A 576,716-nucleotide genomic window follows, 5' to 3' on the forward strand; every position below is an offset into this window, starting at 1 on the left:
TGCTGTAGCCATGATGTCAAAAGGCCTTTTGACATGGCTGTAGCTGTATCTTGCTGTATGTAAAAGCACAACTATTTCTACTTGAGGGCACAATGTGCTATTGTGAGCAAAGAGAAAAATGATGTCTGGTGTTTATACTAAACATACTAAATCACTAGAGTCCTGCTGCAGTAGTACGGTACCTTATGGTATATTTTTGATACATCATTGTGCGTCTTCATCAAATTTGAAGATCCAGTTGGCCTCTAAATAGTGCACAGTATTGACATTCCATTAAAATAATAGACATTTGAAAAAAATATTCTACACCATATTTATTTTTTCTCTTTCACTCCTTTGCTCTCCAATGTTGCCCTTTTGTTTTTCCAGAGGTGAGCATGTTTGCTGTGCCGAAGGGCTCTTAACAAGGCTGTCAGTTGAAAGGTCACATCCAAAAAGGAAGGAGAGATAGAAAAATAAGATTGAGTCCCTGCCACTCATGTCTGTGTCTAGATGAAGACACTGAATCTGACCTATACCAGGAAACCAGATCCAAGAGAGCCATCAGACATGGGGATTGTGGATGGTGGGGAGTGGATCGACATGAAGGGGGTGAGAGAGAGAGGGGGAGAAAAGTATAAAGGCACAGGCTTGACAAATTCAACAACAAAAGGTTTGGTAAGCCTAAAGACTTTATTGTCTGTGCAATAACTGGGGCTTCAATCTCAGCACTCACTTATTGACTGTTTATAAAAACTGCAGATGAGAAAAATGCAGTTGCGGTACATACACAGCATTTTTACTCCCATTGATTGTAACAACTAAGACTATCTCTGGATGTTAGCTGTTGCTTTTTATGGTAGAACAAGTTGAAAGAACTCACGTACACAAGCAGAATCATAGTTTTTCACGAGACAGGAATACCCACAGTTGTCACCACTTTATCTAGCTTACATTCTACTTGGAGTATACATGCTGGACACAGCTTTGAATACTGCTGTTCAAAAACACCTCAGTTCTTACAAAGTACTCCACATTTTTGCACAAGGTATCAAAATATCTACAATTAGAGGACAACAAAATTATTCAGTGCTGCGTAGCTGTGATCTAGTCTGCATGTATATGAAACTGCACAAGCAACCTATTTAAGACAGCTTTAACAGACTGCTGTACAGACTGAAACGTCAGAATGAACTCATTGGTTTTTTTGCAGTGCGCAGGGTGTGAGGGTAACGTCCCTCCAAGTCCCTCCTCCACTCTCCTCAGTACCCCTGCCCACCTGTCTATCTTTCTTACTCTGGACACATTTACAGTGAGAGCAGCTGTGGAGGTGGATGGATGATCTTCTCAGTTAGATTCCTCCACTACGGCCCCATACACCACTTCACTGCTGTTCTGCACCCCGTGATGCAGATCTTCATCTGGGAGACACATGGAAAGAGTTGTCACAATCAGATAGGAAAAGAGTCTCTCTCTCTCTCTCTCTCTCTCTCTCTCTCACATACACACACACACACACTTTACATTGAGGTAATCAGAATATCATGCCAGGTTATCCTACCTGCGGCCTGGTCCTGTGTGGTCTGAAGAGGAGTGTGTTTGTGGGGCTGCATCCCGCCTGGGGCCTCTACAGAGTTGGGATCCATAGGGGGCCAGCGGAGCTCCCCGCTTTCCACATTGCCCCCATCAGAGGGCTCCACCACAATAGAGGGAAGTCTCTTGGACAGCTTGGGATTCCGCTCATGGGTATCTGGGAAAATCTGGACACAAGAAGTAGGGTCGATTGACTCTTTATTAGGGTGTTTTACTCTTTCTTACAGGGATTTGAAGTTCAAATCTGAGATCCTTGCAATGAGAGCTCATACAACATTTTACAAGAAAGAACCAAAATTAAAGGCACATTCATAATTAGTAGGCTGTCAATTAAACTCTTGGTTGAGTGACTGGTGGATGGATGGATGGATTGAGGCAACAGTAGACTCACCTGAAAGGATATGCCCTGATCCCCTGATGCTGCTCCAGCTACACTGAAGTCCTTTATCACAGGTTCCTGTGTGTTCATCACCTCAGTCATCCTATGAACAACAAGGGGACCAAGGCAATACTGCTGTTGTATACCCTTTTATGCAAAGAAACGGATGTGGTTTATTTCTATAATACATTCATACAGATGTAGGATCTTAATTTGATCACCCTGTTGCAGGAGAACATTCTTGCAATACACTTGTGTATTTGAGGTTTAAAAAGGCTTCTGAAGTTTGTAATTTCCACTCAGAAATTTCAGACTTGATTTTCCTTTACAAAAATGTATAAACCCCAACAAAAATGTCCATTCTTATAATCCACATAATAATTCACATTTCCTGTTGCTGCAGGATTATTTTCCTGCTGCAGAAAACTGTCTCAAATGAAGATCCTACATCTGAATCGCAGTTCTACTCAGAGCTACTCAAGTCAATTGTGATGCTTTTTTAATCTCCCTTCTTGGTCATTCTTATACTTCCCTCGCTCACTCAGCTGTTGCTTATTTGATGACAACTGAGATCAGAGAGTACAGTAGTGCCAAGCCAGCCTCTGTGGTCCAACGAGACAGCCCTAATGCTGAAAGTGTTTTGACACAGAATCATAGTCACTCTACAGGGTCCTGTACTTCCAGTCTCACATGCAAATAAGCATACAGAAACCTGGCGCTTCAAGAACAACCTAAACTCAGAAAATATGAAGACAGTGGAGCAGAAACTTGCTGAACTTGTTTTTGTTTTTTTCTTTTTGATTTGAACGTAAGCAGCGTATGAAATGGGAATGACAGTCTGTGGGATTTTCTGAGTATAGCAGTTGGCAAGGTTTGGAAAAAGACAGCTGATTTGGGTGTTTTCAAGTGTGTACTATGTAGTAATTACTGATGATAAGAAAGTCTGAATTCAGTCCTTTAAACCTGGATGTGTTTTGTTTTTTCTTCCTTGTGTCGTATTACTTTGGTATATTTTCAAGCTAATTGCTCCTTTATTCCTACTCAAAAGCACATATTGTCCCTAGATGGAATTCCTGTGGTCATTTTGTGTCTTGACCCCTCGGCCGTCCTCGCTCCAAGGGAAAGGCTTCTCTTGTTCAATATCAGTTGGGAAGTCATGGTGCAATGTAATTGCGAAAGCTTGGGTACACATTGCTGTGGGTTAAGAGTTTGGTATGTAGTGTTACTCCATATAAACACACCTACCTACTGTAATGATGGCATGACACCAACAGACATCAGGTTAAAATAAAATACCACAGCATGATGTGACTAGGAGGAAAGGTGTGTGAGTGATAAGATGGTTGCAGATGGAAAGAATGTCATCAAGGTGCATCCAACTATTCAAACGCAAAGTCTGCATACATTCCAACACAATAAATTCTTTCCCTTGTCAGAGACACAGGTTCAAATACAGTAAGTGTAATCTTTACTATTGTCCTATTTCAGAGCCAAGAAATATTGCTTAGCTGGAGTAACTGCTAAAATGCACTCACCTATATCCAATCCTTTCAGTAAGGACTAAGAAATATGACATAGGAAAGGAGGCAGCTCCTCATATTAAGACGCACCCATGTCATACCCTGACACAATGCAGTTGCAATGTCCAGCTCTGTCCGAAATGCACACCCATAGACTCAGTGCTAAGCTGTAAAACACTACATTTGAACACTCTATTCTCTATCATTATAGGATATTTGTGTTCGTCCTAAGCCATTTGTTGATAAACACAAACTGTTTATAGGCTACTAACTCTAACTCTGCGCACCTTAATCATTAATGTCTACCTGTTTGGAGCGTTTTACGTCCTTCAAAGCAGAGTTGAGGAAGATGTTTTTTTTCAGAATCTTTTTTTTTTTGATAGAGAGAAATCCGAGTGGCAAGTGTCCTTATACACAGTGATATCCGAATGAAGTTTCCCCAGCACGCGAGGACTGGAGTATGCGCACTTGCGCAGTCGGGTGACTCGACTGACACCATTGCCTACTGAGAAACCACAGGTAGGATAGAGACAAGAGAATAATTGATTATTCTGCCAAAAGTATTACCCAAGAGTGTACACTAGGGCAGTTGTGATTTTAACATGTAAATCTTGGTGGGGCAAAAATATCGAACAAATATTAATGCATGCCAGTAAGGCCACTACACAACACTAAAAAATATATTACTTGTACTATAACGGTGACAAAGGTACTCACAAACTGTTTGGGACTACATAAAGCTGTCCCAACAGCAGAGCTTTTTTTCAGCACCATGGAGTGAATCCTTACCACTGCTACACCTGGCTATCAGCGGAGCCTTGTCTGGCAGCGAAACAGTTCATTCAGCCTCATTTACTGCAGTTTAAAAAACATAGCTGATATGGCTGACTTGATTTAACAAATGCTGTTTCTACTGTAAATTGAGATGAACAAACTATGGCGTAAGGTAACATTTACATTTACATTTAAGTCATTTAGCAGACGCTCTTATCCAGAGCGACTTGAGTGTTACATCGAGGGCTGTACTCTGGAGCGGGATCTATTTGGAGGTGGAGGGTCCGCAATCTCAATATTGTGCGTTACAGGGAAGACATCCTCCTCCCTCATGTGATACCCTTCCTGCAGGCTCATCCTGACATGACCCTCCAGCATGACAATGCCACCAGCCATATGCTCGTTCTGTGCGTGATTTCCTGCAAGACAGAAATGTCAGTGTTCTACCATGGCCAGCAAAGAGCCCGGATCTCAATCCCATTGAGCACATCTGGGACCTGTTGGTTTGGAGGGTGAGGGCTAGGGCCATTCCCCCCAGAAATGTCCAGGAACTTGCAGGTGCCTTGGTGGAAGAGTGGGGTAACATCTCACAGCAAGAACTGGCAAATCTGGTGCAGCCCATGAGGAGAAGATGCACTGCAGTACTTAATGCAGCTGGTGGCCACACCAGATACTGACGGTTGCTTTTGATTTTGAACCCCCTCCCCCCCTTTGTTCAGGGACACATTATTCCATTTCTGTTAGTCCCTTGTCTCCGTTGTTGAATCTTGTTATGTTCATAGAAATATTCACACATGTTAAGTTTGCTGAAAATAAATGCAGTTGACAGTGAGAGGACATTTCTTTTTTTGCTGAGTTTATAACTATTTGTTCAGCACTTTTGAAATGTACAGTGACAGAATTCAGAACATGGTCCATTCTTACAGTATTCTCTATGTACACCAAGTCAGAACCGTAGGATAAGTAAATGGGGCATATAAATAGACAACGAAAGCTCTTACAATAGTCAAGGATTACATTTCTCTAAAACAGGCTATAGGCTAAATGTGCACAACCAAGTCACAACAGTAGGCTATGTTATGAGGGGGAAAGGGACCAAATTATTAGGGTGAGGCACATAGGCTACTAACAGCTTACTACACAACATACACTTAGTATTACTTTCTAAGCTACAGTATACATACCTCCCTGGCATATTACATAATGTATGCAGCAGCATACAATACATTTTTGGACTCACATTTTTGTGCTGTGCTCGGAGCTTGTTTCCCAGTTGTCTTGAACTCACTGAAGTCTAACATTTCCCAGTTCTGAGTCTCCAGTTGTTTTGAACGTGGCAGAAGTCATGCTGGATTAACAGCATGGCCAATGTATTCAACCTTTTCTGGCCCATTGTGTTGAATGTTTATCCTTTTAAGCTTGGAAAAGAGACCCTTAAACCCAGACTTGGCCAACACACCCACTCCACTGAATAGCACGATAGTAATTGCTTTGCAACGCTTGTAGTTAGCCATTGATTCCTTCTAAATCACTCATTGTTGAATTTGTGATTTCAAACTTGTTGTGTAATGTTTATGTCCAATGGCCAATGATTCACCGATAAATGTAATCTATATTTTATCTTCATATGACAAGGATTGAAAAGGATTTGCCAGTAGATTGTCGACTTGATTCATGATGATGACTGCTTGCCGAGCTTGCTAAGTAAGAATTTGAAAGTATGATGTTGACATGATCAGTCCAATCAAAGCTATGATAGATATAACGTGATTTGACATCATTTTATGTGTGGCCAATGACCTTGAGTCTTCTTGGATGGGCACTTCTAATGTAACTCTATGGCAGCACCCAAGGAGCTTGAATTATTTTCTATCTCTCCCTGTAAATTTTGCGGTGAAGTAATGTCCCCATGAGTGACAGAACGCTGCGCCAATCACGGCGCAACTAGAGAACATTACCAACCCCTATGGTCTGTATTTTCCGACTGGCTGCCACACCACCACAGAAAGCACTGAGCTAAGCTGAAACATTTGCATTTTGGAGTTGACTTAATCAAGAAAGCAAACAAGAGACCATTTTTGTATGCAGCTTTATTAACTAAAATATATATATTTTTTACATTGTTTGCAAACTGATATGTGACACGTATTAATGCCAAAATAACATGCAAAACAGGCAAAAAAGAAATAATGTACTGTATATATATGTATATATATATACATATATATATATATATATATATATATATATACAGTTGAAGTCGGAAGTTTGCATAATCTAACACGGAACCCAAACCGGCTGCACGCGTGTGCCATCGTGCACTCTCGTGCATAAATTTATTTTGTCCCCCTACACTAAACGTGATCACGAAACACAGGTTAAAATATCAAACAAACTCTGAACTAATTACATTAATTTGGGGACATGTCGAAAAGCATTAAACACATATGTAACTTGATAGCTAATTTGTCCTATTTAGCTAGCTTGCGGTTGCTAGCTAATTTGTTCTGGGATATAAACATTGAGTTGTTATTTCATCTGAAATTCACAAGGTCTTCTACTCCGACAATTAATCCACACATAAATGGCCAACCAAATAGTTTCTAGTCATCTCTCCTCCTTCCAGGGTTTTTCATCTTTGAACTTATATGGTGATTGGCATCTACACTTTTACCACGACAACCGGCAAAACATTTAGTCTTTCAATCATCCACGTGGGTATAACCAATGAGGAAATGGCACGCGGGTACCTGCTTCTATAAACTAATGAGGAAATGGGAGAGGCAGGACTTTCAGCTCAATCTGCGTCAGAAATAGAAAGGAGTTCTATTTTAGCCCTTGGCATCGCAGATGCTCGTTGGGGCGCGTGAGCAGTGTGGGTGCAATAATTGAATAACAAGGATTTCAAAATGTATTTTCTGACACTCGTGCACGCGATGTGTCCGGTCTGGTATGCATGTTAGGTTGGAGTCATTAAAACTTCTTATGGCTGGGGGGCAGTATTGAGTAGCTTGGATGAATAATGTGCCCAGAGTAAATTGTCTGCTACTCAGGCCCAGAAGCTAAGATATGCAAGTTTCTAAAACTGTTTGAATGATGTCTGTGAGTATAACAGAACTCATATGACAGGCAAAAACCTGAGAAGAAATCCAACCAGGAAGTGGGAAACCTGAGGTTTGTAGTTTTTCAACTCTTTGCCTATCCAATATACGGTGTAAATTTGGTCCGATTGCACTTCCTAAGGCTTCCACTAGATGTCAACAGTCTTTAGAACCTTGTTCAGGCTTCTACTGGGAGCAAATGAGAGGTGTTTCAATCAGGTGTCTGGCAGAAGGCCATGAGCTGGTCACGCGCGTGGCCGTGAGAGCGACCTGTGTTCCATTGCATTTCTAAAGACAAAGGAATTGTCCGGTTGGAACATTATTGAAGATTTATGTTAAAAACGACCTAAAGATTGATTCTATACATCGTTTGACATGTTTCTACAAACTGTAACATAACTTTTTTACCTTTCGTCTGGGCTCAGGCATCATAAATTTGGATTTGTGAACTAAACACGTGAACAAAAAGGAGGTATTTGGACATAAATTATGGACTTTATCGAACAAACAAACATTTATTGTGGAACTGGGAATCCTGGTGAGTGCACTCTGATGAAGACCATCAAAGGTAAGTGAATATTTATAATGCTATGTTTGACTTCTGTTGACTCCACAACATGGCGGGTATCTGTATGGCTTGTTTTGGTGCCTGAGCGCTGTACTCAGATTCTTACGGCTGAAATCCAGTTAACAGACTGACATGACAACAGCCAAACAACAGAAATCTCATTAAATACACTGCTGCTACTGTTTACTATATGCCACTTAATTCATAATTATATACACAGTGCCTTGCGAAAGTATTCGGCCCCCTTGAACTTTGCGACCTTTTGCCACATTTCAGGCTTCAAACATAAAGATATAAAACTGTATATTTTTTTGTGAATAATCAACAACAAGTGGGACACAATCATGAAGTGGAACGACATTTATTGGATATTTCAAACTTTTTTAACAAATCAAAAACTGAAAAATTGGGCGTGCAAAATTATTCAGCCCCTTTACTTTCAGTGCAGCAAACTCTCTCCAGAAGTTCAGTGAGGATCTCTGAATGATCCAATGTTGACCTAAATGACTAATGATGATAAATACAATCCACCTGTGTGTAATCAAGTCTCTGTATAAATGCACCTGCACTGTGATAGTCTCAGAGGTCCGTTAAAAGCGCAGAGAACATCATGAAGAACAAGGAACACACCAGGCAGGTCCGAGATACTGTTGTGAAGAAGTTTAAAGCTGGATTTGGATACAAAAAGATTTCCCAAGCTTTAAACATCCCAAGGAGCACTATGCAAGCGATAATATTGAAATGGAAGGAGTATCAGACCACTGCAAATCTACCAAGAACTGGTCATCCTTCTAAACTTTCAGCTCATACAAGGAGAAGACTGATCAGAGATGCAGCCAAGAGGCCCATGATCACTCTGGATGAACTGCAGAGATCTACAGCTGAGTTGGGAGACTCTGTCCATAGGACAACAATCAGTCGTATATTGCACAAATCTGGCCTTTATGGAAGAGTGGCAAGAAGAAAGCCATTTCTTAAAGATATCCATAAAAAGTGTTGTTTAAAGTTTGCCACAAGCCACCTGGGAGACACACCAAACATGTGGAAGAAGGTGCTCTGGTCAGATGAAACCAAAATGGAACTTTTTGGCAACAATGCAAAACGTTATGTTTGGCGTAAAAGCAACACCCTGAACACACCATCCCCACTGTCAAACATGGTGGTGGCAGCATCATGGTTTGGGCCTGCTTTTCTTCAGCAGGGACAGGGAAGATGGTTAAAATTGATGGGAATATGGATGGAGCCAAATACAGGACCATTCTGGAAGAAAACCTGATGGAGTCTGCAAAAGACCTGAGACTGGGACGGAGATTTGTCTTCCAACAAGACAATGATTATAAAACATAAAGCAAAATCTACAATGGAATGGTTAAAAAATAAACATATCCTGGTGTTAGAATGGCCAAGTCAAAGTCCAGACCTGAATCCAATCGAGAATCTGTGGAAAGAACTGAAAACTGCTATTCACAAATGCCCTCCATCCAACGTCACTGAGCTCGAGCTGTTTTGCAAGGAGGAATGGGAAAACATTTCAGTCTCTCGATGTGCAAAACTGATAGAGACATACCCCAAGCGACTTACAGCTGTAATCGCAGCAAAAGGTGGCGCTACAAAGTATTAACTTCAGGGGGCTGAATAATTTTGCACGCCCAATTTTTCAGTTTTTGATTTGTTAAAAAAGTTTGAAATATCCAATAAATGTCGTTCCACTTCATGATTGTGTCCCACTTGTTGTTGATTCTTCACAAAAAAATACAGTTTTATATCTTTATGTTTGAAGCCTGAAATGTGGCAAAAGGTCGCAAAGTTCGAGGGGGCCGAATACTTTCGCAAGGCACTGTACATATCTACCTCAATTACCTCATACCCCTGCACATCGATTTGATACTGGTAACCCTTGTACAGTATATAGCTGAGTTATCATTGTGTTACTCATTGTGTATCTAATATTATTACGTGTTTTACTTTTCTATTATTTCTCTTGTTTCTGCATTGTTGGGACAGGCCCGTGCGTAAGCATTTCACTGTTCGTCTACACCTGTTGTTTATGAAGCATGTGGCTAATATATTTAACATTTAGAAATGTTTATAATCCCTGCTTGCGCTATGGTTTTTGGAAATGTTTGGAACTTAAGTTTCGTAGGAAAATTAATTTTTTAAACACAAAAGATAAACTTACAATGCACCATTTTAATGGAATCCCACGGAGGTGTTTTGCATTGCACATTTACCTGAACTAGTCTAAAACAACAACTGAGCTAATGGAAACTTGGGAGGGAAGAAAAAAAATACATTGCCTCATGTACCTGTGTTACACAAAAAAAAATCTGTAAAATCTGTAAAACAACTAATAATAAGTAATTTTGGGCTGATAATTAAGTTGAGTATTCAGGGTTTCCAAAACCGTATCATAATCAAGGATCAATTTGTTTCTAGATAGAGCATTTCACTCTTAAATAATCCCCTCAGCTAATCAAAAGGGATGTGGAATGACTCCAATGCAATGCAATTGGAGTCATGATAAGGGAAACTGTCTTCCAATTCATAGCCTCCATGACTAAACACTAGTGTTTAATATTTCAAGTTTCACGTCATCTCAATTGCAATTCAAAGGCCAGGCATCTTCAGGTTTAACACCACACATCTGGAGCTTGTGAGATTTCCCTATCTTTTCCTTGCCCTTTTCCTTGTTTTCAATTGAAAATTGAAAATGGGAAATTCCACGATAACAGATTTATGCTGAGATTCCGTTTTTTTACATGAAAGTGTGTACCAAACAAAAACCATTCATTTCAAAGTTTAACAAACCACACAACTCTATGCACAATGACTACTTTAAACAATTTACACAGTCAATCAAATTATATAAAACAATTACTGGAAAAACTGTGCAGATGCAAAGTTTGGCAACAGAATTACAGTAAAATCTCCCTCAGTTTTATTCTGTTAACAAACTTTGTATCTGCACAGTTATTCCTTTAAATTAGTTTTTGTTCAATTTTCAATGAAAATTGTGAAAAGTAGTCCTTGTGCATAACATTGCATGGCTTGTTAAACGTTGAAATCAATGTTTTTTGTTGGGTATACATTTTAAAGTGAAAAGTCTCTTGAGTAATTCTGTTGCCATGGAATTGCCCTTAAGTCACTTCCAATTGAAACCGATCCCACAAATGGAGATGCCACAACATTATTGGACATCACATACATAGCAGCCTACACTGTGTGTTGTACCATTTAAATTTACATTACATTATGAAGCTCACTCATTTTCCCTCAGAGCAGGTGAACAGTTAACTGGCTATCTACCTCCCTCTTTTTGTGCAATATGGAAAGATTAGGACACAGTAGGCTACTGTAGGCCTACAGTTACAACACTTGGATATAGGGCTGTGTTTATGTTGTGTGTAGATAGGGCAATTGGAGAACTGGTTAACAGTCAGTGGTCTGTCTGACTGATTCATTGTGGAGCTGCCGATGTAGCTTCGAGATATCACTGTCATCCCTGCTGCCATCCTCTCAGGCACGGACAACTTTACTGACACTGCTCTTACACAGCTGAGTGCCAAATTCATTCTGAGCTGTAGGATTAGAACACTACTAACCTCTAGTGACAGCATTCAGGTACTACTGCATCAGTTCATTCCGTTGCTGCATGCAACATGATTGAAACACTTCAACACACTTCCTCAAGCAAACATACAACTTTGCAAATGTTCCTACCATCCACATTAAATGGGAGGCATTTAGTCATGTTTATTCACTAATAATTGCAAACCTCTCCTCTCCTAGACATCTAACTAAGCCTGCCTGAGAAAGGGTCTTATGGTAGTTAAAACCACACTGTCAAATGTGCACACATACCACCAAGAGTGGGCCTACCAATGAAATTATGTTGAATAACTCATGGTCTGTAGCTAGCCAGCCTACATAATCCACAACAATGGCCCGTAGCATGCTATAGAAACCAGCTCGATTCTACATTGCTGGATATGGCATGTCTGTAAAGAAGAAAACAGAAATCTGAGTGATATTAAATGTAGATACATGTAGCAGTAAGGACATGCACTTCTTAATATTTTAGAATATTTATTATTTATAGTTTTGCAAATAAATTGACTACATCAGTGCAGAATAAGGCAATAGCAACAATCAAAATAAGGCAATAAATCAACTATTTACATAGGTGTTAAAATGTTTCTACTTTGCACAGAAAACAAAATCTATTAGTTTTACATTATGGCAAATCAAAACTAGGCATCATTATAATCAAAATAAAGTTGCATCAATATATATTTTCTGCATTTTACTGTGATTACGAGCATTCAATTTTAGCATCATGTATTTCATGGTATTGAGTGTACAGATTTGAATAGTTCCTTATATATGTGTTCTGTTTTTGTTCTATTAATGTTGCATGGTTTGTATGTATATCATTGCGTATTAATTTTTCAGACTCATGATCATTTATACCTTATATCTATATATGACTGTTGAATAAAGAGCAGACATCAGAGATCATTCATAAATGCATATGGCAGTGGATTAACAAGTTCCTCTTCATTATATGTACAGCATAACAATTTGCAGAGATGTCTAAAAACAGCAATGGTCTCAGTGGTGTACAATTCCATGGTAACAGAGTGACACTGAGACTCAGATATTTTACTTTAAAATGTATGTCAAACCAAAATCAATGATTGCAAAGTTAAACAAACCATACAACTCTATGCACAATGACTACTTTTAAAGCTGCATTACGTAACTTTTTGGGCAACGGGACCAAATTCATATAGAACTATGAGTTATAGATCTGTCCTTTTCTTTGAAAGCAAGAAGTGTTAGATCTGTTCTATGTGCGCTATTTCTATGCTTCCAGTTCTTACGTTTCATTTTTGCGTCTTATATTTCCAGTTTTGTACACCAGCTTCAAACAGCTGAAAATGCTTCATTTTTAGTTATGGAAATATATTTCACAGTGGTTTAGATGGTACAATGATTCTCTACACTCTACATGCTTGTTTTGTCACATAAACTGAAATTAGGCAAACTATTACAATTTCTGCAAACAAGGAAACAACCACCAAAAATGCTGGTAACAGAATGAGGCACAAACTCTCATTCTGTTACAAAACTTTGCATTTGCACTGTTCTTCAAGTAAATGTATTTTTGTAAAATGTTCTGATTTTATGCGAAGAAAGTAGCCTATGTCAGATAAAAAAAATTCACAACAGACCTGATGGGAACAGCAAATTTGTCAGTAAATGTATTTTTGGGGGAGAAAACTAAATAAGCTAGACAAGGTGGGATCATTTTGTGTCAGTAAAATTCATTATGCGAGAAATGGTGGTGGAAATGCTTTTATGTGCAAATATTTACAGTATATAAAAACCATCATATCGAAGTCAATTGGAGTCACATGATGCTGCAACTCAGGGGTCGACCTAACATCGTAAATGTATATCCGATACATATCATACAATGTGTTACGAATTTGCAAAAGGTATGATATGTTAAGAATTCCAATTTGTTGTGGCTAATGTTAGCTAGGTGGCTAGGTGGTTAATGTTAGCTAGACTAGGGGTTAGGGATTAAGGGTTATGGTTAGGAGTTAGGTTAAAGGGTTAAGGTTAAGGTTAGGGAAGGGTTAGTTATCATGCTAAGTAGTAGCAAAGTTGCTCACAAGTAGTAAGTAGTTACAAAGTTGATAATTAGCTCAAATGCAAACGTTGTCCATGATAAGATTCAAACAGACAACCTTTCGGTTGCTAGACTTTCCTGTTATACACCCACCCCGACCAGCCACCTTACATTTATTTTTGCTTTATGTAACCTTCTGTCTTATGTAACCATACCAAACTGATTTGTATGTCGTAATTGCGTTTACTATGTTATGTCTAGTCTATGAGACCAGGCTGAATGCTATTGTGTGGTCCACCCACTATGACTTTGGAAGAGGCAAGTCACCCCGATAGATGTCAGTATTGGATGACCATTCCTGTCTGAGGAAGTTGGGAGATGATGTGTATTTGCCAAAGGTTTCATGTTCGAATCCAGCGAAAGAAAGTTGTTTTTGATATTTTTGCTTTATGCCTCTCCCAAATCCTTAACCTTTACCTTAAACATTTGGAGTTAATGTCTAACTTTAATAATTCTGAGTTAATGCATAAACTTAAAGAAAAATTCCACCCGGAAATTATCTTTTGGTATTTGTTTCATTAGTTCATTGTTGACATAGTCCCAAAATGTTTTGCTTCTCTGCAATCAAGTTTTCAAAATATGCTGCAAATTGCATCATACGGGGATGATTTATGTATTTTGAAAATGACATATTTTTAAAACTTGATTGCAGATTTTCTTTATGCAGATTTTTGAATATTCCGAATTGGATGGAAACCTAGCTGCTGTCACTCTGTTACTGTGGAATTGACCTGGTCTCAGCGGAAGTAATTACATTGACAAAGTTGGCTTTTACAACGCTACCTGTATCATGGGGCTTGTATGCCAATTTGTGTACTTATATAGTGTACTAGGTAAACACTCAAAACATTGAACTGTATATATTAAAACTTGGTCATAAATGAAAGCACAATTAATAAGAGCACAATAATAATCTGACTGATATTACTCCTCAATGGAGGGATTTATCATACTGTATTCCTTCCTCCCAGTCACTCCAATTCAGCCCCATCAAAAAATGTCATTTTCTCAGACTGCATAGTGTCTTTGATCTGTTTGATAGATGAGGCTGTTTCATCTGAGATGGGCTCAGCCACAAACACATGTGTCATTTTTTGGGTTATGAAAACCGTTTCCTTGTCAGTGCCTGACATTTCCCTAACTACATGCCTCTCAATAACTGTTTGCCCATCACTCTGTGTTTTGTTGGTGTCGTCCACTGACCAAGATGCAGAAGAAACTCCGGCGGTCCCTGTCTGCAATCCAAAATCTGTTAAGAGTGTGGCCTTCTGTGTGTCTGGTATTGCTTGTATATTGGATGTGCTGACATGTGTACCAGACTCCAGTTTTAGGGTGTCCACTGATGAGGAGGAAACTCCGGAGGACATCGGAATGGTGACTTTATCTGCCAAGTAGGGTTCAAAGGCAATCAATTCTGTCCTTGCTGTGGAGGTGATGACATCACCCTGTACCTCAGTGGCAATAGGATCAGAATATTTGACTGTGACTTTGGTTGGAGAGGCCAATGGTGGACCAAATTGTTCGCTTGTGACTGTTGAACTAATATCTGCAAAAGCATCCGATGAGTGTACTGAAAAGGTCAAGCTGGCATCCTGTTCCACAGAGTCAGGGCTTTTCTCACTTCCTCCTTTCTCAGAAGTGTCTTTTTCTAAAATCTTAGCAGATTCTGAAGGAGAAGATAGTCCAAATGTGGGAAACTTAACCCACCCAAATTTAGATTTTTCTTTCGCTTCTTCCTCTTTATGCACAGACTGGGTTTCAACACTGGTTTGAGCATTTAGTTCGGTTTTCCCTGAGGCTGTTATATCTTCCCTTGAGCCTGTGAGCTTCTTATCCACTTCCTCTAATTTGGGAACATCAAATTCAACATCAATGCTTCTTAATACCTCCCCAAATGTTGTCAAAGTCAACTTTGGTGATTTCTCTGGTCCTTGTGGTTTTACTTGAATCTCATAATTCTCCAAAATAACATTTGGATTTATATCATCATGTTCATTCTCAGGTTTGGATTTTGAAATGCTCAATCTGGGCATTTTAAAGGTTGGAAGTTTGAATTTACTAGGTGAGCCTTGACCTTTGCTGGGGGAACCATGGCCTTTATCATCAATTGTCAGTTTTGAAACTTCAACTTCATGAACATACACTTCGGCTATTGCCATTCCACCTTTAACTGAGGGCCTTTCAGATCCAGCATCATGTAGCTGTACTTCTCTAGATCCTTTAATGTCAACTGTGTCCCCGTGTTCGGGTAAATCAATTTGTAATGAAGCTCCAAGTAGTTGATCTATAATTTCTACCCCAGGCACTTTAATATCCTTCTCTGTATCAGAGACATCAGAGACTACAACCTTTGACATTGCACCAAATTTTGGGAATTTGAATGTTGCCATTTTGAATCCCATCTCTGATGTTTCTAGTTTTCCATCAACTGATAAATCTTCATGTTTCATTTCAACTTGACTCTCCAGAGCTTTCATTTCCACCTCAGGCTCTTTGACCTCCACATTTCCCTCTGAAAGCGAAATGTCCACCTTTGGATGACTGACATCAATCTCAGGTGGTTTCACTTCTTTTTTGGAAAACAATCCAAATGACATCTGTGGTATTTTCATTTTCACATCAATTTCTGTAGCAGCTCCATCGGGCATTTCAATTTCACCAGAAGGCACTTCGATATCAACATCAGGTGGTTGGACCTCCACTTGGTCCTCTGGTAAAGTGACATCTATGACTTTCTTTGATACACTGAAATCCATCTCAGGACCTTTTACCTTTGGCAATGATTTTCCAAATTTGGGTAGTTTGAACTTACTTCCTTGTCCCTCAAGCTCAATATCATGTTTCACTTCAACTTGAATCTCTGGAGCTGTCATTTCCACCTCAGGCTCTTTGGCCTCCACTTTTACCTCTGGAAGAGAAATATCCAACTCTGGAACACTGACATCAGCCTCAGGTGATTTCACTTCTGGTTTTGAAAACCATCCAAATGACATCCGTGGCTTTTTCATTTTCACATCAATTTCTGTAGCAGCTCCCTCAGGCATTTCAACTTCACCAGAAGGCACTTTGAGTTCAATTCCAGGTGGTTGGACCTCCACGCTGGCCTCTGGTAAAGTGACAATTTCAAGTGTTTTACTCTTCACATCCACATCTATAGATGGGCCTTTAAGTTCAACACTTGGCTTTTCAATGTTCATTGCTGACATTGTCAGTTTGAGTTCTGGAATTTCAGATCCATGAACCTTTATGTCCTTGTCCACATCAGGTACCTCTACTGTGATGTTTGGAGCTGCTGCTCCAAATTGAGGGAATTTTAAAGTTGGCATTTTGAATCTTGAGGGGGAGCCTACGGTATCTTTCACCTCAATTTTAATCTCTGGAGCTTCAATTTCTATCTTAGGTACTTTGACCTCCACCTTTTCTTCTGGAAGAGAAATATCCACCTCTGGAAGACTGACATCAACCTTGGGTGCTTTAACTTCTGGTTTTGAAAATCCAAATTTGGGGAATGACATTCGGGGCTTTTTCAATTTCACATCAATATCTTTAGAAACTGCTTCTGGTATTTCAACTTTGACAGAGGGCACTCCTACTTCAACATCAGATAGTTGGTCTGCTCTTCTCTCTGGTAAGTTGACATCTACATCTGTCTTTGAGATACTTAAGTCAAATTCAGGACCTTTAACCTTCGGCAATGAGATTCCAAATGTTGGTAGTTTGAACTTACTTCCTTGTCCCTGAAGCTCAATTCCATGTTTCATTTCAACTTGAATTTCTGGAGATTCAATTTCCACCTCTGACTCTTTGACCTCCACCTTTACCTCTGGAAGAGAAATATCCCCCTTTGGAAGACTGACATCAATCTCCGGTGCTTTCACTTCTGGTTTTGAAAACCATCCAAATGACATTCGTGGCTTTCTCATTTTTACATCAATTTCTGTAGTAACCCCCTCAGGAATTTCACCTTTACCAGAAGGCACTTTGAGTTCAGTGCTAGGTGGTTGGACCTCCACGCTGGCCTCTGGTAAAGTGACAATGTCAAGTCTTTTGCTCTTCACATCCACATCTATAGATGGGCCTTTAAGGTCAACACTTGGCTTTTCAATGTTAATTGCTGACATTGTCAAGTTGAGTTCTGGAATTTCAGATCCATGAACCTTGACATCCTTATCCACATCAGGTACCTCTACTGTGATGTTTGGAGCAGCTGCTCCAAATTGAGGGAATTTTAAAGTTGGCATTTTGAATCTTGAGGGGGAGCCTACTGTATCTTTCACCTCAATTTGAATCTCTGGAGCTTCAATTTCCATCTCAGGCTCTTTGGCCTCCACATTTTCTTCTGGAAGAGAAATATCCACCTCTGGAAGACTGACATCAACCTTGGGTGCTTTAACTTCTGGTTTTGAAAATCCAAATTTGGGGAATGACATTCGGGGCTTTTTCAATTTCACATCAATGTCTTTAGAGACTGCTTCTGGTATTTCAACTTCAACAGAGGGCAGTCCTACTTCAACATCAGGTAGATGGTCTGCTCTTCTCTCTGGTAAGTTGACATCTACATCTGTCTTTGAGATACTTAAGTCAAATTCAGGACCTTTAACCTTCGGCAATGAGATTCCAAATTTTGGTAGTTTGAACTTACTTCCTTGTCCCTCAAGCTCAATTCCATGTTTCATTTCAACTTGAATTTCTGGAGCTTTAATTTCCACCTCTGACTCTTTGACCTCCACCTTTACCTCTGGAAGAGAAATATCCCCCTTTGGAAGACTGACATCAACCTCCGGTGCTTTCACTTCTGGTTTTGAAAACCATCCAAATGACATTCGTGGCTTTCTCATTTTTACATCAATTTCTGTAGTAACTCCCTCAGGAATTTCACCTTTACCAGAAGGCACTTTGAGTTCAGTGCTAGGTGGTTGGACCTCCACGCTGGCCTCTGGTAAAGTGACAATGTCAAGTCTTTTGCTCTTCACATCCACATCTATAGATGGGCCTTTAAGGTCAACACTTGGCTTTTCAATGTTCATTGCTGACATTGTCAGTTTGAGTTCTGGAATTTCAGATCCATGAACCTTGACGTCCTCGTCCTCATCAGGTACCTCTACTGTGATGTTTGGAGCAGCTGCTCCAAATTGAGGGAATTTTAAAGTTGGCATTTTGAATCTTGAGGGGGAGCCTACGGTATCTTTCACCTCAATTTGAATCTCTGGAGCTTCAATTTCCACCTCAGGCTTTTTGACCTCCACCCTTTCCTCTGGAAGAGAAATATCCACCTCTGGAAGACTGACATCAACCTCAGGTGCTTTAACTTCTGGTTTTGAAAATCCAAATTTGGGGAAAGACATTCGGGGCTTTTTCAATTTCACATCAATGTCTTTAGAGACTGCTTCTGGTATTTCAACTTCAACAGAGGGCACTCCTACTTCAACATCAGGTAGATGGTCTGCTCTTCTCTCTGGTAAGTTGACATCTACATCTGTCTTTGAGATACTTAAGTCAAATTCAGGACCTTTAACCTTCGGCAATGAGATTCCAAATTTTGGTAGTTTGAACTTACTTCCTTGTCCCTCAAGCTCAATTCCATATTTCATTTCAACTTGAATTTCTGGAGCTTTAATTTCCACCTCTGACTCTTTGACCTCCACCTTTACCTCTGGAAGAGAAATGTCCCCCTTTGGAAGACTGACATCAACCTCCGGTGCTTTCACTTCTGGTTTTGAAAACCATCCAAATGACATTCGTGGCTTTCTCATTTTTACATCAATTTCTGTAGTAACCCCCTCAGGAATTTCACCTTTACCAGAAGGCACTTTGAGTTCAGTGCTAGGTGGTTGGACCTCCACGCTGGCCTCTGGTAAAGTGACAATGTCAAGTCTTTTGCTCTTCACATCCACATCTATAGATGGGCCTTTAAGGTCAACACTTGGCTTTTCAATGTTCATTGCTGACATTGTCAGTTTGAGTTCTGGAATTTCAGATCCATGAACCTTGACGTCCTTGTCCACATCAGGTACCTCTACTGTGATGTTTGGAGCAGCTGCTCCAAATTGAGGGAATTTTAAAGTTGGCATTTTGAATCTTGAGGGGGAGCCTACGGTATCTTTCACCTCAATTTGAATCTCTGGAGCTTCAATTTCCATCTCAGGCTCTTTGACCTCCACATTTTCTTCTGGAAGAGAAACATCCACCTCTGGAAGACTGACATCAACCTTGGGTGCTTTAACTTCTGGTTTTGAAAATCCAAATTTGGGGAAAGACATTCTGGGCATTTTCATTTTCACATCAATATCTTTAGAAACTGCTTCTGGTTTTTCAACTTTAACAGAGGGCACTCCAACTTCAACATCAGGTAGTTGGACTGCTCTTCTCTCTGGTAAGTCGACATCTACATCTGTCTTTGAGATACTTAAGTCAAATTCAGGACCTTTCACCTTCGGCAATGAGAATCCAAATTTTGGTAGTTTGAACTTACTTCCTTGTTCTTCAAGCTCAATTCCATGTTTAATTTCAACTTGATTTTCTGGAGCTTCAATTTCCATCTCAGGCTCTTTTACCTCCACCCTTTCCTCTGGAAGAGAAATATCCACCTCTGGAAAACTGACATCAACCTCGGGTGATTTCACTTCTGGTTTTGAAAATCCAAATTTTGGGAAAGACATTCTGGGCATTTTCATTTTCACATCAATATCTCTAGAAACTGCTTCTGGTTTTTCAACTTTAACAGAGGGCACTCCAACTTCAACTTCGGGTAGTTGAAGAGCTGCTCTTCTCTCTGGTAAGTCGACATCTACATCTGTTTTTGACACACTTAAGTCAATTTCAGAACTTTTAACCTTCGGCAATGAGATTCCAAATTTAGGTAGTTTGAACATACTTCCTTGTCCATGAAGCTCAATATCATGTTCCACTTGACTCTCTGGAGCTTTAAATTCCACCTCTGGCTCTTTGAACTTCACCTTTCCTTCTGGATGCAAAATGCCCACCTTTGGAAGACTGACATCAACCTCCGGTGCTTTCACTTCTGGTTTTGAAAACCATCCAAATGACATTCGGGGCTTCTTCATTTTCACATCAATCTCTGTCGCAGCTCCCTCTGGCATTTGAACTTGACCAGAAGGCACTTGATTTCAACATCAGGTGGTTGGACCTCCACTTTGTCCTCTGGTAAAGTGACGTCTATGACTTTCTTTGATAAACTTAAATCAATCTTAGAACCTTTTACCGTTGGCATTGATATTCCAAATTTGGGTAGTTTGAACTTACTTCCTTGTCCCTCAAGCTCAATATCATGTTTCACTTCAACTTGAATCTCTGGAGCTGTCATTTCCACCTCTGACTTTTTGACCCCCACACTTCCTTCTGGAAGAGAAATATTCACCTTTGGAAGACTGACATCAACCTCACATACTTCAGGTTTTGAAAATCCAAGCCCTGGAAATGAAATCCGTGGCTTTTTCACTTTCACATCAATCTCTGTAGCAGCTCGCTCAGGCATTTCAACTTCACCAGAAGACACTTTGAGTTCAACATCAGGTGGTTGGATCTCCATGTTGGTCTCTGGTAAAGTGACATCTATGTCTTTCTTCGATACACCTAAATCTATCTCAGGACCTTTTACTTTTGTTAATGAAATTCCCTGATTTGGCAGTTTAAACTTGCTTCCTTGCCCCTCCAGTTCAAGTCCTTTAGTCTTCACATCCACATCTATAGATGGGATCTTTACACTAGATTTTTTAAAGTCACTCTGTTTTTCAAAGTCAACTTCATGTACTTTTCCTGATATTGACAGCTTGGGTTCTGGACTTTCAGTTCCATGAAGTTTGATATCCTTGTCCACATCAGGTGACTCTACTGTGACAATTGGAGCAACTGCTCCAAATTTAGTGAATTTTAAAGTTGGGATTTTAAATCCTGTATCTTTCACTTCCACTTGAAGCTTTGGAACTTCAATTTCCACCTCAGGCAATTTGACCTCCATGTTTCCGTCGGGAAGAGAGATGTCTGGTTTTAGCACACTAACATCAATCCCTGGGGCTTTAACTCCAAATTTGGGGAATGACATCTGTCGTTTTTTAATTTTCACATCAATATCTTTATAAACTGTTTCTGGTATTTCAACTTCAACGGAGGGTACTTCGGCTTCAACATCCGGTATTTGGATGTCTCCTCTCCCGACATCAACAGATTGGACATCAATGCCCATAACTGCTTCTTCAATGTCAGATGAAGGTACCTCTGGCATTGTTTCTGAGCTTAAAGTTCGTATTGTAGGTGTTTGAAGGTCTGTCACATGAGTTTTGATAGTGGAATATTCAGAATCTGGTACTTTGCTGAGTTTAATTTCAGCCTCTGACATTTTCATTTCAAGGTGCAATGCATTGCTTTCATCTTTGACCTCATCCTTCTTTTCCACCGAGGTGTCTCTTTTTGGTAGTCCAATCCCAATGTCTGAGAATCTAATATCCGTTTGTGTTATTCCAAACATAGGCATTGAAATATTTGTTTTCTTTGACTTCTTATCTAATCCTTTAGTGTAAGTGGCAGGTATACGATTTCTCTCCTCAGAAGTGATGGTTGGCCCCTCAGGTACTGGTACTGCCAACTTAGGCTCCAGAATTTCACCAGTCTCTTTTTCCTTTTCCACTTTGTTGGGAGTTCCTTTTTGTTGTATAGTTTCCATTCCAGCTTTCTCTATGTTCTCTCGTTTATGGAGTTCAATTTGGATTTCATCCTCATTGGTCTTTCCAGCTTCCTGTTTTGTTTTTGTATGGTCTATTTCTGTCATAGTAATAGGTTCATGAGCACCTAGATCAAAAAGTTGGGTCTTTGGCAATTTGAATGTGGTAACTGAGCTCCTGCTCAACTTTTCTGGTGAAGCATTTATGTCAGTCTTTTTGACATACGTGTCCAACTGTGCCTTTATGTCTGTGATTTTAGACAGTGTGGCATCTACTGTCACATCTACTCTTTCTGCATTCACGTCTGTCATTGTGATTTGTTGATGAGCAGGCAGGCCTGCAATGTCACCCTTCGGCAGCTTGAACCCTGGCAATTTGGAGACAGCCTCTTTAACTCTATCAACGTCTATAACCATCTGTACAGTCTGCGCCTGGATTTCTTCAAAAGGAAGAGTGAATGCTGTTTTAGGCTGTTTTATCACTGGGGCCTTGGTGCTAGTTAATGATGCATCTTCTATGCCTGGAATCTCAATATCCTCACGGCTTGGAAGTATCTTTAACCCCCTATCCTCAACTGTAAGGCCTTTCACGTCCTTTTCTACAATCTTCACATCTGTCATTTTTATGGGTTTGTCAGTAACAAAGTCAGCAGGGTCCACCCTCTGCAGTTTGAATTTGGGAGCAGATCTTGTACCAATTTGTGCTAAAACATCATCAATGCTTCTCTCTGTAGGTAACTTTGAAGCTTGTATTTCCATCTGCGAGTCTGGTTCCATTGTAATACTGATGACGTTAGCATGTATGCTAATTTCCTGTGCATTCACATCAGTTTTAACATATGTTTCCTTCAAGTGTTGATCTTGTCCAATCTGAGGGGATTTCCTGATAAATCCTCTATCTGACATGTCAAGGCAGATGTCTACTTTTGGCATGCTCATTTCCTTATCAGTGGAGGGTAGGGTTTTCCCTGAACTCTCATTGATGATTACTTGAGTGTTGATATCAATTGGGAGTTGACACTCCTCCAGCTCAGTATGTGATACAACAGTTGGGCTCAGCAATGTATTGTCATGTGCAGACAGATCAGATGTTATCATATCTGTTCTTGGTGTCTTCAGGTTTTTTAGTGATACTTTTACTGGTATGTTTTGCTTGTGTTTGTCTTTTTTCTCATTTCCCTTGAATGTAAACTTTAGTTCTGACCTCTCTTTATTCTCTTTCTTCTTTGTCTTTCCCTCTGGAGATTTCTTGGTTGAGGGACTTTCTTGATCAGCAAGAGCAACTGTTATGTCTGTGGTTTTCAAAGTTTTGTCCAGACTAATGAGTTCTACCTTGTGTTTTTTAGTTTCAGAGGCTGCCAGGTCTGGAATAATGCATTCATTTCTTATCTTGGTGGGTTCAATTTTTTCAGATTCTGATTCTAACACATATACTTCAGATATATCTACTGATGCGCTCTCTAGACCATCTGGTGAGTGTATGTCATCTTGACTCTGTTGGTTTTCCATACCCTCTACACGTTCTACAGTTAGTATGTCTATGTCCTGGTCCGGCTGTTCAACAGACATGCTCTTGCGGCCCTTCATCTTCATGCTTGATAACTTTATCTTATGCTTCTTTGTCTTGCCCTTGACAGCCTCCTGAGATTTTATTGGCGACTCTGTGTCACTTGTTGTAGGGCTAAGCTCCAGCTTCCTCTTATCATCGGCCTCTGAAGTACTGTGAGACCTCTTAAAATGGGACTTTTGACTTTTGCTGAAGGAGGGGAACTTGGGCCAAGAGATTCGGTCACCATGCCTTTTTGTCTTTGAATGTCCCCTCATTTCCGGAGAGGAACCTTCTTTCACCTGTAGGATAACAAAAAGTGAATAGCTGATTGATTGCTGAATGAGTAAAAGAGCCAAAGACATAACACTACTCTACATATCCAGAAAAAGAACATAGTGATAGTTACTTGGATGACTTCAAGGGCTGGTTCCCTCTCAAGTGTGGATGTCTTTATTGGTTTGCGTTTCAAAAGTAACTCCATCTTGTAAGGCTGGGCATGTTCCAATATCTGTAGAGCATCTTCATATGTAACATCGTCAAAATACACAGTGGCACTGAGTATCTGATCACCTGAATGAAAAAAAGGAAAACATAGAAATACCAATAAATCAACATTTGAACTGTAGAACTCTAGCATATAGGATCATTCAAAGCCAAAAATGTGGGAGTCTCTTACCCTGGATAGCAAAAGCAATCTTGGCTCCGTTACTTCACATTTAACCTATTTCACTCCACATTTCACTGATATGTCCTTTGCTTTCAGGTTAACTTTTTATAGGCTATAGGCTACTTTTTTGGTTCAGCTTCTGAAAGAACATGGCATGAGCTGGTTGTCTGCTTACCCTCATGTACACTAAGAAGCTTTGAGGCTGGTGACTCTGGCCTCACTTCTTTGATGAAGATTCCCTTCTTCCCTCCACTTACGACGAGGCCCTCGGCACATGTCTCTCTTGCCATTTTCACAATCACTCCTGACTCTGGGCTCTGAGTTTACACAGGAAAGAAAGAATGAAAGAAAAACACGAGGAATGTTGAACTACCAACATGTTATGTACCGCCAATGAAACCCTGAAGCCATGCTTCTCCATGAGTTAAAGATAATGCAGTCTTGTCTGACCTCCAGTTGACTCATCTTGGCAGGGGAGCGCTTTTCAAACAGGGACCCAAAACCTCTCTTTCCTTTTTTGCCACTCCCACCTCCACCCTAAAATGAATGTTAAAGAAATCAGACGGTGTGACAAATTTCACACTGAAAGTCAACATGATGGTTGGATGAAATATACAGCATTGTACCTGTTTATCACTGTCCTTGTATTTGTCAGTCTCAGGGTATTCATCTACAGGGGAGGATCCTTGAGGGCGAGGTCTCTCCCCCTCTATAAACTCAGATGAGTCTTCACATATCTACAACAAAAATATGTTCAAAGTAAGTTCCTTTTGTTACTATATGGAGATTCATTCAAATGAGTTGGGTGTCTTTCCCATAGTCTTTAGTATTCACATGATGTCCACCAATGCAAACAATAAGTTTGCCATATCAGTATATCCACTCACTGAATCATCCACCGTGTCAGGCTCTGGTCCCTTCAGCCTTCGTCCAGACCCTACTCAAAATGAAGAATAAAAAGAGAAAAATAATAAGAGCATATTTAGTAAACCACCACAGTTCTCAAAAGGTTGCAACCCACTGGTTGGTGCTTATTTATAAAACCCTCTTAGGCCTTACTCCCCCCTATCTGCGATATCTACTGCAGCCCTCATCCTCCACATACAACACCCATTCTGCCAGTCACATTCTGTTAAAGGTCCCCAAAGCACGCACATCCCTGGGTCGCTCCTCTTTTCAGTTTGTTGCAGCTAGCGACTGGAACGAGCTGCAACAAACACTCAAACAGGACAGTTTTATCTCCATTACTTCATTCAAAGACTCAATCATGGATACTCTTACTGACAGCTGTGGCTACTTTGCATTATGTATTGTAGTCTCTACCATCTTGCCCTTTGTGCTGTTGTCTGTGTCCAATAATGTTTGTACCATGTTTTGTGCTACTACCATGTTGTGTTGCTGACATGTTGTTGTTATGTTGCTACCATGCTGTGTCATCATGTGTTGCTGCCTTGCTATGTTGTTGTCTTAGGTCTCTCTTTATGTAGTGTTGTGTTGTCTCTCTTGTCGTGATGTGTGTTTTGTCCTATATTTATATTTATTTATTTTAAAAATGTTATCCCAGCCCCCTGTAACGTCGTTTGTCTGTTGTAAGAAGAGAGTCAGACCGAAATGCAGCGTGTAGGTTACTCATGACTTTAATGAAGTAAATCGCGGTACATAAAATAACTGAATACGAAAACAACAAACGGAACGAAACTAATTACAGCCTATCTGGTGAATACAACACTAAGACAGGAACAAACACCCACAAAATACAACGCGAACTCAGGCTACCTAAATACGGTTCCCAATCAGAGACAACGATAAGCAGCTGACTCCAATTGAGAATCGCCTCGGGCAGCCAAGCCTAACTAGACACACCCCTAATCAGCCGCAATCCCAAATAATACAAACCCCAATACGAATACAACATATAAACCCATGTCACACCCTGGCCTACCCAAACATATAACACAAACACAAAATACAATGACCAAGGCGTGACACCCCCGTCCCCGCAGGAGGCCTTTTGCTTTTTGGTAGGCCGTCATTCTAAATAATAATTTGTTTTTAACTGACTTGCCTATTTAAATACATGTTAAGTAAAATAAAATACAAATAAAGCCTCAGAATATCTCTCATTAGGTAACCAGGTATTAGATAATATTTCCATGTTTTGTTCATATCTATTGTGAATATTATCGGGATATAACATTATCAAAATATTTCAGATGTTTGTCCCTCCCTCCCTGTCTGACCAGGGTATCAGAGTTCTTTAGAGATACTAAAGCCCAGGAGCAGATTATTGGAAGTTCTTCCTGGCAAGAATTCCCAAAGGAACCAGCTTCCACAGCTGCCTGTTAAGTGATCCACTCTATTGATCTGGAGATTTAACTCAAAATGTGCCTTGAAGTCTGCAGTAGGTAAGGGAGTGTAGTTTTCAAAATATATTATCCGGATCAATGTGATTGTTATTATTATCATCTTTGATATACAATCATACTGTGATCATGTTTTCCCTTGTCAAGTTACCCCTGCGCTGATGCCACTTGAGTATCCATTTCTGAGAATAAAACAAATATTCAAAAACAAATAATGCTATGAATGTTATCACATTAGCTGCTGAGTACCCTCGTGGTTGGACCGAAGCTTCACAATAGGCCTACTGGAAGAGTCACTGGTCAGATCATTGCAGAGGTGAAAAGCAGCGGTGTCTCATAAAATCAGAAGATGCAGTGGGGTTGAATAAACTCTCTTTATGTTGATGTGAAAATCAAGATTGTCTATCAAAAATGCTGTAACAAGGTTACAGGTGAGACAAGTTCCCCGCTCAGTATTATCTAATGCTGAGTTTACATTCTGAGATGCTGTATGTGATATCGATTGACTTAGGCAAGTAAACATGTTTGATGTGTTCTGGTCGAAACATTGCAAGCAATAAAGTGTAGAGAGCCCAAAAAATGTATGAAAACATTCACAAGATTTTAGAATCGTAAATGAATTGACATTGTATGCCCCACTTGAAAACATGCTGGTTAGTTTGAGCGATAAGTAATGGGGAATTGCTGTGTATACAATTCTTTGTTTGCTTGTGAGTTTGTGTGTATACAGTGATGTTAACAGACACTGAGAGACGAGAAGCAAGTACATGGAGTGAACGTTAAATAAATAAATAACTGACATGAAACAAACAAGGACAGCGTCTGGACAGGAGAAACATAACGACAATAATGCTGACACTGGGATCAAACCAAGGAACAGACAGATATATCAAGGCTCAGGTGGTTAAAAGGGAGTCACACTATGCAGTAGAACAACTTTTTCGACATGACCATGTGTCAGTGCTGTGCCAGTGTGTCAGTATTAAACTGCACATACAGTGCCTTCAGAAAGTATCCATACCCCTTGACTTCTTCCACGTTTTGTTGTGTTACAGACTGAATTCAAAATGGATTAAATAAATACAAATCCTCACCCATCTATACACTATACCACATGGCTGGTGTGTTTACGGACATATTCAATCAATCCTTATCCCAGTCTGCTGTTCCCACATGCTTCAAGAGGGCCACCATTGTTCCTGTTCCCAAGAAAGCTAAGGTAACTGAGCTAAACGACTACCGCCCAGTAGCACTCACTTCCGTCATCATGAAGTGCTTTGAGAGACTAGTCAAGGACCACCTCCACCCTACCTGCTTACTGCCCAAATAGGTCCACAGACGATGCAATCTCAACCACACTGCACACTGCCCTAACCCATCTGGACAAGAGGAATACCTATGTGAGAATGCTGTTCATCGACTACAGCTCAGCATTTAACACCATAGTACTCTCCAAACACGTCATCAAGCTCGAGACCCTGGGTCTCGACCCCGCCCTGTGCAACTGGGTACTGGACTTCCTGACGTGCCGCCCCCAGGTGGTGAGGGTAGGTAACAACATCTCCACCCCGCTGATCCTCAACACTGGGGCCCCACAAGGGTGCATTCTGAGCCCTCTGCTGTACTCCCTGTTCACCCACGACTACGTGGCCATGCACGCCTGCAACTCAATCATCAAGTTTGCGGACGACACTACAGTGTAGGCTTGATTATCAACAACGACGAGACGGCCTAAAGGGAGGAGGAGAGGGCCCTCGGAGTGTGGTGTCAGGAAAATAACCTCACACTCAACGTCAACAAAACTGATGATTGTGGACTTCAGGAAACAGCAGAGGGAGCACCCCCCTATCCACATCGATGGGACAGTAGTGGAGAGGGTAGTAAGTTTTAAGTTCCTCGGCGTACACATCACAGACAAACTGAATTGGTCCACACAGACAGCATCCTGAAGAAGGCGCAGCAGCGCCTCTTCAACCTCAGGAGGCTGAAGAAATTTGGCTTGTCACCAAAAACACTCACAAACTTCTACAGATGCACAATCGAGCGCATCCTGTCGGGCTGTATCACCGCCTGGTACGGCAACTGCTCCGCCCACAACCGTAAGGCTCTCCAGAGGGTAGTGAGGTCTGCACAACGCATCACCGGCAAACTACCTGCCCTCCAGGACACCGACACCACCCGATGTCACAGGAAGGCCATAAAGATCATCAAGGACAACAACCACCAGAGCCACTGCCTGTTCACCCCGCTATCATCCAGAAGGCGAGGTCAGTACAGGTGCATCAAAGCTGGGACCGAAAGACTGAAAAACAGCTTCTATCTCAAGGCCATCAGACTGTTAAACAGCCACCACTAACATTGAGTGGCTGCTGCCAACACACTGACTCAACTCCAGCCACTTTAATAATGGGAATTGATGGAAATTGATGAAAAATATATCACTAGCCACTTTAAACAATGCTACTTAATATAATGTTTACATACCCTACATTATTCATCTCGTATGTATATGTATATACTGTACTCTATCATCTACTGCATCTTTATGTAATACATGTATCACTAGCCACTTTAAACTATGCCACTTTGTTTACATACCCTACATTACTCATCTCATATGTATGTACTGTACTCGATACCATCTACTGCATCTTGCCTATGCCGTTCTGTACCATCACTCATTCATATATCTTTATGTACATATTCTTTATCCCTTTACACTTGTGTGTATAAGGTAGTAGTTTTGGAATTGTTAGGTTAGATTACTCATTGGTTATTACTGCATTGTCGGAACTAGAAGCACAAGCATTTTGCTACACTCGCATTAACATCTGCTAACCATGTGTATGTGACAAATAAATGTGATTTTATTTGATTTTATTTGAATGGCAAAGTGAAAACGTGTTTTTTAATGTTTGCAAATGTATTGAAAATTAAATGCAGAAATATATGTTTTACATAAGTATTCAGACCCCCATTAGCCAATACTTTGTAGAAGCACCTTCAGCAGAGATGACAGCGGTGAGTCTTTCTGGGTAAGTCTGTAAGAGCTTTCCACTCCTGGATTGTGCAAAATTTGCCCATCATTTTTTACAATATTCTTCAAGCACTGTCATATTGATTGTGGATCATTGCTAGATGTAGCGTGGTTCATCTGCATTGTGTACTTTTAGTTAGGACGCTGCCACAACTGAAGGTCTGCTAGTTGAATTCTTTTGATTTGCCCTGCACACGAAGAGACAACACACATTATGTTAACCCTTGGCTCAGTCCTGGCTCTCAGACACCTTGCTGGCTGAAAGTCAGGCAAAAGAGCACCAAAAGGAAATAACAGGAGCTGCGTGCACACATTCAATGCACAACAGCACACCATATAATACAAGTAAAATGATACAGAACATAATTCGGACAAAATAAAAGACATACATGCACATGAAGAGACAACACACATTATGTTAACCCTTGGCGCAGTCACAGCTCTCAAGCACCTGCGCAAGCACATGGACACTCACTCAAACACTGTCCCAAGTACTCACAAGTTACAATAGATACCCTAGATAGTGAGTTTTGTGAAACTTGTTAACATAAATCTTTATATTATCCACATTGTAACAAACTTATGGTAGCATAACAGTACATTGTGTAACATTACCACGGTTTTATATTGAACAATTTCGGAGCCAAGGAAAACATACCTTGCTAGCCAAAGGTCAGGCAAAAGAGAACAATAAGGTGGTACTGAAATACAGATAACCCGCGATGGGCCAAACCAAAATATGTACAATACTGATATGAAAAAGTGTTTTTACACCAAATAAATACATAAGCTATGCAGCTGTAATTAACTAAAAGATTAACTAAAAGACTAAGAGATTTGTCTTGCTGAAAGGTGAGTACATCTCCCAGTGTGTGGAGAAGGAGAGTCCAAAATGCAGCGTGATGATGATTCATGATATTTTAATGAAGGAAAAAACTATACATGAAGAAACTACAAAATAATGAAATGAGAAAACCGAAACAGCCCTATCTGGTGCAAACACAAAGACAGGAACAATCACCCACAAAACACTCAAAGAATATGGCTGCCTAAATATGGTTCCCAATCAGAGACAACGATAAACACCTGCCTCTAATTGAGAACCACTCCAGACAGCAATAGACTTTGCTAGATACCCCCACTAAGCCACACACCCAATACCTAACAAAACCCCAAGACAAAACACACCGCAATAAACCCATGTCACACCCCGGCCTGACCAAATAAATAAAGACAAACACAATATACTTCGACCAAGGCGTGACACAGTGTCTGATGGAAAGCAGACTGAACCAGGTTTTCGTCTAGGAATTTGCCTGTGCTTAGCTCCATTCCGTTTCTGTTTTGTCCTGAAAAACTCCCCAGTCCTTAACAATTACAAACATACCCATAACATGATGCAGCCACTATGCTTGAAAATATGGAGAGTAGTAACTCAGTAATGTGCTGTATTGGATTTGCCCCAAACATAACACTTTGTATTCAGGACAAAAAGTGAATTGCTTTGCCACATTTTTTAAAGTATTACTTTAGTGCCTTGTTGCAAACAGGATGCATGTTTTGGAATATTTGTATTATGTCTATGCTACCCACACAGCCTACCCTCACTGTAGGCTATCTGCTAGCTGTTGGCTAGAGCACACGTGCCAAGACTAGAGTAGGCACTTTTGCTATTTAACGCAACATTTTTTGACAAAACTATTGTGACAGAAATCAGTAGAGTTAAATATAGGATGAAAACACACTGAACTTTCAATTTTTATTTAGTTAAATTAAAAGGTAAGCAAAAATATTTTGTGCACTAATGTGCACTACTGTCACGCCCTGACCATAGAGAGCTGATTATTCTGTTTATTTTGGTTGTTGGTTATGTTGGAGATGTTTATTCTCTATGTTGGTTAGGTCGGGTGTGATTTAGGGTGGGTTATCTAGGGGAATTGTATTGTATTTCTATGGTGGCCTGATATGGTACCCAATCAGAGGCAGCGCGCACCAGCGACTCCTGTGGCGGGCCGGGCGCAGTGCGCACTAACCAAGGTTGCCAGGTGCCCAGTGTTTCCTCCGACACATTGGTGCGGCTGGTTTCCGGGTTGGATGCGCGCTCTGTTGAGAAGCAGTGCGGCTTGGTTGGGTTGTGTATCGGAGGATGCATGACTTTCAACCTTCGTCTCTCCCGAGCCCGTACGGGAGTTGTAGCGATGAGACAAGATAGTAGCTACTAAAACAATTGGATACCACGAAATTGGGGAGAAAAAAGGGGTAAAATGTAAAATAAAATACAAATCAGTTGCCAATTAGACGGAAACCTAGCTAGTGTTGTGAAATGTAAAAATCATCATTAGTCCATAATAATCATGATGTCAAGACAATAAAAGAAGCTCCCGAGTGGTGCAGCGGTCTACTGCATCTCAGTGCTAGAGGCATCAATACAGACACTCTGGTTTGAATCCAGGCTGTATCACAACCGGCCCGGGTTTGGCTGACGTAGGCCGTCATCGTAAATAAGAATTGACTTGCCTAGTTAAACAACTACTACTACTATGTTTGCTTGTCCAACACAGGTTCAGCCAAGGCTAATTCAACCACATAAGAACACTTTCATGGAGAAATTCTTATATCAAGAGGGCTTACCTGAAGGAAATATCTCACCCTTAAAGCTAAAGTAGCAACCTGCTTTATCCATTTAATACCGCCTCAGACAGATTCCACTCAACCAACAGACTGGATGAAACTCCCAACATAGCTGCTATGTTTTTGCTCCCAAGAGAGTAAGAGCAATCAACCTTTGATGAAGGGTGGATACTGCCCATTTTTTGGGTTCCGGTTCAGTTGCAGCTCAGCCTTCTAGATCAATCTTGTAACAGTATGAGTAACACACAGCAGGGGACAGTCTGCCAAATCCTAGGACTGGAGTTGCAAATCCTATTTTAAATACTTCTCATGAAGGTGTGGATGTTCTCCAAAATACATATTTGTATATAACCATTTCCACTCCTACAGGGGATGTACACCGCAGCTATAAATATAGAAATATTATGTCAACTTTACAGTAGTCATTTCCACTCACATCTCACAGAGACTTCTTTACACACTTTTTTCCTTCAGATTGACTGATTTTCAACAAACGCTGTATACATGTTCAGAGAGAAGGGTAATAATGGAGAGGGTCATGACTGTGGAGAGAGACAGTGGACGGTGTTCTCTGAGGAACAAGGGGACTCTCCCTGTGTGGGCTGAAAGGAAGGGCGTACTTCAAATCATCCGGAACAATTCCAAATTGATATCTCAATTAAAAAATAGAATTGCTGATGTTCATGTTATATTATATTTTGTTGGCAGGGGCTGGCATATATTCCTCATACCAAGACTGGCACTTAGCGTGGAGAAACTCCCTACTCAAATATTTGTTAAATGGGTGCAGCAAAAAGGTGACACACTAAAAGTATCTAAGTTAATTCACTGTCTGCCATACTTTATGTAAGTTGTCCCTACAAACTGTGTTGACATAGTAATTGCATACTGTAGGCAGGTGTAGTTAGGTAACCAGTTTTATAGTTGGTGTGTGATTGTACATTGAGTTTTATGTGATTACACATTTAAATGATTCATTTTGCAGGCCTTCTCTCCGTTACTGTACAATTTAAAAGGTCCCCTCAATGTTCAAATGTATTTGCACATCTCTAAAATTGTGCAAGTCACAAACAATTATAACAGTTGGGTAAGTAATCTGTAATAATGTCTAACCACATCGTACATGACAATGTAATTACGGTGTAAAACACATTGTTTTAGTGACACTTATATAAAGTGGGACCAAATAATGAATTCTGCATTCCATCAGGTAATACCATAAATCAATGGCCATTCAAGGACAGGGCCCAACTCACAGACACGTACTGTCTGCACATTTCTGCTCTGTTTGTCCTCTGCTGTTCAGGACCCAAAACACATTAGTCGATATGACTATTACTTTATAATAGCAAAATATTTTACATGGTAAAGATTTGACAAAACAGTACAGGGAATATGTTGGAACATTTCATTGAGTTAATCTAGCATGACTCACGTCGGGTGCAACTGCACCATTGTCTTTGGGTGTGGTCACCCTCAAGGCTGCGTCTAGCTAGCAATAATGTGGTAGAGAATGGGCCTCAGTCTCCTCCCTGAACAACGTGTTAGGCTGTAAAACTAAATGTTACTCTCAGTCTTAAACAGAGCCAACATCAAATAGTAAATAGTCATGCTTCTACACCCGGGCTTCTACTCTGGAATTGCTTGCTGTTTGGGGTTTTAGGCTGGGTTTCTGTACACCACTTTGTGACATCAGCTGATGTATTTTATTTTATTGATTGGAATTTGGTTGATGTGCAATTTCCTGTTAATAAATGGGATTGCACCTTGATATGTGGAAGGCCATTAACAATCTTGTCTACAAATGCATTTGTATCAACAGTGGCTACATAACTATTTTGTAATTGTATATACTCAAATAAATAATGTCATAATAAAAACCTGGAGCACTACAGCATCGTGTTTTCCTCTAACAACTTTATCAAACATCTTCTCTGAACATAACCAGCTGACGCATGACCCTTATTACAGCCATTTGTCACGCCCTGATCTTAGAGAGATGTTTTTCTATTTGGTTAGGTCATGGTGAATTTGGCGTGGGCATTCTATGTTGTCTATTTCTTGGTTTTTGGCCGAGTATGGTTCCCAATTAGAGGCCATATCATCTTGTTGTCTCTGATTGGGGATCATACTTAGGCAGCCCCTTTTCCCACTTTCTGTTGTGGCATCTTTTTTTTGTTAGTTGCTGGTTTAGCGCTGCATTACTTTACGTGTCGTTTATCTTTCTTGTTTTTGTGGGTTGTTCATTTAATAAATTCTACATGTACGCCTACCACGCTGGCATTTACTTCCTCATAGGCCCTGGGAGGACCCTGAGCTCTGCTCATTAGCCAAATACATTAGCCAAATGAATTACATGTCCCTCGTTTACAGGGAAGCAGGGCATGATTCCTATCCAATTTTAGAAGAGACACAAGCTCCTTTCTCTGGGGGGTGGTTTGTTTGCATTTAAAGTATAATCAGATTTCTGACAGGGAGGAAAAAACAGAATTGGATTTCTCCCCACGATTATGTGGACATGGGACTGTGATCCCGCATGCTTTCAATCTAGCAGGCCACAACATTAATTGATACCTAACGCAGGAGTTTCATAATGGTTTAGGAATTCAACTATCAGAATTAGCCCCTATTCTCACATGATGCCCTCCCAATACTAGTACAAAAAATAGCCCCACTGGAAGAGAGTACATGTCCATGCATATATTACATTTATAAGCAAACAATAAGTGAATACCCACCCTCTAATGGGACCTGTACTGCTGAATACTTCTATACAGAGGGGCAAAGTACAATAATATGTCTATAAAAGTCAGCAACATCCCCCAGACTATCTGTAAGAGATTGCCAATGTATATGGTGTATAATTGATGATATCGTTGATGATATCTTAAATGGACTTTCAATGGGCTCTAATGCTGAGTAGACCATCTATTACAGTAATTCTGGGCCAGTATTTGGCACAGGTCTCTGCTCAGGGGAGAGGGCACTTATATCTCATTAGATCATCGCCATCCCTGCCCCATTTTGGCTTCAGTCTCTCCCAGGCCTAGGAATTCACTTTCCTCCATAACCTTGAGCCTGTGCCCAAGTAAAGCACTTTTTGTACAAAAGTATGATACAATAAATACTGCATTGTAAATGGAATGCTTATATTAGTCCTATTACACACAAGTGTGTAATGGAAATGTGTTTCTTGCACACCCCAACTCCCCCTGAGACACCCACAGGGAGTGGGGTCACAGCCAGGGTCACCACTGTACAGCAACACAGGAAAAATGAGGGTTAAGTGTCTTGTTTAACAGCACAGCAACAGAGATTTTTACCTTCTAGGCTCCGGTATTCAAACCAGCAACCTTTCGTTTACTGGCCCAACGCTATAACTTCGAGGCTACCTGCCGCACAATGCATAAAATCAATCAGAAAGCAATGTGAAATTCACAATAGTGTGTTGTATAAAAAGATTCTGATTAACATTTGGTTGAGTTGTCAATGAATTCAAAGTGAAATCAACAGAAAATGTCACCCTGTCATTGGATTTAGGCTAAAAGGTTAAAAAGGACACAATTCCCTTACGTTGATGACTTTTTGCAAATCCAATCAGTGTTCCACATTGACTCAACGTCATCACAAAGATTTTCTTTGTTGAAATGGCATGGAAACCATGTTGATTCAATCAGTTTTTGCCCAGTGGGATGGACCCTTACAGATTATGTTAGAGAATAACATTGAGATGATATGGACTGCATTAGTCAAGAAAATGTAATTATTTAAGTCAAGATAATATGCAAAAATAAACATTATTTGAACATGTCAAGGACAAAATCATTTACATGATCAAAATCTAATAACAATGTCCACAAATCACAAATCTAGCATTTAAAGAAAATATGGGCTATGTTACAAACGTTCAATGAGTTCGGCCTTCAGAATTTGTGTCTATATGAAACTTAAATAAGTTAAGTTTACATTGTGAATGACAGATGGTGAACTGTGCATTCATCATTTGATACATTCTGCCTCGGCCCTTGGATAATAACTATACCCCTGGAAAAAAGTACATCAACTCATGTAAACACATCAAGTACATCCCTATGCAGCAGGCACACCCAGGCAGCACACTGCAGACACACCCATCCACACACTGCAGGCACGCAGACAAGCAGCAGGTCAGCAACACGACTCAGCACTCTGCTCTTAGCAGCAGCAGCCTCCCAACACACTCACTCACACATGCTGAGCTCTAGCGCTGAATCAAGGAATAGTTGAGGACAACCATAGAAACAGAGATAGGAGAGAGAGGGATGCCCACCTGTGCCCAGTGAGCCATGCCAGTTGGGGAAGCCCAGGTTGAAACAGTCACACATGTTGTCGGTCCACCGGGGTCCTGGGAGGGAGAGGGGGTCCTGTCCTGGGACTGGCAGGCGGCAGCACAGCGGCCCTGCCCTGGCTACTGATGAGCTCTGGCAGTTTCCCTGTCCTGGCGGGGCTGGAACTGCAGCCTCTGCCTCAAACTGCCTTCTCTCAGTCAGTCACAGCTGGAAGGGATGAGTCGCAGGACCAGAGAGAGAGTGAGAGAGGAGAGTGAAGGAGTGAGCAAATGAACAAGCGGCCAGTGAGACAGAGGGATTTCTGCAGCATCCACAGTCGGAGCAGTCCACACTGGAGTGACGCAGGGCTCTTCTAATTTCTCCTGTAAACATAGACCTCTGGAGCAGCACACTAACCCAATTATGGGAGGGGCTGCCCCCCCACCCCTCTGTTCAGCCCCCCCCCCTCACCAGCAGTATTGATCAGACTAATCTCTCACAGGACAAGATGCTACATATTACAGTAGTTGAGAAACGGGTATAAGAGGGAAAGGCAAAAGAGGAGCTAAACACAGACTTTAGAGAGTGTGTATATAGGGTTTGATCAGAGAGAGGGACGATGATGAAACATTTGAGGTGCCGCAGTGGTGCCTAGTCACCTTGTCTGTGTCTGGGTGTGTTTTCAAAGGGATGCTTCCTGTTAAATGATTTAAGAGCCTGGGCTAAAATAAAGTATGAGCTCACAGCAAGAGAGAGAGAGAGTAGGACCGCTGCATAGCAACCCAGGCCAGACAAGCATCATGTACAAACCCACACAGGGAAAAGACAGTATCAGGCACTAAAAGCCAGGCACTAATCAGGCACTAATCATAAAGGTAAGCTTTGCGTAATGGATTGTCAACTGGTTAGGATGAGAGACCTTCTTTGTAGCTTGTCTACTTGCAATCCTTGGGTGTGTTGTTAGTCAGAGACTACTACGGTCAGGTTAACTGACTGGGGCTGTTCCATGGCTGTGCTGGTGTACATCTAAGATGTGGACCTGTGTTTAACATTATATAACATGCACTTATTTAGAGAGAACAGAGATGAAACATAGCTGGTCATCCATAAACTATAACACTGATTTATTATCCCATCTTTAAGTGTATTCGACATTAAGTGACGTTTTACCCCAGAGTGAGCAGTACATTAGACATGATGTTTTGGCAGAGGGCGATCAATACAACACAAATGCAAGGCAGTATACTGTCCATGCAGGGCAGTAATGTGCAGTTGTCGAAAGTTTACATACACCTTAGCCAAATACCTTTTAACCCAGTTTTTCACAATTCCTGACATTTAATCCCAGTAACAATTCCCTGTCTTAGGTCAGGTAGGATCACCACTTTATTTTAAGAATGGGAAATGTCAGGATAATAGTTGAGAGAATCATTTATTTCAGCTTTTATTTCTTTCATCACATTCCCAGTGGGTCAGAAGTTTACATCCACCCAATTAGTATTTGGTAGCATTGCCTTTAAATTGTTTAACTTGGGTCAAACATTTTGGGTATCCTTCCACAAGCTTCCCACAATAAGTTGGGTGAATTTTGGCCCATTCCTCCTGACTGAGATGGTGTAACTGAGTCAGGTTGTTATGCACGTGAGTGAGGACCCAAAAGCGGTTTAACAAATACAGAGTCCTTTAATGTCAAAACACAGGGAAGACATAGATCCTCTTCAGATGTATATAATGGCAAAATAGACAATCCGCAGAGAGGGCGACAAATGAATCATAAAGTCCTTCTGATACTTTCAGAAGAGTCCCCTTCTTAGCAGCAGAGGAGAATAGCTGGGTTAGCGGCGACAGACTGCTGGTCTCTCTGGGTAGGCGTGGGTCGTAGAGGACAGAGGTACCTGATCACACGTAGCATCAGATGAACAGGCAGATTCCGACAGGACGGGACAAGGGTGAAGCAAACAAGACGATAGTTTGGTTCTGCCATGAGAAACTCAAACGAGAATCTGACAAAGACAGAAGCAGGAACAGAGAGAGAAATAGAGACCTAATCAGAGGGGAAAAGGGAACAGGTGGGAAAAGGGTGAACGAGGTAGTTAGAGAAGATGAGGAACAGCTGGGGGAAGGAGAGGAAGAGAAGGTAACCTAATACGACCAGCAGAGGGAGACAGAGTGAAGAGAAAGAACAGGAACAAGACATAATATGACAATACATGACACAGGTTTGTAGGCCTCCTTGCTCGCACACTCTTTTTCAGTTCTGCCCACAATATTTCTATAGGATTGAGGTCAGGGCTTTGTGATGGCCACTCCAATACCTTGACTGTGTTATCTTTAAACTATTTTGCCACAACTTTGGAAGTATGCTTGGGGTCAATGTCCATTTGGCAGAACCATTTGCAACAAGCTTTAACTTCCTAACTGATGTCTTGAGATGTTGCTTCAATATATCCACATAATTTTCCTCCCTCATGATGCCATCTATTTTGTGAAGTGCACCAGTCCCTCCTGTAGCAAAGCACCCCCACAACATGATGCTGCCACCCCGTGCTTCACGGTTGGGATGGTGTTCTTCGGCTTGCAAGCCTCCCTCTTTTTCCTCCAAACATAACGATGGTCATTATGGCCAAACAGTTATATTCTTGTTTCATCAGACCAGAGGACATTTCTCCAAAAAGTACGATCTTTGTCCCCATGTGCAGTTGCAAACCATAGTCTGGCCTTTTTATGGCGGTTTCAGAGCAGTGGCTTCTTCCTTGCTGAGTAGCCTTTCAGGTTATGTCGATATTGGACTCGTTTTACTGTGGATATAAATACTTTTGAATCTGTTTCCTCCAGCATCTTCACAAGGTCCTTTGCTGTTGTTCTGGAATTGATTTGCACTTTTCTCACCAAAGTACAATAATCTCTAGGAGACAGAACGCGTCTCCTTCCTGAACGGTATGACAGCTGCGTGGTCACATGGTGTTTATACTTGCGTACTATCGTTTGTACAGATGAACGTGGTACTTTCAGGCGTTTGGAAATTGCTCCCAAGGATGACCCAGACTTGTGGAGGTCTACAATTTTTTTCTGAGGTCTTGGCTGATTTCTTTTCATTTTCCCATGATGTCAAGCAAAGAGGCACTGAGCTTGAAGGTAGGCCTTGAAATACATCCATGGGTACACCTCCAATTGACTCAAATTATGTCAGTTAGCCTATCAGAAGCTTCTAAAGCCATGACATAATTTTCTGGAATTTTCCAAGCTGTTTAAAGGCACAGTCAACTTAGTGTATGTAAACTTCTGACACACTGGAATTGTGATACAGTGAGTGGTTGAAAAAAGTGTTTTAAAGACTCCAACCTAAGTGTATGTAAACTTCCGACTTTAACTGTAATACACACTTGTACATGTTTCAAATAGAACAAATATATACACCCACCTAATTATTATACTGTATTGGTTAGATTCTAATGAATTCCATATTTCCAACTCGATGGCTTGGTCACTTCAGGACAGTTGCATAAACATTACTGCCAGTCTTCTTCAGACCTTTTGTTTTAGAGCTGTTAGATGATACTGCATTAGCTTTTGGCACAGGATCAAACAACAACTCCAAACCAGAATCAATGCTGGGCCAAGAGAAACGAGAACATTCTGTATCCCCATTCATCCTGTACCCATTCAAAATAATCAGGCTATACCTAATCTTCTTTGTGGATCTCATGCTCCTGAAAAGCACCATACAATATTTCATAATGTTAGAAACCCAGCATGAAAGGGCCACTCTGCCACTTTTCAACCTCATATTCATTATCTTCAGCACCATACTAGTGCCTACATATGTAAAAACGGCGCATTTCCATTATTTTGTAGAAAATAATATAACGTTAAAAAGTTCTACCCTCAGAGCTGTGCCACAACCGGCCGTGGCTAGGAGTCCCATAGGACAACTGGCCCAGCGTCGTCCGGGTTAGGGGAGGGTTTGGCGGTGGGGCTTTACTTGGCTCATCGTGCTCTAGTGGCTCCTTGTGTCAGGCCAGGTGCCTGCAGGCTGACCCCGGTCGCCAGTTGAACGGTGTTTCCTCCGACACATTGGTGCGGCTGGCTTATGGTTTAAGCTGGCGGGTGTTGAGGAGCACAGTTAGCCGTGTCATGTTTCGGAGGACACATAACTCCACCTTCGCATCTCCCGAGCTCGTTTGGGAGTTGCAGCGATGAGACAAGATCGAAAAAATTGTGGAGAAAAAGGGGGGGGATAATAATAATAAAATAACAAAAAACAAACAAAAAACAAACAAGCAACAACAAAAAAGCTCTACCCCATAACATCATCAAAAGTTAAAACATTTAGAAAACATTGATTTTCAAACACTATGACATTCGCGGCAAAGTGGGGAGCAAGAAAATGCCCTCCCTCGAAAGACCTAGAAACACCTCGAAACACCTAGAAACACCTAGAAATGCCTCGAAACACCTAGAAACACCTCGAAACGCCTAGAAACACCTAGAAACACCTCGAAACACCTAGAAACACCTCGAAACACCTAGAAACACCTAGAAACACCTAGAAACACCTCGAAACACCTAGAAACGCCTAGAAACACCTAGAAACACCTAGAAACGCCTCGAAACACCTAGAAACACCTAGAAACACCTCGAAACACCTCAAAACACCTAGAAACACCTAGAAACACCTAGAAACACCTAGAAACTCATTGCTGGTTTTGAAAATCACAGTTTTTCTTACTTTTAATTCTACCCTGTGATGTCACAGAGAAGCATTTTTTAGGCCCGTTCTTCTTATCTTCTTAACCACAGATCATAGAAACACGCCAGGCTAACTGGGACGGCAGAGCGTTGGACTAGTAACCGAAAGGTTAAATCCCCGATCAAATCCCCGAGCTGACAATGGAAAAATCTGTTATTCTGCCCCTGAACAAGGCAGTTAACCCACTGTTCAGAGGCAATGATTGAAAATAAGATTTTGTTCTTAACTGATTTGCCTAGTTAAATATAGGTAAAATATGTAGACACTGGTTTGGTGCTGAAGATAATGACTATGGGATTGCCCTCATTGTCACTATGTAGTATGTGGAGAAGAAATACTGTATGCCGCTATGCAAGGTGTATGTGTCTGTAGAGCCATCCAGCAGCATACGATGTTACCTAGATCAGTTCCAGAAAACCTCCTTTAAAAAAGTTGAAGTGTGTAGAATCCTGTGAGAAGATGCTCATGGCTCAGAGAAAGGCCACACAATAGGATGAGGGGTGATATTTAGGCATCGGCTCCAGTAAGCACACTGTAAACAACAAACCTAAGGTTCCCAGACATCTAGGCATCAAATGACATCTGTAGCCTACAAAACACACAAACATAGCCTATATACACAGACACATACCTATACCCTTGTACAAACAACTTCCATCAATAAACATGACAACACCATTGGAAACTAAACATCATGAGATCCTAAATCATGCATATTTGAGCTTTTTCTATCGGTATCATATAGGACAGGACCCCTTTCGTCTGCCATTTAATTATAAAATCAATGTTATGTATACTTTCCGGCATCTCCAGTCTCCAGCTGAAATGCTGATGAATCCGAAAGTCCTTCATGGACCATGTCAACAATAATGCCCTCTGTGCCCACAAAGACAGACAGAGCTGCACAAAATGGTGTTAGTCTAAGAAATGTGCTTTCCAGAAATACTGTATGCATTCCTCAAAGTAAACTAGTCAACTCAGAAATTCAAGAACATGTTTATGTGTACTTTTTTTGTGTCCATGTGATATAACTGCCCATGTCTTTACAGGAGAGATATCTGATGGTGCAGTAGATGCAGTAGATGCATAGTTACATCCCTCCATTTCCATGCTTTATCTCTACATTGAGACATATTTGAGATTTGCCCTTGTCATGTGATTTAGGAAGGAATTGCAAAAGTGAAAAAGTCAAGAAATGAATAAATCCTCTGTAGTATTTGTTAGGCAAACGAAAGAGAAATAAAGCATTGTTAATGGTGATTTAGTTCAATGAAAAACATCTTAATCATATAATGAATACTAAACATTTAACAGATTTTCCATGAACCAGATTAGGATAACTCATGTGGATTTGGGTTGACTCCTTCTGATATGATAAAATATAGGTACAGTAAATACCAAAATTAAGGAAACACTTGAGAAAATGAAAGATACAAAGTATATTAAAAGCAGGTGCTTCCACACAGGTGAGTTAGTTAAGCAATTAAAACATCCCATCATGCTTAGGGTCATGTATAAAAATTCCCAGCTGCCCATTATTTCAGCTACCATGGCTAGAAGAAGAGATTTCAGTGACTTTGAAAGAGGGGTGTCAAAGGAGTATAGGGTGTTAAAGGAGTGTGTGTGTGTGTGTGTGTGTGTGTGTGTGTGTGTGTGTGTGTGTGTGTGTGTGTGTGTGTGTGTGTGTGTGTGTGTGTGTGTGTGTGTGTGTGTGTGTGTGTGTGTGTGTGTGTGTGTGTGTGTGTGTGTGTGTGTGTGTGTGTGTGTGTGTGTGTGTGTGTGTGTGTGTGTGTGTGTGTGTGTGTGTGTGTGTGTGTGTGTGTGTGTGTGTGTGTGTGTCAGTCACCAGATCTCAACCCAATTGAAACTTATGGGAGATTCTGGAGTGGTGCCTGAGACAGTTTTCCACCACCATCAACAAAATACCAAATTATGAAATTTCTTGTGACGAATGGTGTCGCATCCCTCCAATAGAGTTCCAGACACTTGTAGAATCTATGCCAAGGTGCATTGAAGCTGTTCTGGCAGCCCTGGGGATCATGGTGACCCAACGCCCTACTAAGACACTTTATGTTAGTGTTTCCTTTATTTTGGCAGTTACCTGTATTTTTGCCTGAATGAATGAGTGAAGACCTTTAATGGTTAAATGTGCAAATAAATAGGCAACATATAGATAGTTTCAGTTCCTACCATGGTTTTTGGTTGAGTAACATACGGTAGCTCTGATGGACATGTAGACATTAGGCCTAGTAAACATTTGCACATTACATGGCAAATTTAATCAGCTTCAAAATCCCCCTCCCCATTGGCTCTATATGACTGAGGGCCATGTTATAACAAGAGAAAAACATGTTTTATCACCACATGATGGAGACTACTGGACCAATACAAGACCTGTAAAATGTTGATGTTGAACAGTTGAGTTTGAAAAAAATCGCCATGTCGGCTTGGTAATGTGAGAACAGTGCAGAGCGGACTAATAACTTATACTCTGCCTTTAATAACCCGTCTTCATAATTCATTTTGAGTTAATTCAATTGAAGAGTGTAACTTGCATAACCCCGTGGCATACCACGGCTCTTGTTCTGCATAGACAGCAGAAGACGTGCTCTAGTCCAAAGTGACAGACACAGTTTTATTTGTATTTATTATGGATCTGTCTTGGCAGCAGCTAATGGAGTCCAGCCAAATTAAGGCAGCTATAACATTTTTCAAACATTACAATACATTCACAGATTTCACAACACACTGTGTGCCCTCAGGCTCCTACTCCACCACTACCACATATATACAATACAAAATCCATGTGTACTTGTGTGTATAGTGCGTATGTTATCGTGTGTGTATGCATGTGCCTGTGCCAGTGTTTATGTTGCTTCAAAGTCCCTACTGTTCCATAAGGTGTATTTTGATCTGTTTTTTAAATCTAATTTTACTGCTTGCATCAGTTACTTGATGTGGAATAGAGTTCCATGTAGTCATGGCTCTATGTAGTACTTTTCCTATAGTCTGTTCTGGACTTGGGGACTGTGAAGAGACCTCTTGTGGCATGTCTTGTGGGATATGCATGGGTGTCCTAGCAGTGTGCCAGTAGTTCAAACAGACAGCTCGGTACATTCAACATGTCAATACCTCTCACAAATAAAAGTAGTGATGAAGTCAATGTCTCCTCCACTTTGAGCCAAGAGAGATTGACGTGCATATTATTAATGTTATCTCTCTGTGTACATCCAAGGGCCAGTCGTGCTGCCCTGTTCTGAGCCAATAGTAATTTTCCTAAGTCCCTTTTTGTGGCACCTGACCACACGACTGAACAGCATTATTAGGATTGTGACATTATATTGGTTTTTCATTTGAAATTATATCTCATTTGAATGTAATATTGTGGGCCCTCACTATAGCAGGGATCCTCAAGGTAATTTAGTGAAGACTTTAGGATTAAAAAACTCTGAATTTCAGAGAACTTGTCCTCTTGAACGTTGCTGTTTTGCATCACTTCCCACTGGGCACAAACTGGTTAAAACAACTTTGTTTCAACGTAATTTGTCAACGTATTGTGAGATGGAATCTACGTGGAAAATACATTGGATTTGAAAAAAGTCATCAACACAAACTGTTATGAGGGCGACATTTCTGGATTATGTCATCACTGTAACTAATTTTCAACATAGACACACACCTTGTTTAAATTACGTTTAATTTGTACCTTTGAAACAACGCCAGATCTTCAACGTTATATCCACCATTTTAAAAAACAATAGGCTGAGCATCACCTCCTACTGGAGAGGAGGTGATGAGGAGGCATTCATTTGGTCTCTATCCAAGGATTTTTAACCAGCAGTGCTTAGCTTTTATATTTGTCACTGACTACTACTAATGTGCTATCGTGAGAATGATTATTGAGAGACTTCTTAATAACTAAATGTATTCTCTGTTGCTAGTGAAGTCATTCCAAAGTGTAGGTTTAACAGACGGCCATGATTGGGAGTCCCATAGTTAAATAAATAAATAAATGTTTTCAATTAAATATAAACACACTTTATAAGTCATATATTTAATTCCAGTTTGTCTACAAACTAATAACTGATATGTTGGATTCACGTCTCCATCTCAACCAAAAATCTAAGTTAAAGAATAGGACTAAAATAAATCACATCAACCTTTAAATACACTTTAAATAAAGTTTGATTTGATGGAGTCCTGTTCTTTAACTTTGATTATTGGTTGAGATGGAGACGTGACTACAACATATCAATTATTCATTTGGAATCAAACTAGAATTGGTTGACAAGCAAACACAATTCAATAATACTTTTGCAATACAGTAAAATATAGCTTATTAACAAATGATATGATGGATTCACTTCTGCAACTAAACCTAAAATCAAAGCTAAGGAATAGGATTAAGCCAGTTGTTCAGATGAAACTATATCTAAGCATCATGTATCCTTTAAATGTTGAGATTGGTTGTCAAACAAACATAATTCAATAATATTTTTGTAAAACAGTAAATAGCCTTAAGGTAACACATACATGGCCACATTTTGAGATTAGCCTGCTGTAATTATAAATGTCTTCTTACATAATCATAGAAAGTAGGAATGTTCAAGATAGCGTGCAAAGTTCGTAGGTCTGTGGAAATCTTCACAATTGCTGTAATAATCTATTCAGAATCTTGACGAGCATTGATCACTGACACAATGCACTTTTAATGTAATCTCAACTGCATTCCAGGTCATTTGGATGTGCAATTAGATGAAGCACAGTGATAATACATAATGTTGTGTATAAATACAAAATATCTGACATTGTATTCCTATCTGAACTTTGTTGTGCTTTTAAATGGTTGAAAGTGTAGTGATAACACATTTAGACGACAACTAAACAAAAAAATCGGACATTGTTTTTCATTGGAATTTGGTTGAAATTTGGGATTCAACAAAGGTCTAGCTGTCATTTTGAATGGGTCAATAAAGGTTGAGCTCTCATTGATCAACGCCTCAACCAAATATTACCCAAACGTGCACATTGAAATGATTGGTGTGTCCAGTGGGTTTTGGCATGAATGCTTTGGCAATAACTTGCTGTCACGTATTAGCCACCAGGCCCTTCCTTTTACAATGACTATTCTGAGTTCACATGGCATGCCTTGAGTAAAATGGTGTTTAGGAATGCCTATTCTGAGTTCACATGGCATGCCTTGAGTAAAATGGTGTTGAGGAATGACTATTCTGAGTTCCCATGGCATGCTTTGAGTAAAATGGTGTTGAGGAATGCCTATTCTGAGTTCCCATGGCATGCTTTGAGTAAAATGGTGTTGAGGATTGCCTATTCTGAGTTCACATGGCATGCCTTGAGTAAAATGGTGTTGAGGAATGACTATTCTGAGTTCACATGGCATGCTTTGAGTAAAATGGTGTTGAGGAATGACTATTCTGAGTTCACATGGCATGCTTTGAGTAAAATGGTGTTGAGGAATGACTATTCTGAGTTCACATGGCATGCCTTGAGTAAAATGGTGTTGAGGAATGACTATTCTGAGTTCACATGGCATGCTTTGAGTAAAATGGTGTTGAAGAATGCCTATTCTGAGTTCACATGGCATGCTTTGAGTAAAATGGTGTTGAGGAATGCCTATTCTGAGTTCCCATGGCATGCTTTGAGTAAAATGGTGTTGAGGAATGCCCCAAATAATTTTCGTTATACTGTCTGTCAACATGACTTGGAAAAAAAGCCTAATCACATGAGTCTTGTCAGATTCTGTCTGTGAGGAACAGTGTGTACTATTACTACTAATTGAGTCTGTGGTTTTCATTGTAACCATGTGGATGGATATAAATATTTCCTCCAATGTCATTGTTCTCATTGTGTGAAACCATAAGAGTCAGCTGTGAATTTATTTCCCAAGAAAATACATGTTTACGCACAGTAATAGTCCTTGATTGCTTGACTGGACTGGTATGGAAGAGCTCTTCAGAGGATATAACTGAAAGGACAGCCACGTCATTTACAATAAACTATAGCCACAAAAACATGCACTGCCTAGTCATGTCTTGACAATGGACTCTGTCACCTACAGATATTAGTACATGTGTTTTGATTGACCACAACAGTGGCTGATTACACACATATTATAGAACTTAGGGCGCCCTCTGTCGGTTTCAGTTGGGTGTAGCTCTCGGCTGTCAATGCACCTGCGTCAGGTAAGGTTTCGTCATCAGGACGGCTCCAAAACATTAGGAAATAGGCTGCTGTACTTTATCATCTTCCAGATTCTTTCAAACGTAATCTGTTATAGAGACCCGCTACCAGTAAGGAATATTGTCCTATTTAGCTGTCTATCAACAAAATATAGACAGCTAATACAGTGTGTTGTGAGTTTAATGCATACAGTCAATGGTTTAATGTAATAATAACGAATGTAAGAGGGATATTTCAAATGAGTTCAGTCACAGTCTAGCAACGGCTTAGCATTATGTGTAGGTTACGGACCGTGTTTGTTGTTTTATTAATCAGGTGTGTATAATTCTCTTTATATGCATATATCGCTGTTTTTGTGGCTATCGTTAACTGTTAATGACATGGCTGTCCTTTCAGTAATATCCTCTGTTAAACCTAATATAGAGTATACGGGAATCATAACAATAGAGAGAGTAAAGTCACTGAGGCTACTTCCGATCATCACAGCATTGCCTGATCTGTCCAGACGTTGAGAGCATCTGTGGATGTGGACGGACGGATACATTTCAATTTCCTCCATTATCTGATCCTTGTCCAAAAGCAGACTCTTATTCGTTCAATGGAGGAATCATTCATTTTTGCTTACGGGGATTTTGAAGACTGGTCTGTCCAAACGGCTTGGGAAGAGAATGACCCCAAGGTGCATTTAGGGACTGGAGTTCTGCCAGGTCAGATACAGTTGACAGATCTTCATCTTTACCATGTTCTTCACCCGTGAAAAATAAACATCTCTAATCTCTCAACAAAGGTGAGAGTGCACCCATCTTTTTGTTGATTCAAAGTTGACCCAGTTTAAAGGAAATGATTACATGTAGAAGTCTATTGTAATTGTAAAGGTCAACAGTGAAGAGGCGACTCCAGTATGCCTTCCAGGCAGAGTTCTTCTGTCCAGTGTCTGTGTTTTTTTGCCCATCTGGATCTTTTATTGGCCAGTCTGAGATATGTTTTTTTTCTTTCAACTCTGACTAGAAGGCCAGCATTCTGGAGTTGCCTCTTATCTGTTGACTTTGAGACTGGTGTTTTGCGGGTACTATTTAATGTAGCTGCCAGTTAAGGACTTGTGAGGCATCTGTTTCTCAAACTAGACACTCTAATGTACTTGACCTCTTGCAGAGTTGTGCAGCAAGGCCTCCCACTACTCTTTCTATTCTGGTTAGAGCTAGTTTGCACTTCTGTGAAGGGAGTAGTACACAGCGTTGTACGAGATCTTTAGTTTCTTGGCAATTTCTCACATGGAATAGCCATCATTTATCAGAACAAGAATAGACTGAAGAGTTTCAGGGGAAAATTATTTGTTTCTGGCCATTTTGAGCCTGTAATCGAACCCACAAATGCTGATGCTCCAGATACTCAACTAGTCTAAAGAAGGCAAGTTTTATTGCTTCTTTAATCAGGGCAAAAGTTTTCAGCTGTGCTAACATAATTGCAAAAGAGATTTCTAATGATCAATTAGCCTTTTAAAATGATCAACTTGGATTAGCACACACAATTGCCATTGGAACACAGGAGTGATGGTTGCTAATAATGGGCCTATGTACACCTATGTAGATATTCCATTCCAGCTACAATAGTCATTTACAACATTAACAATGTCTACACTGTATTTCAGGTCAATTTGATGTAACTTTAATGGACAAAAAAATAATTTTATCCAAGTGACCCCAAACTTTTGAACCGTAGTGTATATATTTTGATACAGAGTGCAGTTACAGTGTTACTATACCATTTTCTATGAATGTACTGAGTGATTTATTCTGTTTAACAATTGTCTAGAGCATAGGGAACAATGCTCCTCTTGAGATGATGCAACTCCGTGGAAAGACTGAAAGTAAGTCACAGCACTCCACTAGAGGGCAGACTGGCCTCAAGTCCTGAACCCCATTTTGCAGACAATCAAACCTGTCTGCTGGCAATATTCACAAGCAGTCAGCCCTGTGTGAGCTAGACATAAAATTGATTTTAACCAATATTTTTTTGAAGATATTTATCCTTTGTGTGGTGTTGTGGGTCCTTGGGACTCATTTTCAATGTTTACTAAAATAATAATTATACTATTAATAACTTTTTCAACCATTGGCCTTGGCCCATTTTCTGTGAAAAACATGTAAAAGAACACATTTTCATTGAGTGCACACTGTGCACCCACCTACACATTTATATTACATATGTGGTGTTCGGGTCCGCTGAACACGAGGGTAATATAAGTGTGGAGAAGTGTGTGTGTGTAGGTGAAAACAAGTAAAACTTCAACAAAAAGGTTTGCTGTGTGCCTACGCTCTGTCTTCCTCCTCCCTGGGCCTGCTGTTTCAACACAGCACCAAGAACCTGTCTGTCTCCCTGCCTGTCTGTCTTCCTCCTCCCTGGGCCTGCTGTTTCAACACAGCACCAAGAACCTGTCTGTCTCCCTGCCTGTCTGTCTTCCTCTTCCCTGGGCCTGCTGTTTCAACACAGCACCAAGAACCTGTCTGTCTCCCTGTCTGTCTCCTACTTTTCTTGCACCCTTTGTAGTGTGTGAAACTACACAATGTCTTGCGGGAACCTGCACAATGGTATTACAATACATTATTTTGACACATTGTAAAAAATTAAGTATTTTCCCACATTCTACCCCACCCAGGTGCAAATTGGGGGAGGGACACAACAAATAAATAACTTTGCATGTGTGGCTCCTTCACAAAATCAATTAGTATGGCAAAAAATTATCGCTGCTCTATGAGGGCCTTAGAAATCATTTTTGCAGAGAGAGAAGCTAGTGTGGAAGTAATGTCTTCAACTTTGGAAGATGAACAATTTTCAGAAAATGATGATCGTGTCTCTGTCAATTTGGAGTCTGACAGTGAGTTGGAGGAGGATGAGATTGACCCTCATCCAGTCCCAGGAAAAGCCTGTCAGCAAGCAGCTCATCAGCAGCCTGCAAGAGGAGAAATATGGATGTCAAAAAATTGTGAAATTGAAGGGTCTTCTTGCCCAAGGAATGAGGCACCCCGCATGGCTGCCAATGTGATAAGGATGCAACCAGGGCCGATGCGGATGGCGGTAACTCACGTTCATTCCAGACACCATATAGAAAATAATTCTGGACTGCACTAATTTGGAGGGATGTCTCTGGAAAACTTCCACATTATTTCCAGGATTATCCGCTTCGATAACTGAGACACCAGACCAGCTCGGGAGCAGAGAGACAATCTATCTGCAATCAGGACAGTGTGGGACAAGTGAGTGGGCTGCCTTCCCCTGTTTTACAACCCATGGCCCAACGTTACTGTTGATGAGCAGCTTATGCCATTTAGGGGCCGCAGCACCTTCGGACAGTACATACATTCTGGGCTGCCTGTGATACTGTTTCATCATGTGTGGAACTTACAAGTGTATACGGGGAAGCCAGATGGAGGAGCCCCTGAGAAGAACCAAGGGATGTGGGTTGTCCTGGAAGTGACACAGGGACTCCGTGGCTACAACATCACATGTAATAACTTTTTCACTTCGCTCAAGCTGGGACAGGAACTCCTTAAAACGAAGCTGATGAATGTAGGAACAGTACAAAAAAAAGCCAGAGCTCCCAACTCAGGGCCTCTCGAGAGGAGTGGTGGTCTAAGGCACTGCATCACAGTGCTAGCTGTGCCACTAGAGATCCTGGTTCGAGTCCAGGCTCTGTCGCAGCTGGCCGCGACCGGGAGACCCGTGCACAATTGGCCTAGTTAGGGGAGAGTTTGGCCGGCAGGGATGTTCTTGTCCCATCGCGCACTAGTGACTCCTTTGGCGGACTCCTCCGGCTCTCGACCTTCGCCTCTCCCGAGTCCGTATGGGAGTTGCAGCGATGGGATAAGACTGTAACGACCAATTGGATACCATGAAAAAGGGGTAAAAAAATATATATATATAAAAAAGAGCTCCCACCTCAGCTATTGAATAGATGGAACAGGCCTATCAATTCCTCTAAGTTTGTGTTCAAGGCCGACACGTCCTGTGTCCTATGTGCCAAAGGCAAAAATGTGGTACTCGTGAGTATGCTGCATAGGGATGGGAGAATCTGTGGCCAGGAACATCAAAAACCAGAAATCATAATGGATTATAATGCCACAAAATGAGGGGTGGACAATTTAGACAAGCTGGTGACCGGCTACAGCTGCAAAAGTAGAACCCTACGCTGGCCACTTCTGATATTCTTCAACATCTTGGACATCTCGTTTGTCTCGTACAACGCGTTTGTTATCTGGATGGTGTTGAACCCAGATTGAAACAGAGGGCAGCTCCAGAGGAGATGGCTATTTCTCGAGGAGCTGGTCAAAGCATTAGTAAGACCTCAAATCCAGAGGAGGCAACATATCTCAAGGACCCCAGCTTCTGCAGCCATCGTGAGGATTCAGGATGCTGGTGCCCCATCCACCCGACCCACAGAACAAACTCCAATACCGGAAGTAAGTGTGAGTGATGTTGCATGTGTGTGTGTCTGACTCTCCTACCTTGGCCTGCTGTAACTATATATGTGAGTGAGATGTTAGAAAAATACCTGAACGAAGTGTTTTCATCATTCTAGATTACAGCCGGTAGCAACAAGAATAAGTGCTGCGATGTGTGTGGACCCAAGAAGGACAGGAAGACACAGTACACATGCATCAAGTGCAAGAAATACATTTGCAACACACACACAGTACAATTTGTCCTTCCAATTTGTTCAGCTCAAAGAAATAAACATCAATAGTGATGAAAATCCTGTTTCATTTGTATAGCTTCAAGATAAACATGATTTATTCCACCCAAGTCTTGATTGCAATTGATTTGTTTACAAAAAAACAAATGGTGCTTTAATTGATAAATGTGATCTAGCTGAGGTAAATGGCTTATATTAACCATGTATGCTGTCTATATTTCTTGTAATATATAAGTCAACATCTAAGTATTAAGTATTTTTTAAGTAAATTGTTATGGCTGTATAGTTTTAAAAATCCAATAATGTTGTGGGTCCATCAGACTTGCGAACATTGGGTTAATAACAATAACACGAAAACCACACAAGGGTTCATATTCATTAACAAAAATCAAGAGGCAAATCTCTATTACTTTTTCATTATTTGTGGGTCAGATAATATAATATAATATATGCCATTTAGCAGACGCTTTTATCCAAAGCGACTTACAGTCATGTGTGCATACATTCTACGTATGGGTAGATCTATGGCATAGTATGTGATTATGTTAAAACAGAATTAAACACAGAAATTGCAATGGGAAGACATCCACGGACGCAAAGCATTGTATAGTTTAAAATGTTATTAAACATAATTTAATTTCAATGTACGTATAAAACAAATACTGACATCTGACTACATGAGCCAGGATAGTGGCAGAATATTTTCTAAGAGTTGATTCATTCCATATCATAATTATTTACAAATCTAAAAAGTTGATATTGCACTTAAAAACCATTGAGTCATTCTCATGACCAATTGTTCTATTTTTGCTACACCTCAAAACAATGATGATCTGGAGAAACATAAAAGCTTACAAAAATGTATGACGGTCCCATTTGTCCATATATTTTATAAAATACCCATCTCTAAGATTGCGTTTACACAGGTAGCCAATTTTGATCTTTTTTCCACTAATTGGGCTTTTAACCAATCACATCAGATATTTTTCTGAGCTTCGATCTGATTAGTCAAAAGACCAATTGGTGAAATATCAGAATTGGGCTCCCCGTGTAAACACAGCCTTGGTCTCACTGTAGAAACCTGGCATTTCTACAGTGAAGAGTGCATGGTACAAATAGAAATATAAGTAATGATTGGGTGTGTCTTCTTACTGTGGATAGGTGTTGTGGAAAACTGGATTGTTTGTGCTTGAACTATTTATGGAATCACATTATTGGCGTCTTCCACATCTATATTTCCCCCCATTGTGTTCCTCTGCTTTGTTAACCTGCCTAAATACTCTAAACCACATACATGTTTCATGGGATTGGTCAATGGGGTATGATGGAGTTAATCAGCACAAAGCAGCGTAACAGGGAGGTTATTACATGTGTACAACTCCATCTGAGCCAGTTCTCTTCCATACAGAGAAAACGAGTGGTTGGTGGATGAGAACACTCCTCCCACATGTCATTTGATTGGTTGGCGGGTTGAGTCTATGAATAGAAATGTAATACTGAGAGCAAAACAATCACCTTTTCACAAGTAGGCCCACCCTACATGACAAAATATGTAGTCCTACATTTTCCTCCCTCCTCTTATTTCCATCTCTCTCTCTCATCTCCTCCCAGCTAGTGCACTGGTGGGATGTCAGAGTGAATTAAGATTACATCCCAGTGCAGTGGCTGAAGAGAGACAAAGGGACATGGAGGAAGGGAGGATGATCCTGGGTTGTATTGAGCCTTTACATGACACTCACACGTAGAGGAAAACACTCACTGCTCAGCTCTCCACTTGATATATTTCTTAACTTTCCTCATTGAAACTCAAATACTACATTTCTACAGAATTATTTTAAGTCTTTAAGGCACTGTTTTTTAAAGGGAAAAGTGGCTGCTATAATTTGATTAAATTCAAAGATAATGTACAATTTCAAGAAGATGCATTATATAATAGCACAAGCACTAAAGGTAAAAGTATTTTTTCTCGCATTCTGCTGACTCCCTCAAGAACTGAACATTATGTTCTCAGTAGATACACCGTCAAGTCTACGTCACCTTAATAAAACCGCTCTTGTATGACAAAAATACTGATGATGTCCAAATCCTTAACAACAACCCCTTGATGAACTACATGTTTCATGAGTTGACTATGATCTCCATAATGTGGTCCAGATCATTGAGGTCGGTCAGACACTGCTTTAGTCCCTTGTCCCCCCAGGACGACACCCCACACACCCAGGATGGGTAGCCGGCCAAGGCCGAGGGGATATCAGAGTTGTACATGGAGATGTAAATGTCCTCAAAGATGTCATCCAGGGCAAGGTCCGTGAGGTAGCCCAGGGCTTTGTGCTCTGAGGTGCCCAGAGGAGCTGTCCTGTGAGGGAGATGTAGGCAACAAAGGGTGGGACGGCGAGGGCGAGGAGACACCCAGTGCGTTTCCTTCAGCACACCCTGGGCAGGTGAGTGGGCCATCCTCCTCCCAAATACCATCACTGAGAGAGTCATGGTGGACAGCATTTAAAGGCAAGTTTGAGAGGTCAGTTGTGTGGGTAGGTGCATCAGGGTAAGGGGAGAGTGACTGGGCTGACAGGTCAAGACTACCTGGCAAATCCCTGAGCATGTCCTATTGAATCTGCCTCAGGGTATTCACCAGCAGCACTGAGCGGTGCAGGCTTAGTTCTGGTCCTGTTCGACTGCGCTGTAGCTTGTACAGGCATAGGCTGAGCACCAGCTGCTGCAGATGAGGCAGGTAAGAAGACCCACCCTGAGCCTTGACCTCAGCCTTCTCTGGCAAATAGACCTTGAGCCCCTCTGCCCTCATTACAACTGTTTCCGCTTCACGCCACGACCCAACATAGATCTAGACAGGAAAGACATTGATCACTTTCACTGATCAACATTTGAGTATGAAATATACATATCATTTGAGTCTGGTCTTCATATGGTTTTAAATCTAGTTTGTAATGTAAGGCTCTTGTTCAGTGAGTCGATAGGCTACTGTATTGGCCTACATGTGCAACGTGTGTACTTGCTGTTACTGTATTGGCCAGGTCTACATGTGCAACATTAGCCTAGACAGCAGATAGTGGCCGCTAATGGATGATGCTTTATGTACAAGCAGGTCCAATGGGGACACTTGAGTGTATTACCGGCTGGACACATCAATCCTGGACGATAATGCAGCTCTAGCGCCCAATATCGGCTGCCTAGGGTAGTGCAACTTCTGTCTCGCTGTTGACAGTGCTCTAATTAACTACTGTATTTATGCATATTTTTTCCATTATAATATTAACAATTTATGAAGTGTTGTTGAGACACGATTATCTAGAAAACGTAAACACAACATGCTAGTAATACTATCAATACAAATCACATAAACTTATCTGTATTATGGAGCTACTGCATTTGATTCCAACTCCTCGGTTTATAAAATATCCTGCGCATTGTCGATGATTCGTTGCTATCTCAAAAGACCGTCATTTACAGAGTTGAGTTTTCACTGCATCTTATTGAAATGTGAGGAAGGCAAGAAATCATACAAATGTTTTGTTCAAAGTCCGTGTCTCTTTTCGTTATGGCTATCCCCCTGACCGCTGATAAACGTGTCTGTTTTGCTTGGAGGCGTGCGGGACTACAGGGGCACATGGAAAGGCAGAGACAGTTCCCGGATACCCATTATGAAAGCAGTTGGTCGGCGAGACCGCAGACCAAGCCTCCACTAATTGTCATTGGGCGGTCTCTACCACTCACGGGGCTGGGAAATGTGCAACACATTTGAGGTTTGGAACCTTTTACATGCCTTGAAATTCACAGTACCCAGTCTACATCGCAGCGCATTTGACTGCAAATCAGGGTTGTTACTGTTAAAACCATCGAACACGGTTACAGATGCATGGATTACGAAGTTATTTCATACAATGTAACAATTACATTTTCCTTATGAGAAAATAACTATTGTGGTGTATTGGCCCATGTACATCCACGCAAGGTCAAACGTATATTGTAATTGTAAAAAGTGTGTGTGCACATTACAAAAGTAAAGTATTACCTTGGGAGGAACAAATTAATTGGAACAAATTTGGAGATCAATGTGTCTTTCAATATGTTTTCGACATTTCAATGAAGATTTGGAAGAATATTCCATTAATAAGTATAATGGTCTCACTTCATAATATAGTCAAATCTAAAGTACCTAATTACTCCATTGTTAATATTTTTGTTATCATGAAAATAGTCAAAAAATGTACCGTTTCAAATCCTGTGTTAAGAAATGCAATGTTAGTTAGTCTTATGGAATATAATTTCTTGAGCACTACAGAAATCAATTGATATTATGGTGTGCATTTACGTTTATGAAGGTTGTACACTGATTGGTATGCACATTACACAGCTTACACTACAAATCAACCACAGTACTTTAACTTATACTAGCGGTCTAGCGGTTAGGATTCCTGGTTTTCACTCAGGCGGCCGGGGTTCGACTACCGGTATGGGAACAACTGTTTTGGGGCGACAGGTAGTCTAGTGGTTAGAGCATTGGGCCAGTAATCGAAAGGTTGCTGATTCGAATCCCCGAACTGACAAGGTAAATATATGTCATTCTACCCCTGAACAAGGGGGCAGGCTGTCATTGAAAGAAAGAATTTGGTCTTAACTGACTTGCCTAGTTAAAAAAAATATTGACCAAGTGCTTTATATAAAAAGGAGAAATTTCATAAAATAAAATGTATTTACACTAAGACTAATTTGATCAAATTAATTACAATTAAAAAATGACAAGATTTGCACCTTTTATTTTAAAAAATATTTACAAAGGTCCTAAAATGTGTTCGTAATATAAAAATGCATATACTTTACAATTGTTAAGGTCTTTGAAATTCTAGCTGCTGTTTGAAGCAGTGACATCATTCAGAGGAGTTTTGTGGTGGTAATGACCAGAGTAATACTGTCAGATTTTACTGGTACGGTTTGCCTGAGTAATCTTTTCATCATGATAAGGAGACATTCTGAAAAGAAATCTTTAGAGAAAGAGCTGCTTGTAAAAATAAATTTTAAAAATGATAGTTGAATTCTGTACAAAATATATTTTTGCAAAAGAAATGCATAGTGAATAGGGGGGGAATTGAGTTGTAATTAAGCAGTAAGGCAAAAGGGGGTGTGGTATATGACCAATATATACCACCGCTAAAGTGTGCCTGGATAAAGCCCTTAGCCATGGTATATTGGCCATATACCACAACCACCCGAGGTGTCTTATTTCTATTATAAATTGGTTACCAACGTAATTAGAGCAGTAAAAATGTTATACCCGTGGTATATGGTCTGATATACCACAGCTTTGAGCCAATCAGCATTCAGGGCTCGAACCACCCAGTTTATAATATATCACATGGGTATACACGGCTCAGTTAAAAATCTACGTGGCATGTATGTATCTGTATTTAATAAATTAAATAAATTAAAAATAATAACTTAATGGGTCAACCAATAATTCTTAATTTGTATTAATACAAATATCAGAAAATAAGGCTTCTTAATGCTGATATCAAGCAAGAGTTTCTCTAAATACTTTACAAATCTAGTCTAGGTTGTAAGGGATGGATTCAAATCAAGTAGGAAAAAAACTGTGCCCATCTTGAGACTTAAATGCTTAAAACCAAACCATAGGAAGACATTGGTTGACTGGCTAAATTTAAATTTATCATATTCAAAATATGGGGGGAAATTATATTAAATCATACTGGTAAATTTCCCCAAACTGTAAATTGTAAAAATATATATATTTCTATATACATACAGTTGAAGTCAGAAGTTTACATTTACTTTGGAATCATTAAAACTAGTTTTTCGACCACTCCACACATTTCTTGTTAACAAACTATAGCTTTGGCAAGTCGGTTAGCACATCTACTTTGTGCATGACCCAAGTAATTTTTCCAACAATTGTTTACAGACAGATTATTTCACTTGTAACTCACTGTGTCACAATTCCAGTGGGACAGAAGTTTACATACACTAAGTTGACTGTGCATTTAAACAGCTTGGAAAATTCCAGAAAATTATGTTGTGGCTTTAGAAGTTTCTGATTGACTCAAATTATGTCAATTAGCCTATTGGAGGTGTACCTGTGGATATATTTCAAGGCCTACCTTCAAACTCGGTGCCTCTTTGAATGACATCATGGGAAAATGAAAAGAAATCAGCCAAGACCTCAGAAAAAAAATTGTAGACCTCCACAAGTCTGATTTATCCTTGGGAGCAATTTCCAAACACCTGAAGGTACCACATTCATCTGTAAAAACAATAGTACGCAAGAATAAACACCATGGGACCACACAGCCGTCACACCGCTCAGGAAGGACGCATTGTCTCCTAGAGATGAATGTACTTTGGTGCGAAAAGTGCAAATCAATCACAGAACAACAGCAAAGGACCTTGTGAAGATGCTGGAGGTAACCGGTACAAAAGTATCTATATCCACAGTAAAAACGTGTCCTATATCGACATTACCTGAAAGGCCGCTCAGCAAGGAAAAGGCCACTGCTCCAAAACTGCCATAAAAAAGCAAGACTACGGTTTGCAACTGCAAATGGGGTCAAAGATCGTACTTTTTGGAGAAATGTTCTCTGGGCTGATGAAACGAAAATATAACCGTTTGGCCATAATGACCATCGTTATGTTTGGAGGAAAAAGGGGGATGCTTGCAAGCCGAAGAACACCATCCCAACCGTGAAGCATGGGGGTGGCAGCATCATGTTGTGGGGGTGCTTTGCTGCAGGAGGGACTGGTGCACTTCACAAAATAGATGGCGTCATGAGGGACGAAAATTATGTGGATATATTGAAGCAACATCTCAAGACATCAGTCAGGAAGTTAAAGCTTGGTCGCAAATGGATCTTCCAAACGGACAATGACCTCAAGCATACTTCCAAAGTTGTGGAAAATGGCGTAAGGACAACACAGTCAAGGTATTGGTGTGGCCATCACAAAGCCCTGACCTCATTCCCATAGAAAATGTGTGGGCAGAACTGAAAAAGCATGTGCGAACAAGGAGGCCTACAAACCTGACTCAGTTACACCAGCTCTGTCAGGAGGAATGGGCCAAAATTCACCCAACTTATTATGGGAAGCTTGTGGAAGGCTACCCAAAACGTTTGACCCAAGTTAAACAATTTAAAGGCAATGCTACCAAATACTAATTGAGTGTATGTAAACTTCTGACCCACTGGGAATGTGATGAAAGAAATAAAAGCTGAAATAAATTATTCTCTCAGCTATTATTCTGACATTTCACATTATTAAAATAAAGGGGTGATCCTAACTGACCTAAGACAGGGAATTTTTTACTAGAATGAAATGTCAGGAATTGTGAAAAACTGAGTTTAAATGTATTTGGCTAAGGTGTATGTAAACTTCCGACTTCAACTGTACATACATGTTTCACTAATATTTGTTTTACTCTTTAGGAAAATATGCATCGCTTCAGAAGATTGGATGTTCGGGTCTATTTGTGTGTAGTGTAATGACATTGTTCTTCAGTCCATACATATTACAATAAATAAAAACAAAACTGGAAAAATAGATTGTATGACAAAAAGAAATATAGAAAATTATGTCAAATAAGAAAAATCATAATGGTATAGGTTGTAATCTCTGCCCACTTAGAGATGCACAGCTGCATGTCGTAACACTGAATAAGTTCTTGATTTCATAAACCCTCAACATCTGAACGTATAATAACACCATATCCAAATATACGCACCACGTGCACAGTCTGTAAAGAGTCAAAGTAAGTATGCAAGAAAGTGTGTTGTTTCTCAGGAGCCCACTATGATCTCCATGATGTGGTCCAGTTCATTGAGGTCTGATCGGCAGCTGGTGCTGGAACTGAGGGGTGAGGGCCCATGGGAGGACAGGCTCTCCAGGAGGTCATAGGGCCCCATCTTAGGAACGCTCTGCATTCCTGTCAGCACTGTATCAAGGTCGTAGTAAGACGCATCCACGTCTGAAAACAGTTCCTCCAGAGCAGGGTCGGGGCTGGGCGCAGGGTTTTTGATCTCGAACGTGCCAAAGACCTGCTCTGCTGTCCTGGTGTCCTCCACCAGGCTGTCACGCTCCCTCTCCTCCCCCTCTGAGCCAGACCCACACTCCTCACTGTCCTCCTCCTCCTCCTCCTCATCATCATCATCATCTTCACCTGTCTCCTCCTCTTCCCAGCAGGGGTCCATGCCAAAGGTGCCTGGCAGGTAGGAGGTTGGGGCTTGGGGGGAGACAGTGGACATAGTCATCCCAACCTCTGCCGCTGCCGCCTCCTCCTCCAGCACCTCCTCCGCAGGGCAGCCCTCTGAACCCACCACTGGGAAGGGCTTGGGGACCTGCTCCCCCTGGGCTGCCTCTGTCTGCCGGCACAGCACCTCGGTGGCCACCAGGCGGTCTGCAGAGCACTGGGCAGCAGCGTTGGCAGCACTCAGGGCCTGGGTCATGATCTGCCAGGTGCCGTCCTGGGTCATCTCCTCCTGGATCTGCCTCACCGTGTTGGCAATCAGCACCGAACGGCATAGATTAGGCTCCACCAGCATGTGGCACAGCTGCAGTTTGATCAGGGACATGTCCAGCAGGGACTGCCGCTGCAGGCTGTAGGACGACAGCATCCTCACAGCTGCCAAACTTGACTGATTCACATCCTCACCGCCTGCCACAGGTTCCTCCCTGGAGTCGGAAAACTTGCGCTTCGTGCCCTTCGGGAACATTTTGGCTCTCTGGGGTGAAGGGAAACGGAAAGAGTGTTATTGGTGACAAACCGGTCACAAAAACGTCACATTCTAACAAACACACATGATATCATGAAATACTGTGTTTTCTTGATGAATTTTAGTTATCAAAACTACATTCAAAACATTTATGAATTTATCATTTGTGGTGTTATGTTTGAAGTGTGTGGCATAAGGACAAACTTTTCATTGGTAAGAGAATTTCATGAAGAAGAATCTCTACAGGTTAGCTAAATATTAATGTAATGTGCTACAGTATAAATAGCTTGTTGTTTTTCTGAAAGTTTGCTATACCTTTCCTGTTGAGAGGCACAGGCATTAGCATAGCAGCTTGGTCCCGGCTGCAGCGCTTCAGTACTTTTGTACAAGCAACAAGCAGCTTTTGTTCTGCACCCTTTCTGCCCATTTTAGGCCAGTCTGAAGCAAGGCTCCTGCTGGGCGGAACAACCACACTTTTAACAGACCCACTGAACCACCGAAAATACAGCATGTTACCAACCAACTACCATCACTGCGGTCAAAATCAGGACAGGTCAGGCTTTTCTCAACAACAAAAAACACAATCAGCTCATGTACATACACTAACCCACCCCACTGCCACCTGTCGTCAAACATCTAAATATTGGCAAAAGTGAGTTCACTTCTGTACTACCGGAGTGAAGTTAATAGGACACATACTGGGTGAGAAAAGTCAAAAGAATACCACAGGTTTAAATGTGATATGTTTGAGATATACACACACCATGCTCCAAAAAATATAACTGCTATAATGTAATTAAAGGGAAAGGAGGAACAGTGAAAATAACCTTCCTGAAGCAGTATCTCTGTCTGAATGAGAAGATATCAGAAGACTTGCCTCAAAACAACAGGAGACGGCTGTTGACTCCAAGGGACCAACAAGCAGGGAAGAGCAGAGTAGGGAGAGAACACAGGACAGGAGCCTGTGTGACATCACACTACATTTTCCATCAGACTAAAACAAAGGAACTTCTGTCAGGGTGTGCATCTCCTCAGAGAGAGCAGTGGCTGGGGCAGTAATTGGAGTTACTACTCTGCTACATGGATCAACCATCTACGAAGCAAGAAATTATATCAAACAGGAGACAAGTATGAAATAAAGTAAAGCTAATAAAGTAACATTTTGGGTCAAAACAGCAAACATTTGCACTTAATAGATTTTAACACTATACTAGCTTATGGCAAAAAAAGCACAGTTGATAATAGCAACTTAAGCAATGTTCCTAATACGCAAATGTCTTGTATCTATCTATTCTAGGGCTGCAGGGATACACTGTGGATATCACAGGGGCATAATCTATCAGTCTGCCAAGCAAAGGACATTGAGCTTTGGTCCTACCTGAGAAGACATCTCAGCACTGAAGCAACAAATAACATCACAAGTGACACTGTCGCATTTACTGTATGTTTTCACCATTGGAAGCAATCAGGAGAGTGTTTTTGAGTGTGTTAATGAACCTAACTTGAATGCAGACTTTATGGCCGACCACTTAGCCTAACCATTGCTTTCACTAGAGGGTGGTTATGTGCTTCTAATGTCATTAGCCATCAATAAACCATGATGAAAAACAATATGTCACATAATTGGACTGGTGCCCTTACTGAAATCTAAGATCATGTTAGCTGCAAGAACTGAAGACTGCAAATGGACCTGCGTCAGACCACAGATAAAATGCACAAACAGTCTGATACAATCCTCTGGGGTACAAGACAACTGTCAAATTCAGCAAATGTTGTGTTCTAAATAGCTAAACCCCAAATAATAATTCCATATTTTCTAGTCCAATTCATGAGTAGTGTTGCCAGGTATCCTATTCAAAATACAAAATGTGAGGCAGACACATGAATGTACTTTCTCTGTTTCTCTTTTGTTACCTTAGTGGTAACTGTAAAAAAGAATGGAGAATTTCCAGCTAAGAAGCAAAATACTACACAAGTAACAACAACACAGGGTTCATGTTAATGCATCATTTCACCCACAAACAACAAGTGTCTACTATGGGAGTAAAGCTGATTGGATATCTGAAAACAAGGAAAAAAGGAGGCGCAATCATTTTGATGAGAAAAAACTAGTTAGTGGTACCAGGCAGGGGACTTTTTGCTCTTTATGAACACTGCAAACCTAAAATGGCCTGTTCAATACAAATCTGTTAGGTTGTAATCCATTGACAAATAGGATCTAATAGGTTAATGTGGCTATAAGAAAACAAAACATAGGTCAAGCCAACATACACCCCTTCAAATTAGGACGGCAGGTAGCCTAGTGGTTAGGACGTTGGGCCAGTAACCGAAAGGTTGCTGGATGGAATCCCTGAACTGACAAGGTAAAAATCTGTCGTTCTGCCCCTGAACAAGGCAGTTAACCCACTGTTCCCCAGTAGGCCGTCATTGTAAATAAGAATTTGTTCTTTACTGACTTGCCTAGTTAAATAAAGGTTAAATGAAAAAAAAATCTTTAAAGTTTAATCATTGTTTTGATGAATCAAGGTTTTTTTACTCCAAACAATTACTCTGTCAGTACCAAATGTAAGGAGGGAACCTCATTCATGTATGCTGTGCTTGTTGTACTGTATGTGTTATGCCTCAGTTATATTACACCGTTCTAAACGTCAAAGAGCAGCAAGGCTTAATACATAAAATAGCATTAACACCCACAGCTCCACCAGAGATCCTCCTCCTCCTCGTCTCTGGCTCCACCTAGGCATAGTCTCCCCTCCCCCACAGTACTGACGTTGACAGTATTTCCGCTGCCGCTTATGCTTATTTGAATGGAGAAATTAGCTGACTACGCAACAGTGCGAGTGTGTATCCTGCAATTCACAATAGGTTAATAGAAAAATATGTACATAATGAAATTAGTTATTTATACTGCACTCACTGCAATAGCGCATGTCCTTCTCTAGTAGCTGTACCGCATGCTTTGTCTAGCTCGAGCAACAGGGACGCTGGGGCGACAACGGAGATGAGGCCATTTTGAAATAACTAAACTACGTTACCTACTGTAGCTAGCTAATTCCCACTCTGCGATATAATTGTTTAACTATAAAATAACGGATATAAATGGGGTAGATTATTACAACACTGTTTTTGAAATGATGAACTTCCCCTTTCCAACTACATTTCTCCACTCTCCCTAACTGACATGGATACTCCCGCATGAAAATTGTTTAGCTACCTAACTACCGTTAGCTAACGTTACCTAGCTAAATGTGTAGCTAGCTCACCCCCCACCCCCTCACCAGACTAACATTTGACAAGAGTTTCGGAGATAAACATTTCAATAAATGCCCCATATCAATCCTAACAAATAAATACAGTCGGTTAATTCATTTGGCGTACCTTTATTTTTACTTTATTCCGGTGTTGGTCATAGGATCCTCTGTAGAAAGCGGGGATCGGGCTGAGATGAGATCATTTATGCCACGGCTTCAAAACTAGCTACCTCGTCTTCACTGCTCCCTGCTTGCTACGGCCAGGGAGCAGGAGGGGTGAATGGGGCGGGTTCCATGCATCTTGATAGACAGGCTGTCATTGTCACTTGAACAAGAGCACCAGAACAAAAGGTCACTCCACACTCTCAAAACGCAAAGAAATGACACAGCAACAACAGCACATGTAAATCAGAGCTCGCGTGCGTTTCCCCCCACAACTGCAGACTGTAATCAGTGCATAGCGAGGAAATTGTTATTTCAAAGCAAAACATTTTTGTTTTTAAATCAACAATAAATTAAATACAACTACGATGAGTTATACAGAATTACAGAATATAATGACATTTGAGCTTTTGACTTAATTTATATATTTTTTTTCATTGTTCAAATTTGGTTTACCAAGGATTTTTGTTATCCTCTCATTTGACAAATTACTCTTCCAATCTTACTCTAGTTCGTGGGTGTGAAATTGGATGTGTTTGGCCAAAAACGTAGTGACGGTACAACACCGTAACCCGATCGGAAATTGCGGCGAGTAGTGCGGACGAAAATGAGAAGTGTAGAAAAAGTTGGTGGAAGCAACAGCTGTGCTGGAATGCGAACAATAAGGGTGTCAGTTCTGAGGGTATAATATAATGGGAGGATGAGCGTCAAGGACTGGAATTGTCAGTAGTGGAAAGACATAGGAAGAAGAGAGATCATTATACAGAAAGTAGTAGTTATGTGTTGGAGTGGAAAGTTGTGATAAATTGTCACGCTTGAGTAAAAATAAAGATACATTCATAGAAAATGATTAAAATAAAAGTGAAAGTCACCCAATAAAATAGTACTTGAGTAAAAGTCTAAAAATATTTGGTTTTAAATATACTTAAGTATTAAAAGTAAATATAATTACTCAAATGTACTTAAGTATTAAAAGTAAAAGTATATACAATTTCAAATAACTTATTTTAAGCAAACCAGACTGCACATTTATTTTTATTTTTTATTAACATTTACGAATAGCCAGAGTCACACTCCGACACTCAAGATTTGTAAGTCGCTCTGGATAAGAGCGTCTGCTAAATGACTTAAATGTAAATGTAAATGTAAGACATCATTTGCAAATGAAGCATTTGTATTTAGCGAGTCTGCCAGATCAGAGGCAGTAGGGATGACCAGGTGATCTTCTCTTGATAAGTCTGGGAATTGGACCATTTTCCTGTAAAAATGTAACGAGTACTTTTGGGTGTCAGGGAAAATGTATGGAGTAAAAAGTACATTCTTTTCTTTAGGAATATAGTAAAGTAAAAGTTGGCAAAAATATAAATGGAAAAGTAAAGTAGAAATACCCCAAAAAACGACTTTATAACAACAAGTACTTTAAAATATTTTTATATTAGAACTTTACACCACTTTACATCAATTACACCCTATCCGACTAACTAATTCCATTGAGATAGAGGTACAGTTGGAAGTCGGAAGTTTACATACTGCGACTTGTATGCTCTAGTCGGCTGGCCCTCACGACATATTCGTCGCCAGACCCACTGGCTCCAGGTCATCTACAAGTCCATGCTAGGTAAAGCTCCGCCTTATCTCAGTTCACTGGTCACGATGGCAACACCCATCCGTAGCACGCGCTCCAGCAGGTGTATCTCACTGATCATCCCTAAAGCCAACACATCATTTGGCCGCCTTTCGTTCCAGTACTCTGCTGCCTGTGACTGGAACGAATTGCAAAAATCGCTGAAGTTGGAGACTTTTATCTCCCTCACCAACTTCAAACATCAGCTATCCGAGCAGCTAACCGATCGCTGCAGCTGTACATAGTCTATAGGAAAATAGCCCACCCATTTTCACCTACCTCATTCCCATACTGTTTTTATACTGTTTTTATTTATTTATTTTTCTGCTCTTTTGCACACCAATATCTCTACCTGTACATGACCATCTGAACATTTATTACTCCAGTGTTAATCTGCAAAATTGTATTATTCGCCTACCTCCTCATGCCTTTTGCACACATTGTATATAGACTGCCCATTTTTTCTGCTGTGTTATTGACTTGTTAATTGTTTATTCCATGTGTAACTCTGTGTTGTCTGTTCACACTGCTATGCTTTATCTTGGCCAGGTCGCAGTTGCAAATGAGAACTTGTTCTCAACTAGCCTACCTGGTTAAATAAAGGTGAAATAAATCAAATAAATAAAAATAGACCTTAGCCAAATACATTTAAACTCAGTTTTTCACAATTCCTGACATTTAATCCTTGTAAAAATTCCCTGTCTTAGGTCAGTTAGGATCACCACTTTATTTTAATAATGTGAAATGTCAGAATAGTAGTAGAGAGAATGATTTATTTCAGCTTTTATTTCTTTCATCACATTCCCAGTGGGTCAGAAGTTTACATACACTCAATTAGTATTTGGTAGCATTGCCTTTAAATGGTTTAACTTGGGTCAAACGTTTCGGGCAGCCTTCCACAAGCTTCCCACAATAAGTTGGGTGAATTTTGGCCCATTCCTCCTGACAGAGCTGGTGTAACTGAGTCAGGTTTGTAGGCCTCCTTGCTCGCACACGCTTTTTCAGTTTTGCCCACAAATTTTCTATAGGATTGAGGTCAGGGCTTTGTGATGGCCACTCCCAATACATTGACTGTGTTGTCCTTAAGCCATTTTGCCATAACTTTGAAAGTATGCTTGAGCTCATTGTCCATTTGGAAGATCCATTTGTGACCAAGCTTTAACTTGTGACTGATGTCTTGAGATGTTGCTTCAATATATCCACATAATTTTCCTCCCTCATGATGCCATCTAATTTGTGAAGTGCACCAGTCCCTCCTGCAGCAAAGCACCCCCACAGCATGATGCTGCCACCCCGTGCTTCACTGTTGGGATGGTGCTCTTCGGCTTGGAAGCGTCCCCCTTTTTCCTCCAAAACATAACAATGGTCATTATGGCCAAACAGTTCTAGTTTTGTTTCATTAGACCAGAGAACATTTCTCCAAAAAGTACGATCTTTAACCCCATGTGCAGTTGCAAACCGTAGTCTGGCTTTTTTTATGGCGGGTTTGGAACAGTGGCTTCTTCCTTGCTGAGCGGACTTTCAGGTTATGTCAATATACAGGACTCGTTTTTACTGTGGATATAGATACTTTTGTACCTGTTTCCTCCAGCATATTCACAAGGTCCTTTGCTGTTGCACTTTTTGCAACAAAGTACGTTCATCTCGAGGGGACAGAATGTGTCTCTGTCAGGACCCGGTTATGAACCCAGGTCTCCGGAGTGAGAAACAGTCACTTAACCAACTGAGCCATGAATAGTCGGCAGAACCCAGAAGATGAGGCAGACACAGCAGTACTTGAGACGGTGTATTTAATGAAGTTAAAAGTGTTCTTCAGGAAAACATGTAACTCCACAACCTCAAAAGGAATCCTACAAGAACCAAGGTAATCCTCCAAGACAAAAAAGGTAAATCCACAAGGTGGAAGGTAAAGCACAAAAAGCCTCAAAAGATACTCAAAAAACAAACAAACAAGAACAAAAAAACAGAATTCCACAAGAGAGTCCACCGGGATCAACAAGAGTTCTCAGAGTACTAGGGCTGGGTGCTAACATACAAACACAGAGCAAAGAACAGAGGAAAACAAAGGGTTTAAATACAATCAGGGGAAACGAGGCACAGGTGCAAATAATAATGGGGATCAAGGGAAAACAAAAGGTCAAAAGGCACAATGGGGGCATCTAGTGACCAAAAACCGGAACAACCCTGGCCAAATCCTGACAGTCTCCTTCCTGAGTGGTATGACGGCTGCATGCTCCCATGGTGTTTACGCTTGTGCACTATTGTTTGTACAGATGAACGTGGTACCTTCAGGCGTTTGGAAATTGCTCCCAAGGATGAACCAGACTTGTGGAGGTCTACACTTGGCTGAATTCTTTTGATTTTCCCATGATGTCAAGCAAAGAGGCACTGAGTTTAAAGGTAGGCCTTGAAGTACATCCACAGGTACACCTCCAATTGACTCAAATGATGTAAATTAGCCTATCAGAACCTTCTAAAGCCATTTTCCAAGCAGTTTAAAGGCATAGTCAACTTAGTGTATGTACATTTCTGAACCACTGGAATTGTGATACAGTGAATTATAAGTGAAATAATCTGTCTGCAAACAATTGTTGGAAAAATAACTTGTATCATGCACAAAGTAGATGTCCTAAACGACTTGCCAAAACTATAGTTTGTTAACAAGAAATTTGTGGAGTGGTTGAAAAATGAGTTTTAATGACTCCAACCTAAGTGTATGTAAACTTCCGACTTCAACTGTAGGTGAAGTGAAATTAGCTTGGTTCATTGGAAATGGTAGATTGTTAATATTGTGTGGAAGTCAGGCTCAGCAAGAGAAGATTCTGAAACTGGAAAAGCTTAATGGGAAGAAGATTAAAAGCCGTGTCCTTTGTTCTTATGCTAGATTGAGGGGAGTCGTCACTGGGGTCCCAGTATCTAAAGTACCAGTCAAAGGTTTGGACACACCTACTCATTCCATGGTTTTTCTTTATTTTTACTATTTTCTACATTTTAGAATAATAGTGAAGACATGAAAACTATGAAATAACAAATATGGAATCATGTAGTAACCAAACAAGTGTTAATCAAATCAAAATATATTTTATATTTGAGATTCTTCAAAGTAGCCACCCTTTGCCCTGATAACTTTTGACTGGTACTGTATGTCCACAGATGATATAAAGAAAATGTGAAGGGAGGCAGAGTGATTGAGGTCAAAAGGTTGATCAGTAGGAAAGAGGGTCAAAGAAGTCCAAGCTTATCAGTGATGTTGAGGTCTGAGAAAGTCTTGCCGGGGAAAGTACACGTAGGATTTCCAATTTAGAATGTTAGAGAACTTGTCCCATATGCACTGCAGTGTTTTAAAAGCCAAAGAATGGGACATGTAGCTGCTCAGTGTAAAGGAAATAAAAGAAGTGTGGAGGGGCACATGAGTATGGTGAATGTGGAAGCAATGTGAAGGTTAAGTCCTGTAATTATGGGGGAAAACACAGTGCTGCATTTTGTGGATGCCAGGTACAGAGAGAGGCTAGAGAGGCTCAGAGAAATAGAATCAGTCATGATGTATCATATGCAGAGGCCGTAAAAAAAATGTACAACATGTAGAGCTTACATGGATGTACCTGTATTAAGTGGACCAACTGTCGAGGCTGGTGCTTCTGATGGTCTTGGCATGGTTTCGAGGCCTGTTCAGAAATCTTGTGCTCATTAATGTGTGGTGTCAAAGGACACGTTGATAATAAATAAAGTTGACTTTGTAGTTTTTATTGGTAAGGTTATCAATATGACTCGGTTTGTGGAAAGTTTAATGGGCTTTTGGGGGGAGGGTGTGGTAGAAGTTAGGGATTTATCTGGTTTTGAATTTTATTTTCATGGCAGTACAGAATTGGGCAGATCATGATTGATCATACATTCCAGCACAGTAGGTGGAAGCATGTACTTAAACGATTGTTTGCGTACCGCCATGACATCATAGAAGAAGAAGAAGACGAAGAAGAAGAAGAAGAAGCAGCAGCAGACGAAGAAGAAGACCACGACGACAGCGACAGCGACCACGTTTGTCAAGCGTTTGTCCTGCAGGGAGAGCTGTTGCCAATTCAAGTAATGACTGGCAGATGTTATAAGGTTTTGTATGGCTGTTATAATAACCTTTTGTGTTTGGTTTCAGATGAGTGTATGTACTTATGTCATGTTTGCATTTGTGCGTACCAGTTAGTTTGTGTGAATGTACAGTTGAATTCGGAAGTTTACATATGTAACCGATGTGAAATGGCTAGCTAGTTAGTGGCGGTGCGCGCTAATAGCATTTCAATCGGTGATGTCACTCGCTCTGAGACCTTGAAGTAGTGGTTCCCCTTGCCCTGCAAGGGCCGCGTCGGTGTCAGTTGTCTATGTGTGCAGAGGGTCCCCGGTTCGAGCCTGGCGAGGGGACGGATGAAAGCTATACTGTTACACATACACCTTAGCCAAATACATTTAAACTCAGTTTTTCACAATTCTTGACATTTAATCATAGTAAAAATTCCCTATCTTAGGTCAGTTAGGATCACCATTTTACTTTAATAATGTGAAATGTCAATAATAGTAGAGAGAATTATTTATTTCAGCTTTTATTTCTTTCATCACATTCCCAGTGGGTCAGAAGTTTACATACACTCAATTAGTATTTGGTAGCGTTGCCATTATATTGTTTAACTTGGGTCAAATGTTTCGGATAGCCTTCCACAAGCTTCGCACAATAAGTTGGGTGAATTTTGGCCCATTCCTCCTGACAGAGCTGGTGTAACTGAGTCAGGTTTGTAGGCCTCCTTGCTCGCACACGCTTTTTCAGTTCTGCCTACAAATGTTCTATATCCACAGGTACACCTCCAATTGACTCAAATGATGTCAATCAGAGGCTTCTAAAGCCATGACATTATTTTCTGGAATTTTCCAAGCTGTTTAAATGCACAGTCAACTTAGTATATGTAAACCTATGACCCACTGGAATTGTGAAACAGTGAATTATAAGTGAAATAATCTGTATGTAAACAATTGTTGGAAAAATGACTTGTGTCATGCACAATGTATTTGTCCTAACCGACTTGCCAAAACTATAGTTTGTTAACAAGAAATTTGTGGAGTGGTTGAAAAACTAGTTTTAATGACTCCAACCTAAGTGTATGTAAACTTCTGACTTCAACTGTATTCTTTTAATTCATCTAATTTATCTAATTTCATAATAAATATTTGTGTCAAATGTGGTTCAAGTAATCACAAAAACAAGGGGCAAATCATTACTGAAAGCAAAGGCTCCATCCATACAAGTTAGAACAACTTTGTAAATTAAATAAATAATTCTAGTAATATTCTTACTATTAACACCCAACTTATCTTTGACGTTTTTTTATTATTATTCAATATAATACTGAAACCAAACAAATACAACTATATACAAATAAATCCAATACAATTATATACTTCATAAACATTCAAATAACTACCAGAATCCTATTCAATAAGAGAGTTAAACACGGTTTGGAATTTCATAACATGTTTACATATGTTTTCTTCCTATATTATTCATGTATTTTTATTGATACAAATTTGAGATCAAACGTAATACTTTATTTTTTGTAATTACTAGAGTATAGTAATTTTGTTTATCAAAACAGACATTTAGCCTCAGTAAAATAGTCAAACAGATGTGAAGTAAAGTGCAGTAATTACAGAAAAAAAAGTTTAAACAACAGCAACAAGAAAAAGACTTTGCCAGTTGCAACACATTGTTGCAGGTCCCATGTGAATCCACTACTAAATCTTTGTTGGATCTGACATTTTTGGGGGTTATTTTACACTACATCAAGAGTTGGAAATGGTGATAAAGAATTGGGATATAATTGTATTAAATATCCAAAAGGAAACTAATTAAATAACATGAAACTAAGTCATTAATTATGATTGAACCAGTACATCCATGCTATTAAGCATATAATAGTACATTTTAAACATTCAACAAAAATGCTGCATAAAGTCATGCATCCCTGAAAGTGTATGTAACCAAACTATCAACAGCTCATCATTTGTAAATAACAGATCAATGTCGTTTGCAAAACTTATGCATATGAAACTCTAAAAGCATTAATACCAAGTAGAAAACAATGATGAGGTGCTTTCAACATGGCACCTTAGACCAGGGCTAAGAGCCTCCTTGGCCCTGGTCTAAGGGAGATTTTTAGCTCGGGACTAAGCAAGTGTTCACACTTGCACATTAAAAAGTGGGCTAGCACCAACCTTAGCCCAGGGCTTGCACCGACTTTTCGGCTCTATCCCCAGAAACACGGTGTGTGAAACACGGTGTGTGTGAGAAATAGCCAGTGTGATACGCAGAATTTTCACTGTCCAATCACAAAAGCTACACATTCACTTAATTGGCATATGCTTGTGATGCATCCTGCATGGTATTTTAAGTAAATGTATACTACTTCATCCTCCCATCTGAGTTTTAAAAATCCTACAACAAAAAAACGATTGCCTTTCCAATTTAATAAGAATATGAATATACACTGTATATTCATTCACACGGCATCATACCCACACCGCCGTGCACGCCACCTTTTCTCCCTTATTTGGTAGTGAAAAAGTTGGCAACCCTAATTGTTTACCAGGTCCGACAGGCAGACAGCAAGGTTTATACAAACCATCACCGTTGGAAATAAAATGCTAGACTAAAAGCAAGAGGAAATCATTTGTTAATTTAAAAAATGCCTTATTGCTTAACATTGGTCGAGTGACAGAGATAGAATGTTGGTCCATGTGTGTTTGTACAAGTGTGAATTCTCAGCCCAGGGCTAAAGCCCACCCTTATTCTGCAATTACTGTGTCCAAAATACCACAGTCAACCGCAGTTACTGCACTTTTACTGCAGTTTCAAAACGGCAATCTTTCTTTATAAGGGCAGGGTTAACAAATGCTTGTGCAAACAGGATAAACTAGCCCAGGACTAGTCTTTGCCTGGGGCTAAGAACAATGCAGTGTGAAAAGGCCTAAAGAAACCTTTTCAGTAGCAACCTATTTTAAGAGAAAAGCACAGACAGCCAGCAGTGGTGCAAACAGAAGCAATTTATCCACATTTTAGTGCAAAAAGGCGCTCTCTCGCCCACTGACTACCCCAACACTATGACTAGATAAGAACCACGTGGTCAGAACAACAGGACCGTGCCTGAAGTCAATATATAGTCAGTAGAATAAGAACACGTTCTTCACTTGCCCTCATGCAACACACTGTTCAGCCACTAGACCAGCGTTTCCAAAACCCAGCCCCCGGGACCCCATAGTGTTCCGTTTGGGGTTTAGCCCTAAAACTACACAATTTATTCAAATGATCAAAGCTGGATGATTAGCTGATTATTTGAGGGCAGAAAACATAGTGAATGGTCTTAGGGCAGAAAACATAGTGAATGGTCTTAGTGCAGAAAACGTAGTGAATGGTCTTAGGGCAGAAAACGTAGTGAATGGTCTTAGGGCAGAAAACGTAGTGAATGGTCTTAGGGCAATGGTCTTAGGGCAGAAAACATGAATGGTCTTAGAAAACATAGTGAATGGTCTTAGGGCAGAAAACATAGTGAATGGTCTTAGGGTAGAAAACATAGTGAATGGTCTTAGGGCAGATAACATGGTCTTAGGGCAGAAAACATAGTGAATGGTCTTAGGGCAGAAAACATAGTGAATGGTCTTAGGGCAGAAAACGTAGTGAATGGTCTTAGGGTAGAAAACATAGTGAATGGTCTTAGGGCAGAAAACGTAGTGAATGGTCTTAGGGCAGAAAACATAGTGAATGGTCTTAGGGTAGAAAACATAGTGAATGGTCTTAGGGCAGATAACATGGTCTTAGGGCAGAAAACTTAGGGTAGAAAACATAGGGTCTTAGGGCAGAAAACGTAGTGAAGGGTAGAAAACAAATGGTCTTAGGGCAGAAAACGTAGTGAATGGTCTTAGGGTAGAAAACATAGTGAATGGTCTTAGGGCAGAAAACATAGTGAGGGGCAGAAAACATAGTGAAAACATAATGGTCTTTGGGCAGATGGTCTTAGGGCAGAAAACATAGTGAATGGTCTTAGGGCAGAAAACATAGTGAATGGTCTTAGTGCAGAAAACGTAGTGAATGGTCTTAGGGCAGAAAACGTAGTGAATGGTCTTAGGGCAGAAAACGTAGTGAATGGTCTTAGGGCAGAAAACATAGTGAATGGTCTTAGAAAAACATAGTGAATGGTCTTAGGGCAGAAAACTTAGGGCAGAAAACATAGTGAATGGTCTTTGGGCATGGTCTTAGGGCAGAAAACATAGTGAATGGTCTTAGGGCAGAAAACATAGTGAATGGTCTTAGGGCAGAAAACGTAGTGAATGGTCTTAGGGCAGAAAACATAGTGAATGGTCTTAGGGCAGAAAACGTAGTAAATGGTCTTAGGGCAGAAAACATAGTGAATGGTCTTAGGGCAGAAAACGTAGTGAATGGTCTTAGGGCAGAAAACGTAGTGAATGGTCTTAGGGCAGAAAACATAGTGAATGGTCTTAGGGCAGAAAACAGTGAGGTCTTAGGGCAGAAAACGTAGTGAATGTCTTAGGGCAGAAAACATAGTGAATGGTCTTAGGGCAGAAAACGTAGTGAATGGTCTTAGGGCAGAAAACATAGTGGTCTTAGGGCAGAAAACGTAGTGAATGGTCTTAGGGTAGAAAACGTAGTGAATGGTCTTAGGGCAATGGTCTTAGGGCAGAAAACATAGTGAATGGTCTTAGGGTAGAAAACATAGTGAATGGTCTTAGGGCAGATAACATGGTCTTAGGGCAGAAAACATAGTGAATGGTCTTAGGGCAGAAAACATAGTGAATGGTCTTAGGGCAGAAAACGTAGGGAATGGTCTTAGGGCAGAAAACATAGTGAATGGTCTTAGGGCAGAAAACAGTGAATGGTCTTAGGGCAGAAAACGTAGTAAATGGTCTTAGGGCAGAAAACATAGTGAATGGTCTTAGGGCAGAAAACGTAGTGAATGGTCTTAGGGCAGATAACATAGTGAATGGTCTTAGGGCAGATAACATAGTGAATGGTCTTAGGGCAGAAAACATAGTGAATGGTCTTAGGGCAGATAACATGGTCTTAGGGCAGAAAACATAGTGAATGGTCTTAGGGCAGAAACTAAATGAAAGTCATTTGGCAGTAGTAAATTCAATAACAAACATTCCTTCATATATCTTATATGACCACGTTTTCATGAATTTGTTGATTTAATCGCCAATTCAAAATAACAAGGACATAAACACGGAAGTATAACGTAGGAATGCGTTGATTGCACGGGTGACATGCCGTGTTCACATGCTAGTCGGAACTAAGAAACTCTGAAATTTCTGACTTGCTAACTGGTTGTAGTCATACATGTGCCGCGTTCAACGAATCAGCAAGCCTCTCCGACTTCAATGCGTTCAGACAACTGGGACCTCAACATTTTTTGCTCCAACTGGGAAAAATAGTTTTGAACGGTCATCCCACTCAGAATTCCAACTTGAAACTCTGGCATCTTTCTATAGCTCAGACTTTCCGACCGGAAAGTCACTGACATCATGAATTGACCTCGTTTTTTTCTTCAGAGTTCCCAGTTGTCTTGGAAGCCCCATTAAAGGCAGGCAAGAGTACCATGTAGCAGTAGGAGTATATATCAAATCTCATCTCTCAAAAGGTTTACAATATGCTACAGATAACATAACAATACAAATTATCCAGGACTACCTTTAGAGTGCAGTAGTAAACCAGCATTTATTAAGAAGAAAAGCTCTCTTTCCATCTCCTCTCGCTTTCTGTCTTTCTCACTTCCTCTGGTCCTCTAGTTCCTCCTCAGAGAGTATGTCATGGGGGGTGGAGGGCTGGGGCACGACGTAACCTTTGACCCCCCCTTTCCTGTTCTGCAGGAAGTCCTGGATCTCCCCCGGCAATAGACAGAACTTCTCCTGGTACTCCGCCTCCACTGCACCCTGCAGCTGGGGTCAGATGTCAGAGTTAGGAGAAAGGGGTAGAGGTCAGGGGTTATAGTTAGATGCTAGAGGTTTAGGGTTCGGGTTACGGATTTAAAGGTAAGAGGTCATGGGTTATTTGGTATGTCACCTTTGGTTTCTCATCAAGAATCTGCTGCTGGATGTCTTTGTGCTGCTCCACCAGTCTCTCTTGGCGTTTTGCCTGAGCATCCTCCAGCTAGAGCAGGGAAGAGAGAGGTTACCTTCAGTGATTGGACTGCTCCATCCTGGAAGCGCTATCACTTCACAGGAAAATAACAGTACTAGACGTCACGCTGTTGATTCTCCAACGAGAGTACAGTGTGATGTTTGGCCACGAGCAGTGGAGGAAAAGGTACCCAATCATCATACTTGAGTAAAAGTAAAGATACCTTAATAGAAAATTACTCAAGTAAAAGTGAAAGTCACCCAGTAAAATACTAGAGTAAAAGTCTCAAGTAGTATTGGGTTTTAAATATACTTAAGTTAAATATATATATGCTACAATATACATAAGTATCAAAAGTAAAAGCACAAATAATTTGAAATTATTTATATTAAGCAAACCAGACAGCACAGTTTTCTTGTTTTGTTTAATTTACGGACAGCCAGGGGCACACTCCAACACTCAGACTTCATTTACAAATGTTTAGTGAGTCCACCAGATTAGAGGTAGTAGAGGTGACCAGGGATGTTCTCTTGATAAGTATGTGAATTGGACCATTTTCCTGTCACCATCTGCCTCTCAAAATGTAACAAGTACTTTTGGGTGTCAGGGAAAATGTATGGAGTAAAAAAGTACATAATTTTCTTCAGGAATGTAGTGAAGTAAAAGTGAAAGTAGTCAAAAATATAAATAGTGAAGTACAGATATCCCCCAAAAACAACTTAAGTAGTACTTTAAAGTATTTTTACTTAAGTACTTTACACCACTATCCACGAGAGACTATCTGACCCCCAATCCTTCCATCCTTACCCTTTTGATGTTCTGTACCACTTCATTCACATATGATTTGTTGATCTCCAACTTCCCCCTAACAACAGAATAATAAATAGTCATACATACAGAAATCCAGCCTCGCTTTCTGTCACACACACAAACATAGAGTTCTCTTAGCTTGGGCTTCTTCCCTATGCAGTGGAGTCTCCGGTCCTCCTCTTCTCACCGGTGTGCACGCCTGGTCAGGGGCATGGAATGCGGTGTGAACTGCATCCCGTCACTACTGGTAGTCCAGCACAATTGTACCAATCCATGAAAAAGAGCACCGCCTGTTGGTTGTGGTTTCCGAAAGCTGTACCGATTTAGTATAGATTCAACTGTCCCAGAGTCCTGGTAAAAGGACTGATAATGACCAGCAGGGATACAATTCACACTTTATTTCACACCCAAAACAGGCACACATGACATTACAGAGGAGAAAACTAGTTGTAGTGTATAGTGGTTTTATGGTCATGAATGCGCTAACACTAGTGATGGAATGTCCAGAGAATAAGCTGCCAAGGAGTGAGGACCATAGGTGAGTCCTTGAATGTTGGTGCAGCCAGGTTAGTCAACTGGTTGTTAATTCTTGGAGCTGTAGGTAGTGACTGAGGTACTGATAGAAAGGGGGGCTGTTACCCCACCAGATAGGGTATGTGATTGGCTGACCAGGTTTCCTGATTGACTGAGTTCCCTGTAAACCTGGTCGTACCCTGACACAGAGGTGTATGAAGTGGTCACTGGACAACGGGGTCAGGTTGAGGTGGGGTATAGTACCCTACCTCAGCAGTAAAATGCTACAAAGTTTGTCTCTTCAGTCCCAGAGCCAGGGAGAGGGTTTAATGATTGAAGTTATTGGGTTTGGTACACTTACTCTTCTACCAAGTGATTCTCTTTTGTCATAGCTTCTTTGATTTTCTCTGTTCTCCTTTTGTCCATTTTCTTTTTCAGGTCTTTTTTTCTCTGCAAAGGTGAAGCATCACAAATTATATATTTGATAGAATTATGTCCAATTATATCTCTATAGTACACTAACTTCACATCTCTGTTAAACTGATGTCTCACAGTCATATCAAACTCACTTGTCACATATGTCTTTTAATTTCTTCATCTGGTTGTTCTGGCTTTCCTCAGTCACCGTAGTCAGTTTCTCACTCATCTACAATAGTGGCGATATACAGTATTGGAATGTACAATTATGTAATCTATAATCTGTGTGTGTGCTTGCGTGTTACCTGTTTGATGTCTTCTCGTTTGAGGTATTTCTCACTGTAGTATTGTTCCTGTCTCAACTCCAGTAGCTGTTGCTGCTGTTGCTCTCTCAGCTCCCTCAGTTGCCCCTCTTCATCCTCAAACTGCTTCAGTTCAGCCTTCCCTTCAGGTGACAAACTTCTAACACACGCACGCACGCACGCACGCACGCACGCACACACGCACACACACACACACACACACACACACCATGAGTCAGGGGTTAGGGACAACACACATACACACAACCCTACACTCTACCAGATCTGCCTACCCTCCACCCTACCTACCTTGTCTTACCATGTTGTTTAGTCTTCAGGAGAGCGTTGTGTCTGCGTGTGTGTTGGTTCTGAGCCTGGTTGTACTTGGTGGTCTGTTCCTTCACCATCTCCAAAGTCTTCTTCTGGTGTCTCTTCACCACATCCTTCATCTCCCTGTAGTGTCTCTTCTGCTCCCGCACTATCAGCTTATGTTGCCTGAGCTCCTCTAGTGTGACCGCCTTCATATCTGAACAGGCAGAGACCACACAGTGGAACACAGTCTACACACCATCTTATACAGACAACACACCACCACCACACACACTGTTATGCAGGTGAATGAGGACCCAAAAGCGACTTAGCGAAAACAGAGTCTTTATTCCAATAAAAGGCAAAATGTCATGTTTTGTCTTATTTTGTCTTGTCATTTTGCTTTTCCCTCTGTTCGTTTTCATTACATTACATCATTACATTTAAGTCATTTAGCAGACGCTCTTATCCAGAGCGACTCCAGAGCGACTTACAAATTTCCCCCTGCTGGTGTTTTTAGGTTCGTTCCCCTCTTTCTCTCTTCCTCCCTCTCTCTCTTCTCTCTATCGCTCCGTTCCTGCTCCCAGCTGTTCCTATTCCCCTAATCAATCATTTAGTCTTCCCACACCTGTTCCCTATCTTTCCCCCTGATTAGAGTCCCTATTTCTCCCCTTGTTTTCCGTTTCTGCCCTGTCGGATCCTTGTCTATTGTTCACCGTGCTGTGTCTGTGTATCGCCCTGTCGTGTCGTGTTTCCCTCAGATGCTGCGTGGTGAGCAGGTGTCTGAGTCTGCTACGTTCAAGTGCCTTCCCGAGGCAACCTGCAGTTCAAGATCGAGTCTCCAGTCTGTTCTCGTCATTACGAGTGGAAATTGTGCTTTATGATTGTATTTTTACTTTACTGGATTAAAGACTCTGTTTTCGCCAAGTCGCTTTTGGGTCCTCATTCACCTGCATAACAGAAGGATCCGACCAAGAATGGACCCAGCGACTATGGATTCTCTCTACTCTACTCTCGAGTTCCAGGGAGCGATGCTCGGCAGACACGAGCAGGAATTGTCTGCTGCTCGGCATGCCGTTGAGACCCTGGCCGCTCAGGTCTCCGACCTCTCAGGACAGTATCAGAGTCTTCGTCTCGTGCCACCAGCTACTTCCGGGTCTTCCGAGCCTCCGGAACCTAGGGTTAATAACCCACCATGTTATTCTGGGCAGCCCACTGAGTGCCGCTCCTTTCTCACCCAGTGTGATATAGTGTTCTCTCTCCAACCCAACACATACTCTAGAGAGAGCTCGGATTGCCTACGTCATATCACTCCTTACTGGTCGGGCTCGGCAGTGGGGCACAGCTATCTGGGAGGCAAGCGCTGAGTGTACTAACAATTATCTGAACTTTAAAGAGGAGATGATAAGGGTTTTTGATCGCTCAGTTTTTGGGAAAGAAGCTTCCTGGTCCCTGTCTTCCCTATGTCAAGGTAATCGATCCATAACGGATTACTCTATAGAGTTTCGCACTCTTGCTGCCTCCAGTAACTGGAACGAGCAGGCGTTGCTCGCTCGTTTTCTGGAGGGACTCCACGCTAAGGTCAAGGATGAGATTCTCTCTCGGGAGGTTCCATCCAGCGTGGATTCTTTGATTGAACTCGCTATTCGCATTGAACGACGGGTAGATCTTCGTCACCGAGCTCATGGAAGAGAGCTCGCGTTAACTGTGTCTCCCCTCTCTCCGACACTACCATCTTTCCCCACTGACTCATGTGTTGAGCCCATGCAGCTGGGGGGTATTCGCATCTCGACTAAGGAGAGGGAACGGAGAATCACCAACCGCCTCTGTCTCTATTGCGGTTCCGCTGGTCATTTTGTCAATTCATGTCCAGTTAAAGGCCAGAGCTCATCAGTAAGCGGAGGGCGACTGATAAGCGCTACTCGACGGTCCTCTCCGTCAAGTACCTGTACTACCTTACCGGTCCATCTACGCTGGACCGGATCGGCAGCTTCCTGCAGTGCATTAATAGACTCTGGGGCGGAGGGCTGTTTTATGGACGAAGCCTGGGCTCGGGAACATGACATTCCTCTCAGACAGTTAGGGGAGCCCACGGTCATGTTTGCCTTGGATGGTAGTCCTCTCCCCAGTATATTATATGAAACACTACCTTTAACCCTCACTGTATCTGGTAACCATAGTGAGACTATTTCTTTTTTGATTTTTTGTTCACCTTTTACACCTGTTGTTTTGGGTCATCCCTGGCTAGTGTGTCATAATCCTTCTTTTGATTGGTCTAGTAATTCTATCCTTTCCTGGAACGTTTCTTGTCATGTGAAGTGTTTAATGTCTGCTATTTCTCCTGTTTGTTCTGTCCCCTCTTCTCAGGAGGAACCTGGTGATTTGACAGGAGTGCCGGAGGAATATCATGGTCTGCGCACGGTCTTCAGTCGGTCCAGAACCAACTCCCTTCCTCCTCGCCGGTCGTATGATTGTTGTCCTGATCTCTTCAAGAAGCGTTTTGCATCCGCTCCTATCCTTGTTGCACCTGACGTCACTAAACCGTTTATTGTTGAGGTTGACGCGTCGGGGGTGGGCGTGGGAGCCATTCTGTCCCAGCGCTCCGATACTGACGATGGGGTCCATCCTTGTGCGTATTTTTCTCATCGCCTGTCACCGTCGGAACGTAACTATGATGTGGCTAACCGCGAACTGCTCGCCATCCGTTTAGCCCTAGGCAAATGGCGACAGTGGTTGGAGGGGGCGACCGTTCCTTTTGTCGTTTGGACTGACCAAAAGAACCTTGAGTACATCCGTTCTGCCAAACGACTGAATGCGCGTCATGCTCGTTGGGCGTTGTTTTTCGCTCGTTTCGAATTCGTTATTTCTTATTGCCCGGGTACTAAGAACACCAAGCCTCATGCTTTATCCCGTCTCTTTAGTTCTTCTGTGGCTTCTACCGATCCCGAGGGGATCCTTCCTGTTGGGCGTGTTGTCGGGTTGACTGTCTGGGGAATTGAGAGACAGGTTAAGCAAGCACTCACGCACACTGCGTCGCCGCGCGCTTGTCCTAGTAACCTTCTTTTCGTTCCTGTTTCTACTCGTCTGGCTGTTCTTCAGTGGGCTCACTCTGCCAAGTTAGCTGGCCATCCCGGCGTTCGGGGTACGCTTGCTTCTATTCGCCAGCGGTTTTGGTGGCCTACTCAGGAGCGTGACACGCGCCGTTTCGTGGCTGCGTGTTCAGACTGCGCGCAGAAGAAGTCTGGTAATTTTTTTCTGCTTCTGCTCCTGGTCTTGCTGGGTCTCAGTCTGTTCCCTGCCATCGCATCTCTCCTGTTCTTGTTCCTGCCCTTGCTGTGTCTCAGTCTGTCCCTAGTTGTTACTCTCCTGGCCTGTTTGGTCCTGTTTGCTCTAAAGCTTTCAGTTCTCTACCCGTGTCCCTTTTTTTTTTTTTTAGAGTAGTACCCTAGTTTCCCTTTTTATCGTTTTTCGTTACGGTCCTGAGGAGAGGAGTTGGGTTCTTTCTCGGGACGTGCTGGACCGTTTGTGATCTATGATTTCCTCCGTTGCCGCCAGTGTTCCTCCTCGAGAGCGCCAGGAGGTGCTCGGTGAGTGGGGGGGGTACTGTCATGTTTTGTCTTATTTTGTCTTGTCATTTTGCTTTTCTCTCTGTTCGTTTTCCCCCTGCTGGTCTTTTTAGGTTCGTTCCCCTCTTTCTCTCTTCCTCCCTCTCTCTCTTCTCTCTATCGCTCCGTTCCTGCTCCCAGCTGTTCCTATTCCCTAATCAATCATTTAGTCTTCCCACACCTGTTCCCTATCTTTCCCCCTGATTAGAGTCCCTATTTCTCCCCTTGTTTTCCGTTTCTGCCCTGTCGGATCCTTGTCTATTGTTCACCGTGCTGTGTCTGTGTATCGCCCTGTCGTGTCGTGTTTCCCTCAGATGCTGCGTGGTGAGCAGGTGTCTGAGTCTGCTACGTTCAAGTGCCTTCCCGAGGCAACCTGCAGTTCAAGATCGAGTCTCCAGTCTGTTCTCGTCATTACGAGTGGAAATTGTGCTTTATGATTGTATTTTTACTTTACTGGATTAAAGACTCTGTTTTCGCCAAGTCGCTTTTGGGTCCTCATTCACCTGCATAACACAAAAGTAATAATCCTGGAAAACTCAAGACGAAAACAAAACAGGAAAAAACTTAAATCCACTCGTAGTAACGAGGACAGACTGGAGACTTGACCATTGACTGCAGGTTGCTTCGGGAAGGCACCGACCGTAGCAGACTAAGACACCTGCTCACACGCAGCATCTGAAGGAGACAAGACACGACAGGGCGAGACAAGGACACAGCACAGCGAACATCATACAAGGATCCGACAAGGACAGAAGTGGAAAACAAGGGGAGAAATAGGGACTCTAATCAGAGGACAAAATAGGGGACAGGTGTGAAAAGACTAAATGAGTGAGTTAGGAGAATGAGGAACAGCTGGGAGCAGGAACGGAACGATAGAGAGAAGAGAGAGAGGGAGGGGGAGAGAGAGGGATAGAAAAAGGGAACGAACCTAATAAGACCAGCAGGGGGAAACGAACAGAAGGGAAAGCACAAGGACAAGACAATATATGACAAAACATGACACACACACCAACACAACCCCTCCCCCTTTCTCCCTCTGACCTATCAGAACGCTCTGCACCATGTCTTCAGTCTTCGCTGCTGGTTTGGTTGGTTCTGAAACAACTAGAAAACACTATGATTGGTTGGCATGCTCCATTCTAATGAGAAAATCATTCATGTCAATACATCTGCAGTGACATTGTAGCAGTCTTGGGTGTGGCGATAGCAGATCGAGGTTAGTGGGTCAGGGTCAGGGGTTACCTGTAGTTGCAGACTGGGGTGTATTAGTCAGAGTTCTGGGTGTGACGGCAGGGCTGGGGCTGAGACCGTTCTCCAAAGGAGCAGATCGTAGGTTGGCTTTTGGCTCAGCAAGCCCGGGTTGATCAGCATTAGCCTCAATCTTTAATACAATAACACAACAACAGTAGCAATATAATGGTACTTCTAAATACATACATTGTTTTTACTGTCCATAATTTTCAACCACACAACCCTAGTTTGACCACAAACCTCTTTACTGGTCTCCTCCTCCCCTTCCTCCAGAGTGAGAGCAGCCAGCTGTTGGGACCGCTGCTCCAAGAGATTCACATACCGGATGGGGTTAGACAGCGCCTCGATTACATCTGCACACACACACACAAACACATTAGGGATTAGCCTTGATACCATGTGGATAAACTGGTACTAAGCTTACATAGAGACCTCCAGGTCTAATAGGCATTGTCGTATACCAGACCTACCTGCAAAGGTGTCTGGGACATAGTCCTTCACTTCAATGTAGACAAACACAGCAGGCAGAATCAGAGATTGGTTCTTCTCATTCCTCAGTCCGATGTAGCGATAACCTGAGATAGATAAAACACAGTTAATAACCTGAGGACAATAGGGACTACAGAGAAAGAGATGACAAACTCATTGCAAAGGCAGTCTTTACTGATTACAGGTAAATAGAATGTTTACCGGGCCGTATGGCTGGCACAGGGATAATACGGTGACCTATGAACTTTCCTCCTTCCTCAAATGCAGCGATTCTCAGAGAGGCCAACGTGGGGAGAACCACCTGCAACAACACAATTATACACAGTCATACATGAATATACTTTAACATTATACACAATTATACAGTTAAAATAACAGTTTTACGCAGTTATACAGTTACACTTCAATATTATACACTTGCATTCTATGGTTATACAGCTTGTTGAGTCCTGAAGAATTCCCTAGGCTTTAGTTCAGAGGGCTAACACAGTCCCATTTTATGGCGTGCAGGAGACCTGGTTTCAAACCCAGTTGGTTACTGTTTCTCACCTTCTTGAAGATAATTGGCTCTTCATCCCAGACTGGGTTGATAGCGTTGCTCTGGGACGTCTTAGTCTTCAGGGCTTTTCTCCTGGTGTCCACAGGAAGACCAAACATGTCCAGCTCTATGTACACACCTACCTTCTTGTCGCTCAGAAACTGGCCTGAGATTATCTGTAGGAGAGAAGCTCATTTCATAACACCAGTTTAGTCTAATCTAACTGGTTAATTAGTTAACCACAGTGTGTTGTGTTATGGTATTTTGTAACTCTTACCTTGACCTTGACAGTGTTGGCCACTATGCCGTCCACGGTGCTCTCAGCGAACGGGTCAAAGTGTTTGTCTGGTCTTCTCATGAACTCTGGTTTCAGTCTGTAGCCGCTCTTCCCATTGTACTCATACATGCCCAGGTTCAACTGCATAGACAGGTCTGGGAGAGAGAGCGAGAGAGAGGTCAGAGGTTAAGCGAGGTCAATGGTTATAGGTCAAGTAAACAGTGCTGCCCCATCTATAGTTTGTGAACAATTGCTTTTATTAGGTTACATCCAAGGCAACACAATCAAAATGTCTCACCTATAGTTTGGAAGTTGAGTGCCACCAGCTGGCAGCCAGCATTCCAGAAGAGTTGTGGCATGTAGTTGGAGGAGTCCACCCTCGTGCCTTTAGGGTAGATACGACTCAACTGCTGCTTGTTATATCTGAGAGGACAGGTTAAAGACATTTACGGTGAGGAGAGTAGGGCCTTTGTATAGTCACCTGCTTTGATGAGACTAAACTAGATAGAGCAACGTGACCCTTGAGAGGAAAGTAATCAACAACACGACAAACTAATACTGGAGTTGAGTTAGGGTTCAAGGTTATAGTTGGGGTTATTTAGAGGTCAGCTGAATCTTAAGGATACTCCACAAACTCCACGGGCGACTTGGTGAGGTGCTCCAGAGCTTTAGTCTCCACAAATGATGACATTTGATAGCTACGATTAACCTCTGGGGAAAGAACATAATGGTTTATTATGTATTTGTGTGTGTTTGTTTGTGCGTGCGTCTTTGTCTATTTTCAGTGAGCCAGTATACTTTTGGAAGCCTCGAAGGAGTTGAACTTGGTGGGCTGGACGTAGTTGACCAGAGTGGACATCTCCTCTGTAGCTACGGCCTCCCGTTCCTCTGCTGTCCCCTGGAGACAAAGTCATCACATAACAGGTAGCCATGTTACTCCAACCCTGACCCTTCACCTCTAACCTACAGTACATCACCAGTGTTAAAGGGTAACCAAGTAACCATGGTAGCAGAGGGCAAGCTACTGAACTCACTTCATCTGACGTCTTCTTACAGTCATCGTCATCATCATCGTCATCTTCTTCAGCCTCTATTTCACCTGAAAGAAGAGAAGAATCTGTTTACATTTTCATGAACTCAAAAAGTGACAAATGTTCGCCGACTCTTATAAAAGGCTTCTAGAGACCCTCACCAGCTCTAATGATAGTGGTGAAAATGATTAATATGATTTTTATTATTATCATCATTTTTATACATTAGAGCACACTTGCAGTCAGGCTCACCAGCTGTGATGTTGTTAGGAGACGAGGGTTCATCTGTTGCCTGTTCCTCTGCTGCGCTCTGGTTGGCTGGATGCTCTGCCAGTTGCTTGTTGCCATGGGCAGCCGAGGGCTTGTGGGATTTCTTGTTCTTGATGAGGATTTTACCCATCAGCTCCTGAGGACTTGGCAAGGGTACCCCAGACTCCAGCTAACAGACGAACATACACACACACACACACACACCAACCCACCGCACACACACACATCAGAGCGCGTGTGCATGCGTACATGTTTGTGTGTGTGGGTGTCGGTGTGGATGGGTGTGTGAGTGTGTGTGAGTGTGCTAAAACCGTACAGGATATTTCTCCAGTGGGTCTATCAGTAGTGCATCTCCAAAAATTGACCTACAGTATTCTGCCATCTTGGCTTGTTGCTTTGGCCTGTTAGGATTAGAGGTCAGGGGTCAGGATTAAAGAGCAGTTCACCAAAGATGCTCTAGTATATTCACCTATTCATCTCTATGTTTACTCACGAGTCCACATGGTTTTCAAAGGACAGGATGACAGGAAAAGGAGAGGTTTTAAAAGCACACCCAGCAATGGCCTCAATCACCTCCTGTAGAGCAAAAGGAGATGTTATAGTAGTTGGTTATTTTATGTACATGTATAGAAGTTATCAGATATAGACTATATCAGTATAAGTTTTAGAAGCACATGGACAAGGCAAGCAGGAAACATTGTTTCTTTGTTGCAAAGACTATTCTAGCCTTAGATTAGGAATGGAGTTAGCTTTGACGCAGGAGTTTTCAGAGCATGCATATGTTTGTGTGTGTGTGGTTGCGTATGTGTACCTTAAAGCAGATCTCTGAGGTCATGGTGAAGCCGTGCGTGATGACTGGTTCCTCCTCTGCGGTCCGTCCTTTCCAACAGTCCAACTCCACACAGCGACAGCCTGCCAACATCACCTGACGGTACATCTCCACTGATGAACTTCCTGCCAGCTGCCCCGCTACACACACACACAGACACACACACCACATTTATAAATATACATACACACAGATATATACACACACACACACACCACATTTATAAATATACATACACACACACACACCACATTTATAAATATACATACACACAGATATATACACACACACACACACACACACACACACCACATTTATAAATATACATACACACACACACACACCACATTTATAAATATACATACACACACACACACACCACATTTATAAATATACATACACACAGACACCACATTTATAAATATACATACACACAGATATATACACACACACACACACACACCACATTTATAAATATACATACACACACACACACACCACATTTAGAAATATACATACACACACACACACACCACATTTATAAATATACATACACACAGACACCACATTTATAAATATACATATATACATATGGAAAGAAAATGGCGCAGGAAGAAATGGCAGCAGTTTTACGGGCGCCCAACTAATTGTGCTATTATGTAGGGTTTTTCACATTATTTGTAACTTATTTTGTACATAATGTTTCTGCAACCGTATCTTACCGCAGAAAAGAGCTTCTGGATATCAGGACAGCGATCGCTCACCTCGGATTAGACTGAGATTATTTCTACAACAAGCAAGATTCACATGATATTCTCCAAACACTCCACAGGGCCGACATCCCAGTTATTCGCAAGAGGAAGCGACGCAGGTACAGAGGACGAAGAGCCGGATGCCTGGTCAGGACCCGGAGAAGGCGACTGGGAAAGCTACCGTTACCATCAATATTACTCGCCAACGTGCAATCATTGGACAATAAATTAGACGAGGTACGATCACGAATATCCTATCAACGGGGGGGTCTGTGCATATTTGTAAACAACAGCTGGTGCACGAAATAAGGATGTATCTAGATTTTGCTCGCCTGAAGTATTGTGATAAATTTCAGGCCACACTACTTGCCTAGAGAGTTCTCAGCTATACGTATCGTGGCTGTTTATTTACCACTACAAACAGATGCTGCTACTAAGACCGCACTCAGTCAGCTGTATAAGGAAGTCACTTGGCTCTGTCATAACCTCACATGGTCTCTCCTATCATTGCTATGCAGACGACACACAATTAATCTTCTCCTTTCCCCCTTCTGATGACCAGGTGGCGAATCGCATCTCTGCATGTCTGGCAGACATATCAGTGTGGATGACGGATCACCACCTCAAGCTGAACCTCGGCAAGACGGAGCTGCTCTTCCTCCCGGGGAAGGACTGCCCGTTCCATGATCTCGCCATCACGGTTGACAACTCCACTGTGTCCTCCTCCCAGAGCGCTAAGAACCTTGGCGTGATCCTGGACAACACCCTGTCGTTCTCAACCAACATCAAGGCGGTGGCCCGTTCCTGTAGGTTCATGCTCTACAACATCCGCAGAGTACGACCCTGCCTCACACAGGAAGCGGCGCAGGTCCTAATCCAGGCACTTGTCATCTCCCGTCTGGATTACTGCAATTCGCTGTTGGCTGGGCTCCCTACCTGTGCCATTAAACCACTTCAACTCATCCAGAACGCCGCAGCCCGTCTGGTGTTCAACCTTCCCAAGTTCTCTCACGTCACCCCGCTCCTCCGTACTCTCCACTGGCTTCCAGTTGAAGCTCGCATCCGCTACAAGACCATGGTGCTTGCCTACGGAGCTGTGAGGGGAACGGCACCTCAGTACCTCCAGGCTCTGATCAGGCCCTACACCCAAACAAGGGCACTGCGTTCATCCACCTCTGGCCTGCTCGCCTCCCTACCACTGAGGAAGTACAGCTCCCGCTCAGCCCAGTCAAAACTGTTCGCTGCTCTGGCCCCCCCAATGGTGGAACAAACTCCCTCACGACCCCAGGACAGCGGAGTCAATCACCACCTTCCGGAGACACCTGAAACCCCACCTCTTTAAGGAATACCTAGGATAGGATAAGTAATCCCTCTCACCCCCCCCCCTGTAAGATTTAGATGAACTATTGTAAAGTGACTGTTCCACTCGATGTCATAAGGTGAATGCACCAATTTGTAAGTCGCTCTGGATAAGAGCGTCTGCTAAATGACTTAAATGTAATGTAAATGTAAGGAAATAAGCAAACAGGAAACCACTCACCCAGAGGCGACGCTCCTAGTGGCCGGATACTTTAATGCAAGGAAACTTAAATCAGTTCTACCAAAACTATCAACATGTTAAATGTGCAACCAGAGGGGGAAAAAAAATCTAGATCACCTGTACTCCACACACAGAGATGCGTACAAAGCTCTCCCTCGCCCTCCATTTGGTAAATCCGACCACAACTCTATCCTCCTGTTTCCTGCTTACAAGCAAAAATTAAAGCAGGAAGCACAAGTGACTCGGTCTATAAAAAAGTGGTCAGATGAAGCAGATGCTAAACGACAGGACTGTTTTGTTAGCACAGACTGGAACATGTTCCGGGAGTCTTCCGATGACAATGAGGAATACACCACATCAGTCACTAGCTTTATCAATAAGTGCATCGAGGATGTCGTCCCCACAGTGACTGTACGTACATACCCCAACCAGAAGCCATGGATTACAGGCAACATCTGCACTGAGCTAAAGGGTAGAGCAGCCGCTTTCAAGGTGCTTACAAGAAATCCCGCTATGCCATTTGACGAACCATCAAACAGGCAAAGCGACAATACAGGGCTAAGATTGAATCATACTACAACAGCTGCAACGCTCGTCGGATGTGGCAGGGCTTGCAAACTATTACAGACTACAAAGGGAAGAACAGCCGTCAACTGACCAGTGACACGAGCCTACCAGACGAGCTAAATCACTTCTATGCTCGCTTCAAGGCAAGCAACACTGAGGCATGCATGAGAGCATCAGCTGTTCCGGATGACTCTCCGTGCCGACGTGAGTAAGACCTTTAAACAGGTCAACATACACAAGGCTGCGGGGCCAGACGGATTACCAGGATGTGTGCTCCGGGCATGTGCTGACCAACTGGCAGGTGTCTTCACTAACATTTTCAACATGTCCCTGATTGAGTCTGTAATAACAACATGTTTCAAGCCGACCACCATAGTCCCTGTCCCCAAGAACACAAAGGCAACCTGCCTAAATGACTACAGACCCGTAGCACTCACGTCTGTAGCCATGAAGTGCTTTGAAAGGCTGGTAATGGCTCACATCAACACCATCAACACCATTATCCCAGAAACCCTAGACCCACTCCAATTTGCATACCACCCAAACAGATCCACAGATGATGCAATCTCGATTGCACTCCACACTGCCCTTTCCCACCTGGACAAAAGGAACACCTATGTGAGAATGCTATTCATTGACTACAGCTCAGCATTCAACACCTTAGTACCCTCAAAGCTCATCACTAAGCTAAGGAACCTAGGGTTAAACACCTCCCTCTGCAATTGGATCCTGGACTTCCTGATGGGCCGCCCCTAGGTGGTGAGGGTAGGTAGCAACACATCTGCCACACTGATCCTCAACACTGGAACTCCCCAGGGGTGCGTTCTCAGTCCCTTCCTGTACTCCCTGTTCACCCACGACTGCATGGCTAGGCACGACTCCAACACCATCATTAAGTTTGCAGACGACACCAGGCCTGATCACTGACAACGACGAGACAGCCTATAGGGAGGAGGTCAGAGACCTGGCCAGGTGGTGCCAGAATAACAACCTTTCCCTCAACGTAACCAAATTAAGGAGATGATTGTGGACTACAGGAAAAGGAGCACAGAGCACGCAACCATTCTCATCGACAGGGCTGTAGTGGAGCAGGTTGAGAGCTTCAAGTTCCTTGGTGTCCACATCAACAACAAACTAGAATGGTCCAAACACTCCAAGACAGTCGTGAAGAGTTCCCGATCCTTTCCCTGGATTAGAGTCCCTATTTATTCCTTTGGCACGACAAAGCCTATTCCCCCTCAGGAAACTAAAAAGATTTGGCATGGGTCCTGAGATCCTCAAAAGGTTCTACAGCTGCAACATCGAGAGCATCCTGACCGGTTGCATCTGTCATGCAGGTGAAAGAGGACCCAAAAGCGACTTAACAGAAACAGAGTTTATTTAAGTCCAAACAGGGAATAACAGAAATCCTCTAGACTTGTAGAGGGGAAATAACTGGAGAAGCGGCCACAGACTGCAGGTCGCTTTTGGGTAGGCGCAGGCCGTAGTCGACAGAGACACCTGCTCACACGCAGCATCTGATGAAGGCAAAAAACACGACAGGACAGGGCGATACACAATCACAGCAAAAACACGACAGGACAGGGCGAAACGCAATCACAGCATGGTGAATACAATACAAGGAACCGACGGGACAGGAACGGAACACAAAGGAATAAATAGGGACTCTAATCAGGGAAAGGATCGGGAACAGGTGTGGGAAGACTAAATGATGATTAGGGGAATAGGAACAGCTGGGAGCAGGAACGGAACGATAGAGAGAAGAGAGAGCGAGAGAGTGAGAGAGGGAGGGGAGAGAGAGGGGATAGAACCAAATAAGACCAGCAGAGGGAAACGAATAGAATGGGGAGCACAGGGACAAGACATGATAATAAATGACAAACATGACAGTACCCCCTTGCTCACCGGCGCCTCCTGGCGCTCTCGAGGAGGAACACTGACGGCAACGGAGGAAATCATAGATCAAACGGTCCAGCACGTCCCGAGAAAGAACCCAACTCCTCTCTCAGGACCGTAACGAAAAACGATGAAAAGGGAAACTAGGGTACTACTCTAAAAAAAAAAATGAGAACTAGGGACAGACTGAGACACAGCAAGGGCAGGAACAAGAACAGGAGAGATGCGATGGCAGGGAACAGACTGAGACCCCGCAAGACCAGGAGCAGAAGCAGAAAAAAATTACCAGACTTCTTCTGCGCGCAGTCTGAACACGCAGCCACGAAACGGCGCGTGTCACGCTCCTGAGTCGGCCACCAAAAGCGCTGGCGAATAGACGCAAGAGTGCCTCGAACACCGGGATGACCAGCTAACTTGGCAGAGTGAGCCCACTGAAGAACAGCCAGACGAGTGGAAACAGGAACGAAAAGGAGGTTACTAGGACAAGCGCGCGTGCGACGCAGTGTGCGTGAGTGCTTGCTTAACCTGTCTTTCAATTCCCCTGACTGTCAACCCGACAACACGCCCATAAGGAAGAATCCCCTCGAGATCAGTAGAAGCCACAGAAGAACTAAACAGACGGGATAAGGCATCAGGCTTGGTGTTCTTGCTACCCGGACGGTAAGAAATCACAAACTCGAAACGAGCGAAAAACAACGCCCAACGAGCTTGACGGGCATTAAGTCGTTTGGCAGAACGGATGTACTCAAGGTTCTTATGGTCTGTCCAAACGACAAAAGGAACGGTCGCCCCTCCAACCACTGTCGCCATTCGCCTAGGGCTAAGCGGATGGCGAGCAGTTCACGGTTACCCACATCATAGTTGCGCTCAGATGGCGACAGGCGATGAGAAAAATAAGCGCAAGGATGAACCTTATCACAGACTGGAAGCGCTGGGATAGAATGGCTCCCACGCCTACCTCTGAAGCGTCAACCTCGACAATGAATTGTCTAGTGACGTCAGGAGTAACGAGGATAGGAGCGGACGTAAAACGTTCTTTTAGAAGATCAAAAGCTCCCTGGGCGGAACCGGACCACTTAAAACACGTCTTGACAGAAGTAAGAGCTGTGAGAGGGGCAGCAACTTGACCGAAATTACGAATGAAACGCCGATAGAAATTAGCGAAACCTAAAAAGCGCTGCAACTCGACACGTGACCTTGGAACGGGCCAATCACTGACAGCTTGGACCTTAGCGGAATCCATCTGAATGCCTTCAGCGGAAATAACGGAACCGAGAAAAGTAACGGAGGAGACATGAAAAGAGCACTTCTCAGCCTTTACGTAGAGACAATTCTCTAAAAGGCGCTGTAGAACACGTCGAACGTGCTGAACATGAATCTCGAGGACGGAGAAAAAATCAGGATATCGTCAAGATAGACAAAAACAAAAATGTTCAGCATGTCTCTCAGAACATCATTAACTAATGCCTGAAAAACAGCTGGCGCATTGGCGAGACCGAACGGCAGAACCCGGTACTCAAAATGCCCTAACGGAGTGTTAAACGCCGTTTTCCACTCGTCCCCCTCTCTGATGCGCACGAGATGGTAAGCGTTACGAAGGTCCAACTTAGTAAAGCACCTGGCTCCCTGCAGAATCTCGAAGGCTGATGACATAAGGGGAAGCGGATAACGATTCTTAACCGTTATGTCATTCAGCCTCGATAATCTGCACGCAGGGGCGCAGAGTACCGTCCTTCTTCTTAACAAAAAGAACCCCGCCCCGGCCGGAGAGGAAGAAGGCACTACGGTGCCGGCGTCAAGAGACACAGACAAATAATCCTCGAGAGCCTTACGTTCGGGAGCCGACAGAGAGTATAGTCTACCTCGAGGAGGAGTGGTCCCCGGAAGGAGATCAATACTACAATCATACGACCGGTGAGGAGGAAGGGAGTTGGCTCTACCGACTGAAGACCGTGCGCAGATCATGATATTCCTCCGGCACTCCTGTCAAATCGCCAGGTTCCTCCTGGGAAGTAGGGACAGAAGAAACGGGAGGGATGGCAGACATTAAACACTTCACATGACAAGAAACGTTCCAGGATAGGATAGAATTACTAGACCAATTAATAGAAGGATTATGACATACTAGCCAGGGATGACCCAAAACAACAGGTGTAAACGGTGAACGGAAAATCAAAAAAGAAATAGTCTCACTGTGGTTACCAGATACTGTGAGGGTTAAAGGTAGTGTCTCAAATCTGATACTGGGAAGATGACTACCATCTAAGGCAAACATGGGCGTAGGCTTGTCTAACGGTCTGAAAGGAATGTTATGTTTCCGAACCCATGCTTCGTCCATGAAACAACCCTCAGCCCCAGAGTCAATCAAGGCACTGCATGTAGCCATCTGAACCGGTCCAGCGTAGATGGACCGACATAGTAGTACAAGATCTAGATGAAGAGACCAGAGTAGTAGCGCTCACCAGTAGCCCTCCGCTTACTGATGGGCTTGGCCTCTTACTGGACATGAATTAACAAAATGTCCAGCAACTCCGCAATAGAGGCACAGGCGGTTGGTGATCCTCCGTTCCCTCTCCTTAGTCGAGATGCGAATCCCTCCCAGCTGCATGGGCTCAGTCTCAAAGCCAGAGGAGGGAGATGGTTGCGATGCGGAGCAGGGAAACACCGTTGATGCGAGCTCTCTTCCACGAGCCCGGTGACGAAGATCTACCCGTCGTTCTATGCGGATGGCGAGAGCAATCAAAGAGTCCACATCTGAAGGAACCTCCCGGGAGAGAATCTCATCCTTAACCACTGCGTGGAGTCCTCCAGAAAACGAGCGAGCAGCGCCGGCTCGTTCCACTCACTAGAGGCAGCAAGAGTGCGAAACTCAATAGAATAATCCGTTATGGACCGTTCACCTTGGCATAAGGAAGCCAGGGCCCTAGAAGCCTCCCTACCAAAAACTGAACGGTCAAAAACCCGAATCATCTCCTCTTTAAAGTTCTGGAACTTGTTAGAGCAATCAGCCCTTGCCTCCCAGATAGCTGTGCCCCATTCTTGAGCCCGGCCAGTAAGGAGTGAAATGACGTAAGCAACCCGAGCTCTTCTCTAGAGTATGTGTTGGGTTGGAGAGAGAACACAATCTCACACTGCGTGAGAAAGGAGCGGCACTCAGTGGGCTGCCCGGAGTAGCAAGGTGGGTTATTAACCCTAGGTTCTGGAGGCTCGGCAGGCCAGGAAGTAACAGGTGGCACGAGACGTAGACTCTGGAACTGTCCAGAGAGGTCGGAAACCTGAGCGGCCAGGTTCTCCACGGCATGGCGAGCAGCAGACAATTCCTGCTCGTGTCTGCCGAGCATGGCTCCTTGGATCTCGACGGCAGTGTAACGAGCGTCTGAAGTCGCTGGGTCCATTACTTGGTCGGTTCCTTCTGTCATGCAGGTGAAAGAGGACCCAAAAGCGACTTAACAGAAACAGAGTTTATTTAAGTCCAAACAGGGAATAACAGAAATCCTCTAGACTTGTAGAGGGAAATAACTGGAGAAGCGGCCACAGACTGCAGGTCGCCTTGGGTAGGCGCAGGCCGTAGTCGACAGAGACACCTGCTCACACGCAGCATCTGATGAAGGCAAAAAACACGACAGGACAGGGCGATACACAATCACAGCAAAAACACGACAGGACAGGGCGAAACGCAATCACAGCATGGTGAATACAATACAAGGAACCGACGGGACAGGAACGGAACACAAAGGAATAAATAGGGACTCTAATCAGGGGAAAGGATCGGGAACAGGTGTGGGAAGACTAAATGATGATTAGGGGAATAGGAACAGCTGGGAGCAGGAACGGAACGATAGAGAGAAGAGAGAGCGAGAGAGTGAGAGAGGGAGGGGGAGAGAGAGGGATAGAACCAAATAAGACCAGCAGAGGGAAACGAATAGAATGGGGAGCACAGGGACAAGACATGATAATAAATGACAAACATGACAGCATCACTGCCTGGCACGGCAATTGCTCGGCCTCCGACCGCAAGGCACTTCAGAGGGTAGTGCGTACTGCCCAGTACATCACTGGGGCAAAGCTGCCTACCATCCAGGTCCTCTACACTAGGCGGTGTCAGAGGAAGGCCCTAAAAATTTTCAAAGACCCCAGCCACCCCAGTCATAGAATGTTCTCTCTACTACCGCATGGCAAGCGGTACCGGAGTGTGAAGTCTAGGACAAAAAGGCTTCTCAACAGTTTTTACCCCCAAGCCATAAGATTCCTGAACAGGTAACCAAATAGCTACCTGGACTATTTGCATTGTGTGTCCCGCCACCCAACCACTCTTTTTCGCTGCTGCTGCTCTCTGTTTATCTTATATTCATAGTCACTTTAACTATACATTCATGTACATACTACCTAAATTGGCCCGACCAACCAGTGCTCCCACACATTGGCTAACTGGGCTATCTGCATTGTGTCCCACCACCCGCCAACCCCTCTTTTTATGCTACTGCTACTCTGTTTATCATATATGCATAGTTATGTACATGTACCTACATGTACATACTACCTCAATAAGCCTGACTAACCAGTGTCTGTATATAGCCTTGCTACTATTATTTTCAAGTGTCTTTTTACTGTTGTTTTATTTCTTTACTTACCTACACAAACACACACACACATACCTTTTTTTTCGCACTATTGGTTAGAGCCTTCAAGTAAGCATTTCACAGTAAGGTCTACACCTGCTGTATTAGGCTCACGTGACAAATAGACTTTGATTTGATAAATATACATACACACAGATACACCACATTTATAAATATACATACACACAGATACACACACACACATTTATAAATATACAGGTGAAGTCGGAAGATTACATACTCTTAGGTTGGAGTCATTAAAACTCATTTTCAACCACTCCACAAATGTCGTGTTAACAAACTATAGTTTTGGCAAGTCGGTTAGGACATCTACTTTGTGCATGACACAAGTCATTTTTCCAACAATTGTTTACAGACAGATTATTTAACTTATCCACTGTATCACAATTCCAGTGGGTCAGAAGTTTACATCCACTAAGTTGACTGTGCCTTTGGACAGCTTGGAAAATTCCAGAAAATTATGTCATGACTTTAGAAGCTTCTGATAGTCTAATTGACATCATTTGAGTCAATTGGAGGTGTACCTGTGGATGTATTTCAAGGCCTACCTTCAAGCTCAGTGCCTCTTTGCTTGACATCACGAGAAAATCAAAAGAAATCAGCCAAGACCTCAGAAAAAAATTGTATACCTCCACAAGTCTGGTTCATCCTTGGGAGCAATTTCCAAACGCCTGAAGGTACCACGTTCATCTGTACAAACAATAGTACGCAAGTATAAACACCATGTGACCACGTAGCCGTCATACCACTCAGGAAGGAGACGCGTTCTGTCTCCTAGAGATGAGTGTACTTTGGCGCGAAAAGTGCAATTCAATCACAGAACAACAGCAAAGGACCTTGTGAAGATGCTGGAGGAAACAGGTACAAAAGTATTTATATCCACAGTAAAACGAGTCCTATATCGGCATAACCTGAAGGTCCGCTCAGCAAGCAAGAAGCCACTACTCCAAAACTGCCATAAAAAAAGCCAGACTACGGTTTGCAACTGCACAAGGGGACAAAGATGGTACTTTTGGAGAAATGTCCTCTGGTGTGATGAAACAAAAATAGAACTGTTTGGCCATAACGACCATTGTTATGTTTGGAGGAGAAAGGGGGACGCTTGCAAGCCGAAGAACATCATCCCAACGGTGAAGCATTGGGGTGCCAGCATCATGTTGTGGGGGTGCTTTGCTGCATGAGGGACTGGTGCACTTCACAAAATAGATGGCTTCATGAGGAAGGAAAATGATGTGGATATATTGAAGCAACATCTCAATACATCAGTCAGGAAGTTAAAGCTTGGTCGCAAATGGGTCTTCCAAATGGACATTGACCCCGAACATACTTCTAAAGTTGTGGCAAATGGCTTAAGGACAACAAAGTCAAGGTTTTGCAGTGGCCATCACAAAGCCCTGACCTCAATCCTATAGAAAATGTGTGGGCAAAACTGAAAATAGAGTGTGCGAGCAAGGAGGCCTATAAATCTGACTCAGTTACACCAGCTCTGTCAGGAGGAATGGGCCAAAATTCACCCAACTTATTTTGGGAAGCTTGTGAATGGCTACCCAAAGTGTTTGACCCAAGTTAAACCATTTAAAGGCAATGCTACCAAATACTAATTGAGCGTATGTAAACTTCTTACCCACTGGGAATGTGATGAAAGAAATAAAAGCTGAAATAAATCATTCTCTCTACTATTATTCTGACATTTCACATTCTTAAAATAAAGTGGTGATCCTAACTGACCTAAGAAAGGGACTTTTTACTGGGATTAAATGTCAGGAATTGTGAAAACTGAGTTTAAATGTATTTGTCTAAGGTGTATGTAAACTTCCGACTTCAACTGTACATGTACACAGACACACACATTTATAAATATACATACTGTCAGGCCCTGACCTTAGATATCTCTGTTTTCTATATACACTGCTCAAAAAAATTAACGGAACACTAAAATAACACATCCTAGATCTGAATGAATGAAATATTCTTATTAAATACTTTTTCTTTACATAGTTGAATGTGCTGACAACAAAATCACACAAAAATTATCAATGGAAATCAAATTTATCAACCCATGGAGGTCTGGATTTGGAGTCACACTCAAAATTAATGTGGAAAACCACACTACAGGCTGATCCAACTTTGATGTAATGTCCTTAAAACAAGTCAAAATTAGGCTCAGTAGTGTGTGTGGCCTCCACGTGCCTGTATGACCTCCCTACAATGCCTGGGCATGTTCCTGATGAGGTGGCGGATGGTCTCCTGAGGGATCTCCTCCCAGGCCTGGACTAAAGCATCCGCCAACTCCTGGACAGTCTGTTGGTGGATGGAGCGAGACATGATGCCCCAGATGTGCTCAATTGGATTCAGGTCTGGGGGAACGGGCGGGCCAGTCCATAGCATCAATGCCTTCCTCTTGCAGGAACTGCTGACACACTCCAGCCACATGAACCCAGGGCCAACCGCACCAGCATATCTCATCTCGGTACCTAATGACAGTCAGGCTACCTCTGTCGAGCACATGGATGGCTGTGCGGCCCCCCCAGAGAAATGCCACCCCACACCATGATTGACCCACCGCCAAACTGGTCATGCTGGAGAATGTTGCAGGCAGCAGAACGTTCTCCACGGTGCCTCCAGACTCTGTCACATGTGCTCAGTGTGAACCTGTTTTCATCTGTGAAGAGCACAGGGCGCCAGTGGCAAATTTGCCAATCTTGGTGTTCTCTGGCAAATGCCAAACGTCCTGCACGGTGTTGGCCCTCATACCACCCTCATGGAGTCTGTTTCTGACCGTTTGAGCAGACACATGCACATTTGTGGCCTGCTGGAGTTCTTTTTGCACGGCTCTGGCAGTGCTCCTCCTACTCCTCCTTGCACAAAGGCGGAGGTAGTGGTTCTTCTGCTGGGTTGTTGCCCTCCTACGGCCTCCTCTGCGTCTTCTGATGTACTGGCCTGTCTCCTGGTAGTGAATCCATGCTCTGGACACTACACTGACAGACACAGCAAACCTTCTTGCCACAGCTCGCATTGATGTGCCATCCTGGATGAGCTGCACTACCTGAGCCACTTGTGTGGGTTGTAGACTCCGTCTCAGTCTACCACTAGAGTGAAAGCACCGCCAGCATTCAAAAGTGACCAAAACATCAGCCAGGAAGCATAATAACTGAGAAGTGGTCTGTGGTCACCACCTGCAGAATTGGGGGTGTCTTGATAATTGCCTATAATTTCCACCTGTTGTCTATTCCATTTGCACAGCAGCATGTGAAATGTATTGTCAATCAGTGTTGCTTCCTAAGTGGACAGTTTAATTTCACAGAAGTGTGATTGACTTGGAGTTACATTGTGTTGTTTAAGTGTTCCCTTTATTTTTTTGAGCAGTGTATTTTGGTTAGGTCAAGGTGTGACTAGGGTGGGTACTCTAGTTTTTTGTATGTCTCGGGTTTTTGTATGTCTAGGGTTTTTGTAGGTCTAGGGTTTTTTGTATAGCTATGTTGGCCTGATATGGTTCCCAATCAGAGACAGCTGTTTATCGTTGTCTCTGATTGGGGATCATATTTAGGCAGGCCTTTTTCCCACTTTCTGGTGTGGGATCTTGTCTATGTGTAGTTGCCTGTCAGCAATATTTTGTATAGCTTCACGGTTTGTTTGTTCGGTGTTCATTCTTTTAATAAAGAGACATTCTTTTAATAAAGAGAATGTACACATACCACGCTGCGCCTTGGTCTCCTTCATACAACGAACGTGACACATACACACACACATTTCTAAATATACATACACACAGATGAAGTAGATTTGTCATCAGCTTCAAAGTGCGATTGTGTGCGAGTCAACAAATTATAGTCGTGTGCGTGCATGCGTGTGCTCATGTGTACACGTTTGTGTGTACCTGTGAGGTAGGTGTTGTGTGAGGAGTTGATGAAGTAGTGAGACAGAGGGAAGGTCATGTCTTCAGACTGGTCTAACTTCTCAGGTGGAATCACACCATTCTCATCAGACACCAGGTATCTGCTGAACCCCTCCAATGTGATCAGCCCTACAGGACACACACACAAACAACGGAGGGTTATACACACTCACACAATCATACACACACTCAAGTTTACACCCAGGCACAAATGCATGCACACAAAACACACACACCTTGTTTAAGCAGGCTCTGGATGAGTTCATATTTCTCCATCAGGGTCTGTGTCTGAGAGGGTCTGAGAGGAGGATACAGAATCTCATTCAGACGAGGATCTCTCTGCCTCTCGTTAATAAACTCTGTCATCTGATCCACAGACAGGTAAGCACCCTTAGCACCCCTGCAGAAAGAGAGAGCGAGAGAGAGTCAGGAATTAGTGACAGTACATACTGTTGAGAGAAGACAGCTGAGTTCTGGCTGATAGATGTGAGAAAAGGTCAGGGTTTAGAGTTGAGGCCAGGAGGTACTGATAGTACTTACTGCTGAGAGAAGATTGAGCTGAGTTCTGGCTGAGGACAGATGTGAGAAAAGGTCAGGGTTTAGAGTTGAGGCCAGGAGGTACTGATAGTACTTACTGCTGAGAGAAGACTGAGCTGAGTTCTGGCCGAGGACATAGGTGGGAGAGGAAAGATCTGTAAACGTCAGGGGTGAAGTCCTCAAGGGGAATAGAGTTGCTCTGCAAAGGAACACAAATACCGCTGAGATGAGTCAGGTCTCAAGAAGTGATGATTTTTATAGTTGGCTTGAATGTGAGAGGAAAGAAATACCACTTAAAATACCACCAGTACTACCAGTTTCAATATTGTATAGTTTGTCATATTGTATAATATTCCATAGTTATAATGTATACCCGTCCAAAGGGTAAGTTGCAGTGTTCCAAGGCCGTCTCCACTCTCTTTTTGTCTGCTGAGAACATGCGGACGATGCTGGGTAAAAGGGGCGGGACATGCACAATATCAATCAATCACATCCTACAGGATTCACAGGAAGTTAATCAGCAGACACGGGAGTGATGATCAGTGTTCGAAGGGATGGGCCCTGAGCAAAGTGTTGCCATAGAGAATGATAGGAGCCTCTAGTCGCCAGTCAGGGCTTCCACCATGCGTCCACCATTTTAAAGTAGTCAAAGTAGTTAACTGGGTGGGGATTCCTATGGGTTATAGCTCCATTGGCGCTGCCCATGCTGTCACAGACACTAATGGCATAGATATTAAGATGAGTCCTCTATGAGCGCTGCACAGAATCACAAAACTTGATCCCATAATTAGTGGTTATTTAGGATACAAGGTGATTTATATAGATAAGTGATTCTGCACCACGCCTTGCTCAGGACGACCCCCTAAATATTTTGAGGAACCAATGAGATTTACTCACTTCTTCACTGGGATCCGCCCCTCTGAGTTTGGCTGCAAGGTCAGTCTGACGTACCTGTTAGAGAAAGATTGGGAAAAAGGGAGCGAGAAACTGAAGAATAAACACACCTCTGTCATGCCTACATTTCCAGTGATCTCCATCGCTATCACAAATCAGGCTGACACCAAGGTTTCCCTTTAAAGCTGGAATCCGTAGCAGTGAAACTGACACTTCAGTTTACAATATTACAACAACAAAGACGTTGCTTAAAACAACGAACACTGTTGTTTCCCCTTTGGACAAGATTGCACCTCATTGCATGATAGAACAGAAAGGTTAACATGACGTTGGATGCTCCTTTCATGAACAAAACCAAAACAATAACAAATATGCCTTGGAGGACCACTGTTTAACCTACTGCAGATTCAGCTCCAAAATGAATTTTCCTGATAGACTCACGCTTTTTCCAGACTGGTTTCTCTGTTCATGTTGTGACTCAGCAGGTTGGATGCCAGAGAGAACAGCTCCTCAGCCCACTCCTATACAACACAAAGCGAGAGGGAGGAACATTCTGTGTGTGTGTGTGTGTGTGTGTGTGTGTGTGTGTGTGTGTGTGTGTGTGTGTGTGTGTGTGTGTGTGTGTGTGTGTGTGTGTGTGTGTGTGTGTGTGTGTGTGTGTGTGTGTGTGTGTGTGTGTGTGTGTGTGTGTGTGTGTGTGTGTGTGTGTGTGTGTGTGTGTGTGTGTGTGTGTGTGTGTACCGTGGCCTCTTCCTCTTGCAGGGCCATGAAGTTGAGGTATGTGATGTTGACCATGTCCGGTCCTGTGACTACGGTCAACAGACGGTTCTCTATACGACCGACCAGGTTCCCCACATCAAGCAGCTCACGCAGCTTCGCCTCCTAGGGAGGACAGCAGGTCAGAGGTTAGAGGTCAGGTTCAAAGGTTAGACCATGGGTGTCATCTCCAGTCCTCAAGGGCAAAAAAAATGTTTTCATTTCCGCCTGGTGTTTAATTTATTAGTGTTACTGATATGTATTGTTAATTGGCTGAATCAGACTCTGAATCAAAGGTAATGATGTAAACCAACAAGAACTTGATTTTACACACCTGGGTCAAGTGTTTGGATGTCATGGGCGTTAAGTACCTTTGGTGTTTTGGTGCTCTTCCCTGTTCTGGCATCCTTTATATGGGTGATGTCTAAAAACTCTGTCTCCTACAGGAGAGATAGAGGTAAAGAGAGCGAGAGAGGGAGAGAGAGAGTAAAGACATGAGCGAAGGAGTGAGAGGGATGTTATAATATTCATCACTCACTCTAATCAACACATGCACACACAGGGGGGGACACACAGGCGCTAATCAACACACACACACACACACACACACACACACACACACACACACACACACACACACACACACACACACACACACACACACACACACACACACACACACACACACACACACACACACACACACACACACACACACACACACACACACACACAGGGTGACTAAGCCCCAGCAAGAAGAAGCAGGATACACAGTAGGAGTCCCAACGTGAGAGATAGCATGGTGTCATCTGTCCTCTGTGTGTCTATGTCTCTGTGTGCATGTGCATGTGTGTACCTTGTTCTGATCAGTCCAGTGAAGAAAGTATCCGTGTGGATCCACAGTCAGGGTGATGGGAGTCACTGTCGAGAGATCCTGATCACATGGAGACAGATATTAGCACACACACAGGCGCGCTTGACGTTGGTGGTTGTGATAACATATGTAATGTGCATTTTAATATATTGTATTGTGATTTCAGTGTGTGTGTATGTTTGAAGTTGAGTTGGGTTTGAAAAGGGCATTGCATAAGCATGAATGACTCTGGTCCCGAATGAACGTTCTACTAAGAAATATAAAGCGACACGCACACCCACGCACAATGCATATAAGGCCCTCCCCCGCCCTCCATTCAGCAAATCGGACCCCAATTCCATCTTGCTCCTCCCCTCCTATAGGCAGAAGCTCAAACAGGAAGCACCCATGGTGAGGACAATTCAATGCTGGTCTGACCAATCGGAATCCATGCTTCAAGATTGTTTTGATCATGCGGACTGGGATATGTTCAGAGTAGCTTCAGAAAATAATATCGACACATATACCGATACGGTGAATGAGTTTATCAGGATGTGCATAGGAGATGTTGTACCCACTTTGACTATTAAAACCTACCCCAACCAGAAACCTTGGATAGATGGGAGTATATGCGCAAAACTGAAAGCGCAAACCACTGCATTTAACCAGGGCAAGAAGATTGGGAATATGGAAGAATACACACAGTAGTTATTCCCTCCGCCAAGCAATCAAGCAGGCTAAACGTCGGTATAGGGACAAAGTTGAGTCCCAGTTCAACGGCTCAGACACCAGATGTAGGTGGCAGAGTCTACAGACAATCACGGATTATAAAAGGAAAACCAGCCACCAACGTCTTGCTTCCGGACAGGCTGAACACCTCTTCGCTTACTTTGAGGATAATACAGTGCCACTGACACGGCCCGCTATCAAGGACTGTGGGCTCTCCTTCTCTGTGGCTGACGTGGGTCAGACATTTAAGCATGTTAACCCTCGCAAGGCTGCCGGCCCAGATGGTATCCCTAGCCACGTCCTGAGAGCATGCGCAGACCAGCTGGCTGGTGTGTTCACAGATATATTCACTCTCTCCCTATCCCAGTCTATTGTCCCCACATGCTTCAAGGTGACCACCATTGTCCCTGTACCTAAGAAAGCGAAGGTAATGGAACTAAATGACTATCATCCCGTAGCACTCACCTCTGTCATCATGAATTGTTTTGATAGACTAGTCAAGGATCATATCACCTCCACCTTACCTGCCACCCTAGACCCACTTCAATTTGCTTACCGCCCTAATAGATCCACAGACTATGCAATCTCTGCCACACTGCACACTGCCCTGTCCCATCTGGACAAGTGGAATACCTATGTAAAAATGCTGTTCATTGACTATAGAGCTCAGCATTCAACACCATAGTACCCTCCAAGATCATCATCAAGCTCGAGGCCCTGGGTCTGAACCCCGCCTTGTGCAACTGGGTCCTGGACTTCCTGATGGGCCGCGCCCAGGTGTTGAAGGTAGGAAACAACACCTCCTCTTTGCTGATCCTCAACACTGGGGCTCCACAAGAGTGCGTGCTCAGCCCCCTCCTGTACTCCCTGTTCACCCATGATTGCGTGGTCAAGCACACCTCCAACTCGATCATCAAGTTTGCAGATGACACAACAGTAGTAGGCTTGATTACCAACAACGATGAGAGAGCCTACAGGGAGGAAGTGAGGGCTCTGTGAGTGTGGTGCCAGTAAAATAACCTCTCACTCAACATCAACAGAACATGAGGAGATGATCGTGGACTTCAGGAAACAGCAGAGGGAGCACCCCCCTATCCACATTGATGGGGCCTTGGCGTACACATCACTGACAAACTGAAATGGTCCACCCACATAGACAGTGTGGTGAAGAAGGCGCAACAGCGCCTCTTCAACCTCAGGAGGCTAAATAAATGTGGCTTAACACCTAAAACCCTCACATACTTTTACAGATGCACAATTGAGAGCATCCTGTCAGGCTGCATCACCGCCTGGTACAGCAACAGCACCGCCCACAATCGCAAAGCTCTCCAGAGGGTGGTGCAGTCTGACCAACGCATAACCGGCGGAAAACTTCCCGCCCTCCTAGACACCTACAGCACCCAATGCCATAGAAGGCCAAAAAGATCATCAAGGACATCAACCACCCGAGCCACTGCCTGTTCACCCTGCTATCATCCAGAAGGCGAGGTCAGTACAGGTGCATCAAAGCTAGGACCGAGAGACTGAAAAACAGCTTCTATCTTAGGGCCATCACACTGCAAAACAGCCATCACTAGCACATCAGAGGCGGCTGCCTATAGACATAGGTTAGGAATCACTGGCCACTTTTAGAAATGGATCACTAGCCACTTTAATATTGTTCCGTATCTAGCATTACTCATCTCATATGTATAAACTGCTCTCCACACTATGCGACGGTATCTTAGTCACTTTTAAATTGTGTTTACATATTGCATCACCCATTTCATATGTATATACTGTATTGTATTCTATACTACACCCCTAACTGTTAAACAGCCATCTCCAGCACATCAGAGGCTCCTGCCTATAGACATAGATTAGGAATGACTGGCCACTTTAAGGAAATGAAACACTAGCCACTTTAATAATGTATCCGTATCTTGCATTACTCATCTCATATGTGTAAACTGTACTCTGTACTATTCTGCGGTATCTTAGTCATTTTAGTTGTTTGTAAATATTGCATCACCCATCTCATCTGTATATACTGTACTCTATACTATGTATACATATGTATGTACTGTACTCTATACTATGCCACTGTATCTTAGTCCAATGCCACTCTGACATACACTACCGTTCCAAAGTTTGGGGTCACTTAGAAATATCCTTGTTTTTGAAAGAAAAGCACATTTTTTTGTCCATTAAAATAACATCACATTTATCAGAAATACAGTGTAGACATTGTTAATGTTGTAAATGACTATTGTATCTGGAAATGGCAGATTTTTATGGAATATCTACATAGGCATACAGAGGCTCATTATCAGCAACCATCACTCCTGTGTTCCAATGGCACGTTGTGTTAGTTAATCCAAGTTTATAATTTTCAAAAGGCTAATTGATCATTAGAAAACCCTTTTGCAATTATATTAGCACAGCTGAAAACTGTTGCCCTGATTAAATAAGCAATAAAACTGTCCTTCTTTAGACTAGTTGAGTATCGAGAGCATCAGCATTTGTGGGTTTGATTAGAGGCTTAAAATGGCCAGAAACAAAGACATTTCTTCTGAAACTCTTCAGTCTATTCTTGTTCTGAGTAATGAAGGCTATTCCATGCAAGAAATTGCCAAGAAACTGAAGATCTCGTACAACGCTGTGTACTATTCCCTTCACAGAAGCGCAAACGGGCTGTAACCAGAATAGAAATAGGAGTGGGAGGCCCCAGTGCACAACTGAGCAAAAGGACAAGTACATTAGAGTGTCTAGTTTGAGAAACAGACGCCTCACAAGTCTCAACTGGCAGCTTCATTAAATAGTACCCGCAAAACACCAGTCTCAACGTCAACAGTGAAGAGGAGACTCCAGGATGCTGACCTTCTAGGCAGAGTTGCAAAGAAAAAGCCATATCTCAGACTGGCCAATAAAAATAAAAGATTCAGATGGGGAAAAGAACATAGACACTGGACAGAGGAACTTTGCCTGGAAGGCCAGCATCCCGGAGTTGCCTCTTCAGTGTTGACGTTGAGACAAATGCTGATGCTCTAGATACTCAACTAGTCTAAAGAAAGACAGTTTTATTGCTTATTTAATAAGGGCAACAGTTTTCAGCTGTTCTAACCTAACTGGAAAAGGGTTTTCTAATGATCAATTAGCCTTTTAAAATGATCAACTTGGATTAGCTAACACAACATGCCTTTGGAACACAGGAGTGAAGGTTGCTGATAATGGGCCTCTGTACGCCTATGTAGATATTCTATAAAAAATAATCCGTTTCCAGCTAAAATAGTCATTTACAACATTAACAATGTCTACACTGTATTTCTGATAAATGTGATGTTATTTTAATGGACAAAAAATGTGCTTGTCTTTCAAAAACAAGGACATTTCTAAGTGACCCCAAACTTTGGAACGGTAGTGTATATGTATATATATTCTTAATCCGTTCCTTACTTACTGTTTTCACACAGTTGAAGTGTACCTATGATGAAAATTACAGGCCTCTCTCATCTTTTTAAATGGGAGAACTTGCACAATTGGTGGCTGACTAAATACTTTTTTTGCCCCACTGTATGTGTATTTTGGGTATATGTTGTGGAACTGTTAGATATTACTTGTTAGATATTGCTGAACTGTCGGAGCTATAAGAACATGTGTTTCGCTACACCCGCAATAACGTCTGCTAAACACGTGTATGTGACCAATACATTTTTTTTTACACACGCACACACACACACACGCACACACACACACACACACACGCACGCACGCACGCACACACACACACACACACACACACACACACACACACACACACACACACTCTTTTTTAGGTGTTGAAACATCTTAGCTAATTGAGGAGGGATTTAAACCATGGCAGTTACCATAGCAACAGGCCAGCACATTTCTCTGTATCCATGCTCTGTGCTTAAAACCTTCAACACACTTAGACACACTCTTGCAAACACACACACACACAGCAACTACGTTAAAACATATTTGCAACCAACATTACATGCGCAATCACAACCACAAAAGTCAAGTGTGTGCACATTTTTATCTTACATGTCTGACACTTCTCGCTGCTAAAATCAGCACAAACTACACACATACACAGACACACCCACTGATACTCACATCGTCCCATTTCATGAAGCGGCTGCCATTCTTCAGAGTGTCGGGGACGGTCAGCGGTTTGAGCTTCAGAGCATGTGTCCCTGGCTGAGCCCCTGCCATGGTACACACACACCTCCAACCTGCTGCGCCGGAAGTCCTCTTTAACCTGCCTTCTAGTCTTTCTCCTCTCCTGTCTTGCTCTCCTCTTCTCTCCTCTTTAGTCAGTAGACTGAGAGGGTTGGTTGATAGTGAGCTAGTAGTTACATCACTGAAACAGGCTGCATATCTGTCTACAATCAACAGTCTCCTTTGTCCTGTATAGTCAGTTCTTCTATAGAATCAACAGTACACACCTCTCTTTAGTATAATGTGTCCTACTGTACTAGCTGAATAATGTCTTAGGGTTATCCTTCTAGTATCGCTGTCCTCTTGCATAGCTAATGTATATCTGGGTAATATAGTACTAGCTGCATAATGCCTTGTTCTATCTGTCTGCTCTCTCTCTTTGAGACAGAACTGCTACTGCCTCCCCACACTGACTCACTCTGACATGCTTATTGAGCCTGCACGCCCACACACACACAAAGACACACAGAGAGAGAGAATATAAAACCAAATAGACCGTTTTTGGATCCATAATAAGTCTATTTTCATGTATCTAATTTCTGATCAAATAATCATCAAAGACTGTAGAGGGTTTGGGCTCACATGTACAGGACCACACCATAAGACCATACATACCTGTACAGGTTTTCCAGCATGGGTGGTTGAAAGGGTTTGGATCCTAAACAACTTGACCTGTGGCTGGTGTGTGTGTGCAGGACTACTGCAGGAGCTATTTCAGCTCTAACTCTCCCACTCCCTCCTCACGTGGTGAAGAGCCGTGAGTGTGTGGGCGAGCTACAGCATGTATGTAGTTGATATGGTATGTGTGTGTGTGGTTGATATGGTGTGTATGTAGCTGATATGGTGTGTATGTGTGTGGTTGATATGGAATGTGTGTGTGTGGTTGATATGGTGCGTATGCGTTGGGGGATGGGGAGCAAGAAGCAGGTGATACACTTCATGGCTTGTCGAACCTTTCATTGTACACCCTTTTGCTGGTCCCCCCTTTGCTGCTATGGACTTTGCTTTCTGAACAGGGTCATTGTCATGCTGAAACAGAAAAGGACCTTCCCCAAATTGTTGCCACAAAATTAGAAGCAAAATGTCATTGTATAATGTAGCATTAAGATTTCCCTTCACTGGAACTAAGGGGCCAAGCCCAAACCATGAAAAACAGCCCCAGACCATTATTCCTCCTCCACCAAACTTTACAGTTGGCACTATACATTTGGGCAGGTAGCGTTCTCCTGGCATCCACCAAACCCAGGTTCATCTGTCTGATTGATAGATGTGGAAGCATGATTCCTCATTCCAGAAAACACTGTTCCAGAGTCCAATGGTCTTGAGTTTTACACCACTCCAGCCAATGCTTGTCATTGCGCATGGTGATCTTAGGATTGTGCGGCTGCTCGGCCATGGAAATCCATTTCATGAAGCTTCCGACAAACAGTTATTGTGCTGATGTTGCTTCCAGGGGCAGTTTGGAACTCGGTAGTGAGTGTTGCAAGCGAGGACAGACAATTTTTACACGCTAAGTGCTTCAGCACTCGGCGGTCCCATTCTGTGAGCTTGTGTGGCCTACCACTTCGCAGCTGAGCCATTGTTGCTGCTAGACGTTTCCACTTCACTATAGCAACACTAACCAGTTGACCGGGGCAGCTCTAGCAGGGCAGAAATTTGATGAACTGATTTGGATAGGGGGCATCCTATGACGGTGCCACATTGAAAGTCACTGAGCTCTTCAGTACAAGCCATTATACTGCCAATGTTTGTCTATGGAGAGTACATAGCTGTGTGCTTAATTTTATACACCTGTCAGCAACAGGTATGGTTGAACCAGCCGAATCCACTAATTTGAAGTGTCCACATACTTTTGACCAAGTAGTGTATGAGGATACAGTTATGAGTGTCCAAAAGAGCGAAGGAATGTGAGGGAATGTGTGTGTGTGTGTGTGTGTGTGTCTGTGTATATGTATACAGAAACCATAGGTCTATGCGTACCCTCTTCTCTCAGGCAGTGCTAAATAGAGAATAGTGTTGTTACAATGTGGATGCAATGATAGACTGTAGAGGAGATGTGAGGACACACAAACAGGCAGAAAGATTGCCCCTCAGAGCCAAACTGGCAGCCGGCCCAGTGGCTGTGCCTGAGACTCCTGCTGTCCATAAGACACCAAAAAGTGTTGGCTGGCTCAGCTGGGTCTTTGGTGGAAAAAGAAAACGATGCATCTACCTGATGACAAAGAGACATTGGTAAGGAACATGTTATTTATTCATTCTATAGAGAAACTTTAGTGGATTCATCTTTTTCTCTGTAGCTTCATTTACGTTGCTGTTATATTCTTCCTCGGGTTGTCTGCATTCAAAACGGAGGGCAAGGCTAATGTATTCACTTTGATTAATGTCAGTTTAAAGTAGTGGATGTCTAACGGCAGATCTCCTCTTCGTCTGAAGAGGAGTAAGGATCGGACCAAGATGCAGCGTGGTAAGAGTTCATGATGATTACTTTAATAAATAAACTGAACACTATAAAATACAAAACAATAAATGTGAACATGACCGAACCAGTACCGTGTGGCGACAAACACTCACATGGAAACAAACACCCACAAACCTACAGTGAAACCCAGGTTACCTAAGTATGATTCTCAATCAGAGACAACTAAGGACACCTGCTTCTGATTGAGAACCATACTAGGCCGAAACAGAAACCAAACATAGAAAAACAAACATAGACTGCCCACCCCAACTCACGCCCTGACCATACTAAATAAAGACAAAACAAAGGAAATAAAGGTCAGAACTTGACAGGATGACCTTTGTATTTGAACTGTGAGAATCTTACTAATATACTGTATGTATGATATAAATACAATTATGGGAATGCAGTACTTAGGGGCCTACTTGCAAATTCAATTAATAAATTACAGTGCTGCAAGGATTCTGACACAAACACAAACATCTGCCCACATCACCCACTTCCTTGCTGACCTTCATTGGCTACCTGTTCCTCAAAGCCCTAAATGGTATCAGACCTACCAACCTGTCAGATCTAATCTCCCCCTATGAACCTCCACGCATATGGTCAAGGCATGCCAAACTGTTTCATGAACTCAGGACCCGATTCCGAACAATGTAGGACCGTGCCTTTTCCTCCCACGACCCACACCTTTGGAACACCCTTCCTGACAATCTCAGGGCTGGTCAGACTATTGGGGCTTTTAAAGCAGGCCTTAAGACTCATCTTTATCGGCTGAACAACACTACCTCCTAGACTTTGATTGTTATTTTTATGATATGGTTATACACTGAGTGTAGCAAACATTAGGAAGACCTTCCTAATATTGAGTTGGTCCCACCCCCCTTTTGCTCCCAGAACAGCCTCAATTCATCAGGGCATGGACTCTACAAGGTGTCGAAAGTATTCCACAGGGATGCTGGCCCATGTTGACTCCAAAGCTTCCCACAGTTGTGTCAAGTTGGCTGGATGTCCTTTAAGCGGTGGACCATTCTTGATACACACGGGTAACTGTTGAGCATGACAAATCCAGCAGCGTTGTAGTTCTTTACATAAACTGGTGCATCTAGCACCTACTACCATACTTAAATCTTTTGTCTTGCACATTCACCCTCTGAATGGCACACATACACAATCCATGTCTCAATTATCTCAAGGCTTAAAAATCCTTTAACCTGTCCTCTCCCCTTCATCTACACTGATTGAAGTGGATTTAACAAGTGACATCAATAAGGGATCATAGCTTTCACCTGGATAGTCTTCTTTCAATAACAGCAAGTATATTGGGCAGATGCTCTACAAAGTGCACCCTGATTTGACCATCACAATGGCTCCAACTCAGATGCCTAGGCCACTCCCTGGCCAGCTCCCTCCCACACACTCAAACCTCATGGCACCAATGGCTGTGCCATTTGATCGTGTTGGCACTCTACCCTACTGAGGTATGTTTCTGTACAATCCTTCCAAGTATATACATTTTATTAGCTGTTATTTTACTTAGTATAACACATGGCTAAAGTAGCAATGATATAAATCATTTTCTTTTTGTCCCGCAGGCCATTTGTCCAGAGTGGATATTCCCACATCCATAAATGGATTTTTCAGCATTTTAAAAGACAAAAAAAGCAGAATATTTCAGAACATTGACTTAGGCGGATGTCATGCAGGTGTTTGTACACTTTTTTCTCTTTTGTTAATTTTGTTGGTTGTTGGTCCTTGGGGGCGGGTGGGTTTTGGGGTGGGGAATGGAATTATTTAATTTATATATTTTTCTCGGAGGGAACTGTGGGGGGGGGGGGGGGATCTGGTGGCCTGGCGTTTGGGAGGCTGGTGGCCTGGCATTTGGGAGGCTGGTGGCCTGGCATTTAGGAGGCTGGTGGCCAGGCATTTGGGAGGCTGGTGGCCTGGCGTTTGGGAGGCTGGTGGCCTGGCATTTGGGAGGCTGGTGGCCAGGCATTTGGGAGGCTGGTGGCCTGGCGTTTGGGAGGCTGGTGGCCTGGCATTTGGGAGCTTGGGTCGGTGGCTGATGGATTGCTGGTTCGTGTCCCCGTTTTTGACCTTGTGGGAGATCTGTTGACATGAAAATAAAATAAAAGAGAGCCGCACACTCTTGGAGCTCAGATGCAAAAATGTAATACCAACGTTTCGACAGCCAAGCTGTCTTCATCAGGATACCCTCCTAGTGTGCGGCTCTCTTTTATTTTATTTTCAAGTTTCTACTCCGCTAGCCAGCACCTCGTCTTAATAGGTGTGCGTTTCTTTTTCTCCTAGATCGGTTGACATGCCCTTGAGCAGGGCGTTGACCCTGGTTGCTTCTGTGTGTCACTCTGGATGGGAGTCTGGTAGATGACTAATGTGATGTAGTTGTTGAGCGGCTTCACTGCAAGTATATTGTATGTTTTAAATGTTTTAAAAAAAGAACATTTCAGAATTGAACAAATTATTTGGTGACAGCGAATAAAGAACTCAAGCATATCCCTCCCTCTGTCATGTTCACATTGTTTTGATATGTGTTCTATCATAATGTACATGCCCATTGCGTGTGCATTGCTATACATTACATACTGTACAGATCAGTGTATTTTATACATATCTTTCAAAAATATATTTAAAAACAACTAGCACTTCCCAAATGTAAACATTATTTTTTGTTTGGGGACAGGCAAACAGACACTGTAACTGTTTGCTCGTGGAAATTATAAAGTTACAAACCATTAGGGACAAGGTTATAGGGACACTAATTTGTATTAAGGCCTTCTCATTCAGATTCCCATTAACCAACAGAGGGACACCTACGTTTAATTTCACAATTTCCCATGTGTGTGGTCATTGCCTTTTCCCTTTCAGAATAGAGACACCAATAAATACATTTTCACTACTTTTAGATCCATCTGTCTGTGGTATAGCAGACCACCTTAAAAAACACACGCACTCACAAACACACACAAACAATGACACACGCACACACTTCAGGTTGTTCGACGCGCCAGTCGACCTTAAAAAAATCCCTGTTTCTGTTACTTCCGTGTTTAGCTTGCTAGGCAGTTTTCGTTTCGTAACGGCAACATGGCGCAGCTGAAAACAAAACGTTCCTGTAAACTGTTATGTCAAACTAATTCACCTTCATGTAAATTATCACGTAGTCATCTTTTCCAACCACTCCTCTCAATAATATTAGTCAGCTCCATCGCAAGTTCTGCTGTAGCAGAAACAGAGACAGGCGTCCTGACAATAACAGATGCTAACTGGACGGTCACTATGGATGGCGAGTGGATGATAAAGTTGTGAGTACAGTACGAAATCGTACTGATGATCTGATGTATGCATGTTTGGCGGAAGATGAAAACGGAAGAGGGGAAGGAGGATATATATAATTGAAGCTATTAAGTGCCGAATAAGATTTTAGAGTAAAACTTTTGGTCTAGGTCCAGAGTGAGTGTATTCTATTCCAATAATTCAGATGTTTCGTGTTGAAGTTGATGGAACATTGAATGTGAAACTATGCTCTCTTCAACCTATATAGATCATGCCAAAGTATTTTCCTGACGTTGAAAATAAGTATTTTCTGGATGTTGAAACCAGGTTAATTTTCAGTTCTGAACGAAATGCTGGAAGGGGGGCCTGAGTGAAAACATTTGGGAACCCCTGCTCTACTGTACTGAACTATACTTTGCTGTCCAAATAGTGAATCATAGACGTCTATGATTGATTCAGATTTGGTTTTTAGAACACCTGACTTGTGCCCTGAACACCACCCACCTATAGAATCTCCATAATGTCCATAGATAAATGTGTGTGTGTATAGTGTTGCTCCCTGGTGCCCGGCATGTGCCCAGCTGAAGGAGCAGTGGGAGAGATTCTCCAGCCTGGCAGCAGTCATGGGGGTTTCTGTAGGAGAAGTGGACGTCACTGAACAGCCTGGTATGGAAATATTATGAAGTTGATACTGTTGGCTCTTACTGTCCTCAATATTGTCTTCTCCTCGCTGTGTGAGATTCAATGCCATACCGAGGCTCCTTCTAACTATGTATGTGTGTTTCTTTTCTTTCAGGTCTCAGTGGACGATTTTTGGTTACCACACTGCCAACCATTTTCCAGTTAGTATCTCAGTTAACCTTTGACCCTGTCCTTTGATCCATGACCTTTAACCTTTCTAACTTTGTATACAGTATTTATCTGTGTGTGTATTCTACAGTGTAAAGGAGGGTAGCGTGAGGAGGTATGTGTCTGTCCGTGAGGCGGAGGAGTTCCATACATATGTCTCCAACAGGAGGTGGGAGGAGGTGGAACCACTGCCTTCATGGAAGTCTCCTAATTCTCCTCTGTAAATATACACACCATATACAATACGAGTCGGAAGTTTGGACACACCTACTCATTCCAGGGTTTTAACTTTTTTTTTATTTTTATTTTTTACTATTTTCTACATTGTAGAATAATAGTAAAGACATCAAAACTATGAAATAACACATGAAATCATGTAGTAACCAAAAAAGTGTTAAACAAATCAACATATATTTTTTATTTGAGATTATTCAAAGTAGCCACCCTTTGCCTTGATGACAACTTTGCACACTATTGGCATTCTCTCATCCAGCTTCATGAGGAATGCTTTTCCAACAGTCTTGAAGGAGTTCCCACATATGCTGAGCGCTTGTTGACTGCTTTTCCTTCACTCTGCAGTTCCACTCAACAATCTCAATTGGGTTGAAGTCGGGTGATTCAGGTCATCTGTAGCAGTACTCCATCACTCTCCTTCTTAGTCAAATAGCCATTACACAGCCTGGAGTTGTGCTTTGGGTCATTTTCCTGTTGAAAAACATATGATACTCCCACTAAGCACAAACCAGATGGGATGGGTTATCGCTGCAGAATGCTGTGGTAGCCATGCTGGTTAAGTGTGCCTTGAATTCTAAATAAATCACAGTGTCACCAGCAAAGCACTCCCACACCATCACACCTCTATGTTTCACGGTGGGAACCACACATGCAGAGATCTTCCGTTCACCTACTCTGCGTCTCACAAAGACACGGCAGTTGGAACCAAAAATCTCAAATTTGGACTCAGACCAAAGGACAGATTTCCACCGGTCTAATGTCCATTGCTTGTGTTTCTTGGCCCAAGCAAGTATCTTGTTATTATTGGTATCCTTTAGTAGTGGTTTCTTCGCAGCAATTTGACCATGATGGCCTGATTCACTCAGTCTCCTCTGAACAGTTGATGTTGAGATGTGTCTGTTACCAACCAGGGTTGGGTAGGTTACTATCTAAATGTAATTTGTTACAGTTACTAGTTACCTGTCCAAAATTGTAGTCAGTAACATAACATTTGGATTACCCAAACTCAGTAACGTAATCTAATTACATTCCGTTAGTTTTAGATTTATTTCCCCTTAAGAGGCATTAGAAGACAAAAATGTATGTTACCAATTGAATGACATCTATTGCGGGATAAATTAATGTTCAAGTTTCATAGCTGGCCATATATGGATGTCAAAATTTACTTTAAGGGTTGGTTTACATTTACAATGTTTACACTGGGATAAAACAAGTTTCTATTTGGGGTTCTGATAGAGTATGACAGTTGTACTAAGCTCATGAAGGATTTACAGTGGGGCAGAAAAGTATTTAGTCAGCCACCAATTATGCAAGTGTAACGGATGTGAAACGGCTAGCTTAGTTAGCGGTGTGCGCTAAATAGCGTTTCAATCGGTTACGTCACTTGCTCTGAGACCTTGAAGTAGTAGTTCCCCTTGCTCTGCAAGGGCCGCGGCTTTTGTGGAGCGATGGGTAACGATGCTTCGAGGGTGACTGTTGTTGATGTGTGCAGAAGGTCCCTGGTTCGCGCCCGGGTATGGGCGAGGGGACGGTTTAAAATTATACTGTTACACAAGTTCTCCCACTTAAAAAGATGAGAGAGGCCTGTAATTTTCATCATAGGTACACTTCATCTATGACAGACAAAATTAGAAAAAAAATCCAGAAAATCACATTGTAGGATTTTTAATGAATTTATTTGCAAATTAATGTGGAAAATAAGTATTTGGTCACCTACAAGCAAGCAAGATTTCTGGCTCTCACAGACCTGTAACTTCTTCTTTAAGAGGCTCCTCTGTCCTCTACTCGTTACCTGTATTAATGGCACCTGTTTGAACTTGTTATCAGTATAAAATACACCTGTCCACAACCTCAAACAGTCACACTCCAAACTCCACTATGGCCAAGACCAAAGAGCTGTCAAAGGACACCAGAAACAAAATTGTAGACCTGCACCAGGCTGGGAAGACTGAATCTGCAATTGGTAAGCAGCTTGGTTTGAAGAAATCAACTGTGGGAGCAATTATTAGGAAATGGAAGACATACAAGACCACTGATCATCTCCCCCGATCTAGGGCTCCACGCAAGATCTCACACTGTGGGGTCAAAATGATCACAAGAACGGTGAGCAAAAATCCCAGAACCACACGGACCTAGTGAATGACCTGCAGAAAGCTGGGACCATAGTAACAAAGCCTACCACTACGCCGCCAGGGACTCAAATCCTGCAGTGCCAGACGTGTCCCCCTGCTTAAGCCAGTACATGTCCAGGCCTGTCATTTGAAAGATCCAGAAGAAGATTGGGAGAATGTCATATGGTCAGATGAAACCAAAATAAAACTTTTTGGTAAAAACTCAACTCGCAGTGTTTGGAGGACAAAGAATGCCGAGTTGCATCCAAAGAACACCATACCTACTGTGAAGCATGGGGGTGGAAACATCATGCTTTGGGGCTGTTTTTCTGCAAAGGGGCCAGGACGACTGATCCGTGTAAAGGAAAGAATGAATGGGGCCATGTATCGTGAGATTTTGAGTGAAAACCTCCTTCCATGCTTCTACACCTGCATTGCTTGCTGTTTGGGGTTTTAGGCTGGGTTTCTGTACAGCACTTTGAGATATCAGCTGATGTACGAAGGGCTATATAAATACAATTTGATTGATTGATTGATTCCATCAGCAAGGGCATTGAAGATGAAACGTGGCTGGGTCTTTCAGCATGACAATGATCCGAAACACACCGCCCGGGCAACGAAGGAGTGGCTTCGTAAGAAGCATTTCAAGGTCCTGGAGTGGCCTAGCCAGTCTCCAGATCTCAACCCCATAGAAATTCTTTGGAGGGAGTTGAAAGTCTGTGTTGCCCAGCAACAGCCCCAAAACATCACTGCTCTAGAGGAGATCTGCATGGAGGAATGGGCCAAAATACCAACAACAGTGTGTGAAAACATTGTGAAGACTTACAGAAAACGTTTGACCTCTGTCATTGCCAACAAAGGGTATATAACAAAGTATTGAGATAATCTTTTGTTATTGACCAAATACTTATTTTCCACCATAATTTGCAAATAAATTCATTTAAAATCCTACAATGTGATTTTCTGGAAAAATCCTCATTTTGTTTGTCATAGTTTAAGTGTACCTATGATGAAAATTACAGGCCTCTCTCATCTTTTTAAGTGGGAGAACTTGCACAATTGGTGGCTGACTCTAAATATTTTTTTGCCCCACTGTATGAGTTATACAGTTGAAGTTGGAAGTTTACATACACCTTAGCCAAATACTTATAAACTCAGTTTTTCACAATTCCTGACATTTAATCCTAGTAAAATTCCCTGTCATAGGTCACTTTGGATCACCACTTTATTTTAAGAATGTGAAATGTCACAATAAGAGTAGAGAGTGATTTATTTAAGCTTTTATTTCTTTCATCACATTCCCAGTGGGTCAGAAGTTTACATACACTCAATTAGAATTTGATAGCATTGCCATTAAATTGTTTAACTTGGGTCAAACGTTTCAGGTAGCCTTCCACAAGCTTCCCACAATAAGTTGGGTGAATTTTGGCCCATTCCGCCTGATAGAGCTGGTGTAACTGAGTCAGGTTTGTAGGCCTCCTTGCTCACACACACTTTTTCAGTTCTGCCCACACATTTTCTATGGGATTGAGATCAGGGCTTTGTGATGGCCACTCCAATACTTTAACTTTGTTGTCCTTAAGCCATTTTGCCACAACTTTGGGGTCAGTGTCCATTTGGAAGACCCATTTGGGACCAAGCTTTAACTTCCTGATGTCATGAGATGTTGCTTCAATATATCCACATCATTTTTGTCCCTCATGATGCCATCTATTTTGTGAAGTGCACCAGTCCCACCTGCAGCAAAGCACCCCCACAACATGATGCTGCCACCCCCATGCTTCACTGTTGGGATGGTGTTCTTCAGCTTGCAAGCCTCCCCCCTTTTCCTCCAAATGTAAAAATGGGAATTATGGCCAAACGGTTCTATTTTTGTTTCATCAGACCAGAGGACATTTCTCCAAAAAGTACTATCTTTGTCCCCATGTGCATTTGCAAACCATAGTCTGTTTTTTTAATGGCGGTTTCGGAGCAGTGGTTTCTTCCTGGCTGAGCGGCCTTTCAGGTTATGTCGATATAGAACTAATTTTACTGTGGATATACACTGCTCCAAAAAATAAAGGGAACACTTAAACAACACAATGTAACTCCAAATCTATCACACTTCTGTGAAATCAAACTGTCCACTTAGGAAGCAACACTGATTGACAATAAATTTCACATGCTGTTGTGCAAATGGAATAGACAACAGGTGGAAATTATTGGCAATTAGCAAGACACCCCCAATAAAGGAGTGGTTCTGCAGGTGGTAACCACAGACCACTTCTCAGTTCCTATGCTTCCTGGCTGATGTTTTGGTCACTTTTGAATGCTAGGCGGTGCTTTCACTCTAGTGATAGCATGAGACGGAGTCTACAACCTACACAAGTGGCTCAGGTAGTGCAGCTCATCCAGGATGGCACATCAATGCGAGCTGTGGCAAGAAGGTTTGCTGTGTCTGTCAGCGTAGTGTCCAGAGCATGGAGGCGCTACCAGGAGACAGGCCAGTACATCAGGAGACTTGGAGGAGACCGTAGGAGGGCAACAACCCATCAGCAGGTCCGCTACATCTGCCTTTGTGCACAGAGGAGCAGGAGGAGCACTGCCAGAGCCCTGCAAAATGACCTCCAGCAGGCCACAAATGTGCATGTGTCTGCTCAAACGGTCAGAAACAGACTCCATGAGGGTGGTATGAGGGCCCAACGTCCACAGGTGGGGGTTGTGCTTACAGCCCAACACCGTGCAGGACGTTTGGCATTTGTCAGAGAACACCAAGATTGGCAAATTCGCCACTGGCGCCCTGTGCTCTTCACAGATGAAAACAGGTTCACATTGAGCACTTGACAGATGTGACAGTCTGGAGACGCTGTGACGCTGCCTGCAACATCCTCCAGCATGAACGGTTTGTCGGTGGGTCAGTCTTGGTGTGGGGTGGCATTTCTTTGGGGGCCTCATAGCACTCCATGTGCTCGCCAGAGGTAGCCTGACTGCCATTAGGTACTGAGATGAGTTCCTCAGACCCCTTGTGAGACCATATGCTGGTGCGGTTGGCCCTGGGTCCCTCCTAATGCAAGACAATGCTTGACCTCATGTGGCTAGAGTGTGTCAGCAGTTCCTGCAAGAGGAAGGCATTGATGCTATGGACTGGCCCGCCCGTTCCCCAGACCTGAATCCAATTGAGCACATCTGGGACATCATGTCTCGCTCCATCCACCAACGCCACGTTGCACCACAGACTGTCCAGGAGTTGGCGGATGCTTTAGTCCAGGTCTGGGAGGAGATCCCTCAGGAGACCATCCGCCACCTCATCAGAAGCATGCCGAGGCATTGTAAGGAGGTCATACAGGCATGTGGAGGCCACACACACTACTGAGCTTCATTTTGACTTGTTTTAAGGACATTACATCAAAGTTGGATCAGCCTGTAGTGTGGTTTTGGGTTGATAAATTTGATTTCCATTGATAATTTCTGTGTGATTTTGTTGTCAGCACATTCAACTATGTAAAGAAAAAAGTATTTAATAAGAATATTTCATTCATTCAGATCTAGGATGTGTTATTTTAGTGTTCCCTTTATTTTTTTGAGCAGTGTAGATACTTTTGTACCCATTTCCTCCAGCACCTTCACAAGGTCCTTTGCTGTTGTACTGCGATTGATTTGCACTTTTCACACCATATGTTCCGTTCCGTATGTTCATCTCTAGGAGACAGAACATGTCTCCTTCCTGAGCGGTATGACGCCTGCGTGGTCCCATGGTGTTTATACTTGCGTACTATTGTTTGTACAGATGAAAGTGGTACCTTCAGGCGTTTGGAAATTGCTCCCAAGGATAAACCAGACTTGTGGAGATCTACACTTTTTTTCTGAGGTCTTGGCTGATTTCCTTTCTTTTCCCCATGATATCAAGCAAAGAGGCACTGAGTTTGAAGCCATAACATAATTTTCTGGAATTTATCAAGCTGTTTAAAGGCACAGTCAACTTCTGACCCACTGGAATTGTGATACAGTGAATTAAGTGAAATAATCTGTCTGTAAACAATTGTTGCACAAAGTAGATGTCCTAACCGACTTGCCAAAACTATAGTTTGTTAACAAGAAATTTGTGGAGTGGTTGAAAAACAAGTTTTAATGAATCCAACCTAAGTGTATGTATACTTCCGACTTCAACTGTATTCTTCAAGAGTCACAACTGTATTCTTCAAGAGTCAATGGATATAATTTACATTATAAATCCAGAAATGGATGTAGCAACTACAGATTGAGCATGTGTCCATTAGGTTAGATTGAGCAATAAAAGCCCCACTTTTATTCCATAGGCTGGGATCTTCACTATGCAGCTGTTGCAAGAGTGATTTTTTCACTAGCTGTCCAATGGTTTCAAAAACAATGATTAATAGGCAGCTTAAACTTCTTGAATTCAACCACTATTGGGTTCAAATACACATTTAGATGTGTGAACAGCCATCCACAACAACCGCAAATAGCTAAATGAGAGAGCAGCAGTGTGATTCACATCAATGCGCTATGTAGATATCAATAATAAGTGATAGCCGTATTGCCATAGACTACATCATTACTGTCATCTTTACCTCCAAGCGTTTATTCAAGTTGGATAATCTTTGGATGCCAACAGCAGTCGCACCATTGGAAGATATAGCTTGGACTGTAGCCTACAAAAGCCTATTCCTGCTCTTTTCCTGCGATCCAGCAAACATATTTGGTGTGTCATCACAGCGGTCTCTGACTTGTGGTCAGTCTCACTAAACTTGTGCCTTTTTTCCATGCTGATTTGAATGTCATTGAGATAACAGAAGTGCCTTAGGTTTATTTTCACAAACATCTTTTCTGAATTTAAAAGTAATCATCTAGTTTTTCAAAAGTATCTATAATCTGATTAGAATGTTTTAGCTGGTAGTGCAACTGATTACATGTAATCCGTTACTCCCCAACCGTCTGTTACTTGAACTCTGTGAAGCATTTATTTGGGCTGCACTCTGAGGTGCAGATAACTCTAATGAACTTATATCCTCTGCAGCAGAGGTAACTCTGGGTCTTCCTTTCCTGTGGCCGTCCTCACGAGAGCCAGTTTCATCATACCGCTTAATGGCTTTTGCGACTGCACTTGAAGAAACTTTCAAAATTCTCAACATTTTCCAGATTGACTGACCTTCATGTCTTAAAATAATGATGGATTGTCGTTTCTCTTTGCTTATTTGAGCTGTCCTTGCCATAATATGGACTTGGTGTTTTACCAAATAGGGATATCTTCTGTATACCACCCCTACCATGTCAAAACACAACTGATTGGCTCAAACGCATTAAGGAGGAAAGAAATTCCACAAATGTACTTTTAACAAGGCAAACCTGTTAATTGAAATGCATTCCAGGTGACTACCTCATGAAGCTGGTTGAGATAATGCCAAGAGGGTCCAAAGCTTTCATCAAGGCAAAAGGAGGCTACTTTGAAGAATCTCATATAAAATATATTTTGATTTGTTAACACTTTTTTGGTTACTACATGATTCCATATGTGTTATTTCATAGTTTTGATGTCTTCACTATTATTCTACAATATAGAAAATAGTAAATATAAAGAAAAATCCAGGAATGAGTAGATGTGTCTAAACTTTTGACTGGTACTGTATATTATACATAAACGTGGAATTTGTCTTGTCTTCTGTAAATATATTCTGACCTTACCTCTGACTTTGTGGATCTCCTCCCTCCAGGATGAGCTGCATGGCCGGACTCTTCAGGCTTTCACTGTGGATCCGGGTGAGACCAAATCTCTCTCTCATACACACACACACAGAGAAAATGCTGTAAAGGATCCACACTCACTCAGAATCGTGTGTGTGTGTGCGTGTGTAGTGGACTCATGGGTATCTGACGGGGGATTTGGGCATGCCGGTGTGGGGCTCCTACCTCTCCTTTGCCATGGCAACACTTGTCACTGGGCTGCTGATGGGACTGGTGAGTTACACACTAATAATAATTTCACTATATTATTGTATTACTACTAAACCGTTAATAAACACAAAACACAATGTTTATGTCACACAAATGCTTTTGAAGGGTTCTGAACATGTTGAGTATGTCATTGTTCTGAGAAAGATGCCAAATTGTCTCTCTCTTACAGCCTGTTAGAGTATGTAGACACACAAACAAACACACACACACTTCGAGGAGTTTCTCTGCAGTGAAATGTGATCTTATGTAAGAGTGGGAGTGGGAGGATGGCTGCTATTTCAGGACTTGGTAGAGGAGACTGGAGAAGCAGCAGGAGGACAGATGTGTGGGATGCACTCAGCTGCTCTTGTGTAACAAGCTGCATCCTACTTAAAAGTTTGGAACTCAACTCCTGCCTACACTGACATTAACCTCTTAACTAGTTTAAACTACCTTCATTCTAAACTAGACTATTTACTATAGTTGTATTTATTTTAGGTTGACCCTGTCTAACTTCTCTGATCCTGTCTCAACCCTCCCCTCCACTCAACAGAGCTGCTTTAAACTCGTCTCTATCTCATTGTGTGTGTGTGTGTGTGTGTGTGTGTGTGTGTGTGTGTGTGTGTGTGTGTGTGTGTGTGTGTGTGTGTGTGTGTGTGTGTGTGTGTGTGTGTGTGTGTGTGTGTGTGTGTGTGTGTGTGTGTGTGTGTGTGTAGGTGCTGGTCCTGGTTGCAGATTGCCTCTGTCCTTCCCGACAGAAGCGGAAGGAGAGAGCAGGTGAGAGGATGATCCCACAGAACAAAGCACATACACACACACAAAGACAGTGTGTTATTAGTGCTCTACAGCTTGTGTTTGTTTCGAGCAGGAGTGTGTGTGAGTATGGCGGAGAAGAGGCAAGCGTCGGAGGCAGATGAGGGTGAGGGGTCTAACAAGGAGGAGCCAGAGACACTGAGACAGAGGAGAGGACAGGCAAAACGTACCTCCTAACCAGTGGTTGGAACCTAAATTATTTTCCAATCGTTTCGTTCTGAACAGAACCATTATTTTTTTTGTTACATTCCACTGTTTTCCGACCAGCAAAATAATGTTCTGAACCGGTTCGAACCAAATAAAAGTAACAGTTTATATTGTTCCTTTCTGTTCCTTTTTAAACCTCTGAAAAATAAATAATAATTTGCTCAACATTAAATGACTTCACCAATCATGCAGTGCAGATAGAGCAGCTTGATATGGAGCAGACAAGCTATAGCTCAGTGAGTTGTTTTACATACAGCTGAAATTTTGCGGGTGGAGGAAGCTTGGCTTAAAGCGCTGGGCATCTTGTGGTGACATGCATTATCTGAATTAGGCCCACAGAATTACACCTACGGCGGAACGGCTTCTTTGGAGGAACTTTGAATGTCTTTGAACTTCAGAGCTGGCTTAACATTGAACCAGAACTAGCTATAGCTAGCTAATGAGCTTGTGTGTGCAGAGCGGCACCAGAATTAAAAACACATCTTACCTTTTTGTAGTTAATAAATACAATGTGAAATGTGATAGCTATAGTATCCTAACTAGCATTGAAAAAGTTAATCCATTCTTCTCTAATTAAAAATCTATTTCCCTATCTTCTGAATCAAGCTTGTAACGTCAGTAGGTTACAGCTATGCTTCGGGGGGTTCTGATTCTGTTCCTTGGAAAATGTGGTTATTTTCCAGTTTTCTGTTGTTCCCTGAACCAGTTCCAAGGGAAATGTTCCCTTCAGACAGGTCGACAAAGACAAAAATGTATGCTGAACAAAAAGAGTGATTTGACTAATGCTTGTTGTGTGTTTTTAAATTTGTATTTTTTATAACGTGGTCCAATTTTCTATGATTATCACAATATAAACTTTATTTTCTTTGATTTGAAATAGTTTTCTATTGTTAAGACTGCCATATGCATACATACCGTTTGAGCTAGGTATGATTCTATTATTGATGGATGACTATGATAATGACTGAGTGTTGTTGCCATGTGAGAGGCCCCTCCATCCTTGATAATGGATCATTTAATCACCAAAATAAACATTTTTATACAAAGGCCTCGTTTACTGTCTAGTTATGGTTCCCATCTCCTGTCTGTGCTGTGTGGACAGTGCTATCATATATAAGGGTTGTGGGGTGAAGGGTCAGGGTTGCTTAAATTAGAGTGCATGTGTGTGTGAGGGAGGGATTGAGTGGAAAGCAGGGCTGTGTAAACTTGGGGTTAATGATTGCTGGTGGTCAGATGATCAGAGAGGAGAGACTTGGGGGTGTCTGTGTGTGACAGCAGTCAGGGAGGACTATGTGTGTGTGGATCAGGTCGTGTTAGAGTTAGTCAGCCTGTATGTGTTATTGCGTGTGTGGATCAAAGTGTGTTAAAGTGTGCATTTGTCTGTTTGTGTTTGTGTGTGTGTAGTCATGTCTGACAAGTTAGTGTGTGTGGCTGACTATGAGTCTATGGCCAAGAGAGTTCTACCAAAAGCTGTGTTTGACTACTACTGCTCTGGAGCTGACCAGCAAGAGACCTTGGCAGATAACACTGCTGCTTTCTCCAGGTAACTAGCACATACACTTGCCTATGCGGAGTCTCCAGAAAACACTAACATCCCGTTTTCAGGGATACAGTATTTTCAGCCTAACTTCCGTTTCCCCTGAAAAATGGAAGTGGGAACTTCTTACGCCTGCGACGTTAGGTTACACATACACAGACACACACTGCTGTTTTCTCCAGGTAACATGAACATGTACGTCCTGTCCTGTAACAACTATTGTAATGTGGAGAATCAAACCTAGTTGTAACATTAAAACCAGACAACAAGGCTTCATACAACACTAGTGTAGAATACTGCATCACACACACTTTACATAAGATCTGCACAGATTATGTTCTCCATCATCTCATAGAATATGTTAGTGAGGTGAGTCAGAAGTGTTTTTGGGATGTTTCAGTGCTGTTCACTGTTTTGTGTGGCTGTTTTAGGCAGACAATATCCTAGAAATCACCACAGTAGTTTAATAATTGACTCACCACCTAACTTCAACTCAAAGTCCTGTTCAACGTCTGACACAGCACTTGTTTACACCAGATCACTTCTCTGTGTGTATAGGTGGCGTTTGTTCCCTAGGGTACTGAGGGATGTGTCCCGCGTGGATCTGAGTGTTAGTGTTTTAGGTCAGCGAATCAGCATGCCAGTGTGTGTCGGGGCAACCGCAATGCAGAGGATGGCCCACCCTGACGGAGAGACGGCCACCGCCAGAGGTACGTACACACACACACACACACACACACACGTACACACACGTACACACACACACACACACACACACACACACACACACACACACACACACACACACACACACACGGCTGCTTCCAGCCTCTTGTGTATACTGTATGTGTGTAATAAAGCTCCATCTCCTAGCAACCAGAGCAGCAGGGACAGGGATGATGCTGAGTTCCTGGGCCACCTCTACCATAGAGGAAGTGAGGTCATCAGCTGGCGACGGCCTGCTCTGGATGCAGGTGGAGTACTGCTAGATATAGGTTTTTATTATATCACAGTTTACATCACCAGTCTGGTGAACATCTATGACCTATATATAATCCGTACAGCTGTACATCTATAAGGACCGCGACCTCACCCTGTCATTGGTGCGCCGGGCTGAAGAGGCGGGGTATAAGGCCATCTTTGTTACTGTGGATACGCCCTACCTCGGAAAGAGACGAGACGACGTGCGCAACCGCTTTAAACTTCCCCCTCACCTGAAGTAGGAACCAAAAACACACTCATCACCACACCATATACACAGACACATGCTTCATCAAATAATATATTATTTAAGCTTACCTCATATTTTAGTGTGTGTGTGTGTGTGTGTGCGTGTGTAGGATGACTAACTTTGGTTCGGCAGAGCTGGCGTTCTCCAGTGCTGAGGGTTACGGTGAGGACAGTGGGCTGGCTGTGTATGTCGCTCAGGCTATCGACCCTACTCTCTGCTGGGAACACATTGCTTGGCTGAAGAAAAACACACACCTCCCTGTGGTCGTCAAAGGTGTCCTGAGAGGTGACACACAACACACAGTACACGCCACATGATAAGGCAGGTTTAACTTTCATGGCAGAGTAGTAACATGTCTATACATCTATGGATCTATATCTACCCTTCTTCCCTCCAGCTGAAGATGCGCTAGAAGCACTTATCCACGGTGTAGATGGGATCCTGGTGTCTAACCACGGAGCAAGGCAGCTGGACGGGGTCCCAGCTACGGTGAGGGAGCCCAACACAAAAAAACGCTTCAGTAATATTTCACTTCTTGATCTGTGACATATGTTATCTGTGTAGCTGGATGTGCTGTCTGAGGTGGTGTCAGCAGTAGCAGGGAGGTGTGAGGTGTACCTTGACGGAGGGGTGAGGAGGGGGACAGACGTCCTGAAGGCCTTAGCTCTGGGGGCTACCGCTGTCTTCCTCGGACGGCCTGTACTCTGGGGGCTCGCCTGCCAGGTACCACTGTGTGTGTGTGCAGATAAAGGACCATATGCAGGTTTGTTACCTACTGCTAAATAACTAAAATGTCAAAACATGTGTTTGTAGGGGGAGCAGGGTGTCAGTGATGTTCTGGAGCTCATGAGAGATGAGCTACACCTGGCGATGGCCCTGGCAGGTAACCATGGATAATTAACCTACTCTGGCCATTTCCTCCTCACATTGCCTTTCCTCATCTACTAATTCTCAACCTCTCCTTCAGAGGTAAAGGTTGAACCTTGTGTTTTGTCTGCAGGATGTTGTTCACTGGCAGAGGTTAACAGATCCCTCGTCAGAAGACCTGAATTCACCTCCAGAATCTGAAGAAGTTGATACACGCAAATTGGGTTTGAAGGCACCAGCCATGTAAAACCTGGTTAAATTAATTTAATCAATTATCACTGCTTTTCAATAGTTTCCAAAGCACTACGAATTGGAGGTAAAATACTCATGACTGTCCGAAATGACTATCACCACCTGATGTAATTTGAAGCCTCATTAAATCATGTTTCTTTCCAATATTACTGGTGTTGGGGTTTTACTAGCTTTGCGCTTCCAAATCTCATCTCACTGAAGTCTCGGTTTACGAGATTAGGGTTTAACTAACTCTGCTGTATTGACAAAGTCACCAAACTAGGAGACTGAACTAATGGCAAAATATCTATAGTCAATCTGATAAAACAGCTGAAGTGACTTCAGTAGACCAGCAGGTGTCACTAACAGCTTTGACACTGTAAACCTTTTTGGTAGAACTGGTTGTAATGTTGAAAACCTTGGAAAGCTGTTTCCGCATTACACCCACGCGTAACATTTCCCGCCACATACACTCTTGCAGAATCCTGATCCTCTTTACAGAGCATACTAGCAATCTAAACAAGGAGTTAGCCTCTCGCCATGTGTGTAAGTTATCAGAGCAGGTTCATGATTTAATCACATTCATCAGATACAAAACTGTCAATCTACCAGGATGGTTCCCATGGCAATACAGGGTTAATAAATACATACGCTCACAAGAGTTCATTTTGGAGTTTTTACACAAGTATGGGTGTGTTCAACTGGCAGACCGGTGGGTGCAGCAAGTGTGTTACGTTGCAACAGTTACTTGGTGCTGCGGAGTTTAGTTGGCGCTGTTGAGTTGCCATGATTACTTAGTGCTGTTGAGCACCGCAAGAGTCTTCATGCCGTAGTGACAGTAGCTGTAGCCTGACACAGTCGTCGTGACCTGTGTGATATACCTGCACACACAGAAGCAGTATTACCAAAACACACAACAGAAACAATGTACCATTAAGATTTCCAGTGTGTAGTCTGGAGAAACAGACAGGCTATGGTGTGTGTATTACCGTAGGGTCTGCAGGAGCGGACTGTCTGAAGTGAAAGACGGATGAGGCCAACGATGCTGCTACCAGGAAGAGCTGGATCGCTGTGTTCACCTGCATGCACAAACAACACATGACTAACCAACTAGACAAATGAATGCGGACTGTTGTTTTACTTGTGTATGACGCATGTGTGTATTTCCCCTTATTTTTCTTCCTACATTTTCAGTGGCGGCCACGATTTAAATGCATATAGGGGAAACACCGGTGTGTGTGATGTACAGAGACTTACCTTACTGAGGGTGGTGGGTTTGAGCTGCACTGTAGCAGGGGTTTAAAAACGTACAGACAGACAGATGTAGTATAAACAGAGCAACGCCACAGATCTAACCGTACTGGACACACTCCCATCCATCTCCTTGTTCATGTATTCTGACCGATGGACTAGTGTCCGTGACAGGCCTGAACCAGCCCGCTATGTGTGTATGACTTACAGGAGGGGGGACAGTCTTGTATCTGACGTAGGAAACAGCAGCAATCAGATCGACATCTCTGACAATCACCAACGCTGTCAGGGGAGGTGAGAACACACAGTCAGAAGAGCACAAAATGAACAACTAATTATTTGGTTCTCTCCCTCTATGGCGATTGTGTGGACATTGATTGGGATTATTAGCACTAAGATTTATTTGGATACTGCAGCCAGGAAGGACTTACATTTCAACACACACAAACACACAGACCTGGGATGAGCTGAGTGTAGGGGAGACTGATGTAGAAAACACTGATGAGGATCTTATCAGTCAATGGGTCGAGAGTGCTGCCAAACAGACTTCCTACTGGCCCAGTTGCTGGCTATATAACCACCCAGCTACAGAGACAACACCAGAGGGTGTAGTGTGTGTGTGTGTATAGTGGTGGCAGTATATGGTTATTGTTTTTATTTAAAATCAAAGCACTTACAAAGTGTGTGCGCATGCAGGCATGCATACCACATCAGTAAATCCAGCCAAAGTGAAGAGTCCCAAAGAGGTGAAAATGTTGCTCAGTGATCAGGACCCCCAGGACCGGAGCCAGCGTGATTCAACATACACACAGCAGGTTGGGGATGGTCCATGGACTTTCATACTGGAACACACACACAAAATTTAGAGAACATGTTTAGCAACATTCAGTGCAAGACTGTGCATTGTTGATCTGACTGGAGAATGTGTGGTTCTGTCTGTCTTAATTCATGCCATGACAGTAAAGTGACAGCATGGGAAACCAGCCCTAAAAGTATAATCTAATATGGCATAATTTTGCCTTCATCTGGGTAACTTCTTTCACAGACAGACAACAATGAATCTGCCAAGACTACCACTTGTTTTACCACATACCCACAACACCTACCAATTATTTAAACTTGAACAACCCCGAGCCAGGATCGGGTGGTTTCCCTCAGGTCCTCTCCAGGTGTGCTGTTCGCTGGTCTTCCATTACATAGACCTCTCCAGCCTGGAGGCACACCAGACCTCACCGGGCACAACATCAGCCTAGTACGAGAGGGCCTCCGGGTATAAACTAAAGCAGTTTTCGTTACCCTGCATCCAGCGATATTATCGGGTGACGCTTTCGGTGGAACCCTTCAGCGCGTGGCCGGTAACCTCTGGGGTCGACCGGATTGGGATATTCGTGTCCTGTGGGTGTGTAGCTGGGCGACAGAGTATTCTGTTTGAGTCTTTGCAGCCTCTTCAGCTCTGCCCTCACACATACACCGGTACATCTACACATACATCTGCTGCCGCCATGACCCAGTTGACCAACACACACTTCTCATCGCATTACAGTGGTGCCCTCGCGCGCACAAAGTTATCTTTACAGACAACATTGAAAACCGCGAACAAGACGCGACCAAACGAACCTCATCTACTCCTCTTTACACATATCCTGCTGTTTAACACCTTCGACAGTTCATATTTTTATCCGTTTACTTCTTATCCAGCCAGCAACTAGCCGATAAATCCATGTTTTCTGCCGTATTCCGAGAGTTTTACGTCGTGTTGGTGGTTGTCACTTCAAAAGAAAAGTTATCGCGCTGTGATAGTTTGGGTAATTATAAATCCGAGTATGCAGGACGTGTAACCAACTAGCTTTATGGTTCAGAATTTAATCTTGTACCCTGCCTCCTTTTCTGTGCAAACGTTAACTATTTCACACTCCTGCGCACAAAGCGAGATCCTTGACCAAAATAAATTTGCGACACAGCTGAACAAACAGCGCCTCTGCGCAGCTGCAAGGAGTCCATTAGGAGCTACTTTATTTTCCTAAAATGTTGATAATATTTGTAGCTGATTTATTTTACCATACACAGCCTCGAGTATACAGGTAAATTAATGTCATAAGTGTACAATCATGTCAAATATGAGTTGCGCCTGTCTAATCAGTTTTGTACTTGCAAAAAATATTTGCAAACATGTAACTTTTGACAAATGCAACAACACCAGCAAGCAGGTAATGTGTGAATAAATACTTGCAAACATGTAACTTGATGTGAGAAAATCCAATAATATTTTGCAACTGGTGAATCAAAACTACATTTGCTTGTGTCGAATCTGTTTTTAGCGACTAACCTGTGCCAAACATTTTGTAAAAATCTCAAATCAAATCAAATTGTATTTGTCACATACACATGGTTAGCAGATGTTAATGCGAGTGTAGCGAAATGCTTGTGCTTCTAGTTCCGACAATGCAGTGATAACCAACAAGTAATCTAACTAACAATTCCAAAACTACTGTCTTATACACAGTGTAAGGGGATAAAGAATATGTACATAAGGATATATGAATGAGTGATGGTACAGAGCAGCATACAGTAGATGGTATCGAGTACAGTATATACATATGAGATGAGTATGTAGACAAAGTAAACAAGTGGCATAGTTAAAGTGTCTAGTGATACATGTATTACATAAGGATGCAGTCGGTGATGTAGAGTACAGTATATACGTATGCATATGAGATGAATAATGTAGGGTAAGTAACATTATATAAGGTAGCATTGTTTAAAGTGGCTAGTGATATATTTACATCATTTCCCATCAATTCCCATTATTAAAGTGGCTGGAGTTGGGTCAGTGTCAATGACAGTGTGTTGGCAGCAGCCACTCAATGTTAGTGGTGGCTGTTTAACAGTCTCATGGCCTTGAGATAGAAGATAGCTGTTTTTCAGTCTCTCTGTTTTTCAGTCTCTCGGTCCCAGCTTTGATGCACCTGTACTGACCTCGCCTTCTGGATGATAGCGGGGTGAACAGGCAGTGGTTCGGGTGGTTGATGGCCTTGAGATAGAAGCTGTTTTTCAGTCTCTCGGTCCCAGCTTTGATGCACCTGTACTGACCTCGCCTTCTGGATGATAGCGGGGTGAACAGGCAGTGGTTCGGGTGGTTGATGGCCTTGAGATAGAAGCTGTTTTTCAGTCTCTTGGTCCCAGCTTTGATGCACCTGTACTGACCTCGCCTTCTGGATGATAGCGGGGTGAACAGGCAGTGGTTCGGGTGGTTGATGGCCTTGAGATAGAAGCTGTTTTCAGTCTCTCGGTCCCAGCTTTGATGCACCTGTACTGACCTCGCCTTCTGGATGATAGCGGGGTGAACAGGCAGTGGTTCGGGTGGTTGATGTCCCTGATGATCTTTATGGCCTTCCTGTAACAGGGTGGTGTAGGTGTCCTGGAGGGCAGGTAGTTTGCCCCCGGTGATGCGTTGTGCAGACCTCACTACCCTCTGGAGAGCCTTACGGTTGTGGGCGGAGCAGTTGCCGTACCAGGCGGTGATACAGCCCGCCAGGATGCTCTCGATTGTGCATCTGTAGAAGTTTGTGAGTGCTTTTGGTGACAAGCCAAATTTCTTCAGCCTCCTGAGGTTGAAGAGGCGCTGCTGCGCCTTCTTCACGACACTGTCAGTGTGAGTGGACCAATTCAGTTTGTCTGTGATGTGCATGCCGAGGAACTTAACTTGCTACCCTCTCCACTACTGTTCCATCGATGTGGATAGGGGGGTGTTCCCTCTGCTGTTTCCTGAAGTCCACAATCATCTCCTGTACTTGTAAGAGTACTTCTTGCTTGTAGAGAAGATATCTTAATTATATAGCTAGATGTCAATATTGAACCAATGCAAAGATAGACATTTTATTGGCATGCTATGAGCTGCTTTTCCTGAAAATGTCTATCTGATACAGCTATTTGTTGTTCTAGTGCAATGCACATCACATGTGACAGCCACATAATGTAGTCGTGTATCTGCAGACCAGCGAGGAGGAGAAATGTCTACTTTAGGGACATTTTCTAGGAAAAGCATGGACAGATCGAACTATCTGTAGTACCATTATTATTTGAAACCACCAGATGCACATCATCTGTATCAGTGTTACATTTCATATTGTTTTAATCTATTTGTATTGCTATCTGTCTCAAGTTGTACAAATAATGAGCATGAAGAATACTGAATTCTATTTAATTGTCAAGTGGACTGAATTCTCATTCAAATAATGTTGTGCCTCTCTTTCAGATCTGCCAAGCACCACTGCTAGCCACACAACCACTGCCTCAGATTGGTTGGTTAAGCTTCTATATAGATGGCCCTGTCCAGGAGTGACTGTGTCTCCCAACCCCCTTCTCAGTCCCTAGTAATTATTCTGCAATAGTTTATGCAACACCATCTGGAAACAGAAGATACTATACAGCACTGGTCACCAACCTTTTCTGAGTCAAGATCACTGAGTCAAAATGCATGCCGAGATCTACCGCTCTAATTTTATTAACATGACTTAAAAAATGTAAGCCTATACAACATTAACCAATTAAAAACAGTACTGTAGCAATGAGGTTTGTACAGTAAGCTATGGGCCCACTACATTATCACCACATACTGGCTTTGCTTGAATTGGGGCGGCAGGTAGTCTAGTGGTTAGTGTTGGGCAGTAACCGAAAGGTTGCAAGATCAAATCCCTGAGCTGACAAGGTAAAAATCTGTCGTTCTGCCCCTGAACAAGGCAGTTAACCCACTGTTCCTAGGCCGTCATTATAAATAAGAATTTGTTCTTCACTGGACTTGCCTAGTAAAATACATTTAAAAAATAAAAATTGACCTGCCAATGCATTGTTGTTAAGGATATTTTTTTAAATTCTATTTAAAAATTTGAGGTAGGCTATATGATCATAGATCCATTGTTGTATTACTTGTGAGGCACAGCTGAGTGAGCATACATTTAAATCATTTGCTTTTTATTTTACTGGGCTGATGGTGCCTGCATCTGATGGTCAATCTTAGCAGAGGGAGAGCAGCAGACTGAGGGTCAGCCTCTCAATGTCCCTCCTCTCTCCCTTTCCTCCACTGACACTGACCAAAAAGGGACACAGTGTTCCAACTGATTGTGAAACTCAAGTCGCACTGCATTATTTCTACCTCATGCACAAATTCATGTTGTTACTCCCTATGACCAGAGAAAGTGAAATATTCCTCAATATAAAAAGAGCCAAGCCTATCAATACACTTTCCTACTCATTACTGCTGCACTGTTTGTTGTAGTGCTGACTGGAAATAGGAAGAACGTGCATTTTATGGCTTATAAGTGTTGACAGTGCTGAGTAAGAACTAAAACAGCAGCTCTTTGCTGTATTCGTTGACAGTCTCTCTAATCATGGTTTTAAACGTTTTGAAATCTCTATCAATTTTGCCGTGGCTTTCTTTTATGCCTGCTACGTTACTGCAGACTTGATCATCTGAGCAATCTGATTGGCCAGCGGTAGCATTGTGCACTTGATTTCCTCTCCAGGCCCACCAGGAAGGCAGAGTTTGTACCTTCAGACACATGAAATTGCAACAGTTTGCCTACCTGGCACGCAGGGCAGCTGAATTGGCTGCACCTACCACCAACAGAGACTAAAAAATAGGAACACAATGCTTTATCGTTGTTGTTTTTTTACAGAAATGTTTGGCAATCGACCGGTTGACCACTGCTCTACAGGAATGACGGAGTCCAACCAAATCTTCTAGGCTCTGTCCACGCATTTCAAGTCTGCGTTGAAACAATGACATATCAATGGCCCAAGACCAGCTCAGTTAATCACTACCATTGTGACAATGAGTCGTCATATTGCTGCATCAAAAGTACATTATCCTAAGGGGCGTTAGCAGACAAAATGTAAGAAACTTAATTTATGTCCACGAATACCTGTTTGATCCTACAGCTATTGTATGCTGTAATCATGAGCCTATGAACCAGTTACACTGTTAGCACTGAGGCGGTTTGCCCTGGTAGGAAGACCACTTTGTGCAGCTCACCCTGCACTATGAAGTTTACTTCTGATAAGCTTCCCAGTAAAAGCATTAACATACGCAGCCTGAGAAACAAGGTCCATGAAGTCAATAACTTGCTTGTAACCGATGACAATCATATTCTGACTATCTCTGCAACTCACTTAGATAATACACTTAGGTTGGAGTCGTTAAAACTTGTTTTTCAACCACTCTACAAATTTCTTGTTAACAAACTATAGTTTTGGCAAGTCGGTTAGGACATCTACTTTGTGCATGATACAAGTAATTTTTCCAACAATTGTTTACTGACAGATTATTTCACTTATACTTCACTGTATCACAATTCCAGTGGGTCAGAAGTTTACATACACTAAGTTGACTGCCTTTAAACAGCTTGGAAAATTCCAGAAAATGATATCATGGCTTTAGAAGCTTCTGATAGGCTAATTGACATCATTTGAGTCTATTGGAGATGTACCTGTGGATGTATTTCAAGGCCTACCTTCAAACTCAGTGCCTCTTTGCTTGACATCATGGGAAAATCAAAAGGAATCAGCCAATACCTCAGAAAAATAATTGTAGACCTCCACAAGTCTGGTTCATCCTTGATAGCAATTCCTGTACACCTGAAGGTACCACATTCATCTGTACAAACAATAGTACACAAGTATAAACACCATGGGACCACGCAGCTGTCATACTGCTCAGAAGGAGACGCGTTCTGTCTCCTAGAGATTAATGTATTTTGGTGCGAAAATTGCAAATCAATCCCAGATCAAAAGCAAAGGACCTTGTGAAGTTGCTGGAGGAAACGGGTACAAATGTATCTATATCCACAGTAAAACAAGTCTTATATCGACATAACCTGAGAGGCCGCTCAGCCAGGAAGAAACCACTGCTCCGAATCCGCCATTAAAAAAGACTACGGTTTGCAACTGCACATGGGGATAAAGATTGTGCTTTTTGGAGAAATGTCCTCTGGTCTGATGAAACAAAAATAGAAGTGTTTGGCCATAATGACCATCGTTATGTTTGGAGGAAAAGGGGGAGGCTTGCAAGCCAAAGAACACCATCCCATCCGTGAAGTGTTGTGTGGGTGCTTTGCTGCAGGGGGGACTGGTGCAGTTCACAAAATAGATGGCATCAGGAGGGAGGAAAAGTATGTGGATATATTGAAGGAACATCTCAAGACATCAGTCAGGAAGTTCAAGATTGGAAGACCCATTTGCGACCAAATTTGCGACAACAAAGTCAAGGTATTGGAGTGGCCATCACAAAGCCCTGACCTCAATCCTATACAAAACTTGTGGGCAGAACTGAAAAGGCGTGTGTTAGCAAGGAGGCCTACAAACCTGACTCAGTTACACCAGCTCTGTCAGGAGGAATGGTCCAAAATTCACCCAACTTATTGTGGAAAACTACCTGAAACGCTTGACCCAAGTTAAACAATTTAAAGGCAATGCTACCAAATACTAATTGAGTGCATATAAACTGACACACTGGGAATGAGATGAAAGAAATAAAAGCCCAAATAAATAATTCTCTACTATTATCCTGACATTTCACATTCTTAAAATGAAGTGGTCATCCTAACTGACCTAAGGCAGGACCTTTTTACTAAGATTAAATGTCAGGAATTGTGAAACTATGTTTAAATGTATTTGGCTAAGGTGTATGTAAACTTCTGACTTCAACTGTACCTTTGATGATAGTGGTAGCAATACATGGTTATAACATTTACCGAAAAGACAAATGCCAACGAAGGCGGTGTTGTGGTCTATATAAAGAACCACATTCCTATAAAGCTTAGAGACAATCTAATTTTAAATACTGTTGAAGTAATATGGCTACAGGTTTATTTACCTCACCTAAAGCCCATTCTTGTGGAAAGCTGCTATAGACCACCAAGTGCTACATTATCACGTACAATATTCATCAACATATGAATCACTACAAAACTTATTGTATGACCTCTTATACACTATATTAGGTCCAGACTTCATAACTTTGGTTTTCCTAGATATGGCTATTATATTTGATCACTACAGCCTATGGATTTGGATACTGCTTTAAAGCAATTTTGATGATTTCATTCCTGTGCTGTTTGTAACTACCCTGGTAGGTTGACTGACAACCTGAACCAGATTGCAGGCACTGGTTACAGTTTGACGTTTTTTCTTGAGTGGGCAGATTGATGAGAGCCAGTCAATATTTAAATCACCCAGAAAACATACTTATCACATATATTATCAAGCATTTCACACATTATCCAGGGCTTTACAGACCCTGCTATAATGTGGATAAATAGTTACTTGTCTAACAGAACACAGAGTGTGTTCTTTAATGGAAGCCTCTCCAACATAATCCAGGTAGAATCAGGAATTCCCCAGGGTAGGTGTTTAGGCCACTTGTTTTTTAAATATCTACTAACGTCATGCCAGTGTGTCTGTATGTATGTGGATGACTCAGCACTATACACATCAGCAACTGAAATGACTGCAACACTTAGAGCTGCAGTTAGTTTCAGAACGGGTAGCAAGGAGTAAGTTAGTCCTAAATATTTCCAAAACTAAAAGCATTGTATTTGGGACAAATTATTCACTAAACCCTAAACCTCAACTACATCTCTTAATGAATAATGTGGAAATTGAGCAAATTGAGATTACTAATGGTCAACCTTCTTAATGCTGCTCTACCTTCTTAACAACACTATCAACAAGGCAGGTCCTACAGGCCCTGGTTTCGTCACACTTAGACTACTGTTCAGTAGTGTGGTCAGGTGCCACAGAGGAACTTGGGAAAATTGCAGTTGGCTCAGTAATACACAGTAATACATATAGCCATGACTACATGGAACTCTATTCCACATCAGGTAACTGATGCAAGCAGTAGAATAAGATTTAAAACGCAGGTAAAAATACGCGTTATGGGTTCTGTTAGGAGACACACACAAAGGTACAGACACATGCATACGCGCACACTGTGATATTGTTGTATGGTGGTGTAGGGATGTTCTATGATGTACTGTTTTAACTTTAGCTCATTCAGTACAAACATAGTTCCCTGTTTTGTCTGTAATGTGGGTGCTTTCTTGTGTTCGGACCTGGCAAATACTGCTCCCTGGCAAATACAAATGTAATAGTTTAGGTCAAACCGTTCAGACGCTACAGAATTTTTTTGTGAGACGACTGAGATGTCTCATGGTCTGACAAACATCACTATCTCCTTTCACAGCAGGCGATTGAGACGCATCCAATGCAACAAAAAAAACATCTAGCTTAAACTGACCGATTTTGATGGGGATTTCTTTGTTATGTAACTTAGATAATCATCTCTAGGGTGTTAACTGTGTGTCATCCTGGCAGACTTGGACAGTTCCTGTGTTAGTAACAGTGTCTCCAGGGACAGCACTGGTCAGGTGACACTCTACCGTCCGGAGGGATCCGCCCCGCCCCCCTCTGCTCTCCTCCAATAATCTCCTGGACCACCATGGGAAATAAGAGTTTGCATACAGCCTCACCCCCTAAACTCTTTCCCCTAGCCCATACACCAAAGAAACCTCTGGAGCTCTAAATTGAATTGTATAGACATATACAATATAAACATGATAAATAATAGTGTAGCTACTTGATATTATGCCAGTCCAGTGAGGGTGAGACGGAGCTGTTGGGAATGAAGGAACAACTACGACACCTGGCTGCATGCACTGAGGAAACACACAGCCTGGGGTTCAATCCAATGTCGACTGTGGTGAAAGTGAATGTGTGTGTTGTACCTTGGTGGACATGGTGAACTTGCCGTGTGGTAGGGTGAGTGTGATGTTGCTGACACAGACCACGGTCCCCCTCACACACACCAACCGACCAAACACACTCACCCGCAGGGTCCTCAGGGCTGTCAATGACTCATAATTATACAACCTGAAACAGACACAGTTAGGGACAAACACATATTTCTAATAGCTGAGTCAGAGAGAGACCATAACTGTTGTGTGTTTTACCTGGAACTGAGGTATGTTAATGATGGGTGTGGCCCCCCCGGGAAGCCCTTCCCCCTGTAACCCATGTCTCTCCAAGTCCTCCGTCAAAACTGACACACACACACATTAAAATACATAGAAACCACCTACCTTCAGTGACGTGTGTGTACCTGGTGTATGGCGAGTTCCAGACAGTTTAGGGTGGTTTCTGGTTGTTCTCTTAGCTGATTGGTCCGGCAGAGCCAGACAAACCTCCTTATTCTCAACCAGACGCTTAATAGTCCACCAACACACTGCCCTGATGCTCAAACTCATCCCACACACACTAAGTTCACCCTCTCACCAAAGGCTACTATTTTCAGAGCCTAAAATTATGTCTTCAGACTGTTTTTGACATATTTGTCAGTGGTGTATCTGTGAGGTAAAGTACTGTTCAAACACTTTGATCTTCTCCATATATGGAGAACTCTGTATGAAACCTTCACACAGGAAACACACACGCAGTGTGTATGTACACAGACACACCTACATTCAATGAAGTAGAGGGCCCAGCCTTTATAAGGACAGAGTCTGTCCAGAGTGGTCTGAGACAGGCAAACAGAGCAAGAGATGCTGAATTACCAATCACCCCGACCTTCACAGGTATCCACCATGTTGTCAGTGCTGTCCCGAAACTAAGGGCTCACTTGGACATCATTGAGGGATTAGGGGATATTTCGAGGCTGGTTAGACTAGTATTACCGACACTTACCGCAGACTAACTGTGTGTGTCTGACCCATACCTCTTTGAGCACTGGGGGAGGCCGTGCCTTTCCACTCCAGCTATCAAACTCACAATTTATGCTGAAAAGTTAACGTTACCACTTAGCTAGAATTAGCTACCTCACCCGCTACTAGAAGAACAGCTAACGTAAGGTAGTCATTGGAAGAGGAACGTTGCTGCTCACCCGAGTTTCTTGTTGGGGAAGCGAACGTGACTTCTCTGAAGACAAACTTTAAAGATGAATGGATATTCTTTGGTTAAGCTGCTTTAATAATGAGCTATATTGAAAATGTAATAGCTAGCAAACAATAGTAGTTAACACAACGACAGTTTCTGTTGATGACTCTGTTTATGTTTTCAACTTTGGAGCCATTTGGAGCAACTTCTGCATCGCTTCGCTGCAGTATTTTTCAGATGAACCTCTCAAGTCTCAAATGCATAAAACATACTTTGCAGAGTTTTGTTTTCAGTCTTGTATGATGAAACGCTATATAGTGCACTTGTTATGGTAGACAAAATATATATAAATGCAGTATGATTCTTAAGTCGCTCTGGATAAGAGCGTCTGCTAAATGACTTAAATGTCAAATGTAAATGTACAAATAAGTCGTGCTGGAGTCAAACTTGTTGAAATGTTCTCCAGATCGATAGGTGGCGGTAATGCACCAAGAGGGAATCAATAGATAGTCATACGACCGATGAGGACTCTCATCAGCACCATCTCTCGGAATCCATTCCCAGCTGAACGGATTCTGCGGAATATTTGTTTTTTTACCTTGTGGACGACACACACACAGCCCAGACAGCGATGGATACCTCCGGAAAAGAGAAGGAGGCCATGCAGCTGATGGCCGAAGCAGACAAGAAGGTCAAGTCCTCCGGCTCGTTCTTGGGAGGGATGTTCGGGTGAGATGAGATGCCCTGGTTCTCATGTAGCCTACCGAGTCAGTACACACACGAGCGCAGATTCACTATTGCTGCATCACGGCAAGGGGATGTGTCGATTTTTCTTGACATTGGACACAACACATCGCGAGTGTATTGGTTAGCTGTATGATGGTTAGGCCTATATTAATGTAATTATTATACGTATAATTTTGCAAAAGTGAGGGGGAGGATGACGGTCCTGTTTGTCGCAGTCAGGCCTCAGGGAAAGATGTGCTGTGCTCAGATCTTCTGACAACATGTATCATTTAACCACCGGGGTTGTTGCTTTTTTTTTTTGCCCCCAATTGGTAGTTAGGGTCTTGTCCTATCGCTGCAACTCCCTTACGGACTCGGGAGAGGCGAAGGTCGAGAGCCATGCGTCCTCCAAAACACGACCTGCCAAGACGCACTGCTTCTTGACACACTGCTCGCTTAACCCGGAAGCCAGCCGCACCAATGTGTGGGTGGAAACACCTACTCCTGGCGACCATATCAGCGTGCGTGCGCGGGACAGTGACATCCCGGCCGGCTTTATGGGACTCCTGGTTGCTGCGACACAGCCCGGTTTCGAACCCGGATCTGTAGCGAACCGCTGCGCCACCCGGCCCGGGTTGTTGCTCATTAATGACAACAGTAGGGTGCTTATTGGTAGTGGCCCATAATATATTCTGCAGAACAGACATGGCTCTCTGACATGTAGAGTAGGCCAGCTCTATTCATGAGATATTCAATATACTGAACAAAAATATAAACGCAACATGTAAACGTCTTGGTCCCATTTTTCATAAAAGGTCACAGACATTTTCTATACCCACAGAAGGCATATTTCTCTGAAATTTTGTGCACAAATTAGTTTACATCCCTGCTAGTGAGCATTTACTTTCTCATTTCCCAAGATAATCCATCCACCTGACCAGTGTGGCATGTCAAGAATCAGATTAAACAGCATGATCATTACACCGGTGCACCTTGTGCTGGGGACAATAAAAAGCCACTCTAAAATGTGCAGTTTTGTCTCACAACACGATGCCACAGATGACACAAGTTTTAAGGGGGTGTGCAATTGGCATGCTGACTGCAGGGATGTCCATAAGAGCTGTTGCCAGATAATTTAATGTTAATTTCTCTACCATAAACCTTCTCCAACGTCATTTTAGAGAATTTGGCAGTTCATCAACCGGCCTCACAACCGCAGACTTATGTGTGACCACGCCAGCCCAGGACCTCCACATATGGGTTCTTCAACTGCGGGATCATCTGAGGAGGGGAAGGGGGGTGCTGAGGAGTATTTCTGTCTCTAATAAAGCTCTTTTGTGGGGAAAATCTCATTCTGATTGGCTGGGCCTGGCTCCCCAGTGGGTGGACCTGGCGCCCAAGTGGCTGGGCCTATGCCTTATCAGGCCCACCCATGGCTGCGCCCCTGCCCAGTGATGTGAAATCTATGGATTAGGACCTAATTAATTTATTTCAATTGACTGATTTTCTTCTATGAAGTGTAACTCAGTAAAATCTTTGAAATTGTTGCGTGTTGCATTTATATTTTTGTTCAGTATAGATTTTCTTCAGTAGACAACGTTCAGTTTGCATCCTCCTGAATGAAACCCACTAGACAAAAACACATTTTCTGATGGTGTCCAGGTCTAGAACTCATATTCCTTACAGTGTTGTTAAACGTTTGTGTGAATGAATATCTGTGTATTTCAGGGGAAGTCACCACAAAGTAGAAGATGCATGTGAGATGTACGCCAGAGCAGCCAACATGTTCAAGATGGCCAAGAACTGGACCGGTGGGTCACACACACACACACACACACACACACACACACACACACACACACACACACACACACACACACACACACACACACACACACACACACACACACACACACACACACACACACACACACACACACACACACACACGTTCCATAGATATGATCATTATGTGTTTGTGTGTGTGTAGCTGCTGGTAATGCGTTCTGTCAGGGGGCCCGGCTCCACATGCAGCTGCAGAATAAACTGGACTCAGCCACCAGCTTCGTCGACGCAGGGAACGCTTACAAGAAGGCTGATCCTCAGGGTAGGAACACACTCCAACATTACATACTAGACTATTTATTTATTTTACCTTTATTTAAGGTAAGTGAGTTAAGAACAAATTCTTATTTTCAATTACAGCCTAGGAACAGTGGGTTATCTGCCTTATTCAGGGGCAGAACAACAGATCTTTACCTTGTCAGCTCAGGGATTTGATCTTGCAACCTTTCAGTTACTGGCCCAACGCTCTAACCACCTGCCGCCCCAGAGGGCAAAGCCTCCCTAATAGTAGTCCCTACAAGTACATACTGTATGTTTCTGTCTGTGTTCTTTCTTTTTCACTCTCTCTGGTAGGAAAACCTAACCTCTCTTACTCCCTGCTCTCTTTCTCTCTCTCTGCCCCCTTTCTTTTTCTCTTTCCCCTTCTTTCACTCCTCCCTCTCCCCATCTCTCCTTTAGAGGCTATCAACTGTATAAATGCAGCCATCGATATTTACACTGACATGGTAAGCCTGGTCCAACCCTTGAGCCCTGACCTCTAATTCCTAACCTGTGACCGCTAACCATACCACTGTCATCTTAACCTGCTTCACCCATTTCTATGTGCAATAGTGCATGTACTGTGTGTGAGGGGGCTTTGTTTTCCAGCCATCATTGGCTGATACCAACCGATTTGAAGGCTGATACAGTGTATATTCTAATGATTATGTATCAGTGTTGTCCACATGTGTATTACAGGGTAGGTTTACTATCGCAGCCAAACATCACATCACCATCGCAGAGGTGTACGAGTCTGAGCTGGTGGACATAGAGAAGGTACGGAACACGCACACACACACACACTCACTCACATCTAACTCCTTATGAACAATACTTTACGTGTGTGTCTCCTGTTGCCCAGGCAATCGCCCACTATGAGCAGGCAGCCGATTATTATAAAGGGGAGGAGTCCAACAGGTGAGTATCCAGTGTTCTGTAGTATAAATGAATACTATAGTATTCAGTTATGCTACACTCTACTACACCCAAATGCTTTTGTATTATACTACTCTTGTACTATTTATCACAGAGGTTAGGGTTCAGTGGGAGTCATCATGAGGGGTTCCACAGAGCTCTATACTAGGACCTATGCTGTTCCTTATGTTTCTCTCTCTCTCAGTTCTGCTAACAAGTGTCTGCTGAAAGTGGGCCACTACAGCGCTCAGCTGGAGCAGTATCCGAAAGCCATTGAGATCTACGAGCAGGTGTGTATGAGTCTGCTATGCATGCATTTATTTGTTTTTTTTTGTACCCCCTTTTTCTCCCCAAATTCGTTTTATCCAATTGTTAGTCATTACTGTCTTGTCTCATCACTACAATTCCCGAACTGGGGTTGTTGCTTCTTCTTTTTTTACCCCAATTGGTAGTTACGGTCTTGTCTTATCGCTGCAACTCCCTTACGGACTTGGGAGAGACGAAGGTCGAGAGCCATGCATCCCCGAAACACAACCCAACCAAGCTGCACTGCTTCTTAACACAGCACGCATCCAACCCGGAAGCCAGCCGCACCAATGTGTCGGAGGAAACACTGTACGCCTAGCTACCTGGTCAACGTGCATTGCACCCGGCCCGCCACAAGTGTCACTAGTGCGCGATGAGACAAGGATATCCCTACCGGCCAAACCCTCCCTAATCCAGACGACGCTAGGCCAATTGTGCGTCGACCCATTGACCTCCCGGTCGGGGCCGGCTGCGACAGAGCCTGGGCTCGAACCCAGAGTCTCTGCGATACATTGCATTAGACCACTGCACCACCCGGGAGGTGCATGAAATGTGAACAGCGCTCTCTGAGTAATGTAATGGTGTGTGTGTGTGTCAGGTGGCCACCAATACTATGGACAACCCCCTGCTGAAGTATAATGCCAAAGAGTACTTCTTTAAAGCCTCCCTCTGTCACTTCATTGTGGACGAACTCAACGCAAAGGTATTATTATCATTATTAATGGTAGTAGTTGTCTGTTTTAAAACAAGACACACAGAGTAGACATATATCAATCAGATAATACAACTGAACCAAGAGAGTACCTGTCAATTATTAGTGATTACAAGTGTGTGTGTTTTTACAGCTGGCCATAGAGAAGTATGAGGAGATGTTTCCTGCTTTCGCAGACTCCAGAGAGTGCAAGCTGCTGAAGGTAGACATGATGAGCGCCTTTGTGTGTGTGTGTGTGTGTGTTAACGGACTTCACATTGCTTGTTTACCAGCATAGCTTCCTTCTTCACAAGCCCACACCCATCTCCCTCCCCCTCTCTGTCTCTGTAGAAGTTACTGGATGCCCATGAGGAGCAGAACTGTGAGGCGTTTACTGAAGCTGTTAAAGAATTTGACTCCATCTCTCGTCTGGACCAATGGCTCACCACCATGCTGCTCCGTATCAAGAAGACCATCCAGGGAGATGCTGGAGATCTCAAATAAAGAGAAAAGAGGGGTGGGTTGGGGGGAGGGATACAGGAGTGAGGGATAGAGAAAGATATGGTTAGGGAGAGAGGATGGAGAGATGAAAGGGATGGAGGAGAGATATAGGGTTCGGTCAGTGGTGTGAAGGGAGGCAGGTCTTTATGTGTTTCATGTGTTCAGTGTAAAGAACTCCATGACTCTGTAGTTCATCGTGTCTTACCATATCTCCCCTCAGACTCACACACTGTCAAAAACCTTAGCTGTTTCAACTTTACAAGTAGGAGTTACCCAGGAGTTGAAAAACCAGTTGACAAATTATTAGATACATAATAGTATAAATGTTTATACAACTTGATCTTTTAGTTAAGTAGGGTACTCTTACACTCATGTTTTTCATGTGAATCAGTACACTTTTTTTTACAGTGTATGACACACTTAACCTTCCTAACGTCTCCACTGAATATCTTCCCTTGATTGGACCCTGTACAAGTTCATGTTTTAACGTGTAGGGCTATACAGATTGTGTGTGTGTGTGCGTTCAATGTATCACATTGAAGCCAATATATCTGTGCCAGTGCTTGTTGTAGTTGTTTTGTGTGTGTGTGTGTGTATATGTATGTTTGTGTGTGTACGCATGTGTGTGAGCGAGAGAGAGAAACCAAAGGGAATGAACACTTGTTCTGTGGGTCATATAACGGTGTGTTAATAGTTCTTGTCAAATCAGAGTCCTCTGTTATAAAAGTGTTTCTATTGATTATTCTCCTATGAAAATATGTATATATGTTTGAACCCTTCCCTCATATCACAACACTACTCCCTACACACTTCTCCCCTCACCCCTAGACATTCCTCCTAGCCCCTACACACTTCCCTTAACCCCTGGACCCTTATGCACTACCTCGTAGACATGTCCCCTAGCCCGCTAGACACAAGTGATCTGAAAGAAATTGGATAGGTATAAGCACACATTCAATTCTATCAGATCGACACAGGTGTTAGGAGTCAGAGGTTAGGGGAAGTGTCTGTGTTGTAGTGTGTTGCTGTGTTGTGCTTTTGTGCTGTGTGTGTATTCCTCTCAGCATGTTGCCATGGTAATGATGTGTGTGTTCAGTGTTATTGTCAAAAAAGGTTAACTCAATGTATCACTATGTTCATTATCCAGTGCATAATGTACAAAAAAATAAAACTTCAACAAACTTGCATTTGCTGCCTTGTGTGTGTGAGAAAGAGATAGAGAGATGGATCTATGTAAGGGATAATCAACGAGCTATGCATTCTATGGAAAATAATGAACAACGTGGAAGGTGTTCCACGACACGCTAGCAGAGTAGCCTATATAAACGAGCTGGTGTGCAAGGTCGGTGGATTACAATATATAAAGTTATTTATTTTGTAAAACTAGAAGAGGAAGCCAACTATTGAGATGGAAAAGAGATGAAAGAAGGCAAGGGAGCACCATCACGTGTCTTCTCTCCTCGTCTCCAAACTCCAGCCTTTTCCCCCTCATCTCCTCTTCTTACTGCATGTGCCACCAAGTTCAACAGAAACAGGACAGTTGATGCTCATGTACAATAGGCCTGTGTTTGTTTGTAGGCTGTGCTAACACCATAATGCAGATCTTGTCTTACTGGTTTCATATAGGGCCTCAACAGTATCCCTGTATTCTAGGTGTTCCATCTATAATATAGGCTAATATTGTAGAATATGTATGACCTCTCAACAGTGTTTCTGTGTTCTAGGTGCTTCCTGTCTAACGGTAGGTTCTGTGTTCATGCTACAGCCTGCCCCCCCCCCCTTCCCACATTCCTATGGGAACCCAGAGGCGCTGCTCCGAGCCCAGTGTCGGCGGCTACCAGCAAATGGAGCCCGATGCTGGCCGTGGCACATTGGTGCTGGCCGTGGCACATTGCCATGACAACGGACTGGTGCTTTGAGACCTCAAACTGAATAAGTTTGTCTTCAAGAACAAGAAGAGTTGCGTGTGAGTGTGTGTAGGCACGTGTTTGTGCGTGCATGCATCAATCAAAGTGTTTTCCTTGTTTGTGTGTGTGTCAGAACGTTGTTGATGCTGGAGAGCTTGGATGATGCAGTCATAATGCAGGAAGGAAACCCCTCCCACTATTGCAGCCCAGGACCTGGGGATGTCTCTGGCCTCTGTGAGTCTGTGCTCCGGCTACAGATGTCTGGTCTCTAGGAATAATGCTCCATCCGCTGCTATTGGGCTGCTACCCTGTTAGGGAATGGACAAACAGAAGGGGAGGGCATACTAACCTCGCAGGCTCGCTGTCTGATACTCTCAGCCCTGCATTTTAACCCCACCCTCTGCCTCTCTGCATACACAGGCACACACACACAGTCACATACACCAGATTAGACTATACCTACCTGACACGCACATGCACGGTGCACAAACACACACACACATACACACTCCATATAAAGCAACACCAATAAAGGATCACATTTCTATGGAATTTTGTTCTTACTTTTATTTTATGCTATTTTTAATAACACTATTATTATAGTTGTATATATTGTTGATTAACTTCCACCCTAGTTAAATCAAAGAGTTAGTAGATCGGCCATGTTGTGCGCTGAAAATGGGGAGCGGGAGTAGACGTGACAGTACCTCTCCACAACATGCAGCTCCAGCCGCAGGATGACGCCGGCCATTAGTACTGGCCCGTGGGCAAGAAGCGGGCCGTTCCGGATGGCTGAGATAGAAATCCGGGACGATGTTGGGGTCCAGGATGTCAGCCACCGGGACCCAACAAGCTCTCCTTCTTGACCGTACCCCTCCCAGTCCACCAGGTACTGAAGCCGACCCCCATGACATCAGGGGTCCAGTAGGGACTAGACGGCATAGGCGGGGGTCCCATCTATGTCCAGGGGAAGCGGAGGGGTGTCATGGGGGATGGCATCAGCCAGGGGACCAGGAACCACCAGCATGAGGAGGGAAACATGAAAAGATTGTGAGGTCCGGTAGTTGGTGGGGAGTTGTAACCGACATGTTACCTTGTTGGCCCTCTGGAGGACCTTGAAGGGCCCCACAAACCTGGGGGCTCAGCTTCCGGCAGGGCAGGTGGAGCAAGAGGTTCTTGGTAGAGCCAGACGCAATCACCAGGATGGAACACGGGAGCCTCATTGCGGTGGCGATCCACCTGCACCTTCTGGTAGCAAACAGGGCGCTGGAGCCTCACGTGGGCAGCGTTCCAAACTTCCTTTGAATGCCGGAACCACTCGTCCATCGCAGGGGCTTTGGTCTGGCTCGGGGTCCACAAGGCCAGGGCTGGCTGATATCCCAGGACGCACTGGAAGGGAGTCAGCCCGGTGGAGGAGTGATGAAGGGAGTTCTGGGCGTACTCCGCCCAGTGAAGGAAACCTGCCGCTCCTGGCAGTGACTCCTAAGGAACCTCCCCAGCTCCTAGTTGGTCCTCTCCACCTGCCAGTTGGACTAAGGCCAGTACCCGAATGCGAGGCTGGCCGTGGCCCCAGCTTCTCCACGAAGGCTCTCCAGACCCGCGACGTGAATTTGGGTCCACGTTCGGAGACGATGTCCTCCGGAAGGCCATAATGCTGGAAGACCTACTGGAACAGTGCCTCAGCAACCTGGAGGGCGGTAGGGAGACAAGAGAGAGGGATAAAACAGGAGGATTTAGAGAATCTGTCCACAACAACCATAATAGTGGTGAATCCATCAGACGGAGGGAGATCAGTTACGAATTCTATGGACAAATGGGACCAAGCCCGCCTAGGCACGGGAAGGGGAAGGGGAAGGAGTTTCCCTGCTTGAGCATGCCGGGGAGATTTGGTTTGGGCACATAGAGCAGGAGTTGACATAGTGGGCGACGTCCTGTGCCATGGTGGGCCACCAATACTTTGCGGAGATGGATTGAATGGTGTGGGTCATACCTGGGTGTCCAGCGGCGAGAGATGTGTGCGCCCAGGTCAACAGTCGGTCTCGTAACCCCGTGGGGATGTAGATGCACTCAGGATGGCAGGTAGCAGGTGTGGGTTCCCTCTCCAAAGCCTGGCGGATGTCCATATCTACTTCCCAAAACATGGGGCCAACAATTTTGCCTGCCTCAATAACAATGCCTATACTTCAGATTTCCTGTTATCTACCTATTGCCAGATCTCCCGGACTAAGTTACTAGCTTTTAGCCTGCCTGTACTGTTGCCCTTTTGGACCCCTTGTGTATGACCTTCTGCCTGCCCCTGGATCCAGCTACCTGCCTCCTCCTGTGGTACTTTGCAATAAACACCTGCTGCGCCCTGCGCTTGAAACCAGCTCTCTGTCTCCCTTCGTGTTCATTACAGACAGGTGATCACTGGCCCGCCTCTCTGCCCCAGTGCATCCTGGGTTGGGATGCATCGGACACCGCTGAAGCTGGTGCCCCTCCTGGCCGCAATAGGAACACAGTCCCATGTCTCCGGCGACACCGCTCTGCAAAAGAGAGGTGTTTGGCCCCTGCCTCCATGGGTTCATGCTCTGCCGCAGGATGGCCAAAGGAGAAGGGCGAGGAGAAATGGGCGAAATAGAGGGAGCACTGGAGTAGGTAGCCACGGCATTTGGATGGAGTCCTGTCATACTTGCCCGGGAGGGACATTCGGGCATCGCCTCCCTGGGCGGACTGCTGGGTAGGCTAGGGGGCTGGCTTGCTGAGACTACTCGTGGTAGGAGGCCCTCCGCTAGTTGGAGGCGAAAACTCTTGGGTGGTGTTGAGGCAGTGGAGGACCTCATCCATAGCCGCACTCAGCGTCAGCTGATCGTGGTATTGGCAAAGTAGGTATCCCTATTCACCGACAGTCTGGGAGATCTCTTTATCTTCTGCTGGATCCATAATTATTGAGGCAGTATTCTGTAACATATGAGCTTGGAGTCAGGAAGCAGGTGCAGAAGGTGAGTTTAATAAACATGAACAAGCCAAATAATCAAAAAGGGAGAAGAGTACTGAATGTGAACAAAACCAATACTGCCTGATGACTGAGGCTACTGAGGGCTAAGGGAGAGTAATCAAGGTGATGAAGTCCAGATGTGTGTCATGATGGTGCCTGGACCGGTGGTTAGTAGACCAGCGACATTGTGCGCTGGAGAGGGGGAGCGGGAGTAGGTATGACAGACTGCATGAATGTCAACTTACCTCTTGAGTTTCTGTGTTGTACCGTTTATTGTTTCCTATTGTTACAATCAACATTATAAAAATGCATTCTATTCCATGAGCCACATCAGAATAATATAAATATATAACTGAGTATTTTTTTGAGACGTCAGACTACATAAAGATCCTATAAATCACATGTAATTCTGTGACTATGCCAATGGCTGTACAGTATATACTATATACAGTATGAAGCTCTACCATCTCTATAATCATAGATAGAACAATGAGTCAGATATTTAACCAGATGTATAAATGTGAAGCATCGCATTGGCGTTTCTACTCACTACCAAATATTGTGATGAGAGGAAGCCCAGTGTCCGGCAGTGAGAGAAGATGGAGCGAGATAGAATTTGGCCGACATTCTGCAAATTTCGATAAGACATTTGATCACCATACAGTTTTCTGTTTCCACAACAAGAATCTGTAACAAACCGAGTGGACTACGTTTTCTAGAATGCACACTCACACTTCACAGAGTAGGCGTTCCCTAACAGAAATATGCTAATAAATGCTAGAATGCGCCAATAGGATCTCACTAGCTTGTGCTTGGCTCTGCCCAACTCCTTGCTTGTTCTGCCCTCTATGATTAATTTGTAGGTCAAAGAGAGAGACGGAGGAAGAGGGTGAGCTTGAGTATGGGAGAAATTGTGGGAAAAAGAGAGATGGTTTGTCGAAGAAGAATGTTAGAAAGTAGGAGCAGAGTGAGCCGTAAGCCATATCGAGGTCTGGAGGAGAAATGGAAGTTAATGAGGGCGATTTATTGGAGGAGGCAGGGTCGGTGAAGTCCTCAGAGCCCGATACTTGCACCAATGGTCAGGATAAAGATGAGTCTGTGACAGTAGGAGTGACATTTCTGGAGAAAGTGGACCCTGCCTTTTGGCTGATCCATTTGTGGTTTCAGGGTGAGTGAAAAGGTAGTTTGGTGCTGTGGAATCGGTGAAGGTAACCAGAAGTAGTCTTGTGATTGTTTGTATTTCTGCTGGTCAGAGGGAGTAGGCGCTTTGGGCCAAACTAATTGGGACAAGCGATGTGACTTGTGATTACTGGGGTAACGGTAAATGTGAAAGTGGACCAACTGAAGGGAAAGATTCTTGGTGTTTGTGACACTTGTCGTTTGGTGCAGACAGTGTGGCGTGAGTGGTGAAACAGAAGACAAAGTGACATTAGGATATGTCAGTCATCCTGTACGAGCTTATGTGCCAAATACATTAGGTTTTTACAGGTGCCAAGCTTATGGGCATGTGGCAGCAGTGTGTAGGAGGGAGGTTCTTAGGTGTGAGAAGTGTGCAGAAGGGCATGAGACAAAGGAAGGTGTAGCAATGGGGAATGAAGCGGTATGTGCTAATTGTAGGGATGCCCATGGGGCTGAAGATCCGAAATGTTCGGTGTGAGAGAAGCAGGTTGAGGTTACCAGGGTTAGAGTAAAGCAGAGGGTGTCGTAAGCTGAGGCAATGAAGAAAGTTGAGGAAAATTGGTCAAGGGGGAGGGATCCTGAGAGGATTCGTGTGAGTACCCAGTTAGCAATGAGCAATCGGGAGGCTGGCTTCCCTTCAGAGTGGTCGCACACCGTGCAACAGCTTTTTTTTACCCATCATTCACAGGGTGCCTGTCAAGCGGCTGCTGTGCTCCTGCCGTTCATGTGCCATTTTCCTCACACAGCCCACCCACCCATGACCCGCCCTTCTCCCGACTGGCGACACTACTGCTGCTAGCGGAAGGCAAGAAGATTGTTCAACATAATGCCAGCGGCATGCCTTCTCCCTATCGCCACTTATTTTTATAAATATTTATTGCTTTTTATTAATCAAGGTACATTGGATGCGATGTTAATTTGGAAAATTACTGTAAAATAAAATGTGTGCAAAATACTGTATATCTGTCACGCCCTGACCTTAGAGATCCTTTTTATGTCTCTTTTGGTTTGGTCAGGGCGTGAGTTGGAGTGGGCATTCTATGTTTTGTGTTTCTACGATTTTCTATTTCTATGTTTTGGCCGGGTATGGTAATCAATCAGGGACAGCTGTCTATCGTTGTCTCTGATTGGGAACAATACTTAGGTACCCTTTTTCCCCACCTGTGTTTGTGGGAGGTTAACTTTGTTAACCCACGTATTATTTTGTCGGCGTCATTCTGAATAAAAGAGAAAATGTACGCTCACCACGCTGCACATTGGTCCAGTTCTTTTAACGGCTGTGACAAAACCTCCCACCACCAAAGGACCAAGCAGCGTGGTAAAGAGGACTCCTGGACATGGGAGGAGCTCCTGGATGGTAAGGGACCCTGGAGGCAGGCTGGGGAGTATCGCCGTCCACGGGAGGAACTGGAGGCAGCTAAGGCGGAGAGGCAACATTATGAGGGAACACGGCTGGCAAGAAAGCCCGAGAGGCAGCCCCCCCCAAAAAATGGGAGGGGGCACATGGTGAGGGTGGCTGAGTCAGGTTGGAGACCTGAGACAACTCCCCGTGCTTACCATGGCGAGCATGTGGCTGGTCAGGCCCCGTGCTATGGGGTGATGCGCACTGTGTCGAGACTGAGCATTCACAGGCCGGTGTGCTCGGTGCCAGCGTCCCGCATTTGCCGGGTGGAAGCGGGCATCTAGCCAGAACGGGTGGTGCCAGCTCTGCACTCGAGACCGCCAGTGTGCCTCCACAGCCCAGTGTATCCAGTGCCTCGGCCAAGGAATAGGCCTCCTGTATGTCTCCCAGACCCAGGTGTCCTGTGTGTCTCCCCAGCCCGGTGAGTCCTGTGCCTGCGCCCAGCCCGGCGCCTCCAGAGTCACCCTCCAGCCAGGCGCCACCAGTCGGCCACCAGTCCGTGGCCCGCGGCGAAGATCCCCGCACCAGAGGTGCCACCAAAGTGGGGTGAGCCAGCGGTGGAGCGGGGTCTGCATCCCGCACCTGATCCGCCGCTGAAAGTATATACGTAGAGTATAAAACTTTAAGAACACCTTCCTAATATTGAGTTGCAGCTTCAATTTGTCGGGGCATGGCCTCTACAAGGTGTCGAAAGCATTCCACAGGGATACTGGTCCATGTTGACGCCAATACTTCCCACAGTTAAGTCAAGTTGTCTGGATGTCTTTTGGGTGGTGGACCATTCTTGATGTATACAGAATATGAATAAATGGTAAGTGTGTGGTGCAGTAGTCAGTCCAGGGTTCAGTTGTTGGATTAGTCTTATGGCTTGGGGAAAGGGGCTGGCTTTGACACAGGGTGGTCCGAGACTTGATGTTGACCTTCCCTGCAGTGGATCCATCTCCCCTGTGCACTGCCAACACAATCAGAGTCCCCTTTCAGGTAACGGGTGATCTGAATCTGGACCCCTTCATCCGTGGCATCCCGGGTTGCAGGGTTCTTCCGAATGGCTCCTATACACAAAGAAAGAACATGGAGTTACAGTTGAATCCCACATGGTCTTAAACATGTTTAAGAATTTACTTAAGTACACAAAACAAATGTAACACATTTAATATCTAATCTTACTGCGAAGAATGGTCATCAGAAACAAGTTCCTGAAACAGGCCTCATCCCCTGCCCAGGCGGCGGTGATGGCAAGACTGTTTGACAGAATGCAAGGTAGCATCTGCCACACTGTCGACTTCAGGTCCTTGGCACCCATTACAGCCAGAAACCTAAGATACAAAATGCAAGAGAAATATTTGTGGTGACAGTTGAAAGACTGATTGCAGATATTTTCAATAAGTATTTACATTTAAGTTGGTAACAGTTATGTTCTTTCCTTCATGTCTGCCGCCCAAACTTGGCACGTTTGGCCCGTTGTCCAACCTGCACAAGGTCCTATCTGGCCAACCGGTCCTTTCTGGCCAGTTCAACTTCCTGTGTATTCGTCTGCTCATAGTGAACCACAAAGGCCAGCATTTACAGCGAATGCAGAAACGACTCCAGTAGGTAGATGGGACGTGCCCATGAATTTGGTTCATGGTATTGTTTACTTCAAACGACCAACACATAGTAATCTGAGAAATGTTTTCTTGCACTTTTTAAAAAACGTTTGTTTTTCCACTAACGTTTGTCATCATGCCCGTGTGGTGTTCTGTGTTACTTACAAACAAGCGCGAAATTGAGTTATTTTTCACCATTCCATCTACCAGGGTTTTATCCAGATGCTGCCTGTGGTCTGCGGCTATCAAGAATTATGTTTATGGTGACCAAAGAATTGAAGGATTTTCAGGCTGAACGGATTTTCGACGACAACTGAGAAGTGATGTGATACCTTCACAACAAAACAGGAATATTCTTGATTAGAAGTAACATAATATTATCTGGACTAAGTAAATAACCTACGTTAGCTAATTTACAGTTCTGGCAGTCACTGCTAAACTGGTAACGTTAGTTACCTTCAGCAGAGTAAACGTGTTTGTCTTTTCACTCTAGTTTTGAATAACGTTAGCAAATAAGAATAACTCAATATAGTATCCATCTATTCTACCCTTGTATGGAAAACATTCTGTTACTAAAAATATAATTGTCGATATAGCTAACTCACCCTTGGTGTGTTGGTAGTAATGATGAATGTGTATAAATTGTCTATAGTTGGTTACAGAGTATGTGAGCGATCGGAAATCCCGCTCATGGAGCACTGCGCTCCCATGTCCTTTCCAAACGCTCTGTTAAAAATCGCTCCGCACTCACAGGGGAAAAAACTGCCGTTCCAAATTAATTGAAAACCCCCAATTTAACCAACACCCATCTATTTTTGTGACTACCTTGACCTACGTTTTGGTTTTGAATTATGCAAACCAAACCATGGGATTTGAATTAAGTATTTTAATAAACATGAAAAGGTGAATGTATGAAGTGGTCATTTTAAATAAGCTAAATGTCATATTAAACAGCAAATAAACACTAAATAGGTCAGGAGCCAGACAGGGAGCCAAAATACATTAATTTTGGTTATATTATTTCAATTTTAAACTGGGTGGTTCAAGTCCTGAATGCTGACTGACTGACAGCTGTGGTATATGTATACCACGGTATGACAAAAAAATATTTAAATATTTTTACTGCTCTAATTACGTTGGTAACCAGTTTATAATAGCAATAAGGTACCTCAGGGGTTTGTGATATATGGCCAATATACCATGGCTAAGGGCTATGTCCAGGCAATGCCTTGTGCCTAAGAACAGCCCTTAGCCGTGATATATTGGCCATATACCACACCCCCTCCTGCCTTATTGCTTAATTATATCAAGGCTTATAGCCTACAAAGAAATACATTGTAAAGCATTTGCGAGTGTGCCAACTGGATGCTTCACATTTATACATCCGTTGAAACATCTGTCTCCTTGTTCTGTGTATTTATTGTTCTATTTGTGACAATAGAAAGTCGAATTGAGTTAATGCGCACTTCAGAGTAGCCATCCACTATGGAAATATGTCTGCTAGAATGCGCCAATAAAATCTTGCTATCTCGTGCTTGACTCTGCCCACTATGACTATTTATAGATTGGCAGGTAAGGGTGCTCTAGCTAGATGTTCTTTCCTTTTTTTAAAGATTTATTTTGAAATGTAACCTTTTTAACAAGGCAAATCAAGTTTTATTGGTCTCAAATACATGGTTAGCAGATGTTATTGCTAGTGTAGCGAAATGCAACGATGGCCTAACTCGGATGACGCTGGGCCAATTGTGCGCTGCACTATGGGACTCCCAATCCCGTCTGGTTGTGATACAGCCTGGAATCGAATCAGGGTCTGTAGTGACGTCTAGAGCACTGAGATGCAGTGCCTTAGACCGCTGCGCCACTCGGGAGTCCATTTACCATTCGGCCATCAGATTTGTAAACGGATCATCTTTGTATACCCGTTGCAAGACCTTCTAGTTTATGCTTATTTATAAAACCCTCCTAGGCCTCACTCCCCCTATCTGAGATACCTACTGCAATCAAATTGTATTTGTCACATGCACCGAATACAGCAGATGTAGTAGACCGTACAGTGAAATGCTTAATTAAAAATCCCTTAACCAAAAATGCAGTTTTAAGACAATACCAAAAAAGAAAAGTAAGAGATAAGAATAATAAATGGTTACAACACTCATTCTGCCAGTCACATTCTGTTAAAGGTCCCCAAAGCACACACATCCCTGGGTCACTCTTTCCATTTCGCTGCGACTGGAACAAGCTGCAAAAAAACACTAAAACTGAACAGTTTTATCTCCACCTCTTCATTCAAAGACTAAATAATGGACACTCTTACTGACCTTTGTGGCTGCTTCACGTGATGTACAGCTGAGGTCGGAAGTTTACATACACCTCAGCCAAATACATTTAAACTCAGTTTTTCACAATTCCTGGCATTTAATCCTAGTAAAAATGCTCTGTCTTAGGTCAGTTTGGATCACCACTTTATTTTAAGAATGTGAAATGTCACAAGAGTAGAGAGTGAATTATTTCAGCTTTTATTTCTTTCATCACATTCCCAGTGGGTCAGAAGTTTACATACACTTAATTAGTATTTGGTAGCATTGCCTTTAAATTGTTTAACTTGGGTCAAATGTTTCAGGTAGCCTTCCACAAACATCCCACAATAAGTTGGGTGAATTTTGGCCCATTCCTCCTGACAGAGCTGGTGTAACTGAGTCAGGTTTGTAGGCCTCCTTGCTCATACACGCTTTTTCACTTCAGACCAGAGGATATTAATCCAAAAAGCACAATCTTTGTCCCCATGTGCAGTTGCAAACTGTAGTCTGGCTATTTCAATACACGTTTGGAGCAGTGGCTTCTTCCTTGCTGAGCGGCCTTTCAGGTTGTCGATATAGGACTCGTTTTACTGTGGATATAGATACTTTTGCACCTGTTTCCTCCAGCATCTTCACAAGGTCCTTTGCTGTTGTTCTGGGATTGTGATGCACTTTTCGCACCATAGTACTTTCATCTCTAGGAGACAGAACGCACCTCTTTCCTGTGCGGTACTGAGGCACTGAGTTTGGCCTTGAAGTTAAGCCTTGAAACACATCCTCAGGTACACCTCCAATTGACTCAAATGATGTCAATTAGCCTATCAGACGCTTCTATTGCCATGACATAATTTTCGGAAATTTTCCAAGCTGTTCAAAGGCACAGTCAACCGAGTCGATGTAAACTTCTGACCCACTGGAATTGTGATTAAGTGAAATAACTGTAAACAATTGTTGGAAAAATTACTTGTCATGCACAAAGTAGATGTCCTAACCGACTAGCCAAAACTATAGTTTGTTAACAACAAAATTGTGCAGTGGTTGAAAAACGAGTTTTCATGACTCCAACCTAAGTGTGTGTAAACTTCCGTCTTCAACTGTTTTGTGGTCTCTACCTTCTTGCCTTTGTGCTGTTGTCTGTGCCAAATAATGTCTGTACCATGTTTTGTGCTGCCACCATGTTATTGTGCTACCATGTTATTGTCATGTGGTGTTGCTACTATGCTGTGTTGTCATGTGTTGCTGCCATGCTATGTTGTTGTCTTATGTCTCTCTTTATGTTGTGTTGCGGTGTCTCTTGTCATGATGTGTTTTGTCCTGTATTTTAATTTTTAACCCCAGCCCCCGTCCTCCTTTTGGTAGGTCGTCATTGTAAATAAGAATTTGCTCTTAATTGGCTTGCCTGACCTGCTTTTTAAATAATTACTCATTTGTTTGCATGTGAAACGACGGGCTATGGTCTATCTTGGTTATAAAGATCTTATAAAGATACTTTGCGCACTTCCGGTGGCCGCCATATTGATTTTTTTTTGTGGATGTTGATAACACACGTTCTTAAATCGTTGTTCAATTTTATGTCCAACTTTTCGTATTATTGTTTTATATTGTGGTATCTGGTTATTTATTTATAGTTACTACCTGAAGGGTAGCAACACAACATCCAAGATGCCGCGTATCATGATCAAGGGTGGTGTATGGCGAAACACCGAGGTAAATTGTTGTAGCTAACGCTAGTAACTTACGTCTGCTGCTAACTAGCTTCCAACTAATATACAACATTTTTAGTTAACTAAGTCAACTCCAGGTTAATGAACTACCATGTAAATGTATTCACTGAATTAGCTACTCGACACTGCATCACTTTAGCTAACATTAGCTGGCTAGTTAGCTAACCACATTAACGTTAGTCGTAATAGTTCACGAGTTGAACTTCAATGCAACGTTAGCTAGTTGACATTAGTTAACTAGTAATATCTACTAGTTAACGCCGTCTTTAAATTATAGTTGTCTGCAGTTGAAACTGAATTTTCCTCGGGGATGAGTGAAAAATAAAATATTACATCCTCCCTCTTTCTCCCAGGATGAAATACTGAAGGCAGCGGTGATGAAATATGGGAAGAACCAGTGGTCTCGTATTGCCTCCCTGCTGCACCGCAAGTCTGCCAAACAGTGCAAGGCCCGCTGGTGTGTGTGTGTGTGTGTGTGTGTGTGTGTGTGTGTGTGTGTGTGTGTGTGTGTGTGTGTGTGTGTGTGTGTGTGTGTGTGTGTGTGTCACGTTAAACCCGGTGTGTGTTGCATGCATGATAAGCTGAGCCCCAAAGGAGACTGAGTGGTTTTTGTGAGTGTGTGTGGATACAGTTCTGTTTGTATCTAATGTGCTGTTTTTGTGTGTAGGTATGAGTGGCTGGATCCCAGCATTAAGAAAACCGAGTGGTCCAGAGAAGAAGAGGAGAAGCTGCTCCATCTGGCCAAGCTTATGCCCACCCAGTGGAGGACCATTGCTCCTATCATAGGACGCACCGCTGCCCAGTGTCTGGAGCACTACGAGTTTCTACTGTAAGACCCACGCAAAAACACTTTCTCTCTGTGTTCAGAGAAGACCTCTTGGCATCCATGTTCTTATGCATTTTCTTGGTGTGTGTGTGTGTATAGAGACAAAGCAGCCCAGAGGGACAATGAGGAGGATACAGCTGATGATCCCAGGAAACTGAAGCCTGGAGAGATCGACCCCAACCCTGAAACCAAGCCCGCTAGGCCTGACCCTGTGGACATGGACGAAGGTTCATATATTTATTTTTTATTTAACCAGGTAGGCTAGTTGAGAACAAGTTCTCATTTGCAACTGCGACCTGGCCAAGATAAAGCAAAGCAGTTCGACACATACAACAACACAGAGTTACACATGGGACAAACAAACATACCATCAATGATACAGTAGAAAAATGATATACAGCATGTGCAAATGAGGTAGGATAAGAGAGGTAAGGCAATAAATAGGTAATGGTGGCAAAGTAATTACAATCTAGCAATTAAACACTGGAATGGTAGGATGTGCAGAAGATAAATGTGCAAGTTGGGATACTGGGGTGCAAAGGAGCAAGATAAATACAGTATTGGATGGGCTTATTTACAGATGAGCCATGTACAGGTGCAGTGATCTGTGAGCTGCTCTGACAGCTGGAGCTTAAAGCTAGTGAGGGAGGTAGGTAGGAGTCTCCAGCTTCAGAGATTTGTGCAGTTCGTTCCAGTCATTGGCAGCAGAGAACTGGAAGGACAGGCGGCCAAAGGAAGAATTGGTGCAATGCTTCTTCGGCTTGTTGCTGTTCAGTCAACTTTCATGGTTTATTCAAATTAAATAAATAAGACCAAACAAGCTATTCCTGACTTTGTGTGTGTGTGTAGATGAGCTGGAGATGCTGTCTGAGGCCAGAGCTCGTCTGGCCAACACTCAGGGGAAGAAAGCCAAGAGGAAGGCCAGAGAGAAACAGCTGGAGGAGGCCAGGTATATACACACCAGCACGAATTTGTGTTTCAAATAAGAGCTGTGTTATATGTAAATACAACAAATGCAGGATTTGTGAACTGCATAAATTTCAGACCAGACATTTCTGAGTTTGCTGTCATAGTGAGGGTACTCTATTAAGCTGGCTTGGTGCCTAGTGGGTGTAGTTTGCACCGGGTTAAAAGTGATTGCATTCATTTTGGAACTGGGCTGCCTCCAGGCGTGAGCCACGCGCCCCGTTCTGGCTGACGGCAGCATTGTCTCAAAACAAAAGTGATGTAGGTTAAGCATGTGGAGTAATGAGTAGGATTCTGTTTTCACATGCAAAAGTGGTTTATTTTGATAAAACTATTTTGCCTTCCCAATGAAAACGTGTTTGAAAATTCAAACGTTTATTTGATGGAATAGAGAGATGTTTCTGAACGATGCATCATTCTGCCTTGTTGACAACAGGACCGAGTGGCGCAGATTACTGTTCAATTTGAGCAGGGCGTGTGTCCATCACCGGTTTTGCACGTTCATAGCCCGTTGCAACCCGGTCCATCTTAATCGAATCCCCTCAATGCCTACCACCAAATCAAGAAAACCCTGACAAACATACACGCCCTCTCTTTCTCCTCACTCCCAGACGACTGGCTGCTCTACAGAAGCGCAGGGAGTTGAGGGCAGCAGGCATCGACGCTCAGAAGAAGAGGAAGAAGAAGAGAGGAGTGGACTACAATGCTGAGATTCCCTTTGAGAAGAAACCTTCTCAGGTAACACATTACACACACATACATCAACGTGTGTGTGACGTGTGTATTATCAGGGCTAAGTGTTAATATATTATGATTCTAGGGTTTCTATGACACCAGCATGGAGCTCTATGAAGGACTGGAACCAAACTTCAAACGCCTGAGACAACAACACCTGGATGGAGAGCTACGCAAGTCAGTCACACACACACACACACCCAACTTGTCGAATGCCACTAGTATGATCTGATTGGGCCATTTATAGATGGGATAATTTGACAGTTTGAATGTGAGGAGGAGAGCGCTGTGTGTGCCTGACTTTGTGTGTCCTCAGTGAGAAGGAGGAGAGGGAGAGGAAGAGGGATAGACAGAAGATCAAGAAGAAGAAGGAAAGTGATCTTCCGTCAGCCATCCTCCAGACCAGCGGAGTAGCGGAGTTCACCAAGAAACGCAGCAAACTGGTGCTGCCTGCACCACAGGTAACAACGCTGTGACTGTGTGTGTGTGTGTGTGCGCATCTCTGATGCATAGCTACGGGAAGTAGTGAAGTTTTGTCAGGCCAGGGAAGTTTGACTGCGTGTCTGGTGTTGTCTGGCGTGTGTAGATCTCTGATGCGGAGCTGGAGGAGGTGGTTAAGCTGGGTCAGGCCAGTGAAGTGGCTCGTCAGACCGCTGAGGAATCTGGGATCACTAACTCTGCCTCCTCAGCCCTACTGTCAGAATACAGCCTTTCCAACAGCGCCATGACAACTGGGCTACGCACCCCCAAGACCCCTGCCGCGCAGGACAAGATACTACAGGTACACCCAGTCACTCTCCCTTTTTCTCTGTCTCAGGGTATAAGGAAAGCTGTCCACGGTACATATTACCATACAATGTAAATTATAACATAAAATGAATGCCAATACAATACCTCTGACAAAATCTCTCTCCTCCAGGAGGCCCAGAACCTGATGGCTTTAACTAACGTAGACACTCCTCTGAAAGGAGGTCTGAACACTCCTCTCCAACAGAGTGACTTCTCAGGAGTCACACCCCAAAGACAGGCAGTTCAGACACCAAATACTGTACTGACCACACCTTTCAGGTACACACGCACGCCATTCACACACACCACCTTGCATCCCACTGGTGGCTTGCCTCTGAAGCTAAGCAGGGTTGGTCCTGGTCGGTCCCTGGATGTTGGAGGGCCAGTAGGAGGCACTCTTTCCTCTGGTCTAAAATAAATATCTCAATGCTCCAGGGCAGTGATATGGGACATTGCCTTGTGTAGGGTGCCGTCTTTTGGATGAGACGTTAAACGCGTGTCCTGACTCCCTGTGGTCACTAAAATTCCATGGCACTTATCACAAGAGTCGGGTTGTTAACCCTGGTGTCCTGGCTAAATTCCCAATCTAGCCCTCATATCTTCATGGCCACCTAATCATCCCCAGCCTCCAATTGGTTCATTCATCCCCCCTTCTCTCCCCTGTAACTATTCCCCAGGTCGTTGCTGTAAATGAGAATGTGTTCAGTCAATTTACCTAGTACAATAAATAAACATGGAAGCCATTCTCCCACACACCTAATTCTGTACTGACTAGTGACACACACTATTGCTTTTGTAGAACCCCGGGTCCAGGGTCTGAGGGCGGTATGACCCCCCAGGAAGCGTTAACCCCTAAAGGACCGGGTACTGTGACCCCTGGAGTAACCCCTGGGCGCACCCCTCTACGAGACAAACTCAACATCAATAGTGAGGAACAACTAGCAGACCCTGCCTACGCTAGACATCTGGTAACAAACTACTATTGAAATGGCTACTGTTTCGAATTCGTTTGTGTGTGTGTAACTTTTAATTTGTGTGTATGTGCGTAGCAACGAGAGTCGAGGGAGCAGCTGAAGCTGGGTCTGATGTCACTGCCGATCCCCAAGAACGACTTTGAGATCGTTCTGCCAGAAAACGCAGAGACTGAAATGGAGGAAATGGAGACGGAGACCGGATACATGGAGGACGCCTCAGAGATAGAGCTACGCAATCGGGTAACACTCAGTCACACAGACCCACATGCATACAACTCACATAAAGCTCTACTCTTGACTATCCCCTTTTGTAAATGTGTGTGTGTTGCAGGCTGCCCGGGATGCAGAGCAGGAGAAAGAGCTGAAGCTGAGACACACTGCTGTACAGAGGATTCTACCCAGACCATCAGAGGTAAGCACACACAGTGTGACTCTCACACACAAGAGTTGAAGTGCTGCATCACCTCCCCTTCCCAGCTACAGCATTAGTGACAAAACTAATGCAAAATTGTGTAGGTGAATGAGTCTATCCTGCGTCCGTTGGGAACAGATCCTCTGTCAGAACTGCAGCAGGCTGAGGAGATTATCAAGAAGGAGATGATCACTATGCTGCACTTTGACTGTCTGCACCACCCACCAGCCAACCAACAGGTAGGTGTATACACATACATAAACACACAGGGCTGCATTTGGAGCAGAACTAAAGTACTTTGTTTATCCAACCACAGCGCAGCAAACAACGTGGGCCTGCCTCCACCTCCAACAATGCAGAACACATTGCCCACCTGGACAGACACCTCTACAAGCCAATCAGCAATGAGGAGCTGGCACATGTAAAAAAAACACACACACACCCCTACTAGCCATTGTTTCCCAAGATTTAATGTAGATCAGTGTTTCCCAACCTGTTTCCCCTGCAATGTCATGGTCTCCATCTGCTGTGTTTTAGTATGCCTCAATCCTAAAAATGAATAGGAAAACTGTCTAAAAAATAGGAAAGCTGGACACTGTCTAGATGGAGTGTTAGGGATGGGTACGGTTAATCGAATATCCGAACGGACGTTAGTATTGGCTTACTTGAGTTCATTTTCAGATTATTTTTTTTAGGCCTTTTTAAAACAATGAAAAATCTTTGTCTAAATTACATTTTAAATTATCCTTGTGATATTGTTACCTACAAGGATATACCATGACATTTGAAATGCTTAATATAATGAAACCACTAACTTTTGAATGTATACTGAGCAAAAATATAAACGCAACATGCAACAATTTCAAAGATTATACTGGGTTTCACATGACTGGGAATACAGATATGCATCTGTTAGTCACCAATATTTAAGTCATTTAGCAGACGCTCTTATCCAGAGCGACTTACAAATTGGTGCATTCACCTTATGACATCCAGTGGAACAGTCACTTTACAATAGTGCATCTAAATCTTAAAGGGGGGGGTGAGAAGGATTACTTATCCTATCCTAGGTATTCCTTAAAGAGGTGGGGTTTCAGGTGTCTCCGGAAGGTGGTGATTGACTCCGCTGTCCTGGCGTCGTGAGGGAGTTTGTTCCACCATTGGGGGGCCAGAGCAGCGAACAGTTTTGACTGGTCTGAGCGGGAACTGTACTTCCTCAGTGGTAGGGAGGCGAGCAGGCCAGAGGTGGATGAACGCAGTGCCCTTGTTTGGGTGTAGGGCCTGATCAGAGCCTGGAGGTACTGAGGTGCCGTTCCCCTCACAGCTCCGTAGGCAAGCACCATGGTCTTGTAGCGGATGCGAGCTTCAACTGGAAGCCAGTGGAGAGAGCGGAGGAGCGGGGTGACGTGAGAGAACTTGGGAAGGTTGAACACCAGACGGGCTGCAGCGTTCTGGATGAGTTGTAGGGGTTTAATGGCACAGGCAGGGAGCCCAGCCAACAGCTAGTTGCAGTAATCCAGACAGGAGATGACAAGTGCCTGGATTAGGACCTGCGCCGCTTCCTGTGTGCGGCAGGGTCGTACTCTGCGGATGTTGTAGAGCATGAACCTACAGGAACGGGCCACCGCCTTGATGTTAGTTGAGAACGACAGGGTGTTGTCCAGGATCACGCCAAGGTTCTTAGCGCTCTGGGAGGAGGACACAATGGAGTTGTCAACCGTGATGGCGAGATCATGGAACGGGCAGTCCTTCCCCGGGAGGAAGAGCAGCTCCGTTTTGCCGAGGTTCAGCTTGAGGTGGTGATCCGTCATCCACACTGATATGTCTGCCAGACATGCAGAGATGCGATTCGCCACCTGGTCGTCAGAAGGGGGAAAGGAGAAGATTAATTGTGTGTCGTCAGCATAGCAATGATAGGAGAGACCATGTGAGGTTATGACAGAGCCAAGTGACTTGGTGTATAGCGAGAATAGGAGAGGGCCTAGAACAGAGCCCTGGGGGACACCAGTGGTGAGAGCGCGTGGTGAGGAGACAGATTCTCGCCACGCCACCTGGTAGGAGCGACCTGTCAGGTAGGACGCAATCCAAGCGTGGGCCGCGCCGGAGATGCCCAACTCTGAGAGGGTGGAGAGGAGGATCTGATGGTTCACAGTATCGAAGGCAGCCGATAGGTCTAGAAGGATGAGAGCAGAGGAGAGAGAGTTAGCTTTAGCAGTGCGGAGCGCCTCCGTGATACAGAGAAGAGCAGTCTCAGTTGAATGACTAGTCTTGAAACCTGACTGATTTGGATCAAGAAGGTCATTCAGAGAGAGATAGCGGGAGAGCTGGCCAAGGACGGCACGTTCAAGAGTTTTGGAGAGAAAAGAAAGAAGGGATACTGGTCTGTAATTGTTGACATCGGAGGGATCGAGTGTAGGTTTTTTCAGAAGGGGTGCAACTCTCGCTCTCTTGAAGACGGAAGGGACGTAGCCAGCGGTCAGGGATGAGTTGATGAGCGAGGTGAGGTAAGGGAGAAGGTCTCCGGAAATGGTCTGGAGAAGAGGAGGGGATAGGGTCAAGCGGGCAGGTTGTTGGGCGGCCGGCCATCACAAGACGCGAGATTTCATCTGGAGAGAGAGGGGAGAAAGAGTTCAGAGCACAGGGTAGGGCAGTGTGAGCAGAACCAGCGGTGCCGTTTGACTTAGCAAACGAGGATCGGATGTCGTCGACCTTCTTTTCAAAATGGTTGACGAAGTCATCTGCAGAGAGGGAGGAGGGGGGAGGGGGAGGAGGATTCAGGAGGGAGAAGAAGGTGGCAAAGAGCTTCCTAGGGTTAGAGGCAGATGCTTGGAATTTAGAGTGGTAGAAAGTGGCTTTAGCAGCAGAGACAGAGGAGGAAAATGTAGAGAGGAGGGAGTGAAAGGATGCCAGGTCCGCAGGGAGGCGAGTTTTCCTCCATTTCCGCTCGGCTGCCCGGAGCCCTGTTCTGTGAGCTCGCAATGAGTCGTCGAGCCACGGAGCGGGAGGGGAGGACCGAGCCGGCCTGGAGGATAGGGGACATAGAGAGTCAAAGGATGCAGAAAGGGAGGAGAGGAGGGTTGAGGAGGCAGAATCAGGAGATAGGTTGGAGAAGGTTTGAGCAGAGGCAACCTGGAGGGCGATAAATGATAAGGATGTTAAGCTTGAAAGGGCTGGTAACTGTGACAGCATGGAATTCAAAGGAGGCGATAGACAGATGGGTAAGGGGAGAAAGAGAGAATGACCACTTGGGAGAGATGAGGATCCCGGTGCCACCACCCCGCTGACCAGAAGCTCTCGGGGTGTGCGAGAACACGTGGGCGGACGAAGAGAGAGCAGTAGGAGTAGCAGTGTTTTCTGTGGTGTTCCATGTTTCCGTCAGTGCCAAGAAGTCGAGGGAATGGAGGGAGGCATAGGCTGAGATGAACTCTGCCTTGTTGGCCGCAGATCGGCAGTTCCAGAGGCTACCGGAGACCTGGAACTCCACGTGGGTCGTGTGCGCTGGGACCACCAGATTAGGGTGGCCGCGGCCACGCTGTGTGGAGCGTTTGTATGGTCTGTGCAGAGGAGAGAACAGGGATAGACAGACACATAGTTGACAGGCTACAGAAGAGGCTACGCTAATGCAAAGGAGATTGGAATGACAAGTGGACTACACGTCTCGAATGTTCAGAAAGTTAAGCTTACGTAGCAAGAATCTTATTGACTAAAATGATTAAAATGATACAGTACTGCTTAAGTAGGCTAGCTGGCAGTGGCTGCGCTGTTAACTTTGTAGGCTAGCTGGCAGTGGCTGCGTTGTTGACACTACACTAATCAAGTCGTTCCGGAGTGTAATAGTTTCTACAGTGCAGCTATTCGGGGGCTAGCTGGCTAGCTAGCAGTGTTGATTACGTTACATTGCGTTAAAAGAACGACAATAGCTGGCTAGCTAACCTAGAAAATCGCTCTAGACTACACAATTATCTTTGATACAAAGACGGCTATGTAGCTAGCTACGATCAAACAAATCAAACCGTTGTACTGTAATGAAATGAAATGAAAATGTGATACTACCTGTGAATGCGACCGGGTAAATGTATTCGGAAGACGTTGGCTAGCTGTTGGCTAGCTAGCAGAGTCTCCTACGTTAAGGACGACAAATAGCTGGCTAGCTAACCTCGGTGAATTAAGATAATCACTCTAAGACTACACACTCTAAACTACACAATTATCTTGCATACGAAGACAGCAAAGACAGCTATGTAGCTAGCTAACACTACACTAATCAAGTCGTTCAGTTGAGTGTAATAGTGCTGCTAATCGGTGGACGTTAGCTAGCTGGCTAGCTGCTGGGCAGAGCAGTGAAGACTACGTTAGGACGACGAAATACGATAATTACGCAATTATCTTTGATGCAAAGACTGCTATGTAGCTAGCTAAGAAGAAATTGCTAAGATTAGACAAATCAAACCGTTGTACTATAATGAAATGTAATGAAATTTTTCCCCTTAAGGGGAAAAAAGGTAGGGGTGTGACTTAGAAAACCGGTCAGTTTCTGGTGTGTACCAAATTTGAGAGAAATAAAGCTTTTTGTGCATATGGAACATTTCTGGGATGTTTAATTTCAGCTCATGAAACATTGGACCAACACTTTACATGTTGTTTTTATATTTTTGATATCAATGTAGTTTTTATAATGGTGCATTGAGTTACAGCTGCCCATCTGGCCCTCCAGGCTGCCCAGACATCAGTATGCTGTTTCTACAAATCAAATTTGATTAGTCACATGCGCTGAATACAACAGTTGTAGACCTTACAGTGAAATGCTTACTTACAAGTCCCTAACCAACAATGCAGTTTTAAAAAATACAGATAAGAAATAAAAGTAACAAGTAATTAAATAGCAGCAGTAAAATAACAAACTATATACATGGGGTTACCGGTACAGAGTCAATGTGCGGGAGCACCGGTTAGTTGAGGTAATATGTACATGTAGGTAGAGTTACAAGACCTGAGATCAATGCAAAATACTCACCAGAAAACAGTTTTGGATCAGAATCAGTTCTAAAATCATAATTTTCTTTCACTGTTGCTGTTCGCCAAAACTACAGAGAAAAGCAGTCTGCATTTTACCTCTGCCATGTGCATTTTTGGTCATTTTGATTGGTCAAGAGTGTAGAAATGAATAGGATTTCCACTATGGTCCATGCTATCTGGGATCCTAGAGATCGTCCCTACCCCATTGAAGTTTAAATTTAAAATGGTAAGGGTTATTTATGGTTTGGTTTAGGGTAGGGACATCCCAAGGTCCCCGGATTGCATTGACCTTTCGACTATCCAGATACACGTTTAAAAATTTAAAATCCCTACAGAGTAGAGTAACTTTGTTCACGCAATGTGGACATTTGTGTGAGATGCGTAAATAATAGTGTGTGTGACTTGTCCCCTCAGGCCAGTGAGTTGCTGAGCCAGGAGATGGAGGTGGTGAGGGCAGGTATGGGTCACGGGGACCTGTCCATGGAGGCCTACAGCCAGGTGTGGGAGGAGTGTTACGGCCAGGTGCTGTACCTCTCCGCCCAGAGCCGCTACACCAGGGCCAACCTGGCCTCCAAGAAGGACCGCATAGACTCCCTGGAGAAGAAACTAGAGGTGAGACCACATACACACCCTATCATGTCCTTTTTACACTAGAAGCTGCTGGGCCGTAGGGAACTCATGATGTATACCACATGTTTATGATGTGTGTATTCCTAGATCAACCGAGGCCACATGACGTGTGAGGCCCGTCGCGCTGCTCGTCTGGAGCGTCGTCTCAAGGTGACTAAACACTTACCTATACTCTTTCTGTATGTCTCTCAAACTGTTTCTAGACGGTACCATTGCTGTGCTGTAAGGCCTACTGAAGCAGCATGGTGAACTGTGGGAGCAGTGATCTGTCTGTATGTGTGTAGGTGTTACTAGGAGGGTACCAGTCCCGTGCTGTAGGTCTACTGAAGCAGCATGGTGAACTGTGGGAACAGTGATATGTCTGTATGTGTGTAGGTGTTACTAGGAGGGTACCAGTCCCGTGCTGTAGGTCTACTGAAGCAGCATGGTGAACTGTGGGAGCAGGTTGAGCAGGCAGCTACAGAGCTCCACACCTTCACTGAGCTAAAGAAACAAGAAGACACAGCGATACCCCGCAGACAAGAGGTACACATACTTTCACACACCCTGCCATATCTACACACACACCATATATCTACACACACAATCAGCTGACAAAAACTGCAGCCTGTGTTTATTGGACTTCATTTTCTCTTTAGGCTCTAAGGGAGGATGTGGAGAGACAGCAGGAGAGAGAAAAGGAGCTTCAGCAGAGATATGGAGACTTGCTGCTGGAGAAAGAAGCTCTGCTGTCTGCTAAATACTAACACACACCCCTACTAGAAACCCCATATATGCTTTCTATACACACACACACAAATCACAACATGTTAAGCAAATGCACAAATACTGGAGAAAATGTCTGCTCAAACACAGGATCATAGCAACCCTCGTCTTACCCTCTAATTGTGTGTTGATAGGTAAACATATTTACAAGTGAATGATCTATTGGAGCTCTGCCTCTTCATGTCATATTGATGTCATGGTCCAGTGCTTAGAGCATGCCCAGTAGTTGCCTAGTGTTGGTCTTTCCTCTGGTGAATCAGTGTCTTTTCAAATTATCAATACAAATCTGATTTCTCCCTAAGACCTGTATGTGGTGTTTGTCTGCCCCTAGGATTTTCTACCTGCAGCAAACCTAGTGGATAATTCTGGAAATACCAGTAAAAGCAAAGTGCCTCTCAAAGCATGGCCTATGAAATGTATAGAGAAACATGTTCTTAGCAGTGCTGTCAGGGCTATTGGATGGTAATCTGTTTTCCTACAGTTCACATAAGTGTTGGAAGATTCCATATTGACGGAAAGCTAGCTTTCCATCCAATTGCTGAGATTTTCATGCAAATATTCTGGAATCAGCATGAAGAAAATATGCACATTGTTTCCTCCAAATTAACTTGTTGCGGATTTTTTAAAATAGTGCTTGACACAATGTACTTTTTTTTATTTAAGTTTTCATGTACAGAATAAAAATCTAAATTTAAATGTTTCCATTGAATTTAACTCTACTGATAGTTTTTTCAAACTGTTGCATTAAATACCAAATGTACCTACTCTGGTCTTGACACCTGCTCTAGCCAACATGAGATTGTTGTGGATAAGAGCGAGAATAGTTTAATTTGTGAAACAGCAGTCAAGCATTGATCACGTCACCAGAATAAGAACCTCAATATTTATTGGAATGGAGCATCAAGATCACTGCACTTTCACAACTTATTTCAGCTGTAGCTTAATAAACTGCATGGTTTTCCAAGTTGTAGTGGGAGGACCACACACCATGTTCACATGACTTCGATATGGTTTTAATATTATTTGCCACCATATCTCGCATAAGTCATTGTACTGAGAAAAAGATCCCACCATGTCGAACGAACAAATTGTCGGCATTTATGAAAGACCTTAATTCCATCACGGCTGTCATTTTTATTCAGTATGGCATAAAAACTGGATGGAAATGTGGTTAGTGTTGAATAACTGAGTCAGTCTAATCAAATAGCTTTATTAAAGACTACTTTTTATATAAACCAAGGATGCATAATCAATGTGAGAATGTGGACAAAAAAAAATGAACCGGACACTAAAGCTGCATTTACAAAGGCAGCCCAATTGATTTTTTTTTCACTAATTGGTCTAACCAACCAGATCTGGAAAAAAGATCTGAATTGGGCTGCCTGTGTAAACGCAGAGTAAGTGATACATCATGACATGAAGTTGTCTGGACTTCAACAGAAATAACTTCCTGTCTGTCTTTATGGTAAGAATCTCAAATCATAAAAAAACATTTATCTTCTGTCGAACCATTTCTCTTCTGTCTTTAGCAGGCCAGGAACGCCATCCCATTCCCCCTATTAGCACTCTGGAAGAGGAGAGAGGGACCGTGTCTTATATTGATTACTTCCAACCAGTTGTTTTGTGAGAGGACAGTCCTACAGTGCATATAGGAAGTTAGGGAGGGAAGAGGAATAAAAGGGAGATGAGTGTACCGTGTGTCTGTAACTGTAGCGTCTGATGGCCTCTCTGATGTGGCAGGGCTGAATGGCTCCACTGGGAGGCTCCACCTCACTCACTGCTGAGCTCTGAAACACACACACCTTAACACATGGTATACACACACACATAATCTGTGCAACAAAAAAAACTATCTTAACAGACCTTCTTGCGTTTCCTTTGCCTGGTTTTACTGTCCAATCCCAAGCCTCCATTCGAGGGCTTAGAGGAGTGGGATGAGCCAGGAGTGGAGGGGGGCGTGGTCTCTGGAGATTCTGGATCTCTCTTTACCTGAGAGAGAGGTGGGGAAGGTAGAGAGGTAGAAGGGAGAGAACACGTTTTAAATGAGAGGCCAGTAGGAATAGCAAGTTAGCTAGCTGCTACTCCTGTTAGCTGGCTAACAGAGGGGTGTGTGTTTTAACTTACCTCTGTATTGCTGTGGTAGTGTATGAAGCTGGCAGACACAACATGGCTGAAGGGATCTGTCTTCGGAGTCATATCCTGTTTCACTAACAGAGACAGATCTACCAGCTAGAGAGAGAAAGAGAGGGAGTGAATATTGTAATCCAAACAGAGCAACGATACACATAAAAAAATACTACAGTTTACTATAGAACACTATAGTACCTACTATAGAATTCTGCAGTAAACTGTAGTATACTGTAGAATCCCATACTCCACACTGTAGTATCTCTCGATCATTTAGTACTTACTATAGAATGTTCTAGTATACTGTACTATACTACACATTAATATCCCTCGCTTGTTTAGTGGTGACTTTCATATTTTGTATACTATAGAATACTTTACTACCCACTGTAGTATCAAATACAATTGTATTTGTCACATCCACCGAATACAACAATTCTAGACCTTACCGTGAAATGCTTACTAACTCTGCATTATTGGTTAAGAGTTTGTAAGAAAATATTTGCTAAATAAACTAAAGTAACACAATAACAAGGCTAAATACAAAAAATAAATAAACTAAACTAAAGTTTAAAAAATAACAATAACGAGGCAATATACAAGGGGTACCGGTACAGAATCAATGTGCAGGGGTACAGGTTAGTCGAGGTAATTGAGGTAATATGTACATGTAGGTAGAGATAAAGTGACTATGCATAGATAATAAACAGAGACTAGCAGCAGCGTACAAATGAGGGTCAATGCAAATAGTCCAAATAGCATTTTGATGAACTGTTCAGGAGTCTTATAGCTTGGGGGTAGAAGCTGTTAAGTAGCCTTTTGGACCTAGACTTAGTGCTCCAGTACTGCTTGCCATGCGGTAGCAGTGAGAACAGTCTATGACTTGGATGGCTGGAGTCTTGACAATTTTTAGGGGCTTTCTCTGACACCTTTTAGGGGCTTTCTCGATCGTTGTCGTGCTTACTATAGAATTTTGTAGTATACTGTGAAGAATAATATACATCACACTGTAGTATCCCTCGATCAAGTAGTGTTGACTAGAATCTTTTAATCAATTGGACTTCTAGCTAGGTTTATGGGTAGCTGTTAGCTTTGTCTACTTTGTTTTTATTTTAACGTGCTGTCCTTGGGGACCTCATGGCAGGGATTTCCTCTGAGGTTTCCCCTCGATCGTGTAGTGCTTACTAAACTCAGGAAGAAAAAAAAGAAACGTCCCTTTTTCAGGACCCTGTCTTTCAAAGATAATTCGTAAAAATCCAAATAACTTCACAGATCTTCATTGTAAAGGGTTTAAACACTGTTTCCCATGCTTGTTTAATGAACCACAAACAATTAATGAACATGCACCTGTGGAACGGTCATTAAGACACTAACAGATTACAGAAGGTAGGCAAATAAGGCCACAGTTATGAAAACTTAGGACACTAAAGAGGCCTTTCTACTGACTCTGAAAAACACCAAAAGAAAGATGCACAGGGTCCCTGCTCATCTGCGTGAATGTGCCTTAGGCATGCTGCAAAGGGGCATGAGGTACTGCAGATGTGGCCAGGGCAATAAATTGCAATATCTGTACTGTGAGACGCCTAAGACAGCGCTACAGGGAGGCAGGACGGACAGTTGATCGTCCTTGCAGTGGCAGACCACGTGTAACAACACATGCACATCACACCTGCGGGACAGGTACACGATGGCAACAACAATTGCCAGAGCTACACCAGAAACGCACAATCCCTCCATCAGTGCTCAGACTGTCCACAATAGGCCTAGAGAGGCTGGACTGTTGTAAGGCAGGTCCTCACCAAACATCACCGGCAACAAGGTCGCCTATGGGCACAAACCCACCGTCGCTGGACCAGACAGGACTGGCAAAAAGTGCTCTTCACTGACGAGTCGCGGTTTTGTCTCACCAGGGGGGATGGTCAGATTTGCATGTATCGTCGAAGGAATGAGTGTTACACCGAGGCCTGTACTCTGGAGCGGGATCGATTTGGAGGTGGATGGTCCGTCATGGTCTGGGGCGGTATGTCACAGCATCATCGGACTGAGCTTGTTGTCATTGCAGGCAATCTCAATGCTGTGCGTTACAGAGGAGACATTCTCCTCCCTCATGTGGTATCCTCCTACAGGCTCATCCGGAAATGACCCTCCAGCATGACAATGCCACCAGCCATACTGCTCGTTCTGTGCGTGATTTCCTGCAAGACAGGAATGTCAGTGTTCTGCCATGGTCAGTGAAGAGCCCAGATCTCAATCCCATTGAGCACTTCTGGGACCTGTTGGATCGGAGGGTGAGGGCTAAGGGCCATTCCCTCCAGAAATGTCCAGGAACTTGCAGGTGCCTTGGTGGAAGAGTAGGGTAACATCTCAGCAAGAACTTGCAAATCTGGCACAGTCCATGAGGTGGAGACGCACTGCAGTACTTAATGCAGCTAGTGGCCACACCAAAAACTGACTGTTACTTTTGATTTTGAGCCCCCCCTTTGTACAGGGACACATTATTCCATTTCTGTTAGTCACATGTCTGTGGAACATGTTCAGTTTATGTCTCAGTTGTTGAATCTTGTTATGTTCATACAAATATTCACACGTTAAATTTGCTGAAAATAAACACAGTTGACAGTGAGAGGACGTTTCTTTTTTTGCTGAGATTATATAAATGTGTAGTATAGTGTAGAATACTACAGTGCCTTGCGAAAGTATTCGGCCCCCTTGAACTTTGCGACCTTTTGCCACATTTCAGGCTTCAAACATAAAGATATAAAACTGTATTTTTTTGTGAAGAATCAACAACAAGTGGGACACAATCATGAAGTGGAACGACAATTATTGGATATTTCAAATCAAAAACGGAAAAATTGGGCGTGCAAAATTATTATTATTTGATTTGTCCACAAAAATATTACAGTGAATACTAGTATGCAGCAGTAAAGTCAGCAATAACACAGGTAAACACTACAGTACACTAGTCATGTCCGCACAAACACTAGTGAATACTATAGTATTCTAAAGTCATGTCTGCTACAAAAATACAGTGAATACTTTAGTCATATCCGCAAAAACACTACAGTGAATCATATAGTGTTCTACAATCATGTCTGCAAAAACACTACAGTGAATACTTTAGTATACTACAGTTATGTCCGCAAAAGACACACTACAGTGAATACTTTAGTATACTACAGTCATTTATGCAAAAACCCTACAGTGAATATTATAGTATACTATAGTCATGTCTGCAAAAACACTACAGTGAATAAATACTACAGTAAAGTCGGCGTGAATACTATAGTATAATACAGTTATGTCCGCAAAAACTATACAGTGAATCATATAGTATACTATAATCATGCCTGCAAAAACACTACACTGAATACTTCAGTAAAGTCTGCAAAATCACTACAGTGAATAATATAGTATACTACAGTCATGTCTGCAAAAACACTACAGGTGAATACTATGGTATACTACAGTGATGTCCACAAAATAAACACTACAGTGAATATGATAGTATATATTACAGTCATGTCTGTAAACGAAATGACACTAAATTCTACAGTATACTACATTAATGTCCGCAAAAACACGACATTAAATACTATAGTATGCTAGAGAAACACTACAGCGAATACTACAGCCTTAAAAACACTACAGTGAATACTACAGTAAAGTCCGCAGTATTTTCATTTATTGTGGGAGACTTAGTTCTTTAACTAGCAGTGGTCTGGTAGACACACACACACACATACCTGAGCGGTGGTCTCATAAGCCAGATAGGACAGGATCTCCATGGCAACAGTGTTGGGCTTCACCTCCAGACTGCTGCAGTCCAGCCAGTCTCGGAACTTAGATGCCTTCTTAGCTACACACAGACACACACACACACACACACAACATCTATCAGAGACTGAGTTAGGGGTTAAATGTTGGGAGAAGAAATGTTACTCACCAAAGCTGAGCTGCCGACTCTCACAGAACTCACTGTACTGAGCACTGTCCATCCCCCTGGTCTGTCTTTCCAACCTCTACAGAGAGGAGAGGTAATGAGAGAGGAGTTAATACTCACCGAGGGGAGCTGCTACCCAGATACCACTTTAACACACTGTGTATGTGTGTCTGTTTGTGTGTTCTGACCTCCAGTCGTTCCAGTTTGACGTCATCTACTTCCTGGTTGTCAGACAGGGACAGGAACTCTCCCGTCTGGTCCACCCAGGACAAGAAGTCTCCTGCTAGCCGCTGGCGCTTGTTACTCCCGGCAACAACCCACCTATCTATCAGTGTGTGAGTGAGAGATAGATAGAGAGGGAACAATGTTAGCCCTCTAAGCTAAAGTCTAGGAGTACTGGAAGCTAACAAGTCTTCATGCAGGGTTAAAAGCAGGGTTAAAGTTATCCATCACTGGGACAGATTTCCATTAAATGGATTCTGAAGAGGTCATTTTTTGTGTGTTCTACAAAATATGTTCTCAAATATTAAATTTTCTCTGTTAAGCTGTGTGCACTGAACTGACATGCACGATTGTTGATGACACGCTGATATTCAGATGAAGGAAATGACATAGTCTATAATGTGCACCACAGCAGTGCTCAACTCAAGAGTGGTGTAGCCGGCTTACTGTAGCTGCTGGCAAAATAATTCAAAGCCTATACTTTATCGCTCAGGATGGAACTTTTCAGTGCTACTATTTTTGCTATTTAATGTTGTTTTTAAAACAAAATCAGACAACCCCATAGAAGAATAGTTTACATAGTTGGCTTATTGTTGTGTTCTTTGCCAGGGAAATATTAATCTCGAGGCGCATTCAAGGGAAACGTAACATTATTCTGACAAGCAGTCAATGCACAACCATTCTTAATGCAATCGCGGGAACATATTTTTTAAAGCAGTTTGGCCTTAAAAAAGAAAGAAAAAAAAATGATATGGTATCCGAGTTCTACATTGTTACCACGTTTATTTCTCTACTCCTTCAATTGTGCGTGGCATTCTTTTACAAATGCAGCTTCAAGCTTGGTTTTAGGCACAGCTGCACAACAGAGCTCGTAAAGGGGCAATGTCATCTTAAAAGGGCAAACAGAAGCAAACAACAAAAAAATATGATTTTTCGAGTAAATAAAAACGAATAATTATTTATATATTTATAATAAAATAATAATAATTAATAATAGCAATCGGGATGTTGTGTCCAATGGGGTAAATGCAGATGGACCAACCCCATGCTTCAGCCTATGTACATTTTACAGCAACTATGCTTCATCAGTTGGGCTACAGGTGATAATGCGTATTGCTAATAGCACATATGATAATATAGGCCATGCATAGGCTATATGCCTGGTCCAATATAATTTTAACAACATTTTTACCAATATGTTTTTGGGCCCACTTCTGGAGGTGGAAATTATATTTTAGATGGTGTCAGCATCGTTTTATTTTCATTAATTTGAGAGTAGAATGTCCTTTTAAAAAGTCACCAGAACTGAGCTTCTCAGTCCTTCTACATAACATTTTTTCCAGGGAGGTCCCCAGACCTCCTAAGCAAAGGGAACTGAAATTGGTCAAACGTGCAGTTTAATACATATACAACATGATCCTCTTTCCTTAAAAGTATGATGGTCACAACCTTTTTACATGAAAGGGGAGGATAACTCGGCCCCAGACAATAGATCTGAGATCGACTTAAGTTTCAGTCATGGGACTTTTTTTGCTTTACATGTACTGTGTCTAGTACCTGAATCCAGTGGTTCCTCATCTTCAATGGTTTTCAGCACTTTAGACTTGTAGTCTCTGAACTGTAGATACCTTAACAACCTCCTCACCTTCTTCTGTAGGGAAAGAGAGCGAGAAGATGAAGAGAAAGTGATGACAGAGAAAAAAGGCTGTAGTCTAAAATAATACTACAGGCCTCCGGTTTTCTAGTTAACGCCAGTCAGCTGAAATCAGTACTTCACAGGTATTGCAGGCAGAAAACAGTGTGAGTGTATGGTGTGTCTGTGTATGGTGTATGTGTGTATATAGCTGGTGTGTACCTTGTCTCTCCTCATGAGGAACAGGATGTCCTCAGCTGAGATGACCCTTGACCCTCTAAGGACCGCCCCCTCACACGCCTGCTGTAGCTTCGGACACACACACACAAAGGGAAGAGAGGAGAGGAGTGATATGAGTTACTGTTTCATAGTTGAAAAGGTTTGTCAGTATCAGAGAGAGAACAGGGACTAAAATGTGTGTGTGTGTTACCAGGTTGATGAGTTGGGTGTGTACAATGTCCTCTACCAGAGCAGCAGTCTCATGTAGGGGTCTGCGAGCATCTCCCAGAGCAAACCTAGAACATGCACACACACACACATGAGATGGGTTAGAAACACACACACACGCACGCACGCACGCACACACACACACACACACACACACACACACACACACACACACACACACACACACACACACACACACACACACACACACACACACACACACACACACACACACACACACACACACACACACACACAGGATGCAGGCTCTGTTCTAGTAGGTGAGGTTGAGGGATGTGGTGTATCTCTATGCAAAGGTTGGGTTGAACACCTGAGTGTCTGTGAGTGTGTGACGGCAGTGATGTCATAGTCAGATTAATGTGGTTCGTCGAATGAGGGTGGAGCAAGGGAGTATGGCGACCACGCTGTGGTCCAAACGCCATCACACACACCGCTCCAGGACCACAGAACCACAACGCAGACCGTCTTAGCGTAGCAGACCAGGACCCGACCACATAACGACCCTTCGACACTACGGTCAACCTACTGCTGAAACTAGCTGGTTACTCTGTGATACACTGTTGTCATGGCATCCAACAGCCTCTTCAGCCCGAGTCAACACAACCTCTACTGGGGTAAGTGGATCTATATGTCTACCTGTGTGTGTGTGTGCGTGTGCGTGTGCGTGTGTGTGTGTGTGTTTTGGGACAATCTGACTCAGTGTGTGTAGTTACATCATGCTCTGTATTTCGGGGATGAAGCTGGTCCGTGTGGGTGGGCGGTCCCTCGCTGAGCTGGAAGAGCCTGCCATGGGACTGCTGCTCATCACCTACACACACACCCCAGGGTCGTGTTCAGGAAGACAACATTACAACACTTTATGATAGAAATATAGGCTACTGTGTAGAACAGATATAATCGTTATGACAGTCATTGCATATCAACTCTATAAAATACATTTATATCGGCACATACGGTTTATTAACTGAAGTTGTTGGGTGTGTTGACTCAGTCGTATTATTTCAAGTCAGTTTCTCTATGAACTAGTAGCCTAAACACACACCACAGTTACACAAACATGTTTTTGGTAGCACCGAAAAACAGCTATACACAAACACAGTCTACAAAAACACACACACACACACACACACACACACACACACACACACACACACACACACACACACACACACACACACACACACACACACACACACACACACACACACACACACACACACACACACACACAGTGGTCTGCGGTAAACAAAAGAACAGGATGGAGTCACTCAACCAGAATTGAGCTCAGGCAAATCAGCTGTTGCTAATGTCACAATATGGATTTGACTGTTTTTGTTCGCTGCTTTTGGCATAACTTTTAACCACTGCCTTCCTCTCCCTCCCTACCTCCCCTCTCTCAGTGTTTGCATGAACGAATCCTGTAGGACAGTCGTTCCTGTATTCAAACCTGTGGCTGTAGACAGACAGAGAGAGAGGATGTATAGCGCATACACACACGCACGCACACACGCTCCCATTCCCCAGCTAGTAAACAGGTCTGTCACTTTCCCTCATAACCCAGCCAGAACCAGTCAAATTAAAGTTACGGACAAATAGTAAAGTGGGTTAGTCGAATGTCTTTAGAAGGTGTTAGAATAATGCAATCTTACCGTGATTCAACGATTTAGTACAATATTATTTGGCCCTCGTCATGGGTTTCTTTACAAACCACTGCTGCACTTGGATAAGCTGCTTTGTCGTTTTGTCGCACAGTGAAAGACGTCAGCAATGTTGATCTTGTCACGGGCTCATTGTGCCACCTGGTGGACTGCAGCTGACAAAAATAGTTTGGCCGGTTTTATGGAGGTTGTGCGAAGTCCTGCCTGACGTGTGTGTGTGTGTGTGTGTGTGTGTGTGTGTGTGTGTGTGTGTGTGTGTGTGTGTGTGTGTGTGTGTGTGTGTGTGTGTGTGTGTGTGTGTGTGTGTGTGTGTGTGTGTGTGTGTGTGTGTGTGTGTGTGTGTGAGAGAGAGAGACTGTGTGTGTGCTGTTTAACCCTTCTTTTTACTTTTTTTTACAGTACTGTATGTATACAATACGGTACTGTATGAATGACAAGAAATAAAGTTACACGCTCTATATGCTCCCAACAATGTTATTTACTAGGCTGTTAATTGCAGCCATAGATGGGTCAGAACTGTTTTTTTAGCAGATTGTACTTGTTCTACATTTACATTTTACATTTAAGTCATTTAGCAGACGCTCTTATCCAGAGCGACTTACAAATTGGTGCATTCACCTTATGACATCCAGTGGAACAGTCACTTTACAATAGTGCATCTAAATCTTAAAGGGGGGGGGGGGTGAGAAGGATTACTTATCCTATCCTAGGTATTCCTTAAAGAGGTGGGGTTTCAGGTGTCTCCGGAAGGTGGTGATTGACTCCACTGTCCTGGCATCGTGAGTTCTATGGCCTCTGTGGCTTCAGAAGGCTTTTTGCTGGTTGGCTAATGAAGATCGAGTCTCATCATGTTACTTATTCCCCCAGATCCCCAGATCACAAGCCGTAGGTTCAGTCCACCGCTCCATGGTAAGACCAGAGATGGGACAGTGGGAGTGACAGCTCAGCATGAGGAGAGTGGCCCCCAGAGTACAGGGGACATTCCTGCTGAGTTCAGGCCCACCGACAGCCCCAACTTTCTGGTGTCAAGCCTCCCCGCACACTGGCGTTGCAACAAGACTCTGCCACGTGCCTTCACGGTAACACACACAAAGTCTGGATTCTGAGTCTTCATCACTTGACCTCATGTCAAAATAAATTTCCCCTTCTTTCAGCTTGCCAGTGTTTACAGAGTGTACACATGGGAGAGGTACTGAAAGGTTTAGTGAGGGGACCATTGAACATCTTTTCTCTACCTATTTAATTTGTCCTCCATCCCCCCTCCATCCTCCCTCTCCAGGTGGTTGCCCTGGGTGATGTAAGTGACGGTGTTCTAGTCACGGTGATGGCAGGGAATGATGAGAACTGTTCAGCTGAGCTACGGAACGCCACCACGCTGATGACATCACACACAGCACGCTTCAATGACCTCCGCTTTGTAGGACGCAGTGGGAGAGGTGTGTTTGTGTGTGTTTGTGTACAACAGAGGGTGTGTGTGTGTGTTTAACATGTCTCTCTCTCTCTCTCTCTCTCTCTCTCTCTCTCTCTCTCTCTCTCTCTCTCTCTCTCTCTCTCTCTCTCTCTCTCTCTCTCTCTCTCTCTCTCTCTCTCTCTCTCTCTCTCTCTCTCTCTCTCTCTCTCTCTCTCTCTCTCTCTCTCTCTCTCTCTCTCTCTCTCTCTCTCTCTCTCTCTCTCTCTCTCTCTCTCTCTCTCTCTCTCTCTCTCTCTCTCTCTCTCTCTCTCTCTCTCTCTCTCTCTCTCTCTCTCTCTCTCTCTCTCTAGGTAAAAGCTTTAATCTGACCATAACCGTGTTCACCAGTCCTCCCCAGGTGGCCACGTACCACAGAGCTATCAAAGTTACTGTAGACGGACCTAGAGAGCCACGCCGTGAGTACACACACACACACACACACACACACACACACACACACACACACACACACACACACACACACACACACACACACACACACACACACACACACACACACACACACACACACACACACACACACACACACACACACACACACACACACACACACACACACACACACACACACACGCAGACTCGGGTTTTTGAACAGGGACACTGATTGAAGAGGGCTATAACTACTTGTGTATGCTGCTCTCTGATAGGTCACAGGCAGAAGCTAGAGGTGGGTCCAAAAACAGGGCTTTTCAGGGTTTCCATGCCGATGCAGAGTCTCCGCCCCCTCAACAACATCACCACCCCTCCAACAAGAGGTGAAAACAGAGCAGTTAAACGCTTTCTTGTGTATACTGATGGCCCAAGTTTACTGATATTTTCATGAGATACTAATAACTATATGAAACACTCATTGCTCTTCTCCTTCCCTCCATCACTTTCCCCCTCTCTCTCTCTCCCTTCCTTCCCTGTCTCTCCCCTTCCTTCCCTGTCTCTCTCAATTCCATCCCTGTCTCTCTCACTTCCCTCCCTGTCTCTCTCACTTCCTTCCCTGTCTCTTCTACTGCCTCCCTATCTCTCTCATTTCCTTCCCTGTCTCTCTCACTGCCATCCCTGTCTCTCTCACTTCCATCCCTGTCTATTTCACTTCCTTCCCTGTCTCTCTCACTTCCTTCCCTGTCTCTCTCACTGCCTTCCCTATCTCTGTCATTTCCTTCCCTGTCTCTCTCACTTCCATCCCTGTCTCTCTCACTTCCACCCCTGTCTCTCTCACTTCCTTCCCTGTCTCTCTCACTTCCTTCCCTGTCTCTCTCACTGCCTTCCCTATCTCTGTCATTTCCTTCCCTGTCTCTCTCACTTCCATCCCTGTCTCTCTCACTGCCTTCCCTATCTCTGTCATTTCCTTCCCTGTCTCTCTCACTTCCTTCCCTGTCTCTCTCACTTCCATCCCTGTTTCTCTCACTTCCTTCCCTGTCTCTCTCCCTCATTCTTCCTCTATCCCCTGCTCCTTTCATTATCTCTCCCTCCAGCCTTCCCTCTCTCAGACTCTAGGCCCCTTTCCTCACCCCCCTGGACCAATGATCAATCTTACCCCTTCTCATCCTCAAGAACCACTGGCCTCTCAGGTAGGCATACATGCATGCACACGCGCACACACAGTAACACAGTGATGTGCCCTCTGACCCTGTGTGCGTCTGTTTTCCAGGTGTGTGTGAGCTGGCTGCTGGGTTTGATCGCCCGTTTCCCCCCCTCTCCTCATTCTCGTCCACTCCCAGAATGCACTTCTCGTCCTTCCCTTACTCCGTCACCCCCCCTCCACCACCATACCTCCCCCCACCTTTCCCCACGCTCACCCCCCATTCCCACAGTGGACTCTTCCAGCCCAGCAGCAGCCCCATCCTCTACTATGGAGCCTCTGCTGGGACCAACCACTACATCTCACTGCCAGAGGGGGACAGGACAAACCACTTTACCTCTGGGCCGGGAGGAGACCAGGCCCCCACTGCCGCGCTGGCCAATCAAACAGAGGGTAGGGGGGAGGAGTCTGTGTGGAGGCCATATTGACTCGGACAGGATGGTGCAATCAATCAATCACGAATCAATCAATCAAGAATCAATCAAAACCTGATGGTTAGTGCTTTACGCCTGTGTCTTTACATTTATATTTGTTCCCATTAATAATACTAAGATGCACTACGTAGCTCTATGTGTGTGTTTTATGAACTCGTACAAAATGTACTTTTGAGTTTTATGGTTATGTAGTGTTATTTTATGGTTATTGTTGGTTATGGGTAGGCTTATTATCGGTTATCAGGTATGTTTGGTCGTTTGTGTTTTATTTTATTGTCTGATGCCAAACAGTTATCTATGAAATGACAAAAAATGATAAATGAATAGCTAATGGATTGAATAATATGTAAGTATTTGAATCAAATAAAGGATAGGTTTAATGAAAACAGGTTTGATAAATTCAGTTCCAAATGAAATAAAATTGTATTTGATTAGAACAGAGCCATCAAATGAATACATTCCATTGTCCATGGTGCTGAAAACTCAGAAGTCCCCTATTTACTGGTTAGGTTAGGCCTACATGTGGGAGGATTAAGTGTTTCCTTTCTAAACCCCATCACATGTTTCAAATCTTTCCATAACAATTGAGATGAATTAAGTGTACTGCACCACTGAAACTGCCTAGCACGAGGATGATTTGTTCAATGCCAGAATCATGGCACAGGAAAACAAAATGAATCACTGATTCAGTGCATGTTGTAGTTTATAAATGTAAAGTTAGGGCACTCTGTCTGCCTGTTTCTGTGTCCCCTCCTCTCCTCTCATGTCCAGTCATAACTATCATCTCATCCACATTGTAAGAACATCATTATTTATTCAGCAGAGGGTGAGAGCATGTGGTTTCTGTATGCAAGCACCCTCCCACACTCACTTGTTTACTTTGGTATCATTCATAGAAGAGCATGTTAATTACTTGAGTAAAAGTAAAGAGTCCAGCCAACTAATTTATGAGAAAATATATTTATTATTTAAATTAGAGCAATAACACTCATTAACATTTGTTAACTTATGATCAAATCAGTATAGTTATAAGAAAACTTTGTTGTCAATTCCTGGTTTTACAATTCACACAACAACTCTGTGACCACAGGATGGTGCAGTCTGGGAAAGCACTTTCACTTCACAATCACATGCCCTGTCATTCATTCATCTACTAACCAACCATTCATTGAAATCTACTGTGGTTCTTCCATTCAAATAACACTTTCTCTTCATCCTCGGTTACTGCTCTTTGCTCCAATTTACTGTACTAAAACGGTTCAAATATTAACATATTATAAAGATCGAAGATCATATATCTTGAATTAAGTTCATCTTGCAATATTAAATGTATTTTTGTGGGACAGCTGGAACTATATAAAAAAACTATTATTTGAGTAAAAGTCTAAAAGTCCAGAAGTGTGAAAGAAAGCAGGATATACTAAAATAGGTTTTATATGACTGAGTCTGGGTTATTTTAATGGATTTAATGAAACCTGATTTGATTCATTTTGAAAAACTACACAGAGTAAGGATTCCAGGCATTATCACTTGGACAGCCTCTTGGCCACATCCTGATAGGCTAGTTCTATCTCTGCATCAGCCGCGCAGGTGTTGGTAAACTCATCTCGCCTGTAGGCATTTTGAATGTAACGCCATACACCCCGCAGCTCTGCAGGGATCTCATAGTTACGGTATCTCTTAGCGACCACCTGGAGACAGAACACACACCATGGAGAGAATCACAATCACTTCTGATACAGTAACCATAACCATATAAACCTATAGGTGACTCTGGCCAAAAGGGGTGCCCTGTATGGGCAGAAGGTGTTATTTGAGGTCATAAGAATTTAGGGCACAACACTAAATCCTGGAACAGACAGCCTGACACAAACAGATCTGAATGAAACACCAAAGGTAAAGAGATACTGTATCTTGATACAGCCCACTTCTGTAATTGGTTGATCATCACTTTCTGTCTGTAGTTGGATAATAACAACAGGAATAATACCTTGACGACATGTAATTTGGGCAGCAAGTTGCAGTCGGCCAGTGTTAATGTGTCTCCGTCTAGATACTTCCGTATAGACCCCCCTTCTGCCACATCTCTGCCATCCTGCAGCTCCTCTGGCAGCGGGGACAGAAGGAACTCATCCAGCTTGGCTAATGCCTTGTTGAGACTTTTCTCTAGAACTGCAGGATGCACACATACATTACTGCACACACACAAACCCAGGCAACCCACTTAGATCAGTGAAGTGTGTGTGTGTGTACCTGCGTTGTTCTCTGGCCTGATGTTTTTGATGTAGGCTGAAAACTTGGCAAAGATGTCGTTTCCTGCCGTATTAGACTCCCGGTTCTTAGCTGACAGTTTAGGGTACCTGAGGACCACCAGCGTTAATAAACACAATCTTATTTAGACTTTTTACAGTGTGTGTGCATGCACGTGTGTGTGTGTGTACCTGGGTGGAGCCAGCATATCCTCTAAGTATTCTTCTATCTTATTGATGTCCGTCTTCACCTCTCCTTCGAACGTCAGGAAGGGTGGGTGTGTGCCTGGAGCAAGGTTATGGAGGTCAGCCGGCTTTCTATAGGACAACACACACAGATGGGTTAGTGTATATCTGAGAGTGTGTGTATGTCCGTGTGTGTTTTACCTCTTCAGGTCGACTGTAGTGACGTTGAAGACGACTCCTTTTAGCCAGAGGATCATGAAGAGACGCTGAGAGAACGGACAGTTACCTATACTCTCCCCATCACTCCCTGCCTGCACACACACAAACAACCACAACCACGCACGCACGCACGCACACACACACACACACACACACACACACACACACACACACACACACACACACACACACACACACACACACACACACACACACACACACACACACACACACACACACACACACACACACACACACACACACACACACACACACACACTGCAGACATTAGTACACATACAGTTATTTAAATATTTCTTGAGCCAGTATCATACCCTTTTCAAGTTGCACAATTTGTGCATGGATCTCAAAACAATAGGATATGACTACAGCTACCTGTAACCTTTAGGCTACTAAAATCACTGCCCTATACTCTCAGACCTTGTCAGACTGGCAAAACACACACACACACACACACACACACACACACACACACACACACACACACACACACACACACACACACACACACACACACACACACACACACACACACACACACACACACACACACACACACACACACACACACACACACACACACACACACACACACACACACACACACACACACACACACACACACACACACACACACACACAATGGCGATGGCTGAAAGAGGATCCTGTAAGGGGACACCAGACACACCATGAATAATATATCAACCTTCCATTACACACCTCACTGGACACACTGCCCTGGAACAACCATCACATTATAACTACCCTACTGTACCTCATATACCAGCTAACTACCCCTAGAACTACCTCATATACCAGCTAACTACCCCTAGAACTACCTCATATACAGTTAACTACCCCTAGAACTACCTCATATACCAGCTAACTACCCCTAGAACTACCTCATATATCAGCTAACTACCCCTAGAACTACCTCATATACATCTAACTACCCCTAGAGTTACCTCATACATCAGCTAACTACCCCTAGAATTACCTCATATACAGCAACTACCCCTAGAACTACTTCATAAACGAGCTAACTACCCCTAGAACTACCTCATACATCAGCTAACTACCCCTAGAACTACCTCATACATCAGCTAACTACCCCTAGAACTACCTCATATACCAGCTAACTACCCCTAGAAGTACCTCATATATCAGCTAACTACCCCTAGAACTACCTCATACATCAGCTAACTACCCCTAGAACTACCTCATATACCAGCTAACTACCCCGAGAACTACCTCATACATCAGCTAACTACCCCTAGAACTACCTCATACATCAGCTAACTACCCCTAGAACTACTTCATAAACCAGCTAACTACCCCTAGAACTACCTCATATACCAGCTAACTACCCCTAGAACTACCTCATATACCAGCTAACTACTCCTAGAACTACCTCATATACCAGCTAACTACCCCTAGAACTACCTCATATATCAGCTAACTACCCCTAGAAGTACCTCATATACCAGCTAAATATCAACCTAAACCTATCTTACTACTACACACACTTCCCTGTAACTAACCACTAAAAGGCCTACTACATATAGGCTACACCACAATATAACTACCCCAACTACAACTTCCCCTCAACTACACTAACTACACCCGAACAGTCCATTACCTACCTCAAAATGACAGGAGGCAAGGAACATGAACGCTAATGCAAATCCCTTGTTTATTTAGCATAACATATGCTCCAAATCTACCTCATACTAGCTACCCCACTATACCAACTACCATTACCTCATTAGATCTGCATATCAGGGAGCTATGAATAAGTATAAATGAGTCTCATAAGAATGAGTCTGGCAACACTAGAGCCACAACATGACTGAACCATTTAACCAGTTAACCTCATGCTTTCACTGCTTAGAGGACCAGAAATAATTCAGTAGATCTGATCTGTCGGACAGAGAAAGAGAGAGGGGGCAGCAGAGAATAGGAGGAGAAAGGTATAGGGGAGACAGGGGACAGGGGACAGAGAAAGAGAGAGGGGGCAGCAGAGAATAGGAGGAGAAAGGTATAGGGGAGACAGGGGACAGGGGACAGAGAAAGAGAGAGGGGGCAGCAGAGAATAGGAGGAGAAAGGTATAGGGGAGACAGGGGACAGGGGACAGAGAAAGAGAGAGGGGGCAGCAGAGAATAGGAGGAGAAAGGTATAGGGGAGACAGGGGACAGGGGACAGAGAAAGAGAGAGGGGGCAGCAGAGAATAGGAGGAGAAAGGTATAGGGGAGACAGGGGACAGGGGACAGAGAAAGAGAGAGGGGGCAGCAGAGAATAGGAGGAGAAAGGTATAGGGGAGACAGGGGACAGGGGACAGAGAAAACACTCGCAGGCGTGTTGGGTTACTCTGGCCCTGTGCCACGGGAAAACAACAACAACAACAAAACACACACACTACGCAGCAGATAATCATACAGCAGAAAGACATGATCCCCAAATACACACACACAGACACACACACACCCCCCACCTTGACAAAAAGTTCAATATCAGGGTCCTTCTCCTCTTCAGCTGCAGACGTGTCAGTCATCTCCACTGCTCTAACGGGTGTGTGTTATCTTCTGCAAAAGTGTGTATGTGTGTATTGTCCGTCTGTGTTCTCAGCCTGGGTTCTGGCCCAGTCACGTTTGTCCTGTTGTACCCAGCAACTCCTTGCTGTGCTGCGCGCTTGTGTGTCAGAGCTTCTGTCCTGACCGTGTCTCTTGATGTATGTGTATGTGTGTGTGTGTGCCCTGGTTGTTTTGATTTGTACTCTGAGTCCAGCTGTCTGAATGAGTGTGTCGGTCAAAAATAGTCAAGGGGCCGGGGGGTTGAGGTGTCAGTAAGAAGAGGGGGAGAGGGGGAAAGCAGTAGAGTGGAAAAGGAGAAGTGCTTTGGGATTGTAGTGTAGTGTAGGGAAAAGGAGGACAGGTAGGTATGGATGGATCAGGTTCCCTCCCTTATTAACATAATTAGATCTGAAATGAACCCCTTTCCCCTATATACAGTACACTCCTAGAAGAAAAGGGTTCCAAAAAGGTTCTGTGGTTGTCCCCCATAGGATAATCATTTTTGGTTCCAGGTAAAACCCTTTTTGGTTCCAGGTACAACTTTTTTGGATTCCATGTAGAACCCTCATTGGAAAGTGTTCTACGTGGAACCCAAAAGGGTTGTACCTGGAACCAAAGGGGGTTGTTCAAAATGTTCTCCAATGGGGACAGCCAAAGAACCCTTTTTGGTTCTAGATAGCACCTTTTTTCTGTAGTGCACTGCTTTTGTCCAGAGCCTATTCCCCTGAGTCTAAAAGTGGTACCCTAAAATAGGAGTAGGGGGACATTTGTGACTCACTCTTCAACTCAAACGCACCTGTGGTGTCGGGAACGGAGGGTGTGTGTGTATGTGTGAGTGTGTGTGTGTGTGGATGTGTTTTACTGCTGACCTTGTTGTTATTTATTGAGGTGTGTTGTCGTGTTAAATCCAATATAGATAACCTGTGAAGTGGACTTCAGAGCTCCATCAGATTGTAGGAGGATTATAAAACTATTTAAACTATAGAAAACATCAAACAGAAAATCACACCTGTACTCACACCTGCCCTAATCAATAAATCAATCAAACCTTGAGAGGAAGCAGGATGACCTTACCTGTGATATCCCTCCACAAACACACATCAAATAAACACACAGACACATACAGTAAATGCACTAACAAGGGGGATTCGCATGCTACTGGAACCCTCAGTTGAGTCATTGGGGTGGGATGGAATTCCAGTCAGTTCATTTTAAATTTAGAATCTTGGCAACCCTCCCCTCCCCTCACACAAACACAAACACAGTCCACACACACACACACACACACACACACACACACACACACACACACACACACACACACACACACACACACACACACACACACACACACACACACACACACACACACACACACACACACACACACACACACACACACACACACACACACACACACACACACACACACACACACACACACACTGCTGACTGTGGTAATGTCACCTAAACGGTCAGAGAAGTGCAAGGCTCTCTCTAGTGGTCTTCAGCACTACTATCAACCTCAAACCTGTGTGTGTGTGTGTGTGTGTGTGTGTGTGTGTGTGTGTGTGTGTGTGTGTGTGTGTGTGTGTGTGTGTGTGTGTGTGTGTGTGTGTGTGTGTGTGTGTGTGTGTGTGTGTGTGTGTGGATGTGTTTTATAGCTCACTTTATCTCAGACATGACCTTGAGAGGGCAATCTCCACTCTGATATCAGTCTACAGAGCATGATGAAACACATACACACCACACACACACATACGCACACACACAGACACACGTTATGTTCTTCTATCTTCCTTGTTTTACTACCCTTGTAGGGACATTTACTATCCTTGTGGGGACACGCAACTGAATTGGGTCTTAAACTCATACATCTTTCACAGTACGTTGTACCCTGATATCATTACCATGTTGTCTTACCCTGACGAAGAGTGAGATCACTGGCCCATCTGCTACTGGCATTGGTTCCTCAGGAGGGTTCCCCTGCTCTGACAACGATGATGAAGTAGAAATAGATGATGAAGAAGATGACAAAGAGGACCGCCGGGAAGAGGCTTCATCTGTGTTCACCTTCGCCTGCAGAACCCTCCTCTCCAACTTCCTCTTCTCCTCCTTCTCCTCCTCCACCTTCTCCTCCTCACTCTCCAGCCTCTCCTCCCCCTCACTCTCTTTCTTTTTCTCCCTTTCTCCCTCGTCTTCTGATGAGCTGGAGGACCTGAAGGAGCTGCTCTTGCTCTCCAGTTGGGGCAGTGGAACCGCAGGTGCCTCTCTCAGGCTCCCGGTGTTCTCGTACTCCACAGTTAGACCGTCTCCGTTTCCGTTCCCGGATGCCTGGGGTGCTTCCACATCACAGTAAACAGAATCATTCACCACGTCACTGGGTGTCTCGTAGATACTGCTGGTCTGGGTCTGGTTCTGGTAGGTATCCTCCGTTGGGCTGTCTGAGTCTCTGTCCAGGGGAGTCTCGTAAATGTTCTCACTCTGCTGCTCCATGTTCATGTTCTCACCACGATGCAACAGGTGCTTCTGACATGGAGGAGAGGGAGGGAGGGGGGAGGGAGGGGAAAATAGAGAGAGAGATGGAGGTTGATGAGATTGTAAATGACCTGGGGGCCGTGTGTGCACATGAGCGGTCTGTCCCCACCAACACTTATTGCTGTGATTATCCGGGGACTTTGAACCTGGAGGACGAGTTCACTCAAGGAGGGGAGAGGAGAATAGTGCAGAGCAGAGGAGAGGAGAGCAGAGGAGAGGAGAGGAGAGGAGAGGAGAGGAGAGGAGAGGAGAGGAGAGGAGAGGAGAGGAGAGGAGGAGAGGGAGAGGGAGAGGAGAGGAGAGGAGGAGAGAGAGGAGAGGAGAGGAAAACATGATTGCCATAATTTTCAGATATAAATTAGCTGGACTCCCGGACCCAGATTCCCGAGGCATCAAAGTCAATTCAGTATCTCCAGTAGGCTGCAGAAAGGGGAGAGGAGACCCGTAGATTAGCCCTCGTTCCACTGGGCCAATCGGGAAGCGTCTGTTGTGGGTGTGACGTGTCTGTCGACGTATCCTATATTACGATTGGTTTATCAAGCTGCTTGTTAAAAGGAGCGCCTCTATTTTGAGGACGTTTTAGGACATCGTCAAGATATTGAAATGACAACAGCTATTGTAGATAGCTATGGATGTGAACGCGGATCTATTTAAAACCAAATGAGAAAGCTGTGGAATTGTTGACAAACTAACAAGGTGCGTATGACGATCTTGCGCAGTCCTTCAGCTGGCTGGCTAGCTAGTAAACATCCAATGTTAGCTACCCGGCAGAGGTAGTAAGTTAGCTACCAAACTTTTAGTTTGGAAAAAAGTCGTCAGTTGTAGCTATATTTCTCTGAAGCTAGTAGGGAGCTATAACTGTCATTAAAATCACTAGCTAGCTACATGATGTGCTGTGGTGGTGGTGGCAGTGCATTGGTGGCAGCAGTAGTAGTAGTAGTGGTGGTGGTGGTGGTGGTGGTGGGGGTGGTGGTGGTGGTGGTGGGGGTTGTCAATATAATGTAAGGGAAGACCCCCCTGAAATGGACAAAAATGAATGGGAACATATTGGCACCATACGAAACATATACACGATGTCCAATACCACTCAAAGGGACAGCATTTCATTCAAAGCTTATGGCAAATGTCATATGGTAAATGCCAAGTGTCACACAGCAAAAATCCAATAGATGGTGAGCGCGCTCCACAGTAAATGTTCATATTCCAAATGCACATCAACCCAAGACCCAAGGGTCAAATTTAGAAAATTAGAAGAAAAAACACCAACTTTATCACCCCCTTAAAAAAGTGATTTCTGGACCGTTTGTCAATTATACATGTATAAGAACTGTATGAACATACTTTTGTCATATTTTATTGACATATTTTTAAAAACTTGTCCATAAGGCATGTTTTGTCCATTTGCAATATGATTTCATAGGAAGTCAAAGGTCGAAGTCAAAAGTCAGTGAACCATTGCCAAATGCCATAAGAAATGTTCAAAGAGCGTCTGCTAAATGACTTGTAAATGTAAATGCAATATGAAAGTATGGAAAATGCCAAATCAGGATGTTATGTCGATTTGCCATGTACGATCATAGGAAGTCGGTTTCCAAACACAAAAGTCAGTGAACCATGTCCAAATGGCATTTAAACTGCCCAAATGATATATAGCACTACGTTAAGCTATGAATCAACCTAGATGGTCTATTTGTCATGTATGATGAGGGAGAAGTGGGACCATTTTTAAAAAACTTCCAAAATGACCAGGGGTGCCCCCTATTTGATAGGCACGGGTGGGGGTTGCTTCCTACCCAACCGTAGACCATTTTCTCCCCCTAAAGGCATTAAAAACCATTTAAAACATGTGCTCCTGGTAACCCATTCCAATCACCAGGTGCACAGCTGTCCATTTGCAATATGTTTCAATGGGCATTTACCATCACGAATTTGACATGCTCAAAAATACTGCAGGAATGCGAAATTGACTGGCCCGATGAACTCGGGATGGCTGGGCAGTGATTCTGCTTTCTCTCCATCACTTGTTTGTGTTGATTTCAGAATGTCAATTTGGTGATGGTCTATCACTGTTTAAACATATTGCATATGGGCACAAGTTAGCCAGCAAGTCACCATCCATCAGTCAATTAAATATCATTCTGACACCAAACTGATACAAACTCACCCACTTTATCCAACTCGTTTAGAAGCCAACTATCACATATTTCAGAGCAGGCCCAAAATTCACAGCACCTTCTGTTTAATTGGTGCTGAAAATACACATTTTCCAGGCGTTGCTACTGGGTCCTTGAATGAGCTATCGGACAGAAACGTTAGGGTCCGTCTCTATGGGCTGAGGTGGTTTCAATGCACCTAGTCTTGCGACTCTAGGACTTTTCTAAATGTTGTCATTTTTGTGAGGGTCAAAATGAATTGAAGTTTTGCAAATGTACGAGGCTGTTTCTTGGTCTGAGAACCTTCTAGAGCCACATAGCTCACCACATACTATCAACTTGAGCTCGAGAACAGGTTTCTAAAGTTTCAGAGCTCTAGGTCTGACGGTTCTTTGATAGATCGAACGAAGGTAACTATTGCAGGTTCTGTGTGTCTGTAAGACCCACACTCTGTCACTTTGTCCTTGCTGTGTGTGTGAGAGAGCTTTTCTTGGAAATCTGATGGGAGACATGACTGATTTACAGTTCATGAGTGTTCCCTAATCACACATATGAAGTTTTGGAAAGATGTGACTATTTTAACCCTTCAAAACAGCCCCTATGACCCCAATTAAAGGCACTTCCAGTTGGCACTTCAAGTTGGCACAGGAAGCTAAAAGTAAACATATATACCCCCTCCTTGGGGTAGTCTCTTACAGAATGTTGAGTTTTAAGTCTTTACGTTAAGAACTGACTAATTTACAGAGGGTTGAATGAGTGTGTGTGATTTCAGAAAATCACAGAAATCTCGCAGAGCTCCGAAACTCACCTTAACGGATTCCTCTGAACAACTGGATCTGTAACTTTTTTGAAAAAAAAACGAAATTTCTTTGACCATCACCAATTGTACATTGTACGATTTCTCGTCAATTACAATAGATAAATGGCTGGTTCTTTTTTTCCTGACACCGTAGGTTCATGTACTTTGACGTGAAGTGGTCAAATTAGCGCTTTATTTTTGTTTTTGACCTATAATCCCAGAAAAATGGCCTTAACTCAAAAAGCGTTGAGGCCTCGACACCATCTTGTTTCTGGGCTAGCAGCCCATTAGTTAGCCCAAACCTATGCTAACCAAGTTTTGTCCTTTCCGTTTAGGAGAAATGGCCATGGTGGCCATTGGTGATGTTTTGTACATTTGCAATAAGATTCCAATCGCCATCTGGTGGAATTTACCCGGGACAGTGGAAAAAGGACCAAAATTAGAAAATGTTATAAAACGGAAACCGAATGTCGGTTTCCCGGAAGATCTGGCCCCGATAAACGGCCCGCCGCCGTGTTTTACAAATGTAACAGTATAATTTTACATCCGTCCCCTCGCCCATACCCGGGCGCGAACCAGGGACCCTCTGCACATATCGACAACAGTCACCCTCGAAGCATCGTTACCCATCGCTCCACAAAAGCCGCGGCCCTTGCAGAGCAAGGGGAACTACTACTTCAAGGTCTCAGAGCAAGTGACGTAACCGATTGAAACGCTATTTAGCGCACACCGCTAACTAAGCTAGCCGTTTCACATCCGTTACACAAACATTCGTGGACGTTTAGTAAGGGACCGTACATTTGCAATATGGAGATTTTCATCGATCATAAAGCAAATGCAGAAAAGTGCCCTTCATGTATGTAATGACTAATTTCCTGATTTTCTAGTTAGCTCCATTAGCTTAGCAGTTGTCATTTGATTTCCATTTGAAACCCTAGCCTGCAGGCTTTGCATATGGGCGGTGTAATTCACTGGGACTTGTTTGACAATAACCACAGGTGTGTTTGTGTGTGTGTCACAGTGTGTGTGTGTGTGTCACAGTGTGTTTGTGTCACAGTGTGTTTGGGTCACAGTGTGTGTGACACAATGTGTGTGTTTGTCACAGTGACACCGTGTGTGTGTGTGTGTCCTGTGAGCCCTGTCAGATCACACCAGTGGTAATTCAGTATATTAAGGAGATTTCACAGACTTGTAAAATATCATAGTCCTCTCTGTTCTCCTTAGTAAGATGAAACTTCCTCGAAAATGACATTTGGACATGGGAGAGTGTCACGTTCTGACCTTTATTTCCTTTGTTTTGTCTTTATTTTAGTATGGTCAGTGTTATGCAGGTGAAGGAGGACCCAAACGCGACTTAACAGAAACAGAGTTTATTAATGCTCAAAACCGAATAACTGAAATCCTCTAGATAGTAGAGGGGAAAACAACTGGAGAAGCGGCCACAGACTGCAGGTCGCTTCTCAATAGGCGCAGGCCGTAGTCAACTGAGACACCTGCTCTGACGCAGCGTCTGAAGAAGGCACAAAACACGACAGGACAGGGTGATACACAATCACGGCAAAAAACACGACAGGACAGGGCGAAACGCAATTACAGCATGGAATACAAAACAAGGAACCGACGGAACAGGAACGGATTACAAAGGAATAAATAGGGAATCTAATCAGGGGAAAGGATCGGGAACAGGTGTGGGAAGACTAAATGATGATTAGGGGAATAGGAACAGCTGGGAGCAGGAACGGAACGACAGAGAGAAGAGAGAGCGAGAGAGTGAGAGAGGGAGGGGGAGAGAGAGGGATAGGAGGGAAAGAACCAAATAAGACCAGCAGAGGGAAACGAATAGCATGGGGAGCACAGGGACAAGACATGATAATAAATGACAAACATGACAGTACCCCCACTCACCGAGCGCCTCCTGGCGCTCTCGAGGAGGAACACTGGCAGCAACGGAGGAAATCATAGATCAAACGGTCCAGCACGTCCCGAGAAAGAACCCAACTCCTCTCCTCAGGACCGTAACGAAAAAACGATAAAAAGGGAAACTAGGGTACTACTCTAAAAAAAAAAAAAAAATGAGAACTAGGGACAGACTGAGACACAGCAAGGGCAGGGACAAGAACAGGAGAGATGCGATGGCAGGGAACAGACTGAGACCCAGCAAGACCAGGAGCAGAAGCAGAAAAAAAAATTACCAGACTTCTTCTGCGCGCAGTCTGAACACGCAGCCACGAAACGGCGCGTGTCACGCTCCTGAGTCGGCCACCAAAAGCGCTGGCGAATAGACGCAAGAGTGCCTCGAACACCGGGATGACCAGCTAACTTGGCAGAGTGAGCCCACTGAAGAACAGCCAGACGAGTGGAAACAGGAACGAAAAGGAGGTTACTAGGACAAGCGCGCGGCGACGCAGTGTGCGTGAGTGCTTGCTTAACCTGTCTTTCAATTCCCCAGACTGTCAACCCGACAACACGCCCATAAGGAAGAATCCCCTCGAGATCAGTAGAAGCCACAGAAGAACTAAACAGACGGGATAAGGCATCAGGCTTGGTGTTCTTGCTACCCGGACGGTAAGAAATCACAAACTTGAAAAACAACGCCCAACGAGCTTGACGGGCATTAAGTCGTAAACGGATGTACTTTCTTATGGTCTGTCCAAACGACAAAAGGAACGGTCGCCCCCTCCAACCACTGTCGCCATTCGCCTAGGGCTATGGCGAGCAGTTCACGGTTACCCACATCATAGTTGCGCTCAGATGGCGACAGGCGATGAGAAAAATAAGCGCAAGGATGAACCTTATCGTCAGACTGGAAGCGCTGGGATAGAATGGCTCCCACGCCTACCTCTGAAGCGTCAACCTCGACAATGAATTGTCTAGTGACGTCAGGAGTAACGAGGATAGGAGCGGACGTTTTCTTTTAGAAGATCAAAAGCTCCCTGGGCGGAACCGGACCACTTAAAACACGTCTTGACAGAAGTAAGAGCTGTGAGAGGGGCAGCAACTTGACCGAAATACGAATGAAACGCCGATAGAAATTAGCGAAACCTAAAAAGCGCTGCAACTCGACACGTGACCTTGGAAAATCACTGACAGCTTGGACCTTAGCGGAATCCATCTGAATGCCTTCAGCGGAAATAACGGAACCGAGAAAAGTAACGGAGGAGACATGAAAAGAGCACTTCTCAGCCTTTACGTAGAGACAATTCTCTAAAAGGCGCTGTAGAACACGTCGAACGTGCTGAACATGAATCTCGAGTGACGGAGAAAAAATCAGGATATCGTCAAGATAGACAAAAACAAAAATGTTCAGCATGTCTCTCAGAACATCATTAACTAATGCCTGAAAAACAGCTGGCGCATTGGCGAGACCGAACGGCAGAACCCGGTACTCAAAATGCCCTAACGGAGTGTTAAACGCCGTTTCCACTCGTCCCCCTCTCTGATGCGCACGAGATGGTAAGCGTTACGAAGGTCCAACTTAGTAAAGCACCTGGCTCCCTGCAGAATCTCGAAGGCTGATGACATAAGGGGAAGCGGATAACGATTCTTAACCGTTATGTCATTCAGCCCTCGATAATCCACGCAGGGGCGCAGAGTACCGTCCTTCTTCTTAACAAAAAGAACCCCGCCCCGGCCGGAGAAGAAGAAGGCACTATGGTACCGGCGTCAAGAGACACAGACAAATAATCCTCGAGAGCCTTACGTTCGGGAGCCGACAGAGAGTATAGTCTACCTCGAGGAGGCGTGGTCCCTGGAAGGAGATCAACACTACAATCATACGACCGGTGAGGAGGAAGGGAGTTGGCTCGGGACCGACTGAAGACCGTGCGCAGATCATGATATTCCTCCGGCACTCTGTCAAATCGCCAGGTTCCTCCTGAGAAGTAGGGAGAGAAGAAACGGGAGGGATGGCAGACATTAAACACTTCACATGACAAGAAACGTTCCAGGATAGGATAGAATTACTAGACCAATTAATAGAAGGATTATGACATACTAGCCAGGGATGACCCAAAACAACAGGTGTAAACGGTGAACGGAAAATCAAAAAAGAAATAGTCTCACTGTGGTTACCAGATACTGTGAGAGTTAAAGGTAGTGTCTCAAATTTGATACTGGGAAGATGACTACCATCTAAGGCAAACATGGGCGTAGGCTTGTCTAATGGTCTGAAAGGAATGTTATGTTTCCGAACCCATGCTTCGTCCATGAAACAACCCTCAGCCCCAGAGTCAATCAAGGCACTGCATGTAGCACCCGAACCGGTCCAGCGTAGATGGACCGACATAGTAGTACAAGATCTAGATGAAGGGACCTGAGTAGTAGCGCTCACCAGTAGCCCTCCGCTTACTGATGGGCTCTGGCCTCTTACTGGACATGAAATAACAAAATGTCCAGCAACTCCGCAATAGAGGCACAGGCGGTTGGTGATCCTCTGTTCCCTCTCCTTATTCGAGATGCGAATCCCTCCCAGCTGCATGGGCTCAGTCTCAAAGCCAGAGGAGGGAGATGGTTGCGATGCGGAGCAGGGAAACACCGTTGATGCGAGCTCTCTTCCACGAGCCCGGTGACGAAGATCTACCCGTCGTTCTATGCGGATGGCGAGAGCAATCAAAGAGTCCACATCTGAAGGAACCTCCCGGGAAAGAATCTCATCCTTAACCGCTGCGTGGAGTCCCTCCAGAAAACGAGCGAGCAGCGCCGGCTCGTTCCACTCACTAGAGGCAGCAAGAGTGCGAAACTCAATGGAATAATCCGTTATGGACCGTTCACCTTGGCATAAGGAAGCCAGGGCCCTTTTCCTCACCAAAAACTGAACGGTCAAAAACCCGAATCATCTCCTCTTTAAAGTTCTGGAATCTGTTAGAGCAATCAGCCCTTGCCTCCCAGATAGCTGTGCCCCATTCTCGAGCCCGGCCAGTAAGGAGTGAAATGACGTAAGCAACCCGAGCTCTCTCTCTAGAGTATGTGTGGGGTTGGAGAGAGAACACAATCTCACACTGCGTGAGAAAGGAGCGGCACTCAGTGGGCTGCCCGGAGTAGCAAGGTGGGTTATTAACCCTGGGTTCTGGAGGCTCGGCAGGCCAGGGAGTAACAGGTGGCACGAGACGTAGACTCTGGAACTGTCCAGAGAGGTCGGAAACCTGAGCGGCCAGGTTCTCCACGGCATGGCGAGCAGCAGACAATTCCTGCTCGTGTCTGCCGAGCATGGCTCCTTGGATCTTGACGGCAGTGTAAACAGCGTCTGAAGTCGCTGGGTCCATTCTTTGGTCGGTTCCTTCTGTTATGCAGGTGAAGGAGGACCCAAACGCGACTTAACAGAAACAGAGTTTATTAATGCTCAAAACCGAATAACTGAAATCCTCTAGATAGTAGAAGGGAAAACAACTGGAGAAGCGGCCACAGACTGCAGGTCGCTTCAGGCGCAGGCCGTAGTCAACTGAGACACCTGCTCACACGCAGCGTCTGAAGAAGGCACAAAACACGACAGGACAGGGTGATACACAATCACGGCAAAAAACACGACAGGACAGGGCGAAACGCAATTACAGCATGGAATACAAAACAAGGAACCGACGGAACAGGAACGGATTACAAAGGAATAAATAGGGAATCTAATCAGGGGAAAGGATCGGGAACAGGTGTGGGAAGACTAAATGATGATTAGGGGAATAGGAACAGCTGGGAGCAGGAACGGAACGACAGAGAGAAGAGAGAGCGAGAGAGTGAGAGAGGGAGGGGGAGAGAGAGGGATAGGAGGGAAAGAACCAAATAAGACCAGCAGAGGGAAACGAATAGCATGGGGAGCACAGGGACAAGACATGATAATAAATGACAAACATGACAGTCAGGGCGTAAGTTGGGGTGGGCAGTCTATGTTTTGTGTTTCTATGTCTTTCTAATTCTGTGTTTGGCCTAGTATGGTTCTCAATCAGAGGCAGGTGTCGTTAGTTGTCTCTGATTGAGAATCATACATAGGTAGCCTGTCTTTCCACTGTTGGTTTGTGGGTGATTGTTTCCTGTGTCAGTGTTTGTGACACACGGGACTGTTTCGGTTTGGTCACATTTATTGTTTTTGTATTTTGTGTTCATGTTGAGTTTTTCTTATTAAAACATGGACACTTACCACGCCCCATCTTGGTCCGATCCTTGCTACACCTCTTCAGAGGAAGAAATCAGCCGTTACAGAGCGTTTCCCTCAGGGAGAGGAAGCTTTTCAGAAAATGTCATCTTGAAATACATGTATATTATACGTCTTTATAACAATATATTATAGCTAAAGGCTTTATTGGTATATACTCCACAACCATAATTTGGTATTTTTCCATCACAAAGTTTGTTTGGACTTTTAGTTGAAGCATTTGCACCTCCCCCGACTGCAGTCATCGACTTCCGTCTGCTTTCGTAAGTCACCTTGAACACGGCCATATAAAGGCTTTATTGGTTTTAAAGCTAGAATAGTTAGTTGTTACATACATTTTTTTTAAACTTCTAAATTAATGACAGATACCCATTGATTCTTGAAGAATATAACTTATAAATGCCTCAAGGTTAGTCAAAATGTTACCCAAAATATAAGCTTGTTTTACTCCAATGCTTGTAAGCAAACACTTTATAGCTTCAAAACATTGTTAAAACTATCATTTTGATATCATGGATGGTTAGTTCTTGCATTCATAGCTCTGTCTATGAATTTGAGTGGTCACATTTCTCCAGGCCCATCCCTCAGCTTTATACCAAAACAGAGGTGGGGTGATCGCTTTAAGGACTCTAACCTTAGTGTGTACTCCACACTAATTTGGTCTCACTCACTCACTCACTCACTCACTCACTCACTCACTCACTCACTCACTCACTCACTCACTCACTCACTCACTCACTCTTAGAATGTTAGCGCTGCTGTACTTCCTCTTTAGCGTCGCCTCATTGGCTGCTTCGTTGGGAAAGACAGAAAGTGGCGGCGGTGTTGTTGGTGTCGTTTGACGGTTTCAGACGGTTCCTTCTATCCAACCTAAAGCTTCTGTATCAGACTGGACGAATGTCATTACCCTGACAACTACTCAGTAGTAGACCTAACCCTTGCTGCTATCATACCCAATGGAGCTATACACATACACACACATATACTCACTGTGAGTGAGAAGTTTATGACTAGTTAAAGGAGATTCTGGTTAATGTGTCAGCTGCTGGGGCTGCCACTGGCGCCAAACAACTGATCTCTGTCCCAGGCACGCTGCTTCCTGGCTGGGGAGGGCTGTGTCAACACCTCCCTAATGGTGGGACTGGTGGTGGGGGTACTGCTGGTTCTCACCACACTCACAGGTCAGTCTGCCTTATTGTTTGTATTACATGTATTACATTATTATCATGTTTCTATTGAAATATGTTGTTTTTACTATAGCTGAAAGACAGGACATTTAAATGAGCACTACAGTTGTGGCCAAAAGTTTTGAGAATGACACAAATATTAATTTTCACAAAGTCTGCTGCCTCAGTTTGTTTGATGACAATTTGCATATACTCCAGAATGTTATGAAGAGTGATCAGATGAATTGCAATTAATTGCAAAATCCCTCTTTGCCTTGCAAATGAACACAATCTCAAAAAAATATTTTCACTGCATTTCAACACTGCCACAAAAGGACCAGCTGACATCATGTCAGTGATTCTCTTGTTTAAAAAAAACGTTTTAAATGTTATATCCGTTATTTTACCAGGTAAGTTGACTGAGAACACGTTCTCATTTACAGCAACGACCTGGGGAATAGTTATAGGAGAAAGGAGGGGGATGAATGAGCCAATTGTAAACTGGGGATTATTAGGTGAAAGTGATGGTTTGAGTGCCAGATTGGCAATTTAGCCACAGCATGCCAGAGCGGATTGCAGAGGTCTTCAAAAAGAAGTGTCAACACTGCAAATATTGACTCTTTGCATCAACTTCATGTAATTGTCAATAAAAGCATTTGACACTTATGAAATGCTTGTAATTATACTTCAGTGTTCCATAGTAACATCTGACAAAAATATTTAATGACACTGAAGTTGCAAACCTTGTGGAAATTAATATTTGTCATTCTCAAAACTTTTGGCCACGACTGTACTACCCTCTCTCCCTCTCTTCTCTCTCTCTTCTCTCTCTTCCTCTCCCCTCTCTCTTCCTCTCTCCTCTCTCTCTCTCTCTCTCTCCTCTCTCTCTCTCTCTCTCTCTCTCTCTCTCTCTCTCTCTCTCTCTCTCTCTCTCTCTCTCTCTCTCTCTCTCTCTCTCTCTCTCTCTCTCTCTCTCTCTCTCTCTCTCTCTCTCTCTCTCTCTCTCTCTCTCTCTCTCTCTCTCTCTCTCTCTCTCTCTCCTCTCTCTCTCTTCTCTCTCTCTTCTCTCTCTCTCTCTCTCTCTCTCTCTCTCTCTCTCTCTCTCTCTCTCTCTCTCTCTCTCTCTCTCTCTCTCTCTCTCTCTTCTCTCTCTCTCTCTCTCTCTCTCTCTCTCTCTCTCTCTCTCTCTCTCAGGTCTGTTCAAGTTGTGGAGGCCACGGCGTCAGTCTGCCTCTCGTCCCTTCCCTTCTCGATACAGGACGATTATGTTGATGATGCTGACCCTCTGCTAGACTAAACGAATCAATCACAGCTCCCAGCCCGACTATACTGACCAACCACAGATCATAACAACAAACCATGCAGCAAAACAAGCAACAAACCAAAGCTCACCACCATGCTCCCAACAACCAGTCAGAACTCAAATGGGAATAAATAGGGAATAGTGCCATTTCAGACACAGCCATAGTCTTTTACAAGAGTTACAGAGCGGTAGTCAGATTTCAGATTTATACACTCCTCATTCTCTGTGGTACAATACTTACAGTATGGAGTATTCAAATAAATATGTACACTATAAATAAACATATTGAACCATAAATAGATAAAACTAAAGAAATAAGACACTAAAGAGAAGACTGGGGTTACTTGAATTTGTGTCTATACAGAGAAACCATCTAATATGATATAACACGTGTTTATATATTTGAAGAAATGCTCTGTTAATTTTTTTGCAGGACAATCCTATAAAGAAGAATACATGTTTGCTCGGAGAGCTATATTGTTCGATTCAGGTCCTATATCTGAAAATAAGTTATTGAAGGAAAACAGTTTCAGTTTGTCTGATTCTCTGGTCAAGCCACTGTGTGTGCGTGTGCCCGCGTGTGTGTGTGTGTGTGTGTGTGTGTGTGTGTGTGTGTGTGTGTGTGTGTGTGTGTGTGTGTGTGTGTGTGTGTGTGTGTGTGTGTGTGTGTGTGTGTGTGTGTGTGTGTGTGTGTGTGTGTGTGTCGGTGTAGAGAAGTCAAAGATATGCTGTTACTATGGTTACTATACCATAGTAACCATAGTACTATGATTAATATGCTGTAACTATGCTGTCATTATCGTTACTGCCCAGGAACTTTATTGTTACTATGTCAACCGCCCACCTCAAGGTGACTACTGAACTGGTCCTCAGGGTGTTTCTGCTCATATTGTCATTGACTGACATAAAAAAAAGTAAACCTAAATGTTGTGTCCACATTGTATCATTATTTAGCAAAGCATCTATGATTAATCATTACACTGGATATAACTGACGTGTGTGTGTGTGTGTGTGTGTGTGTGTGTGTGTGTGTGTGTGTGTGTGTGTGTGTGTGTGTGTGTGTGTGTGTGTGTGTGTGTGTGTGTGTGTGTGTGTGTGTGTGTGTGTGTGTGTGTGTGTGTGTGTGTGTGTGTGTGTGTGTGTGTGAGAGAGAAGAAGAAGAAGGGGAAAGAGTATGTGTCATTGGAACCACCAGGAAAAAAGAAAAGAACACAACCACACATGTTGGGTATGAATAGTTTATATATTCTTAATTTCAGTCACATTATAATGTATTAAAATGCAAAGATATAAAATTAAATAGATACTGACTCATGTAACATTTGTATATTTTTCTGATTAAACTACATGTTTTAAAATATGGGTTATCTTATCTCTTATTACCAATATCGCTATAGATACTACTACTATATCTGTGGTATCTTATAGTATGTCTGAATTGTCACAGGTTAATAGTCTTTTCAGGAGGTAATGTTACAGGAATAATCCATCTCACAGCATCAACTTTAGTGCAACAATCTCCAAACATTAGCATCAGAGGGGTATGTCACCAAGAAAGATCAATAAGTTAGCCTGTCAAACGTTGAACCCTCCAGAGGGGTATACTACAAAGCTAGATCAAGGAGTTAGCCGGTTAACTTGCCTGAATATTTTTTAAATACCTTTTTTTTTTTGGGGGGGTAAGCTTGAAATGGGGCAGACCCAGGACAACAGCACAATACCAAAGTGCAATAAAACACTATTTTCATCATTCTCATTCAGTTTGGACATTCTAAATGGAAGAACATAAATCAGCAGTACATAACTAGAATCAATATTGCTAGGGGCAACAAGAGATATGTCCAAGCTGAGGGACATGGACACATCAACATTAGATTAGTTAACATTAGAAAAATGTAAACCCTCACCAAATAAAAACACTAATATATTTATTTATTAAACTCCTTGAGATGAACCAACTATGTCGTTTTCAAGGGGGTCCTGTGAGTTCAAAGGAAGTAATGACTTATGTCATAACTTCTATATCACACCTGTACAATACATCCATGTTAAGTTTGGTTAAAGGTAGATTCAACAATATGACATAATCATTTCTGTTAACTGCAGAAATGTATTTTACTGTTGATTTCTGTAAGTAGGAAGTTCACCCATATGATGATGTCATATTGCAGTGTACCTTTAACCTGCTCTGTGGTTATAAGAGCTTGCTCCAGCTCAGCCTGATGCCCTGACTGACTTTATTTTTTATAAAACTAGTTTCTGATATGAACCTGGAACAATACAGCCTAATCTCTGAGCCGATTGCGTCTCAAACTTTGGCTACAAAGTTCAGACCCTTTACCTGCTGTTACTTTTGACCCAGAACAGAAACAGAGAGAGGTTAAAGGTCAAATGTAGAATGCTGAGTCCACTTGTGACTCCAAATGCAGATGCTCAAGTGTATTATTGCTTTTATAAATAAAGTTAATATATTTGCACCATATGAAGTTCATATATGTTCATATATATTTGCCAAAAAAACAAGTTCATATTATGTTCATCTATATTTGCACCAAATAAAGTTCACATATATACAGTACCAGTCAAAAGTTTGGACACACCTACTCATTACAGGGTTTTTCTTTATTTTTTTACGATTTTCTACATTGTAGAATAATAGTGAAGACATCAAAACTATGACATAACACATGGAATCATGTAATAACCAAAAAAGTGTTAAACAAATCAAAGTGCATTTTATATTTGAGATTCTTCCAAGTAGCCACCCTTTGGCTTGATTACAGCTGTGCACACTCTTGGCATTCTCTCAACCAGCTTCATGTCACCTGGAATGTTAATTTGTGGAATTTCTTTCCTTCTTAATGCATTTGAGAAAGTCAGTTGTGTTATGACAAAGTAGGGATGGTATACAGGAGGATAGGCCTATTTGGTAAAACACCAAGTCCATATTATGGCAAGAACAGCTCAAATAAGCAAAGAGAAACGACATTCCTTCATTACTTTAAGACATGAAGGTCAGTCAATCTAGAAAATGTCAAGAAATTCTAACATTTCTTCAAGTGCAGTCGCAAAAACCATCAAGCACAATGATGAAACTGGCTCTCATGAGGACCGCTACAGGAAAGGAAGACCCAGTGTTACCTCTGCTACAGAGGATAAGTTAGAGTTAACTGCACCTCAGAAGTTGAAGCCCAAATAAATGCTTCACAGAGTTCAAGTAACAGACACATCTCAACATCAACTGTTCAGAGGAGACTGCGTGAATCAGGCCATGACGGTCGAATTGCTGCAAAGAAACCACTACTAAAGGACACCAATAAGAAGAGGCTTGATTGGGCCAAGAAACACGAGCAATAGACATTAGACCGGTGGAAATCTGTCCTTTGGTCTGATGAGGTCAAATTTGAGATTTTTGGTTCCAACCGTTGTGTCTGTGTGAGACTCAGAGTGGGTGAACGGATGATATCCACATGTGTATTTCCAACCATGAAACATGGAGGAGGTGTGATGGTACTTTGCTGGCGACACTGCCAGTGATTTATTTAGAATTCAAGGCACACTTAACCAGAATGGCTACTACAGCATTCTGAAACGATAAGCCATCCCATCTGGTTTGTGCTTAGTGTGACTACCATCAGATGTGCCTCCACAATCACCCAACCTCAACCCAATTGAGTTGGACCGCATAGTGAAGGAAAAGCAGACAAGTGCTCAGCATATGTGGGAACTCCTTCAAGACAGTTGGAAAAGCATTCCAGGTGAAGCTGGTTGAGAGAATGCCAAGAGTGTGCAAAACTGTCATCAAGGCAAAGGGTGGCTACTTTGAAGAATCTAAAATATAAACTATATTTTGATTTGTTTAACATTTTTGTTGGTTACTACATGATTCCATATGTGTTATTTCATAGTTCTCATAGTTCTGACATCTTCACCATTACTCTACAATGTAGAAAATAGTAAAAATAAAGAAAAACCCTGGAATGAGTAGGTGTGTCCAAACTTTTGACTGGTACTGTATATTCATATATATTTGCACCATATAAAGTTGATTGGTGGAAGGCTTAGTGTTGATTGGTGGAGGGATGGTCAGACGTAGTCAGGTAAAGGTCTCTGTCACCATGACGACCTCAGGGATGAGTTCATCAGAAAGAGAATCACATATCCGTATTCTACATGACAGAAAATCTGATCTGTTCTACACAATTCATGTCTATCTTAACGTTCTGTAATGTTGTGCCTTCCTGAGCAAACAAACAAGCAAACATCATTTACTATGACTCACAGATCAGGCACAACACACACAGTACACACACACATCTCTGTACATATAAATATATACACATTTAGTTAAAAACTAAAGAGATCACACACCCAGTTAACCAAACTATAGAGAATAAACACCCAGTTAACCAAACTAAAGAGAATAAACACCCAGTTAACCAAACTATAGAGAATAAACACCCAGTTAACCAAACTATAGAGAATAAACACCCAGTTAACCAAACTAAAGAGAATAAACACCCAGTTAACCAAACTAAAGAGAATAAACACCCAGTTAACCAAACTAAAGAGAATAAACACCCAGTTAACCAAACTAAAGAGAATAAACACCCAGTTAACCAAACTAAAGAGAATAAACACCCAGTTAACCAAACTAAAGAGAATAAACACCCAGTTAACCAAACTAAAGAGAATAAACACCCAGTTAACCAAACTAAAGAGAATAAACACCCAGTTAACCAAACTAAAGAGAATAAACACCCAGTTAACCAAACTAAAGAGAATAAACACCCAGTTAACCAAACTATAGAGAATAAACACCCAGTTAACCAAACTAAAGAGAATAAACACCCAGTTAACCAAACTAAAGAGAATAAACACCCAGTTAACCAAACTATAGAGAATAAACACCCAGTTAACCAAACTAAAGAGAATAAACACCAAGTTAACCAAACTAAAGATAATAAACTCCCAGCTAGGAGACAGCTTTCAGGCCGCTGTTTATATTACATTCACATTTTTTCTAATTTCATATTATTATTTTTTAGTATTATTCATGAAGATGTGAAAATAACATGACATGCTGTCTTCTGTCACCATCCAGTCTTCTCAGCAGAGTGAGGAATACAAAACAGAGATGAAGAGATAAAAACAGAGAGAAGAGTCACATTTGTGTGTATCAGTGTCACTTCCGTCCCTCTCCTTGCCCCAACCTGAGCTCGAACCAGGGACCCTCTGAACAGATGGACAACCATCATCCACAAAGCATCGTTACCTGTTACTCCACAAAAGCTGTGGTCTTGCATAGCAAGGGAAACAACTACTTCTAGGTCAGAGCGGATGAGGTCACCGGTTGAACACTACTAGCGAGCACCACTAAATAGCTAGCCATTTCACATTGGTTACATGTGCGCACTTGTAAATATGTGTGTTTGCCTATGTGTGTATGTGTCAGAAAGAAGACTCGTACTGCAGTAGTTCATAGAGCAGAGGTCTGTCCCTGTATCGTATGCCTGCGGCTGCAGGCGTCAGGTACTGTAGTAGGTTGATGGTCCTTCGCAGCCGTCTGTCCACGTAGTGAGCGTCCCAGGCTGGGTAACGTTTCCTGGGCATGTCAATCTTTATCAGAGGACCTTCGAAACGCCTCGAGGTGGGGGGCTCCAAACGCACCTGGAACACCGGCAGACAGCCTTCTGCGATGATGTCATCACTGTGAAACGGGGAAGCAAGGTGGGCTGGGGTGGGCGGAGCTGAAGGGGGCAAGGGGTTACCCCACAGCAGCTCATCACACCAGGTCGATGCCGGGGTGGGGTGTGTGTGTGAGGGGTGAAGAAGGCCGTAGTACAGAAGCATCACCAGTACTCCACCCGTAAAGGACAGGTAGACACCACACAACGCTGGAACCGCGTAGCTGTCTGTCTCTTCGTGGTCACGATACACATACCTGTAACACATACGCACACACGCACAACTGTTTTGATATCCACGCACACACATATGTCTCTGTACAATCATGAGAGATACACCTATTCGAAGATAAAACACATACTGTAGGTGTGTGCCTGTCTGTCTATCTGTCTGTCTACATACCACAGTCCAGTAAGCAGTGTGTTCTCAGCCAGTACCACAGAGTAGTAAGCCACCATGCGTCCCCTGGTGTGTCCCTCCTTGACATTGAACCAACAGAAGATGTAGACGATGCCCACCACCATGTTAAACAAAACCTCCTCCCAGCGAGACATACAGAAGTCTGTTCCGCCATGCACCACCCACAGGGCCATGCCACACCAGTGGAGCACCACGAAGATGCCAAAGTACAGGTGGAAGAGGGATGCGAAGAGGGCGAGAGAGAGAACGCGGGAGGAGATGGTGAGGAGGCGCCAGAGAAGGTGGAGGAGGGCACCGCGATAACTCAGACTGCGCTGGTCGTCTCTGGAGTCGCGCAGGAGCTTGTGGTATGAGGCCAACACCCAGGATAGAGACAGAAGAGAGCCTAGACTAGATATACCTAGGGAGAGAGATGGAGTGACTCATCTTGATAGCTGTAATACCAGTTGACCAGTGAGTGTGTGAACTGTGTGTATACGTACACTGTAGAGTCTCAGCCCGGTTCTGCTGTATCATAATACAGAGCTGTAGTACTAGTTGAGGAGCTGACTCCAGGAAGGTCTCCAGAAGCCGCAGCATGTTGACGTCTGCGTACTCAAACATCATGGCCCAGTAGAACCTCCTCTGTGCCTCCTTATGCTCCTTCATACGGTGGGACTGGATACCCAGGTATAAAGTACGGATATACCTGGGGGTCAGAGGTCAATAATTATGGCAGAGAGTGAGAGAGACGGTTTGTGTAGAATGAATCAGATTAAACACTGAGTGCCCCAGGCTGTGCTTGTGGGGTGTGTGTGTGTCTGTGTTTCTCTTGTGTGTTTGTGTATGTGTGAGCATGTGCGTAGACATGCTCATACAACCATCTGGGCTGCATCATATGAGCTAATTTCATACGACATCAATAATTCACTGGTCACATACAGTAGAAACACATGCACGCACGCACACATTTCACCAGATAAACCTGCAAGATGCCGCATCACAACAGAGAGTTTAATTGTTTAAATGTCGCTATCCATCATTCCCCTCCCCCCTTCACTTCTGTTCTGCGTGTTCAAGCTCTTTTTTTCTGTCAATTCTACTCCCTCCCTCCATCTCACAGTGATCTAACTCAATCAGACTGAACCATTCCACACACACCACTCTTTGGGAAAGACTCTATTAGGGAGATTGTTACAAACGTACACACACACTAGCTCTTAAGCCCACTCAACATCTCCCTCAGGCACCTAGGCCATGAAAGATTAGTCTGACAGAGAGAGGGAGAGAAGGAGAGAGGGGGGAGCGGAGAGGGGGTACATACAGGATATCCAAGTGGAATGGCATGCCTTTGACCTTTGGTGTCCGGTCAGGATGTTTTGATGTAGTGTTTTTCTAGTTTGATGGCCTTGTGACTATCAGCCTTGTGACTATCAGCTCCGCTAGCTAGTTAGCTATCCAGCTAATTGTCCAGCTGTGTCAGACACAGACAGTGGAAGTGTAGAGAAAACACAAGAGAAGATGGAAATCGATTGAGCCCAAATAGGTTCAAACCGTTTTTACAGAATAAAAATATAATAATAATAATAAGAAGAAGCTTTATTCAGGTCAGTGCTGGTTCTGCATATGTGCCCTTCCTTGCTAATTATATAGGCCATTAGTGTATGGTTTGAGTAGCCTAGCTAATACTTACAGCCAATCACATCCTAAATATCACCTCCTTCACTGACTTCCAGTGTGTGTGTGCAATTTTTTGTGTGTGTTTGTGTGTCAGCGGCAGATACTCTTTCTTCTTTGTTCTCCACCTGTACACACATGGTGAGGTTAACACGTGACCTAGTACATGGACTTCATTTGATAGTAGAGAATAGAGAATGGGAGAGGGGAACAGAGGAGAGAAGAGGAGAAGTGATCTCCACCAGGCACAACCAGAAGAGGACTGGCCACCGCTCACAGCCTGGTTCCTAGCCACTGTAGTTCCGCATTGCTTGCTCTTTGGAGTTTTAGGCCGGGTATCTGTATAAGCCAAGGGGAAAATTGTGGTGTAGATATTGGGGGATGAACAGTAGACGGGTGGTCCTGGTGGTCCACTCCGGATTTTCTTTTTGACATTTTAATATGCATTCTCTGCAATTCTACACAGTTTGAAATGACTTATTATGCCCCCCCCCCCCCCAAAAAAATATATATACATATAAATATATTCTTAGGAAACCAGCTAACTTCCTGCATTTCAACACCTTTTGTCATGGGGCAGAGAGAAAACTGTGCAGTTTTATAATGCTATTCTACACATTTTCTCATGAGTCTGAGAACATTTAGCAGTTTTAAAGCAAATTGCCTGCAATTGTACAAATCCTTCCATGTGGCAGAGACAAAAATGTGCTGTTTTATAGCTTATCTCACGGTATTCTTCACATTATGACATTGTCACGCCCTGACCTTAGAGAGCCTTTTTATGTCTCTATTTGGTTTGGTCAGGGTGTGATTTGGGTGGGCATTCTATGTTCTTTATTTTTTTTATTTCTGGCCGAGTGTGGTTCCCAATCAGAGGCAGCTGTCTATCGTTGTCTCTGATCGGGGATCATACTTAGGCAGCCCTTTTTCCCACCTGTGATTGTGGGTAGTTGTCTATGTGTAGTGGCCTGCGTGCACTACGTAGCTTTACGTTTGTTATTTCTTGTTTTGTTGGAGACATTATAAATAAACTAAAATGTACGCTGACCACGCTGCGCCTTGGTCCATTCATTTCGACGAGCGTGACAGACATGAGGCAGAGAATTTTGCAGTTTTAAAGTAACTGTCCAGTGTAAATCTCACTTTTAAAAGTTAATAACTCAAACCCAAATAATGATGTTGACTCATCCTATACTTGTATTTGTGGCCAAAGCATAAATTGGAGAAAAAACACTTTAAAAAACCCACATCTCAAACAGTCCTTCAAAAATAATTCCTATTTCCTCATAGAGGATGATGTCATCCTCCTGAGTAGGATGAGCTGGCCAATCAGCGGTCTACTTGCATGAACATTGTTAATGATTGGTATATGCCCACACTATTCTGTTGTTGGGATACACCCACACCATTCCAAAGCAGAAAAGCTGTGTTTTAACATACTTCATTTTCCTTCCAAATTAAAAAAGAACTCATATTGTAATTCATTCTAGGTCATATTTCATAGAAATCTGGAAACACTGGACAGTTAGACTTTGGGCAAAAACACAAAAATAGTTCCTTTAAACTGTATAACCGATCAATGCACCATCACACCAGGTCATTTAATGCTTAAAAAATAGCTGAATAAGATTTTGGCTACAGAAGTGGCATTTCGTACCAATCTCTACAGCTTACGTCCAAAAACATATCCTGTGAAATGACGAGTTACTAACTAGCTACAAGTGGCTAGCATAGCCAAGTTCACAGTTAAAGCTAATTTCCTGCAATTCTATACATTTTGACATTGCTTTTTGACATGTTCATATGCTATCTGGGGGCCCCAGGACCCAATTAATAAAAATTAAAAAATAAGTATTTTAAAGAAATTATTGGGGGGAATGAATCAACCTATTCTGAATATTGGGTAGGACATATTGGGTGGCAAATGTGTCCTACCCAATATGGTATAGGCACTTTGTGACAACTCCTGATGTAAAAAGTGCTTTATAAAATACATTTGATTGATTGAAGAAGAGAGGGGAGAACAGGGGGGCATGCTCTGTCCTTACCTCCAGACCTGCCCCAGCTGTAGAATGTGTATGGTGATCTGTCCTTACCTCCAGACCTGCCCCAGCTGTAGAATGTGTATGGTGATCTGTCCTTACCTCCAGACCTGCCCCAGCTGTAGAATGTGTATGGTGATCTGTCCTTACCTCCAGACCTGCCCCAGCTGTAGAATGTGTATGGTGATCTGTCCTTACCTCCAGACCTGCCCCAGCTGTAGAATGTGTATGGTGATCTGTCCTTACCTCCAGACCTGTCTCAGCTGTAGAATGTGTATGGTGATCTGTCCTTACCTCCAGACCTGTTCCAGCTGTAGAATGTGTATGGTGATCTGTCCTTACCTCCAGACCTGTCCCAGCTGTAGAATGTGTATGGTGATCTGTCCTTACCTCCAGACCTGTCCCAGCTGTAGAATGTGTATGGTGATCTGTCCTTACCTCCAGACCTGTTCCAGCTGTAGAATGTGTATGGTGATCTGTCCTTACCTCCAGACCTGCCCCAGCTGTAGAATGTGTATGGTGATCTGTCCTTACCTCCAGACCTGTCCCAGCTGTAGAATGTGTATGGTGATCTGTCCTTACCTCCAGACCTGTCCCAGCTGTAGAATGTGTATGGTGATCTGCCACAGCCAGACTGAGGCCACTCTGACCCGGTCTGTTCCAGGATAAACCCCCCTGTGGCCAGTTGGCCCTTGCCTGGTCAGCTTTTCTCTCTCTCCTCCCCTGCTGCAGTCCACCGTCCCCAGCCAGGTGGTCAGACACTCTCCGCTGTAGTCCTGGATGAACCAGCGGAAACTCAGTATCTGAACTACAATCGACGGCACCAGCACCAGGAAGAGCGTCAGGCCAAACCACAGATAGTCCTGTCTGTCATAGTAGTCTGCAGCGAGAAGCAGATCTGTTCCCACATCCCAGAAGAAGACGAGGAGAGCCAGGATCAACCAGAGACAGTCCAGCCACAGTCCCTCCTCTGGTGGGCAGCGAGTCTCCCTCAAACTCCTACCACCTCCAACTCCGGTACCCCCGATCCTTCTATAATAGTGATCATAATAATAATGGTAAAAGGCTCAAGATGAGAATAGCAGAGACTCTCACTCTCACTCTCACTCTCACTCTCACTCTCACTCACCCAGTAGTGTCTTTCCCCAGCAGGTTTCCCAGACAGTTGGAGCGACAGCCCCAGTAGCAGACAGCAGAGTGACAGCAGAGACAGATGTGGATAGCTGCAGAGTCCAGAGGCTGACAGTCTTCCTCTGTGTCTCCATCAAACACCCCCTCCCCCACTCCTTCCTCCATTTCTCCCCCTCCATCAGACTGCGCTGCCATGTTCCTCCCCTTTCCTCTCGTCCCGAACCAAAACACACCCTCCTCTGAACCCACGTCACTTCCAAAATACCTCCTGTCCCTCCCCAGCCGCGGTGTTTCTGTCTCTGACTCTCCCGGGGAGCCATCAGAGCCGGTCACCGCACGAAGGCAGCTGCCCCTCTCCCTCCTCCTTCTCTCCCTTCCTCCTCGCCCTCCTCTCTAGGAAACACTCTATCCCCTCTCCTACCAGGCGCTCCTTGCGACCAGTGGCAGCGGTTGAATCCGTTCCTATTCCTCTCCTCCAGCCAATCTTCATCTCCCAGTCTCTCGCTCCCTCTGCATCTTCTACATGGCTGTACTCACCACGGTCATCTAGGGAGACAGTGGCTTGTTATGACGTAATGCAGCATCTCCCAGCTAAGAGACGTGTGTGTGCTGAGACATGAGTGTGTGAAAAGCCAGTGAATTAATCCTCATCTATGCAGAACTGTGGTAGCGTTTCAGCCTTCCCCAGCCTGTCTCTCAACCTGTCACACATACACCACAGCAGCCTATGAGCTGTCCGCTCCACCTCACTGCTTGAGCCCTCTGCGCTGCTCAGCTCAGGTCAGAACGCACTCACACACACTCCGCCTCCTAGCGGCAAGACTAGACACAACATCTGCACATCTGTACATACACTCTCTCTACCAACCCCCCTCTCTTCCCTTCCTCAGCAGGCTTCAGGCCAATAGCTCAGCCAGCCTAATCACCCAGAACATATGTGTGTGTGTGTGCGTGAGCCCTGCCAGAGGAAGGAGAGGGGAGAATAGATGGAAATAGAGAGAGAGGGCGAGAGGAAGGAGAGGGGAGAAGAGATGGAGATAGAGGGAGTGAGGAAGGAAGAGGGTGTGGGAGATGGGAGAGATAGTGGGTAGGGGAGGAGCAATTATAAGGATTTAAGAAGAGGGGGATGAGAGAGGGATAAAGCACAAACCAGCCTCTTCACTCTTTCATTCTCTCCCTCTCTCTTTCTCTGTCCACTGGAGATTAGCCTCTATGTTGCCATGACTACCATCCCAGGGTGGCTGAAGGGGAGTCTGGTAATTTGGTCTGTGAAGGAAAGAGAGATGGAGAGAGAGGTAATCAGTTGTAATTTGTTCTACAATCAATTCTCCTATTTCTCCATGTTTTTCCTAATGTGTATCAGATACAAACCACACTAGTCTGTCTACTGGCTACAGGGACTCTTATGCACGCTTTATATTAAATTGGACCGAGTGAGAGAGGAAGATGTACTGCTCACTTGAGATTAAAATAATAATTGTTTTTTAGAAGCGGGATTGTATGTGATTTTAATTGATGTGACACTTGGTGCTCTGCTTTGAAATGTAGTCCTGTGGACTGTTAGATAACTAGTGTGTTTCTGAATGCAGACATCTTGGTTGGGTTTCCCAAATTCAACGTTGTTTTACGAAATTGTTGGTTACTAAAGTGCAATATTAGTAACCAGTTTCAAATAAGCTGATGAAAATATATGATAACGGTGCCCCATAATAACACAAATGCGTCAGGACTGACAGTTTAAATATTGTTCATATATACTTTTTTACCAATTACATTTTTGTTTTGTTGTATTGTTATTGTTTGTGTGTGTAACCTAGGCATCTTGCCGGATTCTCTTACCTAATCTTGGGTTTGTGTGTGTGAGGCTGCAAAGGGCCAGGATTCCACTCTAGAATTATAGTTTCGACTGATCCTACAGTTTTGTTTCGGTACTGCAGTTTAACTGTTGCCCAGCTCAGAAAGACAATTTCCACAGATGGCCACATAGAAAAGTCAGATTTGAACATTTCTAATAAGACACTTTAGTCATCACCTTTGTGCACAAAACATCCATTGAATTATTCAAATAATTGTAGCTAAGGCCAATTTTTTAAAAATCACTCAAAGATATTAACAGCCGAACATATGAACATTTTATATTCATCCAATGTCTGCCATGTTTCTGGATGACGTCGTCGCTGCTGAGTGCTTGTGTGCATGTGACGTCGGTCCGTATAAACCGGATACAACCCGAATATAGACGGTCTATGAATCAGTATATGCGAACGTGAGTAAATTACCTTGAAAACAACGGTCCGACATCTTGGATCTTAATACACCTCAGAATTGTGATGTCAGTGTGCATGTGTGTGAAGGCTTCCCCCGCTGGTCAGGGGTATTTGTTGCATGCTGAGCTCTAGCAGGTCATACACCAGGCTGCTCTCCTTTAGCAGACTCACCAGCAGCTGCTCTCTTTCAGCAGACTCACCAGCAGCTGCTCTCTTTCAGCAGACTCACCAGCAGCTGCTCTCTTTCAGCAGTCTCACCAGCAGCTGCTCTCTTTCAGCAGTCATACCAGCAGCTGCTCTCTTTCAGCAGTCATACCAGCAGCTGCTCTCTTTCAGCAGTCTCACCAGCAGCTGCTCTCTTTCAGCAGTCTCACCAGCAGCTGCTCTCTTTCAGCAGTCTCACCAGCAGCTGCTCTCCATTTATTGGACCAGGTCTCTCTTGGAAAAGAGATGTTATCTTAATGAGAAAAAACTATATAAATAAAAGGTTAAAAAAATAAAATAATTAAGCAGTCTCACTCACTGCTCTCCTCTAGCAGTCTCACCGGTGGCTGCTCTCCTTCAGCAGTCTCTGATAATGCTGAATAAATGTTTTGCCTGCGATACTGATGGCTATATCAAGACTAGTAAAGGCCAAGTGCACTACTTTTGTGAACAAAAATATTTTGATTTGTATTTTATTTGGAATATTTCAGAAAAATATTGTGGTCTGTCAAAAAGCAGTGTCACTTGCCACATCATTTTGTCACACTTTGCTTTTTGAAAGACCAGTATCTTGAAAACTTGACTGCTGACATGCAAAACATTTTTGGGACTGTATCAGAGGCTTAACAAAACAAGAATAATAATTGGTTAAAATTAGGTTGGGGTTAAGGTAAACGTCAGTTTTAGATTTTGGTAAGCCATTTTACAGGGCAGAAGTGTTTTTATAGCTTCTCCTGTTGCATTCCACTTAAACCGCAACATTTGGTCTCCATCTTCTGGCCACAAACATTTGGTTCACCATAACCCAATCACATTTGGAATGGGATTTTCCGATTCGTACAGACGGTTCACTACACATAGTGCATAACTGTAGCTAAAATATATGCAGGATAGTCTGAACAGAACCCACAAGAGGTCTGGAGTATAGTAACCTTCCCATTGCTCGCACACACAGCAACCAGGTTAAAGCTTTTCTTTGTTGAGAAACCACAACTGTCTCTTGACTCAAATCTAGAAAATCTGATAAATAACAGTGTACAAAACATTAAGAACATCTTCCTAATATTAAGTTGCAACTCAACCTTTTGCCCTAAGAACAGCCTCAATTCATCTGGGCATGGACTCTACAAGGTGTTGAAAGCATTCTACAGGGATGCTGGCCCATTTTGACTCCAATGCTTCCCACGGTTGTGTCAAGTTGGTTGGATATCCTTTGAGTGGTGGACCATTCTTGATACACATGGGAAACTGTTGAGTGTGAAAAACCCAACAGTGTCGCAGTTCTTGACACAAACGGTGCGCCTGGCACAGACTACCTTACCCCGTTTAAATGCAGTTAAATATTTTGTCTTGCCCATTCACCCTTAATGGCACACATACACAATCCATGTCTCAATTATCTCAAGGCTTAAAAATCCTTCTTTAACCTGTCTCCTCCCCTTCATCTACACTGATGGAAGTAGATTTAACAAGTGACATCAATAAGGGATCATAGACTGACCAGGTGAAATCTATGGTCATGGAAAGAGGTGTTCATAAGGTTTTGTACACTCATTGTATATGACAACAAAGTCAGATGTAAAATTGGATGGCAATGATTTTATTATATTCAGAAATCAACACTTAAGAAATTCACAGTCATTTTATATACACTGATCTATTGCACATATTTAAAAAAACAGGCTTGACACACCCAGCTCACATGTGTTTTAGACTATACATTTCTGATCCCCATTAAATTAAGATACAAAAAAAATTAACCATAGTTTAGCATTACAATACATTATATAAGTGGATTTAAACCATCCAATACTTTTTAGTTCATAGGAAATTTTTCCAAAAACGGTTGTCATTGGGATGAATTTAGTAAAACTGACACTTAAAATGAGATTCCTCATTCCAACTTTACCATTGGAAACAAAGAAAAGGCAATGATTTAGAAGTAACCCCACACTCATCAGAAAAAATATAATGAACCATAAAAGAAGTATCATAAATGATGACTTCAACGTGTTTGTTCTGACAACAACCATATAAAGCATGTATATCATATAATTCATGTTGGAGTTTTTCAGGGTTATTATTTTAAGCTGCCAAATAATAAGACTTACTATTTTGTTCAAAATATACATAAAAACAGTGCACATTTTTCTGTCAAAACCCATAGTGGCATGCACCACAGTAAACATCTATGCTGAAATTCACACAGCTTAGCAGTAAATGTGCCTATGACGCTATCCACTGTACAGCAAGTCAAGGAACTATCCAGTGTTTTCCAGTTATCCAGTGTTTTGTTTGTTGACGATTTACTGTCTGACCTCCAGTTTTGAAAGTGGTGTGTTAGAAGGTATGGATGTTGGTGTTAGTGCTCTTCCTTGTCTCGTCCTATCTTCTCCTTCTTCTCTTTCTCGTCCTGCAGGGCCGTGCCCAGTTTTTTGATGAGGACAGAGAGGACCTTGTCCAGGGGGTCCATCACTCCCCTCTGGAGCCATTTGGGAATTGTAGTCCTTGCGTGGTGGAAGCCTAGCTTCTGGAGAATGTAGTCCACGCCGACAGGATCGATCTTCCGTCCCGTCCAGGAGATGAGCCTGTGGAAATGAATTATTAAGACCATGTCAAGAAACCTCAGAGATGTATGACAAAAGGGTTTAGGGTTAGTGTATAGGCCTAAAAGTGGGCTTATGGAGTAGTTGACATGCTCAGGTGAGGGGTTAAGGAGTCAAACACAGGGATCATATACACATACTACAAATGTATGCACTTACTGTACTGTTAGTTTGGATAAAAGTCTCTACATAGTGGCATATATTGGGTCTGAGGGAAGGGGTCTGGTTTACCTGAGTGTGGGCTCCAGCTGCCAGGTGTTGCACATGAATTCTCTCCAGTCCACCGTAGTGTAGTTGATGCCATCCTCCTTGTCTGTGGAGTTCTCATCATTAAGGGCCGTTGGGCTCTTCTGGCCAGGCCGAGTGGCAAACATCCGGGGGTTGAAAAGGGCTTCAGACCAGGGAAGGGAGAGAGGGAGAGAAACTATAAAGAGTGCCTTGGTTCTCCTTTCTTTTGACTACTAGTTCTGAAATCCAACAGCACCTTCAACTGAAATTCTATTTTAGGTGTACCTTTGTTGCTCTTATTGTCTATATAAAGTTCAGTACTATTTATCTAATGTAAAGTACAGTTAATTGTTCTAGGTTGCGCAATGTAGTGTGCTGCTGCTGTTGACATTTCAGGTACTCTCACCCTTCTCTTTCTCCTTCAGGTAGGCAGAGACCAGGTCATGCAGGAACATGATGAGCTCTGCGTCCATGGTGACACAGATGTGGTCGGTGAATTCAGTCACCAGGCTGCACTCCACCTTAGGCTTACTGTTGGAGTCTGAAACGGACGGGAAACAATAGTCGTTACCTTGCTTTCCAACAAAGATATATATATATATACATACACACACACACACACACACATACACACACAAACGTATGTGGACACGTTCAAATTTGTGGATTCTGCAATATCAGCCACACTGGTTGCTGACATGTGTATAAAATTGAGCACACAGCCATGCAATCTCCATAGACAAACACTGACAGCAGAATGGCCTTACTGAAGAGCTCAGTGACTTTCTATGTGTCGCCGTCATAGGATACCACCTTTCCAACAAGTCAGTTTATCACATTTCTGCCCTGCTAGAACTGCCCCGGTCAACTGTAAGTGCTGTTATTTTTGGGGAAGTGGAAACGTCAAGGAGCAACAACGGTTCAGCGGTAGGCCACACAAGCTCACAGAACTGGACCGCCGGGTGCTGTCCTCGGTTGCAACACTCACTAACGAGTTCCAAACTGCCTCTGGAAGCAATGTCAGCACAACTATTGTTTGTCAGGAGCAGTTGTACACAAGCCTAAGATGACCATGCACAATGCAAAGGTTCAGCTGGAGTGGTGTAAAGCTCACTGCCATTAAACTCTGGAGCAGTGGAAATGTGATGAATCTCGCTTCACCATTTGGCAGTCTGACAGATGATTATGGGTTTGGTGGATGCCAGGAGAACGCTACCTGCCCCAATGCATAGTGCCAGTTGTAAAGTCTGGTGGAGGAGGAATAATGGTCTGGGGATGTTCTTCATGGTTCGGGCTTAGTTCCAGTGAAGGAAAATCTTAACACTACAGCATACAATAACATTCTAGACAATTCTTTACTTCCAACTTTGTGGCAACAGTTTGGGGAAGGCCCTTTCCTGTTTCAGCATGACAATCGAACACGTTTGGGATGAATTGGAACGCTGACTGCGAGCCAGGCCTAATCGTCCAACATTAGTGCCCGACCTCACTAATGCTTGTGGCTGAATGGAAGCAAGTCTCTGCAGCAATGTTCCAACATCTAGTTGAAAGCCTTCCCAAAAGAGTACAGGCTGTTATAGTAGCAAATAAGGGACCAACTCATTATTAATTCCCTTTATTTTGGAACGTGATGTACGATGAGCAGGTGTCCACACACATACTTTTGGTCATGTAGTGTCTCTAAGATATAGGTTAGACACTTCAGAACAAACTTCCTTTAGATATTTTGGGGACTGTTGTTCCATGCAGTGAATCTGTTATTCAATATGGGCTAATAAAAGCCTAACAATTTTCAAGGGGTATTAAAATTCAAAATCAAATAGCTAAATGATCCTTGGGATGATCTTCTTAAAACAATTCCATATAGCTCAGTAGACCCCCCCCCCTCGACTTAGACTCTTATGGGTTAAGTGCCTTTGAACAGGGTATGGTAGTAGGTGCCAGGCACACCGGTTTGAGTGTGTGAAGGACTGCAACGATGCCACGTTTTACACTCAACAGTTTACCGTGTGTATCATGAATAGGCCACCACCCAAAGGATATCCAGCCAACTTTACACAACAACTGTGGGAAGCATTGGCATCAACATTGGCCAGCATCCCTGTGGAACTCTTTCGACACCTTGTAGACTCAATGCCCTGATGAATTTAGGCTGTTCTGAGGGCAAAGGGGTGGTGCAACTCAATGTTTTGTACACTCAGTGTATAACTCAACTGAGCCTACCAGTCAAGGAGGGTTCCTCAGGATCCTGAAAGTTTTTGGAGCTGAAATTCAGCTGCATCCTGGGAAGGGCGAAGATTGTCTCCGTCTCGTGGTTGTAGCTGGAAGAGCCGCTGAAGCTGCTGAGCAGGCTTGAACTCTTGGCAGCCGCCCCGCTCTCTGGGTTGTTGGCGTGTACGTTGCGCAAGAGATTCAGTTCTGGGGAACAGGATACATTAGAATGAGGCAGAGGTCTTGAATAACATTGGGTCAAAGGAAACAATAGACCTTGAATTTGACATTGGTAGTATTTAGTACCCTTTACCCTCATTCCTCATGGCAGTTACGTAGTTGAACCACTCTTTGACCGTGGCTACTCCGTGAGGCGGGTTTTCGTGCCTGCGACGGGTGATTTTGGTGATGGTGGCCATGGGGCTCTCTAGCGCCCCGCAGGGTTTGGTTTCCATAGTGTTGTGACCCAGATTAAAAGCCAACGTCTGCACGATGTAGGTGGACTCATCAGTGGAGCCTGATTGGATAGAAACTAGGTTGAGGTTAGAGGTATTTAGGGCAACTGATGTGCCACTTTGTTTGTATGCCTATATGAATGTAATGTGGTTGTTCATAATTTTCGATCATTAGTTGTTTGATGTATTTTTACCATTGAGGACCACTTTGAAAACAAAAGTATCAATTAAAACACTTAAGTCCTATCCTCTGGGAAGACACTGTACATATTGTTATATAGTTTTTTACCCAAATAAATCCAAATTCCCCATCCCTCCTCCCAGTCTCTTGAAAGCCTTTACCGTCCTCCAATATCTTCTGAGCCTCAGTCAAAAAAGCTATGTTGGGCTCTTCCAGGTGGAATAAGGCCCAGGACTTGGAGCGGAAGTTGGGCCCATGGAAGCAGGCCAGGGTCATGTGGTTGCCATGGAGACTAATGGAGCCACCCAGTTGCACTGCGTCTTCTGGAAGAGGCATCTGGAAGAGGGAGATGTGGCACCCGGCGATCACCTTCAGAACTCCAGGCCAGTGTCGATGGTGGGCCGCATCCATGTCTAGGAGAGAGGAAGGGAGAGATCCGGAAGGTGCAATGACAATAGAGGGGGAAAGGGACGGAAAGAGTAGATGAGCATTTAGATCGAAACCAGTCCATTTATTTGATGAACCCGGGAACCCAGTCATAATGGATACTTACACAGCTCTGCAGCACCTTTCTCAATGTTGATGACCGGCGCCTTGGGGGGCAGGTAGGGGACTGGACCCCATGTGGACAATGCTCGTTTGCTTGTGTCAAACTGCTGGGTGAAAAACTCCTGCAGCTTCATCCCAATCTTGATGAGGTCGGGGGTAGTGGAGCGCGAGATGATCACCTGGAAGATATCCCACTGCAAGTCCCCTTGGACAAATATCTTACTGGAGAGAGGGAGGGATAGGTAGAAAGAGAGGTAAAAAAGAGGAAAAAATCATGAGAAAGAGAAGAGGGGGAAGGGACAGAGGGAGAAAGGGGCCACAAATGAGAGAGAATGAGAACATACAAGAATGTAGCTTCCAGGGGGGTTATAGCTATACATTTTCTCTGGTAGGCTCGGCTAGCTTATTTACCTTTTCTCTGATAGGCTTGTCTCCACAGTGCACAGGTTGACCTTCCACTCATCCTTAAGCTTCAGGTCTGCATTGCTGAAGACGCCCATGAGGATGCTGGAGCCCATGTAGTCCACACGGGCCTCCGTGGAACCCATGGTGATCTGGATGTTATGGCTAGGCTGCTGGTTGGGGTGCTCCGAGATGTGGGCTTCAACAAACATGTGTTGTTAAGATCGGCAGAGGGATTTCAAGTTCTACTCGTTTGACAGGGATATTTAAGTTAGAGGTGGATGCATTTATCATTTAAAAACACCAAGACCCGAGGCCAGAGTTCAATCTTTGACATCCATAACAATGTTGTATTTAGGAATCGCACAAAAACAGTACATGCCAGTGGCATAATACATGATTCCCCATCCCTGTACTTACAGACCATCTCCAGGGTGTTGACATCTATATTGCCACCCACCACGCCGCCTTTAGAGTCCAGTTTGGAGCGGCCCAGACCCACGGACATGCTGATTTCTCTGTCTCTGTTACTACCCACTGACAGACGACCCTGACTCTTCAGCCCACTGGTGGTCCAACTAGAGGTAAACAAGAGCAAAGGGGGAAAAGTTAGTTCCACCCACCACCTCATGAATAATCAACATCTGCTTTCTATGAGGCATGGTTTGTTTCAACAGAAATATTTCAATGTTTAGAATCATAGCTTTGGTAAGGGTTATATGTCAGATTGTGTTATGTTTTTATAGGTAGTCAGATATAGACATTAAGTCATATGCTGATATGAATTATAAGGAATAGACTTAAATCTGTGTCTGGGAAACTGGCTCCTAGTTTGTAGAGTATAGTGTGTTGAGTGGGAGGGGTAAAAGGAACACATACGTGTTGTTGCCCATGACATTGCTCATGTTCATCTGAACGTTGAGCTGCTTCAGGTTGATGGCGAACACCACTAGTGTCTCCCACGGGGTCCCCTGGGGGCCGGCTGCCTTGCCGCTCTTATTGAACGATGGCGTGGACGTCTTGGTCACAGAATCTGCATGGGAGGGAAATACATTACCGTTCAAAAGTTTGGGGTCACTTAGAAATATCCTCGTTTTCGAAAGAAAAGCCTTTTTTTACCATTAAAATAACATCAAATTGATCAGAAACCCTTTTGCAATTATGTTAGCACAGCTGAAAACTGTTGTACCGTTTAAATAAGTAATACAACTGGCCTTATTTGGACTAGTTGAGTATCTGGAGCATCAACATTTGTGGGTCCGATTACTGGCTCAAAATGGCCAGAAACAAAGGACTTTCTTCTGAAACTCGTCAGTCTATTCTTGTTCTGAGAAATGAAGGCTATTCCATGCGAGAAATTGCCAAGAAACTGAAGACCTCATACAACGCTGTGTACTACTCCCTTCATAAGAACAGCGCAAACTGTCTCTAACCAGAATAGAAAGAAGAGTGGGAGGCCCCAGTGCACAACTGAGCAAGAGGACATGTACATTAGAGTGTCTAGTTTGAGAAATAGACGCCTCAAGTCCTCAACTGGCAGCTTCATTAAATAGTACCCGCAAAACACCAGTCTCAACGTCAACAGTGAAGAGGCGACTCCAGGATGCTGGCCTTCTCGGCAGATTTGCAAAGAAAAAAACATATCTCAGACTGGCCAATTAAAATAACATTTTAAGATGTGCAAAAGATCACAGACACTGGACAGAGGATCTCTGCCATGAAGGGCAGCATTCCGGAGTCGCCTCTTCAGTGTTGACGTTGAGATTGGTGTTTTGCGGGCAAAGTTATTACGGACAAAGTTATTCCCAGTCTTCATGAGGGATAAAGTATTCATTTATCGTTCTAACTGCATTTTAAGTCTAGCTTGTGAAAACAATCTCCATACTAAGCTAAAATAAACAACATTAACACAGTTTTAATTAGATAGTGTTCCTTGATGATGCTGAGCACTCATTTTTGAGTTGGTACCTCTTCTGGGGGCAGAGGAATCAGAGACACTCCTGGTGCGTCCAGGGGCCGGGGATTTGAGGTGGGAGGACAGGCCCCCGGGGGACATGTTGCTCCCAGTGGAGTGGTCTGAGAACACATTGGGGGACTGGGGAATGTGCTGCCCAGTGCTACCGTCCCAGGTTCTCCAGTAGGCTTTACGGCTGGACTCTGGTGACAAGTGTTGGGCCATGTTCTCTACAGAGTCTGGGGTGGCTGGACCCGAGGCTGGAGGAGAGAAGCAGGTTCAGGTAAAGGGCATGTTCTGAAACCAACACAGGTTTAGGGAAAACATCCCTAAGGTTTTAAAGGGACTGACATTAACAGAGTCGGAGAGTGAGAGAAAACAGAGTAACTAGGAAATAAACCCAGTCAGAAGTAAAAATGTTGATAATTTATTACACAAGGAAAATTACACTCACAGGGCGCAAAGGCCTATCGAGGAGTTGTGTTTCTACCTGTTGGCATGTTGATGGTCTGGTCTCCTAGGAAGAGGCGTCGGGCGATGCTGCGGCGGTACCAGGCTCTGGGGAAGGCCAGGATTTCACTCAGCCTCCGCATGTCATACTTGAAGGAGGCAGAGCCGATGTCACACACAGCTAAGAGAGAGAAAACATTCAAAGTTGGCCAGGAATACCAGTGTCTGTGGATTCAACCATCTTGGCAGGGGAATTGAAATGTCAAAATGGATCAGCTTCATTGTCAAGATATACATGACATTCCCATTTTGAAGACCAAAGATTGAGCTCAGGTTAGACAGTGTCCAACCATTAACCCCGTTCCAAGGCACCTGAGATATTGATGAGGGTGGTGTCCATCTTGCCCCCCTTGCCAGGTATAAAACTCTCGATAAAGGTTGGTCCTCCGGTGCGTCTCATTCTGGACAGGCTGACCTTGACGAACTCCAGGTTGATGCTGAGGGAATCCTTCCTCCCAGTCACAGAGGACGGCTCTTCATCCACTGTACCTTAAAGGAAAGGACAGCTATGAGGCGACACTTCATAGCGCTGTTTTAATGCTACACATTGAACTTATGGAAGACTGAACAAGCCTGCTGTGAAAGTACACTATCACCATGAGGCATGCTGTACAGCGTAGTTGGTAGACTTCACTGCAATATAATGCACAGTACTAAACATAGGCTATAGAACAGGGGATAAGGCAGCCGACTGTACCTACGTCAGACAAGTCCCAAGATGTTTGTGGGGGTCGTACAGCAAAATTAACTATTGTGTTCGTGATAGTCTCATCGTTCCATAGGGTCCATAACTGTTCAGACGCTACAGACGATTATGAGAAGACCGATTTTTGGGATGTCTCATGATCTGACAAACACTGCTCTAGCTGTCACCACAGATGCGGAAGTGCAACATCGGCGGATGCGGTGGATTGAGACACCCGTATCCAATACAAAACAAATATAGATATCTCTAGTTTAAACTGACAGATTTTTATGGGGAATTCATGATGCTAATTACAGTGTCTTCAGAAAGTATTCATAGTCATGGACTTATTCCACATTTGTTGTGTTATAGCCTGAATTAAAAAATAAAGTTCCCACCAACCATCACACCAAAGTTTGGATAATTTATTGAAAAAGAAATACAGAAATATCTCATTCTCACCACTGAGTCGATAAATGTTAGAATCACCTTTGGTGGCGACATACAGTTGAGAGTCTTTCTGGGCACACTTGGATTGTACAATATTTGCTAATTATTTTTTCAAACGTATTCTTCCAGCTCTGTCAAGTTGGTTGTTGTTCCTTGCTAGACAGCCATTTTCAAGTCTTGCCATTGATTGTCAAGACGATTTAAGTCAAAAATGTAACTAGGCCACAGGAAAAGTCAATGTCATCTTGGTAAGCAACTCCAATATATATTTGGCTCCCAGTGTCTGTTGGAAAGCAGACTGAACCAGGTTTTCCTCTAGGATTTTGCTTGAGCTTAGATCTATTCCGTTTCTTTTTATCTTAAACTCCCTAGTCCTTGCCAATGACAAGCATACCTATAACATGATGCAGCCACCACCATGCTTGAAAATATGAAGACTGGCACTCAGTAATGTGTTATGTTGGATTGGCCCCAAACATAAGAGTTTGTACACTGGACATAAAATGTATTAAAATGTTTTTGTTTTGCAGTTTTACTTTAACACAAACAGGATGAATGTTTTGGAATTTGTTTAATTCTGTACATGCTTCCTTCTTTTCACTCTGTCATTTAGGTTAGTATTGTAGAGTAACTACAATGTTGTTGATCCATCCTCAATTTTCTCCCATCACAGCCTTTCAACTAACTGTTTTAAAGCCACCACTGGCTTCATGGTGAAATCCCTGAGCGGTTTCCTTCCTCTCTGGCAACTGAGTTAGGAAGGACGCCTGTATCTTTGTAGTGACTGTCTGTATTGATACACCATCCAAAGAGTAATTAATAACTTCACCATGCTCAAAGGGATATGTATTTTTTATTTATTTATTTTTAAACCTATGAATAAGTTCCCTCCTTTGCAAAGCATTGGAAAACCTCCCTGGTCTTTGTGGTTGAATGTGTTTGAAAGTCACTGCTTGACTGAGGGACCTTACAGATAATTGTATGTGTGGTACATAGATGCTGTAGTCAAAAAGCACGTTAAACACTATTATTGCACACAGAGTGAGTAACTTACACAGAGTGTAACTTATTATGTGACTTGTTAAGCACATTTTTACTCCTGAAGTTATTTATGCTTGCCATAACAAAGGGATTCAATACTTATTGACTCAAGACATTTGTGCTTTTCATTTTTTATTAATTTGTAAAAGATTCTAAAAACATAATTCCACTTTGAAATTATTTGGTATTGTGTGTAGGCCAGTGACACAAAATCTCAATTTGATTAATTTTAAATTTAGGCTGTAACAACAAAATGTGGAAAAAGTCTAGAGGTGTGAATACTTTGAGGGCACTGTGTATATTTTTTTTAGGATTTTAGTTTTAAGTAAATAAATAATAAAAATCACCAGGAATTCAGTTAAGAATAAGTTTAATAAAAAAAAAATCTGTTCCCAAGTATTACCATGAATAAATAAGGAAATTGTGATCGTGTCTCAATGTAATAAAGGAATGAAATGGGCTTAGTTTCAGGTCAATGTTCCGGCACCCGACCATCCACTCCGAAAAAAAAACATTCAAATTGCTATAGAATATTAGAATATACATGAGAAATGTTAAAAGTTGAGAAACTTTCCACTACACTTTTCCATACCTAGAGGTCCTGGGCCTGGTGCCTGCCCTGTGACAGCAGATTTCTGTTTCCCTGCCCCGTAAGGGTGGAACACGTAGAGGGAGAAGTCTGACATGCAGGCAGTGAAGCTGAGCCCTGAGGAGTTGCTGGGGGGGGCGGCGAGGTCTGACTGGCTGCTGCTGTGATGGGTCCGGCCCAGAGGGCTACCCAGAGATGGAGAGGGACCTGGAGATTAGATCAAAGAGGTTTTATTATGGACCAGATAGGCTTAGAAAACCAAATTAATCCACTCACACACCTAGAAGTTGCTTTACAGGTGCTTTGGAGTTTTGCTATCTATACCTCCTTTGCCAGGGGGTGGTTTGAGGATGTGTTGGCTCAGGGGGGTGGAGGAGGGTGTATTTAGGCCGTCGGTAGGTTGGGTGCTGGATGGGATCTCCAGTTCACCGCGATTAGAGGAGAATACCAGGTCTAGAGATGGCAGTTTCAGCATACACTCCACTCTGGACATGGGCAAGCAGCTGAAGCGGATCTGAGAGGGCTAGAGACATTGAGTCAGGTTAGAATAGAATTTGAAAACGTCATTACTTTGAGTGTGGTGTCTCAGGGATTGGACATTACTACAGCAAAACATACTCATATTGTACAATGGAGAACAGAGTTACAATAACTGAGCTATGGGGGCCACAGTAAGGCGGGCAGACAGAGGTAGGTTACCTGTACTCTGACATAAACCACCACGTCCACAGGAAAGGAGGAGTAGGCAGAGGTGGATGAGGACACCAGGGATGTGGTGGACTCCTCCAGGGGCTCCACTGGATCAAACTGGCCTAAGTCCTCCTCCTGGGAGTTCAAATCTGAGACACACAGAGACAAAAAGGGGTTAGCTTTGAGCAACGGTTTTGTAAGTTGTTGATGTTTTAGGTCCAGCAAACATTTATGGATTTTTTGCCCAATTAAAATCCAAAGAGGTGAGGTGAACAGGTGATCTATTTGCAATGGAATGACCCTACATACCAGTATAGTTCCTTTCCACCGGTGTGATGGGAATGGTCTCCAAGGCTTTCTCCAGGAAGTCCAGAAGACAAGGGCTTATGACCATCTCTTCTGGGAGGGTCTGGAGGGCCACCCAGGCATACAGCTTGGCTGTCTTCACCCCACCACTGCCCTTGCCTTTGGCTGCAGGGGAGACATGATCGGAGTTTGGACAGGGTCACATATACAAGGCCTACACCCACCAACATTGGTAAGAGAGTGAAAACAAAGTGAAACAGATATTGGGACAGATTTAACAAATGGTTTTTGCTCCCAAGGAAATGAAACAAAAAAGGTAAGAAATCAAATCTTGTGCTTTCATTTACTTTTCGGGTCTACATGTTACAGTGTCAAGAAAAAGTATGTGAACACTTTGGAAATAGCTGGATTTCTGCATAAATTGGTCATAAAATTTGATCTGATCTTCATCTAGGTCACAACAATATACAAACACAGTCTGCTTAAACTAATAAAAAACAATTAGACGTTTTCATGTCTTTATTGAACACACCGTGTAAACATTCACAGTGCAGGGTGGAAAAAGTATGCGAACCCATGGATTTAATAACTGGTTGACCCTCAATTGGCAGCAATAACCTCAACCAAACATTTCTGTAGTTGCGGATCAGACCTGCAAAACAGTCAGGGAGAATTTTGGATCATTCCTCTACAAAACTGTTTCAGTTCAGTAATATTCTTGGGATGTCTGGTGTGAACTGCTCTCAAGGTCATGCCACAGCATCTCAAATTGGGTTGAGGTCAGAACTCTGACTGGGCCACTCTAGAAGGAGTATTTTCTTCTGTTGAAGCCATTCTGTTGTTGATTTACTTCTGTGTTTTGAGTCATTGTCCTGTTGCATCACCCAACTTCTGTTGAGCTTCAATTGGAAGACAGCCTAACATCCTCCGGGAAAATGTCTCGATAAACTTGGGAATTCATTTTTCTGATAATAGCAAGCTGTCCAGGCCCTGAGGCAGTAAAGCAGCCCAAACCATGATGCTCCCTCCACCTTACTTTACAGCTGGGATGATGTTTTGATGTTAGTGTGCTTTTTTCTGTAAGTCTTTAGCTGACACTCTAGGATTAGAGATTAACCTCATTGAGCATTTTGCACTGTGCTCTTGCAGTCATCTTTGCAGGACAGCCACTCCTAGGGAGAGTAGCAACAGTACTGAACTTTTTCCATTTATAGACAATTTGTCTTACTGTGGACTGATGAACATCAAGACTTTTAGAGATACTTTTGTAACCCTTTTCAGCTTTATGCAAGTCAACAATTCTTAAGTCTTCTGAGATCTCTTTTGTTCGAGGCATGGTTCACATCATGTCTCATTGATTGGAGTCCAGGTTAGCCGACTGCTGACTCCAATTAGCTTTGAGAAGTCATTAGCCTAGGGGTTCACATACTTTCCCCAAGCTACACGGTGAATGTTTAAACTATGTATTCAATGTAGACAAGAAAAATAAAATAATTTGTGTGTTATTAGTTTAAGCACACTACGTTTGTCTATTGTTGTGTCTTAGCTGAAGATTAGATCAAATTTGATGACCAATTTACACAGAAATCCAGGTAATTCCAAAGGGTTCACATACTCTCCAGTGGCAAGAAAAAGTATCTTTGCAACAGCGTTTAGAAAAACAGCCACTCTGCGTCTATCCATCCACCCACTAAGTGTTTAAAACGGAATGAAATCAAACCGGATCTTAAAACATTCCAACACAGATCAACACAACATTCACAGATCAAAGCCTTGGACAAGACAGATTGAGCATGCATTAGATTTTAATGGGTGGGTTGATTAAGGATATCTATGGGCACGATGGAGACGTGGCGCTCTACTGCAGGTAAACACAGAAGCCGAAAGGGCATGCAGGTAATGATGAGAGCTCTCAGTACCTGATGGTAGAGGTGGGGATGGGGGAGGAAGGAGCGAGTTAGTCTTGCTTTGGCCAGCATTGGGAGGGTTGTGAGGGCCGCTATCATTCATACCATACAGCTTGGACTCTTTGGAGAGAGTGCGGGGGAGGGAGGATCCGCGTGAGGCATCAGGCGACTCGGTCTTTATGGTCTTGGAGTTATAGTGCAACTGGTGTTGGAGGAAATTGAAAAATGGTTTTGCATCAGAATAGTTGAACTCTTAGGTCATCAACGGCAATATAGATCCTACCATTTAATGCATCCGATTGATGGGTCATCGTTTAAACTCATTATTTACACCATTCCATAGCTAGAGGGAAACAAAACAGTAATGGCCTGAAAGCAAAATAACCGACCTTGACATCTACTCCCGGAATGTAAAATACAGTGGTCTCCAGGTCACTGGATTTGGTCTGCAGAGAGGAGGGCACCTTCTTCCCGGCCAGGAGCTGGGTGGTGGAGGTATAGGTGGGCTGGAGCTTCTTCTTCTTGGGTGGAGATTCCTGGTCCAGACTCCTAGAGCTGCGGTCACAACTCCTACAGTACAGGAGGAGTAGGAACACTTTGGTTACATAGCATTCTTTGACAAAGAAACTTTGGTAACATTTTACTTTAAAGCCTGCAGCTATAATGCTTTATAACTTGTCTATATTATAATAAGGCATAGGTCTCTCTATATATCAAAATAGTTAGAAGATCCCTAGGGTTCAGGTGCCGTACCTTCTGAAGGAGACATCCTCGTTCTCCGGTTGCTGGGTAGTGGGGTGCAGGACACACTTGCCGCTGTCAATCTCCACGCGCACGTCCAGCTCAAAGTCGATGTTCCTCTCGGTGACCGAGCTCATGAGGCTGCGGTTGGTGGGCGTGCTGGGCCAGCGCTCGCTGAACAGCTGGCTGACGGCGGCGAAGCCAGATGGCTTCCTGTGTGGTGGTTGGCTGTGACACAGAGAGGAAAGCAGGGTCATCAGCAGGCACAAAAACAGGAGGAATAAAATAATAAAAAGTTTGAATTATTATTCTCCATTGAGCATGTTTTTTAGTCCAAGAGTAGGCTTAATCTGGGTCCAAGAAACAGGCCAAATAAATAGTAATGAGAGCGGACTCACACAGGCCTCCTGAAGTAGCAGGAAGGCCTCTCGCGGTCAAACTCTTCCTCCTTGTCGGAATCCTCTGAGGAAGAGGAGGAGAGCTCATCGCGGCGCATGTCGTCGTGCTGGAAGGGAATGCCAGGTGAAAAGACAGCAGGGGTGGCAGGGGCACTGAACACTGAGTGGGGCCCTTCGCTAATGGATGGGAAATCATGAAGGTGATGAAGATGAGGATGGAGTCGCTCATCAATGGTGATAGACAACAGATCCATTTCTGTCTCCTCCGGAAACTTCAGCAGAGGACAGATGGGAGGTGATGAGAGGGGGACAGTTAGACTCTCTCAATTAGAAAATATAAAAAATGTTTAGTGATATAAACTCTGTAGCAGATAGCATCCTGCTCAAAGGAACTGTATGCACGTGTAGTACCAATTCATTTATCACGATTGTGGATAGAAAATTGTCATAACCAATGTGTGTGACTGACATCTACTCTAACTTAGCATATATACATACAGTACCAGTCAAAAGTTTTGACACACATACTCATTCAAGGGTTTTTCTTTATTTTAGCTAGGAAATAAAAACTAGGAAATAACACATATGGACTCAGGTAGTAACCAAAAAAGTGTTAAACAAATCAATATACCTGGAGGTGTGTTTTGAGTCATTGTCCTGTTGAAAAGCAAATGATAGTCCCACTAAGTGCAAATCAGGAGGGATGAAGTATCATTGCAGAATGCTGTGGTAGCCATGCTGGTTAAGTGTGCCTTGAATTTTAAATAAAAATCACTGACAGTGTCAACAGCAAAGCACCTCCAAACCTCCTCCTCCATGCTTCATGGTGGGAATCACACATGCGGAGATCATCCGTTCACCTACTCTGCGTCTCACAAAGACAAGACGGTTGGAACCAAAAAACTCAAATTTGACCTTAGACAAAAGGACAGATTTCCACCGGTCTAATGTCCATTGCCTGTGATTCTTGGCCCAAGCAAGTTTCTTCTTATTATTGGTGTCCTTTTGTAGTGGTTCTTTGCATTAATTCAACCATGAAGGCCTGATTCGCGCAGTCTCCTCTGAACAGTTGATGTTGAGATAAGTCTGTTACTTGAACTCTGAAGCATTTATTTGGGCTGCAATCTCAGGTGCAGTTAACTCTAATGAACTTAACTCTGGGTCTTCCTTTCCTGTGGTGGTCCTCCTGAGAGCCAGTTTCTTCATAGCGCTTGATGGTTTTTGTGACTGAAGACACTTTCAAAGTTCTTGAAATTTTCCAGATTGACTGACCTTCATGTCTTAAAGTAATTATGGACTGTCATTTCTCTTTGCTTTTTTGAGCTGTTTTTGCCATAATATGGACTTGGTATTTTACCAAATAGGGCTATCTTCGGTATACCACCCTGCCTTGTCACAACACAACTGATTGGCTCAAATGCATTAGGAAGGAAAGAAATTCCACAAATGAACTTTTAACAAGGCACACCTGTTAATTGAAATGCATTCCAGGTGACTACCTCATGAAGCTGGGGTGGCAGGGTAGCCTAGTGGTTAGAGCGTTGGACTAGTAACCGGAAGGTTGTGAGTTCAAACCCCCCAGCTGACAAGGTACAAATCTGTTGTTCTGCCCCTGAACAGGCAGTTAACCCACTGTTCCCAGGCCGTCATTGAAAATAAGAATTTGTTCTTAACTGACTTGCCTGGTTAAATAAAGGTTAAAAAAAATCTGGTTGAGAGAATGCAAAGTGTGTGCAAAGCTGTCATCAAGGCAAAGGGTGGCTACTTTGAAGAACCTCAATTATACACTTTCTTGGTTACTACATGATTCCATATGTGTTATTTCATAGTATTTCATGTCTTCACTATTATTCTGTAGAAAATAGTAAAAAATAAAGCCTGCAATGAGTAGGCGTGTCCAAACATTTGACACACACACACACACACACACACACACACACACACACACACACACACACACACACACACACACACACACACACACACACACACACACACACACACACACACACACACACACACACACACACACACACACTGACTATTGCTAGATATAATATATATTACTAGAGGATACAATGTCCTGTAATACAGGTTGCTATGTGCATTAAGCTTTTTTCCCCCCACAGGAGGCTCAGAGATCATGCAAAGCTCTGGGAGAGGACATAGGAGAGAGATACAGAGTGGGAGAGGATGAAGACACCTGGGTAGTACAGAAAGAAGCTGCAGGACAACATCTGGTTCCAGGACAGTGGATGAAGCTGACAAACTCCCAAAACAGAAAACATTAAAAGCCCTCACAAAAGAGAGTATTAGTCATAAACAACCACCAACTAAGAAAGAAAGAAAACTCAATGTCACCTCTAGTCATGGCTTTGATGCACACTTATTCTGAGGTTGGCCAACCTAAGGGTTTACAGTTTTAGGCTCAAACTATACAACCTAAGGTTTTGAAGTTGGCCATGCATAGCTGCTGTGGTTAGGAAAATACATCTGTGGTTGAAGGAAGTTGATTAAGAATTCCATAACATGGAACATGGAATTCCATAACAGGATGGGAAGGTGTGAATCAATTGTATACTACAATGCACATGCATAGCCTATCCATATCTACGTAGCAGCAAAATATTGTCAATGACGTAGCAATGCAGTGAATAAATCGTTTTCTTTGTAACACATAACCAGAGGCAATGGCTGGTTGAAAGCCTTGTTATTCTGAGCATATTATTCCCTACTCACCATATTGCAATTAGAGTTGTATTTGAATGCGTAAAATTATTAACTAGAGTGCACTTGACTAGCTCATCTATGGCAAGGAATGACTCAAACCAAGATATGACAATCAAGCATTGATTGATAGTTCTAGCCTATATCTCACCATCCTGTTTGGAATGTCCACGTTTTCAGTTTTAACCAATTTATTAGAAGAGAGGAGAAAAAAACAACCTGGTTATTTTGGGATTTTCATTTGTTCGGGATAGTTTTTTGGGGGTTTTACAAATACCTTGAAGACTTCTCCTGGACTGACCGGTCGGTTTGTAGAGTCCTGATTATTAATCTTCAATTGAACAGAAAGAGAACAATGGAATCCATCCAGAAAATGAAAGTATGGCATGTTCAGGATGGGATTTTGCGCTCAAAAATGGCACACTTAACTCTCCCTCAAGCTACAAGCAAGCGAAAAAGCTAATACTTCCGTCTATGTCAGCGGAAGCGTTTCCACAATGTTTAGACACACACAGTCAAGAGGCCTGTCATAGTGATAAACAAACAAGGACATGGAAGATGAAATGATGCCATAACTCAGGGATGCACATCTCCAGTTCTCTTCAGCTGCTGTATAAACTGCCATCTTGGAGAATTCAATTGTTTACAGCCCTATCTCAGGGTCTACATGGTAATAGCTACCATGAAGACTATAGTGGACTATTTCAATACACTACCATGTCCTGGATGTTGAAGGTGACTCTCGGTCCTGGGGAGGACGCATCAACTCTGATGTCCGGTAAGTCATCAACGTCTCCTATTCTGGAACTGAAAGGGAAATAAGAATAATAACAATCAAACCTGATTGACCCCACGACTGCTAGGTTCCGGCTGAAAGCGAGGATTCCTCTTCCAGTACCTTTGGCGTTCAATCCTTTTGAGTGGAGGCCTCCCTGCTGCTGTAGAGATGCTCTTGGAACGGTTATAGCTGGGTTTGTATCCCAGACCCCACTTGTCCTTCAGAGACGCAGCCTGGTTGAAAAGCAATGATCAGGGCTCATCAGTCATGGTGTCCTTTCCATTTCAGCTCAGGTTAATGACATTTTACATTTTATGTAATGCCAGTTGAATAAAGGGTGGTATTAAATGCGTTGTCTCACCCTCATGCTGGAGCGTCGTAATTTCTTGCGCACGTCTCTCCTGATGTCGTTGACGGCCACAGACTCCAGCTGCTGGTAGCGCTGGATCTCCTGGTTGATTGTGCCTTCACTTGCTCCCAGTTTCCTGTTGAAGGGTGGGGAAGGGGAACATGATAGATCCTTGTTTTAGGTGATAAAATATACAACATGAGGTTATAATTGCATTTGACAGGAAGAACTCTTACTTGAGGTCATCAATGACTTTGGCCTGCTCGTTCAGCTCTCTGATGTCCACTATTCTTTTGTTTAACTTCCCCCTTCTGGGATCCAAGATCTGGTTGCCCACTGCCGTCTGCCGCCTGAGGTCTATGGTCTCCTGTGGAGTATAGAGGACAAATGACACCCTGTCATTCACATATTACACCACAGAATGTTTAGTTATTTATATAACCTAGATTACCAACATTAAATAACCCGAATTAGATTACACCTCCACCAACCTGGGTTATTGTATTACGCCACAAAAAAAGTATTAAACCAAGCATGAATTATTACACCAAAGTTACATAGCTCACCAAGTTATACACACCATAAACAGCAGAGATATACACAAAATGGAAGTCACCATCACCATAATCCTTGAGACCAATTGATGACCCAATTCTCAGAAAAGGAAGTAATCACAACATGTGTAACCAGGTGACAAGGAAACCAAAAGTGCTTAAACCCCACGAAGTCAATTGCTAAGTGATAGAATTTTGTTTGCCCTCTGAGATTACCACATTTCATGGTGTAATTTAACAATTGAAATCTATTCTGCAGCTCGAAACATGGACGATAGAGTCTTAATGCCACCCTAAACGTGATTGTGGGGCCCAGAAGATAGGAGACTAGAGGGTGGGGCAGTACATACACATCCCCAGGATATGGGTCTGGGAGCCCTGGCCCTGTTCCCTCTGGACTGGGGAGGAGAATAGTCGCTTAGGTAGTCGGCTGGTACCGAGACGCTCTGGACACTGGGGCTTTTCAGGCCCAGGATGCTGTTTACTAGCCGCTTCCTGAACGTCAGCCTGGGACTGAGCCTTGGGCTGCTGCACTCTCCCTCTGGGCTCCCCTGCAAGCAACGGTAAGGATACACCCAAGGCAAGGTTCAACTGGGTGCATGGACTTAGGTAGCTTGGATAGCTTTTAGCGCTGTCACAGTGGCTGGATGGGGTTGACAAGGCTTTGCATATCTGTTCAAGCCACAACACTCACAGTGGATTTTTACATTTTTGACACAGACTTAGGGTTTTTACACACACACAGAGCTACAATAATCTCTTACACAAACAGTCTTTTAAACCGTCTCGTGGTTGTACTGCAATAGAATCACAGGTATTAGCAAACTAACAGGGTATTAAACACACTCAGACTTACGCAACAATTCCAACTATTTTACGGAGTTACAGTTCATATAAGCAAATCAGTCAATTAAAATAAAAATTAAACCATGGATTTCATGATTGGAATACAGATATGCATCTGTTGATCACAGATACACTATATATACAAAAGTATGTAGACACCCCTTCAAATTTGTGGATTTGGCCATTTCAGGCACACATGTCGCTGACAGAAGTATAATCGAGTACACAGCCATGCAATCTCCATAGACAAACATTGGCAGTAGAATGGCCTTACAGAAGAGCTCAGTGACATTCAATGTGGCACTGTCATAGGATGCCACCTTTCCACATACTCTTGGTCAAGTAATTGTACCTTAAAAAAAGAAGTAGGGGCGTGGATTAGAAAACCAGTCACTATCTGGTGTGACCACCATTTGCCTCAAAGCTGCGCAACATCTCATTCGCATGGAGTTTATCAGGCTGTTGATTGTGGCCTGTGGAATGTTGTCCCAGTCCTCTTCAATGGCTGTGCGAAGTTCCTGGATAATGGCAGGAACTGGAACACGCTATCCAACACGTCAATCCAGAGCATCCCAAACATGCTCAATGGGTGACATGTCTGGTGAGTATGCAGGCCATAGAAGAACTGGGACATTTTTAGCTTCCAGGAATTGTGTACAAATCCTTGCGACATGGGGCTGTGCATTATCATGCTGAAACATGAGTTGATGGCGGCGGATGAATGGCGCGACAATGGGCCTCAGGATCTCGTCACTGTATCTCTGTACATTCAAATTAACATCAATAAAATTAAATTGTGTTCATTGTCCGTAACTTAAGCTTGTCCATACCATAACCCCACCGCCACCATGGGGAACTCTGTTGAAAGTTGACCACTCGCTCACACTACGCTGTATGCCATCTGCCCGCTACAGTTGAAACCAGGATTCATCCTTGACGAGTAGACTTTTCCAGTGGCCATCGAAGGGGAGTATATGCCCACTGAAGTCGGTTACGACACTGAACTGCAGTCAGGTCAAAACCCCGGTGAGGACGATGAGCATGTAGATGAGTATCCCTGATATAGTTTCTGACAATTTTTGTAGAAATTCTTTGGTTGTGCAAACTGGTTGTGCAAATAGTTTCATTATCTGTCCGGGTGGCTGGTCTCAGATGATTGTGCAGGTGAAGAAGCCGGATGTGGTCCTGGGTTGGCATGGTTACACATGGTCTGCGGTTGTGAGGCCGGTTGGACGTACTGACAAATTCTATAAAACGATGTTGGATGAGGCTTATGGTAGTGAAATGAACTTTCAATTCTCTGGCGACAGCTCTGGTGGACATACCTGCAGTCAGCATGGAAATTGCACGCTCCCTCAAAACATCTGTGGCATTGTGTTGTGTGACAAAACTGCTTATTTTAGAGTGGCCTTTTATTGTCCCCAGCACAAGGTGTACCTATGTAATGAGCGTGCTGTTTAATCAGCTTCTTGATATGCCACACCTATCAGGTAGATGGATTATCTTGCCAAAGGAGAAATGCTCACGAACAGGGATGTAAAGAAATGTGTGCGCATAATTTGAGAAATAAACTTTTTGTGTGTATGGAAAATGTCTGGGATCTTCCATTTCAGCTCACGAAACATGGGACCAACGCTTTACATGCTGTGTTTATATTTTTCTTCAGTATACAATTCACATGTTCAAAGTGATTTATAAAAATATTCAGCATGGTTATCATGTTTAGGCAAAGACTGAAAGACTGACCATATGGATGGTGGGCGACATGGTGTCGGTCTCATCCTCATCAGAGTCCACCATGTTGATGGAGTTGAGGTCAGCGATGTCGTCCACGTCCTCCTCGCCAGTCAGCGAGGTCAGCGTGTTGCCCAGGGCATTGAGCCGCTTGCCGATGTTGGGGTCCATGTGGACATCTATACCACACATCTTCCACAGCACGTTCAGTGCCCAGGTGCCCGCACTGCTGCTTTCTGAGGGTCGTAGAGGGAGAGAGAATATTACCCTACACTAAATCCATCTATCACTCAATACAATACAAAGATCTTGTTCACAGAGAAGTAGAAAACAGCTGTGCTGTGTTATGGATAACAGCTTGACAATGTTCACACGGACCCCTTTCATTATAAACACAAGGTTCGATGCTCATTATCAGCGCAGTACTTACCTGCTGACGGCTGGCCTGTGGTTCTGGAGCAGACTTCATATGTGCCATCAGGAACAACACCTACAACAGCAAAACAAACAAAATGACATGAAAAAGGGAAACAGCACAGTGTAGGGAACCCAACTGCAAGAAGTAGGGCACAAGTAGACCTTAATTAGGGTGGAATATCAAAAGGTATTGGCCCGTTCGATACACAATATTTGGGTGAAGCCCTTCCCTATGTCATTTTATCTACTTATTCTTAAACTTCAAAACTCAGCTTTCCCAGGCCCAGCTCTAAATACAGACAAGCCATGCTTTTTTCAATCCCAGTCTGCATGTAAAAATCAACATCTCGCGGTCCAATCACTCACAGGCGTTCATGATCATGTCTCCTCGGATCTCAGGCTTCCAGTCGTCCCAGGACGTCTCAAAGCCCTCGGCGAAGCGGATGCAGAAGTTCTTGAAGTGGCCCTTGCTGACCAGCGACTCAGAGGAGCAAGCGGTGATCAGCGTGCTCTCGATGGTTAGCACCAGGGCCGAGCCTGTGTCAAAGTCAATGCTGTGGTTTGCCTGTGAGAACGGAGGTTTAAAGGTGGAGTAAGATGTTACAGTTAGGCCATCAGATAAGTCTAACACATGGATAATATTTAGGCTGAAGTGTCAGTCGTTTGTTGGAAATAGTTCATTAATGGTTACTTAATGGTAACATTTTATTTGACGGTCTGCCTATAAACACTATTAAATAGTTTCTTAACAATTAAATGAAGTCGACACACACACGCACACGCACACACACACACACACCCCAAATAATGTAAGAGGGGCGTCGTTCGCACTACACCACTATGTAAATTTTTTAAATAAATAGTTACTTTATTTGTTATATTTGTTATCAAGGCCAGGCACCACACCCTAATAGTATTTTTTTGCTTTAGATTGCAGGAAATGTCAATTAAAAGGTGTTTAAAAATGCACAAACCCCCTTAATAATATAATGGTTTACAAATAGTTAAAAACAATGTAATAATTGTTTATTGGCAGACCCTCAAAAAAAGTAGGTTACTGAGAATAGGAAACGTGCCTGTGTGTAATGTTGAAAAACGCATTGCTCCTTGGAAACACCCATTTAGTTGCAGCCTGTTATAAAATTATGCAAAGTTGATGCAAGTGCGACATTGTGCGTGCCATACCACTCCATGATACATGAAAACAATAGAGCATCTGTTCCAATTGAAGGTAATCATTTAAGATTCTTGAAATGGTGAGAAGTTAAACCAGTCAAACCATTTCAAGCTTAAATGAAGTTATCCCAGTAGTATCAATCAAATGGTTGGTTGTAAACTGCCATAACCTGTTATGTCAGCATTGTATCAAGACTGCATCATAAACACTAATGACAGGTTGTTACAAGTAAAGCAGTAAGACCACTGAATAACATCACACAAGTGTTCAAAATAGATTGAATAGGTTGTAAGGTTACTTTTCGTGCATATTTTTTCTGGCCTACAGATCTGCCGGCCCCAGCTTCAGAGCGGATGCCTTCGAAACCTGGTATATGTCCTTTCTATGGAGATAAGGGATAAAATTATAACTTTAACTAACTTGTAGGAGAACTCACCAGGGACAGTGGATGTAGTCATCAAATTCTAACTTTGATTAATCCCCAATATCTATTTTCCTATATCAGTCATTCACCAAGTCACAAAAGCAATCTTTAGCATTTATGAAGACATTTATCTTGGATACATTTTGTAATTTGCTGCTAATACAAAGCAAGTCACTGCACTGACAAACCTTTCCCCACCATTCCTTTCTCCACCATTCCCATGTTTCCTACATTTCCAAGTTTATCAAGGTAGTTCTAATTACATAAAAACATTAACATACTACTGCAGCGAGCTATATATTTATATATACTGAACAAAAAGTATAAACGCAACATGTAAAGTGTTGGTTCCATGTTTCATGAGCGGAAATAACAGACCCCAAAAAGCTTATTTCTCTGAAATGTTGGGCACTAATTTGTTTACATCCCTGTTAGTGAGCATTTCCCCTTTGCCAAGATAATCCATCCACCTGAAAGGTGTGGCATATCAAGAAGCTGAATAAACAGCATGATCATGTGCACCGTATGGCCACTCTAAAATGTGCAGTTTTGTCACACAACACAATGCCACAGATGTCTCAAGTTTTGAGGCAGCATGCAATTGGCTGACTGCAGGAATCTCCACCAGAGCTCTTGCAATAGAATTGAATGTTCATATCTCTACCATAAGCTGCCTCCAACATCGTTTTTGAGAATTTGGCAGTACACCCAACCAGCTTCACAACTGCACACCACCTGTAACCACACCAGCCTAGGACCACATCTGGCTTCTTCACCTGAGGGATCGTCTGAGACCAGCCACCCGGACAGCTAATGAAACTGAGGAGTATTCCCATCTGTAATAAAGCGCTTTTTGTGGGGAAAAACTCATACTGACTGGTGTGCCAATGCCACCCATGGATGCGCCCTGCCCAGTAATGTGAAATCCATAGGTTAGGAATTTAGGTAATGAATTTATTTAAATTGACCGATTTCCTTATATAGACTAACTCAGTAAAATCATTGAAATTGTTGCGTTTATATTTTTATTCAGTATAGCTAACTATATTTAAATAAAATCAATGAAGCTCAAATGAAGCATTGTGAGAATGGTTGAGAAAAAAACAAGACAATTTGGATCAGTTCTTTAGGGAATGAAATTACCGATGATATGATGACTACTCACAGAGAGTGCCACTTTCAGACAATAATATTTCGTTAAATTTAGCGCATATCAATATAAAAACACACAAACAGTTCCAGGACAGGATCTGAAACAGAATTGATCTAAGACAAAATGGGTCTAAGTGTATAAGACAAAATGGAGCACTGTCAGGGTTGGGGTAAAAAATATCCCACACCATTTTAACATGCCGCATTGCAAAGGTTTTCTCCTTAAAACATATATGCAATCTTTGGTTGCAAAAATCATTGTTCAGATCATCATTCTCCTCCTACCAGTGAGGTGTTGGTGATGGGCAGACAGATTCCCAGGTCGTTGACGGTGAGCTGCAGGAACAGGGTGCTGAAGGCCTGGGCAGAGGTCTGCTGGATGCCCGGCAGCTTGTCCACCACCTCCTTGGTGGCCATGTGAATGTCTTTGTTCAGTGCCAGACGCTGCTCATTCCAGTTGTCATAGGCCGCCTTGTAGTTCAACCAGAAGAGTACAGCTGCAATGAGAAGGGAAAAAGGGATGACGTTTCACTATAGAGGTTATATGATTTAGACATTTTTATTTAGAGAATTAGAAAACATAGTCTATTATCAAGGCCTGACCTCTGTCAAAAGCTACAGGCTGAGCAAAGACGATTGGCCGGTTGAGTGTGATGAGGACTGCCTCTTTGTCTGAGGAGCCACTAATCTCCTCCTGAAGGGCGTTCCGTAAGCCAATACGAGTGCGGAAGTAGGCCACCTGGTGAAAGTCTGAACCTGCCTCCTCATAAACCTGTGGAGAAAAAAAGGGTTATATCTAACAAAACCTGATTGCAGCAGCCAATAGAAACTAACACAACCTATATTGATTTGCTGTAGCCTACCTGGTGTTTGACTATCTGGCCCAGGGCGAGGTTCAGATCCACTTGGCACTTCCCAAACAATTTGAGATAGCTGCTGCTGCCGCCGGCCTGGGCTTGACACTGGATCCTGTTGGAGAGCTCCAGCTCTATCAGCCCTGTCTCGAAGCGCACCGCTCTCATGGACGGAGTGGTGGCCGTCATCTGGATCCCCTGCAAACCACAAGTGTTCAGGAAAGTCAATTTATTTCATTTTTAAATGATTAGGACACGTGACAATAGGTGGGTATATATGCATATTGCAGGACTTTTCTTGCTTCTCATACTGGTACCTTAAACATCAGACTGAGTGAGTAAAGCAGAATCTTGGGCTTGTCAGCGTCTGCCGAGATGTCGTGCTCATTCCATAGAGGGATGGGCTGCTCTCCTCCTGCATAGACACAAACAAGCATTTACCCAAAGTGTCTAAGCAAAATACTGAAACACAACAACTTTCAGTGTTCTTGTGTTATACAGCGGGACAGACCTGATACTTTCTGGATGACCTCATTGACTTCCTTCATGAAAACCTTCTGCAGGAACACCAGGTGGTTCAGGAGGTCCGTTGTGAGGTTGTGCTCAAAAGAACCAATCTAGGTGAAGGGGGATTGAAATCAATGAAAATAACAAAGGCCTGCAAACTGAATATGCTCATAATTACCACATTTCAGGGCTCTACAGTGTGACCATTTTACTCGCGTATGCGCCTAAATATTTTGCTGTGTGACCTGACATTTCTATTTAGGAGCACTAGTGTACCTAGAAAAATTAAGGATTATATCTTTATTAAAACAAATATTTGAAATTGTTCTCCTAAATTTCTTTGTGTGGGCCTACATTCTTCAACATAGGTCCACACGTGCTCCTTGTAAAAAAGGTCAGCGTAGAGCCATGGCTGTATTGACAATGTTTCAATCCACAAGGATCTTCATCAGGTCAAACAGAGTGCTCACCACTCCAAATACACTGAGTATACAAAACATTAACAACACCGGTGTCAAGAACTGCAACTCTGTTAGGGGATTCTTCAAAGTAGCCACCCTTTGCCTTGATGACAGCTTTACACACTTGGCATTCTCTCAACCAGCTTCACATGGAAGGCTTTTCCAACAGTCTTTAAGAAGTTCCCACAAATGCTGAGCACTTGTTGGCTGCTTTTCCTTCACTGTGAGGTCCAACTCATCCCAAACCATCTCAATTGGGTTGAGGTCGGGTGATTGTGGAGGCCAGGTCATCTAATGCAGCACTCAATCACCCCACTTCTTGGACAAATAGCCGCTACACAGCCTGGAGGTGTGTTGGGTCATTGTCCTGTTGAAAAACAAATGATAATCCCTCTAAGCACAAACCATGTTGTTTAAGTGTGCCTTTAAAATAAAATAAAATAAAAAAGTTTACATTTTTTGGGCGGTTTTGGAGCAGTGGCTTCTTCCTTGCTGGACGGCCTTTCAGGTTATTTTGATATAGGCCTAATTTTTACTGTGTATATAGATACTTTTGTACCCGTTTCCTCCAGCATCTTCACACGGTTGATTTGCACTTTTCGCACCAAAGTACATTCATCTCTAGGAGACAGAACGCGTCTCCTTCCTGAGTGGTATGACAGCTGTATGGTCCTATGGTGTTTATACTTGCATACTATTGTTTGTACAGATGAATGTGGTACCTTCAGGCATACAGAAACTGCTCCCAAGGATGAACCAGACTTGTGGAGGTCTACAATTATTTTTCTGAGGTCTTGGCTGATTTCTATTGATTTTCCCATGATGTCAAGCAAAGAGGCACTGAGTTTGAAGGTAGGCCTCGAAATACATCCACAGGTACATCTCCAATTGACTCAAATTATTTCAATTAGCCTATCATGAGCTTCTAATGCCATGACATCATTTTAAAGGCACAGTCAACTTAGTGTATGTAAACTTCTGACCCACTGGAATTGTGATACAGTGAAATATAAGTGAAATAATCTTTCAGTAAACAATTGTTGGAAAAATTACTTGTGTCATGCACAAAGTAGATGTCCTAACAGACTTTTTCCACAAATTTCTTGTTAACATACTATATTTTTGGCGTGGTTGAAAAACTAGTTAATGACTCCAACCTAAGTGTATGTAAACATCCGACTTCAACTGTATGTATGTATGTATGTATGTATGTATGTGTGTGTGTGTGTGTGTGTGTGTGTGTGTGTGTGTGTGTGTGTGTGTGTGTGTGTGTGTGTGTGTGTGTGTGTGTGTGTGTGTGTGTGTGTGTGTGTGTGTGTGTGTGTGTGTGTGTGTGTGTGTGTGTGTGTGTGTGTGTGTGTATTTATTAGAGGTCGACCGATTATGAGTATTCAACGCCGATACAGATTGGAGGACCAAAAAAAGCTGATATCGATTAATCGGATGATTTTTTATTTTAATTGTATTTATTTGTAATAAATGACAATTACAACAACACTTATTTTAACTTAATATATCAATAAAATCAATTTAGCTTCAAAAAAATAATGAAACATGTTCAATTTGGTTTAAATAATGCAAAAACAAAGTGTTGGAGAAGAAAGTAAAAGTGCAATATGTGCCATGTAAAAAAGCTAACGTTTAAGTTCCTTGCTCAGAACATGAGAACATATGAAAGCTGGTGGTTCCTTTTAACATGAGTCTTCAAAATTCCCAGGTAAGAAGTTTTAGGTTGTAGTTATTATAGGAATCTCTCTATACCATTTGCATTTCATTAACCTTTGACTATTGGATGTTCTTATAGGCACTTTAGTATTGCCAGTGTAACAGTATAGTTTCCATCCCTCTCCTCACTCCTACCTGGGCTCGAACCAGGAACACATCGACAACAGCCACCCTCGAAGTAGCGTTACCCATGCAGAGCAAGGGGAACAGCCACTCCAAGAGCGAGTGACGTTTGAAACGCTATTAGCGCGCACCCCGCTAACTAGCTAGCCATTTCACATCGGTTAATCTAGCTAGCCATTTTCACACCAACCTAATCTTGATAGGGAGTTGATAGGCTTGAAGTCATAAACAGCCCAATGCTTGAAGCACAATGACAAACTGCTGGCAAAACGCACAAAAGTGCTGTTTGAATGAATGCTTACGAGCCTGCTGGTGCCTACCATCGCTCAGTCAGACTGCTCTATCAAATCATATACTTAGTTATAACATGATAACACACAGAAATACAAGCTTTAGGTTATTAATATGGTCGAATCCGGAAACTATAATCTCGAAAACAAGACGTTTATTCTTTCAGTGAAATACGGAACCGTTACGCATTTTATCTAACGGGTGGCATCCATAAGTCTAAATATTCCTGTTACATTGCACAACCTTCAATGTTATGTCATAATTAAGTAAAATTCTGGCAAATTAGGCGGCCCAAACTGTTGCATATACACTGAGTCTGCGTGCAATGAACACAAGAGAAGTGACACAATTTAACCTGGTTAATATTGCCTGCTAACCTGGATTTATTTTAGCTAAATATGCAGGTTTAAAAATATCTACTTCTGTGTATTGATTTTAAGAAAGTCATTGATGTTTATGGTTAGGTACACATTGGAGCAAAGATACGCACTGCATCGATTATATGCAACGCAGGACACGCTAGATAAACTAGTAATATCATCAACCATGTGTAGTTAACTAGTAATTATGATTGATTGATTGTTTTTTTATAAGTTAAGTTTAATGCTAGCTAGCAACTTACCTTGGCTTACTGCATTCGCGTAACAGGCAGTCTCCTCGTGGAGTGCAATGTAATCAGGTGGTTAGAGCCTTGGACTAGTTAACTGTAAGGTTGCAAGTTTGAATCACGGAGCTGACAAGGTAAATATCTGTCGTTCTGCTACTGAACAAGGCAGTTAACCCACCTGAAAATAAGAATGTGTTCTTATCTGACTTGCCTAGTTAAACAAAGATTAAATAAAGGTGAAAAAAAATGGGGATTTATTTTTTATAATAAAATAAAAAAATTATAATAAAAAAAAAATCTTCCAGATCGGTGGCCCAAAATACAGATTTCCGATTGTTATGAAAATGGCCCTAATTAAATAGGCCATTCCAATAAATCGGTCGACCTCTAGTATGTATGTATGTAAACATGTATGTATGCATGTACAACATACAAAGTTGCACAGAAAAAGCCATGTGTCAGACTTGCCAATAAAAAGAAAAGATCAAGATGGGCAAAACAGACACTGGAAAGAGGAACTCTGTCTAGAAGGCCAGCATCCCAGAGTCGCCTCTTCACTGTTGACGTTGAGGACTTGTGAGACGCCTGTTTCTCAAAATATACACTAATGTACTTGTCCGCTTGCTCAGTTGTGCACCGGGGCCTCCCACGCCTCTTTCTATTCTGGTTAGAGCAAGTTTGCGCTGTTCTGTGAAGGGAGTAATACACAGCGCTGTACGAGATCTTCAGTTTCTTGGCCATGGAATAGCCTTCATTTCTCAGAACAAGAATAGACTGACGAGTTTCAGAAGAAAGTTTTTTGTTTCTGGCCATTTTGAGCCTGTAATCAAACCCACAAATGCTGATGCTCCAGATACAACTAGTCTAAGGCGGTCAGTTTAATTGCTTCTTTAATCAGAACGGTAATGTAATGTAATGTAATGTAATGTGTGTGTGTGTGTGTGTGTGTGTGTGTGTGTGTGTGTGTGTGTGTGTGTGTGTGTGTGTGTGTGTGTGTGTGTGTGTGTGTGTGTGTGTGTGTGTATATAAAGTATAGTCAGGAATACTGGAGCTACTCTACTTGACTGTGGCAGCCTCACCTCAGCCACACAGCGCAGGTAATTCCCCTGGAGGTAGTTGCCCTGCTTCATGGGGATAGGGAAGTCGTCAGTGAAGTCCGAGTGGCCCTCGTGGTCCTCCATGATGTACTCTCCGGACATGGTGACTGGCGGGAGGTTGAGGCTGGCAGAGGGGGGCATGGCGGACATGGCGTCCACCGGAGACACCTTGGACTGAAAACATAGCTTGTGGTTGGGCAGCTCAAACGTGAACCTTGTCTGGGCTCCTGCACAGAGAACAAACAAGGATGAGGAAGTCAAATTGAAGTCAATAACTTTATCAATCAATGCAGAGGAAATTAAGAAAACATTGCCATATCACAAATAGTAACATCATGTACATACACAGTAATACAAATACAATATCCCATTACCTAAATCAGGGGTTAAAGCTTGGTGCTACGCTACCTGTCATGCCGTGGCTCTTCATACGGCCCATCTTGTACTCAGCTTTGAGGGAGGGAAGCAGGGCCGCTCCTATGGTGATGCCGTCCATCATGGCACTGAACTTGAGGACGATGGGCTTCTTCTCCAGCCCCTCCGGCAGCTGGGGGAACTCGTTGGCCTCCACAGGAGTCTGGTTGATGCTGGACGCCTTGTCAGAGGGCTGAGGGGTGGGAGTATCCTCCCTGTTGGAGGGTGGCCTACAGAGAAAAGAACGTAGTTCAGAATGAAGACAAGTATTGCTTAGTCCATGAAGGAGATACAGAGGAAAGGAAATGATGGTTTAATCTCTAAATGTTACGACTCACGGAAGTGCTTTCCTCTCATACAAGATCCTTTTGGTGAGGACCACACTGAGCAAGCAGTTCTGCCTACTCAGCCCCAATTCATGGCAGGGGCTCTCTACCTTTTGATTTCAATGGGACTCAAAGTATATATATAATGCAATTTATGAATAATCCAACCATTTCCTCCCTGAGACTCACACGTTGGATGGCTGGCGGATGAGGTCAGAGATCTGTTTGGAGAGCTGGTGGGAGCTGCGGACCATCATGCTGTGCAGCGTGGCTGGGTGCTGGGGGATGTTGATCATGATGGCGCCCACCTTGAACACAGCGGCGTTATTGTTCTTCAGGCCCCGCTGGGCGCTGTACAGGGCCTGGGACTTCGCTATGTTGCATTTCACAACTGTTCTGGAATGGTAGAGCAGAGTGTCAGTGTTCCAAATATGACTGTTTGACTACAGGTTAACACAGGACAACGTCGATAGAGCAACAACAAATGCTTGTTTTGGTCATGTTAGACAACAAGCACACTAAACATTAACAGGCACACAACGTCATCCATGTTATGGGGGCATAAGAACTACAGGGTTCTATATGACCTTGCATTACATTGGGGAAATTATCAACAAAAAAACTAACAAAATAATAATATTGATCACGATTACAGGAGGAATCGCTGTCATATGGCTGATTTATAAAGATGATCTACCCGCCATACACGTAAAGGAAGGAACACAGAAACAGAGGAGAAAAGGAGTGCGTGATTATCAGACTAACATGAAGAGGGAGAATAACATAACTAGAGCTATACACTGACGAAACACTGCGTTACCACAGACTCGAGACAAAATGAAAGCTGTGCCTAAACTTAGTACTACAGTACTGTGGCATTGCTATGATGTGCCAAGGTGCAGTAGTTATAAACACATACAGAAACTCTTGTTTGGCAGTGCTGGTAGGAGATGTAGGGAAATCCTCCAGTCTATTCAAGACGATGGAAGAGAAAGCCAGGGAAAGTAAAAAGAAAAAAAAAGAGAGCAAATGAGATAGACTATTCACGCATAGATATATGGAGACAACAGACTAGATTAGAATACTTATTCACCATCCTTCAACTGCCAAAAGTACTTCCAGTGTTGCCAGCCGAATATGTGCAGTCCTTTGAATATTTCTAGGATTTGTTTAGAGTGAAGTAACTGTAGGAATTACTCACACAGTAGGTTGACATGCAATCAGTAGGCAGGTTTCCATTGAACAAGATTGATTTGACAAACGCAAATGTCTCAAAAAATAAAATCACTGCGACATGTGTAATGGAAACGGCAGATATGAGACATTTCTAAAGACAGACAACATTTTTATCCATTAGATAGGGGTGGATGTGATGGGCACGTGATGTGATCAAGCAACTATAAAGCGCCACTTTAATTCTACATTTTTACTGCCAGAAAAATCCAAATGTTCAACTATAAAAAAATATATATATGTTTCTTTGCAGGATAGGTATTATCCTGACGAAACACTTCACTTCGCTTCTTCTCTGGTTGGCTGGCAAGTTTCACTATCCAATCATTTTAGATCTACAGGACTTCAAGTTTCAACATGTGACAGACTGTGGCGATACATTGGCATGAGAATTATTACAATATGACATTATTGCATTCTATCCACGTTGGCTTTCGCGGGCTATTTGAGACATGAACCAGATTGGTCTGACGTCATTACGTCCTGCTGTTTTTATTGACACAAGGGGTGCATTCGTAAATTCGCTCTGGCCATCTACTCCAATTTCAGAGCACTCGCGTCTGAATGTACCAGAGTGCAGAATAACTGATGTATTTACGAACTCTCAACACCCGTTGAATATGGCCATATATGGTCAGTAAACATTGACAAAACAGCGTAATTAAATTGTCGCCAGCATCAGTTGCAGTCACCAACGCTCTGGATAACCAGCTCTGCTAGGGCGAGTAAAATGGTCAGAGTGAGGTGTTCTCTCATTTTTGTAGCGGGAAAGCTAGCCAACATTAGCCAGTTAGCTTGGGTGCATGACTGCCGTTGTGAGGTTAGAACGCTCGGATCAACCCTACTCCTCGGCCAGAGTGTCCAGTCAGTGTGTGCTCTGAACGCGCCCAGAGCGGAACGTTCTGAATTTAAGAAAGCCCAGAGGGCACTTTGAGCTCACTCTGGCACTCCAGATTGGCTTTACGAACACACCCAAGATAGTTCAATGGAAAAGCACCCAATTGTCGCATCTATTTTCTATATTGTGACAAATGTTAAATGTCGACAAAATCACTGGACAAGTTAAATCGAAACATAGCTACAGACACAGTCGGGTAGGAAACTCAAACGTTCATAATTAATCTTACTGGTTACCAAAGTGACAGGCAAACAAATTAGAAACGGAGTGTATTTTAGGTTAATTAACAGACCTAATGCACAGTATCAAACTTCAATGCTCAATGTGGCAATTCAAATGAAACAGTTATCAATTTAAATTGGAGCAGTCCTTACTGAATGTCTGGGGTTATACCCTCCAGGAGCACAATGTTAACTCCTCCTATGTGGGCTGATGCACAAGTCTCTGTCATCTTCTGGTGCAGTATGTCTGAAAACAGATTTGGGAATTATAATCCAGATATGGCACTGAATAACGTAATATAAAGAGGCGGTGTATTGAAATAGTGACATAACCCAAGAGCTAAGAGCCTCACCCTTCATCTTCTCCTTAAGTGTGAAGCTGCCGTGGATCTTCTTTAGCTCTGCCTCCATGGTCAGGCCCCCGATGTCTGCCTCCAGGTGGGTGCGGTTCACAACACCGATGCCAAACACGATGAGGGTGACGTGCTGTGGCTCACAGCTCACCAAGCTACGCCGTCGGCCCCCTGCTCCGAGCCCGGACGGAGGCTTGTTGGTGGGGTCCTGCTGCTCGTTCTCAAACATCACCCTGCACAGGGGCTCCGAGGGGCTGCGGCCACCGTCTGTACAGCACACATAACGCACACACACACAAAATGATCGAACGATGAGTGTGAGGCTTTCTTAAGAGCCTAGGGGAAGGGGCTAAGTGGCAGGAGAGAGAGAGCCTTACCCGAGAGGCAGTTCTCAGGGGAGCTCTTCTCCAGGATACCGGTGGGGTCAGAGATGAGGGAGTAAAAGTTGAGCAGCTTGTACATGTTCTGCCAGCACTCTGCAGAGGGCTCGCTCTGCTCTGACACTGTGATGGAGTCTGAGTCGTCCATCTGGATGGTCATGTGGTCCGCCACATCCCGAGAGCCCTTCCGCGACACCTTGATCAATTGGATTGATTGAATTTATTAGATACCAATTAAAACAGAGCATACATCATTTGATAGGTCACTTAGAAATATAGTCTATATGATTATTATGAAATAAAGATACATACTGGTTGGTGGACCTTGGAGGTACGGCGCTCCGAGCGACCAAGCGCGTTGCGTCCCCGGGGCTCCCTCCTGCCCAGCGTGTCCAGTCCTGACTGGGGGCCGTTGGGCAGTTGACCCCCCCCTCCACCTCCCCCCCGCTTGCTCTTCTGAGCAGTGTTCCCGCCGCCGCCAGCCCCACTCCGCCCGGCTCCGTTGACGCTTCCCCGCGAGCTGCGGCTAAAGTCAGAGGAGCGGAAGTGGCGGTAGGGCCGCACCTTAAAGGTGGGTGTGGGGGAGGCAGAGCCGGCGGTGTAGCGACTCAGCTTGATGTCTGTCTGTGTGGCCTTGATGTCGTCCACCATGGTGCTGAACTGGTGGATGAGGCGCACCAGGGCCATGTCCACACGCTGGCTGATGGCCTGGCAGGCGATGGTGAAGTCGCAGTGGAAGGTGTTGTAGTGGCGACGATTCAGGTCGTGAAAGGCGAGGGGAGCAGCGGCAGCCGTGGAGTTTGGCGGGCCAGTGCTGGTAGATTTCTCCATCACCACAGCGTTCAGGCTGAACGTCTCGATCAGCAGGGCAGGCTTGAACTCCAGCAGAGGGAGGTTTGGCATGCCCTGTCTGGAGAGGGAGGGAGAGAGAAGATTACCTTTACATGGCAGGATATCTTTGAGCAGGGATCATTAACTAGATTCAGCCACAGGCCAAGTTTTTCTTTTGTCAGAACATACTAGAAAACACATTTTTAGACTGCAAATTGACTGCAATAAGCACAAAAATGTATACTATTTGTCTAAAACATAATCATTACAAAACATTGATTACATATGGGGACATTGCCCAGTGTAGGGTGCAGTCTTTTGGATGAGATGTTAAAATGGGTGTCCTGACTCTGTGGTCATTCAAGATCCCATGGCTTATTGGAAGAGTAAGGGTGTTCACCCCGGTGTCATGGTTAAATTCCCAACCTGGACACATTTCATCATGGCCACCTAATCATCCCTCTAACGGGCATATATCCCTCCTCACCTCTCTAGCTGATGTGATGAGCGGTCTGGTACAAAAATGGTCGCTGTGCATCACTGAGGTGGGTGCTACACATTGATGGTGGATGAAGTCAGTTTCTCCCTACTACAGTATGTAAAGTGCCTTGAGAACCTCAGTTGGCAGAAAAGTCAATTATTATTAATTATTTGTATACGATCAAGTCTCTCTATTATGCAAAAAAAGAAGACCCCTTACTCAGTACTTTCTTGAAGCATCTTGGCAGCGATAACAGCCTCGAGTCTTCATTGGTATGATGCTATAAGCTTGGCAAACCTGTTTTTGGGGAGTTTCTCCCATTCTTCTCTGCATATCCTGTCAAGCTCTGTCAGATTGGATGGGGAGCATCGCTGCACAGCTATTTTCAGGTCACTCCAGAGATGTTCGATCGGGTTCAAGTCCGGGCCACTCAAGGACATTCAGAGACTTGTCCCGAAGCCCCTCTTTCGTTGTCTTGGCTGTGTGCTTAGGATTGCTGCCCTGTTGGATGGTGAACCTTTGACCCAGTCTAAGGTCCTGAGCGCTCTGAAGCAGGTCTGTACTTTGCTCTGATCATCTCTCCCTCGATCCTGACTAGTAATCCGGTCCCTGCCGCTGTAACACTTACACACAGATTGCTGCCACCACCTTGCTTCACCATAGGGATTGGTGCCAGGATTCCTCCAGATGTGACGCTTGGCATTAAGGACAAAGAGTTCAACCTTGGTTTCATCAGGCCAGAGAATATTATTTCTGCCTTTTGGCAAACTCAAAGCGGGTTGTCATGTACATTTTACTGAGGAGTGGCTTCCGTTTATCCACTCTACCATAAAGCCCTGATTGGTGGAGTGCTGCAGAGATGGTTGTCCTTCTGGGAGGTTCTCCTACCAATACAGAGGAACTCTGGGTCCTTGGTCACCTCACTGACCAAGGCGCTTCTCCCCCAATTGCTCAGTTTGGCTGGGCAGTCAGCTCTAGGAAGAGTGTTGGTGGTTCCAAATGTCCATTTAAGAATGATGGAGGCCACTGTATTCTTGGGGACCTTCAATGCTGCAGAATTGTTTTGGTACCATTCCCCAGATCTGTTGCTTGACACAATCCAGTCTCTGAGATCTACAGACAATTCCTTCTACCTCATGGATTGGTTTTTGCTCTGACATGGACTGTCAACTGTAAGACCTTATCTAGACAGGTGTGCACATTTCTAAATCACGTCCAATCAATTGAATTTACCACAGGTGGACTCCAATCAAGTTGTAGAAACATCTCCGTGATGATCAATGGAAACAGGATGCACCTGAGCTCAATTTCAAGTCAAATTGCAAAGGGTCTGAATACTTATGTAAATAAGGTACCTCTGTTTAAAAATTGTAATATATTTGCTCAAATTTCTAAAAACCTGTTTTTGCTTCGTCATTATGGGGTACTGTGTGAAAATGTATATGGATTTTAGAATAAGACTAACGTAACAAAATGTGGAAAAAGTCGAGGGGTCTGAAAACTTTCCGAATGCACTGTATATTTTTTTCTGCTCAAAAAACTTGGTGGCCAAATAAAACCACCCCTGGGCCAAATTCATCCCGAGGGCCACCAGCTGGGCAACCAGGTCTTAGAGATGGCACCTTTAAGACTATTGGGACTCGCTAAACATGATTTACTTTAGATACTTGGTTTATTTACCTTTTCAACCGTTTATTTTTCCGCTCTTTGGATGTGTCAGAGTCCACAATGTCTGCTCTGAGACACTCCAAAGTGCCAGAGAAGGAGAGGTGCTCCCCGAAGTACATCTTGTAGCTGAGAGGAGTGGTGTCCTGGGCCTGGATCCCTGTGTGACTCAGTAGAGGCTTGAACACAACCTGTGTGTTGTGAGGGAGGGGAGAGAGAATCATCAGAATTATCACTCACTCACTCACTCACTCACTCACTCACTCACTCACTCACTCACTCACTCACTCGGTTACCTGAGCGTCTGCTAGCTGAACGGCGGCGGGACACTGGTTGCCCTCCTCAATGTCGGCCATCATTATGTCATCTTGGCTGGTGCTGTGCTGAGAGTGCTGAGACTGTGTTCCATCAAGAGTGTTCTGGTCGCTGGACAGCACCGTGTTGAAGTCTGACGCTGATGGGATGGTGTGGAGGTTACAGGTGATGCCTGAGGAGCAACAGAAAGACACTTAGGGTGACCTTATTTTTAAAATGATTTTACTGTGAGCAATCAGGGTTGGTTACATTACCAACATTTCCCCCAACATTCCCAGAATATTCTCACAACATTCCCCCTACCTGTCTGCAGGATATTGTGCTGGGAGCGGTTGACCGGGGACTCCTGGGGTACAGCATTCCCTCCGCCCCGGTTGCCCACAGCGTTGGACATCCAGTTGTAGAAGCTGACGGAGGAGGGCTCAGACAGCAGGGGGTGTTCCGTCACCACATCTGGGCCCACACTGTTACCTAAAGGGGGGAGCGAACAATGTCATGTTGCAGTCCAATTCTATACCAATTCTCTATCATGATAGTTTGAAAAGGAATCAAAAGTATTATAAAAATACAGTGGAAATTCCCTATAACCCATGCTTTAGGAGAATGTTCACACTTTCGGGAATGAGGGTATGGAATTGGAACCCAAACCAAGTCAGAACCAGGATAACGTGAGCGCACCTGTGCTTTTGGTGGTGGTTTCATTCCTCTGGGTTGTGCCCTCCAGCAGGTTGTGCAGGCTGGGGAAGCTGCCTGTCAGGTAGCTCAGCAGACTCTCCTTACGGGGACTGTCCTTGGCAGTCATGCCCACGCGACTCACATGGGCAGGAGAGTCAGCCGCTGTGTCCCCGCTGGTGTAGCTGAGGGACTGGTATGGGTGGGAGCCCTGAAGAACATACACAAATATCATTAGTGTGAAAACAAATGCATTCCTATAGTATACTAATGAAAAGTGGTACCGCCCTGTCACCCCTGTCCACCCATATAATTCATTATAATGGTACAAAGTTAAAGTAGACAATGCAGACAGACGGGTGGATAGACATACCTTTACCTTTATTTTGAGGGCAGATTCACTGTGTGTGTGGGACTTGGAGAGCTTCCTCATGATCTCCACCCCGCTAACTGGCCCAGATTTGTCTCCTGTGGGCAGGGGGCGGCTGCATGCTCCCTCTAGCAGCATGGTGTGTTCACTCACTGTGGCTGGACATTATAATCATTATCAAATTCATTAAACACGTGGGGGGGACTTTTCAATACAATTGGTTTAAAAAAAAGTATATCTGTCATGTATTAATTTACCAGAAATGTCATCATCCCAAAAAAAACATTCGTTCCTACCTGCGTCAAACTCAAACTCAGCCCCATCAGCACTGGTGTCACTCTGCAGCGCAGCTCCGTTGTCCAGGCCCTGGCTCTGGTCCTGGAATGTCTGCTGCTGGGGGGTCTCCTTGGGTTTGGGCAGCTGGTTGGGCCTCATCAGGCCAATGGCCTTGAAGCCCTGGGTCACCACAATAAACTTCATCCACTGCCGGGCCAGAGCCACCAGCCCCTTCTTCAGGGTCACCAGGGCAGGCAGCCCGTCATTCTAGTGAGGACAAGATCAGATGGGTTTCATAGTTAATTAGGAGGTAAGTTAAGGTAGATCCATAAGAACTATTTCCAGCCCAGCACCAGCACACATGATTCAGTCAATCATGGTCCAGACTGAAGTTCTCAAGCCTCTAAACACACATCTCACCATGGTGGCCTCCTCTATCACAGTATAGTCAGCCTGCTGTAGGTAGCGATGCAGGATGTTACACAGCAGACAGGAGGGGTTCTCGTGGAGGTAGCGTGCTCGCTTGGTCACCCTGTTGTACTTGCTCCGAAAGGGGATGTGGATACTCTTTTTCTGTACAGAACAAGGGAAAGAAAAGGATATGTGTCTCATATAGAATAAGAATCACCATTATTTGCCAAGGACATTTACATGTACCCTCCATTTGACCTTGTGAAATGGTGCTGACAGCAACAGACAAAATATACAGACAAAATATAGCCAGAGGAATATACACAATCACCATACAGTATATACAATACATGGAAATATAGGACAATTACATTGATAAAAGGCATTGGAACCCTCAATCTGTGCAGTACTGACCTCCAAGGCTTCAGTCATGATGCAGCCCATGACAGCACATACTCTCAAAGTGCCCTCCATGTCAAGCTTACGCAGAGAAGACTTGAGCTGGTCGATGGGGACCAACCAGGCGCCAATCGCTGGCGTCGCTGTGCTTAGGAGATTCAGCTGCCTGGAGATGGCCTGTGAGGGGGAGCGTACGTTGGTGGGGGCAGCGAAGCTGAACCAAATCTCCTTGATGGTGAGCTTCATGCTACTGGAGTCAGGGGGCGGTGGCATGAGGAGGAGGTCCTTCTTCAGGTCGTCAGACTCCACCCCTTCATCCTGCAAGAGCAATCCACACAGCATAAGCCAATGAGAGAACAGGAGCAAGAGAGAAGCAAGTCTATATATTTTTTGTGAATGCTTTCCGTTACTGAAACGAGGTTGTATCAAGTACTTGTACAACAGTTCAAAGTGACGGACAGTGATGAGTTACCTGATCGTCAGAGTCCGAGTTTCTGTTGGCATCAGAGTTGGGTCTTGTCGCGTCGTTAGGCAGATTGTCATCAGATACATCGGTGCTGTAGCCGCTGCCCGTCTGAGAACACGTTGAGCCGTTAGATTTGGACATGCCAGTCTTCACGCCCGTACCCGACTGTCCCATGATGCCAAAAGCACTGTACAGCACTGCACCCGACTGACGCCCACCTGCACACAGACAGGCACACAATCAGGCAACAGTGTTCAGTGATGAGGTTAATAACATCAATTTAATAAATTCAAATTAAATTCAGTTAATTCAAAGTGAATCTAAATGCCAATGTCTATATATAGTGCCTTCAGAAAGTATTCATACCACTCGACTTAGTTCGCATTTAGTTGTGTTACAGTCTGATTTTAAAAATTATTCTCACCCATCTACACACAATACCCCAAAATGACAATGTGAAAACATGTTTGTATAAATGTTTGCACATTTTTTGAAAATTAAATACAGAAATATCTCATTTACCTAAGTATTCACACCCCTGAGTCAATCATTTGTAGAAGCACCTTTGGCAGTGATTACAGCTGGATTGTGCAACATCTTCTCATTATTATTTTCAAAAGTCTTCAAGCTCTGTAAAATTGATTGTTGATCTTCGCCAGACAACTACTCAGGTCTTGCCATTGATTTTCAAGTAGATTTAGGTCAGAACTGTAACTCGGCCACTCAGGAACATTCACTGTCTTCTTGGTAACATGATGCAGTCAGCACTATGCTTGAAAATAATGAAGAGTGAATCTCTAATGTGTTGTATTTGCCCCAAACATAAGAGTTTGTATTGAGGACAAAAAGTGAATTGCTTTGCAGTACTACTTTAGTGCCTTCTTGCAAACAAGATGCAAATTTTGGAATACTTTTATTCTGTACAGGCTTCCTTCTTTTCACTCTGTTAATTAGGTTAGTATTGTGGAGTAACTACAATGTTGTTGATCAATCACAGCCTTTCAACTCTAAGTGTTTTAAAGCCACCACTGGCCTCATGGTGAAATCCCGGAGCGATTTCCTTCCTCTCTGGCAACTGAGTTAGGAAGGATGCCTGTATCTTTGTAGTGACTGTCTGTATTGATACACCATCCAAAGTGTAACTAAGAACTTCAACATGCTCAAAGGGTTAAGCACCATTTTACTCCTGAACTTATTTAGGCTTGACAAAAGGGGTTGAATACTTTTAGCTTTTAATTTATTTGTAAACATTTCTAAACACTGACATTATGGGGTATTGTATGTAGGCAATTGTACATATATTTGGCAATGACACATTACCTTTGACAGTAAGGTTCTCGATGCCGCACTCAAACATGATCCAGCCCCACTTCTCCAAGGATGCGCCGGTCCGGGCCAGGTCTGCAGCCACCTGGTTCTCTGTCTCATCCACCAAGGAAAACTCATCCATTTCCTCCAGGCTGAACAGTACTTTGGACTTCTCAAAGGGTATGGCCGTGATTGCACATGTTCCTATGTCTAAACCACAGGACAGGAAAAAGGACTGGTCACAACTGTCTAACACTTAATATAATATTAGGGCAGGGGTCTCCAACTCCAGTCATGGACAGCCTGCTGGGTGTGAAGGATGGTGTTCCAGCCTAGCACATGAAGAAAAAAAAAAAAGAGCTATAGAGCACAACATTGAAAATAGCAAATTCTTACCTGTGGAATCCAGGCCTCGTAGTTGGCTGTGGATGCGGTGGATGTTAAGCTTGGCAGCGATCTCCTTGCCCTTCTCGATGCCAGCGTTGGAGCGCAATGAGCCTGAGGACTGTGGCTGCATCTTGGTGGCCGATGCGTACTTTTCCAAGTTGACGGAGGGACGGCCATGCTCTGCTGTGTTGGGCGTCTCCTCCACTATGCCCCTATGAAGAACGACAGTAGGGTACGCACGTGTAATAATAATAGTAATAATAATTTGGTGGGTGCTTATATTTGTCCTATTTCACTGTTAAAATAATAAACTCCCCCCTAAGACACCATTGGAGTGGGGTGACGGCAGGGGTCTGCCATTATCAACAGCGACCCTGGAGCAATTAAGCAATAAAGCAGAGGGGGGTGTGGTATATGGCAAATATACCACGGCTAAGGGCTGTTCTTAGGCACGACGCCATGCGGAGTGTCTGGACAAAGGCCTTAGCCGTGGTATATTGGCCATATATCACAAACCACCGAGGTGCCTTATTGCTATTATAAACTGGTTACCAACGTAATTAGAGCAGTAAAAATAAATTATTTGTCATACCTGTGGTATACGGTCTGATATACCATGGCTGTCAGCCAATTGACATTCAGGGTATCGAACCACCCAGTTTATAACTAGGTTCAAGTACCTTGCTTAAAGGCACAGAGATTTTTCAGCTCAGGGATTCGAACTTGCAACCTTTCAGTTACGGACCCATGACGACTGACTACCTGCCGCCCGCAGGTGCGGTGTAAGTGTGTGTGTGTGTGTGTCGTAAGGAGACCTGTGCAAGCTGGTGGAAGTGAGGTTACCTGTTCATGCGAAACTGTGTGGCGATCCTGTCGAAGCACAGAGCAACCAGGGAGACGTGTGTGATGTGGCTCTTACTGGAGTTGGAGGGAGAACACTCTTCTACCGAGGCCTGGAGCAGACACAGGTTCACCTGTACAGTCAGAGACAAAGATGTGTTGGACTTTTGAAAATCAACTCAGGAAATGAGGTCAGCATCGGACTGCTGTCGACTCCTGATAAGTTCACTTCAAATTAGTGTGAACTCTAAGCCCAATACAATTTTCTTGGCACAATGACAATTCCATGGCACAATTCCTACCTTGGGAATTGACACGTTAGCTTGCAGGCCCTTGATCTTCACGTTGTCTGGTTTGACCGTCAGGTCCGTTTGGGCATGGGGAGTGTTGAGGGACCCTGTGGTACCCTCCGTCTTTGATAGCTTGTTCTCCTGCTTGGCTGAGCTCTATAGTGGGGGAAAAAATGTCAAAACAAGACAAACTTAGGGTTCATCTAAAAATCACACTCTATTCTCTTTATAGTGCTTTTATAGCTCTTTATAGCTCTTTATTCTGGACACATTTGCCGATTGGTGAGGTTCACCTACGGATTCAGTTACTGTGGACTTGCTGATCTGATAGGCTTCATTGAGGACCTTCCCATGCAGGTCATCCAGAATGGCTGCAGGGTGACGGACACTGACGTAGTGGACCATGGACTCAATGTATCTGAAAGAACATACATTGTCACTGTCTTGAGCAATATACTATTCCTGCAATATGCCAAGGAGAGTGGTTGGGCACAGTTGCAGTGTGGAGACACTGATTGCAGATGTAAAGCTAATATGGTCAGTATTTTCTATGAGGAGCTGTTCTATAACATTACCTACAATGGTATTTCCACAAAAGCCTTTGGTGGCTATGGCATACTAGAATTGAGTATTAACCCAGTAGCTGTTACCTGTCCAGAGCTTCAGCCACCAGAGGGGTAAGCACCACATTGATGGCCCCCTTCACCTCCACGATGGCGGTGGTTCTGGTCTGGGAGAGGGGCTGCTCCATGGTCCAGTCCTCAGTGGTGGTGTCGTCTGTGTTCTCCATAGCCTTCTTATCCAGAGGTGTGTAGGGTTGGCTAAAGTCACATAGCGAGAGATGCAGTTACAGATGTGTGTGTGAAACACATGTCGAGCAGACCATAGAGATCCAAGTTAAGCTAAATAAATTCTAAATACTTGTTTGTGTCTCCCATCAACGAAAGGCCTCTGTCAAGTAGAGAGCTGGCAGAGAGGCCTTGTTTCACCACCTACAACATAAGATGAAGGGTTATGAATTTAGGGTACACCATGGAAGAACAAACACATACAGCAACACACAAAAACACACACACAGTCTATGAAATCTGCCATACTAAGACAGACCAGTCTGGATCCGGACACAGAACAGGATCAATACGTACCGCAGGTCGATTTATATAGTACAAATCAAAAGTTTGGACACACCTACTCATTCAAGGATTTTTATTTGTATTATTTTACTATCTACTACATTGTTGAATAATAGTGAAGACATCAAAACTATGAAATAACACCTACGGAATCATGCAGAAAACAAAAATACATTGATAAACCAATCAGAATACATTTCATAATTGAGATTGTTCAAAGTAGCCACCCTTTGCCTTGATGACAGCTTTGCACACTCTTGGCATTTTCTCAACCAGCTTCATGAGGTAGTCACCTGGAATACATTTCAATTAACAGGTGTGCCTTGTTAAAAGTTCATTTGTGTAATTTCTTTCCTTCTTAATGCGTTTGAGCCAATCAGTTGTGTTGTGACAAGGTAGACCTATTTGGTAAAAGACCAAGTCCATATTAGGGCAAGAACAACTCAAATAAGCAAAGAGAAACAACAGTCCATCATTACTTTAAGACATTCAGTCAATACGGAAAATGTCAAGAACTTTGAAAGTTTCTTCAAATGCAGTCGCAAAAACCATCAAGCGCCACGAAGAAACTGGCTCTCATGAGGATCGCCACAGGAAAGGAAGACCCAGAGGTACCTCTGCTGCAGAGGTTAAGTTTATCAGAGTTACCAGCCTTAGAAATTGCAGCCCAAATAAATACTTCAGTGTTCAACAGACATCAACGGTTCAGAGGAGACCGCGTGAATCAGGCCTTCATGGTCGGATTTCTGCAAAGACACCCCTACTAAAGGACACAAATAAGAAGAAGAGACTTGCTTGAGCCAAGAAACACAAGCAATGGACATTAGACCGGTGGAAATTTGTCCTTTGTTCTGATGAGGCCAAAATTGAGATTTTTGGTTTCAACTGCCATGTCTGTGAGACGCAGAGTAGGTGAATGGATATCTCTGCATGTGTGGTTCCCACCGTGAAGCATTGAGGAGGTGTGATGTGGGGTGTTTCACTGGTGACACTGTGATTTATTTAGAATTCAAAGCACACTTAACAGCATGGCTACCACAGCATTCTGCAGCGATACGCCATCCCATCTGGTTTGAGCTTAGTGAGACTCATTTGTTTTTCAACAGGACAATAACCCAACCTACATCCAGGCTCTGTAAGGGCCATTTGACCAAGAAGGAGAGTGATGGTGCTGCATCAGATGACCTGGCCTCAACAATCACCCGACCTCAACCCAATTGAGATGATTTGGGATGAGTTGGAATGCAGAGTGAAGGAAAAGCAGCCAACACGTGCTCAGCATACATGGGAACTCCTTCAAGAGATTTGGAAAATCATTCCAGGTGAAGCTGGTTGACAGAATACCAAGTGTGCAGAGCTCTCATCAAGGTAAATGGTGCCTACTTTGAAGAATCTAAAATCCAAAATATATTTAGATTTGTTTAACACTTTTTTGTCTCCATATGTGCTATTTCATAGTTCTGATGTCTTCAACACTATTCTACAATGTAGAAAATATTAAAAATAAAGAAAAATCCCTGAACGAGTAGGTGTCCAAACATTTGACTGGTACTGTGTGTATACAGTATATACAGTTGAAGTCGGAAGTTTACATACACCTTAGCCAAATACATTTAAATACAATTCCTGAAATGTAATCCTAGTAAGGACTCCCTGTTTTTGGTCAGTTAGGATCACCACTTTATTTAAAGAATGTGAATTGACAGAATAGTAGAGAGAATTATTTATTTCAGCTTTTATTTCTTTCATTACATTCCCAGTGGGTCAGAAGTTTACATACACTCAATTAGTATTTGGTAGCATTGCCTTTAAATTGTGTAACTTGGGTCAAATGTTTCAGGTAGCCTTCCACATGCTTCCCACAATAAGTTGGGTGAATTTTGGTCCATTCCTCCTGACAGAGCTGGTGTAACTGAGTCAGGTTTGTAGGCCTCCTTGCTCATACATGCTTTTTCAGTTCTGCCCACACATTTTCTATAAATTTGAGGTCAGGGCTTTGTGATGGCCACTCCAATACCTTGACTGTGATGTCCTTAAGCCATTTTTCCATAACTTTTGAAGTATGCTTGGGGTCATTGTCCATTTGGAAAACACATTTGCAACCAAACTTCACCTTCCTGACTGATGTCTTGAGATGTTGCTTCAATATATCCACATACCTTTCCTCCCTCGTGATGCCATCTATTTTGTGAAGTGCACCAGTCCCTCCTGCAGCAAAGCATCCAGACAACATGCTGCCACCCCCGTGCTTCACGGTTGGGATGGTGTTCTTCGGCTTGCAAGCCTCCCCCTTTTTCCTCCAAACATAACAATGGTCATTATGGCCAAACAGTTTTATTTTTGTTTCATCAGACCAGAGGACATTTCTCCAAAGAGTACAATCTTTGTCCCCATTTGCAGTTGCAAACCGTAGTCTGGCTTTTTTATGGTGGTTTTGGAGCAGTGGCTTCTTCCTTGCTGAGCGGCCGTTCAGGTTATGTCAATATATGACACGTTTTACTGTGGATATAGATACTTTTGTACCTGTTTCCTCCAGCATCTTCACAAGGTCCTTTGCTGTTCTTCTGGGATTGCTTTGCAGTTTTCGCATCAAAGTATGTTAATCTCTAGGAGACAGAACATGTCTCTTTCTTGAGCAGTATGACAGCTGGTTGGTCCCATGGTGTTTATACTTGCCTACTATTGTTTGTACAGATGAACGTGGTACCTTCAGGCGTTTGGAAATTGCTCCCAAGGATGAACCAGACTTGTGGAGGTCTACAATTTATTTTCTGAAGTTGACTGATTTCTTTTGATTTTCCCATGATGTCAAGCAAAGAGGCACTGAGTTTGAAGGTAGGCCTTGAAATACATCCACAGGTACACCTCCAATTGACTCAAATTATGTCAATTAGCCTCTCAGAAGCTTCTAAAGCCATGACATCATATTCTGGAATTTTCCAAGCTGTTTAAAGGTACAGTCAACTTAGTGTATGTAAACCTCTGACCCACTGGAATTGTGATACAGTGAATTAAAAGGGAAATAATCTGTCTGTAAACAATTGTTGGAAAAATGAGTTGTCATGCACAAAGTAGATGTCCTAACCGATTTGCTAAAACTACAGTTCGTTAATAAGACATTTGTGGAGTGGTTGAAAAAAAGAGTTTTAATGACTAACCTAAGAACATGAAGAGACTTTGTTTCTGGCCATTTTGAGCCTTGTAATCGAACCCACAAATGCTGATGCTCTCGAAACACAACTAGTCTAAAGAAGGACAGTTTTATTGCTTCTTTAAGCAGTACAACAGTTTTCAGCTGTGCTAACATAATTGCAAAGAGTTTTCTAATGATCAATTAGCCTTTTAAAATGATCAACTTGGATTAGCTAACACAACGCGGGATTGGAACACAGGAGTGATGGTTGCTCATAATGGGCCTCTGTAAGCCTATGTAGATATTCCATTAAAAAAAAATCAGCCGTTTCCAGCTACGATAGTCATTTACAACATTTACAATGTCTACCTTGTATTTCTGATAAATTTGATGTTATTTTAATGGACAATTTTTTTGTTGCTTTTCTTTCAATAACAAGGACATTTCTAAGTGACCCCAACCTTTTTGAACGGTAGTATGTATGTATGTAAAAAAATGTTTTTAAAGGAAATCAGTGAGGATTTTAACTTACTGCTCTTGATAGCTGTAAAAGTAGAAGGCACAAGGAGGAATTTCTAAATGTGGTAGAGCATGGGCTGTTTTCCTCACGTCACTCACTGATAGACCTTGTCAGAAATGTCCAGTTGAGCAACTAGAGCATGTTAGCTAGGTAGGTAAGATAGCTGGTTAGCCAATCTAAATCTTGTTGTTATCATGGCCAGATTACGTGCCCAGGGGCCTCGACCCCAAGGGGGCCCATAATGATTCTGTTGAGTCACTGTGTAGGGTTGCATGTGCTTCAAAACTCTAAAATGTTTTGTCTACCAACAAGACGGGTGTGAACAGTTTGTTGTAAAATGTTTTGAAAGGTGGGGGTTTGTTACTATGCCGAAAAATGACAATATCCATCTGGACCCTTGCAACCTAGGAAATTTGCCTGACCGAACCTTCTCAAATAGTAGTTGAATACCGCTGATCTATATAGTGTGTGTTTCTTACCTTAAAGCTGGGAACAGAGAGCTGGTCGAAGGAGGAAGAGCTCTCCTCACTGGTGGGTGTGTCCAGGTCCAGGGGGCGATGCAGTGAGGACTTGGAGGTCCTCTTATTGGTGGGCTGCTTCTGAGACCAGTTGGACACCTGGGGTGTATTCAGAAGGATAAACGGTCAGAAGGTTGAATAGAGCAGAAATAATTCCCTATTCTACCTGACAGACAATCATACAGGGGTGTCACATTGCCGTACGACACGTCTTCATTTTCAGATCAAATCATATAATAATAATTAGTTCAGGGATAATACACTATTGTGTACCAGCCTTACCTGGTAGTGGGCCAGGTAGCTCTGGTAGCAGGCCATGACATGGGGCTGTCGAGTCACCAGGCCTGGCTCAGGAGTCTTCTCCACCTCCACCGAGCACTCCTCCTCCAACCCCATGGCTGATACAAAGGAGGCCTGCGACTGGTGGCCGGGGATGGGGTGGGATGGCAGCGGGGGCAGCATGGGGGGCATGGGCAGGGGCCTGGGCTCTGTGATGAGATCCCCATTCAACACATAGGTGAGAGGTCCCTCCACACTGTGGTAGATGGAACTTCGGCTGGAATCAGATTCACAACAGATTGGTTTAACTACTGTAATCATGCATCGTTTCCCTTTATTTTACTAAGTAAAATGACAACACATTCTCTAAGAAAGAAAAAGGTTAGGTAAGAGGGGGAAGGGTCGGACTGGAGGGGCAGTCATTTAGCAGGTACAGGTCCAACCTGTAGTGGTCCATGTGGTAGGGCTGCTGCTGGGGCTGATTCTGCATCTGCTGCTGCCTCCTCTTCTTCTTCCTACCAGGGTAGGTGCCTGGACCTTCGTCTGCACTGCTGATGGGCTCAAAGTCCTCTGTTGCTGAAAAGTAAGCCTCACTGTCTGCCACGGACATGCTGGAGTCTGCTGAGCGATACTGGTGGAAGGTGCTGGAGTCTGCGGACGGCGTGAACGGGAAGGAGCTGTAGCTCCGGCGCTGGCGAGGAGAGTCCAGGACGTTCTCGTCGCTACGGGAGACCTCACTGCTGAACTGGACGCCAGAAAGTGGCGGTGGGGGCTTGTCGGTGAAGACTGCCGCTGACAGGCTCTTAGTGCTGCCCAGCCGGCCAGATTGCACGGAGGACTGGCGCTTGAGGGGTGAGCGGAGAGAGGAGTGCTCCTGGGCACTGTTGGGTGACACTGGGGTGCCCTCAGGGAGTTCTGTAAGAGTACTGTGAGGAGAGAAGGAGGGGTTGAGAATACCAAGATAATGCACTTTTGTCAGCTACTTCACTAGTATATGGGCTGTTGGTGAATTGTGAATGTGTGTAAACACTGTATGCATGTTGCACCCGTTGCTGCATTAATCTGCTACTCACTCTGCAGTGCTCTTGCCGTTCATGGGGAGCATGCGTTCCTCAGTGCTAGGAGACGGGCTGTCCATCTCCCCAGCCAGTAGGGGCAGTGCTGCGCTGGAGCAACTATTTTCCTCGGAAGAGGAGGCCGAACTGTGGGAGCGCAGAGGCACCTGCAGGCTCAGGTGTTGGCCCCGTATTCCGAGCTCAGGGGCCGGACTGGGGGTAGAGGTGTCTCCCTTCACCCCCACACCCTTACCTACAAGAGGGAAAACACAGTATGTCACAGTACTGTAGGTTGGGTGTGTTCCAGATACACAGATCAAAGCTAAAATGGAACAGACCAGCAACCCTATAATTTAACAGAACTATCAGTGAACCCAGATATGACCTCCGTGTCAGTCTCCAATCCCAGTGAATTTTATTTATTTAGATAAATACATTGAAACACTCCTACCGTTAGACAGCTTGGCCATCTCCTTGGTGACAATCCACTCTCCAGGCTGCAGCAGTGATTGGCCGTAGCACATGTCTGACTCAACACTGGAGGAGGAGAAGGCCAAGCTGCAGGAGGGGGTCATCTCCTCCAGATGGAAGAAGTCCAGGCCAGTGTTGGTGCCCCCGTAGAAACGACAGCCCCCCAGGCAACCACACTTGTTCCTGCTGCGCTTGTTGCGACCAGTCTCATCTGGCCACAGGAACCATAGCCTGGGAGGAAAGGAAAGCGAGAGAGAGCACTCATGTCTCTGATCTGATATATGCATGTGTGTCTGTCTAGTCTATGTCTGTGATTGCTACTGGTGATGGCAAGACCAATTTTCTCTAGGGATCCATTTCTCCCAAATTTCTTTGGGATCAATAAAGTATATTAATTCCTTCCTTCCTCCATTCCTACCTCTTGGTGTGAGCATCATGGAGCTCCAGGAATTGCCTCTGCACCTCGTACTTGGCCGGGTGGTCCGCAGCCAGTGCCACGTCAGCCGTGATCAGGGCGAAGTTGACCGAGCCAGCCTCCAACCAGAAGGATCTCCGCAGTACAGCGGGATGGCCAAGCCCTAAGCCCTGACCTGGAGAGGGTCCTGGCCGGACCCCGTCTGACTGGGGCTGCTGCTGTTCGATGTACTGGTGGATATGGACATCCTGCACCACAGCACTGATCCCTTCTCCCACCGCCTGGTTGTGCAGGTTGCAGTTGGCCAGTCGGATGGCACCCGTCTAGGTAAAGGCAGAATTGGAGCAGTATTTCTCAACTCCTGTCCTCAAGCCTGAGAACGTGTGCCCTCAGGCCTGGAGGGAAGCTAAAGTCATTCCGCTACAAAAAAAAAAGTAATGCCCCCTTACTGGCTAAAATAGGCAACCAACCCTTAGTAAATATCTTGGAAAAAATCATGTTTGACCAGATACAATGCCATTTTACAGTAAACAAATTGACAACAGAATTTCAGCATGCTTATAGAGAAGGACACTCAACAAGCACAGCACTTACACAAATGACTGATGATCGGCTAAGAGAAATTGATGATAAAATAATTGTGGGTGTTGGCTTGTTAGACTTCAGTGCAGCATTTTACATTATTGATCATAGTCTGCTGCTGTTAAAATGTACGTGTTATGGCTTTACACCCCCTGTTATAATGTGGATAAAGAGTTACTTGTCTAATAGAACACAGAGGGTGTTCTTTAATGGAACCTTATCAATTATAATCCAGTTAGAATCAAGAATTTCCCAGGGTAGCCGTTTAGGCCCCTTGCTTTTTACATTTTTTATTAACAACATGCCACTGACTTTCAGTAAAGCCAGAGTTTCTATGTATGCGGATGACTCAACACTATACACGTCAGCTACTACAGCGACTGAAATGACTAACACTCAAATAAAATCAAAGTTTATTGGTCACGTGCGCTGAATACCTTACAGTGAAATGCTTACTTACAGGCTCTAACCAATAGAGCAAAAAAGGTAGTAGGTGAACAATAGGTAATTAAAGAAATAAAACAGTAAAAAAGGCAAGCTATATACAGTAGCGAGGCTATAAAAGTATCGAGGCTACATACAGACACCGGTTAGTCAGGCTGATTGAGATAGTATGTACATGTAGCTATGGTTAAAGTGAACTATGCATACATGATGAACAGAGAGTAGCAATAACGTAAAAGAGGGGTTGGCGGGTGGTGGGACACAATGCAGATAGCCCGTTTAGCTAATGTGCGGGAGCACTGGTTGGTCGGCCCAATTGAGGTAGTATGTACATGAATGTATAGTTAAAGTGACGATGCATATATGATAAACAGAGAGTAGCAGCAGTGTAAAAAGAGGGGTTGGGGGGGCACACAATGCTAATAGTCTGGGTAACCAGTTCAGGAGTCTTATGGCTTGGGGGTAAAAACTGTTGAGAAGCCTTTTTGTCCTAGACTTGGCACTCCAGTACCGCTTGCCATGCGGTAGTAGAGAGAACAGTATATGACTGGGGTGGCTGGGGTCTTTGCCAATTGTTAGGGCCTTCCTCTGACACCGCCTGGTGTAGAGGTCCTGGGTGGCAGGCAGCTTAACCCCAGTGATGTACTGGGCCGTATGCAATACCCTCTGTAGTGCCTTGCGGTCAGAGGCCGAGCAATTGCCGTACCAGGCAGTGACGCAACCAGTCAGGATGCTCTCGATGTTGCAGCTGAAGAACCTTTTGAGGATCTCAGGACCCATGCCAAATCTTTTTAGTTTCCTGAGGGGGAATATGCTTTGTCGTGCCCTCTTCACGACTGTCTTGGTGTGTTTGGATCATTCTAGTTTGTTGCTGATGTGGATACCAAGGGACTTGAAGCTCTCAACCTGCTCCACTACAGCCAATGTCGATGAGAATGGGGGCGTGCTCGGTCCTCCTTTTCCTGTAGTCCACAACCATCTCCTTAGTCTTGGTTACGTTGAGGAAAAGGTTGTTATTCTGGCACCACCCGGTCAGGTCTCTGACCTCCGCCCTATAGGCTGTCTCGTCGTTGTCAGTGATCTGGCCTACCACTGTTGTGTCATCTGCAAACTTAATGATGGTGTTGGGGTCATGCCTGGCCATGCAGTCGTGGGTGAACAGGGACTACAGAAGGGAACTGAGCATGCACCCCTGAAGAGCTCCAGTGTTGAGGATCAGCATGTCAGATGTGTTGCTACCTACCCTCACCACCTGGGGGAGGCCCGTCAGGAAGTCCAGGATTCAGTTGCAGAGGGAGGTGTTTAGTAACAGGATCCTTAGCTTAGTGATGAGCATTGAGGGTACTATGTTGTTGAACGCTGAGCTGTAGTCAATGAATAGCATTCTCACATAGGTATTCCTTTTGTCCAGATGGGAAAGGACAGTGTTGAGTGCAATGGAGATTGCATCAGCTGTGGATCTGTTTGGGCAGTATGCAAATGGGAGTGAGTCTAGGATTTCTGGGATAATGGTGCTGATGTGAGCAATTACCAACCTTTCAAAGCACTTCATGGCTATGGACGTGACTGCTACGGGTATGTAGTCATTTAGGCAGGTTGCCTTTGGGTTCTTGGGCACAGGGACCATGGTGGTCTGCTTGAAACATGTTGGTATTATAGACTCAATCAGGGACATGTTCAAAATGTCAGTGAAGACACCTGCCAGTTGGTCAGCACATGCCCAGAGCACACGTCCTGGTAATCCGTCTGGCCCCGCAGCCTTGTGTATGTTGACCGGTTTAAAGGTCTTACTCTCCGTAGCTGACGTGAGTGATTTAGCTCGTCTGGTAGGCTCATATCACTGGGCAGCTCATGGCTGTGCTTCCCTTTGTAGTCTGTAATAGTTTGCAAGCCCTGCCACATAAGATGAACGTCAGAGCCGGTGTAGTATGATTCAATCTTAGCCCTGTATTGATGCTTTGCCTGTTTGATGGTTCGTCACTGGCGCTTCCTGTTTTCATTTTTGCTTGTAAGCAGGAATCAGGAGGATAGAGTATGGGTCGGATTTACCAAATGGATGGCGAGGGAGAGCTTTGTAAGCGTCTCTGTGTGTGGAGTACAGGTGATCTAGAATTTTCTTCCCTCTTGTTGCACATTTAACACGTTGATAGAAATTTGGTAGAACCGATTTAAGTTTCCCTCCACTAGGAGCTCCGCCTCTGGGTAAGTGGTTTACTGTTTGCCTATTTCCTTATACAGCTGACTCAGTGCGGTCTTAGTGCCAGCATCTGTCTGTGGTGGTAAATAAACAGCCACAAAAATTATAGCTGAAAACTCTCTAGGCAAGTAGTGTGGCCTGCAATTTATCCCAATATACTCTACTTCAGGTGAGCAAAATCTAGAGACTTCCATAGATTTCGTGCACGAGCTGTTGTTTACAAATATGCACAGACCGCCCCCTCTCGTCTTACCGGAGTGTGCTATTCTATCTTGCCGGTGTAGTGTATATCCCGCTAGCTGAATATCCATGTCGTCATTCAGCCACGATTCCGTGAAACATAGGATATTACAGTTTCTGATGTTCCTTTGGTAGGATATTCATGATCATACCTCGTCGTTGGCGAGTAGTATTGACGGTAATGGCAGCTTTCCCACTCGCCTTCTCCGGGTCCTGACCAGGCATCTGGCTCTGCGTCCTCTGTACCTGTGTCGCTTCCTCTTGCAAATAACGGGGATGTCGGCCCTGTGGGGCGTTTGGAGAATATCATGTGCGTCCTGCTTGTTGTAGAAAAAATCTCAGTCTAATCCAAGGTGAGTGATTGCTCTCCCGATATCCAGAAGATATTTTGTTGCAGTTGCAGAAACATTATGTGCAAAATAAGTTACAAATAACGCAAAACCCCCCACATAATAGTACAATTGGCTGGGAGCCTGTAAAACTGCTGCCATTTCATCCACATTTTATCCAAACACTCAACAAAGAGCTGCAGTTAGTCTCAGAGTGGGTGGCAAGGAATAAGTAAGCCCTAAATATTTATAAAACTGAAAGCATTGTATTTGGAACAAAACACTCACTAAACCCTAAACCTGAACTAAATCTTGTAATAAATAAATGTGGAAATTGAACAAGCTGAGATGACTAAACTGCTCTTGGAGTAACACTAGGTTGTAAACTGTCATGGTCAAGACATAGTGATGCAGTAGTAGCTAAAATGGGGAGAAGTCTGTCTATAATAAAGTGATGCTCTGCCTTCTTAACAACACTATCAACAAGGCAGGTCCGACAGGCCCTAGTTTTGTCGCACCTAGACTACTGTTAAGTCGTGTGGTCAGTTGCACGGCTGGCCCTTGGATGTACACAGAGAGCTAATATTAATAATATGCATGTCAATCTCTCCTGGCTGAAAGTGGAGGAGAGATTGACTTCATCACTACTTTTATTTATGAGAGGTATTGACATGATGAATGCACCGAGCTGTCCGTCTCAACTACTGGCACACAGCTCGGACACCCCACAAAAGGTCTCTTCACAGTCCCCAAGTCCAGAACAGACTATGGGAGGCACACAGTACTACATAGAGCCATGACTACATGGAACTCTATTCCACATCAAGTAACTGACGCAAGCAGTAAAACTTGATATATCCTTTTTTTTAAAGATTAAAAAACACCTTATGGGACAGCAGGGACTTTGAAGCAACACAAACATTGGCACAGACACACGCGCGCACACACACACACTTAGTACTGTAGATATGTGGTCGTGGTGGAGTAAGGGCCTGAGGGCACACAGTGTGTTGTGAAATCTGTGAATGTATTGTTTTAAAATTGTATAAACTGCCTTAATTTTGCTGGACCCTAGGAAGAGTAGCTGCTGCTTTGGCAGCAGCTAATGGGGATCCATAATAAATACAAACATTACACACTTTTGTTCTAGTGTGGAAGACTTGTTTTACCTTGATGTTGGCTGCACAGCTGTGCTCCACTATGAAGAGGTCAGCCCCATCCACAGCCAGACGGGTCATGGTGTACTTGAGCTCCTCAGACGTCCGACAGTGTCCAGGCAGGCAGGAATTCTACAAAAGTAGAGAACAGAATAGTTACAATGGTTAATTATTGCCTTTGGAGGTCAGACTCACATTTTTACACAAATATACAAAACCAGTAGATCTGACTAACTACAGATTTTCAAGTGTGTGATTTCCATGTGCAGAAAAAGTGGGAACGTATTACCTTGGAGTCACACACACGGCGGTCCACCCCGTGCTGGCAGATGACAGAGGGTTTGGGCTGCTCCAGCTGGAACTCCCGGGAGAAGACGTGGAACATGTACGTCTCACCCCACTCCATCACACTGGCCAGCTGAGGAACAACACATTCATTAGATATAGACAAAATAGAAAATGCGTACACACACACACACACACACACACACACACACACACACACACACACACACACACACACACACACACACACACACACACACACACAAACCTGTGGCACAGTGACTCTCCCCGTGAGGGCACCAGCCTGCATGTCTATGAGCCAGGCGTACTCCAGGGTGTCTGTGCCTAGAGGTAGCCCCTGGGCTGAGAACATGGCGTGGGCACGCATCTGCAGGCCAGACAGACTCAGGTGGCCATCCCTCAGAACACCATCAGACGTGGGCCGCTGTGTGGACACAGGAAATCATATTAATAACTTTTTGCAGTGTAAAGACAGATGGAATTAGCTTCAAATATGCATATATACGCATCACAGAAACTAACATTTTGTGGTTCTACATTAAGCATGCACATGTACAGGTAACAAAATAAAGGAAACACTTGAATAAATGAGGGATACAAAGTATATTGAAAGCAGGTGCTTTCACACTGTGGTTCCTAAGTTAATAAATAATTAACATCCCTTCATGCGCAGTTGCCAATTATTTTGCTTACCATGGCTAGAAGAGATCTGGGGGGTTTAAATGGGGTGTGTATGTGTGAGTGTATGTGTGTGTGTCTCAGTCACCAGATCTCAACCCAATTGAACACTTATGGGAGATTCTGGAGTGGTGCCTGAGACAGCGTTTTCCACCACCATCAACAACAAAACAACGATGGCATTTCTCATGGAAGAATGGTGACACATCCCTCCAATAGAATCTATGCCAAGGTGCATTGAAGTTGTTCTGGTGCCCAACGCCCTATTAAGACACTATGTTGGGGTTTCCTTTATGGCTATTTTTTGCAGTTTGACTGTCAAATGGTAGTATTGTGCTTTTGTGCCATTCAAATTTTTAGCCAGTTGATCGACATTCACTGTACTCTCAAAATACTGAGCAACAACAAAACTCAGCTGTCTATTATCCTCAGCAGAAGTCAGTTCTGAAGGTCATTGCATGAGGGAAGAGATTACCAGGGCATTTCAGGTAAAGCTCTAAGCTCTTAGCTCTGAGGCTCCTGTAATAACAAACCCAGGGCTACTGCTTAAGCATACAATCATAAACCATGATTGCGTCATATCTACACCAATACAATGCCTTTAAATCCTTGTGAACATGAACAAGTGCACCCTTTGGAGAGAAGGTAGAGGGTTACTGTATGAATCTATCCCTAAAGATGGTCCCATCGATTGTGGTCGACTCACCTGGTAGTTGTCACTGATGAAGATATGAGCCGGGGAGAGCACAAGCTGGAGCATGGTCTCCTTATAGCCCTTCTTCATCTCAAAACAGAGCCTCTCTAAAAACCCAGAGGGGCCCTCAGGACTGTCACTGCCACAGTGCTGTCCAGACAAGTGGAAAGAGTTAGAAGAATGGGTGTGTTTAGGGGCATCTCCAGTCCTAGAACTGGAGCAAAGTGGTGCTAGTAGACCCATAATGTGTTATTTGTTGATAAAAATGGGTGGTGGTGGTTGTTGGATGGGTGGGTGGGTGGAGGAGGATTTACCATGGGCAGGCGTCCGTGCACCTTGTAGAGGTTGATGAGGACGGTGATGTCCCAGGGACGCAGGGCCAGGGGGTGAAGGGTGGCAGCAACCCTCCCGTCATCGTCCAGGCCCAGTGGAGACCAGCCCAGGATGGAGGAGGTGGACAGGTAGGACAGCACAGGGCTGGACACCGCCTCCTCAAAGTCTGTGTACATGTCGTCCTCACCAAAGTAGTTCTCCTGCAGAAAGGAAGAGGGAAGGGTGGATGGATCAATCTTATGACTCATCCCTCAGATTTACTCAAATTTCCCATTTACCATTCCTGGGAAAGTTTTAGGATGAGTCACTGGAGTCTGTGTGTTGTGTCCCTGACTGTACCTTGATGGAGACGAGGGCCTTGAGCAGGGGCCCGTAGAGGATGATCTGGGAGTCGGGGGACATCTCCATCTCCACGTGGAGCCTGTCAGGGGTCAGCTCCGAGGGGTCTGTGATCACTCTACTGTTAGGGGCAGAGCGGCGAGGCGGTTGGGGTACAGACGACTGCTCAGGGGGGCGCAAGGACGACAGCATGGCATCCTCCATCTCCGACACTGCAGGGAAGGAGAAACACTTGCATACATAAGCACAGAGTAAGACCATATAAACTAGCAGTCACCAAACAGTGGATCGCGATTGACTGGTCTATCTCTAAGGTACTCCTAGTCGATCACAAAACATTTCTTGAAAAAAAAACTGACGATAAAGCTTTGCCATCAGCTGGACGACGGTGTCCCCTTTTGGTCAGTCTTAGCGAAGGGGGAGAGCTGAGGGACGATCAGACCGTGAAAGGCAGACCCTCTGATGCTCTCCCTCCACTGAGACTGATCAGATGCAGGTACCATCAGTCCAGTAAAATAAAGCAAATTGTTTAAATTCATGCTCACTCAGCTGTGCCTCACAAGTCATACAACAAATTATGCTATATTACCAGTGTGATCATATACTTCAAACTTTGAAATATAATTTTAAAATGGCCTAAGAAGATTAACATTGGCAGGGTAATTCAAGCATAGCCAATATGCAGTGATAATGAACTGGGCCTATAGCCTACTGCACAAACCTCATTGCTACAGAACTGGTTTTAATAGGTTCATGTTGCATAGGCATGCGTTTTAAGTGATGTTTTTAAATCATTCTGAGCAGTAGATCTCGGCTCAGGGGTAGACTCAGAAAATGATCTTGGTTCAGAAAAATTTGGTGACCACAGATCTAAACAGACATATGAACAGTATAAACGTATTAACACAGACATGAACTTAAAACAAAGGAGGCATCTGTTTACAGGACTGCTTGAGCTGTTCATCTGATTTCTGAGGATAGATAGGGTGCCAGGTGTAATCAATGATGAGCAGGAAGTTTGGGACAGTCCAACAGTCCACCCAGCCAGCCCTGGAGAACAAGAAACAAATGATTCACTTATTTCTCAATAAAAAAAGCATCACAAGGCACAACCACACAATTTGTTAGTAAATGATGGGTAAATACTGGTGGAATACTGTAAAATAAAAGAGCTAGTGGGTCTAACTCACTCTGCATGGGTGATGTTCCTCCAACGGGACTTGTTGAGTTTGGGTGGGCCGCTATGGCTCTGACTCTGGCTCTCCACAGGCATGCACATGTCAGGGGACAACTTGCTGTTCTGGTAGTCTTTGGCCAGGGTGAGCAGCGGGTACCTGCTGGGGTGGCAGTCTGGCAGGGACAGCCGCAGGTCTGTGTCTTCAGCCTGGGGTTTACACAGATACGCAGACTTATGAGTGCCCACATGGGTTAAGTACAGTAATTGCGTCAGCAGGCTTCAGTTAGGCTGGTGGCTTGGAAAACCGAATGAGTGTGCTTACGGACTCCCTTAACGTGAAAAAGTGGCAATAGTACTGTTTGCCCATTTTGAGATTTTATTTAAAAACATTTTTGTTTTATTTTTAAATCACCTTTATTTAACCAGGTAGGCCAGTTGAGAACAAGTTCTCATTTACAACTGCGACCTGGCCAAGATAAAGCCAAGATAAAGCAAAGCAGTGCGACAAAAAAACAACAAGAGTTACACATGGAATAAACAAAAGGACAGTCAATAACAAAATAGAAAAATATACAGTGTGTGCAAATGGAGTAAGGAGGTATGGCAATAAATAGGCCATAGTAGCGAAGTAATTACAATTTATCAAATTAACACGAGTGATATATGTGCAGATGATGATGTGCAAGTAGATTTACTAGTGTGCAAAAGAGCAAAAAAAGTAAATAAAAACAATACGGGGATGAGGTAGGTAGTTGGATGGGCTATTTACAGATGGACTGGGTACAGCTGCAGCGATCGGTAAGCTGCTCAGATTGCCGAAGCTTAAAGTCAGCGAGGGAGATAAGTCTCCCAACTTCAGTGATTTTTGAAATTCGTTCCAGTCATTGGCAGCAGAGAACTGGAAGGAAAGGCAGCCAAAGGAGGAGTTGGCTTTGGGGATGACCAGTGAGATATACCTGCTGGAGCACGTGTTACGGGTGGGTGTTATGGTGACGAGTGAGCTGAGATAAGGCAGAGCTTTACCTAGCAAAGACTTATAGATGACCTGGAGCCAGTGGGTCTGGCAACGAGTATGTAGTGAGGGCCAGCCAACGAGAGCTTTCAGGTCACAGTGGTGGGTGGTATATGGGGCTTTGGTGACAAAACGGATGGCACTGTGAAAGACTGTATCCAATTTGTTGAGTAGAGTGTTGGATTTTGTAAATGACGTCGCCGAAGTCGAGGATGGTCAGTTTTACGAGGGTATGTTTGGCAGCATGAGAATAGGAGGCTTTGTTGCGAAATAGGAAGCCGATTCTAGATTTAATTTTGGATTGGAGATGCTTAATAGGAGTCTGGAAGGAGAGTTTACAGTCTAGCCAGACACCTAGGTATTTGTAGTTGTCCAGAACCGTCCAGAGTAGTGATGTAAGTCGGGCAGCGAAAGGAAGGAGTGTTATGGCGTTGAAGCTCATTTGGAGTTTTGTTAACACAGTGTCCAAAGAAGGGCCAGAGGTATACAGAATGCTGTCGTCTGCGTAGAGGTGGACCAGAGAATCACCAGACACAAGAGTGACATCATTGATGTATACAGAGAAAAGAGTTGGCTCGAGAATTGAACCCTGTGGCACCCCCATAGAGGCTGCCAGAGGTCCGCACAACAAGCCCTCCGATTTGACAAACTGAACTCTGTCTGAGAAGTAGTTGGTGAACCAAGCGAGGCAGTCATTAGAGAAACCAAGGCTGTTGAGTCTGCCGATAAGAATACGGTGATGGACAGAGTCGAAAGCCTTGGCCAGGTCGTTGAAGAAGGCTGCACAGTAATGTCTTTTATCAATGGCGGTTATGATATCGTTTAGGACCTTGAGAGTGGCTGAGGTGCACCCGTGACAAGCTCTGAAACCAGATTGCATAGCGGAGAAGGTACAGTGGCATTTGAAAATGGTAATTTATCGGTTTGTTAACTTGGCTTTTCAAAGACTTTAGAAAGGCAGGGCAGGATGGATATAGGTCTGTAACAGTTTGGGTCTAGAGTGTCTCCCCCTTTGAAGAGGGGGATGACTGCGGCAGCTTTCCAAGCTTTAGGAACCTAGGACGATACGAAAGAGGTTGAACAGAATAGTAATAGGGGTTGCAACAACGGTGGCGGATGATTTTAGAAAGAGGGTCCAGATTGTCTAGCCCAGCTGATTTGTACGGGTCCAGGTTTTGCAGCTATTTCAGAACATCTGCTATATGGATTTGGGTGAAGGAGAAGCTGGGGAGTCCTGGGCAAGTAGCTGCAGGGGATGCGGAGCTGTTGGCCAGGGTTGGGGTAGCCAGGAGGAAAGCATGACCAGCTGAGATTAAATGCTTATTGAAATTCTCAATTATTGTGGATTTATTGGTAGTAACAGTGTTTCCTAGCCTCAGTGCAGTGGGCAGCTGGGAGGAGGTGCTCTTATTCTCCATGGACTTTACAGTGTCCCAGAACTTTATGGAGTTAAAGCTACAAGATGCAAATTTCTGTTTGAAAAGCTAGCCTTTGCTTTCCTAACTGACTGTGTATTAGTTCCGGACTTCCCTGAAAAGTTGCATATCTTGGGGACTATTCGATGCTAGTGCAGTACGCCACAGGATATTTTTGTGCTGGTTGAGGGCAATCAGGTCTGGAGTGAACTGTTCTTAGTTCTACATTTTTTGAAAAGTGGCATGCTTATTCAAGATGGTGAGAAAATTACTTTTTTTAAAGAACACCCAGGCATCCTCTACTGACGGGATGAGGTCAATATCCTTCCAGGATATCCGGGCCAGATCGATTAGAAAGGCCTTCTCGCAGAAGTGTTTTAGGGAGCGTTTGACAGTGATGAGGGATGGTCGTTTGACCGCGGACACATAACGGATACAGGCAATGATCACTGAGATCCTGATTGATAACAGCAGAGGTGTATTTGGAGGGAAAGTTCATCAAGAGATGCCGTAGCCATTATAGACTTACTCAAAATAGTCCGAATTAATCAAAGATGACTCAAGAAATCGGTCATTTGGCCTCCCGAGTGGTGCAGTGGTCTAAGGCACTGGGTTCGAGTCCAGGCTCTGTCGCAGTCGACCGGGAGGCCCATGTGGCGGCGCACAATTGGCCCAGCGCCGTCCGGGTTAGGGAAGGGTTTGGCCGGCAGGGTAACCTTGTCCCATCGCGCACCAGTGCCTCCTGTGGCGGGCCGGGCGCAGTGCATGTTGACACAGTCGCCAGGTATACGGGGTTTCCTCCGACACATTGGTGCAGCTGGCTTCCAGGTTAAGTAGGCATTGTGTCAAGAAGCAGTGCGGCTTGGTTGGGTTGTGTTTTGGTGGACGCATAGCTCTCGACCGTCGCCTCTCACGAACCCATACGTTTTTTAAAAAAATACAAATTGTACGTCTAAGAAGTTTGTTGCAGTATTTCTCATTAAAAAAACTGCAGGAAAACGAGTCGTCTTTCATCGAATGACAAAATACTTTTTTGAAGAATCCCAACAGTCCACCAATCACAGACGAATGGGCGTAGACTTCAGCTCCCGAACTTTGGCTGAAAAAAAAAAAACTTATCGAAGTCCAAAACAAACTAAAACATTACAAAATGTTGTCATAATATATGCACAAACTCTTCCGAAAGGTTTTGGCTGGGAGCATGCGGAAGCCTTAAGGCAGGGGTTCTCAAAGTGGGGTCCGCAGAGGTACTGCGGGGGTCCGCAATCTCTGTTCTTACCCTTGTTCAACATGAGTCTGGGAGGCTCACAGGGACATTGGTATCCACAGTAGTCCTATACTCCATCAATTATACATTTTTCAACTCAATACTTCTTGTATACTGCTGTAATTTAAGCTTTAAAATGCACTATAAATTAAGCTTTAAAACTGCTAAGTTCTTTGCCGTATGGACAAACGTGTAGAATTGCAGAATATTGGCTTTAAAGCTGCAACAAAACATCGCGCTGCCACATAAATCTGTAGATTGCAGGACATTTGATTGAAAACTGAACAATTGTCTGTCCAATGCTAAGAGGCAGGCCTTTAAAATAATTCCCAGGGCCCCAAGACTTGGTTTGTCTGGACATGCACTGCCGAAGTCATAGCCAAACTCCTTGTATGCTATTTTTATCTCACTCGATTTGTTTTCTGATTATGAGGGGGTCCATGATATATTTGCGATCACAAAAGGGGTCCCAGGAGTGACTGATATGGCGCCAACAGAGATGGTCACCTCGCTTCACGTTATTAGGAAACTATGCAGTATTTTGTTTTTTTTATGTATTATAAGCATTTCACTACACTCGCATTAACATCAGCTAACCATGTGACCAATACAATTTGATGAGCCAAAAAGTTTGAGAACCCCTGCTGTAAGGGTATTCCATACTTCACATGATCAGGAAATCATGAAAAATCCCATCTGCTATTAACTACTCACCCTCAGACAGAACTTTGTATTACAGGTGGTAGGGACATACTCATTAAAAGGCAATGTGAAATCAATGATCAGAGTCTCCCCACAAGCAGCCAGGTACACTGAAAGACAAAAGGGATAATATCAAAAGTGCAGCCAAAGTGTAAACGTTCACTAAATGAACTATTTTGTTTACTCCTTGCGAATTATTGAGTTTGTTCATCATTAAATTCCAACAGCTCTCTCACCATTCTCCTGTTGCTTGGTGGAGCAGTCGATCCAGTTGTGCTGGTTGGCAGCCCAAATCATCTCAAACTGATGGAAGAGGACCTTGAACTTCCAGGCGTAAGGGACAAATGAGTAGATATCTGGGGTGCTGTCGCTGGCCCAGTCCCCAATCAGGTCTGGACATGGACAGAAACAAACCAAATACATGACGTTAAAGGGATAACCCACCATAGGAATGATGGTATGGGCATACTGATTCTATATATTTAAGCAATAAGGAATTCCTCAACCACGCTCACAAATTGGGGAAGACAAACATTCTATCCCATTGAACCCTATTATTAAAAAAAGCCAACTTGGCTGTAGATTTTTTGTTATACAGAAATAACAGAACTTGCTTATTTTTATTTAATTTAACTAGGCAAGTCAGTTAAGAACAAATTCTTATTTACAATGACGGCCTACCCCAGCCACACCCGGACAACGCTGGGCCAATTGTGCACCACCCTATGGAACACCCAATCACGGCCGGATGTGATACAGTCTGGATTTGAACCAAGGACTGTAGTGACGCCTCTTGCAGTGATATGCAGTGCCTTAGACCGCTGCGCCACTTGGGAACCCTTATAAGCTGCTGTGTTGTTCAATGTACATGTAACCAGGTCAAAAATTTCTACCTACAGTTTGTAATGTTCCTAAGTAGGTAAATAGAGCCTGCAAGAAGAGCCATGTGGCTTCAGGCTACCCGGCATATGTGGGAGAGTGGGAAATGTGGGGACCCAGTGTCCAAGAATCCTACACATAGCTGTGTGTGTAAAATATTTACAGGTATGACATTTAACTTAATTTGTATAGTCCATTTGTAACTCCACTCCCTACTTGTAGCTGTGTAGTCTGTAAAGCCACTCACTACTTGTAGCTGTATAGTCCGTTTGTAACTCCACTCACTACTTTTAGCTGTATAGACTGTTTGTTCGTGTTGTGGGTCTTGGCATGAGGAAAGCCCCACAATATTTCGCATTTCTAAGTAGTTAGAACTTTTTGTTGTTGTTGCTTTGAGGAAAATGGGTAACCTAGGTAACCACAGGTTGTTTTCCCCACAGGTGTGCAGGGCCGCAACTTCTATCCAATACCGACTGCGACTGTACTGGTCTAGAACACATCCATCGGTCTGTATCGTCATAAAGTATATATATGTTGTTCAAATGTACTCAAAGTGCGCTGCAAAATTAATATCCTTTCTTCCTTCAAATACCATGGCGCAAAGCGTTTTTTCTCCTCCGTCTCCCTGCACGCAGGGCCCTTGCACATTGCCAGAGCAATCGGACACACAGCTTTGAGCTAGAAACGCAATCTCTACCAGGTTGAACATGGTGAGATTGTAACTCCTAAATTGATAGTGCAGTTTGCTTCAGGGATTTTACAACTACTTCACATGCTGATATTGACTGGTATTATTGTGGGTAGCTATGTTTTCTATCTAGCCAGCTACCTACCTACCTACCTAGTTAGCCAGCCAGCCACCCTTTCTAGAGAGAGAATTTGCATTGAGGTTTTTGTCGTCGACCATAATTTGCAAATAAATTCATTAAAAATCCTACAATGTGATTTTCTGGATTTTTTTCTTCTCATTTTGTCTGTCATAGTGTAAGTGTACCTATGATGAAAATTACAGGCCTCTCTCATCTTTTTAAGTAGGAGAACTTGCACAATTAGTGGCTGACTAAATACTTTTTTGCCCCACTGTATATTGTTCTCAGTTGTGTTATTTATCAAATGTAAATCACAAGGAATTGGTGGTTTTGAGTGGATTATTCCTTTTAGGGCAGATCTGTACAGTGCATTCAGAAAGTATTCAGAATGCCTTTTTCCACATTTTGTTACGTTACAGACTTATTCTAAAATGTATTAAATAAATAAAAAATCCTCAATCTACACACAATACCCCATAATGACAACGCGAAAACCGGTTTAGAAGTTCTAGAAAATTAAGGGGGGAAAAAAACAAAAAACTTATTTACATAAGTATTTAGACCCTTTGCTATGAGACTCGAAATTGAGTTCAGGTGCATCCTGTTTTCATTGATCATCCTTAAGATGTTTCCACAACTTGGGAGTCCACCTGTGATAAATGCAATTGATTGGACATGATTCGGAAAGGCACACACCTGTCTATATAAGGTCCCACAGTTGGCAGTGCATGTCAGAGCAAAAACCACGCAATAAGGTTGAAGAAATTATCCGTAGAGCTCCAAGACAGGATTGTGTCGAGGCACAGATCTGAGGAAGGTTACTAAAAACAATCCTGCCACATTGAAGGTCCCCAAAAACACCGTGGCCTCCATCATTCTTAAATGGAAGAAGTTTGGAACCGCCCGGCCAAACTGAGCAATCGGGGGAGAAGGTCCTTGGTCAGGGAGGTGACTGACAAAGCTCTAGAGTTCCTCTGTAAGGTTCTCCTTTCTTTGCAGTCCTTCACCAAATCAGGCCATTATGGTAGTGGCCAGACGGAAGCCACTTCTCAGTAAAATGCACATATCCTTCAGGTGCTAAATGCCATCTGATGTAGAGGTCGACTGATTATGATTTTTCAACGCCGATGCCGATACCGATTATTGGAGGACCAAAAAAAAGCCGATACCGATTTAAAGCGGCCGATTTATATTTTAAAAAATACAAGTATTTGTAATAATGACAATTACAACAATACTGAATGAACACTTATTTTAACTTACTATTATACATCAATAAAATCAATTTAGCATCAAATAAAATGAAACCTGTTCAATTTGGTTTAAATAATGCAAAAAGAAAGTGTTGGAGAAGAAAGTAAAAGTGTAATATGTGCCATGTAAAAAAGCTAACGTTTAAGTTCCTTGCTCAGAACATGAGAACATATGAAAGCTGGGGGTTCCTTTTAACAGGAGTCTTCAATATTCCCAGGTGAAATGTTTTAGGTTGTAGTTATTATAGGAATTATAGGACAATCTCTTTATACGATTTATATTTCATATACCTTTGACTATTGGATGTTCTTATAGGCACTTTAGTATTGCCAGTGTAACAGTATAGCTTCCACTCCCCAACTACAGGTGTGCCAAGCTTTTAGCGTCATACCCAAGAAGACTCAAGGCTGTTATCGCTACCAAGGTGCTTCAACAAAGTACTGAGTAAAGGGTCTGAATACTTATGTAAATGTGATGTTTCAGTTCTAAATTCTAAAATGTATTTAGATTTGTTTAACATTGTTTTGTTACTATATGATTCCATATGTGTTATTTCATAGTTTTGATATCTTCACTATTATTCTACAATGTAAAAAATAGTAAAAATAATGAAAACACCTGGAATTAGTAGGTGTGTCCAAACTTTTGAATGGTACTGTTCAGTCGTGGCCAAAAGTTGAGAATGACACAAATAATAACTTTCAAAGTTTGCTGCTTCAGTGTCTTTAGATATTTTTGTCAGATGTTACTATGGAATACTGAAGTATAATTACAAGCATTTCATAAGTGTCAAAGGCTTTTATTGACAATTACATGAAGTTGATGCAAAGAGTCAATATTTGCATTGTTGGCCCTTCTTTTTCAAGACCTCTGTAATCCGCCCTGGCATGGTGTCAGGATCACATGGCAGCCCATTCTTGCATAATCAATGCTTGGAGTTTTTCAGAATTTGTGTGTTTGTTTGTCCACCCGCCTCTTCAGGATTGACCACAAGTTCTCAATGGGATTAAGGTCTGGTGAGCTTCCTGGCCATGGACCCAAAATATTGATGTTTTGTTCCCCGAGACACTTAGTTATCACTTTTGCATTATGGCAAGGTGCTCCATCATGCTGAAAAATGAATTGTTCGTCACCAAACTGTTCCTGGATGGTTGGGAGAAGTTGCTCTCGGAGCATGTGTTGGTACCATTCTTTATTCATGGCTGTGTTCTTAGGCAAAATTGTGAGTGAGCCCACTGAGAAGCAACACCACACATGAATGGTCTCAGGATGCTTTACTGTTAGCATGACACAGGACTGATGGTAGCTCTCACCTTGTCTTCTCCGGACAGGTTTTTTCCGGATGCCCCAAACAATCGGAAATGGGATTCATCAGAGAAAATGACTTTACCCCAGTCCTCAGCAGTCCAATCCCTGTACCTTTTGCAGAATATCGGTCTGTCCCTGATATTTTTCCTAGAGAAAAGTGGCTTCTTTGCTGCCCTTCATGACACCAGGCCATCCTCCAAAAGTCTTCCTCTAACTGTGCGTACAGATGCACTCACACCTGCCTGCTGCCATTCATGAGCAAGCTCTGTACTGTTGGTGCCCCGATCCCGCAGCTGAATCAACTTTAGGAGACGGTCCTGGCGCTTCCTGGACTTTCTTTGGTGCCCTGTAGCCTTCTTCACAACAATTGAACCGCTCTCCTTGAAGTTCTTGATGATCCGATAAATGTTTGATTTAGGTGCAATCTTACTGGCAGCAATATCCTTGCCTGTCAAGCCCTTTTTGTGCAAAGCAATGATGACAGCACGTGTTTCCTTGCAGGCAACCATGGTTGACAGAGAAAGAACAATGATTCCAAGCACCACCCTTCTTTTGAAGCTTCCAGACTGTTATTCAAACTCAATCAGCATGCCAGAGTGATCTCCAGCCTTGTCCTCGTCAACACTCACACCAGTGTTAACGAGAGAATCACTGACATGATGTCAGCTGGTCCTTTTATGGCAGGGCTGAAATGCAGTGGAAATGTTTTTTGGGGGATTCAGTTCATTTGCATGGCAAAGAGGGACTTTGCAATTAATTGCAATTCATCTGATCACTCTTCATAACATTCTGGAGTATATGCAAATTGCCATCATACAAACTGAGGCAGCAGACATTGTGAAAATTAATATTTGTGTCATTCTCAAAACTTTTGGCCATGACTATGTGTAGAATACATTTGTCTATAGACAGAGGAAAGGGTGGTCTTACCTGTGAAGAAGTTCTTCTGGGCATAAATGAAGTGATAGGTGGCCTTGTACACCTCTATCTCACAGTTCCAGGACTGGGGCATGTTCCATACACAGGGATAGCTGGCAATCACATGGAACTGAGGGGACATGTAAAGGTAATAGTTTTTTGGATGGGCTGTGTCTGATTTATTTTTTTACTGCCTTTTTTGACATGTATGAATGTGTTATTCTATGGGCTATAGTAGTAAAGGCCACATTTTTGTATATCATTTTTTTTCCCAAAGGGGTCCTAAAATTCTAAATCAAATAGTGAAATGATACATGGTATGAATTTGAATCCCAAAAATCACTCTGTTGCAGTACAAAACTTGTATTGGAAATTCAGGCTATGGCTTGTGGCAGAATAGGACCCCTACAGATTCCTATTGTACAGTACTTACAGCCAGCATCTCAGCCTCCAGTAGGGTCCTGTACTGCATGCTGGTGGTGGTGTCAACATGGAGCAGCTGCCCTTTGATTGTGGGAGAGTAGCCTGGGGAGAGAGAGAAGGGAACGAATGCTCACAGACAGTCCAAGTTTGAACTTTATTGATGGTAATATTGATTAATGAGTCAGGATTAATGCATGCATTCACGGCATCCCTCCTCTGTCTTACCCTGTAACCATAGACCTAATGACTAGTGGTGTGCCGAGTAGTCGGATAAAACAACAATTGTAACGGATATGGGCAATTGTACGATTATGATCCAAGTATTTTTTGTTATTATCCGTGATCGGAAAGTAAGTCATTTTCGGGTGCCAGCGCGCATCTTTCAATCAAATACAAGGTGCTACGTGGTCTAAATAACTCAACTGGCTAGTTTTCCTGTCTGTAAAGAGAAGGGCTCTACGTTGATCCTGCTGCTCTGATTTTAATTTAAATTTTTGAAAATTTGACCTTTATTTAACCAGGCAAGTCAGTTAAGAACAAATTCTTATTTTCAATGACGGCCTGGGAACAGTGGGTTAACTGCCTGTTCAGGGGCAGAACGACAGATTTGTACCTTGTCAGCTCGGGGGTTTGAACTCGCAACCTTCCGGTTACTAGTCCAACGCTCTAACCACTAGGCTACGCTGCCGAATAGAGCGAAGCTGTATTTCACCCGACCACTTCTACTTGCATGTTTCGGTTTGATCATGTATTTATGCTGCCTTCTGTTAGCCTCCTATGGGTAGGACATTTGCTCAAGCTATCAATGTGCAGCATAGTATCTAACAAGGAGGCCGAGGGTAGGGAGAAAAGATGACTGAGTGACAGCAAACTGCCTTCTGCAAGTTGAGGTCAGACACACACACTACTCCTAATCTGCAGTTTATTTTGCAGGGAGATTGGTATTTTGACTACATCTATCTAGGCATATTTAAACACTTCTGTGTTTTCAGATCACGAATATCATCCGATCCTAATATCAACTGTTAATTATGGATACGATTAAGAATATGGTCAGGTTGGCACACCCCTACTAAAGACACACACTTTCTTCTAACCTCAGTTGTTTCTCTCAGTGTCCCACTCACCAGACTCCCCCACAGTCATGGGGATATTCACTTCCAGATAAGAGCCTGCTCCGACATTCACGTGGACAGCATTGGTTTCCTAAGAGCAAAAAAATCAACAGAGCGCATAATGTGAGAAACACATGATCCCATTGTGGAATGGATTATAATAGTTTAGAGCTATTTAGATCTGGCATTATCTAATACAAAGGGCTTTCAAAAAAATGAGAGAGAGAGAGAGAGAGAGAGTGAGAAGCCTGGTCTCCTAGTACCCTGTTTTTGGTGAAGAGCAGGTCTATTGTGGCATCTGCGATGATGTTCATGCGCAGCTCAAAGGCTAGGATCTGTCTGGGTTTGCCAGGCTGAGCCACCTCCGTAAGACCCAAGGACTGGTAGTCTGCCGGGAGGAAGAACTTCCACAGGCAGTCCCTGCATACAGAAATAGAAATATTAGTAATTATATTCCTATGGTCTCTGCACACAGGAGGGAATGCTGTCGAGTCTGGTGAACAGCCAATTGTGTTTTATGTAGTAGTTTCGTTAGTTTGTGTGTGTACCTCTGCCTGTCTGCCCAGGGTCCATAGTTGAAGTCAGTTCCTTTTCCACAGACTATGTCCAGACCCCAGCAGGGAGGCAGATCTTGCAGTTTGGTGCCCTCTCCACACAGCTCTGGATCCCCACTCTCCTGCTCCTCTGGGACCAGGCCTGACAATATACACACAAGAATATGAATTACTAATGACTTTACATGTATAAAAAAAATACTATTCAGGACTCTTCGATCCTGGCAAACAGACCAGAATTCTACACAATATGGTCGTACCTGGTTCATCCTGGTAATAGTAGATGTCCACGTCATTAGACTGCATGACCACAAATCCTTCTCCCATCAGTCTGGGCGGCCTATGGAGGACAACAGAGGTGTATTAGGCTAGGTTTTAGGGTCGATGGTCAGCTCACTTATCGTTCAGCGGGCCTATGTAATGGGGTTTAGGGTCAAAGGTCAACTTACTCGTCGTTCTGCATGCCCAGGTAGCGTGGACTGGGTACGAGCATGACACGGACATTCTCCAGAGAGCCCTTGACGATGTGCATGTATTGGTCCAGGTGGCTGGAGGGGGGTTTGGTGGCATAGGTCAGGAAGGCATCCTCAAAATTCACACATATCGTCTGTGGGAGGTGGTGGTTCCCAAATGCTAAGCGACCCTGGAGAAATGCACACGATAAAATTATGAGAATTAAACATAAGTGCACTTTCAGATAACCTAACTATTGACTAGCGTGTGTGATGTCTCAGATGTAGCTAAGCTAACGGGAAACTTACTGTGCTGATGTTGACTTTGATGACGGGGATGAGGGATCTCCAAGATGACGACGGGTCAGGAGTCTCTGCTTTGATGTTAACACTGTCCAGGCTCTTTTCTCGTTCCTCTTTTCCTCTCTCCTCGTCTTTTTTGGGAGGTATGAGGGTGGGGTCCAACCCGAAGGTCTCCTGTAGCCGTGCGTAGAGGTCTGTGCGGTTGTAAACGTGGAACTCAAATCCATTTACGGTCACGTAGAGCCTGGTCTCAGCCTTGGGGTCTGGAGAAGAGAAGAACAAGATCTGTAACTTTGATATGATGGTCAAGAAGAGTACAAGCCATTTTAGTTATTGCGGCCTCCCACCACTCCTACACCTATGGACTTGTTTCCCATATCAAAACAATGTATCTTGAACAATCCACTGACCGTGCTGTTTCTGCTTAGGGTTATACATTTTCCACCAGCGGAATATAAGGAAACCATCTTGTATTCTGTAACACAAAATACATTGAAGGTAGAATAAAAATAGTATTAGAATATAAGCATGTACTGTACAGAGAGCAGAATACATAACACTGTAAAAGTAAGCACCTGATGGACATGTCTTCGTTGATGAAGTACACATCTCTGAACATGACCTTCCCCGACAGCACTGAGAAGGAGAAGGAGCCTGTGGAGAGAGAGGACAGTCAGACAGTGATGCTAAAACTGATGCAAGTAGGTCGCAGATTCACACTGAATTTCAGACACGCAAACATTAGATTCTTCACACTGAATTCCATAAATAAGGCACCTGGTAGCCAAGTCTGAGTCTGCAAGTCTCGGGCAAGGTTCATAATTCACGCATCTGCAAGCTTGTTTCATTACATTATTTACACTCACCAATGTGAATGTAGCCATTCTTGTAGAGTCTGTTGATGATGAGGGTTAAGATGAGGCCAATGTTACGGGAGTTGTAGTAGGTCAGGTAGATTATCCATCCACAGGACAAAATGGTGGCTGGAAGAGAAAACAGAGCAGTTAGTTAGCGTCACTAATGTTTCACCATCCTTAGTTCGGAAGGAAATGTTTGGTACTCTCGTAACGACTTCATTAAGGTTGTCACAACAGTGACACAATAGCTGGTCCACGTCCTGCCATTACTCAAGTGAAAGACGGGTTACCATTAACAATGGAATTACACCCCTGGTTACCACTGACTCAGAAGGTTTAAACTATGTCTCATATTGTTATGATAGTGTTAAATGAGGCTTCACTCCTGTATACTTGGAGTTAAGTGCTCCCCATTCATCAACTCTAATTTGAGAAATGGGTGCGATTCACTGCAGCCAGCCCTCTCTCTAACTCAGGTGTTTTTCCACCCTCACTCTTAGTCTAGAAAATTTCCTCAACACTTACCCACAAGTAGCCACACAAAATTGGAGTCATGCTTGGTGAGGAAATCATCTAAGTCTCCAAAACTAGGGAAGGTGCTGTCGTTGGCTTTGGCATCCATGACTACAGCTGCGGCTCAGTATGACAACCAGCACTGAAACAGACCAAATGGTATCATAAGATGAGTTTACTGATTATCACAGCAGAAAGCCAAATAACTCAGTGTTTCAAAATCAATTACTCTGGGAAAAACGCCAGACATAACACATTTCTCTTCTAGCACTAACGCAGATTCTACTAGTCAATTAATCATCAAATGCCTTTGCTTGGTTGAATTAGGTGTGCTGCTACAAAAATGAACAAACGTGTGCAATAGCTGAGGGACCCTGAGTAACGGATTGAAAAAGCCTAACTAGTTGCCAACATTGTTAAAAGAATTGCATGACGTTAGTAAAGGGTCATTCCATTTGATTTCAACCACTTTTTGAATGGACCACTTGATTTGAATTAAACTTTCATAATTATTTGCTTATGGTACAAATGATCAGAAAGAGACTTTTTGGACTTCAATGCAAAAACATTTTAGGTGATAGAGGTGCTCAGGTGACCCATTTTGCATACACCACCCTGCCATGAAACATCCCAGGACTGGAAAAGATATACAGTTGAGTGTGATATAATTTAAAAGCTTACAAGCAGGGTTGTCAAACTGTTTTATCCTTTAATTTAAATTGTAAAAAAAAGAAGGTAAAATCCAAATGTTTTCATTTTCACATTATGTTGTAGTTCGCTTTGGATAAAAGCGTCTGCTAAATGGCATATATTATTATTATTATTATTAGTTTGACTAGAGTTGGGTGGTATCCCGATTGTCATACCATTTCTGTAGTATATGGTATTACCGGAAGTGCACACAAGGGGCGCTATTTCTAAAATAATATGTATGGTTTTCTTGGACGCACAAAATAATTTAGGCAACAGGGATCTTGATCCAGGAGCGGATTGAATGTCTCTAGTCTGTTTACCAGTCTTCTTAGCTAACATTCCACTCCATGTCATTGCCAAACAATGGCCTTTAGGCAATCTCAACGTTCAATATGCAGCTGAATTTACGACAGAGTTGGTCATTGGTTGTTGGAAATTACATAAACATTTTCCAGGACAACACATACAGCCTGAAAAAGAGAATTAGAAATTCAAAAACAAAGTCAAAAACAGCTAGGCAAGTTGTTGTATTTTGAGGCTTAAAATCAAAGCAGTTGTTTTGTGGTTGGATTTGCAATATGTATTTAGTTTGAGAACTTAGACATGAGATAGCAACTTTTGACAGACTGGTATCGTCTGGACAAAAAAACAAAATGTTTGCTTAGCAATTGGTTACAAACGTGTTCTGTTGAGAAAAAAAAAAGTACAGATTCCAAATATTTGGATAATTGTTGTGAATGGAGGATAGCTGTGAGGGTTATCGAATCAGAATCAACTCCTCGAGCTAATTAATGATAGAATGTTAATATTTGAAGATGGCAGAAAGGCCAGTCTCTTTGGCAATGACAAGAAGTGCAATATTAGCTAAAGAAACTGGTACTCAGCCTAGAAAGTCTGCTGTCACCAAGAAGCTTGATCTAGACATATAGCCACTTAGCTAGCAAGTTAACAAACCAAATGCATAGCTGGAGCCCTGAGCTGGATTTAATTTATTTGAAACATTTTGGATTTCTCATAATTATACTTAAGTCACTGCTTATAACTAACTATGGGTTAAACACAGACCCCCACGAGGTGGTGATTTTCAACAAACGATATTCAAATATACCAAGGTATCGCCCAAGCCTAAATTTGACCCTATTTTACATATTCTGAGGTGCTTGTTTTATGACCGCCATCAGTTGAGACACAGCATACTCTTGAATACAGGGTAGGTGTAGGGCTGTGGCGTCACGAAATTTCATCAGCCGGTGATTGTCAAGCAAATAACTGACGGTCTAAACTAACATAAACACAATCTCCTGGCTTCCACTGATGCAGACCTTTGGAACATCTACATTTTAAAGCCTAATAAATCCATGTAATCTAGTCTACACCATCACAATAAATGCATTATTTATTTTAGACAGGTCTAAAGGAACATGTGAAGAAAATATAGACTATATTTCAGAAGAACATAATAGCATACTCTGAGTTGTCCTTATGTTAGGCCCTGAGCTGGCTATGCCAAATTGAACAAAGCTGAATAAAATAAAGGATATTTTCTCCAAACGATTTGAGGGAGTGCGCACATGCAGGTATTCTGTGTTGAGCGGTTCACAAAGAAACAGGTACTGAACAGGTATGTGCTTGATTTAGTATTAGTAATGTAACTTTAGTTGTGATACAAACATTGGGCTATATGTTTGGATTTTTAATACATTGTAAGGCTGCATGATGCAGCTAATGATGATTTGTTTTTGTGCAGGCTGTACACACTTCATCAATCACTCATTCACAATTTGACTAGCACTTGATAATGCCTCGAGTTTCACAGCGGCATCCCCTTTGTGTGGTCGTAATGCACCATAAAAAAATCTATACCTTTATTGGCCAGTGGCCGTTGTGCCCTTCACCCTGAGATCTGCGCACTCAATAACGTGATCGGGTCTTTCTCACAGGCTACAAGTGAAGACAGACTCATCGGGAATGCAAATGCATGCGTCCTTATCCAATTCCGAGGTGCATATTGAAGATATTGGAAGAACTGTCCATATTTACTTTTCGTCAGCCAACAAGATGAGTAGGCCTAACAAACAGCAAAAGCATTAGCCCATGTCACTCTACTATCCCCCATAGTACAAAGGTTGACCTACTCCATTCTATGCGAGAAATAAATATTACAAACATAGTCTGGGATAGTTGTGGGATGCGATAGAGCCCAAATTAATAGAACCACTAGCTAAAAAAAAAACATTTTTTTAAGCAATTTGGCTGACGCAACAGATCAGAACGTTTAGCCTAAAATATTAATAGTCTAATAGTTTATTTCTTCACATTATAAGCACAGCAATGCACAAATGGTAGTAGGCTATATGCACAAATGTTCCATTACCAGGAAAACACCATCATCAAAAGTGACCGCAAATGCAATTATGCATGCATTGCTTGTATTATAAAGGTGCATTTTTATGGTGAAAATGCTCTTCCCCAAACTTCAAACTCACACACTGCTTATGTATGCCAGTTAGGCTCTACACCACTTGTAAAGCGGATTAATGTGCTTAAGAAGTTATTTGGCCACTTTAGTTGATACAAACCGTATCAAAATATATAGGCCTATGGACAAGGCCACATGAAGTGTGAGACTGTTTCGAAAAATGTGCTAAAAAAAGGTATTTGTTTATTTTTCTGGGGATCATTCACAAGCAACAATACATAATTCACAAGTGATAGGCTTATATTGTCAACCATCAGACTATTCTTGATTTCATCTTATCTTTACATAAACTAAATAATAAACTCAGCAAAAAAAGAAAACGTCCTCTGGCTGTCAACTGCGTTTATTTTCAACAAACTTAACAAGATTCAACAACAGACATAAACTGAACAAGTTCCACAGACATGTGGTTTCATGCATGTTAACATTAGAAGCCTCCTCCCTAAGTGTGCTTTATTCACAGCTTTAGCACATTCTGCCAACCCGGACGTCTTAGCCGTGTCTGAATCCTGGCTTAGGAAGACCACTTGAGCTTTTACTTCTAAAAATTCACCTTTCCAGAAACAAGTCTCTCACCATTGCATGTTGCTATAGACCACCCTCTGACCCCAGCTGTGCCCTTGACACCATATGTGAATTGATTGCCCCCCCCCACCTATCCTCTGAGCTCGTGCTGCTTGGTGACCTAAATTGGGACATGCTTAACACCCCAGCGATCCTACAATCTAAGCTTGATGCCCTCAATCTCACACAAATTATCAATTAACCTACCAGGTACAACCCCAAATCTGTAAACACAGGCACCCTCACAGATATCATCCTAACTAACCCGCCCTCCAAATACACCTCTGCTGTTTTCAACCAAGATCTCAGCGATCACTGCTTCATTGCCTGCATCCGTAATGGGTCTTCGGTCAAACGACCACCCCTCATCACTGTCAAATGCTCCCTAAAACACTTCAGCGAACAGGCCTTTCTAATCGACCTGGCCAGGGTATCCTGGAATGACATTGACCTCATACTGTCAGTAGAGGATCCCTGGTTATTCTTTAAAAGTGCCTTCCTCACCATCTTAAATAAGCATGCTCTATTTAAAAAAAATGTAGAACAAGGAATAGATATAGCCCTTGGTTCACTCCAGACCTGTCTGACCTTGATCAGCACAAAAACATCCTGTGGCGTTCTCAGGAGGCTGAAGAAATTCGGCTTGTCACCAAAAGCACTCACAAACTTTTACAGATGCACAATCGAGAGCATCCTGTCAGGCTATATCACCGCCTGGTACGGCAACTGCTCCGCCCACAACCGTAAGGCTCTCCAGAGGGTAGTGAGGTCTGCACAACGCATCACCGGGGGCAAACTACCTGTCCTCCAGGACACCTACACCACCCAATGTTACAGGAAGGCCATAAAGATCATCAAGGACAACAATATATGCCATTTAGCAGACGCTTTTATCCAAAGCGACTTACAGTCATGTGTGCATACATTCTACGTATGGGTGGTCCCGGGGATTGAACCCACTTCCCTGGCGTTACAAGCGCCATGCTCTACCAACTGAGCTACAGGACCAACAACCACCCGAGCCACTGCCTGTTCACCCCGCTATCATCCAGAAGGCGAGGTCAGTACAGGTGCATCAAAGCTGGGACCGAGAGACTGAAAAACAGCTTCCATCTCAAGGCCATCAGACTGTTAAACAGCCACCATTAACTTTGAGTGGCTGCTGCCAACACACTGACACTGACACTGACCCAACTCCAGCCACTTTAATAATGGGAATTGATGGGAAATGATGTAAAATATATCACTAGCCAATTTAAACAATGCTACCTAATATAATGTTACATACCCTACATTATTAATCTCATAAGCATACGTATATACTGTACTCTATATCATCTACTGCATCCTTATGTAATACATGTATCACTAGCCACTTTAACTATGCCATTTTGTTTACATACTCATCTCATATGTATATACTGTACTCGATACCATCTACTGTATCTTGCCTATGCTGCTCTGTACCATCACTCATTCATATATCTTTATGTACATATTCTTTATCCCCTTACACTGTGTATAAGACTGTAGTTTTGGAATTGTTAGTTAGATTACTTGTTGGTTATTACTGCATTGTCGGAACTAGAAGCACAAGCATTTCGCTACACTCGCATTAACATCTGCTAACCATGTGTATGTGACAAATAAAATTTGATTTGATGGAAATTACCACCCTCATCTTTTTAAGTGGGAGAACTTGCACAATTGGTGGCTGACTAAATACTTTTTTGCCCCACTGTATTACTGATGTCGCTCTCGCTGCTGGTGATTCTCTGCTCCACCTCTATGCAGACGACAGCATTCTGTATACCTCTGGCCCTTCTTTGGACACTGTGTTAACTAACCTCCAGATGAGCTTCAATGCCATACAACTCTCCTTCTGTGGTCTCCAACTGCTCTTAAACGCTAGTAAAAACTAAATGCATGCTCTTCAACCGAATGCAACCCGCACCTGCCCACCCGTCCAGCATCACTACTCTGGACGGTTCTGACTTAGAATATGTGGACAACTACAAATACCTAGGTGTCTGGTTAGACTGTAAACTCTCCTTCCAAACTCACATCAAACATCTCCAATCCAAAGTTAAATCTAGAATCGGCTTCCTACTTCGCAACAAAACATCCTTCACTCATGCTGCCAACATACCCTCGTAAAACTGACCATCCTACCGATCCTTGACTTTGGCGATGTCATTTACAAAATAGCCTCCAACACTCTACTCAACCAATTGGATGCAGTCTATCACAGTGCAATCCGTTTTGTCACCAAAGCCCCATATACTACCCACCACTGACCTGTATGCCCTCGTTGGCTGGCCCTCACTTCATACTCGTCTCCAAACACACTGGCTCCAGGTCATCTACAAGTCTCTGGTAGGTAAAGCCCCAACTTATCTCAGCTCACTGGTCACCATAGCAGCACGCGCTCCAGCAGGTATATCTTACTGGTCACCCCCAAAGCCAATTCTTCCTTTGGCCGCCTGTCCTTCCAGTTCTCTGCTGCCAATGACTGGAACGAATTGCAAAATCTCTGAAGCTGGAGACTCTTACGTCCCTCACTAGCTTTAATCACCAGCTGTCAGAGCAGCTCACAGATCACTGCACCTGTACATAGCTCATCTGTAAATCTAATCTACCTCATCACCATACTGTATTTATTTATCTTGCTCCTTGGCACCCTAGTATCTCTACTTGCACATTCATATTCTGCACATCTACCATTCCAGACTTTAATTGCTATATTGTAATTACTTCGCCACCATGGCCTATTTATTGCCTTACCTCTCTTATCCTACCTCACTTGCACATGCTGTATATAGATTTTCTACTGTATTATTGATTGCGTTTGTTTATTCCATGTGTAACTCTGTGTTGTTGTATGTGTCGAACTGCTTTGCTTTATCTTGGCCAGGTCGCAGTTGCAAATGAGAACTTGTTTTCAACTAGCCTACCTGGTTAAATAAAGGTGAAATAAAATAAATAAATAAATGTGACTAACAGAAATGCAATAATGTGTCCCTGAACAAAGGTGGGGTCAAAATCAAAAGTAACAGTCAGTATCTGGGGTGGCCACCAGCTGCATTAAGTACTGCAGGGCATCTCCTCACGGACTGCACCAGATTTGCCAGTTCTTGCTGTGAGATGTTACCCCACTCTTCCACCAAGGCACCTGCAAGTTCCCGGACATTTCTGGAGGGAATGGCCCTAGCATTCACCCTCCGATCCAACAGGTCCCAGACGTGCTCAATGGGATTGAGATCTGGGCTCTCGCTGGCCATGCCTTGCAGGAAATCACGCACAGAATGAGCAATATGGCTGGTGGCATTGTCATGCTGGAGGGTCATGTCAAGATGAGCATGCAGGAAGGGTACCACATGAGGGAGGAGGTTTTCTTCCCTGTAATGCACAGCATTGAGATTGCCTGCAATGACAACAAGCGCAATCCGATGTGACACACCGCCCCCAGACCATGACGGACCCTCCACCTGCAAGTTGATCCCGCTCCAGAGTACAGGCCTCGGTGTAACGCTCATTCCTTCGACGATAAACGCAAATCCGACCATCACCCCTGGTGAGACAAAACCGCGATTCGTCATTGAAGAGCACATTTTACCTGTCCTGTCTGGTCCAGCGACGGTGGGTTTGTGCCCATAGTCGACATTGTTGCCGGTGATGTCTGGTGAGGACCTGCCTTACAACAGGCCTACAAGCCCTCAGTCCAGCCTCTCTCAGCCTATTGTGGACAGTCTGAGCACTGATGGAGGGATTGTGCGTTCCTGGTGTAACTCGGGCATTTGTTTTTGCCATCCTGTTCCTGTGCAGGTGCTGTTACGTGGTCTGCCACTGCAAGGATGATCAGCTGTCCGTCCTGTCTCCCTGTAGCGCTGTCTTAGGCGTCTCACAGTATGGACATTGCAATTTATTGCCCTGGCCACGTCTGCAGTCCCCATGCCTGCTTGCAGCATGCATAAGGCACATTCACGCAGATGAGCAAGGACCCTGGGCATCTTTTTTTGGGGTATTTTTCAGAGCCAGTAGAAAGGCCTCTTTAGTGTCCTAAGTTTTCATAGCTGTGACCTTAATTGCCTACCTTCTGTAATCTGTTAGTGTCTTAACAACCGTTCCACAGGTGCATGTTCATTAATTGTTAATGGTTCATTGAACAAGCATGGGAAATAGTGTTTAAACCCTTTACAATGAAGATCTGTGAAGTTATTTGGATTTTTACGAATTATCTTTGAAAGACACGGTCCTAAAAAAGGGGTGTTTCTTTTTTTCCCTGAGTTTATATATGTGTGATATTTGTTTTAATTTAGAATGGACCATTATCATGCACCTGTATCGAAACAGGGGCATCGGGGAAAAAAATATGTGATCTATGCACTTAAATAACGAATAGAGGACGAGGTAGGCTATACTCCTGTTGTAAATATAAGCAACTTGCTTAATATTAGGAAAGTTGAAAAATAAATATAGTAGGCCTAGCCTATAGAAAGCTAATTCTCCTCTTTTTAGTAGAGGCCATCACTCTGTTCTCACCAATTGCATAGCCTATAGAAATGTTGTGCAACATAAGCTCATGGGCTCTCATGAAGTGTTTAATTTGATTTTCGATTACATTTGCATTGATGTCAGAGTGATTAGAGGGACAATAGAGTGCTGAGTGCCAGGTAGTTAGCAAGTTTAGTAGGCTACTAATGACCATCAGCAGCATCAGAGATTGGAGAGAGCCTAATTAACGTGATTAAGCGGTCATGTGGAATTTGACTGCCTTCATGACTCAAGGCCGCCGGTGTGGCAGTAATACAGTCACAGCAACAGCCCTATGTGTCATTTCAATCATAGAAATATAATTCATTTTGTGGACATATTCCTTCAGAATATTGCAATTTAACTGGTACATCATTTAAATATAATTGTAATTATAATTTTTACTTCCAATTCCTACCACAAAGGTGGCTGCCGGTCCATCAACCATAGAATGTCAACTTAATAGAAATGTCTATTAATTTATATTTATGATTTCAATAAGTTATTATTCTACACTGTTCAACCAATCCAGTAAATTCCTACCATTTACACTCATGGGAATTGGCCTACATTGATAAGGATAAATTCAAATCTTTCTTACATTAGAAATATGAAATACATAACCATTGTAGCAATTGGAAGGGAACAGTTGAGATAATGGTGAAATTATTAGACCAAAGGTGAGTACACGACAGTTCACCTGACAAGACTGAATCCAAACATTACACTGTTGATTTTATGTGCATTTTACATTTACTGTACTTTTCCGCATTTGTTGATAACGAAATCTAAAAATACTCTGGATACATTCAGTAACATGATAGGACCATTCCTGGAAAAAGTGAAGTAGCTGCAACATAAGACTAAAACATTAGAGTTTAAGTGAGAGGACTAACATGTCTCCAAGTGGCCACACACCTCTTCAAAGTGCACAGTTCCTAAGCAATTTGAATGCACTTTTATGACTCAAAGAAGAGTCTTCAACTATAAAGGTACTTTTTCCCCTTAAAAAGAAAACTCTCCTAGCTGTTAAAGAACTATAGCAAGGACACTTGTATTTGTTTAGTCTGGAACACAACCCTGCTTCCCCGCCATCACACAATTACTGTCGTTCTTTACTCAATACAAAAACAGCCAATTATAAATCACAATCCAGAGAAGGTGGGCATGATTTGAAAGCTTGTTTTATTGCCAACATGACAAGCTACGTTATAAAATACAAGCTTACAGTGTTAAGCTTTCACAAGGCAATTCAACTTCCTTTTTTTTTCTCATAGAAAGGAGTCATGAGTGCATTCATGAGCATATGCCGCAGCTCATTTTCTTCACAATAAACAAACATGCTCATTCTGTTCAGAACAACCCCAGGGAATGAAAACGTAATCTTGTAACTGTACATCAAAACAGAGATCACAAATGTTGACACTGTGTATGACATGAGTTTTATGATTTGGAAATGTTTAGTGTACATTTCGACTCGCGGGCGTTTGGCTTACTTGTATGAGATCAAAGCGTTAATTATTATAATCCTCAACATCTGATCTTTCAAAATACATCAAGTCAGCTTAATTTACAGCATTTCCCTCACTCAAAACAAAACATTTGCAAAAGTTGCCCAATTACTAGGAGAGATGGAGGCAACTTCTTGTCACGCGGTGCTCAAGTTCCTAACGGCTATCAGTCAAACCTCATAATGCACTGTGAAGTGCAGAGCAAGAAGGTTGATGGCATGTACAGCATGTTGCTGTACAGCCACTACGTTCCAATTTAGGTGCTTACTAATGCCCAAATATACCATTTTCAACCCGTATACGAGTGTAAAGAGTTAAAATCCAAAAGTGGAAGTAGAGTCATAGGCTCCCTTTCATTCCCCTGAAAACCAGAACATCCAGTTGCTGGGGACTCAGCTGAGGCTAAGTTACAACATATTCAAAAATGAAAAGAATCTGAGTTTAAACGCTTTTAGATAATTGATGTGAACACGGCAGGTAAAAAGCTGAGGGATTGGGCTGGAGAAATCTAACCATTCAGATTCATAGACAGACCTATGGATGCAAGGACTGACCATCCATAATAACAAAATTATTAGTTTTAACCATGTTTTTATGGTATACAGTGTTTGTTTACATTTACTTTGTTTACAAGCATTGGAGTAAAACAAGCTTATATTTTGGGTTCATGAGACATTCATAGGAAGTTATTTTCATAAATCAATGAATACATCATTCATATCATTAAAAAAATGTAGCAATTGCAGATTGACCCTTTAAAAAAGGTAAAAATATTTTATATATTTTTAAACTCTAGAAATTACAAAAGTTTGACAACCCGGTTTGTAAGCTTTTAAATGATAATCAAACTCAACCATTTATATTTTCCAGTGTTGAAGACATGGATGTCTCATGATAGGGTGGTGTGTGCAAAATAGTTCAACTTTGTTCTCCTAAATGTTCTGGCATTCAGAACCAAAAAGTTACTTTCTGACCTCTTCTACCATGGGCAAATATGTATAAAAAGTTTTGTTCAAGAAGTGTTTGAAATCAGATGAAACAACCCTAAAAATGTCCAGACATAGCCCTTGACATCTGCAGCCCTTGTGGTTCAGGCGTAAGCTTGCTCTCCAACAACACTTGAAGAGTATTGTTTAACTTGGACACTTCCAAGTATTGATTGAATGGGGCCCAGTTTCTCAGGCAGGTCATGTTGAGTGGGGCAAGAGTGAAACCTCTTAGCTACCTGTGTGTGAGTAAGGCTCAACGCACAAGCATGATCCAGTTGTTATGCAGAAAAATAGGTCAGTAGTTGTGAACACACACAAGCAAATCCCTACCTAATCCACTTTAGATCATGCTGTGTAGAAGGGGGGGGGGGGGTGCACAGGACATAAGCACTGCCGTTCATAAACACTCCTGTGTGTGTGTGTGTGTGTGTGTGTGTGTGTGTGTGTGTGTGTGTGTGTGTGTGTGTGTGTGTGTGTGTGTGTGTGTGTGTGTGTGTGTGTGTGTGTGTGTGTGTGTGTGTGTGTGTGTGTGTGTGTGTGTTAGTCCGGTTGTATGAAACCAGAACTGTGAATCAGGCTTGTCTGATGAAGCGACAGTTTTTCCTGAAGGTTCAGAGTGATCGTACGCCTAATACTACAGTAAGTTGATGAATCAGATCTGAGTAAAGTGATACGAAACATGCCATGGTAGTAGATTATGAGCAACAGTTATGACAAAAATAGAATACTATCTAGGTCCTGTCAGGCACAATATCTGGAAATCTACTTTTTCAACCTAGGGCATCACGTGACAATGTTATTTCCTTGTGTTGGTGAGGCTCATCATGTTGACCCAGTATGCTTAAGCAGTGTCATACAGACAGCAAGTCATCTCACGCAGACAGCAAAAGAGAATTCATTCTTTGAATCTTTCAAGGCATGCTCAGACATGTTGCAAGAGAAAATTGGATGTTTGATAACAGCACAATCAGTGAAGCAACCATAATGACAAATAGTTTCGTACTGACTAGCTACGTGATAGTCATACATTTGAGTATTTCTATTTGTTTGCAAGTTAGTAGGTAGGAAGTTAGTTGGAGGAAAGCTAGATAAGTGGCTTTCAGAACAACAAGTGAACCGTGCACTCTCGCTAGTGCAGCGTATCCCAAACTCGGTCCTTAGGACCCAAAGGGGTGCACGTTTTGGTATTTGCCCAAGTACTACACAGTCGATTCAAATAATGAAATCATCGCGCTTTGATTATTTGAATAAACTCTGTTGTGCTCAGGCAAAAAACAAATCGTGGTAAGTTACCCAGGACAGAATTGGGTTCGTTTAACCTTGCACTAGCGACTTATTCCATCACCATTTTCATGGATTGCAATAAATACAGCTAGCTGCTGTTCACGGCCATGTTTAGCCTGGGACCCCCAGATCGATAGTATTTAACGACCAGGTGAAGGCCCCCCGGCTAACCCTTGATGATTGTTCTGAAAACGTTTTTACTTAGTTAGCTAGTAGCTAATGTTAGCTATATTTGTTTGTTGTGGGCACGAGCGTTAGCTTGTACGGCCTTCCGCAAACAATTCATTTGAGATTTGCGGTATTCTCAGGTCATTAACTTAAACTATGAACAAAACGCATACATATGGGGAAATTTGATGTAAACCGACAGACAATTGCTGCGCCACGTCTGCCTCATAACATGTTTTTGACAGCCGTGGTTCCCCACCGCTTCAGGTAAGATAATGACGTTAGCTAGCTACTGTAGTATGTTACAACAGGCCGCACCCAACGACTTGGTATTCTTTATCCTTATAGAAAGTCTAAGGACAAAAAGAGAACACAAACCTTAATACGTTGTATGACATTATATTTCATTTTGCGCCAATTCTTCGGGATTTACTATTCCTTTGTTCTTTTAGACATCCTTAGCAGCTCTCCAAAATATCTGCATGGCAGCAAACTAGTTGACAGTTCTTCCTTTCGCAGACACCAAACCCAACATTCGACCAATGGGTAAGTCGTGGGCGATAAATCAACCAATTGAGACAAGGGATTTGACAAAGTACAACCCACTTTGAAGATTGATATTAATTTCAGCGTATCAACTGTAATGTTTTTATTATTGTGCACGACCTGAGTACTATCTAATGCAGGGTTTCCCAACTGGCGGCCCACGAACCGAATTTGCCCCGTGGGTCGTTTTTATTTGTCCCGCCGTGTTACATAGTAGGGGGAAACTCCCCTCATCCACCATCACAATGTGTAGCACACACTTCAGTGATGCATGGCAATCATTTTTGTTCCAGAACGCTCACCATACATCAGGTGGAGAGGTAAAGGAGTGATATATGTCATTTAGGAATGAGGGGATGATTAGGTGGCTAGGTTGGGAATTTAGTCATGAGACCAGGGTGAACACTCCAATATTGTAGTGGCGGGTATAATCAGGTATAATCGCTTATTTTTCAGTGTAGCCACTGATACTTATCAAAGTAGTGAAGGTAAACGCGTATCAATCAATAGGGCTGATAGAACAGATCGGAATGTTTAGCTTAACATGTTGATAATCTATTGTCTTAATTAGTCGCAGAAATGTACAGTAGGTCTAAGCGTCAACGTTCCAAAATGCAATTTGCGGGAAAATACCGTTCTAAAATTCGCACCGCACATGCAAGTGGTTTCATGGACAGAGATGGAAATATCCGTTAGAAAGAGGGGGGATTTAAAGATGCAACAACTATCATGGGTTGCTAATATGATTAGGTTAATGCCTTTGGCTGCTAGACAATGAAATAAAGTTGAAATTAAACCAATAGAACAGGGGAAGGCAAAACAATAATTTCCTCCACGTTTCTATGGTGGGATTTTGGCTATAGGCTATTTTGAATCTAGTTGATGATCCCTGATCTAATGCGTTTATGTATGAAATGTTTGAACTATGCCATGAGATTTTGAATGACCACAGTCAGGACACCTGTTTTAACGTCCCATCCGAAAGACGGCACCCTAAGCAAGGCAATGTCCTCAAATGTAATCAAAGTTTGAAATTGTTGTTTTAGTCAAATATTACATATGTTTAGGCTTCTTGCGGTCAATCTGGCCCCCCAGCTATCTGATCAAGAAAAAATTGGCCCTCGGCTGAATCTAGTTGATGATCCCTGATCTAATGCGATTATGTATGAACTGTTTGATCTTACAATCACAATGTCTTTTTACATTGTCTTATGTAATGTACTGTTTACAGCACATTTGGAAAGTATTCAGACCCCTTGACCTTTTTCACATTTTGTTAAATTATAGCCTTATTCTAAAATTTGATTAAATTAATGTTGTTCCTCAATCTACACACAATACCCCCTTATAAGTGAAACAGGTTAAACATTTTTGCAAATGTATTAAAAATAAAAACGATGCCTTATTTACATAAGTAAAATCATTTAGACATTGTTTCTATGCACATGCTGTAAGACCAGTAAATGTGTACTAATTTGAGTAAATATCCATACCATTTTGTATTGACACATTTATTTATCATCATCATGGATGCATTGACAAATGTTAGAATAAAATTTGAACACTGCATCAGCATGAAGGCCAGTGGGGTGAACAATATTAAGGTTTCATTGGCATACGCCATAAACCACATCTGCCAATGAAAGTTTGTGAGAAAATAAGTTAAGGCCACCTGAGTCAAAGTTAATGAGTCAAAGATGCTATATGATAAAACATTAAAATGCATTTAGAATCATGTCATCAAATGGCAACTATATGATAACAAGTATGGTAAGACATGATACCGATCGATATGATATGGCCTGGTGTATCACATTATACCTCATAAGTTAAGTTAATAATTCATTCTATACACATCAAGATGTACATGTGAAAAACAATACTAAAAATAACCAGTCTCTTGTCAACAATCAGCATGCATGCTCAGACCTACAGTACAAATCCATAATTGCAATGTGCTCAAATTCAAGACTACAGACCATATCCCATGCAAATGGTTCATTATAACAAAACCAGAGGGTGTGTTGACCATACGTGCATCAGATGAAGTTGTCCCTCTTGTAATTATCATTTTGCCAACCTAAAGCTCTATAATTGGCTACCATGTAAGCGTGAAGTATTGGCACTGAAAAGGGCAATTATGGTTCATAACCTAGACATGGCTGTTCTAGTCTGTCAGTCAACAGAAAGACTACATTAACTCTGGATTTCCGCCATGTAATTAAACATGTTGTACAATCAGTGTGCTAACATTGATATGAAAGGTATCCAAACATTCAAGTTTCATAAATAAAGAAGTCCCGCCAAGTGCTCGTTGTACCACATAGACACTGAAGACACCAGACTCACGCTTTCAATAAGACATTGAGTGTTTGGACTTTTAAAATGGGACAGAGATCCTCCAAAAATTCAACATCTGAAATGTGGACCTTTGGAAATTCTGTATTGTTTTTGCACATTTCAAACACTGTTTAGTGGACAGAAAATCTCTCCCTAATAAAAGGCAGCATTTGGACAAATCACATGTAAATGACTTAACTATCACGTCTTGAAATGGGTAAGTTTTATTAGTCGTATGTACAGGATACACATGGTATACGTCAAGGTTATTATAGTTTTGTAATTTAATGTTATTTCTATTGTTTTTTATTTGAAATTCAGTTTAGTTTGTTAGATCAGACTTGGTTTTCTTTAGTTTGTTTGATAAAAACAGGAGCCATGTGTGTTGTAGGTCTATAGTTAGTTTGGGGGGGATGTCACTTCTTGCGGGGGGGGGCAGTAATACATAATGTGATAGGCCTAACATCTTTGTATCACAATGGCTTCTGTGAGAGCATGGGCAGCACCATTGGGGCCACCTCCATATTGAAATAGTACATTTTCTTCTTAACAAGTAAACTTAAAATTGGCTGATCCCACCAGATGACCCGGCTATCATGACTCCAACCGGTTCATCAAGAGGGATCAAGTCTATGGCCCAGGACCGAGATTTGGAAACCCTACACTAGAGGACTCCATACAACTCCATGTCCAGGAGGTTTGGTTAGGTTTACATTATAAATCAATCCTAATGTGACTTGGATTTAAAAGGATAAACACCAAGACTGGTGCAAGAATTATGGTGGAAGGAAACTTTTGCCCGTGTTAACACGAATCCAATGCTTTTTAAAATGTAGTAGCAGATATAAGAATCAAGTACCTTTACCTGACAGAAAGGAAAAAACAAATGAAGTCCTGGCCCATTTGACATGTTATGTTTATGTAATATTAAACATGTATAACTGACTAAGCCCTTCAAATAGGTTAATAAAAATGGCTGCAAAAACATAAGCAACACATTCACAAATCTATCAGTTCAAAGCCAGCCAGCTTGTGTGTGTTTCTGCTCCACCAAACAAGATTCTGGTTCATCTTCAAGAAGACTGCGTTCCAGAGGCGGTCGTTCGGTTTCTCAAGCCTGATGACAGTTGCCCACGGACAAAGAATATTCTCTCGACAAACTCTGCAGGGGCAGAAACCAGATCCAGTGCCACAGCTTAGGCTAAACAGCCATCCTTGCAAGAGGTGACTTTCTCTCTCTCTCCCCCAGTAGTAGTAGATTGCAAGTGAGAAGGCACGGCACCACATCAGACAGCAACTGGCTGTCAGTCTGAAGTTTGTCGTTGTAGATTGTAAACGGCTCCAAATTTACAAGCTGTTCTAGCTTAGCCCAGTCCAGCTCTGTGCTTGCCCTCAAGATTTTGTCCCTGTTAGCAATGCACAAACTAAGCCTATTGAAACGTCAGCATCTACTGGCAGTACTTAACCAGCATATTCAGAAGCTCAAAAACCCCATTAGAAAAAAAGGTTACATCCTATCAGATTTGTTTAGAAGGGGAAATAAACAAATAATTTATGATGGCTTCCATTTTAGTTCGTTTTGCAGTCAATTATACGTTTCAGCATATGCTATTATTTGTTTACTATATTGTTTTTACAATTTTAGTTTTTATTTTAGTTTACTATAATAACCTTGGTATACACCGTCCAATGAAATGCTTACTTGCAGGTTCCTTATTGACAATGCTACAATAATAAGAAATAATTAAAGATAAGAAACAAACATCATCAAGTCATGAGGATAACAGTAAAAGAGTCAAAAACTCATTAGCACGTCTCGCTCCTGTACACTTGTGTAGAATGGCTTCCCAAATACAAAGGAGTGCAGTCCAGCCCTCAGCTTCTCAGCAAAAGCCATGACAATATTCAGGTCGCCTTCCACCATCAGGTCGAGGTCTGTCTTCAAGCTGCGCAAGGAGCGGAAAGGCTTCTTTCCCTTTTGCCTGAGGGTGGGGAATTCAAACATAAAAAAGTTGTATTACACGGTGTCCTGCTGTGCTGGGATAAAAGTCCTATTGAAACCAATTACATCTGCTTCCATAGCGGGAGGTAACTTACGTTTCATCTTCAATGTATTTGAGTAGCGTGAGAGCCTTCCTGTGAAGGATCAGCAAGAACTGGGCTAAGTAAGTACTTCGCAGATTGAGGCCTGGCTTCAGCATGAACACCTGGGAACAACACCGAGAATCAACTATTATTGTTGGCCCTGATAAGCCAACAAAAGGCCGACATATGAGGAGACCATTTTTCAGCACCACAAATATTGTTGCCTCCTTTTTTCTGGTGTCTTACCTCATCTATAAATAACTTCACCAAAGTGTCTTTATGCATAACATCCTGAAAAATATTTCTGAGAAAAGAGTGGAGCTTTTAGTGGTCACAAAAACAGAATTAACATCCACATCTTTCATGAATGTTAATGTAAACAAGACATACACATTTGATACATATGAAATAAATCAATCAATGCTGTTAAGGCATCTAAATAAAACACAGGCAATTCCAATTTAATTGGAATAACAGAACAGGAGAGAAGAAAGCATACAGGTTGGGGGTGAAGGACTCATCGGTGTGAATGACAGCGTCGGGGGCGATGTCATCCTCGCTGGCTGCCTTCCAGAGTGTGCTGAGCTCCGAGCGCATGTAGAGGCGCTGGTTGTAAGTGTGCTCATGGCAGGGTGGCATCTGCTTCACCGTGTTGATGTCCACGTCGATGTGCGTGGTCGGGTAGGGCGAGTACAGCACCTGGCGGAAGGGCAAGACGAAGCTGCCCATGGAGTCCTTGGTTTGGAGAAAGGAGGGGGAGAGTAATGAGGGGGATCACAATGCCAAACTGGCAGTCTGTTAAGCTATGACCTTTTGTTCATTTTTTGAGGCCTTGGTTCGAAATAAAATACTTACTTTGCATGACTATTAATTTGCATGCACTTACAATGGGATAATCAAGATGTGAGAAAACAAAATTAAGTAACCCCCATTGAACCGAAGATTGTTTTTAGTGCGTTAGTGCTAAAAAAAAATATATACAACAATTGCCTGCACATCCACTGGCTCTCCAGGACCAGCATTAGAGAACTGTAATTTAGAGTGGCGTGGTACCTTGAGGAGGCCTTGTACAAACAGTCCTGTGTCGTACTTGAAAGAGGAGTCAGCTTTACAGAGCCGAGAGCACTTCCTCTCAGCAGGGGTGAGGAAAAGGCTCAGTGTTCGCACTATCTAGAGCACAAGAAAACACAAATCAACATGGAATACCTCACAACTCATCTGCATTTTAGTGAGGGAGAGAGGATTTGGAGGAGTGTGGGTGTGTGCGCGTGTTAACCTGTAATGTCATATTTTCTATGCTGCAATTTTTTTGTAGATACACAATAACATATGCAGACATGCCTGTGTATATAACATTTTTATACAACTACTGTGTGCATGAGTGTGAATGCATATGCTGATACAGTAGCCAATGTATGTATGTATGTATGTATGTATGTATGTATGTATGTATGTATGTATGTATGTATGTATGTATGTATGTATGTATGTATGTATGTATGTATGTATGTATGTATGTATGTATGTATGTATGTATGTATGTATGTATGTATGTATGCATGTGTTAAGCAGAGTATTGGCAGCCTGTCAGTACCTTGTTGACTTTGTCTGGGTTGCTTCCGACCACCATGGAGCAGCCACACGTTTGGAGATGAGAACTGATGGCCCTGAGAGACGGAGGCAATTTCATTTGTGTGTACTTTTTAAAATTAATGACAAGGAAGTCACTTGATATTAATTTAGCATAATGAGAACATGAGCAACATTAAAATGTATTAAAATGTGTCCACGTGTTTGTCATAAAAATATGACTTTAATATAGGTCTCTAAAGTGACAAGTGTTTCCTGACTACTGAAATAACACTTAAAAGCTGAGTAAAGAAATTATGACTTGCAGTGTATTTGTCATCTCCACAGGCAGTTAAGATAATGATGTTTAGACAGATTTGTCAAGGGGTGCATAACTGCATTCCACTGATAACTACAATCTCATCACAAATATAGTGTGCAAGGTAAGCAATGTGTACCTAATGGACCTGCCCAGTTTGGATAAAAAGGAGAGAAAAGCTGTTAACCTGAAGGAGAGTAAAACATTTTTTTTTAACCCTGTGACTATCCCACAAAAAGAAAAGCAAGGACACTCAAGGTTGTTTCTTGATCATGTGAAGGGTTTTCCACTTGTTGGCAACATTAGTTAATAGAGATTACTTATCAGTCTCAGAGCTCAATTTAGTCGACACTGCATTGCAGTATTTATACTTTTCCAATGGTTAAATAGTCACAGAATTGTTCTGGGTACTGTAAAAAAAATAATATATATATATAATAAAAAACAGGTAGACAACTTACAGGCAGATGCTTCCAATTTTCAGAATGAAGCAGATAAGCCTACAATAACAGTGCTTACTTATGCAGGAAATCTTCATGGCAGCTGTCTCCAATGTCGTCATCATTTAGGATGGTGTCCTTGATCTAACACAGTTGGAACAAACAAGAGTTCTTTGGTGAAATAGTCCTCAATATGAAGGACAAGATAAAAATGTTTGCCTACTTTAACTGTGGTGAGACAGAGAGTAGTTATTGCCCGAATTTGAGTACGGTAGTCTAATCCTCAAATTATTGTGGAATTGTGTGTGACTTTGCACATCTCATTGATGAACATCAAAAAGATAATTAAAGCTTCAGTGGAGCCTCATTGGTTAGAACCTTCAGCTTCTTTTCCACAGAAATTGTGGAGGCTTTGAAGTTTTAGTTTCATTTTCAACTGGGGTTTTTGCCTGGTAATGAAAGCTGTGCAAGACTTAACATATCAGTGAAACTAGTTGGATATCATTCTTGGATACCCATGTGATAATGTGACAGTGAACTGCAGGCATAATAGTCTCCTCATGGACATACAGTGGGGTCAGAAATTATTGACATCTTTGATAAAGATGAGCAAAAATGACTATAAAAAATACAGTATAGCTAAAAATGTGTATGCCCAAAAAAACTAAGGGGGGATTACACTGCTCAAAAAAATAAAAGGGAACACTAGAATAAGATCTGAATGAATGAAATATTTTTATTAAATCCTTTTTTCTTTACATAGTTGAATGTGCTGACAACAAATCATGAACATTTTCAATGGAAATCAAATTTATCAACCCATGGAGGTCTGGATTTGGAGTCCACACTACAGGCTGATCCAACCTTGATGTAATGTCCTTAAAACAAGTCCAAATGAGGCTCAGTAGTGTGTGTGGCCTCCACGTGCCTGTATGCCCTCCCTACAACGCCTGGGCATGCTCCTGATGAGGTGGCGGATGGTCTCCTGAGGGATCTCCTCCCAGACCTGGACTAAAGCATCCGTCAAATCCTGGACAGTCTGTGGTGGAATCTGCCGTTGGTGGATGGAGTGAGACATGATGTCCCAGATGTGCTCAATTGGATTCAGGTCTGTGGAACGGGCGGGCCAGTCCATAGCATCAATGCCTTCCTCTTGCAGGAACTGCTGACACACTCCAGCCACATGAGATCTAGCATTGTCTTGCATTAGGAGGAACCCATGGCCACCCAACCGCACCAGCATATGGTCTCACAAGGGGTCTGAGGATCTCATCTCAGTACCTAATGGCAGTCAGGCTACCTCTGGCGAGCACATGGAGGGCTGTGCGGCCCCCCAAAGAAATGCCACCCCACACCATGACTGACCCATCGCCAAACCGGTCATGCTGGAGGATGTTGCAGGCAGCAGAACGTTCTCCACGGCGTCTCCAGACTGTCACATGTGCTCAGTGTGAACCTGCTTTCATCTGTGAAGAGCACAGCGCATCAATGGCGAATTTGCCAATCTTGGTGTTCTCTGGAAAATGCCAAACGTCCTGCACGGTGTTGGGCTGTAAGCGCAACCCACACCTGTGGACGTCATGCACATTTGTGGCCTGCTGGAGGTCATTTTGCAGGGCTCTGACAGTGGTCCTCCTGCTCCTCCTTGCACAAAGGCGGAGGTAGCGGTCCTGCTGCTGGGTTGTTGCCTTCCTACGGCCTGTTGGGGAATAATCAGAATTGGTGGGTAACATAGATAAGATGTTTTATTTTCATGATATGCTTATGAGTTATTTCTCATAAGAATGTATTTTGTTGTAATATAGTGGTGGCCATTTGCAGTATCTGTTCCATGTCAAGACTAAGTTGCATGGGCCGCAGAGAGGGGAGAGGTCAAGGTGTCATGTGTAAACATATCTTTTGCTCCACTGTGTCTGTGTGCCAGTCACTCCCTACTTTTCCCATCGGGGAGAGGAGGATGACAGTGTCTGGAATCATTCTATGCTCCCCGTGAGCTTGTCCAGGATTGGTTGTATTTAGAATTGGTTGTATCTAAATGACAATTTGATATATGCCTGTCGATATGGAGGATTGGTTTATGGTTCTGGGTTTGAGTAAGGAGACAAAGCTGAACGATTTATTATGTCTATGCTGTCTGACTGTGTGTTCTTTGCTATTAAAGGATCTCAGTTGCAATGTAGAGGGGGCTCTCAGAGAACTTATTGATAGACACTGAATTGATTGGAGAGTCACAGGGTTGTGATAGAGCTCATATAATTAAAGATGGACTTTGATAACTAACTGACTTGTGTGTGGTTTGTGCTCATGATTTGGTAAATAGAGGAAATTTCCACGACAGGACTCCTCCACGTCTCCTGATGTACTGGCCTGTCTCCTGGTTGAGCCTCCATGCTCTGGACACTACACTGACAGACACAGCAAACCATCTTGCCACAGCTCGCATTGATGTGTCATCCTGGATGAACTGCACTACCTGAGCCACTTGTGTGGGTTGTGGACTCAGTCTCATGCTACCACTAGAGCGAAAGCACCGCCAGCATTCAAAAATGACCAAAACATCAGCCAGGAAGCATAGGAACTGAGAAGTGGTCTGTAGTCACCACCTGCAGAACAACTCCTTTATTGGGTGTGTCTTGCTAATTGCCTATAATTTCCACCTGTTGTCTATTCCATTTGCACAACAGCATGTGAAATTAATTGTCAATCAGTGTTGCTTCCTAAGTGGACAGTTTGATTTCACAGAAGTGTGATTGACTTGGAGTTACATTGTGTTGTTTAAGTGTTCCCTTTATTTTTTTGAGTAGTGTATATTATACTAACATAATTGCTCAGAGAAGAGATTTTGTTTTACAAGTAATAATCTTTCTCAAAAAGGTAGGGGTAAAAATGATTGACACCCATTTTCAATACCTCACCTTCGAGGATAACAGCATGGAGTCTTTTTCTAAAACGTTTTAGGAGTTGGAGAACACATTGGGAGGGATCTTAGACCATTCCTCCATACAGAATTCTTCCAGATCCTTAATATCCTTCGTCCATGCGTATGAACTACCTTCATCAATTAAAAACATGGGGTTTTCAAGACCTGAGATAACAACTATAGTTTTAACTATGCTTTGTGGAAAGTAACTTTTTCCAGGGGAACAACTACTTGATTATAGATCCCAAAAAATAACTACTTTTTAAAACTATTTGAATATGCATCTCAGAAAGTATTACTTTTTAAAACTATTTGAATACAGATTGAGAAAACTACTACTTGATATAACTACTTGGAAATTGGGTGGTGGCTGTTTTAATCTGGCTTTGGCCAGATCAGTTTTTTGGTCTGGAGCGGCAAGAGCTGCCGGAATGGCAAGAGCTGCTGGAGCGTAGTGGTTAGAGCGTTGGGCCAGTAACCGAAAGGTTGCTGGATCGAATCCCCGAGCTGACGAGGTATATCTCGTTCTGCCCCTGAACAAGGCAGTTAACCCACTGTTCCTAGGCAGTCATTGAAAATAAGAATTTGTTCTTAACTGACTTGCCTTGTTAAATAAAGGTAAAAAATAAATGTAAAAAAAGCTGACATGCAGAGCCCTCCAACACTGGGAAGGATATCAAACCCACACTGGACAGGAACCTACCGGGTGTTACTTGGCTGTAGACCTGACCCAAGTAAGGACAATACTGTTGGATTTCTGTTTTCTTTTGTCGGATACTCCGGTAAACAGCTTAGATGTCCAGTAGCAGACAGGGACCGGAAGACCTGTGTAGAAAGGCTCAAAGACGAGCTAGGTTTTGGTTTGGTTGTAATTGCTACCCAGCGCCATGACGCATTCTGTTGTTTCATTCCCTGAATAAAAGTCCTGAGTCATTTCCCTGGAGAAAGGTCAATTTTGGTCTACGCTTGTGTTATTTCACACTCTCATCAGTTGTTAGCCAGCCCCCCTGCCCAGGTCTGATTGAAAACCTGTTGAAGAGGACAGTCCAGTCCATTAACCCAGATGTAGGATATCAAGGATCTGGAAGGAGAAATTGTCTAAGATCCATCCCAATGTGTTCTCCAACTCAAAGCATTTTAGAAAAAGGCTCAGTGCCGTTATCCTTGCAAGGTGAGGTATTGAAGACAGGGGTGTCAATAGTTCAAAACCTCAAAAATTGTATTAGTAAAAAAAATGTATTTCCCTTTTTTTTAGCATAAAATATAGTATACAGTATTTGAATTATTCATTTTATTCAGTAATTTTTGCTAATCTTCATCAATGTTGTCAATTTCAGACCCCACTAACTGTTAAAAGCAAAGTTGCAACATAAATGGGTCTGCAGAGTATAATGAGCTTTACTATATTTTTTGCACGATGGCTTCTGATACTCACATCTATGTCCTCTGGGACACTGTGTGTCTTCATGGAGGACAGCAGCTCCATGATGGGGACAATCTCTGATGTCAGCACAGAAATGATGTTGTAGCCCTGTATGTCAATGACAAATACCGGCATGGCAGGCTAGGTGATTCAGGTGATAGTACTGGGCTATAATGATAAATCATTTTCCCTAGTGATGGATTGAGAAAAACTGCCTTAAGGGGGTGGCCTAGTAGGGGATAGACTTGGCACTTAAAATCTGAACACTTACTTTCTGCATCCAGATGCGTCCCTTGCGGATTATGTGTTTGAGCCTCTCCACACAGACAGTGTGCAGGGGCAAGTAGAAGGCCAGCTCTGTCTGTGGAAGAATAATGGACAGGGCACACGTGTTCTTGTCACCCTTCAGCTCGCCATCAAAGATCAGCGAGACAATGATGACGCCCTTCTCAGCTAGGACAAAGAACTTGACGTCCACCGCTCCACACTCGGCGCTGCGCAGAATCTCCCCGTTCAGCGTGTGATTGGCCAGGAAGGTGACTTCACCGTCACTCAGCAACAGCGGCTGCTCACACCTGGGAGCCCAGATGTGGCGCACTCGCGGGCCTAGGATGTTGTCCCAGTAGGCAAAGGTGGCGGCGAGGAGAGGGCATTCTCCTTCGACAGTCACCTCTGTCTTAGCCACTGCGGGCGACTGAGGTGGGCCAGAAGACATGTTGTTACTGTACCTGGGGGTGGGTTGGAAGACCAGAAAGGTGGAACGTAGATCATGCCTGGCTGGTAGAATTATACATCTATTTATTGTTCAAGTTATCTTATAGGAAGAGAAAATAGATGTCATACAAAGAATCCAGCCCACAAACTAACAATATTGAACTCTTGCACCTTCATAAATACAAATCTCCATTAAAAACAGGCAAGTTTAGTCTCATAGTGTATAAGTCCACACAAGACATAATACCTTTTAACTATCTAAAATATTAAAGAAATTGGTGTGTATTTTCCAGTGTTGTGTTCGGGAGCAAATCGAGTCTGAGTCAAGACCATGATTGTAATTGTCAAATCACCATAATAAGAGTTTAAAATTTCCAGTATTTCTGTGTTCATATTTCAGATCATATGGATTCTATATAGTGAAACAATAGTGAAACAATGCATGCTGAGGGAAAATAGAGCCACTATGAATTATTATTAACCCAAACACAGCAGGGAACAATCATTATAATTACTTTCAATGATGTTCTGATTTAATCTCTTTAGTTTTGTTGGAAAGGTTTAACACTAAAGAGAAAAAAAACATATCCAATCAGGATTTTTCTGTGCTGGTCTCTGGGGAGATAAATCTAGCTATCCAAGTCAGCCATTGGCTAAGCCATCAGAAGCTAGATAAAAGGCATCTGCCATTCAAATCAAATAATCAAATCAAATCAAATCAAATCAACCTTAAGTGAAATGCTCAACTGTATTAGGTATTTTTTTTGGAGTAACAGTGGAATCAACAATCACATTTTGACTTAATAATTGAGACCGTTCTTACAAAAATGTACAGAAACTTCTGCCTTTTTGAAGTCCAATAGGTCATTGGGCAATAGCGAGCATCAGTTTTCACAAGGTCTAGCTAGCTAGTTTGCAGCAGGTGTTATCAAAGAGGATGTTGTTGCTAATTTGTTAGCTTTCAAAAAGAAGTTAAGTTTCAAATGATCATCATCTGGTGAGTGGAACTGGATTTTTTTTAGTGCAGCATGCTTGCCGTTAGACATCTATTTGAAAATACCTTGTGTGCATGTGAAACATTGTTGCATTTAAAGTGTAACGGACAGCATTTTAGCAATATGAAACCTTACTCAAATCTGTTCATATACACCCCCAGAAAGAAGGACACTTTAAAATGGTCTGACAAGCGACCACTTAGTCATTTTCATAAATTCCTAGAATGTTTGGGAAGGCATTTGTGAAAATTCTATAGCAATATAGAGTGGGAAAGTGGCCGTGCATTTGGACAATTAATAGACACTGCAGAAAATAAAACCGAATAAAAACACTCAGACCAGTGCGCTGTAGCCAATCAGAGTGACAGTAGACCATTACAAACAAGCCATTTGCCACCCGCGGCTGCCATCATTCACTTTGAACTGAACTGTGTGTTTACAGGCAGTTGAACAGCGCGACTTTAGATTATTAGAACGCATTAGCCAAAAGCCACAAAATACACCCAAATGGATTTCTGCACATATGAAAACACCACAGGAGTCCTCTTACATTTTGGAACTTTACAGTCCTATTGACCAAACAACCATGAAAAGGTAGACTCTCTGTCCCTCTGTTATGAGCAAGATAAGCTCAAATCTGATGAAGGAACATTAGATAAACACTCAAACTTTTTCGGCTAGTTGTCCATCAAAATTGCAATGATAAACCATATGGAATTGCAACCTACTCTTCCTTCTGTAGCTTGCCTGCCAATGCATGCTTGTCCCAAACAACCACCCAAGCTAACTGGCTAAAGTTGGCTAGCTTGCTACTCCCAGACACAAATGAGAACACCTCACTCTGACCATTTTACTCGGCGCAGTAGAGCTGGTTAGGCTGCTTACATGTTATCTACAGCGTTCTTGACTAACTATAACTTCCCCCCCTACGTTTACTGATATCGGTCATATTCAGCAGGTGTTCCGTTCGTAAATTCATCAGTTCTGCGCTCTGGCACACAGACGAGAGTGCTCCGAAATCAAAGTAGATAGTCAGAGTGAATTTGCAAACGCAAGAGATATGCTTAATATATAATAGATGTACAAGTTCTTGCTAAATAACCAAATGAAACCTGCTTCTCTAGCAGTGTATAGCCACCAAAAAACAATAAGGGAAAAAGTCAGTCACTCACCCACCCACTCCTGCAATGGCATGTCATCCTCCTAGCAGCTAGCAAGCTAACATTAGGCTCTGTGTTTTTAGCGTGCTACATAAATAGATACGTTAGCCTATTAGCCACATTATGACTGGTTTGTGATCATTGCCCTTGCTAGTTTGAATGTATTGACATTCCCAACCTTGGTTACATTTGTCAGTTTTTGTCCAGAATATTGAGTCATTGAAACAGTGCATCCCGAATGGAGGCAGCAAACAATGTACCAGGCCAGATGTAATTTACAACCTGATAAATACTTTTTGGACTACCAAGAAATGTATTGATGAATATTAATCATGCATTGAACTGTATTCATCTATTCTGCCAACAATGCCTTAGCGTACGTCATGGAACGTTGAGTCAAATAGAACCTATTTTTAAAACCTCTTGACTGATATTATGATTGTCTGTTTGTTTCATATCTGCAAAGCAGTTAAAATACTGTCAGTTTCACTTTAAGTCACTGGTTACTTTGTGTGCCAACTGTTTCATGCAACGGGAGTAATAGTTGTACATTTTGATTGGGAAACACCTAATGGCTGTGTTTTTGTATTCTTATGATCAGGATCTACTGGCTTATTATGTCAGAGTTCATGGACTGCTTATCCTTTAAAATCATACTGTGTGTGACTGCTGTCTTTCCATCGGCCCTATACAGTGGTGTAGTGGTGCCTGGAGAAGTGGGTATACTCAAATTTAGCCAAAAAAGTTCCCAAATAGCCCACCCAGCGAAAGGCACCCTGTGTGAAAAATCAAGTTTTTGTTATGGTTTTCCAGATTTTCACCCCCCCCCCCACCCAACAACAAAAAAAGTACACTTTATTTAATAGAAAATACAATTTTGATGGTCTAAGTCCACAACAATGCTGAAACCACATAAATCTGATTGGGTGGGCCCGTCAGGGTCTGGCTCCCCATTGGGTGGGCCTCTGTCCACCCAGGCCCATCCACTGCCTCATTGCCTGCATCCGTAATGGGTCAGCGGTCAAACGACCTCCACTCATCACTGTCAAACGCTCCCTGAAACACTTCAGCGAGCAGGCCTTTCTAATCGACCTGGCCGGGGTATCCTGGAAGGATATTGATCTCATCCCGTCAGTAGAGGATGCCTGTTGTTTTTTTATGCCTTCCTAACCATCTTAAATAAGCATGCCCCATTCAAGAAATGTAGAACCAGGAACAGATATAGCCCTTGGTTCTCCTCAGACCTGACTGCCCTTAACCAACACAAAAACATCAAATGGCGTTCTGCATTAGCATCGAACAGCCCCCGTGATATGCAGCTGTTCAGGGAAGCTGGAAACCATTATACAGACAGTTAAAGCCAAGGCTAGCTTTTTCAAGCAGAAATTTGCTCCTGAAACACTAACTCAAAACAGTTCTGGGACACTGTAAAGTCCATGGAGAATAAGAACACCTCCTCCTAGCTGCCCACTGCACTGACGATAGGAAACACTGTCACCACTGATAAATCCACTATAATTGAGAATTTCAAGAAGCATTTTTCTACGGCTGGCCATGCTTTCCACCTGGCTACTCCAACCCCGGTCAACAGCACTGCACCCCCCACAGCAACTCGCCCAAGCCTTCCCCATTTCTCCTTCTCCCAAATCCGTTCAGATGATGTTCTGAAAGAGCTGCAAAATCTGTACCCCTACAAATCAGCCGGGCTAAACAATCTGGACCCTTTCTTTCTAAAATTATCTGCCGAAATTGTTGACACCTGTTCAACCTCTTTCGTGTCGTCTGAGATTCCCAAAGATTGGAAAACAGCTGCGGTCATTCCCCTCTTCAAAGGGGGGACACTCTTGACCCAAACTGCTACAGACCTATATCTATCCTACCCTGCCTTTCTAAGGTCTTCAAAAGCCAAGTCAAAAAACAGATTACCGACCATTTCGAATCTCACCATACCTTCTCTGCTATGCAATCTGGTTTCAGAGCTGGTCATGGGTGCACCTCAGCCACGCTCAAGGTCCTAAACGATATCTTAACCGCCTTCGATAAGAAACATTACTGTGCAGCCGTATTCATTGATCTGGCCAAGGCTTTCGACTCTGTCAATCACTACATCATCAGCAGACTCGACAGCCTTGGTTTCTCAAATGATTGCCTCACCTGGTTCACCAACTACTTCTCTGATAGAGTTCAGTGTGTCAAATCGGAGGGTCTGCTGTCCGGACCTTTGGCAGTCTCTGGGGGTGCCACAGGGTTCAATTATTGGACCGACTCTCTTCTCTGTATACATCAATGAGGTCGCTCTTGCTGCTGGTGAGTCTCTGATCCACCTCTACGCAGACGACACCATTCTGTATACTGCTGGCCCTTCTTTGGACACTGTGTTAACAACCCTCCAGACAAGCTTCAATGCCATACAACTCTCCTTCTGTGGCCTCCAATTGCTCTTAAATACAAGTAAAACTAAATGCATGCTCTTCAACCGATCGCTGCCTGCACCTGCCCGCCTGTCCAACAACACTACTCTGGACGGCTCTGACTAAGAATACATGGACAACTACAAATACCTACAGTGCCTTGCGAAAGTAATAATTTTGCACGCCCAATTTTTCAGTTTTTGATTTGTTAAAAAAGTTTGAAATATCCAATAAATGTTGTTCCACTTCATGATAGTGTCCCACTTGTTGTTGATTCTTCACAAAAAAATACAGTTTTATATCTTTTTGTTTGCTTCTCTTTGTTTGAAGCCTGAAATGTGGCAAAAGGTCGCAAAGTTCAAGGGGGCCGAATACTTTCGCAAGGCACTGTAGGTGTCTGGTGAGACTAAACTCTCCTTCCAGACCCACATCAAACATCTCCAATCCAAAGTTAAATCTAGAATTGGCTTCCTATTTCGCAACAAAGCATCCTTCACTCATGCTGCCAAACATACCCTTGTAAAACTGACCATCCTACCAATCCTCGACTTCGGCGATGTCATTTACAAAATAGCCTCCAATACCCTACTCAACAAATTGGATGCAGTCTATCACAGTGCAATCCGTTTTGTCACCAAAGCCCCATATACTACCCACTGGCTCCATGTCATCTACAAGACCCTGCTAGGTAAAGTCCCCCCTTATCTCAGCTCGCTGGCCACCATAGCATCACCCACCTGTAGCACGCGCTCCAGCAGGTATCTCTCTCTGGTCACCCCCAAAACCAATTATTTCTTTGGCCGCCTCTCCTTCCAGTTCTCTGCTGCCAATGACTGGAACGAACTACAAAAATCTCTGAAACTGGAAACACTTATCTCCCTCACTAGCTTTAAGCACCAACTGTCAGAGAAGCTCACAGATTACTAAACCTGTACATAGCCCACCTATAAATTAGCCCAAACAACTACCTCTTTCCCAACTGTATTTATTTTATTTTACTCCTTTGCACCCCATTATTTTTTATTTCTACTTTGCACATTCTTCCACTGCAAATCTACCATTCCAGTATTTTACTTGCTATATTGTATTTACTTTGCCACCATGGCCTTTTTGTTTGTCTTTACCTCCCTTATCTCACCTCATTTGCTCACATCGTATATAGACTTGTTTCTACTGTATTATTGACTGTATGTTAATTTTACTCCATGTGTAACTCTGTCGTTGTATGTGTCGAACTGCTTTGCTTTATCTTGGCCAGGTCGCAATTGTAAATGAGAACTTGTTCTCAACTTGCCTACCTGGTTAAATAAAGGTGAAATAAAAATAATTAAAAAATAGCACTGACATCGGCTGATGTAAAAAGGGCTTCGTAAATACATTTGATTCATTGATGTCTATGCCCCTGATGCAAACAGCATGATGACAATTGCGCATCAAATAGCCTAACCAACACTTCAGACTAAACTTTTTCAATACCTGGTTTGCATACCCATTGTTGTCTTAGTTAGCATTTACTGGTAGATATAAATTTAAACATATTTCCTACCCTACCAGCTACAGATGTCATTATTCTGTGAGCTGCTCCATGCAACAAAAAAACAACAACTGCTGATGCCTGCAGATGCCCCATGTGGATCAGTTGGTAGAGCATGGCGCTTGTAATGCCAGGGTGGTGGGTTTGATTCCCATGGGGGACCAGTACAAAAATATATGCACTCACTACTGTAAGTCGCTCTGGACAGAGCGTCTGCTAAATGCCTAAAGTGTAAATAAGATTGCCGGTGAAGGCAATTGTGTTTTTTTTGTTTGTTTCTTTAACTTATTTTGTACATAATGTTGCTTCCACCGTCTATTATGACCGAAAATAACTTCTGGACATCAGAACTGCGATTACTCACCACGAACTGGCAGAATCCTTTTTTACCCCGTTAACGAGTCCAACGAGAATGACATACTGCTTTCCCGGGAACAGGCCCAGATCCCCGTTATTTGCATGAAGAGAAGGCTGAGAAAAGGGGGCCTGAGGGCAGGCTTCTGAGAATTTGTGGGCGATCAAATAAACCCCCACTGCCTTCCAACCTGCTAGCAAACGTGCAAACTTTGGAAAATAAAATGGATAACCTAGGCAGAAGATTAAACTACTAACAGGACATTCAAAACTGTAATAGATTATTTCACGGAGTTGTGGCTGAACCACGACATTATCAACATACAGCTGGCTGGTTATACGCTGTATCAGCAGGGTAGAACAGTGGCGTGTGGTAAGACAAGGGGCGGCAGACTATGTATTTTTGTTAATTAACAGCTGGTGCAGGATATCTAAAAGTCCCAAGGTTTTGCTCGCCTGAGGTAGAGTATTTCATGATAAGCTGTAGACCACACTATCTACCTAGAGAGTTTATCTGTACTTTTCATAGCTGTCTACATACCACCACAGACTGAGTCTGGCACGAAGACCGCACTCAATGAGCTGTATTCCGCCATAAGCAAACAGGAAAACGCTCACGCAGAGGCGGTGCACCTAGTGGCCGGGGACTTTAATGCAGGGAAACTTAAAGCGGTCTTACCAAATTTAAATGAAGTTTTATCTTGTTATTAACACTTTATTACATTTATTATTATTCTAGCTAACTATTTGTGTAGGTAGCTATCAAGTAAACTAAATGATATGGTGTCAAAGGATGGCCCTAAAAATTGTCAAAGACTCCTTTCCACCCTAGTCATAGACTGTTCTCTCTGCTACTGCAACACAAGCGGTACCGAAGCACCATGTCTAGGTCCAAGAGGCTTCAAAACAGCTTCTACTTCCAACCCATAAGACTCCTGAACATTTAATCAAATGGCTACCCAGGCTATTTGCATTCCCCCCCCTCTTTTACACCATTGCTTCTCTTTATCTATGCAGTCACTTTAATAACTACCTAATGTACATATTACCTCGACTAACCACTGTCCCCGCACATTGACTCTGTACCGGTTTCCCCCTGTATATAGTCTCGCTATTGTTATTTTACTGCTGCTCTTTAATTACTTGTTATTTTTATTTCTTATTCACATATTTTTTTTAACTGCATTGTTGATTAGGGGCGCATGTGACTAATAAAATGTGATTTGATTTATTCAGCTGAAAGTAGGCTGTGTGTGCGGCGCGGCACGCATGTTAATATATTTCACATGGATTACGATTGTGTAGGCTACTTTGTGCATGATTTCTAAATTGTAATACATAATTGATATGCCCTATACCGCCACTACATGACTTTCATACGCATCAGTAGGTACTAAGTAGTGTGTATAAGCAATGTTGACTGTATTTTGGACTATTCCTAAAATTATCCACCGCCATTGTTGCAACCCCTATTACTAGTCTGTTCAACCTCTCTTTCGTATCATCTGAGATTCCAAAAGATTAGAAAGTGGTCGCGGTCATCTCCCTCTTCAAAGGGGGAGACACTCTCGACCCAAACTATTACAGACGTATATCCATCCTGCCCTGCCTTTCTAAAGTCTTCGAAAGCCAAGCGAACAAACAGATCACCGACCATTTCGAATCCCACCGTAACTTCTCCGCTATGCAATCTGGTCACCAGTGCACATCAGCCACGCTCAAGGCCCTAAATGATATAACCGCCATCGATGAAAGACGGTACTGCGCAGCAGTCTTCATCCACCTAGCCAAGGCTTTCGACTCTGTCAATCACCGTATTCTTATCGGCAGACTCAACAGCCTTGGTTTCTCTAATGACTGCATTGCCTGGTTCACTAACTACTTCTCAGACAGAGTTCAGTGTGTCAAGTCGGAGGGCCTGTTGTCCGGACCTCTGGCAGCCTCTATGGGGGTGCCACAGGGTTCAATTATCGGGCCGACTCTTTTCTCTGTATATATCAATGACGTCGCTCTTGCTCCAATCCAAAGTTAAATCTAGAATCGGCTTTCTATTTCACAACAAAACCTCCTTCACTCATGCTGCCAAACTTACCCTCGTAAAACTGACTATCCTACCGATCCTTGACGTTGTCATTTACAAAATAGCCTCCAACACTCTACTCAACCAATTGGATGCAGTCTGTCACCAAAGCCCCATATACTACCCACCACTGCGACCTGTATGCTCTCGTTGGCTGGTCCTCGCTACATATTTGTCGCCAAACCCACTGGCTCCAGGTCATCTATAAGTCTTTGCTAGGTAAAGCTCCACCTCATCTCAGCTCACTGGTCACCATAGCAACACCCTCCGCGCTCCTGCAGGTATATTTCACTGGTCATCCCCAAAGCCAACACGTCCTTTGGCCGCCTTTCCTTCCAGTGCTCTGCTGCTAATGACTGGAACTAATTGCAAAAATCACTGAAGTTGGAGACTTATCTCACTAACTTTAAGCATCAGCTGTCAGAGAAGCTTACTGATGCTGCAACTGTACACAGCCCATCTGTAAATAGCCCATCCAACCAACTACCTACCTCATACCCATATTTGTTTTTCTGCTCTTTTGCACACCAGTATTTATACTTGCACATCCTCATCTGCACATCTATCACTCCAGTGTAAATTGCTACATTGTAATTACTTCGCCACTATTGGCATATTTATTGCCTTACCTCCTTACTTCATTTGCACATACTGTATACAGATTTTTCTATTCTGTAATTGACTGTACGTTTGTTTATCCCATGTGTAACTCTGTGTTTTTGTCGCACGGCTTTGCTTCATCCTGGCCAGGTCACAGTTGTAAATGAGAATTTGTTCTCAACTGGCCTACCTGGTTAAATAAAGGTGAAATAATACAAAATAAATCTGCCTTCTCCCTGGTTTTCAGCCATTAGCTTCGCCCACGACTGGCTCGTGTGAACTACAATCCCGACGCAGTGTTTTAACGTTTAGAAACGTCAATAATCATTGCTTGCGATACGGCTTTCGAAACATATGGCCCTTAACCTATATCCGCGAGAATAAATCCTTCAAATAAAAGAGACACACTTACTGTAGCAGTTTTGTACAGATCCATACAGCTATGGGTGTATCCAACAAAACTACACAGCCAGGTGCATGCTAGATGGCTAACTAGCACAAGTGGTCACCTCTTGACTGCCGTCTATTTTCTGTTTAAAAAAAGCGCTGTAACATGGAGATATAGCCTTAGTGGGAACATGAACCCTATCAAGGTGTGTATCAATGTAACCTTTGTTTTCTTCTTGCTGATATGAAAGGTAATGTCCTTATACATCCAAAACCTTACCGTGGCGTAAACTACGTCTGTTAATGTTCAGATTGAGTGTCGCGGCTCTTAACCAAACTCCCACAGAAGACGTCTTCGTCCAATGAGCTATGTTTCATGGAACTGAGAGTCATAGTCAAAGGCTCGGTTACTGTCTATAACAAGTGGTCAAGGTTAATGTTTTCTGGGGTTTAAATAATGTGAAACATAAAAGGAGAACTACACATCTTAATAGAGCCAGTAGCTGACTCAGTACTAGTTAGTTAGGCGTATGTATGCATTACAAGCAGTAGCTAGCTAGCCAAGCTGTAACGTTAGTACATATAATGTTGGTAAACGTGCTGTAAATAGAAACTGGCATGTCCGAAAACATTTTCAATTATATCTGAATTTAAAAGAGAGGCTTTACTCACCAAAATATCAATGTATTTTGTTTGTAGCTCGCATTAATATTGTACTATGACGGCACAAACATATGTTAAAAGTGCACTCTGCCACCTACTGTGTGGGGGTGCAAACGGGGGACCGTTAAGCAGAGAGGAAGAGAAAGGCCCAATTCAGCGGAAAATCTTTCTCCCTCCCATTGTTAGGGCGGAGAGACATGTAACTTGTCAGTATATCCATACTATTTGCTTTAACAGAAAAACACGGAGAAATAGAATCACTTCCTCATTCGTCAACACTACATTATATGTCGTGAAGGCACACTGCCGTCTAGCGAAATATTATGGGTATCTAAGATAGATGATGTAATTTTACATGCAAAACAAATAAATAATATTGAAGGTTGATTCATACACTGAGAATACCAAACATTAGAAACACCTTCCTAATATTGAGTTGTACCCCCCTCCCTCAGGGCATGGACTCCACAAGGTGTCGAAAGCGTTCTACAAGGATGCTGGCCCATGTTTACTCCAATCTTACCCAAAGTTATGTAAAATTGTCTTGATGTCCTTTGGTGGATCATTATTGATACTCATAGGAAACTGTTGAGCTTGAAAAACCCAGTAGCGTTGCAGTTCTTAACACTAACTGGTGCGCCTGGCTCCTACTACCATACCTCATTCAAAGGCACATACATCTTTTGTCTTGCCCATTCTCATCTGAAGATGATGCATTCTCAATCGCACTCCACACTTCCCTTTCCCACCTGGACCAAAGGAACACCTATGTGAGAATGCTGTTCATTGACTACAGCTCAGCGTTCATCACCTTAGTGCCCGCGAAGCTCATCACTAAGCTAAGGAACCTGGGACTAAACACCTCCCTCTGCAACTGGATCCTGACAGGCCACCCCCAGGTGGTAAGGCTAGGCAACAACACGTCTGCCACGCTGATCCTCAACACTGGGGCCCGTCAGGGGTGTGTATTTAGTCCTCTCCTGTACTCCCTGTTCACCCACGACTGCGTGGCCAAACACGACTCCAACACCATCATTAAGTTTGCTGATGACGCAACAGTGGTAGGCCTGATCACCAACAACGATGAGACATCGGGAGGAGGTCAGAGAACTGGCAGTGTGGTGCCAGGACAACAACCTCTCCCTCAATGTGAGTAAGACAAAGGAGCTGATCGTGGACTACAGGAAAAGGCGGGCCCAACAGGCCCCCATTAACGTCAATGGGGCTGTAGTGGAGCAGATCGAGAGTTTCAAGTTCCTTGGTGTCTACATCACCAACAAACTATAATGGTCCAAACACACTACGACAGTCGTGAAGAGGGCACGACAAAACCTTTTCCCCCTCAGGAGACTGAAAAGATTTGGCATGGTTCCCCAGAACCTCAAAAAGTTCTACAGCTGCACCATCCTAGAGCATCCTGGTTGCATCACCGCCTGGTATGGCAACTGCTCGGCATCTGCGGTAAGGCGCTACAGAGGGTAGTGCATATGGCCCAGTACATCACTGGGACCAAGCTTCCTGAAATCCAGGACCTATATAATAGGTGGTGTCAGATGAAAGCCCGTAAAATTGTCGGAGATCCCAGTCACCCAAGTCATAGACTGTTTTCTCTGCTACCGCACAGCCAGTGGTACCAGAGCGCCAAGTTTAGGACCAAAAGGCTCCTTAACAGCATCTACCCCCAAGCCATAACACTGCTGAACAATTAATCAAATGGCCACCGGACTATTACATTGACCCCACCCCCTTCATTTGTTTTGTACACTGCTGCTACTCGCTGTTTATTATCTATTGATAGTCACTTCGCCCTTACCTAGATGTACAAATTACCTCAACTAACCTGTACACTGCACACTGACTCGGTATCGGTACCCCCTGTATATATCCTCGTTATTGTTATGTTATTGTGTTAATTTTTATTTAAAAAAATGTTACTTTAGTTTATTTGGTAAATATTTTCTTAACTCTTCTTGAACTGAACTGTTGGTTAAAGGGCTTGTAAGTAAGCATTTCACGGTAAGGTCTATACTTGTTGTATTCGGTGCATGTGACAAATAATGTTTGATTTGATTTTGACATACACTATCCATTTTCTCCAGGCTTAAAAATACATCTTTAACCTGTCTCCTCCCCTTTATCAACTCTGATTGAAAGGGATTTAACAAGTGACATCAGTAAGGGATCATAGCTTTCACCTGTATTCACCTGGTCAGATCTATGTCATGGAAAGAGAAGGAGTTCTTAATGTTTTGTGTAGTGCGTACAGACAGTATATCAATGGGGCCAAGCTTCCTGCCACCCAGGACCTCAATACCAGGAGGAAGGCCCGAAGAATTGTCAAAGCCATAAGACTCCTGAACATCTAATCAAATGGCTACCCAGACTATTTGCATTGCCCCTCCCTCCCCCACCCTCTTTTACACTACTGCTATTCTGTTTATTATCTATGCATAGTCACTTTAATAACTCTACCTACATGTACATATTACCTCAATTTCCTCGACTAACCGGTGCCCCCGCATATTGACTCTGTACCAGTACCCCCTGTATATAGCCTCGCTATTGTTATTTGACTGCTGCTCTTTAATTCTTTGTTACTTTTATTTATTTTTTTGTTGGTATTTTTTTAATAACTGCATTGTTGGTTAAGGGCTTGTAAGTAAGCATTTCACTGTAATGTCTACACCTGTTGTATTCGGCGCATATGACAAATAAAATTTGATTTGATACTTTTGACTTGACTTGCACCTGATATGCAAATAATCACTGCATAGATGAGGTAAAGGAGTTGGCGCACATTAAACATATCTGATCAAACAAAGTGGATATCTGTCAAATCCATCATGATTTATGTATTATGACATGCCCACAATGTGGTTGCTTAAGTCCAATTTTGATATATTTGGTTGTTTTTGCTGCAAAACATGTAGAAGTGGCTCCTTTTAAGGTTTAGAAGAACTGACTGCTAAATGCTAACTCCCGTTCATATACGCTAGTTAGCATAGCTAGCATACATATTTTTTTTTTTCACCTTTATTTAACCAGGTAGGCTAGTTGAGAACAAGTTCTCATTTGCAACTGCGACCTGGCCAAGATAAAGCATAGCAGTATGAACAGACAACACAGAGTTACACATGGAGTAAACAATTAACAAGTCAATAACACAGTAGAAAAAAAGGGGAGTCTATATACAATGTGTGCAAAAGGCATGAGGAGGTAGGCGAATAATTACAATATTGCAGATTAACACTGGAGTGATAAATGATCAGATGATCATGTACAGGTAGACATATTGGTGTGCAAAAGAGCAGAAAAGTAAATAAATAAAAACTGTGGGGATGAGGTAGGTGAAAATGGGTGGGCTATTTACCAATAGATTATGTACACAGCTGCAGCGATTGGTTAGCTGCTCAGATAGCTGATGTTTGAAGTTGGTGAGGGAGATAAAAGTCTCCAACTTCAGCGATTTTTTTTTTTTTTTTTTTGCAATTCGTTCCAGTCACAGGCAGCAGAGTACTGGAACGAAAGGCGGCCGAATGAGGTGTTGGCTTTAGGGATGATCATTGAGATACACCTGCTGTAGTGCGTCGGTGGTGCTAGTCAGTCGTTTTTAACTGTACTAATGCAGTTGATTGGTAATGATGACATAAACATATATTAGGGTTGACATCCATGCAAGCATTATACTCAGATTTTTACCTCAACATAGTGTGACATACACGTATAAACCATGGCCTAAATGTAGGTTAATTTTGCTGTGGGATAATGAGGAGACTTGGGATCTTTCCCCACTAACCTTTCCCATGGCAATTCCATTGTATTGTTGTATGTTTTTATTTAACCTTTATTTAACTAAGCAAGTCAGTTAAGAACAAATTCATATTTACAATGACGGCCTACACCGGCCAAACCCTAACCACGACAACGCTGGGCCAATTGTGCGCTGCCCTATGGGACTCCCGATCATGGCCGGTTGGGACACAGCCCGGAATCGAAACCAGGGTCTGTAGTGACACCTCTAGCACTGTGATGCAGTGCCTTAGACTGCTGTGCCTCTCGGGAGCCCCATTGTTTTGGTCTTGGCTGAGTTTTATTGACCTCTACCGCATCTATAAGCAGCAGGAATTAGGGTTGCATTGAGTGAGGCAGCGATGAGTTTGTTTTGAACAAAGGTAATTTAATTATGCCTCCAGCCAGGGCCATTTAAAATTACATTATAAATCCCTTTTAACAATGTAGGATAATCTTACCCTCCCCAATCCATTAGGGGTGGAAATGTGCAACTGACATTGTATTACTGAGTGTCTAGGGGAGCAATTCATCCACTCCTCTGCCCATGCCCTCTTTACCACCCTCTTTCTCATAAAACAAACTACACTGGACTGTAGACCATCAACACTTTCACTTCAAATGATTGTGATTGGATTAGTTAAAACAATCCCATGGTATCCTTGATTATGTCGCAAGTTGACAGATGAAATTCTAAAATGAGGCAGGTTGCACAAATCACATCAACACTTTTTCCTTCAAGTGATGATAGGCAACTTTGCTCAGACTTTTCAAGAGGGCTCAACTGCCACATTTCAAAGGAGGAACTGTGGGTCGTAGGCACAATTATAACCCAGAGCCCTTCTCACTATGATTCCAAATGAGGCACGCACAACCATCTCTGTAGTGGTTGGAAAAAGAGAACTTCAAAGAGTCCCGTCTCAGCTGAACTGAATCCCTTTTCGACAGCTGCACTTCGACGCCATACTGGAAAAACAAACAAGCCAATAAACTGGATTTTAGATAAGACTATCAGAGAGACAAAGATCAGTGACACACAGCAGGCCATCTCTCAGGCATCATCTTGGGTTAGAGTATTTGAAAGACCAATAACAACACCCATGAATAGACGGGTGATGAGTGGATGGCATTTATTCTGTGTTTCTCAATGTCTCAATGTATTTAATATTGGGAAATGTACTTCGTCCTCTACCAATGTACAGTAAAGCACTCACATAGGCGATGCATAGCAGCCATTACAGTATGTACCAGTATGTCGGGTATCACAGGGGAGAGATGAACTGCGAATTCTGTCAATTTTAAGTGCAGGATAATTGGAAGAGTGCATTTTAGGTACATGATAATTGAATAGCCATTGAAGCACTGAACGTGGGGCTAGATTGGGAATCATGTTGAGGGTTAACAGTTACACCACTATTCCTGCAATACATGTCATGGGATCTTTATAATGAGGGCTTGAGTTTGGTCGCTCCTGAACGACAGCATATTTCACAGGGCCGTGTCTCCATCACTAGCCTGGGCCGCTGATCCCAGCATCTGTCTGATTTAGCCAGGGGGTCTCCCATCCAAGCACCGACTAGGCCCAGCCCTGCTTTAGCTTCAGCTGTGGGATGCATGGACATGAGTGGAATGGTTGTATTCAATGAAAACCTCATCCCACACAGATAAACAATTTAAATGCTAATATTTGTCTTTGACTTGAGGTAATATTAGGAGTTTTAAGGTAAAACTTTCCATTGCTGATAACTGGTGCCTTATCTCCTCTTGCATACTTTTTAATTTAGTCAGTAATTGTGTTTCGACCTAAAGGCCATAAGCATTACTTCTCGCTAATTAGCCTTCATGACACCTTTAAGTGCCTCTATGACCTCTCCATCAGCTAAAGGGCTTGACATCGACCTCACTGCCTGGACTGACAAGCAACCACTTACCAAAATAAAGGTCTAGCTGTTTTGTTTCTTCAACCTATCCTCAAAGTTATTGGCCCTCTTATTGCAACCAAAATATACTTATTTCATAAAACTGAACACATCTGTGTTTTAGCAAGAGGAATCATGTAAAGAAAAGGCTATACCAGCTCAAACAAACATCAGTAGATCAATGGGCCTATTTAAAGCACACTTTCAAGATAGATCTAAGGAGAATTAAAGCTTTAATTAATCAGAAACTTGCATTGTGATTTTCTTCCTCTATGATTTAATATCTGCAGTAGGAGAAGGGGGCAGAAAGTCACACTCGCTAATTAATCATTCATACATTAAAACTTGGAGACGAACTGCAGCGCAGCTTTAAATTATTTCATAATACATTGATATTAATTTCATAATTATGTTAATTTCGTACTCATCTCCAGTCTCTCTCTCACCCTTTGTCCTTTTAAGTAAGATATATCCTAGTGTTCTAAAAGCTGTCACACTGTGTTGCGTATCTAAATATGCACCCATTGTTCAGTTGCCTATAGGGTTATGTTATCACACAGCCAGGGCATGTTCGTATCCAAGCCCAGAGGACATCCCTAATGTGATTGTAGTCCTCTGCAATCGAGCACAAATCACATCCCTAGCCTCAGGCGCTCTCTCTCTCTCTGTGTGTGTGTGTGTGTGTGTGTGTGTGTGTGTGTGTGTGTGTGTGTGTGTGTGTGTGTGTGTGTGTGTGTGTGTGTGTGTGTGTGTGTGTGTGTGTGTGTGTGTGTGTGTGTGTGTGTGTGTGTGTGTGTGTGTGTGTGTGTAATGCTCAGGGGGGTCCTATACTCTTGGAGCCCAAAGTAATTAGTGAGGGGGAATCATCCTGATTTGAATATGCTAAAGGAGTAAGAACCAGGGCTTGATGACATCATTGGACTCTCCCTCCAATGCTTTCCTTGTGTGTAAATCCACATTCTGATAAACAACATCAATGTATGATGCGATGCTCTTCGATCCTTTTATTGCTCTCATCTTTCACAGTATGCATCTTACTGACACTTGCCACAAGCCTTGTTTTAATGGGGAATTGCACAGGGAAGCAGTGAGGTTTGTGATCTAGACCCTTTGTGGGGTTAAGCAGGAAGCTCAAGCTAATGGCGTGCTTGGGGTCTCATTCTAAGTAGAGCTGAGGATGTAATTCTGCCAGGCTGCATGCTATTAAACCAGTTGAATGATAGGACAGATAAAAGATTTCCCCCTAAATAGACATAAACAAACATAATTATTTTTTATGATTTCTTTCCTATTCAACAAAAGTGGGACAGTAGCTATGTCTTGAAATGACTGAAAGGCTTTCTAAATACAGTACAAGTCAAAAGCTTGGACACACCTAATCATTCAAGGGTTTTTCTTTATTTTATACTATTTTTACTAATAATAGTCATCAAAACTATGAAAAAACACATACGGAATCATGTAGTAACCAACAAAGTGTAAACAAATCAAAATATATTTTATATTTGAGATTCTTCAAAGTAGCCACCCTTTGCCTTGATGACAGCTTTGCACACTCTTGGCATTCTCTCGACCAGCTTCACATGGAATGCTTTTCCAACAGTTCCCACATATGCTGAGCACTTGTTGAATCCTTTTCCTTCACTGCGGTCAAACTCATCCCAAACCATCTCAATTCGGTTGAGGTTGGGTGATTGTGGAGGCCAAGTCATCTGATGCAGCATTCCATCACTCTCTATGGTCAAAAAGCTCTTACACAGCCTGGAGCTGTGTTTTTGGGTCATTGTCTTGTTGAGAAACAAATGATAGTCCCACTAAGTGCAAACCAGATGGGATGGCGTATTGCTGCAGAATGCTGTGGTAGCCAAGTGTAGCTTGAATTCTAAATACATCACAGATTGTGTCACCAGCAAAGCACCCCCACACCGCCTCCTCCATGCTTCACGGTGGGAACCAGACATGCAGAGATAATCCATTCACCTACTCTGTGTCTCACAAAGACACAACGGTTGGAACCAAAAATCTCACATTTGGACTCATCAGAACAAAGGACAGATTTCCACCAGTCTAATGTTCATTGCTCATGTTTCTTGGCGCAAGCAAGTCTCATCCTCTTATTGGTGTCCTTTAGTAGTGGTTTCTTTGCAGAAATTCGACCCTGACGGCCTGATTTACAGTTTCCTCTGACCAGTTAATGTTGATGTGTCTGTTCCTTAAACTCTGTGAAGCATTTATTTGGGCTGCAATTTATGTGGCTGGTAACTCTAATGAACTTATCCTCTGCAAAGGAGGTAACTCTGGGTCTTCCTTTCCTGTGGCTGTCCTCATGAGAGCCAGTTTCATCATAGCACTTGATGGGTTTTGCAACTGCACTTGAAGAAACTTTCAAAGTTCTTGGAAATTTCCAGATTGACTGACCTTCATGTCTTAAAATAATGATGGGCTGTCATTTCTCTTTGCTTATTGGAGCTGTTCTTGCCATAATATGGACTTGGTCTTTTACCAAGTAGGACTATCTTCTGTATACCACCCTACCTTGTTAAAGCACAACTGATTGGCTCAAACACATTAAGAAGGAAAGAAATTCCACAAATTAACTTTTAACAAGGCATACCTGTTAATTGAAATTCATTTCTCAGCTGGTTGAGAGAATGCTAAGAGTGTGCAAAGCTGTCATCTACTTCGAAGAATCTAAAATTAACACGTTTTTGGTTACTACATGTATTATTTCATAGTTTTGATGTCTTCACTATTATTCTTCAATGTAGAAAATTGTAAAAAATAAAGAAAAACCCTTAAATGAGTAGGTGTGTCTAAACTTTTGACAAGTACTGTATAGTAACAATGAAGTTATAAAACACTTACTGTAAGATTTCAGATTTCTTACAACTGTAAATAAATAAATACATAGTGACAGTACAATTAACCAATATTGGCACTATTTGAGGGGCACAGAGACACCATTCAAATGTGTGCAGACTCATTACAATTTCATCTTTAAGGACTAAGTGACTTCTTCCGTCTATGATCAAGAGAAAGTGTTATTGTTTCCATTCTATTAAATCATTATTTATTTTTTTCATGTTGAGAGCTCTAAACCCGGTTAAGAATATCACAGTGGCTGGATCCACTAGACTGTTACCATTCATATGCCGTCTCACAGGCTGGCCTCACTCGGTCTTTAATAGTTATCACAGCCATAAACCCCGCAAATTTCTACAATGTATCTTCTTAAAATGCCTACCCCAAACCTTAATTTTAGTCCAAAAAGCAACAAAAACAAAAATCATGAATTGATTGAATCACTCCCTATGCAAATGTAGGCTGTGAAACCTGACACTTTCCATACAGCTCCAGTAGGAGAGTGAAAGGGAAGGCACAGGACCCTACGGCATTCACAGTGCGCTTTTGTGCACACAGAACCGGTCCAAAAGTGCTCAAAATCTAAGAGGTTTAATAACAGCATGGATGCCATTCGTGTTGTTGGTGATAATATTTGGTCTGTCTCTTTTTTTTAAAGCTTTAAGAAGTGGTTTTGAATGTTTCCCTGCATTATTTTCTATTAAATTTCACTGCAGGCACAATATGCTCGCTATAATCAATGTAGACACCAAGTTTAATCATAGGCATAAAATAAAGCTAATAACAATGTTTCCTCCCCAGATAGCAAAGCACGCTTAGCACCAATCATTAAAGCACTGATTACCAAATCCTCTTCATCTAGAGAAATGGCCTGTGGAAATTAGAGTAATATTATCCATGTGGTATTTCTTTCTCCCCATTGTTTACTGGAGCCCTCTTTCTTTCCCAAGTTGTGGAGAAACCACTGTAACAAAAGTGATAAAAGCCCATCGGTGGGACTTTGATCTTGTCTTCTTGAATATTCCCTGTGCCGACTCCAAAGATAGAACTACTTTTAGCCATTAACGTGATAGCATCAAGTGCACCCTTCACAGATCTCTGTAAAGAGAAGGGTGCTGAATGAAGACATCAGGAGCAGCTACATTTATCAGATTTTCAGGAGAGATTCAGGCTCGTTGGGTATAGTAGGTGTGGTTTAAGAAGTGTTGAATTAAACATCTGTTGGGAAATGAAAATATTCCCATTTGTCACCTTTCCTTGGCCTGCGTCATAGGCTACAACCAATCTATATCCTTGCTACAACACACCATGTTGGTTTCTAGTTCACATTTTTCTAAGGAGTCAGCACATCTGTGGTTTGCTATTACAAATGTTTGAGACATCAAGTAAAATTGTAAAAATTAATGTAAAAAGTACTGATATGACATTGGAAATGACAAAATTACCACATAAAGCTGTATGATTACGATTTATTTCCGTTTGAAAATATACCCATAAATTTATCATATGAAAACATTTATACAACCTTTAACATGGTATCACACATGTTGACACACACATCCCTGCATTTACAAAGAGTTGCCCTTAATACATCCTTTTATATATATATATATATATATTTTTTTACAGTTAAAACATATCAACAAAAACACCACAACCTTCAAATGTCATCAATTAAATACCCAGAAACCCCTTTTAGCCCATGGGAGGCCTCAGGACATGCCAGCTTGAAGCATTGGGATAAATAAATTAAGAGGGGATACAATACAACCCATAACTCAACGGGGCTGAGATTTGTCCTGTTCCAAGGGGGACATTGGTCAGTAAATCTTTGCTATTGTGTCTAGTCTTGTCACTGACCGTTTTTTTTATGTTACATGAGGGGAATTTGCTGACAGGAAAATCTGCCATTGATTTACAAGGTAATAAAAGGGGATTTAACATACAAATTTTATCACCTGTGGTCTTTTTCCAAGCAATAACCAACATTTTCAGCTGCTACTATTTCTTCAGGAAGACGTTGTCTTGTGTTTTTCTAGTGATTTGAGCTGAAATCCCACTTAAAGTTGTAAATATCGTGTGTATAAATGTTCCTTGAGTTGAAGGTTGATTTGCAAAAATCCCTCTATGTCTATCTTGAGGTGGTACAAAGGGAAACAATGACCTAGTTGAAAATATATGCAACAGGTCTCTTGGATAATGTTTGGAGGGATTTGCATGTGCATACAAACATACGTTATTTTACTGAACAGTGACAATACTGTTGTTACAATGAATTAACAAATACAAAGGCAGGTCTAACAACTTTGGACCCTATTATCCTTGATGATTACCCTGTCACACAACAAAGGCAGTACACATACACGCACGCGCACACACACTCACACCTGCAGCTCAGATGGTTATTAGACACAATTTACTCCAGACATGGCAGAGCAATGATAGCTCCACTGTCATCTCAACTTCTCCCGTCGCTCCAAGAGACTTCCTTTCTCACCTTGGTGTCACGAGAGTCTACAACATCATTAGTCATTACATCACCAACTAGCACATGCCCAGCGGTGTATCACTGCATCCCTGTCATATTGATATGTGGATTATATATTATTATATCCAGTGTATTGTATGATTACATCATTTTATATAAACACATCCACAGTATCATTGATAACTTTTCTATCAACATGTCCACTGAATCACTAGATCATCTTCATATCAACACCACTACATCGGTACATCACTTCCATTTTCACGACTCCACTGTATCAAAGAAATATTTGCAAATGAGATGCACTGTATTTTGTTTGTTACTATCATATGAGTTGGTCCGTTTTGTTAAATTAAATCATTTTCATGTTGACTCGTCTGGGCCCGCTTGTCTCAGTTGCCTCAGCTGCTGTCCCGTTCGATTTGCGGGGAACGTACTCCATGTCAAAGTTGCTCTTGTGCCTTCCCTTCCCACGACTCCATGCAAACAGGAGCAGGAAACAGAAAATGACCACGCCCAGGAAGGATAGGCAGCCCATTGCTGTGGAGATGATGATGGTCTTCAGGTCTATGGGGTTTGTCATATTGTACAGGACGGTCCCGTTGGCCCAGGTCCCGTTGGAGTCTGCCAGGAGTCCAATCTTGTTGGCGTAGAGCGATGTGTCGCTAATGCCCAGGCTCTTCACCGCCAGCGAGGCCGACAGGCTGGCGTTGCCCGCCGCATTGCTGGCCACACACAGGTACACGCCACTATCGTGCAGCTCTGCAGCCTTGATCTCCAGGGTGCCGTCGGTATGGACCGTCACTCTACCGGTGCTTTTCACTGTGACATACTGTCTATGTGGTGTCACCCAGGCCATGGAGGGCCGAGGAGCCCCGTCTGCAATGCAGTTGAGCCGAACAGGCTTCCCCTCATCTGCCAACAGCAGCTGGGTGGTGTTGGGCCTAATCCGGGGCTTGGTGCAGATCACGTACCGTGTCACCAGTGGCTCCTTGAGGTCCAGCAGGGGTTTCCCACGGAGGCGCTCAGGGGCACTGCACTCGGGCTGGGGGTCAGGGAGCTGCAGAAAGGGTGGCTTCCGGCCACTCAGCAGCCATAGGAGCCGGCAGTCGCACACCAGTGGGTTCCCCCCCATGAGCAGCGTCTGCAGGCTGTCAGGGGACTTGAACACAGCTCGCTCCACTGAGTCCAGCTGGTTGTGGGACACGTCCAACATATGTAGTGCTGGGAGACCCAGGAAGGCCAGGGGTTCAATGTAAACCAGTTGAGCTCCTCGCAGGTGCAACTCCTGCAGTCGCGGAAGCTGGTCTAGCACCCCTTGCTGGATGTGCTGGATGTGGCAGAAGGACAGGTTGAGGTGCGTGAGGTAGGGCAGGTTGCGTAGAGCATGGCCGGGAAAGGAAGACAAGTTGGTATTGGTGACAGAGAGCGTGGTGAGGTTGAGGCTGTGTAGTGACAGAGCGGGTAAGACTTCCAACCAGGGCCAGTAGTCGATCTCCAGGTGGCGAAGACGGGGAAGTCTCTTGAAGGAATAGGGCTTCAGGGTGCCGATGCCCAAGTGCCGCAGGCGGAGCTCCACCAGGCTGTGCAGGTGACCCAGGGCGTCGGTGGGCACCACAGTCAGGTTGCAGCGCTCCAGGGTGAGGCTCTGTAGGCCCAGCAGGCCCGTGAAGGCCCTCTGCGAGATGAACACCAGCTCATTGTCGCCTACCTCCAGGGAAATCAGCCTTCGAAGGTCCTGGAAGCCATGGTCCAGCAGCACCACCAGCCTGTTGTGGCTGAGGTCCAAACTTGTGAGGTTGGCCAGGCCGGAGAGCACGCCGGCAGGGACCAGCTGGAGGAGGTTGCTGTGGAAGTTCAGCGAGCGCAGGGAGAGCTGAAATTTGAAGGAGCCTGGTTCGACCACGCCAATCAGGTTATCGCTGAGGTCCAGATCCTCCAGTTGTAGGAAGGAGGAGAAGTTGTCTGGGGTGATGCTCCGCAGCTTGTTCTTGCTCAGGTCTAGAAGCCGGGTCTCGATGGGGATGCCCTCAGGGATGGTGGGCAGGCGCTTGCGATGGCAGCTGACTGACTTGGTCTGGGCGGAGCAATCGCAGCGGGCGGGGCAGCCCATGGCGCAGCTAGCCAGCAGTAGCAGCAGAGCCCCACCCAGAAGAGGGTGGCAGTGGTACAGGGCGGAGTGCCGCATAACTTTTACCCACGCTGCCCTCTGTTACGACACAGCTTCGTATCCATGCAGACCACCATCACTGTATAGCCCTGCAACACACAAAAACAAACACAGGGAGGAGTGCATTAGAATACCTAACATGAATTATCCTGCAAAATAGCACTGTTAGTTATACAAAGCTTTACTGCCAACAAAGCTTTACCCTGATGCTATCTTTCCCCCACCATGCATCACTCTGTTTTCCATTTCTTGCTCTCTCTCCGTCCTTTCTTACCCTTTCTTTCCCATCACACTATCTACACTTTCCTTCTTTTATCAGCAGTATTTTTTTCTGCCAAAAGGAATTAAACTTAAATTTAAATCAAATCAAACTTAATTTAAAGTGCATTAAAACACCAATACACTTTATGGAAAATAGGCAATAACATTGAGCTGCACCAGCTGTCAGAGCAGCCCACAGATTACTGCACCTGTACATACATAGCCCATCTATAATTTAGCCCAAACAACTACCTCTTTCCCTACTGTAAATATTTTATTTATTTATTTAGCTCCTTTGCACCCCATTATTTTTATTTCTACTTTGCACATTCTTCCACTGCAAATCTACCATTCCAGTATTTTACTTGCTATATTGTATTTACTTTGCCACCATGGCCTTTTTTTTGCCTTTACCTCCCTTATCTCACCTCATTTGCTTACATCGTATATAGACTTGTTTATACTGTATTATTGACTGTATGTTTGTTTTACTCCATGTGTAACTCTGTGTCGTTGTATGTGTCAAACTGCTTTGCTTTATTTACATTTACATTTAAGTCATTTAGCAGACGCTCTTATCCAGAGCGACTTACAAATTGGTGCATTCACCTTATGACATCCAGTGGAACAGCCACTTTACAATAGTGCATCTAAATCTTTTAAGGGGGGGGGGTGAGAAGGATTACTTTATCCTATCCTAGGTATTCCTTAAAGAGGTGGGGTTTCAGGTGTCTCCGGAAGGTGGTGATTGACTCCGCTGTCCTGGCGTCGTGAGGGAGTTTGTTCCACCATTGGGGGGGCCAGAGCAGCGAACAGTTTTGACTGGGCTGAGCGGGAACTGTACTTCCTCAGTGGTAGGGAGGCGAGCAGGCCAGAGGTGGATGAACGCAGTGCCCTTGTTTGGGTGTAGGGCCTGATCAGAGCCTGGAGGTACTGAGGTGCCGTTCCCCTCACAGCTCCATAGGCAAGCACCATGGTCTTGTAGCGGATGCGAGCTTCAACTGTGGAGAAAAGCCAGTGGAGAGAGCGGAGGAGCGGGGTGATGTGAGAGAACTTGGGAAGGTTGAACACCAGACGGGCTGCAGCATTCTGGATGAGTTGTAGGGGTTTAATGGCACAGGCAGGGAGCCCAGCCAACAGCGAGTTGCAGTAATCCAGACGGGAGATGACAAGTGCCTGGATTAGGACCTGCGCCGCTTCCTGTGTGAGGCAGGGTCATACTCTGCGGATGTTGTAGAGCATGAACCTACAGGAACGGGCCACCGCCTTGATGTTAGTTGAGAACGACAGGGTGTTGTCCAGGATCACGCCAAGGTTCTTAGCGCTCTGGGAGGAGGACACAATGGAGTTGTCAACCGTGATGGCGAGATCATGGAACGGGCAGTCCTTCCCCGGGAGGAAGAGCAGCTCCGTCTTGCCGAGGTTCAGCTTGAGGTGGTGATCCGTCATCCACACTGATATGTCTGCCAGACATGCAGAAATGCGATTCGCCACCTGGTCATCAGAAGGGGGAAAGGAGAAGATTAATTGTGTGTCGTCTGCATAGCAATGATAGGAGAGACCATGTGAGGTTATGACAGAGCCAAGTGACTTGGTGTATAGCGAGAATAGGAGAGGGCCTAGAACAGAGCCCTGTGGGACACCAGTGGTGAGAGCGCGTGGTGAGGAGACAGATTCTCACCACGCCACCTGGTAGGAGCGACCTGTCAGGTAGGACGCAATCCAAGCGTGGGCCGCGCCGGAGATGCCCAACTCGGAGAGGGTGGAGAGGAGGATCTGATGGTTCACAGTATCGAAGGCAGCCGATAGGTCTAGAAGGATGAGAGCAGAGGAGAGAGAGTTAACTTTAGCAGTGCGGAGCGCCTCTGTGATACAGAGAAGAGCAGTCTCAGTTGAATGACTAGTCTTGAAACCTGACTGATTTGGATCAAGAAGGTCATTCTGAGAGAGATAGCGGGAGAGCTGGCCAAGGATGGCACGTTCAAGAGTTTTGGAGAGAAAAGAAAGAAGGGATACTGGTCTGTAGTTGTTGACATCGGAGGGATCGAGTGTAGGTTTTTTCAGAAGGGGTGCAACTCTCGCTCTCTTGAAGACGGAAGGGACGTAGCCAGCGGTCAGGGATGAGTTGATGAGCGAGGTGAGGTAAGGGAGAAGGTCTCCGGAAATGGTCTGGAGAAGAGAGGAGGGGATAGGGTCAAGCGGGCAGGTTGTTGAGCGGCCGGCCGTCACAAGACGCGAGATTTCATCTGGAGAGAGAGGGGAGAAAGAGGTCAGAGCACAGGGTAGGGCAGTGTGAGCAGAACCAGCGGTGTCGTTTGACTTAGCAAACGAGGATCGGATGTCGTCGACCTTCTTTTCAAAATGGTTGACGAAGTCATCTGCAGAGAGGGAGGAGGGGGGGGGAGGATTCAGGAGGGAGGAGAAGGTGGCAAAGAGCTTCCTAGGGTTAGAGGCAGATGCTTGGAATTTAGAGTGGTAGAAAGTGGCTTTAGCAGCAGAGACAGAGGAGGAAAATGTAGAGAGGAGGGAGTGAAAGGATGCCAGGTCCGCAGGGAGGCGAGTTTTCCTCCATTTCCGCTCGGCTGCCCGGAGCCCTGTTCTGTGAGCTCGCAATGAGTCGTCGAGCCACGGAGCGAGAGGGGAGTAGAGCCGGCCTGGAGGATAGGGGACATAGAGAGTCAAAGGATGCAGAAAGGGAGGAGAGGAGGGTTGAGGAGGCAGAATCATGGAGATAGGTTGTAGAAGGTTTGAGCAGAGGGAAGAGATGATAGGATGGAAGAGGAGAGAGTAGCGGGGGAGAGAGAGCGAAGGTTGGGACGGCGCGATACCATCCGAGTAGGGCCAGTGTGGGAAGTGTTGGATGAGAGCGAGAGGGAAAAGGATACAAGGTAGTGGTCGGAGACTTGGAGGGGAGTTGCAATGAGGTTAGTGGAAGAACAGCATCTAGTAAAGATGAGGTCGAGCGTATTGCCTGCCTTGTGAGTAGGGGGGGGAGGTGAGAGGGTGAGGTCAAAAGAGGAGAGGAGTGGAAAGAAGGAGGCAGAGAGGAATGAGTCAAAGGTAGACGTGGGGAGGTTAAAGTCGCCCAGAACTGTGAGAGGTGAGCCGTCCTCAGGAAAGGAGCTTATCAAGGCATCAAGCTCATTGATGAACTCTCAGAGAGAACCTGGAGGGCGATAAATGATAAGGATGTTAAGCTTGAAAGGGCTGGTAACTGTGACAGCATGGAATTCAAAGGAGGCGATAGACAGATGGGTAAGGGGAGAAAGAGAGAATGACCACTTGGGAGAGATGAGGATCCCGGTGCCACCACCCCGCTGACCAGAAGTTCTCGGAGTGTGCGAGAACACGTGGGCGGACGAAGAGAGAGCAGTAGGAGTAGCAGTGTTATCTGTGATGATCCATATTTCCGTCAGTGCCAAGAAGTCGAGGGACTGGAGGGAGGCATAGGCTGAGATGAACTCTGCCTTGTTGGCCACAGATCGGCAGTTCCAGAGGCTACCGGAGACCTGGAACTCCACGTGGGTCGTGCGCGCTGGGACCACCAGATTAGGGTGGCCACGGCCACGCGGTGTGGAGCGTTTGTATGGTCTGTGCAGAGAGGAGAGAACAGGGATAGACAGACACATAGTTGACAGGCTACAGAAGAGGCTATGCTAATGTAAATGAGATTGGAATGACAAGTGGACTACACGTCTCGAATGTTCAGAAAGTTAAGCTTACGTAGCAAGAATCTTATTGACTAAAATGATTAAAATGATACAGTACTGCTGAAGTAGGCTAGCTGGCAGTGACTGCGTTGTTGACTTTGTAGGCTAGCTGGCAGTGGCTGCGTTGTTGACACTACACTAATCAAGTCGTTCCGTTGAGTGTAATAGTTTCTGCAGTGCTGCTATTCGGGGGCTAGCTGGCTAGCTAGCAGTGTTGATTACGTTACGTTGCGTTAAAAGAACGACAATAGCTGGCTAGCTAACCTAGAAAATCGCTCTAGACTACACAATTATCTTTGATACAAAGACGGCTATGTAGCTAGCTATGTAGCTAGCTACGATCAAACAAATCAAACCGTTGTACTGTAATGAAATGAAATGAAAATGTGATACTACCTGTGGAGCGAAGCGGAATGCGACCGGGTTGTTGAGTGCGGAAGTTCTATTCGGTAGACGTTGGCTAGCTGTTGGCTAGCTAGCAGTGTCTCCTACGTTAAGGACGACAAATAGCTGGCTAGCTAACCTCGGTAAATTAAGATAATCACTCTAAGACTACACACTCTAAACTACACAATTATTTTGGATACGAAGACAGCAAAGACAACTATGTAGCTAGCTAACACTACACTAATCAAGTCGTTCAGTTGAGTGTAATAGTTTCTACAGTGCTGCTATTCGGTAGACGGTGGACGTTTGCTAGCTTGGCCAGGTCGCAATTGTAAATGAGAACTTGTTCTCAACTTGCCTACCTGGTTAAATAAAGGTGAAATAATTTGTCAAAATTAAAAAGTGGGACAGCTGATGCAAAATGTAAATACTAATCAATGTGTAAGCAAAAGGTTGAAGGGTATCTAGTGTGTTAAAAAACAAGCAGCAAGTTGTTCTAAGGCTTGTGGCCTAGATTGACCCTGGTCACATCATAAAGACTAGGCAGAAACCCTATTGGATGCAAGGAGGTGGGTTCCCCCAGGAGCCGCACTTTTAAATAGAGAAGGATGGGAAAACCCCTCCTATAGACAACAGGTTGTTGGCATAGCAGATGGTCTGAGATGTTTACCTGAATGCATCTGTTTTGTATTCTGTTGACCTTGCCTATTATGGATCATACTCTGGCTATTCTGTCCTGTTACACATTTATTTTAAAGAATAAAGCATAGGCTATATAGCAAAACACTGTAACGCATTTTAGGACACTGTCAAATCATTGCAAACAAGCACAAAACACTGCAGAGGTGAGCAGTTGGTAAGCATAAATACAGATATACAGTGCCTTGCGAAAGTATTCGGCCCCCTTGAACTTTGCGACCTTTTGCCACATTTCAGGCTTCAAACATAAAGATATAAAACTGCATTTTTTTGTGAAGAATCAACAACAAGTGGGACACAATCATGAAGTGGAATGACATTTATTGGATATTTCAAACTTTTTTAACAAATCAAAAACTGAAAAATTGGCCGTGCAAAATTATTCAGCCCCTTTACTTTCAGTGCAGCAAACTCTCTCCAGAGGTTCAGTGAGGATCTCTGAATGATCCAATGTTGACCTAAATGACTAATGATGATAAATACAATCCACCTGTGTGTAATCAAGTCTCCGTATAAATGCACCTGCACTGTGATAGTCTTAGAGGTCCGTTAAAAGCGCAGAGAGCATCATGAAGAACAAGGAACACACCAGGCAGGTCCGAGATACTGTTGTGAAGAAGTTTAAAGCCGGATTTGGATACAAAAAGATTTCCCAAGCTTTAAACATCCCAAGGAGCACTGTGCAAGCGATAATATTGAAATGGAAGGAGTATCAGACCACTGCAAATCTACCAAGACCTGGCCGTCCCTCTAAACTTTCAGGTCATACAAGGGGAAGACTGATCAGAGATGCAGCCAAGAGGCCCATGATCACTCTGGATGAACTGCAGAGATCTACAGCTGAGGTGGGAGACTCTGTCCATAGGACAACAATCAGTCGTATATTGCACAAATCTGGCCTTTATGGAAGAGTGGCAAGAAGAAAGCCATTTCTTAAAGATATCCATAAAAAGTGTCGTTTAAAGTTTGCCACAAGCCACCTGGGAGACACACCAAACATGTGGAAGAAGGTGCTCTGGTCAGATGAAACCAAAATGGAACTTTTTGGCAACAATGCAAAACGCTGTGTTTGGCGTAAAAGCAACACAGCTCATCACCCTGAACACACCATCCCCACTGTCAAACATGGTGGTGGCAGCATCATGGTTTGGGCCTGCTTTTCTTCAGCAGGGACAGGGAAGATGGTTAAAATTGATGGGAAGATGGATGGAGCCAAATACAGGACCATTCTGGAAGAAAACCTGATGGAGTCTGCAAAAGACCTGAGACTGGGATGGAGATTTGTCTTCCAACAAGACAATGATCCAAAACATAAAGCAAAATCTACAATGGAATGGTTCAAAAATAAACATATCCAGGTGTTAGAATGGCGGAGTCAAAGTCCAGACCTGAATCCAATCGAGAATCTGTGGAAAGAACTGAAAACTGCTGTTCACAAATGCTCTCCATCCAACCTCACTGAGCTCGAGCTGTTTTGCAAGGAGGAATGGGAAAAAATTTCAGTCTCTCGATGTGCAAAACTGATAGAAACATACCCCAAGCGACTTACAGCTGTAATCGCAGCAAAAGGTGGCGCTACAAAGTATTAACTTAAGGGGGCTGAATAATATTGCACGCCCAATTTTTCCGTTTTTGATTTGTTAAAAAAGTTAGAAATATCCAATAAATGTTGTTCCACTTCATGATTGTGTCCCACTTGTTGTTGATTCTTCACAAAAAAAGACAGTTTTATATCTTTATGTTTGAAGCCTGAAATGTGGCAAAAGGTCGCAAAGTTCAAGGGGGCCGATTACTTTCGCAAGGCACTGTATGTGTATATGCTGCTGCTGAGGTGAGTAACAATTTTATTTACCTTTATTTAACTAGGCAAGTCAGTTAAGAACAAATCCTTAGTTTCAATAACGGCCTAAGAACAGTGAGTTAACTGCCTGTTCAGGGGCAGAACGACAGATTTGTACCTTGTCAGTTTAGGATATGAACTTGCAACCTTCCGGTTACTAGTCCAATGCTCTAACCACTAGGCTACCCTGCCGCCCAATCACTAAATAGATGGGCCGAGTACAATCACACACACACACACACACACACACACACACACACACACACACACACACACACACACACACACACACACACACACACACACACACACACACACACACACACACACACACACACACACACACACACACACACACACACACACACGTCATACACACAGCACTCACCCCTCTCCCCGACTCTGAACAGCTGCACTCTGGTGTCTTCCCTCCCATCCTTCTCCCTTTCCCACACTATATATATGCTGCTGCTTCTCTACTGTTCTCACATCTTCTGGTCCTAATTTTTCACACCCCTTCATCCCTCCTTTTTTCTCTTTCTCTCTCTCGTCGTCATTGCTCGTCGTCATTGCCTGGGAGAAGCCCCATACTCTCCATTTTCCATTCCCCGCAGGCTGTGTTTTATCGATCGTGACACAGATCAGATGCCAGGAATGTATCCTTTTAACAAAGAGCAGGCTGTTGCCATAGCAACCACAAACCCTCCCTCCCATCCCCTCTTTGTGGTCTGCCAATCAAATTAATGAAAAATAATAAAGGAAAAATATGATTTGAATATATTTAAAATAGTTGCTTCATTAACTTGCAAGCATCAAGTTTACAGTCTCTCAACTGTCAGCCTGCCTGGCTATTTGTTGAGCTGTCTGATTGTCTATCCCTCTGCTGGTCTCTGGGTATCTATCTACCTTTCTTCAAGTCTGTCTGGGTCTTCTTATTGGTCTGCCTTTACCTGTCTGTCTGTCTCTCTTGAGACTGTGTATGTGTGTGTGTCTGTCTGTGTGCCAATTAGTATTTCCGACAATCTGTCAGTGAGTCTAAGTCTGTCTCTGGATCTGTCCATCTACCTGTCTCTATCAGTCTAAAAAGTTACCGGTCTATACATCTCACTGCTGGTGTATCTATTGGTCTGTACAGAAAGTCTTGTCAATTAGTCAGTCTTTCTAACGGGATGCCAGTGTGCTTGGTCTGGTCTGGCACATCCTGACTCCTTTGGAGCTGTGCCATACTTTTACAGCCCTTTGGACCACCAGACTTGTTGGACAGTGGAAAACATACCTGAGAAGGCAGGGTAAGAAGAGAAGGGTAAGGAGTCATTCAGTAGGGCAGACACACAGGGTATAGAGCTTTTTGGGATTATGTTTAGAATTGGATTAGAGACGCAGTGAAACTGTAGAAAATCTGACAGGCGAATGAGAGCCTAGGGGAGAGGCATGAGTCACGGTGGGAGAGAGAGAGGGAGAGAGAGAGAGAGAGAGAGAAATGCAGACAAAGATAACAGGAAATATGTAAAGAACTGGAGGCAGAGCAAAGCCTGTGGTAGATTGGATGAAAGCTTAATTTGCTTGCTGAGTTCATTGGAGTTTTATAATGTGAGTCATTCCAGCAACACAAGTGTAATTAATTTTATAAGAACCTGCAGATACTTCTAGATTCTGAATTATATTACACTATATATATGTTTATATGTCACACATCAATCTCTATAGACAAACATTGGCAGTAGAATGGCCTTACTGAAGAGCTCAGTGACTTTCAACGTGGCACTGTGCCACCTTTCCAACAAGTCCGTTCATCAAATTTCTGCCCTGCTAGAGCTGCCCCGGTCAACTGTAAGGGCTGTTATTGTGAAGTTGAAACATCTAGGAGAAACAACGGCTCAACCGCGAAGTAGTAGGCCACACAAGCTCACAGAACAGCACCCCGGAGTGTTGAAGTACGTAAAAATGATCTGTCCTCGGTTGCAACACTCACTAACGAGTTCCAAACTGACTCTGAAAGCAACGTCAGCACAATAACTGTTCATCGTGAGATTCATGAAATGGGTTTGAATCACGGTTTTTTCATGGTTCGGGCTATGCACCCTAGTTCCAGTGAAGGGAAATCTTAATGCTACAGCATACAATGACATTCTAGACTATTATGTGCTTCCAACTTTGAGGTAACAGTTTGGGGAAGCATGACAATGCCCCAGTGCACAAAACGAGGTCTATGCAGAAATGGTTTATCGAGATCGGTGTGGAAGAACTTGACTGGCCTGCACAGATCCCTGACCTCAACCCCATTGAACACATTTGGGATGAATTGGAACGCCAAGTACGAGTCAGGCCTAATCGCCATACATCAATGTCCGACCTCACTAATGCTCTTGGCTGAATGGAAGCAAGTCCCCGCTGCAATGTTCCAACATCTAGTTGAAAGTCTTCCCAGAAGAGTAGTGGCTGTTATAGCAGCAAATAGGATGCCAAATTTGGAATGAGATGTTCGACAAGCAGGTGTCCACATATTTTTGTTCATGTAGATTATATGAGTGCACACTCACTGACTGTGTTATTGTACAGAGACAAATCATTCCCACTTACACAACCGGTCAAAATATTTTTTCTTTACTTTTTACTTTTTTCTATTTTGTAGAATAATAGTGAAGAGATCAAAACTATGAAATAACACATATGGAATCATGTAGTAACCAAAAAAAGTGTTAAACAAATCAAAATATATTTTATATTTGATATTCTTCAAATAGCCACACTTTGCCTTGATGACAGCTTTGCACGCGCTTGGCATTCTCTCAACCAGCTTCACCTGGAATGCTTTTCTAACAGTCTTGAAGGAGTTCCCACATATGCTGAGCACTTGTTGGCTGCTTTTCCTTCACTCTGCAGTCCAACTCATCCCAAACCATCTCAATTTGGTTGAGGTCGGGCCAGGTCATCTGATGCAGCACTCCACCACTCTCCTTATTGGTCAAATAGCCCTTACACAGCCTGTTGGGTGTGCCTTGAATTCTAAATTAATCACAGACAGTGTCACCAGCAAAGTACCCCACACCATAACACCACCCCCTGCATGCTTTACGGTGGGAAATACACATGCGGAGATCATCCGTTCACCCACACCACATCTCACAAAGACACAGCAGCTGGAACCAAAAATCTCACATTTGGACTCTAGACAAAAGGACTAATTTCCACCAGTCTAATGTCCATTGCTCGTGTTTCCTGGCCCAAGCAAGTCTCGTCTTCTTATTGGTGTCCTTTAGTAGTGGTTTCTTTGCAGCAATCGACCATGAAGGCCTGATTCACACAGTCTCCTCTGAACAGTTGATGTTGAGAAGTGTGTTACTGGAACTCTGTGAAGCATTTGTTTGGGCTGCAATTTCTGAGGCTGGTAACTCTAATTAACTTACAGCAGCAGAGGTTACTCTGGATCTTCCATTCCTGTGGTGGTCCTCATGAGAGCCAGTTTCATCATAGCGCTTGATGGTTTTTGCAACTGCACCTGAAGAAACTTTCTAAGTTTTTGAAATGTTCCGTATTGAATGATCTTCATGTCTTAAAGTAATGATGGACTGTCATTTCTCTTTGCTTATTTGAGCTGATCTTGCCATAATATGGACTTGGTGTTTTACCAAATAGGGCTATCTTCTGTGTACCAACCCTACCTTGTCACAACACAACTGATTGGCTCAAAACACATTAAAGGAAACAAATTCCACAAATGAACTTTTAACAATGCACACCTGTTAATTTAAATGCATTCCAGGTGACTACCTCATGAAGCTGGTTGAGAGAATGCCAAGTGTGTGCAAAGCTGTCATCAAGGCAAAGGGTGGCTATTTGAAGAATCTCAGTGTGCACTCATACAATCTACATGAACAAAAGTATTTGGACACCTGATTATCTCATTCCAAAATCATGGACATTAATATGGAGTCGGCCTCCTATTTGCTGCCACAACAGCCTCGACTCTTCTGGGAAGACTTTGGAACATTGGGGACTTGCTTCCATTCAGCCAAGGGTGGCTATTTGAAGAATCTCAAATATAAAATATATTTTCATTTGTTTAACACTTTTTTTGGTTACTACATGATTCCATATGTGTTATTTATTTCATAGTTTTGATGTCTTCACTATTATTATACAATGTAGAAAATAGTAAAAATAATGAAAAAAACCTTGAATGAGTAGGTGTTCTAAAACTGACCGGTAGTGACCGGTAGTGTAGTTACATTTTAAATTTTTGATCACAATTATTTGTTTCAATGTTCATACAGGCAGTACACGACATACTCTCAGAACTTCAACTCCATTTTCAAAGTCAACAATCCATTTCCACTCAATTCCAGATCAGTTATATGACCAGCCAATTAGTGTTGTTGTTTTTTCTTTTTCTGACACAAGTGCACAATGCATGATATCACAGGGAGACCCAATTAGTTCATTAGAATGAATGTTCACCAGCCATGCTTAATTATTGATTTACAAGTAATTATTTTGGAGATTATTATTCATTTTATTGATGTGCCTGGGACTTGCTGGAGGGTATTTATTAGACCCATGTTCTGCCTTGCGTGTAGCTACAGTTCTGGCCTCAAGGATATGCAGCAATGTGGTATCATCATACACAGTGGGGCGACTTCCTGCTTACAATAATACAATTGAAATCTGATAAGACTGACACTGTTAGCTCTTCCCATTTTTGACATGCCTTAAGAGAGGGTGCAAATCTGGAGAAGCCAATAGCAACCATCTTGGCAGATTTGAAGTTTGTTCTTGTTGCTGATCCCATTCAGTGGTGGAAAAAGTACCCAATTGTCATACTTGAGAAATAGTAAAGATAACTTAATAGAAATGACTCAAGTAAAAGGGAAAGTCACCCAGTAAAATCCAACTTGAGTAAAAGTCTAAAAGTATTTGGCTTTAAATATACTTAAGTATCAAAACTTAAAGTAAAAGTATAAATAATTTCAAATTCCTTATATTAAGCAAACTAGACAGCACCATTTTCTTGTTTTGTTTATTTTACAGGGACACGCTCCAACACTCAGGCATAATTTACAAACAAAGCATGTGTTTAGTGAGTCCGCCAGATCAGAGGCAGTAGGGATGACCAGGATGTTCTCTTGATAAGTATGTGAATTGGACCATTTTCCTGTGCTGCTATACATTCAAAATGTAACGCATACTTTTGGGTTTCAGGGAAAATGTATGGAGTAAAAAGTACATAAGGTTCTTTAGGAATGTAGTGAAATAAAAAATATATAGTTAAGTACGACTTAATTACGGTAGTACTTTCAAGTATTTTTATTTAAGTACTTTAATCCACTGATCCCATGAATGATGTCATATCGCTAAGTCTATCTTTGACTCAGTAAAACTGATGTCCAATATATAGCTCTAGTCTCAACTGTAGCTATGAACAGCTTTCTTATTTGGTTAACCCTGGCTTTTGCTATAATTTTTAAAAATAAAATGTATTTGCCTTAAACAATTATTGTGGCCATGTACTGCAGAGCACACAATATTTATACAACAGTACTGTCTCTTAATGTTAAATTAAGCCCAATGGTTCCGTTTAGTTAATTTCCTACCATAATTGTGGCATGTATAATGAGATTATTGCACATGAGTGAGTTCACATGTATGCATTTTAGCACAGCGACGTGAGCACAACTCATAACATGTTCTGCATGATAACACACATTCGCCTGGCTGACTTGGAGTGAGACATCATTGGGTTAGACATAATAATTGCTCGACTTTTGGGGGAGGAGACAGGTTAAAGAAGGATTTTTTTTAAATCCTTAAAAAAATTTTTTTTTAAAAAGAAGCCTTGAGACAATTGAAACATGGATTGTGTATATGTACAATTCATTGGGTGAATGGGCCAGACAAATGATTGATGTGCCTTTGAACGGGGTATGCTAGTGGGTGCCAGGTGCACCCGTTTGTGTCAAGAACTGCAACAATGCTGGGTTTTTCACACTCAACCGTTTTCAGCGTGTATCAAGAATGGTCCCCCACCCAAAGGACATCCAGCCAACATGACACAACTGTGGGAAGCATTGGAGTCAACATGGGGCAGCATCCCTATGGAATGCAGTCGACACCTTGTAGAGTCCATGCTCGAAGAATCGAGGCAGTTCTAAGGGCAAAAGGGGGGGGTCCTAATGTTTGGTATACTCAGTGTATATTCTGCAGAGACAATGCATAAAAAACCCTGACAAGCATAAAAAATCCTGACTTATACAGTTATACATATAAGAATATATATATATATATATTCTTATATATATATATATATATATATACACACAGACACAGACACACACACAGACACAGACACACACGGTATATATATATAGTCGGAAGTTTATATACGCCTTAGCCAAATACATTTAAATTCAGTTTTTCACAATTCCTGACATTTAATCCTAGTAAAAGTTCCCTGTCTTAGGTCAGGTAGGATCACCACTTTATTTTAAGAATGTGAAATGTCAGAATAAAAGTAGAGAGAATGATTTATTTTAGCTTTTATTTCTTTCATCACATTCCCAGTGGGTCAGAAGTTTACATACAGTCAATTAGTATTTGATAGCATTGCCTTTAAATTGTTTAACTTGGGTCAAACATTTCAGGTAACCTTCCACAAGCTTCCCACAATAAGTTGGGTGAATTTTGGCCCATTCCTCTTGACAGAGCTGGTGTAACTGAGTCAGGTTTGTAAGGCCTCCTTGCTCGCACACACTTTTTCAGTTCTGCACACAAACTCTCCATGGGATTGAGGTCAGGGCTTTGTGATGGTCACTCCAATACCTTGACCTTGTTGTCCTTATGCCATTTTGCCACAACTGAAATCAACTGTATATATATATATATATATATATATATATATATATATATATATATATATATATATATATATATATATATATATATATACACTGCTCAAAAAAATAAAGGGAACACTTAAACAACGCAATGTAACTTCAAGTAAATCACACTTCTGTGAATTAAACTGTCCACTTAGGAAGCAACACTGATTGACAAATTTGACATGCTGTTGTGCATGTCAAAGCATAATCCTATGCTTCCTGGCAGATGTTTTGGTCACTTTTGAATGCTGGTGGTGCTTTCACTCTAGTGGTAGCATGAGACGGAGTCTACAACCCACACAAGTGGCTCAGGTAGTGCAGCTCATCCAGGATGGAACATCAATGCGAGCTGTGGCAAGAAGGTTTGCTGTGTCTGTCAGCGTAGTGTCCAGAGCATGGAGGCGCTACCAGGAGACAGGCCAGTACATCAGGAGACGTGGAGGAGGCCGTAGGAGGGCAACAACCCAGCAGCAGGACCGCTACCTCCGCCTTTGTGCAAGGAGGAGCAGGAGGAGCACTGCCAGAGCCCTGCAAAATGACCTCCAGCAGGCCACAAATGTGCATGTGTCTGCTCAAACGGTCAGAAACAGACTCCATGAGGGTGGTATGAGGGCCCGACGTCCACAGGTGGGGGTTGTGCTTACAGCCCAACACCGTGCAGGACGTTTGGCATTTGCCAGAGAACACCAAGATTGGCAAATTCGCCACTGGCGCCCTGTGCTCTTCACAGCTGAAAGCAGGTTTACACTGAGCACGTGACAGACGTGACAGAGTCTGGAGAAGCCGTGGAGAACGTTCTGCTGCCTGCAACATCCTCCAGCATGACCGGTTTGGCGGTGGGTCAGTCATGGTGTGGGGTGGCATTTCTTTGGGGGGGCCGCACAGCCCTCCATGTGCTCGCCAGAGGTAGCATGATTGCCATTAGGTACTGAGATGAGATCCTCAGACCCCTTGTGAGACCATATGGTGGTGCGGTTGGGTGGCCATGGGTTCCTCCTAATGCAAGACAATGCTAGACCTCGTGTGGCTGGAGTGTGTCAGCAGTTCCTGCAAGAGGAAGGCATTGATGCTATGGACTGGCCCGCCCGTTCCACAGACCTGAATCCAATTGAGCACATCTGGGACTTCATGTCTCACTCCATCCACCAACGCCAGATTGCACCACAGACTGTCCAGGATTTGACGGATGCTTTAGTCCAGGTCTGGGAGGAGATCCCTCAGGAGACCATCCGCCACCTCATCAGGAGCATGCCCAGGCGTTGTAGGGAGGTCATACAGGCACGTGGAGGCCACACACACTACTGAGCCTCATTTGGACTTGTTTTAAGGACATTACATCAAGTTTGGATCAGCCTGTAGTGTGGTTTTCCACTTTAATGTTGAGTGTGACTCCAAATCCAGACCGCCATGGGTTGATAAATTTGATTTCCATTGATCATTTTTGTGTGATTTTGTTGTCAGCACATTCAACTATGTAAAGAAAAAATGTTTTAATAAGAATATTTCATCCATTTAGATCTAGGATGTGTTATTTTAGTGTTCCCTTTATTTTTTTGAGCAGTGTATATACAGTTGTATATATACACAACTGTATATATAGTTGTATATATATATATATATATATATATATATTTTATACTTTGCTTGTGTACATATGAGACCACATAGGCATACTGTAATTTTTGCTTCGGAAATTGCAAACATCAATTTAAATGTCCTGCTGAGTGCACAATCACGTAACTAAACAAAAAGAAAAAACTATACTATGGAACAAAGAAATTATATAAAGAATGATAGTAAAAAAGCTCTGGAGTACTTTAAATAAATTCTAGGCAAGAAAGCAAACTCGGCTCCATCTTTCATTGAGGCAGATGGCTTGTTCATAACAAAACCCTTTGATATTGCCAACAACTTTAATCACTTTATTTGTTGACAAGATTAGCAAATTTAGGTATGACATACAGAAAACAAAATGTTGAGAGTTCATATTCATGCATAATGAATCAAATAATGAAAGACAAGCACTGTAGTTTTGAGTTCCACAAAGTGGGTGTGGAAGAGGTGAATTTATTTTTGCTCTCTATAAATAAGGACAAACCACCTGGTACTGACAACCTGGATGGTAAATTGCTGAGGTTGGTAGTGGAATATATTGTGACTCCTGTTTGCCACATCTTCAATTTAAGCATAGAAGACATGGAGGGAGGCAAAGGTCTTTCCGGTACCCAAGAATAGCAGATTATGTTTGATGTGGACCCCAGGAAGAGAAGCTGATGCTTTTGTAGCGGCTAATGGGGATCCTAATAAATACCAAACATCATCCTGGTTATCATAGCAACACTGCTATGCCTGCTCTAGAACAATCAACTCAACAGCCACTCTCTCTCTCCTACAGCGATGTAGATTATACAAGGTCTGTTGCAGACGGCTTACAATGATCCTAGTTTTTTAAATTCAAAAACACAAAGCAAATATGTGTCTGTTGTTGTTTTCTCGAGTGGATGGGTGAATAAGGGTTCTGAGCAAATTTCCTTAAAAAGGGAACTTCATGCTCAAAAGCATGCAATGCATTAAACAGACATAAGCACTGCAAAAGTGCTCAGGGATGCTTAGTCTACCAACACATGTTGACATGGGGTATACTGTGACATAATTACTTGCATCAGGTAATACAGGTGGTTATGTCATGCAGTAGATCATACAGGGAGCTTGTATGATAGTTTTGATATTTGTATTCTCTCCAGAGAGCGATTACGATACTTATAAAATAAACCAGTCTGTGTGTAATGTATGGTTGGAAAGATTGTGTTTTTTCTTAGGTTCCAGTAACAGCAAAATAAAACATTTTCCATGGCGTGTCGACTGGCATTCCATTTTTCCGACCGATCTTGTCCGGATGTTCTGTTGAACGCCAGATTTATTTCCTTGTTTGTAAATCCAGTGTGACTTGAAGGACACTGCGTATTAGGTTTCACTCTAATTTTAGTCTCAGGAGGTAGAACTCATCCATTTTTCATGGTGTATACCGCCACTGTTTCATAGAGCCCACTTTCTTTCTAACCCACTTGAGGCTCTTAAAAAAAGACTGTCACACCAAAAGTTTTTCCACCTTCCTAAATAAAACAGAGTATTGATTCATACACTGTTAACAGAGCTATGTAGCATTAAACAGCACTATAAAGGATGTAAAAGTCCTAACATGATGGTTAGCTTTTATGAATATTGCCATTTGCAGCCTGAAACAGCAGTGAAATGTGGTAATATTTTGCCTTCTTAAAGGCATTGTGTCAGCAACTGTCAACATAAACTGACACAGAAAGGTGTCAGAAAGGGACCATTTCAAAGGTTAAGTGTAAGCCTCTATCCAGAGGCCATAACAAATAAAACAACTATTTAAAGTACACTCTCCCCTTGTTGTAAACATTTTATGGTTCCCACAAAACTCTGGGGAAACATTTGTATATGCCCACGTGGAAGGGTGTTGCAGTTATGTGGTGCCATATACCATATTGATCCAAAATATTGACCACCCAAGTTCTGGGTTGTGAGATTCAACAGTGGATTTCAGAGTAAATGAGAACAAGGGAAGCTTGCCGGAGCCGTAAAACAGCGGGAAATATGTCATGGCTTGTTCATCCAATATTCATTGTTCCAACTCCTCATGCGGGTTCCTTTTTTTATCAAATGTTATTCAAATGTTACCGTGCATCTGCAAAAAAGATAGCTCAGATGTGCGAGTGCCTTTCGCGTTTCCAACTCGTCATAAATGTAAAATTCCTGGCAGTGAATGTCTTGAGTGCAGTGATTCCACAAACCAAGTTATATTTGTTGATCAAAATATGACTCTCTGATGGTGAATGTAGATTTAATGAATCTGGAATGAATAAATAATTACATCCATTAAATGCATTATTCCATGTGGTCTATTTCATTGTCATTCATGTAAAATCCATGGATATTCATCTTTTGATCAAAATGTTGGATTGAGATTCATTGAAGTTCCAATGCAGCTGTTTTTTTTCTCAATATTAAATCATTTCTGGGTAACAAGGAAGTACCCTACTGTGATTATTTTTAATCAAAATGGTCAAAAATAAAAGAGAATGTCTGGGAGTGGTCTGAGTGACGAAGGGAAAACTGAAAAGTAGCTGTTAATGGCAGAAAGGTTTGGAACTCTTTCTTATTGGTCTATTAACTAATTTACCGTCTGGTGATGACACCAGGCAGGCCAAAACCATCCTAACAAAACAGGCTGATATTTCAGGCGGCCTTTTCAAACAGCTCCAAGGGCATTATCATAATTTTCACAGTATTATTCCAAACTCAGTGTGAAAATATGTATAAAAACACAGGAGAATCCCATTTTTGACTGCACTGGGCCATTCAAGCATTAGTTTTCACCTGAAAGAACTACAGAAGATGCTAACAACCCTCATTGAATTGTCACAATGGCTACCAGATAACAACAGGAAGTCCTTTGGAGCGACTGGCCCTGCTTCCCAGCATGCTCTTGTTTTATTCCTGAAGAGCCAGTTAGCATCCCTTCCTCTTCCATCAGACTCATGCCAAGGGATTAAGCAGTCCTCACTGGCACTGAATCATATCAAAGGATTAACACTCTCCCGTCATCAAATCATACCAAGGGATTAGCAGTTATTACTGTTAGTCACAGAATTTGTCCTGACTGACTTCCATTATTCTCTGTGTGAAAACCACATTGAGTGGAAAAAGACCACCACTTCTGTCATTTCTCTGTCACTGCTTGGCAAGGTAATACACAACTTTAAGATAAATGTTTCAGTTCCACTTCACTTGAAGTGGATGAATGCCCACAATATTCTGTTGTATGACCTGTAAAGCTGTTATGTAATTTGGCACAAGGATTTAGCCCTACTGTATGTTATTGGCCTACAGGTGTGACTGATGTAAAACTGAAGCAAGACGTTTAAATAAAGAATGGAAAATCCCTAAACTCTTTTCCAGGGTTGGGGAGTAACAGAATACATGTAAGGGATTACAAAAAAAAAACATTAACTGTAATCGGTTACCCACAAAAATATTGTAATCAGATAACAGATACTTTTGAAAAACTTGATTACTTCGATGATTTGTTTTAAATTCAGAAAGGATGTTTGCTGAAAAAGACACTTCTCTGTTCTCAATTATATTCAAATCAGCATTGAAAACAAGGCAAGTTTAGATTTGTCCACCTGAGCAAGTCTGACCACAAGTCAGATACCACTATGATGACACACCAAATGTGTTTGATGGATCGCGGGAAAATAGCTTTTGTAGGCTCCAGTCCAAGCTATGTCTTCCAATGGTGCGACTGCTGTCAGCATCCAAAGATTACTGAACTTGAATAAACACTTGAAGTTTAGGATGACAGTGGTGTGTGTAGTCTACGGCGATACGGCTATCACTTATTATTGATATCTACATAGCGCATTGATGTGAATCACACTGCTGCTCTCTCATTTAGCTATTTGCGGTTGTTGTGGATGGCTGTTCACACATCTAAATATGTATTTGAGCCCAATAATGGTTGAATTCAAGAAGTTTAAGCTGCCTATTAATCATTGTTTTTGAAACCAGTGGACAGCCAGTGAAAAATGCACTCTTGCAACAGCTGCATGGTGCGGATCCCAACCTATGGAATAAAAGTGGGGCTATTATGAATCAATCTAATTAATGCTCATTAAAAAAATCCATAGGCCTAATGGAGACATGCTAAATCTCACACACTTCCGATGGACTTAAAAGCGGCAATCTGTAGTTGCTACATCAATTTTTGGACAAATAAATTATAAATATAGTACCCGTTAAAAGTTTGGACACAGCTACTCACTCCAGGCTTTTTCTTCATTTTTAAAAACGATTTTCTACATTGTAGAATAATAGTAGAGACATCAAAACTATAAAATAACACATATGGAATCATGTAGTAACCAAAGAAGTGTTAATCAAATCAAAATATATTGTATATCTGTAATTCTTCAAAGTAGCCACCCTTTGCTTTGATGACAGCTTTGCACATGCTTGGCATTCCCTCAACCAGCTTCATGAGGTTGGAATGTATTTCAATTAACAGGTGTGCATTGTTAAAAGTTAATTTGTGGAATTTCTTTCCCTAAATGTGTATGAACCAATCACTTGTGTTGTGACAAGGTAGGGTTGGTATACAGAAGATAGCCCTATTTGGTAAAAGACCAAGTCCATACTTTGGCAAGATCAGCTCAAATAAGCAAAGAGAAATGACAATCCATCATTACTTCAAGACATGAAGGTCATTCAACATCAACTGTTCATAGGAGAATGGATGAATCAGGCCTTCATTGTTGAATCGCTGCAAAGAAATGTATTTTTCCTTCAAGTAAAGTCGCAAAAACCATCAAGCTCTATGATGAAACTGGCTCTAATGAGACCACCACAGGAAAGGAAGACCAATTGTTACCTCTGCTGCTGACGATAAGTTCATTAGAGTTGACTGCACCTCAGATCGCAGCCCAAATAAATGCTTCACAGAGTTTAAGGAACAGACACATCTCAACATCAACTGTTCAGAGGAGACTGCGTGAAACAGGACTTCATTGTTGAATTGCTGCAAAGAAACCACTACTAAAGGACACCAATAATAAGAAGAGACTGCTTGGGCCAAGAAACACGAGCACTGGACATTAGACCAGTGGAAATCTGTCCTTTGGTCTGAGTTCAAATGTGAGATTTTTGGTTCCAACCGCCGTGTCTTTATGAGACACAGAGTAGGTGAACGGATGATCTCCGCATGTGTGGTTCACACCGTGAAGCATGGAGGAGGTGGTGAGATGGTGTGGGGGTACTTTGCTGGTGACACAGTGATTTATTTAGAATTCTAGGCACTCTTAACCAGCATGGCTACCACATCATTCAGCAGCGATATGCCATCCCGTTTGCACTTAGTGGGGCTATAATTTGTTTTTCTAAAGGACAATGACCCGAAAACACACCTCCAGGCTCTGTAAGGGCTATTTGACCAAGAAGGGGAGTGATGGTGCTGCATCAGATGACCTGGCCTCCACTATAACCTGACCTCAACCCAATTGAGATGGTTTGGGATGAGTTGGACCGGAGAGTGAAGGAAAAACAGTCAACAAGTGATCAGTATATGTGGGAACTCCTTCAAGACTGTTGAAAAAGCATTCCAGGTGAAGCTGGTTGAGAGAATGCCTTAAAGTAATGATGGACTGTCATTTCTCTTTGGTTATTTGAGCTTTTTTCTTGCCATAATATGGACTTGGTCTTTTACTAAATAGCGCTATCTTCTGTACACCACCCCTACCTTGTCACAACACAACCAATTGGCTCAAACGAGGGAAAGAAATTCCACAAATTAACAAGGCACACCTGTTGCATTCCAGGTGACTACCTCAAGAAACTAATTGAGATAATGCCAAGAATGTGCAAAACTGTCAAAGCAAAGGGTAGCTACTTTGAATAATCTCAAATATATTTTGACTTGCTTCACACTTTGTTTTAGTTACTACATGGTTCCATGTGTAATTTTTTTATGTTGTTGTCTTCACTATGATTCAACAATGTAGAAATAGTAAAAATAAAGAACATGGTTAAAACCATTTTGATATCTTAGATGGTCAGTCCTTGCATCCATAGATATCTATTAATATGAGAGTGGTTTCATTTCTCCAGGCCCATCCCTCAGCTTTTTACCAAAACACTGTTATTGTTTCATCTGTGGATTTGTCCTTTAAACAGCTGCATATTATCAAGATGTCAAAGAGTCACTAACAAAAAGGTAAACAATAAGCCCATAGCAAATGCAGCATATGGCATTCATTTTTCACATGTAAATAGGACTTCTCAGTCATGCTCCAAAGCATGCCATTCCATGAGCGCAGCATTTATTTTTCAACTCGAATCAATGAGCCCAATCAGTCCTCCATGACAACATAATCATAAACAACAGAGTAGGGCTGGCTAATAAGTCCTTAGTTTTGGGGTTATGCGCAGGTAAAACAATTTGGCTAATCTATATTTCCATATTTCCAAGTCCTATTCTTGAAGATCAAGGGGCATAACATTTATTGGAATTACTGGAATTCTAATAGACTTTGGTTGTGCATGTAACAATTTAATTTAATCATATTATTATATGTAGTAGAAAGCTATGGGTTAGAAGAAGCCTACATAATCAAACCATAAAGTATAATTTAACATCCATATATGGCCAGCTATGTAAACTTTAACATTGATTTATCCTGTACTAGATGTTGTTTAATTGTTGTTTAGTTTAGTTGTTTAATTGGTAACATAAATGTCTTCTTCTAATGCCTCTTAAGGGGAAAGAAATTACGGAGTTTGGGTAATCCAAAGTTACACTTCTGGTTTTTCAATTTTGGACAGGTAACCTGTAACCAACAGATAACATTTAGAAAGTAACCTACCCAACTCTGCCCTTTTCAACCTATTGTGCCAACCTGAATCGTAACAGTTCTGGCTCAGATCTGTTCTTTTCATATTGTCCTTTCTCGTATGGTTTCATAAACTATTACTGCATCTGACGGTCACTGTAGATGTGTGTCGTAAGATAAAGAAAAAACACCAATTACCACAGATCCAGATTTCCACCAGCAAGCCAGAAAACAAGCCTTGTTTCACTGTGCCTGAAAAAGAACTGTTTGCTTTACAGTGAGTGCGCTGTCTGTTTCATTTACTGTAATATGATCAAATTACTTGTTGCTTGTCAACTATATCTGGTATTCACAAGATGTAGATTTGCATGGTCAATAGGATTCCTAAAAATATAATACGCATTAACTGTGGTAGCCATCTCGTTCGCCATGTACAGTATTTGTAGTCATCTTATAAAGTAATCTAGCAGCTAATTAGTTCCTCCTGATTAAGTTATGGAAGATGGTAAATTAAGTCATGTAGATGATTATTGAAAAAGTTGGCTAGGGTCCGTTATGAGTTCTATCACGTTGGTCTTCTTTTGCAATGACTCAGTCATCTCTCTCTCTCTCTCTCTCCACAGAATTGTGTTTAATGTGAATGATCCAAGAATGAGCTATTGAAAATGTTGAGGTGTGAAAAAAAAAACATGGATTGAGACGTGACAGGCACAGTTGTTATACGACACCAGCTGCCACGACCATCATCTGTCATCTATTATGTAATTATTATGACAGTGTTATGTGGGCTTTATGACCCACAAATAGTGTTTTGATACATAAAAATAAAGTGTTTGTTTTTCTCCGTCTTTTTTTTCTAAACCACTACCAGCCCCAAGTTAAGTATAATTTACAAGTAAAGTGAACTATCCCTTTCAGGGTGTGCTGGGCACTATAAACCTTTAGATTGGGGAAAAGTCACACAACACTGCAGTGGATACATATCAGATGCTGGTATGCTAATTAATCCCCAAAGCAGCTGACAATTCAAGTGACAAGGAATGCTAACACATTTCACAAGAATAGGGAAAAGTAACACACTTGCAACACTCCCTCTTCAAATTCTCACTGTCTCAACAGTAGCTTCCAGCTCACTTGCTCATTATTGCAATGCAATGCTCATAAATGTGTTCTGCCAAAACTCTCTCTCAAAGCATTCTCCCTGTTCTTGCTTGTCAAATACTCACTTTCCACAGATTTACTCTACCCCACTGTCCCCAAAGCGCGTTCTCTCTCCCAACAGTAACTCTGAATTCAGTCAACACTCCAAATATTTTATTTTCTCATTATTTTTTTCCTCGAATCTCTCTCCAGTATTCCTTGGACCCTAATTTTACCTCAGATTAATCAGCTTGTAGAATAATGATTAACATTGAATATTTATTCTGTTTGCAGAGAGTTTGGGGGGGGGAAAACCTCTCTCGGGCAGCACCTATATAACAGTAAACGGTGGTGATGTGCAACAGAGAAATTGCCTCTGGACAAAAAGTGGCGAGTCAAATTTGTTTGCGTGTTATTACAACTTACTTTATCAACCTAATTGCATTACATCAACGTAGCTAGTTCAGTGAATTTACGTGGAGTTTGTCTAATTTTTATATCAACAACAAGTCAACAATAGGATTAAGGGTTGGTTTATAATGTATTCATCATTACATACAGGCGGTTCAAAGAAATGTTATTTCCTGCTATGGCCCTCGGATCAAATAAACAGCAAGTAAAATGAAATAGGTCACAGGGATTATAGGGCATGAAAAGTCTCTGGAACAGACTAGTGTCGTCATTCTTTTAAAAAAAACACTGAAGCTGCAGATTTGCCTGTCATCCACCCACACAGCCCATGGCAAGGACTGTGCTCTTGGACTTTATGTCAGGCCAGGCCAGTGAGTTCGCTCAACAAATGCTGTTGAGTAAAACTCGCAAGCTATGAAGGTCAAATCTTGATTTGAAATGTAGGTTATTGCCTGTAGAGCTGTCATGAATGACATAATGCCTGTCATACTGTTGCCAAACAAGCACTTGGTATATGTGCTACCACCACAGCACAGCAGGTAAATTCTGTTGGCACTGCAGTTAGCTTCCTGCCTCGGGAACTTAATGTTGCCGGTTGAGTAACCAACAACTTACATAATTTGCTTCAATATGAAGTTGAATAACAACCTACAGAACACTGCCTGTATAGCTAACTAGGTCTTTCCTTGTCAAGCCATGCATGTTACTTAGGCGTGACAGTGAGCAAATATGGCTGGGAGGACTTCGCCAAAGCCCAAACAGATTTGGACCACCATGCTATAAAGTTTGAGAAAAATCTAGAACCTGGGAAATCATGACCTCTGGAAGCACCCTCCAGAACGTACAGTGCCTTCAGAAAGTATTTACACTCCTTGAGATGTTTTGTAACTGGCCTACACACAATATCCCATAACATCAAAGTGGAATTATGTTTTTTGAAATGTTTACAAATTAATTAAAAATAAAAAGCTGAAATGTCTTCAGTCATTAAGTATTCAACCCCTTTGATAGGGCAAGCCTAAATAAGTATAACAATATTCCAAAACATGCATCCTATTTGCAACAAGCCACTAAAGTAATACTGCAAAAATGTGGCAAAGTGAATACAAAGTGTTGTATTTGGATTTGACATAACCTAACATAACACATTACTAAGTACAACTCTCCATATTTTCAAGCAAGGTGCCCGGCTGCACCATGTTATGGTCATGTTTGTAATCATTAAGGACTGGGGAGATTTTCAGGATAAAGAATTATCATAATATAAAAATCCTAGAGGAAAACCTGGTTCAGTCTGCTTTCCAACAGGCACTGGGAGATGAATTCACCTTTCAGCCGGACAATAACCTAAAACACAAGGCCAAATCTACACTGGAGTTGCTTTCCAAGAAGACAGTGAATGTTCCTGAGTGGCCGAGTTACAGTTTTGGCTTAAATCTGCTTGAACATCTATGGCAAGACCTGAAAATGGTTGTCTAGCAATGATCAACAACCAATATGACAGAGCTTGAAGAATTTTGAAAATAATAAATGGGCAAATGCTGCACAATCCAGGTGGGGAAAGCTCTTACAGATTTACCCAGAAAGACTCACGGCTGTAATCACTGCCAACGGTGATTCTAACATGTATTGACTCAGGGTTTAATAATTATCTAATAAAGATACAGGACCAGCTAAAAGTTTGGACACCTACTCATTCAGGAGTTTTTATTAATTTTTTTACTATTTTCTACATTGTAGAATAATAGTGAAGATATCAAAACAAACAAAAAAATACATTATGGAATCGTAAGTCGCTCTGGATAAGAGTGTCTGCTAAATGACTTAAATGTAAATGTAGTAACCAAAAAAGTGTTAAACAAATCAAAATAAATTTTAGGTTCTTTGAAGTAGCCACCCTTTGCCTTGATAACAGCTTTGCACACTCTTGGCATTCTCTCAACAAGCCTTACCTGGAATGCTTTTCCTTCAGTAGTGGTTTCTTTGCAGCAATTCGACCATGAAGGCCTGGTTCACACAGTCTCCTCTGAACAGCTTATGTTGAGATGTGTGTTACTTGAACTCTGTGAAGCATTTATTTAGGCAGCCATTTCTGAGGCTGGTAACTCTAATGAATTTATCCGCTGCAGCAGAAGTAGCTCTGGGTCTTCCTTTCCTGTGGCGGTCTTCATATACTCAGAAGGGGTGGGTGGTGTGCAGGCCTTCGAAGTCCGACCAGGAGGCCGCTCAGTCTACCTCTTCTGCAGTGACGTTGTTTTGGGTCGGCTTCTGAGATTAGATCCAATGTCCTTGGTGGTGGTCCGAACTAAGGATCCGCTTCTTGAAAGTCGTATTCCTCATCATAAGTTTGGTAAGTTGACATTGCTCTTATATCCAATAGTTCTTCCCGGCTGTATGTAACAACACGTAAGATTTTTTGAGCTAACAATGTAAGAAATAATACAGGAAAAAACTAAGGATACTAAGGATCCTTAAGGATATCAATTAAGGATATCAATTTTAACCATCTTCCCTGTCCCTGCTGAAGAAAAGCAGGCCCAAACCATGATGCTGCCACCACCATGTTTGACAGTGGGGATGATGTTTTGCATTGTTGCCAAAAAGTTCCATTTTGGTTTCATCTGACCAGAGTACCTTCTTCCACATGTTTGGTGTGTCTCCCAGGTGGCTTGTGGCAAACGTTAAACAACACTTTTTATGGATATCTTTAAGAAATGGCTTTCTTCTTGCCACTCTTCCATAAAGGCCAGATTTGTGCAATATACGACCGATTGTTGTCCTATGGACAGAGTCTCCCACCTCAGCTGTAGATCTCTGCAGTTCATCCAGAGTGATCATGGGCCTCTTGGCTGCATCTCTGATCAGTCTTCCCCTTGTATGAGCTGAAAGTTTAGAGGGACGGCCAGGTCTTGGTAGATTTGCAGTGGTCTGATACTCCTTCCATTTCAATATTATCGCTTGCACAGTGCTCCTTGGGATGTTTAAAGCTTGGGAAATCTTTTTGTATCCAAATCCGGCTTTAAACTTCTTCACAACAGTATCTCGGACCTGCCTGGTATGTTCCTTGTTCTTCATGATGCTCTCTGCGCTTTTAACGGACCTCTGAGACTATCACAGTGCAGGTGCATTTATACGGAGACTTGATTACACACAGGTGGATTGTATTTATCATCATTAGTCATTTAGGTCAACATTGGATCATTCAGAGATCCTCACTGAACTTCTGGAGAGAGTTTGCTGCACTGAAAGTAAAGGGGCTGAATAATTTTGCACGCCCAATTTTTCAGTTTTTGATTTGTTAAAAAAGTTTGAAATATTCAATAAATGTCGTTCCACTTCATGATTGTGTCCCACTTCTTGTTGATTCCTCACAAAAAAATACAGTTTTATATCTTTATGTTTGAAGCCTGAAATGTGGCAAAAGGTCGCAAAGTTCAAGGGAGCCGAATACTTTCGCAAGGCACTGTATATATATATATATATAATACAGTTGAAGTCGGAAGTTTACCTACACCTTAGCCAAATACATTTAAACTCAGTAAAAATTCCCTGTCTTAGGTCAGGTAAGATCACCACTTTATTTTAATGTGAAATGTCAAAATAATAGTTGAGAGAATGATTTATTTCAGCTTTTATTTCTTTCATCACATTTCCAGTGGGTCAGAAGTTTACATACTCAATTAGTATTTGGTATCATTGCCTTTAAATTGTTTAACTTTGGTCAAATGTTTTGGGTTGCCTTCCACAAGCTTCCCACAATAAGTTGGGTGAATTTTGGCCCATTTCTCCTGACAGATCTGGTGTAACCGAGTCAGGTTTGTAGGCCTCCTTGCTCGCACACACCTTTTCAGTTCTGCCCACAAAGTTTCTATAGGGTTGAGGTCAGGGCTTTGTGATGGTCACTCCTTGACGTTGTTGTCCTTAAGCCATTTTGCTACAGCTTTGGAAGTATGCTTGGGGTCATTGTCCATTTGGAAGATCCATTTGCAACCAAGCTTTAACTTCCTGACTGATGTCTTGAGATGGTGCTTCAATATATCCACATAATTTCCCTACCTCATGATGTCATCTATTTTGTGAAGTGCACCAGTCTCTCCTGCAGCAAAGCACCCCCATAACATGATGCTGCCACCCCAGTGCTTCACGGTTGGGATGGTGTTCTTCAGCTTGCAAGCCTCCCCCTTTTTCCTCCAAACATAACGATGGTCATTATGGCCAAACAGTTCTATTTTTGTTTCATCAGACCAGAGGACATTTCTCCAAAAAGTACAAAGCATGGAGGTGTAAACATCATTCTTTGGGGATGCTTTTCTGCAAAGGGGACAGGACGACTGCACCGTATTGAGGGGAGGATGGATGGGGCCATGTATCGCGATATCTTGGCCAACAACCTCCTTCCCTCAGTAAGAGCATTGAAGATGGGTCGTGGCTGGGTCTTTCAGCATGACAATGATCCGAAAACACACCGCCCGGGCAACGAAGGAGTGGCTTCGTAAGAAGCATTTCAAGGTCCTGGAGTGGCCTAGCCAGTCTCCAGACCTGAACCCAATAGAAAATCTTTGGAGGGAGCTGAAAGTCCGTATTGCCCAGCAACTGCCCCGAAACCTGAAGGATCTGGAGAAGATCTGTATGGAGGAGTGGGCCAAAATCCCTGCTGCAATGTGTGCAAACCTGGTCAAGAACTACAGGAAACGTATGATCTCTGTAATTGCAAACCAAGGTTTCTGTCTCAAATATTAAGTTCTGCTTTTCTTATGTATCAAATACTTATGTCATGCAATAAAATGCTAATTAATTACTTAACCTGTTCAACCTATGGGGGTGCTATGTTATTATTGGATAAAAAGATGTGCCCGTTTTAAGCGCAATATTTTGTCACGAAAAGATGCTCGACTATGCATGGAATTGACAGCCTTGGAATGACAAAACTCTGACATCTCCAAAACTGCAAAGATATTATCTGTGAGTGCCCCAGAACTGATGCAACAGGCGAAACCAAGATGAAGTTTCATACAGGAAATTTCCCAGATTCTGAAGGCGCTGTGTTCCAATGTCTCCTTATATGGCTGTGAATGCGGCAGGAATGAGCCTGCAGTTTCTGTCTATTCCCCGAAGTGTCTGCAGCAATGTGACATGTTTGTAGGCATATCATTGAAAGATTGACCATAAGAGACTACATTTACCTGGTGTCCCGCCCGGTGTCCTGTGTGCGTAATCTGTAGGTCCATGCGCGTTCCATTTCTTCAGAAGAGAAAGTAAATGCCACAATGGATTTTATCGTCGATAGATATGTGAAAAACACCTTGAGGATTGATTCTAAACATCGGTTTGCCATGTTTCTGTCGATATTATGGAGTTAATTTGGAAAAAAGTTCGCGTTTTAATGACTTAATATATATATATATATTTTTCCCTCCCCAAATGTGATGAACAAAACGGAGCGATTAGTCGAGACAAATAATATTTTTTGTAAAAACGGAACATTTGCTATCTAACAGAGTCTCTTCATTGAAAACATCTGAAGTTCTTCAAAGGTAAATTATTTTATTTGAATTCTTTTCTGGTTTTTGGGGAAAATGTTGCATGCTGAATGCTAACGCTAAATGGTACATTAGCCATCAATACTGTTACACAAATGCTTGTTTTGCAATGGTTGAGAAGCATATTTTGAAAATCTGAGATGACAGTGTTGTTAACAAAAGGCTTAGCTTGAGAGCAAATAGATTCATTTCATTTCATTTGCGATTTTCATGAATAGTTAACGTTGTGTTATGCGAATGAGCTTGCGGATAGATTTACACAATCCTGGATACAGGGTTTTTTTCCGTAGCTAAACGTGACGAAGAAAACAGAGCGATTTGTCCTAAACAAATAATCTTTCAGGAAAAACTGAACATTTGCTATCTGAGAGTCTCCTCATTGAAAACATCTGAAGTTCTTCAAAGGTAAATGATTTTATTTGAATGCTTTTCTGTTTTTCTTTGTGTAAATGTTGCCTGCTGAATGCTAACGCTAAATGCTACGTTAGCTATCAATACTGTTACACAAATGCTTGTTTTGCAATGGTTGAGAAGCATATTTTGAAAATCTGAGATGACAGTGTTGTTAACAAAAGGCTAAGCTTGAGAGCAAATAGATGAATTTCATTTCATTTGTGATTTTCATGAATAGTTAACGTTGCGTTATGGTAATGAGCTTGAGGCTGTAATCACGATACCGGATCCGGGATGGCTCGACGCAAGAAGTTAAAAATCCTTCAATGTGATTTTCTGGATTTCTGTTTTAGATTCCACCTCGCACAGTTGAAGTGTACCTATGATAAAAAATTACAGACCTCTTCATGTTTTGTAAGTAGGAAAACCTGCCAAATCGGCAGTGTATCAAATACTTGTTCTCCCCACTGTACACACACACACACACACACACACACACACACACACACACACACACACACACACACACACACACACACACACACACACACACACACACACACACACACACACACACACACACACACACACACACACACACACACACACACACAGTGGGGCAAAAAAGTATTTAGTCAGCCACCAATTGTGCAAGTTCTCCCACTTAAAAATATGAGAGAGGCCTGTAATTTTCATCATAGGTACACTTCAACTATGATAGACAAAATGAGAGAGATTTTTTTTAAATGAATTTATTTGCAAATTATGGTGGAAAATAAATATTTGGTCACCTACAAACAAGCAAGATCTCTGGCTCTCACAGACCTGTAACTTCTTCTTTAAGAGGCTCCTCTGTCCTCCACTCGTTACCTGTATTAATGGCACCTGTTTGAACTTGTTATCAGTATAAAAGACACCTGTCCACAACCTCAAAAAGTCACACTCCAAACTCCACTATGGCCAAGACCAAAGAGCTGTCAAAGGACACCAGAAACAAAATTGTAGACCTGCACCAGGCTGGGAAGACTGAATCTACAATAGGTAAGCAGCTTGGTTACTGGGCTCCCAACTGTGGGAGCAATTATTAGGAAATGGAAGACATACAAGACCATTGATAATCTTCCTCGATCTGGGGCTCCACGCAAGATCTCACCCCGTGGGGTCAAAATGATCACAAGAACGGTGAGCAAAAATCCCAGAACCACACGGGGGGACCTAGTGAATGACCTGCAGAGAGCTGGGACCAAAGTAACAAAGCCTACCATCAGTAACACAATACGCCGCCAGGGACTCAAATCCTGCAGTGCCAGACGTGTCCCCCTGCTTAAGCCAGTACGTGTCCAGGCCCGTCTGAAGTTTGCTAGAGAGCATTTGGATGATCCAGAAAAGGTTGGGAAAATGTCATATGATCAGATGAAACCAAAATATAACTTTTTGGTAAAAACTCAACTCGTCGTGTTTGGAGGACAAAGAATGCAGAGTTGCATCCAAAGAACACCATACCTACTGTGAAGCATGGGGGTGGAAACATCATGCTTTGGGGCTGTTTTTCTGGAAAGGGACCAGGACAACTGATCCGTGTAAAGGAGATAATGAATGGGGCCATGTATCGTGAGATTTTGAGTGAAAACCTCCTTCCATCAGCAAGGGCATTGAAGATGAAACGTGGCTGGGTCTTTCAGCATGACAATGATCCGAAACACACCGCCCGGGCAACGAAGGAGTGGCTTCGTAAGAAGCATTTCAAGGTCCTGGAGTGGCCTAGCCAGTCTCCAGATCTCAACCCCATAGAAAATATTTGGAGGGAGTTGAAAGTCCGTGTTGCCCAGCAACAGCCCCAAAACATCACTGCTCTAGAGGAGATCTGCATGGAGGAATGGGCCAAAATACCAGCAACAGTATGTGAAAACCTTGTGAAGACTTACAGAAAACATTTGACCTCTGTCATTGCCAACAAAGGGTATATAACAAAGTATTGAGATACACTTTTGTTATTGACCAAATACTTATTTTCCACCATAATTTGCAAATAAATTCATAAACAAATTCTACAATGTGATTTTCTGGATTTTTTTTCTCATTTCGTCTAGCATAGTTGAAGTGTACCTATGGTGAAAATTACAGGCCTCTCATCTTTTTAAGTGGGAGAACTTGCACAATTGGTGGCTGACTAAATACTTTTTTGCCCCACTGTATATATATATTATTGTTTTTTATACAAATGGTAGAATTTTTCTTCCACTTTGACATTAAAGTATTTAATTTGTTGACAAAAATGTACAAGTCAAGGGGTATGAATACTTTCTCAAGGCACACTATGTCACTTCATGAGCTCTTATACCATAACAATGACAAGTTGTTCTATAGAGGAGCATGAAGAAAAGTAAAACACATATCCTGTCTCACATCTCCAATACATTGCTAGGTGATTTCAGTGTTTGACAGTATTAAAATAGAACAACTCACGTACAAAAACACTAATACAAACAAGCTACAACGAGAAATCACATTTATCCCATTCAGACTTTAGAGAGCTAAAACTACATCTCCCATAAAGTAACACTAGTATAAGTCGCAGCTCAGCTAACCATCTGCAACACATAAGGACATGCTGAAAGTTACATGTTTCAATAGTCTCACTCCTTTATAACAATACCTATAGCATTAACCTTAGGATGCTTTATTTATTTAATGTTTTGGACTTCTACACAGGAGTAATCTGCGACACATACCTTTCTCTCTGTGTTCTCAGACTGAGGAGACGGGAGCTACAGGTAATACCAGGGTGTTAGTATGTAATCTGGATGTAAGCATCCAGATTAAATCAAATAAATGTAATGAAATAAAAACTGAAGATGTTAATATCATCCAGCTACTGTAGCTGCCTCCTTAACATTAACAGGCAGTACTTGTAGCGCAACAAATGAAAATAGAAAACCAAAATTAAAGTACCTGGCGATCAAAGCGATCTGACTCCCCTTGTCATTCCTGTTCACTGGCCTGAGCCACTGACCCTTAACCTGGGAGTTCTGTTTTGCGTTGTGTAATATTCTAATAATTTGAAGTTTTATGGAAGTGAAACTGAAATTGGAAGAGAAAAAAAATACTAAATATGCCTCTATTCCTTTCTGGCTTCTTCATTTTGGAAGAAATTAATTAATTCAAGACTATTACTGTCTTTCTTGCTATTTGAGTCAACAATTCACCATATTTTATACACTGCAGTGCTAGTTAGCTGTAGCCCATGCTTTCAGTGCGAGATTAATTCTCTGATCCTTTGATTGGGTGGACACAACATGTCAGTTCATGCTGCAAGAGCTCTGATAGGTTGGAGGATGTCCTCTGGAAGTTGTCATATAGAGTGCTGTTGAGGCTACTGTAGACCTTCATTGCAAAACACTGTGTTTTAATAAATTATTTTGGTGACGTGATTAAGTATAGTTTTATCTAAAAATAGTAACTTTTTAAATGTTTCACCATTGACATTTTTCATGAAATTCACTGAGGAGGATGGTCCTCCTCTGAGGAGCCTCCACTGGAACACACGTGTTGGTACATCTGACTTTTAATACAAACGGATGCAAACACAATCTGCCAAGTCCCTGACGAATGATCCATGTGGTGGGAAATATTAACATATTGAGCATCTAGCAGTGGGGTTACAGCAACACCATCCTAGATGGGTTATTAAAAATGAAATAAGAGTGGGCCTCCCGAGTGGCGCAGCAGTCTAAGGCACTGCATTGCAGTGCTAAAGGCATTACTACAGACCCGGGTTTCATTCCCGGGTTGTGCCACAAACGGTTGTTGGCAGGGAGTCCCATAGGACAGCGTACAATTGGCACGGTGAGTCATCGGGGTTAGGGAAGGGTTTGGCCGACTTTACTGGGCCCTTGTGGCAGGCCGGGTGCCTGCAGGCTGACCCCGGTAGCCAGTTGAACGGTGTTTCCTCTGACACATTGGTGTGGCTGGCTTCCAGGTTAAGCTGACAGGTGGTAAGGAGCGCGGTTAGGCGGGTCATGTTTCGGAGGACAGATGACTACACCTTCGCCTCTCCTGAGGCTATTAGGGAGTTGCAGCGATGAGACAAGATCGAAAATTGGGCAGAAAATATAAACTTGAAATAAGAAATCTTAGTCTGTGAGCGATCTGCTCTGGTCCGCTCAAGGCAGAAGATTTAGCTCACTGGAATGCATCTTCCATATTCAGTTGTGTGTGTATTCTGTACCAATTCAGGTTTCATGGCAGTCCAACTGATGTCAGTGGCACTATGGGTAGCGTACCTGCCGGTGAGAAAATATAGGCCCTTCGTGCGTACGAGTATGGCCTTGCTCTTGTAAATCATCCGCACAAAAGTGTTTCTGAGTCAAACTATTTACCGCAGACAGGAGAACCTTGAGTTTTTTTTAAAGAACGCCTACAGAAGACTACATCTGCAATTCTAATTATTCCAGACTAAAGACACTACAGAGAAGCCTAGTCTCCCTGTCAGAACTACAAACCCAGTCGCCAATAACAACCAAACACCTCAGCTTGCCGCAGAGGAAGGTGAGTGGCACAACTACTCCAGAGAACTGTGCCACGTAGCATGCCATCCATATTCACTGTACGAGAGAGGGAAATGCTTAAGTGTGTTGACAGATATCATTATTCTCATCAATCTGCTACTCCCTTGAATACAGGTCATATCCTTTCTCTGATGTGGCTGTAGACCTTTCTCAAAAGAAATCTTTTGCAAACTGCATCTCTTGAATAAATGGCTGCAAAGAGAGGAGCATGAAAACAATGAGAGAACAATATGGACCCCCCATCCCCCCTCACAAGAGATAGTTTTTTGCTCCTCACTGCTCCCCTCCGTCTCAGGGGAACAAACACACCCGACAGGTTGCTGTGGTAACGCCTCACATACACTCTCACATCCATGCGCGGGCACTGCCTCTTTACTGGAAACTGGGCTCCTCTCCCCCTCCATTAGCAGCTCCAGCAGACAGACAGAATAGACAGATAGCAGCTCCAGGCTGGAGACCTCTTCAGTAGCATGGTGCATTTATAATTCAGATGGACACCTCATGTTGAAGGTCGGGGGAGATGTGTATAAAGTTATTGGTTTCGCGAGCACTCATCCGCAGGGCTACGTCCACAATATCTTACCTTATCCACAAGCCTACAAAAGTGTGCTCATCCACTTGGAAGAAATACATACCCTCAGCTCACCTTGTCAGTACAGCTCAATAGATAAACGACAAGTCCCTGATCTATAAGTCTCATCCATTTAGTTCACCTCTTCCGCAGTTCTCATCCATGACGTGTTTCATCATGTTTCTCAACAATGCAGTACACATCTACATAACTCATCCCAGTTCCATTCATCCCATCCAGTTCATCTCATCCACAGACCTGTCATGTCATCAACCTTATGCACACTTTATCCATTCATTTAATTTTCAATTGTATCCCCCACTATCACACGCGCATATACATACACTACCACAAAACTCACCTCATCCACAAAGCTATCCGCTCGTTCAACCTCATCCACACTCCTCACCCACTGATAATCTCACACAGCCTCCACCTCATCGACTAATTTCAATTCACCCAGTTTCCTCTCGCCCATCCACAACAGAATAAGACTACGCCTTTTCAGGGGGTTTTCAAACAAGAGAATGATGAAATCTACTACTCTCTACTACTGCCTACACAGTATGCGCAAGAGAAGACAGACTTTGAAGGGTCATGCCAGTGAAATCTTCCCTATGTTAGAAATGTCAGTTACAGATTTGAAACAAGTGCAGTTGGTAAGATTTCTCCCCTCTGGAAAAAAATACAATTCCTTAATAATATAGCATACTCTCAGTGACAGCTATAGTTTGAGGTGTCTCGATTCTTACCTTAAAGTGCTGCTCCTCATTTCAAAATCCATATTCCAGATTAGCTCACAGATGGGGCATGCAGCCAAACTGACACTTACACGCACACACAATCTAACGCACACACACACACACTGCCTCGGAGTGCCCGCTCAATCCTCTGTGTGTCCCTTCCAATCTGCCCTTCATTGAAACAATATCCTTTTATCTCCCTCTCTCTTTGATTACTGCGCATTTCATCCCCACATTCGCACTCCTGCCTCCCACTGTTCTAAGGAAGCATCTCGAAAGCCCTGTATGACACTGGACCAGGCAGGCGAATCTGGGGAGTTGAACTGAGATGAGGCTGAGAGAGGCTCTTCACCAGTGTGAGCTCCTTTGTTGAGAAGTGGCAGCGGTTCAGTTATCCCCCTCTTCACTCTACTGATCCTCCCCCCTCTTCACTCTACTCTTGCACATCACCTGTGAGCAGCCTTACCTTTGCGCTCTGAATGGGTGAATAAAAACCTACAGTAGGGCTTTTACTCCTCCCCTCCCTCTTACATAGCCTCACTCCCTCTTAGCTTCTCTCTGACATCTGCTCAAACAGGTTTTCTACTCCTCTCCCTGGCTATCCCTTTCAATCTTGCGCTCTTCCATTCAATTTCTCATTATTTTCTACTTTCTCTGACATCCTCCTCTAACTATATCTCTGGGGACATTTGACTGGTATGTTCGCAGTACAAAGAGGAGTTGCTGTGGTAATAGAGGGAGTAGGTAAGAGAGGGGTGTGCTATTGATTCATTTTGCTTCATTAGCATGTACAGTTGAAGTCGGAAGTTTAAATACACCTTAGCCAAAAACATTTAAACTCAGTTTTTCACAATTCCTGACATTTAATCCTAGTACAAATTTCCTGGTGTAGGTCAGTTAGGATCACCATTTTATTTTAAGAATGTGAAATGTCAGAATACTAGAAGTGAGAATGACTTGTTTAAGCTTTTATTCCTTTTTTATTTTATTTCTGTAACTGAGTCAGGTTTGTAGGCCTCCTTGCTCGCACACGCTTTTAAGTTCTGCCCACAAATTATCTATAGAATTGAGGTCAGGGCTTTGTGATGGCCACTCCAATACCTTGATTTTGTTGTCCTTAAGCCATTTTGACAAAACTTTGGAAGTATGCTTGGGGTCATTGTCCATTTGGAAGATCCATTTGAGACCAAGCTTTAAGTTCCTGACTGATGTCTTGAGATGGTGCTTCAACATAGCCACATCATTTTCCATCCTCATAATCCCATCTATTTTGTGAAGCGCAACAGTACCTCCTGCAGCAAAGCATCCCCACAACATGATGCTGCCATCCCCGTGCATCACGGTTGGGAAGGTGTTCTTCGGCTTGCAAGCCTCCCCCTTTTTCCTCCAAACATAACGATGTGCAGTTGCAAACCGTAGTCTGGCTTTTTTATGGCGGTTTTGGAGCAGTGGCTTCTTCCTTACTGAGCGGCCTTTCAAGTTATGTCGATATAGGACTCGTTTTACTGTGGATATAGATACTTTTGTACCTGTTTCCTCCAGCATCTTCACAAATTCCTTTGCTGTTGTTCTGGGATTGATTTGCACTTTTCGCACCAAAGTACGTTCATCTCTAGGAGACAGAACGCGTCTCCTTCCTGACCGGTATGACGGCTGCGTGGTCCCATGGTGTTTATACTTGCGTACTATTGTTGTACAGATGAACGTGATACCTTCAGGAATTTGGAAATTGCTCCCAAGGATGAACCAGACTTGTGAAGGTCTACATTTTTTTTCTGAGGTCTTGGCTGATTTCTTTTGATTTTCCCATGATGTGAGGCACTGAGTTTGAAGGTAGGCCTTGAAATACATCCACAGGTACAACTCCAATTGACTCGAATGATGTCAATTAGCCTATCAGAAGCTTCTAAAGCCATGACATAATTTTCTGGAATTTTCCAAGCTGTTTAAAGGCAGTCAACTTAGTGCAGTGGTTCTTAACCTTGGAGGTACTCAACCCCACCAGTTTCATTTACGCATTCACCGAATCCTTCTTAATTGGAAAAATAAATTATTTTTCCGAATTCAAAACATAGGTATATATTTTACTGGTGCACAAAATGAACCGTGCATCAACATCACTGTGTTCAAAGAACAAAATCATCAAAACATGATTTTCACACAAAAACAAAAATATAATAATGAATATTTACTGCAAATCAGTGTGACTTCTGCTGTTGCCTTTCAGAGACCAGTTCAGAAATGCGCGGCTTCACCTTGGCAAGTGCCACTCTCATGTCATTTTCGCAACAAAGTCTGTTCCTTTTCTTCGTTTTTATGTCCAGCATCCTCAAAAAGGATTGCTCGCAAAGATATGTTGTAACAAACGGTATGAAATTCTCCAGAGCTTTATTAGCAATAACAGGGTACGTTACCATTTGTTGACACCAAAACGTTCAAAGCGTTGTTGTTCTGAAGAGTTGCTGTTGAATCTGGCTCTGCTGAATTTCAATGATTTCATCAAGGTATTCATCATTGACATCTGTTGTCTCAACACTAAACGTGAACGGCTGTCTCACCCATGCTGGATATGACTCTCTTGTAGGGAAGTATCCGTCGAGAGACTTTGCAAGCTCATCTAAGTGCGTGGCAATTGCTTGCTTCAGTTCCGCGGGTACAGAAATGTCTCCGATTCCAGATACATCTTCGATCTTACTTATTACACAGTCGTCCAGCAGGGGAAAGTTTGCGAAGTTATCGTTCTCTGTTCGTCGTTTCCATAACGGTAGCTTTTTTTGAAAAGCCTTCAGGTTTTCCTCCACTTCGATGATGTTGACTCCACCGCCCTGCATCTTTTGATTGAGATGATTGAGAGCGGCGAAGATATCAGCCATGCACGCTAAAATGAGAATGAACTCAGAATTTTTTAAGCAATCTGCATGACAATGTTGGTGCTCTTGCAAAAACAGGGCTAATTCCACACGCACGGCAAAAACACGAATCAGCACCTGTCCCCGTGATAACCACCGAACGTTAGAATTGTACAGAAGTATCTCGAATTCAGAGCCCATTTCTTTACACAGCTCACTGAAGATGCGGTGCCTCAGAGCACTAGTTCACACATAGTTCACGCATTCCACTACAATTTTTTATATTTCTGCCAGTTTTGGAGGCAAGTTTTTGTTGCCAAAGCATGCCTGTGCAGAATACAATGCGTAACAATGATGTGTGGTGCATCGGCTTTCACTAGCGCACCAAAACCAGACTTTCTTCCCAGCATGACTGGAGCTCTGTCCGAACAAACTGCAGAAACCATATCCCACCAAAGATTGTTGTCTTTGAAAAAGTCATCCACAAGTTTATTCACATCGACTGCCTTAGTTGTTGTTGTAAGAGGCTTACAAAATAAAAAATCTTCCTTTATCACGTTGTCTTTCACATAGCGCACGAATACAGCAAGCAGGCTTAGATTGGAAACGTCTGTGGTCTCGTCGAGTTGAAGGCTGAATTTTGCCGGGCTTGAAATCAGATGTGCAACTACTTGAGCCAAGATGTCTTTGCTCATGTCCTCTATTCTGTCGCTGATGGTGTCATTTGAAAGAGGAATTTGGGATAACTTAACGTCAGCCTCTTTTCCCAGCACGATATTCGCCATCTTCAACACAGCTGGTTTTATGAGTGTTTCACCAATGGTGTGTGGTTTGCCCTGCTTTGCAATCAGGTAAGCAACTTCGTACGATGCTGTAAGGATCGGTTTGTTGATGGGTACAAAGCCGAGAACAGGCAGAGTAGCCTTTTCATCGAATCTGGCTCTCTTCACCTTGAATTCAGCGAGTGTTGTGTTCTTGTATTTTCCATCTCCATGCAGCTTAAGGAAGTGTTCTCTTAGTTTTGCCCTTGCTAGACTAGAATTGCTCAACTTGGCATTGCAAATCATGCAGTTAGGACGCTGACTCCATATTGTACATATTCGTCCGACCCCTTTCTTTTTTTGCTCGACATAGTACGTATGAAGGGATTAAAATATTAAGAAAGAAATCACAAGACGTACTATCACGATAGTCACAAGTCGACTACTGAGCGCACCAAATTCCCTGCAGCAGATAGTCCAAGCGATGTAGCGTGATCACCTGCAGCCAATGATGGCCAAGCGGGGCGTGTCATCACGAATCATATGAGTCGGATGTGTGTCTTGACCTCCGCCGAACCCCTGAGACTGACTCACCGAACCCCTGGGGTTCGATCGAACCCAGGTTAAGAGCGACTGACTTAGTGTATGTAAACATCTGACCCACTTGAATTGAGATACAGTGAATTATAAGTGAAATAATCTGTCTGTAAACAATTGTTGGAAAAATTACTTAGGACATCTACTTTGTGCATGACACAACAGAATTGCCACAACTATAATTTGTTAACAAGACATTTGTGGAGTGGTTGAAAAACAAGTTTTAATGACTCCAACCTAAGTGTATGTAAACTTCCGACTTCAACTGTACTTGTGGCTTGAGCTTCTCTGTGGGTTAGCTACCCTACTGTAACTAGCTCTCTGCTTCTCCCTGAGGTGACAGACTGCCTTCGCTGCCTCCCTCTGAGCCAGCTGATACAGAGGGTTGAAAAGGGAGACCAAAATAGATGCAACACCACACTGCCCTAGACTTAAGGAAATGGCAGAACTATGACATGACATCCATGCTGCCTTGTGAAGGAAGCGTTTAAAAAAATGACACCATCTAAGCTATTCTAGAATTCAGGAAAATGCATGGTACGCATGATTTTCTACAAGTAGTGTATAACCTAAATTCTGTTCAGTAATTACATTTAAATATATTTTTTTTAATCAAGTAAACATTTTATCCCTACTGATTTGCAATTGTATACATAGCATACAATACCAATGCAGGTCTTCAATTAGCAGTTCAACAACAATGTACAGTTCCATAAAATAACATTCATGCCACAACATAATAAGCAATATAATTATATCCAGCTTTAATCAAGTCAGAGCACAAATCATCCATACAATTACATTACTGAGCACTGCCCTGGTGTTGCCAGCCCCATGCTCAAACCAACTGAGCTATCACAGTTCTGGTATTACCCACAGTGAACTAGTGTTGCAGTCTAGTAATTATTCTAATAAACCTAAATGGTGAGCTCTAATCCCGATGGTCCCCATTAAGATGTAATTGCTTTGCAGATGTTAGGTATTCTCCCCCACTTCTACTCTTTTGGCTCAGCACTCTCTACCCAGAGCCATACACCTGCCTCTACCAATTGGATATAGTATATTTCCATTGTCACCTGTCTGCCCATTGCGCTGCCAGTTGGCATGAAAGATTAAATGGAAACTGTTAAATCAGTCTGTTATTTAGTAGCCTGGTGAATTGTAAACTGTGTGGATCAATACAAAATAAAGAAATGTATACACCTATCTCTGGGGATGTGTGTTAGTCATTTACTTCCTTTGAGGAATCGTGGTCTTGTGGAGGATAGGCTAGGAGCTCTGTATGCACACATGTACAGGGCATTTGGAAAGTATTCAGACCCCTCAACTTTTTCCCACATCGTTACAGCCTTATTCTAAAATTGATACAATTATTTTCCCCCCATCATAAATCTACACACAATACCTCATAAAATACAAAGTGAAAACAGGTTTTTAGATTTTTTTGCAAATGTATAAAAACAAAAACAAATGAAATACCTTATTTACATAACAATTCAGACCCTTTGCTATGAGACTAGAAATTGAGCTCAGGTGCATCTTGTTCCCATTGATCATCCTTGAGATGTTTCTACAACTTGCTTGGAGTCCACCTGTAGTAAATTAAATTGATTGGACATGATTTGGAAAGGCACACACCTGTCTATACAAGGTCCCACAGTTGACAGTGCATGTCAGAGCAAAAACCAAGCCATGAGGTGGAAGGAATTGTCTGTAAACCACAGAGACAAGATTTTGTTGAGGCATAGATCTAGGGAAGGGTATTAAAGCAGTTCTGCAGCATTGAAGGTCCATAGAGCTCTAAGATTGTATCGATTCACAGCTCTGGGAAACGGTACCCAAGAAAACAGTGGCCTCCATCATTCTTAAATGGAAGAAGTTTGGAACCACCAAGACTCTTCCTAGAGCTGGCCGCCCGGCCAAACTGAGCAATTTGGGGAGAAGGGCCTTGGTCAGGGAGGTGACCAAGAACCCAATGGTCACTCTGACAGAGCTCCAGAGTTCCTCTGTGGAGATAGGGGAACCTTCCAGAAGGACAACCATCTCTGCAGCACTCTACCAATCAGGCCTTTATGGTAGAGCGGCCAGATGGAAGCCACTCCTCAGTAAAAGGCACATGAAAGCCCGCTTACAGTTTGCCAAAAAGGCATCGAATGGACTCTCAGAGCATGAGAAACAACGTTCTCTGGTCTGATGAAACCAATAATTAATTATTTAGACTGAATGCCAAACATCACATCTGGAGGAAACCTAGCACCATCCCTATGGTGAAGAATGGTGGTGGCAGCATCATGCTGTGGGGATGTTTTTCAGCAGCAAAGACTGGGAGACTAGTCAGGATCGAGGGAAAGATAAACGGAACAAGGTACAGAGAGAGATCCTTGATAAAAACCTGCTCCAGAGCGCTCAAGACCTCAGACTGGGTGAAGGTTCACCTTCCAGCAGGACAATGACCCTAAGCACACAGCCAAGACACCGCAGGAGTGGCTTTGGGACAAGTCTCTGAATGTCCTTGAGTGGCCCAGCTAGAGCCTAAACCTATCATCTCCGGAGAGACCTGAAAATAGCTGTGCAACGACGTTGCCCATCCAACCTGATATAGATTGAGAAGATCTGCAGAGAAGAACAGGAGAAACACCACAAATACAGGCGTGCCAAGCTTGTAGCGTCATACCCAAGACTCGAGGCTGTAATCGCTGCCAAAGGTGTTTCAACAAAATACTGAGTAAAGGGTCTGATTTCTTATGTAAATGTGATCTCAGTTTTTTTTATTTAAATATAAATCACGAAAAAACGTTTTGCTTTGTCATTATGGCGCACTGTATGTAGATTGATGAGGGGAAAAAACTACTTATGAAGAAGGCTGTAACCTAGAATAAATCTAGAAAAAGTCCAGAGGTCTGAATACTTTCTGATTGCACTGTATGTGGTGAGTCTATAAAGTCATTACCTATGGCAGCAGGTAACTGCCAAAGGAAACAAGTAAATGAGGGATAAATTATATTGAAAGCAGGTGAGTTAATTAAGCAATTAGGGTCATGGGTAAAAATGTCGTTGCCCATTATTTTGGTTACCATGGCTAGAAGAAGAGATCTCAGTGAATTTGAAAGAGGGGTCTCAAAGGAGCATAGGGGGTTTAAAGTGAGTGTGTCAGTCAGCAGAGATTCTGGAGCGGCGTCTCAGACAGCGTTTTTTTACCACCAACAAACCACTAAATTGTGGAAGAATGGTGGTGTCGCATCGCATCCCTCCAAGAGAGTTCCAGACAGTTGTAGAATCTACAGTATGCCAAAGCGCATTGAAGCTGTTCTGGCAGCTCGTGGTGACCAAACGCCCTATTAAGACACTCTATGTTGGGGTTTCCTTTATTTTGGCAGTTACCTGTATTCCACTAGTAGGCGGTGTATGTGTTAACCATTTTCTCAGATGATTTCAGCTCATTAGATCTCCCATATGTTTCATGTGTATGTCTAAGTCAAAGGCATTATACTAAATCCTTAAGTGCATCTCTGATTATCCTTTCTATTCCCATAATCTATTTTAACAAATCTTGCCATTGATCTTCACACTAGTGGGGGTGAAATGAAAGCTCCAAACAGACCCTCTGTAAAATGATCAGCTGTCATCCTCGCCACTATAGCCTACAATACAAGTACAGAATGGAATAGAATACTTCAACTCTTTAAAAGGGACTGACAGTAATGCCAAAGTACTAGGATTAATGAAATGTTTATGTAATGCTTTGGAATTAAGTATATGGTGTACTAATGGGTTTTGAAGTCCTCCTTATGTAGGTACCCTTGAAATAAAGTGTGGGTTTGTTTTTGTTGGCCTTTGTAATGTATGTGAGTCAAATAAGTCTCCATGTCAAAATAACACCTCTGGACAAGACACCCACCGTGGGAACAATGTACTAAATTGTAGCCATGCCCATTTGTGATTAGTAACCGTGGCAATTGACTTTTAGGCGTTCTGCCATCACTGGACCTGGTATAGATTTTTTAGGTCTAGTTTTATGTTGTGGATTTTGGTCTGTGGAGAACTGACAATCAAGGTCCCATACCGGCTGGTCAAATAAGCCCCTATTCCAATGACTGCCTGCGCTTCAAAATGGGGTCACAGCACCCTCAAGAGGGAAGAGATGAAACTTCATGGTGACTTCAAATGAGTAAATCACTGACCCTCACTGTAAAGCAATTGGATAATACTTAAAATTCAAGTGTAAAACTCAGTTTATTAATGCATTGCAAATAAAATAACCTAATTCATAAAATATTGTATGAATGTTGAAGAGCGGTTATGAAAAGTAAGTAATAAGAATGAAACATGACTGAAATAATGGCAACTTTTATTTTATGAAATGGAAAGTATTTGAAAGCTCTGATTTGGTGACATGACAATGTTATAGGTTGCCATTGTTGTAGGCTGTCATGATATGCTGCAACCGGTGATATACTGTATGTACTGTAGGTGTAGCTACTATAATATTTCTTATGGCTTTATACATTATTCAGCTCTACATGAAGTCCCTAGGGGCTACAGGATGGTTGTTTCTGGATGGGGCCAAAGAGCTATGGCAATTACAAGTGGCAGAGAAAGAGATTACTTCCTGTTGGTTCCTGGGGTTGTAATGGCATATATTATATCATACTATATAATATTATTTAAAAAATCATCCAAAGTCACAGAATAACTTTAAAGAATCATTAGTGCTGTTTCCATTGCAGGCAGAAGATCAAAACAAATCACTAATAAATGTATACTTTGCAAAAAAAAAAAGCATCATTGTAAGTCAAATGTAAGACCATTTCTAACAAGAAATGTACAAATAACAAGTTGCAAAAAGTACTCCACAATATAAAAACAGATTCTATTGAATTGCAAACCCAAAGTTTTAATCATGTTAACACAGACTAATTGATTCATGACATGATCAGAAAGTCTTGATTACATCCATTTGAAGTTTAGGGCCATAGCACAGAACAACTCTAAAAATAGCTAAAAAGCGAATTGGTATAATAAATTAAAACGGCGTAACATCATTAAGGATAACAGCAATTACAATGCTGTATAAGGGCAGAGAAATGTTGACTTTTTAAATGTCAAATTAATTCCCTGCCATTAAATAAATCAACAAAATAATTTTCTTTATAAGAGCACTCTGAACATCTTACATTTCTATGAAAGGTATTAATTTGCGTTTTGAGGTTTGCATGTTCACCTGTGTGGCTATGGCAGGTGTCTTTGTGTGTGTGTGTGTGTGTGTGGGGGGGGGGGGGTTTCCAGAGAAAGTAGTGTGTCCGTGTTGTGAAAGTGTTTCCTGATTTTAGGTCCAGGACGGTTCTGTAGAAGTTTTTGTATATAGTCGTGAGTTTTTCCAAGATTGTGTCACGCAGTCATTGTAGCTATGTAAATAAATGCACCCACAAAGAAATGTAGTAGACCCCAAAAAATGTAATAGACAAGGCACCTGGTGCATTTTCAGACCACAAACTTGTTTTTGGTGGTCGAGCCGCTCTTGGTAGAGGTGTCAGAGTGTGACTGGTAGCCAATGGTCATCTTCATGGGGATTCCCAAGCGCTCCTTATACACTCTCCTGTTGTCACACAGATGGCCATATTTGAAGGGAGGTGGTAGCAACAAACTTTTTGGTATTGGATCTTAGTAATTTAACCAAGCCCAAAATAATTTGCAAATACTAAGACTATACACTTTTTTGTAAGTCAGCACATTTTCCTGAGTCCTGATCAAAGTTGAAGTGATAACTAACAAACATTGTCTTCACATTGATCTAACTTACCCGATGTGTGTTATGGCTTCCCTGTTGTCAAAGTCTGCCGTCCAGATGGCGATTTTGTCTCCTTTCGAGCGAATATTGACTACTGCTCCACACACTTCGTCACTATAGTCATCAAAAGTCTCCCCAACAAGGCAGAGAAGCTGAACAGGTGAAGTGTCAGGAAAAATATGGATCCACACATTAACATTTCAGTGGCATCACATAATTCCTTAATCTAGCCACACAGGGAGAAGGTCAAGGTTGCATTTCATTCCAAATTGTCTTCACGCCCACACACACAAACTCACGGTTTCTAGCCAGAAGCGGTCCAGGTCTTGTCTCCTCTGCTGCTTGCTGAGAGTGATCAGCCAGCGCCCTCCGCGCTTGTTCCGCTCATCCTCCCACATGGGCTCAATGCCATCCTGTCACACCAGAGGAGAGACACAGCTTTACTTGCATTAACAAGGCCATGGCTGAACAGTCCTAAACAACTTTCTTTCAGGTACAATTCTGAATTAAGTTGCAAAGATACTATGTAGTAACATGGAATAAAATGAGTTCCTTGTCTGCTTTTTGAAATGCAACAAACCTACCTTAAAGAGGGAGTAGTCGCATCCAGATATCAGATTGCTTGACAACTGAATATGATTATAGAGACTGAAATGACAAGATAATTTCGTAAGTACAATACACAATTGCAGTGTATTATTGACAACTGAATGCTATCAAGATGATGAATGAAGACAAATTTTGGTATCATCTCAAATCATCCTTTCATATTAATTCAACCCTTGTCATCACAAAACAAGATCAACCTTCGTCTTATTGATTCTTACGCCCAGAAATCTTCAACAGTGTCAAACGTTGAGATGAGGCAGAGGTTCGCCTGCCATGTTTTGGTCTTATCATTTTTGAAGAACCAAAGAGACCATCTGTTGGGCCAAAAGAGAAATGGGATTTACATAAGGTAAACACTGGCTAATTAAACACATGCTAAACAAATGTAATCAACAGCCCATAAGCCTCAAAGCAAATTAGGACCTTGTGGATTATGGGGAAAACATTGACACGGTTTATTGCTTTGTGACATTCATTCAATGTAAAATCCTTAGGCAGTTCAACTGCGCTTGACTGCAATAAGAAAGGGCAATGCATGGTTGGTAATCACACACAGACAGCCTCAGCTTGTGGTGGTACGAACACTCATAAGCCAAAGTCACCTCTTTAGGTTTGGGTCATGATACTACCAATGTGAATTCACCATGCCTGAGACCTGGGGGGGGGGCACAAACTCAAAGTGGTAACACACAAGATTGAATTGGTGCTTTGCATTGGCAGCTGTGCAACACTGTAAACGGGTGGGATCTATGTGATACTTTACATCAGATGAATACCCACCATTCTTACAGAAAACAACTCCCGAAGGCCTTTTGCAGGAAAAGTTTCCTAACCACGGAGCAGCAGCCTGTAATGAACAAGGGTTTTTAAAGAGCAGTAGCCTGGGTCAGCTTACTTGTTCTGGAGGGGGTGTTTGATATAGCTCTCAGGATTCACTATCTCCTGACCAGTCTCTGCTTCTTCTCCTCCTTCAGCATGTTGGGGATTTAAATTGTTCTCCTAGTGGAAAACAATTTTAAAGAAGTAAGAAGCGTGATCTTGCAGGACTGTCATGCCTTGGGTCATTATCATGTTTTTTGTAGTTTATTTTATACAAAGCTGGGATGAGTGAGTATAGGTAACAATCAATGAAAGATTTTCCTCATGACCTCGGATGGAGTTTTTTTTGCAACATATTGTAATTAAAAAAAAAACTTTATATAGACACTAATCACATAGATGGTCCAACATTATTTAAAATCAATTAAATAAACCGTTTGGTTTTGCTAGGGTGGAAATATGGACAAGCATAAACTTTTGCACCAGCCATAATGATTGGGCAAGTTGGTGAACTGTCTATCATCTAGATCTGGACAACAAAAGGGGGTTTAAAGCTTCCCCTTTTGGGTTCTTAGCTGAAGGTATGGACCACAGCTGGCTCCATGTGAACTACAATCCCGACCCTCTGTTTTAATGTTTAGAAACGTTATAATGCTCACTTGCGATACAAATTTGGAAACATAAAGCCCTTAACTTTCACATCACACCAAAATAATTTCACAAATAGAAAATGCACACCTCACCGGTTTTAACATAGTTGAAGCTGACAGTATTTTTCTGGCATCGTTCTTCTGTTACACACGTGTTCGAAGACATTTCAATTAGAGGTTGACCGATTAAATAGGGCCGACTTCAAGTTTTCATAACAATCGGCATTTTTGGACACGATCATGGTCGATTACATTGCACTCCACGAGGAGACTGCGTGGCAGGCTGACTACCTGTTATGCGAGTACAGCAAGGAGCCACGGTAAGGTGCTAGCAATAAATGTATCTTATAAAAAACAATCTTGACATAATCACTAGTGAACTACACATGGTTGATGATATTACTAGTTTATCTTCTTACAGCTGAAATCCCGCTAACGGGATTGATATGACAACAGCCAGTGAAAGTGCAGGGCGCCAAATTCAAACAACAGAAATCTCATTTTAAAAAAACAATTTCCTCAAACATACAAGTATTTTACACCATTTTAAAGATAAACGTATTGTTAATCCCACAACAGTGTCAGATTTCAAAAAGGTTTTACGACAAAAGCACACCAAACGATTATGTTAGGTCAGCACCTAGTAACAGAAAAACACAGCCATTTTTCAAAGAGAGGAGTCACAAAAAGCAGAAAGAGATAAAAATTAATCACTAACCTTTGATGATCTTCATCAGATGACACTCATAGGACTTCATGCTACACAATACATGTATGTTTTGTTTGATAACGTTCATATTTATATCCAAAATTCTCAATTTACATTAGAGCGTTATGTTCAGTAATGTTTTGCTTCCAAAACATCCGGTGATTTTGCAGAGAGCCACATCAATTTACAGAAATACCCATCATAAACCTAGATAAAAGACACAAGTGTTATGCATGGAATTATAGATCCATTTCTCCTTAATGCAACCGCTGTGTCAGATTTCAAAAAAACTTTACGGAAAAAGCACACCATGCAATAATCTGAGTACAGCGCTCAGAGACCAAAACAAGCCATACAGATACCCGCCATGTTGTGAAGTCAACAGAAGTCAGAAATAGCATTGTAAATATTCACTTAACTTTGATGATCTTCATCATAATGCACTCCCAGGAATCCCAGTTCCACAATAAATGTTTGTTTTGTTCAATAAAGTCCATCATTTATGTCCAAATACCTCCTTTTTGTTCGCGAGTTTAATTCACAAATCCAAATTCATGAGGCGCGAGGTATGAGGCACAAGGTCCAGACGAAAAGTAAAAAAGTTCCATTACAGTGCGTAGAAACATGTCAAAAGATGTATATAGAATCAATCTTTAGGATGTTTTTAACATAAATCTTCAATAATGTTCCAACCGGAGAATTCCTTTGACTTTAGAAATGCAACGGAACGCAGCTAACTCTCACGGGTGCGCGTGACACTGAGCTCATGGACCTCTGGTTGAAACAGCTCTCATCTCTCGTCTGATCCAAGATGGCATAGCAGTTCAGACGTCTTTTGTCCTCGTCTTGTCGTGTCTCGTATGTATACATATATATATATATATTTACTTACAACTTTTTTCACATACATTTTTTTTAATTTTCCATAAACTCATCTTCAAAACACTCTCCTGCAACCCGCCTCACCAATTTATATTTATAAAAAAGTATTATTTACCTCAAATCTGTAATCCTCCAAGAAGCTAGCCATAAACTCCAAGAAGCTAGCCAGAAACTAGCCAGGAGCTAGCCAGAAGCTAATCCAGAAGCTAATCAGAAGCTAGTTCAGAAGCTAGTTAGCTTCTTTACTGGCAAATCGTTAGTATTCAGCTAACCACGGTTTGTGGTCATCAGCTATCCTTTAGCTCGAAAATCTATCACCAGTTTTGTACGGCGCAGCACGGCTCGGAACGGAACATACCGGACCAATTTTTTTCTCTCCATGTCCCTGGATTTCAACTGTTAACTCAGGACATTCATACCTGGATCTCACAGCTAGCTAGCTGCTATCCGTGTGACTATCGGCTTTCGTCGATTCCGGAGCAAACATCAATTATTCCGGAGCTAGCCAGCTGAAGAGTTCCATCAATCACTCCTGGGCTGCAGTCACCTATCCGGACCCGTTTTACTGCCTACGCAGATCCCCACCGGGCCTTCACAACTGGACTGCCGACGTTATCTACCCGAAGGAGTTATCCGTCTGGCTCTTCCGTCGCGACATTACCTGAACGCCCATCTGCAGCCTGCTAACCGTTAGCTGTCTTATCGGCTGCTATCTGAATAGACAATCGGACAATTTATTTTTATTATTATTTATTTTTCTACTTGGGCCTTTATAACTATATCTATTGTTTTTATTTTTGTTGTTTTTGTGTGATTTGGATTAATCCCCTCTACCACACGGAACCCCACTAATCTACTGACGGAACGCAAGAGGTGGCTAATAACAGACCCCCATCCTATGCTAGCTTGCTACCGATGACCTGGCTAGCTGTCTAAATCGCCGTGACCCCCAGCCACCCTCTACACTCACCGGACCCTTTTGATCACTCGACTAAGCATGCCTCTCCTTAATGTCAATATAATAATAATAATAATAATATATGCCATTTAGCAGACGCTTTTATCCAAAGCGATATGCCTTGTCCATTGCTGTTAGTGTTTATTGGCTTATTTCACTGTAGAGCCTCTAGTCCTGCTCACTATACCTTATCCAACCTATTAGTTCCACCACCCACACATGCAATGACATCTCCTGGTTTCAATGATGTTTCTAGAGACAATATCTCTCTCTTCATCACTCAATACCTAGGTTTACCTCCACTGTATTCACATCCTACCATACCTTTGTCTGTACATTATACCTTGATGCTATTTTATCGCCCCCAGAAACCTCCTTTTACTCTCTGTTCCAGACGTTCTAGACGACCAATTCTTATTCCTTTTAGCCGCACCCTTATTCTACTCCTCCTCTGTTCCTCTGGCGATGTAGAGGTGAATCCAGGCCCTGCAGTGCCTAGCTCCACTCCTATTCTCCAGGTGCTCTCTTTTGACGACTTCTGTAACCGTAATAGCCTTGGTTTCATGCATGTTAACATTAGAAGCCTCCTCCCTAAGTTTGTTCTATTCACTGCTTTAGCACACTCTGCCAACCTGGATGTTCTAGCTGTGTCTGAATCCTGGCTTAGGAAGACCACCAAAAATTCTGACATTTTAATTCCAAACTACAACATTTTCAGACAAGATAGAACTGCCAAAGGGGGCGGTGTTGCAATCTACTGCAAAGATAGCCTGCAGAGTTCTGTCCTACTATCCAGGTCGGTACCCAAACAATTTGAACTTCTACTTTTAAAATCAACCTCTCTAAAAACAAGTCTCTCACTGTTGCCGCCTGCTATAGACCACCCTCTGCCCCCAGCTGTGCTCTGGACACCATATGTGAACTGATTGCCCCCCATCTATCTTCAGAGCTCGTGCTGCTAGGAGACCTAAACTGGAACATGCTTAACACCCCAGCCATCCTACAATCTAAACTTGATGCCCTCAATTTCACACAAATTATCAATGAACCTACCAGGTACCTCCCCAAAGCCTTAAACACGGGCACCCTCATAGATATCATCCTAACCAACTTGCCCTCTAAATACACCTCTGCTGTCTTCAACCAAGATCTCAGCGATCACTGCCTCATTGCCTGCATCCGTAATGGGTCAGCGGTCAAACGACCTCCACTCATCACTGTCAAACGCTCCCTGAAACACTTCAGCGAGCAGGCCTCTCTAATCGACCTGGCCGGGGTATCCTGGAAGGATATTGATCTCATCCCGTCAGTAGAGGATGCCTGGATATTTTTTTTAAATGCCTTCCTAACCATCTTAAAAAACATGCCCCATTCAAGAAATTTAGAACCAGGAACAGATATAGCCCTTGGTTCTCCCCAGACCTGACTGCCCTTAACCAACACAAAAACATCCTATGGCGTTCTGCATTAGCATCGAACAGCCCCCGTGATATGCAGCTGTTCAGGGAAGCTAGAAACCATTATACACAGGCAGTTAAAAAAGCCAAGGCTAGCTTTTTCAAGCAGAGATTCGCTTCCCGCAACACTAACTCAAAAACATTCTGGGACACTGTAAAGTCCATGGAGAATAAGAACACCTCCTCCCAGCTGCCCACTGCACTGAAGATAGGAAACACTGTCACCACTGATAAATCTACCATAATTGAGAATTTCAATAAGCATTTTTCTATGGCTGACCATGCTTTCCACCTGGCTACTCCTACCCCGGTCAACAGCACTGCACCCCCCACAGCAACTCGCCCAAGCCTTCCCCATTTGTCCTTCTCCCAAATCCGTTCAGCTGATGTTCTGAAAGAGCTGCAAAATCTGTACCCCTACAAATCAGCCGGGCTAAACAATCTGGACTCTTTCTTTCTAAAATTATCTGCCGAAATTGTTGACACCTGTTCAACCTCTCTTTCGTGTCGTCTGAGATTCCCAAAGATTGGAAAACAGCTGCGGTCATCCCCCTCTTCAAAGGGGGGACACTCTTGACCCAAACTGCTACAGACCTATATCTATCCTACCCTGCCTTTCTAAGGTCTTCAAAAGCCAAGTCAAAAAACAGATTACCGACCATTTCGAATCTCACCATACCTTCTCTGCTATGCAATCTGGTTTCATAGCTGGTCATGGGTGCACCTCAGCCTCGCTCAAGGTCCTAAACGATATCTTAACCGCCATCGATAAGAAACATTACTGTGCAGCCGTATTCATTGATCTGGCCAAGGCTTTCGACTCTGTCAATCACCACATCCTCATCGGCAGACTCGACAGCCTTGGTTTCTCAAATGATTGCCTCGCCTGGTTCACCAACTACTTCTCTGATAGAGTTCAGTGTGTCAAATCGGAGGGTCTGCTGTCCGGACCTCTGGCAGTCTCTATGGGAGTGCCACAGGGTTCAATTATTGGACCGACTCTCTTCTCTGTATACATCAATGAGGTCGCTCTTGCTGCTGGTGAGTCTCTGATCCACCTCTACGCAGACGACACCATTCTGTATACTTCTGGCCCTTCTTTGGACACTGTGTTAACAACCCTCCAGGCAAGCTTCAATGCCATACAACTCTCCTTCCGTGGCCTCCAATTGCTCTTAAATACAAGTAAAACTAAATGCATGCTCTTCAACCGATCTCTACCTGCACCTACCCGCCTGTCCAACATCACTACTCTGAACGGTGTTATATAAATAATCTAATATAAAGCGTTACTAGCAGACCAAAGCTCTGGTTAAACCGGATGCCCTCAGATAACTCTGGGCCCAGTGTCTTCAGCCAAGTGTAGAGCCTGTGTGCAATAACATGATTATCCGAAGGACACACAGCTGCCATCACGCAAATATTACTCCCCTGTAAAACTACAAAGAGCATCCTGCAACACTAACGAGCTTAGAAGTGCCAAGCTATCTCGCTGACATTGAACTCTGCATGCACTCCTGCAAAGACAGGAAACACCTGAGCCTAAAGCAGACATTACCAATATCCACGTTTCCTTGACACACACACATTTCATGAAGCACTGTACACACACACTCTACCCCCCCCTACTGGTCGGGTGCCAAGAGCAATGGACTTTGCTGTGCACCAAGGGGGCCCGCTCTGGCTAGAGCAAGGCCCGCCTCCAACTCTTCAGGACCAGTCAGAAGATCAACACGACGAGACTCCACCTACATTATTCTGTGTATACATTCTGCTGTAAACTCTGGCTGAGCAGCCTAACTATTCTGACTCCTTACAGGAGTCACATTCCTTAGGTCCGTGCACGATAAACGGCAGGACAAGATATCTTTGACCAATAAACAGCCTTTTTGATACACCTGATTCCACTCTGTCCAGCGTCGTTGTTTTGCATTCCCTCTCCAGTATGAAACACCAACAACGGCTCTGACTTAGAATACGTGGACAACTACAAATACTTAGGTGTCTGGTTAGACTGTAAACTCTCCTTCCAGACCCATATCAAACACTCATCCTATCCAAAGTTAAATCTAGAATTGGCTTCCTATTTCGCAACAAAGCATCCTTCACTCATGCTGCCAAACATACCCTTGTAAAACTGACCATCCTACCAATCCTCGACTTTGGCGATGTCATTTACAAAATAGCTTCCAATACCCTACTCAACAAATTGGATGCAGTCTATCACAGTGCAATCCGTTTTGTCACCAAAGCCCCATATACTACCCACCATTGCGACCTGTACGCTCTCGTTGGCTGGCCCTCGCTTCATACTCGTCGCCAAACCCACTGGCTCCATGTCATCTATAAGACCCTGCTAGGTAAAGTCCCCCCTTATCTCAGCTCGCTGGTCACCATAGCATCTCCCACCTGTAGCACACGCTCCAGCAGGTATATCTCTCTAGTCACGCCCAAAACCAATTCTTTCTTTGGCCGCCTCTCCTTCCAGTTCTCTGCTGCCAATGACTGGAACGAACTACAAAAATCTCTGAAACTGGAAACACTTATCTCCCTCACTAGCTTTCAGCACCAACTGTCAGAGCAGCTCACAGATTAATGCACCTGTACATAGCCCACCTATAATTTAGCCCAAACAACTACCTCTTTCCCTACAGAATTTTATTTATTTATTTATTTTGCTCCTTTGCACCCCATTATTTTTATTTCTACTTTACACATTCTTCCATTGCAAATCTACCATTCCAGTGTTTTACTTGCTATATTGTATTTACTTTGTCACCATGGCCTTTTTTTTGCCTTTACCTCCCTTATCTCACCTCATTTGCTCACATCGTATATAGACTTGTTTATACTGTATGTTTGTTTTACTCCATGTGTAACTCTGTGTCGTTGTGTGTCGAACTGCTTTGCTTTATCTTGGCCAGGTCGCAATTGTAAATGAGAACTTGTTCTCAACTTGCCTACCTGGTTAAATAACGGTGAAATAAAATAAATAAAAATCTTCTCCCCCTTCACAGTAGAAGCCTGAACAAGGTTCTAAAGACTGTTGACATCTAGTGGAAGCCTTAGTGTGAATTTGGTCCGATTGCACTTCCTATCTTGGATAGGCAAAGAGTTGAAAAACCACAAACCTCAGATTTCCCACTTCCTGGTTGGATTATTTCTCAGGTTTTTGCCTGCCATATGAGTTCTGTTATACTCACAGACATCATTCAAACAGTTTTAGAAACTTCAGAGTGTTTTCCATCCAAATATACTAATAATAAGCATATCTTAGCTTCTGGGCCTGAGTAGCAGGCAGTTTACTCTGGGCACCTTATTCATCCAAGCTACTCAATACTGCCCCCCAGCCATAAGAAGTTATCTAGCTTGTCCTGTGTTGTATATAATCGATGCAGTGCCTGTTGATTTGTCATTGAATCATAGCCTACTTTGCCAAACGGGCCATTTAACAAGCGCATTTGTGAAAAAAGCACTGTTGTTGCACCAATGTATACCTAACCATAAACATCAACGCCATTCTTAAAATCAATACACAAGTATATATTTTTAAACCTGCATATTTAGTTAATATTGCCTGCTAACATGAATTTCTTTTAACTAGGAAAATTGATTCACTTCTTCTCTTGCGTTCTGTGCAACAGAGTCAGGGTATATGCAGCTTGGGCCACCTGGCTTTTTGCGAAGTGTGTGAAGACTATTTCTTCCTAACAGCCAACTTCGCCAAACGGGGGATGATTTAACAAAAGCGCATTTGCGAAAAAAGCACAATCGTTGAACGAATGTCCCTAACCATAAACATCAATACCTTTCTTAAAATCAATACACAGAAGTATATATATTTTTTTTACCTGCATATTTAGTTAAAAGAAATCCAGGTTAGCAGGCAATATTAAACTAGGGAAATTGTGTCACTTCTCTAGCATTCATTGCACGCAGAGTCAGGGTATACAGTGGGGCAAAAAAATATTTAGTCAGCCACCAATTGTGCAAGTTCTCCCACTTAAAAGATGAGAGGCCTGTAATTTTCATCATAGGTACACTTCAACTATGACAGACAAAATGAGGAAAAAAATCCATAAAATCACATTGTAGGATTTTTAATTAATTTATTTGCAAATTATGGTGGAAAATAAGCATTTGGTCACCTACAAACAAGCAAGATTTCTGGCTCTCACAGACCTGTAACTTCTTCTTTAACCTCTTGCTCCTACCTGACATCTGGAAATGCAAATGCGCTACGCTAAATGCTAATAGTACTAGTTAAAACTCAAACGTTCATTAAAATACACATGCAGGGTATTGAATTAAAGCTACACTCGTTGTGAATCCAACCAACAAGTCAGATTTTTAAACTGCTTTTCGGTGAAAGCATGAGAAGCTATTATCTGATAGCATGTAACACCCCAAAAGACCCGCAGGGGACGTAAACAAAATAATTAGCATAGTCGTCGCTACACAAACCGCACAAATAAAATATAAAACATTCATTACCTTTGACCATCTTCTTTGTTGGCACTCCTAGATGTCCCATAATCACTATTGGGTCTTTTTTTCGATTAAATCGGTCCATATATAGCCTAGATATCGATCTATGAAGACTGTGTGATGAACGAAAAAAATAGCGTCTTATAACGTAACGGCATTTTTTTTAATTAAAAAAGTCGACGATAAACTTTCACAAAACACTTCGAAATACTTTTGTAATGCAACTTTAGGTATTAGTAAACGTTAATAAGCGATCAAATTGATCACGAGGCGAAGTATATTCTTTATAATGTCCGGGTAAATCTCAACCAAAATATCCGGTCGGAGACCGGAAGAAATGCGCTGCCTTGCGTCTGTTTGACCAAGAAACAAATAGTAGGCAAATGACAAGACTCTAGACAACGTGTGGAAGCTGTAGGTATTGCAACCTCAGCCCCATTAAATGTGGTTCACCTTTATCAATGGGTTCAAGTCACGCATGGATATATTTTTCCATTTTCAGTGATCAGATTTTCCTGCACTTTTCGATGAAACGCACGTTCTGTTATAGTCACAGCCGTGATTTAACCAGTTTTATAAACGTCTGAGTGTTTTCTATCCACACATACTAATCATATACTATATTCCTGGCATGAGCAGCAGGGCGCTGAAATGTTGCGCGATTTTTAACAGAATGTTTGAAAAAGTAGGGGGTAGGAGTAACAGGTTAAGAGACTCCTCTGTCCTCCACTCGTTACCTGTATTAATGGCACCTGTTTGAACTTGTTATCAGTATAAAATACACCTGTCCACAACCTCAAACAGTCACACTCCAAACTCCACTATGGCAAAGACCAAAGAGCTGTCAAAGGACACCAGAAACAAAATTGTAGACCTGCACCAGGCTGGGAAGACAAAATCTGCAATAGGTAAGCAGCTTGGTTTGAAGAAATCAACTGTGGAAGCAATTATTAGGAAATGGAAGACATACAAGACCACTGATAATCTCCCTCGATCTGGGGCTCCACGCAAGATCTCACCCCGTGGGGTCAAAATTATCACAAGAACGGTGAGCAAAAATCCCACAACCACACGGGGGGACCTAGTGAATGACCTGCAGAGAGCTGGGACCAAAGTAACAAAGCCTACCATCAGTAACACACTACCTGCCAGGGACTCAAATCTTGCAGTGCCAGATGTGTCCCCCTGCTTAAGCCAGTACATGTCCAGGCCCGTCTGAAGTTTGCTAGAGAGCATTTGGATGATCCAGAAGAAGATTGGGAGAATGTCATATGGTCAGATGAAACCAAAATATAACTTTTTGGTAAAAACTCAACTCGTTGTGTTTGGAGGACAAAGAATGCTGAGTTGCATCCAAAGAACACCATACCTACTGTGAAGCATGGGGGTGGAAACATGCTTTGGGGCTGTTTTTCTGCAAAGGGACCAGGACGACTGATCCGTGTAAAGGAAATAATGAATGGGGCCATGTATCGTGAGATTTTGAGTGAAAACCTCCTTCCATCAACAAGGGCATTGAAGATGAAACGTGGCTGGGTCTTTCAGCATGACAATGATCCGAAACACACCGCCCGGGCAACGAAGGAGTGGCTTCGTAAGATTTACTGCAATGCATACTCTGCAGAAGTCAGAGCAGGACCTCCTGCCCTCACATACCGTCAAACAATTACAGTGCATTCGGAAAGTCTTCAGATCCTTTCCCCATTTTGTTACGTTACAGCCGTATTCTAAAATGGATTCAATCTTTTCCCCCCTCAATCTACACACAATACCCCATAAAGACAAAGCAAAAACAGGTTTAGAATTTTTTGCTCAATAATTTTTTTTTTTTTTTTAATCAAATAAATATTCAGACCCTTTGCTATGAGACTCGAAATTGAGCTCAGGTGCATCCTGTCTCCATTGATCATCCTTAAGATGTTTTTACAACTTGATAGAAGTCCACCCGTGGAGCATTTTATTGATTGGACATGATTTGGAAAGGCACACACCTGTCTATATAAGGTCCAACAGTTGGCAGTCCGAGAGCAAAACTCCTTTCCATGAAGGGGTCATATTAGTGTATAGCCCAAACTGCTTGGATGCTACAGACAGAAGTTAGCAGATCGGCTGAATCGACTTTAGAAGGGGTCGTAGAGCCAAACGGAGAACACTATCATATCCGTGAGTCTCATCGTTCCATAGAGGGGTCGTTACTTCCGGCGCCGACAGAGATGGCCGCCTCGCTTCGCATTCCTAGGAAACTATGCAGTTTTTTGTTTTTTTACGTGTTATTTCTTACATTAGTACCCCAGGTCATCTTAGGTTTCATTACATACAGTCGAGAAGAACTACTGAATATAAGATCAACTCACCATCAGTACGACCAAGAATATGTTTTTCGCGACGCGGATCCTGTGTTCTGCCCTACAAACAGGACAACGGAATGGATCGCATGCAGCGACCCAAAAAAACGACTCCGAAAAAGAGGGAAACGCGGCTATCTTCTGGTCAGACTCCGGAGACAGACACACCGTGCACCACTCCCAAGCATTCTTCTTGCCAATAATGTCCAGTCTCTAGACAACAAGGTTGATGAAATCCGAGCAAGGGTAGCATTCCAGAGGGACATCAGAGACTGTAACGTTCTGTGCTTCACGGAAAAATGGCTCACTGGAGAGACGCTATCCGAAGCGGTGCAGCCAACGGGTTTCTCCGCGCCGACAGAAACAAACACCTTTCTGGTAAGAAGAGCGGCGGGGGCGTATGCCTTATGGCTAACGAGACATGGTGTGATGAAAGAAACATACAGGAACTCAAATCCTTCTGTTCACCTGATTTATAATTCCTCACAATCAAATGTAGACCGCATTATCTACCAAGAGAATTCTCTTCGATTATAATCACAGCCGTATATCTCCCCCCCAAGCAGACACATCGATGGCTCTGAACGAAATTTATTTAACTCTTTGCAAACTGGAAACAATTTATCCGGAGGCTGCATTCATTGTAGCTGGGATTTTAACAAGGCTAATCTGAAAACAAGACTCCCTAAATTTTATCAGCATATCGATTGCGCAACCAGGGGTGGAAAAACCTTGGATCATTGTTACTCTAACTTCCGCGACGCATATAAGGCCCTGCCCTGCCCCCCTTTCGGAAAAGCTGACGACGACTCCATTTTGCTGATCCCTGCCTACAGACAGAAACTAAAACAAGAGGCTCCCACGCTGAGGTCTGTCCAATGCTGGTCCGACCAAGCTGACTCCACACTCCAAGACTACTTCCATCCTCTGGTGATGGAGAGGTTAATCCAGGCCCTGCAGTGCCTAGCTCTACTCCTACTCCCCAGGTGCTCTCAATTGTCGACTTCTGTAACCGTAAAAGCCTTAGTTTCATGCATGTTAACATTAGAAGCCTCCTCCCTAAGTTTGTTTTATTCACTGCCCTAGCACACTCTGCCAACCCGGATGTCGTAGCCGTGTCTGAATCCTGGCATTTTCTGAAAAGATAGAACTACCAAAGGGGGCGGAGTTGCAATTTACTGCAGAGATAGCCTGCAGAGTTCTGTCGTACTATCCAGGTCTGTGCCAAACAATGAGATTCTACTTTTAAAAATCCACCTTTCCAGAAACAAGTCTCTCACCGTTGCAGCTTGCAATAGACCACCCTCTGCCCCCAGCTGTGCCCTGGAAACCATATGTGAATTGACTGCCCCTCCATCCATCTTCAGAGCTCGTGCTGTTACGTGACCTAAATTGGGACATGCTTAACACCCCGGGCATCCTACAATCTAAGCTTGATGCCCTCAATCTCACACGAATTATCAATGAACCTACCAGGTACAACCCCATGTCTGTAAACACGGGCACCCTCACAGATATCATCCTAACCATCCTGCCCTCCAAATACACCTCTGCTGTCTTCAACCAGGATCACAGTGATCACTGCCTCATTGTCTGTGTCCGTAATGGGTCTGCGGTCAAACGACCACCCTTCATCACTGTCAAACGCTCCCTAAAACACTTCAGCGAGCAAGGATTTCTAGTCGACCTGGCCCGGGTATCCTGGAAGGATATTGACCTCATTCCGTCAGTAGAGGATATCTGGTTATTCTTTAAAAGTGTGTTCCTCACCATCTTAAATAAGCATGCCACAATCAAAAAAAATAGAACCAGGAACAGATATAGCCCTTGGTTCAATCCAGACCTGACAGCCCTGGTCAGCACAAACAAATCCTGTGGCGTACTACATTAGCATCGAATAGCCCCCGCGATATGCAACTTTTCAGGGACGTTAGGAACCAATATACACAGGCAGTTTGAAAAAGCTAGCCTTTACTTTCCTAACAGAAATGTGCATGCTGTAGCACAAACTCAAAAAAGTTCTGGGACACTGTAAAGTCCATGGAGAAGAAGAGCACCTCCTCCCAGCTGCCCACCGCACTGAGGCTAGGAAACACTATCACCACCAATAAATCTTGGTAATTGAGAATTTCAATAAGCATTTTTCTACGACTGGCCATGCTTTCCACCTGGCTACCCTTACTCCTGTCAACAGCCCTGCACCCCCCACAGCAACTTCCCCAAGCCTCCCCAGCTTCTCCTTCAACCAAATCCAGATAGCTGATGTTCTGAAAGAGCTGCAAAATCTGAACCCTATCACCCGGGCTAGACCACCTGGACCCTCTCTAAAAAATGATCCTCCGAAACTGTTGCAACCCGTATTACTAGCTTGTTCAACTTCTCTTTCGTATCGTCTGAGATCACAAAAGATTGGAAAGATGCCACGGTCACCCCTCTTCAAAGGGGGAGACACTCTAGACCCAAACTGCTACAGACATTTTTGTATCCTACCCTGCCTTTCTAAGGTCTTCGAAAGCCAAGTTAACAAACAGATCACCGACCATTTCAATTCCCACTGTACCTTCTCCGCTATGCAATCTGGTTTCTGAGCTGGTCATGGGTGCATCTCAGCCACGCTCAAGGTCGTGTCCTGACTACACAGTGAACGTCTGTTTTGTTTGATAAAACATCCATTTATATAGCCTAAGTCGAAACATTTGTAAACCGCTTGCGTCGTGATTTGTCTCATTCAACTTTGGACGAAGCGTTCGTGGTAATTACACACACTAAACAAATGGTTTCATTGCAATCCTCTGGTTGTTACTAACACAACCATACGTGATGGTCCTTTCCCGGGACGTTTTGACCGAAACAAACCGATTTGAAGACACCAATCAATGACCTCAATGCGCACCAATGGTAGGACCGGTCTATTGTTGATTGACTGTATTTTGGCCCAATGATCATCTTGTAATCTAGCTTGGAAATTAGCCAATGAGCTGAGGTAAACGGCAATATGTAATGGTTATACGTTCGAAGATCAGCCTTTGTCGTAAACTCTGGTGTAAAAGAGGTTCATTCGCCATTGCAAGTCCTACTTGACGGAGCCACAAGTGTTACGCATAGAAGTTTAAATTAAGACGAATAAATCAGAAAAGGCTAAAACAAAGTCTAGATATAGTCTAGACCAAATTATAGAGGAAATTGATAGAGAAAGCGAGACAGAGTAAATAGTTATTTTTTATATATATATTATTTTGGTGTGTGTTAGAATAGCATTTATGTATATAGTCCTTTCCTTCAAAATATATCACTGTACCAATTCGGCCACTTGGGTACATTTGATTACATTTGTGGGGGACACCTGGGTGACTTCATGCTCAATGTCATGTAGCTCGCTCATTTTTTAAGTTATCTGTCTAAACCTTTGCTCAGCTATTGTTGCCATCTTATGTTCTTCATTAAAATCATCCCCAGCATCCTATCTGTATGTTTGGCTGTTCTTGGTCATTTGTAAGATGATGCAGCAACAACAAAAAACAGAAAACGTATTTTATTCTACCAGATCTATTGTGTTATTCTCCTTCATTCAATTGACATTTCCACGAAATTCAGTTTCCTTTCAAATGATACCAAGAATATGCATATCCTTGCTTCTGGGCCTGAGCTACAGGCAGGTAGATTAGGGTACGTCTTTAGGCGGAAATTGAGAAGAAGGGGGGTACCCCAAAGAAGTTAATGCAACCGCTGTGTTATATTTCAAAAAGGCTTTACGGCAAAAGCACACAACGCGATTATGTTAGGTCTGCGCCTAGCCACAAAAACCATACAGCCATTTTCCAGCCAAGGAGAGGGCTCACAAAAGTCAGAAATAGCATTAAAATGAACTACTTAGCTTTGATGATCTTCATCTGGTGGTACTCCCAGGTCTCCATGTTAGACAATAAATGTTTGTTTTGTTCGATAAGGTCCCTCTTTATGTTCCAAAACCTCAGTTTTGTTGGTGCGTTTAGTTCAGAAATCCAAAAGGCACAATATGCGCGCTCTCAACATCAAGACGAAAAGTAAAAAAAGTACAATAAAAGTTAGTAGAAACATGTCAAATGATGTTTAAAATCAATCCTCAGGTTGTTTTTGTCATAAATAATATTTCAACCGGACAAAAGCTTCGTCAATAGAAAATGAGAAACAAGCAATGCACGCTCCCGATCATGCGCAGGACTCATGGCTGGAATTTTCCACTGGCCTCTCATTGAAAGTGCTGTATCTCCCTAATTTTTCAGAGTAAAAGCCTGAAACAATGCCTGAAGACTGGCCACATGTGTAGAGGAAGCCATAGATATCGTGAACTGGGTCCTAAGTCTTTGTATGGTGGATAGGCTTTCAATGGAAAAACAGCCTTTCAAAGTAATAGTACTTTCTGGTTGGATTTTCCTCAGGTTTTCGCCTGCCATATCAGTTCTCTTATACTCACAGACATTATTTTAACAGTTTTGGAAACTTTAAAGTGTTTTCTATCCATATCTACTAATTGTACGCATATCCTAGCTTCTGGGCCTAAGTAGCAGGCAGTTTCATCCAAAATTCTGAATGCTGCCCCATACCCTAGTGAAGTTAACCCACTGTTCCTGGCCCGTCATTGAAAATAAGAATTTGTTCTTAACTGACTTGCCTAGTAAAAAATATATATACATAAATTTGGGAAACAATTGTATAAATTTTTTGGGGCTGGTACCCCAGTAGCTCAGCTACTTTAATAATTTCAGTGGTGCCTTTGTGCTTTGTCGTTTCCTTAACACTGAACAAGGCCATGTTTTGTAAGGCGTCTAGGTTGTCTGGGAGCCTTACTTGCAGCTCCTTGCTTAAAGCAACAATGTAGTTGATGCACTGTCTCCGAATGACCTTTTCGTCCTCTGGCGCAAGACTGAGTTGGTACACCGTGCTCTCGAAAAGGTACCCAAGGTATGTGATGGACTGAGATGTCCATCAATGGCATCCTTCAGGACCTCAATTTTTTGCCATAGGGTTGACTACGCTGCTGAAAATGTATGTTAAGAGGTGTACCAGACTGTCCAAAAGCTTGACAGGATCTGTTTGCTCTCCCTCAACTGACTTCACTGCAACTTGTACTTCGGACAGAATTGATTTCAAGAATGTCAGGTAGACATAGTTGGTCTTGTCCATGTACATGAGGTGGAGCACATACGCCATGTAGTAATGCTCACTGGCCTTGGTCAACTCAAAGTGGAGTTTCAGTTCTTCCCACTGGCTCAATATACGAGTTACCGCAGGCACAATCGATAGCCAACGTGTGGCACACACTTTGGTGCTCTGCGGGGGTTTCTGGCCACAATTAAATGGTGGCACACGCTGCTTTGTATTCCTCGCACCATTTTGGGGAAATCGAAAACCAGTTGTAGGTTTCCCTGATTAAGTACTCAACAATCCTAGGGATAGTTTCTTTGGATACTGCACTGACAGCCAATTGTAAAGACTGGCACACACAGTGGATGAGTACCAAATTGGGCAATGCACATTCTTCCTTTAAATCTTGTGAACCCCGTTGTGCACCCCAGTCATCACGGACGCATTATCAGTGCCAATACCCTGAAGATTCTCTTTTTTAAGGTTACACTTCTCAAGAAACTCAACTACCGCCTTTGCTATTGATCTGGCTTCACCCCCTCCAATTCAACCAACCCGAAAAATGTGGACACAATGGTTATTTATTTAGCTCTGAAATACCAAATCACCACACCCAGGTATTTCGAGGCACTGACATCAGTGTACTCATCCAAAAGAAGACTGAACTTCTCATCCCCCAAATCTGATGTTACCATTTTGAGAAAATAATGAGCCAGTACTCCCCTAATCATTTCTGTGCACTTGCTGTGGTGCATTTGGAAGTTTGTTGCTGCCATAGAATCTGAAAAGGCAGCTTTGCAAGCCATACCTAAATGGTCGCATGCTAGCAGGGAACAATGCTCCGCAATGGCCATTGTCATAGTAGCTTCTACGATTTTTGCAGTTAGCCACTTTCTTAACCAACTGTGGTAATGTAGACTGCGTTGTGGGGTTGTACAGTTTTGATTTATTTATATGCTTTGCAGTAGCACAATGTTTATTGATGTCATACATTTTTGCAAGCATATCTGATTTGCAGTACAGTATGCTTCACAATCATCCCCAATTACTGGCTTCAGCCACCCTTTAAATTCAGGTACAGACTCCCACTCTTCTATACTTCTGGCTGTACAATTTTGATTGAGACATTATTGATGTTGTAAGTTCTGTTCAAGATCAAACATTCGTGACCAACTATATTCATTGGGTTTGTCTCGTCAAACACATACTACTGCTGCAGTCAGCCAACCAGTGTTGCCAACTAATTTTCAGGGTAAGTTGCTAGAGGCAGGTTGATTTGTTGCTAAAAGTTGCTAAATGACGTTGTGATGTCATTGCGTGATAACTTAAACTGCGTCATTACTTAGAATACACAATAACGTTACTCAAATTGACTGGCCATCTCAGTGAAAAATATGATTTGACATTTGTTCAGGTAGACTCCCACTTTTTTCTGTACAATTTTGATTGAAACTTGTTGATTGATGTTGTAAGTTCTGTTCAAGATCAAACATTCGTGACCAACTATATTAATTGGGTTTGGCTCGTCATGATTTGCAATTTGCTGAAATTGCTGCTGGCCTGCTGCTGCCTGTGCACGAGCTGAGCGCCTGCTGCTGCCTGTGCACGAGCTAAGCGCCTGCTGCTGCCTGTGCACGAGCTGAGCGCCTGCTGCTTACCTCACTCACAATGCACTTTTGCAGCATGGCACATGTGTTGTGACTGAGTGTGTGACAGAGAAAATAATTTTGTGTCATTTAGAAGGAAAATGCGTGCATTTTAGCATTTGAGTCACTTTTCAAAAGTTGGTCAAAGTTCAAAATCAATTTTTAAAAGTAGCTCAATTTGTTGCTAGGTGCTGTTTGAAAAAACAGTTGCCAGGGTAGTCTGAAAAGTTGCTAAATTGGCATCACTGCAGCCAACAAAGATTTGCAATTTGTAGAAATTGCTGCTGTCCTGCGGCTGCCTGTGCACGAGCTGAGCGCCTGCTGCTGACGTCACTCACAATGCACTTTTGCAGCCAGGCACGTGTGTTGTGACAGTAAATAGTTTTTTTTTCCGCATTTAGAGTGGAAATGCGTGAATTTTAGCGTTTGAGTCACTTTTCAAAAGTTTCAAATACATTTTTAAAAGTAGCTAAATTTGTTGCTAGGTGCTGAATGAAAGAAAAGTTGCCAGGGTACTCTGAAAATTGCTAAACTGGCATCACTGGACAGGTCTCATTGCCAAAAATAGCAACGCACACATTGTGACGTGGAACAAAAGGCAGGGAATAGAACGTTCGGAAGGCTAAAATGCCCTAAAATAAGGCCTGCTTTTTCGTGATTACTTATACATTTACATTTAAGTCATTTAGCAGACGCTCTTATCCAGATACTATATACTTAAATATATACTTATACTTAAACTACCGCAAGCAGCTGGGACATATGGTAATATTATTAAACTGGGCTCCACGGCGGATGCAATGAAAAAGCTTTTAATCAGAAAAAAAAGCATTGTTAAAAATGTCATGTGTCCAGCCTACGATGGGGCAATTGGAGATCTAATTTGACTATTGAAACAATGTTGCAAATGTCGGAGAGACAGACAGCAAGGTTTATACAAATATCTGCTGTTAAACTAAATGTTAGTCTAAAAGCAATGAGATAATGTCAAGATGCTTTTTATAGTGGATATCAAGTTTATAATTTTCCTGGCTGGGCTGACGAGACAGTGAATTGCCCAGTCAGATGGATCAGAGTAAATCGGCTAAATCTATGACCTTAAAAAGCCTGTGGTAACTTGTGGAATAGACACCGGCTGGAATGCGTTTTTAATCAATAAGCATTCAGGATTAGACCCACCCGTTGTATATTACCTGTATAGCGCAGTGTGATTTTATTAGGAAACCAGCTAGAGATAGCTAGCTAACTAGCCTGAAGTGGGATAAAAAAAAAGTCCCAAGAAAGCACAAGCTGACAACTACCTAGCGAGTTATACCATGTATGGTGCACGATTTATTTTATTAAAAAATGTATGACCGAGCATATTTAACAGCTGTCACACCGTTTACCGAGCTTGGTAGCAAGCCAGATACTCGCTATTATTAAGGCTATTCACATAACCTAGCGAACATTCCCCTCTCACTTTGCCATGCTGCTTGGGTCGTGGCAGAAAAAGTTTCTACAACCGAAAATATGACCATAAACATGCATTTCATTCTAAGTTGTTAGATTTCAGATACTAATACCATATTTGGAGTAATAGTGTATATTTTTGGGAAACGGATTCCGATAAACTTTATTAAATATTTTGGCCGATAAAGGTACTCACCGGTTCCGCGGTCGCCATCTTATGATACTTCGCGTAAACGTTGACATTCATTGGACTGACTTGGGGTGTAATCATTAGTCCAAACAGTTTCGTTTTGCAACGAACGCGATAGTTTATTTTGAATAAATTCAGGTAGTTCCCTCCCGGGTTCGTTCCGTTAGGGTTCTATTGGGTTCCTAGTGAATCTACCCCTGTTCCTCTTTGGGCATAGGTAAAAAAGTTTATTGAAGTAAGTAATTTAAATATTATTTGCCTACATTTTATTAGTGTAATTGTCAATTAAACACGTAATAATAGTCATAAAAGAGGTGAATTTTTAAAAATATAATTGTATTGTGTAAACTAATCAGATATTGTATTACTCGTGCGCACAGTCAATACACAATCGTATTGTAAACGCTAACTATTTTTTATGGTGAACACACAAATATACTTTATTTCAGCATATAAAATAGCCAGCCAAGGTCAGAACTACATGTTGAATTTCTCATAATTATGTGCACAGGCAGCGCTCGCGAGGTTCTCTCCAGCTGACAGATCGTCCAGTCCACTCCCCAGTCTCCACCCCTCCAGACTGCAGGCATGGCGGCTATCGAGGCTCGGGAATGCGAAACTGAAGGCTGTAGTAGCAAGGCCAAACTTCAATGTCCAACCTGCATCAAGCTCGGGATCCAAGGCTCATACTTCTGCTCTCAGGTAACATTCATTTTCTAATTCATTCAGTTAGAGAGGGGTCTGACATGATACACAGCGGCCCAGCAATACATAATTCATCACGAGGTAACATAACGGCCCTGATTGAGTTTCCTCACACACCCCTTTAGCTAGCCTAGCACATGAAGCTAACTTACAAGCAATTATCTGCATAAAACCCTAACGTTAGCTAAAAAAGTAACGGTTTGTAAATATATTATCTAGGGTGTCAACAACTGTTATAATCATGTATGAAAAATGGTTGTTAAAGTTTTCTTTATGGGTTTACTAGTAAGTTAGGTGCTAGCTAGCTAGCTAGCTACTAGCTAACGTTAAGTCTGTGTTAGTTCATCTGAGCATCAAGTTTGAGAAGTCTAGTAAATTAACGTTAGCTGGCTAGGTAGCTCTTCCTTGTTTGGCTATTTAACCATTTCATTCATTTTAACAAACAATGTCATTGAGCAAGTTAGGCTAACTGAGGCATGCGTTCAACACGCTGATGTGACGTTAACTAGCTATATTCATTCATTTGATTTATCTGCCCCTGGCCTGGCTGTAAACCACCTGTGGCTTGCTTGTGTGAAATGTTGAGCAACTTTGAACGTTGTTAAATGAATGCATACCATTACCAATGGGTAACTAAGAGTATGTTAGAATGGGATACGATCATTGAAATTGCCAAGGATGCAGGGGCCAAGTGGCTGTTTAGCTGTGTACCACTAGAGATAAGGATAAAAGGTAATGTAATTAGTTTAAAGCTTAAACTTCTCTGGCAGTGTAGGCCTAGATTCACTTTTGTCTGATACAGATGGGTTGGTGGATCTGCTGCGACGTTCCACACAGGTAGTTCTGTCAGAGCCTCTATCCCACCCAGAGCCACGAGGCTAGTTGCATTCCAAGGGAAATTTTAACCCCACTACTCTCTCCTTATTCTATTGGTCATCCCAAAAAAAAATTAAAAATTGAACAACCAAGAGATTAGTCATGGTCAAATGGCCATGGTCATGGCCAATGGCCTTGTATGTCTTATTACCAGTTCGACTAGCCTAAATGGCAGCGTTCCTCAATGACACTGTTGGAAACTAAAGTGGGTTATGTAACGTGTGAAATTCAGAGCTCATTGGTTTCACTCCATCTGCCTTTAATATTGAGCAGGGATGCACAACTCCCAGTTAATTAGAGGAATTGATGAGGAATTGATTCCGCAATTAGGGCCAGTGAAAAACCAACAATCAGCAGACACTGCTGCCATTAACACCTGTACACCCTGGTGTACTGAGTCATGTATTTCTCTCTCCTCCCCATGTCCTCTCATTCAGGAGTGCTTCAAAGGGAGCTGGGCCACTCACAAGCAGCTGCACAAAAAAGCAAGTATGTATCCTCAGCAATATTCTATCACATAGGCTTGCTCCCTTCCAAATAATTTTTCAAATAGACCAAAATGTCCCCTCATGGCGTTTGTCATTGTTCCCATTCTTACCTATCATCTGAAAGCATAGAATGGGTGAAAGCCCACATAATTGCCTGAACTTTTCCATCCACTATATTTTATGGTGGAATAGAGCAATGGTGTAGCTATTCAAAATGGATGATACACTGCAATCAGTACAAGCCATTAGAGCAGGGGCGGACAACCTGAGAGGGCAGCAACACAACTGATTCAACTAAACAATGTCACCATTAAAGGCAATTATTTATTTTGTTTGTAGATTTGGGCATTTTACTGCTTGGCTGGAACAAAAACGTGTACCCACACTTGGCCCTCATAGGCTAAGTGTGCCCACCCCTACCTTAGATGTTCACGTATATACACAAGACTAACTGTGATCTTTCACAATGGTGTCAAATCAGATCACCTAAATTACATTGTTTTTGCAGAGGAGGATAACCAGGATGAGGCAAAGAACTGCGTGGAGACCGACACCAACACAGACCCATGGCCTGGCTACCGCTACACGGGCAGACTACGCCCTCACTACCCACTTGTAAGAACACCTTTCTGGTACATTTCTAAATGGTGCTAATGTGCTGATATGAGCTTTTATGTAGGATATTTTTTTCTTGGCTACATAGTAGTTAATCTAATGTCCACATAACATGATTAATAGACGTAAACCACGCAAGCTTTGTTTAAGTTTACTCATTAGCCCCCGGGAGCTGTGTAATCATGTCTGTAATCGCTCTTCTTGTTGGTTGCTTCTGTGAGCGCCATATAATCAATCTCTGTTGTCATTGGTTCCCCCATGTAGACTCCGATGAGGACTGTCCCCAGTGACATCCAAAGACCTGACTATGCTGATCATCCACTAGGTAACACTACTCCTCTTAGACTGAAACAGCCTCCAGTTGCTTTTAATTATTATGAAATCCTTTGGTGTCTATTTGGAAAATCTTCCCAAAGCTAGTATTATTTGTTGTGAGTTGTGTTGATATTGAAACATTACACTTTATCCAAGGAAAATTTACACTGTCAATACTAGAGGTCAGCCGATTATGATTTTTCAACGCCGATACCGATTATTGGAGGACCAAATATGCCGATACCAATTAATCGGCCAATTTTTTAAATATATATATTCGAAATAATGACCATTACAACAATACTGAATGAACAATGAACACTTATTTTATGTCCATAGTCTCAAATAAATAATGAAACATGCTCAATTTGGTTGAAATATTTCAAAAACAGTGTTGGAGAAGAAAGTAAAAGTGCAATCAATATGTGCCATGTAAAAAAGCTCACGTTTAAGTTCCTTGCTCAGAACATATGAAAGCTGGTGGTTCAATATTCCCAGTAAAGAAATATTAGGCTGCTGTTATTATATTATATTTTTTGTGAATGCGCCTTTGTTAAATCATCCCCCGTTTGGCGAAGTACGCTGTGATTCGTTGAAAAATGAACAGGCACCGCATTGATAATATGCAACGCAGGACAAGTTGGTTAACCTAGTAATATGAACTATGTGTAGTTAACAAGTGATTCTGTTAAGATTGATTGTTTTTATAAGATAAGTTTAATGCTAGCTAGCAACCTACCTTGGCTCCTTGCTGCACACGTGTAACAGGTTGTCAGCCTGCTACGCAGTTTCCTCGTGGAATGCAATGTATCCAAAAATGCTGATTACCGATTGTTATGAAAACTTGAAATCGTCCCTAATTAACCGGCCATGCCAATTAATCGGTCAACCTCTAGTCAATACCCAGTACTATACCTATAAATAGTGTTGTCGTGAAACCATCATTTTGACCTCGATACCAGGTTTTGTATCATAATACCATCACAATACTCAAAACAAAAAATGATGCCATGGGTGACCTACCGGGGAACAGTGGGTTCGCTGCCTTGTTCAGGGGCAGAATGACCGATATTTTTTAGTTTTTAACCCTGTCAACTCAGGGATTCGATCCAGCAATCTTTCGGGTTACTGGCCCAACGCTCTAACCACTAGGCTACCTGCTGCCCCAATATCATTACATTCAATGTTTTTTTTACGTCAACATTTTTCAGACAGCCATGGAACAATTATACATTCATACAATTAATTGTACTTTGGTAAAAACAATCTAACAAGATGGTATATCTCTTAAACTGGGTACATCAAGATGTATGTAGCCTATGCCTATCCACAATACAGGTGAATGTGAATGTATTGTGGATAGGCCTGTGTGCATGCATTGCTTTATTGAACTTGTGCTGGCTGATTACATGGGGTTACAGATGACAATCTGTTTCCCTTCGATTTGTGACTTATTTTATCAACAATATATATATATATATATTTTTTTCAACAGTATTTAAAAATTTATTTTTATTTTTATTGTACCCCAATTTCGTGGTGTCCAATTGTTTTAGTAGCTACTATCTTGTCTCATCTCTACAACTCCCGTACGGGCTTGGGAGAGACAAAGGTTGAAAGTCATGCGTCCTACGATACACAACCCAACCAAGCCGCACTGCTTCTTTACACAGCGCGCATCCAACCCGGAAGCCAGCCGCATCAATGTGTCGGAGGACACCGTGCACCTGGCAACCTTGGTTAGCGCACACTGCGCCCGGCCTGCCACAGGAGTCGCTGATGTGCGATGAGACAAGGACATCTCTACCTGCCAAACCCTCCCTAACCCGGACGACGCTAGGCCAATTGTGCGTCGCCCCACGGACCTCCCGGTCGGCTGCGACAGAGCCTGGGTGCGAACCCAGAGTCTCTGATGGCACAGGGCGCTGCAGTACAGCGCCCTTAACCACTGCGCCACCCGGGAGGCCATTGAAGTAGCTTCTTTTATAAAAAAATGTGCACTGTCTCATTAACCAGCAATGACTTCATTCATGAGGCAAGAGTGAGGTGGCCCATTGCAACACAGTCAATTTGCAGAGGCAATAGATCATCTTTGGGAGAGATGTGAACAAGAGACCAAATAAGTGAATGAATAATTTTGGTGACAATCGGTTTTCAAATCAGCAAATTTTGTATTGTGATTTGCACATTATCACTAAGTACTAGGATAGTGAATATATGTTAGCTTTAGCTGTCATCTAGCAAGGAAAGTCTGCCTATAAAGCTGGAAGCTACTGATATCTTCTTGCGTTGTAAAGTGTTCAAGCTTGTATGAACATTGTTTTGCGAACAGTAATTAACAGTTTCAACATTTTTACATGCAGTGTTGTATTATTCAAATTTGTTAACTTCAGTGCAGCATGAGTGGGGAGCTAACATGATGCAGCCTAGACTCCCAGTGCAGGCTAGCAATGAGTAAGTGGAGAAAGCACAGTGCGCACTATAATAAGAGGTCGGCTGCGCTGATTAACAGATTTGATCCGTGAGACACATTTGACAGAAGTGCCCAAAGTAAAGACCAATCTAGTGCCGAACCGTTTTTCATGATCTAGTATCAAAAAAGACCGGAACAACGCTTCCCAGAAAAGTATTGATGTTTCTATGTTTAACATCTCACCTGACATACAGTATCAGTCATAGAAAATGGGTTTACTGCCCCAGCCCTAGATTCCACTAAAGCTGGTTATTCATATTGTAACCATGGGAACCTCTAGGCTGAGCATCCATTCTGTCCATAAATTCAAAGTGTTTCGTTCTCGGAGTGTTTAGAGCGTAAACTGGATGCTGTGGCTGAGGAGTAGGGTTGATCTGAGCGTTCTGATATCACAACGGCGGTCAAGCACCCAAGCTAACATTAAGTAGCTTGCTAGCTACTTCGAGACACAAATGAGAGAACACATCACTTTGACCATTTTACTCGCTCTAGCAGAGCTGATTAGGCTGTTTTTAATGTTATCTGGAGTGTTGGTGACTAACTGTGCTGCTGGAAACAATGTTTTTTTGCGGACGTTTACTGACACCAGTCAACAATGGGTGTTGCGCGTTCTTAAATTCATAAACTATTCTATACTCAAACACGAGTGCTCTGAAATGAGAGTGAATTTTACGAATGCACCATCTGACTGCTGATTCGGGGTGTGGATTCGACTCCAAAATAATAGATTCCTTGACTCCCATTTCTGGGGCTGCGGTCCAAATACTTAAGACACACCCTCGCATTATGCCCTTAGGGGAATCCCCGTCGCCATCTTGGACGGTGACTCAAATGATTAGCCAAGCAAGGGAAATTTGCAACGTAAGCCCCTCAGTACTTGTTTTTAGTTGGCTTTGCGAGTGTACAATTATGTTCAGTCCGGGGCCTGAAACTCTCCATAATTCAATTTGCAACGATTGTACACCCGTTAAGAAAAGTCTGCGAAAACTTAAACGACATCAATGGAGAAGTCAACATAGAAGTGTAAGTTAAAACCAATGCAAACAAATTAGAAATTGTGCTTCTAATGCACTTGATGGCACAAACACGTCTCTTAAATAGTAAATATGTTTTTGTTTGGTTATCTTTTGGAATTTGTAGAAATAAAACAAGTTCCTTCAGAAGTTCTAGCTAGGCAGGCTAACTTTAGTTAGCTAATTAATTTACTGGCTATCGTACAGTAGGACCTGCAAGTGTGTCCTCGTCAGACGTCATGATATGTCAAGTGTCCACTTAATTTGAGGGGATAGGGTGTGTCTTAAGTGTTTGGACAGCAGCCTGGGTGTCAAACTTCGATTCCACTAGGAATTAACTCCTACGATTCAGTATTTTTGCGACGATAACGTTTTCCATAGTTTACTTCGAAAACACAAATTCTCACATCTTTCACAGCAGAGGGAGAGTGATTGGGGGGGCACAGCCATACAGGGGTAGGCACAGCCATGCAGGGGTAGGCAGTCAGAACTGTGCTTTAGTTCACAATTTCTTTGCTTGCAATGCCTCGGGCAAGTTTACTAAAGTAGGGGCTATCAATGAGTAGACTGAGCTATACTGCACGCAACAGCCCGAACACACACTAGCGTTTTTCATTGCGAAGAGAAAGCGGAGCAAAGGAGGGGGGGCAGACAGTCAGAACCACGTGCGTAGGCTATCTCTTGGTAATCTGTATCTGCCTCGTAAATTCACCCAAAGTATATATTAGGCTATCAATGATTAATGGCTAAACTATTCTTCATAGCGCCAGTGAATTGAAGTTGAACGAACATCAGTTTAATTAGGCCTTTGTCATCAGATCAGTCTGACATTATAGTTGCAGCCCCATCTAGGGTTGCACATTTTATTCAGAGGTAGAAACTTTCCATGGGAATTAACAGGAATATATAGCAATTAATATTAATACCATTTAAATGTAGATGTTTGTTGCATTAAATATATTTATCATAAGAAGACAAACAGAACTTTTACCTTATAACAATTGCAAATGATTAAATCCTCACAATAGCAATTCAAAAAAGTAATTTAGTTACGAATTGAACTTTAATTAAATCAGTTGGCTCTTCACATGGGATGATTTCCCTGAACAACAAAAGGGAATATTGAATGATCCATCGCATGTCCCAAAAACGTTTTCAACATCTGTAAAGTGATAGTCGAGAAGCTAACGCTTTGGTTGTCTTCTCAGGCTTCCATGTCTTCTCCCTGGACCTCCTCAATGTTCACTTCTTGGACATCAGACTCTGAGGCCTCATCTTCACTGTCACTTTCCAACCTTGTTGAGGATGGCTCGTTGTCAGGCTCAGAAAGCCTCATTTGCCCGGATGGCCACAATTTTTCAACCCTTGTATTGTTCAGCCTGTTGCATGCTTTGGTGTGTGTGTGTTCCAGAACAAGGACCAGTTGCGCTCTGAGGGGGTGGGATTTTGAGGATGATGGAGGAAACAAGGGAAAGGGCCTCAGATGCATAAAGTCTCTTCCACCAGGTGATTGATGAGATATGTTGGCATGACTGCAATATTGCATCTCCATCCCAAAGCCCTTGCCTGGAACTGTACTTCGCCAGACTGCCAAGAACCTTGCTCTCGTCCAGGCCAAGGGAGTGAGACACAGTAGTGATGACACCATGGGCCTTGTTGATCTCTGCACCAGACAGGATGCTCTTGCCAGCATACTTTGGGTCCAACATGTACGCTGCTGCGTGTATGGGCTTCAGGCAGAAATCTTCACGCCTTTTGATGCATTTCAGAACTGCGGTTTCCTCTGCTTGGAGCAACAGTGAAGTGGGCAGGGCAGTACGGATTTCTTCTTACATCTGCAAGCAGAGTATGAACATCAGACAGGATGGCATTGTCTTCCTCAATCCGTGCAGTGGCTACTGCTACTGGTTTCAGGACTTTCAGGCTGCTTACCACTCTCAAAATGCATCATCCAGGAGGATCCTCTTGATCGGGCTTTCCATATCGACAGACTGTGATATGGCCATTTCTTGGAGAGACTCCTTCCCCTCCAGGAGGCTGTCAAACATGATAACACCACCCTAACGGGTGTTGCTGGGCAGCTTCAATGTGGGGCTCTTATTATTCTCACTTTGCTTGGTGAGGTAGATTGCTGCTATAACTTGATGACCCTTCACATACTTAACCATTTCCAAGGCTCTCTTGTAGAGTGTATTCATTGTTTTCAGTGCCATGATGTCCTTGAGGTTCAGATTCAATGCATGAGCAGCACAGCCATTGGGTGTGACGTGAGGGAAGGACTCCACTTTAGACCAAGCAGCCTTCATGTTCGCAGCATTGTCTGTGACCAGTGTAAATGCTTTCTGTGGTCCAAGGTCATTGATGACTGCCTTCAGCTCATCTGCAATGTAGAGACCGGTGTGTCTGTTGGCCCTTGTGTGTGTTCTTGTAGAATACTGGTTGAGGGTTGGAGATGTAGTTCATTATTCCTTGCCCACAAACATTCGACCACCCATCAGAGATGATTGCAATACAGTCTGCTTTCTCTATGACTCGCTTGACCTTCATTTGAACTCTGTTGAATTCTGCATCCAGCAAATTAGTAGATCAAGCATGTCTGGTTGGGGGGGTGTATGCTGGGTGAAGAACATTGAGAAATCTCTTCCAGTACACGTTGCCTGTGAGCATCAGCGGTGAACCAGTTGCATATACAGCTCGAGCAAGACATTCATCAGCATTTCTCTGACCATGTTCTTCCATTGAGACAAAAAAAACCATCTGATTTCAGGAGGAACCCGAGCTGTTGTTATCGATAAGGTGTCTGATTCATCATTTTCACCTCGAATAGAAGTAGGGACTTTTATCAGAGGTTGCTTGTTGTGAGCGCTGAGTGAACTTTGTGCACTTGACCAGATGATTCTGCATCTTTGTTGCATTCTTCACATATGATTTGGCACAGTATTTGCAAAGGTACACGGCTTTTCCTTCTACATTAGCTGCAGTGAAATGTCTCCACACATCAGATTGTGCCTGTGGCATTTTCCTGTAAAGATTTGGGGAAAAAACGAGTCAAAAAAAAAAAACAATTCCGTGTACAGATAAATAGTTAAGCAGTTAGATTAAACTCCTTTGTAAGATAAATGTTTTAAAATGGAACATGTATGGAAACGGGTGAATTAACACTCAGTTAGCAGGCTCATGCAAGCTAAAATCCACATGGTAGCAAAAACTAACTAGCAGGAATTGTTAGAAATGATTTAAACACACTTTGCTGTAGGCTACTATTCACTAGTTAACAAAAAATAATGTATGTCATAAAATATATTCACCCCACCCAGTATTGTAATCCAAATTTACCAGAAAGCATGTAGTCCTTGAATCAGACAGTGTAGTAGTGTGGGCATAATAGCATCTCATTGGTGTGCAAGATCTTGAAAATCAGCTGTGATGGAAGAATGCACTGTGCATGCATAGGGTTGCAATTCCATTGAATTGGGGATAGTTTAAACAAAATGACACAAGATCTAGAATTGCCTTGTGTATCCCACAATAAAGGTTCACTGTTTATAAGCTAACATTTTTGCTGAATTTAAGCAAAATTCCTGCATACACAGTGCATTCTAACTTCTCATGGAAAATGTACTCAAAATTCCTGAAACTGACAAAGTTTCCGAACCTTTGCAACCCTAGCCACATCTTGTGTAAGGCCAGCCAAAAGAGCTCTATTTTGCTGGCGATTTCAATGTTGGAACATGATATGATGGGAACTCCATGCATTAATTTAGCTATGATCCATTTCGACTTATGTTACAATACCTACACTATCGTTCAAAAGTTTGGCATCACTTAGAAATGTCCTTGTTTTTGAAAGAATAGCAAAAAATGTTGTCCATTAAAATAGCATCAAATTGATCAGATGTACAGTGTAGACATTGTTAATGTGTTGTAAATGACTTTTGCTCCAGATACACAACTAGTCTAAAGAAAGCCAGTTTTATTGCTTCTTTAGTCAGTACAACAGTTTTCAACTGTTCTAACAAAATTGCAAAAGGGTTTTATAATGATCAATTAGCCATTATAATGATAAACTTGGATTAGCTAACATGCCATTGGAACACAGGAGTGAAGGTTGCTGATAATGGGCCTCTGTACGCCTATGTAGATATTCCATAAAAAAATCAGCTGTTTCCAGCTACAATAGTCATTTACAACATTAACAATGTCTAAACTGTTTCTGATCAATTTGATGTTATTTTAATGGACAAAAAAATAGCATTTATTTCAAAAACAAGGGCATTTCTAAGTGACTCCAAACTTTGGAACGATAGTTTATGTATTTCTCTACTGAAGCAGCAAAGTCTGAAAGTAAGTCATTAGTAGCCAGTGCACAGTGAATTCCAGTTCAGGTTCTCTGGATGGCAAGGGGCTTGAACATTTTCCTCCATAGCCAAATGATCCTGGCAAAACCTCATGTTGCTAGGCAACCATGCAAACTTCCATAAATAGAAATGACTATGTATGGAATCTGATTGGAATGTTGACTCCGGCTAACTACTGCATAACATATATTTGACCATTCAGTTAGCCAGCACTAAGCGTGCGGTGTTTTCGTGAATTAATAACTTTACTCATAACCCATTTCACATCAGTCACTTCCCAGTTCTGATGATCTCTGCATTGCAGTGTTCTCAAAATTAGAATGTAACCTAGATTTCTGGGCACTTCAAAATTTAAACATTTAGACCTCATACAGCTTGGCTGGGTTAAATATAACCATAAGCAGCACAACTGTCAATTTACTTTGATGTCCTTTCCCAGAATGAATCGCCAGACAGTCTGTTGGAGCTAGGAACAGAAGCATATTGCTACACCTGATAAATATGTGTATGTGAGCAATAATATTTGATTTGAGTCTGCCACAGTGCTGTTGATTGTTAATGGCATCAAATCGCTTCCTGTCGTCCTGAGTCTAGTCTACAGTGTGACCCTGGCTAGTGAGATGGTATAATTGATCTACCCCTAGGCTTTCTCTGTTGGTTCAGAGTACAAACAACCCATTGTTGAACTGCAACTCAGTATTGTACACATGCACATTAATATTTCATCTCAGCAAATAAGTAAACGGGATGAATTCCTTTGTGTATGTTACAGTAGATGGCTGTTGTAGCAGGTGCCTTTTGTATTTTGCTAGCTTCTTAGCAAGGTTTTGAGTCTACAGCACTTGAACTCTGTCCAGTTAAATTCTCCTACTCAATCCATTAAACGAGAGAATTTTACCCTAAAATAACGTTTTGCCTCTGCTTAATCTGTAGACAAACTAGCTTAAACAATGGCATACCTTTATACATTTGCTACCTTCGGAAAAAAGCGTATTCGTCTTGGTCGATCCCATGGTCATTCCCACTTGTGTCTGGCTATGTATGCAAGTGCTTTTGAGTGTTTGTGTGAGTTTAAGAGGGGGTCCATGTGTGCTCGCATGTTTGAGTGGGAGAGGCTGGTGTCTGAAGCTCTTTTCTACTCATCACTTCAGCAGCAGAAGTGGGTCTTATGGCAGGTACGTCCTACCCCACCCACAACAATCCCTTATTCCCCATCTGTGCAGCACATAACCACACACTGTCTCTCCTCTTGTATGTTTCGTTTGTATGTCTCCATCTGCGAACACCAGGCAGGAAACTGAACCATGGTCAAAGATATTGTGTTTCTGCATGGCATTGTTTTCATTCATCTTTTGCTGCTGCATTAGAGCTATGGTCTGTATTTTATCATAGTGATAGGGGTTTAGATTAGTAATTGTGTTGTCCCTGCTAAGTGGTTGATAAACATACTGATGTGGTTGTGGCTCATGCTTTAGTGATGTTGCCTACACCGAATATGACGCTCATGTCAGTGCTGTGGTCTATACATTGTATGTAAACATTGTTTGGTGTTGTGATCTGATAACCAGAAAAACTGTACAAGAAGAATGACATGGGCCTTTTCAATGAAAATAGTCTAACCATGTGGCTCAACCAGAATAACTGTATGCCTATGTCAATAAAAATGCCCCCATGCCATAGAATTATGTAGCTCTGAAATAGAGAATTCCACCCAGCCGGATAAGGATCCTTCCAGCTCTACAGGTTTTTAGTGTAAGGGGCAGAGGTTGATTTGGAGCGCCGCAGAATTGAGGCGGCTTCAGGAGGTCTGCAGATCAATATTATCATGCCCCTTGGTCGACTTGTGTAGAACTGCATCCTTGTGACGTGCTGTGATATAGTGTATTATTTTTATTTCATATAGCCAGGTTAGGTGAGGGCGTTTGGTGTCTACTTTAATTTAATGCAGTGAATCTATTCTGTGAGGATGTGGGCTTCAAAAGTTGCGTTTTTCATAGGCAGCCCAATTCTGATCTTTTATTGTTGTAAGTCTATGCTAGTAGATACCATAGACTTCCAGTCGTTGCGCTACCACTAGTTGGCATTGGCTTGCAAACTACCTCGAACTACCTTCATACTGGAGACAGATACACAAAATGGTATCCACTAGTTCATCGGACTATGGGGAAGTAGACAAAGGGCCTCATTTACCGAAGTATCCCTTTTTAAGCTCTTTCCAGTAGCATAACTACTTTTTTGAGCAGATGCATGAAGTGGTTGAGTCAGTAGACTGGTAGTCCATTTTGAGTGAAAGTCAGACTGGGCTGAGTGATGTTCGTTGACTCAGTTTAATGGAAAGCTGATCAGGGTGAGTTGGTGTATGGATAGAATAGTGATGTTAAAATGAGACCAGTATGCCTATTATTTTCTCTTGTATTTTTTTTAAGGCATGTCTGAGTCGGAGCAGTCTTTGAAGGGCACTTCACAGATCAAGATCCTTCCTGCCGAAGACATTGAAGGCATGAGAGTTGTGTCTACGGTAAATTATTAAATTGTTTTTTAAATCTTTCGCTGTTGCAGTTAATAACATACTCAAACAGTTTTAAAAACAGTGGTTTTGAAATGCAAAGTCTATTTCTGTCTTTTGTAGCTGGCCCGAGAGGTGCTTGACATTGCCGCCCTGATGGTGAAACCTGGCATGACCACGGAAGAGATTGACCACACTGTGCACCTGGTAAAGACACTAGCCTCCTTTTCCCTCTTTTCCATCCACTCACTTTCTCCTGTCGCTCTTTCCCTTTTTCACTCTTTCCTCCTCTCTCCCTCATCTTGAACGTTGACGTGTAAGTACTTCCTTCCTCCAGGCCTGCACAGCCAGAAACTGTTACCCCTCCCCTCTCAACTACTACAACTTTCCCAAGTCCTGCTGCACGTCAGTCAATGAGGTCATCTGCCACGGCATCCCAGACAGGAGGCGTCTGGTGGATGGGGATATCCTCAACGGTAGGTTTCCCACGGGCAAAAAGTGGCTTCCCCATCTGTCCCTTTACCGTTACTTACTTGAATTGACTGGACAGGTGAAATATAAATCCCCAGTTGGCATCCTCCATATTCTTTCAGCTAATGTGTGTTTTCAGATCATTGAGTATGATGTGGTTTAAATAGGTGAGTGAGACTTTAGACTATTGAGATGCACATAAAGAATGGGCTAGTTCCCGTTAGAAATACTGCCAAAGAGCTCTTGCTGACATCATGGTTTGACAAGAGAAATGGTTTTTATTAGTATTCAGCAAGAGTCTATAGGACTTCAGCCAAAATGTAGCCTGTGTCCTATATATGTCTGCTAACGGGACTATTCTCAAGAGAAAGATCCCATGAGACTGACTTACAGCATGGTTTGACAAGACAAGTGGTCTCATGAGCATGATAGTGCCCAAGTATTTATCCCTCTGTTACAAAGTGTGACTGAAATTGATTTAATTGACTTTTTTTTTCTTTTGTCTACACAAATATTTCAAAGTGAAAATGTCAGTGTCAAAGTGAAAATTAAATTATATGAATGCTAACAAATTAATAAAAATGAACAACTTCAATATCTTGGTTGTATAAGTATTCACCCCCTTTGTTAGGGCAACACTAAATTAGTTAAGGAGTAACAAGTTGGACTCACTCTGTGTGAAATAATAAGGGTAAACATGTTTTTTTTAATGACTTCCCCTGTACCCCATTTATACAGCATCTGTAAGGTCCCTAAGTCGTGTTTTGAATTTCCAGCACAGATTTAATCTATAAAACCAGGGAGCTTTTCCAGTGCCTCATACAGATTGGTAGGTGGGTAAAACAAAAAGCAGACACTGAATATCCCTTTAAGTAGGCTCAAGTTAGCACTTAATCCGTGGATGTTGTATGAAACGACCCAGACACCACAAGGATGGTTGTCTTTCCTAACCCTAACCAAGCCTTGCATGACCCGACATTATACATAGGGCCTGTTTTTTTTAACAATAAAAAGGGTATGGGCAGGGCTCGGGTATCACTAAATGAATCACTACCAATTTGAAACGGAGCCATTTGCTCGTGCTCTGCTGCACAGTACACCAGTCACTGGGAGAGGAATTCACCTTTCAGCAGAACAATAACCCAAAACAGAAGGCTTTCTAAAGAGACATCATGTTTCCATGTAGCCTAGTTAGTTTTGACTTAAACCTTCTTGAAAATTTACATTTACATTTAAGTCATTTAGCAGACGCTCTTATCCAGAGCGAAAATCTATGGCAAGTCTTGAAAATGACCATTTAGCAGTTATCCCGCATCCAACTTGACAGAACTTGAAGAATTTTGTAAAGAATAATGGGAAAATATTGCACAATCCAGGTGCAAAGCTTTTAAATACTTATCAGAAAAGAGTCAAAAGCTGTAATGTCAGCCAAAGGTGTTTTTTTATATAGATATATATATATCTATCTAGCATTCATTTATTTTATTATAGGCACTGTATATATTTCTGCTAATGTTCAGCATTCCCCCCCTGCAGTGGATATTACTGTGTACCACAATGGATTCCACGGAGATCTCAACGAGACCTTCTTTGTCGGAGAGGCAGATGAAGGGGCGAAAAAGCTTGTCCAGACCACCTTCGAATGCCTTATGCAAGCCATCGACTCAGGTAGGATCTCTTACCCGATGCCAGATAAACTCGTTTTTTAAAATTATATATAATTGTGGATGACCGGCTCGAATAGGTCTTATGTAGCAAAATTATAAATTGTGTTTTTTACATTGAGTAAAAGTAGAGACTAGAAAATGGTATGTCATATACTGCAGTTGATAAACAATGGGAAAGTAATTGTACTTCTTAAAGTTGATAAACTTGTAACCTCACTTTTGAGAAAATGCCCCTTGAATGTTTTGGTACATCTACTGGAGAGCTCCTCTTTGTCTACACCCATTCAGAATCGTTCACAACATTTTAAGGTTTAAGGATTCACATGTGAGGCTATGTACTAAAAAAACAAAGATTTCAAGACTAAAGGCTGAAACTACGGGAGTGTTGGTACATTTAATTTGGAGTGCCAGAGTGCTCTGGGTGTTCGGAAACCAAGTGTTGTCAGATTGACCGTTTGTAAATTGAGAGCATCTCTCTCTCGGGGCGTTTAGAGCACACATTGGACACTGGATGAAACTTTGGGTTGATCTGAGCTTTCTGACCTAACAGCAGTCAAGCTAACTTTGGCTAACTACTTTCAGATACAAATGTGAGAACAGCTCACTCTGACCATTTTACTCGCCCTAGCAGAGCTGGTTATCCAGAGCGTTGGTGACTGCAACTGTGACGCTGGCAACTATTTAATTACACATTTTTTGCCCAAGTTTACTGACACCGAACATATTCGTTGGGTGTTGAGCGTTTGTACATTTGTCAGTTACTCTGCACTCTGGCACACTCGAGAGTGCTCAGAAATCGGAGTAGATAGCGAGATTAAATTTACCAGCTACGTCTATCGACAGTTGTCACAGTGACATCATAAACATTCTATTGAAATAGTTTCTTGCATAGTGGACTCTTGTCAAGACATCTAGCTAGCTAAACAATGAAACATAATCCCAACTCCTAACGTTAATACCCTGTATGATTCTGCAAGTAACTAACCAACTATGTTCAATGTTAGCTAGCTCGCTAACATTAGGCTATAACTAGCAATGCAAATGGCTCTGGGATACGAATAATATTACTACACAGATCATACACGTAATGTTAGCTAGCTAGCTAACAGTACACTTTAACTTGCCTTGAAAATGCCTTTCTGGCAAAATTAGAAACTCTCTTACCTGTGTACATGGATGGATGCTTCTCCCTCTGTCACGGATGACGTGGTTACCCTTAGTTTGAAGATGTAATCCGAGGACAAATGTTTTTATACAACAGCCTTTTGTGTGTTCTCTTTTCGACTCAGTCTGCATATTTGCAATCAAAACGCCAGAATTTCCTTAGCTATCATACTCAAATTCCACTGATTTCAAAACTCAGTCCTCCAGAAAGTGGGGAGCAACAGTTATGCAGTTCTACCTAATATCTTTCAAAAGCCCCGTTTTTGAAAGGATTACCTACACATACTGGCCAGGTCATATTATAGATAGAAGCATGTTACATGGCAGGCCAATCCAAACTCATCTCTCAGCATGTTCAGCCCACTCATTGTCTCAGCCAACCATGGCTAGCTGGAAGGCTGTGGCTTTTTTCCATGGCTAAACCAACTAGGCTCGTAATTTAACAATTTTATTTGTATTTACAGATGGCATACAAGTTTATTTAAGGCACATGAAAGTTCACATGTTCCAGAAGGCATTTCTGACCAAATGCGTTTTGATAAATAAATAAAGTTTGCATTCAAATGGCGCTCCTGTGACGTAGTGACACGTGACATATGCCTAGTTTCCTGGAACGAATCTCAATTAGGTCACTATCACAATGTCCCCCTCTTCCTTCTCTAGTAAAGCCTGGTATCCGCTACAGGGAGCTTGGTAACATCATCCAGAAACATGCCCAGGCTAACGGCTTCTCTGTGGTGCGGAGCTACTGTGGCCATGGCATCCACAAACTGTTCCACACTGCTCCTAACGTGCCCCACTATGCCAGTGAGTACCCATCCGTCTCCTTCCACCAATACGCTTGTGAAATTGACGTCCCTTTCTCAGATAACACAGTAGCCTACTTCAAATTTTATAGGTCACGTACACGTTAATCCTCAAGAGGATTTTGGGGGGAAGATGTATAAATTGGTGGGTTTCCTTTCTTTGCAGAAAACAAAGCGGTCGGGGTGATGAAACCTGGCCATGTATTCACCATCGAGCCCATGATCTGTGAAGGTAAGGGTTCTCAGACATGACAGCAGATTTGGGGTATAATTTTGTTTGTGTGTGCTTAATGTAATGGTTAGTAATTGTATACCTGTGTTTTAATAATTTAATAATGGCTACCTGTGTTCTGTGTAGGTGGTTGGCAGGACGAGACGTGGCCTGATGGCTGGACAGCTGTGACTCGGGATGGGAAGCGTTCCGCCCAGTTTGAGCACACCTTGCTTGTGACTGAGACGGGCTGTGACATTCTGACACGCCGGCTGGACGACAACGGACGTCCCCACTTCCTCAACCAAATCTAAATGGGGGGAGGGATACAGCAACGAAATGACTGTCTCGTGGGCAGCTCACTTTGATCCCCAATGTCATATCACACATACACGCCTCTAACCTGAGGCACGCCGCCCGCCTGCCCCCACCCCTCCGGAGGCTGTCCCTGCCGCGGCCTGGCTCTCACCGTTCCACAAATTTAGTGTTGTTCTCCAAGATTTACGGGAAGTACTTGAATACATCTGATATCAACTGTGTGGATTGTTTTAATGAGGCTGTTTTAAAAAATAAATGTCTCATCAGGAGATGAAAATTAAAAATAAAGAAGTGTATTTATGCGCAGTAGCAGGTTTAATTTTTACCTTGATTGTGAGCTTTGATTCTGTTGACATATTTGACTGCAGAGGTGTGGAAAGGGTCATGCTTCAGTTTGACTCCTTGACCTCTAGACATGTGCCACCTTACTGTGTTGCTAATTGACAGCAAGGCAGCTGGGTCCTATTGACTGGCCAGAGAGGGGAGCTGTTGAGCTCAGTGTTCTGCTAAAGTGTGTAGTGCAGGTCTATTCAAACCTGGGTCCTGAGGTCTGCAGCACTACTAGTTTTCTTTTCTCTCTTGTAGTTAACTAGTTGATTTAGGTTCATTGATTGACCAGAATCTCCTTGCCAGGTCTGGTTTGAATCGAAAGGAAAGCCTGCAGTGTGGTGGACCCCAAGGCCTGGACTGGAATTGCCCTGGTGTAGTGCGTTGAGCCTTAATCTGTGTGAATTAAGAATAACCATGCCAGATAATGTCTAGGCAGCATGTCCGTTATTCCTCAATCCAGTCGATCAATATTTACCTTGATATACTGTTGAGCAACACTCTTGAGTCTCCATTTTAATCCAATCTTTCCAGTTTCTCTGCCAGCTTTTTATTTCTTCTATGATGGGAGTAATAAACAGCTGTTCTGTAGTTGTGTGTTTGTGTGCGTATATGCTTTTGTGTTAGAGTGTGGTGAGGACTGTATAAATGCCAAAGGCTCTATTGCAGCAGAAGTCTGGGTTTACTACAGACCTGTGAATTAATACCCTTTTTCAGAGTACTGTATTATTAAAATAGTAATAACATAATCATTGAAGTATTGATTGTTTTGCATTAGCTCAAAGTTAAGCGTCTCTTGTTTTGTACTTCTATGATGTGCACATTAAGAGAATCTGACTGCAAATGACATGATACTCGTTCACTAGATGCTTTCTCCCAATGCTAGGCTCAATTATCCTGGCAACGGGGTTCAAATTAATTTGACCAGTAAGACAATCCCTTGAATATCCTTTGATTTAATGTATTCAATTGAAATGGAGAAATAAGGAGTGATGTTATGGTTTTCAGAGCCGCCTCTTGAAATCTAAAATTTCAGGACAACACGAATACTGCAGGACCGAGGAAACAAGAAACATTTAGTAAACACAAAATGGAAAGCAGGCTTTGTTGTGATTTTTGTGCAATGCCTTAAAATTTCCCAGCATGCATTATACTGAAGCCCTCTGATCACGTTCGAAGGGTGGTGTGTGGGTCACAATCATCCACCTTCAGCTTATTGTTCATGTACTCACTGACCAGTTTAGGAACACCCTCCACACTTGTATTTCCTATGGAAAGCAAATGCAAAGCATGACCTCAGTTCAATCAAATGATAGACGACTACACAGAGCTTTTGGCTCTCACTAACACACTAGACTAGACGCATCCAAGTTCATCCTGTCACCAGTTGGAATGGGTGAATGGAGATCTTTTGCCTGCCTGCTGACGAGCCTTCAGGGCCGCACTCTGGAACAGTCACTTACACAGCTGTAACCTTGCTATCGTGCCACTATGGCCATTAGGTGTAACACATGCTGCAATTAAGATTACAACACTTAGCTGCAGTGGTGGAAAATGTACCCAATTTTCAAAAGTAAAGATGCCTTAATAGAAAATTACTGAAGTGAAAGTCACCCAGTAAAATACTACTGGAGTACAAGTCTAAAAGTATTTGGTTTGAAATATACTTAAGTATCTAAAGTAAAAGTATAAATCATTTCAAATTCCTTATATTAAGCAAACCAGTCGGCATCATTTTCTTTTACGGATAGCCAGGGGCAAGCCCCAACACTGACATAATTTACAAATGAAGCATGTGTTTAGTGAGTCCGTCAGATCAGAGGCAGAAGGGATGACCAGGAATGTTCTCTTGATAAGTGCGAATTTGATCAATTCCCTTTCCTGCTAAGCATTCAAAATGTAACGAGTACTTTTGGGTGTCATGGAAAAAAGTATATACTTTTCTTTAGGAATGTAGTAAAGTACAGATACTCCCCCAAAACTACTTAAGTAGTACTTTCAAGTATTTTTACTTGATTACTTTACACCACGGCTTAGTTGAGCATAAAATTGAGAAAAGCACTGTGCACTCTTTCTACACATTGTCAGTAAAATGGTCATTAATTCCCCAAACACTCAAGGGTGGTCTGTAAAGGTAGAATCCACTTCCTCACCATGATCCCCATGTTGCACACACGTATGAAGGAACAATCCAAACTCCTTGGCCACTTTAAACTGGGTTGAGGTCAATCCCAATGATCCTGGTCGCCTCAGCTGCTTTGCATCCCTTGATGGCAGCCAGGCCCAACCCTAACCAACCCTAACCTTAACCATACTGCTAACCTTATGCCTAACCTTAAATTAAGACCAAAACCACATCTTTGTTTTCATGAATTATTATGATGTACCTGTTTTGACTTTGTGGCTGTGGCAACTAGTGACAATCAGATGTAGTGGCTAGAGGTTGTCTCTGATTTTGTTGGCTGTGCCCGGAACACTCACCTGATCTTTTGACCAGGTTAGTCTTGTGATTTTTACAGAACTTGCACTCTCCACACGGGGAGGTACAGGAGGATCACAGTATCCCCTGAAAAACACACACAATAAATAACTTGTGAAAGCTCTGTATGTATTATATCAAGATATTTAAATAAAATTATTGAAAGCTCTTGGAATGTGAGCAATAGGAGGTAACAATATCCTTTGGTTAAATTTTTCTCTGACTCACTCAGTATGATCAGAGATCTGTATATAATGATGAGATGCTCACATCTCCGCCCTAACAATGGGAGTCGTCGTCCCAAAGGCGGGAAGGCTGGCGACAAGCTTAGATCCAAAATAAACCCATAGAAACTTATTGGGTTTATTTTGGTGAGAGTGAAATCTCTCGCTTCGCTGCTACCTCTCTGGTATTACTACCTGGTTTGAATTTTGTGATACCATCTTCAAGGCTCTCCATCGTCCCAGCACCTTCACGACAGGGAAACCCCACTCTGGGTTTGAGCCACTCAGGGTTCAGGAATCTGTATGGCAGATCCCAGAGGCAACAATTTGCAACACATTCAGGGTATTTTAATTCGGCCAATTTAGGAGATGATTCAACTTTACCATTGTCCACTTAGGTAATTACAATAATTGTAGTGTTTTCAAGGGCAATCATGAAACCACCCCCCATAAATGTCAATGATGTTAGTAATTTAAGGGCAACCGGACTCTTGCCCTATGATTTCTGGTCACCCACTCAACTCTCCCCCTCCCAGAACTTGTCCCATCTTCACGGTAATCTCTTACTGTAAGGAGCACTGCAACATGGCAAGCTAAATCAATTGAATCGAAAGTAAATGAAAGAAAGCAGTTAATAATACTAAGTGTGCTATTGTGACCAAAGTATAAGGTACACCAGTGGTTCCATGCTATAGTACATGACCTTGTGACCTTTATCTTGATGCGCACTTCCTCCACGGAGAGGGGCTCCCCAGCCTAGCATGCAACTGCGGCCCGGCATCGGATCACAGCAGTTCACTGTCACATGGCCAGACAAGATGCATTTAATTTCAATCAACACATTTGATAGAACGAAACAAACATTTGACAAATCAAACCTTGTTTACTTTGTTTAAACTTGGCCACTAATTTCATACCAAGGAATCATGTTTGGCTTAGCACTCAAAGATGTATTTCCGCCCAGACACATACAGTATATACAACTTATAAACACTAGTTTTTCCATTGCCACGGATTGTGTGGAAATAATTGCAACAGTGGACTGTCTCCTCTCCCAAAACTACAGATTGCTCAAGCCCTGGATTTCTGCCTTTCTTTTCATTTGAAAAACAATAATCATACTCTTTATAGTTTAGCAATATTCTACATGACCTTTGATACATTGGAATATAACACATGGCCTCATAGTACAGTTTTTTGGGGGAAGACATGGCTGCTGAGTAAGAATACAGCACACAAAATGGCACACCCTCTTATAAACACTGGCTGAGCTGGAGAGCCTAAAGATCTGTCTCCCTGCTTGTCTGACTGCACTATCCGTGGCAAAGGAAAAACTACTGTAAATATATTGAATATTCTGTATGCGCTTTGAGTGCTAAGCCAAACATGATTCCTTGGCATGAAATTGGTGGCCAAGTTCAAACAAACTAAACAAGGTTTGATTTGTCAAATGTGTGTTTCTTTCTATCAAATGTGTAGATTGAAATGAGTAAGGAGTTGCATCTTGTCTGGCCATGTGACAGTGAACTGCTGCTGTGGGGAGGACAGCTCATAATACTGGCTGGAATGAAATGAAAACCATGCATTTGATACCATTCCATCCACTCCATTACAGCCATTATTATGAGCCGTTCTCCCCTCAGCTGCAACCGCTGGACGACACAGATAGTTTTGTTGACATATCACCTTTACAAGAATATGGAACAATTAAAATGCCTTCAGAAAGTATTCACACCCCTTGACTTTTTCCACATTTTGTTGTGTTAAATATAGATTTTATTTTGTCGCTGGCCTGCACACAATACCACATAATGTCAAAGTAGAATAATGTTTTTTGAAATGTTTTACAAGTTAATAAAACATTTAAAGCTAAAATGTCTTGAGTCAACTATTTAGCCCCAATTTCCTTAACAAGTCACATAATAAGGTGCATGGACTCTGTGTGCAATAATAGGGTCTAACATTATTTTTTAATGACTACCTCATCTCTGTGCATGCCCCACACATACAGTACAATTATCTGTAATGTCCCTAGGTTGAGCAGTTAACACAGATTCAACAACAAAGACCAAGAAGTTTTTTCAATGCCTCGCAAAGAAGGGCACCTATTAGTAGATGGGTAAAATAATAAATAAGAAGACATTGAATATCCCTTTGAGCATGGGATTAATTACACTTTGGATGGTGTATCAATACACACAGTCACTACAAAGTTACAGGCATACTTCCTAACTCAGTTGCCAGAGAGGAAGGAAACCGCTCAGAGATTTCACCATGAGGCCAATGGTAACTTTAAAACAGTTCCAGAATGTAATGGCTGTGATAGGAGAATATTCAGGATGGATCAATAACATTGTAGTTACTCCACAATCCTATCCTAATCGACAGAGTGAAAAGAAGGATGCCTGTACAGAATCAAAATATTCCAAAACATGCATCCTGTTTGCAACAAGGCACTATAGAAATTTTGCAAAAAATGTGGCAAAGCAATGAACTGTTTGTCCTCAATACAAAGTCTTATGTTTGAGGAAAATCCAATACAACACATTAGTGAGTACCTTCACATTTTCAAGCATAGCGGTGGCTGCATCATGTTATGGGCATACTTGGGACTGGGGGGGAGGTTCAGGATTTTAAAAAATACGGAATGGAGCTAAGCACAGGCAAAATCTTAGTGGAAAACCTGGTTGTCTGCTTTACACCAGACAATGGGAGATGAATTCACCTTTCAGCAGGACAATTACCTAAAACACAAGGCCAACACTGGAGTAACTTACCAAGTAGACAGTGACTGTTCCTGAGTGGCCAAGTTACAGTTTGACTTAAATCTACTTGAAAATCAATGGGAAGACCTGAAAATGGTTGTATAGCTATGATCAACAACCAATTAGACAGAGCTTAAAGAATTTTGAAAATAATAATGGACAAATGTTGCACAATTCAGGTATGGAATGCTCTTAGAGATTTACCCAGAAACACACACAGCTGTAATCACTGCCAAAGGCGATTCAAGCATGTATTGACTCAGGCAGTTGAATACTTACCTAATCAAGATATATTTAATTTTTCATATTATTATATATTTTTTTACAAAAGTTTAGAATTTTCCTTCCACTTTTAAATTATTTTGTGTAGATCGTTGACAGAAATATGACAATTAAATCCATTTTAATCCCACTTTGTAACACCACAAAATGTTTAAAAAGTCTAGAGGTGTGAATACTTTCTGAAGGCTATTTACAGGAGAATATAATATACACACTAACCTCTCCTGCAGTTGCCATTTTCCCTCTCATTCAGAGGTAAAAATGTTAGGGCAAAGTAGAGGTCTTATCAGCCACAGTGAGACCAATCAAAATGCAGCAACCAAGCAGTCATATGCTCACCATGTCCCAATTCTCTACAGTGGTGCTGGTGCCTGAGTGCCTCTCCTCAACTCCTTTCTTTTAGGTTACTGATATAACAGTTCTGAATGGGTGAAAACAATGCAGTGGATGGATACCTATGCTAACCAGGGCTTATTGCTCTCACATTATCTAATAGTTTATTACAAAGTTAAGGATACAACGGAAGGAAACCATGTAAGGCTATTGACACACACACACATACACACTCAGACCCTTAAGTGAATGTATACTGAACACAAACATAAATGCAACATGTAAAGTGTTGGTCCCATGTTTCATTAACTGAAATAACCGATCGCTGCAGCTGTACATAATCTATTGGTAAATAGCCCACCCATTTTCACCTACCTCATCCCCACAGTTTTTATTTATTTACTTTTCTGCTCTTTTGCACACCAATATCTCTACCTGTACATGATCATCTGATCATTTATCACTCCAGTGTTAATCTGCAATATTGTAATTATTCGCCTACCTCCTCATGCCTTTTGCACACATTGTATATAGACTCCCCTTTTTTCTACTGTGTTATTGACTTGTTAATTGTTTACTCCATGTGTAACTCTGTGTTGTCTGTTCACACTGCTATGCTTTATCTTGGCCAGGTCGCAGTTGCAAATGAGAACTTGTTCTCAACTAGCCTACCTGATTAAATAAAGGTGAAATAAAAAAATAAAAGATCCCCAAAAAGTTCCATACACACAAAAAGCTTATATCTCTCAAATGTGAACAAATTCATTTACATCCCTGTCAGTGAGCATTTTTCCTTTGTCAAGATAAGGGCAAACAAGATGAGGTAATACTGATGTATCTGTTTATTGTTAATTGACCGTAACCCTCTCTCTTTTAGATGGTTGCCGATTCCTCGGAAGAGGCAGAAGGCAGAGGAGTTGAAACAGAAGCAGCAGCAAGATGCTCCATGGGAGGCATGGAGGAGCGCATGAGGGAGAAGGTGCAGAAGGTCAGCGCCATACTGCGCCTCAAGATAAGCTGGGGTGGATGAGCTGAGAAACTACAAGGTCTCTCAATGCCAAGAATACAGTTGCGGTGCCTTTGTGATCAACTCCAACAAGGACAAGTCCTGGGTTATGGAGGAACTGGTGGAGAACCTTGAGAAAGAGTCCCTCCCATTCAGCTGTGGCTTCATGTGTGGGACTTCGAAATAGGTGAATCCATTGCGTCCAATATTATCAATCTGGGGATTATGAAAAGCCACAAGATCATTGTGATAGTGTCGAGAAACTTTGTTGGCAGTATGTGGTGTTGCTTTGAGTTGCATGTGGCTCAGACCTGGTTTCTACTTGAGGGCAACCCCAACATCATACTGGAAGACTTAGAGAAGGAGAGGACCGGAGACACGTGATGCCGCGGAGCTGAGCAGACGTTGACAAACCGAGCTCTTCAAAGTTATTCTATTTTTACCTAAATAACAACGTTGAAACAATATTCTAACATTGGCTGATAAATTGTCAAGTACTTACCTTCCCAAAGAGCCATGGACCTCCGACCGAGAGGCAAGAAGGATGACCAAAACGTAGTTGATTCCCAAGATAACGATAACGCTACAGCTAGCAAGATTAGCATTAGCCCTCATAACTCAGACGACAGTTCCAGACTGTTGCTCTCAGCAGCCTCTTGCGAGCCTGCCGACATGCTGGCCACTCTCCTCCGGGAAATTCAGGATGGTAACAGAGGTCTTTCTCTGAAAATCGATAAGAAATCGGCTGAACTCTATTCTTCCATTGACGACCTGAAATCATCCATGAATGATCTCCTTTTGAGAATGACTGAGGCAGAGCTGCGCATTAGCACAGTTGAAGATACCATCGCTAGACATGACCAGGTCTTGACACAACTGCAAAAGGACAATGCCTACCTCAAAAACAAAGTAGATCAGATGGAGAACCAGAGTAGACGTAGTAATATCCGTGTGGTGGGATTGAAAGAGGACAGCGAGGGCCGTGACCCGGTCTGTTTCTTCACTCAATGGGTCCCGGAGGACCTAGGCATAACCAACTTCACCAAGCCGCTGGAAATCGAACGTGCCCTCAGAACATCAGCGCCGAAACCCCGGCCAGATGAGCCCCCACGAGCCGTCCTGATCAGGTTCCTCCGTTTCCAAGCAACTCGCAAGAGCCAAAGGGGACATCGCCATCGATGGGAAGAGGGCCAGCCTTTTCCCGGATATGAGCGTGGACCTCGCCAGATGCCGCAAGCAGTTCAGACCTGCCGCCAAAGCTCTGAAGGAGAAGAACATCACCGGCTACCTCATCCACCCTGCGCGGATGAAAGTTCAGTACAAAGGCCAAAGCCATCTCTTCAACACACCGGGAGAAGTGCACACTTTTCTCAAAGAACTGAGCAACGTCTGAGTCTGAGCCAGGACGGTCTCTCTGGGGGATAAAATGCAGTTCGTTTGTTTTCTCTTATCCGGATTGAACTGCTGGTATCTCCCGGTCACTTTAATTGAGTTGTACATTTTCAACTAACCGTATCTTCCCGGGGTGAGTTCTATTACTTTTACAGGAGAGTATATTTTGGTTTAGTCCATATCTACTGGGGGCGAAGCAATAAGTGGGTTTAGGCCCACTGCTTTCCCCCTCATTTATGTTAATCTTTCGTAAAGAGACTCAAGCAGCCCTTACCATGGGCAGTAAATATTCAGCCATAAATATCTATTCACAACATTTGTTTTCAATTTAGAGAGCTTGCAGGTTTTAGTTTACGCCAAGGTTTAGCTAGTAAGAGCAAGATGGAAAGCGAGCAGCAACGTATCTCTACAAGTGTATTCATGTTTGATTGTTGGGACTGTTGTTCTAGTCTGACAATCGGGGTGGGTGGGATTCTTATTATTTTTTTCTTCCTTTTTTCTATGTTTATTGTTTTCCTCCTAAAGAGACACACAGGTCAGTTTTGTGCTCAAACCAAAGTTGAAACATTTCCTAATTATCTGCATATGATAGATTTCTATTCAGTTACATATTTGAAACCCAACCTATGCTTAATCCACTAAAATATGTCACATTCAACGTAAAAGGTCTTAACAGCCCGATTAAAAGGAAAAGAGTCTATACATACCTTAAGAAATTAAAGGCTGACATTGTGTTTTTACAAGAAACACATCTTACAGCCAGTGAACACAATAAATTGAAGAGGGAATGGGTAGGACAAGTTTTTGCATCCTCTTTTAACTCCAAAGCAAGAGGTAATGCAATTTTGATAAGTAGACACATCCCCTTCTGCGTCAACAACACCATCTCTGATCCCTCTGGCAGGTTTGTTGGTCAACCCAGATCAGACTGGCTTCATAATTAATAGATTGTCCTCTAATAATCTCAGAAGGTTCTTTGATATAATTCACCTTGCTAACAAAAACAAAATACCTGGTGTCGCAGTCTCCCTCGACGCTGAAAAGGCCTTTGATAGGGTTGAATGGCCATACCTCTTTCGCGTCTTGGAAAAGTTCGGTTTAGGTACCGTGTTTGTAAATTTGATAAAATCACTCTACAAATCTCCTAAAGCTAGGATTGCTACCAATGGGATTACTTCCTCCTCTTTCCCTCTTTATAGGGGGAACAGACAAGGTTGCCCAATTAGCCCCCACCTCTTTGCCCTCACCATCGAACCGTTGGCTGAGGCTATTAGAACGTGCCCTGACATACATGGCTTTGAGATGGGCCCCCATACCCATAAATTATCACTCTTTGCGGACAACCTTATCTTATTCCTAACAAACCCAGAACACTCCCTCTCTCACTTGCAGATCCTACTACAGTGTTATAGTTCTTTCTCTGGATATAAGGTCAATCTTTATAAAAGCGAAATCTTACCGTTGTCTGTCTTTGACCATCTTACCATCAAGCACAAGTTTCCTTTTAGATGGTCGCCTATGGGCTTCACATATTTGGGCATAATGGTAGATGGTAATCTGAACAACCTCTATAAACTCAATCTGGCCAGTTTGTTGCAAAAGGTGGAGATTGACCTTTGTAAATGGATGGACTTACCTCTCACTCTACTGGGTAGAATCAATGTAATTAAAAGGAATGTCCTGCCCAGGTTTCTATATCTGTTTCAATCTCTCCCTATCCCTGTTCCCGCAGCATTTTTTTCCTCTCTCGACAAGCTGACCAGACGGTTTATCTGGCACGACAAAACCCCTAGGGTTGGCCTGGATAAACTGACCCTTGATTACAGTCAAGGGGGCTTAAACCTCCCGAATTTTAGAATGTACTACTGGGCTGCACAGTCTAGGTTTCTGGCTCAGAGGTTTGACAATGACCCTCATGGTTGAACATTGAAAAGCTTGAGGTAAATGATGACACTGGGGCAGATCTGTTTTACAAATGGGACAGAAAATCTATAAAAACCATCACAGACAACCCTTTAATCATACATTCTGTCCTGGCATGGTGCAAACTGCATGAGCTGTTCGGACGAGGGGGATTCCTTTCCCCTAAAACCCCTTTATGGAACAATAGATTGATCCCTATGTTTTTCCAGAATAGTAACTTTAGACCATGGTCTGATAAGGGGATCACTCTTCTGGAACATTGTTACGAGGAGGGAGTTCTTATGTCTTTTGATCAGCTGAAACAGAAATACCACTTGCCTAACAGGGATTTCTTTAGCTACCTACAACTACAAAACTTTATTAGGGTGACTCTCAAGGGACAATGGAACCTACCTAAGATGTCACCTAAAGAACAACTCTGCCACGCAGACCAACCACTGTTCAAGACTATTTCCCGTGTTTACAATGCTCTTATGTCAGGACTAACACTGCCTGGGCTAGATAAACCCCGACTTAGATGGGAGAGAGATCTGGGTATTGATCTTGATGAGGATCTATGGAGTGACCTATGCAGGGATGGGGTTACATCCACATTGAACTCCAGATACAGACTGATCCAGTTTAATTTCCTCCATCAGCTCTATGTCACCCCATCTAGACTGCACAAGTTCAACCCAGATATCTCCTCCCTATGTTTTAGATGTGGCTCAGATGAAGGAACATTCCTCCATTCCACTTGGCAGTGTTCAAAACTACACGGTTTCTGGCAGGGGGTATGCGATACCATATCCTCAATTCACGGGGTTGCATTCCCTTTAGACCCGGAGGTCTGACTACTGGGTAACTTTACTAACACCAATCTTAGGCAAAGCCATACTATAAAGCTAACAGAAATATTGCTAGCGATTGTCAAGAAATGTATTGCCTTGAAATGGAAATTGGATTCCTCCCTGCCAGTTGCAATGTGGCTTTCGGGAATTTAATAGTTGTATCCCTTTGGAGAAAATCACTTACTGCTTGAGGAATAAGTTAAAGACATTTTACAGAATTTGTCAACCTTTTATCTCATTGATTGAATCTATATATAATCCTCACATAATGTTTCACACGTAATGTATATTATGTAGCCTACGGCAGGTGATCCAATGTCTCGTTTTTAAAGAAAATATTTTTTAAATATATTTTTTTATATTTTTAATATTTTTAATTATTGTATGTTTGTTTATATAACTATAATTATCATTTATTTTTGTTACGTTCGTCTGTTACTGTCACTTTGTCCTATCGTTGTCTAATATCTTTTCACTTTTGTTTTGAATGTTCTTAATTGGAAAATGCAAAAAAACAAATATTTAAAAAAAAGAGAAGGAGAGGACCAAGAAAGTTGTTGGGTTCCATATGTACCTCAAAAGGAACACTTACCTGAAATGGAGGGACAACCCCTTTAGCTAAATAAGACTCCAAAAAGTGACAAAAAAATTGGCATTTATTAAATTGTAACTAAACTGCCTGTTTCCATCACAGCTTTCTTTTAATATACGGTATGACTTTCCTTGCATAAAAACTGTGGATGGAAACGGGGTTAGTGTGTGCAATTTCATTTTGGCTGTGTTACTCTGCAGTATGCTTGTGATCACATGCGGTCTGTGTAATCACTGTGGTCTCTGTGTGTTTGATCCAAGATGCTTCTGTAACTTTTCATCTGTGTGAGTTTGATTCAGGTAATTTGTGTCACTTCAGTGTCTGAGTTTGATTTATCACTCTGTGGTTTTTATTCAGGCCTGATAGCAGAAATGTGTTAAACAAATGTTTAATGCCGGAATCAATCGTACTCCGTTTCAAGTCACATAGAGAATTATAAATAGGACTACAGAATATCATCAAATGTAGGAACAAGCTGATACCTGACTTAATATTATTAATAACTAGACTACACTGTCTGATTCGGTAACAACGAAAGTAACAACTGGGTCACTTTCTGTCACTCCACTCAAACACAATCACTTAAATGACAATAGAATAACCTGGAAAAGAATTGGTGAGAAGCAGTGTTGTTGAAACATGTTTCTGTGTGAAAATGTGTTTGAGCACAGACATTACACTGATAAAGGGTATGAAAAAGGCCTGGATACCAAACAAAATAAAAACTTTACGATTGTCACGTTCTGACCTTTATTTCCTTTGTTTTGTATTTATTTAGTATGGTCAGGGCGTGAGTTGGGTGGGCAGTCTATGTTTGTTTTTCTAGGTTTTGGGTATTTCTATGTTTCGGCCTAGTATGGTTCTCAATCAGAGGCAGGTGTCATTAGTTGTCTCTGATTGAGAATCATACTTAGGTAGCCTGGGTTTCACTGTGTGTTTGTGGGTGATTGTTCCTGTCTCTGTGTTTGCACCAGATAGGACTGTTTTTGGTTTTCACACATTTATTGTTTTGTTAGTTATTTCATGTCTAGTTCCATTATTAAAGAACATGAATAACCACCACGCTGCATTTTGGTCCGCCTCTACTTCACCACAGGAAAACCCTTACAACGATTATCATTGTTACAACGGTTACTATCATTAAGCCTACAGTATGCTGCATACTATTGAGTATTCACCCCTACTAATAACTATTGTGATATAGTGAATGATTGGTTTATCAAACCATATTTGACAGTTTTGCTGTTTATTCTGCTGACCAGCAAAAAAATATGTGCAGTTGGATGGTTGACCCTCTTACTGAAACGAGCATTTCCGTCCATTGTTGAGGGAAGTGTGCCACAGGGAGGAGGAGAGAGGATCATGGCTGAAGGGAACACATTTGCCAACAACATACTGGAATTTGGACTAAGGCACATTCACCGCTGTTGTCCTCCCAAGGTACTCCAACCTTTGCAAATAATGGCAATCTGTTGGGCACAGGGAAACACTGTCATTCTATAGGAAAAACCGCACCCTCAGATAACGAGACATACCTGGGCACAATCACAGTTAGGTGACGCATGTCACACTGTGTAGAAATGTATTCTCAAACCACCTGTGGGCCATATGTTGACACCCCTGTATGACAGTATGACCCCCCAAAAATACTTAATTAGAAATAAATCTAATTACGTTGGTATCCAGGCACTCCGCGTTGTGTTGTGCATAAGAACATTCCTTAGCTATGGTATTTTGGCCATATACTACACCCCCTCGGGCCTTATTGCTTAATTATACACATGATTTCAGGACTCGTTACAGACAACATACAAAATGATAAAAAAATTGCTATATTCTGTAAATAATTTTGTCAGCTGTCTGTACTGATGAACTGTGTCACAGCACTTTTCTGATTAGACCCCGTTTGCTCTTCTCCTTTACCTCATGGTTAGTGGATAGATGATTAGGTCAAATATCCATTTAAGCAGCAGTACTTGAGCTCTTTTACAATAAATGTAATACCCAATACCTATGTAATTACATTGGGAGTTACATAGGCAGGTATTGTGTATTCACAGTGCAGCTACATATTGTCACAACTACATTCAGGTATTATACCAGTTTGCATCATACAAAAAAAACCAAAAAAAAAATCAATTAATTTGAGCTTGTTTAAAAGTTTATTGCAAATGGAAATGTCATGTTTGGGATTGTTATTTTATTGGTTATGCAAGCCATTTCTAATGCTTCTCAGGTCACTGTTGTGAGGTTATTCCCTACTGTTCTGATAAAAGGGTCATCAGAGAAGTGCAACATTTGTAAGTTGGATCGGCAACTGTCTGCATTATGTGCGTTACGCCCTCTAAAATAAAGAGAACTTTGAATCTCAGATAGCATAGGTTCTCAGTATAGTCTAGTAGATAATTGTAGCTCTTATTGTAAAGATAAAGGGCAATAAAGTTATATTGACTTAGTCTTAGGGCCATATAAAGTGCAGGGAAAGACTAATAGTTAGATCATTTAGATCATACATTTTAAAATGTTTGAGCCCAAAAGAAACAGTAAGCAAACACAATAGGATCCACAATCAGAAACTTTTATTTATCAGTCCTTCAGAGTTCTTTTTACATCTTGTGTTATATGGAGTTGTCCTTCATGGTGTCCTCCACAAGGACCTGGTGGTAGGTGAGCAGGGGCTGCAGGTCGGCCACCAAGGACTCCACCATGCGAAGCAGGCAGCTCAGCTTGTTGTTCTCCTTCAGGAACTTGGCAGAGCGGTTCGGCGCCACCTCAAACTGGGGTTACATTTTCAGACAACTGAAACAGAACAATAGACTGGGTTTGTAGCACAAGGCTAAAACGGAGGTCCTTTATTATAAAAAAATATAAAAAAACGAATTGTAAAAGCATGACAGTTTAGACTCACTTGAACTAACCTGCATTTAATTTTCATTTCTCTCTGCCTCCACCCCCAGATCTTCAAGAGGCCAGCGAGCAGAGTCTGCAAGCTCTCTTGTCTCCCTCTTCATGTTAGTCTTCAGTCTCCTCATCTTGTCCCTCTGGCCCCCCAGCATCCTCTGCCACCTCCACAGCACCGTCTCCAGGTAGGAGTGCTCAGCCTGAGCTCTCATCTCTGCTTCTAGTTCTGGATTCCATTGGACCTAGTAGAGCAGTTGTGGATGTGGGTGCATTTCCTGACTCTGGTTTAAGGCGTTTGGAGGCTTCCTCTCATTCTCATCTTCTTCCACCTTCCCAATTCAACAGTATGACAGGTAGATTTGAAACTTGTAGGCCAAGGCTAACAGAACAAGTAATGAAACTACAACAAATGTTACCACAATTATTTTAACTATTGAGTTGTAGAGACAGTGGAAATTAGTATGGAAATCAATCACTTCCAATAGAGAAGAATTAGACAATGTTTTACACTGAAAAAAATATAAACGCAACATATCAAGTATTGGTCCCATGTTTCATGAGCTGAAATAAAAGATCCACAAAATGTTCAATACACACAGAAAACAAAACTCTCTCAAATGTTGTGAACAGATTTGTTACATCCCTGTTAGTGAGCATTTCCCCTTTGCCAAGATAATCCACCCACCTGACAGGTGTGGCATATCAAGAAGCTGATTAAACAGCATGATCATTACACAGGTGCACCTTGTGCTGGGGACAATAAAAGGCCACTCTAAAATGTGCAGATTTGTCACACAACACAATGCCACAGATGTCTCAAGTTTTGAAGGAGTGTGCAATTGGCATGTTGACTGCAGGAATGTTCACCAGAGCTTTTGTCAGATAATTGAATGTTCATTTCTTTACCATAAGCCGCCTCCAACGTTGTTTTAGAGAATTTGGCAGTACGTCCAACTGGCCTCAAAACCGCAGACCTTGTGTAACCATGCTAGCCCAGGACGTCCAAATCCGGCTACTTCACCTGCTAGATCGTCTTAGACCAGTTACCAGGACAGCTGATGAAACTGTGGGTTTGCACAACCGAAAAATGTCTGCACAAATTGACAGAACCGTCTCAGGGAAGCTCATCTGTGTGCTCGTTATCCTCACCAGGGTCTTGACCTGACTGCAGTTCGGCTTCATAACCAACTTCAGTGGGCAAATGCTCACCTTTGATAGCTACTGGCACGCTGGAGAACCATGCTCTTCACTGATGAATCCTGGTCTCAACTGTATCGGGCAGATGGCAGAAAGCGTGTATCGTGTAGGCAAGCAGTTGATGTCAATGTTGTGAACAGAGTGCCCTATGGTGGAGGTGGGGTTATGGTATGGGCAGGCATAAGCTATAGACAACAAAAACTATTGAATTTTATCTATGGAAATTTGAATGCACAGATATACCGTGATGAGGTCCTAAGGCTCATTATTGTGCCATTCATCCACCTCTATAACCTCATGTTTCAGCATGTCTCAAGGATCTATACATAATTCCTGAAAGCAGAAAATGTCCCTGTTCTTCCATGGCTTGCATACTCACCAGACATGTCACCCATTGATCAAGTTTGGGATGCTCTAGATCAATGTGTACGACAGCGTATTCCAGTTCCCACCAGTATCCAGCAACTTCACACTTGAAAAGGAGTGAGACAACATTCCACAGTCCACAATCAACAGCCTGATCATCTCTATGTGAAGAATATGTGTTCCACTGCAAGAGGCAAATGGTGGTCACACCAGAAACTGAATGGTTTCTGATCCACGCCTCTACCTTCTTTGTTAAGGTATTTGTGATGAACAGATGCATATCTGTATTCCCAGTCATGTGAAATCCATAGGTTAGGCCCTAATGAATTTATTTCAATTGAGTGATTTCCATATATGAACTGTAACTCAGTAAAATCTTTGAAATTGTTGCATTTTGTGTTAATATTTTTGTTTAGTATAGTTTGGTCAAATCAAAATTAAATCAAATGTTTCTTTGTCACATGCTTCGTAAACAACAGATGAAGACTAACAGTGTAATTTTTACTTACAGGCCCTTCCCAACAATGCAGAGAAAGAAAATAGATAAACAATAGAACAGTAAAATACGCAATAATAAAAGTAATAATAAATACACAATGAGTAACAATACCCTGGCTAACCGAGTTAATGTGCAGGGTACGAGGTAATTGAGGTAGATATGTACATATACAGTAACAAGCAATAAAGTGACAGATAATAAACAGTAGCAGCAGCGTATGCGATGAGTAAAAAAAGTTAGTGCAAAAAGGGGTCAATGCATTAGTCGAGGTAGCTGCTGTAGAGTATTTGGTTAACTATTTAGCTGTCATGCCTGCTCCCGCTTTCCGTTCCTGGCACTCGAAGGCGCCAGGCTGCACTGCATTACGCACTCCGGCCACCATCATTACACACACCTGCCCCCCCTGTCATGCTGATGATAGAGGACCCAAAAGCGACTTAACAGAAACAGAGTTTATTCAAGTCCAAACAGGGAATAACAGAAATCCTCTAGTCTGTAGAGGGGAATAACAAGAGAGCGGCCACAGACTGCAGGTCGCTTCGGGTAGGCGCAGGCCGTAGTCGACAGAGACACCTGCTCACACGCAGCATCTGATGAAGGCAAAAAACACGACAGGACAGGGCGAAACACAATCACAGCACGGTGAATACTAAACAAGGAACCGACGGGACAGGAACGGAACACAAAGGAATAAATAGGGACTCTAATCAGGGGAAAGGATCGGGAACAGGTGTGGGAAGACTAAATGATGATTAGGGGAATAGGAACAGCTGGGAGCAGGAACGGAACGATAGAGAGAAGAGAGAGCGAGAGAGTGAGAGAGGGAGGGGGAGAGAGAGGGATAGAAGGAGGGAAAGAACCAAATAAGACCAGCAGAGGGAAACGAATAGAATGGGGAGCACAGGGACAAGACATGATAATAAATGACAAACATGACAGTACCCCCCACTCACCGAGCGCCTCCTGGCGCACTCGAGGAGGAATCCTGGCGGCAACGGAGGAAATCATCGATGAGTGAACGGTCCAGCACGTCCCGAGACGGAACCCAACTCCTCTCCTCAGGACCGTAACCCTCCCAATCCACTAAGTATTGGTGACCCCGTCCCCGAGAACGCATGTCCATGATCTTATGTACCTTGTAAATAGGTGCGCTCTCGACAAGGACGGGAGGGGGAGGGAAGACGAACGGGGTGCGAAGAAAGGGCTTAACACAGGAGACATGGAAGACAGGATGGACGCGACGAAGATGTCGCGGAAGAAGCAGTCGCACAGCGACAGGATTGACGACCTGGGAGACACGGAACGGACCAATGAACCGCGGAGTCAACCCACGAGAAGCTGTCGTAAGAGGAAGGTTGCGAGTGGAAAGCCACACTCTCTGGCCGCAACAATACCTTGGACTCTTAATCCTGCGTTTATTGGCGGCTCTCACAGTCTTCCCCGCAGACAAAGGCAGACCGGTAGTGAAGCCTAAGGCGATGTGAGACCATGGTCGAGAAGGAATGGGGAGCGGTCTGAGACGACCGGCAGGAGGAGAGTTACCCGACTTAGTCTGCGCGCAGTCCGAACAAGCAGCCACGAAACGGCGCGTGTCACGCTCCTGAGTCGGCCACCAAAAGCGCTGGCGAATAGACGCAAGAGTGCCTCGAACACCGGGATGACCAGCTAACTTGGCAGAGTGAGCCCACTGAAGAACAGCCAGACGAGTGGAAACAGGAACGAAAAGGAGGTTACTAGGACAAGCGCGCGGCGACGCAGTGTGCGTGAGTGCTTGCTTAACCTGTCTTTCAATTCCCAGACTGTTAACCCGACAACACGCCCATAAGGAAGAATCCCCTCGGGATCAGTAGAAGCCACAGAAGAACTAAACAGACGGGATAAGGCATCAGGCTTGGTGTTCTTGCTACCCGGACGGTAAGAAATCACAAACTCGAAACGAGCGAAAAACAACGCCCAACGAGCTTGACGGGCATTAAGTCGTTTGGCAGAACGGATGTACTCAAGGTTCTTATGGTCTGTCCAAACGACAAAAGGAACGGTCGCCCCCTCCAACCACTGTCGCCATTCGCCTAGGGCTAAGCGGATGGCGAGCAGTTCACGGTTACCCACATCATAGTTGCGCTCAGATGGCGACAGGCGATGAGAAAAATAAGCGCAAGGATGAACCTTATCGTCAGACTGGAAGCGCTGGGATAGAATGGCTCCCACGCCTACCTCTGAAGCGTCAACCTCGACAATGAATTGTCTAGTGACGTCAGGAGTAACGAGGATAGGAGCGGACGTAAAACGTTCTTTTAGAAGATCAAAAGCTCCCTGGGCGGAACCGGACCACTTAAAACACGTCTTGACAGAAGTAAGAGCTGTGAGAGGAGCAGCAACTTGACCGAAATTACGAATGAAACGCCGATAGAAATTAGCGAAACCTAAAAAGCGCTGCAACTCGACACGTGACCTTGGAACGGGCCAATCACTGACAGCTTGGACCTTAGCGGAATCCATCTGAATGCCTTCAGCGGAAATAACGGAACCGAGAAAAGTAACGGAGGAGACATGAAAAGAGCACTTCTCAGCCTTTACGTAGAGACAATTCTCTAAAAGGCGCTGTAGAACACGTCGAACGTGCTGAACATGAATCTCGAGTGACGGAGAAAAAATCAGGATATCGTCAAGATAGACAAAAACAAAGATGTTCAGCATGTCTCTCAGAACATCATTAACTAATGCCTGAAAAACGGCTGGCGCATTGGCGAGACCGAACGGCAGAACCCGGTACTCAAAATGCCCTAACGGAGTGTTAAACGCCGTTTTCCACTCGTCCCCCTCTCTGATGCGCACGAGATGGTAAGCGTTACGAAGGTCCAACTTAGTAAAGCACCTGGCTCCCTGCAGAATCTCGAAGGCTGATGACATAAGGGGAAGCGGATAACGATTCTTAACCGTTATGTCATTCAGCCCTCGATAATCCACGCAGGGGCGCAGAGTACCGTCCTTCTTCTTAACAAAAAAGAACCCCGCCCCGGCCGGAGAAGAAGAAGGCACTATGGTACCGGCGTCAAGAGACACAGACAAATAATCCTTGAGAGCCTTACGTTCGGGAGCCGACAGAGAGTATAGTCTACCTCGAGGAGGAGTGGTCCCCGGAAGGAGATCAATACTACAATCATACGACCGGTGAGGAGGAAGGGAGTTGGCTCGGGACCGACTGAAGACCGTGCGCAGATCATGATATTCCTCCGGCACTCCTGTCAAATCGCCAGGTTCCTCCTGAGAAGTAGGGACAGAAGAAACGGGAGGGATGGCAGACATTAAACACTTCACATGACAAGAAACGTTCCAGGATAGGATAGAATTACTAGACCAATTAATAGAAGGATTATGACATACTAGCCAGGGATGACCCAAAACAACAGGTGTAAACGGTGAACGGAAAATCAAAAAGAAATAGTCTCACTGTGGTTACCAGATACTGTGAGAGTTAAAGGTAGTGTCTCAAATTTGATACTGGGAAGATGACTACCATCTAAGGCAAACATGGGCGTAGGCTTGTCTAACGGTCTGAAAGGAATGTTATGTTTCCGAACCCATGCTTCGTCCATGAAACAACCCTCAGCCCCAGAGTCAATCAAGGCACTGCATGTAGCACCCGAACCGGTCCAGCGTAGATGGACCGACATAGTAGTACAAGATCTAGATGAAGAGACCTGAGTAGTAGCGCTCACCAGTAGCCCTCCGCTTACTGATGGGCTCTGGCCTCTTACTGGACATGAATTAACAAAATGTCCAGCAACTCCGCAATAGAGGCACAGGCGGTTGGTGATCCTCCGTTCCCTCTCCTTAGTCGAGATGCGAATCCCTCCCAGCTGCATGGGCTCAGTCTCAAAGCCAGAGGAGGGAGATGGTTGCGATGCGGAGCAGGGAAACACCGTTGATGCGAGCTCTCTTCCACGAGCCCGGTGACGAAGATCTACCCGTCGTTCTATGCGGATGGCGAGAGCAATCAAAGAGTCCACATCTGAAGGAACCTCCCGGGAGAGAATCTCATCCTTAACCACTGCGTGAGTCCCTCCAGAAAACGAGCGAGCAGCGCCGGCTCGTTCCACTCACTAGAGGCAGCAAGAGTGCGAAACTCAATAGAATAATCCGTTATGGACCGTTCACCTTGGCATAAGGAAGCCAGGGCCCTAGAAGCCTCCCTACCAAAAACTGAACGGTCAAAAACCCGAATCATCTCCTCTTTAAAGTTCTGGAACTTGTTAGAGCAATCAGCCCTTGCCTCCCAGATAGCTGTGCCCCATTCTCGAGCCCGGCCAGTAAGGAGTGAAATGACGTAAGCAACCCGAGCTCTCTCTCTAGAGTATGTGTTGGGTTGGAGAGAGAACACAATCTCACACTGCGTGAGAAAGGAGCGGCACTCAGTGGGCTGCCCGGAGTAGCAAGGTGGGTTATTAACCCTAGGTTCTGGAGGCTCGGCAGGCCAGGAAGTAACAGGTGGCACGAGACGTAGACTCTGGAACTGTCCAGAGAGGTCGGAAACCTGAGCGGCCAGGTTCTCCACGGCATGGCGAGCAGCAGACAATTCCTGCTCGTGTCTGCCGAGCATGGCTCCTTGGATCTTGACGGCAGTGTAACGAGCGTCTGAAGTCGCTGGGTCCATTCCTTGGTCGGTTCCTTCTGTCATGCTGATGATAGAGGACCCAAAAGCGACTTAACAGAAACAGAGTTTATTCAAGTCCAAACAGGGAATAACAGAAATCCTCTAGTCTGTAGAGGGGAATAACAAGAGAGCGGCCACAGACTGCAGGTCGCTTCGGGTAGGCGCAGGCCGTAGTCGACAGAGACACCTGCTCACACGCAGCATCTGATGAAGGCAAAAAACACGACAGGACAGGGCGAAACACAATCACAGCACGGTGAATACTAAACAAGGAACCGACGGGACAGGAACGGAACACAAAGGAATAAATAGGGACTCTAATCAGGGGAAAGGATCGGGAACAGGTGTGGGAAGACTAAATGATGATTAGGGGAATAGGAACAGCTGGGAGCAGGAACGGAACGATAGAGAGAAGAGAGAGCGAGAGAGTGAGAGAGGGAGGGGGAGAGAGAGGGATAGAAGGAGGGAAAGAACCAAATAAGACCAGCAGAGGGAAACGAATAGAATGGGGAGCACAGGGACAAGACATGATAATAAATGACAAACATGACACCCCCTCGTCACACGCGTCAGCGATTCATTGGACTCACCTGGACTCAATCACCTGTTTTATTACCTCCCCTAAATCTCCCCGCTTCTGCGTCTGTGTATTACCCGGTTCTGACGCTGTTCCATGTCTGTTCCCATTAAATGTTCTACTCACCGTACCTGCTTCACTACTCCAGCGTCGGTCCTTACATTAGCAGTCTTATGACTTGGGGGTATAAGCTGTCCAGACTTGGTGCATCGGTACCGCTTGCCGTGCGGTTTGTATTTTTCAGAACCACATGTTCATGTGTTGAGAAAATGACACAAAGGAATACTTTTTAAAAACATAACTTTTATCTACATTTTTTAAATTCAAGTTCAATCATTTTGCAAGTATGTATAACATTGTAAGATCTGAATATCACCCAGAAATCTTAATCTTAAAATAAATCAATATAACTAAAAATCAATAATAAAAATGAAGCACGATTATATTAATTCATTGGTATGAGTACGGCACAATCAGTGATCCATGCTATGCCATCCTTTTCTGTCCTGAAATATTCCTCTGTGGAAGACTTACATTTTACATTCTTAGTCATGTAGCACAGTGGGTCCCAAACTGTGGGGCGAGGGGTCGGCAGGGGGAACTCAGTCTGGCTTTCAATTTACTCTTGAAAAGTGTAATAGTAGAATGCACAAGGTGCAAAATCGAAATTGGGGAGTGCATCATCAGTTTTCCTCTTGTCGTGTCAGTCATGACATACTTTAGAGAGCTATTTACAACTTGTCAGAAATGTCTAGATCAACTGACCCATGTCAGCTAACGATATTTTGCTAGGTTTTTTGCCAATGCTGGAAGGGGGGCCTGAGTGAAAAAGTACCCCTGATTTAGTAGACACTCTTATCCAGAGCAACTTACAGGAACAATTAGGGTTAAGTGCCTTTGCTCAAGGGCACAGACAGATTTTTCACCTAGTCGGCTCAGGGATTTGAACCAGCAATCTTTCAGTTACTGGTCCAACGTTCTTAACCACTAGGCTACCGGCCGCTTGGCTTGACTCTTAACTTGACATACAACATCTTATACTCATACAGTAGCAAAGCATTTACACTCAATTAGTGTACAATTAATGCCAAAAAGGAGAAAACCATATTAACATTTGTTACAAATTTCTCACACATCGTCCAGCTTTTCAATCATTAAGTAATTTACCCAAATTTCAACATTCTTATAACACACAAATGACTGTATATTCTCATTGTTAAAGGAATGCGGGATCTATGTTTACTAAACTGATCACAGACTATAGTGAATATGATATATCAATTCAATCCAACAAATTCCCTCTCAATTCACTCTGCAGATCCACATCTGTTTTGCTTTGTGCTCGATCACTCTTAAAAGCCTACTTTGTAGATATTAATAGACATTCCACTTTAAAAAAATCTTGCATATCAACTTGGAACATGCCAAACACCAAGAAGCATTCCACAAAGACTACGGGTATTTTAGTTGGCCACACAAGCTTATAAAATGACCGTTTTTTTCTGAAGTCGATTAATCCAATCCTAACCTAACCTAAAACCTTATGCAGCAAAAACTACTTTAGATCAGCACTTATGGACAATGTTCATTTATCAGTGTTTACTAGGCTACATCCCTGGCTCTTGCACTCAACCAATAGTGCTGCTGAATATTTTCCTAGGAGTGTATGTGATGTGTATGTAGTACTCCACAAGTTAAACAACTATTCTCAAGCAGTGAACACTGGGCATGCTTTGCAGTCCTCTGGCTTACAGTAGTATAAGTAGGTGGTCTATCATACATTCTGATGTCTGTAATATTGAATATTTGGACACCCATGACGGAAAGTCATCATCATCATAATCTTCAAACAGTATGATAGTAGCAGTATCTCTCACAAAAGCAGTGATATATTTAGGCCTAGTCAATCTCAACATTGCAATTTGATATAGCCTTTCCTACATTAATTGACAACAAAAAACCACAAGGATAAGTGCTTGTTCGCCTTACAGCACTACCTTCCGATTACATTTGGAGTAATTTTCAGAATGATATACCACTCTCAATAGAGTACCACAGTACGAGTCATAATACCCATGAAACCTAGAGTCAAACAGGGAAATGGTTTCAATTGTTTTTCAACCATTTATTTTTCCCATAGGGGATTTTAGAAACACTTCAAATAATGTTTGTGTAGACTTACCATGGTGTGACGTTTTGATAACTGTGTAAATCTCTCTAGGACAAGGTGACTTTTATCAATCTATTAGCCTGCATTTACCCCCAAAATGAAACGCTAATTAGCTGCTAATGTGGCTTTCATAAATAACTACAAATGCCATGATTATCTGGACGAGAATTCCAAATCAGGGCAAAGGTAAGAATCTCTGGATTATCTAATGTTAGCTAAATGTAGTAATGAATAAATTGACTACATTTCTTTAAATGGACAATTCTTTGAACCGTCTAGTGCAAGTTTTAAATTGACACAATACCTGTTAGCAAAGATGTCAGCTGGAGAAGATTCAGGAGCTTGAAGGGATTTGTAGTTTTGCATGATGTCTCCTTTAATGCTAATTAGCATTATTTTTTTTAAATATGAGAGGAAACAGAGCCGAATATATATATTGATAAAAGTCACCTTGTCCGAGAGAGATTTACATGGTTATCAAAATGGCACGTCAGGGTAAGCCTACACGAAACACAGCCCTTATTTGAAGTGTTTCATAAAATCCCCTATGGGAAAAATGAATGGAAGAAACACGATTGGAACATTTCCCTGTTTGACCGGTAGGTTTTATGGGTATTTTGTCACCTCCACTGAAGGTGCAACATGCATAAATCACGTCATCATTTCCTGATTACAAAAATTTGAATAGTTCGCCCAATTTCAGTTTGTGACATAACAAGCAATGTATAGTGTAGAAAATCATTTGTCCATCTAAAAAATATTGTATTTTCAGCTGGTGAACAAAACCGAAAGCAACGGGAAGCATAGAAATAGAGCACATAACAGATCTACTGCTTCTTAGACTTGCTTTCAAGTTACATATTGCATGCAACTTTAAAAATAGTAGGATTCCTGACAATTTATGTACCATTTTCATTCAAAAAGATAGGCTTGATATAATATAACTCTCTCTACCATTCCCATTTACAAATGTGCAAAAGTTAAACATCCATGCTAGTCATGAGCACACTTTTCTCCTTCACAGCAACCACACATTACTTTGAAGTACATGCATATCAAAGGTATATGTTTGAATGCATTTTCAAAGTAGGGGGACAACTCACGTTACTATAGAACCTAATAAACTAGTCAGTGATATGCATTCCAGGTCCTTGTAGGCATGCAGGTGTTAGAATGTTGCTCCCAAATTGCCTTAAAAAAGCAATGTGTCATATGGCCTGATGGTCATTGGTAATTAAAACTAATGCAGCAGAAACAGACCTCTAGATAACCCCAAAATGAAGGATATTTGACTTCATTCTGTTGTTTAACAAAATGGCATATAATGTAAGATGTGAAGCAAAGTAATGTTGCTCTCATGGAATGTCATTCCTTGACCACTACAAATTGTATCATAGAAATACAGTGCTACTTGTATGTGCAAATCTCATGGAATGCACCTTGGAATATGACGGGCCGCTCCTTGATTTAGGCTACCGGTTCTAATGATGTTACGAAATATTTGTTTTTCCCCACATAATATAATTCCATGTACACTATAGATATCATCTTACAGATTGCATATTTATTTTTACCCCTTTTTCTCCCCAATTTTGTGGTATCCAATTGTTTTTAGTAGCTACTATCTTGTATCATCGCTACAACTCCCGTTCAGGCTCGGGAGCTGCGCCACACGGGAGGCTTACAGATTGCATATTTAACTACTCAGTATACTTGAAGCAATGGCTGCATCCAAATAGTTCTGATAGACTTCCTTTCCTTGATTGCTTTCCCTCATGATCAAAAACTTCATAAAACTTGAAAATGACACTTACCAGTTAAACTATGCGATACAAAACTAGTTAAGCTATTAGATATATTGCTTTCACTGATCCAGTTCTTTCAATTCAATACTCACATATGTAATGAGATAATCAGACATTGCTTTTGAGTATTGGGGTGCAGCTAGTGAGCAAAGTGGTCTGATTTTCAGTTTTAAAAGCTTGAAACCAGGAGATCTGTAGTTAAGAGCAAGGCCCCCATTTCACCTGCCAGCACTCTAAATGTTCCCTCCAGATAAAGTGTAGTTGGCCACTAAGAAGATGAGTATTGACAAACGCTCACTGAGTCTAGGAAGGTTTAAAGTGTCAATCAGCAGCTGAAAAATAAAGCATGCTCCCCACCTCTGTTTCAGCATAAAGTGGCGATATGGAGCTGGAGAAATTTAACCATTCTCAAATTCAAAGACAGAGCTAGGGATGCAAGGACTGACCATCCATGATATTCAAATGATAGAAAAACCTGGTTAAAACTATGCTATACAGTGTTTGTTTACAAACATTAGGGTAAAACAAGCTTATATTTTGAGTTCTGATGGGGTACCACAGATAAACTAAGCTCATGAGGCATAATATTCTTCAAGAATCAATGGGTACATATCATTAATATACAAGTCCAAAAAAGTAAGAAGTAACTGCTGATTGCCCTTTTAATGCAAACAGAACAGACAGCGAGGGAGTTCAAGTCCTTTCATTTGGAGTTCAAGTCCTTTTTATTTGTAGACACCGGAGCTCCCAACTGCCAATCAAACAGGCTGGAGATCGAGTTACTTCTGGATGAAGATGATGACAATGCACAGAGTCCCCACCAGCCCAAGAGCTTGGATGCCCAGGAACCACAGTAGGACCCAGAAAAAGATGATGATCACAGGATCCACAACCTTCTCCCCAAAGTACATCTGGGTGAAGCCCGCGCTGCGCAGGCACTTGTTTAGCTGCCCGAAAAGGGTCCCCATCCGCTCGCAGTCATCCACCTGAGGTCTTGTCGTGGGATCGTCAATGAGGGGCCACCTGGCCATGGGGTCACCGGCTGGGCGTGGTCTGGGCCTTGGGTCACCGGAGGGGCGTAGCCTGGCTCTGGGGTCAGCGGTGGGGCGGGGTCTGGTTCCAGGGGCGCCAGAGGGGCGTGACCACCAAGTCCCAGGGTCACCGGGAGGGCCTTGCCATCTAGGTCCAGGTGGTCTGACTCTAGGGTCATCCTGAAAAGACAAGTATGGCTTTTAAATGACACCCCTATTCCCCATACATTGTGCCTCACTACAATTATCCAGTGTTGCATATGGATCTGGTCAAAAGAGGTACACTACATGGAACGTACCATACCTAGGATAGGCATGTGGTTATGTCATAAGGCTGTGTGACATGCCATTAGGCTGTATGAATGGGTCTCTCATTTCAACAACACATAACTTCTTATCAGCATTATACTGATACATGCTGGAATCATAAGACTGCCCACCAGCCTTGAAATGTAACTGTTGGTTGTTAAAGTTGCTAGGTGACAGAAACATTGCCCAAAGCATAATAAATGCACTAAAAGTAGCCAGCTACAGTTCATTCAGAAAGTATTCCGACCCCTTGACTTTTTCCACATTGTTATGTTAGACTTATTCTAAAATGTATTAAATAAAATAAAATCAATCCTCATCAATCTACACACAGGTTTTTAGAAATATTTGCAAATTGATTCAAAATAAAAAACAGAAATACCTTATTTACATAAGTACTCAGACCCTTTGCTATGAGACACGAAATTGAGCTCTGGTGCATCCTATTTCCATTGGTCATCCGTGAGATGTTTCTACAACTTGAAGTCCACCCGTGGTAAATTCAATTGATTGGACATGATTTGGAAAGGCACACCTGTCTATATAACATCCCACAGTTGACAGAGCATGACCATGAGGTTGAAGGAATTGTCTGTAGATCTCTGAAACATGATTGTGTCAAGGCACAGATCTTGGTACGGGTAACAAAACATATCTGCAGCATTGATGGTCCCAAAGAACACAGCGGCCTCCCTTATTCTACAAGAGCTGGCCACCTGGCCAAACTGAGCAATAGGGGGAGAAGGGCCTTGGTCAGGGAGGTGACCAAGAACCCGATGGTCATTCTGACAGAGCTCCTTAGTTCCTCTATGGAGATGGGAGAACGGTGAAGCGTGGTGGTGGCAGCATCATGCTGTGGGGAGGTTTTTCAGCAGCAGGGACTGTGAGACTAGTCAGGATCAAGCAAAAGATGAACGGAGCAAAGTACAGAGATCCTTGATGAAAACCTGTTCAGGACCTTAGATGGAGGTGAAGGTACACCTTCCAACAGGACAACAACCCTAAGTACACAACCAAGACAACGCAGGAGTGGCTTCAGGACAAGTCTCTGAATGTCCTTAAGTGGCCCAGCCAGAGCCCGGACATGAACCCAACCGAACATCTCTGGAGAGACATGAAAATTGCTCAGAAAACCAACCTGACAGAGCGCAAGCGGATCTGCAGAGAAGAATGGGAGAAATTCCCCAAATACAGGTGCCAAAAATGGGGTCAAATCACGAGTTAGTGATTTCAGGTCAAAGTAGGAGCTCAAAAACTAAAACGATGTCCTAGTTTCCGATTTGGATGACCTTTCAAAGCGATTTTTCCCAGTTGGAGCTATTTATTTTTTTCCCGAGTTCCCAGCTGTCTTGAATGCACTGAATTCGGGAGATTTCCGAGTTCCCAGTTGGTTTGAAACGGCAATAGCTGCCTTATGTAATCTAGTTTTGGAATACATCGGGAAATAAACTTCTGAATCCAACTTTTGTCCAAACCACCTCACATTCCTGCTGTGTAAACAGTGGTAGATTTAGTGTTAGGAAGTTTCACGTGAAGTGCGTGGTCTAATCGCAGCCCCAGTTTAACTCGGAGGGAATATGGTGACAAGATAGATTCAGACGCTTATTCGATGGACACATTTCACTTTTACGTCTGGTAAGTAGAGTTCTTATATTATACATATCCTCTTATTGACAAGAAAAACAATTGTTGGGATTTAGCCGGCTATATTGTGGTAGGATTATTTTCCGTCGCCACCCGCCAGCACGATGCACAACTATACAGACTCAGGAGTCTGTTGTCCCAAAGCTACATGTCAGTATGACGTCAAGGGATTTAGCATGCTCGCTGATTATCCAAGCAATTTAGTAAGCATTTTATGAATCGTCAGTCACCAATTAGCTAACCCTGAAATTTATTCGCTTCGTGCCAGTACGATGTTTTTTTATATAACTAGTTACAGTTCCACTTGATTTAGATATTGCACTGCTAGCAACACTAGCTAGTTAACTGCACCTGCTGGATAGCATTAGCTATCTAACGAGGTTAGCTGGCTACCTGGAATGTTTGTCTTGGTGTGTTGGATGGATGATGAGATTGACACCTTCTTCGACTATCTAGCTCCTCAAACTCCCGCCGATGCAGTACCGGCTGATCATTCACAAATTGTGATATGGTGGTCATGTTATTCACGTCGTTATGATTATGTTTATCCGATGAGGTTTAGGAATGAGAACAAAACAACCAGGACTGTCATTGACACTTCCGCCGCCGCCCCCCCCCCGTCATCACGTGTGGGAATCAACGTCACGGTAAGGGGCGTGTCAACTTCAGCTGTCAGTGTCAAATAGCTGAAATGTCTATATCAAACAACATTTACATGCAATTATTCGATATTAAACTGATTATGGCAGAAGCCGAGTGTCAACATATTACTATGTTTATCTTAATCGGAGTAAGCATACGACGATTAAAACAGCTCAGAAAAGCAGGTATCTTTCGAATTATTAGGACATGTAGCAAGCTAAACAGTTGAATGCGTTCCAGGGGTGTATTTGATCTGCGCATGTGCTGGCACCGGTAGCGTCATTGCTAGAAGGAATCCAGTTTGACAAATTAACGTAAAAAGTATATTTTTATATATTTTTTTGCGTTTTAGCTAACCCTAACTATTTTCCTAACCTAAATCTGAGTTTCCTAAACTGCTACGTTAATAATCTTAACCTGCTGCGTAAATTCTCCAAACCTGCAGTTTGCATTCCAATTCATCCCAAAGGTGTTCAATTAGGTTGAGGTCAGAGATCTGTGCAGGCCAGTCAAGTTCTTCCATACCGATCTCAACAAACCATTTCTGTATGCACCTTGCTTTGTGCACTGGGGCATTGTCGTGCTGTAACCGGAAAGGGCATTTTGTTGTCACAAAGTTGGAAGCACAGAATCATCTGGAATGTCATTGTATGCTGTAGCATTAAGATTTCCCTTCACTGGCAATGAGGGGCCTATCCAGAACCATAATAAACAGCCCCTGACCATTATTCTTCCTCCAAATTTTACAGTTGGCACTAAGCATTCGGGCAGGTAGCGTTCTCCTGGCATTGGACAAATCCAGAATTGTCCATCGGACTGCTAGATGGTGATGCGTGATTCCTCACTCCAGAGAACGCATTTCCACTGCTCCAGAGTTCAATGGTGGCGAGCGTTACACCACTCCAGCCGACGTTTGGCATTGGGTATGGTAATCTTAGGCTTGTGTGCGGCTGCTCGACCATGGAAACCCATTTCATGAAGCTCCTGACGAATAGTTATTGTGCTGACATTGCTTCTAAAGGTAGTTTGGAACTCCGTAGTGAATGTTGCAGCCATTCTGTGATCTTGTGTGGCCTATTACTTCGCGGCTGAGCCATTGTTGCTCCTAGACTGTTTCCACCTCACAATAAAAGCACTTACAGTTGACCAGAGCAGACAAACTTACTTGTTGGAAAGGTTGCATCCTATGACTGCGCCACGTTGACTGAGCTCACTGAGCATTTCAGTACGGGCCATTCTACTGCCAATGTTTGTCTATGGAGATTGCATGACAGTGTGCTCGATTTTATACATCTGTCAGCAACTGGTGTGGCTGAAATGGCTGAATCCACTCATTTGAAGGAGTGTCCACATTTCAAGTGTTAAATGTGTGGGAATAAAGACGCTTGAATGAAAGAAAGTTAGTAACCAAATAAATACTGGACTATGAAAACAAATACACATTTGCAGGACAGAAAAAAACATGACACAGTTGTGTATCGAATATATATCACAAAACACAGTACCAATCAAAAGTTGACACACCTACTTATTTTTACTATTTTCTACATTGTAGAATAAAAGTGAAGACATCAAAACTAGGAAATAACACATGGAATCATGTAGTAACAGAAGTGTTAAACAAATCAAAATATATTTTGAGTATATTATTTGATTCTTCAAAGTAGCCACCCTTTGCATTGATGGCAGCTTTGCACACTATTGGCATTCTCTCAACCACCTTCATGAGGTAGTCACCTGGAATGCATTTCAATTAACAGGTGTGCCTTGTTAAATTGTGGAATTTCTTTCCTTAATGCGTTTGAGCCAATCAGTTGTGTTGTGACAAGGTAGGGGTGGCAAACAGAAGATAGCCCTATTTGGTGAAAGACCAAGTCCATATTATGATAAGATCAGCTCAAATAAGCAAAGAGAAACACCAGTCCATCAATCCTTTTGAAACCGTGAAGGTCAATCCAGAACATTGAAAGTTTCTTCAAGTGCAGTTGCAAAAACCATCAAGCACTGTGATGAAACTGGCTCTCATGAGGACCGCCACAGGAAAGGAATACCCAGAGTTACCTCTGCTGCAGAGGATAAGTTCATTAGAGTTAACTGCACCTCAGAAATTGCAGCCCAAATAAATGCTTCGCATTTCAAGTAACAGACACATCTCAATATCAACTGTTCAGAGGAGACCGCGTGAATCAGGCCTTCATGGTAAAATTGCTGCAAAGCAATCACTACTAAAGGACACCAATAATAAGAAGAGACTTGCTTGGGCCAAGTAACATGAGCAATGGACATTATAACGGTGGAAATCTGTCCTTTGGTCTGATGAGTCCAAATGTGAGATTTTTGGTTCCAACCGCCGTGTCTTTTAGATGCAGAGTAGGTGAATGGATGATCTCCGCATGTGTGGTTCCCACCGTGAATCATGGAGGAGGTGTGATAGTGTCACAAGCAACGCACTGTCAGTGATTTATTTAGAATTCAAGGCACACTTAACCGGCATGGCTACCACAGCATTCTAGAGCGATATGCTATTCCATCTGGTTTGCGCTTAGTGGGATTTTCATTTGTTTTTCAACAGGACAATGACCCAACACACCTCACCTTGTCCAAGAAGTAGAGTAATTGCTAATTCTGTACAAACCATCAGTTTCTCATTCACAATTTGACAAGCACTTCATGCCTCGAATTTCCCGGCTGCATCCCCTTTGTGTGGCCGTAATGCCACCTAAAAAAAATCCATGCCCTCCGTGGCTGTTGTGCCCTTGGGCTGTAATATAATAATTACAGCTAAACACCACTATCAAAAGTGACCACAAATGGGATTATGCATGTATTGCTATTATAAAGGTGCATTTTTATGGTGAAATTATCTTCCCCAAACGTCAAGCGCTGCGTATGTATGTCAGTTAGGCTCTACACCTGTTGTAAAGCGGATTAATGTGCTTCATTTTAAGTTATTTAGACACTTTATTGTGATACAAACCTTATCAAAACATATAGGCGTATGGACTAGCTACATGAGGTGTGAGACTATGATTTGAAAAAGTTGCAAAAAAAAACAAACCATGCAGTTTCTTTCCTTAAACTGGGCATCATTCACAAGTGATATGCTAATATTGTCACCCAATCACACTATTCTTGATTTAATCTCGTCTTTACATATACTAAATAATATATGTGTGAAATTTGTTTTGATTTAGAATAGACCTATTATCAGGCACCTGTATCAAAACAGGGACCGTGGGGGGGAAAATACCTGACATTTATGCACTTAAAAGGGGAATGGAGTACGATTTTCCCATGGTTAATTGTCATGCGAGCCAGGTAGGCTATACTCCTGTTGTGAATATAAATCAAATTAATTTATATAGCCCTTCGTACATCAACTGATATCTCAAAGTGCTGTACAGAAACCCAGCATAAACCCCAAACAGCAAGCAATGCAGGTGTAGATGCACGGTGGCTAGGAAAAACTCCCTAGAAAGACCAAAACCTAGGAAGAAACTTAGAGAGGAACCAGGCTATGAGGGGTGACCAGTCCTCTTCTGTCTGTGCCGGGTGGAGATTATGACAGAACATGGCCAAGATGTTCAAATGTTCAGAAATGACCAGCATGGTCAAATAATAACAATCACAGTAGTTGTCGAGGGTGCAGCAAGTCAGCACCTCAGGAGTAAATGTCAGTTGGCTTTTCATAGCCAATCATTTAGAGTATCTCTACCACTCCTGCTGTCTCTAGAGAGTTGAAAACAGCAAGTCTGGGACAGGTAGCACGTCCGGTGAACAAGTCAAGGTTCCATAGCCGCAGGCAGAACAGTTGAAACTGGAGCAGCAGCATGGCCAAGTGGACTGGGGACAGCGAGGAGTCATCATGCCGGGTAGTCCTGAGGCATGGTCCTAGGGCTCAGGTCCTTTGCGAGAAAGAGAGAATTGGAGAGAGCATACTGAAATTCACACAGGACACCGGATAAGACAGGAGAAGTACTCCAGATATAACAAACTGACCCTAGCCCCCCGACACAAACTACTGCAGCATAAATACTGGAGGCTGAGACCGGAGGGGTCAGGAGACACTGTGGCCCTATCTGATGAGACCCCCGGACAGGGCCAAACAGGAAGGATATAACCCCACCCACTTTGCCAAAGCACAGCCCCCACACCACTAGAGGGATATCTTAAACCACCAACGTACCATCCTGAGACAAGGCTGTGTATAGCCCACAAAAATCTCCGCCACGGCACAACCCAAGGGGGGGCGCCAACCTAGACAGGAAGATCACGTAAGTGACTCAACCCACTCAAGTGACGTACCCCTCCTAGGGACGGCATGAAAGGGTGCCAGTGACTCAGCCCCTGTAATAGGGTTAGAGGCAGAGAACCCCAGTGGAAAGAGGGGAACCGGCCAGGCAGAGACAGCAAGGGCGGTTCGTTGCTCCAGAGCCTTTCCGTTCACCTTCACACTCCTGGGCCAGACCACACTCAATCATATGACCCACTGAAGAGATGAGTCTTCAGTAAAGACTTAAAGGTTGAAACCGAGTTTGCGTCTCTCACATGGGTAGGCAGACCATTCAATAAAAATGGAGCTCTATAGGAGAAAGCCCTGCCTCCAGCTGTTTGCTTAGAAATTGTAGGGACAATTAGGAGGCCTGCATCTTGTGACCGTAGCGTACGTGAAGGTATGAACGGCAGGACCAAATCAGAGAGATAGGTAGGAGCAAGCCCATGTAATGCTTTGTAGGTTAGCAGTAAAACCTTGAAATCAGCCCTTGCCTTGACAGGAAGCCAGTGTAGGGAGGCTAGCACTGGAGTAATATGATAATTTTTTGGGGTTCTAGTCAGGATTCTAGCATCCGTATTTAGCACTAACTGAAGTTTATTTAGTGCTTTATTCCGGGTAGCCAGAAAGTAGAGCATTGCAGTAGTCTAACCTTGAAGTAACAAAAGCATGGATACATTTTTCTGCATCATTTTTGGACAGAAAGTTTCTAATTTTTGCAATGTTATGTAGATGGAAAAAAGCTGTCCTTGAAACGGTCTTGATATGTTCGTCAAAAGAGAGATCAGGGTCCAGAGTAACGCCGAGGTCCTTCAGTTTTATTTGAGACGACTGTACAACCATTAAGATTAATTGTCAGATTCAACAGAATATCTCTTTGTTTTTTGGGACCGAGAACAAGCATCTCTGTTTTGTCTGAGTTTAAAAGTAGAAAGTTTGCAGCCATCCACTTCCTTATGTCTGAAACACAGATTTCTAGCGAGAGCAATTTTGGGGCTTCACTATGTTTCATTGAAATGTACAGCTGTGTGTCATCCGCATAGCAGTGAAAGTTACTATTATGTTTTCGAATGACATCCCCAAGAGGTAAAATATATAGTGAAAACAATAGTGGTCCTAAAACGGAACCTTGAGGAACATCGAAATTTACAGTTGATTTGTCAGAGGACAAACCATTCACAGAGACAAACTGATATTTTTCCGACAGATAAGATCTAAACCAGGTCAGAACTTGTACGTGTAGACCAATTTGGGTTTCCAATCTCTCCAAAAGAATGGTGAGCGATGGTATCAAAAGCAGCACTAAGGTCTAGGAGCACGAGGACAGATGCAGAGCCTCGGTCTGATGCCATTAAAAGGTAATTTACCACCTTCACAAGTGCAGTCTCAGTGCTATGATGGAGTCTAAAACCAGACTGAAGCATTTCGTATACATTGTTTTTCTTCAGGAAGGCAGTGAGTTACTGCGCAACAGCCTTTTCTAAAATATTTGAGAGGAATGGAAGATTCGAAATAGGCCGATAGTTTTTTATATTTTCTGGGTCAAGGTTTGGCTTTTTCAAGAGGCTTTGTTACTGCCACTTTTAGTGATTTTGGTACACATCCGGTGGATAGAGAGCCATTTATTATGTTCAACATAGGAGGCCCAAGCACAGGAAGCAGCTCTTTCAGTAGTTTAGTTGGAATTAGGGTCCAGTATGTAGATTGACGGTTTAGAGGCCATGATTATTTTCATCATTGTGTCAAGAGATATAGTACTAAAACACTTGAGTGTCTCTCTTGATTCTTGTTCCTGGTAGAGTTGTGCAGACTCAGGACAACAGAGCTTTGAAGGAATACGCATATTTAAAGAGGAGTCCATAATTTGCTTTCTAATAATCATGATCATTTCCTCAAAGAAGTTCATGAATTTATTACTGCTGAAGTGAAAGCCATCCTCACTTGGGGAATGCTGCTTTTTAGTTAGCTTTGCAACAGTATTAAAAATACATTTTGGATTGTTCCTATTTTCCTCAATTAAGTTGGAAAAAGAGGATGGTCGAGCAGCAGTAAGGGCTCTTCGATGCTGCACGGTACTGTCTTTCCAAGCTAGGCTGAAGACTTCCAGTTTGGTGTGGCGCCATTTCCGTTCCAATTTTCTGGAAGCTTGCTTCAGAGCTCGGGTATTTCCTGTATACCGGGGAGCTAATTTCTTATGAGAAATGTTTTTAATTTTTAGGGGTGCAACTGCATCTAGGGTATTGTCCAAGGTTAAATTGAGTTCCTCAGTTAGGTGATTAACTGATTTTTGTCCTCTGACGTCCTTGGGTAGGCAGAGGGAGTCTGGAAGGGCATCAAGGAATATTTGTGTTGTCTGTGAATTTATAGCACAACTTTTGATGCTCCTTGGTTGGGGTCTGAGCAGATTATTTGTTGCAATTGCAAACGTAATAAAATGGTGGTCCAATAGTCCAGGATTATTAGGAAAAACATTAAGATCCACAACATTTATTCCATGGGACAAAACTAGGTCCAGAAGTGTTAGTAGTCTACTGTCACTGACTGACAGTGAGTAGGTCCAGAGACATGTTGGACAAAACCCACTGAGTTGATGATTGCTCCGAAAGCCTTTTGGAGTGGGCCTGTGGACTTTTCCATGTGAATATTAAAGTCACCAAAAATTTGAATATTACCTGCTATGACTACAATATAAGCAATGTGCTTAATATTAGGAATGTTGATAAATATATATAGTAGGCCTAGGCTATAGAAATCTGATGGATCCTCTTTTTAATAAAGGCCGTCACTGTTTTCTCACGCAATTGTATAGCCTATAGAAATGTTGTGCAACATAAACTCATGTGCTCTCATGAAGTGTGTGATTAGCCTTGCATTGATGTCGGAGTGATTAGAGGGACAATAGAGTGCTGAGTATCAGGCAGTTAGCAAGTTTGGTAGACTCCTGATAACCCTCAGCAGCATCAGAGCTGGGAGAAGCCTAATTACCGTGACTAAACGGTCATCATGGAATTTGACGGCCGTCATGACTCATGACCGCCGGTGTGGCAATAATATGGTCACCGTAACAGCCCTATCTGCAACACTAGCCTTAGAATTACTTAGTTTAAAACTGTGTTTTCATACCATCTTTCGCTCACCTCTCCCTGATGGCGCTGTGTGAATTACGATTGAATGGGAATCTTCTCGCCTGTAAGGGGCTTAGGGACATGCCGCATCTGCGCACTCTGGGACTGCACAATAACCGTCTCGTCAGCCTCCATGCCCACACTGCCCTCTTTCTTCCCAACGCCACCTACCTGGACCTGTCCAGCAACAACTGACCACTCTGCCCTCAGAGCTGCTGGACCTCTGGCTGCCTCCCCCACGGCAAGCTGGCTGGCCACACTCAGAGAAAAGTGTTGGGTATGGTTCACTAATAGTAATGTTAGTGTTCTGTACATCCGAAATTGAGAAATGCTCAGATCTCAAACTTTCAAGTAAAACTTGCATGTGTTATAGGACATGTTCCCCATTTCACTTCTTTTCAAAACTAGGCCAAACGACCTCGCTTTTCTCTGTCTCCATGACAATGTGTGGCAGTGCGACTTCCAGATCTCCATGCTGCTGGCCCACTCCAAAATTACTTCGATTAGATAAGGCTGTGTGACATAAGATCACATTTTAAGTTACATAATAATATGTATATAATCAGGTTTCCTTCTAACCATTTCTACCTGACTCATGAAAAAAGTCACGACTGGGCTGATGGAAACAGGAAATGCCGGTACAATTTTATAAATTGGCAGTGGAAATGTCTTTATGCCCGAATATTAATATAACCATCATATCAAAGTAAACTTGGAGTCACGCAATGAATGGTGTGTGGTCCTCTCACTATGACTTAGGAAAGCATGCAGTTTATTAGGCTATAGATTAAATAAGTTATGGACTTCACAGGATCTGGTGACATGAGGATCGATGGTTGATTGTCGTTTGACAAATATTATATTATCCATAATAATCTCATGTAGACCAGCCTACCCGTACTGTATCTGCAAGCTGTTGGCTTAAGTCCACGTGCCAAGACCAGAGTAGGAACATTTGCTATTTAGTGTTAGAGTTGAAAATGTGTTGGCAACACATTGAACTTTAGAATTTTATTAGGTATATAAAAACTACATTTTGTGTGCCCTAGCTCACACACTAATTTTAACTACAACTAGTCCTCTGTGGTCCTCTGTAGCTCAGTTGGTAGAGCATGGCGCTTGTAACGCCAGGGTAGTGGGTTCGATTCCCGGGACCACCCATACGTAGAATGTATGCACACATGACTGTAAGTCGCTTTGGATAAAAGCGTCTGCTAAATGGCATATATTATTATTCTTATTATAGTCAGTTTGGTGGAAACACACCACTGGTGGAGAAATGCTAACTTTCTTTGTGGATTTTAGAATATTTACATGAAAATCTGTCGCCAATTGGATGGAAACCTAGCTAGTGATAGTAAAAACTTTGGTGTTCTGATACAATGTAGCAGGCAGCCGATCCCTGAAAGGGGGGGGCTTAACTTCGTTGCCGGAGAGGAAGGAACCTGCTCAGGGATTCACCACGAGGCCAATGGTGTCTTTCAAACAGAGTTGATTGGCTGTGATTAGAAGAACTTAGGGTGGATCACTCTTCATATTTTCAAGCATGGTGGTGGCTACATCATGTTATGGGTATTCTTGTCATCGGCAAGGACTAGGGAGTTTTTGGGAGATAAAAATAAACCAAATAGAGCTAAGCACAGGCAAACTCCTATAGCACAATCGGGTTCAGTCTGCTTTCCAACAGACACTTACCAAGACGACATTGAATGTTCCTGAGTGGCCGAGTTACAGTTTAAACTTAAATCGTCTTGAAAATGTCTGTCTAGCAATGATCAACAACCAACTTGTCAGAGCTTGAAGAATTTAAAAGAATAATGTTCAAAGATTGTATAATCCAGGTGTGCAAAGCTCTTAGACTTGCCCAGAAAGACTCACAGGTTGTATCACTGCCAAAGATGACTCTAACATGTATTGACCAGTGCTTAATTTGAGCCGGGACCTCTCCGAAATGTATTTGGCTGGATCCAGTACCTTTCATGGCATGAGAAATAATTGTCACTTTTTGCAAAATAATAAAAGCGATCAAAGTTAATTTGAGTTGCCTCATGGTTAATTCTCCTGCCCCCACAAAAGAAAAAAAAGTAGATTCTCAGCCCGGGCCTAATATTCTAACAGTTGATTTGGGTTGGACCGACCCTGGTTTATGTTTTGTGCAACATTGTAAGCTATGTTTGAGACCAATGCTTGGCCGTGGCTGTGTGAGATGTGCGCCAGTATCTCACATAACTAGAATGAGATTCACTTTCTATGATCTCTCGTCCTCTCTGCTCGGATAGACATGAGCTTGCAACTCATCTCTACGGCGTTGCACTTCATAATTTATTTTATTATAGAAGCATAGCCGCGTGAATGGTTCTGAAGGAACTGCAGCACCCCTGAAACATTGTCTGTTCAGAAACAAATTAAATGATTCAGAATAGCCTACTACACTCTGAGAAGGCCTATAATTTAGCTACAGTGGATCAATAGCTTCTTTTAGAAAATAGCCTAGCTGTGGATTGTAGCCCAATAACAAGGAATAGGAAAAGTCCCCAAATTGTCATACTTGAGTAAAAGTAAAAATACGTTGAGAAAATGACTCAAGTGAAAGTCACCCAGTAAAATCCGTCTTGAGTAAAAGTATTTGGTTTTAAATATATTTAAGTATTACAAGTAAATGTAATTGCTAAAATACACAAGGATTAAAAGTATAAACCATTTCAAATTCCTTATTCAGCAAACCAGACGACACCATTTTCTTATTTTGTTTAATTTATGTATAGCCAGGGGCACGCCTCAGACACAGACATAATTTACAAATATTAAGCATGTGTTTAGTGAGTCTGCCAGATCAGAGGCAGTAGGGATGACCGGGATGTTGTCTTGAAGTGAGTGAATTACACCATTTTCCTGTCCTGCTTAGCATTCAAAATGTAACTACTTTTGGGTGTCAGGGAAAATGTATGGAGTAAAAAACATAATTTTCATTAGGAATGTAGTGAAGTAAAAGTTCAAAAAAATATATAGTAAAGTACAGAAACCACTTAACTTCTCTATGGTAGGGGGTAGCATTGGAAATTTTGGATGAAAACCGTGCCCATATTAAACTTCCTTCTACTCAGGCCCAGAAGATAGGATATGCATATAATTGGTAGATTTGGATCGAAAACACTCTAACGTTTCCAAAACTGTTAAAATAGTGTCTGTGAGTATAACAGAACTGATTTGGCAGGCAAAAACCTGAGAAGAATCCATTCAGTAAGTAGGATGCCATTACAGTATCCATTGATTTAGGACTCAATTTTCAGTTCCTGTGCCTTCCACTAATGTCAACAGTCTTTTTAGAAATTGTTTCAGGCTTGTATTCTGAAAAATGAGGGAGTAAGAGCAGTCTGAATGAGTGGACCCTGCAGTGTCGGAGAGCTTTTTCATGCGAGCGACCGAGAGTGTCATGTTTGTCATTTATTATCTTGTCTTGTCCCTGTGCTTCCCATTCTATTCGTTTCCCTCTGCTGGTCTTATTTGGTTCTTTCCCTCCTTCTAGCCCTCTCTCTCCCCCTCCCTCTCTCACTCTCTCGCTCTCTCTTCTCTCTATCGTTCCGTTCCTGCTCCCAGCTGTTCCTATTCCCCTAATCATCATTTAGTCTTCCCACACCTGTTCCCGATCCTTTCCCCTGATTAGAGTCCCTATTTATTCCTTTGTGTTCCGTTCCTGTGCCGTCGGTTCCTTGTTTTGTATTCACCATGCTGTGATTGCGTTTCGCCCTGTCCTGTCGTGTTTTTTGCCGTGATTGTGTATCACCCTGTCCTGTCGTGTTTTGTGCCTTCATCAGACGCTGCGTGTGAGCAGGTGTCTCAGTCGACTACGGCCTGCGCCTACCCGAAGCGACCTGCAGTCTGTGGCCGCTTCTCCAGTTGTTTTCCCCTCTACAAATCTAGAGGATTTCAGTTATTCCGTTTTGAACATTAATAAACTCTGTTTCTGTTAAGTCGCGTTTGGGTCCTCTTTCACCTGCATGACAGAAGGAACCGACCAAGGAATGGACCCAGCGACTTCAGACGCTGTTTACACTGCCGTCAAGATCCAAGGAGCCATGCTCGGCAGACACGAGCAGGAATTGTCTGCTGCTCGCCATGCCGTGGAGAACCTGGCCGCTCAGGTTTCCGACCTCTCTGGACAGTTCCAGAGTCTACGTCTCGTGCCACCTGTTACTTCCTGGCCTGCCGAGCCTCCAGAACCTAGGGTTAATAACCCACCTTGCTACTCCGGGCAGCCCACTGAGTGCCGCTCCTTTCTCACGCAGTGTGAGATTGTGTTCTCTCTCCAACCCAACACATACTCTAGAGAGAGAGCTCGAGTTGCTTACGTCATTTCACTCCTTACTGGCCGGGCTCGAGAATGGGGCACAGCTATCTGGGAGGCAAGGGCTGATTGCTCTAACAAATTCCAGAACTTTAAAGAGGAGATGATTCGGGTTTTTGACCGTTCAGTTTTTGGTGGGGAGGCTTCTAGGGCCCTGGCTTCCTTATGCCAAGGTGAACGGTCCATAACGGATTATTCCATTGAGTTTCGCACTCTTGCTGCCTCTAGTGAGTGGAACGAGCCGGCGCTGCTCGCTCGTTTTCTGGAGGGACTCCACGCAGTGGTTAAGGATGAGATTCTCTCCCGGGAGGTTCCTTCAGATGTGGACTCTTTGATTGCTCTCGCCATCCGCATAGAACGACGGGTAGATCTTCGTCACCGGGCTCGTGGAAGAGAGCTCGCATCAACGGTGTTTCCCTGCTCCGCATCGCAACCATCTCCCTCCGCTGGCTTTGAGACTGAGCCCATGCAGCTGGGAGGGATTCGCATCTCGACTAAGGAGAGGGAACGGAGGATCACCAACCGCCTGTGCCTCTATTGCGGAGTTGCTGGACATTTTGTTAATTCATGTCCAGTAAGAGGCCAGAGCCCATCAGTAAGCGGAGGGCTACTGGTGAGCGCTACTACTCAGGTCCCTTCATCTAGATCTTGTACTACTATGTCGGTCCATCTACGCTGGACCGGTTCGGTGCTACATGCAGTGCCTTGATTGACTCTGGGGCTGAGGGTTGTTTCATGGACGAAGCATGGGTTCGGAAACATAACATTCCTTTCAGACCGTTAGACAAGCCTACGCCCATGTTTGCCTTAGATGGTAGTCATCTTCCCAGTATCAAATTTGAGACACTACCTTTAACTCTCACAGTATCTGGTAACCACAGTGAGACTATTTCTTTTTGATTTTCCGTTCACCGTTTACACCTGTTGTTTTGGGTCATCCCTGGCTAGTATGTCATAATCCTTCTATTAATTGGTCTAGTAATTCTATCCTATCCTGGAACGTTTCTTGTCATGTGAAGTGTTTAATGTCTGCCATCCCTCCCGTTTCTTCTCTCCCTACTTCTCAGGAGGAACCTGGCGATTTGACAGGAGTGCCGGAGGAATATCATGATCTGCGCACGGTCTTCAGTCGGTCCCGAGCCAACTCCCTTCCTCCTCACCGGTCGTATGATTGTAGTATTGATCTCCTTCCAGGGACCACGCCTCCTCGAGGTAGACTATACTCTCTGTCGGCTCCCGAACGTAAGGCTCTCGAGGATTATTTGTCTGTGTCTCTTGACGCCGGTACCATAGTGCCTTCTTCTTCTCCGGCCGGGGCGGGGTTCTTTTTGTTAAGAAGAAGGACGGTACTCTGCGCCCCTGCGTGGATTATCGAGGGCTGAATGACATAACGGTTAAGAATCGTTATCCGCTTCCCCTTATGTCATCAGCCTTCGAGATTCTGCAGGGAGCCAGGTGCTTTACTAAGTTGGACCTTCGTAACGCTTACCATCTCGTGCGCATCAGAGAGGGGGACGAGTGGAAAACGGCGTTTAACACTCCGTTAGGGCATTTTGAGTACCGGGTTCTGCCGTTCGGTCTCGCCAATGCGCCAGCTGTTTTTCAGGCATTAGTTAATGATGTTCTGAGAGACATGCTGAACATTTTTGTTTTTGTCTATCTTGACGATATCCTGATTTTTTCTCCGTCACTCGAGATTCATGTTCAGCACGTTCGACGTGTTCTACAGCGCCTTTTAGAGAATTGTCTCTACGTAAAGGCTGAGAAGTGCTCTTTTCATGTCTCCTCCGTTACTTTTCTCGGTTCCGTTATTTCCGCTGAAGGCATTCAGATGGATTCCGCTAAGGTCCAAGCTGTCAGTGATTGGCCCGTTCCAAGGTCACGTGTCGAGTTGCAGCGCCTTTTAGGTTTCGCTAATTTCTATCGGCGTTTCATTCGTAATTTCGGTCAAGTTGCTGCCCCTCTCACAGCTCTTACTTCTGTCAAGACGTGTTTTAAGTGGTCCGGTTCCGCCCAGGGAGCTTTTGATCTTCTAAAAGAACGTTTTACGTCCGCTCCTATCCTCGTTACTCCTGACGTCACTAGACAATTCATTGTCGAGGTTGACGCTTCAGAGGTAGGCGTGGGAGCCATTCTATCCCAGCGCTTCCAGTCTGACGATAAGGTTCATCCGTGCGCTTATTTTTCTCATCGCCTGTCGCCATCTGAGCGCAACTATGATGTGGGTAACCGTGAACTGCTCGCCATCCGCTTAGCCCTAGGCGAATGGCGACAGTGGTTGGAGGGGGCGACCGTTCCTTTTGTCGTTTGGACAGACCATAAGAACCTTGAGTACATCCGTTCTGCCAAACGACTTAATGCCCGTCAAGCTCGTTGGGCGTTGTTTTTCGCTCGTTTCGAGTTTGTGATTTCTTACCGTCCGGGTAGCAAGAACACCAAGCCTGATGCCTTATCCCGTCTGTTTAGTTCTTCTGTGGCTTCTACTGATCCCGAGGGGATTCTTCCTTATGGGCGTGTTGTCGGGTTGACAGTCTGGGGAATTGAAAGACAGGTTAAGCAAGCACTCACGCACACTGCGTCGCCGCTTGTCCTAGTAACCTCCTTTTCGTTCCTGTTTCCACTCGTCTGGCTGTTCTTCAGTGGGCTCACTCTGCCAAGTTAGCTGGTCATCCCGGTGTTCGAGGCACTCTTGCGTCTATTCGCCAGCGCTTTTGGTGGCCGACTCAGGAGCGTGACACGCGCCGTTTCGTGGCTGCGTGTTCAGACTGCGCGCAGAAGAAGTCTGGTAATTTTTTTTTCTGCTTCTGCTCCTGGTCTTGCTGGGTCTCAGTCTGTTCCCTGCCATCGCATCTCTCCTGTTCTTGTCCCTGCCCTTGCTGTGTCTCAGTCTGTCCCTAGTTCTCATTTTTTTTTAGAGTAGTACCCTAGTTTCCCTTTTATCGTTTTTCGTTACGGTCCTGAGGAGAGGAGTTGGGTTCTTTCTCGGGACGTGCTGGACCGTTTGATCTATGATTTCCTCCGTTGCCGCCAGTGTTCCTCCTCGAGAGCGCCAGGAGGCGCTCGGTGAGTGGGGGTACTGTCATGTTTGTCATTTATTATCTTGTCTTGTCCCTGTGCTTCCCATTCTATTCGTTTCCCTCTGCTGGTCTTATTTGGTTCTTTCCCTCCTTCTAGCCCTCTCTCTCCCCCTCCCTCTCTCACTCTCTCGCTCTCTCTTCTCTCTATCGTTCCGTTCCTGCTCCCAGCTGTTCCTATTCCCCTAATCATCATTTAGTCTTCCCACACCTGTTCCCGATCCTTTCCCCTGATTAGAGTCCCTATTTATTCCTTTGTGTTCCGTTCCTGTGCCGTCGGTTCCTTGTTTTGTATTCACCATGCTGTGATTGCGTTTCGCCCTGTCCTGTCGTGTTTTTTGCCGTGATTGTGTATCACCCTGTCCTGTCGTGTTTTGTGCCTTCATCAGACGCTGCGTGTGAGCAGGTGTCTCAGTCGACTACGGCCTGCGCCTACCCGAAGCGACCTGCAGTCTGTGGCCGCTTCTCCAGTTGTTTTCCCCTCTACAAATCTAGAGGATTTCAGTTATTCCGTTTTGAACATTAATAAACTCTGTTTCTGTTAAGTCGCGTTTGGGTCCTCTTTCACCTGCATGACAGAGAGTGCCTTTCTTGTTTATTTCACCTTTGTTTAACCAGGTAGGCAAGTTGAGAAGTTCTCATTCACAATTGCGACCTGGCCGTTTACCTTTTATATTGACAACATTATTGTCCGGTTGAAATATTATAGATTATTTAGGCTAAAAACAACCTGAGGATTGAATATGAACATTATTTGACATGTTTCTATGAACTTTACGGATACAATTTGGATTTTTTTGTCTGCCTGTTGTGACAGTGTTTGAGCCTGTGGATTACTGAAGAAAACGCGTGAACTAAACAGAGGTTTTTGGATATAAAGAGAGACTATCGAACAAAAGGAACATTTATTGAATGAATGGATGTCTTCTGAGTGCAACCATATGAAGATCATCAAAGGTAAGTGATTAATTTTATCACTATTTCTGACTTGTGTAACTCTTCTACTTGGCTGGTTACTGTTTGTAATGATTTGTCTGTCTACTGGGCGATGTTCTCAAATAATCATAAGGTATGCTTTCGCCGTAAAGCATTTTAAAAATCTGACACCGTGGTTGGATTCACAAGAAGTTAATCTTTAAACCTATGTAAAATCGTTGTATCTTTTCAGAATTTTTATAATGAGTATTTCTGTATTTTAATTTGGCGCTCTGCAATCTCACTGGATGTTGGCCAGGTGGGACGCTATCGTCCCACATACTCTAGAGAGGTTAAGTAGTTTAAAGTATTTTTACTTAAGTACTTTACACCACTGGGAATAGCCTACACATGGCAAATCTGTCAGTGAAAAAACAGCATGCAGAGGAAACAGGCCTTTCGAAATATTTCAAATACAAATCTAGGGTAAACACAGGTTTGAAAGCAAATGGCTACTGTTGAAAAGTGAAGACTATGCAGTAGGCTACCAAAATATTTGATCAACTTCCAAATATTGTTTTGCAAAAGAGAGGCTTTTGGCACAAGCACCTCGGCCATCAACAGTGAGGGAGGTGCGCATCATTGGGTGAGTCAATGAAACTGGAAAGGATTTTTAGGACTATAATTACAATATGTGTCTCCACACACCTAAGCCTAGGCTATTGATGGATTTAAGACGAGGTCATTTTTTTTATTGATCTCGGTAAGTCAAAGTAGCCTGCCATTTCAAAAATGTGTGCTCTATTAAAAAAGATTCTGTCAGTCTCCAGTCAGAGTGTTGGACTAGTAACCGGAAGGTTGCAAGTTCAAACCCCCGAGCTGACAAGGTACAAATCTGTCGTTCTGCCCCTGAACAGGCAGTTAACCCACTGTTCCTAGGCCGTCATTGAAAATAAGAATTTGTTCTTAACTGACTTGCCTAAATAAACGTAAAATAAAAATAAAAATGTAAAATGACATACAATTTCATGAAATGCATTTTTAAAAGGACATGTTTTTCCCCGACCCTAGGAAACAAAAACTGTTCCCCACGTGTGTCTCTACTGTGTCTCTACTCTACTGCTGTATGCCACTACGCAAATGTAATATTTTGTATGTAATTTTCAAGAAATTAACCATGTTTTCACTTTGTTATTATGGGATATTGTGTGTAGATGGGTGTGGGAAGAAATCAACTTAATCCATTTTAATTGAGGCTGTAACACAACAAAATGTGGAACAAGTCAAGGGGTATGAATACTTTCTGAAGGCACTGTATATATTCATGCCAACATCTATTTGTTCCAGCTAAAGCCAAAGGAAACCATTATTACATCTTAGCTCAGAATGGTCTGTGATTGTCCAGTGTGTCTCAGTAGACCATAGGATCCTCTGGGGTTCATGGCAACTCAGAGGTCCCGGCACTGTTTATCCAGTCCGATTGAATTGTGGCCATTTGAGACAGTAAGACCTTTGTTTTACTCCACACAAACAGTTATAGTTTCACAAGTTTACTGGGTAGCCTTGGTCATGTTTACCCAACTGTTCCTAAAGTTGAAGTATTCCATTAGGGGCTGTGGCTTGCCATTTTGTTATTGTTCTATTTATGGATCTATGTACTGTGTGAGAGAGCAAATATGAGAATAACTTATTTTGCATTTGTTTTAATACCTGTAAATAAACTACTTGAACATGTATTTCTCTAGTCTACAGTTGATGTTTTTCTGCTGGAGTTAGGCCTAGCTGTTATGTGTTTTGTTTGTTTGCTGGAGTGAGCTGTTTGATTAGATTTAAACCTGTTCATACAAAATGCCAGAGAATCAGAATTTATTTGTCACATTTGTCAAAAATACAACGGGTATAGACTTAACCGTGAAATGCTTGCTTACGAGCCCTTCCCAATGATGCAGAGTTACTATTTTATATTTTTTATTATAATTTTAAGACGAGGAATAAAATGCACAACAATGGAGCTATATACAGGGAGTATCAGTGCCAGATCAATTTTCAGTTATTTGAGATGCAGTACATTCAGAAAGTATTCAGACCTGTTCAATTTTCCACATTTTGTTACGTTACAGCCTTATTCTATAATGGATTACCCCTTTTTTTTCATCTACACACGACACAGCGAAAAAACGTTTTTTAGAATATTTAGCAAATGTATTAAAAAAAAAAAACGGAAATATCTCATTTACATAAATATTCAGACCCTTTGCATGAGACTCAAAATTGAGCTTAGATGTTTCTACAACTTGATTGGACTCCACCTGTGGTAAATTAAATTGATTGGACATGATTTGGAAAGGCACATATGTCTATAAGGTCGCACAGTTGACAGTGCATGTCAGAGAAATAAACAAGCCGTGAGGTTGAAGGAATTGTCTGAAAATCGGAGGAGAAGGGCTTTGGTCAGGGAGGTGACAAAGAACACGATATTCACTCTGTCAGAGTTCTAAAGTTCCTCTGTGGAGATGAGAAAACCTTCCAGAAAGACAACCATCTCTGCAGCACTCCACCAATCAGGCCTTTGTGGTAGCGTGGCCAGACGGAAGCCACTCCCCAGTAAAAGGCACATGTCAGCCCGCTTGGAGTTTGCCAAAAGGCACCTAAAAGACTCTCAGACCATGAGAAACAAGATTCTCTGGTCTGATGAAACCAATATTGAACTCTTTGGCCTGAATGCCAAGCGTCACGTCTGAAGGAACCCTGGCACCATCCCTGCAGTGAATCATGGAGGTGGCAGCAGCATGCTGTGGGGAGGTTTTTCAGTGGCAGGGACTGGGATACTAGTCAGGATTGAGGGAAAGATGAACGGAGCAATGTACAGAGAGATCCTTGATGAAAACCTGCTCCAGAGCGCTCAGGACCTCAGACTGGGGCGACGGTTCACCTTCCAACAGGACAATGACCCTAAACACACAGGCAAGACAATGCAGGAGTGGCTTCGGGACAAGTCTCTGTTCTTGAGTGGCCAAGCCAAACCCCGGACTTGAACCTAATCGAACATCTGTGGAGAGATTTGAAAATATTTGTGCAGTGATGCTCCCCATCCAACCTGACAGCGCTTGATAGGATCTGCAGAGAAGAATGGGAGAAACTCCCCAAGTACAGGTGTGCCAATCTTGTAGCGTCATATACCAAAGAAGACTCAAGGCTCTAATCGCTGCTGTCCGAATGCTTATCTAAATGGATTATTTCATTTTTTTTAATACATTTTGGAAAAAAATCTAAACCTTTGTTTGCTTTGTCATTATGGGGTATTGTGCGTAGATTGAGGCGGAAAGAAACTATTTCATGAATCTATTTTTGAATAAGGCTGTAACATAACAAATGTGTAAAAATTCAATGGGTCTGAATACTTTCCGAATGCACTGTATGTACATGAAGGCAGGGTTAAGGTACTAGGCATCAGGATAGATAATGATTTAGTGGTTGAATGCGTGAGAGTGTTTGTGTGTGTTTTCTTGTGAATGTGCATAGAGTCAGTGCAAGTTAGGATCAGTGCAGATAATTGATGGTTACCCAAACTAACTATTTAGGAGTCAGAAGCTGTCTCAAAGACTGTTGGTCTGAGAGCTGAAACATTGGTACCGTTTGCTGGAAAGTAGCAGAGTGAACGCTCTATGGCTGGAGGCTGTGGCAATTGTTTTGGCCCTTCCTCTGACACTGCCTAATTTAGACGTCCTGGATGGCAGGGAGCTCAGCCCCAATGATGCACTAGGCTGTCTGCGCCACCCTCTGTAGCACTTTACGGTCGAGGGTGGTGTATTTGCCATACCAAGAGGTGGCGCAGTCAGTCAAGATGCTCGCGATGGTGCAGCTGTAGACCTTTTGAGGATCTGAGGGCCCATGCCAAATCTTTCAAGCCTCTTGAGGGGCAAGATGTGCAGTCGTGCCTTCACGACTATGCAGGTGTGTATGTGGACCATGTTAACTCCTTAGTGATGTGGACGCCAAGGAACCTAAAGCTCTCAATCTGCTCCACTACAGCTCCATCTATGTGGATGGGGGTGTGCTCTTCCCTCTTTTCCCTGTAGTCCAGCTCCTTGGTCTTACTGACGTTGAGGGAGAGGTCATTGTCATGGCACCACACTGCCAAGTTTCTGACCTCCCTGTAGGTTGTCTCACCGCCGTAGTTTCGCCAGCAAACTTGATGGTGTTGGAGTCGTGTGTGTGTGTGTGTGTGGCCACGCAGTCGTGGGTGAACAGGGAGTACAGGATGGTACTAAGCACATACCCTTGAGGGGCCCCCGTGTTGAGGGTTAGCTTTAGATTTCCTGTCAGGAAATCCAGGATCCAGTACCGGAGGGAGGTGTTCAGTCCCAGGTTGCTGATGAGTTTGCAGGGGACTATGGTGTTGAACGCTGAGCTGTAGTCTATGAACAGCATTCTCACAGTTATTTCCCCTCTTGTCCAGGTGGGAGAGGGCACTGATCCACTCATCTGTGGATCTGCTCGCACAGTATGCAAATTGGAGTGGGTCCAGGGTGTCTGGGATGATGGTGTTGATGTGTGTTATGACCAGCCTTTTTTAAAGCACATCATTACAGATGTGAGTGATCGCAGGGAGAATCATTTAGTCAGGTTACCTTGGAGTTCTTGGGAACAGGAGCAATGGTGGGCATCTTAAAACATGTTGGGATTACAGACTGTGTCAAGGAGAGATTGAAAATGTCCGTGGAGACCCTTGCCAGCTAGTCTGCGCATGCGTTGAGAATGCGCCCTGGTATTCCGTCTGGCCCAGCGAGTGTTAACCTGTTTAAAAGTTTTACTCACATCGGCCACAGAGAGAGATCACAACCATCCGGAACAACATGGGCTTTCACCCAAGACTCATTGTTGTATTCCTCGAAGTGAGCATAGAAGGATTTTAGCTCGTTTGGGAGTTCTGCATCACACGTATGATGAGCTTCGCAGCTGGTGTAATAGGATTCCACCTTCCTACTATATTTTCCTTTTGCATTTTCGATGTCTCGTCGGCGGTCGTAGCAGGCTTTCTTGTATGTATCAGTGTCCCGCCTTGTAAGTGGTAGCTCTAGCCTTTAGCCCAGCACGGATATTGAATTTAGATACGTTCTTATAGTCACTCTGGGGACGACATCTATGCACTTATTGATGAAGTCCGTGACTGATGTGGTAAACTTCTCAATGCTATTGGATGAATTCTGGAACATATCCCAGTCTGTACTAGCAAAACAGTCTTGTAGCCTCACTTCTACTTCATCGGACCACTTCCGTATTGAGTTTGAGTTGTTTGTTTGTAAACAGGAAGCAGGAGAATAGAGTTATTCTAGATTTACAGAAGGGAGGATGGCTGAGGGCCTTTTTTATATATGCTTCTGTGGGTAGAATGAAAGTGGTCTAGGGTTTTAGCACCCCTAGTGGCGCAGGAGACGTGTTTTTAAAAGTGAGGTAGAATCTTCCCCCACCAGAAACGCTGGGGGAGAGAGACAAACCCAACTGAAACATGACTTTGGCTTCCCTGTTGTTGATTAACAGGGAATGATAGATGTTTAACCCCAACAGGGTATGCATAGCGGTGCACTGAGTTTTCTGTCTAGTGTATAAGGCTTGCCTCCAGTGTGTGGGAGTCCTTCTCTCTGTTGTGTTGTAGACTCCCCCTCTGCAACCCTCCTCTTCACCACTCCAGTTAACCTCTCTCCCCCTCCCACAGGCTGCCCTGCGCTCGGTGACAGGCAGACAGAGCTTGGATCAACTCAGACCAATAGTTTTTCCTCTTAGATATGCTTGAACTCTAGGGTCCTCTTATCAAGTTCTCCAAGAAACTGATCTGCAGTCAGTTTTAAATCAGTTTGGCTTTGTGCTCTGCTTCAGCTGCAACCCACTGGAAATCCGATCTGGAAACAGCTGTTTTCTCCCACGTTATTCCTCCTGTAGGGGATTCAGAGGATATCTGAGACCACAGCGTATGGTCTTGCGCCACCAAGCCGGGCACCATGGTTGAAAGCATGGACTTTGAAAAGGAGGAGAAGCGCTACTCCATCAGCGGAAAGCATGTGGCCCTCATCTGTGCGGTAGTGGTGGTGTCGGCCATTGCTGTTGGGCTGGGGGTGGGCCTCACGCGGCCGGACAGTACCCTGGCTGACCCGGCCCCCACAGAGGAAACCCCCAAGCCCACCCCCCCACCAGCTGACAGGGGGCCCTGCAAACCCTCCAACAACACTGACGGGGACTGGAAGAATTTCCGGCTGCCAGACTACGTGAAGCCAGTGCATTATGATCTCCATCTGGAGCCTGACCTGACCACTGACCTCTACACGGGGAGCGTGTCCGTGCACCTGGAGGTGAGCCGACCCACGAAGCACCTGTGGCTCCACATCCGAGAGACTTTCATCAGTGCAGTCCCCAGGCTCGTCCTGAAAACCCCACAGGCTCAGAGGGAGGTCACCGTGGCCATCAAGGGTTGCTTTGAGTTCAAACCACAGGAGTATGTAGTAGTCGAAGCGGCAGAGGAGCTTGTGGCCACCAAGCTCAGTGAGGTGTACGTTCTCAGCCTGGACTTTCAAGGCTGGCTCAATGGATCTCTGGTGGGCTTCTACAGAGTCACCTACACAGAGAACGGAGCCATCAAGTAAGTCATTGGAGGCATGAATGTTTGGTAATAGATTGGGTGTATTTCAGTTTTTGTTTGACTCTGATGTAATATAATTTTTCAAAAATTGAACCATCCACCAGTTAGGGGAAGACTATATTTATGAAGACCGAAATTAATAAATGCATGAGAATGGTTACAATGTAACTAAATCCCTCATGCTCAGTGTTATGTGTGCTGTATATGCTACTTTGTACCCATTTTAATAGATCTATAACCATGACTCCGATATAAAATGTGGGAGAGGGAAGAAAATCTGCACAACTTCAGACAGATCCTCAGCCTAATTTCTTTAAGGAAAATGTCCTTTTGGGAACAAGTTTACAAGTTGTAATCTGAGTGTTGACAACTGAGTGTTGACAACTGAGTGTTGACAACTGAGTGTTGACAACTGAGTGTTGACAACTGAGTGTGTGTGTGTGTGTGTGTGTGTGTGTGTGTGTGTGTGTGTGTGTGTGTGTGTGTGTGTGTGTGTGTGTGTGTGTGTGTGTGTGTGTGTGTGTGTGTGTGTGTGTGTGTGTGTGTGTGTGTGTGTGTGTGTGTGTGTGTGTGTGTGTGTGTATGAGTGCACATGAGGCCCAGCAGCTCACTGGAAAATGCCATTAATGATAGAGAGAAATATTGTTCACTCTAGTAACTGCTGCTGCTACTACTACTACCACCATGACTACTATTAATTGTAGTATAACGACGTGCAGATTCTGACGGGAATGTACAACAATCCCTCATTGGGGATTTCCATCTTGGCAGATATGCTGCCCAGTATTCCAAGTAAATTGTTGGAACAGGTGGCAAGAAAAAGCAACTATTTAGAATGGTTAATGCAAAATACCATCTGTAAGTGCTTTATATCACACTACAGACCTACTCCAAACATGGGTGTAATGGGATGAAACCACTGAGGGAAAAATTAACTTATTTTTCCCAGGGAGTGCAGTGATTGTTATCAAGGTTTAACCATGTTCACATTAATGCTAAGGTCAGAGTGTATCTTAAAAACTCCATAATTACCTGTTACAGATTGTCTGTTAAATTGCTGTTATACAAAGTTCAAATGATAGCGTCTATGATGTGTAGTTTTCAGTGTGTCAATAAGAACCTTATAGTCCAAAGGACTATATCTGACATTTTGGTCCTAAATCAGTTATTCACAGAGTTGCTCTTTAGGTGGTCCTTTTACATGTGAAAAGAAAGTCCAGTTATGATGTGAAAAATCCAATTTTATCTGCAATCCAATCACACAATGCTGAGTTGTCAATCAAAAATAATTGTATGTAAGGTGATACTTATTGAGTCATGAAAGAGGAAGACGTCACAAAACAGTTCTGCGATCTGGAATTTATACTCTCCTCAAAACTATACATAATTGCTGATAGTCCCTAGTCCTTGATTATTCATATCATTGGTTCTGGTCCTCTTTCAATTACTTCAATGTTTTTCCCACCACTTTTTCAGAAGAATGACCATAAAGTAAACTCTTCATGGTAAAAACAAATACATACAGATGATTAGAGCATGTTTAAAACCTTTAGAAGAAGCATTCCTGTTTTTATCTTGTTCTATACTAATACATAAACCTCCTTGGAAGGAGGTGCACTTACCAACTTACCACATTTTATTGATAACTAGCAAGGAGTTTACTGACTGGGTGTCAGAGACCAGAAAAAATATCAGTTTACTCATCCAGATCTAACCTTTAGCAATATTGCTAGTTATCTATCTGATCTAACGTTGAACAGGAATTAATATACACTAAACAAAAATATATACGCAACATGTCAAATTTTGGTCCCATGTGTCATGAGCTGAAATAGAAGATCTCAAAATTTCCATAAGGCCAAAAAGCTTATTTCTCTCGAATTTTGTGCACACATTTCTTTTAAATCCATGTTGATGAGCATGTATCCTTTGCCAGGATACTCCATCCACCAGAAATGTGTGGTATATCAAGAAGCTGATTAAACAGCATGATCATTACACAGGTGCACCTTGTGTTGGACAATAAAAGGCCACTAATATGTGCAGTTTTGTAACACAACACAATGCCACAGATGTTTTATTTTGAGGGAGCATGCAATTGGCATGTTGACTGCAGGAATGTCACCAGAGTTGTTGCCAGATAATTCACTGTACATTTCTCTACCATAAGCCACCTCCAACGTCATTTTAGAGAATTTGGCAGTACTTACAACCAGCCTCACATCCACGAGTATGGCTGATGTTAATGTTGTGAACAGAGTGCCCCGTGGGGTTATGGTATGGGCAGGAATAAGCTATGAACACAATTACACAATTTGAATGCACAGAGATACTGTGACGAGGTCCATTGTCGGGCCATTTATCCGCCGCCATCACCGCATGTGTACGACAGCATATTCCAGTTCCCACCAATATCCAGCAACTTCGCATAGCCATTGAAGAGGAGTGGTACAACAATCCACAGGCCACAATCAACAGCCTGATCAACTCTCTGTGAAGGAGATGTGTTGCACAGTTGAGGCAAATGGTGGTCATCCATGCCCCTACCTTTTTTTAAGGTATCCGTGACCAACAGATGCATATCTGTATTCCCAGTCATGTGAAATCCATAGATTATGGCCTAATTAATAAATTAATTTAAATTGACTGATTTCCTTGTGAACTGTAACTCAGTAAAATCTTAGATTGTTCCATGTTTCCTTTATATTTTTGTTCAGTATATTTGATGACGTGATTAGAAAGAAGTAATGATATTCACTTTCATTTAATCATTAAATGTCTGTACTTTTCTATTAAAATTGCAATAATTGTAACATTCTGTGGCAGATAGAACTTTATTGCGGAACCCAGATTGACATTTCAGAGCCATAAGGTTCTATTTGCGATTGCACCCCCCTAAAAACATGTATTTACAAATGTCTTCGGATTTTGATACTCAGCACTGCAGGTACCTTTATGGGTTATGAAGGAAGAATTCACTACAAAACAGTTCTGAGATCCTTAGGTCTCGGAAGTAAAACTTGAAAGGTGGACAAGTGTAGTAAGCTACAGCATTGGCCATGATGTGTCCATTTTCTCTTTGCTTTTTAAATGTGTCAAATCAGAGGGTCTGTTGTACGGACAACTGGCAGTCTCTATGGGGGTGCCACAAGTTTCAATTCTCGGGCTGACTCTTTTCTCTGTATATATCAATGATGTCGCTCTTGCTGCTGGTGATTCTCTGATCCACCTCTACGCAGACGACACCATTCTGTATGCATTTGGCCCTTCTTTGGACACTGTTAACAAACCTTCAAACGAGCTTCAATACTATACAACACTCCTTCCGTGGCCTCCAACTACTTTTAAATGCTAGTAAAACGAAATGCCTACTCTTCAACCAATTGCTGCCCGCCCGACTAGCATACCTACTCTGGACGGTTCTGACTTAGAATATGTGGACAACTACAAATACCTAGGTGTCTGGTTAGACTGTAAACTCTCCTTCCAGACTCACATTAAGCATCTTCAATCCAAATCTAGAATCGGCTTCCTATTTCGCAACAAAGCATCCTTCACTCATGCTGCCAAACATCCTCGCAAAACTGACTATCCTACCAATCCTTGAGTTCGACAATGTCATTTACAAAATAGCCTCCGACACTCTACTCAGAAGATTGGATGCAGTCTATCACAATACCATCCATTTCGTCACCAAAGCCCCATACACAGTGGGGCAAAAAAGTATTTAGTCAGCCACCAATTGTGCAAGTTCTCCCACTTAAAAAGATGAGAGGCCTGTAATTTTCATCATAGGTACACTTCAACTATGACAGACAAAATGAGAAACAAAAATACAGAAAATCACATTGTAGGATTTTTTAATGAATTTATTTGCAAATTATGGTGGAAAATAAGCATTTGGTCAATAACAAAAGTTTATCTCAATACTTTGTTATATACCCTTTGTTGACAATGACAGAGGTCAAATGTTTTTCCTCCATGCAGATCTCCTCTAGAGCAGTGATGTTTTGGGGCTGTTGCTGGGCAACACAGACTTTCAACTCCCTCCAAAGATTTTCTATGGGGTTGACATCTGGAGACTGGCTAGGCCACTCCAGAACCTTGAAATGCTTCTTACGAAGCCACTCATTCGTTGCCCGGGCGGTGTGTTTGGGATCATTGTCATGCTGAAAGACCCAGCCACGTTTCATCTTCAATGCCCTTGCTGATGGAAGAAGGTTTTCACTCAAAATCTCACGATACATGGCCCCATTAATTCTTTCCTTTACACGGATCAGTCGTCCTTGTCCCTTTGCAGAAAAACAGCCCCAAAGCAAGATGTTTCCACCCTCATGCTTCACAAAAAGTTCTATTTTGGTTTCATCTGACCATATGACATTCTCCCAATCTTCTTCTGGATCATCCAAATGCTCTCTAGCAAACATCAGACGGGCCTGGACATGTACTGGCTTAAGCAGTGGGACACGTCTGGCACTGCAGGATTTGAGTCCCTGGCGACGTAGTGTGTTACTGATGGTAGGCGTTTGTTACTTTGGTCCCAGCTCTCTGCAGGTCATTCACTAGGTCCCCCCGTGTGGTTCTGGGATTTTTGCTCACCGTTCTTGTGATCAATTTGACCCCACGGGGTGAGATCTTGCGTGGAGCCCCATACCGAGGGAGATTATCAGTGGTCTTGTATGTCTTCCATTTCCTAATAATTGCTCCCACAGTTGATTTCTTCAAACCAAGCTGCTTACCTATTGCAGATTCAGTCTTCCCAGCCTGGTGCAGGTCTACAATTTTATTTCTGGTGTCCTTTGACAGCTCTTTGGTCTTGGCCATAGTGGAGTTTGGAGTGTGACTGTTTGAGGTTGTGGACAGGTATTTTATACTGATAACAAGTTCAAACAGGTGCCATTAATACAGGTAATGGGTGGAGGACAGAGTAGCCACTTAAAGAAGAAGTTACAGGTCTGTGAGAGCCAGAAATCTTGCTTGCTTGTAGGTGACCAAATACTTATTTTCCACCATAATTTGCAAATAAATTCATTAAAAATCCTACAATGTGATTTTCTGGATTTCTTTTCCTCATTTTGTCTGTCATAGTTGAAGTGTACCTATGATGAAAATTACAGGCCTCATCTTTTTAAGTAGGAGAACTTGCACAATTGGTGGCTAACTAAATACTGTTTTGCCCCACTGTACTACCCACCACTGCGACCTGTATGCTCTTGTTGTCTCTCGTTACATATTCGTTGCCAAACCCACTGGCTTCAGGTCATCGATATGTCTTTGCTAGGTAAAGCTCCGCCTTATCTCAGCTCCAAAGCAACACCCACCCGTAGCACGCGCTCCAGCAGATATATTTCACTGGTCATCCCCAAAGCCAACACCTGCTTTGGCCGCCTTTCCTTCCATTTCTCTGCTGTCAATGACTGGAACGAATTGCAAAAATTACTGGAGCTGGATACTTTTATTTCCCTCACCAACTTTAAGCATCAGCTGTCAGAGCAGCTTACTGATCACTGTACCTGTACACAGTCCTGTAAATGCCACATCCAACTACCTCATCCCCATAGTTTTTTTGTTGCTCTTTTGCACCCCAGTATCTCTACTTACACATCGATCACTCCAGTGTTAATGATAAATTGTAATTATTTCGCCTCTATGGCCTATGTATTGCCTTACCTCCGTAATCTTATTACATTTGTACACATTGTACATAGACCTTTTCTATTGTGCTATTGACTGTACGTTTGTTTATCCCATGTGTAACTTTGTTGTTTTTGTCGCTCTGCTTTGCTTCATTTTGGCCAGGTCGCAGTTGTAAATGAACTTGTTCTCAACTGGCCTACCTGGTTAAATAAAGGTGAAATAAAAATTTAAAAAACATTTCAAATCAAATTTAATGTCACATTTGCGGGATACAATTTCACACCTTACCGTGAAATGCTTATTACAAGCCCTTAACCAACAATGCAGTTCAGAAAATATTTACTAAAAAGTTTTTAAAAATAAATCTAATATATATATATATAATTTTTAAAAAGTAACATAAAATAACAATGAGGCTATATACAGGGGGTACTGGTACCGAGTCAATGTGCGGGGCTACAGGTTAGGTACATTTAGAATGCCACAATCCAGTAAACACTGCATAGTTCAACATTAATTGCAAACAACATAATAGCAAAATGGGGAGGCTTAGTTGTTCATGGAATCATGCCATGTTTCTTTTTCTCCCAAGAAAAATTGCTGCCACCGACCATGAGCCAACAGACGCCCGCAAATCTTTCCCCTGTTTTGATGAGCCGAACAAAAAGGCCACTTACAATATTTCCATCACCCACGACAAGGACTATGGAGCCCTCGCCAATATGCCAATGGAGGTACAGTCTATGCATAAAAAATATCAATACAAGTACTACAACTTGCTCCTTATATAACATTCTATATTTAAGCAATACGACACGAGGGGGTGTGGTGTATGGCCAATATACCATGGCTAAGGGCTGTTCTTAAGCACGATGCAAAGCGGAGTGCATGTATATAGCCCTTAGCCGTGGTATATTTTCCATATATCACAAACCCCCGAGGTGCCTTATTGCTATTATAAACTGGTTACCAACGTAATTAGAGCACTAAAAAGAAAGGCTTTTTAATACCCGTGGTATATGGTCTGATATACCACGGCTGTCAGCCAATCAGCATTCAGGGCTCGAGCCACCCAATTTATAAAAATGCATAAATGTATCCACAACTTATTGAATGTATCACAAAACAGGTGGCATATAGTGTTAGTTTTCTTGAAACTGCAATGGGAGTCACACAGAGAGAGAGGAGAGTGAGTGTCATGAATGCAAGAGCAGGAGCCATCAATCTTCTGCTCCGAGACTTTGGTACTGAGAACACAACTATAAGATTCTGTCTGACATCTTCATTAAACCACAGAACCTCTTACTTTCCAGGGCACCCCAGAAACGCTTCCTGGCAATAAGATCAAAACGTTCTTTCAGAGGTCCGTTCCAATGAGTACCTATTTGGTATGTTTTGCTGTGCACCAGTTCACGTTTGTGGAAAGGAACTCGTCCCGAGGAATTCCTGTAAGTACTTGCTATTTTTCTCAGCAGTCATTGGTCCTTCCATACCTTAAACTAAGAAAAGACTGACTGTATAACATGTTTTAAATCATATTGTATAGTCTACAGTTGAGAGTAAATGTTGTAACAATTTAAGCCTGTGAAGTTCAATGTTTTAAATGGTGGAAAAGCTACACTACATATTCACAAAAGTATGTGGACACCCCTTCAAAATAGTTGATTTGGCTATTTCAGCCATACCCGTTGCTGACAGGTGTATAAAATCGGGCACACAGCCATGCAATCGCCATAGACAAACATTGGCAGTAGAATGGCCTTACTGAAGAGCTCAGTGACTTTCAACATGGCACCTTCATAGGATGCCACCTTCCCAACAAATCAGTTCATCAAATTTCTGGCCTGCTAGAGCTGCCCCGGTCAACTGTAAGTGCTGTTATTGTGAAGTGGAAACATCTGGGAGCAATAACAGCTCAGCCGCGAAGTGGTAGGCTACACAAGCTCACAGAACAGGACCGCAAAGTGCATCTGGATGTAACATCAGCACATGAACTGTTCGTCAGGAGCTTCATGAAAAGATTCCATACCCGAGCAGCCGCACACAAGCCATAGATCACCAGGCGCAATGCCAAGCATAAGCTGGAGTGGTGTAAAGCTCTCCGCCATTGGACTCTGCAGCAGTGGAAACGCGCTCTCTTGAGTGATGAATCACACAGTCCGACAGACCAATTTGGGTTTGGCAGATGCCAAGAGAATGCTACCTGCCCCAATACATAGTGCCAACTGTAAAGTTTGGTGGTTGAGGAATAATGAGTTTATTTTATTTTTACAGGGACAGTGCACTTTAATCAACGTTTCACTAAAAGTGCCTGTTTTAAGCAAGCCGGCTAATTTTCAACAGCAGTCCCTGGGCAGGTTATTAAAAACAATTACAATATAGACAATAGCAACATAGGACAAGCAAGACATAGCATACAGACATAGAACAAAAAGCAGCAAGACAAAATTCATAAAAACAACAGTGTTTCCACACCTCACAAGTTAGACAACAGACATGGAAAGCAGCCACACAGCTAGGGACCATGTTCACAAATCTGATTGACCTTTAGCCATGTCTTCAAGCATTTTGTGAAAGTGTGATATGTGGTGCAGTTATGTGTGTCTGACGGCAGTGTATTCCAGACATGGGAAGCTCTCACAGAGAAAACGGATTTACTAAAGGTGCTTTTCCTTAAGGGAACTATACAGTCACCTCTCATGGCAGACCTTGTTGATCTGCTGCCATATGTTTGGGTTTGGCCTGGGCTAGGCCCCTTGGGGGACGGGCTTTTCCTGTTTCAGCATGACAATGCCCCTGTGCACAAAACGAGGTCCATATAGAAAGGGTTTGTCGAGATCGGTGTGGAAGAACTTGACTGACCTCAACACCATCGAACACCTTTGGGATGAATTGGAATGCTGACTGCGAGCCAGGCCTAATGGCCCAACATCAGTGCCTTACCTCACTTATGCTCTTGTGGCTGAATGGAAGTCCCCGCAGCAATGTTTTTTTATTTAACCTTTGTTTAACTAGGCAAGTCCATTAAGAACAAATTCCCCGGCCAAACCCAGACGACGACGCTAATTGTGCACCGCCCTATGGGACTCCCAATCACGGCCGGATGTGATACAGCCTGGATTCTAACCAGGGACTGTAGTGACGCCTCTTGCACTGCGCAACTCGGGAGCCCAATGTTTCAACATCTATTGGAAAGCCTTCTCAGAAGAGTGGAGGCTGTTATAGCAGCAATGGGGGGGACCAACTCCATATTAATGCATATGATTTCGAATGAGATGATCGACAAGCAAGGTGTCGACAAGGTGTCCACATACTTTTGTTCATGTAGTATAAGTACAATGTTTTAAATGGTGTAGTTTATCTATCTTTGGTCTCTGATCTGCGTCACAGCTGTTAATCTTTTGTGTTGAGTTTTCAGCCGTTAGTGACATTTTACAATGCAAATGTTTGTTACTGGACAATATAAAGAATTATACTGTCTTGATTAAATGTAAACACACACACACTTACACATTCTGTAGTGTATACACACTTAACAACTCTGCTTTCAAATCCTTTTATTCCAGTTGCGAATCTATGCACAGCCTGCACAAATCAGGACTGCGGAGTATGCAGCGGACACGACAAAGGTTATTTTTGACTACTTTGAGGAATATTTCAACATGAATTACTCCATCCCAAAGCTAGGTAATTTGCGATCTCCTCTGTCTGTAAACTGTTGTGACCACTGGATAAAATGAATTAATAATGCGTTATACACACACATGGTTGCATAAAATGTTTTTCTCTTCTACCAGATAAGATTGCCATCCCTGACTTTGGCACGGGGGCCATGGAGAACTGGGGTCTGATCACCTACAGGGAGGCCAACCTCCTCTATGATGAGAACCAGTCCTCGTCGTACAACAAACAACGTGTGGCCAGTGTCATCGCTCATGAGCTGGTCCACCAGGTGAGAGACTCATGTCCCCAACATTCCCACAACAGAAACACTACCACAACAGAAACACTACCACAACAGAAACACTATCATTAAAGAACGCTCCAGAGTTCTTCATTATTCATGTTACAGTGGAAAACTACTGGAACACATCTTATAGTGGAAAATCAAGTCAGATCTGATATTTATAATCATAGAGGGACCCAAAGCTCAATCACCCAAGATTTATTTTACGGTATTGTGTCACCATGATGAAGCCTAAATGAGGATGTAAAGTCATGAGGCAACCATTAGCGGCAGAACTCAATGTTTAGAAAAGAGAACCACCATATCTTTGTTCCAATCAATAGCTTGGAAAGGTTTTACACTGACCCTGAATTTGGTCATGAAAATACTAGTGTTCTATTGAAGTACGTCAGCCCTCCAGTTATCCATCAAACCTTTTATGATAGGCAACACAATAAGACCTAAGACCTTCCAAGATATCATCTCTTTATTGTTCGGCAATAAGACGGTGATGGTGCTGTCCATAAAGTTTTATGAATTGTCCAAAGTTAAAGGACTGAGGGGCAAGTGAGAGCTGGCTGCTGTTTCCTTGTTTCCATAGTCTGTTAACAGGAAGGTGAATATCAGCATAGTTGCAACCGAAGCAGAGTTAGAACCCAACCTGGTCTCAGAGGATTTCATGCTATTCTGTAGGTAAATCGGAGACACTCCAGCTAGTATGTGGTATGGTTACATACCAAACTTCAAGGCCTAGCAACCCAAAGTTTGCGAGTTCAAAAGTTATCACAGACAACTTCAGCATTATAGCTAATTAGCAACTTTTAAACTACTTACTACTTTTTAGCTACTTTGCAACTACTTAGCATGTTATGTTCCCCTAACCTTAACTCTTCCCCTAACCTTAACCATTTAACCATTTAACCTAACTCCTAACCCTAATACCTAGCCTAGCTAACATTAGTGAGCTAGTTAGAATTCATGACATATCATACATTTTGCAATTCATAACATGTTTAATGTTTTGCAAATTCATATCAAATGTTATTGGTCACATACACATGGTTATCAGATGTTAATGTGAGTGTAGCAAAATGCTTGTGCTTCTAGTTCTTCTAGTTCTGCCAAACCCAGTGCAGTAATATCTAACAATTCCCCAACAACTACCTAATACACACAAATCTAAAGGGATGGAAAATTATATGGATGAGCGATGGCCAAGCGGCATAGGCAAGGTGCAATAGATAGTATAAGGTACAGTATATACATATGAGATGAGTAATGTAAGATATGTTAACATCATTAAAGTGACTAGTGATTAATTTATTCAAGTGGCCAGTGATCTGAGTCTCTATGTAGGCAGCAGCCTCTCTGAGTTAGTGATTACTGTTTACCTATCTGATGGCCTTGAGATAGAAGCTGTTTTTCAGTCTCTCGGCCCCAGCATTGATGCACCTGTACTGACCTCGCCTTCTGGATGGTAGCGGGGTAAACAGGCAGTGGCTCGGGTGGTTGTTGTCCTTGAATATCGTTTTGGCCTTCCTGTGACATCGGGGCTGTAGGTGGCTTGGAGGGCAGGTGGTTTGCCCCTGGTGATACGTTGTGCAGACCACACCACCCTCTGGATAGCCTTGCGGTGGAGGGCGGTGCAGTTGCTGTACCAGGCGATGATGCAGTCCGACAGGATGCTCTTGATTGTGCACCTGTAAAAGTTTGTCAGGGTTTTAGGTGACAAGCCAAATTTCTTCAGACTTCTTCAGCCTCCTGAGGTCGAAGAGGCGCTGTTGCACCTTCTTCACCACTGTGTGGGTGGACTATTTCAGTTTGTCTGTGATGTGTACGCTGAGGAACTTGAAGCTTTCCACTGCTGTCCCTTCGATGTGGATGGGGGGGGGGGGTGCTCCCTCTGCTGTTTCCTGAAGTCCACGATCATCTTCTTTGTTTTGTTGATGTTGAGTGAGAGGTTGTTTTTCTGACACCACACTCTGAGTGCCCTCACCTCCTTGCTGTAGGCTGTCTCGTCATTGTTGGTAATCAAGCCCACTACTGTTGTGTCATCTGCAAACTTGATGATTGAGTTTAAGTCTTGCTTGGCCCCGCAGTCATGGGTAAACAGGGCGTACAGGAGGGGGCTGAGCATGCATCGTTGTGGGGCCCCAGTGTTGAGGATCAACGAAGTGGAGATGTTGCTTCCTACATTCACCACCTGGGGGCGGCCCATCAGAAAGTCCAGGACCCAATTGCATGGGGCGGGGTTGAGACCCAGGGCCTCCAGCTTAATGATGAGCTTGGAGGGTACTATGGTGTTAAATGTTGAGATGTAGACAATGAACAACATTCTTACATTGGTATTCGTCTTGTCCTGATGGGATTGCATCGTCTGTGGACCTGTTGGGCCGGTATGCAAACTGAAGTGGGTCTAGGGTGAGGTAGAGATGATATGATCCTTGACTAGTCTCTCAAAGCACTTCATGATGACAGAAGTGAGTGCTATGGGGCAGTAGTCATTTAGTTATCTTTGCCTGAAACATGTGAGGAATGTAGACTGGGATAGGGAGCGATTGAATATGTCTGTAAACACACCAGCCAGCTGGTCTGCGCATGCTCTGAGGACGTGGCTAGGGATAGGCCAGCAGCCTTGCAAGGGTTAACATTTTTTAATTTTAAATCTTACTCACGTCGGCCACGACGAAGGAGGGGGGGAGCGCAGTCCTTGTTAGCGGGCCTCGGTGATGGCACTGTATTATCCTCAAAGCGGGCAACAGTGTTTAGTTTGTCTGGAAGCGAGACGTCTATGTCCGTGATATGGCAGGTTTTCCTTTTGTAGTCTGATTTCCTGTAGACCCTGCCACATACGTCTCATTTCTTATTGCGACTCCACTTTGTCCCTATACCGACATTTTGTTTGTTTGATTGCCTTGCGGAGGGAATAACTACACTGTTTATATTCGTTCATATTCCCACTCCTCTTTCCATGGTTAAATGCGATGGTCAGAATTCAGAATTGCGTGAATGCCGCCATCTATCCACAGTTTCTGGTTAGGGTAGGTTTTAATAGTCAGTGGGTACAACATCTCCAATGCGCTTCCTTATAAACTCACTCACCGAGTCAGCGTATAGATCGATGTTCTTCTCTGAGGCTGCCCGGAACATGGTCGGATTACCCGAAGGGAGGGAGAGGGAGGTCCTTGTATGCATCATGGAAGTTAGAGTAGCAGTGATTGTATTGCTCGCGTGAGTGCTGCAATCAATATTTAGGTAGCCTTGTTCTCAAATTTGCTTTGCTACAATAAATGCAGCCTCAGGATTTATGGTTTCCAGTTTACAAAAAGAGTCCAGTAAAGTTCCTTGAGGGCCGTTGTGGAGTCTGCTTGATGGGGTATTTATACACAGTTGTGACGATAACTGACAAGAATTCTCTTGGGAGATCATATGGCCGTAAGGAATTCTAGGTTGGGTGAGCAGAAGGACTTGATTTCCTGTATGTTGTTATGATTACACCATGAGTCGTTAATCATGAAGCATACAACCCCGCCATTCTTCCCAGATAGGTGTTTATCGCTGTCAGCGTGATGCATGAAGAAGCCCAGTGGCTGAACCGACTCCGACAAAGTATCCCAAGAGAGCCATGTTTCCGTATAACAGAGAATGTTACAATCTCTGATTTCTCTCTTGAAGGCAACCCTAGCTCTAATTTCATCTATCTTGTTGTTAAGAGACTGGACATTGGTGAGTAGTATACTTTGAAGCATTGTGCGGTATGCACGCCTACGGAGCCTGACCAGGAGGCCGCTCAGTCTGCCTCTTCTGCGGCAACGTTTTTTTGGGTCGGCTTCTGGGATTAGATCCACTGTCATGGGTGGTGGTCCGAACAAAGGATCCGCTTCAGGAAAGTCGGATTCCTGGTCATAATGTTGGTAGTTGACGTCACCCTTGTATACAATAGTTCTTCATGGTTGTAAGTAATAATTCTTAAGATTTTCTGGGCTAAAAATGCAAGAAATAATACATTTAAAAAAATACTACATAGTTTCCTAAGGACTCGATGTGAGGCGACTATCTCTATCGGCGTCACATTTAGCATATTTATAACATATTGTACGTTTTTCAAATTCACAACATAATATGAATTATAATTCGTAACATATCATCCATAATTGGGGATGGACATCCACAAATTAATACATACCATACGAAACTTAACATATACTAAATGGAGTGTCTCGGAGTTACATACAGAATAATACGAAATGCTTAGATACAAACAACCTGGATCACAATGATCACAATGTGCAGTTCAGACAGTGATCAAATCATAAACTAATAAATACTGTTGGGGAAGCTTTTCTGAAATCATAGTTTACCAATTACTTCACACTGGAAGAAGTTAAGCTACCCTTAAGAAAAAAATAGTTTTCTGAACTAAAGCTATTTTGAAAAAATGGTTCACTACATCCAAGCCACTTAGTGAAATATTATCATATCTAAATCTGAAATGTCATAGACTACAAATTTCAAGAAAATATCAATCTGGGGTCAGATGTTAACATAATGTGTAATTTAGCCTAATAAACACAGAAAACAACATGTTTCAAGTGAGAATTAGGAAGGTCTGATACTTGCCTTATACTTCACCCATATTTTATTTGAGCAAAACAAGTAGTGTGTAGTTCCAGTAGTTAGCTACACCACCAAAACAAGTAATTAACTACTGACAAGACTAACAAGATTATAATTTGGTTAAACTAGTACCGAGCTACAGTAAAATGTTGTTTAATTACTAGTTGAACTACATGTAGTTCACAACTCTCCAACACTGGCAAGTAGTGAACTACATGTAAAACACTGTCATATTCAATCAGTAGCAATAAAACAAGCATGTAAATCCACACAAAAGGATATGTCATAAGATAATTGTTTAAGGTGAATGTGAAAAAGCTTGTTCGGTAGGATTTGAATTGACAAAATACCTGGTAAATACCAGTAGAAATTGTAGGTTTATTTGTTCATACTGTGCCTGTTTTTGTGCCTGTAGCTTTGTTTTGTGTTTTATATTGTATGCAGAGCCAAAGAGTGTTACACTGAATGTTTTGATATTTTGTGTGCATGAAAATGTATTTACAGTGAACTCCAAAAGTACTTGGACAGTGACAAATTCTTTGTTTTGGCTCTGTACTCCATCACTTTGGATAATCCTGAATGAATTGTGAATAATGATGAGTGAGAAAGTTAGAGGGATAAATATCATACCCCCCCAAAAGTGCTAACCTCCCGTGTTATTGTAATGGTGAGAGGTTAGCATGTCTTTGGGGAATGATATTTGTTCATCTAACATTCTCACTCATAATTATTCACGATTCATTCAAGACGACTATCCATAACCATGGCAGCATCCACATTAATGTAATAGTGTTTAGAAACATTAAATTCTTATTTACAATATAAGTGACTCCAAAATTATACAATACATTATTTACCATTAATTTCTATTGGGCACAAAATAATCTGAAGCAAAACCAAAACAAACAGCGAATGCATCCAACAAGTTTGTAGAGTCACACACTTGATGTAATCATTGCGTACTAGGATTAAGGGACCAAATGAAAAAATCTTGCCACCGTGGGTGGATGCCCTAATCAGGCTACGTACCCAATGCATATGGGTCTGGCAGATTTCTCAAATGGCAAATGTCGGGCTCCACATTTTCCTAACCCTGTCACACTCTCACTCATACACACTTGTTTTGAAATAAATTCAGCTGTCAGATAACTTTGCATGTTGGATTTTCCTGCAGTGGTTTGGAAACATTGTGACCATGGATTGGTGGGATGACCTTTGGCTAAATGAGGGCTTTGCCAGTTTCTTTGAGTACATCGGTGTAGAGAAGGCTGAGCCTCTCTGGGGAATGGTGAGTCCATCTGACAGATGCTGAATTGAGTGATCTGAAATGGAATTGTTTTAATCCCAATTCTGGTTATGAATAGATTCTACATCTACTTCGTTCTGTCTTTACCAGCGTGACATCATGATCATCAGTGATGTACTACCTGTCATGGTGGACGACGCCCTCGTCACCTCCCATCCAATCATTGTGGATGTGTCAACTCCGGCTGAGATTACCTCTGTGTTTGATGGTATATCCTACAACAAGGTAATCTAAAACCACCACGTTTCACTCTACTACATGGGATGAAATAAAATGTACTTCAATTAAATTCGTCTTGAAATTTGTTCCAAACATCTTCCTGTAGGGGGCATCAATTCTCAGGATGGTGGAGGACTGGTTGGGTCGAGACATCTTCCGAGATGGTTGTCGGGTAAGAATCCATTTAATTTGACGTAAAGTGGATAGAAGTATCCCTACACCAAGTCTCTTGATCCCTATTCAGTCAATAGCAGAATGATTTGGCAATGGTGAGTGTTAGGGACATGCAATTACTTCCCTGTTGAATTAAAATTATGATTACTGTCAGATACGTAGCTTGCATTTTATTTATCATAAAATCTATGGATGGTAACCTGTTTTTCTCTCCCTTCAACAGAAATATTTGAAAGATTTCCATTTTCAGAATGCCAAAACAGCCAACTTCTGGGCATCCCTTGCTAACGTATGTTTGTCATATCTAATTTAGTCATAGTAGTTTCAAAATATCAAAGTTGATATTATTGTTGATATTATTGTTAATATTTCAATACATCTAGTGTACTTGTGTGTTACACACAAACATTTTTGGGTTGCAGGTGAGTGGGTTGCCTGTGGCAGATGTGATGGACACATGGACCAAACAGATGGGCTACCCGGTATTGGACCTGTCTACTGCCGGTACTCAGACCAAACTCACCCAGCGCAGATTCCTGTTGGACCCCAATGCTGATACCACCCAGCCACCCTCACCACTCAGGTCAGTGATTCAACACACTATTAAGTCCCTTTGTGATCGTTGGTTGATTTCCCGATGGAAGTCCGCTATATTTCTTAGGATAAACCTGTAAATCCTAAAAGGGCTATGCTTTCCTTTCAGCTACAAGTGGACCATCCCTGTTAAGTGGCACTCAGTGGATAGTAATAAGAATATGTCCATCATGTTCAACAAGTCCAGTCCAGGTAAAGATACTTCTGTCTAAATACTTTGCTTGACCTTTTTCAAATTACAGTTCCAGCCTCTGGTGACAACATGTATTTCATTAAATTGAAATTTGTCTCTCACACTAATATCTAGAGCAAGTCTTAGCTGACTATTTCCCTGCAACGGATGGACTCCTGAAGATCAATAACGACCATATCGGATTCTACAGAGTCAATCACCATGACAGCATGTGGCGCACCATTAGTCAACAGCTTCAAACAAATCACAAGGTAAATAGCTCAGTTGGTAGCTCAGTTGGTAGAGCATGGTGCTTGTAACGCCAGGGTAGTGGGTTCGATCCCCGGGACCACCCATACGTAGAATGTATGCACACATGACTGTAAGTCGCTTTGGATAAAAGCGTCTGCTAAATGGCATATATTATTATTATTATATCAATCAAATCTGCTACTATAGTATCAGAGGTAATATTACATTTTAATCTTACCAGTTCATAGGTTGCACTTATCTTAATCGGCAGGACACTTTCTTTACTAGGAGTTTGACGCTGCTGACCGATGCAGTTACATAGATGATGTCTTTGCTCTGGGAAGGTAAACCAACATTACCGACATTCACTTGAAGTACATCTGTCAATTCAGTTGCTCTGAGCTTTAGAAAACTGTGATGAAATGTCTTGTTCTTATCGGCCTCATCAGGGCAGATGTTGTCGATTATGGAAATGCATTCAACCTGACAAAATACCTGACCAATGAGACTGAGTACATCGTCTGGGAACGTGTGTCTTCTTCCATTGCCTATGTGCGAGACATGTTGTCTGACGACACTGTTCTTTACCCTAAATTCCAGGTGGGTCTGTTTTCCACTTAATTTTTGTATATAGTGTATATATATATATATTTTTTTACAGGTGAATTTTGCCCTCCGCTGGCCAACTAGAACACACACCAAATAATAATCTTGGGAGTTTGCTCATACAGGTAACTGCCAAAATAAAGGAAACGCCAACATAAAGTTTCTAAATAGGGCATTGGGCACCACGAGACAGAACAGTTTCAATGTGCCTTGGCATAGGTTCTACAAGTGTCTGGCACTCTATTGAAGGGATGTAAATAGAGGTCGACCGAAGATCATTTTTCAACGCCGATACTGATTATTGGAGGACCAAAAAAAGCCGATACCGATTAATCGGCCGATTGAAAAATAAAAATGTTTTTAAAAAGTACAATAATATATATTTTTTAAAGTATTTGTAATAATGACATTTACAACAATACTGAATGAACACTTATTTTTAGCTTAATATAATACATCAATAAAATCAATTTAGCCTCAAATAAATAATGAAACATGTTCAATTTGGTTTAAATAATGCAAAAACAAAGTGTTGGAGAATAAAGTAAACGTGCAATATGTGCCATGTAAGAAAGCTAACGTTTAAGTTCCTTGCTCAGAACATGAGAACATATGAAAGCTGGTGGTTCCTTTTAACAGGAGTTTTCAATATTCCCAGGTAAGAAGTTTTAGGTTGTAGTTATTATAGGAATTATAGGACTATTTCTCTATACCATTTGTATTTCATTACCCTTTGACTATTGGATGTTCTTATAGGCACTTTAGTATTGCCAGTGTAACAGTATAGCTTCCATCCCTCTCCTCGCTCCTACCTGGGCTCGAACCAGGAACACAACGACAACAGCCACCCTCAAGGCAGGGTTACTCATGCAGAGCAAGGGGAATAACTACTCCAAGTCTCAGAGCGAGTGACGTTTTAAACTCTATTAGTGCGCACCCCCTAACTAGCTAGCCATTTCACATCGGTTACACTAGCCTAATCTCGGGAGTTGATAGAATTGACTGTCATAAACAGCTGCTGGCAAACGCACGAAAGTGCTGCTCAGTCAGACTGCTCTATCAAATCATAGACTTAACCGTTCCATATTTTATCTAACGGGTGGCATCCATAAGTCTAAATATTCCCGTTACATTGCACAACCTTCAATGTTATGTCATAATTACGTAAAATTCTGGCAAATTAGGTGTTCCAAACACGGACTCTGCGTGCAATGAACGCAAGAGAACCAATTTCACCTGGTTAATATTGCCTGCTAACCTGGATTTCTTTTAGCTAAATATGCAGGTTTAAAATATATACTTCTGTGTATTGATTTTTAGAAAGGCATTGATGTTTATGGTTAGGTACACATTGTAGCAACGATACGCACCTCATCGATTATATGCAACGCAGGACACGCTAGATAAACTAGTAATATCATCAACCATGTGGTTATGATTGATTGATTGATTGTTTTTAATAAGATAAGTTTAATGCTAGCTAGCAACTTATCTTCGCTTACTGCATTCGCGTAACAGGCAGTCTCCTCGTGGAGTGCAATGTAATCAGGTGGTTAGAGCGTTGTACTAGTTAACTGTAAGGTTGCAAGATTGAATCCGCCAAGCTGACAAGGTAAACATTTGTCGTTCTGCCCCTGAACGTGGCAGTTAACCCACCGTTCCTCGGCCGTCATTGAAAATAAGAATGTGTTCTTAACTGACTTGCCTAGTAAAATAAAGATTAAATAAAGGTGTAAAAAAAGTTTTTGTCCAAATCGGTGTCCAAAAGTACTGATTTCCGATTGTTATGAAAACTTGAAATCGGCACCAATTAATCGGCCATTCTGATTTAATCGGTTGACCTCTAGATGTAACAACATTCTTCCGCAAGATATTCCATAATTTAACACCATAATTTGGTGTTTTGTTGATGGTGGTGAAAAACGCTGTCTCAGACACCGCTCCAGAATCTCCCATAAGTGTTCAATTGGGTTGAGATCTGGTGACAGACAGCCATGGCATATGGTTAAGATAGTTTATGCTCATCAAACCATTCAGTAATCTCTTGTCCCTGTGTATGGGGGCATGGCCATGGTAGCCAAAATAATGGCCTGCCCATCATAGTTACAGAGCATTCTGAAAGTATTCAGACCCTGACTTTTTCCACTTTGTTATGTTACAGCCTTATTCTAAAATTGATTAAATTGAGTTTTCCCTCAGTCTACACACAATACCCTGTAATGACAAACAAAAACAGGTTTAAGATTGTTTATGCACATTTATTTAAAAAAATAAAACCTGAAATATCACATTTACATAATTATTCATACCTTCTACTCAGTACTTTGTGGGACACCTTGGCAACTTCCCCTTAGACAGGACCTGCTGTCTCAGGCTGGGGGAACTCTGTGGGCTTGGCCACTGAACGACACCAATGGTAATTGAACACCATGCAGAGTGCTTAGACACCGGCTACAACCGCGGCACACCAGTTGCGCTGGCGGTTGTTCTGCTCTTGGCGTACTGGTATTGAGGTGGTGCCCGAGTCATGCAAGGTGCAGTATGTCCTCCAATACCTGCAGTCTCATTTGGATGAGGGCTTAGCAGCCTCTACACAGAGGGTATTTGGCTGCTATGGACAGGCCCGTGGGGCGCCATCCCTTATTCTCCAGGTTTATGAAAGGGGTTCGTTGCCTGCATCCAGCTAGGACCCGCTCAATGGCGAGCTGGATGTGGTTTTGGCTGCTTTGGCAAAGCCGCAATTCGAACCATTGGAGTCTGCCTCCCTGAAACACCTCTCTATGAAGGTGGCTTTCTTGGTAGCGATTACTTCCACGAAGAGGGAGGGTGAACTCCATGCTCTTTCGGTAAGTTCTGAGTGGTCCCGGTTGGACCCCGGTGGGAGGGGTATATCTCTCCCCCCAACCCTTCATTCCTCCCGAAGGTTCTGTCAGACAGGCATGTGAACATCCCTTTTATCCTGTGTGCTAACGACCCCCCGGCAGTGGCGGGGGAGTCTGGGCCTCCCTCCGGCATGCTGTGCCCTGTAAGGGCACTGGCTGCCTATGTGGAGAGGACACAGTCAGTGAGAACAACAGACCAGCTCTTTGTCTGCTATGGTGAGAGAGTCCTGGGGGCCGGGCTATCAAAGCAGAGGCTCTATCACTGGATCGTGGACACGTTTTCGACAGCACACCGCCTGGCTGGCAGGCCAGTGCTGGGATCTGTGGTGGCACATTCAACACGAGGGGTGGCTGCATCCATGCCAATGAAGGCCACCCTCTGGGTGGGCGTCAGATGACTCTTCTTGACGTTTACAGTAATGCCCAGCCCGCCGATGTGGTTAAGGAGCATGTCTCTGTCTGACAGGACATGTGTCTTGTTCGGGGCACAAATCAACCAATCGTCCAGGTAATTGAGGATCAACAACCCTCGGGACGTGAGAGGTACCAGGACAGCGTCCATGCACTTTGTGAAAGTCCGGGGTGCCAAGGAGAGGCCGAAGGGAAGAACCATGAATTCGCAAGCCCTCCCTTCGAAAGCGAATCAGAGTGGTCCACCTTCTGGTCCAGTGTCACAAACCACTGGTCCCTGGACACGGCCTTCAACATGCAGGCCGGGGACAGCATGTGGAACCTCAGTACCTTCAAGTACCCATTGAGGTTGCGGAGGTCCCGAATTGGTCGTAACGCTCAGTCTCATTTTTGGGACCACAAAATAAGTGGAGTAGAACCCACCTAGCTTTTCTGGTGTCTCGATCCTGCGAATGGCACCCTTGTCCAGGAGTGAGGAGATCTTCCAGCCACAAGGTTTTCTTTTTCAGGGGGTCGGCCACAGTGGTGACACAAAGGACCCTGAAGGATGGGGGCCGGCACCGGAATTAGAGTCGGTACTCCTATGGATGCACACGGAGTCGTAGGTGTAATATCTTACGTGGAAGTATACTAACTGGCTGTTTGCAGCCTGGAGCAGCTGGCCACATGGCCAGCCCCTCATTTTGAGTGCTCCACTCGCTGTGCACTGTTGATCTGTATCTTCCGCCCGTGGTTTGTCGTGGTTTTGTTTCGTTAGCTGTTGTGCCAGCTAACATGCTACTGATGTCACGCCCTGACCATAGAGAGCCCTTGTTTCTCTATGGTGTAGTAGGTCAGGGTGTGACGAGGGGGTGTTCTAGTTTTAACATCTCTGTTGTGTTCTAGTTTATTTTTCTATCTTGGTGTTTTGTATGATTCCCAATTAGAGGCAGCTAGTAATCGTTGTCTCTAATTGGGGATCATATTTAAGTAACTATTTTTCCCACCTGTGTTTGTGGGATATTATTTTGTGCATGTGCACCACGTAGTCACGTTTCGTTGTTCGCTCATATTAAAGATGTGGAACTCGACGTACGCTGCGCCTTGGTCCAGTTCTTACGACAACCGTGACAAGTGAACCTTGACACTAGCTTATTGGCATGCGTATTGGTCTTAAGACAGAAATGCATTCACCTAAAAATAAGTGTTTAGGCAAATCATTAGCTAGCTAGCTAGCTATCACAATAATTGTGCAAAAGTATGATAGCTAACGTTAGCTAGCTAAGCACTAGCCAGTCAGTGTCACTGACAGATTGAAACTGGTATCAACAAAATGTTTCACTCTATCCCAAAAAACATGACATTCCTAACTAGGTATAATTTAGCTAATAAAATGTTAAAGTTCATTAGGAAGTCTAATTAGTAAGTTAGACACTCACAGGACAACTGGTAGCTACCTAGCTAGATAGCTTGGTTTCCATTTTCCAACAGATGTTTCTACTCCCCCTGATTGGTCATCAACGGTTACTGGTCTTGGAACTTGTTGCCATAAATTCAAGTTGAATCTTGAAGAGAAGAATATATATTTTAAAAACTCTGGCGAACTTGTTGCTAAAGGTTTGCAGCAGATTCACCACTAGTGACAAATATTGCAAACTTCTGGCAACATTTTGTGGCAGACTATTTAGTTTGCATCAAATTTGCCACAAACCTGCGGGAAGTTTGCCTCAACAAACATATTTTTTAAGGGTTACTTTGTCAGTTACCTGTACGTATGAGATAATAATGCAAACTAGAGAATAGGTCTAAAACATGTCCCTTGTTTAGCTCCATGTCCCTGGTGGGGTGTTTTGGGGGAAACTCCCTAAAGAGGTTTCAGGAATACACTAGTCATGTCTCGTCGCTTATTTCCCCTACAGAAATTATTCCGTGAGCATGTGCAGACTATCTCCAGGCAGCTGGGATGGGACGACAAGGGAAGCCAGAGAGATAGGTGAAACAAGGAGAGACAATCTACTGTATTTGATAGATCATGGGTGTATTTGCTGGATATTGATCGTAAAATGTATTGTCTATATGGGTTTTGTATAGGCTGTTGCGTGAGACAGTCCAGGGAATTGCTTGCCAAATGGGCGACCAGGAAGTGCTAAATGAGACATCTGTTTTATTTGACCAATGGATCTCAGGAAACATCAGGTAAATATTAGTCTTGAATTAAATCATTCAATGACACATGATCTACTTACTAATCCAGCTGCAGTACATGCTAATGTTAGGCCTAAACTGATGGACACAACTAACTACTTTATTAGCGTTCCTATTCCTAAAGGCATGTTTATTCCACTAAGCCCTAATGATAACATGACCTTTGACCTCCAGCAGTGTTGGGGTGAACCTGCGCCTGTTGGTGTATCGCTATGGCATGAGGAACTCGGGCACTGAGGCGAAGTGGAACTTAATGTTTGAGAGGTACAAAACAGAGACCTTGGCCCAAGAGAAGGACAAGCTCCTGTATGGATTGGCATCCGTGGAGAACATCACTCTTCTGTTCAAGTAAATAAAAAACATTAATTATCTTTAAATTATTTTTTACATGCGTTATTCAAAATTGCTTTTAAACATAATCCAGTGAAAAGTTATTACTAGAACCCCAGTACATTTGTTGGCAAGAGTGTGCAAAATTGTTTCTAGCAACCATTTTAGTTTATTTAGCTAGATATGACTTGAGATAATGTTAGAATGCCGTTGTTTTTCAGCTTACTGGAGATGTCCAAAGATGAGAGTATTGTGAGGACTCAGGATTTGTTCACTGTGGTCCAATATGTCTCTCTGAATCGCTATGGCAAGACCATGGCCTGGGACTGGGTCACCCTCAACTGGGACTACCTAGTGAACAGGTGAGCCCATTCTCTGAGTCACTTCTCTGAGTCTGAATGGAGAGTTACTGAGTCCAGAGTCATTGAAGTGATAGTGAATGAATGGAATGCTGTAAGTAAATTTACTGAATCAGTAGCAACTGAGCCTAGAGTGACTGAATCATGTAAATACTGTGACAGTTTTCAATTTCCTTTTGTTTTGTTACAGATACACTATCAATGACAGGAGCCTGGGGCGCCTGCTGACCAGAATCAGCACCACCTACAATACAGAGCTACAGCTGTGGCAGGTTAGAACAGGGACATTCTACTCATAGAATTAGAATAAGTAAATCAAACAATATACCACTTCTGTTGAGACTAGCACTGGTGTGCTTGAATTTAAGATTGACCGTGATATCTGTTGTGGATTGTCTTTTTATGGTGACTTGATTTATGACTGACTATGTTGACTGTGTGGTTGTGTTATAGATGGCACACTTTTTCAAGCTGAACCCTAATGCCGGGGCTGGGGAGATACCTAGGCAGCAAGCTCTAGAGACAGTGAAGAACAACATCGAGTGGGTCAGGAGAAACAAGGCAGAGATCAGCTCTTGGCTGGAGAGCAACGTCGCCTACTGATGACATCAGGTCAACAAGACTAAAGAACCCATGCCTAATCCAAATATAAAACCTTCTTGCTGTTTCCATTCATGAATTAATTCAACGGCAGTGAAAGCACACCACAGGACTGCCTTTCTAAATCAAGTATCAAGTCCCTATGTCCTGCATATGCTGCTGTGCAAATCAAACACACTTTTGATGTGATTGTAACTCAGTGAGCCGCTTACTCTTTACTCAAGTGGAATCCATTTACAGTACTTAGTACCTTTCCTGCATTACCTATGGTATATTTGTGTTAAATTAAGGACAAATAAAATTAAGTACAAATAAAATAAACATTTTGACATACAAATATTTAATTACTTATTAAGTGCTTGGACAGAATTTGAGATGTCATATTCAAATAACCATGATTACTTTTAATCTTGGATCAGGTATATTGATCTATATGTACAGATGTATTTCTAAATAATGTTTCAAACAATGCAAAGTTTACAACTGTATATACTTTTTTAGAATGTACAACTGTATTAGAAAAAAAGAAGAGCGTATATGCACTTACTGGGAATACTGCAGTCTGGATAAGTGTTGCCACAGGAAAGGAAATAAAGAAAGGGTAATGTTGTACACAAACATACTTTATTGTTTGTTTATGCTAATATTACACTAAGGTAAAACACATTGGGAAGACAATGGCTAGAATGTCATAAAAAGAGCAATTTACATGGTAAACCCCAACATATCAAAATAAAATCCAGTTAATATAGAAGCACCTACCCACGTGGTCCAGAAACACTGGTATTGGACAGACTCTTCATTGATGTACAGCAATGTAGGGAAAAACTGTAAGGTTGATGATGTCTGTGTCTCTAATTACACAAAACGACTTTCGTATATTTTGAGGTATCTATAAATAATGGGTGACTTGGGATGTACCTCAGTACTCTTGAATTTAGTATTTTCCAGTTCTCTCATGACCACTGGTATGGTCTAAAAAGCTTGGTAGGGTGGGATCTTTTAAACTTTCTTACACGTATCCCATCCTCTAACAGTATACTCAATGACAAGTGTAATCAGAGTTTGGGGGAATAAAATCATCATAGAATGTAACATCTAGCAATCCTCCCTCATTGGGTCAAAGGGAGCTGGGAAATCGTCATGGGAACCTGGTTGTTGATGGTGATCCGTTGTCGGGTTTGACATCGGAGCATTCCTGTGATCGCTCTTCTGAACCTGAATAGAAAGTATACAAGGACAGGATGTTAATAGGTTGTAACTACTATACACTGTGTACCTATACTGTAATTACACTTTAAATACACAGGTATTATGGTCACTTACTATAAAGTGGGATCAACAAGAAGAAGGGGCGAAAGCTTACTTTTTGTTGGCAATAACGTAGATGCATGGGTTGTAGAAGGTGGAGGACTTGGCAAAGAGAGGACCAATGATAGCCATGGGGGCAGGAATCTTTCTGGGGTCCCCAAAGGACGCCCATAGGCACACTATGGAGTACGGCGACCACGCCACCAGGAACATGACAATCATCACTATCGACATCTAGCCAGCAACGACAGATCAGAGAGAAAGATTCATGTAGATGTAATATACTGTACATAACCTTCTGCAGATTGTTATAACCATAGAATCCTAGAATCCTGCGTGTCAGTCAAACTGTGAGGTTACAATGGTCCATATTGAGAGGCAAAGCTGGGTTAGAAGAAGAAACATGTGAACACACAGGACTGTATGGAGAAACACTGGCTTACCTTAGTCACATCCATCTGGTCTGACCAGTCCATGTTAATGCTGTCCAAGCGGTTGCTGGCTTTGTATCTCTTCATGGTGACAGACACACTGTAGTAGCAGTAGAACATCATTGACAAAGGGATGAGGAAGTTCACAGCGATTACTGCCATGGTGTAGGAGACAAAGCCCCTGGAAAAGAGTCACTGTATATGATTAATGACATAATATTAATTTGATCTTCCATGCCATATAATCCTTGAAATTACCCAGTTATTTTAAGTGCGTCCCAACTCACGCATCATTATTTCTCCAGTTGATGGTGCAGGTGGCACCAGTTGGGTCAGGGGCATAGCCGGCCCAACCCACCACGGGCATGGACGACCAAAAAACTGCGTTGAGCCATGCAGCCAGAATGAGGAGTGTGTATGAGCGGGTGGTCATCTTCTGCCCTGGAGAACAGTAGGAAAAGCAGGGAAAAGGCTTAGAGGTCATGCAGATGTATTAGCCTCTTGTCAGTTCACAGAGATTAGCCTATCTTTTACCAGGTCAACAGTAGCTACTACCAAGAGACTACAGGCAGATGAACTACAAACCTCCATGGAAAGTAATAGAAGACTGTAAATACCTATGTCAGGTCTACAGATGGTTAGGTAGCGGTCAATGGCCACCACTGTCAGCAGTCCAATACTGGCCATCCCAAAGAAGATGTTCAGAGCTGCATAGATCTGGAGGGGAAAACAGTCAGCAGCATCCCTCATTTCAGAATCTGTTTAGCAGGATAAAAACATTGGTTTCACGTGGTCTGAAAACAAAGAACAGGTGAAATTGAGTGGATACCCCCACAGATTTTACTTTCTCCTGTCCAGGTCTTTCAGATCTCCTAAAGGAGATTAAGAGGAAGTCTGTTTACACTATTGAGATACAACTTGGGAGCGCTCAACATAACCACAGACTGGACTTGGGCCTCAGTCAGCATATCTAATCAGAAGGCCATTGTCAATTTCACCAGCCCACCTCATGTCCAATATGTGGTTCTCAAACTCAAGGCTTCAGCCCCAGATTAGTGTCACATGGCACCGAATTCCTGATTTCACACAGCACCTCCTAAACACTATAACCTCAGATCATTAGAGAGGTCTAGAAAATGTTGTAAGAAATGCTAGTTTTGGCTTGGCCACGTGAGGTGTTAAACACTGAGGGGCAGTTCAAACCAATCCAGCAAACGTTAAATCCATTTTCCTGCACTTGATATAGAGTTAATATGAGATATAAAGTTAATACAAAGCATATGAAGTTTGCCTGATTTTATTTCGTACATTTTCATAGAGTACACAAAAAAAAATTCTTCAAGTTTTTCAAATGGCAGGTTCATTCAAACAGTACCATTAACTAGCACAGTGGGCTCATTACACCAACCTGACATCCAGTGTAGCCAAACTTCCAGCTCCCGTGGAGGTCAGAGGCAGCAGACATGGGATAGCCAATGCCAGCCACTCCAATGTCAGTGAAGGCCAGGTTGATGATGATGGCATTGGTGGCATTTCGCAGCTCCTTGAACTTGACAAACATCACCAGTACCACAATGTTGCTGGCCAAACTGATGACACCTGGTGAAGAGAAACCTAAGCTTGAAATGTTTATGTTTTCCAATCAGGGCCGAACTGGGAAAAGAATTCGGGCCTGGTATTTTTTCCAAACCATCCCACATCACTGGGTGAGCCACCAATCTAAAGATTTAGGCTATTTTGCAAATTAGGGCCTGTGTTACCCTGTCAACATCGGAAAATTAGGGCCTGTGTTACCCTGTCAACATAGGACTACAGAATTTCCAGATTATTTTAGTTCAATGGAAATGAATTAGATACATCTTTATGTGTACTAATTTAAATCATAGGCTAATTAATTTGGGGTTCAACAGCTGAGGAAGTAGAAACTCAAAACACATTAACTAGATTGCTAACTCTAAATATAATATCCACTGTTAGTAGCCATGTATTCATCCAACAGTAAGTGTTATGCCCTAAAAAAAAACATTGCAGTTGTAGGTTATTACCCGTGAGACCTAGCTGCCCTCCTAATAGCCATTGCACATTTTGCGCACGCTTGCAGCTTCATATCTCAAAGCCAAAACAAATATCTTGGTTGTAAAATAGTTGCTATTGAGCTGAATATTGAAAGTTGAGAAGCTTCCAAGGCTGTGTTTTTCCTGCAATTTCATTTAGAAATGTTATACCATCAGAACGCATTTTTCTCGAGCGTATGGGAGGAGGAGAGTGCCTCACTCATCACAGCAGGCAACAACAGGCACAGTGGCAGGGCAGACATTACAGGAATCATGAGGATAATGCACTTTAACCAAAAATAGGACATTTTGAGTGAGGTGACAATGTAGAATGTGCTCTTTCTAAGTTTATCGGCACCAACTTCCTGTTGCTTAATATCCATTATCTTGGCTGTCTAATTGATGACAGAGTCGGAGCAGGTCTCTTTGATAATGCTGCATCTAACTTCAAATGTGAGTTTGTGTGACCTCAGCTCAGAAAACTGATCATTCAAAAGCTCATTGTATATTGTTATAACAGAGAAATTTTGCAAAAATCGTAAAAAATGATCTTAACAGGCCCATGACCTGCTGGCCATGTCACTGCTTTGATATTCCATTTTTTACTACCAGCCCACCCAACAAAATAATGATCCAGCCCATCTGACAGAATGGCCAGATGGCCAATCCACCTCTGTTTCTGATAAATGGGTGTTAGCCTACTCAGCCTACTCAATTGAATGGCTCTGGTGTCATCTTTATTATTCTCGAAAATTGTCCCTTCTTGTCCCCCTTCCCCCCATAAAAAACACCTTCTGTTCTAGTGAATCAGACTAGAATCTCAGGCCTAGCTATACCAGACACAGCAGCCATTCAAGTGATGTTGCCCAACAATAGTTGAGCAAGACTGGTTCACAGGTAAATTAATGCCAACTCATGAGGAAAACTTATTTCAAAAGGCCACACTTGCTTGGTAGGCCTACTTGTTACATAATGACACCAGCCGCCTGAGCAGTAAGAGTGTGCCAGAGCTAGATTGGCCTCTTATGAACGAGAAAGACTGTGTGGGGTAGGCCTCATTGAGAAATGCTAACAGCACCCAGAGACAAGAGACATCTTTGGCCCACACACACTGATGAAGTGCAGAGGTCATGTCAGGTGATTTACCATATACAGAGGGGAGAGAGGACGCATCTATTTGACAGCTTCACCTTTCCAAAAAAAATACCAATTTTGGTTTCCCAGTGATACCACTGCTATAGCAATCATCAATCCATGTTGAAGTAACTCTAAATCACTTATGTAGATTATAACAGAGATGAGAGATGCTACAAAGGTATATTATTCAGTCAGGCATGAAGAGTTTACAGTACTGTATAAATCAATCTAAGAAGACATCAATCCATCATCTAAACTCTATCACAGAGGGAGCTGTTTTATCATCACAACAATTATGAATTATGTTGGAAAATAATTAGAATAGCAGTTAGAGTAGCTTATAAATAATTATGAGAAACACATAAACACACAGAAAAACATGACAAACAAACGACAAAATGACATTACCTATCCTAAAATAATTCAGTTGATTGACAGTGTTGTGGATGCTATGCAGTGCATTTGTACCTGCAGTGATAAGGTATGCCGCCACTATGTTGTGCTCCATTTGTGAAAAGGCACTTTTTCCTCCGTAGGGAATGACCTCCCCTGTGGTGTTGACTCCAGACTCCATTCCAGTGTTTCAGTTGCCTCAGTGAAAAACACCCTATACACTAACAGTGAAATAATAGGAATATTCTACACCAGCAAGATACCTTCCAGATTCTTTTTGAGTCCACAGTAAAAAAGTGGTCCATGCAAAAGGATGGGAGCCTGTGAATAAGAAAGCTGAAACTAACGCTACCTCTCCTCCAAAAACAGAGAATGAGGGAGATTCTGGAAAGTTTTTGAGTCTCCGAATAGTGTGTGTGCATGTATGCATGTGTGTTGGGGAGTATTAAAGGATTAGAGCGAACTTTCTCCCCCTTCTTACCAAATACTGGGGAGGTTGTTGTTTGTGCGTAACATGGGTAAGGGGAACACAAGAGAGGCTTACAAGTCACATGGAAGCTTTTCATAATGGAGTTGAAACCCACGTGAGTCCTGACTGAACATTAGAGCTGCATAGGGGAACAGAAATAAGGCAACAATTGCAGTTGTGAATGCAGTGGAGTGATATTGTGTCTGAAGAGCCTTGTTATGCAAAGTTATTTAAATGGGTGGCTGTATGTGTGGGTTCAGTTTGGGCCCTGACCAGTTTCTGTGCTTAACAACCCCCAGTCCCTTTCTCTGTGACATATAGCAGGATTGTATTTGCAGATCAAAAATGTGTGGGGACTAAATGTCGTAATACTATAATGCAGAATTCACTACCATATATCTAACACTATTGCTATGGCTATTGTTACTACTGCCACAATGATTACTGTTTGTTGTTACGACTGACTTTTTAAAGCAGGGAACCAATATTGACGTTCTGATGATACAGGGTTGAACTCACAGTTACTGATGACTAAAGATTGACCATTACCATAGACTAGGTGCCCCATCAACAATATTGGCCTTGCAGTGATGGCTAAGTAGGCTTGAGGCCGCTGGATAGCTGAGTGTCCAATGAGAACAATGACAGGTGAAGAGGACGGGGACACTTTCATGATGGATGAGCATGGCAGTTTGGCAATTTGGCTCAAGCCAGTTGTTAGGAATTTTATGAATTTTATGACGAAACAATATCTACATTTTAAATAGAACTATAACTAATGAAACTTATACTCTGTTTTATTATATGTGATTAATAATATTAATTCATAAGGAAGGGATTGTGGAGCATAAAACAGGAGGTAATTCAATTAAATAAATACCATTCCAACCAGGTTGGAGAAGACTGGAATTGTGGGGTTTTAAGTAAGCAAAAGGGTCTTTAACCTATGGTTGAACCGACTCAACTTAGCTCAGGGATGTTTAGATAAGGCAGAGAGTGTTTTCCTGGGTTTTCCATGATCTGAAACTGTCCTCTAAATAGTGATGGATGAAGGTGAAGATTCCAGAAGTTAATAGGGGTTGGCAGGGTAGCCTAGTGGTTACAGCGTTGGACTAGTAACCGGAAGGTTGCAAGTTCTAACCCCTGAGCTGACAAGGTACAAATCTGTCTTTCTGCCCCTGAACAGGCAGTTAACCCACTGTTCCTAGGCCGTCATTGAAAATAAGAATTTGTTCTTAACTAGTTAAATAGAGGTAAAAATGTTAAAATATAAGTGTGTGTCTGGAGTGAGCGAGCTAGTGGGTTGGAATGAACTTTTCAACTTGTTGGGTCCTGGTTGATAGGAGGAAAAACGTTTATACCCTATGACGTCATATTTTGTATATAAACTGTTGTTCGTGGTTACATGGGAGTGCGCTCCGAGAATAAATACTATTATCTAATTTTGATAAGACTGGTCTCTGTCTATTTTATGCAAATAGGAATCTTACAAATTCTTATAAAATAGACTGAGTGATTTAATTAATGTATAATTAATAGGAATGATGAAATTCCAGTGACACCATTATACTGTCTGAATAGAATTTATCACCAATTACAACTGATACCGCAACTTTAACACTTGACTTTATTGAACATGCATTAAGCAATAAATTCAACATCCGTGACATTGTTAATATTTTTAACTACATCCTCCCCACAAAAAAACAGATCACAATTGATTTAACACACACACACATGCAAAATATATCTTACTTTAATAAGAAAATAAGTGTTTTTTTTGTCATTGAAATAAAAAACAAATATTGGACTAAAATTGATTTATCAGTAGAAATAATACAACAATTCAAGAAAATTAATGTTGACAACTAACTAAGAGACTAAGCCATGGAAGATGAAGGCTGGGCATCTACATGACACGTTTCATTGGTTTGGCATTTTATAAAGTTTTATTTTTGAATAAGGGTTTATTACCAATAATCATATAGTTGGAGTCTCCTGCCTTATTCATATTCTCATTGGCTATTATTAGTATAGGAAGATATACAGTAGTCTACTTGAATATTATCAAAATGTTATCCAAACAGCAACAACAACAGAAAATGTATAAAACATTCAGATTTTTGCAAAAGGCACAGCTAGTTTCCATAAAGCAGTTCCAGGCACTGATTTTACACAGAGAGCTCAATTCTGATATTTTTCCACAAATTGGTCTTTTGACCAATCAGATCAGCTCTTTCACCAATAAATGGGCAAAACATCAGAATTGGGCTGCATCTGTGAACACAGTCTTTAAGGCATGGGATGGGGGGGAGATTGATTAGACTCAACTACCTCCATAAATCTTCATTCAAACTGATCAATATCCTCTGGGAAGTCCTGGAATCCAGAGGCCACTATCTCTCGCAGTTTATTTGTTTCCTTTTCAGATGGTGGGGGTAATACTGCATTTAGCTCATATTCAATTTTCTCAAGTCTTGCTTTGGTCCTTGCCTTGTGAAGTTCCTTGTTCTTCAGGACAAGAGCTTTGATTTCATGTTCGGCGTCATCACAAAATGCAGCGAATATTTGCCGTTCAGCTTTGAAACGTGGGTCTTTGGGATCCAAAGCCATGAGTCTTCCTAGGCTGCCAACTCTGTCCATCAAGTACTTGCTGGAGACCTCAGTGTAGGTTCCAGAGATCATATTCACCAGGTGTGCAATGTTGGAAGCTTGAAATGCCTGTTGGTATATCATATCCTTCAAGAACATACTTGAGTCATATTTCAGGTGTGGATTCCTGGCTGTTTTGACAAAATCCTGCAGGGATGTCTTCAGACAGGTGTCAATGATGTTTGACACCATCTGGAAGAATTGCACCATCTTTTGCCATTTCTCCTGCAACTCTCCCATTGCATTTAGACCTTCAGCCAGAATCCTGATGGTGGTGTCAAAGTCAATTTCCTCTACATGAAGTTGTCTCATTTTGTTGAGGGTTTCGGCTAGCCTTATTTTCTTTTCCTCCATTTTTTCCAGGGATTTTTCACACATCTCGCTGGCTAGTGCAAGCTGGGCTTTCATCTGCTCTATGCGGAAGTGGGCATTTTCTGTCGCAGTCTGACTTGCAGATCCTGAGCTTGCGCTTCGTGCTTTGCTCATTCCGGGCGGATTAACAGAAAAGGCAGATGTTTTTGTGTATTTTTTTCCTGAGGAATCAAACTTCTGTGCAGAGGTCATTAGCTTCCTGATTCTCTGGATCAGTTCTTTGTTCTTGGTCTCATCGTCATGCTTGCCCTCAGGAGCCAATGCACTAAGGTCAGAGCAGATGGTAATGCCCTGTTCACAAATTTTCTCTGCCTGAAGTTTTGCGGGACATTGGTCTACGTCTTTTATGTTTGACTGCACATCTTCGATTCGTTTCTTCAACCAATCAGGAATCAACTGCCCCGTCTTTTCATCTAAAAACTTTGACCATTCGATTTGATCCTTTTGAATAAGGCCAACTAAGGATTGGGCAATAGCAAGAAGCATAGAAGACTTGCTAACTACATTGTTTGTTGCAAACATGTCTTTTGGACTTCCTGAATTATCATATTTTGTATGTGTATCACTACTGTCCGCTGCAATTGTGGCATTTGTTGCTCCTCCAATTAAAGAGTTAACACAATTGGTGAATCCCTCTACAAAGTTCATTCCGATGATGTCCCATCCTGACGGCATGGAGTCGATAGCCTTTTGGAAGTTTTTATTAGCCTCTTCAAGATTCTTGCCATATTTCTTAAATGCCTCTTCAGCTTGTCTATTTTCCTCCTGTAGCGTGGTTTTCTTGCATTTTTCTTTCTCCAGCATCTCCCTAACCTCTTTCAGGTGACTGCCATATTTCTGTTTGGCGCATGTGCAGGTCTCTAGAAGCTCTGTAATCAATTCAGTGACATCAAGGAACTTACTTTCAACAGATTTGGCCAGTTCTACACAGCTGGTTGATATGTTGGCAATGCTATCTAATGTATCAGGGAGAAGGCTTTTAACAAGTACATCATCATTTTGGAGAAGTATCTGTACAGTTCTCTTGATGTATGTTGGCACATTTTGTGTGTGTAAGAAAATCTGGTCCATGCTCTTGTGGGCTTGGTTAAAGGCTCGCCAACCTGAATTGCACACCTGCATGAGACAGGCACGGAATGAATCAGGATATTTGATGAACTTGAATCCGCCTTCTGGATTTCCATCCCTGATAGAGAAGTCTTGGTTGGAGGAGATGAAGACTAGCTCACCCAGGAAGGCTATTGACATTGGGGCTGGAGTCAAGTAGTTCTCCCAGTTAGCATGAGCTTGAGTAAGGATTGCAGTGTCCTCTCTGCATTGAGATGCCTTGGTTAAGCTACTTGTAGCTTTGATGAGCTCCTTGGATGCCATGGATCCTAAGGATATATAACAACTGATTTACTATTGACATTTATATTTACGCTGCGAAGAAGCAAAATCGGTATCACTTTATAATAATGTTCGGTAATAAACCATGTATAAGGTATTTACAAACTGTGTGCTCACAATGTACTAATCATTACTCCCACATGTGTTATGAAGCTAGTTATTCACACATTTATAAACTACTTTTAAAGTATGCATTAACGACTCATAAGATCATTCATAAGATGTTTAATATAGGTCTTTATAATCCATTTACTAAACATTATCAGTCTGTTTGCAGTCCCTAGTCTATAGTAAGCTCTACAGTATGTATACTTTATAAAGTCTTTATTAACGTTTTGAATGACCAGTGTAATTTCTCACAAAAAGATGGATGATGTCACTGGTAGACATTCCAGCAGCACCTGATGCTCCTTAAGGTCTCAAAATGTCCCGTAAAACATATACATGTTTAAAGAATAAAGCAAATATCAAGCAAATTTATTTAACATTATAAAACAGGTTATTTGGATCCTGGATGCTGATTGTTTGACAGCAAGGAGTTATTCATCACAATCCCGTAACGCCTGTTAACAGTTCCTATTGATTTATCAATATGCATCCACTGTCCCACAGACCAGCCAGGCAATTAAAAAACTTAATCTCCTCTGAAAAGAAGCGTCTAGACAATATTTATCCATGCTACTTGTTGTCTAAACCTTACTGCATGCCTCTCTGACCTGTGCAAGAATTAGGCAGGTTTTTTTTGCGATCTCCCCCATACCATGCATATGATAAGACTGACAGCTTTTCTCAACTAAGGCGATTCATTTATCAGGATCATTATAATTGATATATCCAAAGAAATGGCAATAGAAAATGCATAACATTTGCTGTAATTTTAGCTGCTTGATGTGATTGTGTGTTAGCTTTAGTTGGCCAGCTAGCAAAGGAGAAGTAGCTAACCTCCATAGCAACTTTTTTGCTTAGAATGTCCATGCCAATACAATGGACAACCAGCTCATTTGGCTAGCAACTTCAGAATCTCAGAAGTAACGACTGGATTTTGCCTGGACTATATCGTATGGTGGAAAGATTAAGTAAAACAAATTTACTCACTAAAATAAAGTTTTTCATGAAAACATGTCATTAATCTTTTTATAATAAATTGGCAATCGTTTTATAATTACCAGGCTCTCATGACTTATTGCTTCATTTTATTCCAAAACAGTCACAATGTTGTAGTAGTGTGATGTGTAATTTCATACACACTCTATGCTGAGTAAAGTTTTGTCTGAAAATGCTAACATTAGCATTTGTTGGCAGTGACTTGTGAAGGGAAGTGGAATGCAGTCACTCCTTAGAGCAGTCCACAGACTACAAGGTGAGGAAAAAAATATCTAAATATATTATTTTGCTGAACTATCCCATTAGCTTGAAGGGTTACTACCTTTAAAGGCCCACTAAAAGTGCAGTCCAACAAAGCAAAGTGTGAAAATACTCTGAGGTCAAAAGACTGAAGAACTGGAAGTATTTCAAAGTTAGGCCTACGCATGTACTGTAACATGTCTATCTGCAAATACATGTACCTTTAAATGGCAATCACATATTAGTACAACCTAAAATAGTTTTTCGGCTGTCCTCATAGAATAACCATTCGAAGAACCCTTTTTGGTTCCAGGTCGAACACCTTTGGGTTCCATATACAACCCTTTCCACAGAGGGTTATACATCGAACCAAAAGGGTTCTAGCCGGAACCAAAAAGGGTTCTCCTAAAAACTGTCCGGTCTGTCCTGTTTTAAAAATGTTCAGGTGTTAAATGAATTACTACTGTACTTAACTTTTTAAGCCCACGTTTTATCATTATATATTTTTAAAGATCTGTCAGTGGTATTTTACAGAGGGGGCACACTGTATCTGATACCTGATGCTCCTTAAAGTCACTGGCATAACATAGGCTGCATTTCCCTGTTTTATGAATAGTTTGCGTTCTCCGAGGTGATACATTAGCAAAACCTTCGCAATACAACACTTCTTCATGTCCTTGCAACAGTTGTTTTACAACAGCTTTAGTGAATCAAATATTTGATACATTTCCTTACACATCCTGTGTTGTGTGATTCGTCTATTACCTTTGATATGTTCTAGGACATTTTTCAGACTTTAATTAAGGAGCATCAGGTACTGCTGGAATGTCTACCAGTGGCATGTCCATATTTTTGTAATACATTACACTGGTCACTCAAAACATTTATAAAGTACTTTTAGAGTAATAAATAACCCTTACTTCAGATTAGGGACTGCAAAATCGTTATTAATAATTAGTAAATGGTTTATAAGAACTTACATTAAACATCTTATGAATGATTAATCATTAAAACATAATTAAACAATGGTTTACAAATGTGTGAATAACCAGCTTACTAACATTTACAAATATGGGAGTAATGATTAATCAATTGTGAGCAAACTGAAAATGTTTTACAAATGGTTTATTACTAAACGTTATAAAGTGTTACCACACAATTATCTAAATGTATCATAAACTTGAACTAAACCATGGTTAATGGAGAATGTTCTTTTTCTTTGACTTAAAATGATGATAGATTGAAAATTAAACATTGGACTGTATGAACTTAATGATACAAGTATTAAACTTGGTCCACTAATGTTAGACATCGTTAAGAGTTCAACATAAAAAATGTAAAAAATGTTTGTACTGTCTGTGTTTTTTCTCTACAAATATCTAAACATTTTCGCTAATTTTCAACTTCTCCTAGGATGCTGTTTCATACAACGCATTCTTAAATTTGTTAACTGGTTATTCACCAATATCCAGAATAACCTGGCAAGGAGTTTGGAAATATCGTAATGCTAGTGGAAAAATAATATATTAGTCATAAATTGGTCTCTCAAAAGAGACCCGGACTGTGAAGACTGCCAACAAAAGTATTATCATTATGTTGAAATTCTTAACAATTTGCTTTGATAACATACGTTATATTCCTAATTTTAAGCGTTTCACAGAAGAGAAAAAATAACTAAATAGCTTTGAACTGGATACACTTTGCAAATTGGCAAATTGTGTGGCAAGCAGTTTAACGGCAATAGAAAAGCAATCAATCTAAATGCAGAACATGACAGTTGAAACTGCGCAAAACAAGCCAAATAACCAGCAAGATAGTCATGCTATAAATGATTGATTTATTCTGTTCCACGTGTTATTGTTTATTGGCTATTCCATCTTACCACTAAGCAGTTCTCTTCTCCAGAGGATTTGCGATTGTTGGTCTTGATGATCTAGGTTGTGGGATATTTTCAGTCCACACTGATTATATACCTGCCATAGGGGGCATTTGCTCATTTAATATACCGAGGTAAAGCCAGTTTCAAGTTGGATATTCGATGGATATTCGCGCTTTCAAACCTCAATAGCTTTCAAACCACTTAAGCCACAGCCTCCAAATAAGCCTCATTATGTTGGAAAAATTGCGCACAACAATGCACAGGTCTTATTTTCACGATTTGGACATTAATATGCCTTCCAAAGCTAATAAACATGTGGAAATGTGAGCAGTATTTTGTATTCCAAGTTGAATTAGTTAGGGAGCGTAAACAAAGTGCAAACCTTTTTTGACATTAACATATCAATAGCTCATTGGTCATGTGACCTGGTGACTTCAAACAAGGTTCAGAATGTCCACTGACTACCATTCTATATTGCACACCCTTTAGTTTGTCCATTTTCATCTCACATGGTTTTACATGATTTTTTCAAAATGTGAATTTCAATAGCTCCTTGGTCATGTGACCTGGTGACTTCAAACACGGTTCAGAATGTCCACTCAGTGACCCTACACATAGCACCACCTTTCGTTTGTCCATTTCCATCTCATATGGTTTTACATACATTTTTCAAAATGTAGAATTTCAATAGCTCCAGCATGCCAACTGTGGTTCCATGTGCTGTGCCTAGGAATGAAGATAAAAGAGTTCAACAGAGCAAAGAACACAAACTGGAAGTGCAGTCTTTGTTGTTGAAAATGTATGCTATACCCCATCCACACAGAAGAGGCTCTGAAATGTACATCAACCAGAAAGTTAAACTGTGAAATGTTTCATACTTAATTGAAGTTAAGTGTCTGTTGACATTTTGGAAAAGATTAAAGGTCTACAACTTCTGTTAAATTTGTCAATATTACATTTTTATTCATTGATTTACTGGCCACCATTACTGTGGTTACATATTCAGTATATGTGTTGACCAGCAAACCCACTGCAGCCTACCTCACTAGCTCACTCTCCATCCCTGCTTTGGACAATGACTCTCATACTTTGCACTTTTCCTTTATGGTTGATATTAACGACGAAAGGAGATATAATCTGTCTCTCTCCTATTCTGTACCACAGTTAGATACTGTGGAAAAATTAAAAACAGGGAAAATAAGTACTTAGAACGACCAATTATTGTAGATAAATATTAAAAGGGTAAACAAAACACTGGACTGAACCCCCTAATTGTCATACTAATATTAATCTACAACAATATAGAAGACACATGACTAGAGGTTATGCAAACTGGGTGTATATCCACTGCATGCTTCTTAGGTGTGAAATTCAAATGACCAAGGATCTATTGCAAATTTGAAACTATGAAAAATGTACGTTACACCTTGTGATTTTACAGTACACAAACAAGAGTGTGCAATATAGAAGGCTATTCAGTGTACATTGGGTCACATGACCAAGGAGCTATTGAAATTCTACATTTTGAAAAATTGAAAATATATAATACTCCTCTTATCGTCGCCGTTCCGCTTTCGCTGCCTCAATTTCCTCCCTCGGACGGCGATACTCCCCAGCCTGTGTCCAGGGTCCTGCTCCATCCAGGATCTCCTCCCAGGTCCATTCCTCCTGAACACGCTGCTTGGTTCTTTTGTGGTGGGATCTTCTGTCACGATTGTCGTAATGATGAGACCAAGGCGCAGCGTGAATAGAGTTCCACATATTTTGAATGAACTGAAACTCACCAAAACAAAACAACATACAACCAAACAAACCGTGAAGCTACTAGTGTGCACACAGGCACCTAACTGTAGACAAGATCCCACACCAGAAAGTGGGAAAAAGGGCTGCCTAAATATGATCCCCAATCAGAGACAATGATAAACAGCTGTCTCTGATTGGGAACCATATCAGGCCAACATAGACATACAAAACCCCTAGACATACAAAAACCCTGGACATACAAAAACCCTGGACATACAGAAAACCGTAGAGATACAAAAACCTAGAGCACCCACCCTAGTCACACCCTGACCTAACCAAAATATATAGAAAACAGAGATATCTAAGGTCAGGGCGTAACAGAGTATTGAAATTCTACATTTTGAAAGATTCTTGTAAAACCATGTGAGATGAAAATTGACCAACTAATAATGGGTGTGCAATGTGTAGGGCCACTGAGCGGACATTCTGCATCTTGTTTGAAGTCACCAGGTTACATGACCAAGGAGATATTGACATTTTACATTTTGAAAAATGCATGTAAAACCATGTGAGATGAAAATTGACAAACTAACGGGATGTGTGTCTATGCCATCGAGTTAGCTACAACCAATTTTGAAAGTGTTAGGAGTCATGTTTATAGAGCTATTGAAATTTGACCAATTTGATTTGTCTCTATGTTGACGGTCCCTAACTACTATTGGTGGACGTAAGGAAAACTACAGGCGAATATCCAACCTGAAACTGGTTTTACCTCTGTATTTATATTAAATATTTGCATATTTGCATATTTGCATATTTGCAGTGTCAAGTCAATTCTACTTTTCTAGAAATGTTTACATTTTGCTGAATGATTGAATTAATCAATTTATTTGGTAACTTGAAAAGTACAATGAAATATCCACCTGTATTTTTTGTCTTATGAAGTAGGACTATTAAAACAGCAACAAAACAATAGCAGTATTTGACAGCAAAGTGTACTGACAGCAAAATAGTTTCAAATCTTATTTTAAATGTATGATTTAAATATAGTATAATTTTGTGAACTATAGTTCATAAGCTTTCCACACAAAACTGTTTGAGCATTTATAGATCTCAACATGATTGGTTAAACTGTATTGTACATATTATACAACAACCACTATACATGCAATGTATAAAAGCTGTTACCATCTGGGCAATACATCTCACACACCATCCTCACCAAAAGAAGGGAACCATCCTCTCCTGACGTGTGAGTCTAATGTAAACTTGTCACTTGATAAGTTTATTACTTCTGATGTCAATACAAAACACTTTTGAATAACTCAATTTGTAAGTGTTGTTTAAAAGTGGATTTATTCTAAGTAAATTACAACTATTTTATATGTATTGTCGTCATTCCTTAACAGTACCTAGTCCATGATTTCTATGATGTCATGAAAAAAAGGGTTTAATGTTTGAACTGTTATCACTTTCCCTCTAAACAGACACCATGATGTCACAAGAAAGAAGAGAGGAGGACTTTTTGAGAGAAGTTGTCCCTAGTTTGAAAAATGGAATGGTTAATTTCAGAGATATGGCAGATATTCTACTCAACTTTGATAAAGATCAAACAAAGGCCCTACAGCAAGAGATTCAGAAAGGACTAAATAGCTTTCAGCAATCTGAAGCTGCTGCTGGTCGACAACTAGCACATGTAGACAAGTACTATGAGGAGCTGACATGTAAGAAAGGAATGCTTGAGTCTGAGGATAGATGTCTGAAAACCTGTTTAGCAAATCTGGAGAGTCAACGTCAAGCTATCAACGATTCCTTGCAGAATTACAGTCAGGCCTTAGACAGAGCTAACTGGAACAAGATATCCACCCAGAATGCTCTGGATGAGTGCAGGGACAGGGCAAGTTACAACGAAGGAATAAGGAATGCTGGGATTGGGATTATGTTTATTCCCATCCTAGGCCTCATCGCAGGTAAAAAGGCTATTCTTTGATATATTTCACACAGAGTTGATAAAAACACATTTGTTTATCAGATAATATGTTAACTACTAACTACCACACATAGTAATACTAATTTTCCATATTTTTTACTAGCACTACTACTGTACTAACATCAAAATATTTGAAGTAATCATGATAAAAATGCTAAAAACAACTTTCCCTCTCAGGGTCAGTGATGGTTGGTGTTGGAGAAGTAGAACTAAATAAAGCTAATAGGCAGGCACAGCAAGCACAAGAGGAAGTCAACCGTTTTCAGAACTTGGTTAATTCCTTCACCTCACAGTTAGCTACAAAGAAGCAACAGAAGACTGAGCAAGAAAGGATGATTGAAGAATGTCAAGGCAACATCTGGAAGACCCATGTGAGTCTCGAGGAGATGAAGAGTAAGCGGATGAAAATAGCTGGCTTTCAGCAGAAGTTGAGGAACGCTGTCCACTTTCTAAGTGTCTTGGCTGGCAAAGCTAATGTTGCCATGGTTGTGAGCTCTCAATCTGTCATCTTCCTGGAGCCACTGTGTACTGTCATGGCAGAGATTGTGGGCCTCTTTTATCAAGCTGTAGGTGGGAAGTGTAATCAGTTCCTGCAGGACAGGGACATACAAATGGCCATTCAGAGCCTGCAGGATGTCAATAAACGAGTCTCAGCCATTACTGGCGAGCTTGGACTCGTAGATGATCAGTTTCTTTAAGTGAAGCGTGTCTTACCAATATAATTTGTAAAATTAGACATTTGTGCTTTGTGTGGAATTAAATATATTAATTTAGATTGAGATATTAATATATTAATTTAGATCATCTGCTGATTTGTAACAGTATTTACTGTAGGTCTACATCTTGACATTTTCCTTGCTTTTGTCCTGATGATAATGCCATTAATTATGAGAGAAAGTTCAAAAGTTCTTTGTTTCCAACCTGTCACTTACTAATCGTACATGCATACCAGTATTGTGCTGTCACAATTGTTTTAAAAGTTTAAAATCAAGAGTGAAACATTGAGTATGTAGTATGAAATACCTGCGCCTTTGCTTTTTGAAACAAAGTTTTCCTCTTCCTCTTCATTAATATTGTTTCCATTGTTCATATTATTGTATAATTTACATACTTCATAATGATTGATAATATGACATTACTGAAAGTAATTACAACTACAATAAAGTCTGTGAATAATTATTAAAACAAAAGGGTCATGCCTGATATTGACATTCGACAATTGTTTACTCGCTCAGTAAAGGGCGTCAATTAGTGTGTCATTACATAGTCACACATCGAGAGCAGTGGATCTCTATCTTCTGTGATTACTGTACCAACCATCACATTTTCTCTGCCCAGAGTACCACCAATGTATCCTCTCGTGCATTTGACTAGTAGTCCTATGAGTTTTTACAAGTAGCCCCTGTGGATAGGCCAAATTCCCTCAGAAAACCACTGATCTAGAGGTTGTATTTTCAAGAGAAAACTGTTTACACAGCATTACTTGTTTATTGTCCTAACATTTCAGTGTTTCTATAGTCAGTCACTGTGGAAAAATGTGCAATATTGCAACAATTTCACATTTGAACACATTAATATGAAATGTGTGAACTACTGTAGTGTCAGAAATATAGGCATACATATTAGCTTAAATGCATTTCTAAAACAAATTCTATACACTAATACTAAAAGCACTCTCTACATTATTTTCTTAAAGGTCCAACTTCACCAACAACTAATCATGACATTGTGATATGGTTACAAGTTCACAGTGTAATAGTTTAAGACCAAATGTGTCCTTCATTCCCATGGCACGCTTCTCAAGGTTCAATAACAAGTTGATACTTTTGAATAGGATATGGATACATGGGCTCATACTGAAAAGACTGTCGAATTATACATTGACTATTTTCTGGGGGAGGAATTTAAGCATGAAAAACTCAAGTGAGCAGATACAGTCCAGCCAACATTTTTGACACACCTCCTCGTTGTAGAGTTTTCTTAATTTTTTATATTTTCAACATTGTTAAACTATGAAATAACACCTAGTGCCTTGTTTATGGGCGAGGGGCGCGTGACCTGTGTGCCCGGTCTATAATCGGGAGTTATGTGTCACTCTATTGTGGCTCTTACTGCCACAAACTGTAATTTATCTTACACAACTTGCCGACTGGCTTGTTCTATGTGTGTGTTGTGAATTGCTTTAAAGCTTTAACATGCTGCTCCCCATGCCATGGGCGTGGGTTCTGTGCTAATTACCATGCAGGGTGTTAGAGTATCGTGGTGGGCTTTCCACTACTTTGAGACATTAACTTAGGAGTTCCTTAACGGAGTTAATCCATCATATAGTGCTGTTTTTACTGCTTGGATATTAAACCGGCTAGGTAATATTGCAGTTGGTGTAAAAACAAAAACAAAACTATAAAAAATCAAATCCATTACCTGGTTGAGTTTTTTTTATCTGCCTGATTCTCCCACATGGGTCTTCCCTGTTATTTTTGCAGAGGTACTGGGTCATTTATCCTTCACCGGGGTTCCTATTGCTACTATTCCTACAATGACGGACCGGCCAAACCCGGATGACTGCTGGGCCAATTGTGCGCAGCCTTATGGGTTGTGATACAGCCTGTGATACAACCTGTATGCAATGCCTGGGTTTGAGCCACGTGGAGAGGGCGGTGGAGCGCCCTACTGGATGCCTGTTTTGTGTGGTGTTCACATCATATTTAAATTGGACACACCTGAGTGTCGTTAATGTCTCTAGGGCCGTCTCTGTCGCCCTCTGGTGACAGGTGGTACCATCACAGTCTCATGTCACTTTAAAACGATGCACCACTCTTAACCCTACTACCGTTCTCCATACAGCAGATGCTGGTGAAGAACATGACTGTGAGTTTATGATAGAGATTGACTGTAGTCCCAGACCAGACTTGATTTGAAAGACCCCTCGATAACCCTGACGTAAGAGTGTTTTGTTAATGGCTCTGCACAGCGAAATGACAGGGGTGATCCTTTAGTAGGCTATGCTGTTGTCACCGCTTTAGAGACTATTGAGAGTGTGGCCTTCATCAACACCTGTCTGCCCAAGCAGCAGAAGTTTTTGGTCGAACACAGGCATGTGTTCTGGCAAGGGAGAAGTCAGCAACCATTTTCACTGACACTGTGGAAGAACTGTGTGTTTCTAACCTCTTCTGGAAAACGTATTGCTCATGTACTGTTCGTTGCATTCTTGCAAAATTGCTGCCATCCTCTTTGACTGGTGAAATGTCAAGCTCACACAAGTGGTACATATAGCATCTCTCTGTGCAGGGAAACAAGGTGCTTCCTTTTCTGTTTAAATTTTACAGATGGCAGCAGTTCCTGTTTCCACTAACCCATTCTCTGCTAATGATTTTGATCGCATTAGTCTTTCCAAGTGGCCCCTGTGGATAGGCCAAATACCATTAGAAAACCACGGATCTAGAGGTTGTAGTTTCAAGAGCAAACTGTGTTAACACATTTTATTGTTCTAACATTTCATTGTTTATATAGCCAGTCGCTGTTGGGAAATTTGGAATATTACAACAATTTAACATTTGAACACGTGTGTGAATTACTAAACCACATATTACATGTGTGAATTACTGTAGTGTCAGAAATGCAGGCATACGTATAACCTTAAATGCACTTCACCACCATAACATTGTGATATGGTTGCAAGTTCACAGTGTCGTAGTTTCAGACCAAATGTGTCCTTCATTCCCATGGCATGCTTCTCACTTTTTCAAAAACAAGTTGATACTTTTGAATAGGATATGGATACATGGACTCATACTGAAAAGACTATTAAATGATACGTTTACTATATTTGGGGGGTGGAATTTAAAAATAGAGCATGGAAATAATGTGGAAGGTTTCCAGAGACGTTGTTGCACGGAAAGGTTGTCTGCCAGTTTCTGAATCCCACAGGGATTCTGTGGATTCCCCATCGGATCTAAAAACACCAGCAAGGATAAGAACCCTAAAGTATGCGTGTAAATGAGTTTGGTCCTGTCAGAGTCGAGGTGATGTGGGTAAGGCGGAGTCAGGCGCAGGACACAGAGATGAGTAATAATAGTAACTTTACTCAAAAATAATCTTCCAACAAGGAGAACGAAAATACAGAATCACATAAACGAAACAACTGACAACAATAAACATGCACAAAACCATGATGGCTCCAGAAGGTTAATTAGGGAAATAATGAAAACGTAATGTGAACCAGGTGTGTACAATACAGATAAAACAAATGGAAGAAGAAATGTAGATCGGTGGAGGCAAGAAAGCCGGTGACGTCAACCACTGAATGCAGCCCGAACAAGGAGAGGCAACAACTTCGGCGGAAGTCGTGAAAAGGTCCATCTTTCTCCAAAGATCTGCCTTCCCTCCAAATTAGTGCAGTTCAGAATGATTTTCTGGATGGTGTCTGGGATGAACAGTTCAAAAGAAGACTTTATGTCCTGCACATTAGTAACGGGCCCTGGTTGCATTGGCAGCCATGCGATTTCAAAAGATTTTGACATCCATATTTCTCCTCCTGCAGGCTTCTGATGAGCTGGTTGCTGACGGGCTGGTCCTGGGGCTGGCTGCTGACGGGCTTTTCCTGGGACTGGCTGAGGATAAATCTCATCCTCTTCTTCCAACTCACCGTCAGACTTCAAATTGACAGAGACATGATCCTCATATTCTGAAAATTCTTCATCTTCCAAAGTGGAAGACCCTCCTTCCACACTAGCTTCTCTCTGCAAAAAAATGATTTCTAAGGCCCTCTGAGCAGAGATAATTTCCCCCATAATGATTGATTGAAGTAAGGAGCCACACATGTAAAGCTATTTATTTGTTGTGTCCCTCCCCCAATTTGCACCTGGCTGGGGTAGAGTGTGGGAAAATACAGATTTTTAAACTATGTATAATAATGTATCAAAATAGTGTATTGTAATAACATTGTGAAGGTTCCCTTAAGACGTGTACTTTCACACTCTACAAAGGGTAAAGAGTGCGAGAAAAGTGGGAGAGAGGCAGACAGGCAGGGAGACAGACAGATTCAGCTATGTTGAAGCAGCAGGCCCAGGGAGGAGGAAGACAGAGTGAAGGCACACAGCAAACCTTTTTGTTTAATTGTGACTTCTTTTCACCTACACACACACACACACTTTTCCACACTTTTATTACCCTTGGGTCCAGTGGACCCGAACACAGCACGTGTAATATAAATGTGAAGGGGGGTGCACAGTGTGCACTCAATTAAATGTTTTTCACGGAAAATGGGTCAAGGCCAATGAGTCTCATGTTGAAAAATAATGAATTATATCATTTTTCTTAGTAAACATTGAAAATGGGTCCCACAGACCCAAACACCACACAAGGGTTAATTGAAATTACAGATTGCCTGTTATCCGCTCGTCGTCCACCATAGTTTGTACATCTCAGTTGTCAGTAGAAACCACATTTACTTAGGTTTGCAGGTTTGTATAGCCTCCCTACCTAGTTTTTTATAGCCTCCCTACCTAGGGCTGTGACCCCACTCTCCGAGGGTGTCGCAGGGGGGAGTTTGGATACGCAAGAAACACATTTCCAATTCACAGATGTGTATAACGTACTTGTACATGTGTGAAATAGGACAGATATAAGCATCCACCAAATGATGTATTATTATATTGAATTATTATTATTATTATTATTATATTATGTTTATTACCCCTGAAGAAAGGAATATGACACAAAAGGAATGTGACACAACCTACTCCACACTTACAAAGTTCATAAAAGTACAGCAATGAACCATTTGACTTGCTGGTCAAGGCAAGTTGAAGTGTTTCTTCTTTGAGTTGTTGAGTCAGAGGCGTTAAGGCTAGTGGGATATTATTTAACAAACGTTACCCACCTCAGTGCTGCTCTGACCACAATGTGGTTTGTAAGCACAATTTTTAAGTTTACTCAGAAGAATTGTTAAGTTTCAAATTCACCAGAATATATTTTTAAAATAGTAACCTTCTACGTGCAGCAACATGTCAGGACACATTGTATGGTTAGTATAGTGTTGAATTTGTGCCAAATGGAAATGTATGTTTTTATAGCCTCCCTCCCTATTACCCCTGAAGAGAAGATTGTGACACAAGAGAAGATGAACACCATTCACTGGCAACACAAACCCCTTACACAGCAAAAACACTGTAATACTTTAAACCCACCCATAGGTTGAGTTAAAGAACAGTGGTTCAACAAGGTGTCACTGTCTCGGCCTTGTGGCAGCTCTTACTGGGAACTACTTCAGTTACAGGAAATAAACTCAGCAACGGCCTGGCCACAGAATACACCAACACAAACAACACAAATAAATGAAACATTCATTATATGCCATCTTCTGCTTTTACTGTCAATTTATTGCATAGGTGGAAAGTTCTATATTTATGTTTAGATGTATGTTTATGTAGTTCTGTACTGAGTGTACAAAACATTAGGAACAACTTTTGTCGTCAGAACAACCTCAATTCGATGGACTCTACAAGGTGTCAAAAGCGCTCCATAGTGATGCTGGCTCATGTTGACTCCTATGCTTCCCACAGGTGTGTGAAGTTGACTGGATGTCCTTTGGGCGGTGGATCATTCTTGATACACACACACAGGAAAATGTTGAGCGTGAAAAATCCAGCAGCGTTGCAGTTCTTGACACCCTCAAACCGGTGTGCCTGGCACCTACTACCATACCCTGTTCAAAGGCACTAAAATATTTTGTCGTGCCTATTCACCCTCCAAATGGCACAAATACACAATCCATGTCTCAATTGCCTCAAGCATTAACAATTGTTCTTTAACCTATCTCCTACCCTTCATCTACACTGATTCAAGTGTATTTAACAAGTGACAGCAATAAGGGATCAAAGCTTTCACCTGAATTTAGCTGGCCAGTCTATGTAATAGAAAGAGCAGGTGTTCCTACTGTTTTGTCCACCTGGTGTACATCTGAAGTGTCTGAGACATCTCTTCTAATGCAGACTAGTTTAACAGGGAGAAATACAACACTCTCTTTTCACTGTCATTCTATGTCACTTGTAGCTTTGAACACTCCGTAGATTTGTTAACATAGCAGTCCGTTATACTTGCCAAGTTGCCACCGCATTGATATACATTTCGTTATACTGTATTTTGTTTTCCTATCCGGAATGTCATGACTTTTCAAATATCTTCAGTTGTGTCTTTGACTCTTTCCTCTTTTGTGGTTTGGTAGAACAGTATGTTTTCATTTTATTGTAAGTACATTTAGTGTACGTTACTTAGTCAATTTTAGAAATAGATTTTACACGTACTCTACTGTAACTCTCATCAATTGTTTAGTTTTATTGTGCCAGTAAAGAGGATTCTTGTTAAATGTAATTTGTTTATCAAAGTTGGAAATTCCTGCAAATAATGTAGTTTAACTTCAATCCATGATATACGAGAATGAAGGCAACACAATGAGTGAAATATACTTTCTAGTCCCACTCCCAGGCGGCCTTCATACCGTTTGGGGGCTGGGATCTTGGGTTCTGTCATGTTTTGTCATATATTGTCTTGTCCTTGTGCTTTCCCTTCTGTTCGTTTCCCCCTGCTGGTCTTATTAGGTTCGTTCCCTTTTTCTATCCCTCTCTCTCCCCTCCCTCTCTCTCTTCTCTCTATCGTTCCGTTCCTGCTCCCAGCTGTTCCTCATTCTCCTAACTCACTCATTTACTCTTTTCACACCTGTCCCCTATTTTGCCCTCTGATTAGAGCCCTATTTCTCCCCTTGTTTTCCGCTTCTGTCCTTGTCGGATCCTTGTATGATGTTCGCTGTTCTGTGTCCTTGTCTCGCCCTGTCGTGTTTTGTCTCCTTCAGATGCTGCGTGTGAGCAGGTGTCTTAGTCTGCTACGGTCGGTGCCTTCCCGAAGCAACCTGCAGTCAATGGTCGAGTCTCCAGTCTGTCCTCGTTACTACGAGTGGATTTAAGTTTTTTCCTGTTTTGTTTTCTTCTTGATTTTTCCAGGATTATTACTTTTGTCATTTACTGGAATAAAGACTCTGTTTTCGTTAAGTCGCTTTTGGGTCCTCATTCACCAGCATAACAGGTTCCCGGTGCAGGTTCCTGGAGGAACTATGGCAATGCCTATAGAACTGGACGATGAGACTTAGACATTGGCTCCTCCTGGGTTGTGGCTGGACTGTGGTTGGAGGGAGTTGGTAAGTGCCCAGAAGGTCTCTGATAATAGGGAGAGTGGTTCCTCCTGCTGCCCCAGCAGTGCTCCTTGGTGGGTTACAACAGTCTTGATCTGGGTGATCTGCAAATTCAAATTGACAGAGACATGATCCTCATATTCTGAAAATTCTTCATCTTCCAAAGTGGAAGACCCTCCTTCCACACTAGCTTCTCTCTGCAAAAAATGATTTCTAAGGCCCTCTGAGCAGAGATCATTTCCCCCATAATGATTGATTGTAGTAAGGAGCCACACATGTAAAGCTATTTATTTGTTGTGTCCCTCCCCCAATTTGCACCTGGCTGGGGTAGAGTGTGGGAAAATACAGATTTTTAAACTATGTATAATAATGTATCAAAATAGTGTATTGTAATAACATTGTGAAGGTTCCCTTAAGACGTGTACTTTCACACTCTACAAAGGGTAAAGAGTGCGAGAAAAGTGGGAGAGAGGCAGACAGGCAGGGAGACAGACAGATTCAGCTATGTTGAAGCAGCAGGCCCAGGGAGGAGGAAGACAGAGTGAAGGCACACAGCAAACCTTTTTGTTTAATTGTGACTTCTTTTCACCTACACACACACACACACTTTTCCACACTTTTATTACCCTTGGGTCCAGTGGACCCGAACACAGCACGTGTAATATAAATGTGAAGGGGGGTGCACAGTGTGCACTCAATTAAATGTTTTTCACGGAAAATGGGTCAAGGCCAATGAGTCTCATGTTGAAAAAATAATGAATTATATCATTTTTCTTAGTAAACATTGAAAATGGGTCCCACAGACCCAAACACCACACAAGGGTTAATTGAAATTACAGATTGCCTGTTATCCGCTCGTCGTCCACCATAGTTTGTACATCTCAGTTGTCAGTAGAAACCACATTTACTTAGGTTTGCAGGTTTGTATAGCCTCCCTACCTAGTTTTTTATAGCCTCCCTACCTAGGGCTGTGACCCCACTCTCCGAGGGTGTCGCAGGGGGGAGTTTGGATACGCAAGAAACACATTTCCAATTCACAGATGTGTATAACGTACTTGTACATGTGTGAAATAGGACAGATATAAGCATCCACCAAATGATGTATTATTATATTGAATTATTATTATTATTATTATTATATTATGTTTATTACCCCTGAAGAAAGGAATATGACACAAAAGGAATGTGACACAACCTACTCCACACTTACAAAGTTCATAAAAGTACAGCAATGAACCATTTGACTTGCTGGTCAAGGCAAGTTGAAGTGTTTCTTCTTTGAGTTGTTGAGTCAGAGGCGTTAAGGCTAGTGGGATATTATTTAACAAACGTTACCCACCTCAGTGCTGCTCTGACCACAATGTGGTTTGTAAGCACAATTTTTAAGTTTACTCAGAAGAATTGTTAAGTTTCAAATTCACCAGAATATATTTTTAAAATAGTAACCTTCTACGTGCAGCAACATGTCAGGACACATTGTATGGTTAGTATAGTGTTGAATTTGTGCCAAATGGAAATGTATGTTTTTATAGCCTCCCTCCCTATTACCCCTGAAGAGAAGATTGTGACACAAGAGAAGATGAACACCATTCACTGGCAACACAAACCCCTTACACAGCAAAAACACTGTAATACTTTAAACCCACCCATAGGTTGAGTTAAAGAACAGTGGTTCAACAAGGTGTCACTGTCTCGGCCTTGTGGCAGCTCTTACTGGGAACTACTTCAGTTACAGGAAATAAACTCAGCAACGGCCTGGCCACAGAATACACCAACACAAACAACACAAATAAATGAAACATTCATTATATGCCATCTTCTGCTTTTACTGTCAATTTATTGCATAGGTGGAAAGTTCTATATTTATGTTTAGATGTATGTTTATGTAGTTCTGTACTGAGTGTACAAAACATTAGGAACAACTTTTGTCGTCAGAACAACCTCAATTCGATGGACTCTACAAGGTGTCAAAAGCGCTCCATAGTGATGCTGGCTCATGTTGACTCCTATGCTTCCCACAGGTGTGTGAAGTTGACTGGATGTCCTTTGGGCGGTGGATCATTCTTGATACACACACACAGGAAAATGTTGAGCGTGAAAAATCCAGCAGCGTTGCAGTTCTTGACACCCTCAAACCGGTGTGCCTGGCACCTACTACCATACCCTGTTCAAAGGCACTAAAATATTTTGTCGTGCCTATTCACCCTCCAAATGGCACAAATACACAATCCATGTCTCAATTGCCTCAAGCATTAACAATTGTTCTTTAACCTATCTCCTACCCTTCATCTACACTGATTCAAGTGTATTTAACAAGTGACAGCAATAAGGGATCAAAGCTTTCACCTGAATTTAGCTGGCCAGTCTATGTAATAGAAAGAGCAGGTGTTCCTACTGTTTTGTCCACCTGGTGTACATCTGAAGTGTCTGAGACATCTCTTCTAATGCAGACTAGTTTAACAGGGAGAAATACAACACTCTCTTTTCACTGTCATTCTATGTCACTTGTAGCTTTGAACACTCCGTAGATTTGTTAACATAGCAGTCAGTTATACTTGCCAAGTTGCCACCGCATTGATATACATTTCGTTATACTGTATTTTGTTTTCCTATCCGGAATGTCATGACTTTTCAAATATCTTCAGTTGTGTCTTTGACTCTTTCCTCTTTTGTGGTTTGGTAGAACAGTATGTTTTCATTTTATTGTAAGTACATTTAGTGTACGTTACTTAGTCAATTTTAGAAATAGATTTTACACGTACTCTACTGTAACTCTCATCAATTGTTTAGTTTTATTGTGCCAGTAAAGAGGATTCTTGTTAAATGTAATTTGTTTATCAAAGTTGGAAATTCCTGCAAATAATGTAGTTTAACTTCAATCCATGATATACGAGAATGAAGGCAACACAATGAGTGAAATATACTTTCTAGTCCCACTCCCAGGCGGCCTTCATACCGTTTGGGGGCTGGGATCTTGGGTTCTGTCATGTTTTGTCATATATTGTCTTGTCCTTGTGCTTTCCCTTCTGTTCGTTTCCCCCTGCTGGTCTTATTAGGTTCGTTCCCTTTTTCTATCCCTCTCTCTCCCCCTCCCTCTCTCTCTTCTCTCTATCGTTCCGTTCCTGCTCCCAGCTGTTCCTCATTCTCCTAACTCACTCATTTACTCTTTTCACACCTGTCCCCTATTTTGCCCTCTGATTAGAGCCCTATTTCTCCCCTTGTTTTCCGCTTCTGTCCTTGTCGGATCCTTGTATGATGTTCGCTGTTCTGTGTCCTTGTCTCGCCCTGTCGTGTTTTGTCTCCTTCAGATGCTGCGTGTGAGCAGGTGTCTTAGTCTGCTACGGTCGGTGCCTTCCCGAAGCAACCTGCAGTCAATGGTCGAGTCTCCAGTCTGTCCTCGTTACTACGAGTGGATTTAAGTTTTTTCCTGTTTTGTTTTCTTCTTGATTTTTCCAGGATTATTACTTTTGTCATTTACTGGAATAAAGACTCTGTTTTCGTTAAGTCGCTTTTGGGTCCTCATTCACCAGCATAACAGGTTCCCGGTGCAGGTTCCCTGGAGGAACTATGGCAATGCCTATAGAACTGGACGATGAGACTTAGACATTGGCTCCTCCTGGGTTGTGGCTGGACTGTGGTTGGAGGGAGTTGGTAAGTGCCCAGAAGGTCTCTGATAATAGGGAGAGTGGTTCCTCCTGCTGCCCCAGCAGTGCTCCTTGGTGGGTTACAACAGTCTTGATCTGGGTGATCTGCAAATTCAAATTGACAGAGACATGATCCTCATATTCTGAAAATTCTTCATCTTCCAAAGTGGAAGACCCTCCTTCCACACTAGCTTCTCTCTGCAAAAAATGATTTCTAAGGCCCTCTGAGCAGAGATCATTTCCCCCATAATGATTGATTGTAGTAAGGAGCCACACATGTAAAGCTATTTATTTGTTGTGTCCCTCCCCCAATTTGCACCTGGCTGGGGTAGAGTGTGGGAAAATACAGATTTTTAAACTATGTATAATAATGTATCAAAATAGTGTATTGTAATAACATTGTGAAGGTTCCCTTAAGACGTGTACTTTCACACTCTACAAAGGGTAAAGAGTGCGAGAAAAGTGGGAGAGAGGCAGACAGGCAGGGAGACAGACAGATTCAGCTATGTTGAAGCAGCAGGCCCAGGGAGGAGGAAGACAGAGTGAAGGCACACAGCAAACCTTTTTGTTTAATTGTGACTTCTTTTCACCTACACACACACACACACACACACTTTTCCACACTTTTATTACCCTTGGGTCCAGTGGACCCGAACACAGCACGTGTAATATAAATGTGAAGGGGGGTGCACAGTGTGCACTCAATTAAATGTTTTTCACGGAAAATGGGTCAAGGCCAATGAGTCTCATGTTGAAAAAATAATTAATTATATCATTTTTCTTAGTAAACATTGAAAATGGGTCCCACAGACCCAAACACCACACAAGGGTTAATTGAAATTACGGATTGCCTGTTATCCGCTCGTCGTCCACCATAGTTTGTACATCTCAGTTGTCAGTAGAAACCACATTTACTTAGGTTTGCAGGTTTGTATAGCCTCCCTACCTAGGTTTTTATAGCCTCCCTACCTAGGGCTGTGACCCCACTCTCCGAGGGTGTCGCAGGGGGGAGTTTGGATACGCAAGAAACACATTTCCAATTCACAGATGTGTATAACGTACTTGTACATGTGTGAAATAGGACAGATATAAGCATCCACCAAATGATGTATTATTATATTGAATTATTATTATTATTATTATATTATGTTTATTACCCCTGAAGAAAGGAATATGACACAAAAGGAATGTGACACAACCTACTCCACACTTACAAAGTTCATAAAAGTACAGCAATGAACCATTTGACTTGCTGGTCAAGGCAAGTTGAAGTGTTTCTTCTTTGAGTTGTTGAGTCAGAGGCGTTAAGGCTAGTGGGATATTATTTAACAAACGTTACCCACCTCAGTGCTGCTCTGACCACAATGTGGTTTGTAAGCACAATTTTTAAGTTTACTCAGAAGAATTGTTAAGTTTCAAATTCACCAGTTATATTTTTAAAATAGTGACCTTCTACGTGCAGCAACATGTCAGGACACATTGTATGGTTAGTATAGTGTTGAATTTGTGCCAAATGGAAATGTATGTTTTTATAGCCTCCCTCCATATTACCCCTGAAGAGAAGATTGTGACACAAGAGAAGATGAACACCATTCACTGGCAACACAAACCCCTTACACAGCAAAAACACTGTAATACTTTAAACCCACCCATAGGTTGAGTTAAAGAACAGTGGTTCAACAAGGTGTCACTGTCTCGGCCTTGTGGCAGCTCTTACTGGGAACTACTTCAGTTACAGGAAATAAACTCAGCAACGGCCTGGCCACAGAATACACCAACACAAACAACACAAATAAATGAAACATTCATTATATGCCATCTTCTGCTTTTACTGTCAATTTATTGCATAGGTGGAAAGTTCTATATTTATGTTTAGATGTATGTTTATGTAGTTCTGTACTGAGTTTACAAAACATTAGGAACAACTTTTGTCGTCAGAACAACCTCAATTCGATGGACTCTACAAGGTGTCAAAAGCGCTCCATAGTGATGCTGGCTCATGTTGACTCCTATGCTTCCCACAGGTGTGTGAAGTTGACTGGATGTCCTTTGGGCGGTGGATCATTCTTGATACACACACACAGGAAAATGTTGAGCGTGAAAAATCCAGCAGCGTTGCAGTTCTTGACACCCTCAAACCGGTGTGCCTGGCACCTACTACCATACCCTGTTCAAAGGCACTAAAATATTTTGTCGTGCCTATTCACCCTCCAAATGGCACAAATACACAATCCATGTCTCAATTGCCTCAAGCATTAACAATTGTTCTTTAACCTGTATCCTACCCTTCATCTACACTGATTCAAGTGTATTTAACAAGTGACAGCAATAAGGGATCAAAGCTTTCACCTGAATTTAGCTGGCCAGTCTATGTAATAGAAAGAGCAGGTGTTCCTACTGTTTTGTCCACCTGGTGTACATCTGAAGTGTCTGAGACATCTCTTCTAATGCAGTCTAGTTTAACAGGGAGAAATACAACACTCTCTTTTCACTGTCATTCTATGTCACTTGTAGCTTTGAACACTCCGTAGATTTGTTAACATAGCAGTCCGTTATACTTGCCAAGTTGCCACCGCATTGATATACATTTCGTTATACTGTATTTTGTTTTCCTATCCGGAATGTCATGACTTTTCAAATATCTTCAGTTGTGTCTTTGACTCTTTCCTCTTTTGTGGTTTGGTAGAACAGTATGTTTTCATTTTATTGTAAGTACATTTAGTGTACGTTACTCAGTCAATTTTAGAAATAGATTTTACACGTACTCTACTGTAACTCTCATCAATTGTTTAGTTTTATTGTGCCAGTAAAGAGGATTCTTGTTAAATGTAATTTGTTTATCAAAGTTGTAAATTCCTGCAAATAATGTAGTTTAACTTCAATCCATGATATACGAGAATGAAGGCAACACAATGAGTGAAATATACTTTCTAGTCCCACTGTTGTACACAAGGTGTCACACTCTGCTGAGATACAAAATCAGAGAAATCAGTACGAATTGATGAGGAATAGCATACCCTTTTTTTCCACACCATCTGAACTGTATGTACTGTACTGGCTCAGATATTTTCACATTGTCATTCACAGCATGGTTCCAGAAACTGTAGTGGACACGTAATCAGGCAAAAACAGTATGGCTTTGTTTGGTAGACATTTTCTATAGCTTTTCTTCACTTTGAAAGTGTGGAGTAGGTTGTGTGCAGATTGCTGTATTTTTAGATGACGCTGTCTTTCTACACAGCTGTATAGTGGTCTGCATTAGTTCTAGCCAAGTGATTGTTATTTCCAAGGCGTCTGCTTGCAAAACAAAACGCTTCATCCATGGTGTTGTTTGAATCTTAGAAACCTGCCGCCTCTAGCATAATTGAATCAGATTCTCTCCCTCTGCCAACATTTTCAGAACTGTAAAGCTACCAAACAGATTCCAAGCCCACGTTGATATTTACACTTTTCTGATTCAGACAGAATCATTAACATTGCTATGGCTGATCTGATCGAATCTGGCCCTACCCAAAACACTCGTCTAAATAAATAAATAAATATGCAAATCAAAATCATATTCCACATTAAAGTTGTAAACTAGCTCTGTGGTAACTTCCACTTATGTAATTCTTGATGTTGATACAACTTGATGTATGTAAATACAAAGTAATTGCTTTATTGTTATGCAGAGCGACTTAATTTCTCAGCCCGCAGAATGACAAGAGGGAGTCAACCTCCTCTGCTCTTTGTTCGTCTGTTAATGATTTTATCTGACAATTTGTTCTGCTTGATGTTAATGGCTTTTCCCTCGGCATGTAAAATTGAGGCACTGTTAACCAGAACCCCCAGGGAATTGATCATAGATAAGCCTTAACGTTATCCATCATCAAGCAGTGCCATCCCTCTGCTTAAAAAGTCACACCAGCGGAGTATTCTGAGATTACGATGAAGGAGTTTGCTGATCCTATGGATTTAGGCCCCTTATGCCCATAGCAACTGTACCAGAGTCAGGTTTGTGGTGCAGCTCACAACTTGTTAGATATTTTATATTTAGGAGAGGGTATGGGTTTTAACACAGGGAATTGGAAGAACCAACCCCAAATCAATTGTGAATGGCTACAAATGACTCCACCATGTCCATGACCAAAGGGAGGACCACCTGAACCAATGCCCACCTGACAGACCTTCTCATTACCCCTCATCTGTTTGGCTGTGCGGAGTGGCTCTTTGCACACAATATCCTGTGATACCCCATGTTCTAACACCCGTTTGGGCTCAAGGTCTCTGCTTTGGCTGTAAATGGAAATAAACAGCCACAAATGGAGAGGAAAATTGCTTGTCAGTCGCTAACCGCCGCTCTCAGTACAGCGAGGGAGCATGCTAAGCTACCCAACGTGGGAAGAATAGCAATGAAAGCACCAATCAATACAATCCAAAGACAAACAGTGATACATTTGTAGAGTATGACAGCTTCTGTCAGTCCAAATGACTGAACACCATTCCATGTATGGGACTTGCTAGTTTTTCCATCTATTCGGCCGACATGCGATTCAGTGCAACATTCAGTGTTTCCTCTTGATAAACATTGACTTTGATACTTGAACGCAGCCCACACAGCTTACCTCGCTTACTGGCCATCTCAAAGGTCAAATAGGGGGTGCTTATATTTGTCCTGTTTCACTGTGTGTACAAGTGGGAAACCTGTGTGTGAGGTGTGTAATGAAAATGTTTTTTTTGCATATCTCACCTCCCTCTGAAACACATTCGGAGAGTGGGGTCACAGCCAAGGATCAGCCATGATTGATGGCAACCCTGGAGCAATTAGGGTTAAGTGCCATGCTCAAGGGCAGATTGACAGATTTTTCACCTTGTCGGATTCTAACTATTCACTTTGTCTTGATTCGACCTAACAAAATTTGGTTACTGGACCAACACTTAAACCACTATTCTACCTGCTGCCGTATCTGAAAGGTTTCCAACACGTCTAGACTGTAGTCAACTTCAGTGCTGTGTGGGAAGAGCTGCCTTATCCATTTCTTAAGGTTCAACGCAGCTCACACCCACCATAGAAATATTTTTGCATTATCTTTGTACATAAATAAAAATGCAAATCCCTGAGGTGTGTGTGTGTGTATGTGTATTGGTTTTATATCACCCTGTGTGGGGGTAGTCAAATGTATTGGATGTGCACTGGTTAAAAGAACCACAACAAAGAATAGGGCAATCCTCCTGTCTGGCTGCGGTGAATGAAGGCTCTGACTGCTCCAATGATGAAGGACGACCCTGATCGTATCTGGCATTGCAATAACAGTTCTCTGACCCACACTCTCCCCACTGCTACCCCAACACCACAATCAATACCTACTCCCAGGTAGATCTTTGAAGCTCCAGACCCCAATAAAAATAAAAAGACAGATCGACACTCAATGATTTGAAGTTTTCAATTTAATATATATATTTTTTTATACCTCTAGTAGAAGATGAATGTTTCACCCCTCTCAACCTTCATCAGTGTTGAGCAACATATTTCTGCAAAATGCCATTTCAATAATTAGAGCTAGGTGGTTATTGATTTGTATGACACTGACTGGTGGTGTGAAAAGAAAAGCAACTAGAAAATAAAAACATTTGGGGGTTACCAAGGTTATTGCAGTAGGTAGGAAGCTGAGAGTCAGTTTGATTTCCCTCTTAAGAACTAACTGCAACATGAGGCCTTTAAATATCTTCACAACTTTTTTTCCTCTCAAACCACCCAGCTACTATAGTGACAATAAGGGACAGCAAACTTGTATCTGTTCTTAAAAGTTCACATTCTTTGTGCTTCTAGGCTTCCAGATCCTTTTATCTAACTGGTTACCAGGGTAACACAGGCTCAATAAAGCTCATATGTGGGTGGGAGAGAAACATCTCTCACTGTCAGAAGTATTAGAGGTAAGAAAGCAACAGCCATGGAGACAGATTTAGAAATATGTGGGATGGGAGAGGTCCTATGCATTTATCTGGGGGAGATTAAAGCAGGAGATAAAGCGGCTGAAACTCTAATTTCATACAGGTTGTAAGCTTTTTAAAAATGTATTTGCTCTCTATGTGAATTGAATTTTGATGAAATCATTGGAATGGAAGTTGCCACAATAAAGTGTGAGCTTCTGAATGTTACTGAATAGTCAACAACTAGTTTACTGAGTATATAAAATCTAGTTCCTGATTATCTTTGTCATTTGGATGGAATACCCTTTGTCCTTTGATAATGTACCATCAGCAAGTAGTCTCATTCTGTTGCATCTTAGAAAAGGGACTGTGCCATTTAAAAAGAAAATCTGTTTGCGTTCAACAAAGGCCCAATTAACTTCAGCTACCTACCCTTATAAACTTCAACTACCTACCCTTATCAACTTCAAATACCTACCCTTATCAACTTCAACTACCTACCCTTATCAACTTCAACTACTTGTTGAATCAACCCAATCATTTTAAGGCCACGGTATTCTCCTGCCTAGTGTCTCCTTTCATAGACACAGTTCACTCTTGACTGGATCTTCATTTCAGATTACCATCTACGTAAGGGATGGAAAATAGTTTCCATAGTAACATGCCTCACCTTAAGATAGTGCCACGGTAACACACATGTAGCTATAATAACTGATGTCCTTCTGTGCGTTGGGTATTAGTTATCGTTCTCAATGTTGTGTAGCATCATATAACAACGCAAGACGTTGCATAGCATGTCATTGCATTATGATGTCACATCGTAGGCTAGCTTTGTTGCGGATCACATCACTTGACATCACGATCTATTATGTTATTTCTCAATAAAGTGCTGAATAAAATATTCTGTCTCACATTAATTTACTTTTTAAGAGGCTAGCACTCATTCAGCATTCAAGTGACACACTGATTGTAAGGGGTACTCAAAAAATCTGTGAACATTTGAAATGCTAACAGGGGAGCCTCAATAATGTTTTAATGTTGATGTAGAGTGTCCTTATTTACATTTACATTTACATTTAAGTCATTTAGCAGACGCTCTTATCCAGAGCGACTTACAAATTGGTGCATTCACCTTATGACATCCAGTGGAACAGCCACTTTACAATAGTGCATCTAAATATTTTAAGGGGGGGGGGGGTGAGAAGGATTACTTTATCCTATCCTAAGTATTCCTTAAAGAGGTGGGGTTTCAGATGTCTCCGGAAGGTGGTGATTGACTCCGCTGTCCTGGCGTCGTGAGGAAGTTTGTTCCACCATTGGGGAGCCAGAGCAGCGAACAGTTTTGACTGGGCTGAGCGGGAACTGTACTTCCTCAGTGGTAGGGAGACGAGCAGGCCAGAGGTGGATGAACGCAGTGCCCTTATTTGGGTGTAGGGCCTGATCAGAGCCTGGAGGTACTGAGGTGCCGTTCCCCTCACAGCTCCGTAGGCAAGCACCATGGTCTTGTAGCGGATGCGAGCTTCAACTGGAAGCCAGTGGAGAGAGCGGAGGAGCGGGGTGACGTGAGAGAACTTGGGAAGGTTGAACACTAGACGGGCTGCGGCGTTCTGGATGAGTTGTAGGGGTTTAATGGCACAGGCAGGGAGCCCAGCCAACAGCGAGTTGCAGTAATCCAGACGGGAGATGACAAGTGCCTGGATTAGGACCTGCGCCGCTTCCTGTGTGAGGCAAGGTCGTACTCTGCGGATGTTGTAGAGCATGAACCTACAGGAACGGGCCACCGCCTTGATGTTAGTTGAGAACGACAGGGTGTTGTCCAGGATCACGCCAAGGTTCTTAGCACTCTGGGAGGAGGACACAATGGAGTTGTCAACCGTGATGGCGAGATCATGGAACGGGCAGTCCTTCCCCGGGAGGAAGAGCAGCTCCGTCTTGCCGAAGTTCAGCTTGAGATGGTGATCCGTCATCCACACTGATATGTCTGCTAGACATGCAGAGATGCGATTCGCCACCTGGTCATCAGAAGGGGGAAAGGAGAAGATTAATTGTGTGTCGTCTGCATAGCAATGATAGGAGAGACCATGTGAGGTTATCACAGAGCCAAGTGACTTGGTGTATAGCGAGAATAGGCGAGGGCCTAGAACAGAGCCCTGGGGGACACCAGTGGTGAGAGCGCGTGGTGAGGAGACAGATTCTCGCCACGCCACCTGGTAGGAGCGACCTGTCAGGTAGGACGCAATCCAAGCGTGGGCCGCGCCAGAGATGCCCAACTCGGAGAGGGTGGAGAGGAGGATCTGATGGTTCACAGTATCGAAGGCAGCCGATAGGTCTAGAAGGATGAGAGCAGAGGAGAGAGAGTTAGCTTTACTTTGGGAGTTCCTAGAAGCCCTGTAATTCGAGCCCTCTAGTGATATGTAATATTTTCACATTTGAACAAATCCACTAAGTAGCTACTGAGGTAGCTAGCATTTTCATTCAACATTGTTATTATCATTTTATGGGTTAATTTTCTCTAATCGCCAGAGGCTCAAGGATGTAACCAATGTCATAACCACTTCTGTGGCGTCTCATATCCACCAAATATAGAAGATGTACCTATTTGAGATGAAGACTTGCTTCACGGAGTCATTTGAAATCCATGGAAACTGCCTCTTCTTCTTTGAATTTGGGGGGGCGGCTACCAAAGAAGCAGCTATCCCCCCCCCCCCCCCCCACCTCATATACAAAGAAATTGACAGAGATTGCAGAGTGTCTTTATTCGGCTGCTATATGATGCTGTAGCTGTTGTGACTGAATGTACTCCAGTCTGACCCTGACGTTCCTTTCCCTAACACTCACAGTACCGGTGCATCTCAGCGTATGATTAGAATTCCTTTCGGAAATGAGGTCGGACAACCCTTTGGCGGAGTGTGGGCACTGTCGTCATGGAAACTACCAGTCTTGCCAGTGTGATGAGCCCCAGACAATGTTGTCTCACACTCCATGGCCATGTGCATCAGCCGTCATGGCAGTAGATACCTTAATCAGGGGGCGTCAGTTGGCTATGGCAGGGTATGGCAGTCTCCATATCCTAGCTCAAAACTCCAGAAGTTAACATAGGCACAACATTTTTTTTTACTAAAATCATTTCACTCTTGATTCAAATGCAACCACTGTTTAGCGTGTTGACTGGCTTGCTTTAGGACAATGCGGAGCATTGCTCGCAGAGCATCTGCCAGCCTGCAGCCTTTTCTCTCACTTTTAGAAAGCAGAGACAGGACTAGTTTGCTTTGCCGGTCAGCCATTTAGACAGTGTGACAATTGCTTTGAATTTGATGTCGGCATTTGAACTCAGCCTTGTAAGCCTTGTTGTAATCTGATAGCCAGGGGTTAATTAAATTGGGAATTGGGAGGTGGGGGAGCCCTCCTTTTTAGTGACAGTTCAAAAGCTATTTTGTTGCTATTCAAATATAGGTTGTGAAAGGACTAATTGATATTATAATTCATTTGCCCAGTAGGCTAGTGCAATTTTGGTTTACTTGAATGTATTGGTATAAAAATAAACACAACTGAACAACTTGCTATTTAGAGCATTTCCCCCAAATACATTTACATTCCTGTGTTTGGTTTCAAAGAGAGTAACACGTGTAGGCTATAACAAGTGTGCATTGTCATGCAGTGACAGAATGAGATGATGCAAATAATTAATGATTACTTAGTTGGGCTAACGTTTTTAAACTTCTTGTTGAAGGCCTATTTCATCATCATCCTTTGTCTGCATCCCTAATCCCTACCTGTAGCCTACCTGCCTCTGGTATAATGCATTTACACCTCTCACATAGTCTTGTCCATTTTCCTGAATTAAAATGAGATATTCTAACAGATACATCTTGCTGGCAAAATATAATTAAATATTTCTATGTTATTTAGCTATAGTGTGGCTGTAGGGCTATTTCTTAATATAATGAGCATCCAGATGGCCCGGGAATAATTTGTGCGAGCTGGCTACTACAGTATGTGCAATATCAATATTTTCCACAAGTAAATTAGTCCATTTATGATGAGGATGAATAGTGATTGACATTGTACATGCCATTCCACAGACCTTTAAACCTAATATTGCGGTAATAATTCATGGCTGGGTCCATTTTTTCTTCCTGTTATCCAAATATCATTTTCGAATTGTTTAATTGTGTAGAAATGCAGTAAATGAGCTAGGAGGGGAGGTTTAGTTGAACTGATGTAATTAAAACGTATGCTTGGGATGGGGAAGAATCACAGGGGGGAAATGTGCACTGTTAGTAAAAGTAAATAAATTAAACAAATGTAACTTTTTGGTTATAATTACTGCACTGTTTTAAATCTGTTAAATATATTTTTAGGGTCTGTATATGATCGAAAGATATGCGTCATCGTTTCTGAGTCAGGTATGCGTAGACTCAACACCCGCTGCACTTGTTCGGCCTTGCCAGCCTCTCTTGTCTGCTTCCATGGAAACAAAGGAAGTAGTTTGAAATTAGTAACATGAATAGAGCAGTGGGCATGACAGGCACTGATAACAAACAAGAGCATAATCACAAGCATAATTCATATTTCCCAGGACAATGACAGACGAGTGACTGTAATTAAATGTAATTTATGAGTTATGATCCTGTCAGGCCGACTACTTCTGGTCTCAGAACAAAATATAACCTTTTCCTAAGAAACTGAACAATGAATTGCCTCTTCAAATGGCCACTGTGAATGAAGCTGGACTTGAATTCCAGCTATAGCCTCAAGACAGTCTCACATCAACATTGTACAGCTGAAGTCGGACGTTTACATACACCTTAGCAAAGTACATTTAAACTCAGTATTTCACAATTCCTGACATTTAATCCTAGTAAAAATTCCCTGTCTTAGGTCAGTTTGGATCACCATTTAGTTCAAGAATGTGAATTGTCAGAATAATTTTAGAAAGAATGATTTATTTCAGCTTTTATTTCTTTCATCACATTCCCAGTGGGTCAGAAGTTTTCATACACTCAATTAGTATTTGGTAGCATTGCCTTTAAATTGTTTCACTTGGGTCACACGTTTCGGGTAGCCTTCCACAAGCTTGCCACAACAAGTTGGGTGAATTTTGGCCCATTCCTCATGACAGAGCTGGTGTAACTGAGTCAGGTTTGTAGGCCACCTTGCTCGCACATGCTTTTTCAGTTCTGCCTACAAATGTTCTTTGGGATTGAGGTCAGGGTTTTGAGATGGCCACTCCAATACCTTGACTTTGTTGTCCTTAAGCAATTTTCCACAACATTGGAAGTATGGTTGGCGTCATTGTCCATTTGGAAGACCCATTTGTGACCAAGCTTTAACTTCCTGTCACGGCTGTTGGACCAAGGTGCAGCGTGGTAAGCGTACATATTATTTTATTAGAAAAGACGCCGAACAAAACAATAAACACTACCAAACAAACCGTGAAGCTAAAGGTTATGTGCCATAAACAAAGTCAACTTCCCACAAAGACAGGTGGGAAAAAGGGCTACCTAAGTATGGTTTTAATCAGAGACAACGATAGACAGCTGTCCCTGATTGAGAACCCTACCTGGCAAAACATAGAAATAAAAATAATAGAACATAGAATACCCACCCCAACTCACACTCTGACCAAACCTAAATAGAGACATAAACAGGATCTCTAAGGTCAAGGCGTGACACTTCCTGACTGATGTCTTGAGATGTTGCTTCAATATATCCACATAATTTTCCTTCTCATAATGCCATCTATTTTGTGAAGTACACCAGTCCCTCCTGCAGCAAAGCACCCCCACAACATGATGTTTCAGCAGACCAGAAGACATTAATCCAAAAAGTACAATCTTTGTCCCCATGTGCAGTTGAAACCATAGTCTGTTTTTTATGTTGGTTTTGGAGCAGTGGCTTCTTCCTTGCTGAGCGGCCTTTCAGGTTATGTTGATATAGGACTCATTTTACTGTGGATATAGATACTTTTGTACCTGTTTCTTCCAGCATCTTCACAAGGTCCTTTGCTGTTGTCCTGGGATTGATTTGCACTTTTCACACCAAAGCATGTTCATCTCTAGGAGACAGAACGCGTCTCCTTCCTGAGCGGTATGACAGCTGAGTGGTCCCATGTGGTTTATACTTGCATATTATTATTTTTTGTACAGTTGAACGTGGTACCTTCAGGCGTTTAGAAATTCCTCCCAAGGATGAACCAGACTTGTGGAGGTCTACAATTTTTTTTCTGAGGTCTTGGCTGATTTCTTTTGATCTTACCATGATGTCAAGCAAAGAGGCACTGAGTTTGAAGTTAGGCCTTGAAATATATCCACAGGTACACCTCCAATTGACTCAAATGATGTCAATTAGCCTATCAGAAGCTTCTAAAGCCTTGACATACTTTTCTGGAATTTTCCAAGCTGTTTAAAGGCACAGTCAACTATAGATATGTAAATATGTAAACTTCTGACCCACTGGAATTGTGATAGAGTGAATTATACGTGAAATAATCTGTCTGTAAGCCTTTTCTCTGCATTAAGTCTGCGTAATCCTGACAAAAATCCCAAAGGATCTGTCTCTCACCCCACATTCATTGGGAGGGAAGGGATCATTGTAAAAGGTCATTCATGACACCAAGGCCCAAGTGCCACGGCTTCCATTACGTTATGACTGAAAGGGAAGTGCTGCACATTGTTATTTAAATAATGAATGCATACGGCCTGCCACATCAATAAGTCATGCGCCAGCCGTTTCGGTAGGAGGACGAGTGGGATTTGGTTTGTCACTCCTGCCACAGTAAGGCATTGTAATAATTGATCATTGTTATTACAGATGAGTTGTACTCAAATCAAATCAAATGTATTTATATAGCCCTTCGTACATCAGCTGATATCTCAAAGTGCTGTACAGAAACCCAGCCTAAAACCCCAAACAGCAAGCAATGCAGGTGTAGAAGCACAGTGGCTTGGAAAAACTCCCTAGAAAGGCCAAAACCTAGGAAGAAACTGAGAGAGGAACCAGGCAATGAGGGGTGGCCAGTCCTCTTCTGGCTGTGCCGGGTGGGGATTATAACAGAACATGGCCAATATGTTCAAATGTTCATAAATGACCAGCATGGTCAAATAATAGGTCTGGGACAGGTAGCACATCCGGTGAACAGGTCAGGATTCCATAGCCGCAGGCAGAACAGTTGAAGCTGGAGCAGCAGCACGGCCAGGTGGACTGGGGACAGCAAGGAGTCATCATGCCAGGTAGACCTGAGGCATGGTTCTAGGGCTCAGGTCCTCCGAGAGAGAGAAAGAGAGAAAGAGAGAATTAGAGAGAGCATACTTAAATTCACACAGGACACCGGATAAGACAAGTACTCCAGATATAACAAACTGACCCTAGCCCCCCGACACATAAACTACTGCAGCATAAATACTGGAGGCTGAGACAGGAGGGGTTAGGAGACACTGTGGCCCCATCTGATGATACCACCGGACAGAGCCAAAAAAGAAGGATATAAACCGAGTATAGCCCACAAAGATCTCCACCATGGCACAACTCAAGGGGGGGCGCCAACAGACAGGAAGATCACATCAGTGACTCAACCCATTTAAGTGACACACCCCTCTTAGGGACGGCATGAAAGAGCACCAGTAAGCCAGTCACTCAGCCCCTGTAATAGGGTTAGAGGCAGAGAATCCCAGTAGAAAGAGGGGAACCGGCCAGGCAGAGACAGCAAGGGCGGTTCGTTGCTTCAGAGCCTTTCCGTTCACCTTCACACTCCTGGGCCAGACCACACTCATATGACCCACTGAAGAGATGAGTCTTCAGTAAAGACTTAAAGGTTGAGACCGAGTCTGCTTCTCTCACATGGGTAGGCAGACCATTCCATAAACATGGAGCTCTATAGAAGAAAGCCCTGCCTCCAGCTGTTTGCTTAGAAATTCTAAGGACAATTAGGAGGCCTACATCTTGTGACTGTAGCGTACGTGTAGATATGTACGGCAGGACCAAATCAGAGAGATAGGTAGGAGCAAGCCCATGTAATGCTTTGTAGGTTAACAGTAAAACCTTGAAATCAGCCCTTACCTTGACAGGAAGCCAGTGTAGGGAGGCTAGCACTGGAGTAATATGATAAATGTTTTTGGTTATAGTCAGGATTCTAGCAGCTGTATTTAGCACTAACTGAAGTTTATTTAGTGCTTTATCCGGGTAGCCGGAAAGTATTGCATTGCAGTAGTCTAACCTAGAAGTAACAAAAGCATGGATACATTTTTCTGCATCATTTCTGGACAGAAAGTTTCTGATTTTTGCAATGTTATGTAGATGGAAAAAAGCTGTCCTTGAAACAGTCTTGATATGTTCGTCAAAAGAGAGATCAGGGTCCAGAGTAACGCTGAGGTCCTTCACAGTTTTATTTGAGACGACTGTACAACCATTAAGATTAATTGTCAGATTCAACAGAAGATCTCTTTGTTTCTTCGGACCTAGATCAAGCATCTCTGTTTTGTCCGAGTTTAAAAGTAAAACGTTTGCAGCAATCCACTTCCTTATATCTGAAACACAGGCTTCTAGCGAGGGAAATTTTGGGGCTTCACCATGTTTCATTGAAATGTACAGCTGTGTGTCATCCACATAGTGGTCCTAAAATGGAACCTTGAGGAACACCAAAATTCACAGTTGATTTGTCAGAGGACAAACCATTCACAGAGACAAACTGATATCTTTCCGACAGATAAGATCTAAACCAGGCCAGAACTTGTCCGTGTAGACCAATTTGGGTTTCCAATCTCTCCAAAAGAATGTGGTGATCCAGGCAAAAAGTTTATTTATATTTTCACCTTCTATTAAATTCAGTTCATATTGTCTTATTGCCCACATTACATCCACTGACTGAGAAGCTTTGTGTTCCTTTTGTATTTCACCACGGGGGGGGTCAAAACTAAGCAGCCAGGCTTAATTCAGACTGTGGTGTGGACTCTCAAGGCCTCAATCTCATTTCAATTTTGTTTTATAGTTACACCTGTGTTGGGTATACTATTTTGTTCCTGTGATTTTTTTGGACATTAAAGTGTGCTTTTTCCCGCATCCTTTGCTCTCTGCGCCTGACTCCACACCCATTCACTCATTGAAATTTTTATGAGTTTGTTAAATCTGGAGTACTTCTCCTGTCCTATTCGGTGTCCTGTGTGAATCTAAGTGTGCGTTCTCTAATTCTCTCCTTCTCCCTTTCTCTCTCTCAAAGGACCTGAGCCCTAGGACCATGCCCCAGGACTATCTGACATGATGACTCCTTGCTGTCCCCAGTCCACCTGGCCGTGCTGCTGCTCCAGTTTCAACTGTTCTGCCTTATTATTATTCGACCATGCTGGTAATTTATGAACATTTGAACATCTTGGCCATGTTCTGTTATAATCTCCACCCGGCACAGCCAGAAGAGGACTGGCCACCCCACATATGCTCTCTCTAATTCTCTCTTTCTTTCTCTCTCTCGGAGGACCTGAGTCCTAGGACTATGCCCCAGGACTACCTGACATGATGACTCCTTGCTGTCCCCAGTCCACCTGACTGTGCTGCTGCTCCAGTTTCAACTGTTCTGCCTTATTATTATTCGACCATGCTGGTCATTTATGAACATTTGACCATCTTGGCCATGTTCTGTTATAATCTCCACCCGGCACAGCCAGAAGAGGACTGGCCACCCCACATAGCCTGGTTCCTCTCTAGGTTTCTTCCTAGGTTTTGGCCTTTCTAGGGAGTTTTTCCAAGCCACTGTGCTTCTACACCTGCATTGCTTGCTGTTTGGGGTTTTAGGCTGGGTTTCTGTACAGCACTTTGAGATATCAGCTGATGTACGAAGGGCTATATAAATATATTTGATTTGATTTGATTTGGATCTGATTGTGCGTTACAATATCAAGGTTTTTCAGAAAAAGACAGCCTGGCTCAACTTAACAGAGAACCTCATCAAGAAATACAGCCGAGATTAGGCTATTATTTATTAAAGTTGATAGATTCCGAATGTTTTCACAAAAGGCCCCGTATTGTTCTTTAGCCTTGTGTGTAGAGGAGAAGTCATGCGAGCAGAGCACTCGAGGTACCATGGAAAAGCAGCATTGAGTTGGAATAGACCACATGGCCATAGGACTTGTTCACACACTTGGGTGCATCCATTGGTCAAGAAGCAACATTAAAGATTACACAATTAACGCTCCAAATGTTATTGGAATTTTATTTAAATAGAAAGTGACAGTATACTGTTCTGGTCTCACTTCGCTTTGTCAGTGTTCTTGAAGAAAGTTGTTTTCGAAGTTTAGTTTGAACTTTTGTTATTAATATAACGTCACTGACAATATATGATGTTAATTTAGGTTTGAGAGGGACCATGTTTTTTTTCTCCAGATTAAATTGGGCATTCTTTTCAACATTAATCTTTGAAGTGTTGCCTCCCGGGTGGCGCAGTGGTTAAGGGTGCTGTACTGCAGCGCCAGCTGTGCCATCAGAGACTCTGGGTTTGCGCCCAGGCTCCGTCGTAACCGGCTGTGACCGGGAGGTCCGTGGGGCGACGCACAATTGGCCTAGCATTGTCCGGGTTAGGGAGGGTTTGGCTGGTAGGGATGTCCTTGGCTCATCGCGCACCAGCGACTCCTGTGGCGGGCCGGGCGCAGTGCACGCTAACCAAGGTTGCCAGGTGCACGGTGTTTCCTCTGACACATTGGTGTGGCTGGCTTCCGGGTTGGATGCGTGCTGTGTTAAGAAGCAGTGCGGCTTGGTTGGATTGTGTATCAGAGGACGCATGACTTTCAACCTTCGTCTCTCCCGAGCCCGTGCGGGAGTTGTAGCGATGAGACAAGATAGTATCTACTAAAACAATTGGATACCATGAAATTGGGGAGAAAAAGAGGTCAAATTTAAAAAAATATATTATGTTTTAAACAAAAAAATTTGAAGTGTTAAGCTGTTTATAACATCCACTAAATAGATAGAATAGCTCAGGACAATTTCATAATATCTGATTTCATCAATTCTGTCCAAAAGCCTAAGTAGGCCAGAGAGGTATCTTGTGTGACAAATACAGAGGAGTTAACTTTTATAATGAAAATGTTACAGAATGATGCAACATATTCAAAATAAACACAGAGCTTATTAGAGCTGGGTTTCAACTTTAATTACAGTGCAAGGCTGAGGACACACCATCAACCACAGCCCCCTTGGGCAGAAATAATATGGAGGTCAGCCTGATCTCCCCATCTAACACGTTATTTCAGCATTTCAGCATGGCAGACCGTTGAACATTCAAGCACTCAAAAGCCACACAGTCTTACATGCTCCCAAATGAGAATAGATTTCATGTCATTAAAGTTTTTTTTAAGACAAATCAAACACTGGATTAAACATAAACACAACCTTGAAGGTGAGTACTCTTCAATGGAGTTTCCCTGCAGTGTTCTTGTGGACAAAGTGTACAGTTTTTATCTGTGGTTCTGTTGCTACCCTGTCGGCATATGGGTCTCTTTTCACATCTGTCACATTAAGAGACCACTGACTGATTTCTCCTGGGAGAAAAACAACAACAAACAGTGTCAGACTCCGTTGTTTACCAGTGGGGCTATCATATGACAGCGTTAGAGCATGGATGTCCAAATGTAATCATCTGAATTAACAAACGTTGCAACACGATTTGTTTGAGTTGCTGTTTAAAAAAAAAAAGTTTCAGTCTTTAGACGAGCAGATGGCTTCATTCCTGAGTTAAATCATCCAGCTATAGTTTCCGCCTGGATGGGCCAGTCCAGAACACATGATGCTGAGACTGATTAGGCACCTTGACGGACAGGCAGTGATATCAATGTAGTCGCAGCAACACTGAGATTGTAACTGGAGGACAAACATCCCTGGGGCCTAAAGGATCATGTTATGTACAGTACCTCAGCTAGAAAAGATGCCGGTATGTTCTGTGATGATTCAAGACAGAATTGAGTAATGTGCAGGATTAGTAACTGGAAAACAGTCAGCGTGAAGAGAATTAGGGGGTTGTTATCCTGCATGTTCCTTCACATTTCCAACAGTGGGGACTTTTTTTCTTCTTCTCTGTTGCCAAGGAAACTGGGGGAGGTTGTTCTGCCAGACTTGACATCACATGAGGGCCAGCAGTTCAGGGCATACAGGCCAGGAGTTTCTCATTATCAGAGGTATGTGCTTGAATTTCTGGATGTGCTGTTTGGCCTGGAACACTCAGGGACATTGAAAGGACAGCACAGACAAAAGTAAACAAGGATGTAAACATTTGTTTGATTCAGACACCCAATGTTTGTTGAATGCTTTTTAGGGCAGATACTGTCTTTGTTCTGCAAAAAGTAACGGATTCACTTCTGTTATGTCTCTGTGGTTTTGAAAAATTCTGTATATCGTGGCGCTATCACAAAAACTGGAATATAGAAATATTTTTTTAAGATTAAAGACATACCACATACATTTCCAGATGAGGAATCAGCTCTTATAATTAGTCAGTCTGTCATTGAAAGAGGAATCATCACACTGTTCTATTGTTTCACAGTTACATACATGGTTAACACAGCATACAAGCCTCAGAACTATGTCAGTAAACAAGGATAATGTTGACAGGCTTTCCCAAAATCCTTGTTTTGATGATGTGAAAGCAGCATTTTAATCTCCAGTGCTAGCCTCGCCTCATTCTCTGTGTGAGTTTAGAGCCAGTAACCGCAGGGTGGATGGCAGTTGTTTCCCCCTGCAGCCCAGACTTCCTGCCGTGAAGGCCTGGAGAACCAGCACATGGCAGCTCATCTCAATGACAAACAGGAGCCTCAGCTCGTTGGCCTCTTCAAAGCCTTTCACAACCTGGACATTTTGCATTTCAACATTGTTATGTCTAACCTGTCTAAGTATAGATGCCTTTGTTAGCACTTATGGAGACAGAACTAAATGATAATACTTGACGGATCAGAATACATTGATCAATGAACCCGTTTATCTGTTTCTGAACTGTCTGAGGGATGGTCAATCATTTACATTTAAAAATATGCCTGGCTGAGTGAATGGTACCGTAAGATAGTTGCTAAGCGACGCTAGTCAATTTCAATGACAGTGTCATCCTGAAGCGTCTCTCTGACAGCATAATGAAATGGCTTCATACTTTCTCCCGAGACTGTATTTACATAATTTGGAACAGGATACACAACCACACTGTAGCATGATAATACATTTCCACTCAGTTATTATATATGGGTACAAATAAGCCCCTTTCAGTTAGATTTAGGGGGAAAACAAACAGATTTCCCTTTGATAAATTTAAACAGAAGTTTATTCAAGAACTCCCGGCCAACAAATGCCAACAAATGCCAAACAACATCAATGTCTGATTGTTGTGCTATACTTCTCTGTGTTAGTTGGCTTTTGTAGGCAAACATTTTGTCCAATTCAATATGCTCAATAGGCATTTGTTGGAGTAATAAATCTGCCCAACAGACCATGATTTAGTGTGCTCCATTTCCACAACAACTTGGTTTCTGTGGAAAAACAAACCATCAGCAACTTGTTGGGTGTTGCGTCTAGCTTTACAACATGCTAAAAGAAGACAGTCAAGCCATGCTAAAACACTTTGAGATGAGGGATTATAAGTGATTGTAATTGCAGTCAAAAATCAAATGTCCAATGCCACTCAAGACAATGATGATCACCCTCATCATCATTATCATTATTATGGTGAAAGAGCGAGTCTCCACCTTTTAACCTAGACTGGCTAGATGGCTTAGAGGCGAAAATCTTTATGTCTATTGCTGTCGTTAGTAAAGGTGAAACTGTAGATTAATCAATCCCCTCTCAAAACCTGGGAGAACACTCGAGCGTTAGACTCAAATCTCTGTAGAGAACAAACAAATTGTCATGAAAGTAAAGGGCGAGCCAAGCAGAGCAGGCAGGGCTAATGGCAGCTATAGGGCCGAGGCCCCGATACTGCTCGGTTGTCACTAGTTACCACAGCCACAAAGTCCAAATTGTAAGGTTAGTGTTCGGCATACGGTTAGCAGCCAGTGTGCTTAGGATAAAATAAGATTTTAAGAAAATAAATTGTAGAAATAACTTCTGGAGTAATCAGAACACTGATTACTCACCACGGACCGGAATAAACGTTTTCCTTTAACGAGTCTGAAGAGAAGGATATCCTGCTTTCACTGGAACAGGCCCAGATCCACGCCTTTTGCATGAAGAAAAGACGCAGGAAAAGGGGCCGCAGATTGGGCAGCCTTCTGAGAATCCGGAGGCGAGAGAGTAAACTCCCACTGCCATCCGTTCTTCTTGCTAACGTGCAATTATTGGAAAATAAAATTGATGATCTACGATTAAGATTATCACACCAACGGGACATAAAAAACTGTAACATCTTATGCTTCACCGAGACGTGGCTGAACGACGATACGGACAATATAAAGCTAGATGAATTTTCCATGCACGCTATCTCAAGGTAAGATGAAGGGTAGGGGTGTCTGTCTATTTGTCAATAACAGCTGGTGTGCGATGTCTAATATTAAAGAAGTCTCTAGGTTTTGCTCACCTGAAGTTAATTACCTTATGATAAGCTGTAGACCACACTTTCTACTAAGAGAGTTCTCATCTATATTATTCGTAGCCATCTATTTACCACCACAGAACAAAGCTGGCACTAAGACCGCTTGTCAACCAACTCTATAAGGCCATAAGCAAAGAAGAAAATGCTCACCAAGAAGTGGCACTCCTAGTGGTAGGGAACTTTAATGCAGGCAAACTTAAATCAGTTTTACCACATTTTTACCAGCATGTCACGTGGAACCAGAGAAAATAAAATCCTAGAGCACTTTTACTTCACACACAGAGATGCACACAAAGCTCTCGCCCTCCATTTGGCAAATCTGACCATGATTCTAGCCTCCTGATTCCTGCATACAAGCTAAAACTAAAGCAGGAAGTACCAATGACTCGCTCAATGCGGAAGTGGTCAGATAACACGGATGATGCACTATAGGACTGTTTTGCTAACACAGACTGGAATATGTTCCGGGATTCATCCAATGGCATTGAGGAGAACACCACCTCAGTCATCGGCTTCATCAATAAGTGCATCGACGACGTCGTCCCCACAATGACCGTACGTATATATCCAAACCAGAAGCCATGGATTACAGGCAACATCCACATTGAGCTAAAGGCTGCTGGTTTCTCTACGCATCGCGCAGACAGAAACAAACATCTTTCTGGTAAGAAGAGGGGCGGGGGCGTATGCTTCATGGTTAACGTGACGTAGTGTGATCATATCAACATACAGGTACTCAAGTCCTTCTGTTCACCTGATTTAGAATTCCTCACAATCAAATGTCGACCGCATTATCTACCAAGGGAATTCTCTTCGATTATAATCACAGCCGTATATATTCCCCCCCAAGCAGACACATCGATGGCTCTGAACGAACTTTATTTGACTTTTTGCAAACTGGAATCCATTTATTCAGAGGCTGCATTCATTGTAGCTGGGGATTTTAACAAGGCTAATCTGAAAACAAGACTCCCTAAATTTTATCAGCATATCGATTGCGCAACCAGGGCTGGAAAAACCTTGGATCACTGCTATTCTAACTTCCGCGACGCATATAAGGCCCTGCCCCGCCCTCCTTTCGGAAAAGCTGACCACGACTCCATTTTGTTGATCCCTGCCTACAGACAGAAACTAAAACAAGAAGCTCCCGCGCTGAGGTCTGTTCAACGCTGGTCCGACCAATCTGATTCCACACTCCAAGACTGCTTCCATCACGTGGACTGGGATATGTTTCGTATTGCGTCAGACAACAACATTGATGAATATGCTGATTCGGTGAGCGAGTTCATTAGAACGTGCGTTGAAGATGTCGTTCCCATAGCAACGATTAAAACATTCCCAAACCAGAAACCGTGGATTGATGGCAGCATTCGCGTGATGGCAGCATTCGCGTGAAACTGAAAACCCGAACCACTGCTTTTAATCAGGGCAAGGTGACCGGAAACATGACCAAATACAAACAGTGTAACTATTCCCTCCGCAAGGCAATCAAACAAGCTAAGTGTCAGTATAGAGACAAAGTAGAATCTCAATTCAACGGCTCAGACACAAGAGGTATGTGGCAGGGTCTACAGTCAATCACGGATTACAAAAAGAAAACCAGCCCAGTCACGGACCAGGATGTCTTGCTCCCAGGCAGACTAAATAACTTTTTTGCCCACTTTGAGGACAATACAGTGCCACTGACACGGCCCGCAACTAAAACATGCGGTCTCTCCTTCACTGCAGCCGAGGTGAGTAAGACATTTAAACGTGTTAACCCTCGCAAGGCTGCAGGCCCAGACGGCATCCCCAGCCGCGCCCTCAGAGCATGCGCAGACCAGCTGGCCGGTGTGTTTACGGACATATTCAATCAATCCCTATACCAGTCTGCTGTTCCCACATGCTTCAAGAGGGCCACCATTGTTCCTGTTCCCAAGAAAGCTAAGGTAACTGAGCTAAACGACTACCGCCCCGTAGCACTCACTTCCGTCATCATGAAGTGCTTTGAGAGACTAGTCAAGGACCATATCACCTCCACCCTACCTGACACCCTAGACCCACTCCAATTTGCTTACCGCCCAAATAGGTCCACAGACGATGCAATCTCAACCACACTGCACACTGCCCTAACCCACCTGGACAAGAGGAATACCTATGTGAGAATGCTGTTCATCGACTACAGCTCGGCATTCAACACCATAGTACCCTCCAAGCTCGTCATCAAGCTCGAGACCCTTGGTCTCGACCCCGCCCTGTGCAACTGGGTACTGGACTTCCTGACGGGCTGCCCCCAGGTGGTGAGGGTAGGCAACAACATCTCCTCCCCGTTGATCCTCAACACGGGGGCCCCACAAGGGTGCGTTCTGAGCCCTCTCCTGTACTCCCTGTTCACCCACGACTGCGTGGCCACGCACGCCTCCAACTCAATCATCAAGTTTGTGGACGACACAACAGTGGTAGGCTTGATTACCAACAACGACGAGACGGCCTATAGGGAGGAGGTGAGGGCCCTCGGAGTGTGGTGTCAGGAAAATAACCTCACACTCAACGTCAACAAAACTAAGGAGATGATTGTGGACTTCAGGAAACAGCAGAGGGAACACCCCCCTATCCACATCGATGGAACAGTAGTGGAGAGGGTAGCAAGTTTTAAGTTCCTCGGCATACACATCACAGACAAACTGAATTGGTCCACTCACACTGACAGCGTCGTGAAGAAGGCGCAGCAGCGCCTCTTCAACCTCAGGAGGCTGAAGAAATTTGGCTTGTCACCAAAAGCACTCACAAACTTCTACAGATGCACAATCGAGAGCATCCTGGCGGGCTGTATCACCGCCTGGTACGGCAACTGCTCCGCCCTCAACCGTAAGGTCCTCCAGAGGGTAGTGAGGACTGCACAACACATCACCGGGGGCAAACTACCTGCCCTCCAGGACACCTACACCACCCGATGTTACAGGAAGGCCATAAAGATCATCAAGGACATCAACCACCCGAACCACTGCCTGTTCACCCCGCTATCATCCAGAAGGCGAGGTCAGTACAGGTGCATCAAAGCTGGGACCGAGAGACTGAAAAACAGCTTCTATCTCAAGGCCATCAGACTGTTAAACAGCCACCACTAACATTGAGTGGCTGCTGCCAACACACTGTCATTGACACTGACCCAACTCCAGCCACTTTAATAATGGGAATTGATGGGAAATGATGTAAATATATCACTAGCTACTTTAAACAATGCTACCTTATATAATGTTACTTAACCTACATTATTCATCTCATATGCATATGTATATACTGTACTCTACATCATCGACTGCATCCTTATGTAATACATGTATCACTAGCCACTTTAACTATGCCACTTTGTTTACTTTGTCTACACACTCATCTCATATGTATATACTGTACTCTATACCATCTACTGTATGCTGCTCTGTACCATCACTCATTCATATATCCTTATGTACATATTCCTTATCCCCTTACACTGTGTATAAGACAGTAGTTTTGGAATTGTTAGTTAGATTACTTGTTGGTTATCACTGCATTGTCGGAACTAGAAGCACAAGCATTTCGCTACACTCGCAATAACATCTGCTAACGATGTGTATGTGACAAATAAAATTTGATTTGATTTGATGTTCAAATGTTCATAAATGACCAGCATGGTCGAATAATAATAAGGCAGAACAGTTGAAACAGGTATGGTGTTCTTTGGATGCAACTCAGCATTCTTTGTCCTCCAAACACGACGAGTTGAGTTTTTACCAAAAAGTTATATTTTGGTTTCATCTGACCATATGACATTCTCCCAATCTTCTTCTGGATCATCCAAATGCTCTCTAGCAAACTTCAGGCGGGCCTGGACACGTACTGGCTTAAGCAGGGGGACACGTCTGGCACTGCAGGATTTGAGTCCCTGGTGGCGTAGTGTGTTACTGATGGTAGGCTTTGTTACTTTGGTCCCAGAACCGTGTGGTTCTGGGATTTTTGCTCACCGTTCTTGTGATCATTTTGACCCCATGGGGTGAGATCTTGCGTGGAGCCCCAGATCAAGGGAAATTATCAGTGGTCTTGTATGTCTTCCATTTCCTAATAATTGCTCCCACAGTTGATTTCTTCAAACCAAGCTGCTTACCTATTGCAGATTCAGTCTTCCCAGCCTGGTGCAGGTCTACAATTTTATTTCTGGTGTCCTTTGACAGCTCTTTGGTTTTGGCCATAGTGGAGTTTTCAGTGTGACTGTTTGAGGTTGTGGACAGGTGTCTTTTATACTGATAACAAGTTCAAACAGGTGCCATTAATTCAGGTAACAAGTGGAGGACAGAGGAGACTCTTAAAGAAGAAGTTACAGGTCGGTGAGAGCCAGAAAACTTGCTTGTTTGTAGGTGACCAAATACTTATTTTCCACCATAATTTGCAAATAAATTCATCAAAAATCCTACAATGTGATTTTCTGGATGTTTTTTGTCTGTCATAGTTGAAGTGTACCTATGATGAAAATTACAGGCCTCTCTCATCTTTTTAAGTGGGAGGACTTGCACAATTGGTGGCTGACTACATACTTTTTTGCCCCACTGTACATATGAAATTAGTAAAGCAGTATGTTAACATTATTAAAGTGACTAGTGATGTCATGCAGGTGAAAGAGGACCCAAACGCGACTTAACAGAAACAGAGTTTATTAAAGTCCAAAACGGAATAACAGAAATCCTCTAGACTTGTAGAGGGGAAACAACTGGAGAAGCGGCCACAGACTGCAGGTCGCTTCGGGTAGGCGCAGGCCGTAGTCGACTGAGACACCTGCTCACACGCAGCATCTGATGAAGGCACAAAACACGACAGGACAGGGTGATACACAATCACGGCAAAAACACGACAGGACAGGGCGAAACGCAATCACAGCATGGTGAATACAATACAAGGAACCGACGGGACAGGAACGGATCACAAAGGAATAAATAGGGAATCTAATCAGGGGAAAGGATCGGGAACAGGTGTGGGAAGACTAAATGATGATTAGGGGAATAGGAACAGCTGGGAGCAGGAACGGAACGACAGAGAGAAGAGAGAGCGAGAGAGTGAGAGAGGGAGGGGGAGAGAGAGGGATAGAAGGAGGGAAAGAACCAAACAAGACCAGCAGAGGGAAACGAATAGCATGGGGAGCACAGGGACAAGACATGACAATAAATGACAAACATGACAGTACCCCCACTCACCGAGCGCCTCCTGGCGCACTCGAGGAGGAATCCTGGCGGCAACGGAGGAAATCATCGATGAGCGAACGGTCCAGCACGTCCCGAGACGGAACCCAACTCCTCTCCTCAGGACCGTAACCCTCCCAATCCACTAGGTATTGGTGACCCCGTCCCCGAGAACGCATGTCCATAATCTTATGTACCTTGTAAATAGGTGCGCTCTCGACAAGGACGGGAGGGGGGAGGGAAGACGAACGGGGTGCGAAGAAAAGGCTTAACACAGGAGACATGGAAGACAGGATGGACGCGACGAAGATGTCGCGGAAGAAGCAGTCGCACAGCGACAGGATTGACGACCTGGGAGACACGGAACGGACCAATGAACCGCGGAGTCAACTTACGAGAAGCTGTCGTAAGAGGAAGGTTGCGAGTGGAAAGCCACACTCTCTGGCCGCAACAATACCTTGGACTCTTAATCCTGCGTTTATTGGCGGCTCTCACCGTCTGTGCCCTGTAACGGCAAAGTGCAGACCTCACCCTCCTCCAGGTGCGCTCACAACGTTGGACAAACGCTTGAGCGGAGGGAACGCTGGACTCGGCAAGCTGGGATGAGAACAGAGGAGGCTGGTAACCCAGACTACTCTGAAACGGAGATAACCCGGTAGCAGACGAAGGAAGCGAATTGTGAGCGTATTCTGCCCAGGGGAGCTGTTCTGCCCAAGACGCAGGGTTTCTGAAAGAAAGGCTGCGTAGTATGCGACCAATCGTCTGATTGGCCCTCTCTGCTTGACCGTTAGACTGGGGATGAAACCCGGAAGAGAGACTGACGGACGCACCAATCAAACGACAGAACTCCCTCCAAAACTGTGACGTGAATTGCGGACCTCTGTCTGAAACGGCGTCTAACGGGAGGCCATGAATTCTGAATACATTCTCAATAATGATTTGTGCCGTCTCCTTAGCGGAAGGAAGTTTAGCGAGGGGAATGAAATGTGCCGCCTTAGAGAACCTATCGACAACCGTCAGAATCACAGTCTTCCCCGCAGACAAAGGCAGACCGGTAATGAAGTCTAAGGCAATGTGAGACCATGGTCGAGAAGGAATGGGGAGCGGTCTGAGACGACCGGCAGGAGGAGAGTTACCCGACTTAGTCTGCGCGCAGTCCGAACAAGCAGCCACGAAACGGCGCGTGTCACGCTCCTGAGTCGGCCACCAAAAGCGCTGGCGAATAGACGCAAGAGTGCCTCGAACACCGGGATGACCAGCTAACTTGGCAGAGTGAGCCCACTGAAGAACAGCCAGACGAGTGGAAACAGGAACGAAAAGGAGGTTACTAGGACAAGCGCGCGGCGACGCAGTGTGCGTGAGTGCTTGCTTAACCTGTCTTTCAATTCCCCAGACTGTTAACCCGACAACACGCCCATAAGGAAGAATCCCCTCGGGATCAGTAGAAGCCACAGAAGAACTAAACAGACGGGATAAGGCATCAGGCTTGGTGTTCTTGCTACCCGGACGGTAAGAAATCACAAACTCGAAACGAGCGAAAAACAACGCCCAACGAGCTTGACGGGCATTAAGTCGTTTGGCAGAACGGATGTACTCAAGGTTCTTATGGTCTGTCCAAACGACAAAAGGAACGGTCGCCCCCTCCAACCACTGTCGCCATTCGCCTAGGGCTAAGCGGATGGCGAGCAGTTCACGGTTACCCACATCATAGTTGCGCTCAGATGGCGACAGGCGATGAGAAAAATAAGCGCAAGGATGAACCTTATCGTCAGACTGGAAGCGCTGGGATAGGATGGCTCCCACGCCTACCTCTGAAGCGTCAACCTCGACAATGAATTGTCTAGTGACGTCAGGAGTAACGAGGATAGGAGCGGACGTAAAACGTTCTTTTAGAAGATCAAAAGCTCCCTGGGCGGAACCGGACCACTTAAAACACGTCTTGACAGAAGTAAGAGCTGTGAGAGGGGCAGCAACTTGACCGAAATTACGAATGAAACGCCGATAGAAATTAGCGAAACCTAAAAAGCGCTGCAACTCGACACGTGACCTTGGAACGGGCCAATCACTGACAGCTTGGACCTTAGCGGAATCCATCTGAATGCCTTCAGCGGAAATAACGGAACCGAGAAAAGTAACGGAGGAGACATGAAAAGAGCACTTCTCAGCCTTTACGTAGAGACAATTCTCTAAAAGGCGCTGTAGAACACGTCGAACGTGCTGAACATGAATCTCGAGTGACGGAGAAAAAATCAGGATATCGTCAAGATAGACAAAAACAAAAATGTTCAGCATGTCTCTCAGAACATCATTAACTAATGCCTGAAAAACAGCTGGCGCATTGGCGAGACCGAACGGCAGAACCCGGTACTCAAAATGCCCTAACGGAGTGTTAAACGCCGTTTTCCACTCGTCCCCCTCTCTGATGCGCACGAGATGGTAAGCGTTACGAAGGTCCAACTTAGTAAAGCACCTGGCTCCCTGCAGAATCTCGAAGGCTGATGACATAAGGGGAAGCGGATAACGATTCTTAACCGTTATGTCATTCAGCCCTCGATAATCCACGCAGGGCGCAGAGTACCGTCCTTCTTTTTAACAAAAAGAACCCCGCCCCGGCCGGAGAAGAAGAAGGCACTATGGTACCGGCGTCAAGAGACACAGACAAATAATCCTCGAGAGCCTTACGTTCGGGAGCCGACAGAGAGTATAGTCTACCTCGAGGAGGAGTGGTCCCCGGAAGGAGATCAATACTACAATCATACGACCGGTGAGGAGGAAGGGAGTTGGCTCGGGACCGACTGAAGACCGTGCGCAGATCATGATATTCCTCCGGCACTCCTGTCAAATCGCCAGGTTCCTCCTGAGAAGTAGGAACAGAAGAAATGGGAGGGATGGCAGACATTAAACACTTCACATGACAAGAAACGTTCCAGGATAGGATAGAATTACTAGACCAATTAATAGAAGGATTATGACATACAAGCCAGGGATGACCCAAAACAACAGGTGTAAACGGTGAACGGAAAATCAAAAAGAAATAGTCTCACTGTGGTTACCAGATACTGTGAGAGTTAAAGGTAGTGTCTCAAATTTGATACTGGGAAGATGACTACCATCTAAGGCAAACATGGGCGTAGGCCTGTCTAACGGTCTGAAAGGAATGTTATGTTTCCGAGCCCATGCTTCGTCCATGAAACAACCCTCAGCCCCAGAGTCAATCAAAGCACTGCATGTAGCACCCGAACCGGTCCAGCGTAGATGGACCGACATAGTAGTACAAGATCTAGATGAAGGGACCTGAGTAGTAGCGCTCACCAGTAGCCCTCCGCTTACTGATGGGCTCTGGCCTCTTACTGGACATGAATTAACAAAATGTCCAGCAACTCCGCAATAGAGGCACAGGCGGTTGGTGATCCTCCGTTCCCTCTCCTTATTCGAGATGCGAATCCCTCCCAGCTGCATGGGCTCAGTCTCAAAGCCAGAGGAGGGAGATGGTTGCGATGCGGAGCAGGGAAACACCGTTGATGCGAGCTCTCTTCCACGAGCCCGGTGACGAAGATCTACCCGTCGTTCTATGCGGATGGCGAGAGCAATCAAAGAGTCCACATCTGAAGGAACCTCCCGGGAGAGAATCTCATCCTTAACCACTGCGTGGAGTCCCTCCAGAAAACGAGCGAGCAGCGCCGGCTCGTTCCACTCACTAGAGGCAGCAAGAGTGCGAAACTCAATGGAATAATCCGTTATGGACCGTTCACCTTGGCATAAGGAAGCCAGGGCCCTAGAAGCCTCCCCACCAAAAACTGAACGGTCAAAAACCCGAATCATCTCCTCTTTAAAGTTCTGGAATTTGTTAGAGCAATCAGCCCTTGCCTCCCAGATAGCTGTGCCCCATTCTCGAGCCCGGCCAGTAAGGAGTGAAATGACGTAAGCAACCCGAGCTCTCTCTCTAGAGTATGTGTGGGGTTGGAGAGAGAACACAATCTCACACTGCGTGAGAAAGGAGCGGCACTCAGTGGGCTGCCCGGAGTAGCAAGGTGGGTTATTAACCCTAGGTTCTGGAGGCTCGGCAGGCCAGGGAGTAACAGGTGGCACGAGACGTAGACTCTGGAACTGTCCAGAGAGGTCGGAAACCTGAGCGGCCAGGTTCTCCACGGCATGGCGAGCAGCAGACAATTCCTGCTCGTGTCTGCCGAGCATGGCTCCTTGGATCTCGACGGCAGTGTAACGAGCGTCTGAAGTCGCTGGGTCCATTCCTTGGTCGGTTCCTTCTGTCATGCAGGTGAAAGAGGACCCAAACGCGACTTAACAGAAACAGAGTTTATTAAAGTCCAAAACGGAATAACAGAAATCCTCTAGACTTGTAGAGGGGAAACAACTGGAGAAGCGGCCACAGACTGCAGGTCGCTTCGGGTAGGCGCAGGCCGTAGTCGACTGAGACACCTGCTCACACGCAGCATCTGATGAAGGCACAAAACACGACAGGACAGGGTGATACACAATCACGGCAAAAACACGACAGGACAGGGCGAAACGCAATCACAGCATGGTGAATACAATACAAGGAACCGACGGGACAGGAACGGATCACAAAGGAATAAATAGGGAATCTAATCAGGGGAAAGGATCGGGAACAGGTGTGGGAAGACTAAATGATGATTAGGGGAATAGGAACAGCTGGGAGCAGGAACGGAACGACAGAGAGAAGAGAGAGCGAGAGAGTGAGAGAGGGAGGGGGAGAGAGAGGGATAGAAGGAGGGAAAGAACCAAACAAGACCAGCAGAGGGAAACGAATAGCATGGGGAGCACAGGGACAAGACATGACAATAAATGACAAACATGACAAGTGATTCCATGTTTATGTGCATAGGGGCAGCAGCCTTTAAGGTGCAGGGTTGAGTAACCGGGTGATAGTTTTGTGGGGTGGTGGCATTTTTTTGTTTTGCCTCCTGCGGCAGAACGGCAAGGACCGCTCCTGCTAAAACCAGACTGGAGTGTTTTGTATACATTATTTGTTTTCTGGAAGGCATTGAGTTGCTGAGCAACAGCTTTTTCATTTTTTTTTAAGAATAGGAGGTTCAGTATAAATAAATAAAAAATCTGTGTCAAGGTTTGGCTTTTTCAGGAGAGGATTTATTACTGCCTCTTTTAGTGAGTTTGGTACAAATCCTGGAGGATAGGGACCCATTTATTATGTTCAATATAGGAAGGCAAAGCACACAAAGTAGCACTTTCAGTAGTTTAGTTGGAATAGGGTCCAGTAGACAGCTGGAAGGTTTAGAGGCCATTACTCTTTTGTGAACTTGTAGCTAGATATATGAGTAATAGCTTAAATGTCTCCAATTATCCGAGTTCCTGGAAGTTCTGTGCAGACTCACGACAACTGAGTTCTAGAGAAATACGCATAGTCAAAAAGGAGTCCGTAATTCGTTTTCAAATGATCAAGATCTTTTTGTAGGAAAAGTTCATGAATTCATCACTGCTAAAGTGAAGGCCTTTAAGGAATTGTTTTATTCTCCTCAATCAGGCTGGAAAATTAGGCTGATCGAGCAGCAGTGAGGGCTTTTCGATATTGCCCTCTACTGTCTTTCCAAAGTAGTCGGAAGACTTCCAATTTTCTTGAAGCTTTTCTGTATACCAAAGAGCTTGCTTCCTGTGACAATTGTTATTTTTTCAGTGGTGCGACTGCATCTAGGGTATTACGCAAGGTTATGTTTAGATCCTTGGTTAGGTGGGTAACTGATTTTTGTCCTCCAATGAAGGGCATCTAGGAATCTTTGGTTTGTCCAAGAATTTAAGGCCGGCTTTTGATAATCCTTGGTTGGGGTCTAAGCAAATTATTTGTTGCGATTGCAAACTAATAATAAAATGGTGGTCAGATAGTCTGGTATTATGAGGAAAAACATTTAGATCCACAATATCTATTCCACAGGACAAAACTAGATCCAGGGTATGATTGTGGCAATGCGTAGGTCCCGAAACATGTTGAACAAAACCCACTGAGTTGATGATGGCTGAGTCGATGATGGGTCTGTGGACTTCTTGTGAATATTGAAGTCACCCAAAAATGTTTATGTCACGCCCTGGCCACAGAGAGGCTTTTATTCTCTATTTTGGGTAGGTCAGAGTGTGACTAGGGTGGGCATTCTAGTTTCTTTATTTTTATGTTTTCTGTTTCTATGTTTTGGCCGGGTATGGTTCTCAATCAGAGACAGCTGTCTATTGTTGTCTCTGATTGGGAATCATACTTAGGCAGCCTTTTTTCCCTTGTATTTTGTGTGTAGTTATCTTTATTAGTGGCACTATAGCGCTAGTAAGCTTCACAGTCGTTTCTTTGTTTCTTGTTTTGTTTGCGACATTTACATAAATAAAGGAAAATGTATGCTCACCACGCTGCACCTTGGTCCGGTCATTTCCACGATGACGTCCGTGACAGAACTACCCACCACCAAAGGACCAAGCAGCATGGCCAGGAGAGGCAGCCCCAATTTGAGCCGAGGTTGGAACCAGAGCCAGTCGGGGAGAAGAAGGTGAACTTGGAGGGGAGTGAAGGGAGTGAAGCAGAGACAGTTAAGGAGTTGATGGGGAGATTGAAGGAGAGAGTTAGGAGAGAGTTGTTGTGTTGGTGCATGAGGCACGACATTCGCCCTACGGATTGAGTAGGCTGCATAGATTTCATGACTAGAACTTCAAAAGACGGAAACGTAATCATTTAATTTCGTAAATATTAGCAACAACTCCACCTTTGCTCGATTTGTGGGGATATGTTCACTAGTGTAACCAGGAGGAGAGGTCTCATTTAATGCAGTGAATTCATCAGGCTTAATCCATGTTTCAGTCAGACCAATCACATCAAGTTCATGATCAGTGATGAATTCATTAACGATGACTGCCTTGGAATTGAGGGATCTAAACATTAAGTAGTCCTGTTTTGAGATGTGAGGTATTGTCACAGGTCATCCTGTTCCTCGTCTTGTCTGTAAGGTTGCTCTGTTCCCTGATGTAACCAGTCTGTTTTATAACTGTTTCTAAACTACCCCGTTCTAATGTTCTTTGAAACAATCTTTCATGGTTCCTGTAATCCCAGGATGTGTGGGAGAGTGGACATGTCCCTGGTATGATTTGTCTTTCTATGGGCCTACTATCTGTGGTGATAAGCAGAAGTACCAGACTTATTCGAAGGACATGTGAAACACCCCACTCATCCTCGGTTTTAAATGTATGTGAGAACAAAGACAGAGTCTAATTGGTTTTTCCCATGCATGTCTAAATAAAGCCTTTCTATATTGAGATTGGTCTGCCTTCTTTTCAGTGGTTTTTCCACCACAACAGGAGTGGAGGAGGTCTTTATTCCAGTGAGATTGCTAAACTGAACAGCGCCATTTTTGTTTTGCCTGACCTAGATCGAGACACAGACACAGTCTCAATTGGGAAAACTGAGCTGTCTACACTGACTGTGCTAGGGGCAGACTAAAATATTTCTGCCTGACCTGCATCCTATCTCATTGTGGAGCTAGAGGAGTTAGAGACCTGTCTATGTTGATGGATAAGATGAGAGAACCGTCCAGCTAGGATGGAGTTCATCACTCCTCAGCAGGTCAGGCTTGGTCCTGTTTTTTAAAATTTAACTAGGCAAGTCAGTTAAGAACAAATTCTTATTTTCATTGACAGCCTAGGAACAGTGGGTTAACTGCATGTTCAGGGGCAGAACGACAGATTTGTCCCTTGTCAGCTCAGGGATTTGAACTTGCAACCTTTAGGTTACTAGTCCAACGTTCTAACCACTAGGCTACCCTGCCACCCCCATTTGTGGGTGAGTCCCAGAAAGAGGGCCATTTATCTACCATTTCAATCTGCCTGTACCCCTGCATTGGGAACACCCTGGGAAAAGTGCCTGAATGTGCAGTGTTATGAAGCCTGGGCATGGATGGAAATGGAATGGTACCTGATTAGAAGAAGTGCACAGTATTGAATAAGCCTTTGAATGGGTGAAAGCATTTACAGTGACATACAAGTTTTACACTAACATTATAGTAACATGTTGTTACACAGTATTTCAGTTATTGCATGGCAATTAAAAAATGATGCAGTTGATCAGTTTGTGATACGATGATGGCTTTAATAATGAGAACGCTGTAGACATGACTTGGAATGTGATGCCATTCTGGTTTACATGGCCTTGTTTGGGATGTCCTGCTGGCTGCTGTGACTTGGTGGCTTTGTTGTATCTCATGTAATTTTATTCAAGTCAACAACCTTCTGCATCTCCATGATTCTCTCAACTCACTGCCAAGTCAGAGCTGCACAGAAACAACATCACCATGGCAACATAATTTTGAAGCTCCCCCCCACACACACACTACCAACACACACTACCACACACTGTCTGTTAACAATGTCACAACATGCATTTATTCCCTGGTAAGGAGTGAACAGCCTTTGTTAGAGGATGCAGACACAACTGATTTGAAATGTGGGCTAAAAGATTGCAAAGTGGTGCACAACAGACGTACACTGATTATACAAAACATTTAGAACACCTGCTCTTTCCATGACATAGACTGACCAGGTGAATCCAGGTGAAAGCTATGGTACCTTATTGATGTCACTAGTTAAATCCACTGCAATAGTGTAGTTGAAAGGAAGGAGACAGGTTAAAGAAGGATTTTTAAGCCTTGAGACAATTGAGACATGGCTTTGGGATTTGTGCCATTCAGATGGTGAATGGGCAAGACAAATGATTGAAGTGCCTTTGAACGTGGTATTGGTACCAGGCACACCGGTTTGTGTCACAAACTGCAACGCTGATGGGTATTTCAGGCTCAACAGTTTCAGTTGTGTATAAAGAATTGTCCACCACCCAAAGGACATCCAGCCAACTTGGACCAGAATCCTGTGAACATGGGCCAGAATCCTGTGAACATGGGCCAGAATCCTGTGAACATGGGCCAGAATCCTGTGAACATGGGCCAAAATCCTGTGAACATGGGCCAGAATCCTGTGAACATGGGCCAGAATCCTGTGAACATGGGCCAGAATCCTGTGAACATGGGCCAGAATCCTGTGAACATGGGCCAGAATCCTGTGAACATGGGCCAGAATCCTGTGAACATGGGCCAGAATCCTGTGAACGCTTATGGTGGCAAAATTGCAAGATTATGTTATAATCCTTTTATTGCATCAAATGGTTGTTTTATTCAACAGAATAGAGTATTCTTAACTATTGTGTGTGTGTTCTACTGAGGATGAGCCTCTGGGAGATAACACTGACAGGAGATTTACAATGTCTTTTGGGTAATAAAACCTAAAGAGCATTCCAGAGCATGAGTCAATGTTTCTGTTCTATACCGTACCAGGGAGAGATGGTTCCAGTTTGGAGTCGCAGGGCCAGACACTGGTCTATACAATGAAAACTGTTGACACAGCAGATACTGTCTGCTATGTATTATACTGTAGGCATCTTTCATACAAATCTTAACCTTGTGACCCATTCTATATACTGTATCTGTTGTTCGTCATGTAGGATGAAAGGGGTGTATCTTGGCTATAAAATACCTTCGTACATTTGTCTCGGGGCTCTCAATGAATCATTTGACCATGAATCGTTGACCAGCCATCACAATTGCAAAGCTCTCACTAATAAAGATTCAGTTTAAGTGTAACTCTAACTTGTGTGATAAGTTTGTCTCTCCTCATTTGATAATACAGAAATTAAACACCACAGGCTTTCAACATGACCAGACAAATTGAGGCTGGTATACTCAGTGTACATGTAGTAGCCTAGGCTCTTTTAATTATTCCTCTGAATGGAATAATTAATGTCCTGAATCGGCTGAGTTCAAATGAAAAACCCACACTCTGCCACCCACATTTACAAGACAGTAAAAACACTTCACCATGCCACCTTCACAACGTTAGACATGATTGACACTAAGACATGTAGGCCCCATTGTGACCGTGCGATGGCGGCTACCTGGGAAGGTTTACACTTCACACCTGCAGTAATGACTGTCTGCCTGTCTCCCACTCCTGACGAGATAAGCTCAAGCAGTGGGAGGCTCATCTAAATCCTGTGAAATCCCATCAGCTCTGAAAGACACACTGAATGAAGCTTGGAAGCTGAACTGTCACCGTTAAACAAGCGTTAAACGAGTCTTGGCATCCAATCTGCCAATGGAGGGATCGTCAAACCGAGAGAGAGTTGTCATTGGAAAGGCACTTATTAGTTTCCCACTAATCTGAACAGTGGAGCTGATTTATAGGGTGGAAATTGTTCTAAGTGTATTAGTCAGGTGTGTTGCATGCCTGACACTCTAGATTGTGTTCATCTCTTTGTCCATCTCTATTTCATTCTTGTCATTCTTCCTATTATGTCTAACTCTCCAGTCTTCCAAGGCGTGGAAGCATGAACCTGTTGAGCCCTGTAGATTCACAAGAACTAACATGTACTAAGTATGCCTGTTACATCCTGTAATGGCATTTTCATTATTACTTAGGTTTTGAAAGGGGCATAGACAAGATCCCTTCCAAATAAAGCAATGTTAGCTTTGGGAAACAGACCCGCTGTCTCAGTCATTATTTGACCCCTGGTGAGGTTCCATTTCTATCTGATACAACAGCAGATATGTTGATATGCTGCTCAGGCACCATCTGATCCCCTGCTGAAAATTCAGTCTGTCAACAAGTCACTCTGAACCCAAAATGACAGCCGTGATTTGTACCGTTTGGTTGAATGTTCTCTCTCTCTCTCATTCTTTCTTGCTTTCTCTCTCTTTCACTCGTTCTCCCTCTTCCATGTCATGAGTGAGTCATGTGTTCTAAAAACACTGGGATGGATAAATGGAGAGGAGAGACTGAGTGGCTGAATGGGTCTGTCATTGCCAGGATGGAGATGCATATTTTACAGGCCGGCCCCATGTTATATTCATCCCAAATTCATCCAGCTCATTGTCCTGCTGCACACATCCACTCTGGGTTGGAGTGGCTTTCCTTTCCTGTTGTCTCTGATTCATCTGTGAATGAGAGATGGAGAGATATTCAACTGTGTATTCAACACATTTAACAATGTGCCCGTCTGTGTCTAATGAATTGAGGCTGATAGAAATGAAAGCAGTATTATGAAGCAATAGAGCTGAATACTCTAGATGAGGTGCGGTGGGCCTGGAGTGGCTGGTAGTGAATCATTGGTATATTATGAGGTGTAATGCATGTACAAGTGCACAATTGGAGCTGGACAAAGTGCATTGCTGTTGGATGTTGTGCACCATGGGGCTTATATTGAGGTTGTATACAGGTCTGCTAGCCTCTTGCAGTGAGAAAGTATTCATTATCTTTAGCTTCTAAGATATATTTAACCCCTCTGACTCTGAAGTGTGTTTTCGTGAGGCTCTATGGCTCAGTTTACACAGACAGCAGAATCAACCTGACCTTTTTTTTCACTAATTGTTCTTTTGACCAATCAGAATAGCTCTGAAAATATTTGATGTGAAAACATCTGATGTGATTGGTCAAAAGACCAATTAGTGGAATAAAATTCAGAATAATGCTGCCTGTGTAAAAGCAGCCTATATGTGACTGACTACCTACCCTGACATTTCGTGCATAGATAACCACAGAATTAAAGCACATTCTCAGCTAGGAATAACAGTGTCCAAGTCATAGGAATGAACAAGCCAAAATCTGACTGAATAATACATATAAAGCCATATAACCCCTAAAGTTTTGAGAATGACAAATATTAATTTTCACAAAGTCTGCTGCCTCAGTTTGTATGATGGCAATTTGCATATACTCCAGAATGTTATGACGAGTGATCAGATGAATTGCTATTAATTGCAAAGTCCCTTTTGGCCAATCAAATGATCTGAATCCCCCAAAAACATTTCCACTGCAATTCAGCCCTCTGCCACAAATGGACCAGCTGACATCATGTCAAGGATTCTCTCATTAATACAGGTGTGAGTGTTGATGAGGACAAGGCTGGAGATCACTCTGTCATGCTGATTGAGTTCAAATAACAGACTGGAAGCTTCAAAAGGAGGGTGGTGCTTGGAATCATTGTTCTTCCTCTGTCAACCATGGTTACCTACAAGGAAACATGTGCTATTATCATTGCTTTGCACAAAAAGTGCTTCACAGGCAAGGATTTTGCTGCCATGAAGATCGCACCTAAATCAACCATTTATCGGATCATCAAGAACTTCAAGGAGGGCGGTTCAATTGTTGTGAAGAAGACTTCAGGGTGCCCAAGAAAGTCCAGCAAGCGCCAAGACCATCTCCTAAAGTTGATTCAGCTGCGGGATCGGGGCACCACCAGTACAGAGCTTGCTCAGGAAAGGTAGCAGGCAGGTGTGAGTGCATCTGCACGCACAGTGAGGCGAAGACTTTTGGAGGATGGCCTGGTGTCAAGAAGGGCAGCAAAGAAGCCACTTCTCTCCAGGATAAAAATCAGGGACAGACTGATATTCTGCAAAATGTACAGGGATTGGACTGCTGAGGACTGGTATAAAGTCATTTTCTCTGATGAATCCCCTTTCTGATTGTTTGCGGCATCCGGAAAAAAGCTTGTCCGGAGAATACAAGGTGAGCACTACCATCAGTCCTGTGTCATGCCAACAGTAAAGCATCCTCAGACCATTCATGTGTGGGGTTGCTTCTCAGCCAAGGGAGTGGGCTCACTCACAATTTTGCCTAAGAACACAGCCATGAATAAAGAATGGTACCAACACATTCTCCGAGAGCAACTTCTCCCAAACATCCAGGAACAGTTTGGTGACGCACAATACCTATTCCAGCATGATGGAGCACCTTTTTTAAAATTTATTTTACCTTTATTTAACCAGGCAAGTCAGTTAAGAACATATTCTTATTTTCAATGACAGCCTGGGAACAGTGGGTTAACTGCCTGTTCAGGGGCAGAACGACAGATTTGTACCTTGTCAGCTCGGGGGTTTGAACTCGCAACCTTCCGGTTACTAGTCCAACGCTCTAACCACTAGGCTACGCTGCCGCCATAAGGCTAAAGTGATAACTAAGTGGCTTGGGGAACAAAACATTGATATTTTGGGTCCATGGCCAGGAAACTCCCCAGACCTTAATCCCATTGAGAACTTGTGGTTAATCTTCAAGAGGCGGGTGGACAAACAAAAACCCACAAATTCTGACAAACTCCAAGCATTGATTATGCAAGAACGGGCTGCCATCAGTCAGGATGTGGCCCAGAAGTTAATTGACAGCATGCCAGGGCAGATTGCAAAGGTCTTGAAAAAGAAGGGTCAACACTGCAAATATTGACTCTTTGCATCAACTTCATATAATTGTCAATAAAAACCTTTGACACTTATGAAATGCTTGTAATTATACTTCAGTATTCCATAGTAACACCTGACAAAAATATTTAAAGACATTGAAGCAGCAAACTTTGTGGAAATTAATATTTGTGTCATTCTCTAAACTTTTGGCCACGACTGTACATTAGTCATTAGGATCCTGAAAAGTATTGTTTTATTAGTGTCTGCAAATAAATCTGAATGATTAATGAGAAATTCCAAGCAATTTTATTACATTAGTTTCTAATTGCTTTTGAGAATAAAATGTTAAGTCACTTTTGAAGTGAAAAGTTGAGGTGTTTTGATCTTGTTCATTATTGCTACAATGTACCGTGGGGAATTTCTATCCTCTTTCCACCCACTGCTTTGACTCTTCCTGGCACATCCATCGAAGTGTGGGAGGATGTCATGCCTGGAAACAGTCAACTTTGAATACGGTTGGAAGAATCTTTTGAACAATGTGTCATGTTTTGTCATTTATTATCTTGTCTTGTCCCTGTGCTTCCCATTCTATTCGTTTCCCTCTGCTGGTCTTATTAGGTTCTTTCCCTCTTTCTATCCCTCTCTCTCCCCCTCCCTCTCTCACTCTCTCGCTCTCTCTTCTCTCTATCGTTCCGTTCCTGCTCCCAGCTGTTCCTATTCCCCTAATCAATCATTTAGTCTTCCCACACCTGTTCCCGATCCTTTCCCCTGATTAGAGTCCCTATTTCTTCCTTTGTGTTCCGTTCCTGTCCTGTCGGTTCCTTGTCTAGAATTCACCGTGCTGTGTTTGTGTATCGCCCTGTCGTGTCGTGTTTTCCTCAGATGCTGCGTGGTGAGCAGGTGTCTGAGTCTGTCTGGTTCAAGTGCCTTCCCGAGGCAACCTGCTGTTCACCTGCTGTTCAAGATCGAGTCTCCAGTTTGTCCTCGTCATTTCGAGTGAAAGTTGTGTTTTTTGTTTGTATTTACTTTACTGGATTAAAGACTCTGTTTTCGCCAAGTCGCTTTTGGGTCCTCTTTCACCTGCATGACACAATGTAGTTATATGCAAGTGTTCCTCTATCCGTTCCTCTGGGAATCCTAGATGGTGCTCATTGTTGTTCTATCAAAGCTTTAGCACAACTGATTCAACTAATCAAGGGATTGATGATTAGTTGACAAGCTGAATCAGATGTGCTGGTGTTGGAATCATTTTACAAAAATGTGCACAGGCTGGGGGTCCACATGCATGAGCACGGACATACATTCTGTCAGTGGCAGTCTCTCCATCTCTCTCTCATTCACCTCTCTTCTGTCAGTATAAGTTTTTCCTTCTCCCCCTCTAGTCTTCTATACCTCTGGCTTCCACCTTTACATCTCACATGTAGTGACGATTTTTGCATGTAAATCTTGGAGGAGGAAAAAAAGTAAATGTGGGATGCATGCCAGCAAAGCCACAACACAACACTAAACAATAAATGAATTGCACTATACCACTGCTACACCTGGCTATCAGCGGATCCTTGTCTGGTTTGTGAAACAGTTAATTCAGCCTCATTTACTGCCTTTAAAAAAACATAGCTGATATGGCTGACTTACTAAAACATATGTAGTTTCTACTGGCAATTGAGATGTAGAAACTATGGCATAAGGGGACATTAATGAGCGAGCTAGGACGGACGTAGTCAATATATGTAGCTGTTTGTTCAGAACTTTTGAAATGTACAGGGACAGAATTCAGAACATAAACCGTTCTTACAGTGTTCTCCCTGTACACTAAGTCAGAACCATATGATAAATAAAGGGGACATAAGCACACAATAAAAGCTCTTACAATATTCAATATATTTCTCAAAAACAGGTTAAAAACTGCCCCATTATTACATGTGCACCACCAAGTCAGAATAGTAGGCGAAATTAAGAGGTGAAAATAGACCAAATTATTAGGGTGAGGCACATGGGCTACTAACAGCTTACTACACAACATACACTTAGTATCACTTTCTTAGCTACAGAATACATATCTCCCTGGCACATTACATCATTTATGCAGCAGCATTCAATACATTTTCAATACTCACCGTTGTGATGTGCTCACTTGAACAGGAAGATGATGCTGCAGTCCTTCGTGGGCAAATTTTGTCATGCTTCGACAGTATGGCCAATGTTGAATGTTTATTATTTTAAACTAGGAAAAGAGACACTTAATCTTAGACTTGGGACCACACTGTCATGTTTTGTCTTAGATTGTCTTGTCATTTTGCTTTTCCCTCTGTTCAGTTTCCCCCTGTTGGTCTTTTTAGGTTCGTTCCCCTTTTTCTCTCTCCCTTCCTCTCTCTCTTCTCTCTATCGTTCCGTTCCTGCTCCCAGCTGTTCCTATTCCCCTAATCAATCATTTAGTCTTCCCACACCTGTTCCTTATCTTTTCCCCTGATTAGAGTCCCTATTTCTTCCCTTGTTTTCCGTTCCTGTCCTGTCGGATCCTTGTCTATTGTTCACCGTGCTGTGTCTGTGTATCGCCCTGTCGTGTCGTGTTTCCCTCAGATGCTGCGTGGAGAGCAGGTGTCTGAGTCTGCTAGGTTCAAGTGCCTTCCCGAGGCAACCTGCAGTTCTTGATCGAGTCTCCAGTCTGTTCTCGTCATTACGAGTGGAATTATGTCTTATGTTTGTAGAATTACTTTACTGGATTAAAGACTCTGTTTTCGCCAAGTCGCTTTTGGGTCCTCATTCACCTGCATGACAGAAGGATCCGACCAAAGAATGGACCCAGCGACTACAGACGTTCGTAACACTGCCGTCGAGATCCAAGGAGCCATGCTCGGCAGACACGAGCAGGAATTGTCTGCTGCTCGCCATGCCGTGGAGAACCTGGCCGCTCAGGTTTCCGACCTCTCTGGACAGTTCCAGAGTCTTCGTCTCGTGCCACCTGTTACTTCCTGGCCTGCCGAGCCTCCGGAACCTAGGGTTAATAACCCACCTTGCTACTCCGGGCAGCCCACGGAGTGCCGCTCCTTTCTCACCCAGTGTGATATTGTGTTCTCTCTCCAACCCAACACATACTCTAGCGAGAGAGCTCGGGTTGCTTACGTCATTTCACTCCTTACTGGCCGGGCTCGAGAGTGGGGCACAGCTATCTGGGAGGCAAGGGCTGATTGTTCAAACAATTACCAGAACTTTAAAGAGGAGATGATTCGGGTTTTTGACCGTTCAGTTTTTGGTAGGGAGGCTTCTAGGGCCCTGGCTTCCCTATGCCAAGGTGATCGATCCATAACGGATTACTCTATAGAGTTTCGCACTCTTGCTGCCTCTAGTGACTGGAACGAGCCGGCGCTGCTCGCTCGTTTTCTGGAGGGACTCCACGCAGGGGTTAAAGATGAGATTCTCTCTCGGGAGGTTCCTTCCAGTGTGGACTCTTTGATTGCTCTCGCCATCCGCATAGAACGACGGGTAGATCTTCGTCACCAAGCTCGTGGAAGAGAGCTCGCGTCAACGGTGTTTCCCTGCTCCGCATCGCAACCATCTCCCTCCTCTGGCTCAGAGACTGAGCCCATGCAGCTGGGAGGTATTCGCATCTCGACCAAGGAGAGGGAACGGAGGATCACCAACCGCCTGTGCCTCTATTGCGGATTTGATGGACATTTTGTCAATTCATGTCCAGTAAAGGCCAGAGCTCATCAGTAAGCGGAGGGCTACTGGTGAGCGCTACTACTCAGGTCTCTTCATCTAGATCCTGTACTACTATGTCGGTCCATCTACGCTGGACCGGTTCGGGTGCTACATGCAGTGCCTTGATTGACTCTGGGGCTGAGGGTTGTTTCATGGACGAAGCATGGGCTCGGAAACATAACATTCCTTTCAGACAGTTAGACAAGCCTACGCCCATGTTTGCCTTAGATGGTAGTCATCTTCCCAGTATCAGATTTGAGACACTACCTTTAACTCTCACAGTATCTGGTAACCACAGTGAGACTATTTCTTTTTTATTTTTCGTTCACCTTTTACACCTGTTGTTTTGGGTCATCCCTGGCTAGTATGTCATAATCCTTCTATTAATTGGTCTAGTAATTCTATCCTATCCTGGAACGTTTCTTGTCATGTGAAGTGTTTAATGTCTGCCATCCCTCCCATTTCTTCTGTCCCCACTTCTCAGGAGGAACCTGGCGATTTGACAGGAGTGCCGGAGGAATATCATGATCTGCGCACGGTCTTCAGTCGGTCCCGAGCCAACTCCCTTCCTCCTCACCGGGCGTATGATTGTAGTATTGATCTCCTTCCGGGGACCACTCCTCCTCGGGGTAGACTATACTCTCTGTCGGCTCCCGAACGTAAGGCTCTCGAGGATTATTTATCTGTGTCTCTTGACGCCGGTACCATAGTGCCTTCTTCCTCTCCGGCCGGGGCGGGGTTCTTTTTTGTTAAGAAGAAGGACGGTACTCTGCGCCCCTGCGTGGATTATCGAGGGCTGAATGACATAACGGTTAAGAATCGTTATCCGCTTCCCCTTATGTCATCAGCCTTCGAGATTCTGCAGGGAGCCAGGTGCTTTACTAAGTTGGACCTTCGTAACGCTTACCATCTCGTGCGCATCAGAGAGGGGGACGAGTGGAAAACGGCGTTTAACACTCCGTTAGGGCATTTTGAGTACCGGGTTCTGCCGTTTGGTCTCGCCAATGCGCCAGCTGTTTTTCAGGCATTAGTTAATGATGTTCTGAGAGACATGCTGAACATCTTTGTTTTTGTCTATCTTGACGATATCCTGATTTTTTCACCGTCACTCGAGATTCATGTTCAGCACGTTCGACGTGTTCTACAGCGCCTTTTAGAGAATTGTCTCTACGTGAAGGCTGAGAAGTGCTCTTTTCATGTCTCCTCCGTTACTTTTCTCGGTTCCGTTATTTCCGCTGAAGGCATTCAGATGGATTCCGCTAAGGTCCAAGCTGTCAGTGATTGGCCCGTTCCAAGGTCACGTGTCGAGTTGCAGCGCTTTTTAGGTTTCGCTAATTTCTATCGGCGTTTCATTCGTAATTTCGGTCAAGTTGCTGCCCCCTCACAGCTCTTACTTCTGTCAAGACGTGTTTTAAGTGGTCCGGTTCCGCCCAGGGAGCTTTTGATCTTCTAAAAGAACGTTTTACGTCCGCTCCTATCCTCGTTACTCCTGACGTCACTAGACAATTCATTGTCGAGGTTGACGCTTCAGAGGTAGGCGTGGGAGCCATTCTATCCCAGCGCTTCCAGTCTGACGATAAGGTTCATCCTTGCGCTTATTTTTCTCATCGCCTGTCGCCATCCGAACGCAACTATGATGTGGGTAACCGCGAACTGCTCGCCATCCGCTTAGCCCTAGGCGAATGGCGACAGTGGTTGGAGGGGGCGACCGTTCCTTTTGTCGTTTGGACAGACCATAAGAACCTTGAGTACATCCGTTCTGCCAAACGACTTAATGCCCGTCAAGCTCGTTGGGCGTTGTTTTTCGCTCGTTTCGAGTTTGTGATTTCTTACCGTCCGGGTAGCAAAAACACCAAGCCTGATGCCTTATCCCGTCTGTTTAGTTCTTCTGTGGCTTCTACTGATCCCGAGGGGATTCTTCCTTATGGGCGTGTTGTCGGGTTGACAGTCTGGGGAATTGAAAGACAGGTTAAGCAAGCACTCACGCACACTGCGTCGCCGCGCGCTTGTCCTAGTAACCTCCTTTTCGTTCCTGTTTCCACTCGTCTGGCTGTTCTTCAGTGGGCTCACTCTGCCAAGTTAGCTGGTCATCCCGGTGTTCGAGGCACTCTTGCGTCTATTCGCCAGCGCTTTTGGTGGCCGACTCAGGAGCGTGACACGCGCCGTTTCGTGGCTGCTTGTTCGGACTGCGCGCAGACTAAGTCGGGTAACTCTCCTCCTGCCGGTCGTCTCAGACCGCTCCCCATTCCTTCTCGACCATGGTCTCACATCGCCCTAGACTTCATTACCGGTCTGCCTTTGTCTGCGGGGAAGACTGTGATTCTTACGGTTGTCGATAGGTTCTCTAAGGCGGCACATTTCATTCCCCTCGCTAAACTTCCTTCCGCTAAGGAGACGGCACAAATCATCATCGAGAATGTGTTCAGAATTCATGGCCTCCCGTTAGACGCCGTTTCAGACAGAGGCCCGCAATTCACGTCACAGTTTTGGAGGGAGTTCTGTCGTTTGATTGGTGCGTCCGTCAGTCTCTCTTCCGGGTTTCATCCCCAGTCTAACGGTCAAGCAGAGAGGGCCAATCAGACGATTGGTCGCATACTACGCAGCCTTTCTTTCAGAAACCCTGCGTCTTGGGCAGAACAGCTCCCCTGGGCAGAATACGCTCACAACTCGCTTCCTTCGTCTGCTACCGGGTTATCTCCGTTTCAGAGTAGTCTGGGTTACCAGCCTCCTCTGTTCTCTTCCCAGCTTGCCGAGTCCAGCGTTCCCTCCGCTCAAGCGTTTGTCCAACGTTGTGAGCGCACCTGGAGGAGGGTGAGGTCTGCACTTTGCCGTTACAGGGCACAGACTGTGAGAGCCGCCAATAAACGCAGGATTAAGAGTCCAAGGTATTGTTGCGGCCAGAGAGTGTGGCTTTCCACTCGCAACCTTCCTCTTACGACAGCTTCTCGTAAGTTGACTCCGCGGTTCATTGGTCCGTTCCGTGTCTCCCAGGTCGTCAATCCTGTCGCTGTGCGACTGCTTCTTCCGCGACATCTTCGTCGCGTCCATCCTGTCTTCCATGTCTCCTGTGTCAAGCCCTTTCTTCGCACCCCCGTTCGTCTTCCCTCCCCCCCCTCCCATCCTTGTCGAGAGCGCACCTATTTACAAGGTACGTAGGATCATGGACATGCGTTCTCGGGGACGGGGTCACCAATACTTAGTGGATTGGGAGGGTTACGGTCCTGAGGAGAGGAGTTGGGTTCCGTCTCGGGACGTGCTGGACCGTTCACTCATTGATGATTTCCTCCGTTGCCGCCAGGATTCCTCCTCGAGTGCGCCAGGAGGCGCTCGGTGAGTGGGGGGGTACTGTCATGTTTTGTCTTAGATTGTCTTGTCATTTTGCTTTTCCCTCTGTTCAGTTTCCCCCTGTTGGTCTTTTTAGGTTCGTTCCCCTTTTTCTCTCTCCCTTCCTCTCTCTCTTCTCTCTATCGTTCCGTTCCTGCTCCCAGCTGTTCCTATTCCCCTAATCAATCATTTAGTCTTCCCACACCTGTTCCTTATCTTTTCCCCTGATTAGAGTCCCTATTTCTTCCCTTGTTTTCCGTTCCTGTCCTGTCGGATCCTTGTCTATTGTTCACCGTGCTGTGTCTGTGTATCGCCCTGTCGTGTCGTGTTTCCCTCAGATGCTGCGTGGAGAGCAGGTGTCTGAGTCTGCTAGGTTCAAGTGCCTTCCCGAGGCAACCTGCAGTTCTTGATCGAGTCTCCAGTCTGTTCTCGTCATTACGAGTGGAATTATGTCTTATGTTTGTAGAATTACTTTACTGGATTAAAGACTCTGTTTTCGCCAAGTCGCTTTTGGGTCCTCATTCACCTGCATGACACACACAGCCACAGCCACAGCCACAGCCACTCCACTGAATAGCAGACACAAATGGTTGAATTTGGATTTCCAACTTGTTGTGTAATGTTTATGTCCAATGGCAGATGGGTACCGATACATTTTATCTATAATTTATCTACATTATTTCTCTTCATATTTAAAGATTAAAACGGATTTGCCAGTAGATTGTCGACTTGATTCATGATGATGACTGCTAGTTAAGATTGGTCATGGTCATCAGTCCAATCAAAGCTACTGTAGATATAACGTGATTTGACGTAATTTTATCTGTGGCCAATGACCATGAGTCTTCTTGGATGGAAACTAATGTAAATCTATGGCAGCACCCAAGGGGCTAGAATTTCCGAGGTTTACCCTTAGACTTGGCGGTGACGTAGTGTCCCCATGAGTAACAGAACACTGAGCCAATCACGGCGCAACGCTCTGTATTTTCTGCTGGCTTGCCCCACCACAGAAAGAGCTAGGCTGAAACACCTGCATTTTGGAGTTGCCTTACCCAAGAAAACAAAATAGAGACCATGTTTGTGTGCGACTTTATTAACTCAATGATATATATATATATTATTTTACATTGTTAGCAAATTGATGTGAGACACGTATTTACGAAAAATGTGGGGCTCAAAATCTGGGTTTGGTGGATGCCAGGAGAAAGCTCCCTGCCCCAATGCATAGAGTCAACTGTAAAGTTTGGAGGAAGAGGAATAATGGTCAGGGGCTGTTTTTTATGGTTCGGGCTAGGCCCCTTAGTTCCAGTGAAGGGAAATCTTAATGTTACGGCATACAATGACATTCTAGATGATTCTGTGCTTCCAACTTTGTGGCAACAGTTTGGGGAAGGCCCTTTCCTCTTTCAGCATGACAGTGCCCCCGTGCACAAAGAGGTCTATACAGAAATGGTTTGTTGAGATTGGTGTAGAAGAATTTGACTGGCCTGCACAGAGCCATGACCTCAACGCCATCGATCACCTTTGGGATGAATTGGAATCCCAACTGGGAGATAGGCCTAAATGGTACATCAGTGCCCAACCTTACCAATGCTCATGTGAATGGAAGCAAGTCTCTGCAGCAATGTTGCAACATCTAGTGTAAAGCCTTACCAGAAGAGTGGAGGCCAACTCCATATTAATGCCCATGATTTTTGAATGAGATATTCGACAAGTAGGTGTCCACATACTTTTGGTAATGTATCCCTCTGTAAGACAGATCAGGTGGAGGATGATAATGCCTGTGAGTGCTGCGCTGAAGGCCAGTTTGTTTGGTGTTTTACCTAATATTGATGGTTGGGGTTGGGATTTGGGTATGGCTGCTTCTCCTAGATCAGCCTTTGGACATCTACCACTGAGCTTGTGTCAACAAGGACCCAGAAGAGGAAGGTGGGAGTTTATTTTGAGTTGTGTGAGCCTTTGCTCTCACACAGTATTCATATATATACATATTTTTCTTCCTTCAATCGTTATCTGCCCCATTCTTACATAGCACCAGGAAATGACAATGGGCCTTTAATTAATTCCACTGAAACAGCAGTCTTTTTCTGACAGTTCTGATTTCCTTCCTATGGCAATCAGCTTAGCTTGTAATTGATACCTGAAGACTACAAGAGGCAAGATGAGAAAGGAGAAGAGTCACGTGACAACTAAGAAAAGGGAGATAAACACGGCATCTCCTATAAACAAAAGCAGAACAAAAGATGGCTCCAACAACCCAAACAAAAAATATTTTAGACAGGAAATGCAAGTATATAAAATATACACATTAGTCAGAAAGCA

The 576,716-nt window shown here is 42.9% G+C and overlaps 22 protein-coding genes, 1 long non-coding RNA gene and 1 pseudogene across 48 annotated transcripts; 9 read left to right on the forward strand and 15 right to left on the reverse strand.

Annotated features, from left to right (window-relative positions):
- Positions 1 to 664: 664 nt before the first annotated feature.
- Positions 665 to 3,911, reverse strand: LOC124045286 (protein LBH-like). The gene is made up of 4 exons (XM_046364576.1): positions 3,778 to 3,911; positions 1,964 to 2,054; positions 1,541 to 1,739; positions 665 to 1,400 (listed from the first exon to the last, which is right to left on the reverse strand). The coding sequence occupies exons 2-4, from the start codon at positions 2,051 to 2,053 to the stop codon at positions 1,327 to 1,329; spliced, it is 363 nt and encodes a 120-aa protein (XP_046220532.1). The 5' UTR covers position 2,054; positions 3,778 to 3,911; the 3' UTR covers positions 665 to 1,326.
- An 8,072-nt stretch (positions 3,912 to 11,983) lies between these two features.
- Positions 11,984 to 32,653, reverse strand: LOC124046547 (neuroblast differentiation-associated protein AHNAK). Its single transcript, XM_046367038.1, is given in 8 exon segments — positions 11,984 to 20,682; positions 20,685 to 24,137; positions 24,245 to 24,408; positions 24,681 to 24,822; positions 24,956 to 25,042; positions 25,132 to 25,242; positions 25,393 to 25,442; positions 32,537 to 32,653. Coding segments are annotated over 8 exon segments (10,158 nt in total). The 5' UTR covers positions 32,589 to 32,653; the 3' UTR covers positions 11,984 to 14,583.
- A 27,135-nt stretch (positions 32,654 to 59,788) lies between these two features.
- On the reverse strand, positions 59,789 to 64,843 carry LOC124045287 (cell division cycle-associated protein 4-like). Of its 2 annotated transcripts, XM_046364577.1 has the most exons (3): positions 64,595 to 64,843; positions 61,532 to 61,668; positions 59,789 to 61,225 (listed from the first exon to the last, which is right to left on the reverse strand). In XM_046364577.1, exon 3 carries the CDS (start codon positions 61,214 to 61,216, stop codon positions 60,284 to 60,286), a length of 933 nt encoding a protein of 310 aa, XP_046220533.1. In that variant the 5' UTR covers positions 61,217 to 61,225; positions 61,532 to 61,668; positions 64,595 to 64,843; the 3' UTR covers positions 59,789 to 60,283. The 2 variants fall into 2 exon arrangements, with proteins under 2 accessions (XP_046220533.1, XP_046220534.1); XM_046364578.1 differs by lacking the exon at positions 61,532 to 61,668 and having other exon boundaries at positions 64,595 to 64,842.
- Positions 64,844 to 74,977: 10,134 nt separating this feature from the next.
- On the reverse strand, positions 74,978 to 123,856 carry LOC124046548 (1-phosphatidylinositol 4,5-bisphosphate phosphodiesterase beta-1-like). 2 transcript variants are annotated; one of them, XM_046367039.1, is made up of 33 exons: positions 122,971 to 123,855; positions 108,241 to 108,782; positions 103,396 to 103,473; positions 102,911 to 102,979; positions 102,525 to 102,665; positions 102,225 to 102,304; positions 101,787 to 101,840; positions 101,263 to 101,338; positions 100,988 to 101,088; positions 100,589 to 100,752; positions 100,335 to 100,481; positions 87,045 to 87,202; positions 86,727 to 86,809; positions 86,550 to 86,634; positions 86,216 to 86,402; positions 85,967 to 86,031; positions 85,731 to 85,830; positions 85,559 to 85,643; positions 85,231 to 85,355; positions 84,933 to 85,087; positions 84,667 to 84,831; positions 84,319 to 84,418; positions 84,099 to 84,203; positions 83,869 to 83,981; positions 83,620 to 83,758; positions 83,419 to 83,481; positions 78,773 to 78,989; positions 78,467 to 78,623; positions 78,314 to 78,390; positions 78,106 to 78,194; positions 77,229 to 77,286; positions 76,365 to 76,451; positions 74,978 to 76,240 (listed from the first exon to the last, which is right to left on the reverse strand). In XM_046367039.1, exons 2-30 carry the CDS (start codon positions 108,337 to 108,339, stop codon positions 78,179 to 78,181), a joined length of 3,204 nt encoding a protein of 1,067 aa, XP_046222995.1. In that variant the 5' UTR covers positions 108,340 to 108,782; positions 122,971 to 123,855; the 3' UTR covers positions 74,978 to 76,240; positions 76,365 to 76,451; positions 77,229 to 77,286; positions 78,106 to 78,178. The 2 variants fall into 2 exon arrangements, with proteins under 2 accessions (XP_046222995.1, XP_046222996.1); XM_046367040.1 differs by lacking the exons at positions 74,978 to 76,240; positions 76,365 to 76,451; positions 77,229 to 77,286; positions 78,106 to 78,194; positions 78,314 to 78,390 and having other exon boundaries at positions 78,473 to 78,623; positions 78,783 to 78,989; positions 122,971 to 123,856.
- On the forward strand, positions 113,857 to 125,286 carry LOC124046550 (thioredoxin-related transmembrane protein 1-like). The gene is made up of 8 exons (XM_046367043.1): positions 113,857 to 114,126; positions 114,648 to 114,763; positions 114,894 to 114,939; positions 115,038 to 115,166; positions 123,000 to 123,045; positions 123,142 to 123,243; positions 123,936 to 123,996; positions 124,088 to 125,286. The coding sequence occupies exons 1-8, from the start codon at positions 113,909 to 113,911 to the stop codon at positions 124,207 to 124,209; spliced, it is 840 nt and encodes a 279-aa protein (XP_046222999.1). The 5' UTR covers positions 113,857 to 113,908; the 3' UTR covers positions 124,210 to 125,286.
- Positions 125,287 to 125,492: 206 nt separating this feature from the next.
- On the forward strand, positions 125,493 to 128,272 carry hao1 (hydroxyacid oxidase (glycolate oxidase) 1). The gene is made up of 9 exons (XM_046367041.1): positions 125,493 to 125,782; positions 126,335 to 126,486; positions 126,650 to 126,750; positions 126,841 to 126,995; positions 127,117 to 127,292; positions 127,405 to 127,496; positions 127,572 to 127,730; positions 127,821 to 127,890; positions 128,008 to 128,272. The coding sequence occupies exons 1-9, from the start codon at positions 125,646 to 125,648 to the stop codon at positions 128,073 to 128,075; spliced, it is 1,110 nt and encodes a 369-aa protein (XP_046222997.1). The 5' UTR covers positions 125,493 to 125,645; the 3' UTR covers positions 128,076 to 128,272.
- Positions 127,788 to 131,344, reverse strand: LOC124046551 (annotated as a pseudogene).
- A 9,452-nt stretch (positions 131,345 to 140,796) lies between these two features.
- Positions 140,797 to 146,711, forward strand: LOC124045288 (beta-soluble NSF attachment protein-like). Of its 2 annotated transcripts, XM_046364579.1 has the most exons (10): positions 140,797 to 141,011; positions 142,737 to 142,819; positions 142,999 to 143,115; positions 143,532 to 143,578; positions 143,811 to 143,888; positions 143,974 to 144,029; positions 144,232 to 144,316; positions 144,931 to 145,035; positions 145,178 to 145,246; positions 145,375 to 146,711. In XM_046364579.1, the coding sequence occupies exons 1-10, from the start codon at positions 140,914 to 140,916 to the stop codon at positions 145,525 to 145,527; spliced, it is 891 nt and encodes a 296-aa protein (XP_046220535.1). In that variant the 5' UTR covers positions 140,797 to 140,913; the 3' UTR covers positions 145,528 to 146,711. The 2 variants fall into 2 exon arrangements, with proteins under 2 accessions (XP_046220535.1, XP_046220536.1); XM_046364580.1 differs by lacking the exons at positions 140,797 to 141,011; positions 142,737 to 142,819; positions 143,532 to 143,578 and having other exon boundaries at positions 143,008 to 143,115.
- Positions 146,712 to 158,383: 11,672 nt separating this feature from the next.
- LOC124046552 (cell division cycle 5-like protein) lies at positions 158,384 to 170,415 on the forward strand. Its single transcript, XM_046367044.1, has 19 exons — positions 158,384 to 158,579; positions 158,950 to 159,053; positions 159,264 to 159,425; positions 159,522 to 159,649; positions 160,272 to 160,371; positions 161,000 to 161,126; positions 161,209 to 161,300; positions 161,440 to 161,584; positions 161,710 to 161,904; positions 162,043 to 162,191; positions 162,712 to 162,880; positions 162,962 to 163,126; positions 163,218 to 163,298; positions 163,403 to 163,537; positions 163,615 to 163,719; positions 168,729 to 168,926; positions 169,032 to 169,094; positions 169,320 to 169,469; positions 169,583 to 170,415. The coding sequence occupies exons 1-19, from the start codon at positions 158,535 to 158,537 to the stop codon at positions 169,688 to 169,690; spliced, it is 2,421 nt and encodes an 806-aa protein (XP_046223000.1). The 5' UTR covers positions 158,384 to 158,534; the 3' UTR covers positions 169,691 to 170,415.
- Positions 170,416 to 170,903: 488 nt separating this feature from the next.
- On the reverse strand, positions 170,904 to 179,893 carry supt3h (SPT3 homolog, SAGA and STAGA complex component). Of its 2 annotated transcripts, none has more exons than XM_046367046.1 (12): positions 179,752 to 179,893; positions 178,816 to 178,910; positions 178,065 to 178,149; positions 177,857 to 177,937; positions 177,559 to 177,652; positions 175,968 to 176,104; positions 175,783 to 175,858; positions 175,583 to 175,695; positions 171,834 to 171,938; positions 171,573 to 171,698; positions 171,404 to 171,496; positions 170,904 to 171,276 (listed from the first exon to the last, which is right to left on the reverse strand). In XM_046367046.1, exons 2-12 carry the CDS (start codon positions 178,905 to 178,907, stop codon positions 171,235 to 171,237), a joined length of 1,044 nt encoding a protein of 347 aa, XP_046223002.1. In that variant the 5' UTR covers positions 178,908 to 178,910; positions 179,752 to 179,893; the 3' UTR covers positions 170,904 to 171,234. The 2 variants fall into 2 exon arrangements, with proteins under 2 accessions (XP_046223002.1, XP_046223001.1); XM_046367045.1 differs by having other exon boundaries at positions 177,857 to 177,943.
- A 715-nt stretch (positions 179,894 to 180,608) lies between these two features.
- LOC124046938 (runt-related transcription factor 2-like) lies at positions 180,609 to 183,637 on the forward strand. The gene is made up of 6 exons (XM_046367694.1): positions 180,609 to 180,839; positions 181,040 to 181,196; positions 181,522 to 181,626; positions 181,879 to 181,986; positions 182,698 to 182,793; positions 182,874 to 183,637. Exons 1-6 carry the CDS (start codon positions 180,609 to 180,611, stop codon positions 183,230 to 183,232), a joined length of 1,056 nt encoding a protein of 351 aa, XP_046223650.1. The 3' UTR covers positions 183,233 to 183,637.
- Positions 183,638 to 184,182: 545 nt separating this feature from the next.
- Positions 184,183 to 191,041, reverse strand: LOC124046554 (chloride intracellular channel protein 5-like). Of its 2 annotated transcripts, none has more exons than XM_046367047.1 (6): positions 190,408 to 191,041; positions 185,875 to 185,984; positions 185,680 to 185,805; positions 185,492 to 185,598; positions 185,229 to 185,410; positions 184,183 to 184,929 (listed from the first exon to the last, which is right to left on the reverse strand). In XM_046367047.1, the coding sequence occupies exons 1-6, from the start codon at positions 190,984 to 190,986 to the stop codon at positions 184,765 to 184,767; spliced, it is 1,269 nt and encodes a 422-aa protein (XP_046223003.1). In that variant the 5' UTR covers positions 190,987 to 191,041; the 3' UTR covers positions 184,183 to 184,764. The 2 variants fall into 2 exon arrangements, with proteins under 2 accessions (XP_046223003.1, XP_046223004.1); XM_046367048.1 differs by lacking the exon at positions 190,408 to 191,041 and adding an exon at positions 188,406 to 189,727.
- A 12,017-nt stretch (positions 191,042 to 203,058) lies between these two features.
- LOC124046556 lies at positions 203,059 to 211,394 on the forward strand. The gene is made up of 2 exons (XR_006841025.1): positions 203,059 to 203,810; positions 207,687 to 211,394. It is a non-coding gene; the product is annotated as an uncharacterized LOC124046556 (long non-coding RNA).
- On the reverse strand, positions 206,410 to 214,266 carry LOC124046555 (XK-related protein 6-like). Its single transcript, XM_046367050.1, has 5 exons — positions 213,518 to 214,266; positions 212,971 to 213,420; positions 209,173 to 209,378; positions 208,673 to 209,090; positions 206,410 to 208,526 (listed from the first exon to the last, which is right to left on the reverse strand). Exons 1-5 carry the CDS (start codon positions 213,712 to 213,714, stop codon positions 208,034 to 208,036), a joined length of 1,764 nt encoding a protein of 587 aa, XP_046223006.1. The 5' UTR covers positions 213,715 to 214,266; the 3' UTR covers positions 206,410 to 208,033.
- Positions 214,267 to 217,569: 3,303 nt separating this feature from the next.
- On the reverse strand, positions 217,570 to 302,772 carry LOC124046557 (transmembrane protein KIAA1109 homolog). Of its 14 annotated transcripts, none has more exons than XM_046367052.1 (89): positions 302,633 to 302,772; positions 290,046 to 290,175; positions 289,530 to 289,646; positions 289,239 to 289,317; positions 289,074 to 289,138; positions 288,670 to 288,926; positions 288,358 to 288,551; positions 288,169 to 288,248; positions 287,903 to 288,050; positions 287,618 to 287,774; positions 287,367 to 287,445; positions 286,250 to 286,341; positions 285,829 to 285,946; positions 280,885 to 281,040; positions 280,661 to 280,758; positions 276,266 to 276,459; positions 276,019 to 276,125; positions 275,076 to 275,287; positions 274,718 to 274,936; positions 274,416 to 274,553; positions 273,279 to 273,455; positions 273,015 to 273,143; positions 272,738 to 272,857; positions 267,780 to 268,099; positions 267,342 to 267,592; positions 266,909 to 267,143; positions 266,279 to 266,761; positions 265,839 to 266,112; positions 265,518 to 265,655; positions 261,174 to 261,244; positions 260,903 to 261,073; positions 260,550 to 260,670; positions 260,265 to 260,408; positions 259,966 to 260,096; positions 259,132 to 259,334; positions 258,748 to 258,945; positions 257,434 to 257,645; positions 256,977 to 257,279; positions 256,572 to 256,724; positions 256,172 to 256,418; positions 255,885 to 256,033; positions 255,512 to 255,716; positions 255,137 to 255,304; positions 254,815 to 255,005; positions 254,534 to 254,709; positions 251,854 to 252,451; positions 251,539 to 251,737; positions 251,162 to 251,428; positions 250,962 to 251,055; positions 249,376 to 249,426; positions 248,646 to 248,852; positions 248,125 to 248,360; positions 247,699 to 247,943; positions 243,417 to 243,522; positions 243,223 to 243,320; positions 242,915 to 243,103; positions 242,655 to 242,823; positions 242,337 to 242,548; positions 240,774 to 240,857; positions 239,665 to 239,863; positions 239,312 to 239,371; positions 238,894 to 239,117; positions 236,652 to 236,852; positions 235,984 to 236,114; positions 235,760 to 235,883; positions 235,519 to 235,631; positions 235,337 to 235,427; positions 234,898 to 234,951; positions 231,894 to 232,165; positions 231,508 to 231,723; positions 231,144 to 231,324; positions 230,767 to 230,956; positions 228,851 to 229,012; positions 228,551 to 228,690; positions 228,176 to 228,374; positions 227,855 to 228,058; positions 225,399 to 225,575; positions 225,067 to 225,207; positions 224,591 to 224,836; positions 223,502 to 223,655; positions 223,043 to 223,200; positions 222,632 to 222,821; positions 222,225 to 222,442; positions 221,833 to 222,084; positions 221,349 to 221,552; positions 221,048 to 221,242; positions 219,231 to 219,365; positions 218,828 to 218,987; positions 217,570 to 218,578 (listed from the first exon to the last, which is right to left on the reverse strand). In XM_046367052.1, exons 2-89 carry the CDS (start codon positions 290,140 to 290,142, stop codon positions 218,353 to 218,355), a joined length of 15,549 nt encoding a protein of 5,182 aa, XP_046223008.1. In that variant the 5' UTR covers positions 290,143 to 290,175; positions 302,633 to 302,772; the 3' UTR covers positions 217,570 to 218,352. The 14 variants fall into 14 exon arrangements, with proteins under 14 accessions (XP_046223008.1, XP_046223014.1, XP_046223013.1 ...); XM_046367058.1 differs by having other exon boundaries at positions 231,894 to 232,000; positions 255,879 to 256,033; XM_046367057.1 differs by having other exon boundaries at positions 230,860 to 230,956; positions 255,879 to 256,033.
- Positions 302,773 to 304,295: 1,523 nt separating this feature from the next.
- Positions 304,296 to 325,053, reverse strand: LOC124046558 (guanine nucleotide exchange C9orf72-like). 4 transcript variants are annotated; one of them, XM_046367067.1, is made up of 10 exons: positions 324,804 to 325,047; positions 314,168 to 314,618; positions 313,909 to 314,004; positions 309,633 to 309,697; positions 308,820 to 308,892; positions 308,279 to 308,395; positions 307,725 to 307,960; positions 307,472 to 307,529; positions 307,238 to 307,347; positions 304,296 to 307,122 (listed from the first exon to the last, which is right to left on the reverse strand). In XM_046367067.1, exons 2-10 carry the CDS (start codon positions 314,609 to 314,611, stop codon positions 306,936 to 306,938), a joined length of 1,386 nt encoding a protein of 461 aa, XP_046223023.1. In that variant the 5' UTR covers positions 314,612 to 314,618; positions 324,804 to 325,047; the 3' UTR covers positions 304,296 to 306,935. The 4 variants fall into 4 exon arrangements, with proteins under 4 accessions (XP_046223023.1, XP_046223021.1, XP_046223022.1 ...); XM_046367065.1 differs by having other exon boundaries at positions 314,168 to 314,624; positions 324,804 to 325,046; XM_046367066.1 differs by lacking the exon at positions 324,804 to 325,047 and adding an exon at positions 324,412 to 324,742 and having other exon boundaries at positions 314,168 to 314,624.
- Positions 325,054 to 334,824: 9,771 nt separating this feature from the next.
- On the reverse strand, positions 334,825 to 374,382 carry LOC124046559 (leucine-rich repeat and immunoglobulin-like domain-containing nogo receptor-interacting protein 2). 2 transcript variants are annotated; one of them, XM_046367070.1, is made up of 2 exons: positions 373,578 to 374,382; positions 334,825 to 338,111 (listed from the first exon to the last, which is right to left on the reverse strand). In XM_046367070.1, the coding sequence occupies exon 2, from the start codon at positions 338,038 to 338,040 to the stop codon at positions 336,205 to 336,207; it is 1,836 nt and encodes a 611-aa protein (XP_046223026.1). In that variant the 5' UTR covers positions 338,041 to 338,111; positions 373,578 to 374,382; the 3' UTR covers positions 334,825 to 336,204. The 2 variants fall into 2 exon arrangements, with proteins under 2 accessions (XP_046223026.1, XP_046223027.1); XM_046367071.1 differs by lacking the exon at positions 373,578 to 374,382 and adding an exon at positions 373,187 to 373,279.
- A 7,724-nt stretch (positions 374,383 to 382,106) lies between these two features.
- LOC124046561 (eukaryotic translation initiation factor 4E-like) lies at positions 382,107 to 405,066 on the reverse strand. The gene is made up of 7 exons (XM_046367075.1): positions 404,899 to 405,066; positions 385,068 to 385,171; positions 384,391 to 384,486; positions 384,148 to 384,211; positions 383,863 to 383,976; positions 383,576 to 383,715; positions 382,107 to 383,371 (listed from the first exon to the last, which is right to left on the reverse strand). The coding sequence occupies exons 1-7, from the start codon at positions 404,971 to 404,973 to the stop codon at positions 383,257 to 383,259; spliced, it is 708 nt and encodes a 235-aa protein (XP_046223031.1). The 5' UTR covers positions 404,974 to 405,066; the 3' UTR covers positions 382,107 to 383,256.
- LOC124046560 (methionine aminopeptidase 1) lies at positions 404,795 to 423,954 on the forward strand. Of its 3 annotated transcripts, none has more exons than XM_046367073.1 (13): positions 404,795 to 405,109; positions 405,404 to 405,594; positions 406,911 to 406,962; positions 407,470 to 407,576; positions 407,841 to 407,901; positions 416,887 to 416,910; positions 418,162 to 418,253; positions 418,365 to 418,448; positions 418,579 to 418,717; positions 420,249 to 420,380; positions 422,207 to 422,350; positions 422,516 to 422,581; positions 422,708 to 423,954. In XM_046367073.1, exons 2-13 carry the CDS (start codon positions 405,481 to 405,483, stop codon positions 422,872 to 422,874), a joined length of 1,182 nt encoding a protein of 393 aa, XP_046223029.1. In that variant the 5' UTR covers positions 404,795 to 405,109; positions 405,404 to 405,480; the 3' UTR covers positions 422,875 to 423,954. The 3 variants fall into 3 exon arrangements, with proteins under 3 accessions (XP_046223029.1, XP_046223028.1, XP_046223030.1); XM_046367072.1 differs by having other exon boundaries at positions 404,796 to 405,127; XM_046367074.1 differs by lacking the exon at positions 416,887 to 416,910 and having other exon boundaries at positions 404,864 to 405,127.
- A 23,931-nt stretch (positions 423,955 to 447,885) lies between these two features.
- LOC124046564 (uncharacterized protein FAM241A-like) lies at positions 447,886 to 452,809 on the reverse strand. The gene is made up of 2 exons (XM_046367080.1): positions 452,578 to 452,809; positions 447,886 to 450,411 (listed from the first exon to the last, which is right to left on the reverse strand). The coding sequence occupies exons 1-2, from the start codon at positions 452,701 to 452,703 to the stop codon at positions 449,980 to 449,982; spliced, it is 558 nt and encodes a 185-aa protein (XP_046223036.1). The 5' UTR covers positions 452,704 to 452,809; the 3' UTR covers positions 447,886 to 449,979.
- A 21,345-nt stretch (positions 452,810 to 474,154) lies between these two features.
- On the forward strand, positions 474,155 to 500,101 carry LOC124046562 (glutamyl aminopeptidase-like). 2 transcript variants are annotated; one of them, XM_046367078.1, is made up of 20 exons: positions 474,155 to 475,192; positions 481,422 to 481,563; positions 482,143 to 482,277; positions 484,396 to 484,516; positions 484,627 to 484,781; positions 490,567 to 490,680; positions 490,789 to 490,923; positions 491,024 to 491,089; positions 491,315 to 491,380; positions 491,514 to 491,674; positions 491,795 to 491,877; positions 491,993 to 492,129; positions 492,398 to 492,453; positions 492,559 to 492,709; positions 497,907 to 497,980; positions 498,079 to 498,183; positions 498,370 to 498,540; positions 498,744 to 498,884; positions 499,072 to 499,153; positions 499,335 to 500,101. In XM_046367078.1, the coding sequence occupies exons 1-20, from the start codon at positions 474,558 to 474,560 to the stop codon at positions 499,482 to 499,484; spliced, it is 2,880 nt and encodes a 959-aa protein (XP_046223034.1). In that variant the 5' UTR covers positions 474,155 to 474,557; the 3' UTR covers positions 499,485 to 500,101. The 2 variants fall into 2 exon arrangements, with proteins under 2 accessions (XP_046223034.1, XP_046223032.1); XM_046367076.1 differs by having other exon boundaries at positions 474,156 to 475,192; positions 498,367 to 498,540.
- Positions 500,087 to 505,245, reverse strand: rrh (retinal pigment epithelium-derived rhodopsin homolog). The gene is made up of 7 exons (XM_046367079.1): positions 504,883 to 505,245; positions 502,632 to 502,822; positions 501,841 to 501,940; positions 501,511 to 501,664; positions 501,236 to 501,404; positions 500,848 to 501,026; positions 500,087 to 500,699 (listed from the first exon to the last, which is right to left on the reverse strand). The coding sequence occupies exons 1-7, from the start codon at positions 504,986 to 504,988 to the stop codon at positions 500,594 to 500,596; spliced, it is 1,005 nt and encodes a 334-aa protein (XP_046223035.1). The 5' UTR covers positions 504,989 to 505,245; the 3' UTR covers positions 500,087 to 500,593.
- Positions 505,246 to 507,016: 1,771 nt separating this feature from the next.
- Positions 507,017 to 513,024, reverse strand: LOC124046565. Its single transcript, XM_046367081.1, has 2 exons — positions 512,916 to 513,024; positions 507,017 to 509,676 (listed from the first exon to the last, which is right to left on the reverse strand). The coding sequence occupies exon 2, from the start codon at positions 509,669 to 509,671 to the stop codon at positions 507,623 to 507,625; it is 2,049 nt and encodes a 682-aa protein (XP_046223037.1). The 5' UTR covers positions 509,672 to 509,676; positions 512,916 to 513,024; the 3' UTR covers positions 507,017 to 507,622.
- A 2,827-nt stretch (positions 513,025 to 515,851) lies between these two features.
- LOC124045289 lies at positions 515,852 to 517,848 on the forward strand. The gene is made up of 3 exons (XM_046364581.1): positions 515,852 to 515,907; positions 516,143 to 516,625; positions 516,823 to 517,848. The coding sequence occupies exons 2-3, from the start codon at positions 516,148 to 516,150 to the stop codon at positions 517,341 to 517,343; spliced, it is 999 nt and encodes a 332-aa protein (XP_046220537.1). The 5' UTR covers positions 515,852 to 515,907; positions 516,143 to 516,147; the 3' UTR covers positions 517,344 to 517,848.
- Positions 517,849 to 576,716: the final 58,868 nt, after the last annotated feature.

Source organism: Oncorhynchus gorbuscha, linkage group LG10 (genome assembly GCF_021184085.1).
Source record: "Oncorhynchus gorbuscha isolate QuinsamMale2020 ecotype Even-year linkage group LG10, OgorEven_v1.0, whole genome shotgun sequence".
In the NCBI taxonomy this organism is placed as follows: domain Eukaryota; kingdom Metazoa; phylum Chordata; class Actinopteri; order Salmoniformes; family Salmonidae; genus Oncorhynchus; species Oncorhynchus gorbuscha.

Excerpts from the sequence above, each read along its gene's own strand:
- LOC124045286 (XM_046364576.1), bottom strand. The coding sequence starts at position 2,053 with ATGACTGAGGTGATGAACACACAGGAACCTGTGATAAAGGACTTCAGT. Across the intron at positions 1,740-1,963 it reads ATCAGGGCATATCCTTTCAG|ATTTTCCCAGATACCCATGA; the intron begins GTGAGTCTACTG and ends TCTTGTGTCCAG. Across the intron at positions 1,401-1,540 it reads CACACAGGACCAGGCCGCAG|ATGAAGATCTGCATCACGGG; the intron begins GTAGGATAACCT and ends TGTGTCTCCCAG.
- LOC124045287 (XM_046364577.1), bottom strand. The coding sequence starts at position 61,216 with ATGTTCCCGAAGGGCACGAAGCGCAAGTTTTCCGACTCCAGGGAGGAA.
- LOC124046548 (XM_046367039.1), bottom strand. The coding sequence starts at position 108,339 with ATGGCAGGGGCTCAGCCAGGGACACATGCTCTGAAGCTCAAACCGCTG. Across the intron at positions 102,666-102,910 it reads AGAGCACCAAAACACCAAAG|GAGGCGAAGCTGCGTGAGCT; the intron begins GTACTTAACGCC and ends TGTCCTCCCTAG. Across the intron at positions 85,644-85,730 it reads CTCCTTCGAGGCTTCCAAAA|AGGTTAATCGTAGCTATCAA; the intron begins GTATACTGGCTC and ends TTCTTTCCCCAG.
- LOC124046550 (XM_046367043.1), top strand. The coding sequence starts at position 113,909 with ATGGCGCAGCTGAAAACAAAACGTTCCTGTAAACTGTTATGTCAAACT. Across the intron at positions 114,940-115,037 it reads ACACTGCCAACCATTTTCCA|TGTAAAGGAGGGTAGCGTGA; the intron begins GTTAGTATCTCA and ends TGTATTCTACAG. Across the intron at positions 123,997-124,087 it reads GAAGCGGAAGGAGAGAGCAG|GAGTGTGTGTGAGTATGGCG; the intron begins GTGAGAGGATGA and ends TGTTTCGAGCAG.
- hao1 (XM_046367041.1), top strand. The coding sequence starts at position 125,646 with ATGTCTGACAAGTTAGTGTGTGTGGCTGACTATGAGTCTATGGCCAAG. Across the intron at positions 126,996-127,116 it reads AAACTTCCCCCTCACCTGAA|GATGACTAACTTTGGTTCGG; the intron begins GTAGGAACCAAA and ends GTGCGTGTGTAG. Across the intron at positions 127,497-127,571 it reads TGGACGGGGTCCCAGCTACG|CTGGATGTGCTGTCTGAGGT; the intron begins GTGAGGGAGCCC and ends TTATCTGTGTAG.
- LOC124045288 (XM_046364579.1), top strand. The coding sequence starts at position 140,914 with ATGGATACCTCCGGAAAAGAGAAGGAGGCCATGCAGCTGATGGCCGAA. Across the intron at positions 143,116-143,531 it reads CAAGAAGGCTGATCCTCAGG|AGGCTATCAACTGTATAAAT; the intron begins GTAGGAACACAC and ends TCTCTCCTTTAG. Across the intron at positions 144,317-144,930 it reads CCATTGAGATCTACGAGCAG|GTGGCCACCAATACTATGGA; the intron begins GTGTGTATGAGT and ends TGTGTGTGTCAG.
- LOC124046552 (XM_046367044.1), top strand. The coding sequence starts at position 158,535 with ATGCCGCGTATCATGATCAAGGGTGGTGTATGGCGAAACACCGAG. Across the intron at positions 159,650-160,271 it reads CCCTGTGGACATGGACGAAG|ATGAGCTGGAGATGCTGTCT; the intron begins GTTCATATATTT and ends GTGTGTGTGTAG. Across the intron at positions 169,095-169,319 it reads GTCTGGAGCGTCGTCTCAAG|GTGTTACTAGGAGGGTACCA; the intron begins GTGACTAAACAC and ends GTATGTGTGTAG.
- supt3h (XM_046367045.1), bottom strand. The coding sequence starts at position 178,907 with ATGAGCAGCAGTCCCATGGCAGGCTCTTCCAGCTCAGCGAGGGACCGC. Across the intron at positions 176,105-177,558 it reads TGAGGAACCACTGGATTCAG|ATAGGTGGGTTGTTGCCGGG; the intron begins GTACTAGACACA and ends ACACACTGATAG. Across the intron at positions 171,939-175,582 it reads CTTATGAGACCACCGCTCAG|CTGGTAGATCTGTCTCTGTT; the intron begins GTATGTGTGTGT and ends TTCTCTCTCTAG.
- LOC124046938 (XM_046367694.1), top strand. The coding sequence starts at position 180,609 with ATGTTACTTATTCCCCCAGATCCCCAGATCACAAGCCGTAGGTTCAGT. Across the intron at positions 181,197-181,521 it reads TGTAGGACGCAGTGGGAGAG|GTAAAAGCTTTAATCTGACC; the intron begins GTGTGTTTGTGT and ends CTCTCTCTCTAG. Across the intron at positions 181,627-181,878 it reads CGGACCTAGAGAGCCACGCC|GTCACAGGCAGAAGCTAGAG; the intron begins GTGAGTACACAC and ends GCTCTCTGATAG.
- LOC124046554 (XM_046367047.1), bottom strand. The coding sequence starts at position 190,986 with ATGAACATGGAGCAGCAGAGTGAGAACATTTACGAGACTCCCCTGGAC. Across the intron at positions 185,806-185,874 it reads ACTACAGTCGACCTGAAGAG|AAAGCCGGCTGACCTCCATA; the intron begins GTAAAACACACA and ends GTTGTCCTATAG. Across the intron at positions 185,411-185,491 it reads CAGGCCAGAGAACAACGCAG|TTCTAGAGAAAAGTCTCAAC; the intron begins GTACACACACAC and ends TGCATCCTGCAG.
- LOC124046555 (XM_046367050.1), bottom strand. The coding sequence starts at position 213,714 with ATGGCAGCGCAGTCTGATGGAGGGGGAGAAATGGAGGAAGGAGTGGGG. Across the intron at positions 209,091-209,172 it reads CCGGGCTGAGACTCTACAGT|GTATATCTAGTCTAGGCTCT; the intron begins GTACGTATACAC and ends CTCTCTCCCTAG. Across the intron at positions 208,527-208,672 it reads ACACTGCTTACTGGACTGTG|GTATGTGTATCGTGACCACG; the intron begins GTATGTAGACAG and ends TATGTGTTACAG.
- LOC124046557 (XM_046367051.1), bottom strand. The coding sequence starts at position 290,142 with ATGGATGCCAAAGCCAACGACAGCACCTTCCCTAGTTTTGGAGACTTA. Across the intron at positions 289,318-289,529 it reads GAATGGCTACATTCACATTG|GCTCCTTCTCCTTCTCAGTG; the intron begins GTGAGTGTAAAT and ends CTCTCTCCACAG. Across the intron at positions 228,059-228,175 it reads ACCACCCCCTGGCAAAGGAG|GTCCCTCTCCATCTCTGGGT; the intron begins GTATAGATAGCA and ends TCTAATCTCCAG.
- LOC124046558 (XM_046367067.1), bottom strand. The coding sequence starts at position 314,611 with ATGTCTTCTGGCCCACCTCAGTCGCCCGCAGTGGCTAAGACAGAGGTG. Across the intron at positions 314,005-314,167 it reads GACGCATCTGGATGCAGAAA|GGCTACAACATCATTTCTGT; the intron begins GTAAGTGTTCAG and ends ATTGACATACAG. Across the intron at positions 307,123-307,237 it reads AAATACATTGAAGATGAAAC|GCAAAAGGGAAAGAAGCCTT; the intron begins GTAAGTTACCTC and ends CCCCACCCTCAG.
- LOC124046559 (XM_046367070.1), bottom strand. The coding sequence starts at position 338,040 with ATGCGGCACTCCGCCCTGTACCACTGCCACCCTCTTCTGGGTGGGGCT.
- LOC124046561 (XM_046367075.1), bottom strand. The coding sequence starts at position 404,973 with ATGATTACACCCCAAGTCAGTCCAATGAATGTCAACGTTTACGCGAAG. Across the intron at positions 383,977-384,147 it reads GCGACTACTCCCTCTTTAAG|GATGGCATTGAGCCCATGTG; the intron begins GTAGGTTTGTTG and ends CTGGTGTGACAG. Across the intron at positions 383,372-383,575 it reads GAAGCCATAACACACATCGG|GAGAGTGTATAAGGAGCGCT; the intron begins GTAAGTTAGATC and ends GTGTGACAACAG.
- LOC124046560 (XM_046367073.1), top strand. The coding sequence starts at position 405,481 with ATGGCGGCTATCGAGGCTCGGGAATGCGAAACTGAAGGCTGTAGTAGC. Across the intron at positions 407,902-416,886 it reads CTATGCTGATCATCCACTAG|CAGCAGAAGTGGGTCTTATG; the intron begins GTAACACTACTC and ends TCATCACTTCAG. Across the intron at positions 418,449-418,578 it reads TTGACCACACTGTGCACCTG|GCCTGCACAGCCAGAAACTG; the intron begins GTAAAGACACTA and ends TCCTTCCTCCAG.
- LOC124046564 (XM_046367080.1), bottom strand. The coding sequence starts at position 452,703 with ATGACCACCATATCACAATTTGTGAATGATCAGCCGGTACTGCATCGG. Across the intron at positions 450,412-452,577 it reads CACCAAGACAAACATTCCAG|GATGACCCTAGAGTCAGACC; the intron begins GTAGCCAGCTAA and ends TTGTCTTTTCAG.
- LOC124046562 (XM_046367076.1), top strand. The coding sequence starts at position 474,558 with ATGGTTGAAAGCATGGACTTTGAAAAGGAGGAGAAGCGCTACTCCATC. Across the intron at positions 475,193-481,421 it reads ACAGAGAACGGAGCCATCAA|AAAAATTGCTGCCACCGACC; the intron begins GTAAGTCATTGG and ends TTTTCTCCCAAG. Across the intron at positions 491,675-491,794 it reads CAGCCACCCTCACCACTCAG|CTACAAGTGGACCATCCCTG; the intron begins GTCAGTGATTCA and ends CTTTCCTTTCAG.
- rrh (XM_046367079.1), bottom strand. The coding sequence starts at position 504,988 with ATGGAGTCTGGAGTCAACACCACAGGGGAGGTCATTCCCTACGGAGGA. Across the intron at positions 501,941-502,631 it reads TTGGCTACACTGGATGTCAG|ATCTATGCAGCTCTGAACAT; the intron begins GTTGGTGTAATG and ends TTTCCCCTCCAG. Across the intron at positions 500,700-500,847 it reads TACGTTATTGCCAACAAAAA|GTTCAGAAGAGCGATCACAG; the intron begins GTAAGCTTTCGC and ends CTTTCTATTCAG.
- LOC124046565 (XM_046367081.1), bottom strand. The coding sequence starts at position 509,671 with ATGGCATCCAAGGAGCTCATCAAAGCTACAAGTAGCTTAACCAAGGCA.
- LOC124045289 (XM_046364581.1), top strand. The coding sequence starts at position 516,148 with ATGATGTCACAAGAAAGAAGAGAGGAGGACTTTTTGAGAGAAGTTGTC. Across the intron at positions 516,626-516,822 it reads CATCCTAGGCCTCATCGCAG|GGTCAGTGATGGTTGGTGTT; the intron begins GTAAAAAGGCTA and ends TTTCCCTCTCAG.